General features: G+C 43.5%; 12 protein-coding genes, 2 non-coding genes and 7 pseudogenes across 36 annotated transcripts; 13 read left to right on the top strand and 8 right to left on the bottom strand.

Moving 5' to 3' along the window:
• The first annotated feature begins 18,400 nt into the window (after positions 1–18,400).
• On the top strand, positions 18,401–55,557 carry LOC101609724 (N-acetylaspartylglutamate synthase A). Its single transcript, XM_045149936.1, has 5 exons — positions 18,401–18,563; positions 46,309–46,539; positions 48,552–48,638; positions 51,454–51,657; positions 55,005–55,557. Exons 1-5 carry the CDS (start codon positions 18,401–18,403, stop codon positions 55,460–55,462), a joined length of 1,143 nt encoding a protein of 380 aa, XP_045005871.1. The 3' UTR covers positions 55,463–55,557.
• LOC123460910 lies at positions 30,325–30,687 on the top strand (annotated as a pseudogene).
• On the top strand, positions 32,645–33,357 carry LOC101617976 (annotated as a pseudogene).
• An 18,171-nt stretch (positions 55,558–73,728) lies between the features above and the next one.
• Positions 73,729–101,319, bottom strand: Zmynd12 (zinc finger MYND-type containing 12). Of its 8 annotated transcripts, none has more exons than XM_045149824.1 (8): positions 100,898–101,319; positions 88,688–88,829; positions 86,661–86,832; positions 81,956–82,125; positions 78,268–78,390; positions 77,268–77,379; positions 75,623–75,771; positions 73,729–74,031 (listed from the first exon to the last, which is right to left on the bottom strand). In XM_045149824.1, exons 2-8 carry the CDS (start codon positions 88,748–88,750, stop codon positions 73,906–73,908), a joined length of 915 nt encoding a protein of 304 aa, XP_045005759.1. In that variant the 5' UTR covers positions 88,751–88,829; positions 100,898–101,319; the 3' UTR covers positions 73,729–73,905. The 8 variants fall into 8 exon arrangements, with proteins under 8 accessions (XP_045005759.1, XP_045005756.1, XP_004670517.1 ...); XM_045149821.1 differs by lacking the exon at positions 100,898–101,319 and adding an exon at positions 100,205–100,579; XM_004670460.2 differs by lacking the exon at positions 100,898–101,319 and adding an exon at positions 100,205–100,579 and having other exon boundaries at positions 75,623–75,768.
• Ppcs (phosphopantothenoylcysteine synthetase) lies at positions 100,455–104,818 on the top strand. 4 transcript variants are annotated; one of them, XM_045149830.1, is made up of 3 exons: positions 100,455–100,817; positions 101,567–101,670; positions 104,000–104,818. In XM_045149830.1, exons 2-3 carry the CDS (start codon positions 101,578–101,580, stop codon positions 104,321–104,323), a joined length of 417 nt encoding a protein of 138 aa, XP_045005765.1. In that variant the 5' UTR covers positions 100,455–100,817; positions 101,567–101,577; the 3' UTR covers positions 104,324–104,818. The 4 variants fall into 4 exon arrangements, with proteins under 4 accessions (XP_045005765.1, XP_045005764.1, XP_004670537.1 ...); XM_045149829.1 differs by lacking the exon at positions 100,455–100,817 and adding an exon at positions 100,833–100,945; XM_004670480.3 differs by lacking the exon at positions 100,455–100,817 and adding an exon at positions 100,871–101,390.
• Positions 104,819–108,475: 3,657 nt separating this feature from the next.
• Ccdc30 (coiled-coil domain containing 30) lies at positions 108,476–273,121 on the top strand. 5 transcript variants are annotated; one of them, XM_045149710.1, is made up of 21 exons: positions 108,476–108,663; positions 113,587–113,708; positions 122,635–122,828; positions 125,049–125,202; positions 144,729–144,800; positions 150,340–150,455; positions 156,648–156,746; positions 181,048–181,173; positions 182,662–182,799; positions 187,417–187,580; positions 193,709–193,928; positions 209,679–209,858; positions 215,191–215,400; positions 222,021–222,175; positions 234,131–234,275; positions 245,962–246,074; positions 256,535–256,676; positions 261,045–261,181; positions 264,604–264,718; positions 272,371–272,438; positions 272,786–273,121. In XM_045149710.1, exons 3-21 carry the CDS (start codon positions 122,661–122,663, stop codon positions 272,964–272,966), a joined length of 2,703 nt encoding a protein of 900 aa, XP_045005645.1. In that variant the 5' UTR covers positions 108,476–108,663; positions 113,587–113,708; positions 122,635–122,660; the 3' UTR covers positions 272,967–273,121. The 5 variants fall into 5 exon arrangements, with proteins under 5 accessions (XP_045005645.1, XP_045005646.1, XP_045005647.1 ...); XM_045149711.1 differs by lacking the exons at positions 113,587–113,708; positions 181,048–181,173; positions 182,662–182,799; XM_045149712.1 differs by lacking the exons at positions 113,587–113,708; positions 181,048–181,173; positions 182,662–182,799; positions 187,417–187,580; positions 193,709–193,928.
• Positions 169,062–169,709, bottom strand: LOC123460753 (annotated as a pseudogene).
• On the top strand, positions 196,117–198,728 carry LOC123460754 (annotated as a pseudogene).
• Positions 273,122–278,173: 5,052 nt separating the features above from the next.
• On the top strand, positions 278,174–309,557 carry Ppih (peptidylprolyl isomerase H). 3 transcript variants are annotated; one of them, XM_045149952.1, is made up of 10 exons: positions 278,174–278,287; positions 278,611–278,675; positions 279,010–279,033; positions 279,227–279,271; positions 285,278–285,320; positions 287,340–287,432; positions 290,028–290,115; positions 290,653–290,693; positions 291,818–291,907; positions 309,407–309,557. In XM_045149952.1, exons 1-9 carry the CDS (start codon positions 278,222–278,224, stop codon positions 291,884–291,886), a joined length of 534 nt encoding a protein of 177 aa, XP_045005887.1. In that variant the 5' UTR covers positions 278,174–278,221; the 3' UTR covers positions 291,887–291,907; positions 309,407–309,557. The 3 variants fall into 3 exon arrangements, with proteins under 3 accessions (XP_045005887.1, XP_045005889.1, XP_045005888.1); XM_045149954.1 differs by having other exon boundaries at positions 278,207–278,287; positions 278,552–278,675; XM_045149953.1 differs by lacking the exon at positions 279,010–279,033 and having other exon boundaries at positions 278,219–278,287.
• On the top strand, positions 289,378–289,481 carry LOC123461095. The gene has a single exon (XR_006637413.1). It is a non-coding gene; the product is annotated as a U6 spliceosomal RNA (small nuclear RNA).
• Positions 309,558–309,970: 413 nt separating the features above from the next.
• LOC101608559 lies at positions 309,971–323,440 on the top strand (annotated as a pseudogene).
• Positions 316,460–317,598, bottom strand: LOC101608274 (annotated as a pseudogene).
• Positions 323,441–323,656: 216 nt separating the features above from the next.
• On the top strand, positions 323,657–342,401 carry Ybx1 (Y-box binding protein 1). 3 transcript variants are annotated; one of them, XM_045150781.1, is made up of 8 exons: positions 323,658–323,975; positions 324,618–324,681; positions 332,743–332,776; positions 335,012–335,101; positions 335,453–335,755; positions 336,220–336,302; positions 341,250–341,527; positions 342,023–342,401. In XM_045150781.1, the coding sequence occupies exons 1-7, from the start codon at positions 323,810–323,812 to the stop codon at positions 341,494–341,496; spliced, it is 987 nt and encodes a 328-aa protein (XP_045006716.1). In that variant the 5' UTR covers positions 323,658–323,809; the 3' UTR covers positions 341,497–341,527; positions 342,023–342,401. The 3 variants fall into 3 exon arrangements, with proteins under 3 accessions (XP_045006718.1, XP_045006716.1, XP_045006717.1); XM_045150782.1 differs by having other exon boundaries at positions 323,659–323,975; positions 341,262–341,527; XM_045150783.1 differs by lacking the exon at positions 335,012–335,101 and having other exon boundaries at positions 323,657–323,975.
• Positions 342,402–361,482: 19,081 nt separating this feature from the next.
• Positions 361,483–361,646, bottom strand: LOC123461008. The gene has a single exon (XR_006637343.1). It is a non-coding gene; the product is annotated as a U1 spliceosomal RNA (small nuclear RNA).
• A 1,712-nt stretch (positions 361,647–363,358) lies between these two features.
• Positions 363,359–370,420, bottom strand: Cldn19 (claudin 19). 2 transcript variants are annotated; one of them, XM_004670479.2, is made up of 5 exons: positions 369,970–370,420; positions 367,811–367,975; positions 367,630–367,714; positions 364,374–364,526; positions 363,359–363,540 (listed from the first exon to the last, which is right to left on the bottom strand). In XM_004670479.2, the coding sequence occupies exons 1-5, from the start codon at positions 370,190–370,192 to the stop codon at positions 363,492–363,494; spliced, it is 675 nt and encodes a 224-aa protein (XP_004670536.1). In that variant the 5' UTR covers positions 370,193–370,420; the 3' UTR covers positions 363,359–363,491. The 2 variants fall into 2 exon arrangements, 1 of the variants encoding a protein (XP_004670536.1); XR_006637219.1 differs by having other exon boundaries at positions 363,858–364,526.
• A 12,539-nt stretch (positions 370,421–382,959) lies between these two features.
• On the bottom strand, positions 382,960–406,342 carry P3h1 (prolyl 3-hydroxylase 1). Its single transcript, XM_004670478.3, has 15 exons — positions 405,838–406,342; positions 402,698–402,850; positions 397,891–398,080; positions 395,203–395,334; positions 394,290–394,429; positions 390,319–390,408; positions 389,992–390,044; positions 389,699–389,820; positions 387,648–387,775; positions 387,402–387,497; positions 385,950–386,100; positions 384,682–384,799; positions 384,182–384,257; positions 383,792–383,932; positions 382,960–383,438 (listed from the first exon to the last, which is right to left on the bottom strand). The coding sequence occupies exons 1-15, from the start codon at positions 406,297–406,299 to the stop codon at positions 383,283–383,285; spliced, it is 2,208 nt and encodes a 735-aa protein (XP_004670535.2). The 5' UTR covers positions 406,300–406,342; the 3' UTR covers positions 382,960–383,282.
• A 58-nt stretch (positions 406,343–406,400) lies between these two features.
• C5H1orf50 (chromosome 5 C1orf50 homolog) lies at positions 406,401–416,910 on the top strand. Of its 3 annotated transcripts, none has more exons than XM_004670457.2 (5): positions 406,530–406,680; positions 406,799–406,914; positions 412,701–412,787; positions 415,345–415,476; positions 415,980–416,910. In XM_004670457.2, exons 1-5 carry the CDS (start codon positions 406,602–406,604, stop codon positions 416,163–416,165), a joined length of 600 nt encoding a protein of 199 aa, XP_004670514.2. In that variant the 5' UTR covers positions 406,530–406,601; the 3' UTR covers positions 416,166–416,910. The 3 variants fall into 3 exon arrangements, with proteins under 3 accessions (XP_045004849.1, XP_004670514.2, XP_045004848.1); XM_045148913.1 differs by having other exon boundaries at positions 406,576–406,695; XM_045148914.1 differs by lacking the exon at positions 406,799–406,914 and having other exon boundaries at positions 406,401–406,680.
• An 11,794-nt stretch (positions 416,911–428,704) lies between these two features.
• On the top strand, positions 428,705–444,019 carry Tmem269 (transmembrane protein 269). The gene is made up of 6 exons (XM_004670475.2): positions 428,705–428,771; positions 434,495–434,633; positions 436,948–437,045; positions 438,162–438,305; positions 438,904–439,104; positions 443,898–444,019. Exons 1-6 carry the CDS (start codon positions 428,705–428,707, stop codon positions 444,017–444,019), a joined length of 771 nt encoding a protein of 256 aa, XP_004670532.2.
• Positions 444,020–444,862: 843 nt separating this feature from the next.
• LOC101607404 (26S proteasome non-ATPase regulatory subunit 10) lies at positions 444,863–446,284 on the bottom strand. The gene has a single exon (XM_012951665.2). The coding sequence runs from the start codon at positions 446,168–446,170 to the stop codon at positions 445,490–445,492; it is 681 nt and encodes a 226-aa protein (XP_012807119.2). The 5' UTR covers positions 446,171–446,284; the 3' UTR covers positions 444,863–445,489.
• Positions 446,285–458,264: 11,980 nt separating this feature from the next.
• LOC123460812 (small vasohibin binding protein) lies at positions 458,265–474,951 on the bottom strand. 2 transcript variants are annotated; one of them, XM_045150391.1, is made up of 3 exons: positions 474,816–474,951; positions 474,275–474,429; positions 458,265–458,620 (listed from the first exon to the last, which is right to left on the bottom strand). In XM_045150391.1, exons 2-3 carry the CDS (start codon positions 474,386–474,388, stop codon positions 458,534–458,536), a joined length of 201 nt encoding a protein of 66 aa, XP_045006326.1. In that variant the 5' UTR covers positions 474,389–474,429; positions 474,816–474,951; the 3' UTR covers positions 458,265–458,533. The 2 variants fall into 2 exon arrangements, with proteins under 2 accessions (XP_045006326.1, XP_045006327.1); XM_045150392.1 differs by lacking the exon at positions 474,816–474,951 and adding an exon at positions 474,567–474,669.
• LOC101607115 lies at positions 474,387–485,140 on the top strand (annotated as a pseudogene).
• Positions 485,141–522,522: the final 37,382 nt, after the last annotated feature.

Genomic DNA, 522,522 nt, shown 5'->3' with positions numbered 1-522,522 from the left:
TCTGTCATCCTAACCTTCCTTAAGGAGGCTAAGACAGGAAAATTATGAGCTCAGGCCAGGCTAGGCTTCTCAGCAAGCCCAGGTTCAGTTGATCAGTACCCACATAAAACCAGATGCACGAAGTAGTGCTTGTAGTCCTAGGATGCTTACTCACCCCACCTGAAAATAAAACACATTTAAAAAAGATATATTGTTGGGCTGGAGAGATGGCTTGGCAGTTAAGGCATTTTCCTGCAAAATGTAAGGACCCCATTTTGATTCTTCAGGTCCCACGTATGCCAGATGCACAAGGGGGAGCATATGTCTGGAGTTTGTTTGCAGGGGCTGGAGGCCCTGGAATACCCATTCTCCCTCCTTCTCTCTCTCTCTCTCTCTCTCTCTCTCTCTCTCTCTCTCTCTCTCTAATAATAATAAATAAATAAAAAGAAAATCTAAGAAAAAGCTTGTTTAAAAAAAATATATATATATATGTTGTCGACCTGGGTGTGGTGGCACATGCCTTTAATCCCAGAACTTAGGAGGCAGAGGTAAAAGACTGCCATGAGTTCAAAGCCACCCTATGGCTCCATAGTGAATTCTAGGTCAGCCTGGGCTAGAGTGAGACCCTACCTCAAAAAAGAAAAAAAGAAAAAAAATAATAAAATAAAAACATATTGTAAGTAGGGGCTGGAGAGATGGCTTAGTGATTAAGGTGCTTGCCTGTGAAGCCTAAGGTCCCAGGTTCGATTCCTCAAAACCCATATAAGCCAGTTGCACAAGGTGGTGCATGTGTCTGGAGTTTGTTTGCAGTGGCTAGAGACCCTGGCACATCCATTTTCCTTCTCCCTCTCCCTTTCTTTCTCTCAAATAAATAAATGTACAGATAAAGGTTTTTACTTAGGCTTTGAGACCAGTTACTTCCTCTTAGCCAGGTTTGGTGGTACATACTTGTAATCTTAGCACTTGGAAGGTGGAGGCAGGAGGATCAGGACTTCAAGATCTTCCTTGGCTACATAGTGAGGCCAGCCTGGTCTATATGAGACTCTTTCTCAAAAAACAAAAAAAACAAAAAAAAACAAGGGGCTTTACCCCTCCTAACATATCATGGGCAGGAGCTCTTCATAATCTCTCCTCTTTCCTTCTCTCAATCTAATAAACCTTAAATAATATTAAAACATTCTTTCACTTTTGGAGCTGGACTTAAGCTCTAGACTGGATTCAGAGTGGACAATAGTGTTCTGTAACCCACCCACCATCCTCAAGTTTTGTTTTGGAAACCTTCCAAGTCTAACATTCCTTTCTCAAAGATGACTGGTGAGGGCTGGAGAGATGGCTTAGCGGTTAAGGCACTTACTTGCCTGCGAAGCCTAAGGACCCATGTTCTACTGTCCAGACTCCACTTAAGCCAGACACACAAAGGTGAAGCAAGTGCAAGGTCACACATACCCACTAGGTGGCACAAGCATCTGGAGTTTGATTGCAGTGGATGAGGCCCTGGCATGCCAATTCTCTCTCTCTCTCTCGCTCTCGCTCTCGCTCTTGCTGTTTCTTAAAAAAAAAAAAAAAAGATGACTGGTGAAATTCTACATCATACTCTAAGAGTAACTACAAGACCTTGAATGTGGTGGTCCATGACTATGCTTACAAGGACCTTCTCTGGCTTTTCTCAGAGGTTCAAATCTCCTTCTGGGTTTTCTGAGTTGGCTATCTTCATCTGTCAGATGTAGAGCATGAATATGCCCTGGTGGTTCACTTGAGCTATTTCTACCCAGTGCTCCTTATGCTCTTCATTTTCTTTGGAATGACCTTCAACCCATTGTCAGTGATAGTCACAAAAGGCCAGTTTGGAATATTATGGTACGAGTATCTCTTTTCATGGGCCATGGAGTCATTCTGTGTTTTTATTCTCAAGAATGGCATGGCTGGGCATGATGGTGCCTGCCTTTAGTCCCAGCACTCAGGAGGCAGAGGTAGGAGGATCTTTGTGAGTTCGAGGCCTCCTTGAGACTACATAGTGAATTCCAGGTCAGTCTGGGCTAGAGTGAGACCCTATCTCGAAAAAATACAAAACAAACAAACAAACAAAAAATGGCATACACAACAGCATTTTCCTCTGAAGATCCTGCATTTCTGGATTGTGTCCAGCCATGTTCCTAGGTATTTCTTTTTTCTCTTTCTTTTAGTGTTTCTTTCTTTCTCTCTTTCTCCCTCCCTTCCTTCCTTTCTTCCTTCCTTCCTTCCTTCCTTCCTTCCTTCCTTCCTTCCTTCCTTCCTTCCTTCCTCTTTCTTTCTTTCTTTCTTTCTTTCTTTCTTTCTTTCTTTCTTTCTTTCTCTCTCTCTCTCTCTCTCTCTCTCTCTCTCTCTTTCTTTCTTTCTTTCTTTCTTTGAGGTAGGGTTTCACTGCAGCTCAGATTGACCTGGAACTCACTATGTAGTTTGAGGGTGGCCTCGAATTCATGGTGATCCTCCTACTTCTGTCTCCCAAGTGCTGAGATTAAAGGCATGCACCACTTGTGCCACCACTCCCAGCTTGTTCCTAGGTTCAAAGGAGTGGGTCTTCCCATTAAGATGGTGGCACAGGAGCGATGCCAATGAAGCCTAGGGAAGAAAATGCAAAAAAAAAAAAAAAAATACCCCAGCAAAATAACTCTTCTACTAAAAAGTGAAGGTATGTAACAAATTATCAACCATAGCAGAGAAGTAGGAGAGACCAGAGGGTCTAGAGACCACAGAAGCAAGCAGAAGTGGCTCTAGCAGCAGTGGCACCAGGTCTCCGTGGCTGCAGCCACTGCCACCAGGCTCAGCATGAGCCACAGGAAAAGCCACATGGGGGAATTTCCACTCACACCAGCCTCCTGGAAAACTCAAGAAACATGATGGGGAGGATGGCAGGGACCAGCAGCTCATGAGGAAGAGGATTGCAGGACCAGCAGGAGAATTCAGCCACCACCCACAGCCTCCCTCCCACCACTGCCAGCACAAGCGGCTGCAAGCACTGGAGACCTGGGGAAGGGTATTCACCTACACAGCACCTGGCACAGGCGACCAGAGCAGTGGCCCACTGACCCAGCAAGCCTACCTGAGCCCACAGCACAGCAAAGAGGGAGCCAGACAGGCGTGCAGCATAACTGAGACCAAAACCATCCCAAAAGGTTTCTGGGATTACACCAGGTCTGTACTGGCCAAAAACGCCTGGTACATGGGCTTGTATTGTAATTGCACCATCCATGTCAGAGTAAATTATGTGTTAAATTTGATGGATGGTCAGAGTTGCCATTCTTTTTTTTAAGTTCAAACACTTTAATCAACTATAACAAATCAATAATAATATATAAAAATTCTGATTCATGCATCAGATTCCATAAATTATACAACTGTCACATACAATGTTTATATACTTTTGAGTTTGTACCTACAAAAATGTATATAAGTTACTAAGCATTTACTTAAGAAGGTAAGTGTAATACTCTTCAATTATAAATAATGCTTACATTGTTCAAATACTTGCGAAGTATACACAGTTCTAGATCTGCAACATTTTTTGTTTTTATATGCTTATAAACTTTAATAAAAATATTGTTACAACAAAATTTATGATAATGAAATTCATGGTTTCCACTTCTTTAATGGGAGACATCTTGATGAAAATTTAGTAACCCTAACTCTTCTGGCCTTGCTTCAAATTTATCCATAAAGGGACTTGGTTCCAATTTTATTTCATCATCATTACAAACTGCTGTAAGCCATGCTGATTTCTGAGATGCAAAACACTCCAAAGGGATGGTCTGAGATTGACAGTGAATATTCCTTCGTGTAAAGTATATCTCAGTTTGAAAGAGAACTGTATCCTCTGAGATAACCGTTTTCCTAAAGCCACATTTATGAGTAGGGTATACAAAATGGTACAAATATGTTTGTATCCAACTCACAGGGCAGCCTGTTCCCAGAAATAATTCATCAGCACGTATGTATAGAATACTTCTGTTGTCAGTGGAAGGGCTAATGGAGACCATCACCCAATCCAAAGAACAAGGTATTTTCAATGGGATAGGAGTGCTATGAAAGCTCTGTTATAAAACACATTCTTAACCTCTACATTGAAAGCTTTGGGAAGCCAAAGAACAAATATTATTATTATTAAAATATTATTATTATTATGTTGTTATTATTGTTGATTAAAGGCGTGCGCCACCACACCCAGCCTAGACCAGTTATTTTTCTGCAGCACAATATAAACCACCTGGAAGCTTTGGAGGTTAATAGGCCCAAATGTGTCATTAGGTAACAGACTAAAACTCCACTATAAAAGCAGATTTTTTTTTTTGACAGAAGAAATAAATGAAGTAAAATGTCAGCTCTAGTTTAGTGCTTGAAGAGCTTCTGCATTCTTATTAAATAGATCAGAAACTGTCATATGAAGATTAATTAGTTAAGGTGCTACCTATTGCATATTAAATACTTCCAATGATGGCATTTGGATTAGTAAATTTATAAATCTGTGAAAATGGGGGCTTTCCATGCGTGCTGACAGATCCTCTCATCTGCTACCACAAGTCGGTAGTGCGATCCTTTTCCTCTACTGAGAGAAACTGAATGAGTGGGCATGCTCTCCACTTCACTGGCACGCACGTGACACCTTCGGCACCTACAGTGCAGAAGCATACATGGACGTCAAACTTTCAGCTTGCTGTACAAATATTAGGTAGAGTGCATTTATATATTAAAAAATGACTGGTACAGAGGAAAAGAAAAGCATTAGTGCAACTGTGAGTGTGGAGACAGTTGTTCTTATTCTTGATTTCTGTATTGTTCAATAGAGCCCCCTGGTGGGGGGAGCCAGGAGTTGGTGAGGTGGGGTGATAGTGATGGTGAAAGAAGGACAGGAAGAAAATAGGTCTGTCACTAATGACTTAGTTTTACTTGGGTTTGCCATTCTTGAATAACCTATTTATTGGGCTTGCATTTGTTGCTTCCTGATTTATAGTGTCTTTGTCTCCTGTCATTCGTTGGGGAATGGTCTCACTTGGTCACAAACAGACCTTGGAACCCTGTACAGGCCAGAAATCTCAACCTCCAGTTGACAGGATTAAGGGTGTGGGGCAACACACATCCTTAGGGATTTTGACTTTGTTAGATCTGTTTGTCATAATACCTACTCTTGTATAAATACTCTGTACTGTTTTTCATTGAAAGCGTACATTGTTTAGTTAAATTTTAGAATCTGCCTGTATTTTGTCCCACTCAGCCTACTTGAATACTCTCAAAGCAGGCAAACCCAACACCTAAGGTCACTTTTTTGGTTACTCTGAGAGTCTTTTAAGTGTCATACCTAGCACCTTAAGTTCCTAACCTGAAGATATGTAATGACAGATTGATTGATACATCTAATAGCACTGCAGACAATTAGAAAACCCAAGCATTAAATTAATCCAAGATGCAAAAATCTCTACATTCTAATACATGAAACACAAAAAAATCAAGACAATGTAAATTCACCAAAAATTATAAATCCATCAGGAATGACCTCCAGTGGTACTGATTTAGAGGAAATGCCTGAGAAAGATTTCAAAAGAACGATTATAAATATGCTCAAAGAAATCAAAGAGGAAATCAAAGAAGACACAGGAAACCAATTTAATGAAATAAGGAAGTCAATACAAGACATAAATAAGGAAATAGAAATAATAAAGAAAAACCAGTCAGAATTACTAGCAATGAAGTACACAGTTAATGAAATAAAAAAAAAACTTTGTAGAAAATCTCACCAGTAGAATGGATCAAGGAGAGGACAGGATATCTAAACTATAAGACCAGGTAGCAGATCTAATATAGTCCAACAAAGAGAAAGACAAACTAATAGGAAAGTATGAATGGGAATTTCAAGATATTCAAGATACTATGAAAAGATCAAACATAAGAATTCAGGGTATAGTAGAAGGAGAAGGATTTTACTACAAAGGTATAGTAGGCATTTTCAACAAAATCACATAAGAAAACTGCCCCCAAATGGGGAAAAGGATGCCAATGCAGATACAGGAATCCTTTAGAACACCAACCAGACAAAACCTGGAAAGAACCTCTCCTTGCCATATTATAATTAAACTACCAAACACACAAACCAAAGAAAAAAATATTGAAAGCAGTTAGAGAGAAAAATCAAGTCACATACAAAGGGAAGCCCATTGGGATCATAGAAGATTACTCAACACAAACTTTAAAAGCTAGAAGGGCTTGGAATGATGTATTCCAAGTTCTGAAATGTAACAATTGTCAAGCAAGGTCATTTTATCCTGCAAAGCTATCCATTCAAATAGAAATAAGGATATTTCACAACAAAAGAAGGATAAAGGAATATGTGAAGACAAAACCAGCTCTACAGAGAATACTTGAAAGGATCCTCCATGCAGAAGAGAAAGAAAAGCACACTTATAAGGAACCTGGAAAAAACAAACCATACTCAAATATTAGTTAATACAAGAGAGCAAAGGTAAAGCTGGAAGAAATACAAAATGAGAAAATTATAAAAATAAGTACATACCTTTCAATAATATCTCTTAATATCAATGGCCTCAATGCCCCAACCAATAGATACAGGTTTTCAGACTGGGTTAAAAAGCAGGATCCTTCAATTTGTTGCCTCCAAGAAACTCACCTTTTTTACAAAGGATGAATATTAGTGTGAAAGGTTGGAAAACACTGTTTCAAGCAATGTGCCTAGAAAACAAGCAAGGTCACTATCCAGATATCTGACAGGGTAGACTTTACACCAACATTAGTTAGGAAAGATAAGGAAGTTCACTTTATATTTATTACAGGAATACTACGACAGGAGGACATTATAATCCTAAACATATATGCATCTATCATGGGGGCTCCCAATCTCATCAAACAAACACTATTAGAACTAAAGTCACAGATAACACCAAACACAGTTGTAGTGGGTGACTTTAACACCCCACTCTCATCAATTGACAGGTCAACCTGGCAAAAAAATAAACAGAACTGCATCTGGATTAAATGAGGTCATGTAACAAGTGGACCTAACAGACATATACAGGACATTTCATCCAAATGCTGCAGAATATACATTCTTTTCAGCAGCACATGGAACATCCTCTAAAATATTCTCTAAAATAGATCATATATTAGGACACAAAGCAAATCTTAACAAATACAGGAAAGTTGAAATAATTCCTTTCACTCTATCTAATCACAATGGGATCAAACTACAAATCACTAGCCAGAAAAGCTACAAAGCATATATAAAATAATGGAAACTAAACAATACACCACTAAATGATGAATGGATCAATGAAGAAATCAAGAAGGAAATAAAAAAATTAATCGAATCAAATGATAATTAGCATACAACATACCAAAACTTTGGGACACAATGAAGGAAGTCCTTCATTGAAGAGGGAAATTTATAACTTTAAGTGCCTATATTAAGAAATTAGAAAGGCCATAAACAACTTAATGTTTCACTATAAGGCCTTGGGAAAAGAAGATCAAGGCAAACCAAAAATCAGTAGAAGGGAAGAAATAATAAAAATTAGTATAGAAATTAATGAAGTAGAAACCAAAAATAAACCCCCAAAGAATCAATGAAACAAATAGTTGGTTCTTTGAAAGGATAAATAATTGATAAACCCTTAGCAAATCTGACAAAAAAAGAAAGACACAAATTAATAAAACTAGAGATGAAAAAGACACCTTCACAACAGATACGAGAGAAATTCAAAAGATCATAGGGACATGCCACAAGAACATATACTCCACTAAATTTGAAAATCTGAAAGAAATAGATGATTTCCTTGACTTATATGACCTACTAAGATTAAATCAAGATGAGAATAACCAGTTAAATAGACCTATAACAAATATGGAATCCAAGCAGTTATAAAAGTATCTCCTGGGCTGGAGAGATGGTTTGGTGGGTAAGTGCTTGCATGTGAAGCCTAAGGACCACAATTTTAGGCTTGATTCCCCAGGACCCACCTTAGCCAGATGCACAAGGGGACACATGCATCTAGAGTTCATCTGCAGTGGCTGGAGGCCCTGGCACACCCATTGTCTCCACCTCTTTCTCTTTCTGTCTTCCACTCTCAAATAAATTTAAAAAAATAAACAAAAAAAATTTTTTAAAAATCTCCCAACTAAAAAAAGGTACAGGCACAGATGGATTCATTGGTGAATTTTATCAGATGTTCATGGAAGAACTAACACCAATGTTCCTCAAATTTTTCCATAAAATAGTAAAGGAAGGAATCATACCAAATTACTTCTACAAAGCCAGCATAACCCTGATACTAAAATCAGACAAAGGCAGAATAAAAAAAGAAAATTACAGACCAATCTCCCTCATGAACAAAGATGCAAAAATTCTCAGCAACAGCTGGGTGTGATGGTACACGCCTTTAATCCCAGTACTTGGGAGGCAGAGGTAGGAGGATTGCCATGAGTTCAAGGACACCTTGAAACTACATAATGAATTCCAGGTCAGCCTGGTCTACAGTGAGACCCTAACTTGAAAAAAAAAGAATTCTCAAGAAAATATTGGCCAACAGAATACAAGAATATGTCAGAAAGATCATTCATCCTGACCACGTAGGCTTTATCTCAGAGATGCAGGGATAGTTCTACATACTCAAATTGATAAATGTAATAAATTATATAAATGAAGCCGGGCATGGTGGCGCACACCTTTAATCCCAGCACTCGGGAGGCAGAGGTAGGAGAATCGCCATGAGTTCGAGGCCACCCTGAGACTACAGAGTTAATTCCAGATCAGCTTGGACCAGAGTGAGACCCTACCTCGAAAAAAAAAAAAAAATATATATATATATATATATATATATATATGTGGACTGAAGGACAAAAATTACATGACCATCTCATTAGATTCAGAAAAGCATTTGACAAAATCCAACATCCCTTCATGATAAAAGTCCTACAGAGACTGGGAATAGAAGGAACATATCTCAATATAATCAGGGCTACTTATGACAAACCTACAGCCAACATAATACCAAGTAGAGAAAAACTTGAAGCTTTTCTACTAAAATCAGGAACAAGACAAGGGTGTCCACTGTCCCCACTTTTATATAAATACTATAGTACTGGAAGTCTTAGCCATAGCTAAGGAAAGGGACACACATAAAAGGGAAACAAATTGGAAAGGAAGAGATGAAGTTATCATTATTTGCAGATGATATGATTCTATACATAAAGGACCCTAAAGACTCTACCAGCCAACTGTTAGAGCTGACAAGCACTTATACCCATGTAGTAAGATACAAAATAAACACACAGAAATCAGTAGCCTTCCTATGTGCTAACAAAGGAGTGGACTTTGTTCTTTCCTCCATTGCATCTGAAGATTAGGTTCTCCGTTTGACTTGAAGACAGCTGTTTCCAGTTGCTACTGAAGTCATGCGTCATTCAGACAACTCCGGCCTTTCCAAGTGGCTCACTCCATTCCTAGCTCACCTGGAGCTGAGTGTTAGAAGGTTACTTAGCAGGCTTTTGTTTTGTTTCCCTTGTAGGGGAAGAGAGAATAAGAGCCAAGGAAATGGTAAGGAAATTTTGGTTGGACTATCTCAGCTCCAATTTTGGTAATTATATATTTTTCTTTTTCTTTTTTTTAATGAACTCCAGGTGCATGCACCTCTGTGCATCTGGCTTTACATGGGTACCAGGGAATCAAACCTGGGTTCTTAGGGTTTGCAGGCAAGTACCTTAACCACTGAGCTATCTCTCTCTCTCTCTCTCTCTCTCTCTCTCTCTCTCTCTCTCTCTCTCTCTCACACACACACACACACACACACACACATATATACATATATATATATACATGACCTTAATTCCATGCAGTCAATCAGAGACTGATCTTATTCATGGCCACTGAACTAAGCCAAAACCTTTATGAAGAACTCATTTAAGTACCCCCCTGGTTTAGCATATTTTCATGTACACTATTGAAAGGTATTCTACTAAACATGTAATTGGAAGAGAAATAATAAAAAGCATTTTTTGCTGCTTGTATTAAAAATCAGAAAATAACTTTTCCAAAAAGTAATCTCTTCCTTTTTTGTAGTTTTTTTTTTTCTCCTAAGGGAGCGTCTCTACTCTGTGATGACCTGAAATTCACTCTGTAGCTCCAAGCTGACCTCTAACTCCTGGTGATCCTTCTACCTCAGCCTGTGTGCTGGGTTTAAGGATGTGCACACACGTCCAGCTTTAAAAGTATATTTTTAGATGAAATAAATGAATACATGGTTTTTTAAAAGATTTGTTTTTATTTATTTATTTATTAGAGGCAGAGAGAAGGAAAGAGAGAGAATGAGAATTGGGTATACCAGGGCTTCTAACCACTGGTAGACAAATCCCAGATGCATGTGCCACCATGTACATCTGGCTTATGTGGGACCTGGAGAATTGAACCTGGGTCCTTAGGCTGTGCAGACATGCACTTTAACCACTAAGCCATCTCTCCAGCCCAGTATAGGACTATTTTTACTTATTTGACACAGAAAGAGAGAGAGAGAGACAATGGGCACGCCAAAGCCTCCAGCCACTGCAGATAAACTCCAAACATGTACGCCCCCTTGTGCATCTGGCTAAGGTGGATCCTGGGGAATCGAATCTGGGTCCTTTGGCTTTGCAAGCAAACACCTTAACCATTAATCCATCCCTACAGCCCCCAATATATGGCTGTTTTTAAAGAAGTACTCTATTACATGAATTTTCCAGGTTATAAGATGTCTGTTCCTAATGCAGTGTGATATGTGGGAATTTTTTTATATACATGAGATATAACTAAGATTGTATTCTGGAAGGTATATTAAATACCATAAAGTTCAATATTCTACCCAAAGAATTACTGAAATTGTGAGTTATCCAAATGATCATTTATATACAACAGGCCATTGAGAGCCTTTCTTGGTATTCTAGTAACTACCTAGACAGTTATGGGAAGCTTTTCAGAATTGTCTTCAAGTCAGTTTGAGTCTCACAAGAGGATAGAGTTTCTTAATAGTCACTCTTAATTTGGACTTCTATGTCGTCTCTAGCATAATTGCCTTTTTTTTTTTTCTTTCTTGAGGTACCTGAATATAGAAGGGTGTGTTTTTTTTGTTTTTTGTTTTTTGTTTTTTGTGTTTTTTTTTTTGAGGTAGGGTCTTGCTGTAGCCCAGGCTGACCTGGGATTCACTATGTAGTCTCAGGGTGGCCTTGCACTCACAGTGATACTCCTATTTCTGCCTCCCAAGTGCTAGGATTAAAGGCGTGTGCTCCCACGCCTGGCCATAATCACCCTTTAAAAAATTTACTTTATTTACTTAACAGAGAGAAAGAATGGGCATGTCAGGGCCTCCAGCCACTGCAAACAAACTCCAGACGCATGTGCCTTTTGTTTGTCTGGCTAACGTGGGTCCTGGTGAATGGAACCTAGGTCCTTTGGCTTTGCAGGCAAGTAAGTTAACCACTAAACCACCCCGCCAGCCCACAATCACCATTTTATCTGCCAAACCTTTGATCCCAATGAGCTGAGGCAGTTTTCAAACATCATCAGATCCAACTTCAGCAGACGTGGTTTCTTTCTGTTCTTAAGAAGTAATGTTCCCACATCAGCGCTGTCATGGAACATTGGCCTCTTTAACAAGGCTGCTGTGACAGAGCCTGTAAGTTCTCCTATATTTCTTGTTTTGTCTTGTTTTGCTTTGTTTGAGGTAGGGTCTTAACTTTAGTTCCAGGCTGACCTGGAAATCCCACTGTAGTCCCAGGTTGGCCTCTAATTTATAGCAATCCTTTCTCCTTCTTACCTCTTCCTCCCAAGTGGTAGGATTAATGGCATATGCCACCATGCCTGACTGGTATATTTCTTAAATTTTTAAAATGAGTCAATCACTTCAATTTATAACTGCGTTTTAAATATAATACGGGAACACATTGGTCTAAAATTTGGTTATAAATTAAAAAAAAACTTTCTGTTTGTGCTGATATAGCTTAGTGAGAGAGAACTTGCCTAGCATGCATGAGATGCATTTGATCTCCAGCTACACACACACACACACACACACACTGGCTGGGTGTGGTGGTGCACGCCTTTAATCCCAGCACTTGGGAGGCAGAGGTAGAAGAATCACTGTGAATTCCAGGTCAGCCTGGACTAGAGCTAGATCTTACCTCAAAAAAAAAAAAAAAAAATACAAAACAAAAACAAAAAAAACCCCACCCTTCTATATTCAGGTAGTCAGTAACAACAGAGAATTCAGTCCTGTACACACCCAGACACACCTAGACACACATTCCTTAAATACCAAAATTTTTAAGTTGTCTTTGGGGAAAAGCCTCTAGGATCCACGCCAGCTCGGTTGAAACCAACTTTTCTAGAACGGACATGTGCAGAAGTGAGCTTGTCCAGTAATTGGCCTCTGACAGCACAAACTGGATACTCCCACACAGAATGGGATAAACTCCTTCAAAAAAAAAAAAAAATCAAGTGACCAACTCTCACTTCTTCTGAGAATCGAATCCTATCTAACTCCCACTTCTGAGCATTCAGTCAATATGCAGCTTCTCTTACACAAGTTTTCCTCAAAATCAACTGATAGAAATGGATTTTTAAAAAATATTCTTATGAATCTATTTGAGAAAGAGAGGTACACAGAAAAAGATTGAGTATGGGCACACCAGGGCCTTCTGCCACTGCAAACAAACTTCAAATGCATGTACCACTTTGCTCATCTGACTTTAAATGGGCACAGGGGAATTGAACTTGTAAACAAGCACCTTCAACCAGAGCCATCTCTCCAGCCCTGTGGCTTTTATTTATTTATTTTTATTTTTTGGTTTTGGTTTTTTGAGATAGGATCTCACTGTAGCCCAGGCTGACCTGGAATTCCCTATGCAGTCTCAGGGTGGTCTTGAAATCACAGTGATCCTCCTATCTCTGCCTGCCAAGTGCTGAGATTACAGGCATGTGTCACTATGGCCAGCTTGTGTTTTGTTTCTACAGCCCCTCCCTCCTTATGGGTTAACCCTGGAATAAAACTTCTTTTTGCAAAAGCCCACTGCCATAGTTTTGGCTTGTGTGCATGTTGGGCAGAGGGACCCTTGCTAGGTCCCACAAATGAGTGGGTCTTGTCTATTTGCCTTCCCATCTAGATAAGCCCTCTCAAGGACAATATATTATGCATGCGGTTTCTACATCTATTCGGGCATGTGCTGAGAACATTTAAGATTGTCATTTAAGAGACATCATTGCAATTTGAGTTGACAAAACTGTGGTCAACTGATAGGCAGTCATCTCTACCATCTCTGGGGAACTGGTTCCAGGACCTTTCTAATGTCTATACGTGCTCAAGCCCCTTGTAAAACGTGGCATAGTATTTATAAATAACCTCCATGAGTGTATATGGTAAGTCATCTCCAGATTACTTATAAGGGCTATCACGATGGAAATGCTATGAACAAAAAAGGTCTGTACCTGTTCATTACAGACAAAAAACAAAGCATTTCCCCAAGTGTATTCTTTATTACATGTGAATTTGTGGTGTTTGTGGTCATGCCAGTACCCATGACATGTGGGTGCATGTGCACATACCAGAGATGGAGACCGTGATCAGTTCCTGTACCATCTCACAATGGCCACTGGAATAAACTTCTTAGCATGGCAAAAAAAAAATTCCTATAGGACCTTTTACTTCTCACTCTGATGATCCAATTGCTTGAAACATCCTGAACATGCTTTGCTGTGTCCAACTTTCATAACTATTCGTGGTTAATCTTTTCACCTTTCTTTGCTTTTCAGAGCTAGCTCAGACAGCAACTTCCCCAAGAAGTCTTCCTAAGCCTCAGGGAGGGCTGTGACCACTCCCCACTCACATTATGCATCCTTCTCCTTTGATGCTCATCAAATGCCCCCATTAGCTGCATATAGTCAAAATCATCTTGTTATGGCTCTAGAAGCCTGTTAAGGGCAAGTACACTGTATTTTTTTTTTTTTTTTTGACAGCGACAGTCAGAGAGAGAAAGAAGGGGAGAGAGAAAGAGGGAGGGAGGGAGAGAATGGGCATGCCAGAGACTCTGGCCACTGCAAATGAACTCCAGACATGTGTGCCCCCTTGTGCATCTGGCTAACGTGGGTCCTGGGGAATCGAGCCTCGAACCAGGGTCTTTAGGCTTCACAGGCAAGCACTTAACTGCTAAGCCATCTCTCCAGTCTGTATACTGTATCTTATTCATGTGTGTCCTCAGAACTTAACTAATCTGAGCTGAATTTCTTCTCCCCACCAGTGGATGAGATAAATTGCACCATTTCCTGAACCCTTGCCTTTTACTGAGTTTTAACTTTGCATTTGTAATGGGCAGCCCGTGTTATTCAGTATTTTCCTTCACATTTGAGTGAATGTACCCATTCTGAAAACCCTGCTGGTCTAGAATCCTGACCCTCTGGCTAGTTCCTATGAATTTCTTCCTCTGAGGAGACTAAGCCATGCTTGTATTATCTTCTACGCACAAAGGGCTAGTTGCTCAAAGACGTCACTGCCATTCCCAGCCTCTGCTCCTCTTCAGGCTTCACCTCCTAAGGATGATCCAACAGCAAGAGCCATTGCAATCAGCCATGGCTTACTCCTGGTCTCTCAACACTGACAAAGGACATGTTAGCAAGGTCATTTCTGCCCTGTTCTGCCCCTAGTGGGCTCTGGCCATTTTCTACTCAACATTACTAAGACTGTCGTCCCTGACTTGTTAATGGATGTGTCATTAGGATTTTTTTATTGACAATTATATATTTGGCAAAACAGAAAATCGTGTAATTGTACCAAACCTCCACACACATACCTGCTTTCATGTCCACAAACACACACAAATGTGCATCCATACGTATGCTTGCAACACACATTTTTGTTTTGTTTTGTTTTTTTGAGGTAGGGTCTCACTCTAGTCCAGGCTAACCTGGAATTCACTATGTAGTCTCAGGTTGGCCTTGAACTCAAGGCAATCCTCCTACCACTGCTGCCCCAGTGCTGGGATTAAAGGCATGCACCACCAAGCCCAGCCACACACACTTTTTAAAAAATATATTTATTTATTTATTTGAGAGAGAGAGAGAATATGCACACCGGTGTCTCCAGCTACTGCAAACAAACTCCAGATGCATGCACCCCCTTGTGCATCAGGCTTATGTGGGTCCTGGAGAATTGAACCGGGATCCTTTGGCTTTGCAGGCAAACATCTCAACCCCTAAGCCATCTCTCCAGCCCCACCCCCCACACTTTAAAAAAAGTTTTGTTGGTACCTTCCATTTAAAGCTTTCTGGTGCATAATAGCAATAGATTCTCAGATTTGTGGCTTCTCACTGGCACAAAATGCATTTCTTATTATGAACTGTGTGTATCCAGCTCACAATATTTTATTTTACAACTATGTTTATTTACAACTGTTAGGTATTGTTTTCTCTCTTTGTTTTGGTATTCACTTTATTCTATTTTCTGTATAACTTTAAGTGCATAAAGGTTTATTTTTACAGGCCTCAGGAAATGGGTAGATTTCACAGGGCAATTTCTTGTCCCACCAAAAAACAAAAAAAATTTGCATTTTTGGTCAGTGTGTCCTAGAAGTGAGACTGAAGTTTACACCAGCAATGTTGTGCAAGAAAGAGTCTTGCATGAACCAAGACCTAAAGCAGCCTGCTGAGCATGACAGGCAGGAGATGGCACTGGAGACAGGTGACAGACATAGTGGGGAGGAGGAGGAATGCCAGAATAAATCATATGGAAACCTACTTTTCTGGACAATGGAACATTTAGAATCCACAGATTGTTAATAGAAAATTTTCAGTGCTAGGGATGGGATACCTTCCAGTGAGTTGCTGGCCAGGGAGGTCCCTGATGCCCCCAAAACATTACAGGCCATTGCCAAGGCTCTTGGTTACCCACCAAGAATAGATGGTAAGACCCTTTTACTGAAGACTCCACGTACTTGGGCTGCAAGGCCACTGAGAAATCCTGCTGGAACTGAGCTGAAAATCTCCTTCATGTAGACCAGCTGACAAAACAGCTAGAAAAAGCCAAGCTGCATGCAGCTCAATGGGAGAGAGAGAAATCACCAGGGAAGATACTCAACAGTGGACACTGCAAGCCTTCTATTTGGCCAACCAGCCCAAATGAGAGAATGGGTACAATACTGGCAAGTCTGTTATGGGGGAAAACAACTGCCCTCTAATTAGACGGGAGGCTCCCTCCATGGGAGGGAATACTTCCCTGATAATGAAAACCTACAACAGGGTTAGTCATGAGCCCTACAGGTGTAATGTCTGCTGCTGTGTGGCTGAATGTATATACTATGCTCATGAAACTGCCCAGCAAGCACTTCTCTTAATGTTCATTCTCATACATAAATGCTACTCTCAATTTTTCATTAGAAAACTTTCTCTTTTCAGATGGCAGTGACCTTGGGATGACTCAGAAGGCATCACGCTGCTGACAAGTAACAGAGGAATGCTCAGCACTGCAATATCTCTATCACACCTTCCAAGACTCAGGGAACATTGTGGAAGAGGTGGTGAAAAGAATGTAAGAGCCAAAGGAAGGGTAGGACTCCTTACAACATGCTCCTCCAGACACAAAATGCCCTGATATCCATGACCACACAGCGCCTGACACTACCTACATAAGACCATCATAATAGGAGGAAAAGAGGATGACATCAAAATAAAAGAGAGAATGATTGATAGGGGGAGGGGTATGATGGAGAGTGGAATTTTAAAGGGGAAAGTAGGGAGAGGGAGGGAATTAAAATGGAATGTTGTTTACAATCATGGAAGTTGTTAATTATAAAAAATGAAAAAAAAAAAATTGGAAGTCGTTCACATAGAACTTTTCCAAAGGCCCATCTTAGTGGGCATAATATTACAACAATAAAATTTTGAGTGGTGTGTGGTAGCACATGCCTTTAATCCCAGCACTTGGGAGGCAGAGGTAGTTGGATCACAGTGAGTTTGAGGCTACCCTGAGAATACATAGTGAATGCCAGGTCACTCTGGGTGAGGGGGGGGGGAGGGAGGGAGGGGGAGAGAGGGACAGAGAGAGAGGGAGGAAGAGAGAGAGAGAGAGAGGGGCAGACAGACAGACAGACAGACACACACACACCTTATCTCGATACACCAAAAAAAAAAAAGAAAATTTGGAGTCCGTTCACATAGAACTTTTCCAAAGGCCCACTTTAGTGGGCATAATATAACAACAGACCGTTTACTTTCTCAGAGAGATCTTACCCACTTATAGGTGTCATTGCTGGGGCGGGGGAGAGGAGAGGCTACCTTGAAACTGTAAAAATACTTTTACTTTCCTAAACACAAAACAAACAAACAAAAAAACAACTCTTTTTAGTCAGCCGGAAGAGCATATGACTGTCAGTCTTACAGTTATTTAGAAAGAAAGAGCTGGCTTCAAAGACTTGTTTGCAAACGGCTAGGAGCAAGGACGATGTGTGCAGGTGAGTGGGTTGTATGGCCCAGGACAAGGGAGACGGGCAGTTTGAGCAAAGAAGACACACGCCAGTGGTCCTTCTAACGAAAACGGGTCTTCTATCTGTTTTTATGACCTCGATGTTCTGACCGCTAGGAGCTGGTGCAGACTGGCACGAGGTGCTCAGTGAAAGAAAACCCGAAACCCTGAGAAATGAAATGCACCTTCAAATGAACCGAACTAGAGGCTGCTACAATTCAGCCTCCTCCGCCTCCCTGTCCTAGGCTGCAGGCCAGCATTTGGACAGAGACATGGCTTGTCTAAGAGCAGGGTGCCACGGCAGGGCCTAGTCGCGTGACCTTGCCAGGCCCCTTGGTCTCCTTAGGGAATCCCGGAGTCCCTGCACCCGTTCTCCGCAGTGGTCTGCTGGCATCCCAAGCCGGGAGCGATCCGCATCGCTTTCGGGGCGCGTCTGCTGCCCGTCGCGCACGACTGGCTCGACACCCAGGGCCTCCGCCGGGTCCCGCCCACTGGGGTGGGCTCCAGCCCCGGCCGGCAGCGCCACGCCCACCCCGGCCCGCGGCGCCGCGCCCAGCGCGGGGTCCCGCGGCGGCCGGGGGCGCTCGGTGCGCCGCCTGTCCCTCCGCGGCGCCCCCGCCCCGCCCCGCCCCGCCCCCCGGGGCCGCCGCTGCAGCCGGCCGCGCCGGCCCGCGCCCACCGCCGCGCGCTGATTGGCTGTCGGGCCGGCGGCGGCGCGGAGCGGCCGGGGCAGATTCGCTGGGTCAGGGCTGCAGAGGCGTCTGGCGCGCGGGCCGGCAGCGGAGCCGCGGCGCTCGCCCGGGACGGCAGCGTCCATCTCGGTCGCTGAGAGCGGGGTCCAGGGAGAGAGAGGCCGAGTCCTGCCCGGGCGGCTCCGCGTCGCTCGGGGCGCCGCCGCGCTCACCGCCATGTGCTCGCAGGTCTGGTTCCTGACGGACCGGCGCATCCGCGAGGACTACCCGCAGGTGCAGATCCTGCGCGCCCTTCGCCAGCGCTGCTCCGAGCAGGACGTGCGCTTCCGGGCGGTGTTCATGGACCAGATCGTCGTCACCGTCACCGGCGGCCACCTCGGTGAGCGAGGCGGGTCCCGGGAGGGCGGGGAGGCAGCCTAGGTTCCCCTCGGGGGTCGGCTGGGCGGGAGCCCTCACCCGCCCGCCCCCACCCAGCCAAGCGTTCGCCTCCAGACCGCTGACGAGCCTCCCTGGAGTCCAACCAGACAGCCGCCGTTTTCCAGGAGGCGTTAAAGAAAGCCCCTCACCTTAACAGCCTTTTGTGAACACCACCAGCCAAGTGCCTTGAGGGCAAGATTTGAGAATCATGATTTCGGTCTACCTTGGGGAACCTGATTTTGACCGAGACCCCAGTTCACCTGAAGCTGCTTGGGTGTCCGGGGCACGCGAAGCTGCAAACCCCAAATCTGTACATTTTACTTGAGTAGGTACCCTGTCAATCTAGACTTCGAGGTTTGGGAAATTAACACTAAATTTGCAAGATTGCTCTTACCATACATGTTTTGAAAACTTTTCCAACCGAGTATGCATTACTAATGATCCACATAGAATATTACTCCCAAACTGGAGGCCTACATGAAGGGGGAAACCAGAGGGAAGCTGAAGTCACCTCTGCGGTGTAAAGTTGGAGAGGAGACCGTTGATGGGTTTTCCTTAACTCATCCTTCAAAATTGGTGAATTCTGATTCCAGAAAAGCCAACATTTAAGACACACACGTTCTGGCCTCATTCATCACTTTACTAATAAGTACAGAGGACTTGGGAGACGGATGAGGTAGAGTTAACATCTGTGACTTCAAGAGATTGTGTTTTCAGGGGCTTATACTACTCTTCATATAAGCCCTGTCTGTCCAAGGCCTCATGACAGGAACTCAGTAGTGTTCTGGTTGTGTCTCTGGCACGCCTTTGGAGGTATCCAGCCATTTCGGAGGGTTCAGGTCTAAAAGGAGATTTGGTCTTAGTTTGAAATGGTTCTTAGGGTAATAATCATGCCATTTCAGACTTACCTGGTTGAATGAAGTCCTTTAGGTAAGGGAAGGCACTCCAAATTCTGAACAGGCTTCTTACCAGTGAGCTCCTGCATACATGTCCCTACATGAGCTTTATCTGCTGTAGTCTGAATAAGTTGTTCTAAACCATGTAATGTCAATTGCAGACCCATTGGAGAAGTATATACAGGCATTAGGTGTGTTACCTTTAATCCAAACTGGTGGTGTCTTTCAAATGGATAGGGTACTGTCTCCCAAGCCTTGATTTGTTAAAACTCTCAGCATTATTAATGAGGGACTCAATTCCTGAACAGAGAATCTGCAGGCCTGGATTCTTTTTGTTGTTGTTGTTTTTGGTATTTTTTTTTTTTTAAATGGGAGAGAGAATTAGCATGTCAGGGCCTTCAGCCAGTGCAGTGGAACTCCACTTTTTCTGCTGCCTTGTGCACATGTGCAACCTTGGCTCTCTTCACCTTGTGAGATACAGAGAGTGGAACATGGGTCCCTAGGCTTCGCATGCCAGCACCTTAACCGCTAAGCCATCGCCCCAGCTCTGGATCCCTTTTTTCTTTTTAAAGATTTTTTATTCCTTTATTTGCAAACAGGGAAAGAAAGAGAGACCGCGAGAGGGAGGGAGACATAATGAATGAGCATACCAGAGCCTCTTGCCACTGAAAACATACTGCAGACACATGTACCACTTTGTGCATCTAGCTTTGTGTGTGTACTGGGGAATCAAACTGAGGCCTTTTAGTCTTTGCAAGCAAGCTCCTGTAACCACTGAGCCATCTCTCCAGCTGGGTTCTTGTTACAACTTCACTGTTAATAAGTACCCTTGATTTTGCTTTTGACACATCACTTTGTCTTTTAAGTTTCTTTGTTTTCTTTGAGGTAGGGTCTCACTCTAGCCCATGCTTACCTAGAATTCACTATGTACTCTCAGTCTGGCCTGGAACTCATAGTGATCCTCCTACCTCGGCCTCCCAAGTGCTGGGATTAAAGGTATGTGCCACCACACCTGTCCACTTTGTCTTTTTAAATAAATATTTTTCTTTTTGTAAGCTGGGAGACAGACAGAAAGGTGCTCCGGGGCCTTTTGCCACTGCAAATACACTCCAGCTTCATGTGACACCTTGTGCATCTAGCTTTACGTAGGAAGTCAGGAATCAAACCCTGGATTGGCATGGTTTGCAAGCAAGCACTTTCACCCTGAGCCATCTCCCTAACTTGACTTTGTCCTTAATTCTCATTTTTCATTTATGAAATGACAAGCTGAGGTTCTCAAAGTTTGTAAACTCTATATTTCAGTTTCACAATTAAATAGAATAATGTTATACTTTGGTGATCTAAATTAAGTAGTTAATATGCACATATTGTATATATAAAAATTTTTTTTTTTTACTTATTGATGAGGGGATATAGAGAGAGTGTGTGTAGATGCCAGAGTCTGCTGTGGCAAATGAACTCCAGATGCATGTTCCACCTTGTGTGTCTGGTTGGCTTTATGTGGGTACTGGGGAATAGAACCCAGGCTGTTGGGCTTTGTAAACAAGTGCCTTTAGCTATTCAACCCTGTTCCTAGCTCCAATATATACCTCTTTTTGCCCTGAGGATGAGTTTACTTATTTATTTTGCAATGAATATAGATGTCTGTTTAGAGGTACATTGACCATGATTTTATATCATGTTTGTGTTGTAGTCCCATCAAGAATTCTTTAACAGTAGGGCTGCAGAGATGGCTTAGTGGTTAAGAGGCTTGCCTGCAAAGCCTAATAACTCATGTTTGAGCCGGGTGTGCTGGGACATGCCTTTAATCCCAGCACCCAGGAGGCAGAGGCAGGAGGATCTCCATGAATTTGAGGCCACCCTGAGACTACATAGTAAAGGTCATCCCTCACCAGAGTGAAACCCTACCTTGAAAACCAGAAAGAAAGACAGAAGGAAGGAAGGGAGGATGGTAGGAAGGGGGAAGAGAAAGAAAGAAAGAGCGAGCTTATGTTTCCTTCTCCAGGTCCCATGTAAGCCAGACGCACAGTGACACAAGCATGTGCCCAGGGGGGCTCCTGTGTCTGGAGTTCATTTGCAGTGGCTGAAGGCCACGGCACGCCCATTCTCTCTCTCTGCTCCTTTTTATCTCTCTATGAACTAAAAATAATTCCTTTTTTTTGAGGCATAGTCTCACTCTAGGTCAGGCTGACCTGGAATTCACTCTGGAGTGTCAATGTTGCCTTGAAGTCATGGTGATCCTTCTACCTATGCCTCTTGAATACTGGGATTAAAGGCGTGCACCACCACATTTAGGAAAAATAATTCTTTAGCTGGGCGTGGTGGTCCACGCCTTTAATCCCAGCACTGGGTGGCAGAGGAAGCAGGATTTCTTTGAGTTCAAGGTCAGCCTGAGACTCCAGAGTGAATTCCAGGTCAGGCTGGGCTAGACAAAACCCCACCTTGAAATACAAAAATAAATAAATAAAAATCAAAAAGCCTTTTACAGTTGACATATGTTCTATGTTTCTAAAATCCCATTTTAAAAAATCAGTTGGGGGCTAGAGAGATGGCTTAGAGGTTCAGGCACTTGCCTGTAGAGCCTAACAACTTGAGTTTGAATCCCTAACACCCATGTAGAACCATATGCACAAAGTGTTGCATGCTTCTGGCATTTGTTTGCAGTGATTCGAGACCCTGGGTAACGTATTTTCTCTGTCTCTCTTCTATCTCTCGCTGCTTGCAAATAAATAAATAATACTTTAAAAATAATCAATTGTAAGAACAGAGAAAACTAAATTCTAGTGCTTCAAGAAATATTTAAGCAGTTTTATTTAGTGTCTTAAAACTGAATGGAATTCATGAGTGGAAATATCTTAGTGTATTCACACACCAAGAAACACCTGTTGTTTTTTTTTACTGTTGTTGTTTTCTTTTTATTTATTTTTATTTTATTTATTTGAGAGCGACAGAGAGAGAGAGAGAGAGGGAGAGAGAGAATGGGCTCTCCAGGGACCTCCAGTACTGCAAATGAACTCCAGATCATGTGTCATGTTGTGCATCTGGCGTTCATCGTACTGGGGAATTGAGCCTTGAGCCAGGGTTCTTTAGGCTTCACAGGCAAATGCTTAACTGCTAAGCCATCTCTCCAGCCCCATTATTTGTTTTTTTTAAGGTAATATGTCTCATTGTATCCCAGCCTGATCTGGGACTCACTCTGTAGACACTAGCCTTGAACTCGTGGTGATCCTCCTACCTCTGCCTCCTGAGTGCTAGCATTAAAGGCCTGTGTCACCACGTCTGTCTTACTATATATTTTTTTTAACTACAAGAAACTAAGCATAGGGTTTTTTTTTGTTGTTGTTGTTGTTTTGCTTTTTTTTTTTTAATTTGCAAGCAGAGAGAGAAGGAGTGTGCCAGGGCCTCTTGTCACTGCAATTGCTCTCCAGATGCATGTGCCTTTGTGCATCTGGCTCTACATGGGTACTAGGGTAACAAAACAGTGTAATAAGGTTTTACAAGCAAGCACCTTAACTGCTGAGCCATCTCTCCAGACCAAGAACATGGCCATTTGGATGGGAGTTTAATTTTTTTTTTTTCTTCGAGGTAGGGTGTCACTCTAGCCCAGGCTGACCTTGAATTCACTATGGAGTTCAGGGTGGCCTCGAACTCACAGCGATCCTCCTACCTCTGCCTCCCATGTGCTGGGATTAAAGGCGTGCGCCACCACGCCCGGCTTGGATTTTAATTTTTTGTTAATTCAAAAGTTGTTACAAATCATAGCACTCAAGCCATTTAGATCACCACTTCTGCTCTTCTAAGCTGTTGAAAGATTAATTTGTTATGAGAAGCAAGTCACAAGAAAGTGGGTTTCATGAGAAGTGTCACTTTGTTTGCTTTGGGTAGTGCTGTAAGGTTGACCACAATAATGCTTTGTGCAGCATAATAGGCACCAACTAGCATTTTTGAGTGAATAAAGATATGTGGTGTATTTCTCAGTTTATTAATAATCTTGACAGTTTCCTAGGCCAAAGAAGAAAAAAAGTTTTCTTTTCAGGGCTGAAGAAATGGCTTAGCAGTTTGGGCACTTACTTACAATGACTGAAGGCCCAGGTTCAACACCCTAGGACCCACATAAAGCCAGATGCACAGAGTGGCACATGAATCTGAGGTTGGCTTGCAATTGCATGAGGCCCTGGCATGCCCATTTTCTCTCTCTGCCTCACAATCTCTCTGCTTGCAAATAAATGAATAAAAATATGAAAACAGAAGGAAAAATTGAGAATTCACTGATTTTGGAATAAGAGATGCAGCATTACATAGGATTGTCTTTAATCCCAGCATTTGGGAGGCAGAGGTTGAAGATCACCATGAGTTTGAGGCCAACCTGGAACTATAGTAAGTGCCAGGTCACCTGGGCTAGAGTGAGACCTTCCATCAAAAACAAACAAACAAAAGTAGGGTACCATGAAGTTGATGCTATGTCCCACTTGAGAAATTAGAATCTGAGAGACAGAAATGAGATTGCATCCACCTATTGTAACACCTTCATTTTACACAGAAGAACCAAAGGCTGAGAAGTAAGTGACTTCCTTAATGCCATTCAGATAGTTAATGGCAAAAACACAGTTCAAAAACATAATTTTTTTTTTTTGAGGTAGGGTTACACTCTAGCCCAGGCTGACCTGGAATTCCCTATGTAGTCTCAGGCTGGCCTAAAACTCACAGTAATCCTCCTACATCTGCCTCCTGAGTGCTGGGATTAAAGGCATGCACCACCATGCCTGGCCTCAAACCCCTAACTTTTGGCCAGAGAGATGGCCCAGTGGTTAAAGGTGCTTGCTTGCAAAGCCTGCAGGTCCAGGTTTGATTCCCTAGTACTCACGTAAAGCCAGATGCAAAAAGTAGAGCATGCATTGGGAGTTTGTATGCAGTCCCCATTCTCTCTGCTTTTTTTAAAATTTTTAAATTTTTTATTTATTTTTATTTTTATTTTTTATTTATTTATTTGAGAGCGACAGACACACAGAGAAAGACAGATAGAGGGAGAGAGAGGGAATGGGCACGCCAGGGCTTCCAGCCTCTGCAAACGAACTCCAGACGCGTGCGCCCCCTTGTGCATCTGGCTAACGTGGGACCTGGGGAACCGAGCCTCGAACTGGGGTCCTTAGGCTTCACAGGCAAGCGCTTAACCGCTAAGCCATCTCTCCAGCCCTCTCTCTGCTTTTAAATAACAAATAAAAATATAATTTTAAAATATCCCAATCTTACTAGATGTGGTGGCACATGCCTTTAATCCCAGTTCTCGCGAGGCAAAGGTAGCATAATCACTGTGAGTTCGAGACCAGCCTGAGCCTACAGACTGAATTCAGGTCAGCCTGGGCTAGAGTGAGACACTTCCTCAACAACACCACCAACAACAAATCTGACTCTTGGGGCAAGAGGGATAGTTTAGCAGGTAGGGCATTTGCCTGCAAAATCAAAGGACCCTTGGTTCAATTTCCCAGGCCCCACGTGAGCCAGATGCACAAGGGGGTACATGCATCTGGAGTTTGTTTACAGTATCTGTTGATTTTTTTTTTTTTAATTTGAGTGACAGACAGAGACAGTAAGAGGCAGATAGAGAGAGAGAGAATGGGTCAGCCAGGGCCTCCAGCCACTGCAAACGAACTCCAGACACATGCGCCTCCTTGTGCATCTGGCTAACGTGGGTCCTGGGGAATCGAGCCTCGAACCAGAGACCTTAGGCTTCACAGGCAAGCACTTAACCGTTAAGCCATCTCTCCAGCCCAACCTTTGTGCCTTTCTTAAGGCAGGATGTCACTCTACGTGAAGCTGCTCTGAAACTCACTCTATAGCCCAGGTGTGGTCTTGAACCAAAGGCAGACCTCCTACTTCACCTCCTCAGTGCTGGGCTTTTAGGTGTGAGCCACCCAGGTTTCCCTTGCTCCTTTGTATTAGGGAAGGACCAGAAAGAGGGAGTCAAATCTGGACGGGCAGTGCTCAGCAAGTTTCTTAGGGTTGTTCCTAAGCTCACTCTGCAGACTCGTGGGAGTCCAAAGGTAGAGATTACTATTACAGGGCAGGTCTGGAAACAGTATTTTTTACTGGGTTTCACTCAAGTCCAGACTGACCTGGAACTCACCTTGTAGCCCAGACTGGCCTCCAACTCATGGCCATCATTCTACCTCAGCCTCAAAGTATCTTCCTTCTACGCTGCTGTCTTAACATTATGAAAGTCAGTCCTATACATCCTTATTTTCTTAAAAAATTTTTTTTTGTTCATTTTTATTTATTTGAGAGTGATGGAGAAAGACAGAGGCAGAGAGAGAGAGAAAGAATGGGCACGCCAGGGCCTCCAGCCACTGCAAACGAACTCCAGACGCGTGTTCCCCCTTCTGCATCTGGCTAACGTGAGTCCTGGGGAATCGAGCCTCGAACTGGGGTCCTTAGGCTTCACAGGCAAGCGCTCAACCAATAAGCCATCTCTTCAGCCCCTTATTTTCTTTTATAGATTCTTCACTAATTAAATATTTATTAATTTTATTTTGAGGCAAGCCCAACAGACTGCCTTTTTTTATGCGAGAGTGAGAGAGTGAGACAGACAGAATTGGCACACCAGGGCCTACAGCCCCTGCAGCCAAAACTCCAGATGCATGTGTGCCCCCCACCCCACCATGCATTTGTTCAATCTTGAGTTACTGTGTGTCTGGCTTATATGGGACATAGAGAGTTGAACATGAGTCCTTATGCTTTGCAGACAAACACCTCAACTGCTAAGCCATCTCTCCAGCCCTTGTCAATTATTTTCAGTCTAGGCATAGCAGGCACTGACTATTAGGAGACCAAAATATACATCATCATCATCATTACATAGTTATAGATATGTATCTATATGTGCTTATATTAGGTTCTTTTACATATTAACATAATTACATGTTAAGTACCAGTAAGGGCCATAGCACACCTAGTACTCGCTAGGAGTTACAACTAATACTCATAGTTCTTTATGTCTCATCTCATCTCCACTTTGTACATCAGGGCTCTGTGGCTCCCAGCCTTCCACTAAAATCCCTCTGCCTGAGATGCCCATCTGGTTCCTCCCATCTGGTCCATTTTGATCCATTCTTCAAATCTAGCACAAGTCACTGAGCTCTCCTCAAGTCTTTCCTGACCTCGCTACTCTAACCCCAAGTAATCACACATTCCATCTGCTGCCAAATAACATTCAAATATCACTCATTGGATTTTATTGTAAGGTATATGCTTATAAGATTTTTCTCCTTCTCCCCTGAGTAAGTGGATGTTCTTCAGGTATGCAGTCCGTAACCAGTGCATAGTAGCTTTCAGTCAAGGTTTGTTGATGAGGGAGCAAAATGCCTTAAAAGGCTGATGATTTGAAGCACAAGACTTTTATAGCAGGAAAGTGTGATTGGATGTGTGTGTCTTAGTGATGAGTCATTATATGGGACAGGTTAACTCTCGAGAAGTAAGTTTTCTGACCACCCACAGGTCTAAATTATTAATTGACTCAAGAGGTAAGTATAGTCACAACTCACAGACAAATCCAAGGGCAGATATAGTGAGTCTGACCTGGGAAGTGAGTCTGTGTCACAGTCTCAAGGGCAGGATGATTCAGCCTCTCTTCTCTTACTTTCAGAGTTCAAACCTTACTGCCCACAGGTTTTGTGTGTGTGTGTGTGTGTGTGTGTGTGTGTGTAAATTCACCACTAAAGATTGCAACCAGTGCCTTATCCATGCTAGGCACATGATCCACCAGTGAGCTATGCCCTCCTAGTTCCAGATAGCAATTTCTAGATCAAGCTCTTTTTTGTTTCTGTGGTACTAGGTTTGAACACAAGGCTTTATGCATATTAGGCAAGTGCCCTCTCATTGAGCTACATGTCCACCTTTAAAAGAAAGGACAAGAGGCTTGAAGGACTCAGCAAAGTAGGAGCACTTATGCTTCTATGGACACAGGAGAGAGGGGGCAAAGAATGGGATATAAAAATTAGTGGTTTCAGATGTACGATATTACATAGGTGATGAAAAGTTGTAGGTGTGACCACACGTCACTGAAGTGAAATGTAAGTGGAAGAAGACAGGGAAAGGAGAAGCAAGCCATAGGCAGTTCATGTCTAGTGACAGAGAACAATAACTCAAGGTGCCAGACAGTTGCCTTAGTGGTTAAGGTGCTTGCCTACAAAGCCGAACAACCCAGGTTTGATCACCTAGTACCCACGTAAAGCCAGATGCATGAAATGGTGCCTACATCTGGAGTTCATTTGCAGCAACAGGAGGCTCTGGTGCACCTATTCTCTTATCTCTTTCTCCATATATGTATGTGTATATATATACATCTACATATATATATGTGTGTGTGTATATATATATATATATATACATATATATACATATATATGTGCATATATATGTATATGTATATGTATGTGGAATTCATAATAAATAAATGAATATCTTTTTAAAAAAAACTCAAGAATAAGAATTTAACATAACTATTACGGGTTACTTAGAACAAGAGAAAATTTAGATGGTAAGAAGGGGACAGCGCCAGGGAACAGGTGGCAGAGAGCAGAAGCTTCTAAAGAGGAAGAGATTTCACATAGGAAGGGAGCTGTAGTGGTTTCAACAGAACTGGAAGAGGCAAGGAGAAACTCCCAATCGTATCCTCACATCCAAGCACTGCTTGAAGTTTCAACTGGAGATCAAGGGAAGCTGTGTCCTCCAGTGAAATCTACCTTACGGTTATAGCCAGAAGAGGAAAGGAACAGTCAGTGAGGAAGCAGAGAGCCATTTGCTAATCATACAGCTGGACTTCCTAAGGACAGCAGTGAAGGTGTTATAAAGGATGGAGAGAAAGGGGCTTGTGTCAAGGAGGAAAATGAGACTATTGTACTGATAAGGGTGTAGGAGAAGAGCTGGGGAGGTGGCTTATCAGTTAAAGTCATTTGGAAACCTTGGCAACTCTGGTTCAGTTCCCCAGTATCCACATATACCAGATGCACAAATTGGTGCATGCATCTGGAGTTCATTGAGAGAGGTAAGAGGTCCTGGCGTGTCCATTCTCTTTGTCTCTCTCTCTCTCTCTCTCTCTCTCCATCTTTCTCTCTCTCTCATTCGCCTTGCAAATAATACACAAACCTACAAAATTATGTGGGGGAGTGTTGTGATTTGATTTAGGTGCCCCCCCATAAATTTAGGTGTTCTGAGTGCTAGGTTCCCAGCTGATGGAATTGGAAATTAAAATCCTCCTGGAGGTGATATATTGTTGGGGACAGCCTTATGGGTGTTATAGTCAGTTTCCCCTTGCCAGTGTTTGGCACACTCTTCTGTTTCCATTGTCCACCTGATGTTGGCCAGGAGATGAAGTCTACTCTGCTCATACCATCATGTTCCCCTGTCAAGGTGGAGCTTTTCCTGATGTCTGTAAGCCAAAATAACCTCCTTTTTTCCCCACAAGCTGCTCTTGGTCAGATGATTTCTGCCAGTAACATGAACCTGACTACAACAGGCAACAAGGCGGTTAAGATTTTGATGGTGATCAAATAAATTAAGAGTGGTAGATAGCAAGCCAGAACACAGAGTGGCTGACACCAGGAGATTGTGTCGCGAGCACTCTCAAAGATGATTGGTTGAGAGGAATCCACCAGCGAAGGCCAATGATACTCAGACACTGGTATACTTGCAAAGGAGTTTACTGGGATGAAAGTCACGCACAAGGAAGTCCAAACTATCACAAATAATATTATAGCTAATATAATATATAACCAAGGTTTATGCATCGCTACATTACTAACACAAGAATATTTCTTTTTTTTTTTTGTTGTTCATTATTTATTTATTTATTTGAGAGCGACAGACATAGAGAGAAAGACAGAGGGAGAGAGAGAGAATGGGCGCGTCAGGGCTTCCAGCCACTGCAAACGAATTCCAGATGCGTGCACCCCCTTGTGCATCTGGCTAACGTGGGACCTGGGGAACCGAGCCTCGAACTGGGGTCCTTAGGCTTCACAGGCAAGCGCTTAACCGCTAAGCCATCTCTCCAGCCCCACAAGAATATTTCTAACGAGTCTAACATGTATACGACCTGACAACACGAGATTTGAGTTGCGACGTTTTACGACGTTTTACGACCTGACCAACGCGAAGTTCGAGCTGCGCTCCAAGCCGAGTCTTGGTCCGCTGGCATAAGCTAGTGCTCTGCCTTACGGATGATCATTCGGACAGAGTGTCGGGCTGATGAATTCAGATCGGTGATGTGTACTGTGGGGGTCTCAGTCAGGACTGCTGAGTAACCTTTCAGTCAGTCATAGTGTCGGGAGACTGAGACAATGGTTGCTGAGCAGCTGGGGTTTTTATACCTTCCAATACTTATCCAATAGTTCCACACACACATCTGCTAATCTCTACTACGTCACTGCACACAGTTAGTCTTACTTTTGCTTACAAGCTTTGACTTTGCATTTTTTACTCTCACAACAAACTTGTTTATCCTAAACTGGCCCTGGACCATATGCTGGTCCTTACATGCTCATAACAGATGGACACTTTGAAGTAAGAGGAGCAGGATTCCCAATCTGAAGAAGATGTAACCTTATTCCTGCCTGTCTAAGCCTCTTGCTGGCCCCATTAGTGACCCTGGTCTGAGACACTTGATCACCATTGCATAGGAAGGGTCTTGAGGATTTCCACCTTCTCCAGACCCATCCAGTAGACTGAACCCAGGGCATTGTTCTGTCTGGGAGAGTGAGGAGCAAGTTCAAGGCACCAGAGCAAGAGGTATCTGTGGATGCTGGCAGTGAAGTGAAGCTGGAACCATCAGAGAATATGAGTGAATTTTGGCACAAACTGGGCTGCTGTATGGTAGAGAAACCCAGGTCAAAGGAGAAGAGAAGAGCAGACCATGATTGGGGAGCCAGTGAATTTTGTCCGCCTGCTTCACGTTGGCTGTGGGGAGATGGGGCTGGAGACAGACTTGCCATGACATGTGCCATTCAGGAGCTGATGCAATCTAAGGAAAACCAAGACAGGCCCTGGAGCCATGCTAGGGGCTTGCAGCTTCCATGGGAACAGTTGAACAGTCCTGGAGCCCCTACTCCATGTCAACCCAGAAGGAATGCTACCCTGCCACACCAGGTGCCTCCTACAACCAGTGATCCAAGAGCCTCAGGCTGGGTGGGAATAGCCTGAGGCAGCAGGCTCCCTTCCCTACCCCTGCAGAGTCCTTTAGTACCCCACAATGAATACCAATAAACCCAACCAGCAAGATTCTCAGTAGAATTTGGGCAGAGGAGCCGGGATATAAGAGTATAATCTTTTTATTAAAAACAACTCAGGGCTGGAGAGATGTTTAGCAGTTTACAGCGCTTTTCTGCAAAGCCAAAAAATGCAGGTTTGATTCCCCAGTACCCATGTCAAGCCAGGTGTAAAAGGTGGCACATGTGTCTCGAGTCTCTCTGCAGTGCCTAGAAGACCTGGCATGCTCATTCTCGTCTATCTTCCTCTTTCTCTCTCTCAAATAAGTAAAATAATTTTTTTCTCAATTTTTATTAACATTTTTCATGATTATAAAAAGTATCCCATGATAATACCCTCCCTCCCCCCCCCCACTTTCCCTTTGAAATTCCATTCTCGATCGTATCCCCTCCCCATCTTAATCAGTCTCTCTTTTTTTTATTTTGATATCATGGTCTTTTCCTCCTCTTATGATGGTCTTGTGTAGGTAGTGTCAGGCACTATGAGGTCATGGATATGCAGGCCATTTTATGTCTGGAGGGAGCACGTTGTACGGAGTCCTACCCTTCCTTTGGCTCCACATTCTTTCTGCCACCTCTTTTGCATTAGACCCTGAGCCTTGGAAGGTGTGATCGAGATGTTACTCAGTACTCCAGTCACTTCTTTCAAGTACTATGATACCTTGTGAGTCATCCCAAAGTCACTGCCATCTGAAAAGAGAAGATTCTCTACCCAAAGTGAGAGTAGCGTTAATATAAGGGTATAAATATTAAGAGAAGTGCTTACTGTGCAGTCTGATAAGCATAGTATATACATTTTTCCAGACATCAGCAGGTTTTATAACCCTAGGGCTCATGACAACCCCTGTTTTAAGTTTTCAGTATCAGGGATGTGTTTCTCCCCATGGAGCAGGCCTCCAGTCCAATTGGAGGGCACTTGGTTTCCACCATGACAGACGTGCCACTGTTGCACCCATTGGCTCATTTGGTCTGGCTGGCCAATTATAAGGCTTGCAGTGCCCATTCTTGAGTATCTTCACTGGTGGTATCTCTTTCTCCTATTGAACTACATGTAGAATGGGTTCTTCCAGCTTTCTGTCTACTGGTCTACATGGAGAAGGTTATCAGCTCAGTTCTAGCAGGATTTCTTAGTGGCTTTGCAGCCCATGTATGTGAAGTCTTCAGCAATAGGGTCTTACCATCTATTCTTGGTAGGAAACCAAGGGCTTCAGTAATGGCCTATAATGTTTTGGGGGCATCAGGGACCTCCCTGGCCAACAACTCACTGGAGGTATCCCATCCCTGGCACTGAAAATTTTCTAATAACGATCTATGGCTCCTAAGTGTTTCATTGTCCGAAACCAGAGGATTCCATATGATTTATTTGCATCCTCTTAGATTTTGATTAGCCCTCCCTCCACCTTTCCTTTACTCAGTCTCTTCCCCTGACCTCACTTTGGGCCTCATTCTCCCTTCTCTGTCTATCTTCCTCTTTCTCTCTCTTAAATAAGTAAAATAATTTTTTTTAAAAAATCAAAAAAAAATTTACCAGAAGGTATAGATAATGATAAAATTGATTCTTAAAGAAAAAAATTAGTTCTCTTACTTACCCCATCCTGCTACTACCTCTGGCCTTACCCCATCTGGTTAGGAACCTTCTTTCTGTTTGAATACGAGTGAAGAGCTGGATCTCCATTTGACAACGTTCTCTCATCAACCTCCCTGCTGGCCCAGGTGAAAGGAAGAGGATTTGGTCAAAGCCAGGCAGTAGCAAGCTTAGGGCTGTGTCAAGACAGACTTCCTGACCATTAAGAAGTGGTTGGGGGACAGAGCATTCTGGGAAATTAAATTTGCTGTAGTCTGCAAATCACCATGGGCGGCTGCTGCGTGGGATCCCCGGGTGAAAATAAAAGATGATAACCGCAGCCAGACCCACTTTTGAACCTGCAAGAGGGGGAAGAGGAAAAGGAGAAGGTGATTTGAGCCAACTGTCAAAACAGTGTTCAAGCAGAGACCTTCCCTCTCATACAAAGATAAAATACAGACAAACTACTCAGGTGCCCCTGAAGAGGTTTGTAACCGTGATTTCAAGAAAGAGTTGGGAGAGAGAGAGAGCAGCTGCTAGGGAAAAAAACAGATTATCCAACCCGATAACACACAACTTCAGTTTCAAAGAAGCCCTGCTTAGATCAGATCCCTGCTGCCAACCTGGATGCAGATGATCCTCTGACAGATGAGGAAGATGAAGATTATGAAGAGGAGAGTGATGATGATGATACTGCAGCTCTTCTTGCAGAACTGGAAAAAATTAAAAAGGAAAGAGCTGAAGAGCAGGCCAGGAAGTAACAAGAACAAAAAGCAGAAGAGAGAAATCGGAGTGGAAAACATTCTAAGTGAAAACCCTCTCCTTAATCTCACTGGCCCATCCCAGCCTCAGGCCAACTTCAAAGTTAAAAGAAGGTGGGATGATGATGTTGTCTTCAAGAACTGTGCAAAAGGTGTAGATGATCAGAAGAAAGACAAAAGATTAGTAAATGATACTCTGTGATCTAAATTTCACAAAAAATTCATGAAGAAATACATTAAGTAGTGCAGTTTTATGTGCTTAATTAAAGATGCAAAATGTGAAGGATCAAAAAAAAAAAAAACAAAAAAACAAGAAGGGGCTGGCAGGGAGCAGCTGGAGAGATGGCTCAGCAGTTGAGGTGCTTGCCCTCCAAGCCTAAGAACTGAGGTTTGATTCCCCAGGACCAATGTAAAGCTAGATGCACTGGGTGGAGCATACATCTGGAGTTTGTTGCAGTGGCTAGAGGCACTGGCATTCTAATTCTCTCACTATGGTTCCTTTCTATCTCTCTTTCACATGAATAAATCAAATAATTTTCAAAACTTGTTAAAAATAAAAACAGAGCCAGGCGTGGTGGCGCACGCCTTTAATCCCAGCACTCGGGAGGCAGAGGTAGGAGGATCGCTGTGAGTTCGAGGCCACCCTGAGACTCCATAGTGAATTCCAGGTCAGCCTGGGCTAGAGTGAGACCTTACCTCGAAAAACCAAAAAAAAAAAAAAATAAAAAAATAATAAATAAAAAAAAAGAGTAGGAAGAGGGTGAGATAAATAAGTGTAGGGCTCCTGTGATCCCGATAGCATGGGAGCAAGGCTTTCTGACCAAAACAGTTTTGACATTTGGACAGATTAATTCTTTATAGCGGAAGGCTATCTGTGTATTATAAAATATTTAGCAGCAATGCTGACCCACTAAAGTTATGACAACTAAAAATATCTCCAGAAATTGCCAAATGTCTTCTAGGGACAAAATCACCCACAGAACCACAGCTGTAGAGTGAAGACAAGCATGTGTTAAGCCATCTCTATGCACACCCCCTTGAAGTTAATCATCTGAAGCTTGAACCAGTGAACTAGGACCCCTTGTTGAGCACCCTCAACAGAGCTGCGCATGACCTCATTCAGATGCATTGCTTGTGCTTGCAGAGAGGTCTCTGTAAGATGTTTCTCCTTTCTTCCTCAGGGATTTCTGCAGTGTGAAGGCAAGAACAGGGAATGCTGGGGCATTGCCGGGGTAGGGGGAGATAAAAATGCAGAGACACTCTGGTTGTCCTGTCCATGTTCTGAGCTCATTTCTGTGCCCCAGTCCTTGAACCAGAGTCGGGATTCAGGGATGTTTGTTGATGATCAGGCCCCTCCCCACCTGGCTGAAGAGTGGCTTCAGATGGGAGAGCACTGTAGGAGCAGAGTGTTTTAGGCCCATGGTTTTCTCAGGTGATTTTGTTCTGGCCCTTTCCTTGCAGGGTAATTAGAAAGGCTGAGCAACACAGAAGAGCTCTTGCCTGTTATTAGACGAGAAGGCTGGGGGAGGGAGGGTCTCATTAGCTCTGTAAGAAGAAGCCTGTTTTGTGGTGATGGGGTCAGGATTAGCAACTGATCCACTTGCTGATTCCACCATCCATCCAGTTTGTCCCTACCTATAGTGGCAAGTTTTCACTTTTTTCAAATGTTGATGTATGTGAAGTTTTTCAGGTTAAAGTTTTGCCATGAACATACATGCCCAATTCACACTCAGTTCCATTCAAGCTAGTTGCTCTGAAAATAGCCTGCCTTATTGCTCTAAAGAAGCTCAATAGCTAGCTTCAGGCTAGATAGAAATCTGAAGGGTTAACTGGATAGGTAGAAAGGTGGGTGGCTCCTGATCTCCAGTCTGGTCCTTAATTTCCTGGACACAATCTTGTCCTTGGTGTGATCTTGCCTTGAGCTACCGTTTCTGGTGTGTATGTTACCATCACTTATCAAGGATTGAGATGGGTTTGAGAATTGTAATTTATATATAAAATTGTTGGATTAAAAATTTTTTTCTTTCAAATTAAAAAATCAAGCCAAAAAAGAAGAATGGTAAGGGGAGAGGGTTGTACATGGGGGAAAGAAGGGAAGGATGTAGAACGCCCATGAATATCTACATGGAGATAGGCATCTGAGGGTGTGAAACAGCACACATGTACTTATGAGGTGCTCAGGATGGGGAAATAGCCCTACCAGCTTACCACTATGTTTCTTCTTTTTTTTTTGAGGTAGTTCCTCACTCTAACATGGACTGACCTAGAATCCACTGAGTAGTCCCAGATTAGCCTCAAATCACAGCCATCCTCCTACCTCTGCCTCCAAAGTGTTGGGATTAAAGGCATGTGCCACCATACCACACCCAGTTTACACCTTCATTTCTAATTGCTTGTAAGAGTTAGGCAATACTGCAGATAACCAACTTCCTTCCCTTTTTTTTTTTTTGAGGAAGAGAGAGAAAAAAGAAATTGGTGCTCCAGACCCTTCTGTCACCTAGTGGGCATGCATGACCTTGCACTTACCTCACCTTTGCATCTGTGCGATCTGGAGTGTTGAATATGGGTCTTTCAGCTTTGCAGGCCAGTGCCCTAAGGGCTAAGCCATCTCTCCAGCCCCAACTACTTTTTTGATTGGATGTGAGGCCTACTTCGCTGAAGGGAATTCATATCTTGTCCTGTAACCTGGTCAGAAGACTGTGGATGGGGAGGCCCTGTAGGCCATAATGAGGAAGCTACTACTGTCATTTTGCTGAAAGGACAAGTTGGATTTGTCAAACTACCTTCTAAATGTTATGTTTATGCCTATAGATCACTGTTGCTCTAGATTTGCTCAGAGAAGCTTCTTGCAGTGGGCAGCGCTTACTGCAGAGATTCATGTTGCTTAAAGACTGTTGAGTGCTCAGCCCTAAATGGGACATCTATATTGTCACCTCCAAGACTCAAGAAATATCACAGAATAAAATTTAAAAAATGAATAAAGGAGGGCTGGAGAAATTGCTTAGCGGTTAAGGCACTTGATTGTGAAGCCTAAAGATCCAGGTCTGGTAGCCGGGCGTGGTGGCGCACGCCTTTAATGCCAGCACTTGGGAGGCAGAGGTAGGAGGATTGCAGTGAGTTCAAGGCCACCCTGAGACTCCATAGTGAATTCCAGGTCAGCCTGGGCTAGAGTGAGACCCTACCTCAAAAAACAAAAAAAAAAAAAAAAAAAAAAAATCCAGGTCTGAGTCCTCAGAACCCATATAACCCATATCCACGTGGCACATCTGGAGTTCATATGCTGATATGCCCATTCTCTCTCTCTCTGTGTGTGTGTGTGTGTGTGTGTGTGTGTGTGTGTGTGTGTGTGTGTATGTGTCTAGTAAATAAAAATTTAGGGGCTGGGGAAATAGCTTAGTGGTTAAGGTGTTTACCTGCAAGGCCTAAGGACCCTGGTTCAATTCCCCAGGACCCACATAAGCTAAATGCACAAGGGGGCGCATGCTTCTGGAGTTTGTTTGCAGTGGCTAGAGGCCCTGGTGCACCCATTCTCTCTCTCTACCTATTTCTGTATTTCTCTCTCTCTCTCTCACTCTCTCAAATAAATAAATAAAAATAAAATTAAAATATTAAAAAAAAATTTAGAAAATTAGCCAGGCATGGTAATGCGCACCTTTAATCCCTGCACTCAGGAGACATAGGTAGGAAGATCAGTGTGAGTTTGAGGCCACCCTAAGACTATAGAGTGAATTCTAGGTCCACCTGGGCTGAAGTGAGACCTTAATCTCAATAAATCAAAATAAAATAAAATAAAAATTAAAGAAACCTCAGAGAAGAAGGGATAGGGAGAAGGTAAGAGCAGAGGAAGGGGAGGAGTGCTATGGAATGCTGTCTCCATGTGGGACATGGCTGTTGCTGAGCTGACAGCAGTTGTGATTTCATCCAGTAAACCTGATAGGATTGCATGCATTCATATTCCACCATGGATGACTGAAGGCCTCACAGGCCCCACCTTTCCCTGAGGGTATAACCTTGTGCTTGACTCACCTTTGTGAGGACACATTCTCTTTACTGATGTAACCATTAGTAAGTGCACATGTTTCTATATCTAATTCCTCACCCCTCTCATTTAAGCAACACAAATGAAACTCTTGATCCCCAGAAAAAAAAAAAGGCAAGAAAAATGAAAAAAAAAAAAAGTTTGGCAAAATGGAGAAGCTCATCAGGAATGGCAGAGGGATAAGACAGGATAATGGGGTGTGGTAAGTATAATCAACATGCATTACAGGTATTACGAAAATAAAATAATAAATCTCATTGTATATTAATATATATTCATTTTCATTATTTGATATTTCAAATTTGAGTTATTTGGAAACAAGAGACAAAAGTAAGACCAAGAGATAAGATCCAGAACATAAGATCCCCTTCTAAGAGCACATGTTCACAATTCTGTGGAGAAGCAGGCAAGGGCCACACGGGAGCTCTTGCCCTTTCTTGCTTCGTCCTATAGACCCCTCCTCCATTCAAGTTCTAGTCCCACCTGCTTTGTGACTCACTGCCTGCTGTCCTGTCCCTGATCTTCAGTGTCCTCCAGTTGATCAACAAGACATAATGTCCATTCTCTGATTACCTCTCATTCAACAGTTACATACGTGAGGTAGAAACCTACTTCCACAGACCTGGACAATGACTTCCTTTTTACTAGCTTTTTGTTTATTTAGAAAGGGCGAGACAGAGAGAGAGGGAGGGAGGGAGAGAGGGGGGGGAAGGAGAGAATTGGCAGACCAGGGCCTTTCAGCCCTGTGAACAAACTGTAAACAAATCCAGATTCTTGCTCCACCTAGTGGGTATGTGCAACCTTGTGCTTTCCTCACCTTTGTGCATCTGGCTTATGTTGGATCTGGAGACAGACTGAACATGGGTCCTTAGGCTTTGCAGGCAAGTGTCTTAAGTGCTAAGCCATCTATCCAGCCCTGACTTCCTTTTTATAACCAGTTCTGCTGAGGAACACACTCAGCTCTTGGTTCTCTCCTAACTCTCTGATCAAACTCTGCCTATTCAGAGGTAAAACTGCACAATAATTCAGGAACAGAGAGGAAGGTGGCAGTTCCATTCCTTCTCCTTAGTGCTTCACATGATTGCTCAGACTTACTGGGACCATACTGCTGGTCAGAGGACCTCCTCACTGCATCAAAGGCAGGGCAAGCTCATAATGGGCACCGAGTCATGGAACGTTGGGAGTGGTGATTGTGAGGTAAATACTGGAGAGTTCTGGCACAAGCTCAGTCGCTCACTGACTTCTGGTGAAGTAAGAAGTCTGGAGTGTCTTTTAGAAAGATGACTCGAAAGCTTCCTCCGATATTCCCGTCTCCTCCTGCTGCTCCTCCCCCGACTCGTCGTCGTCCTGGTCCTCGTCCTCTAGCCTCCATTCCTAACTTGGCTGCTCAGAGGTCCACCTCTCAGCGTCATCTCCAGCCCAATCCTCCCCCTGGTGCGCCCCGTCGTACTGCTTTCCCTCCCATTGCAGCCCCTTCCCGACGCCCCAACCCAAGTGTCTCCTTCCCTCAATTTACCTTTCCTTGCACCCTTCACCCTAGGAATTCTAGTCACGCTGCTCCCCAGCCCAGATTTTCCCCTGTCCCTAGTCCCTACTCCTCCTAACTCCCCTGTGGAACATGAATAGTTCCGAGCTTACCTGTAGTCCAGCCGATACCATGTACCGCAGGTGAGTGACAACCTCGTCCTTGGCAGTGATTCTGTGGGTTGCGGTGCTCTTAACTGCCTGGGCTGTGACAGGCTCCTGGCAGCCTGGCCTGGTCCACAGGGAATGCAGGACCACAGAGCGGGCACGCAGCTGGAGCTCCTCTCAGTGAGGCACAAGACCCCTCTATGCACTGAACCCGGGTGCTTAGTACTGAGGATCCCCGTCATCCCGCCTTCATCCTCCTCTTCAGATGCCAGGATGCCTCTGACAGCTTCCTTTTCCAGTCTAGTCCTCTCCCCTCTTGCCTTCTCAGCAGCCTGCCTGAGTTACTACATAGGAAACTGGCTTCTCTGTAGAACTTGGGGTTTTGTTTTAATTAACTATTTATTTGAGAGAGTGTGTGAGAGAGATAAAGACAGAGAAAGAATGGGCATGCCAGGGCCTCCAGTCACTGCAAATGAACTGCAGACTCATGCAACACTATCTGCATCTGGCTTACAGGGTAATCAAACCTGGGTCTTTATGCTTCACGGGCAGGTGCCTTAACCATGAAGCCATCTCTCCTGCCAGGTTACTAGGGTTTTGAAGAAAGAGGAAACTGTGGAACCAATAGAGACAAGAGGAAATCTAGAGGGTGGGTCCAGTTGATCTGCTCTGGGTGCAGGTGAAGGCAGGAAAGGGAGACCCTGAAACCCACAGTGGTCCTTGTGCCCCTACAGATAGGTGGGGGGGGGTTGTTTTATTTTGGTCTTGTTTCTCTCTGATTTTTCCCCCTCCTGGTGGACTTCAAAGTCTTTATGTCCTTGGGAAATACCTCCTTCCAAAAAGGAAGGGACCTTTCTTGTGTCCTTATTAATGTCCCAAATACAGAACCGCTGTCAGTGTCCTAGACCCCAGGAGGAAGGACTGAGAGAGAAACTGCCACCTGATGGCATAAAACAAGCAAACGATACTGAAGTCTGATTCAATAAAGTCACCCCCCCACACCAAAAATGTGGAAACTTTAAAACTGAAAATACAAGGAGAACTAATTAGGGGAATAGAAACAGCAGTAGTAGAGGGGAATAAGCAGGTAATACAGTGAACTTGTCCAAAATGCATCATATTTAAGCATGAAAATGGTATAATGAAACCCATTATAATGTATAATTAACATTTGCTAGAAAAAAGAGTTTATGATAGGAAAGTACAAAAGGTAAATATAGTACATACATTTCAGGGCAATACTAAAAACAGTATAATTTATAGAGATATTCAAAGAAGAGCATTGAAGACTTTAAAGTTCTTCCTTACCAGCTATGAGGACACATTCTCAAAACAATCTACTTGCTATAACAATTGTGGAGTGGCCCTGGTGCAGGCACAAGTCAGCAGTGGCATAGGACAGAGCCTAGAGGGAGACTCTCTCACTTGGTGTCTGCATTCATTTGTACCTTAATTCCTAGATGCAACAGTCTACTGCTAATGCAAATGCTATATTACATTTTTCTATGTGACTTTCTGTTGTTAGGTCTCTTCTTCTAGTATTGACTGAGAAGGTAAAAGTTTCGAGAGATATCAAGAAGGTAGATGCAGGGACCAGTGTTGCTCAGTACATGTTTTCTGGGCATGACAGAATGCCATCTGGCGTTACATTGGTACTGGGGTATTGAACTAGAGTATTGGTCTTTGCAGGCAAGTGCTTTAACGGCTGAGCAATCTCTCCAGCTCCCCCACCCTTGCTTTACTTATTTTTTTTTTATTTTATTTTTTTGTTGTTGTTGTTCATTTTTTATTTATTTATTTGAGAGCGACAGACACAGAGAGAAAGACAGATAGAGGGAGAGAGAGAGAATGGGCGCGCCAGGGCTTCCAGCCTCTGCAAACGAACTCCAGACGCATGCGCCCCCTTGTGCATCTGGCTAACGTGGGACCTGGGGAACCGAGCCTCGAACCGGGGTTCTTAGGCTTCACAGGCAATCGCTTAACCGCTAAGCCATCTCTCCAGCCCTATTTGTTATTATTATTATTATTTGGCATTGAATTTGGAAGAGTGAGAAGGTGGAAGGAGCAGGGAACATTTTAGGTGAGACAAGTGGTGCATACATCTGTAGTTCTCTCTGTAGCCAAGCATGGTGGTGCACGCCTTTAATCCCAGTACTATAGAGGCAGAGATAGGAGGATCACATGAATTCAGGGTTCAAGGCCATCCAAAAATAAAACTAGGAAGCTGGGTGTGATAGCACACTTCGGAGGCAAATGTAGGAAGACCACAAATGAGTTTGAGGCCAGCCTGAGACTAAATAGTGAATTCCAGGTCAGCTGTGCTAAAGCAAGACCCTACTTGCAAAAACCAAGGGAAAAGAAAAGGAAATCCCCAAATTAATCATCTTTTTTTTTCTCTGTCTCTGCATGTGTGTGGTGTAGTGTGTGTGATATGTAGTGTATGTACCCATGTGGGCAGATGTGCATGTCCCATGCACATGCATGTAGAGGTCAGTGGAGAATGTCAGGTATACTTCTTTTCTTGAGATGTTGTCTCCCTTTCCAGAGCTGCTTTCCATCAGGATGCCCCAGCATTCTTGCATCCTCCTCCCGAAGTACCAGAGTTGCCCAGTTGCTGAGGGCGTTCCTTCCATTCGCTGTGGCCAAGTAGAGCTGTCTTCCTCCTGCCTCACGTCAGCTTCTCATTCTCTTGGCTTAAAGCCTGCATATCACAGTGGGAATATTAAGGCTCCTAAAGTGGCACATTGACAAGCATAAGCTAATCTGGTCCTTTCCTGCAAGAGGATGCTGCTGATGAGACAGCAGACATTACTTACATGGTTAGATGTCTCAGGCTCCAGACACATTTACCAAGAGCCAGCCTTAATACCGGCTGGCTTTTGAACACATATGGCATTGCTCCTACCACAGCCACAATGTGGGGTAGTCTCTTGTTTACCAGCAGTTACATTCTAGAAGTGTGATGATGAAGTCAGGGGTTATGATTAGGGGGGAAGTGGAATGACCCAGAGGAAGTGTCAGAACTTTCAATGGACAAATGTACAATGATCGCTATGTGTGTGCATGGGATTGTCCTTGGCTCCTCCTCCCAGTGCCAAAAATCCAAGGACTCTCAGTTGTTTTCTTGGTTTTGTTTTCTTCAAGGTAGAGTATCACTCTAGCCTAGCTAGCCTGGAATTCACTCTGTAGTCCCAGGCTGTCTTCAAACTCACAGCAATCCTAACTCTGCCTCCCTAGTGCTGGGATTAAAGGTGTGCACCACCACATCTGGCAAAAATCAATTTTTTGAGTATAATCTATAACTGGTTTGGTCAGTGGATTGTGGGGGGCTGGCATCATCTAAACCTGCTGTCCCTCTGCACAGTGCTGGGCAGCAGCATGATAGATGCCAGACCCATCTGACTGCTTGGTAGTACCTTTTCAGTGCCACTTTAACCCGTTCCATTCTTCATTTATTAAAGGGTTCAGTTGGAATTGGCCAGGCCCAAAGATTAACCTTTGGAGACGAGAGATGAAGTCCTGGTAAGGCTTCTAGGTGTTTGTGACTCTGCTTGTTAAGGCCAAGCTTTCTCTGTGCTCTTGTGGTTTATATTTCCAGATGGACTGGATTCTTTTCTTCCCATGCAGAAGCCCGTTTGTCTGTGGACTTGTGTTGGGATTTGAAAGCCAGATGTTTTTGCTGCTTCTTGCTTCTCTTGGTCACTTTTCCGTTGCTAAGCCATGTTTCTTATGGGTGGTAAAACAAAATCTTTGTATAGTAACCGACTTTGCTTGGTAGGATGTCTATGTAACAACATCAGTGCCTGGGTGTTTTGCATTCAGTCACCACTTTCATCAACATGAATATTTTTCTTTCTTTTTTCTACTTATTTTGAGGATACTACATGAGGTTTACTCCCTTGCCTCCACTTTCACCAAAGACTGAGGGCAACGGGATTGCTTAAAGAGCAGTGAAAGCATCTATCAGTTTCCTGATGGCAAAGTGAAGATAGCCTGGCTGCTCTTTATAAACCCACAGTGAGAAGTGTGTCCCTCCTCTTTGGGTTCACAGCATGGCCAGGAGCACTGAAAACTATTTGAACCTATATACTCACATCTTAAATATTCACTCTTTATTTTTAGTTTGGTTTCCTTTGGTAGAGAATTATAATTTTGAATTTTGGTCTATTTTGCTAACAGTGGTCTTAAAAACAGTGATTTCTTTTGTTGGATGTGCTACTTTTCATTTATCTATCTGTTTGTTTATTGGGTTAAAAATTTTTTTTAAATTTTTTTGAGGTAAGGTCTTGCTGTAGTCTAGGCTGATCTTGAATGAATTCACAATGTAGTCTCAGGCTGATCCTCCTACCTCTGGCTCCTGAGTGCCGGGATTAAAAGGCATACATTACCATGCCCAGAAATATTTATTTGTTTTTTTGTTTTTTGCTTTTTCATTTAAAAGGGTCTCACTTTGGCTCAGACAGACCTGGAACTCACTTTGTAGCACCAGGCTGGCCCCAAACTCAAACTCAAACTCAGTGTTCCTTCAACCTCAGAGTATTGGTAACTGGGATTAAAGGTGTTTGTCACCATGACCAGTATACACCTATTTGTTTTGGTTTTCTGAGGTAGGGTCTCACTCTAGCCCAGGCTGACCTGGAATTCAGTATGGAGTCTCAGGGTGGCCTCAAATTCACAGTGATCCTCCTACCTCCCTCCTGAATGCTGAGATTAAAGGTGTGTGCCACCATACCCGGCTTTCTTTCTTTCTTTCTTTCTTTCTTTCTTCTTTTTCCTTTTCTTTTTTTTTTTTTTTGTAGGGTTTCACTTTGGTCCAGGCGGACCTGAACTTCACTATGTAGTCCCAGGGTGACCTCGAACTCATGGCGATCCTTCTACCTCTGCCTCCTAAATGCTGGGATTAAAGGTGTGTGCCCCCATGCTTGGCTTACATGTTTCTTTGTTTGTTTTAAATTTTATTTATCTATTTATTTGAGAGCAACAGACACAGAGAGAAAGACAGATAGAGGGAGAGAGTGAGAATGGGCGCGCCAGGGCTTCCAGCCTCTGCAAATGAACTCCAGACGCATGCGCCCCCTTGTGCATCTGGCTAAAAGTGGGACCTGGGGAACCGAGCCTCGAACCGGGGTCCTTAGGCTTCACAGGCAAGCGCTTAACCACTAAGCCATCTCTCCAGCCTAATTTGTTTGTTTTTAAACTAGTAACATCTAGAACAGCAAATGTATGTTAGGCCCATGTTGTCTTTTTTAGAGTGGCTTCTTATTCTTTGGTTTGGGGATTAGAGAGACTTTTTTCTTCTTTCTCAGTACTTTGGTATTGAAATTTTTTAAAGGAAGTTTTTTTTTTTTTTTTGAGGTAGAGTCTAATTCTTGCCCAGGATGACCTGAAATTCTGGTTCCAGTTGATACTGATTCATTCACTATGATCTTTGCTATGTACCCCAAGCAGACTTTGGACTTATCATCCTCCTGCCTCAATCTCCTGAGGGCTAGGACTATAGATGTGTGCCATCATACCCAACTTAGGAAATAACTGTGAACTCACATCCATTAGGTAAGCATTCTACCGCTAAGCCACATTCCTAGCCTGAATCCCTGATGGGGAGAGTATAACCTCTTTAGTATCTTTAGTACCTGTAATGTGGCTCAGTATTTTTTTTTAATTTATTATTTATTTTTACCTTTTGGTTTTTCAAGGTAGGGTTTTCACTCTAGTCAAGGCTGACCTGGAATTCACTCTGTATTCTCAGGCTGGCCTCAAACTCACAGTGATCCTCCTACCTCTGCCTCCCAAGTGCTGGAATTAAAGGCATGTGCCACCACACCCGGCTTTTTGCAAATTGCATTTTTTAGAGCATTTGGGAAACTCCCTTGAGGCTCGTTAAGACAGACCCAGGAACTCCTTGAACTCACTTCTCATTGTCCCACATGTCCCATGTCTGTCTTCCTCATTCTGTCCCCAGCTGCTGAGTAACCACAGATAGTGAGCTGACTAGAGTCAGACAAACCAGAGAGTGTCAGAGTCGAAAGGCACCAAACATGTTTCATGGACCCTTCAGGCCCATCTATTCCCTCTTTGTCATCTTCCAGTGCCTAGTAAGCTTTGACCCATTCCATTTTAAGGGAGTGGAACTATCTCAACATAGCTGAACCCAAGTTTGTGACTCTGAAGTTTATGTTCAGTTCAACAACATTAAGTGCCTGCCACACACCAGGTGCTGTCCCAGGGGCTTGAGTCAGGAAACGATGCAGTCAAAATAATTCTGTATGGCTAACTGCGCCCCTTGGAGTCATTGAAAGCAAGCCACGTGATTCCTTCTCACAGAACCCCTTTGGCAATGTGCAGACTGTGTTCTGGTTCCTCTGAATCTTTATATCAGGCTGAGATCCAGCTTATCTGGTTTAAGATAGCTTCAGAACTTTCCATTAATATCATCTAGTGAATATTGAGGTCAATAATTATTAAATATTGAACTGATTCTAGTAGACATTTAAGTTTCTTTTTTGCTACAAAAATCATATACACCTGGAGTTCTGGAAATTGCAGATAGATATAAAATGCAAAAAAGAGCTGGACATAGTAGATCACACCTATAGTTTATCACTCAGGAGGCTTAGGCAGGAGGATTACTGTAAGTTTGAAGTCAATCTAGGCATCTAGGCTACATAACGAGTGCCAAACCAACTAGGGCTATATAATATATCTTATCTCAATATAAAACAAAACAAAAAAAATAAGATAAAATAAAATGGAGAACTTCCCTATAACTCTGTAACTCACAGTTAAAATGGCTGTGTTCCTCTACCCTTTCTGACCTGCATCTGTTTACATGGTTGAGATCACAATGCATTATTTATACTTTTGAATACATTATTCTTTTTTGTGCAGGGACTTATTTTAGTCTATGTTTTTTTTCTCTGCTAAATGAATTCAGACAGTGCTAGGGATTAAACCCAGTCCTTTCATATGCTTGGCAGGTGCTCTACACATGAGCTCTTAAGTCCTGTTTCTTTATTTAACATTGATATTGGTATATTTGTTTCGTCACAGGATGTTCATAAAGACCATTTAGGTAGGGATAGGGACAAGGTGAAGCAAGAGGCTCTTGAGTTGAGGCTAGCCTGTACTGTAAAGTGAGGCCCTATTTAAAAAAGAAAAAAATTTAAATGGCTGCATAACATTCCAGCCAGGAGACTTTCTTGAGGTTAAGTTATAAAGAGCAGTAGGGAGTCCAAAGTACCACTGCCGCTGCCCTTTCTTAAGGCCTCCAGCCTCCTGCTCCTCTGTCCTCAGAGTCATTAGAGTCCCACATGGAAGGAAGTTCCGCACCACATACCTGCTAGGGGTTCTCCAACTGGGATTCCTCTTCCCTTTTTTTTTTTCTTTTTCATGTGTTTGTGTCTTATAATTATGTCCAATCTGTCTGTTGGAGAATATGCTGACTAGTGCCTCTTCGGACACACACCAGGATGCTCATGCAGCTGCTAGAGACCATTCCTGTGGGAACCCTTCTTCCAGAGGACAGAGTGTGCGGCGCTCACTTGTGCTCCTTGCTTGCAGGCCTGCAGCTGAACCAGAAGGCCCTCACCACCTTCCCCGACGTTGTGGTTGTGCGAGTGTCCACACCTTCCATACAGTCAGACAGCGACATCACCGTCCTGCGGCACCTGGAGAAACTGGGCTGCCGCTTGGTCAACCGCCCACAGAGCATCCTAAACTGCATCAACAAGTTTTGGACATTCCAGGAGCTGGCTGGACACGGGGTGCCCATGCCCGACACCTTTTCCTACGGTGAGTCTCCTGGAAACCCGCCAGGAATGTCTGGCTCAGCTAGTAGCATCTCTTTTCTCTGTCCAGAAACCTTTAGTGTTCATCTTAGGGGACTCAACATGTTCAATCTTTAAAAAATATTTTTATCTATTTATTTGTAAGAGAGAGAGCACATGGGTGCCCCAGAGCCTCGTGCTGCTGCAGATGAACTCCAAACATGCCACTTTGTGCATCTGGCTTTACATGGATACTGAGGAGTAAAACTTGGGCCAGCAGGCTTTGCAAGCAAGTACCTTTAACTCCTGAGCCATCTCTCTAGCCACATCATGTTATGCCTCTATAATGTCTTTGCTTTTTTCTTTCTTTGTCTCTGGATCTGTGTGGGATATTCATTCATGAAGAACATGACAAGTTACAAACTTAAATGTCATCCTTAGGCTGGAGCTATAATAATCTTTTCTGTCCATTCCAATGTTAGTATATGTCCAGCCAAAGCAAAAACATCCGTGCTTCTTTCTGTCTGTAAGTCCTTCTCTAAATATGCTCCAGCCACTGTACAAGGCCCTAGGCGAGAGCAGTAAGAGTCCTGTCCCGAGGCATTCCCATGTCACCAGAAGCAGAAGGCAGCATGTACACAATGTCGGTACGGTGCAGTCAGTGTCCAGGTGAGAGTTCGTGCTCCTGGGTAGCACAGGAGTCCATAGGAGAGCTCCCAATGTGGTTTAGAAGATATCAAGGAGCATTTCCTCAAAAAGAACCTCACCTACACTGAATTTCTACCACTAAAAGAAGGACCCGAGGGAATGGAGATAAGAATGGGACCTAGCCTAGGTCTATTAGAGGCAAAGAGAGTGTGATCTACTGGTGCTGTTACAGAGGTCATGGAGAGAGTTGAAGTATAAGATTGGAAAGAGGAGAGGGTGCCATGCACAACATGACTTGTAAGACAATATAAAAATATTTTCATGGCCAGGTAAGGTGGTGCACACCTTTAATCCCAGCTCTCGGGAGGCAGAGGTAGGAGGATCGCTGTGAGTTCAAGGCCACTCTGATACTACATAGTGAATTCTAGGTCAGCCTGGACTAGAGTAAGACCCTACCTCTAAAAAATTATATATATATATAATTTGTTTTAATGGACAATAATATTCATATTTTAAAAATTAAAGCTTAAGAAACATATGGAAGCCTTATATTTTGGGTAAGACCTACTCTAGGCTTGGTCCCATCGAGTATTTGTGTTCTGTTGCTGTATAACAAACCACAGAAATGTTAGCAGCTTAATGCAACACTCGTTACCTCTCAGCATCTGTGGACTAGCAGCCCAGCCCTCCACAGCTGGTTCACGACTCAGGGTCTCTCCCGGCTGATATTAAGGTGTCAGCTGGGTCATGGTCTCATATGGTTTGGAAGTTTCTCCCAAAATGTCTGTCTGTTGGCATTAATTTCTTGTAATTATAGGTCCAAGTCTCCACTTCCTTGCTGGCTATCAGCAGGGGGCCAACTTCAGGTCCTTGAATCTGCCTACTGTTTTCCCAACATGGTCCTCTCTGTGTGCTTGATGTTTCTCCTACAAGACCAACAGAGGAGTCTGTAATGCTTTGCTTTCTTTTAAAGGGCTCTTCTGGTTAGGCCAGGCCTCCATTTCAGTGAACTCCCCTCCATTGTTAAAGTCAACCATTTATTAATATAATCACAGGAATGATATCTTATCCTTGGGCTCCTCCCACACTCCAGAGAAGGGGGCTTTATAAGGAATATGGACCTGGAGGGGCGGGAATCTAAAGGACCACCCTAGAGACCTTCTCCCACAGCCATTGTGAGGGAAAAGCTGTCTTCTGTAGGACTGCTGTGAGGATCCAGGAGCTGGAGTAGGGGTGTTGTGCAAGGGTGTCTGGTGCATGTCTGCTGAGGTGGAATAGGGTGGAAGCGACTTAATCAGAGAGAAGACGTCGGAGCGGGCAGTGCTAAACTGACCTTTGTCCCATCGCTGTCCTCACCTGTCTTCACTGACTCTCGCTTTTTCTTGGCAGGTGGGCATGAAGACTTTTCAAAAATGATCGACGAAGCTGAGCCCCTGGGCTACCCGGTTGTGGTGAAGAGCACCCGGGGCCACCAGGGTCAGTGCTGCTGCTGGGCTTGCTGGGTAGTCAGTCCCTGAGGGCGGCGGCTCTGCTGCCAAGGTCACTCGCCAGGCATGTGGGAGTGCTGCCCAAGGAGCTTGTCGTGTGTGCTGGTTGCTCTGCTTGGCTGCCCCGTCCTTCTGTTAAGAGCCTCCAGTTGAACGACTGCAACTCACTCCTTCCCTGAGGGATTAGATTCTGTTATTTGTTTTGCACGTGTGTGTGTGTGTGTGTGTGTGTGTGTGTGTGTGTGTGTGTATGTGCCCATGTGTGAGACCAGAGGTCCATGCTTACATAGGTCTATCTCTACCTCTCTCTACTTTATCTTCTTGACACAGGGTCTCTCACTGAACACAGCTCATCTATTTGGCTAAACAGGCTAGGCAGCAAGTCCTGAGAATTTTCCTGTTGTTTCTTCCCCAGCACTGGGATCACAGGCGCACACCACCATGTCCAGCTATTACATGGGCATTGAGATCTCAGCTCAGGTCCTCCCCTTCCTTTAGGTCCCTTGGGCCGCTAGATTAGAGTGTTGGCATGTTTATACATGTGTGGTGTTCACATGTGTGTGGGTGCATTTGTGTGTGTGAATGCACATGCACGGGTGTGTGTGTGTGCCTGCTCATGCATTTGCTTGCACATTTGGAAGTCAGAAGTTGACATTGGGTATCTCCTCCTATTGTTTTCCCCCTAATTTATTGAGACAGAATCTTGCCTGAACCTGCTGCTTGCCAGTTGGGTTAGTTGAGCTAGCCAGATGGTGACCCCTCAGGTACAGAGGATGACTGCATATGGCAATAAATCCAAAGGGTGCAGGAAGTGCACAGGCTGTGCCTAGGAGACAGTTAGCAATCTTGTGAGCTTCTGTTCTCTTGCCTGTAATGTAAAGCAGGAATAACTATTGTTTTAATAGTTTTGTAGGCCAGCATAAATTAAAATAATAAAGAAATAATTAAAATAATAAAGAAAAAAGGACTTGACATCAGGGCAGATGATTAATCAATGCTTTTTGGCTTTGTATTCTTTCTTTCTTTCTATTTCTGTTTTTCTTAGTTTTTTGTCCTTGCCTTAAAACTGCAATCCTTTATAGACTAACCCTATATTAGGAGTACTGTGCCAGGAACCCATAACTAGCCCCCATCACTAATGAAAATCCACTGTCTAGAGGACCCCAGTACTTCTAGGTGCATTCCAGCCAACTCTTGCCAGATGCCAAGTCTCCTAGTGCCAACTGTCTAAATACTTACACCATGCTCAGCAACTGAGGCTTGCAACAGGGATGATGCCACTTTGTACCTACTTGCTAAGTTGTCTCCTGTTTTCTCCTGTGCCCATCCATGTTTGGGACCTTCTACAATAGGCACTGGCTGCCCATTTAACTACAACATGCTCCTTCACCTGCCATGTGGACATCTTCAGATCTATTGCCTTTCCGTCTGCCAATTCTTGTGAGCATGTAGGGCCCAGCAACTTCAGGAATGATTGAACATTGATTCTGACATGTTTTGGAAGTTACTTTTCAGTCTCCTATGTTACTAAGGACTGATAAGTATTGATTTTTTTTTTTTTCCAAGGTAAGATTTCTAGCCCAGGCTGACCTGGAATTCACTATGTAGTAAAGGGTGGCCTCAAACTCATGGTGATCCTCCTACCTCTGCCTCCCGAGTGCTGGGATTAAAGGCATGTGAAACCATGTTTTTGTTCCTTTTTTGCGGAAAACAAATGCTCAGGTCAGGCACTCTCAGGTCAGAGTTGCAGAGCAATCTTACTCGGCTCTGTTAACTAATATGCAGGTGGATTCCAGGAGAAGATAAAGAATGCTATCCCAGAGAGCAATGGACACATAGGTCATTCTCTGTAATAAAGTGACAATAGCCAAATAATACATTTCTTCTGCCTAAAAGGAAGAAGGGATAATATATTTTTACCCAAACACTAAAAAGAAAAGGAAGACGGGTGTCTGTGCACAGCTCCCTCCCTTGAGCTCCCAGGGATTTTGCCAAGACGTTTTTATGCACTTGATACTGTGCTCTAGTTGTCCTTTTTGGTTCTCTCTCTGTCACACTTGGGCTGCCTGTACACTATGTTCAAGTAACTATGTTCTGTAAACACTGATGGACATCTGCCCTGGGTACCAAGCCCAGTGTGAGGTTTGAAGGACTTAAAAAAGGAAGACGAAGAAGAAGCCAGGCACGGTGGCACATGCCTTTCATCCTAGCATTAGGGAGGCAGAGGTAGGAGGATCACCGTGAATCCCAGGCCATCCTGGGACTACATAGTAAATCCAGGTCAGCCTGGGCTAGAGCGAGACCCTACCTTGAAAAACCAAAAAAAAAAAAAAAAAAAAGAGAAAGAAAAGAAGAAAAGCAAGCCACATAAGCTACATATGGGCTCTGTTTAATTAACAAACGGGGGTGATGGAGGTGCTAATTAGCTGCTTTTAGAACTGATGAAACCCTCTGGATCTTGTTTTGGTCTCTGGTCTCTTATTTCATTTTTGGTGGTGGTGGGGGGAAGCCCAGTGTGGTGGCACAGACTTGCAGTCCTAGTCTGGGAAGCTGAGACAAGCAGGATTGTGAGTTCAAGTCAAGCCTGGGTTATGTACTGAGTAAGACCCTGTCTCAGAACTTCCAAAGAAAAATGTGGTTGTGGTGTGGGAGAGTAATAATGTATAAAATCTGAGGAGAAATAGCTGGGGCCAGCGTGAGACACGTTCTAGAAAGTTGGCGTCCTTTTGGGACAGTGAGGGCGGCCCAGCGAGGACAGAGACTTCTCTAACCCCCACTCTTGCTCTTCGTCTCTCTTCTTGAAGGCAAAGCTGTTTTTCTGGCTAGAGACAAGCATCACCTCTCCGACATCTGCCACCTGGTCCGTCATGATGTGCCCTACCTGTTCCAAAAGTATGTGAAAGAGTCTCACGGGAAAGACATCCGCGTGGTGGTGGTGGGCGGCCAGGTGGTCGGCTCCATGCTGCGCTGCTCCACGGATGGCCGGATGCAGAGCAACTGCTCCCTCGGTAAGATGCCAGGCTCGAGGAAGACCACCAGGGCATTTCACCAGGCTGTTTGGACCTGTTCAGCAAACGCATCTGACCCCTACTGCCCTGCTGTTACTTCTGCTAGGTGCCAGAGTCTCACAGAGAATGGGAGACAAGCCCCTTCCTGTGGGAGTCGAAGGTTAAAGTGCTGGGCAGGGCTGTTCAGACGCTGAGCTTAGAGCTCTCTTCTGTAGGTGCTGGGGCTCAGCAGTGAAGGTTTGGCAAGGAAGTGACATCAGGACCAGCGTTTGAGAAAAACTCGGTGTAGAGTGTGAGACAGGAGGCAGGGAGGTTCAGTGAGGAAGCTGCTTGCAACCACTGAGGCAGGGATTACTAAACCCAACCTGAAGGTGCTGCTGGGGAAACTCAGACATTTTCACTTGATTGTGACCTGCGCTGAAGCAACTCAGGGAAGGAAAGGGTTTGTTTTGGCTTACAGTTCCAGGAGAGTCCATCATGGTGGCAGTGGCGTGGCGCCAGAAGCTTGAGGCAATTTGTCACATTCAGTCCACGGTGAGGAATGCGAGGGCAGTGAATGCCTGTGCTCAGCCGCCTTTTCACCCTGACCAGGACCCCCAGCCAGTAAAATGGTGCTGCCCACAGTTAAGATGGGTCTCCCCACTTCAGTGAACCTAATCAAGACACGTAGAGGCTCACTTCTAGGTCCTGTCAACTTGACATTCAACATAAAGCATCACAGATTTTAATGGGAATTTTTGTTTTCCTTTCATGTACAATGCATAAGAATGCTGCAGTTTATATTTTGGCTGGATCCATGGCCTATCCCTTTAACCCATTTATGAAGTTTGTTTTCCCTCGTGGTGAATGCAGATACAGCAGGAGGGATGTACATCCTTGTCCCTATCACAGAAAGCTTTCTTCAGCCAGGCGCGGTGGCGCACGCCTTTAATCCCAGAACTCAGGATGCAGAGGTAGGAGGATCACCATGAGTTGGAGGCCATCCTGAGACTACATAGTGAGTTCCAGGTCAGCCCAAGTTACAGTGAGTCCCTACCTCCAAAAAAAAAAAAAAAAAAAAAAAAAATCAAGAAAAGAAAAGAAAGCCTTCAGCCTCAGTGAATGGATTTGTGTATTAGGAACTTAGAAAACAACATAAGAAACAGGCCCTCAGTTATTCCCTAACTCAGCAGATGATGATTCCGATTTCATGGACTCCTGGAGAGGCTCACACACTGACCGGTCCCGCTTTCACTGCATTCACCCCACAGCCCCGTAGCAGCCTGTGCTGTGCAGCTGGGAGCACAGAGATTATGAGGGAGTGCTTGCCCTCAGGTAGCTCCTGCCCAGTCACAAAGGCATGAAGCAGTTAATTGTAAGATATTTGACCACATGGTTTGGCAGACACACACACTAGACTCAGTTGGACACAGTGCTCAGCACTTTAGAGGGCTCCTCATCTCATTTGCATAATAATCATGAGTAGTGCCATAGTGTTGGGTCTTGTGGGTTATTGTTTTGTCTTTTTTACTTGCAATCCATTCTCATTAGTAACTCTGTGGTTTTATATGTCCACCTTGCTTGTTTCCTTTCCTCCCTTCCTGCTTTTGAGACGGGTTCTTGCTAAGTGGCCCACACTGGCCTCCAACTTGTGATCTCTTGCTTCAGTCTTCAGTGTTGGGAGTATAGGCATGGGTTGTCACACCTGGCCCATGTTGCTTTTCTGGTGAACTGCTTTGTTTGAAATAATAACAAAAAAGGAAAAAAAAAAACTTTTGGACTGGAGAGAAAATCTGGTTTGCAGAGGCTAGATGACCTGGTACACCCATTCTCTCTATATATATCTGCCTCTTCCTTTCTCTTGCTCTCAGATAAATATATAATAAAATAAAAATATGTTCTTAATGTAGAATATATATTTTTTTAAATAGAGCAAAGTGAAAACAGACCTGTACTATTATTATCCCCACCATCTACAGACAACCTCTACTCACATTTTGGCATTGCTCTTTCCAGTCTTTTTTAATTTTTCAAGGTAGGATCTCAGTGTAGCCCAGGCCGACCTGGAATTCACTATGTAGTTCAGGGTGGCCTTGAACTCATAGCAGTTCCCCTACATCTGCCTCCCAAGCACTGGGATTAAAGACATGAGCCACCATGCCTGGCTTCCAGTCTGTTTTCAAACATACATCTATGTGTACTTACAGCTATACTATACCATCCTGAACCCTTTCTAAGTGTTTTCCCATGGGCTTACAAATTCTATCTACATTCTTATGATGATGATTTGATTATGTCATTATCGTATTTCTCCCTCGTGCTGAGAATTGAACCAAGGGCCTTGTACATGCTAGGTTCAGTGCCCTTCCACTGAGTTACATCCCTCAGCCCACATTATTATTTATGTTTACAAAATATGCTCTTCTCTTTTGTTGTAAAATAGTTAGATTATAATTTTTCATTCAACAATTATTTGAATGTTCACAAATTACTGTGATTTTCTAAATAGTATTTTACAGTCACCTTTAATCACTGAGCCATTTCCCCAGCCTAGTTTTTCAGTATTTTAAATATTTTTATGCATTGAAAGAGAGAGAGGGAGAGAAAGAGAGGGAAAGTTTGGGTGTGCCAGATCTTTCTGCCATTGCAAATGAACTCCAGACACATGCACCATTTTGTGCGTTGGGCTTTATGTGGTTACTGGGGAATTGAACCTGGACTACATGGTTTAGCTTTACAAGAAAGCACCTTTAGCCACTGAGCCATCTCTCCAGCCCCCATTTTTCTAGTATTTTAAATAACATTGCCATTAAAATGAGAATGTATAGATTTTTTCTTCCAAACACGTTAAAAAAAAACTTTTTAGTGATATGATGGTTGGATTAGGGGATTCAGCATTTTACTTATTTATTTAAGAGAGATGGGGAGAATGGGTATACCAAAGCCTCCAGCCACTGCAAACAAACTCCAGATGCATGTGCTATCTTATGTATCTGGCTTATGTGGGTCCTGGGAAATTGAACCTGGGTCCTTTGGCTTTGTAGGCAAGCTCCTTAGCCACTAAGCTATCCCTCTAGCTCAGGATGTCAGCATTTTTAAGACTCTAGGTAAGAAATCACCATGTTGTTTTCCTAAAAGGTGTCTGGTAGGAGGATCACTGTGAGTTCCAGATCAGCCTGGGTTATAGTGAGACTCTACTTTGAAAGTAAACAAACAAAAAACAGTGTCTTGATATGTATCCAGTCTTTTATGAGTAAAGACACTTGTCCAGATGTCCCTTGTTAGCAGTAGTATGTCTTCCTTGAAGGATCTCTAGACCACTATGAGTGTTCCTTGTCATCTTTTACACTCCTGTGCTTTCCCCCCAGGTGGTGTAGGTGTCAAGTGCCCACTGACAGAACAAGGGAAGCAGCTGGCTATCCAAGTGTCCAACATCCTGGGAATGGACTTCTGTGGCATTGACCTCCTCATCATGGATGATGGGTCCTTCATGGTGTGTGAGGCAAACGCCAACGTCGGCTTCCTAGCCTTTGACCAGGCATGCAGCTTAGATGTGGGTGGGGTCATTGCAGACTATACCATGTCCCTGCTGCCAAACAGGCAGATGGGGAAGATGGCCATCCTCCCGGGACTGTCGAGTCCTAGGGAGAAGAAGGAGCCAGATGGCTGTGCTTCAGCTCAGGGAGTGGCAGAGACCGTCTACGCCATCAACAATGGGTCTACCTCTAGTGAGAGTGAGCCTGAACTGGGAGAGGCCCGGGATTCTTCAGCAAACACAGTAGGGGTCCCATCCCCCCATGCTGCCCGAGCCTGGCTACAACGTTAATAATAAGACTGCTTCAGAACAAACTTCAGTGAATTCCTGCTTTTTTTTTTTTCTTTTCCTTTTTTGGCAGCATTTAAAACCAAATCCTACTGCTTTACTAGTAGTTTCCAGTGAATAAATTCTGGACTAATGTGATTTCATTTACACAGAAGGAAACTAGAAATCCCACTTGGGCACCCAGCATTCTTTCTATGACTAAGCAAATGGCCTAGCTTTGTGATTTTTTTTAAACTTATTTTTATTTATTTATTTATGAAAGAGAGAGCAAATGGGCTTGCCAAGGCCTCTAGCCACTGCAAATGAACTCCAGACACATGTTCCACCATGTGTATCTGGCTTATGTGGGTTCTGGGGAATTGAATCTGGGTCCTTAGACTTTGCAGGCAAGTGCCTTAACCACTAAGCCATCTCTCCAGCCCTAGCTTTGTGATTTTTATAAAAACACTCACCAGGACCACATCCCAGATGATCATTTTGAGGCTGATGGCTATGGCGAGCACTTGGGTAGAGTGCCTCTAGATTTCAGAGCCCTGACTCTGCCGCTGCTCCTGACTGACAGCGGTGAGCGTGGAATTTGGAATGGTTCCTGGAAATCCTGTGCTCAAGAGCAGCCATGAGATGGAGGAGTGTGCAGACAAGTAGAGGAGGACCCCAGCAGTGCGTGCTTGCTCAGCGCATGTTTGCTGATGAACATACAGTTCAAATATGGTTGGAGGATCGGTCTCTGCTCCCCTCAGTCACCATCCTGACCATATTCCTCCAACAGGATATGGGGTTTTAGGAAACTTCCTCGATGCTTAGGAAGCATCCTCACCACCACCACAGCACTTTGTAGAAAGTAAGGTGGAACAGTCTTTGACTTCATTGGTTGGCATACATCCTGCTTTGTAAGTGGGGCTTTCTACAACTGTTTTGCCACTCTGAATTGGTATCTCCTGCTTCAACTAATGCCAGCTCCAGCAGCTTCTTACACCTTGCTGCCTTTGGCCTCAGCTGGAAATGCACTTTGATGAGCTATGACCACACACTTTGTTTCTTGAGCATGCACTGGCATCTAATACCATGCCCCCCACCCAATGGACTGTATTTGCCTGTCATCAAGAAACCAGTGGGTTTTTATCACAGAAAGTTACTGCAAGAGAATCTGTTTCCCTGTCCTCTGACTGAAACTTTGTGCATTGCTTAGCTGTTGGGAGTTGCTATTGGGCCTGTTGGATAGATAGAGCCATTGGAAACACACTTCAATCCCTTGGACTTGCTGCCTTTATCCCTGTTGTTACCCATTTTTCCAAACTGAGGAGACTCAGGTATCAGGAATTCCTCATTTTTCTTTATGTGTGTAGGGGGTAGATAATGAAGACATGACACCAAAGTGCTTCTCATTGTAACTCTTCAAGCAGTAGATGAGCTTTTTCACTTAGGAGAAAGCAGGGAGATGGAGTTTTCCATTTCTGCTTCTAGGAAATATAGCTGAAAACAAGCAATCAACAAATTCACCAGAACATATGCATCCTGGGAGTTATGTCCTTGGGAGCTATACTCTTAAGCTGTTTTGTTGCATGTTCTGAGAACACTTAAAATTCCTCTCTAGGATTATCTTTGAAGCCATGGAAGAAAAGAGGTCTCACAACTTTATAGTCAGAACTGGTTTATTTTTTAATCCCCCCTTATCCCTGCCACCTGATAAGGTAGTACCAGGTTCTACCACCCATTTTATTTATCAGACATATTTTCTAAGACACTCTGAATGTTAAAAATCATTCTTCAAAAAAAGACCTACCAGGCTGGGGAGATGGCTCAGATGGTAAAGTGCTTGCCACACAAGCACAAGGACCTGAGTTTGGATCCCTAGGACCCATGTAAGAGCTGAGCATGATGGCATATGCTCCTAATCCCAGTGCTGGGGTGGTGCACACAGGAAGATCCTCAAAGTATGCTGGCTAAGTAGTCTAGCTCAGTCAGTGAGCTCCAGGTTCAGTAAGATACTCCATCTTGAAAAATAAGGTGGAGAGGTTGCTTAGTGGTTAAGGCGCTTGCCTGTAAAGCCTAATGACCCAAAGTTGATTCCCCAGTACCCACATAAAAGCCAGATGCACAAAGTGGTGCATGTGTCTGGAGTTCATTTGCAGCAGCTGGAAGACCTAGAGCACCCCTTCTCTCTTCCTCTCTCTCTCTCTCTCTCTCTCCCTCTGTCGGGCATGGTGGCACATGCCTTTAATTCCAGAACTTGAGAGGCAGAGGTAGGAGGATCACCGTGAGTTCGAGGCCACCCTGAGACTACATAGCAAATTCCAGGCCAGTCTGGGCTAGAGCTTCTCTCAGAACCTAACTCCAGAAACATAAGCAAACAAATAAGGTGGTGAGTGATAGAAGAAATCCCTGATGTCAACCTTGGGCCTCCACATTCACATGCATACATGTGCAGCACACCCCGCATATATATGGATACATGCATACCACACACACACATGCAAAAAATAGGCATACTTTTAAAGGGCAAAGATCTTCCTGCTATGAGGAAGCTTACAAGTTTACAATTTTCAAAGAGTTCTAGAAATGTTCTGAATAGGGTCAGCTTCATTGGAGTAAGTGTATGTTCTTCACAAGATAGCTAGTAAAGCAGGGCAACAGCACCATGTGTGCATAACTCCTGTTCTTCCTGTAACTGTAAATGCAAAATACATATGAAGTCAAAACTATCACATTTTCACTACATATTTAAATGTAAATTGGATTTAAAAATGTTGAAGTTAAAACCAGATTTCACCAACTAACAGTTGTGTGCTTAGAAAATGTTTGGTGCCATGTCATAGAGATGTCACACCTCACAACTGTAGTTTAAATGCAGTCCAAATAGGGTGCATACGACTGAACTATAACCCAACTAAGGTGTCTTGCACAGCTGCAGACTGTACAGGCTAACCTATGTACCTTATCTTTACGACTCAGAGTGGCCTTAGAAGAAAGATAATTTTACGTTTGTTCTCCCTGGCACTGGTCAGATACAAACCAAGTGTTAACCTCCTGGAAGCTGCATTCACTTATTTCCAGTGTTTGTTGCAAACTTCTCCCCATTTGATCTAAAAGGAAGCAAGTGAGGCCCCAGCCTGTGTAGAACATCTCGAGTGTTTCCACATTTCTTTGCCAAAGGAGGCTCATTTCCCAGCTGGTAAAGACATCTGTCATCATTGGCACAGTGGCCTGAAACTAGCCCTGTCTAGAAGCAGAGGAAGCTGAGTCACAGCTGGATCCTAGCCACACTCGGGACTTCGTATAGCAGAGCCGGTGTGGGCTGTGATCCTCCTCCAGGTGGCCCAGCTACACTTGCCACAGCTGCCTAGGCCTACTGGAAAAGAACATGGGGTACAGAGCCAGAGCCTGGCTTGGCTTTCCTTAAGCAGCTGATCCATGAACTTGGTGTCTCCATTTTTTTTTCTTCTGTTTTTCAGGCAGGTGGGGGGGAGTTCTATTCCATTTACCTCTTGGGACACTCTAAGGTTGAAGGGAGTTACTAAGTGAGGCTGTGCATTACATGGTTGGTGGTAATAGACACTTCCCAAATCTGGTGTCATAAGTTTCTCATCACACCCTCTGCTGAGGGAGTTAAGAAAGGAGGAGGCCATGAATTCTTGGCATCAGCAAGGTAAATAATGGTATGGACCTAGAAAAAGGAATACAGCTTTGTAGAGGCCTTCCAGCCAGGGAGAGGAAAGTCTCTTGGGATAATCAGTGAACCTTATAGATGTATCATATATAACCCACAATCTTTGTTGTACACCACGATTTGTGTTACATAGATTCACTGTCTATGGTCTTCCCACTGTCTTGAAACTGGTCAAAACTTGAATGCCAATAGCTCAGTCACTCAGAATACAGATGATCTTGCACTTGGGAAAATGTCTTCATGTTGTCTTGACTGATGGGTATGGGGTGGATGGTGAGGAATGGGGGATTTGGAGTGTTCAGGATCTGAGAAACAATACAAGCGGTTCATAAGCCATTACTGTCACAATTGCAGACTTACTGCTCCCACCTAAGGGATTCCATGACAACTAGGACAGGGCAAGAAGGAGAGAGAGAAGGGGAGTGGTCTGGAATAGTTCTGTGCAAGAAATAAAATCAGGTTCAATTGGAACTCTGGTGGATTAATAACAGAATCACAAATATAGTGAGTCAAGGTCATGTTTTTGGAGCTGTTCTGTATAAAAATATTGACATTCATGGACTCTTGCCCACCTTGGAGAAGTGTATCTCATCCCTTCAAATCCCAGTGAGAATGTTCTATAAATATGGGGAAGATGAAAGTGGCAAATTTGGGGGGGGGGTCTAGGACTACCCAATTAGCAGCTAACCCTTTCAGAAGTGAGTGGCCCAGAAAACCAATGCACAAGGCCAAGAGCTATAGCTAGAGGGGAGAGAATCCAGTGCCAGGCAAATCATTTCAGCTGACTATTGCCCTTTATACCAGGAGGTGAGGCCTCTGCTTGTTGGTAGTCTGTGCAGATGTTTCAGGAAGGACTATGAACACAGCTATTTGTCACTGTCCTTGAAGTTAATGTTCTAAGAGCCTACAAGAAAACCTAGTGCTGCTGTAGACTGCCGCTGGAACACAAGGTTATTACGGATTGTTCTCCAGTGTTTTGACCTGGAGGACCACCCTCAGAGAAAGATTGTTTCCATCTTCCCTAAATCCGGGCCCTCCCTCAGAAAACTCACAGCTCTCGCTGGACCTTATTCCTTCAAGCCTTCCAGTGTCCTCCTTCAGATGTGGAACCACCCCAGGCTCTGAGCTGACACTCCGACCCCATCTCACTTGGTGAAGTCTAAGTTCTCTGAGACTCCAAGATAATAGTAGGAAAGTAGCCCTGGAGAGCCAGGTTGGAGCCACAGTAATGCAGTACTTGAAGATCAGTGTATTCCCCATTTTGCAAACGAGTTGGAGTTCATGAGGCCAGTCATCAGCAAGACTGGTCCTAGCGTACTGATCTGTTCCTCCATGCCTCCAGTGCTTGCTGCTACCCCGATCATCCTTCCTGTCTCTTCCCCTTCTGAGAGGCCTCTGCTTCCCATTGACTTGGAGTTGATATTCAGCATTTATGTAGATGCGGGCAAGAATCCCAAAGGCATAAATGAGATTTTCAGGGTGAGAAACAGCCCCTACCCTGTGCTATCTTCAGATCAGCCAAGGCCATTTTCTTCCACCCCACATTTGGCAAAGGGATGTGAGGGACAAGACCCAGGGTAAGCTAAGGCCTTCCTCCACCCCCACCTGACTGAAGTTCTTTCACTGCTGAAGGTATGAAGGACAAAGGTTTAAAGTTTCTGAACTTTTCCAGCTAGGCACACACCTGATGGGGAATCTTATGTGACACAAGTGTTCCAGCTTCAGGCAAGGTCAAAGTTTTCTCCCATTTCCTGTTCATGTGGCCCTTGAGGTTACACACTGTAGTGACAGAGGTTCTTCCTGTCAGCCCAAATGCCAGCCAAGGACTTCCCCTGAAATGCAGGTGGGTCTGAGAACTGGTCTTCCATTCTGAGCCCCTGGATGTGTGTGACTTCTAAGGGACTTGTGCTGTTTGAGATAGGTTCACATAGTCCAGGCCAGCCTCGAAATCATGAGTTCCTGGTCCTGCAGCTTCCACCTTCAGAATGTTGGATTATGGGTATGCACCACCACATCCAGTTTTTTTCAGTACTGGGGATGGAACACAAGGCTTTGTACATGCTCGGTAAGCAAGTCTGTCAACTGAGCTCCATCCTCAGATAAGACTTGTGTTTTTGCAGCTCCTACAAACCCCTAGACTTCTGCTTCCTCATTTTAAGCTACAGTGTTGTCTCATTTGTAAGACATGAAGCTTAATTCCCTCTATCATTTCCACACATGGAAAAATTCAAACAAGCCCATGTGTGTGCATGCGTGTGTGCCTCAGTGAAGTGGTGGGGGGGGGCGATAATGACAGATGCTGCAACAGTGAATCCTTGACAATACACATAATGTTATCATAAACTCCAGAGGATCCACTGACTTTGCCTTTCTTCCATGTGGGTCCTGTCTCCCTTCCTGGGACAAGCCAAACCTATTCATGTTCCCATGGATAGTCACTCCTTTTCTTGCTTCAATTCCTGTCAACACCCCTACCTTCGTGACTGCCCTTTTACCACAGGTAGCTTCCAAAGGGATTTTTCCTTGTCAAAGGCAGCTTCCTCCCCCAGGGGAACTTGAATGTCATCTCTGACATGTCTTTCATTCCCACTTCACTGACAGCATCATAGCAACCATGCATACCACTAGCTGCTCGTCAGGCACACACATGGAAAGTAAAATGAATAGGAATGGCACCAGTCCGAGTCTGATCCAGCTCAAACCCTGACTGAGATGACAAAAGCTTGTTTGATGCTAGAGACCACTACCTCAGCCTACAGAATCTTTTGTCAGCTATAAATGTGATCAGCAAACACAGTCTCAACTGTGAAGCACTGAAAGCAGCCCTGGCTAGCTGTCCTAGGTCTTCTTTGCTTTTTTTTTTTCCCCTTCCCTCACTGTGGCAGCCACAAGCAGTGCTTCCCCGTGATCATGGATTGATGCCAAGGGATAAAGGCTGCCAGTCAGCAGATTTACAGCTGGGAAAAGAGATGCTGGGGGTGGGGCTGGGTGGCTGCTTAAACAGGCTGTGGTTCAGGGCTTAATGTCTGGAAGGTCCCATCCATCCATCTGAGAGATTCTATGAGGCTACAATGAAGATATGTGTGTGTGGAGGGGGGGTGGCTTAGAAAAATCCTGGAGAAAAGGCTCCTTGGGAAAGTGGAGGCTGGAAAGCAGACTAGCAGCCTGACCTTGCATGATGTAGCACCTGGTGTTTTTGGCTCTTCCTGTGTTAGGTTTGTTGGCTTTGCATCAAATGGAAGGAGGTGCTAGGGAGTTGAATTAAACCTGTCAAACAGAGGGTGAGGGGAGTGCAGAAGGCCGGGGAGCTATGTGGGGGAACTCTGGTAGTCCGACAGCACCATCTGGACTTGGTGAGGAGGACAGCCCAGAGGTCAGTCAACAAAGCAATGAAAATTCTGCTGTCCTAAGTGTGACACCCAGAATCTCCTATGGAGAAGGAATGCAGATTTCTCATAAGGGGAGAGTGAGGGGCCCTTATTGACACTGCAGAACTAATAAGAGTTTTTGTGAAAGCAGGACTAGGTAGGTGCATGGTCTGGTCCCACCAGAAGGTCTCTAGAATTCCAGTGAGGTTCTAGAACTGGCTTTTTCTAGCCCATGAGAGCAGGCTTATTGTCAGGAATGCTGTGAGCTGGTGTTTAAGTGCAGGCACCATCTATGATGTAACTGTAGAAGCCTCCAAGTATACATGAAACATCCTCAGCTGACAGAATGGCTTGCCTAGCATGCACGATGCCCTGGGATTGAGCTCCAGCCCCACATAAATCAGGCATGGTGGCGCACACCTGAAGTGCCAGCACGCAGGAGTTATAGATAGGAGGATTAAAAGTTGAAGGTCAGCCAGGTGTGGTGGTCTGTGCCTATAATCACAACACTGAGGGAGGCAAATTACCAAAAGTTCAAGGTGAACCTGGTATATATAGTGAGTTTCAAGACAGCATGGGCTACAGAGACCCTGTCTCAAAAAAAAAAAAAAAAAGTTGAAGGTCATCCTTGGCTACATAATGAGTTTGAGGCCAGTCTGGGATACATGACACTGGGCCTCAAAAGGAACGTAATAATTGGTTGAGCATGGTGGTGCACGCCTTTAATCCCAGCACTCAGGAGGCAGAGGTAAGAGGATCACTGAGTTCAAGGCCACCATGAGACAACATAGTGAATTCCAGGTCAGCCTAAGCTGAGTCTGTAAGACCGTACCTCGAAAAACCAAAAAACTAAATAAATAAAATAAAATAAAGAAAGAAAAGTAATACTCAAAACTCAAAAACTTTGTATTCCTCTTACTGTTAGTGACCTCTTTTGTTCTCACATTGTGGAAATACTAGAGGATGGGGCACTGCTGTGCACCTCTTCCCAACCCTACCTTTCAAGGGCATCCCATGGTCAGCTTGAAGTCTCCTGCGCTCGAAGCATTTATACCACAGGGATGGGCAAACACTGCGGATCAGGTTGAGAGCTGATTGGTCAACATTTACCAGCACACCATACTGCTGGGAGATGGAAGAAACTGCTACATATGAGTATTGAAACATGCTAGCTCCAGACAGCAGGATGTATGAAGGTATTTTCAGAAGCAAGTGACCTGAAATCATATGCACAACTGATTCAAAGTCAAAGAAAACCAGTCAACAACACTGTTTCTCTAATTCTGTCTAACACTTCTCACAGGGGAAAATTCCATCTCCTTTGCTTAGACATGTATGAAGTGAATTGTGAGATTCAGTCTCACCTATGGGAAGTACTTAGGTTCAGTTTCCTCCAGAAGGGAATACTCCAGAAGAGTACACTGCTCTTCCCTTGTCTAAGTAACAACATAAAAATGTGCTGTACAGGGGCTGGAGAGATGGCTCGGCAGTTAAGGCTCTGGCCTGCACATGTATCTGCAGGTCATTTGCTGTGGTTAAAGGCCCTGGAGCATCCATTCTCTCTCTTCCTCTTTCTCTCTCTCTCTCTATCTGCCCCTTTCTCTATCTTACACACACACATAAATATTTTTTAAATGTGCTGTACAACCAGGTGGCACATGCCTTTAATTCCAGCAGAAGTAGAGGCAGAGACAGGAGGATCGCCATGAGTTCAAGGCCAGCCTGAGGCTACTTAGTGAATTCCATGCCAGGTTGGACATGAATGAGACCCTACCTCAAAAAAACAAAAAGTATGTGCTGGATAGTTAAGGTGCTTTCCTGCAAAGCCTAAGGACCCTGGTTCAATTCCCCAGTACCCACATAAGGCTAGATACACAAGGTAGCAATGCATCTGGAATTTGTTTCAGTGGCTGGAAGCCCTGGCATGCCCATTCTCTCCCTCTAATAAATAAATAAATAATTTTTAAAAAAGTTTAAATGTGCTGTAAGGAATAGATCTTAACAAAGCACTAAAATAATTCATCTCTAAGTGGTTATATAGCTATAACAATGTTAACTCCTCCAACAGAGAAATCATTTATAAATGATTGTTTTGCTGTTTTTGCTTTTTATTAAAATTATTACTGTGGAAAAGAGTGCTTTGTTTGCCTTTGTTCCCCAAACTCTCTGGCTTTTGGCTGTTAAGTAAAATTCACATGCTGAATCTACATTTCATTATTTTCCTATCATAACATGAGGGAAAGTGCTTTATAGAACCTTTATCCTATTCGCTTGCCCACCAGCTGCATTCTGAAAAGCTTAATTTTCCTTTCAAACACAGACTGCTGTCTGAATTGTAATGATGCCAGCTCTCAACTGTCAAGATGATGGAGGAATACTGCTGCAGATGGTAGGAGCTTGTCAGGGGTCCACTCAGCATACTCCCCTGGACTGACACTTGAATTATGATTCAAATGGCAAGGGAGAGTTGAAAGCTGATAAAAAAAAAAAAATGGCAGGGTGATGCAGCCTGGGATCTCTGGGGACTGAGAAGCTCTGTGGCCACCTAAAGAACTCCTGAAAGGCCAGTGGGGCCATCCGGCTGCTCTTGCCTGACATTTCAAGAGGCTGTGATAAGAATTTGGGGGGTGACGGGCCTGAGATCCTCCGACTAAGGCTATTCCCAGCAATAGCAGGAGGAGGGTCAGGGAGCTCAAGTGAAGGTCAGAGTCATGGATATATCATTGGTTGTAGCAGCTAAGAAGAATTTAGGGTAGACTCTAGAGTTATGCCATTCATGGTCCTTTAATCCAAACACTGGGAATGTAGTCCTTCTTCCTTCCTTTTTTTTAAGTACATTTATTATTGGTAACTAGCTTACTCCCCTTAGTAGCTCTAGTAATGCACATCTTAGAAGTGGCACACATCTCTTTACACCCCACTTTCAACAGAATAATGTGGGAGTTGGATGAAGAGATGGAGTTTCAGACAGAACAGTCCTGGGATCTGTAGGTGACAGGCAGGGCAGGTCCTCATTAAACACTTAGAGGACAGTGGAGCAAGGCTGCTTTCTAAAGCAGTTTTCTTCTGCATTCACATGTTGGGTTTTTTTTTTTTTAATGTTTTTATTTATTTATTTGACGGAAAGGGAGAAAGGGAGGGAGAGAGAATAGGCATGCCAGGGCTCCAGCCACTGCAAACGAACTCCAGACTCATGAGTTCCCTTGTGCATCTGGCTTACATGTGTCCTGAGGAATCAAACCTGGGTCCTTTGGCTTTGCAGACAAACACCTTAACTCCAGCCCACATGTTGGGTTTTAATACAGAGATAGCTTTAATATCTAGGTCCTGAATCTTCTTCTTTTTTTTTTTCTTTCCTGAAGTAGGGTCTCAATCTAGCCCAGGCTAACCTGGAACTCATTCTGTAGTTCCAGGCTGGCCTTGAATTCACAGCAATCCTCCAACCTCTGACTCCCAAGTACTGGGATTAAAGGTATGCATCACCTTGCCTGGCTGAATCTTTTCTAAAAGAAAATATTTTATTCATTTACTTATTTGAGAGAAAGAGCGATACCAAGACAGAGAATGGGCATGCCAGGGCCGCTAACCATAGCAAACGAACTACAGACGCATGCGCCACCTTGTGCAGCTGGCTTTACGTGGGTCCTGGGGAATCGACCCTTGGTCCTTTGGCTTTGCAGGCAAGTGCCTTAACCACTAGGTAATTTTTCCAGCCTTTTTTTTTTAGTTTTTATTTTAAATTTTTTAAAATTATTATATTTATTGAGGTAAGGAAAGGTATCCATGTGGCTAGAGATCCCACGTGGAGGGCCTGGGGGAAAACGTGTAGAAAGAAAAGAGAAAGGAAAGTTCAAGGAGCTCCTACCATGTGTGAAGCAGGAGATAAAGGAGCCCATGTGGAGAGTAAGGGTAGGGGCCCCTCCCAGCTGGGCCTGGCCTGAACCTCCAGGGCCAAGCCAGTCCAAGCTCAGCTGAGGGAAAAACTCACAGCTGGAAGTTCTCAAGCGGTCAGAGGGCCTGTTTTCCCCTTGCAAAGGTATTTATAACCTTTTAGTGGTGCAGCCTTCTTTTTAAAAATATTTTTAAGGCTGAAGAGATGGTATAGCAGTTAGGGCACTTGCTTGCAAAGCTAAAAAGGACCTCCACTCAATTCCCCAGGACCCATGTAAGCCAGGTGCACAAGGTAGCACATGCGTCTGGAGTTCTTTTGCAGTGTCTGGAAGCCCTAGCACGCCCATTCTCTCTCTCTTTCTCTCTCTTGCTCTGCCTCTTTCCCTCTCTCAAATAAATAAAAATGAAATATTTTAAAAATTAAAAATATTTTTATTTATTTGGGAGAAAGAAGCAGATGGAGAGAGAGAGAAAGAGAGAATGGGTGCACTAGGACCTCTGGCCACTGCAAACGAACTCCAGACACATGTGTTACCAAGTACAGCTGGCTCGTGTAGGTACTGAGTATTTGAACCTGTATCTGTAGGCTTTGCAGGCAAGCATCTTAACTGCTGGGCCATCTCTATTGCCCCAATAATATTAATATATATATATACACACACACATATATAATATATGTATTATATATAATATATAGTGATATATATTATAATATTATAATATATTATATATATATATTTAAAATTATTAGGACAACTGCACTGGCAGAATGTGAATGTGGTTTGGATTCTATTGTCTGCTAATATCATGTCAATGCCAGTTTCCTGATTTGGAAGATGGTACTGCTGAGACTAAGAGAGAGACCCTGCTTTAAAAAGATACACTTTAAATATTAAGGACTAAAAAGATATCATGTGTGCAACTTCCAAATAGTTCAAAAAACAATTTGGATTTGTAAAGAGAAAATGGTCAAACCAGTGTGGTAAAATGTTCACAGTGGGAGGAATCTGAGTGGAAAGTATCTCAGAAGTTCTAATGATGTCAGCCTCAACAATGCTGACCTCTGCTCCATTGCCTGTTCAGTTGCCTTGGGGACACTCCCCAGTCCTCTTCTCTTCCTTATGTATATTTCATTCTTAGGTGATCTCCATTTCCAAGGTATTCATGACCATCTATGCCATGCTCTCAAGTTTCTCTCTTGATCTCAGACTTCTTAATGTCAGATTATATATCCAGTTGCCTATTTTTCAGCTCTCCTCACTTGTCTCATAAGTATCTCAAAGTCACCATAGCCCACCAGTATTCAGGTACCATCCCACACCTGCCCCTCCCTCTTCCAGGGCTGCTTCTCCTAAGTGCACAATGCTAACCACTTGCTTAAGTCAGAAAAATAAAACAACCCCAAAACTCTAATATAGTCATTTTGGGTTATTATCTTCCTCTACCCCCTATTCAACTTTCATCTCTTTTTTTAAAATATGTTTTTATTTATTTATTTGCAAGCAGAGAGAGAGATAGAGAGAATGAGCATGCCAGGGCTTCCAGCTACTGCAGATGAACTTCAGATGCATGTGCCACTGTGCATCTGGCTTTACATGGGTGCCAGGGAATCAAACTCAGGTTGTTAGGGTTTGCAAGAGTCTAAGCCACTGAGCCATCTCTCCAGCCCTGTTTCTTTTTATTTGGTTTTGTGTGGGTGCTGTGTATATTTTGTACACATGTGTGTACAGATGCATGCACCCTGTGTACATGCATGTGGAGGCCAGAGGAGGATGAATGGTGACCTCCTCCATCACCCTTCTGTTCTTCCACTTTTGTTTCCTTGAGACATAGTCTCTCATTCCTCACTCAACCTATAGCTATTGGGTATTTTTCCTCTTCTTGGTTACACTGGTTGACCAGCGTGTCCCAGCAATTTTCCTGCATGTCCCCTCTCCCCACCAGGACTGTAGTTACAGGCTTGTGTGGCCATGCCTAGATTTTTCATGTGATTTTTATTTTATTTATTCATTTTTTATTTGCAAGCCAGGAAAGAGACAGGGAGAAAGAGAGAGAATAGGCACAGCAGCGCTTCTAACTACTGCAAACAAACTCCAGATGCCTGCATCACTTTGAACATCTGACTTTACATGGAATATGGGGAACTGAACTCAGGATGTTAGGCCTTTCAGGCAGATGCTTTAACTGCTGAGCCATCTCTCCAGCCCCCATGCCTAGCTTTTGACATGAGTGCTGAGGAACAAACTCAAGTCCTCATGCGTGCATGGCAAGCACTCTTTCCTGCTGAGCCATCTCTTCAGTCCCCACCTTTGTTTCTTGAAATAAAGCTTGATTTTCAAACTGAGATCATTTTCTAAAAATCAGAACTTTTTTGGCTCTGTTCACTAAGATCTTTTGTAAGAGCTATAAGCCTGATAAAAGTGTGCAAGCATGGGGTAATGTTTATATGCCCTTGGTTCAACAATAATCTTGCCTTATGGTCTTAAAATTTGCTGTTGCTTATTTATATATTAGTTATCTATTGAAACTGCATATATAATAAAACATATATATTTCATATATATGAAAAAATACCCCTCAAAGTGTCATTGATCTTGATGAATATTAGGAAAGATGTGCTCTGTCAAGTGATTTGATGGCATAGTTCTGTCATTCAAATGGTGCTTCATTGTGTGTTTTGAAATATTTATTTTGCCAAGTATTTGTTTTGTGTGACCTCTTGTACCTGAGAGATGTCATTCATCATAGCCATTGTAAGTACAGAGATACTTCAATTTCACATATAGCTACAGTGGGACATGGTAAGGCCGACCAGTGGTAGGGCAACTTGGTGGTCCTTATTGTGGTCATCTAAAGACCTATAACATAACACAGCTGATATTTTTATTAAATATAGACTCAAAGACAGTATGATATAATTCATGTTATGGATAATGTGTTTGCAATAGAAAAAAGGTAAGGGTTGGGGAAGTGGCTCAATCGGTAAGAACTCTTGCTACTGCACAAGAATGAGGACCTGAGTTAAATCTCCAGTAGACAAAGCTGAGCAGCCCTGAGGGTGTGGGTGAGACAAGAGGATCCCTGGGGCTCCTTGATCAGCCAGGCTCTCTGAAAAAGGGGGAGCTCCAAGTTCAGAGAGAGACTCTTTCTTAAGGAAATAAAGTAGAAGAGAAATAGAGGAGGACACACCATGTCTTCCTCTGGCCTCTATAGCATATGCACAATGCACACACATTTGTATAAACATATGCTACACACACACAGACACATGCACGTAAAATTTTAATTAGAGCTTTCAAGGATAACCCCTTAGCTCCACCCTTGCATATTTTGCTGGACATATAGAAGAAACATGTGATTATCTGGTGAAAAGAGCAGACACTCACTGAGTAACCCTCAGAATCATCAGAACTCCTGGTTCTTTTCAGACTGTTATCCTCTTTGGGGTCAAAGAAACCATAGTTCACAAGACTCTTTGGAATTGAAATTATTTCCTGTATCATATGCTGTACATGAAAATGAAAGGCATTTTGATTGAATCAGGCTTATAAAATGAGGGTAAAATAAAGCATTTTCAGATTTAACAAAATAAAAAAATCTAATACTTTGGGCTGGAGAGATGGCTTAGCGGTTAAGCGCTTGCCTGTGAAGCCTAAGGACACCGGTTTGAGGCTCACTTCCCCAGGTCCCACGTTAGCCAGATGCACAAGGGGGCGCACGCATCTGGAGTTCGTTTGCCGAGGCTGGAAGCCCTGGCGCGCCCATTCTCTCTCTCTCCCTCTATCTGTCTTTCTCTCTGTGTCTGACGCTCTCAAATAAATAAATAAAAAATATTTAAAAAAAAAAATCTAATACTTGCCATCAGTAGACCTAAATACTAAAAGATTTATCAGCACATGAGCCTAGATGGAAGGTAGGAAAGGCAAGGAGGAAAATTATAAAATAATAATGATGATTTTGGGTTTTAGGTATATTTGAGCTAAATATCAGTATAATACATAAGTTGAGAGTAGGTAAATGTGTACTTAATGGTTGTAAAAACCTTGTATATGCAAGGATAAGTGATTTTCTAAAATACTTTTTGTTTGCTAGCAGAGAGAGAGAGAGAGAATACCAGTGGGCATGCTAGTGCCTCTTACCACTGCAAACAAATTTCACATGCATGCGCCACTTTGTGCATCTGGATTTATATGGGTACAGGGGAATCGAACTTGGGCCATCAAGCTTTGCAAGCAAGCGCCTTTAACCACTGAGCCATCTCTCCGGCCCCATGATAAGTGATTCTTGAATAAGTTTACATTTTTTAATTAATTACTTCCAAGGAGAGGAGTGGGAAGAGAATAGGTGTACCATGGTCTCTTGCCACTATAAACAATCTGTTTTGTGCATCTGGTTTTACATGGTGCTGGAGAATTGAACCCAGGCCAGCAGGTTTTGCAAACAAGCACCTGTAACTACTGAGCCATCATCCCCAGCCTCTACCTAAGTTTAGATTTTAATAGAACGTAAGAATAAATGCTTGAATTTCTGGGGCAATCACTAGAAGAACAGAAATGCAAGATGCAACCAACAAATTAGCAGAGTGTGGGATAAAATGTAATAGACCCTTTTTAAAAAAAAAAAGTACATTGAGAAACTGAGAAATGAGAAAAATATAATCAATCCAAAGGAAAGAGAGGGTGTGGTGGCACACACCTTTAATCCCAGCACTCTCTGGATTCTGCTGTTCTTTGCTGAGCTCATTTTAAGTTTCTGGAAAATTCTCTTGCCTCCGCTTCCCATGTAACCATCAGCATGCAAGGTGACAGAAGCCTACCACAGCTTCCAGCTGTTTACATGGGATCTGGACATCGGACTAGATGTTTCAATTACTTTATACACTAAGCCCCCTGGTTCTTTTACAAGAGATACATCTAAAAGATGTAAACTGAAAATCAAAGGTTTGAAGAAGAAATATCAGGTGTTTCAATAATGGTTTGGTCACGAAAACAGACACTTCTCTAGGCATTTAGGATAAAGAGATGACTCTAATACAGAAAAGTAGACATTTATGCTATCTTTGAAATAACTGGGTAATGAAGAGCTGGAAGCAGTTTACGCTGCTTTCACAGGGCACCTGCTTTCAGGAAAGCAGGATGATTCTCACAGAGATCCATGACTGTGCTCTATGCAGTGCCAAGTCTTGGGCAGTTGGAGCTCACTGGTGGGGTTTAACTCAGAATAGTGAAATAAAGGGAGGACACCGGGAAGTTTCATTCCAAGTTTTTTTCTTCATTGCAGAAGTAAATGATGACAGCTGGGTGTGATGGTGCATATTTTCAATCCCAGCACTCAGGAGGCAGAGGTAAGAGGATTGCCACGAGTTTGAGGCTACCCTGAGACTACACAGTGAATTCCAGGTCAGCCTGGGCCAGAGTGAGACCCTAACTCAAAAAAAAAAAAAAAAAAAAAAAAGGTAATTGATGACAGCAGTGGTGCTGATGCCCAATGCATAACAAATAATCTAGAGAAACACCCAAAGTGGCTGAGTAAGGCCAAAGTAGACTCTGAAGTCAAAAGCCTTATGAGGCTTGGAGAGATGGCTTAGTGGGTAAGGTGTTTGCCTGCGAAGCCAAGAGACCCAGGTTCAATTCCCTACTTTTTTTAGTGTGTGTGCACAGTGTGTATGTGGCATAAATGACTGCGTTTCATGTGTACATGTGTACAGAGGACATACCGGGTATCATTTCTCTATCACACTTTGTGTATTTTTCCTTGAAATTTAGTCTTGCAGTGAACCCATACCTGCCATTTTTCAGGCCAAACCCATGAGCCCCAGTGATTATGTGGTCTTGACTCCTCACAGGACTGGGGCCACCTTTTTATTTTTATTTTTATTTTTTGCTTTTGGTTGGGTGCTTTAGGCCAGCAACAAGAAGTAACTGCAATATTAACCATAGTAAACATGTAAAGATCTCTTGAATGTATTTCTCCTGTTAACTGAAAATTTGAATATTTTTAAATTTTTTGTTTTTTATATACTATTTTATTTTACTTATTTATGAGAGAGAATGGGTGTCCAGGGTCTCTAGTCACTGCAAACATACTCCAGCTACCTTTTTGTTGTTGTTGTTCGTGGTGGTGGTTTTTTTTAAATTCACTGTTTTCTAAGGGTGGCCTTGAACTCATTGTGATCCTCCTACCTCTGCCTGCCAAGTGCAGGGATTAAAGGCGTGCACCACCATACCCAGCCACATTTTTTTTTTTTTGAGGTAGGGTCTCACTTTAGCCCAGGCTGAAATGGAATTCACTATGTAGTCTCAAGATAGCCTCAAACTAATGGCAATCCTCCTACCTCTGACCCCCAAGTGCTAGGATTAAAGACATGTGCTACCATGCCCAGCAGTCATTTTTCAACAATAATCACTGGGGGGGGGGATGTGGGGATGGGGAAATCAGTCACAAAGCTATCATGTGGAATTTAAATTAGGCACATCTGAGTGCAGGACCTGTCACAGGCGGCTTCAGAGGGCCTCTTCCCTAGACAATATAGATGGTTCAAACCTGCTTCAAATGACTGGGATGAGAAAGACACCAACCTGGAATTGTGTCTTAGCTAATGCATGCTGGGACTCCCTGAACATGTGAATCCGTTCTATTTGTTTTCTCTATTTCACAACCTTTTGTTTCTCCATTCCTCCTTTGCTACATTCTTTTAATGCAAGTAGATATTTTCTAGTGTAGTTTGTGTGTGTGTATGGTGTGCCATGTGATCATGTGTGTGTGCAGATGCATGCTCACAGTCATAGGAGAATATCAGGTGTCCTCTTATTTCACTCATCCACATATTTCCTTGAGCCTGGCATCTCTCACCGAACCCAAAACTACCATTTTTGGTCAGACTGGCTGACTTGTAAGCACCATGGATTCTCCAGTCTCTACTCCCCACAGGACTGGGGTTGCAGGCATGCTTAGCCATACCCAACTGTGGGTACTGGGAAATCAAACTCAGGGTAAATCAAGCCCTCTCAGGCCCTCATGCGGGTATAGCAAGTTCTCATACCTGCTGAGCTATCTCCCAATCCCTATTATAGTGTTTTAATACATTTGTTAATTGTATAATGGAAATTTTTTCACAGTCCACCTTAGATCAATCCTAACTTCATTTCAGGAGAACAGAGAAGCTCTGCCCCAAACTACTCTATCCCAACCCCCTCACTTAGCAAAGACCTGTGAAACATGCATCACTGGGAGACTTCTGGGAAATACTATAAACTACTTGCAGTTTAGCAACAGATACCATGTAAGTGATCTGTCCACACATTACTCAAGACCATACAAAGTCATGCCAGGTCAAGTCAAGGTCATAATAAACAACAGTTTTATTGACTTCTGTGTCTAAAGCTCTATATTCCCTTACATGTGACACATGCTAATGACATCAGTTACATGCACAGTCCCAGGGGGAAAGTGAACATACTAGTCATTCAGAGTACCCCAGAGCAGTTGTGCACAACTGATTGTACTGGTCACTGGACAGCTCACGAGGTGATGGGTTGCTCCTCTTCGGTTGTGATGAGAGTTAGTAATTCTTGAATAACATTTTGCTCCTCTACACTAAGATGTTCTTGGGCTAGACTCAGAGCTCTTGCAGCATATTCGTGTGCCTGAAACAGAATTGTAGTGACAAGTGGGCATTGTCACAGAAAAGAGAACATTGAGGGCTGGAGAGATGGGTCAGCAGTTAAGGAGCTTGACTGCAAAGCCTAATGACCCAGGTTCAGTTCCCCAGTACCCATGGAAAGCCAGATGTACAAGGTGGTACGTGCCCCTAGAGTTTGTTTGCAGTGGCTGTAGGCCCTGGCGTACCCATTCTCATTCTATCTCTCTATCTTCGTCTTTCCCTCCCGCCCAGTCTCTCTCTCAAATAAATAAAATAATTAAAAAAAAAGAATTAAGCATGAACGCTATATATAAAGGGCTTAAGCCAATGATTGGTACGTAAGAAGTTCTCAGAAACAGTTACCTTTTTTCTTTCTGTATGTGAATGTGTGCAGTGTGCTTGCATGTATGCATGTTTGTGTGGGGGTGTATGTGTACTGTTGTGGCATGGGTGTATGTGTATGCATGAACCTGTGGAGGCCAGAGGTCAACATCAGGTGTCTTCCTCTGTCACTCTCCACTTTATTTATTTTAATGTTTTATTTATTTATTTGAGAGAGAGAGAGAAAGAAAGAGACAGATATAGAGAGAAAAATGGGTACATCATGGCCTCTAGTCACTGCTAATTAACTCCAGACTCATGTGCCACCATGTGCATCTGGTTTCTGTGGGTACTGGGAAATCGAACCAGGGTCCTTAGGCTTCACAGGCAAGTGCCTTAACCATTAAGCAATCTCTCCAGTCCTCCACTTTAATTTTTTTAGACTGGGTGTCTCACTGAACATGGAACTCACTGACTTGGCTAGAGCTGCCAGCCAACAGTCACAAGGATCCTGTCTCTGCCTCCCAGTTTTTATGTGGGTACTGGAGATTGAAATCAGATCCTCATGTTTACACAGAAAGTACTTTACTCACTAAGCCATCTCCCCAGTCCCACATTTACCTGTTTAGCCATTTCATGGCAGTTCATTTCTGCCTGCATCCCAGCAGCAATAGGGAGTTGGGGAACTGAGCATAGTTATAGTGACCATGTCATTCCTCCAAGTACTCCACAGAGTTTTCCTTCTCTGCTGGCTTCCCCACACTGTCCCAGATTCAGTTCCCCTGGGCAATCCTGGGAAGGCCTCCTTGTAAGAAGATAATCTTGTTCCATTTTGCAACCTGGACTTAACAAATTAGAAATGCCATGCTTTTGAATTGTTTTGGAGTGAAGGTGTGTGTGTGTGTGTGTGCGTGTGTGTGCGCGCGTGTGCACATGAACTATGTTTCATGTGTGGAGATCAGAGTACAACTTTGGGTGTTGGCTTCATCTTCCATGCTGTTTGAGGCAGTGACTCTCATTGTTTACTGTTGCATTTGACAAGCTAGCCCACAAACTTTCAGAGGATTCTCCTGTTTCTACCTCCCTTCTTGCAGTAGGCATGCTGGGGTTACAGATGCTCTTGTTACAATGTCTGACTTTACATAGGATCTGGAGATCTGAGCTAAGTTACTCACACTTGTACAAAAGCACTTTATTCACTGAGCCATCTCCAAGCCCAACTTGGATGTATTTCTGTCTCTACTTTGGATGTGTGCTTTTCTGGGGAAACTTGCCTTTAATGAATCCATCATCAGGTAGTAAAGCATGGCCAGAGTCTTCAGAACCAGGACAGTTTTTCTGGGAGCTTTGTCAGAAGTAGGTTCTCGAATGCTTAAGATTGAAGTCAGGATCCGAATGGCTTCTGCCTCCTGGGCTTCGTCTGCATTGGAAAGAGAGAAAAGAAACACGGGCCCTGGGCAGCTGTGCCTGCCCGCACCCTGAACACTCAGTGGGTATGGGCCCTACTGACAAAAGACTCTTACTGTGAAGTCTCTATTTGTCTAAAAGGTCAGTGTCAAAGTAACTCTAGTCCCGAAGCTGCTAAGGTTATTCTCTTTCAGACCCTCAACTCTAAATGTCTTGGGCTCTTAGATATGGGAAAATTTTCACAGTCTGAGTCCTCAGGTTCAGCTCAGCTTGCTCTCCAGCTACAGCATATTACTTCCTCACCTCAAGGCAGAGGCCTAAGTAACAGCCTTTCTGTTCCCCATGAGTCTATTCACTATTTTCCCCAGAGATTTTTGTTATTAGATTAGATACTATCTGTCGAATGGTCATTATGGACCAGGCACTTAAAAGCACATATTTAGGGGCTGGTGAAAAGGCTCAGTGGTTAAGGCATTTGCCTGTAAAACCTAATGACCCAGGTTCAATGTACCCATGTAAAGTCAGATGCATAAAGTGGCACATGAATCTGGAGTTCATTTGCAGAAGCTGGAGGCCCTGGTGTGCCCATTCTCTCTCTCTCTGTTTCTCTTTCTCTCTCTTTCTCTGTTTCTGCTTACAAATAAAGTATTTTAAAAGCACATGATTAAATAATAAGCTTAAAGAAAAAGACAAAAAGGACATACACCATAATATTAAGGTTGGCTGTCTCTGGATAGCTGTGATTTCCAAGTTTTCTGCTATAACCGGAATCACTTTCATAATGAGAAAATCAAGAAAGTTACTAATTTTTTGAAGGCTTAGCTTAAAATCTTTCCTCCAGTCTCCCTTTTTAATGCCAACCACCTGTCCCTATTATTTCATTCTTGGATTCATGTTGTCATGTGATTCGCACCCATGGAATGTTCTTTTTTTTTTTTTTGTTACTGCATATAGATCCTATATCACTAACTGCACTGCAGATGGGGGAAACGAGATCACCTATCTTTTCATTGTCTCCAAGGGCATGACCCTATACAGGGCTACTGGACACTCAGCTCTTTGCTAAGCCTAGGGATGGAGATGAATCACATTTGACCCTGCCAATGAGGAGTTCACTTTTCTGTAAAGGAGGCACATAAGGCACCTGAAGAAATCAGCAAGTGACTTCTGCATAAACCTTATTCACCTTGTATTATGTGCCCTGGGAGGATAACAAACAAGAAATGTATGCTCCGCAGAAAACACAAGGATGCGAACAGGGTCTTTTCCCTCCATGACTGCCCCTTCTTAGCCCCCTGTGGGTTATGTGTGCTGACAGGGATTCAAACTCCTCCTGACATTGGTCAAAGCTCTTTGAACCCCTGTGTCAATTTTCTTCATCCACAAAATGGGGATATGACACTAGTGGGTTCCATGCTCAGCCATGCTCCTGATCCTAACAGGCAAAGCCTACGCATGGAGATAGGATGAAGTCGCTCGCTGTTCTGTCTGCTAGGGAGAATTGCCACTCACCCAAGCCAGTGTCGTTCACAAATTGTTTGCCCAGTAAATCTATTTGTTGGACACGAGCCTGTGAGAGGACTTGATAGTGATCATTCAAATACTTATGCCAGATTTCTGAGACCTGTTGGGAAAGCACAGTAGTCAGACAAGAGGTCAGGCTCAGCTGTTGAAGCAGCCGATTGGGATCAGTAAGTGGGCCTCCTCTTGCTCTGTCAGGAGCCACAGTGCATGTGACAGAGGATGGGCAGCAAAGGGCATTTGGCAGGCTCATGGGAGCAGCCTGGCAGGAGCTAGTAACAATGGCTCTCACTCATGGGCGCATGCTTACAACTTCATCTTACATGTACATAAACTGAGCTCAAGGAGTTATGACCACACTTGAGTTTTGGAAAGAGCTGTTAAGTGGTATAGCCTGGATTTAAAGCCAGGTGTACAAGACTCCAAAGTTCATTACTTTCAGCCTCACCACAATGCCTCTGACTCAGAAATGGTTCTGAAATATGAATCAACAATCACAGCATGACAGCCTGTGTTGTACACTCATGAGTGCTTGCTGGCTAAGTGTTATGGAAATGAACATAACTGACATTTTCATTATTACGAATAGCTTAAGGGTCTTTTTTCATACAAAACATATACTTTTTAAAGTACTCTCACATGCTTTGATCCTTTGACAGGGCATTACAATAATAAGTATCCTTTAAGAGTTCCTCTTGGTTATCACACACCTCCACATGCCACCCAGCTTGCTTCTGTGGCTATGTCAGAGCCTGTCTGGAGCCCTGGCTCTTACTGATCCATCACTCATTGTCTGCTAATCATCCTGTGGATACTAAGCATTAGAGAAACAGGAAAAACAGTGCAGCACATCACCTACTAGGCTATATGAACTGGGGCCCATCATCTCTCTGAGCAGCTCCTATGGTAGATTCCTCAGAAGTAGTCAGATACCAGTTGTAAGATACCAGGTCTAAGAGTCAAAGCTTAGGGTCCATATCCTCTAGCTCACCTGAGTATACAATGTATCTGCCACGTCTTTTTTTTTATGGCCATAGAAGATATTGGCCAAGTGGAAATAGCCTCCTGAGGTCCTAATGTCCTCTGTTCCAAATGCACAACTTGCAAAATAAATCTATTATAGGAGGAAAAGGGAGAATGCATGAGTTCCCTCTGCAACTTCTATGTCTGATAAAAGACTTGCATCCAGAATTCACAGATGGAACTTTTACAACATCCCAATGTTCAAATGGACTAAGGCTCCAAAAAGGTTTATGAATAGTTAGTATGCATATAAGAAATGCTTAACAGTGGGGCTGGAGAGATAGCTCAGTGAGTAAAGTACTTGTCTCATGAACATCAGGACCCAAGTGCCAATCCTCTATGCCCATGTAACATTTCAAGTGTGGCTGTATGTAGCTGTCATCCCAGCACTGGTGAGGTGGAGACAGGAGGATCCCTGGAGGTCACTGGCCAGGTAGTCTAGCCAAATTGGTGAGCTCCAGACCAATGTTAGTCCCTGTCTCAAAATAGATGAATATTGTGCCTGAAGATGATAATACCCAAGGATGTCATCTGTCCTCCACATGGGCATGCACACCTGGACACCCCCAGCATGCCACCATGCTCAGCTTTTACATGAGTTCTAGGGAATCCAAATTCAGGTCCTCATGCTTGTGAAATAAGCACTTAACTGACTGAACTATCTCCCCAGTCTGTTTTTCTTTCTTTTAGCATACAACTTCATTGGACTATGCTACAGGATCACTTATGCTATAGGATCATCCACACACATACAAACACACATGCACACATACCACACCCACATTCAAAAATGCTGAACATGAGCCGGGTGTGGTGGCGCACGCCTTTAATCCCAGCACTCGGGAGGCCGAGGTAGGAGGATCGCCGTGAGTTCGAGGCCATCCTGAGACTCCATAGTGAATTCCAGGTCAGCCTGGGCTAGAGCAAGACCCTACCTCAAACAAACAAACAAACAAACAAAAATGCTGAACATGATAGTCATTAAAGAAATGCAAAATAAACATCAGAGTGGACTATTCCACTTTATATCAGTAGGATACTATCATCGAAGAGAAAATGGTAAGTGTTGGCAAGGGGGAGGAGCAAATGAAACCCCATACAGTGCTGGTTGAAATATAACATGGTCCAGGCTCTGTGGAAATGATTTGGTAGCTTCTCAAGAAATTAAACATGGGGCTGGAGTGATGGCTTAGCACTTGCCTGTGAAGCCTAAGGGCCTAGGTTCAATTCCCCAGAACCCAAATAAGCCAGATGCACAGACGGACCATGCATTTGGAGTTCATTTGCAGTGGTTAGAGACCCTGGTATACTCATTGTCTCTGTATCTGCCCCCCTTTCTCTCTCAAATAAAGAAATAAATAAAAATAAAATATTTTAAAAAATGGAGCTAAGAGGTTTGTGATTTATCTCAGTGGTAGAGCACTAGCAAGTGCAAGGCCCTAGGTTTAGTCCTCAGCACTAAATGTGACAATACAGAGGAACTGTTAGAAATATGGGTTTGATATAAATCCTACTGTGTGGCTCAGTTAAAGACAGAATGTGTCTCTGCTTAACTTGTTAGAGGATGTAGAAGATAGAGAAGAAGCCGGGTGTGGCATATGCCTTTAATCCCAGCACTCAGGAGGCAGAGGTAGGAGGATTGCTGTGAGTTTGAGACCAACCTAGGACCATAGAGTGAGTTCCAAATCAGCCTGGACTAGAGTGAATCCCTATCTCAAAAGGAGAGAGAGAGGGAGAGAACATAAATGAAGAACTATATTGGTTAAGGGTCTGGGTAGAAACAGGTGGCATCTCAAAAGGATTACCTGAAGCTAGTTTGATGGAAGAATTAAGGCACTAGGGAAAACCAGTGGTGAGAAAGTACCAATTCCTATACCTCACAAACCAAGAAGGGAAAACAGGGATCATAGGGGCCAGCCGAAACAAGAACTATGGGACTTGACATAAACTATGGCCAGAGAAGAACCTTGACTGGCCCTGCCAGAGCTGGGGTGAGGCAGAGAGGAGAAAAACCTCACCCACGCTCTCCTCCCACCCTCCAAACTCAAGCAAAGCCTGCTAGCAAGGGAACTAGTTTGTGTAGTTCATGGAAATCAGACAGTGAATGGATTTGGGACATGGACTATGACTTGCATGAGACAACTCCATAGGCAACGTGCAGATGCAGGCAATGGCAAGGAACATTGTCTGGTGGAGAAGTGAGTACAGAGGCTACAGAAAGAGCCAGCCCATGTGGAGACTGCAGTATGACCCAGCCTAACCCAGACTTCAGGCTCAGAAACTCTTCTATTTGAAAATATTTTTCAATCCAGAAATTTTATTCCAAAGTGAGGAAGATCCTAACTTTGGAAGGGCAGCTCATCCATCATCCAACCTAACATTTGTACAGTCTTACAGCTTCTAAGTGCTTTCTTATAGATCTAACTCATCTAAATTTAATAGCCACACTGTGAAGTAGAGACAATGCCAAAGCACAGAGCACACATTGTTCTGTTATTAGTCTCTGTAGCTGAAACCTTTTGATGATTTCTGGCTTACAGGTGATGAAAGATATTAACTGTGGCAAGTGAAACAACAGAGCTGGGGCCAGAAGCAGAGCTCCTCTCTGAACCAGTGTGCTGCTTTGTCTCCTCAGATTAGCCTCAAAACCACTGAGCCTTGGAGAAGATGTGGCCTGGCCACATTTGCACAGCCAGGAAGCAGAAAGGCTTGAACCCAGGTGGTTAGAATTACATTCTTTAAAAAAAAATTATTATTATTTTATTTGTTGAGAAAGAGGCAAGTAAAGAGAGAATGGACATGCCAGGGTCTCCAGCCACTACAAACAAACTCCAGACACATGCACCACCCTGTGCATCTGGCTTACATAGGTCCTGGGTAATTGAATGGGTTCCTTGGCTTTGCAGGCTAGTGCCTTAACAGCTATGCCATCTCCTCAGCCCAGAATTGCATTCTTGATTTCCTGACCAAATGGCTAGCTGCAAATAGTAAAATTTGGGGAAATACTCAGTTAAAAAGAAAAAGAAAGCCAGGCATAGTGGCATACACCTTTAATCCCAGCACTCGGGAGGCAGAGGTAGGAGGACCACTGTGAGTTCGTAGCCACCCTGAGAATACAGAGTGAATTCCAGGTCAGCCTGAGCTAGAGTGAGACCCTACCTCAAAAAAACAAAAAGAAAAAGAAAAGGGCTGGAGGGATGGTTTAGCAGTTAAGGCATTTTCCTGCAAAGCCAAAGGACTCAGGTTCAATTCCCTAGGACCCACATTAGCCAGGTACACAATGGGGTGCACGCATCTGGAATTTGTTTGCAGTGGCTGGAGGCCACGGCATGCCCGTTCTCTCTCTCTCTCTCTCTCTCTCTCTCCCTCCCCCTCTTTCACTGTCAAATGACTAATAAATAAAATATTTATTTTAAAAAAAGAAAAAGAGCCGGGCGTGGTGGCGCACGCCTTTAATCCCAGCACTCAGGAGGCAGAGGTAGGAGGATCGCCGTGAGTTCAAGGCCACCCTGAGACTACAGAGTTAATTCCAGGTCAGCCTGAGCTAGAGTGAGACCCTACCTCGAAAAACAAAACAAAAAAAAAAGAAAAAGAAGGAAAAAAATAAACAGTGCTATCTGCAGAAACATCCAGGCATTGTAATTTAGCTTGCTTACATCATTGGCCAGATGATAACGGGCTTCTTCAAAGTTCTCCTTGGCCATGTAGAGAAGTCCCAGGTTCCGATGCAGTAAAGAGTAGGTGGCATTACTACAGTCAGTTGACTTGAGGACTGTCCACTGGGCTTGGGATAAATATTCTTCAGCCTGCACAATCCGGCCCAGACCTGCCCCAAGTCAATAAGAAGGGGCACAATTGATATTCTAACCAAAGACCACATGATAACTCACCATACATTCATTTGCTCACTGACCCAAATATTTGCTGATGCACAAAACTTGCACACAGATGTTCCAGCAGCCTATTCATAGTAGCCAAAAGATGAAGCAGCTTAAATGTCCATCAGCTGCATCCAACGATGCATGAACAAGCAAAATCAATGAGTGGACTATTATTCAATCATAAAAGCAGCCAGGTGCTGAAGAAATGACTTGCCAGTCTGGTCCCTGAGATATGACAGGTGGTTCAGAGCAGTTAAGGCATTTCCTGCAAAGCCCAAGGACCTGAGTTTGATTCCCCAGTAGCCACGTAAAGCTACATGCAAAAGCTGGCCCATGTGTCTAGGCCCATGTGTCTTTGTTGGCAGTGGCTAAAGGCCCTGGTATGCACCCATTCTCTCTTTTTTTCTATTTGCCCCTTTCTCTTTCTCACTTTCTCTCAAATAAATAAAAACAGCCAGCCATGGCAGTGCACTTGGGAGGCCAAAGTAGGAGAATCACTATGAGTTTGAGGTCAGTCTGAGACTACATAGTGAATTCCAGGTCATCCTGGGCTAGAGTGAGTCCCTACCTTGAAAAAACAAACAAATAAATAAAAAACAACAACAAGGTACTGATACATGCCACAGCTTGGATGAAACATAAAACCAACAAAATAAGTAAAAGAAGCTACACGCCAATGGCCACATATGATATACTTCCATTTATAAGAAATGACCAGAACAAGTTAAGTCCATACAAAAGGTAGATTAGTGGTGCCTTGGGGGCCCAGAGGAGGGCAGTGTGAGCGGGAATGTCTAACAGGGAGTAACTACTGACAGTTGCAAGGCTTCTTGCAGGAGTAATGAAAATGCCCTGGAATTACACAGTAGAGATAATTATAGAAGGGCGAACTTTATGGCATGTGCATTAAATCTCAATGAATACACATACAATAAAAATTTTTATATGCCAGGCTTTTCACTCAGTGATAACTATTCAAAGATAAAGAAAGTCATTGATCTTAAAAAAAGTCACTCTGGGTTGGGAAAAGGCATGTGAACACAGGAAAACATATGTTTACTATGTACAAATGCAACAACAGAAACATGAGGTTTGGAGGTGGAAGAAAATAGGAAATGACAAATTCTAGGGATGGGGTGGGGAGGGACAATGAGGGGGACAGACATGGCCACCTAAGTCTCAGGTGTACTGTGAGGATGAACAGTTTCCTGGTTAGAAAAGGGAGGGAGGGAGGCTGAAGAAATGTTTCAGCACTTAAGGCATTTGCCTGCAAAACCTAACAACCCTGGTTCAATTACCCAGTGCCCACATAAAGCCAGAGTAGCACATGCATCTGGAGTTTATTTGCGGTGACTAGAGGCCCTCACACCTATTCTGTCTCTGTCTATCTTCTGTCTCTCTCTGCTTGCAAATAAATAAATAATAAATTTCAAAAAAAAAAAAAAAAGAAAAGAAAAGGGAGGGAGGAAGGACTTCCCAGGATAAGATGATGCATGTTCAATGTCATGGAGATATCACTTACAGAATACTACATGGGGGGAAAGAATCTACTGGTCTTTGAGGCTGGAACACAAAGTGTGAAGGACAGAGAGGCAAGAAATGAAGATGATGAGGTGGGAGGAGACAAGTGATAAAGGGCTCGGGAAGTAATACCAAGGATTTAATGCATGTGACAAAAAGTGAGAGGGTTTCCAGAAAAAGGAGAGAATTACACTTTGCTTTAGAAAGATCTGCTGGAACTAGTGTAGAAGAGGGACCAGAAGGGAGGAAAAAGGGCAGAAGATGAATTAGAAGACTTTAAAAAAAAAAATTATGAAAGAGAAAGAATTGGCACATCAGGGCCCCCAGCCACTACAATCAAACTCCAGATGTGTATGCCATCATATGAACATGCGCAACCTTGAGCACTCACATCACCTTGTGCATCTGGCTTACATGGGATCTGGAGAGTCAAACATGGACCATTAACTTTCACAGGCAACCACCTTGACTGCTATGCCATCTCTCCAGCCCCAGTAGAGGACTTTTGAAGTTGTTCAATCAACAATGAGAAGCACCTGAACCACACATCAGTAAACAAAAGGAGATGGCATAAATATGAGAGATACTCTGGGGAGGAGAATAGACCACACCTAGATACCAAGTGACACAGAGGTGAGAGAAAGAAAGAGCACCTTTACCTTTAATACTCAGACACTCCTGACACATCAAGATAGCTTTTTGTCTAGCTATCAGGAGATGGTGTCACTGCCTGTCTCTGGTGGTCTCCTAGGGAAGCTGTCTGGGCTGAATAGAAAACCCTCTGTGACAGAACTCTTCTGCAGGATGAAGGCCTTGTCCTTCCTGGGAGTCCAGCGTGTTGTGTGATAAATGCTATAGCCGAGAGAGACTAGTTCTATTTGTGTTGTAGGCTCTTCCTCTTTTTGTTTAGTGATGTAGGCTTACAATGAGTAAAAAAGAATACTTACTTAGGAACACTGCCGGACAGCATAAGGAAGAACAGAAGGTTCATTTATGGATGTGTGCCCGTCTCCTCTCAGAATGCTAATTTTCCTCCCACAGCAGCCATCAGATGGATGTCTACTAAACCTGTGCTCCCTGCTCTCAGAACTGCCTCCTCATCTATGGTATTGGGTTCCTTTGTTTCTGAACTATAAGACTCTGACACCATGGAACAAAGGTAGATTCCACACTCAAACCGGGCCAAAAATATTCTATCTCTTAGGAATCTGTAATTGAAAATCAGATGCCAATTCATATCAAGTACTCACCTTGAACCTAGGAGACATGTAAATTCAAGAACTATACCTGAAACAGTGTGTGGTGGGGGATAGCTGTCTCCTGCAGTGAGCACAGGATGCTAGAATCTGGTCTTCAGGGTCTGGGAAGGGAGCTCAGTCAGTAAAGTATGTGCCTTGTAAGCAGGAAAGCCTGAGTGTGATCCCCAGTATCCACAGGAAAATGCCAGGTATGGTGGTGTACACCTGCATTCTGAGCCTTGGGGAGGTAGAGCTAGGAGGATCAAGGCTCCCTGGAGCTCACTGCTCAACCAGTCTAACCTAATTGATGAGCTCCAGGCCAATGAGAGGTTGTTTGAAAACAGAGGTAGATAGCATTCCTGAGGATGACACTGAAAGTTGTTCTCTGGTCTCCACACATGCACACGCACACACGATAACCCCCCCCACACACACACACAAACCATCACACACATGCACACACATCCGTTAAAAGAATCTGCTGTGGGCTGCAGAGATGGCTTAGCAGTTAAGGCATTTGCCTGCAAAGCCAAAGGATTCCGGTTCGATTCTCCAGGACCCACATAAGCCAGTCATACAAGGTGGCACATGCATCTGTAGTTAGTTTTCAGTGGCTGGAGGCCCTGATATGCCCATTCTTTCTCTCTCCTCCCCCTTCCCTCTTTCTCTCTCTCAAATAAATAAATAAATAAAATATTTAAAAAAGAACTGCTGGGTGTGGTGGCTTACACCTTTAATCCCAGCACTCTAGAGGCAGAGGTAGGAGGATCAATCGCTGTGAGTTTGAGGCCAGCCTAAGACTAAGTAGTGAATTCTAGGTCAGCCTGGGCTATAACAAGACCCTACCTTGAAAAACCGAAAAAAACGGTCTGGGGCAGGAGAGATGACTCAGTGGTTAAAGGCACATGCTTGTAAAGCCTGCTGGCTCAAGTTCATTTCCCCAGTACCCATATAAAGCCAGATGTACAAAGTAGCATGAGACCCTGGCATGCCTATTTCTCCCTTGCTATTTATTGTTCTGTGTTTACAAATAAATAAATTTTAAATGAAACAAAATTAAATTTTAAAATATGTTTATATCTGTTCTGCAGAGAGGAGCACTGAAGCAGATACCCAGAAAGAGACAAAGATAAGAAATAAGCTGGGTGTGGTGGCACATGCCTTCCATCCCAGCACTCAGGAGGCAGAGGCAGAAGAATGGCCAAGAGATCAAGGCCACCCTGAGACTACATAGTGAATTTCAGGTCATCCTGGGCTAGAGTGAAACCCTACCTCAAAAAACAAACAACAACAACAAAATAAGGCCCGAGAAGGAAGAGAAAAGAAGGGAGGAGGTTACTTAATAGGTTGGTATTGTATATATGTAAGTAGAATGATTGAGATGGGAAGGGGATATGATAGAGAATGGAATTTCAAAGGGGAAAGTTGGGGGGAGGGAGGGTATTACCATGGGATATTTTTTATAATCATGGAAAATGTTAATAAAACACCCCAGCATCCTAATAAATTTCCTTCCTTCCCATAGGCCATCCTGAGTGCATTTCACAGTTGTGGACCAATGTGTGATATCTCCTTCCGCACCTTGTCCCTAGTCTCCCCACCAACCCTGCTCTTCCACACAAGGCACTTTGGTGCCCCTGTCAAGGTTAGACTCTGGGCACTGGGAAGACAATGCAGCACTTTTTGAGGAGGTTCAGGGGTCTTAAGTCAGTTCTACTCACCAAGGCTAGCCTCAGCCAACAGCAGGTAAGCGGGCACAAGCTCTACTGAATTCAGGCCATGCACATTCATGCGGAAGCGAAGGGAATGCAAAGCTGCTGGGACGGCATCTTCATGCTTTCCTTCAAAAAGATATTTCTGGGCGACGGTGTAGCAGAATTCAATTAAGTGCTTCTGTAGAAGACAGAAACAGACCATTTGAGATAGTCACTCTTCTCTTTTTCTCTCTCTGCCTGCAAATAAATAAATAAAAATATTTTAAAAATCAAATGTTACAAATAATACTTGAAATGCTATTAATGTCACAATAAGAACTAGCTTTGCTACTCTTAATTCACTACATATGTATGTATGTATGCATGCATGCATGTATGTATGTATGTATGTATGTATGTATATATTGTCTTTTGTTTTGAGGTAGGGTCCCACTCTAGCCCAGGCTGACGTGCAGCCTCTGCCTCCTGAGTGCTTGGAATAAAGGTGTGCATCACCATGCCCAGCTTCTATTCATTAATATATTCTTTTAGTCACTTTCCAACATCCTATTATATAATGAGGATTCTTATCACAATACTTGGCATATGTCAAGGCTATGGATTGAACTATATACTGCCTTCCCAAAGTCAGGTGTTGAAGCCCTACCCCTTGTCTCTCAGGATATAATGGTATTTGGGTAAAAATGTCATCCAAAGAGGTGATTAAATCAGAATGAATCCACTAAGGTAGACTTTATTTCATGTGACTCACACCTTTATAAGAAAAGGAAAATGGATTGTCAGAGACATCAGGGATGTGCACACACAGAGAACCATGTGATGTCCCAGCAAGAAGGTAGGCATCTGGGGCTAGGGAAGTAGCTAAGAACACTTGCTGCACAAGCTTGAGAACCTGAGATCAATGCTCAGCACCCATGTGGGAAAAAAAAAGCTGGGTGTGGTCATACATAACTCAACTCCTGAGGGAGGTGAAGACAGGAGAATAACTGGGACTCATTAGTCAGCCAGTCTGACCCAAAACAATAACAGCTCAAGATTCAACAAGAGACTTTTTTTTTATTATTTTTATTTTATTTTGGTTTTTCAAGGTAGGGTCTCACTCTAGCTCAGACTGACCTGGAATTCACTACGTAGTCTCAGGGTGGCTTTGAATTCATGAAGATCCTCCTACCAATGCCTCCCGAGTGCTGGAATTAAAGAATTACGCCTCCACGCCTGGCTCTATTTTTATTTATTTATTTTTTTTGAGACAGAGAAAGACAGGGAAGGAGAATGGGCATGCCAGGGCCTCTAGCAACTGCAAACGAACTCCAGATGCATTCACCACCTTGTGCAGCTGGCTTATGTGGGTACTGGGGAATCAAACTTGAGTCCTTAAGCTTTGCAGGAAAGTGCCATAACCACTAACCCATCTCTCCAGCCCTCAGTAAGAGACTTTATATATCAGAGAAACAGTGCTGAAGAGCAATAGAGGACACTCAACATTCTACTCTGCCCTCCACACCTATGCAGTCAGAGCACACACATCTGCACCTGCTCATGCATACTATGCCTAAACACACACCACACCACATGCACACACAAAAGAAGGTAGCCATCCACAAGTTAGGAAGAGAGGTCTTATCTTGTCCTGGACTTCCAACCTCCAGAATTATGAGAAACTACATTTATGCTATCCATGGCATCTTGCTATGGCCACCCCAAGTAACACGTATGATGCATATTCAGTAAATATGTAGAAAACAACTCACCAACATGACATAAAGACATATAGGCCAGGTGTGGTGGCACATGCCTTTAATCCAAGCACTCAGGAAGCAGAGGTAGGAGGATGGCTATGAGTTCAAGGCCAACCTGAGACTACATGGTGAATTCCAGGTCAGCATGGACTAGAGCAAAACAAAACTAAAGGGGGTGGGGGAGGAAGACATGCAGACAGTTCTCACCAATGCTACAAAACCAGTGATCTACACATCCAATCCCCAGTTCAGACTACTTTCACTGCTAAGCTCATGACATCCCATAGGGCCTACCTGTCGCTGCTGCAGCTGCTGTAGGCCATGCTGCCTCTCCTCTTCTGAGTTGTAGAAGGGCATTGCAGTGCGTAGTGGAATCAGGAGCTGGCATATCTTCTCATGAATACTGCCCCAGTCAGCTCTCTGGTGTACTGGACCACTGACAATAGAAACACTGACCTCCTTATTTTTGTCTCTGGCCCTCCTACTGGCTTAGCATTAGACACCAGAAAAGTAAGGCTAGCACAAACCCACAGGGAGCCCAAAGGCATTTCTGAGATAAAAATCTACTTTCTCTTATGCAGTTATTTGATGGTGTAAAACTGTATTAGCATTCCTAGGCACTAGGGAAACACAAATTAAAACTACCTTGAGACTCCATGTCACCCAGTTAGAATGGATTCCATCAGGGAAACAACCAACAGCAAATGGTAGAGAAGATATGGGGAAAGAACCACTATACTGCGCTGGTGAGAATGTAAACTGGTGCAGCCATTATGGAAAACAGTGTGAAGGCTTCTTGAAAAACTAAAAATAGAACTATTGTATGATCCACTCATATATATCATTCTTGGATCTCAAAGGACTATTATTCAGCACACCATAGATCCTTGCATATTCATGCTTATTGCTTCCCTAGTCATATTAGCCAAGACAAAATCAGCCTATATGTCCATTAACTGGTGAATGGATAAAGAAAGTGTGATACGTATGGAATTTTATTCATCTGTAAAGAAAAAAGAAATTATGACTTTCACAGGAGAATGGGTGGAACTAGAGATCATTATGTCAAATGAAATAAGTCAGACTCAGAAAGACAAGCATATTTTCACTCATGGGGAATGTAGATTTGTGTGTGTGTGTGTGCACGCACACGTGTGTATGTGTGTGCATATGTGCATAGGACATGAAAACAGAAAAGAGTAGAGGCCTAAAGAGAGGGGAGTGAAGGAAGGAATAGAAGGAAGGAAAGCAGAACAAGAGAAGATAATGGAATATACATACCATGAAAGCAGAATGGGGAACTATTTGAGTGGGGAGGAAGGAGACTGCAAGAGGAGGGGAGAGAGCACAGAGGTGGGAAGTGAGAAGTGCAAGAACAAAAAATATAGGAGAAGAATGTAATCAAAATATATTGAATACATGTATTAAATTGCCAAAAAAACAAAAAAGAACAAAATATAATATATTTATAAAAATATCTATGGTTAAGCCAGGCATGGTGGTGCATGTCTTTAATCCCAGCACTAGGGAGGCAGAGGTAGGAGGATCACTGTTAGTTCAAGGCCACCCTGAGACTATATAATGAATTCCAGGTCAGCCTGGGCTAGAGTGACACCCTACCTTGAAAAATAGAAAAAAAAAAAAAGTCCGTGGTGGTTTGAATCAGATGTCCCTCCATAAACTTACATGTTTTGAATACTTGGTCCCCAGCTAGTGGCAATTTGGGAGGTGGAGCCTTGCTGAAGGAGATGGGTTTTGAGACGCCAGCCCCCTCTTGCCAGCACTCAGCTCATTCTCCTGTTGTTGTGATGCCCAACCTCTGCTCTTCTAACTTTTTCTGCCATGCTGAAGCTTCCCCTTGGGACTATTAAGCCAAAATAAATCCTTTCCTCCATCAGCTGTTTTTAGTTGGGTGTTTTGTTTCAGCAACACAAAGGAAACTACAACAATGTCATAATAAAACCCATTTCTTTGTGTGCTACTCAACAATTAACTAAACATAAAAATAAATGACTATGTGGGGGTTGGGAGGGTGATGTGAGGAAATCTCTTCTGTGGGCATGTGGTCTCATTCCAAGGTCACACAGAGATGCTAAGGCTCTTCTGCTAATTGGTAGTGAAATCAACTTAACATTGTTCTAAGGCCATTTTCAAGATGCCTAAAACACTAAGTTGATGTATTTGAGGGTCTTTTTTCTTTGGGATGGGAAAAAAACTTCCATTTGATATAGATCTAGAAGATACTTGATAAACATGTTTCCCTCTACTAATGTCACCAATATTATTAACATTGTCTTTGGAGCTTCTGAAGAGGCTTAGACTATACTGGGAATGGCCTCCAACCCCAATAGCACAGGATGGTCTTGTATGAAATTATTTGACTCTCTGAAAACAAAACAACATCTGGTAAAAATTTTAAAAGGAGGCATACGCGTTACTCGAAGCCTTCACTTCAAAATCGGTGTGTGCTAGTGCTAAGAGCACAGTTTGCTTCACAGCCTTTCTGACTGCGTGCACGCATCCTGACTATGGTGTGAGGTTTGTCTGAGATAGGGTCTCACTCTATAGTGCAGGCTGGCCTGGAACTTTCTCTGCACCTCAGGTTGGTCTTTGAGCACATGGTAATTCTCCAGCTTCAGCCTCACAAATGCTGGGATTCTCTGGGCTCTACCTCCTATTGCCATAGATACATTAGGACTGCAGGTACATGCACCATTTTGCTTCCATCTGTATGTAGGCACTGGGGAATCAGACTCAGGCCAGCAAGCTTGCTAGAAAGCACCTTTAACTAATAAGCTATCTTCTTAACCCTTTTTTACCCCATTAAAAAAAAATGGGCCGGGCGTGGTGGCGCACGCCTTTAATCCCAGCACTCGGGAGGCAGAGGTAGGAGGATTGCCGAGAGTTCGAGGCCACCCTGAGACTACATAGTGAATTCCAGGTCAGCCTGAGCCAGAGTGAGACCCTACCTCGAAAAACCAAAAAAAAAAAAAATGGTTCCTTTGGACTTTGGCCAATATGGTGACTGCCTAACTGCACTGCACATCCCCTGGAAAGAAAGATGGGCACAGATCCTAAGGAAAGACCCACCCCATCATACCTCAAAAGGGCCTCAGCTGAAACTAAGAATAATTGGCGAAACAAGCAAGGGTGCTATTTTCTTGGTGAACCTGGTACCAGCACAAGGGTAAAGGAGATTCAACACAGAGAACAATCAACTCCTACCAAATCATATATCCAGAGATACAGAGGCTCCCAACACCTCATCACTGAAGCTGACCAAAAATGAACCCAATGTGGCTAAGGGAAATTTTGCAAAAGAGGGGGCGGAAGGAATGTCAGAGCTACACGTTGGGTCATGATATGCAGAGACATTTCTCCTACCCATAACTGTGGGCTTACTCCACAATACATGACCCATATACCTCAACAAGGAGGGGTCAGGGGAGAGGGTAGGACATGGACAAGCCTAACAATGGTACCAACTTGACTGTATTTACTGAGTACAAAACTAATTAATAAAAAACTGTTCCCTTTTATTGTTGAGCTTAAGGAGTTCTTTACATATTCTGGATACAAGATTATTATCAGATATATAATGTGCAAGTATCTTCACCCATTCTGTTTGTTGTCTTCATTATTTTCTTCTTCTAGTGAGTTTTAATGGATGGTAATTCTGTACCACAGAACCAAGCTCAATGTGGGGACTTTATAATAAATCATTATTTATTTATTTTATCTTATTTTTGGTTTTCAAGTAGGGTCTCACTCTAGCCCAGGCTGACCTGGCACTCAGTCTCTAGTCCTAGACTGGCCTTAAACTCACAACGATCCTCCTACCTCTGCCTCCTGAGTGCCAGGATTAAAGGTGTGTGTTACTATGCCTGGCTTAATAAATCTTTTCTGACACTTAAAAACTGCTTCCTGTCATAGCATCCAAAGGTGTGCCTCAAGCTGAGTGAAGAGAAGATGGGGGCTAAGATTCTTGCAGGGAATCACTGAGTCATGAGTTCCTTCTTTCCAAGGGGGTGGGGACAGGGAAACCAGTTACTGGGTTGCAGAAGGTATTAATGAGACAGATATAGAAAGAGAATATAGATACACAAGAACCTCCTGCCACTGAAAATAACTTCCATATGCATACACCACTTTGTGCATTTGGATTTACATGGCTTCTGGGGACTTAAACCCAGGCCATCAGGCTTTGCAAGCAAGGGCTTTTAACCACTGAACCATCTCTTCAATCTTGTCTTGGTCATCTTGTATGTGTCTTGCTTCTTCTTGAACTTGGACCCTTGCTATGGAAAGCCTCCAGCAGCTAGCTCACAGAACAGCTTTTCTGGCATCAGTGTCTGCTGGTGCTTACTCTTCTAGAACTCAGTGATCCTTCTCAACATGGTCAGCAAGCAGCAGCATCAGTCAGTCAGCTAGTGGCACAGGGATCTGGTAGAGTTGGCCATGCTTGAGGATCAGTCCAATCCAGGCTCAGGGGTCAGGGCCTGATGGAGGAGGGTATATGAGTTGTATATGACGAGACCTTGTTCCTTTATAGAAGCAGCACGGCACTTCTCAAACTGCTTCCTTCTCAACATCTGCCCAGTACTTTGTTTAATCCTTTCACCATCTTATTGGTGACTTTATTGATTACTGGGTCTTTAAGCAGAGCTTGTTGCTGCCACAGGGGAACCTTTGTCAAGCTCTGTGTCATATTTCTCCACCTCACTTAGCTTGGCCACAGGAGTGTGATCCTATTTTGTCAGCTAGGAGATCCCTTAGAGTCCCACAATCTGCTAGTTGGATAATCAGAAAAGCCAGTGCTATAATTCAGACTAAGTGGAAGGGTGAAAACTAGAGGGCAAGAAGAGAGGAGGGAGTTGCTGGCATATGTCCTAGAGCCCAAAGGTCCCAGAACCAAATGTTATCATATCCAAGGGCAGAAGAGGGAATATCCCAGAATAGGAGAGAACAACTTTCCCCTACCCTGTGCTTGTTTGCTCCGTTTGCTCAGACCCTTAGTAGTAGATTGATGATGCCAACCCACATTGATGAGTGCAATTTTTCTTTCCTCTATCCACTTATTTAAATGCTAGTCAGTCAGACACACAGAAGTAAAAGTTTTATCAATTATCTGCATCCCTTTGTTCACTCAGACCTGGCACATACAATTAGCCATCACAATTGGATTGTGTCCTCTGCCAGTGAGGTAACTTAACTCCATCCTCTCCAAGCTGGATGCCTGCTACCTCATTGCCTTGCCTAACTGTCCCGGCAAGAACTAATACAATGATGAATGGAGTGGGCAAAGCTGTGTCAGTGTCTCACTTCTAAGGTGGGGAAGCTCTCAGCCTTTAACCACAAAATATGTGCTTTTCTATAGATTTTGCATATTTATTTTTACCAAGTAACAGAAGTTCCCTTCTTTTCATAGCTTAAGCATGTTTATCATGAAGTGTTGGAATTTTTTTCCCTGTATCTACTGAGACAATCATAGGGTTTTATCTATGTTCTATTAATACTGTAGATTTAAAATTTTTTACTAATACATACTTAATTTTGATATATGTATGTTGAACCTATCTTGAAATTCCTAGGATAAATCAAAATTGCTATATAATCCTTCATATATGTCATTGATTTGGGTAAAGATTTGTTGAGGGGCTGGAGAGGTAGCTTAGCAGTTAAGGAACTTGCCTACAAAGCCAAACAACCCAGATTTGATTCTCCAGGACCCATGTAAGCCAGATGCACAAGGTAACCCATGTGTCTGGAGTTTGCTTGCAGCAGCTAGAGGCCCTGGCGTGCCCATTCTCTCTCTCCCTCTCTATGCCTCTTTCTTTCTCTCACGAATAAATAAATGAAAATGAATTTTAAAAATTGTTGAGGATTTTGCATCTACATTCATAAGGGATATTGGATCTGTAGTTTTTTTTTTTTCTTTTCTTTTTGAGTAAGGGCCTCACTGCAGCCAGGCTGACCTGAAACTCACTCTGTAACCCAGGAACTAGCTCAACCTTTGGGGTGCTGGGATTGTAGGCTTTCTTACCATATTTTAATCTGGTTTTGTTATCAGGATAATACTAGTCTGATAGAATGAGTTAGAAATTATTTATTCCTCGTCTTTTGGGGGAAGAGTTTGTGGAAGCTGATGTCAATTCTTTTTTTTTATTTAATATTCATTAACATTTTCCATGATTATAAAAAAAATCCCATTGATGTCAATTCTTCAAACATATGGAAGAATCCAAAAATCTGAAGTCATTTGGTCTTTGACTGTTTCTATACTTGTTATAGATCTATTCATATATTCTTCCATTTCCTCTTGAATCAGTTTGGTTTCATTTTAGGAATACGTCCATTTCATGTAGATTATCTAATTTGTTGACACACAACTGCTCATAGTATTCTTATATGCTCCTGTTTCTGTTGATGGTAATGTCCCGTTTCATTTCTGATTTTAGTAATTTGAATCATTTTTCCTTGGCCTCTAGCTAAAGGCTTGCCAGTCTTGTTGATCTTTTCAAGGGACTTTTGCTTATCCTTTCTACTCTCTAATTCATTTATCTCTGAAATTTCCTTCCTTCTGTGTGTGTCTGCACCCAAAACACAGCCATGTGAGGAGATAATTTAGGAATGTTTTTAGTTTGTGCTTCTTTGCATAATGTCTTAGGACTTGAGATCTTTTCTCATGCATATACTTATCACCATAAATTCATGAGCACAAATTCCCATGGTGTCCTCTAAACACAGCTTTGCCTGCATCCCATAAGTTTTAGTGTGTTGTAGTTTTGTTTTTCATTTATATCATTTTTAAATCCCCCCAGTGATTTCTCTGATGAGATGTTGAAGAGTATATTATTTCCACTTATTGTGAACATATTTCCTTATTACCGATTGTTAGCTTAATTCCACTGTCATTGAAGGGCATAAGTTCCAGGATTTTTTTTATGTTTTACTTATTTGAGAGAGAGAGAATGGGTGCACCAAGGCCTTCAGCAACTATAAATGAACTCCAGACATATGTGCCACCTTGTGCATCTGGCTTAAGTGGGTCCTAGAGAATCAAACCTGGGTCCTTTGGCTTTGCAGGCAAATACCTTAACCACTACGCCATCTCCCTAGCCCTGTTCCATGATTTTTATCTTCATATACATACTGAGATTTGTTTTATGATCTAACATATCTTTTTTTTAAAATTTTTTATTTATTTATTTGAGAGCAACAGACATAGAGAGAGAGACAGATAGAGGAAGAGAGAGAGAATGGGCGTGCCAGGGCTTCCAGCCTCTGCAAACGAACTCCAGACGTGTGCGCCCCCTTGTGCATCTGGCTAACATGGGACCTGGGGAACCGAGCCTTGAACCGGGGTCCTTAGGCTTCACAGGCAAGCACTTAACCACTAAGCCATCTCTCCAGCCCCTAACATATCTTTTATCCTGAAGAATGTTTTCTGTGCACTTGAAAAAAAATGTGTATTCTATTACTGAAGGTGTTCTGTAGATATGTTTGGCCTAGTCCATTTATAGCATTGTACTAGGCTTTAATTTCTTTTCTATGTTCTGCCTGGCTGTTCTATTCACTACTGGAAGTGGGAGATTGAAGCTTTCAGCTATTGTTATTCAATTACTTAGTTCTTCTTCAATTCTGTAAATTTTGGCTTTATGTATTTTGAGCCTCTGTTGTTAGTTAGATGCAATTATATATAGGTTTTTGCATTTCCACTGTCTATTAAATATTTTCACTTAAGTCTGAGACTTAACAGTTTGGCCCTATTGTACATTATACATATTGCAAAACAAGTAACAATAATCTAAGGGAAGGATCCAATATTTTTCTGTGAAGAGCCAGACAGTAACTATTTTAGACTTTGTTAGCTCTATGGTTTCAGTTGCAACTACTCAACCCGGAGTTGAAGCACAAAAGCAGCTGAGTCCTAGCACCCTCCCTCCTTCCTTCCTCCTCCAATAACATAAATGCAATCAAGTCTTTTCTTTACAAACTATGGCAGCTACCATAAAATGACAGAAAGCACTTTCAGTTTCTGGCAGTAGAGTAGGGTAGAGAACTACTGCAAATAAATCAATAAAAACACTTAATAGCCATGATTCAGAAATAGCTATGTTCCACAGGGTTTTATTCAAGAAGGACTTGTTGAGTTAGTGTGTGAACATTTAACAACCTGATCCCCCCCCGCCACCCGAGGTAGGGTTTCACTCTGGCTCAGGCTGACCGGGATTTAACTATGGAGTCTCAGGGTGGCCTCAAACTCACTGCAATCCTCCTACCTCTGCCTCCTGAGTGCTAGGATTAAAGGCATGCGACACCACGCTATCATCCTGATCTTTTGTTTCACTACGCTCAACTGACATATCTTGCCTTTGTAAATACAGTGGGCTTTGTTTACATACTTGTGAGCACCTTTGTTTATATACTTGTTACGCAGCTGTTTTACCCCAACTTTCAACATAGGAGGGAGTAACATAAAGAAGTAGCTATTATAAGTATGTTTTCATTCAGGGCTCATAATTAAACAGTTTGTGAGCCATATGTGTTTCATTTAAGCATCATCAGGTCTTCATAACCTGAATTTGAATGTCTTTAGGCAAGGCATTCATTCTACTATTCACCACAGATCCTCTCTTTTCCCTTTTTTCTTGTTGTGAAGTGCCATATAGTAACAACTTTAGTTATGCTCTCTTTTCCCTTTCTTTTCTTTTGAGACAGGTTCACACTGTAGCACAGGCTTGCCTTAAATTCACTGTGCAGTCCAACATGGTCTTGAATTTATGGTGAGCCTCCTGCCTCCACCTCCCAAATTCTGGTATCACATGTATGAGCCATCTTTTGCTTATTATTAAATGTCATTTAATGTTTTCCTCTCCTGACTACTGTAAGCATTTAGAATATGTGTTAAATTAAAAATATTGTAAATTGTTTGGTGTGGTAGCACACACCTTTAATCCCAGCACTTGGGAGGCAGAGGGAGGAGGATCACTGTGAGTTTGAAGCCCCCTGAGACTACATAGTGAATTCCAGGTCAGCCCAGACTAGAGTGAAACCCTACCATGAAAAACCTAATTAATTAATTAATATATGTATATATATAGTATTGTAAATTTTTTTCCATATGCTGTGATGTGCAGATCTACAATACTAAAACTTCTTTGTTTGTTTAGAGTTTTTTTGTTTTGTTTTAAGGTAGGGTTTCATTGTAGCCCTGGATGACCTGGCACTCCCTCTATAGTCCCAGGCTGGTCTCAAACTCACAGTGATCCTCCTACCTCTGCCTCCCAAGTGCTGGGATTAAAGGTGTGTGCCACCACACCAAGCACTTTTTTTTTTTTTTTTTTTTTGAGGTAGGGTCTTGCTCTGGCACAAGCTGACCTAGAATTTACTATGTAGTGTCAGGGTGGCCTTGAACTCATAGTGATCTTCCTACCTCAGCCTCCCAAGTGCTGGGATTAAAGGTATATGTCACCACACTTGCTCTAAAGCATCTTTAATTTATCTATAACTAATACTTCAGTGTGTTCTTTCTTAAAGCTCTTAAAAACATCATATTCCCTGGGAACATACTCACAAATTATTGTAAAACAATATGTATAAGATTAAATGTAGTATATAAAATAAATGTATTTAGAAGACAAGGAATAAAAGAATACTCATCAAAATGTCAGGTTGTTTTTCTCTGGGCAGTATGATTGTGGATAATTTTTCTTCTTTATTTTTTGTATTCCCAGTGATTCTGCAATGAGCATAAATTGCATTTATAACTTGGAAATTAGTGCAGAAAGAAAACTTTAGGATCCAAACTGACTCATTTTCACTGTTTATATTTAGGATGATGTAAATAAATATTCATTATGCACCAACTTTGTCCATATAGTAGTTGCTTTACATTCAGGCATCAAAATTTATACACCAACTGCCTTGGTTCTGATTTACCAAAAATATCTTCAGGATCTGGGGATATGGTTCAGACATTAAAGGTACTTGCTTGCAAACCCTGATGGTCTGCATTCAATTCTCCAGTGCCCTTGTAAACCTGATACAGTCTGAAGCTTGTGGTTGTAATAGTATGGTGGCTTGAATGAAATTTCCCTCAGAGACTTGTGTGTTTTGAAAACTTGGTCTGTGGCTGGTGGTAATCTGGGAAAATTATGGGGCTTTTGGGAAGTGGAGCCTTGCTGGAGATGTCACTAGGGTCAGGTCTTGGGATTTTGTAATCCAGCCCACTAAACTAGCTCACTCAGACTGCTTCCTTCCTGCTGCTGTGGAGATGTACTGCTATGCCTCTCATGCTTTCCCTGCCACGATGAGACTTCCCTCAAAACCATAATCTGAAGTAATCCCTTTCCTACCATAAGCTGCTTCTGGGTGGGCATCCTGTTCAGTAAAGAAAAATTTAACTGCAACAAGTGGCAAGAGACCCTTTCTCAGATGGTGGAGCAGACACCTCAAGGTTGTCCTCTGATCTCCACTTGCGTGCCATGGCATGTGTGCATGTGTGTGTGCATACACATATGCTAAGTAAACAAACATTTTTTAAAAACCTCTAAATTTTTAGGACACAAATACACAGAAATCTGAAGAAAGGTGGGAAGGGGGAGAAAAAGAAGAGCTTAAAAGGAATTAAAAGTAAGTGAAGCCAGGTGGTGGTTCATACCGTTGTCCCAGCACTTGGGAGGCAGATATAAGAGGATCACCATGAGTTCAAGGCCACCCTGAGACTACATAGTGAATTCTAGGTCAGCATGGACTAGTGAAACCCTATCTCAAAGAACAAACAAAAAGTAAGTGAAAAGGACTGGGGACATGGCTCATGCACAGAACATTTGCCTAGCACATGTGAGGCCCTGGGCTCTATCCCCAATACTGAGAAGGTGTGCAGGGGAGGGGGGGAGATCATGTGAAAGAAAGAAGAAAAAAGAAGAAAGATAAGGGCATGGGAAATGAAGTAATAATTTATTCATGTCTTCATCAAATATTAGTGCAATTACTCAGGCTCTTTACTGGAGACCATGGGCATACACAGGGGGTCTGACATGGATCAAAAGATAGCAAATGCATGACAGTCCAGCACATAGTCACCATGAGATCCTTTATCGGCGAAGCATAATAAAACTGAGACTATTGCTTGCCAGTGACTGAAAGAGAAGTAAGAGTCAGCTGAGAGTGAGTGCCAAATGGACTGAAGAGAAGAATTACTTCTGGTTGGAAGGAGGAACAGAACAGGGTGGATACATAAAAGCTGACCTTGTGTCGTACTACCTCCCCTACATGCAAACCCTCTTAGCTATGCACGACCAGCAGAGCTCTTTCCAGAACTCAAGGGCAACAGTCTTTTCCACTTAAGAGCGCCTCCCCCCTCTCAGACATATCCAGGGCAGAAGGTTTGCTCTTTAGTTCTTTATCTTCAGATCAATAGTCTATCTCAGAGAAGGCATCCATCTGCCCAATCTCTCCTCACATTTTTTTACTTGCCTTACATTTTTCTCGGAAACTATCTGTTCTGTTTATTTATCTGTCGCCCGCATTAGGATGTCAGAACTTGGAAGGAACTAATCTAGAAAATTGTCCCATTAACTTCAGCACCTAGAATGGTGCATAACACATAGTAAGACCTCAAGAAAACATGAGGTGACAAATGAGTTTTAAGTGGGAGAGGAGACAGACGAGGCCACAAGAGTCGTAGAGGCCTGTCTTCAGTGGACCTAGACAGAACCAAGAGGACACAGCTCTAGCGAACACCCGGCTCAGGCCCGTGGATGGAGGAGGGAGTTGAGGTGCCAGGTCCCACGTTCCAGGGCCTACCAGTAGTAAGTGACTGTACAAGCCGTGCACACCCGCTTGGCAGGGGCTTCGCACACCTCACAGCAGAGCCGGCGCCCCTTGGGCACCGCCAGCGGGTAGATCACGTTCATGTCGCAGCCAGCGGTGTAGTCTCTAGGACGGTTGCCCGGCGAGGACACGGGGGACACCGTCGTCCGTCGTCACGTGATAGCCGCGGAACAGCCTTGTTCTTAGTATTTCAAGGGCAAAGGGAGGGGCCTGGCCCAACTAACATCTGCAGTGGGATGGGGCTGGAGGAAGCACAAACCCCACAAGCCCTACACGTTAAAAGACCAGAATTTGACTGCAATAGAGCCCAAGTCCAGAAAGGCCTGTATGGTGGCCGATAAAGATCAAATGTAGTCAGTTCTTCTTCTCCCCCCCTCCCCCACCCCACTTCTTCTAACTCGGAAACCCACGGGAGGGAATGTGACTATTCCGGATATTCCCTCGGCCGAGAGTGACAATTTCCCACCGCGCAATACCACATTCCGTGGGCTCTGGGACGGAATGAACAAGCATTTCCCTATTTGGCAAGATAGGACCTAGAGGCCGACCCGGGACACCATTACGCTTGCGCTGGCGCGGAGCTCAGGTAAGGGGAGGGGGCGTGGCGTCAATGGTCTGGGAGTGCGCAGGCGCAGAGGTGCTAGCGCGCTGATGGCGGAAACAAACCTGGTCACGGAGTTCCCACGGCCCGCGGGTGCCGAACGCTGGGCGGAGGTTATGGCTAGCTTCGCGGCCAGGATGGGCGCGCAGGGCCGGCGGGTGGTGTTGGTCACGTCAGGCGGCACTAAGGTCCCTCTGGAAGCGCGACCCGTGCGCTTTCTGGACAACTTCAGCAGCGGGCGGCGCGGGGCCACGTCGGCCGAGGTCTTCCTGGCTCGGGGCTACGGGGTCCTGTTCTTGTACCGCGCTCGCTCGGCCTTCCCCTTTGCGCACCGCTTCCCGCCCCAGGTCTGGCTGTCGGCCCTGCGGCCTTCTGGGCCAGCCCTATCGGGCAAGCTGAGCCTGGAGGCCGAGGAGGATGCGCTCCCGGGCTTCGTAGCAGCTTTGCAAAGCTACCAGGAGGCAGAGGCTGCGGGCACCTTTGTGGCTGTGGAGTTCACCACTTTGGCGGACTATCTGCATCTGCTGCAGGCTGCCGCCCAGGCGCTCAGCCCTCTAGGTGCGTGTCCCGGAAATCCTTCGGAAGCAGAGAGAGCCTTACTCCTCAGTCACTTTTCCCCCCGGGCCTCGTGCTAACCTCGTTGAGGCTCTCAACCGGGGAACCCGAGTTGAAAAGAAACTTTATGATTCCATACCTCTACCCCCATGTGTTACACTTTCTGCTTTTCTTTGCAGGCTCTTCTGCGATGTTTTACCTGGCTGCGGCCGTGTCAGATTTCTATATTCCTGTGTCTGAAATGCCTGAACACAAGATCCAGTCATCTGGTGGCCCACTGCAGGTGATGGGCGCTTCTCTTCCAGAGATCTGATCCCCTATAACCAATCTTGGGTTAATTTCCTCTTGATCTGGTGATGGCCTCTTTGCATTCTGTATGCACTAGGCATTGGGGATACAGAGACTAAGACATCGCCCTCCCTCAAGGACCTCACAGTCTAGCCAGGGAACTGGATACAGACATAATTACAATACAGAGTGATAAATGCTCTAGTGGAGGTATGTACAAAGTGCAGTCAGATCACGGGGGAACGAGTTGGGGGAGTCTCAGATGGCTTCCTGGAGGAAATGATTTGAACTGGGTTTCCAAAGATGAGCAGATGGGTATAATAATAAACTGGGGAAAGTCATCCCAAGTGGAGTTATGCAGTTAGAGTTTGGAACTGGGCATTGTTCTGTGAACTGAAGTGCTTTGGTAAACCTGAAGAAGTAACTTGCTCCATAGGAAACTATATTCCTTTTTATTTTATTTATTTATTTGAGAAAAAGAGGAAAGAGAGAGAATGAGTAAGACAGGGCCTCCGGCAACTGAAAACCAAACTCCAATTGCATGTGCCACCCTGTATTCCTTCTGTGTGTGTGTGTGGGTGCACCAGAGCTTCCTGCCTCTTCAGGTGAACTCCAGGCACCTACACATGTACATCTGGTTTAGGGTACTGGGAGTGGAACCAGGGTCGCTTGGCTTTGCAAGCAAGTGCCTTTAACTGCTGAGTCATCTGTCCAGCCCTCTGCATTCCTGCAGGAGCTTGAGCTTCATCTTGTGGAGGCAAGTGGTATATAAGTAGGAAAGAGCTTTTATTACCTGAAAATACTGGCATTTTGAAAGGTGAAGAAGAGAGTAGAGGGTTGGAGATTAATATCTTTTAAGGTAGAGGTATGGAGAGGGTAGAGTAGTTGAAATCTTAAGATGATCTGGTATCTTGGAACCTGAGGGAGTTTTCAGTCATTTATTGGATGATACAAGAAAAATTTATAGGAGAAACTACCTGAGGGCAACCTGAAGGATGGTTTGCTCATTTCTTATCTTTTAAAAAATATTTTATTTATCTATCTATTTATTAGAGAGAGGGAGATAGAATGGGCACACCGGGACCTCCAGCCACTGCAGACAAACTCCAGATGCATACACCACCGTGTACATCTGGCTTATGTGGGTAGTGCAGAATCAAACCTGGGTTACTGGGCTTCACATGGAAGTGCCTTAACTGTTAAGCCATCTCTCCAGCCCTGTTCATTTCTCTAAAAAAAAAAAAAAAAATTGCAAGCAGAGAGAGAATGAAAATGGCAAGCTAGGGCCTCCAGCCACTGCAAACAAATGCCAGATGCATATGTCACTTTGCATCTGGCTTTATGTGGATACTGGTGAATTGGACTCTGGTCGTTAGGTTTTGCAGGCAAGTAAGTGCCTTAACCACTGAGCCCTCCAATCCTTATTCATTTCTTTAACAAATACTCAATAGAGTACCTAGTGTATGCCAGACACTATTGCTAGAGCTGGAGAAAAAAATATGTTGCCTAGCACTTACAGTGCTTACACTCCTCAGGGAAATCAAATGCATACTACCTTTGGCTGTGATAAATGCTAAGGAGAAAAATAAAGTAGGGTGGTGGTATTAGAGCACTGTCATTCTTGCTAAAAGATTTCACACTTAAAAATTCTGGGTTCTGTTGTTTACTCCATAAATATATTAGTTGTCTTGCAGGTACACAAAATGGTAGGATAATATATATTAATTATTATATATAAATATTATATATTATTTGTATTATATAATATTAACTAATGATATATATAGTAATTGTTTTGCAAGTACACAAAATGACTTGGTATTCCCTTTGAAGGTTTAGGAACCAAATGGCAGGAGTTTTGATGTCATGAAATTCAAATCAGTTGTTTCTTCAGTGCTCTTTATGTAATTGTTCCATTTATACTTCTGGTTACAAGGGAATGAATTGTCAATGGAAACCAATAGCCATTCTGCCAATGCAAGAAATATTTTAGACCAAGAGACTATTATTGAGCTTTTGTCAATATAGTATTTGCTTGAACATATCATTTGTATTTATTTGAGGGTTTTGTTTTTAAATGTTTTTGATAAAATGTAATGGGGATAGCCAACAGTTTGCCCTAATATACAAATGAAGTGTTGAATATAGACATTGTTATGAACCCCATAAGAATCTAGGCTTAAACTAAGCATTTAATGTTCTTTGAAGAGTTTGACAATGAGAAATCCCATTTACATAGGCAAAAATCTGAGTCCCCAATTCTTTAGTTTCCTAGTAGGTAGTGACCAATGTTTGCTTATTAAACTTTTCTTTTCCCAATACAGATAACAATGAAGATGGTGCCAAAAATGCTTTCTCCTTTGGTTAAAAATTGGGCTCCGAAAGCATTCATAATTTCCTTTAAGTTGGAGACTGACCCTTCCATCATAATTAATCGTGCTCGGAATGCTTTGGAAGTTTATCAACATCAAGTGGTGGTGGCTAATGTCCTTGAGTCACGACAGTCCTTTGTGGTTATTGTAACCAAAGACTCAGAAACCAAGTTATTGCTGTCAGAGGATGAAGTAGCCAAAGGCATAGTAATAGAAGAAAAGATAGTAGAGAATCTTCAGTCACGACACACAGCTTTTATATGCGACAAAAGCTGAACTAAAGGCTCTTCTAGGACCACAAAGTGTCCAGTGGACCAGGCCTTTTACAGGTGGCAAGAACTAAACTAAATGCTTTCATAAGAGCCAGGAGAGTAAAGGGAAGGGTAAATTCACAGTGTATAGGCAAATAATGGGTTGGTATTTGTCTTTTAATGACTAAACCACCAGACACACCTGAATGTCATCTTGATTTGGAACTTGGACTCTGTCTAAAGTGAACACTATCTCAGGAAGAAAAAAAAAAGCCTATTGTGAAATTATATATATCCTACAAATGGCATGTGGGAGGCTGGATGCAGAAAATCAGTTTCATACAATAGAGAATTATGGATGGATGCATGGTCATGCTTTGAAGATCAAGTATTTGTTGAGTTCCCACTCTGGGCTGGGACTTATGTGACCTATGAAGGTTAAAAAGATGGATACACTTGTCCCATTTGGGAAATGAATGTGTAAGAACTTAAGTGCAGTAAAGTGTGTGCCCAAAACTGACACATGGTAAGATGTTCTTTTTTATAAGTTTACTAAAGGTGGAAGCAGGTGAGAAAGACACCTACTTGAGGATAGATTCCCTGTAGATTGCAGTTTCCTTCCCACTATAATTAACCTCTTCTTCATGCTCTAGATTTGTTACACATTTGAGTAACAATGTACCTCTTGAATGTTGCAGAACTGCTTTTTAAATAACTTGACCTTCCATTTGAGACCAAGCAGGGACCTCTATCCCTAGGGAAGCATCACATTGTGGTAAATAATGCCAAGTTTCAGGTCATTAACCAGTTGTACCACCCTATTAGCTTCACAACCTTAGACACATGAATTAATCTCAATATACTTATCTCTCACATGGAGATAACCAGCAAAGTAATGCTAAGGATAAATACTTAGTCTTACACCTGGCACTTCACTGTTGAACCATGCCGAGGAGGACACAAAATGATTACACAACAGACAAGATAAAATTTGAAAGCCAGGCGTGGTGGGTGCACAACTTTAATCCCAGCACTTGGGAGGCAGAGGTAGGAGGACTGCCATGAGCTTGAGGCCACCCTGAGACTACATAATGAATTCCAGGTCAACCTGGGCTAGAATGAGACCCTACCTCAAACAAACAAAAAGATATAATTTGAAGGAGGGCCAGGGCCCTGTCCTGATTTGCTGCTTTAATTGAGAGTTTTAGGAAGTAAAAGCTGTGGGGAGTCTGACCATAAGACAGATCATGAGTTTGCATTAGCTTAGATCATGAGTTGTTGACTTATGTTTGTCAGGAAATCTTTGGAGAACCTAATGAATTCCTTGTGTAGGAACCCCACCCAAAATACATAGTTTTCCATGGCCCAGGTTTAGCCTGTGCTAAATGAGCTTGATATCAACACTTCACACTCAATGTTGCAGTTATTGTTTTTCTCACTTAAGTCAGTGTTATGCTTACTTGAGTCCTTAAGAAACCCAAAACTTTCCTCGATGTTCCAACCAATCTCTTGGATATAGCCCAGAATACAATTTGAAAATCCAGTATTATCTATGAAAAGTAGGCATTGTTTCACATAAATATTTGATTTAGGAGCTGATTGTTGTAACTCAATGATAGAACTCAACCAGCATGTTACAAGGTCTTGGGTATGACCTCTAATAATGAATAAACAACAAAAACCTGACTCAGTACAGTTCATGGTCAGGTGTGGTGGTGCATACCTTTAATCCTAGCACTCAGGAGGCAAAGGTAGGATTGCTGTGAGTTCAAGGCCATCCTGTGACTACATAGTGAATTCCATGTCAGCCTGGGCTAGAGTGAAACCTTACCTTGAAAACTAAAAAATAATTAAAGTACAGTTCATGTACTCAAGTACAGGGAGTTGGGAAGGGTACTGTGTCATACTGACAGAAGAGTTACAATCAGTTTTAGTTGCACAGGTATGAATAGAGCCTATAAGACGACTGAAGTACTTCCGGGTACTAGGAAGTGTGACCATGAGCAGAGGAAAGGTAACTGCAGCAAAGACTACTGAAAGCAGCAGTCCCTCTGAACAAGCATTTCAAATGAACTTTAGGACCAGGTGATAAAACTCAAAAGCAACGAACCCATTAGTGGCTGCAACACTGAGGGAGCAGGAAATAAAAGATGGTTTTCCTCCCTACATACATAACCTCATCTTTGAATGTACAGTGGGGCTCAGACTTCACTGTTACTCTCATAGGAACCATACCATAAGTGTTAGTGCACAAAAACAACCTCTACTGTACTTGAAGTTGTTCAAAGTGTTTACTGCTCAGTTTAGTGCCCATTGGGAGCACTTAAAAGCAGCATTATACAAGTAAAGATTCTAGGAGTTTGTGTGTGTACTAACAAAAGCTTGTGGGTGTGGGGGGTATGAGTCAACAAAAAAGTAAGAAAGTACCTCATCTAGGTTGAAGGGCCAAGGAAAGTTTCCCTAAGGAGGTGATGCTAAAATTAAATAGGCGTGAAGGGGACCCCTCAAGTCACGGTAGTACTGAGCATTTTAGCCCCTCCGGGGGGGGGGCACTTTCAGGGGCTGTATTGGCAAAGGGAGAGTTGAAACACACACACAAAAAAAAACACTGGGTTATCTACCCAGATAATTTTTTTTTAAGGTAGGGTCTCATTGTAGCCCAGGCTGACCTGAAATTCACTGTGTAGTCTCAGGCTGGCCTCGAACTCCTGGCAGTACTCTACCTCTGCCTCCCAAGTGTTGGGATTAAAGGTGTGTAATAGCATGCCCAGCTCTAGGTAATACGTGAACAGCCCAAGCCAGCAAGGGGAAGGTTTGCAACTAGAATAAGAGGGAATATAAGTAGTATTAGAGATAATAGTAAAACAAAAGCTTCCAACATGGTAGTAAAATTAATCTTTGGTAAGCATCTGGAATTTTGTAAAATGAGCATCTAAAAACGAAAAAAGTTGCACCTTGATTAAATGTATCAATTAAAAATATTTGGATTACTATGGAAAAAAAAGATGCAGCTTACCTAAATGGAATATTCAGTGTCTATGTTTTCTTAAGGACATTAGTGTTAATGGTAATTCTGGTTAAGCTTACTTCCTTCTTTAAAAAAATTTTTTTTTCAAGGAGACAGACAGACAATGGGCACACCAGGGACCCTTGCCACTGCAAAGTCTAGATGCATGTGCCACTTTGTGCTTCTGGTGTTACTTAGTTACTGGGAAATCGAACCCAGGCTGTCAAGCTTTGCAAACAAACACCTTTAACTACTGAGCCATCTTTCCAGCCCCCAGTTTCTTCATTTTTCTGATAGTAATCTGGATCCAAAAGTGTTGAGATTTCTGTTAGACTCCTTGGTGGTTAGTGACCGATGGAGACTAAAATTCAGAACAGTTGACGATAGCACCCTCCCCTCTTAAGAATGAATTAACTTTTGGGAGGAGAGAGAGGAGACAGTTACTTTGTGGCCAAGGCTGTACTGAGACTGTGTAACGCAAACTGTTCTTAAACTTGCAATTTAAGGCCATGAACGGGCAAACCTGCCTTGGCCTAATGAATGCTGGGATTACAGCCCTGAGCCACTACGTCCTGCTTCTGAAGTAACTTCTAGAAAAAAAATAAACCTAAGGAAAATAGCCTGAGGCTCTAGGTGAGGCCTGACTGGAAAACTATATGACAACTGGAAGGCAGGGTCAAAACCCAGCCAGCAAATTGTCTATGTTGGCCGTAATGTTACTACGGTTACTGCTGCCTCCAGAGCCAATGAAATGAGCTGTACTAGCCTCTCCTGGGGCCGCGACCTGAAGAGCCAATGGCGTGTGCCGTAACAACCCCTCACGGGAAGCCCAGTTTCGAGTTCCAAAAGCTTGCCTGGTGTTCCTGGTTCCCGCCGGAAGCACACCAGTGCGTCCCCGCGGGAACGCGGTTGCCATGACGGCCCAGGGTCCGCGAGCGCCTGAGGCTAGCGGGACCCTCCAAAAGAAAGTCCCCGAGAAGGAAGGGGTCCGTTCTGCCCGCTGCCTCCACACCGCGGGCCGTTCCCGCTTCTCTTCCCCGCGCGTCCTCCGGCTCCGTCCTTCCTTGCCGGGCTGAGGCGACTCGGCCCGGAGAAGGGGTCGCGGCGTCCCCGGGCCGCGGCGTCCCCGGGCCTCGGCGGCCACCGTCGCTTCGCGCTGGGCCGTGCTTGTCTAGAGAGCGGGCGGGCCCCGAGCGCGCCGGAGTCGAGGTGGGCGTTCGTTTTCTTACTGCAGTCGGGACCACCAGAGTGCTGGAGACCGCTTGGCCCTGCTGGTCAACGAAGGACTGCCGCCATGCACTGCCTCGGACCCGCGTGCGGCTCCGGAGGCCTTGGGTAACCTCGGCGCCAGAGGTCAAGTCAGTTCCCATCCCGTACCCTTCTACCACTTCACCCGCTTCCCCCATCGCGCCGAGCCTCCGCGGTCCTCACCCTGCTCATCCCGCGACCCTGTCGCCCTTCCCTGTCCGCGCTGCGCGTGACTCAGTGTCCAGTCTCACCACTCTTGTCACCTGTAGGCCACCTTCTGCTTCCCCGTCTCAGCGCTCTGCAGCGCTCCGGTCACTGCGAAGGGTCTGTCGCTCTGCACGGTGGCAGGCTCCTTTCTGTCCTGGGTAAACTAGCCGCTAGGATGGAGAAGTGTATGCATGAGTCACCGCAAGCCTGGCGTGTTTTAAAAATGGAGAGAAAAATTAAAATGGCAGTTTTGTACCCACATTAGGCTGTGCATCAGCAGCAAAGTTGACTCTTGTTTAAGTACTGTTAGGCATAATTTTTAGTAGTATGTCCAAAAATGAACACGTAACAAAAGATTTCGACTTTAACTGTATACCCCCCCACACACCTAGAAATAGAATTTACTGGAAAGGAGGTGCTTGAAACAGTTCTTGTTCTTCCTCTTATGTGTCAGTTTGTGAGTCAGAACATACATTTGGTAAAGTGAACCATTAAGGAAGAACAACTTAAAATGATATTTTTGGCAAAGAAGCAGACTCGGAAATCTTTAAAAAGACAGTACAGAAAATCTTAAGATTAATTTAGAGTGAGTGAAATTTTATTTTACTCTGGAAAGTATGGTTTAACTTCTCTTAGAGTTCCTAGTAACTCTTATTTCCTTTTCAGTATTCAGGTTTAAACGTAAACCTAATTTTTAAATTTTTGTGTGAGTGTGCATGAGGTGCATGTATGTGTGCATGTATATGTGGGCACACATGCTTTGTGTGGAAGCCAGAGGATGACTTTATGTGTCACCATCCACCTCCTTTGAGGCAGGGTCTGACACTGGCCTGGAACCCTCCAATTAGTCTAGACTGGTTAGTCAGCAAGATCCAGCATTCCTCTTGTTGCTGCCTCCCCAGTGCTGGAATTACAGGAGCATGACTGGCTATGTAAAATCCATGTCTGAAGATATGTAAAGAATACTTTTTTTTTCTTTTTTTGAGGTGGGGTCTCGCTCTAGCCCAAGCTGACCTGGAATTCATTATGTAGTCTCAGGGTGGTCTTGAACTCATGGCAATCCTCCTACCTCTGCCTCCCGAGTGCAAGTGCTGGGATTAAAGGCATGCACCACCACACCCAGTTTAAGAATACATTTTAATAGGTACTTTGGGGACTAATAATTTTGGATATTTTGATCTCTCAGAACAATTGAATCATTATTTCTGATGTCTCATGCTTCAAGTCAGGTCCAATTTCCAAAACTGAAACATTTAGTTCTGTCTTTTATAATAAGTTAGAAGAGATATACAAATCTCATAGATTAAAAAAAATTATATTAAATGGAACTAAAGAGAATTTTCTTGGAAGAAAAGAAACTGTTAAGTGCTATTTTATAAGAAACTTTCCACTTTCAATATACATTAAACAACCATTATGACAAGGTTAATATATCTGGGGTGGCAGGGGATTTGACTCCTGAGACATTTGGTAATGGAAGGAAACATTTTTTAGTTTGTCACTACTGGATATGTGATCCTGGCATCTTGTCAGGAGAGACCAAGGCTGCTATGACACATCCTACATATACAGAACTTCTCACAAAACAGTGGCATTAGTGCAAGGTTGAGAAGCTGTCCCAACACATTAGTACTTTCTATGCTCCATGCCAATCTTTGTTCACATGTGTACTTTTTACCTACAGTGCTCAGTTTACTTTTCACTTCATTTTATATTTAAACATGTCTTACATAGCTACATTCTTTCCAGCTTTTTAGAAAGTTTTTCTCATGTAGGAATTGAAAAAAAAAAAAACAAACCTATGTACTATATAGTCTTATATTTAAGATGTCTGTAACTTTTAATTCTGTCTATAGAAGAAAGAAGGGTTAAGATGAAAAGTCCTCTGGTTGAATATTTTCATTTTTGTGGTTATGCTGTTTTATTTGTTTCATATAATCACTTAAAAAACCATTTGATCCAAAACCAGCTTATTGCTCAGAGCCAAACAAAAATATGCTATTTTTTTAATTTATTTATTAGAGAGCGACAGACACACAGAGAAAGACAGATAGAGGGAGAGAGAGAGAATGGGCGCGCCAGGGCTTCCAGCCTCTGCAAACGAACTCCAGACGCGTGCGCCCCTTGTGCATCTGGCTAACGTGGGACCTGGGGAACCGAGCCTCGAACTAGGGTCCTTAGGCTTCACAGGCAAGTGCTTAACCGCTAAGCCATCTCTCCAGCCCAAATTTGCTATTTTGAAAGGCACTTGTAGGATAAAAAAATACAAGTAGAAATTATTGCCCTTGGGCTGGAAAGATGGCTTAGCCATTAAGGTGCTTGCCTGCGAAGCTTAAGGACTCATGTTCAACTTTTCAGATTCTACATAAGCCAGATGCACAAAGTGATATACGCACCTGGAGTTCAGTTGCAGTGGCTGGAGGCCCTGGTGTGTCAACACTCTCTTCCCCTGCCCTCTCTCTCATAAAAAAAAAAAAAAAAAAAAATGACTGCATTCAATTCCTTTGCCCTCTTCCCATTTAAGATTCATTATCTGTCTCAGCTTGCTTTGACATTCCAAGTTGCCACCTCATTCTTCACATCTAGAAGGTTTTTTTGACCCCTCCCCCATAGCCCTTTAAAATAATTATTCTCTTGTATGTGGGGCGTGAGCACACCAGGATGTCTTGCCTCTGCAAATGGTTGTCTATCTGGCTTTATATTGGGTGGCTGGGGTATTGAACCTAGGTCAGTAATAAGCAAGCACCTTTTTACCACTGAGCCATCTCTCCAGCCATAGAAGGTTTTAAAACACCACAGAATACACTTACTTAAGATACTTAATGAGCAATTATTCAGTATATACTTTGGAAAAAACACTGTTCTTATATATCTTGTTCAGTGGACAATTTTAAGGGTGGTTTAAATACCAAACCATTGATAATTTAAAGAAAGATTTATATTACCTCAAGATCTGCATCAGTTAAAAATGCTACTACATTAAGCTGAGCAGATAATGAGAAGAGCTCACATTAAGCCAACTATGTGAACAGGATGACTTTGGAAATGGTGAAAGACAACTGAGGCCCTCCTCTTCCCTGGCTGTCTCTGCCCTTTGACTTCTCAAGTACCAAGTCCAATCCACTGAAAAAAAAAGTTTGTTCTGAGAAGTCCTACTCTATTCTATGCAGAGAGACCTGAATTCCAAAGTCAAAGTCAACGAACTATAAGCTGCAAGATGGGATGAGAAAGAATACAGTATGACAAGAATAGAAGGATCCCTGTGAGTTCAAGGCCACCCTGAGACTATATAATGAATTCCAGGTCAGCCTTGGCTAGAGTGAGGCCTTACCTCCAAAAAAAAAAAAAAAGGAAAGGAAGATAAGGAGGTAGAGGCAGGCAGGAACCAGATTGTGGAGAATCCCTAGTGCCAAGTTAAGGAGTTTGAACTCTGCCTGACTGCCTGAGAACAGTATGAATGTGAAGCAGCTAGCCATCTGCATTCAGAACAATCATTGTGGGAGCTTTGCAGAGCCCAGATTGGATGAGGGCCAGTGGGGCAGCAGGAACATCAGTTAAAAATGCTGCTACTTAAATTAAGCTGAGCAGATAATGAGAAGAGCTCACACTAAGCCAGCTCTGTGAACAAGATGACTTTGGAAATGATGAAAGACAACTGAGGCCCTCTTCTTCCTGGGCTGTCTCTGCCCTTTGATCTGTGTGGAGGCATGTAAGTCTAGCTCTTCCTTATCCAGCCTGGCCTGGTAGTGGAGAGCACTCTTCTTGGGCCTGGGTATCTTTCTTCTTGCCTTCTATCTGCTTTGGCTCTGGGGTAACTTCTTACTTTAATTACATGTATGACTTTCTTCTAATCCCTGAGTCTGTGTGCATGTCCTTCATGCTCTAGATCTGCCACATGGGGGCGTCTTCCCCCCTAAACTCTGGGCCTGCTATCTGTATAATTTCTCTAAATCTTTGGGTAACCGTGGATGTAGTAACCCTTTACTACCCATTTCTCATCTGAATTTCTTCCTCTCTGCTTTGGTAACCTCTTCTTGCTGGATCTCTCACAGTCTTGTGTCTTACTTTTGCCCCATGACTTGAACATCCACCTGAATCAGTCCTTCCTTGCTAACCTAGGTTGACATTGAATTCACTATGTAGTCTCAGGGTGGCCTCGAGCTCAAAGTTATCCATCCACCTCTGCCTCTGAGTGCTGGGATTAAAAACATGTGCCACCATGCCCAGCCCAAAATCATTTTTAAATTTGAATTTTTATTTATTTGAGAGAGAGAGAGAAAGAGAGAGAAAATGGGTGATCTAGGGCCTCTAGTCAATGCAGACCAACTCCAGATATATGTACCACCTTGTGCAATTGGCTTGCTTGGCTTAGCAGTTAGGGTGCTTGCCTGAGAAACCTAAGTATGCAGTTTTAATTCTCTAGTACCCTCATAAGCCAGATGCACAAGGGACACATGCATCTGGAGTTCATTTGCAGTGGCTAGAGGCCTTGGCATCCCCATTTTTCCTCTCTCTCTCTTTCATTTTCTCTCTCTCTTACAAATAAATAAATAACATATTTTTAAAAAGAAAAAAAGAAAGAGAACCTACAAATTCAGTGACTGCCTGTTTGTGACGGTGGGATGAGTAAGGAGTGATTAAGGGTGGCTCCTAGGCTCTATCACACTATTGTTGGTGATTTTAACTATGGAATACAGAAGGAAAAGGGAAAAAAAATCATGAATTGCTCAGTAGACAATTGGACATAAATCAGTATTGTTCTTCTACCATATACCCTGTTCTCCAGAACTTAAACATATCTTCACCAATCTCCTCTTGAACTTTAGGCTTCATGACCATATCTGTACTTCTGCTTCCAACCCATTCCAACTGCAACTGACTAAGAAGTATGCAGCCGGATCCCGGCGTGGTGGCGAACACCTTTAATCCCAGCACTCAGGAGGCAGAGGTAGGAAGATCGCCCTGAGCTCAAGGCCACCCTGAGACTACACAGTGAATTCCAGGTCAGCCTGAGCTACAGTGAGATCCTACCTTGAAAAACCAAAAAAGAAAAAGATAGATGGATGGATGGATGGATGCATGCATGCATGCAGCCGGGCACTGTGGCACATGCTTAATCCCAGCACTTGGGAGGCAGAAGTAGGCGGATTGTCATGAATTTGAGGCCACTGTGAGACTACATAGTGAATTCCAGGGCTAGAGCAAGACCCTACCTCGAGAAGAAAAAAGAGGAGGAGAGAAAAAAAATATTCAGGGCTAGAGAGATGGCTCAGTAGTTGAAGGCACTTGCTTGTAAAACCTGACGGTCTGGGTTTGGTTCCTCAGTACCCACATAAAGCCAGATACACAACATGGTGCATGCATCTGGAATTTGTTTATAGTAGCAAGAGGCCTTGGCGTGCCCACATTCTCACATACATATTCTCTATCTCTCTCATCTGTCTATCTGCTTGCAAATAAAAATTTAAAAATATTTAAAAAAATATGTTCCAGGCATGGTGGCACATACCTTTAATCCCAGCACTTGGGAGGCAGAGGTAAGTGGATAACTTTGAGCTTGAGGCTACCCTGAGAGTGAGTGCCAAGTCAGCCTCACACACACACAAAGAAATATGCGTGTAGAGGAGGGCACAATTCATTGTGTAAGTACCCCAAAAGCCTTGAAATTCTGAGCTAAGAGAACAAAGAAATGACCTATTTTAAAATGTTGTATACACTTAGGACTTGACTGGCTGTTTTCAGCTTTGCTATTGAGCAGGCTGAGAAAGTCTACCCAGTTTGAGAAGTCAAAGCAGCACATTCCCAGGGAAACTCAGCCACAAAAATCTTCTTGTGTCAGAAGCTAGTAATGACTGTCCAGCTGCAAATCCAATTCCTGCATGTCCATGTTTAGTTCCCACTGTATGGCCCTGTATCTTTCTTTTTCCTTCTCTCTCCCACATTTCTCTCTTTTCTTTCGTTTTTAAAGAAACAATTTAACAATTGAGGTGAACAATTGAGGAACACCTCATGTCATCTCTGGCCTCCATATGCACATATGACATGCAAACCATACACATGCAAAAATATCAAGAAAAATCATCTGTATATTGTAAGTCACATCTTGGAATTGAGAGAGATCCATATTTCTTTTTATTTATCATATATATGTATGTATATATACATACACATATGTATATATATACATATGTGTATGTATGTATGTATGTATAAATAAAATCTTGGGTTTTTTGTTTATTTATTTGAGAGTGACAGAAAGAGAAAGTGGGGGAGAGAGAGAATGGGTATGCCAGGGCTTCCAGCCACTGCAAATGAACTCCAGACACATGCACCCCCTTGTGCATCTGGCTAATGTGGGTCCTGGGGAATCAAGCCTCGAACCGGGATACTTAGGCTTCACAGGCAAGCGCTTAACCACTAAATCATCTCTCTAGCCCCAAATGTTTGGTTTTATTTATTTATTTAAGAGAGAGAGAGAATGGGTGCACAGGGCCTCTAGTTACTGCAGATGAACTCCAGATGTATGTGCCACCTTGTGCATCAGGCTTTACATGGGTACTGGGAAATTGAACCTGGATCTTTAGGCTTTGAAGGCAAGTGTCTTAACTGCTGAGCCATCTTTCCAACCCACCAACTAGCTGGTCCATGAAGCTTCAGAATTCTCCCGACTCAGTCTCTTTGCCATAGGTGTTAATGATTTCAGGTCCCTGTGTTATTTGTATCTGGGTTTATGTGTGTTCTGGAGATCTAAACTCTAGTTGTCAGTCTTGTGTACCAAGCACTTTTAACTACTGAGCCATCGCCCCAGCCCAGACACATATATACTTAAAGTAACAGAGCTGGGCGTGATGGCGCATGCCTTTAATCCCAGCACTCGGGAGGCAGAGGTAGGAGGATTGCTGTGAGTTCGAGGCCACCCTGAGACTCCATAGTGAATTCCAGGTCAGCCTGGGCTAGAGTGAGACCTTACCTAGAAAAAACAAAAAACAAAATAAATAAATAAATAAAAAATAAAGTAACAGGAAGTAGTAAGTACTGGCAAGCTATGGAGAAATTAGGACCCTTCTGTATTGCTGGTGGGAAAATAAAATGGTGCCACAATAGTAGAAGGTTGTTGATAGTTCCTAAAAAACAAAAAATAAAAAAAACACATAGAATTACATATCTAGCCATTCTGTTCCTAAGTAGTAACTCTAAAAAACTTGATATCAGAGACTTAGATACTTATGCACCAATATTCATAACAGCATCATCCACAATAATCCAGAGGTAGAGACAATGTAATATTCAATAATAGCTAAATGGATAGACAAAACATATCCATACAATGGAACATTATCCAGCCTTATAAATTAAAGAAATTCTGACATTTGCCAACATAGAAGGAAAAATAGCATATGATTTTTCACTTATATAGGGTGCTTTGAGTAGTCAAAATTGTAATTAATGCATCATGATTCACATAAGCCAAGGAAGGAGGTAACTTTCTATTTAGTGGGTATAGAATGTTTTTTTTTAAGTTTTGTGTATTTATTTGAGAGAGTCAGAGAGAGAGGGACAAACAGACAGAATGGGTTCACCAGGGCCTCCAGCCACTGCAAACAAACTCCAGACACATGCATCACCTGGCGCATCTGGCTTACATGGGTCCTAGGAATTCAAACCTGGTCTTTTGGCTTTGTAGGCAAAAGCTTTAACCATGAAGCCATCCCTCCAGCCTGGGTATAGAATTTCTGTTTTGGATATTAAAACATGTTCTGGAAATGGGTAGTGGTGATGGTTGGACAATGTTGTGAATTAACATAATATCCATAAAATAATTGTATACTTAAAAATGGTAAAGTTGGGCTGGAGAGATGGCTTAGTGGTTAAGCGCTTGCCTGTGAAGCCTAAGGACCCTGGTTCGAGGCTCAGTTCCCCAGGTCCCACGTTAGCCAGATGCACAAGGGGGCGCACGTGTCTGGAGTTCGTTTGCAGAGGCTGGAAGCCCTGGCGCGCCCATTCTCTCTCTCTCCCTCTATCTGTCTTTCTCTCTGTGTCTGTCGCTCTCAAATAAATAAAATAAAAAATAAATAAATCAATAAATAAAAAGTAAAGGTGTATGCCAATACAACTGGCTCTTTCAATTTATAAAAAAAAAAATGGTAAAGTTTAGGTCATTCAAATTTTACCACAAGTTAAGAAGGGAAAGGGCTGGAGAGATGGCTCAGTGGTTAAGGAGCTTACCTACAAAGCCTGAGGACCCAAGTTCAGTACCCCAGTACCCACATAAAGCCAGATGCACAAGGTAGTGTATGCATCCTGAGTTCATTTGCAGTAGCTAGGGGCCCTAGTGTGCCCATTCTCTCCCTCTCCCCTTTCTCCCTCATCAATAAATAACAAATAAATAAGTAAAATATTTTAAAAAGAAGGGAAGAACAGGAAGCATAGATGATGGTCATCAGAAATCAGAAGAGAGCATTGGGAAATTAGGGTTAGAGGGACTCCTAGTTCAGGTTATACTTTGTGTTTGTGTGATCCCAGGGATGAGTGGTTAAATAGAATGGAGATAAAGATCACTGGCCTTGGGAGCATGGTCAAATGGAAGAGCTTGGATGAGCTGGACACCTGGATATTGTTCTTCTGATCAACAAGTCTTCTCTTCCCACATCCCACCTTACCCTTCACAATCCTGTTTTCCCAAAGCCAAGTGTGGTAGTCTCTGTTCTTCCTCCAATAATCCTTCCTAGAAATGCCCTCATAAACCTCTCATTTGGTTCCTAAACTGATCAAATTGACAGTAGAATTTAGCCATCACACCAAGCATCCAGAGATATTTTCATTCTCTCTCCCCAACTCTTTTTCCTTTCATCATCCTTCAGCCTTAGGCTCCCCACTCCATACCAATAATATGGAGACTAGGCTGCCATGTGGGACCTCAGTCAATTTAATGTGACTAACCCACCTGCCAGCCCTACACACTCAACCTTGCCCTAGAATTCTATAAGCAGAGCTTAATGGGCCATTCTGGGGGGGAGCTTTGGAATCCAGAAGGCTGAGAGAAATACAGACAGTGGAAGCCTGGCTTATGAGGTTTCAGAGGAGAATAAGGATACTCTGTGGAACTGGGCTAGAGGCCATTTATATGGCGAAGAATCTGTCATGCAAACTTGAGTGAGGCTGAATTCAAATGAAATAAACTACTGTGTTTGGTAGAGAAAATCTCAAGACAGGATAGCATTCTGGTTATATAATGATGACTGCTCACTACCCTTCTTCAGGTCTACAGTGAGAGAGCAGGTGGGGCAAAAAGATAGGAAGTAGGAAGTTTGGCAAGGAAGGTAACATAATCAGATTTAAATGTTCAGACAAATCATACTTAAAAGCTGTTGGTATTGTTAAAGAGCTTAGCACCACTAAAGATAACCTAGTGTCCTGCACTAGGACAATAGAAAAGGTACCCTGAGGACAACAACCCACCCATCAAAGGCTCTATCCTGTGAAAATCCAAATGCATTTGAAAGGAAGAGCCTAAACTGAGGATGCTGCAGAAGGGGTTCCATGTTCAAAAACAACAGATGACTTGGACAGATGGCTTAGCCATTAAGGTGCTTGATTGCAAAGCCCAAGGACCCGGGTTTAACTCCCCAGAATCCACATAAACCGATGCACAAGGTGGTGCATGCATCTGGAGTTTGTTTGCAGTAGCTAGAGGCCCTGGTATACCCATTCTATCCCTCTCTCTCTCTCTCTCTTTTCCTCTTCTCTCTCAAACAAATGAATAAAAATAAATTTTTATTTCAAAAAAACAACAATTGATGAGGTAAGTGTTTTCCCAGGGTCAGCCCAGAAGGCACACAAAGACTAATGCAGTTGTGGTCCAAAGATGCTAAACTCCACCCCAGGCTGGTAACAGAATATGGCAGTGTCATCCACATAGTACTGATTCTGCAGATTGAGGGGGTCATGTAGTTCCAGAGAGCTGCTGAGGACAATGAGTGCAGGGTTGGCGGGAAGGCCAAGAGAAATGCATGAGGCTGGGAAGATGAAACTCAAGTTGCAATGGAGACCCCAGAATATTGGAGATGCCAGCACCAAGGGATATCTACTAAGAAAAGCTATATGTAAAAAGATGGCCAAAGAGGTGTGGTTGCAGGTGGCAGAGATAGAGCAAAGAGATTCCCCAAGCCCTTTGGAACCCAGGTGAGTCTATCATGATGCAGATGCTATTCAAAGAGTTGTATGATGTGATCTTTGCCCTGATGAGCTTTGTACTTACTATGATCTAATCTTTTTTTTTTTTTTTTTTTTGGTTTTTCGAGGTAGAGTCTCACTCTGGTCCAGGCTGACCTGGAATTAACTCTGTCATCTCAGGGTGGCCTTGAACTCATGGCAATCCTCCTACCTCTGCCTCCCGAGTGCTGGGATTAAAGGCGTGCGCCACCATGCCCGGCTTAATCTTTTTTTTTTTTTTTTTTTAAATTATTGGGCTGGAGAGATAATTTAGTGGTAAGTGCTTGCCTGTGAAGCCTAAGAACCCTGGTTCGTGGCTTGATTCCCCAGGACCAACATAAGCCAAATGCACAAGGTGGCACATGCGTCTGGAGTTTGTTTTCAGTGGTTGAAGGCCCTGGCATGCCCATTCACTCTCTCCCTCTCTGTGTCTTTCTCTTTGTCACTCTCAAATAAAAATAATTTTTTTTAAATTTTTGTTTATTTTTATTTATTTATTTGAGGGCAACAGAGAGAAAGAGGGAGAGAGAGAGAATGGGCATGCCAGGGCCTCCAGCCACTGCAAACGAACTCCAGATGTGTGCGCCCCCTTGTGCATCTGGCTAAAATGGGTCCTGGGGAATCAAACCTAAAACCGGGGTCCTTAGGCTTCACAGGCAAGCACTCAACCACTAAGCCATTTCTTCAGCCCTAAAAATAAACACTTTTTAAAAAAAATACACATTATTTATTTTTAATTTTTTTTTGTTGTTTTTTTGAGGTAGGGTCTCACTCTAGCTCAGGCTGACCTGGAATTCACTATATAGCCTCAGGGTGCCCTCAAACTCATGGTGGTCCTCCTACCTCTGCCTCCCTAGTGCTGGGATTAAAGGCGTGTACCTCCACGCCCGGCTTTTATTTTTAATTTTTTTATTGACAACTTCCATAGTTGTAGACAATATCCATGGTAATTCCTTTCCTCCCCACCCCACTTTCCCCTTTTGAAACTCCACTCTCCATCATATCCCCTCCCCCTCTCATCAGTGTCTCTTTTTAAAAAAAATTTTTTTTTGGTTTATTTTTATTTATTTGTTTGAGAGTGACAGAGAGAGAAAGAGGCATGTAGAAAGAGAGAGAATGGACACGCCAGGGCCTCCAGCCACTGCAAATGAACTCTAGACACATGCACTCCCTTGTGCAACTGGCTAATGTGAGTCCTGGGGAATCGAGCCTCGAACCAGGGTCCTTAGGCTTCACAGGCAAGTGCTTAACCGCTAAGCCATCTCTCCAGCCCCTCTCTTTTATTTTGATGTCATGATCTTTTCCTCCTATTGTACTGGTCTTGTGTAGGTGGTGCCAGGCACTGTGAGGTCATGGATATCCAGGCCATTTTGTGTCTGGTGGAGCACATTGTAAGGAGTCCTACCTTTCCTTTGGCTCTTGCACCTCTTCCACAATGGACCCTGAGCCTTGGAAGGTATGATAGAGATATAGTGTTGAACACTCACTCCTCTGTCACTTCTCAGCACCATGGTTCCTTCTGAGCCCCAAGGTCACTGCCATCTGAAAAGAGAAGGTTCTCTAACCAAAAGTGAGAGTAGCATTAATATATGGGTAGGAACATTAAGAGAAGTGCTTACTGGGCAGTTTGGTGAGCATAGTACATACATTTAGTCAGACACCAGTAGACGTTACACCCCTAGGACTTATGACTAACCCTGATGTAGGTTTTCAGTATCAAGGCTGTATTCCCTCCCATGGAGCAAGCCTCCAGTCCAATTAGAGAGCAGTTAGTTTCCCCCATATCAGACATTGAACTATTGCACCCATTGGTTCATTTGGCCTGGCTGACCAAATTTAAGGCTTGCAGTGTCCACTGTTGAGTATCTTCACTGGTGATTTCCCTCTCTCCCACCCAAGCAAGTATAAAAAGGAGGGGGATAGAGGGTAGGAAGGAGGGAAAAAGATACCTCTCTATTAAACACTTAAAAACTATGTGGCAATAAGAATCTCTATTGTCATACATCTGACAGTGAATGGGTCAGTGGATAACGTACCTGCTCCTCAAGCTGCAATATCTGAGTTCCATCCCCAGCCCCCATTGTTTTTCTTGTTGCTATTGCTTCGGTATGACCTTGAGGGGGAGGGGACAGGGCCTCTTTTTTGTTTGTTTGTTTTTAGTTTTTTTGAGGTATGATCTCACTCTAGCCCAAGCTGACCTGGAATTCACTATGTAGTCTCAGGGTGGCCTTCATTTCTACCTCTGCCTACCAAGTGCTGGGATTAAAGGTGTGTATCACCATGCCCAGCAAAGTTTCTTTTCTGTTTTTAACCTCCCTTTCTCTCCCCTTCCTTCTTCATTCATTCCCTTTTTTTTTTTTTTTTTTTTTTTTTTTTTTGAGGAAGGGTCTCACTCTAGCCCAGGCTGACGTGGAATTTACTATGTAGTCCCAGGCTGGCCTTGAACTCACAGCAATCCACCTTACCTCTGAAGATGGTGTACCACCATGCCCGGCTTTCATTCCTATTTTCCTTCCTTTTTTTTTTTTTTTTTAAATGAGTCTCGTGTATTTCAGACTGGCCTCAAATGCACTATGTAACTAAGGATGACTTTGATCTTTTGAATCTCCAGTCTCTACCTTCCAAGTGATAGGATTATAAGTATGCAACACCACACCTGTTTTATATCTTTTATTTTTGTTTTGTTTTGTTTTTCAAGGAAGGGTCTTACTCTAACCCAGACTGACCTGGAACTCACTCCATAGCCTTGATCTAATAGTGATCCTCCTACTTCAGCCTTAAATGCCTGCCTTGTCTTTTATGCTTTTTCTTTTCTTTTGTGTGTGTGTGAGGGGAGGGGTCGAGGTAGGGTCTCATTCTGGTCCATGCTGACCTGGAATTTACTATGTAGTCTCAGGGTAGCCTCAAACTCATGACAATCCTCCTTCCTCTGCCTCCCAAGTGTTAGGATTAAAGGCGTGTGCCACCACACCGTCTTTTTTTTTTTAATATCTTATTTTTATTTATTTATTTGCAAGAGAGGGAGGGAGAGAGAGAGAATAGGCATGCCAGGGCCCCAGCCTCTGTAAACAAACTCCAGATGCATGCACCACTTTGTGCATCTTGCTTATGTGGGTTCTGGAGTATTGAACCTGGGTCCTTTGCTTTTGAAGGAAAGCACCTTAACCACTAAGCTATCTCTCCAGCCTTTTTTTTTTTTTTTTAAATTCTCATTATATAGCCCAGCCTGTCCTCAAGCTCATAATCCTCCTGTCTTAGCCTCCTGAGTGCTGGGAGTATGGGTGTGCCCCACAATGTCTACCTCTTGTTTCTGAAGTTTGCAGACACCCTGGAGAGATGGGGAGACGATAGTATCAGTATTATTATTGCTGGTTTATTTATATACTAGAGAGGGAAAAAGAGAGAAACAGAATGGGTGCTCCAGGGCCTCCAGGCACTGCAAACAAACTCCAGGACACATGCACCACCATGTATATCTGGCTTACATGTGTTCTGGGAAACCCAACTTGGATCCTTAGGCTTCTCAGGCAAGCACCTTAACCACTAAGCCATCTCTCCAACCCCTCAGTTTTATTTTTATTAATTTAAAAAATCTATTAAGAACCTTCTTGGTATCTTATTACAACATTTTTAACACTTTTCTGTTATTTTTTTCCTAACAGAGGCCCAAATTAAGGAAGCTGAAGAAATGTTGTGTCAAGACAGCTTGTGCAGACAAGCTGTGAGCATTCCCAACAGACAGGTTGTATGCTTACTGGGAGGGAGCCATCCACTGTTGGGAAAGTTGGAACCTGTGGATTCCATGCCAGAGTTTCAAAGACAGTTGTGCTGTAACCCACAGAAAGTATTTCCCCAGGTATTCCAAAACTAAGTAGATAATTGAGTACACAGAGGTCCTTTCAGAGTGTATTCATTTATTCACTTAATCATTCATTCTCCAAAAGGTTATATAGCCAGATTACTCATGCATAGGAATACAGACCTTGCATTTGGCTGGACTTCTTCAGCTACATGTCAGCATCTGAACAAGTTAGATTCCATGCGACTCAGTTGCCTCACCTATGACATCTGAGCTCACCCCATGTACTCCACAGAATGAAATAGCTTAGTGAATGTGTATTCATCACCTTTCTCATCACTGTGACGGAATAACTGACAGGAGCAACTGAAGGAAGAGAGGTTTATTTGAACTTGTGGTTTTGGGCCACAGTCCATCATAGCAGGAAGGCATGGCAGCTGGGGCTCCATTGTAGCAGCAGCTCCTCCTCACATCTTAGCTGATCAGAAAGCTGAGACCTAGAGCTGGATGGATATATCCTTTCTGGTGTCCTGTGTCCTCCAGATTAGCCTCAGTCCCCAAAGGCTTCACAACCTAAGATGGCACCACAAACTGAGGACCGTGAGTTCAATCTTATGAGCATGTGGGCTCATTTTCAAACCATATAGTATGTAAGTAAGTCTGTGTTGGTAAGAATGTGAATCAACTGAAATTACCGTGTTCTAATGACAGGAATATAAAATGACAGAACCACTTATAGGAGTTTTGACATGGAGATAGTATTTTGGTTGTCTTTAGCTCAGAAATGTGATTATATGATTTATTTTCTTTTTTTTTCTGAGGTAGGATCTCACTCTAGTTCAGGCTGACCTGGAGTTCACTATGTAGTCTCAGGCTTGTCTCAAACTCATGGCGATCCTCTTACCTCTGCCTTCTGAGTGCTGGGATTAAAGGTGTATACCACCACACCTGGCTTTGATTTTTTTTTTTTTTTAATGAGAGAGAGGGGAAGAGAATGGGTGTGCCAGGGTTTTAGCCACTGCAAATGAATTGCAGACATATGTGCCACCTTTGGCACATATGCCACCTTTGCACTTGTTCACCTTGTGCATCTGGCTTGTGTGGGTTCTGGGAAGTTGAACTTGGGCCCTTATGCTTCACAGGCAAGTGCTCTAACCACTAAGCAATCCCTCCAGCCTAATGTTTTTCTTCTTTTTTTCTGAGGTAGGGTCTCACTCTAGCTCAGGCTAACCTGGAATTCACTATGTAGTCTCAGGGTGGCCTTGAACTCTTGGCGATCCTCCTACCTCTGCCTCCTGGGTGCTGGGATTAAAGGTGTGTGCCACCACACCCGGCCACAATGTTTGTTTTTTTTCAGAACCAAAACCAATGTATAATTGAGACTGAATTTCTCAGCTTTAAAAATATTTCAAAGTTGTGGCTGCTTGATGGCCCAGTGGTTAAAGGTACTTGCTTACAAAGCCTGCCAGCCTGAGTTCAGTTATCTAGTGCCCACATAAAGCCAGATGCACAAAGAGGTACATATGTCTAAGGTATGTTTGCAGTGGCAGTAGGCACTGTTGTGCCCATATACACATTCACCCTCACTCATAAATAAATAAAAAATATTTTTAATCTTTCAAAATGATTCAGGAGAAGAGCACTAAATATGATTGGAACCATGTTAAGCATGTACATACTTTGAAATTAAATGAAATGATGTGAAGTCATTTTACAAAGTAATGAATCATATAAATGAGGAATATCTTATGTCTTTCTTGCTAGATGATACTCATTTCTGTGTTGAAATTTCTGATTTTGGTAGTCATATCAACATAGTTTCTTAGGTATGTTAGATTTAACCATATGGAATTACATGTTTATAAGTAAAAAACACTTATATATCACCATTTTTATATGGTTCAACTTAACAAAAGAAATGCCCATGAATGAAACATTGCTGCTTTTCTTTTTTTGGGGGGGGGGGTTCTTTTATTTTGTTTTATTTTTTTGTTTTTTCTTTTTTAAATTTTTATTAGCATTTTCCATGATTATAAAAAAATATCCCGTGGTAATTCCCTCCCCCCCCACTTTCTCCTTTGAAATTCCATTCTCCTTCATATTACCTCCCTATCACAATCATTGTACTTACATATATACAATATCAACCTATTAAGTACCCTCCTCCCTTCCTTTCTCTTCCCTTTATGATTGTTGCTTTTCATTACTATCTTTTAACTGTTATAGAAAATAGCAAAATAACCAAGTGTTCTGTTGCTGACACTAGTTTTATTGCAGCCTCATAATGAAGACCTAGATAAACATAAAATATCTCAAGGTTGCCTAGAGAGAGAAATGGAACAAGTAACGAAGAGGTTGGGGGTGGCTATAGAAGAGGTCCGGAGGCTTGCTGCTGGCCTACAGGTGGAAGAGAAAGAGCAGAATGAATTAGGTGAGATGTGGCTTCAGAGGACCATTACCCACCATGTTTTCACTGGAAGGATCTTTTCTCAAGGTTAAACATGAACATGCTGAGAGAAAAAATATTTTAAGATGAACACATAAAATTCTGATGAGCAGGGCTGAAGAGATGGCTCAGTGTTAACGGTGCTTGCTTGTAAACCCTGCTGATCTGGTTTGATCTCCTAGTATCTACATAAAGTCACATCTGTAAAGTGATGCATGTATCTGGAATTCATTGCAATGGCAAGAAGCCTAGACAACACTTTTTCTCTTTTCTTGCAAATAAATAAAGAAAGATATTTTTCAAAGTCTGATCAAGGGCTGGAAACATAGGTCAGCATTTAAAGTGCTTGCCTGCAAAGCCTAATGACTTTGGTTCAGTTCCCCAGTACCCATGTAAAGCCAGATGCACAAAGTGCCACATGTATCTAGAGTTCATTTGAAGTGGCTGGAGGCCCTGGAGCATCCATTCTCTCTGTCTCTCTCTGCTTGCAAATAAATAGGAAAAAAAAAAAAAAGTTTGAGCCACGTGTGGTGGTTTTTAATCCCAGTACTCAGGAGGCAAAGGTAGGAGGATCGCTTTCTGTTCAAGGCCACCCTGAGACTACAGAGTGAATTCCAGGTCAGCCTGGGCTACAGCAAGATCCTACCTAGAAAAAAAAGTCTGACTAACAGCCCCATTTTCTACAGCTTTCTGGAACTCTTTACTGACATACAAGTATAATGTACCTGCCCCAAAGGGCACAACTCATATGTATATGCCACTGAACACTAGAAATACACAGCATCCCAGAAGCCACCTTGGTTCCTTCTCCTTACCCTACACTCTTCTTCCTCAGCCAAAATAACCACCATTCTGACTTTGGACACCATTTCTGAATTTTGACCACATACAGTGTGCATTTGTTCTGTTGTACAGTCCTGCGCTCATGTGACTCTTTGATGTTGCATCGAGCAGTTCTTTTTTACTCTTGCTGTTTTTTTTTTTAATATCTCATTAATTAACATACTACAATTTATCCAATCATTGATGGGTATTTGTGTTGTTTCCAGTTTAGGCTAACATGAGTTCTCCTGCTATAAACATTCTTGTGCATATCTTGGTGTATAGTCTACATATCTTGAGTTGCAATACGGATACAGTTACTGGGTCAGACTACGGGTATGTTCCCCTTGGATATTCCAAAGGGCAGTTGTGTGTGATTTAACAATTGTGATTCATTCTGATAGTTGTGAGAGCATCACAGAGTGGCTTAGAAAACCCAAGGTGGCTACAGCATCACTGAGTGATGTGCTGTTACAGGACTAACCATCACATAAGAGGTCCACTAGTGGTTCACCAGAGTGTTGTTTCAGAGCGCATGAGTGTAGCATAAGCTTTCCTCAGTGGGTACAGGTGGTGTTGGTTGCTCCACATTCACTGTCAGTATTTGGTACTGAGTCTCAGTATCACTTCCTCTTATGGGAAGTGTACGGGATGCTTAATTGTGGCTCTGCTTGGAATTTCTCTGGGATTTGATGAGGTTGAAAACCCATTGGTATGTTTGCTGCTGATGTTCATTTTGTATGCTGTTTTGTGAAGCTCCTGCCCAAGTCTCAGATATTTTTCTATTGTGTTGTATCTTTGTTTTACTAACTTGTAGGAATTCTTTATTCAGAACATAAGCCTTTTTTAACTTTATTTTTATTTATTTATTTGAGAGAGAGACAGAGAGAAAGAGACAGGGAGAGGGAGAGAGAGAATGGGCACACCAGGGCCTTCAGCCACTGCAAATGAACTCCAGACACATGTGCCCCCTTGTGCATGTGGCTAACGTGGGTCCTGGGGAATTGAACCGAGGTCCTTTGGCTTTGCAGGCAAAATGCCTTAACCGCTAAACCATCTCTCCAGCCCAGAACATAAGCCTTTTGATGACTATAAAATTATGTATTTTTACCTTGGAATAGTGATTTGTCAAAGGTTTGACAGAACTCTTTATGTCTTCTGGGTCTTCAGGTATATAAAGCCTTTTTTTCACTATAAGATTTTTGAAAATGTTCACCCTAAGTTTTTTTTTTTAGTACTTTTATTATTTTTTTTTCAAACCAGCATAAAGAATTTTTAATCCAAACAAAGTACCCTGAGGCATAGCAACCTGTATTCCAGTGTAACAAGACGAAGGTCACTTGGGTGGGCACTAGCTTTTATAAGTGTTTAGGAGAAGCTGACTGCAAGGAAGGCCTTCCTCAGCCCAAGCCTATCCACAGCAGCAACTCTGATGGGGCACACTCAGGCCATGGTGCCCGTCCCTTCATAGCCATCTGACAACAGGTCTCTGCACTCATCACTGACAGGACACCCTGGCTCTATTGTCTGTGTTATTTTTCTAAGTAGGGTTTGAGTTCCCCTGGACACACAGAACCTGAGGACAGGGGCTAGCCTCATATGCTTAGTTCTACCACTGTCCTGGGCAATATTGACAAGGCTGTGAAATGACCCAGCTTACTATGAGGTTTGATACAATTCATTACGGCTTGAGTGCATACCCTGACCTAGACGAGCAAGCCTGTTTCTGCTTATACTTGCACAAAGCACACACACCAACAGACACAGAATGCGGTCCCAACTAAGTCATTGTCATTGCAGGTCTGTTAAGCAGGCTCAGTGGTGACAACCTACTTTGTAGACAGTGGTGAATACTGCCCATTCATTAATAATGTCAGGCACAAGCAGGACTCAATGGCTACATCAACTGGCTTTTATTATTTTGATTATATTTGAATTTTTGCTGTATCAGAATTTGTTTTAGTTTAAAACTTTCAATTATCTCCTTTTTATATTTCTAATTTGTGATTAATTAGACTGATTCTTTTTGTTTATATATGTGCTATGCATGTGTGTAGGGGGCGGTGTGCATGCCAGTATGCACATGTGGAGGCCAAAGGTCAGCATGAGGTGTATTCTTCAATTCCTCTTAGGTCTCTCACTGACTGTGGAGCTCTCTAGCTAGGCTATACCCAGCTGCCCAGCAATCTTCAGGTACTACTCCTGTTTCTGCCTTCCTAGAGCTAGGATTGCAGGTATGCCCCGTCATACCTTGCTTTCACGTGGGCACTGAGGGTAGGAACTCAAGTCCTCACACTTGTACTATAAGCACTTTACTAATTGAGCCATCTCCTTGACTCCTAGACTGACTCTTTTTCAAGAAAATGCAATGTGTTAGTTACTTTAGAATCACAACCATTTTAAAGTATTAAATGCATGAAATCATAATTGTTATACTAAATTGTGTGATTACATGCAAATATCAGAAAGGTTTATGTTTATGTTTTGTTTTGTTTAGAGGTAGGGTTTCACTCTAGCCCAGACTGACCTGGAATTCACTATGTAGTCTCAGGGCAGCCTTGAATTCATGTGCTCCTCCTACTTCTGCCTCCCGAGTGCTGGGATTAAAGGCTTGTGCCACCACGCCCATCTAGGTTTAGGTTTTGTTAAGGATATATTTCTAACAGTAGACACAAATAACTTTCAGAATGATGGGAATTATTTTAAATTATTTTTTATTAATTTTTAATTTTATTTATTTGAGAGAGAAAGCAAAGAGAGAACGGGCACACCAGGGCCTCTAGCCACTGCAAAATGAACTCCAGATGCATGCACCACCTTGTGCATCTGGCTTACATATGTACTGGGGAATTGAACCTGGGTCCTTAGGCTTTGCAGGCAATAACCTTAACTGCTAAGCCATCTCTCCAACCTGGAAATGATTTTATATCCAGATTGCATTGGTGATTATGCAGCTACACATCTTTGTCAAAATGCAGCCATGTATAAACCTGATCTTTTGGTGTGTGTGCATATGCATGGTGTATGCATATGTATGTGTGCAGATGCACATAATCGTGTTTAAACATATTTGGAGACCAGGGAAGATCATTAGTTGTCTTCACCTATTGCTGTTCTACCTTATTTCCTGGAGACAGAGGCTTTTACTGAATCTGGAGCTTTTTTTTTTAATCATAGTCTTGATCAGTGAGCCCCAGCTGTCTCTGCCCCCTCAGGGCTTGGGTTACAGGAGTATGAGGCCATGTCTGGCTTTTTATGTAGGTGATACAGATTAAACTTAGGTCCTCATGTGTGTGAAGCAAATGCTCTTAACACTGAGCCATCTCCCCAGCCCCAGTAAGTCTATTTAGAAAAAAAGAACCTGGCATGGTGGCACACACCTTTAATCCCAACAGCACTTGGGAGTCCAAGTTAGGAGGATCTCTATGGGTTTGAGGCCATCCTGAGACTACATAGTGAACTCCAGGTCAGCCTGAGCTAGAGTGAGACCCTTACTCATGAGAGAAAAAAGGACAATTAAGGTTGAAGAGATATATTAGCCATTAATAATGTGTAGTCTTTATTAGATCCTGATTCAAACAAACAAACAAACAAACAAAAAAAACCTTATTTTTGGGGTCTATCCCAGGCTGACCTAGAGTTGACTATGTAGTCTCAGCCTGGCTTTGGACTTATAGTGATTCTCCTACCTTAGTCTCCTGAGTGCTGGAATTAAAGGCATGTGCCACCATGCCCAGCCAAACAAATTTTTAATGTTCATGAATGACTGGAAATGTCAATATTTAATAGATACATGAATTAAGGAATTATTGTTAAACTTCTTCAATCACATATAATGCTATTGAGTTTATATTTAAGGAAGGTCCTTATGGGGTTTTTTTGTTTGTTTCTTTGTTTTTTTGGTTTTTCGAGGTAGGGTCTCACTCTAGCTCAGGCTGACCTGGAATTCACTCTGTAGTCTCAGGGTAGCTTTGAACTCACAGTGATACTGCTGCCTTTGCCTCCCGAGTGCTGGGATTAAAGGCATGTTCCACCACGCCCTTATGGTTTTTTGTTGTTGTTGTTTTTTGTTTTTTTGAGGTAGGGTCTCACTCTAGCCCAGGCTGACCTGGAATTCACTATGGAGTCTCAGGGTGGCCTCGAACTCATGGCAATCCTCCTACCTCTGCCTCCCGAGTGCTGGGATTAAAGGCGTGCACCACCACGCCCCCCTTATGTTTTTTAATTATAAATGAACAACATGTATCTTGGATTTAATTCAAAATAATGCAGGCATCCCTCACACATAAAAATTAACTTGAGGGGCTGGAGAGATATCTTAGCAGCTAAGGCACTTGTCTGCAAAGCCTAAGGATCCAAGTCTGACTCCTCAGTACCCATGTAAGCCAGATGCACAAGGTGGCACATGTGTGTGGAGTTTGTTTGCAGTGACTGGAGGCCCTGGCACACCAATTCTCTCTCTCTCTGCATCTTCCTTTCTATTTCTCTCAAATAAATAAATAAAATATTGCCAGGCATGGTGGCACACACCTTTAATCCCAGCACTTGGGAGGCAGAGGTAGGAAGATCACCATGAATTCGAGGCCACCCTGAGAATACAGAATGAATTCCAAGTTAGCCTGGACTAGAGTGAGACCCTACCTCGAAAAATGAAAATAAATAAATAAATAAAATATTGTTTTTAAAATTAGCTTGAAATGGACCACAGAGATAAATGTAATACTTAAAAGTATAGCTCTCAGAAGAGAACATAGGAATAAGTCTTCTGATACATTCATTGGTTTATGCAATGTTAGCTTACTGTTAGGTATTAGAGTCACCAAAAGTAAAAATGTTGGAAAAAATAAGCTGGATTTGATCAAAATTTAAGATACCATCAGAAAATTTAAAAAGTAACCCATAGATTGAGCAAAATGTTCAAAAATGAGTATGTAAAAATTGTGTGTGTGTGTGTTGCATGTGTATGGGCATGTGCGTGTGAGGATGAAAGGACCACCTCAGATCAGTCCTCACTTTCCACCCGTTGACAGTGTCTATCCTGTTTACCACTGCAAATGCCAGACTAGCCAGCCCATCAGCTTTGGGATTCTCCTGACTCCATCTTCCATTGCCATAGATATGTTGGGATTGCAGATTCATTTGCTGCTTTCATTTAGTTTTACATGGATTCAGGGAAGCTGATCTTGGTGGTTAGACTTGCCCAGAAAGCACTTTTAACCATCTCCCCAGCTGTAAAGAATGCTTATACTTGGCCTGGAGAGATGGTTCAGCAGTTAAAGCACTTGCCTGCAAAGCCTAACGAGCTGGGTTTGATTCCTCAGTACCCATATAAAACCAAATATACAGGTTCATTTGCAGTAGCTAGAGGCCCTGGGGTGCCTTATTCTCTCTCTCTCAATCTCTCTGTTTCTTTCTGCTTGAAAATAAATACATTTTAGAAAAAGAATGGGGCTGGAGAGATGGCTTCATGGTTAAGGTATTTGCCTGCAAAGCCAAAGGATGCAGGTTCAATTCCCCAGGACACATGTAAACCAAATGCACAAGGTGGCACATGCATCTGGAGTTTGTTTGCAGTGGCTAGAGGCCCTGGTGTGCTCTCGCTCTCTCTCATCAATAAATAAAAATAAAGGCTGGAAAAATTGCTTAGTGGTTAAGGCACTTGCCTGTGAAGCCTAAGGACTTCCTCTCCAGATTCCACAGAAAACAGACGCACAAAGATGAGGCAAAAGCCGGGCATGGTGGCGCACACCTTTAATCCCAGTACTTGAGAGGCAGAGGGTAGGAGGATCAACGTGAGTTCAAGGCCATCCTGGGACGACACAGTGAATCCCAGGTCAGCCTGAGCCCGAAAAACCAAAAAAAAAAAAAAAAAAAAGGTGAGGCAAGCGCAAGGTCATACATACCCACTAGGTGGCGCAATCGTCTGGCATTTGAGTGCAATGCCTGAGGCCCTGGCATGACACAATTCTCTCTATATATAAAATAAATAAATAAATAAAAATAAAAATTATCTGGGCACGGTGGCATGCGCCTTTACTCCCTGAACTGCGGAGGCAGAGGTAAGAGGATTGCTGTGAGTTCAAGGCCATACTGAGACTTCATAGTGAATTCCAGGTCAGCCTGGGCTAGAGCAAGACCCTACCTTGAAAAACCAAAATAATAATAATAATAATGAATAAAAATTTAAAAAGCTTTAAAAAATGCATAGCCTGGCTTAGTGGTTAAGGCACATGCCTGCAAAGCCTAAGGATCCAGGTTCCATTCTCCAGGTTCCACGTAAGCCAGATGCACATGGTGGCAAGTTCATCTGGAGTTCATTTGCAGTGGCTACAGGCCCTGGCGCACCCATTCTCATTCTCTCTCCCTCTCTGTCTCTAATAAATAAATAAAAATAATTTTTAAAAATTATTTTTATTTATTTATTTATTTGAGAGCGATAGAGAGAGAAAGAGGGAGATAGAGAGAATGGGCGCACCAGGGCCTCCAGCCACTGCAAACAAACTCCAGTTGTGTGCGCCCCCTTGTGCATCTGGCTAACGTGGGTCCTGGGGAATCGAGCCTCTAATGGGGTTTCTTAGGCTTCACAGGCAAGCACTTAACCGCTAAGCCATCTGTCCAGCCCAGTAAATAATTTTTTAAAAAGAATGCATATACTTGGTTGTGTGAACTTTTCAGGGAGGAAGTAAAGTAACATCTATTCACCCCAGATAGTGTACTAGCCAAAAACAAAACAAACAAAAAAAGTACTCATCTGGCTTGGTGAAGAAATTGAATTTAGTTGGTTTGTTTACAGAAGCATGGGCAATTTGTGGGCAGCTAAGCCAAGAAAAAAAATTTCTCACTTCCACCAATTTTTTTTTATAGTAAGTATTCTTTTCAAATATATTTTACAGCCGGGTGTGGTAGCACACACCTTTAATCCCAGCCCTTGGAAGGCAGAGGTAGGAGGATCGTTGAGAGTTCAAGGCCACCTTCAGATAACATAGTTAATTCCAGGTCAGCCTGTGCCAGAGTGAGACCCTACCTTGGAAGAAAACAAACAAACAAACAAAAAAAAACAACTATTGGCAAGGATGTAGAGAAATTGAAACCCTTAGACATTGCTGGTAAGATTGTGAAATGGTATAGATATTTTGGGAAATAATTTGGCAATTTCTCAAAATATTAAGTGTAGAATTGTCACATGACCTAGCAATCCCATTCCTAGGTATTTATCTATGAGAAATGAAAATGTATGTCCACACAAAGACTTCTAAATAAGTGTTCATAGCATTGCTATTGCTATGGTTATAATTATTATTGTAATAATAGCCAAAAGTTAGAACCAATCCAAATGCCCATCACTGGGTAACATAATGTGTTCATACTATACAGAAAATAGTTAACTGTTACACTTAAGGCCTACTTTTGAGGAGAGTTAAGTTGGATTTTGAAAGGCCTCCTTTTTCTCAAGATCATTCCCTAACTGGAAACAGTAGCTCACTGCTCATGCTTTTAGTACAAGCAATGTGGTTTATTTCAAATCCCTGCTTCCTTCTGGGAGCTTGAGATTTAGTCCATGTCAGGCAGAAAATTCATAGATTGTGTGAACTTTCCCTTGGGGAGATGAAAACAAATGTCTACTTACCACAGATAGAAAACCAGCACCCACACTAGACTTTGGTCTGTCCACCAAAGTAACAATTCCACCTAAATTTATTCAATCTGGTAAACCAGTGAGATCACTGGTCTTTCTTCTAGGAACATGGTGATGGTTTTCTTATAGGAGCATGGGTGACCTCTCACTCCAAAGTCTCACCTCAGTATGGGTGATAGCTTCCCCACAGCTGAATAGATGGAGCCCCCCTGATTCAGTTAACCTTCCATACACTGGGCCCTCTAGCACATCATGAGACTACATGTAGCTGAAGCAGAATTCCATATAGCTGGTGGGGAGGAACAGGGTGGAGTGGCTGAGACCTCAGGTGAGGGTCTGATGAACCTCCCCTTCCCTTCCTATAAGGGAACATCAGTAGACCCAATCTTTTTAAAATTAATTAATTTTTTAACAATTGCATAAATATAATATTTTGATCACATTCATTCAGACACCCCCTTTTTTTTGTCCCCTCCCATACCCACTGAACCTTTTCTTCCCATCCAGTCTCCCTTCTGCTTTGGTGTCACATATGCATGTGTGTGTGTGTGCATATGTGTGTGTGTGTGATACTGTTTAGTTTAATTAGGGTTACTAACATGAGCATAGGTGGGTGTTTATTTACTGGAACATGGATAACTTATGAATGGTAACACCACTAAAGAAAATTTCCCCTGCCCCCTAGCAACCATTAACTGCCAATTGCTCCCTGGGAGGGGTGGAGCTTCATGAGCCTCTTTCTCAGCCATAACAGAATGTTGATAAGCCAGGTCTTGTGCAGGTAACTACTGTTTCTGTGACTTCATGCATGCAGTGGTTACATCATACCAGCAGGCCAGCAACCCATCTCCGGGCTCTTCCATTCTTTCCATTCCCTCTTCCACAGTGTTCTCTGAGCCTTGGAGAGGGTCATAGAGATGTCCCATTTTGAGTTGAGGATTCAACAGCTACTCCTTCTCAGCATTTTGATGAATTATGAATCTGTAGTAACCATTGCCCATTGCAAAAAGAAGCTCCTCTGACTAAAGCTGAGAGAAGCATCAATATGTGGACAAAAACATAAATATTTAGAAGGCAGTTTGATGGGCACATGTCCTTCTAGCAAAACAACAGTAGTAGTATCTTTCCCATAAGACTTATGTTCTCCCCAGCCATGGAGTTTTGACCAGGTTAACAGTACCAGACATGGAATCCCTCGTGTAGAGTGGGTCTCAAACCCAATCAGCAAGGTATTGGTTACTCCCAGAACTGTCCTGCCACTGTTGCACCAGTGGGAACATCGTGCCTGGCAAGTCAGTTACGTAGCAAGCAGGATTGTATAGCATGCTGAATAAAACTGTTGATGACTTTTCACCTCTACTAGCCTGCATAGCACCTTCTGGCACTGAAAGCTAACCAGGAGGGAAGAAGTTACCTGCTCAATTCCAGTTTGATTTATCTTTGTCCTGCAACTGAAGCACATACTGTCTTCAGCAGTAGGGTCTTACTATCTAGTTCTGGGAGGCAACCAAGAGTACCAATAGTCTATAGTCTATATAGTTTGGGGGGGCTCAGGGAACTCCCTGACCAACAGCTCTGGGAGTATCCCATTAATCTGTGGTTGGAAGCAGCATGATCCACATATCCAAGATACCATCATTCAGACTCATTTTGTGTTAATTGTAAGTCACACTCATTTTTAAGTAATAATTTTAATGAGCTTACAAAGAGGTGGGTTTCCATATGGCTTTTCATACATTTTATTTTGTTTTTTAAAACCATTTTTATTTCTTCCTTCACCCTCAGCCCATCCCCACTGAAACTTTTCCACCCAGTATTTTGCCTCTGTACTCTCATATTGCCTGTGTTACACCATCTCCCTCACCCAACTTCTCCCCACCCCTGACTCCTATGTAGCTTTCAAGCCTTTACAGGCACTCCAACTTAAACACTCAAATCTAAAAAATTAAAGCTGATCTTCACATGAGAGGGAGTATAGGGTGTTCATCTCTTTTTTTAAATTTTTTTTTGTTATTTATTTTAGAGCGACAGACAGAGAGAAAGAGGCAGAGATAAAGAGAGAGAATGGGTGTGCCAGGGCCTCCAGCCACTGCAAACGAACTCCAGATGCATGTGCCCCCTTGTCCATCTGGCTAACATGGGTCCTGGGGAATCGAGCCTCGAAGCAGGGTCCTTAGGCTTCACAGGCAAGCACTTAACCACTAAGCCATCTCTCCAGCCCTGGTGTTCATCTTTTTGAGCCTGGGTTACCTCATTTAGATAATATGTTCCAGTTCTATCCATCTTAACAGGCTCAGTCTTGAGGGTCTCTTGCTAATCTAGGTCATGAGTACTCTGATGAATAGGGGGACAGTTATGCTCAGAGGACAGCATCCTACAACATCATGTTACCAAAAGCCAATAAAAACCTTGGACAGGGCTGGAGAGATGGTTTAACAGTTATGTAGGACCTGGAAAGTTGAACATGGGTCCTTAGGCTTTGCAGGCAAGTATCTTACCCACTAATGAAATAGTTTTAAAATATTATAAGAACTTAAAAAAGTAGATACATTAGACAGAAATTTAAGGTGGACCCCAAGAACTCTTCCACTTGGTATTCTCACTCTTTTTTTCCAGATAGTCAAACACAGTGTAAATACTGCTGTGAAGAAACTGTGCAAGTACACTTGTGGTTCAAAATCAGGCTTTAAGGAAGGAGTGTTACCCTGGGTGGTCCTCGTCTAATTAGATGGCCCTTGAAAGGGACTAGTCTTTTCCTGGCCAAGGAGATTCAAATAAGGAGAGGAATTTAACATGAGGGACACTGTCCATTGCAATTTGCGAAGGTGGAGACCTGTGATTATAATTAGCCTCTAAGAGAGATGCCTGGCTGGCTGTCAACAAGGGAATGGGACTTCTACAACCACAAAGGCTATATTGAGCCAATCACAGAATCAGCTTGGAAGTGGATTCTTCCCCATAGCTCCAGAGAAAAACATTGCTTAGTTACTACCGTGATTGCCAGGTGTGATGACACATGCCTTTAATGCCAGCACTCAGAAGACAGAGTTGGTAGGTTCATTATGAGTTTGAGACCAGCCTGGGACTAAAAATGAGTTTCAGGTCGTACTGGGTTAGAGTAAGACCCTACCCTAGAAAAAAACAAAAACAAGCAAAAAAGCAGAGTGAAGCTGGGTGTGGTGGCTCATGCCTTTAATCCCAGCACCTGAGAGGCAGAGGTAGGAGGATTTCCAAGAGTTTGAGACCACCTGGAGACTACATAGTGAATTCCATGTCAGCCTGAGCTAGAATGAGACCCTACCTTGAAAAACCAAAAAGACCAAAAAAAAAAAAAAAAAAGCTGAGTGATGGTACCAGTAGTTCCACAGCTTTTTTTTGTTGTTACTGTTTGTTTTTTGAGGTACGGTCTCACTCTGGTCCAGGCTGACCTGGAATTCACTGTGTAATCTCAGGGTGGCCTCCACCTCACAGTGATCTTCTTACCCCTGCCTCCCAAGTGCTGGGATTAAAGATGTGCACCAGCATGACCAGCTACTTTTTTTTTTTTTCTGTATAAAGAATGAAGAAATTCTTAATTGAGGCATTATCACATTTACATTAAAAAAAACCTTACGAATAAGTGCGTGTTTCCAAGAAAGCAGAAAAAATATCAAGTGTCCAGACTCACAACCTATTCCCCCACAGGAGTAGTGCAGGTACAAACATCCCTAACTGCTCAAATTAACAAAACCTCCAAAGCTTTTTATTTATTTTTTATTTTATTTTATTTTTTAATTTTTATTAACATTTTCCATGATTATAAAATATATCCCATGGTAATTCCCTCCCTCCCCACCCCCACACTTTCCCATTTGAAATTCCATTCTCCATCATATTACCTCCACATTACAATCATTGTAATTACATATATACAATATCAACCTATTAAGTATCCTCCCCTCTTCCTTTCTCTACCCTTTATGTCTCCTTTTTTTTCTAGTTTTTTTTTTAATTTTTATTAACATTTTCCATGATTATAAAATATATCCCATGGTAATTCCCTCCCTCCCCAGCCCCACACTTTCCCATTTGAAATTCCATTCTCCATCATATTACCTCCCCATTACAATCATTGTAATTACATATATACAATATCAACCTATTAAGTATCCTCCTCCCTTCCTTTCTCTACCCTTTATGTCTCCTTTTTAACTTACTGGCCTCTGCTACTAAGTATTTTCATTCTCACGCAGAAGCCCAGTCATCTGTAGCTAGGATCCACATATGAGAAAGAACATGTGGCGCTTGGCTTTCTGGGTCTGGGTTACCTCACTTAGTATAATACTTTCCAGGTCCATCCATTTTTCTGCAAATTTCATAACTTCATTTTTCTTTACCGCTGAGTAGAACTCCATTGTATAAATGTGCCACATCTTCATTATCCACTCATCTGTTGAGGGACATCTAGGCTGGTTCCATTTCCCAGCTATTATAAATTGAGCAGCAATAAACATGGTTGAGCACGTACTTCTAAGGAAATGTGATGAGTCTTTTGGATATATGCCTAGGAGTGCTATCGCTGCTTCATATGGTAGATCAATCTCTAGCTGCTTTAGGAACCTCCACACTGTTTTCCACAATGGCTGGACCAGATTGCATTCCCACCAGCAGTGCAGAAGGGTTCCTTTTTTTCCACATCCCCGCCAACATTTATGATCATTTGTTTTCATGATGGTGGCCAATCTGACAGGAGTGAGATGGAATCTCAATGTAATTTTAATCTGCATTTCCCTGATGACTAGTGACGTAGAACATTTTTTTTAGATGCTTATATGCCATTCGTATTTCTTCCTTTGAGAACTCTCTATTTAGCTCCATAGCCCATTTTTTGATTGGCTTGTTTGATTCCTTATTATTTAACTTTTTGAGTTCTTTGTATATCCTAGATATTAATCCTTTATCAGATATATAGCTGGCGAAGATTTTTTCCCATTCTGTAGGTTGCCTCTTTGCTTTTTTCACAGTGTCCTTTGCGGTGCAAAATCTTTGTAATTTCATTAGGTCCCAGTGGTTAATCTGTGGTTTTATTGCCTGAGCAATTGGGGTTGTATTCAGAAAGTCTTTGCCAAGACCAATATGTTGAAGGGTTTCCCCTACTTTTTCCTCTAGCAGTTTCAGAGTTTCTGGTCTGATGTTAAGGTCTTTAATGCATTTGGACTTAATTCTTGTGCATGGTGAGAGAGAAGAATCTATTTTCATCCTTCTGCAGATATATATCCAGTTTTCAAAACACCATTTGCTGAAGAGGCTGTCTCTTCTCCAATGAGTATTTTTGGCATTTTTATCGAATATCAGGTGGCTATAGCTACTTGGGCTTACATCTGGGTCCTCTATTCTGTTCCACTGATCTACATGTCTGTTTTTGTGCCAGTACCATGCTGTTTTTGTTACTATGGCTCTGTAGTATAGGTTAAAATCAGGTATGGTGGTACCACCAGCCTCTTTTTTGTTGCTCAGCATTATTTTAGATATTCGAGGTTTTTTGTGATTCCAAATGAATTTTTGGATTGTTTTTTCTATTTCCATGAAGAAAGCCTTTGGAATTTTGATAGGGATTGCATTAAATGTGTAGATTGCTTTAGGTAAGATTGCCATTTTCACAATATTGATTCTTCCAATCCAGGAACAAGGGATGTTTCTCCACTTTCTAGTGTCTTCTGCAATTTCTCGCTTGAGTGTTTTAAAGTTCTCATTGTAGAGATTCTTTACTTCCTTGGTTAGGTTTATTCCAAGGTACTTTATTTTTTTTTTGATGCAATTGTGAATGGGAGTGATTTTCTGATTTCATCCTCTGTGTGTTTGTTGTTAGCATATATGAAGGCTACTGATTTCTGTGTATTTATTTTGTACCCTGCTACATTGCTGTAGGTTTTGATCAGCTCTAACAGCTTGCTAGTAGAGTCTTTAGGGTCCTTTATGTATAGAATCATGTCATCTACAAATAATGATAACTTGATTTCTTCCTTTCCAATTTGTATCCCTTTTATGTGTGTCTCTTGCCTTATTGCTATGGCTAAGACTTCCAAAACTATATTAAATAAAAGTGGGGACAGTGGACACCCTTGTCTTGTTCCTGATTTTAGTTGAAAAGCTTCCAGTTTTTCCCCATTTAGTAATATGTTGGCTGTAGGCTTATCATAAATAGCCTTTATTATATTGAGATATGTTCCTTCTATTCCCAGTCTCTGTAGGACTTTTATCATGAAGGGATGTTGGATTTTGTCAAATGCTTTCTCTGCGTCTAATGAGATGATCATGTGATTTTTGTCCTTCAACCCGTTTATGTAATGTATTACATTTATAGATTTGCATATGTTGAACCATCCCTGCATCTCTGGGATAAAGCCTACTTGGTCAGGGTGAATGATCTTTTTGATATATTCTTGTATTCTGTTTGCCAATATTTTGTTGAGAATTTTGCATCTATGTTCATGAGGGAGATTGGTCTGTAATTTTCTTTTTTTGTTCTATCTTTGCCTGGTTTTGGTATCAGGGTGATGCTGGCCTCATAGAAGGAGTTTGGTAGAATTCCTTCTTTTTCTATTTCCTGGAAAAGCTTAAGAAGCAATGGTGTTAGCTCCTCCTTAAAAGTCTGGTAAAAATTCAGCAGTGAATCCGTCCGGGCCTGGGCTTTTTTTAGTTGGGAGATTATTGATAACTGTTCGGATCTCCATGTTTGTTATAGGTCTATTTAAGTGATTAATCTCATTTTGATTTAATTTAGGTAGGTCATATAGATCAAGGAAATCATCCATTTCTTTCAGATTTTCATACTTTGTGGAGTATATGCTTTTATAGTATGTCCCTATGATTTTTTGAATTTCTCTGGAATCTGTTGTGATGTTACCTTGTTCATCTCTGATTTTATTAATTTGTGTCTCTTCTCTCTTTTCTTTTGGTCAGATTTGCTAAGGGTTTATCAATCTTGTTTATCCTTTCAAAGAACCAACTCTTTGTTTCATTAATTCTTTGGATTGTTCTTTTTGTTTCTATTTCATTAATTTCTGCCCTAATCTTTATTATTTCTTCCCGTCTACTGATTTTTGGTTTGCCTTGTTCTTCTTTTTCCAAGGCTTTAAGGCGAAGCATTAGGTCATTTACTTGCGACCTTTCTAATTTCTTAATATAGGCACTTAAGGCTATAAATTTACCTCTTAGAACTGCCTTCATTGTGTCCCAGAGATTTTGGTATGTTGTGTTCTCATTATCATTTGACTCTATAAATTTTTTGATTTCCTTTTTGATTTCTTCATTGACCCATTCATCATTTAGTAGTGTATTATTTAGTTTCCATGATTTTGTGTATGCTCTATAGCCTTTCTTGCTACTGATTTGTAGTTTAATTCCATTGTGGTCAGATAGAATGCAAGGAATTATTTCAATTTTCCTGAATTTGTTAAGATTTGCTTTGTGTCCTAATATATGGTCTATTTTAGAGAATGTTGCATGTGCTGCTGAAAAGAATGTATATTCTGCAGCCTTTGGATGAAATGTCCTGTATATATCTGTTAAGTCCATTCCTTCTATGACCTCATTTAGTCCAGATGCCTCTCTGTTTATTCTTTCCTGGGATGACCTCTCAATTGATGAGAGTGGGGTGTTAAAGTCACCCACCACCACTGTGTTTGGTGTTATCTGTGAGCTTAGTTCTAATAGTGTTTGTTTGATGAATTTGGGAGCCCCCATGTTAGGTGCATATATGTTTAGGATTGTAATGTCCTCCTGTTGGAGTGTGCCCTTAATCAATATAAAGTGACCTTCCTTATCTTTTTTGACTAACTTCGGACTAAAGTCCACCCTGTCTGATATTAGGATAGCAACCCCTGCTTGTTTTCTAGGCCCATTTGCTTGAAACACCATCTTCCAACCTTTCACCCTAAGATAATGTCTACCCTTTGTAGAAAGGTGAGTTTCTTGGAGACAACAAATTGTAGGATCCTGCTTTTTAACCCAGTCTGCAAAGCTATGTCTTTTCGTTGGGGCATTGAGGCCGTTGATATTAAGAGATATTATTGAAAGGTGTGTATTTTTGTTTGCCATTTTTGTGTGTGTGTGTGTGTTTCTGGTTCTACCTGTGCTCTCTTCTGTTAACTAGTATTTGAATATTGCTTGTTTTTTCTAGGTTCCTTATATGTGTGCTTTTCCTTTTCTTCAGCATGGAGGATTCTATCAAGTATTTTCTGTAGAGCTGGTTTTGTCTTCAAATACTCCTTTAACCTGCTTTTGTCATGGAATGTCTTTATTTCTCCATCTATTTGAATGGATAACTTTGCAGGATAAAGTAACCTTGGTTGACAGTTGCTATCTTTCAGAACTTGGAATATATCACTCCAAGCCCTTCTGGCTTTAAAAGTTTGTGTTGAATAATCTGCTGTAATCCTGATGGGCTTGCTTTTGTAGGTAACTTGATTTTTCTCTCTAACTGCTTTCAATATTTTTTCTTTGGTGTGTGTGTTTGGAAGTTTGGTTATAATATGGCGAGGAGAGGTTCTTTCTGGGTTTTGTCTGGCTGGGGTTCTAAAGGCTTCCTGTATCTGCATTGGCACCTCTTTCAATTTGGGGGAAATTTTATTCTATGATTTTGTTGAAGACGCCTACTATGCCTCTGGAGTGGAGTTCTTCTCCTTCTACTATGCCCTGAATTCTTATCTTGGATCTTTTCATAGTGTCCCGAATATCTTGAAATTCCCACTCATACTTTTCTATAAGTTTGTCTTTCTCTTTGCTGGACTGCATTAGGTCTGCCACATGGTCTGCTAGCTTAGATATTCTGTCCTCTCCCTCATCCATCCTACTGGTGAGATTTTCTACAGAGTTTTTTATTTCTTTAACTGTGTTCTTCATTGGTAGTAATTCTGACTGGTTTTTCTTTATTATTTCTATTTCCTTATTTATGTCTTGTATTGCCTTCTTTATTTCATGAAATTGGTGTCCTGCATCTTCTTTGATTCCTTTGATTTCCTCTTTAAGTTCCTCTTTGACTCCTTTGATTTGTTCTCTGACTTCTTTGAACATATTTACAATCATTCTTTTGAACTCTTTCTCAGGCATTTCCTCTAACTCTTTCTCACTGGTGGACATTTCTGATGCATTAATACTTTTAGGTGGGTTTATATCGTCTTGCTTTTTAGTGTTGCTTGTGTTATAATGTATATATTTTTGCATCTTGGATTAAGTTAATGCTTGGATTTTCTAGCTAGCTGTGTATTCTTAGCTGTATCAATTGATTTGATGTAATATATTTCAGGGTAGGACCTTAAGGTGTTAGGTGTGGCTCTTAAGACTCTCAGAGTATCTACAAAGATGTTCTTAGGGGTTGAGTTTCCCTGCTATAGGAGTATTCAAGCAGGCTGAGTGGAATAAAATACAGGTAGATTCTAAAATTTAACTAAACACTGTACACATTCAATCAAAAACAGCCCCAAGTATGTATGCAAGAGTAGTTATTATAACGACCAGATCCTCTATCAACAAAGAGGTTAAGATTTCTGGTCTGTTGAGGGATCCAAGTCAGCTTGCGACCAAGTGATACCCTTCCCTGGTGCAATCCCAGTTACCTTGGATGATTTTGGTCTCAGTCAAGTTGCTGCCTGGGCCGTTGGGCTGCTGTTCTGATTTCTGGAGCTGGGCACTTGCTTTTCCTGCGGGGCAAACCGAGCCTGGCAAGTGTGGCCGTGCAGATCAGCACCCCTGCTGCTGGAACTGCTGCTGCTCAAGCTGCCCCTGCTGGGACTGTAGCCACTGCTGCTGAAGGTGTTGCTGCTGGACCCACCACTGCTGCTGCCTCTGCTGCTGCTGTAGCTGCCACTGCTGGAGCCACCACTGCTGCTGAATCTGCTGCTGCTGTGTCCAGTGCCGCTGCTCCCCCTGAAGCTGCTGCTGCCGAGTCTGCCACTGCTGCCACTCCTGGGTCTGCTGCTGCTGGGGCCGCTGTTACCGGTGCTGGAGCCGCTGATGTTGCTGCCGAACTCTGCTCCTGCTTGGGTCCCGCTGTTGGCGTGGCCGGTCCCGGGCTGCTGTTCTGTTCACTGGAGCTGGGTTCAGGCGGTGGGGGAGGGGAGGGAGCCTCAGCTGCTCTGGTTCTCTCGCTGCTCCAAGCGTTCTTCTACCTCGCGGTTTGCTCCTCCGCTGCTCGCTGACGCTCTCCCCTCACGTTTCCCGGGTTGCGGAGAGCGCGGTGTGAAGGGAAAATCCCACACCTGGCTTTTCCCGCGGCTTGAGCCGAGTCTGGCGGCTTTCTGGTGCGCAGCGGCCGCGGCGGTTGGCCGAGCTGCCGGAGCCGCTTTTCCCGCCTGTGCAGGCTCTGGATACTCTGGAACTCTTCTACTTCTCTGCTGCCGCTTCAATTTCCTATACACCTCACTTTTTAGTAAAAGTGTGTATTTTGCTGAGTTATTTTGGTCTTTTTTCCCCCCTAGGCTGCTTTGGCGTGGTACCTACGCCGCCATCTTAACCGGAAGTCCTCCAGGAATTATTTTTTTTGTTGTTTATTTATTTAAGAGCAACAAACAGAAAGAGGCAGAGAGAGAGAGAGAATGAGCACGCCACTGAGAACAAATTCCAGATGCATGCGCCACCTTGTACATCTGGCTTATGTGGGTCCTGGGGACTTGAGCCTCAAGCCTTGAACTGGGGTCCTTAGGCTTCACAGGCAAGTGTTTAACCATTAAGCTATCTTTCCATCCCCAGGAATTATTTTTAATGCCTTCTTACTAAACTGAAAGCAGTGTGCCTAAAACTTCCAGCTTTTCCTATCATTGACAAGTTCAAACCTGCAGCATATAATCTCGTGGGAAGTGGTTAGGAAATGGCAACGATAAGATCAGATGTCCAATGGCAAGAGTAAACATAAGGTGCAGTGGGAAGGAACACTAGATGGAGGAAGTCCAGCAAAGCTTCCTAATGGAACTGACATTTTTGCACAAACTCAGAGGACAGTGTTCAAAGGAATGTTACTTGAAATTTCCTTATTACATAATTGTTTACTTCTTATACATATATCTTCTTCTTTTAGATTTTGCACTTAAGAAAGCTCAACTAGAAATTGAGAAATTGAAAGAAAATCTGATAAAACTGAAAGAACGTGGTAAGTCATCTGCACATATAATAATACTAAATTGAATAATAATAATTATATGTACTTTAAATATTACATAACAATTAAAATAGCACTGCTTCTGCTGCTACTATTACTGCTACCACCACTCACTGCTTTCCCAGCAATAGTAACTTTGCATGCAATATCTTTAATCCTATAGCAATTCCAATAATTTATATTGACTACATCAATATTATTATCCTTATTTCGTAGATAGGAAAACTGAGTCATGGCAAGGCCAAAAGCTATATGTTAGTTACATTAAATGTGACAGCACTTGAATATTTGTCTCATCCCAAGAACCTGTAATCAGCATTAGCAATACATATTGTACTGAGACCATTGAGACTAAAGAATATTACAGTGCATTCAACAATACTTCACAAACATTTGTTCACTGGCAAGCCAGTGGACTTGGAATCAATGTTGAATTGAGTTAATCTGACCCTAACTTGGCTCTTATATATAGTAATGCTACTAGTTGTTCATAATGTAACATTTGAATATTTCAATGATAATAACTATCAAAATAATTTAAAATATGATTGCCAGTTTTTTAATACTTTATTTTTATTTATTTATTTTAGAAAAACAGAGAAAGAGGCAGGGGAGAGGGAGAGAATGGGTGTACCAGGGCCTCCAGCAGATGCAAGCAAACTCCAAATGCATGCACCACTTTATGCATCTGGCTTATGTGGGTCATGGGAACTCGAACCTTAGTTCTTTGGCTCTGTAGGCAAGTGCTTTAACCATTATGCCATCTCTCCAGCCTTCCAGTTGTTTATTATTATTATTGTTGTTGTTATTATTATTATTATTGACACAGAGAGAGAGAGAGAATGGGCACACCAGGGCCGTCAGTCACTGAGAGTGAACGCCAGACACGTGCACCCCCTTGTGGAGCATGTGTGATATTGTGCACTTGCACCACTGTGCCTCTGATTTACGTGGAGCCTGGAGATTCGAACATGAGTTCTTAGGCTTTGCAGGCAGGATCCTTAACCACTAAGCAATCTCTCTAGTCCTCCAGTTTAAAATAATTCCAAAATTAATTATTTTGTCCTTTTAAAATATGTATAGAGAAAAGGCTGGAAAGATGGCTCAGTGGTTAATGGTCCCCACTTGCAAAGCCTGCTGGCCTGGGTTCAGTTTCCCAGATCCCACATATAGCCAGATGCCCAAAGTGGCTAATGCTTCTGGAGTTTATTTGTAGAGGCAGAAAGCCCTGATGTACCTATTGTATCTATCTCCTCTCCCTCTCTCTCTCTCTCTAATAAATAAATATTTTAGGACTGGAGGGATGAACTAGTGGTTAAGGTGTTTGTCTGCAAAACCAAAGGATCCAGGTTTGATTCCCCAGGACCCACATTAGCAGATGCACAAGGGGGCACACATGTCTGGAGTTCGTCTGCAGTGGCTAGAGGCCCTGGCACACCCATACTCATTCTCTCTCTCTCCCTCTTTCTCTGTCAAATAAATAAATAAAAATAAAACATTTAAAATGAATAAATATTTTAATGTATGGATATGTTTGCAAAATAAGTACTGCTTTCTTAGTTTTTCATAGAGCAAGTAATTAAAACTCACTGCAGATACAGAAGACCTAAAAGCACTGTCAACCACTATGACTTAGCAAAGACCTACTCTTTGTAGAAAACACCAGGATAGCATACTTTTTATATACCTGTGGATCATTTGCTAAGAGAGACCATCTTGGGTCACAAGACAATTTCTGCATGAGGACTTATGTTTCAAACCATAATGGACATAAAACCAGTAGCAGCTGGGTATGGTGGCATCCACCTTTAATCCCAGCACTAGGGAGGCAAAGGTAGGAGAAGTGCCATGAGTTTGGGGCCACCCTGAGAATACAGAGTGAATTGCAGGTCAGCCTGGACTAGAGTGAGACCCTACCTCATTAAAAAACAAAAAAAAAAAAAACAAAAACAAAAAAAAAAAAAAACAGTAGCAGAAGTATATTGGGGACTGGAGAAATGGCTTAGTGGTTAAAGGCACTTGCTTGCAAAATATGACATCCCAGGTTCAATTCCTCAGTACCCATGTTTATCCAGATGCATAAAGTGGTATGTATGTCTGGAGTTCATTTGCAGTGGCAAGAGTCCCTGGTGTGCCCATTCTCTGCCCTCTCTGATTTCAAATAAATAAAAATATTAAAAAGAGGATGGAGAGGTAGCTCAGTGATTAGAAGCATATTGAGAAAGTCCCCAAACATTTAGAAATTAAAGAAGATATTTCCAACTAGCCTTGTGCCTCAGAGACAGAAATTATAAGACATACTAAAAATATTTTGAATTGACATAAATAAAAACATGACATTATCAACACAATGGAGTACAGGTAACTCAGTGGTTGGAGGGACTCATATGGTATTTAATGTTTGCATTAAATCAAGAAAGGAGACAAAGGCTGGGTGTGTGGCATGCACCTGTAATCTCAGCTTTCAGGAGGTAGAGGCAGGAGGATGGGAGTTCAAGGTCATCTTTAGCTATGTAATAAGTTTAAAGCCCTAGGGCTACATGAGATCCTGTGTCAAAAAGATGGAGGTGGGCTGGAGAGATGGTTCAGCAGTGAAGGCATTTGCCTGCAAAGCCTAAGGACCTGGGTTCCATTTCCCAGACCCACATAAAGCTAGATGCAGAAAGTGGTGCATACATATGAAGTTTGTTTGCAGTGGCTAGATAAATAAGTAATACATAAATAGATAAGATGCTTAAAAAAAAAACTACAAGTAGAAGCACAATACTATAGATCAACAGAAGGAAAAGCTGGGTCCCAGAACTCGTAAGGCTAAGGTAGAAGGAGGATTACCATGAGTTTGCAGCCAGTCTGGGGCTACAGAATGAGTTCCAGGTCAGGGCTAAAGTGAGACCCTATTGGGGTGGAGAGAAGAAGAGGAGGAGGAAGGAGGGAGGAAAAGGAGAGAAAGAAGGGAGAGGAGGAAGCAAAAGCTAATTTTTCAGAATAAGTACTAACATTGATAAACTCCTACCTAGACTGATCATGGAAAGAAGATAAAAGATGCTGGTTTCCGGTGTAAGATATTACAGTGAAAACACACATACAATGAGTAGGGCAAAAGTGACACCAATTATGGCACATTTGGTCAGTAGAATGCCAAGAAACTGGGGAAAAATTATGGACCCAGATGCATCCATATTCTCATTAATTTTCTCCCTTCCTCCCCTCTCTCTCTGCTTGCAAATAAACAAAATACTTAAAATACTCTTTAAGGGCCGGATAAATTGCTTAGAGGTTAAGATGCAAAGCCTAAGGACCTGAGTTCAATTCCCCAGTACCCACGTAAAGCGAGATGCACAAGGTGGTGCATGTATCTGGAGTTCATTTGCAATTGCTAGAGGCCCTGATACCCTCATTCTCTCTCTCACTCACTCTATCTACCTCTTAAATAAATAACAATATTTTAAAATATTCTTTAAGCCAGGCATGGTGGCCCATGCCTTTAATCTCAGCATTCAGGTGGCAGAGGTAGGAGGATCATCATGAGTTTGAGGCCATCCTGAGACTACATGGTGAATTGCAAGTTAGCCTGGGCTAAAACAAGACCCTACCTTGAAAAACTACGTATATATTCTTTAAAAAATTATGGCATATGCCTAAAATAGATTATTAATCTACTCAGTGGAGAAGTGGAAAAACAAATTATTACTATTAAGATACAGACAAATCTCCCCAAAAAATATGTTGGATGAAAAAATTGAGACAGCAAGAATATATACTGTAAGATTCCATTTACATACAAAAGCCCCAAACAAAGAAAAAACTATAGATGAAAGCCAGAAAGTGATTGTAAAGGTAGATGGGAAAAAATACCAAGGACATTTCTGGGGGGATGAAAATGTTCTATATCTGGGCTGGAGAGATGGCTTAGCGGTTAAGGCATTTGCCTGCAAAGCCAAAGAACCCTGGTTCGATTCCTCAGGAGTCATGTAAGCCAGATGCACAATGGGGTGCATGGGTCTGGAGTTCATTTGCAATGGCTGGAGGCCTTGGCATGTCCATTCTCTCTATCTCTCTCTCTCTCTCTCTCTCTCTCCCCCTCTTTCTCTCAAATTAATTAATTAATTAAATTTAATTAAAAATGTTCTATGTCTTATTTGAAGGAAAATTCATGGATATATGAAATTGTCAGTTAGTTAAGCTGAACATTTAAGATATGTAAATTGCATTTTTTGTAAAATATATCCCAATTAGCTGGTCATGGTGGCACATGCCTTTAATCCCAGCACTTGGGAGGCCAAGGTAGGAGGATTATTGTTAGTTTGAGGCTAGCCTGAGACTACATAATGAATTTCAGGTCATCCTAGACTAGAGAAAAACCCTATCTTAAAAACAGAATATTGTGTGTGTGTGTGTGTGTGTGTGTGTGCATGTATGTATTCCAGTTGAAAAGTAGCACTAAATAAGAAGTGAAAATGGCTTTACAAAATATTTACAAGTGGTTAAGGTTCAAAACCCCAGAACCCATGTAAGCCAAACACATAAGGTGCCACAGGTGCACAAGGTGGCACATGCATCTGGAGTTTAATTGCAATGGCTAGAGGCCCTGACATGCCAATTCTGTCTTTCTCTCTCCCTCTCTCTCATAAAAAATAATAAAAACAATAAGAACCAGCTGTATTTATCCAGGCATGGTGGTGCATACCTTTATTCCAGCACTTGGGAGGCTGAGGTAGCAGGATCATGGTGCATTTGAGGCCAGCCTGGACTACAGAGTGAGTTCCATGTCAGTCTGGGCTAGTGTGGGGCCCTGTTTCAAAGCAAACAAACAAAAAAAAATGAATCACCTGTATTTAATAAGGAAATTTTGTTAACTAGCGCAGGTATGACTTGTTCTATAGAGTAAATCAGCCCTCTATGGACACTGCTGCTGCTGAGTGAAAGGGAAGTGTCTAGGAGTGTCTAACTTGTCTAAGAGTAAGGGCAAGAGGCACCTAGGAAGGTCAGTTTCTCAATCATTTAGTTTCAAAAGATAAGCTCAGTTGTTTTAAAATTCCAGCTCCAGAGCTGGGGAGATTGCTCAGTAGTTAAAGGTACTTGCTTGCAAAGCCTATCAGCCAGGTCTGATTCTTCAGTACACACATAAAGACAGATGCACGAGGTGGTGCATGTGTCTGAAGTTCACTTGCAACAACAGGAAGGCCCTAGCGGCGTGCCTATACTTCCTTTCTCTCTCTCTCTCTTTCTGTTTCGATATTTAGAAAAATTCCAGGTCCTAGAAAATCTTTTATTGCTGGGAACTCCACACTCAAGTTCATTCAGCTGGTATGAGAAGTACAAAGGGTCTTGTTCTATTTCATTAGGTAAATAGAATATTGTAGGACTGAACTTAGAGTCCAGTGCCTCTCCTACACAGATAGCCACATATGCAGAACATGGCAGGACTAACAAGAAAATCACAAATAGCAGTCCTTACATTTTTAGAGTTAGTGCCTTCCAAGCTGAAACTTTGATCCAGATGAGTAAACTGTATCCTTCTCTGTTTTAGATATACTTGACCTACAGAAAGCAAAAGGACATAATCAGAGACTGGATGAGGAAATTCTGGCCTTAAGAAACCGGGTTCGGTTACTTGACTCAGAAAAAAAAGTGCTTGAAGAAATGGTCAGTTTAATTTAACTTTTGGAATGTATTCAGTGACAATCAGCAGCCTGAGCAACAGACTCATGTCATCTAGATTGCTCCTTAAGGAGAACAGCTGGTACTGACAGCTATAAGCATCTCAGAGAGCTGCTTGCTATACTTCAACCTAGATGCAGTCTATCTGTCTTTATCTTTTGCATGCTTTAACTACCAATGCTAAACAGTGACATTATTGCTGTTGTATAAATCTACAATTGAATAAGTATTTAGGTAGTAGCATAGAATTAACACAATGGCTGAATAAAAATATTGCTCTATTATTTTGTAAAAGTTTGCCATTATTAATACTAAGCCCTCAGTTGTGTTCTTTTTAAATCATTTCTTCTTAACATGTACCTTCGTGTGTTTTGTAGTCATATGTCTCTTCAATTTTACTTTATACTCCTTTCATCATAACTATCAATGCTGGATGCAATTGCTGCTCAATAATTCTTTTTTTAAATTTATTTTTATTTTTTATTTTTTGGTTTTCTGAGGTAGGGTCTCACTCTAGCCCAGGCTTACTTGGAATTCACTCTGTAGTCTCAGGCTGGTCCAAGTGCTGGGATTAAAGCTGTGCACCATGCCCAGCCAAGAAGATTTGTCTTATTAAGTACCCATTGAGGTGATTCACTTAAGACCACAGAAAATAAATGTTGATGAAGATATAGAAAACTTAGAATCCTTTGCATTGCTCTTGGTGGTGGTGTATCTAATAGACTCTAATCTGTGTTGAAATAGTTTAGAAGTCCTCAAAAGTAGATTTACTGTGGGATCAAGTAATTCCAGTTCCAAGGATTCAAAACTACATTTTCTATACTCATGTTCATAGCATCATTACTTATAATTGCCAAAACATGAAAAAATACATGCACATTGACAAATTAATGGAAAACTATAGTATGTACATAAAATGAAGTATTATTATTTTTTAATATTTATTTTCAGGGAGAGAAAGTAAATGGGCTTGCCAGGACCTCTTGCCATTACAAATTTCAGATGCATGTGCCACTTTGTGCATCTGGCTTTACATGGGTACTGGGGAATTGAACTTGGGCCATTAGGCTTTGCAAGCACACACTTTTAACCGCTGAGCCATCTCTCCAGTCTCTAAACCCATTATTTAAATAACTATTATGTGCATATAAAATTAGTACACAAAGTGGCACATACATCTGAAATTTGTAATGGCAAGAGGTCCTGGCATGCCCATTTACTTTCTCTTCCTGAAAATAAATGAATAAAATATTAAATAATAATAATAATAATTGGTTTCAGCGTCTTTTCATGCAAATGGTATTCTGAGCTACACTTCCAGCTTGATTCTTTCTTTGATCAGCAAAGAGCCATCTTTTTTTTTTTGTTTTGTTTTTCAAGACAGGATCTCACTCAGGCAGACCTGGAATTCACTATGTAGTCTCAGGGTGGCCTCAAACTCATGGCTATCCTCCTACCTCTGCCTCCCAAGTGCTGGAATTAAAGGTGTGTGCCACCATGCCCGGCTCAACTAAGATGAAAGAAAAAAAGAGTAAAGTCAAATAAAGTCCTGCACTGAATGGGATGACCTCTCAGAAGGTAAATCTAAAATGAATTCTTGGATGTGCTCATTACATATTTTTTAATATTTTATTTATTTTTTATTTTTTTTTTTTTGGTTTTTCGAGGTAGGGTCTCACTGTAGCCCAGACTGACCTGGAATTCACTATGGAGTCTCAGGGTGGCCTCGAACTCACAGCGATCCTCCTACCTCTGTCTCCCAAGTGCTGGGTTTAAAGGCGTGTGCCACCACGCCTGGCTAATATTTTATTTTTATTTATTTATTTGACAGAGAAAGAGGGAGAGAGAAAATGGGCATACCAGGGCCTCAAGCCACTGTAAATGAACTCCAGACCCATGTGCCCCCTTGGGCATTTGGCTAATGTGGGTCCTGGGGAATCAAACCTGGGTTCTTTGGCTTTGCAGGCAAATGCCTCAACCGTTGAGCCATCCCACCAGCCCTCATTGCATATTTTTGTAAATAAATTTATAGAACAGTGGATTTCATTATGACTTTTTATATTTTGTATTATAATATTTATTAGTAGAAATAGATCTTCTGTGCATACTTTGTGCTTATATAAATTCTACATTATTTTAAGCATTTTTCTTTCAACTTATTTGGAATTTTCTGGCCAGGTGTTATGGCTTATGCCTATAATCCCAGCACCTGAGAGGCTAAAGTAGCAGAATCTCTGTGAGTTCCAGGTCAGCCTGGACTATAGTAAAATGCTGCCTCAAAAAAATGCAATCAGGGCTGGAGAGATGGCTTAGCAGTTAAGTGCTTGCCTCTGAAGCCTAAGGACCTCGGTTTGAGGCTCGATCCCCCAGGACCCACGTAAGCACTAGGTGGTGCATGCATCTGGAGTTCATTTGCAGTGGCTGGAGACCCTGGAGCACCCATTCTCTCTCTACCTATCTGTCTCTTTCTCTGTCTGTCGCTCTCAAATAAATAAAAATAAACAAAAAATTATTTTAAAAAGTGCAATCAGATCCAGGTCCTTATTGAGCAGTGGTGATGTCTGGTGGCAGCCTTGCACGAGTCCTCATGTCCTCATTCTTTCTTTAAGTCGAGGTGAGTGAATAAACCTGACTTGTTGGAAGTAGTTTAACAAATCAAAATTGAAAAAAAAGTAATACTGAAGAAAAAAATGCTCTTCCATCAAAGGAAAAACTATCTAGCAGGAGGAGTGTGTTCAAATATAAAATGAGGATCTCCCAAGAGCAAAGTTCAACATGGCCTGAGGGCGGGGGGAGTAGGCTGGTTTTTGTAAACCCAAGTGTTTATAGAGATTTGAAGCACCTAGTGCTGGCTTGCTCACTTTTACCCACTAGCTGGGAGGTCAGCAGCAGCCAGTGTTCCTTAAATTTGCTTTTAAACCTTTCATTGTGTGAACTCCAGAAGACAGATGCTGTCAGTATTCTCACCATAGTTGACCTTGGTGCATGTGGTCATCTCAGCTGTTGTAGGGCAGCCAACTTTAACCTACAGTGGGTGCCTCAACTGCTTAGTCATCCTAATGAAGTTGCATGGTTTGAAGCTTCTTGGGTTTGTGTTTATTTCTGATGTAACATTAAGATAAATATAATCAAAAACATCTTATGAGCCAGGCATGATGGTGCACACCTTTAATCCCAGCACTCGGGAGACAGAGGTAGGAGGATCATTGTGAGTTCAAGGCCACCCTGAGACTCATTGAATTCCAGGTCAGCCTGGGCTACAGTGAGACCCAACCTCAAAAAAAAAAAAAAAAAAAAAAAATCTTATGAGCCGGTCGTGGTGGTGCACACCTTTGATCCCAGCACTCTGGAGGCAGAGGTAGGAGGATCACCATGAGTTCAAGGCCACCCTGAGACTACATAGTGAATTCCAGGTCAGCCTGAGCTAGAGTGATACCCTACCTCAGGGAAAAAAAAAAAAAAAGGGCTGGAGAGATGGCTTAGTGGTTAAGCGCTTGCCTGTGAAGCCTAAGGACCCCGGTTCGAGGCTCGGTTCCCCAGGTCCCACGTTAGCCAGATGCACAAGGGGGCGCACGTGTCTGGAGTTCATTTGCAGTGGCTGGAAGCCCTGGCGCGCCCATTCTCTCTCTCTCCCTCTATCTGTCTTTCTCTCTGTGTCTGTCGCTCTCAAATAAATAAAAAATAAAAAATAAAATAAATTAAAAAAAGAGAGAGAAAAAGAAAAAAAAAGTCTTATGTTTCTTGGTGTTCTGATGAATTAAATTACACAAGGGTTCTCTTTTCAATAAAAATCACTGGAGGAGACCTCTTAAGTGGATTATGCACATGTGAAGCACTCCTTTGTTCAGGCTCATTGGATACCTACTTGGAGATGCTAAGTGCCTTTGCCTAGAAATGAAATCATGGAGAACTTGGGGAGAGGAGGTGATGAGGACTAGCACTTTTACTTGAAAATGAAGAAATAAAAACAGAATCTGAAAGCACCCCCCCCAACACACACACTTTGCTTTCTCGAAAGTGTTTTCCAACTCAATGAAATGTAACATTCAAGCCTACAGTTGTATGGAGAAAGGAGCAGGTGACACTTGTTAAAACATGCTTCTGAGCACATCTCATGGTCTTCTGTTGGGTGTGAACACATATTTGATGTCTGCTGAAGACTTGTATTGCTAAACCTTTTCTGATTCTTGAATAGAACTTACTAATGAGCCAAGTATTTTTTATTTTCACTTGAAAAGAATTGTTATTGACTGAATTCTGTCTCCCCCAAGTTCATGTTTGTTTTTAACTCCTATTATTTTTGCATTGGGTGATAGGATATTTTAGGGGTTATTAAAGTTCAGTGAGTCTTCACACTCAAAAAAATGCAATCAATTGAGCCCATGGCTCACATCTCTCTCTCTCTCTCTCTCTCTCTCTCTCTCTCTCTCTCTTTTTTTTTTTTGGACTCCTTAGCTTGTTGGGTTCATTTATTTTTTACCTTTATTGGTTTTTTGAGGTCAGGTCTTGCTCTAAACCAGGCGACATGGAATTTACTATGTAGTCTCAGGGTGGCCTCAAACTCGTGGCAATCCTCTTTCCTTTGCTTCTTAAATGCTGGGATTAAAGGCATGTGCTACCACATATGGCTAGCTTGTTGGTTTTTGAAGAGAACTCATAGCCATCCTTCAAAACCCTGTCAGACAGCCCTCTTTACTGGAGCTTTCATTGGTTTGTTCACCCTGCTTTTCTTGATGGTTGCATCCCCTTCACTGACTCTAGAAAGTTTCATTCTGGGTCAACAGGTCTTCTGTCTGTCAATCAGTCACCATGTTGTAAGCACCTATGAGCTTAGGTATAAAAGGGGTGAAAACAGGAGTTCAGAATAAGATTAGGCACACATCTCTTACGGTGCATACAAACAGTCCTCAATTCTTCCTGACCCTTTCCTTCCTCAGCCTGAACACTAAGGTGACCCTGCCCCAGGAACCTTCTTTTTTATTACTTTAAATATTGTTTTTATTTTTATTTATTGATTTGAGAGAGAGTATGAATGGGAGCACCACAGCCTCCAATCACTGCAAACAAACTCCAGATAAATGTGACACCTTGTGCATCTGGTTTACATGGGCTCTGGGGAATCAAACCTGGGTCTTTAGGCTTCGCAGGCAGGTACTTTAACTGCTAAGCCATCTCTCCAGCCCCCAGAAACCTTTTTGATCCCCCAAGAAGAGGCATCCCTTGTCTCAAGGTTCCTGTCACATGACCTTGTGGTTGTTTACTCCCTTCCCTGCCTCAGACTCAAGAAGCTTCTTTAGGATAGGTCCTGAGACATCATTGAGATCTTTGGTATTTGAGTTGGAGGCATCAAATGGTGGCTCATGTCTTTCATCTAGCACTCAGGAGGCAGAGGTAGGAGGAGCACTGTGAGTTTGAAGCCAGCCTGAGACTACATAGTGAATTCCAGGTCAGCCTGGGCTAGAGTGAGACCCTACCTCAAAAAAAAGGGGGGAGGATGGAAAGGTGGCTTAGAGGTTAAGATGCTTGCCTACAAAGCCAAAGGACCTTGGTTCGATTCCTCAGGACCCATGTAAGCCAGATGCACAGGTGGTACATGTGTCTAGAGTTCGTTTGCATGGCTATAGGCCCAGGCATGCCCATTTTCTCCCTCTCTCTGTCTCTGTATCTCTCTCAAATAAATAAATAAAATATTTTAAAAATACAATCATAAAAATAAATGGATAAACATAAAGATTTTTCATGTTTCTGTAAATTTGTACATGGAGAACCTGCAAAGTATTTACATATTTGAGTGTGTGCCCATAAAAATATTTTGGAAGGGCACAAGCTGAGTCCCTCTGGAAAATTCAGGATTGTGACATGAAGTAAAATACTACTTTTTATTCTACATACCCATATTTTGAAGTTTTAAAAAGATGTATATGAAAATCTGGGTGTGGTGGCACATGCTTTTAATCCCAGCACTTGGGAAGCAGAGGTAGGAGAATTGCCATGAGTTCAAGGCCACCCTGAAACTACATAGTGAATTCCAGGTCAGCCTGGGCTACAGTAAGACCCTACCTCAAAAAAAAAAAAAAAACAAAAAGATGTATACATGCTTATTTTTTTTAAACATACAAGTAATGTGTAACCAAACAAAATCTAATAAACCTAAAATATGTTTACTTTTTACTTAAGGTTGAAAAACTCAAAGGAGAGCTGTGTGAATCTCAAAAGAATGAAAAACTTGGAAATCACTCCCCTAGCAAAAACATGGATGTTGAAGAGAAAAGAAAGGTAGTTCTGTATTTTTTTCCCCAATTTTCAAAGTTTTAAGTAAGTTGCATCTTTATAGAGTATACTAGAGCAATTGGACCTAATCATTTGTTACTGTCTTCCTACTGGGTTGCTCTCTCTTTAGCGCAGCCAATCAGAGAAGAAGCAACTAGATTATAAAATGTTTCTAGTCACTTCCTCCTCATAGAGAGCAATTAGTTTGAAGAATATGGTTGATCATTTGCTTAAAGAAATGAATCTTAAGAAGATGGAAATCATGGAAAATGTTAATAAAAATTAAAAAAAAAAAAACAAGAAGATGGAGCTGGGGCTGGAGAGATGGCTTAGTGGTTAAACGCTTGCCTGTGAAGCCTAAGGACCCTGGTTCGAGGCTTGATTCCCCAAGACCCACGTTAGCCAGAGGCACAAGGGGCGCACGTGTCTAGAGCTCATTTGCAGTGGTTGGAGGCCCTGGTGCGCCCATTCTCTCTCTCTCTCTCTCTCTCTCTCTCTCTCTCTCCCCCCCCCTCTCTCTGCCTGCCTCTCTGTCACTCTCAAATAAATTAATTAATGAAAATATTTTTTTTTAAAAAAAAGAAGAAGATGGAGCTGGGGGCCTAGGGAAATGGCTTAGCAGTTAAGGCATCTCTTTCTCTCTCTCTCTCTCTCTGCCTTTTTGTCTGTATCAAATAAATAAATAAATAAAATATTTTTTAAATAAATAAAATGCTCAGCATATCTCCATCTTCTTTCTTTTCCTCCCTTCCTTCCTTCCTTCCTTTCTTAGAGAGGGATATATATATATATATAGAAAGAGGCAGATACAAAGAGAATGGGCATGCCAGGGCCTCTAGCCACTGCAAATGAACTCTAGATGTATGTGCCCCCTTGTGCATCTTGCTTATGTGGGTCCTGGGTAATCAAACCTGGATCCTTTGGCTTTGCAGTCAAGTGCCTTAACCTGTAAGCCATCTCTCTAACCCTATGCTGAGCATTTTAAATCATCATAGTTGGCTTATTTTTTTCTAGTTCCAAATGGCTTAAATTCATTCATTTTCTTTTTTAAAATATTATTTATTTATTTATTTGAGAGAGAACATGGCAGAGGAAAAGAGGGAAAGAAAGAGAAAGAGAGAGAGAGAGAGAGAGAAAGAGAATGGGCACACCAGGGCCTCCAACCACTGCAAACGAACTCCAGATGCATGTATCTGTCACCTCGTGCATCTGGCTCATGTGGGTCCTGAGGAATCGAACCGTGATCCTTTGGCTTTGCAGGCAAGTACCTTAACCACTAAGCCATCTCTCCGATCCAAATTCATTCATTTTCTATTTTTAAGTTTCTATGATTGATACATTTTATTTTTAATTTATAAAATCATCTAATGAGCCGGGCCTGGTGGCACATGCCTTTAATCCCAGCACTAGGGAGGCAGAGGTAGGAGGATTGCCATGAGTTTGAGGCCACCCTGAGACTACATAGTGAATTCCAAGTCAGGCTGGGCTAGAGGGAGACCCTACCTTGACAAACAAACAAACAAACAAAAAAATCAACTAATAATGGGGTAAGGGGCAGGTCATCCACTGAATTAAAAAATTGTTGTAGAAAATTAATAAAGTCTACACTCTAGTGTGGATAGTTTTTTGGGGTTGTTTCGTGTGTGTGTATGTGTGTGTGTGTGTGTGTGATCAGCCTCTGAAGTAGTGAGTAAAATAATTAAGCTGAAGGCTGATTTATGTGTGTCTAGTAGATATGTGGTAGGATCTCATTATGATTTTAATTGCCTCCCAAGGGTGTCTAATGACAATGGATATGTTTAGATGTGGTAATCATCCATTTGTGTATTTTTTTCCGTAAAGAATATCTTCATTTCTTTCTCATTTTTAATGAGGTTGTATGTACTCTTTACATTGTGTTGTAGGGGTTCTTCATATACTTTATATATTAGTCCTTTGTGATATATATATATATTACAAATGTTTTCTCCCAGCCTGTGTCATTTATTTTTATTTCCTTAACAGGGTCTTAGGAAGAGCAGAAGTTTTAAAAATTAGGTGGAAATCAATTCATCAATGTTTTATTTTATTAATTTGTGATAGGATACAAATATATTTATATATATATATATGCATACATATATATATACACACATATGTATATATTATTTTTGTTCTAAAGTCACAAAATACATTAATTATCTATTCTATTAATTATTTTATAGTTTTAGCTTATAGTGAGGTTTGTGATCTATTTCAGATAATTAATTAAGATTGAGTCTCAGAGTCGGACGTGGTGGCACACACCTTTAATCCCAGCACTTGGAAGGCAGAGGTAGGATTGCCATGAGTTTGAGGCTACCCTGAGACTGTATAGTTAATTCCAAGTCAGCCCAGGCTAGTGCAAGACCCTACCTCAAAAAAATAAAAAAATAAAAAGATTGAGTCTTAGGCATTTCCTAATGTATAGCATGCTTTTCCAGCGCATTGGAAAGACCGTTATTCCTGAGTCAGGTGTAATGTCACACACCTTTGATCACAGCACTGGGGAGGCAGAGATAGGAGGATCATTGTAAGGTTGAGACTACCCTGAGACTACTTAGTGACTTCCAAGTCAGCCTGGGCTAGAGTGAGACCCTACCTAAGGAAAAAAAAAAAAAAAAAGACAGTTATTCCTTATTGAATGACACTGGTGCCATTATCAAAAATCAACTCTGGGGCTGGTGAGATGGCTTAGTGGTTAAGGTACTTGCCAGCAAAGTCTAAGGACTCATGTTCAATTCTCCAGGTCCCATGTAAGCCAGATGCACAAAATGTCACAAGCATGCAAGGTTGTACATGTGTACAAGGAGGCACATGTATCTGGAGTTTGACTGCAGTACCTCAAGGCCCTAACATGCCAATTCTCTCTCTCTTGCTTTTGCTCTCACTTTCATTCTCTCACATAAAAAACAGACCAGTCTGTTGGGCTTACCTCAAAAAAAAACATCTCTGAGCTGGGCATAGTGGTGCACATCCCAGCACTCAAGAGGCAGATGTAGGAGGATCACTGTGAACTCAAAGCCAGCCTGAGACTACATGATGAATTCCAGGTCAGCCTGGGCTAGAGAGAAACCCTACCTCAAGAAAAAAAAAAAAAAATCAACTCTGTGGGTCTACTTCTGTACTCCTGTTCCACTGATCTGTGTTTATTCTTAGGGAAATTATATGCTATAACTTGAAGTTCAAAAGCATAATGACTCCAACTTTGTGGAGGTTTATTTTTCCCAATGATTTTTTTGGTTACTCCAGGTTGTCTGCCTTTTCATATATATTTTAGAATCAGCTTGCCATTTTTTTTTTTTGTTTTGGGTTTTTTTTTGCTGTTGTTTTTTAAGTTTATTTTTATTTATTTATTTGACAGAGAAAGAGGCAAGGAGAGAGAGAGAGGGAATGGGTATGCCAGGCCTTCCAGCCATTGCAAACGAACTCCAGACACATGCACCCCCTTGTGCATCTGGCTAACGTGGGTCCTGGGGAATCAAACCAGGGTCCTTTGGCTTTGCATGCAAATGCATTGACCGCTAAGCCATCCCTCCAGCTTCCCCCCACATTTTTTTTGAGGTAGGGTCTCACTCTAAACCAGGTGACCTAGAACTCACTGTATTCTCAGGGTGGACTTGAACTCACAGTGATCCTCCTACCTCACTGCCTTCCAAATGCTAGTATTAAAGATGTATACCACAACACCCAGCCTCCAGCTTGTCAATTTTGACATAAATGCCTTTGATGGTAGGGCACATGCTGAACAGATCAACTTAGGGAAATTTTACATTTTAACAATGTTGAGTTCTCAAACATGGTATATCTTTCAATTCACTTTAGTCTTCCCTATATGTCATATTAGAGTTTTGTATCTTGCAGTATGTGGCTCTTACTCATAATTTTAAAAACTGGAGGCACTTGGGGTTGACTGTGAATATTATACAATTACTCTATCATAATGTTATAGCTTTTTGTATATTAATTTATTTGTAAACAGAGAGAGATAGAACAATGAGAAAGAGAAAAAGAGAATATGGGTGCACTGGGGCCTCCAGCCACTGCAAATGAGCTTCAGATGCATGTGCCACTGTGCATCTGGCTTTACATGGGTACTGGGGAATTGAACCACAATCATTAGGTTTTGAAGGCAAGTACCTTAACCACTGAGCAATCTCTCCAGCCCTAAATTGTTCTTCTTAAAATCTGAAATATATTAGGCTATAGTACAGTGATAGAACACTTGTCCATCATATGTAATGCCCTGTGTTTGGTCCCCAGCACTGTAAAAAAAAAATGAAATATAAGCTGTATATCATAAAATTTGCATAGCTTCTTAAATAACTTAGCAGTTGTTAGTGTATTTATAAAAGTACAAATATGGTCACCCTCTACTTTCCATCACCTCAGGTAAAAGCTCCCTTCCCATGAGAATTCTCACTGAATTCTGATGCCTACTAAGCTACTTTCTGTCTTTGTGAATTTGCTTGTCTTGTACAATTTTTTTTTCGAGGTAGGGTTTCACTAGCCCAGGCTGACCTGTAATTCATTATGTAGTCTCAGGGTACATCTAACCCTCAGCAATCCTCCTACCTCTGCCTCCCAAGTGCTAGGATTAAAGGCATGCAATACCATGCCTGCCTTTTTTTTTTTTTTTTTTTTTGAGGTGGGGTCTCACTCTAGCCCAGGGTGGCCTGGAATTCACTCTGCAGTACCAGACTGGCTTCAAATTCAAAACTATCCTCCTACCTCTGCCTACTGAGTGCTGGGATTAAAGGTGTGCACCACCACAGTACAGTTTTAATTAATTAATTTATATTTATTTACTTCTAAGCAGAGATAGAGGGAAGAGAGACAGACAGAGAGAATGGGCACACTAGGGCCTCCAGTTGCTTGTGCCAGTATGTGCATTTGATTTTATGTGGGTACCGGGGAATCAAACCTGGGTTGTTAGGCTTTGCAAGAAAGCACATCTTATTGTATAAGTAGAAATCATACAAAGTGAAGCATTGGGGGATTCGAGAGATAGTTCAGTAGTAGAGTGCTTGCCTGTCATGCCAAAGGCACCCAGCAGCACACACACCAGCAGCAGCTTCTTTCATTGAGCCTAATGCTGTCAAGGCTCATCCACATTGCAGCATAAACTGGGACTTTATTCCTTGCAGTAGCTGAAAACTATGTCACTACATTCTGTTCAGCAGTTCACCATTTCAGCATTTAGTGCTTTCCACTGTGGCAATTGTGAATAGTGACATTGTGAACATTCATTTACAAGTTTTGTAAGGGTCCGAGAATCATTGAAGAAAGACCCCAGACTCAAATAGTATGTAAAAGCAAAGAGCATTTATTCTGCAGAATCAGCCAGCATGTGGGGGTCAACTAGTGATATGAAATGGGGACCTTGAGAGGAGCTCGCGGGCCCCATTTAAGCATAGTTAGGGGAATTTTTGGAGAGTTAGGTCATCTTTTAATGTGATTGGCTAAGCAAACAAAAGTTATATTTATACACCTTTGATTGGCTATGGCCCAGATTTTACCATCCCTGGACATGTTTAGACATGTTTTAGAGACTTTGCAGGAATTGACTCAGCCCTGGAGCCCGCTATCTCAGGCAAGTCCTTTTATTGGTCATAGTCCAGAGATAGTAGAGGAACTGACTCAGGCCCCTGGGCGGCTGTCTTTCTCCCCTCCCCCACATACACACCATGTGTCAGGGTCACTGTTGATTAGCCCTTTGTGGTTTTTCCCAGAAGTCTTGCCTGCCACTCCTAGAAATGAAACTTAGGCCTAGCTGTAAACTGGAGGAAATTTGATCCTCTCAGTTTTTGTGTGATACATGTTTTCTTTTTTTCTGGAAATGTACTTAGGGTTACTGGTTAAACTCTACACTAGATCCTTTTGTTTTGGTTTGGATTTGTGGATAGGGTCTTGATATAACCCAGGCTGACCTCAAATCTGTGATTCTCCTTCCTCAGTTTTCCTGAGATTACAGGTTTGTTCCACTGATTCCCAATTTTTACATTTAATCTTTGAGTAGTAGATAGCTCTAGGTGCTAGGATGAACCTCCAGATCAGACACAGTTATAGGAGGAAGGGAATTTATTTGAAGCTTCAGGTCCTGGGGAAGTTACATAATGACAGAAGAAGACATCCCTCACACCCTTCACAGGTCCACGCAGAGAGCAACCACCTTTACCACAGCAAGCACACTTCAGGAACACAAGGTAGAACTCAACACTTTGCATATCTTTAAACTGGAATTCCCTAAACAAATCTTAAGGCTGGACCCTAGGATACACCCACAGTGACACCTCCTCTAGCCGTGGTGTGGGAGACCTAAATTATAAGCTTTAATAAACTCCTGAATCAATTGGAAGCCATCAATTCCAACCACCACACCCCACCCTTGGTCCCCAATAGATTCATAACCATCTCACATTGTGTATTGTGTTTAGTCCAAGTTTAAAGGTTTCCAGTCTTTACTGACTTAAGATAGTTCGAAAGTCCCAAGTCTCATCTGAGATTTAAGATGATCTCTTAGCTGTGAGACATGTAAAATCAAAACAAGTTATTCATTTTTTTTAATTTTTAAAATTATTTATTTCTGGGAGAGAGAGAGACAGAGACAGACAGACAGATAGACAGACAGACAGAGAGAGAGAATGGGCATTCCAGGGCCTCCAGCTGCTGCATACAAACTCCAGATGCATGTGCCACCTTGTGCATCTGGCTTACATGGGTCCTGGGGAATCGAACCTGCATCATTTGGCTTTGAAGGCAAGTACCTTATCTGCTAAGCCATCCCTTAAACCCAAGTTACATATTTTTAACATATAAAGGCATAGAGTAAACATTTTCAATAAGACATAACAAAGAGGCTGGACAAATGTAAACTTAGTAACCATCCAGCAAACATTTGTAGTTTAAGTCTGACATCATGACCAGTGACACACCAGCCTCTGGATTTTTCAATTCCGCCCTTCAGCAGTGCTGAATAGCCAAGGAAAACTTTTATCCCAGGCCATCAGCCCTCAATGATAGCCCTTGTACAGTCCTGGTATATGCAAAATATCTTCGGATTTCTATGTAACCCACAGTCCATCTTTTAGTGGCTCCATCAGCCTCTTTATGAAGCTCATTATGTCTTGCCTTTATGCCACATCTGAAACTGTGTGTACTTTATAACCACTCTGTCTTTTTTATGATTCTAAAACCAATACCTGGTGTGTAGGATGCAGCCATATTTTTAATATAAGAATGAAATAAATCGTAACTTTAAAGAGCAGGTTTTTTCTTTTCTTTTCTTTTCTTTTCTTTTCTTTTCTTTTCTTTTCTTTTCTTTTCTTTTCTTTTCTTTTCTTTTCAAATCTCTCAAAAGAGTTTGATTCCTATCAATTAGTCTTTCTGGGGTGAGATGACCTCAGGCATTTTCTCCATTTTGTGAATGTAAAGCAGTTCAGCCATCTTCCTTAAGGTTGTTAATGTGTTTGACAATAGCAGCTTCAGTGACCTAAAACCAGTCTTTGTGTCAGTAAATTTTAAACTTGTTTTAATTTATATCTCTTAGTCCCACATCTTTAGCCAAGCACATCAGTTCATTACAAATTTAACCTTGATTAAACTCTCTGGGTATGGGCAGCAGAATATAGCCAGCCCTTATGTCAGTAGCCCAGTTCCAACAAAGCTTTTTGCAGTCTTTCCTTCCTCTTAGAAAGTTCATAAGCCAAGCTTCCAAATACAATTTTCTCTGTACTTAACATTTTTATTTACTTTTTATTGACAATTTCCATGATTATAAACAATATCCCATGATAGTTCCCCCCCACACTTTTCCCTTTAAAACTCCACTCTCCATCATATCCCCTCCCCCTCTCAATCAGTATATCTCTTTTATTTTGATGTCATGATCTTTTCCTCTTATTATGATGGTCTTGAGTAGGTAGTGTCAGGCACTGTGAGGACATGGATATCCAGATTTGGCTTTTACATTCTTTCCACCACCTCTTCTGCAATGAACCCTGAGCCTTGGAAGTTATGATACAGATATTTCAGTGCTGAGAACTCCTCTGTCATATCTTCTCAGCACTATGGTGCCATCCCAAGATTACTGCCATCTGAAAACAGAAGATTCTCTAACCAAAAGTGAGAATAGCATTAGTATATAGGTATGAACATTAAGAGAAGTGCTTACTGGGCAGTTTGGTGAGCATAGTATATACATTAAGCCAGACACCAGCAGACATTACACCCCTAGGGCTCATGACTACCCCTGTTGGAGGTTTTCAGTATCAGGATGTATTCCTTCCCATGGAGCAGGCCTCCAGTCAAACTAGAGAGTGGTTGGTTTCCCCCATAATAGAAGTGCCACTATTGTACCCATTGGCTCATTTGACCTGGCTGGCCAAATATAAGGCTTACAGTGCCCAGTGTTGAGTATCTTCATGGGTGACTTCTCTCTCTCCCATTGAACTGCATGCAGTGTGGCCTTTTCCAGATTTCTGTCAATTGGTCTACATGGAGGAGGTTTTCAGCTCAGCTCCAGCAGGATTTCTCAGTGACCTTGCAGCCCATGTACTTAGCATTTTTAAACTCTCATCAGAATAGTCTATAATACTTGGCTTACCACTCTAAATAGTGTCTTAATTATAAGCACCAAGTTTCTCATTCCTTCAGCATACAAGTTCTAAAAGACCAAAATCCACATGGGCAGGTATATCTCACTAACACCCCACTCTTGGTACCAATTCTGTGGTAACCAGCATACTGTAGGGCTGGATCCTAGGATCCACCCACAGTGATACCTCCTCCAGCCAGGCAGCTGGAGATCTAAATTACAAGTTTTAACAAACTCCTGAATCGATTAGAAAACGTCCATTTAAAGCACAACTCTCTGAGAAACCACCACACTAGTTTCCAATGCAGATGTGCCATTTTCCATTCCCTCAGCAGTGGATGAAGTTAACTCAATTTCTGTTCTTTATAAATTATCCAATCTATGATATTTTGGTATAGCAGTACAAATGGACTAAGAACATCCTGTTTTCTAGCTCTTTCAAGCACCATTCTATGTTCTATGATTTTGACTATCTAGGTCTTCATTGGGGGGTCATGTGCTATTGTCTTAGTATGGTTGCCTCATTCCATTTAGAAATGTCTTCATAGCTGGGCATGGTACGCCAGGCCTCCAGCCACTGTAATCAAACTCCAGACGTGTGTGCCACCGAGCACACATGTACAACCTTGTGTGCTGGTGTCACTGTGTGTGTCTGGCTTATGTGGGATCTAGAGTTGAACATGGGTCCTCAGGCTTTGCAGGCAAGCACCTTAATCCTTAAGCCATCTCTTCAGCCCTTAGCTGGGTTTTTTTTTTTTAAAAGACAGGATCTCATATTTCCCAAGCTGGCCTCAGTATTGTTATATATCCAAGGATGACCTTGAACTTCTGAACCTCCTGCCTCTACCTCCCCAATACTGAGAGATTACATGGGTGTACCACTACATCTGGTTTTATTTAGTGCTATGTATCAAACCTAGGTCTTTGTGAATCTCTACCAACTGAAACACATCCCCAACCCTATATATATTAATACTTCCTGACTCACCGTGTCATTCACACTTTCTTTTCTTTCTTTCTTTTTTTTTTTTTTGTTTGTTTGTTTAAGGTAAGGTCTTGCTCAAACCCAGGTTGACCTGGAATTCATTATGTAGTCCCAGGCTTGCCTCAAACTCACAGTGATCCTCCTACTTCTACCTTCCAGGAGCTGGAATTAAAGACATGTACAATCATGCCCAGCTCATTCACGTTTTTTATTTCTTTTCTATCTTATGTCTGATGGTTTACCCATTATTGTCAGTGAAATATTGACGGTTCCAGTTGGCCTGGGATGCAGCTCAGTGGTAGAGTGCTTGCCTAAAGACAACTTTTTGCTCCAGTTGTCTTGTTATATATCCAAGAATGGCCTTGAAATTCTGAACCTGCTGCCTCCATCTCTCTAATACTGAGAGATATTACATGTGTGTACCACCACACCTGGTTTTATTTTGTGCTACGTTTCAAACCTAGGTCTTTGTGAATGCTATGCAAGCACTCTAAGCCATTGTTTATTGGGAATATGTTAATTTCTCCTTCATTTTTGAAGGATAGGTTTTCTGGATAGAGGATTCTTAGTGACTGCTTTTTTAAATTTCCTTTTAGTATTGTAAATATTATAGTTTCTGATGAGAATTACAATTATATTAGTTTCTGATAAGAATTCTATTATTACCTTTATTGAGGATCCTTTGTATATAACAATTCATTTTGAGGAAAAAACACACACACAAACAAACAAACAGCAGCCAGGTATGGCAGTGCATGCCTTTAATCCTAGCACTGGGGTCATCTTTTCTAAAAAAAAAATATTTATTTTGAGAGAGAGAGGCAGATGAAGAGAAAGAATGGGTACAACAGAGCCTCTAGCCACTGCAAACGAACTCCAGACATATGTGCCACCTTGTGCATCTGGCTAACGTGGGTACTGGGGAATTGAACCTGGGTCTTTAGACTTCATAGGCAAGAGCCTTAACCATTAAGCAATTTCTCCAACCCTCAGGTCTTCTTGTATTTGGCTTTTAACAATTTGATTCTAAAGTATATTGTGTTCCATATATTAGTGTCTCTTTGAATTAATTTTATTTAGGGTTGAATGTTTTGGACATTTGTATTCATGGCTTTTTATCCAATTTGGGGAATCTTCACTTTTTTTTTCAGGGGGGAGGTTCAAGGTAGGGTCTTTCTCTAGTCCAGGCTGACCTGGAACTCACTATGTATTCTCAGGGTGGCCTCGAACTCATGGCGATCCTCCTACCTCAGACTTCCGAGTGTTCAGCCATTTTCTAATACCTCAAATAATCTCTCTCTTCTTTCTCTCATTTACTGGGACTCCTCCAGTGTGAATGATGGTCTGCAGATGGTGTCTATTGGGCTCTGCTCACTTTCATTAATATTTTTTGCATTTTTATTCCTCAAATGTGGGTACTGAGGTTGAATCTGAGTTGTTAGGCTTTGCAGGCAAGCACCTTTAACTGCTGAGCCATCTCTCCAGCCCATTGTTTAGTATCTTTTTTATTTTTATTTTATTTTATTTTTAGATTCTAAATTTAATTTTTTTTGTTATTTTTATTTATTTATTTGAGAGCAACAGACAGAGAGAGAAAGAGGCAGATAGAGAGAGGGAGAGAGAATGGGTGCGCTAGGGCCTCCAGTCACTGCAAATGAACTCCAGATGCATGCGCCCCCTTGCATATGGCTAACGTGGGTCCTGGGGAGCTGAACCTAGGTCCTTTGGCCTTGCAGGCAAACGCCTTAATGGCTAAACCATCTCTCCAGACCACGAATTTCTTTTCTTTTCTTTTTGTTTAAGGTAGGGTTGCACTCTAGCTCAGGCTGACCTGGAATTTACTGTGTTATCTCAGGTCTCAGGGTGGCCTCAAACTCATGGCTATCCTCCTACCTCTGCCTCCCAACTGCTGGAATTAAAGGTGCCACCATGCCCAGGAAGAATTTCTTTAAATTATGTATTTGAAGGATTTTTATTTGTGGTGATGCTAGGATTTGAACCCAGAGCCTCATACCTCATACATCCTAGGGAAGTGCTCTACCATTAAGCCATAATTTCAGCCTGTAAAATTATATATTTGGAAGACAGCAATGTGTGTAGGAAGATTAATACTGACATTATACTAAGCTACACAATTGTTTCCCTAAATTATAATACACCTTAAGATATGTTGACAAATTATTATTTGAATATATCTTGCCAGCACAAGTGAAAACAATGCTTTGAGGTTTAAGACACAGCCATGGAGAAATAGTTCCTCCAAATCTTTATTATATCTAAGTTATAAAATAAGTACACTAATGCTTTTAGCCTGCTATGTATTACCATTTAAAATATAAAATATATATATATTTTTTTTAAAAAATAAAATATATTTTACCATTTAAAAACCAAGACAGCTAATATTTGTAGAAACACCTGCTGTCTGAGAATGATGTTTGAATGTTAACGTGAATATTTTTGCTATTTTAGACCATATTAAGATCCTAACAGCTATTTAATATATATGATGTCTTGATTAACTAGAATCTGAAAACAAGTGTATCTTTTCCAAGTAGTCTTTTGGGAAAAGTACATGAAAAGAGCAGTTATAAGTCATTCTCCTAACTTGTGATTATTTTAAAACCCCCTCATCTGGAGTTAAACAGCACTCAAACCAAAAGTCCAGTAACAATGACTTCTATCTCCCACTTTGCATGTCCAATTGCAACCTTCCCTGAAAATTTTCCACTTAGTCTTTCAAAAATTATGAAAGTTTTCTAAGAGGTTCAGCAGTTTTTTGAGTCTCTGAATGATGCCAGTGTTCTGTAAGTTGGCTTCTTCCAGTGTGAGTGTCTCATCTAGCAATCTGAGCAAAGGCAGAGCTATGAGAAGTATTAAATTTCTGCACAATCCTTTTCCCATTAGCTAACTAGATCTGTATATTAGTGATGGGTTCCAAGTTGTTCAGTGAGACAGCAGACAAAGCATTTTTATTTCCAACTTCAATACTCTTTTTTTCTAGAAACAATTTTGGGGGTGGCACCCTTTTTGATCGAGTTCAGAAACTTCTGACTTGCACCATCAGAGTAACTTCTAAAGTCATCATTAACTGTGAATCCATTTTTCCATAATTTTATATTTAGATCTACCTGTTTCTTATGTTCAGAGGGGGACAAGCATTTGGCACCAACCTTCTGAGCGTCTTCAAAAAGGGTGTCAACAAACTGTTCAGAACTCTTTTGTTGATTATCAGTGAATCAGTGAGGGGATGATTGTCAGATCCTGCTTCACAAACCCATTCTTATTTTATACTTTCAAGATTATCTACTTCTTTCATTCTCTTTGGCTACTCTCCGCGCGACCTCGCGGCCTGGTCCTCTGTTCGCTCTAGGCTCTCAGACGCCGCCGCCGCCGCCGGGCTGGCGCCCCTCGCTCCGAGAGCGCCGGGGGACCGGACACCCTCACGGGTGGGCGGCCGCGCCGCGGAGACCCGACCCGCCTCCCTGAGCGTCCGCCCGGCGCGCGCCTGGGGCGCTCGGCGCAGCTCCGAAGAGCGCTTCGAGCTAAGGCAGCGCTAGTATCTTTTTTAAAAATATATTTTATTCATTTATTTGAGAGAAAGAGGCGGGGTGGGGGAATGGGTGTGGCAGAGCCTCCAGCCACTGCAAACGAACTCCAGATGCATGTGCCTCCTTGTGCATCTGGCTTACATGGGTCCTGGAGAATCGAACTGGGGATCCTTTGGCTTTGCAGACCAACACCTTAACCACTAAGCCATCTCTACAGCCCATTGTTTAGTATCTTTAATACAATGTTTCTGAACAAAATTTGCCACCTGGCTTTTCTTGGGTATAATTTCTGTTGCTGTTTGTTTGTTTGTTGTTTTTTTAAGGTGGAGTCTCACCTTTGCCTCCTGGGTGCTGGGATTAAAGGTGTTCACCACACACACAGCTTTTTTTCTTTTGAGTAAGCTGTACTCTCCTGTTTCTTTGTGCTTTGTGATGTGTTGTTGAAATTGGACAGCTGCATCCAATAATATGGTGAGTGGATATCAGATTCACCGCCCTATCTAGGGGTTGCTGTCTTTACTGTTGTTTCTATTTGCTCTGTAGTTTTTCATCATTATGGTAATATTAGCTTTGAGTGTAATCTTAGATCTTGGCTGAGTGTGTGCCTTTCCTTTGGCATTTACAGTGATCTTCCCATTTCTCCTACACATATGTGCCTTTGAATGGCCTGCTTGGTAGTATTTAGCTTCCAAAAAAATAGAGAAATGAAGAGGAGAAAGTGGATACCAATCTTTCAAATCCCCTATGTTCTTCAGCTGGAGGGGGAGGGGTGCATCACTGGGCGGAGGTGCAACAACAGTGCCTGCCCGGCTCTGCATCTGGATCCACAGAACAGAAGCAGCAATGAGCCATCAGCATACAGATCCAGTTCTTGAAGAACAGGGTCCTCACTGTTCCCCAGCTCCCACAGGTAGCTTGCTCCAGGAACTCACACATTATGGCCTGCCACAAGGATGGGGAATAGGGTTTGGGTAGTTGCTGCTGAGCCAAGAACTGAAGCGATTGAAATTAGTGGCAGTTTACCACCTTTCTCTGGAAGGTGTGACCCTTCCATAGACTCCAAAGTCTCAAAGCAGTTGCCTTGGATTCTACCAGTGGGACGGTTATCTAAGTGAGGAAACAGACTCCTGGGGCTTCCTACTCCCTCTTGCTTTCATTTATATTTTTTTTTAATTTTTATTTTTTCTGAGGTAAGGTCTCTCTAGCCCAGGGTGGCCTTGAACTCATAGTGATCCTCCTACCTCTGCCTACCAAGTGCTGGGATTAAAGGTGTGCACCACCACACCCAGTCACCTTTATTGATTGATTGATTGATTTTGAATCAGGGTCTCATCTGGAGCCTATTCACCCAGGCTTACATGGAATTTACTCTGTATCTCAGGGTGGCCTCAAACTCATGATGATCCTCCTACATTAGCCTCCTAAATGCTAGAATTAAAGCACCATGCCCGACTCTTCACTTCATTTTTTTTTTTTTAATTTATGAGAGAATGAGAGAGAAAGAGAAGGGCGGGGGTGGGGGGGAGAATTAGTTTCCAGGGCCTCTAGCCACTGCAAACAAACCCCAGATGCTCGTGCCACCTTGTGCATTTGGCTTGTGTGAGAGTTGAACATGGGTCCTTAGGCTTCACAGGCAAGCCCCTTAACCATTAAGCCATCTCTCCTGAAGGCTATTTTAACAATTATAAAATTTTAAGTGTGGGGCATGGTGATACATGACTATGATCCCAGCACTTGGGAGGTAGATGCAGGAGGATTAGAAGTTTAAGGTCATCCTCAGGTACATAGAGAGTTTGAAGCCAACTTGGGCTACAGTGTGGCCCACCTCTTAAAACAAGAAGCAAACATTCCTTTCAGTGCTTTATAACTGTTGTTATTCTTTTGTCTGCTTGTTTCAGAGCTTCTGACAAGCCTGTAGCAAGTCTTTTCTTTATGTAGTTTCTTTTTCATCTGGTATTTACAAGAGTTTTTTCAGCAGTTTGCAATGTGCCTGGATTTTCTTAGTACTTACTTGATTGGGACTGCTTGAGCATCTTAGCTTTGTGGGCTTACAGTTTTCATCAAGTATAGGAGAATTCGAACAATTATTTCTCTTAAAATGTTTGTGTTTCCTCACTTCTGTGATTCTAACTCCATGTGTAATGTGTTTGCCTTCACATCTGTGCTCTCCACCATGATTTTTTTTTTTGTTATTTTTATTTATTTGAGAGTGACACAGAGAGAAAGAGGCACAGAGAGAGAGAGAGAGAGAGAGAGAGAGAGAGAGATTGAGAAAATGGACGCACTAGGGCCTCCAGCCACTGCAAACGAACTCCTGACACATGTGCCCCCTATGCATTGGCTAACATGGGTCCTGGGGAATCGAGCCTCAAACCAGGGTCCTTAGGCCTCACAGGCAAGTGCTTAACCACTAAGCCATCTCTCCAGCCCATGATTATTTTTTTATTGAGGTAGAGTCTTGTTGTAACCCAGGTTGACCTGGGATTCACTATGTAGTCTCAGGGTGGCCTCAAATTTACAGTGATCCTCCAACCTCTGCCTCCCAAGTTCTGGGATTAAAGGTGTGCACGACCACACCTGGTTTCCACCATGATATTTGGCTAGGACACGACTATGTGGCTATTTATAATACACAGAGATATTCATCAAGGCAGTTTAGTTTAAAAGTTAGGAACATTTAGCCAGGCGTAGTGGTGCATGCCTTTAACCCCAGCACTCGGGAGGCAGAAGTAGTAGGATTGCCACGAATTCAATGCTACCCTGACACTACATAGTTAATTCCAGGTCATCCTGGGCCAGAGTGAGACCCTAACTCGAAAAACAAACAAACAAAAAAGTTAGGAACATTCTTAAAGTTATCTGAGTTCAAATCCTAGCTCTTACCACTTAAGTTGTAATTTGGAACATATTTCTTATCTTTTTGATTCTTAATTTCCATCTCTGTAAACAGAACAATAATAGTACCTATTGTTATATCCCTATGACCCAGTAAAATACCAATATATATTTTGTATTCAATGATTGTTTATTGAGATAATGAATGAGTGAAAATAAGTCAATAAGAAATGTGACTATAAATACTTGATGGGATAATATTTTATTCAAAATTGTTAGATATCAGGCTGGAGAGATGGCTTAGCAGTTAAGGTGCTTGCTTGCAAAGCCAAAGGACCCAGATTCTGTTCCCCAGGACCCCTGTAAACCAGATGCACAAAGTAGTGCATGTGTCTGTAGTTCATTTGTAGTGGCTAGAGGCCCTGGTGTGACCATTCTGTCCCTCTCCCCCATCCCTCGCCTCTTTCTCTCTATCTCAAATAAATAAAAAATAGGGCTGGAGAGATGGCTTAGTGGTTAAGGTGTTTGCCTGCAAAGCCAAAGGACCTCAGTTCGATTCCCCAGGATCCACATAAGCCAGATGCACAAGGTGGCTCATGCATCTGGAGTTCATTTGCTATGGCTAGAAGCTCTGGCATTTTCATTCTCTCTCCCTCTCTCTCTTTCTCTCTCTGTTCCTCCCTTTCTCTCTCCCTTCCTCCCTCTCTCCCTCTCTGACTATTTCTCTCTCAAATAAATAAATAAAAATAAAACATTTTAAAAAATAAAAATTTAACATATAAGGAAACTTCCCCCAAATTGGGAAAGAGATGCCAATGCATATACAGGAACACCAAACAGACAAAACCTGGAAAGAACCTATCCTCACCATATTATAATTAAACTACCAAACATACAAACCAAAGAAAACATATTAAAAGCAGTTAGAAAGAAAAATCAAGTAATATACAAAGGCAAGCCCATCAGGATCACAGCAGATTACTCAACAGAAACTTTAAAAGCCAGAAGGACTTGGAGTGATGTATTCCAAGTTCTGAAAAATAACAACTGCCAACCAAGGTTATTTTATCCTGCAAAGCTATCCATTCAAATAAATGGAGAAATAAGGACATTCCGCAACAAAAGCAGACAAAAGGAATATTTGAGACAAAACCAGCTCTACAGAAAATACTTGAAAGAATCCTCTATGCTGAAGAAAAAGAAAAGCACACATATAAGGAACCTGGAAAAAGCAAACAATACTCAAATACTAGTTAATACAAGAGAGCAAAGGTAAAACAGAAGAACTACAAAAAATGGCAAAATAAAAATTTTAAAAGTTACATGTGAAATACTTCAGTGCTTTTGAAGATAAAAAGTTTTATATAAATCATAAGCAAAAGCAGGATGTATCTCTCATGCAAACCTCATTTTTCCATTCTTCCTTTTTGACTTTGTAGGAAAAAGGATAACTATGTTCCAATTTGCCCTTTCATGTGGCATCTTGGAAAAAAGGATACTTTTGATATTCATTTCTTCATCCCATCCTCATTGTTTTTTCTTTCTTCTTTCTTTGAGACAGGGTTCTCAGGCTGGCCTGCCCCCTTTGTAGCTGACAATGACCTTGAACTCTTGATCCTCTTGTCTACACCTCCCAAGTGCTAGGATTACAGGGGTACGTCATTATCATGCCTAGCTTTGTGCAGTGCTGGGAATTGAATGGAAGGCTTTGTGCATGCTAGGTAAACACTCTACCCACTGAGCCACATCCTTTTTCTAAGCCCAGTCCCATTTCCTCCATTTGTTCATGGGGCAATGAAGTCTAGAATAAACTGAGTGCAGCAAAGGGCTAGTGGTAAGTGGACTGCCAAAAGAGAATTTTTCCCAAAGAATTCTCTTGTGTGAGAAGGGCTGAAATTCTTTAACTTCTTAGGTAGTCAGTGCCGTCTGCCCGCAGTGGTGACTGTGATGGCGCTCTTCTAATTCTATCACCTGTCTATCCACATGAGGCAGGCTGACCTAGGCAGCAGGCCCCAAGATGAACGCAGAGTGCAGGAGTTATTGAGGAAGTACCTGTGAAGAAGGAAAACAAGGGAAGAGGTATCCTTCGGTTTAAAAAGAAAATCCAGAAACAGTCCCTTTTACCAAACATACTCCTAAAACTATGCGTGTTCCTGCTTGCCAGCAGCTTCAACAGTAAACAGGCCATCCTAGTGCTGTCGGTCACTTTGCGCACTCTCAGAGAAAATGCCTAACGGGAGAAATGTGAGTTGCTCCTCAGGGATAACAGCCACAGCAGAATAAGCGCCTGACGTCTCCCAGGTGCCTCTCAACTGTAATCTCCCCTAATCCCCTCAACCGACTTCCTCAAGGCAAGCACAAGAGTGTCCTTTCACACTGGGAGCTTTAAGGAGACTGGACCAAAGTAGAAGCCAGAGCCGGCAGTTGCGGCAGGCTTATCTGGCCTTAGAGCCCATTTTCCACACAGCACCAACTCTTGTGGAGATTTATAGAGATTTATACAGGGGATTTATTATAAACCCAGCTGTGCACATAAACCGCCTCCATCCAGAGATGATGAGTGGGCCTCTCTCTCTCTAGAAAGCCTTAGCCTTCTCATGTGACTAACTGGAGAGGTGACAGCAGTGAACCTTGCCAGTCTGTGCCTGGGATACACCAGTGGGTTAAGCGCAGTAAGTGAGCCCTGCCTTGCTCCCAGTAGAATACTGCAAGTAAAGCATTCTGAGCTGTTAAACTGTTTCTCCACCATTATTGGCAGTTGCCCCTTGGTACCTATAACCAGCCTTTTGCTTTCCTCTTTGGTTTCTGCTGGCTGATAGCTGAGGTGGGCTCCCCTCACCACCCAGACAGCTCTACCTCAAAGCTCACTTCCCACATCATGTGAATCCATTTCTTGCTTTAAACTGCATTCCTCAGTTTCATGAAGCACATAAATTGCCTAAACATGTAACTAAATTCAACATACCATAAATTATGGTGAAGTTGAGTTACATTTGTATAAACTATATTCAGATACTTCCAAATATAAAATACAAACTAAAGTATATGAATAGGTGTGTAAATGCATGCTATTATAAGTTGTTTCAAATACGTTATTTGAAAAAGCTACCTTCTTAAATTACTAAAATACCCAACATGCTTACTAAAAAAAGCATAGGGAAATTAAGGGTGTTTTCAGATTTTTGCTTGTCTTTTTTTTAACATTTAAATATTTATTTGCTTATGTATTTGCAAAGAGAGACAGGAAAAGAGAGAGGATGGGTGCACCAGGGCCTCTGGCTGCTGCAAATGAACTCCAGTTGCATGCACCACTTTGTGTTGTGCCATCTCTCCAGCCCATTATTTAATTTTTAAATTTTTTATTTATTTAAGAGAGAGAGAGAAAGAAGCAGAGAGAATGGATGTGCCAGGGCCTTTAGCCCTGCAAACTCCAGACGCATGTGCCCCCTTGTGCATCTGGTTTATGTGGGTCCTGAGGAGTTGAACCTGGATTCTTTGGCTTTTCAGGCAAGTGCTTTAAGTGCTAAATCATCTCTCCAGCCCCCATTATTTAATTTTTTTGAAGCAGGGTCTCATTGTAGTCAAGGCTGGCCTGAAACTCACTCTAGCCTAAACTGGTCTCAAACTCATAAAGATTCTCTTACCTCAGCCTCCCAAGTGCTGAGATTGAAGGCATGAGTCACCAGTACCTTTTCAGTTTTAAGAATTGAGGTCCTTTTCAGTTTTAAGAATTGGAACATCAACAACAACCAAAAAAACAAAACAAAACAAAAAACACACGAAGAAGATGGGCATGGTGGCATTCACCTTTAATCCCAGCACTTGGGAGACAGAGGTTGGAAGATTGCCATGAGTTGGAGGCCACCTTGAGACTACATAGTGAATTCCAGGTCAGCCAGAGCTACAGCAGGACCCTACCTCAAAAAAAAAAAAAAAAAAAAAAAGCATGGTGGGACACGCCTTTAGTCCCAGCACCCAGGAGGTAGGAGGGTCACTATGAGATCGAGGCCACCCTGAGAATACAGAGTTAATTCCAGGTCAGCCTGGACTAGAGTGAAACCCTACCTCAAAAAAAAAAAAAAAAAAATTGAGGTGTCTCTTCTGCTTTGTAGCAGAAGGATGGGGCTAAGGGAACATGTTATATGTGGACAATAGAAAGTGTTCACCAGAGCTGCTGTTGGCCGAAGAGCCAGACAGACTGTTCTGGGAGAAGACTCTGTCCTTCCTCATCCCTCTGTGCAGTGCTATATATAAAATGACATTAAAAATTTTTTTTGGTGGTTTTTCAAGATAAGGTCTCACTCTAGCCCAGGCTGACCTGTAATTCACTATGTAGTCTCAGGGTAGCCTCAAAATCAAGGCAGTGCTGGGATTAAAGGCATGCACCACCACGCCCAGCTTGACAATTCTTGACTATACTTCTTGCCCCTACCACTAGGATGGAGAAATTATAAAAGTTATAAAAGTTGCTGAGATGGTTTTAGTATTCTTTTTTTTTTTTTTTTTTTGAGGCAAGCCCAACAGACTGGCCTTTTTATTTATTTTTTTTTTATGAGAGAGAGAGAGAGAAAAAGAGAGAGAGAATTGGCCCCAGAGTCTCTAGACAATGCAAACAAACTCCAGACATGTGTGCCACTTTGTGTACATGTTAGCATCATTTTTATTTGTTTGTTTTGTTTTTCCAGGTAGGGTCTCATTCTAGTCCAGGCTGACCTGGAATTCATTGTATAGTCTCAGGGTGGCCTTGAACTCAGGGTGATCTTCCTACTTCTGCCTCCCAAGTGCTGGAATTAAAGGTGTATGCCACCACACTCAGCAGCATGCATTTTTTAAAGGAGCATTTCCTACTCTCCTTATACATCAACTTGAGCTTGATATTCCTGTTTAATTGACATTTAATGTTACAACTGTCAATGGAAGAGTCTCAAGTTGATGAACCCAGAGTAGTCAGGTTTCTGTGGTGTGTTTTTCCATTTCTGCTTCCCTTGGCTCACTGCTAAACAAAGGCAGAAGTTTAAATCCATAATAAGTCAGCTCATATAGAAAAAAATAATTGGTCCAAGGCTAGCTAAAAGGTAAAACTTATTTGTAGGAAAAAAAAAATCAGGCCAGGTGTGGTGTTGCATGCCTTTAATCTCAGCATTCAGGAGGCAGAGGTAGGAGGATTGCTGTGAATTTGAGGCCATCCTGAGACTCCATCATGAATTCCAGGTCAGCCTGGGCTAGAGTAAGACCTTTTGAAAAACCAAATACATACATATATATATATTATAATATATTAGGATTTCAGTCTCCAGGAAGGATCTTTACAAAATGTAGCTTTTTTAATGTAGCTTATTTTTAAAGTGTTCTTTTTAGTATTTTATTTATTTATTTGACAGAGAAAGAGAGAGAGAGAGAGAAAGAGAGAATGGGTACCCCAGGGCTAAAAGCCACTGCAAACGAACTCCAGACACTTGTGCCCCCTTGTGCATCTGGCTAATGTGGGTCCTGGGAAACTGAACGTGGGTCCTTAGGCTTTTCAGGCAAATGCCTTAACTACTAAGCCATCCCTCCAACCCTAAAGTATTCTTTTTAAAAGTAGCACATCTGTGTATTTTAACTGGTAATTTATTTGGGTTAAGATTTCTATCTTAGAGCTGAGTTATCAGTAACACAGGAAGATAGAAGAAAAACCAGTATGAAAGATCAAGAGACAGTTAAACAAGATTTGAATGAGGTAAGAAAATGATTTTTTTTTTTGTTTTTTTTGTTTGTTTGTTTTGGAGATAGGGTCTCATGGAGCCCTAGGTAGCTTGAACCCACTATGAAGCCAAGGTTGGCTTTGAACACTTGATCCTCCTAATCCCAGGTACTGGGATTACAGACATGAGCCAGCACACTGGCTTGAAATGATTTTTCAGTTACATTTTCTAACACAAGTGAGGCAAGCCTGGTAACAAGGCTCAAGGGTGGCTGAACATGGAACAAGGGAGAAAGCACTTCTGGAAATGGTAAACCTTTACCCAGTGATTGTGAGCACACATTATAGGAAAGTTCCAAGAAATTAGTCAGGACACATTAAAGCTGTGGAAATGATTGAAACATATTACCTCACTGAATACATATGAGGATTCTGAACAACCCAATGATAATAGAAACCACTATTTCCTGGGCATTTTCTGTGAACCAAGTGCCCACATGTGTTCAGGTATCATCCTAACTTTCCATTTGAGGAAACTGAGACTAAGAAAAGTGAGGTAACTAGCTCAGTGTCCACTGATGGTCAACAGCTGGGCAGGACTGGTCTGCCCTCCCACATGTCAAGCATGCAGCTGGTTCCCTTGACAAATCCACTGTCTGTGTGCTCAGTGAAACTATTTTGATTTCATTGGATATCCTAGTAGGTTTTGGTACACAACAGAAAATGTACATTAACATGGCCAAAGAGAATAGATATAAAAATAAGAAATTTAAGTTTAAATACTGTGTGATCTTGGACAGATAACATATCTGAGACTCACCTAACTCCTCTGAAAAAAAGTATGATGAAATAGTTACAATGTCACATGGACCTGAGAAAACAAAATGAGACAGTTCTTGTCAAGCCTTTCCCATAATGTCTGACTGTGATAAGCCCTCAGTAAAAACTAGCCATCACCATTATTATACCAGTGACCATCATCAGTTCATTTGGAAAGATTCCATCAATGTCTTACATCAGGTAGTTGCTTAAAATTTATGTGAGGTAAATAAACAAAAAAAAAAATTAGAAAAAAGAAATTTATGTGAGGGGCCAGGTATGGTGATGCACGCTTTTATTCCCAGCACTTGGGAGGCAGAGGTAGGAGGATCACCACAAGTTCGAGGCCACCCTGAGAATACAGAGTGAATTCCAGATCAACTTGGGCTAGAATGAGACCCTACCTCGAAAACAAAAACAACAAAAACAAAATAAAAAAAAATTATGTGAGGGCTATAATGTGAGTAGAACAAGGATTACTACATGTAGCAGTTGTATAAACAGGCTTGGGGAGAAAAATGTGTCTTGGCAGCTGGAAAGATGGCTCAGCAGTTAAAGGCACTTACTTGCAATGCTCGATGGCTGGGTTCAATTTTCCAGTACCCACATAAGCCAGATGCACAAGGTGGCAATGTATATGGAGTTAGTTTACAGTAGCTAGAGGCCCTGGCATGCCTATTCTTATATTCTCTATCTCATCTCTCTCTCTCTACTTGCAAATAAGTAAATACATATTTTTATTTAGTTTGTTTATTTAAATTTTTATTTTTATTTATTTGAGAGAGAGGAATCTATCCATCCCTTAGTTGTTCTTATTTTGGGGGTGGGTGGGGTTATTTATTTATTTACTTATTTAAGAGAGAGAAAGAGGCATAGAGAGAGAGAGAGAATAGGAGTACCAGGGCTTCCAGCCACTGCAAAAGAACTCCAGACACATGTGCCACCTTGTATATCTGGTTTATGGGGAATTGAACCTCAATCCTTAGGCATTGCAGTTAAGCACCTTAATTGCTCAGCCACCTCCAGCCCTTATTTCTTTATTTTTTTATTTTTTGAGTTAGTGTTTCATTCTAGCCCGGGCTGACTTGGAATTCACTATGTAGTCTCAGGGTGGCCTCGCACTACTAATAGCAATCTTCCTACCTCTGCCTCCCAACAGCTGGGATTAAAGGCATGTGCCATCATGCCTAGCTTTATTTATTTATTATGTTTTAATTTATTTTACTTACTTTTAGAGAGAGAAAGGTAGAAAGAGAGGGAGAAAAAGGTAGAAAAAGAGGGAGAGAATGGGCTTGTCAGGGCTTTCAGCCACTACAAATGAACTCCAGATGCATGCACCACCTTGTGCATCTGAGCTACATGGGTCCTGGGGAATCAAACCTCGGTCCTTCAGCTTTGCAGGCAAGCGCCTTAATTGCTAAGCCATTCCTCCAGCCCCTTATTTATTTATTTTTAAATATTTTATTTTTATTTATTTGAGAGAAAGGAAGAGGCAGATAGGGAGGAAAAGAGAATGGGTGTGGCAGGGCCTCTACTTGCTACAAATGAATTCTATATGCATGTGCCACTTTGTGCTTCTGGCTTACGTAGATCCTGAGGAATCAAACTTGGGTCACTTGGCTTTGCAGGCAAACATCTTAACTACTAAGCTGTCTCTCCAGCCCTAAAGAAATATTTTTTTTAAATGTGTCTTATTAACTAGTTTTCCTAGGTTTGTATATCCCCTACATGACTGCATTAGATTGAAACTTGTTAGTGTTAAAATTTATAAGAAATATTGTTATTGTGTACAAAATAAATTATGTAAAATTTTTTTACAGATATTGAAAATGAGCCCAGAAAATATTAAGATATTTGAAAGTTATTTGTCAGAAGAGAGAGAGAAGAAAAAGCAATTGATATCTGACTTTCTTACTATACAGAAGTCCTTGAAAGTGGATAGTGAGGTATTATCATTCAGGGTGCTGTTTTCTTCTCCTTTTCCTAATTTTGGAATTTCATGTTGTCATTTATTTTTGATTTTAAAACAAATTACAATTGTATATATTAGCTTAGGCTGCCATAATTAAGTACCATAGGTTGGGTGGCTTGAACAATGGAAATTTGTTTCCTCATAGTTCTGGAGACTAGAAAGTCGCAAAATAATTCAGTTCCTGGTAAGGGCTTGTTCCTAGTTAGCAGATGGCCTCCTTCTTGCTGTGTCTCTTATAAAAGCACCAGACCTACCCTGCTAGGGCTCCACCGTTGTGTTTCCATTCAGTCTTTACGACATTTTTTCCATGTATAGTCATATTGGGGACCTAGGGGCTCAACATACGGATTTTGAGGGGGAAAGAGCACCAAAAATGATGCATTACTAGCAGTAATACTGGGGTAGCACTGTTGTTTTCTAAGGCTACCTCTCAGCACTAGCCAAAGAGTTCTGTAAGTAGCAGACAGTTGATGGTTATGGTGTTCATAGAGTTTCGGACTTAGCTCACATTTTGACTTCATGTCCTGCCATTGAGGAAGAATTTCTCAGGAGACATAATCAGCCTGCACTGTGAAGAGAGACCTGGAAGTGAGTGAGTTCATGGAAGTGCAGGTCACCAGTTTAGAAGAAGATAGTAATGAAGCAGTCACAGAGTGGGTGACCGCAGTGTGATGCCCCAAAATGGCATACAGGAATTCTCAGTGATGTGAGATAAGAAATGGATGCTCCCACCCTCTTCTGTGGCTTCAGGAAGCTATTCCTTACCTTACTGCCTTTCAGCCCGAGCCCATCAGTACCCTCCATACCCTCTGATTGCAAGGCTTACAGAAAATAGCAAGCATCTCCTCCCATAACATTAATGTTACTTAACCTGTTGGGTCCTGAGAACTATAGACTGTGAGCCCCTAGTCACCCTCCATTCTAACACTGCATATTCCATGTAATCAGTATAAAAAATTGATTTTAAAAAGTCTAAAACTAAAGCATTTTCTTTCATGGGTATAAGCAGAAAATGAGAGGGAGAAATCCTAGTGGATGAAGTCAGCAACTACACGTGGTGTAGTGAGAATGGAGTCTGCAGTCAGACACTGATCCTTTTCTTTACAACTTTCTGGCTAACAAACTCAGGCAGAGCATTAAGGTCTCTGAGCCATGGTTTCAATAGTCCTCTTCCGGGGGTGCCACAGTTTGAAGCTAAACTGCATAGTACTACATCCTTCTATGAGATACAGTTTAAGAAAGATACTAGAGCTGTTTAATGTAGGTGGCGATACTGAAGGTCTTATCTCTATGTAAGCTTTGCCCCAGGTAGGAATGATCCTTTAAACTCACTCTTCCAACCAATGACAAATATGTAAAATTCAAAAATTGTTAGGACCATTTTAAGATTCCTTTTGAGAAATATACCTTTAGGGGAAATAGTCTTGTTTTATTTTATAAAATATCTTTATTTTTTAAACAGGAATTTCAAAAATCAAAGTCAGAACTTATGTGTCTTTATAAGGAAATTCAAAGTCTTCCAAAGGCAGCAGAGAGCAGAGAGCAATTTTTAATAGCATATGACCTGCTACAAAAAGAGAATTCTGAATTAGAAGCCCAGGTGAGACTGAAGTGTTATTTAAATGCTTAACATATAGGATATCTTGTATTTAAATAAAATAAAAACAAACTTTCAGTAACAGATGACCTAGAAATTGGAGTTTATTATTATTATTATATAATACAGTATCATGGATTATACATCAAATTGTATTTCAGGATACATATTCAGACTTCAACCAGTATTTGGCCCTTAGAATAAATCTGTGAATATCTTACCTTAAGTCAGCTTCTGCCAGCTAAATTTCTGTGGCACCTGTTGTGGTACGTAACATAGGGAGGAAAGGTTCAATACACAGGGATAGATAGGACACAGTCTACAACCAGAGTTTGTTTATGCTTCCTTGTCAGCAAGGGCAGTCTCCATCACATTGAGCAGTTCAACTGTCTTTCATAGTATCACTGGAAAAGTGAACATAAAGCCAGGCATGGTGGCGCATGCCTTTAATCCCAGCACTCGGGAGGCAGAGGTAGAAGGATTGCCGTGAGTTCAAGGCCATCCTGAGACTCCATAGTGAATTTCAGGTCAGCCTGAGCTAGAGTGAGACCCTACCTCGAAAAACCAAAAAAAAAAAAAAAAGTGAACATAAAGAACAAGGTAGGAAGAAGACATTATGAGATCCCTCCCTCCCTCCCCTACCTCCCTTTTTCTCTCTCTGTCACTCTCAAATAAATAAATAAAAATAAACGAAAATTTTTAAAAGAATTTTTATGTCAAGTGTGGTGGTAAACCCCTTTAATTCCAGCACTCAGGAGGTAGAGGTAAGATCTCTGTAACTTTAAAGCCAGCCTAAGACAATATAGTAAATTCCAGGTCAGCATGGGCTAGAGCAAGACCCTTAACTCAAAAAAAAAAAAAAAAAAAAAAAAATCAATAAAATCTTGTATGTCTTTGTGCCTCCCTGATATTGTGTTTGCCTTACCATCATCTTTCCCTACACACACACACACAAATAATAATAATACATTTTTAAAACAGAAGTTATACTTACTATATTGGGTAAAGCTCCTGTTTCACAGACTTTTTATTTGGGTCACAACATCTAGAGTCATGTCACAAAACATACATTTATTTATTTATTCATTTATCTTTGGTTTTTCAAGGTAGGGTTTCACTCTAGTCTAGGCTGACCTGGAATTCACTATGTAGTCTCAGGGTGGCCTTGAACTCATGGTGATCCTCCTACCTCTGCCTCTCAAATGCTGGCATTAAGGGCATGCACCACCATGCCCGGCATGTTACAAAACTTTATAGCTGAAACGGGTCTAATCATGTAGGCCAGCTCCTTCAATTTATACAAAGAACACGAAGGCCCACAAAAGTTAAACTACTGTCAAGTTATATAGTGATTCTCAGCCTATGCCCTTCCCATCCTACCCTAAAATCCCAATCACCCTAATTCTTTGGTTTCAAAGGTGGCTGTTAGATTGCGCTATTATCATTATGATCAAATTGGAAGTTTGTCCTTTCCCACATATCTGTGTCATAAAAGGTCCAATGAGCATTTATTCTTCATGATAAAGAGCAAACTGTCCTTTTTTTGGGTTGTGTTAGAACCCAGACAATGTAGAAAGTGCTCAGTATTAGTGGTACTCTCGTCTTCAGTTTGCTAGAGCATTAAATCCTGCTGTTAACTATTAAAAGACAGATTCTTGGGGACTGGCAAATTATCTCAGTGTTTAAAGGCACTTACTTGGAAAACCTGACGGCCTGGGCTCAATGCTCCAGTACCCATGAAAAGTCAGACGTACAAAGTGGCATATGTATCTGGAGTTCTTTGCAGTGGCAGAAAGTACTGGTGTGCCAATTTTCTCTGTTTCTCTCTCTCTCTCTCTCTCTCTCTCTCTCACACACACACAAATAAAAATATTTTTACAAAGACAAATACTTGCTGTATGTAATGTCAAGCCCCTTCATCATATAACTCCTCTTTCCATGTTGCCTTGTTTCCTCAGCTGCTTATGTTGTTGCCTCTGCTCCAGTCAGCCCAATTCCTTCCTTCTCAAATTAATTTCCTCAATTCTATGTTAGTGCCTTTGACCACAATGCTCCCCATGCTTAAAATATGCTACCATCCTTGTGTGTGTGTGTGCGCGCGCGCACACACACGCATGCACAGACTAGAGGACAACTTCAGGTGTTATTCCTCAGGTTTCATTCATCATTTTTGATACAGGGCCTTTCACTGGCCTGGAACTCACCAAGCAGGCTAGGCTGGCTGGCCAGTGATCTCTGGAAATCCACCTAGCACTGGGATTACAAGTGCATACCACCACACCTGGCTTTTTTTCAAATGTGGGTTCTGGGGATCAAATTCAGATCTTCATGCTTGCAAAGCAAGCATTTTGCTGACTAAACCATCTCCCTAGTGCCCTTGGTCCTTCTTTGCCCTCAATATCTTTCTATTTCCCAAGGCCAATTCAAAGACTATCCTCTTCACAGGAAGGCTGTAGTCCACAGGAGAGATTATATGCATTTATGAGTTTATAGTCTGTTTTATATTCCAATTTTTCTTTGGAGAATTGAAAGGTCTTAAGAGATCAAAGAAGTCTTTTAAAGCAGATTTAAATCCATTCTGTTTGAATCAAATATAGTTACTATGGATATTAACATTTTCAGACAAGCTACTGTTTGTCTTAATTCAGTACTTTAATGAAGATCCATCTTTCATTCTTTTTTATTTTCATTTTTACTTTTGTTTTTTGAGATAGGGTCTCGCTCTAGCCCAAGCTGACCTAGAATACCATGTAATCACAGGCTGGCCTTGAAGTCACAGAGATCCTCCTACCTCAGCCTCCTGAGTGCTGGGATTAAAGCCATGTGCCACCAGCCCAGCTCATTCTTTAAAAAATATGGGGCTGGAGAGATGGCTTAGCGGTTAAGCGCTTGCCTGTGAAGCCTAAGGACCCTGGTTCGAGGCTTGGTTCTCCAGGTCCCACGTTAGCCAGATGCACAAGGGGGCGCACGCGTCTGGAGTTCGTTTGCAGAGGCTGGAAGCCCTGGCGCGCCCGTTCTCTCTCTCTCCCTCTATCTGTCTTCTCTCTGTGTCTGTCTCTCTCAAATAAATAAATATAAATATATATATATATATATATATATATATATATATATATATATATATATAAAATATGTTTAGCTGGGTGTGGTACTGCACACCTTTAATCCCAGCACTGAGGAGGTAAAGGTAGGAGGATCACCATGACTTCAAGGCCACCCTGAGACTACATAGCAAATTCTGGGTCAGCCTGGACTAGAACGAGACTCTACTTTAAAAAAAAAAAACAAAAAAAATTTTTATTTATTTATTATGTTTGTTTGTTTGTTTGAGAGACAGGCAGATACCAGGGCTGCAAACAAATTCCAGATATGTGTGCAACTTTGTAAATCTAGCTGTACATGGGAACTAAGGAATCAAACCCAGGCTGTTGGGCTTTTCTTTTCTTTTTCTTCCTCCCTCCCTCCTTCTGTCTCTCCTTCCCTTCTCTCTCTTCCTTTCTTTCATATATATATATTTTTTGTTTTGTTTTGTTTTTGTTTTTGTTTTTCGAGGTAGAGTCTCACTCTGGCTCAGGCTGACCTGGAATTCACTATGTAGTCTCAGGGTGGCCTCGAACTCATGGCAATCCTCCTACCTCTGCCTCCCGAGTGCTGGGATTAAAGGCGTGCGCCACCACGCCCAGCTCCTTTATATTTTTGTTAGTTAGTTAGCTTGTTTGTTTCAAGGTAGGATCTCACTCCAGCCCAGGCTGACCTAGAATTCACCACGTAATCTCAGGCTGGCCTTGAAGTCACAGAGACCCTCCTAGCTCAGCCTCCTGAGTGGTGGGATTAAAGTTGTGTGCCACCATGCCCAGATAAACATATTTTTAAAGAAGAATATGTTTGTCCAAAAGCAAAACAGAAAACCTCAATATTTTGCCAAATCTCACAAGACAGTAACTCTAGAAACATCTGCTTGTACCAGATTGACCCAGAAGGTTTATCATTTGTCTAAAGGATAAATTCCCACGTCCTACCCACATCACTGAACCTGAATCTCCTGGTTTAGATTGCCAATATAGAATAGTGTTTTAAATAAACTCTTTGATAGGCTAAAGTGTGGGAACCATATCAGTACTTGGGAAGATTTTACAAGTTCAAGTGTTTTCAAATCAATAGATGGTTTGGAAACTATCATCTACAATGTGTACCTAACATTCTTTCTAATGTTTTACTGAAGGATCATATCATTGCTTTTATGAATCAATGAAATACCTTCAACACTTGAAGACTAAACTGTGTGATAATACAGTAAGACTCTATAAATCACTTTTTTAAAACTTGTTAAACAAAACTCTAAACAGCAACCTGAAGTGCCAACACTGGAGACCAAAATCACCTTTTTGTTTCTTTGCTGAAATCATAGGTTTATATACTCTTATGCCAACTGTAAACATAGATTCAGATGTATAGCACCTGCAAAATGTTGAATTAAGTTGGAATAAGATTTTAATTGGGATGTCAGTTTATATTATGTAAGGCAGTAATTAAGCATCTAATGAATCAGTGTTCTTGTTCACAGTTGTACAAAAAAAAGTATACAAACTAGAGCATATGCCTTTTCACTTCGTTTCATAGGTCTTGAAGTTTTCACAAGAATTGGAAAAATTAAATCACTTCACTATAGGGGATAAAAGTTCTAACTTAATTCCAAGTGAAAATACCTGTGAAGAGCTGGTGTCTAAAGTGCCAGTTTTGGAAGTAGAGATTCTGAGCCCGAATGAAGACAGAAAGGCATTCTGGTAAACTGAGGAACTCCCTTAACACAGTGACTTGGGAGGTGAATCTTATCTGGCTTGATTTTTTTTTAATTTAAATTTTAATTTCTTAAAGATTTATCTTATTTTTTATTTATTTGAGAGTGACAGACAGAGAAAAAGAGAGAGAGAGAATGGGCATTCCAGGGCCTCCAGCCACTGCAAACAAACTCCAGATGCATGTACCACCTTCTGCCACCATTTGGCTTATGTGGGTACTGGGGAATTGAGCTTCAAACTGGGGTCCTTAGGCTTCGCAGGCAAGTGCTTAACTGCTAAGCCATCTCTCCAGCCCTTTATTATTATTATTATTTTAGAGAGAGAAAAGAGAGAGAGAATAGGTGCACCAGTGCCTTAGCCACTGCAATGGAACTCCAGATGCTTGCACCACCTAGTGGGCATGTGCAGCTTTGCGCTTGCCTCACCTTTATGTGTCTGGCTAATGTGGGATCTGGAGAGTAGAACATGTGTCCTTAAGCTTCACAGGCAAGTGCCATAACTGCTAAGCCATCTCTCCAGTCTAGCTTGGTTATTCTATGGATTCAAGTGGTATGACTAGAAAAATTAGTTTTAAACATTCTTCAATTTGTCTCTTGATATAGTATTATATTTTGAAACTTTTGCTTTTATTTTCTCAATTTTATTTATTTACACATATATGTGTGTGTATATGTATGGGCATGCCAAGGACTTTTGCCACTAAAAACAAATGCTCATCTGGCTATACATGGGCAGCTGGAGAAGTGAATCCATGCCAGAAGCTTTGCAAACAAGCTCCTTTAACCACAGAGCCATTTCTCTAGCCCCAAAACTCTGGCTTTTAAAAATTAGCATATGTTAGAAGTTGTCAATAAAATTTAAAAAGAAAAAGAAAAAAAAAGTTAGCATATGTGCCAAACCAAAAAAAAATTTGTATATACTTTTTGTTGAAAATTGATCAAGCATAGAAAAGTATAGATTATGATAACCCATAATTCCTACTAAGGAAAGATGTTTTTCCATATACATGTATTTTGTTTTTTACATAATAGCATGCAATGCAGAATTTCTCTTTAAAAGTTTTTTGGTTTTTTCCAAGTAGGGTCCTACAGTAGCCCAGGCTGACCTGGAACTCACGCTGTTGTCCCAGGCTGGCCTTGAGCTCACAGTGAACTTCCTACTTCTGTCTCCTCAGTGCTGAGATTAAAAGGCATGTTCCACCACGCCTGGTTTAGAGTTTCTTTATGGCTGTAATTATTTAATTCAGTATCTGATGATTAAACTTTGAGAATTTTTTATTTCTTTATTCTTTCCTAAGTCTGTGTTTATATATTTTTCACCAAAAATATCTTTCGCAGAAATTTTTGAGGCTTTGGAAAATGATTTCTGCTTTGGCACAAAAAGTAATTGATACATTCAAATTATCTTGTCTGGAAAAAGCATAGAGGTCAGTAATAAAAGGTAAATGATAGATGTACATCTTCAGTTAGACACAACACTAAAGGATATCCTCATCTAAGATCAGACACCACACAAAAGGATGGCGTCATATAAGATCAGACACCACACAAAAGGATGGCGTCATATAAGATCAGACACCACACTAAAGGATGGCCTCATCTAAGATCAGACACCACACTAAAGGATAGCCTCATCTAAGATCAGACACCACATTAAAGGATGGCCTCATCTAAGATCAGACACCACACTAAAGGATGGCCTCATCTAAGATCAGACACCACACTAAAGAATGGCCTCATCTAAGATCAGACACCACACTAAAGGATGGCCTCATCTAACATCAGACACCACACTAAAAGATGGCCTCATCTAAGATCAGACACCACACTAAAAGATGGCCTCATCTAACATCAGACACCACACTAAAGGATGGCCTCATCTAAGATCAGACACCACACTAAAGGATGGCCTCATCTAAGATCAGACACCACACTAAAGGATGGCCTCATCTAACATCAGACACCACACTAAAGGATGGCCTCATCTAAGATCAGACACCACACTAAAGGATAGCCTCATCTAAGATCAGACACCACACTAAAGGATGGCCTCATCTAAGATCAGACACCACACTAAAAGATGGCCTCATCTAAGATCAGACACCACACTAAAAGATGGCCTCATCTAAGATCAGACACCACACTAAAGGATGGCCTCATCTAAGATCAGACACCACACTAAAGGATGGCCTCATCTAAGATCAGACACCACACTAAAAGATGGCCTCATCTATGATCAGACACCACACTAAAAGATGGCCTCATCTAAGATCAGACACCACACTAAAAGATGGCCTCATCTAAGATCAGACACCACACTAAAGGATGGCCTCATCTAACATCAGACACCACACTAAAGCATATCCTCATCTAAGATCAGACACCACACTAACGGATGGCGTCATCTAAGATCAGACACCACACTAAAGGATGGCCTCATCTAACATCAGACACCACACTAAAGGATAGCCTCATCTAAGATCAGACACCACACTAAAAGATGGCCTCATCTAAGATCAGACACCACACTAAAGGATGGCCTCATCTAAGATCAGACACCACACTAAAGCATATCCTCATCTAAGATCAGACACCACACTAACGGATGGCGTCATCTAAGATCAGACACCACACTAAAGGATGGCCTAATCTAAGATCAGACACTACACTAAAGGATGGCCTCATAAGATCAGACACCACACTAAAAGATGGCCTCATCTAAGATCAGACACCACACCAAAGGATGGCCCCCTCTAAGATCAGACACCACACTAAAGGATGGCCTCATCTAAGGTCAGACGCCACACTAAAGGATGGCCTCATCTAAGATCAGACACCACACCATAGGATGGCCTCATCTAAGATCAGACACCACACTAAAGGATATCGTCATCTAAGATCAGACACCACACTAAAGGATGGCCTCATCTAAGACCAGACACTACACTAAAGGATGGCCTCATCTATGATCAGACACCACACTAAAGGATATCCTCATCTAAGGTCAGACACCACACTAAAGGATGGCCTCATCTAAGATCAGACACCACACTAAACGATGGCCTCATCTAAGATCAGACACCACACTAAAGGATGCCTCATCTACAGATTGAGGTATTAACTCCCAGGGCAGCCAAATTTATCTCTGCATAAATATTCTAAGATAGGAATCGTTCCGTCACTTTATGGGCTCTAGATTTTATTTACTCTTAATTAAAAGTTTCTTTTCATGCTGGGTGTGGTGGCTCATGCCTTTAATCCCAGCACTCAGGAGGCAGAGGTAGGAGGATCGCTTTGAGTTCAAGGCCACCATGAGATTATGTAGTAAATTCCAGGTCATCCTGGGCTAGAGTGAGACTCTCCCTTAGGGGAAAAAAAAAATTTTAAAAGTAGAAAAAGGAAGAGGTGGAAGTGATGGAAGACTGTAATAAGAGTGGTTCTAGCGTGGCATGGTCATGTACACCTTTAATCCCAGCACTTGGGAGGCAGGGGAAGGAGAATAATTGTGAGTTCAAGGCTACCCTGAGACTACATAGTAAATTCCAGGTCACCTGAACTACAGCAAAACCCTACCTCGAAAAAAGAAATTGGGGGGCAGAGAGTGTAGTTCCAACAAGGGCAGAAAGATCACTTTCCATATCCCAATATCCCACACCATGTATTGTGAATGGAGAGAAAAAGAACTTTGTTGGAGATGAGGAAGTGACACTGATGAGTGTAAAGGACACTTCCCAAAAAATTGGATTGTGCAGGAAGAAGAGAAATGGAGCTAGAGCCAGCTGAGACAAGAGGAAGTGTATGTGTGTTACATGCTGGTGGGACCGAGTCCCTAAATTCATAGACTAAAAAATCAGAGTATCAGCAAAAGGGATGAGTCCAGCCAGGCAGAGGTAATATGTTGTACATTGTCACAAGAGAAAGAAAGTGGGTGGATGGAGATGGGTTTTTCTTGGGGCGGGGAGGCTTGAGGTAGGGTCTTATTCTAACTCAGGCTGACCTGGAATGCCTTATACAGTCTCAGGGTGACCTTGAACTCATGGTGATCCTCCTACCTCTGTCTCCCAAATGCTGGGATTAAAGGTGTGCGCTCCCATGCCTGGCTGGGGATGGGTTTTTAACTTGAGAGAAAAGCAAACAACTTGTTGGGTGCCCTCTGTGAGGAAGTGAGCAAGGCAACTGCTGAAATGAGAGACTAGAAATGTCTGACCCAATACAGGATTTGGAAGAGCTCAAGATGATCACTGCAGAGGACAGAGGAAAGCCTACTGGGGAGAACAGGTAGTGCTGAATTTAACCCAAGGTCCAGATTTGGCCACATGAGGGCAGTGGAAGGACAACTGGTAGGAGAGTTGACAATTTTATTTAGCCAACAAGGAAAATAATAAATTCTAAATTCTGTTTGGATAAGAAACAGGCAAAGAGAACAAGTAGGGAAGGTTCATAGAATTGAAGACACTAAGATGGTACTGGGAGCAAGTTACATGAAATGAAAATCCTGGAAACCAGAAAGCTAATTCTAGAATTTCATTGGGAAAAATGCAGCAGCTCCTGCTGCTGCTGCTGGTGGTGGTGTACCCTATGTTGTGGTCACGTGAGTAACTGGCAAACTGAGAGAGGGAAGTCGAAGGTAAGGAAACAGGGAGGAGTGTTAATGTATCAATGGATGATCTGTCATTGGTGAGTGATCTGCATGGACCTTGCAATCTTCCAGGATGGAGTGAAGGTGTCAAAGTCATAACTACAGTCCTCCACTGAAGACAAATAGAAATTGGTACTGCACATGCACCTAGCGTGGGCTCATGCATATAGAAACATGCACATACCTTTTTTGTTGTGCTGGGGATTGAAGTCATGGTTTCATGCAAGGCAAGCACTCTACCAACTGAGCTGTATCCCTGGCCTCCAAACTGACCCTTTATTTGCAAGCAGAGAGAGACAAGGAATGGTTACTCCTGGCCCTCTTGCCACTGGGGGGGGGGGGTGGAAACCTCCAGATGCATGTACCACTTTGTACATCTGGCCTTACATGGGCACCAGGGAATTGAATCCAGGCCATTAGGCTCTGTAAGCAAGTGCTTTAACTGTTGAATCATCTCTCCAGTCCCCAAATTGAAACTTTCTTGTAGTTTATGTCTTCTATTGTATTTTAAGGTTCTTTAAGGTATTGGACTATGTTGTTTATAGTGCTTTTGTTATAGAATAACAGGAAGGACATGGGTTTTCTAGTTCTTCAGTGCTGGTATTCTCGCTGGAGGACATGTTCACAGCTCTGTATTATTTTTAGTGGGTAGTTCACTTTTGCCCACACAACTTTTAAACAATACATAATGTTGTTATGTACATTAATAATTAAGGTATAGGGCTGAAGAGATTGCTTAGTGGTTAAGGCACTTGCCTGCAAAGCCAAAGGACCCAGATTTTACACCGTAGGACCCATATAAGCCAGATGCACAAGGTGGCACATGTGTCTGGAGTTCGTTTGCAGCAGCTGCAGGCCCTGGCACTCCCATTCCCATTCATTCTCTCTCTCTCTCAAATAAATAAATAAAATGTATATTATAATAACAATTAAGGTATATATATAACAGTATTACTACTTTTTCTTTCTCTTCATTTTGCTTATGTATTTGATGTTCGTGTGTGTGCACATGTGTGTGGGGTATGTGTACACATGGAGGCTAGAGGCATACATCAGGTGTCTTCCTCAATTGGTATCCATTTTCATTCTTTTTAAATTTTTATTTATTTATTTATTTGAGAGAGAGAGAGAAAAGAGACAAAGAGGCAAAGAGAGAGAACGGGCATGCCAGGGCCTCTAGCCACCTTGTGTATCTGGCTTTATGTTAAAAAAAAAAAAAAGCTTTAAAAAATCTTACAGTAAATGCCAGGCAAGGTGCTACATGCCTTTAGTCCCAGCACTCGGGAGGCAGAGGTAGGAGGATTGTTATGAGTTTGAGGCTACCTTGAGACAACATAGTGAATTCCAGATCAGCCTGGGCTAGAGTGAAACCCTACCTCAATAAAACAAAAAAATCTTACAGTATATGATTTTTTTTCTTCCCTATTTGCTATGAGAATGCTTTTGATAGTTTTTATTGTCAAATGTGTGCCCAGTTCTGAGTCAGGAGACGGTCAGCAGAAGGACGTTGCAGGGGAGACAGTAAAGGAGGGCACTTTTCCAAGAGAGGGGCAGAAGGAGGCCTCACAGCAGGATGGAGACAAGAAAGGTGACGAACAACAGTTGGCCATGAAACCCAAGGAAGCTGTGAAGCCTGGAGAAGACCCAAGCCTTCGGTCCCAGAGCTGTGTTAGTTCAGATGACAGCAGCACCCAGGTAGGTGCTGCAAACACATGCTCTAGGTCTATTCCCTTGTATTACCTGGGCATATAGACATCATTTTATTTTCTTTTTAATTTTTTATTGACAGCTTCTGTACTTACAGACAATAAGCCATGATATTTCTCTCCCCTCCCTCATTTTCCCCTTACAACTCTGCTTTATATCATATCCCCTCCCTCTCTCCATTAGTCTCTTATTTTGATGTCATTGTCTTTTTCTCCTATTATGAGGGTCTTGTGAACATATTGCTAGGCATGCAAAGTCAGGGATATCAAGGCCAATTTTCGTCTGGGCAGTTGCACTGTAAGGAGTGGTGCTTTTCTTTTTCTTTTTTCTGTTTTCTTTTCACAATTTTTATTAACATTTTCCATGATTATAAAAAATATCCCATGGTAATACCCTCCCTCCCACACCGCACTTTCCCCTTTGAAATTCCATTCTCCATCATATTACCTCCCCATCTCAATCATTGTAGTTACATATATACAATACCAACCTATTAAGTACCCTCCTCCCTTCCTTTCTCTTCCCTTTATATCTCCTTTTTAATTTACTGGCCTCTGCTACTAAGTATTTTCCTTCTCACACAGAAGCCCAATCATCTGTAGCTAGGATCCACATATGAGGGAGAACATGTGGTGCTTGGCTTTCTGGGCCTGGGTTACCTCACTTAGTATAATCCTTTCCAGATCCATCCATTTTTCTGCAAATTTCCTAACAGGAGTGGTACTTTTCTTTGGGCTCTTATATTCTTTCCACCACCTCTTCCACAGTAGATCCTGAGTCTTGGAGGGTGTGATAGAGAAGTTTCAGTGCTGGACACTCCTCCTCCTTCTTCTTCTCAGTACTGTGGTACCTTTTGAGTCACCCCAAGGTCACTGCCATCTAAAAAGAGATGCTCCTCTAACCACAAGTGAGAGTAGCATTAATATATGAATATGAATACTAAGTGTAGTGCTTTCAGGGCAGTTTGGTGAGCATAATATATGCATTTAATCAGACAAGAATGGGCTTTACATCCCTAATGCACAGGACCTCCCCTATCATAAGCTTTTGATTAGGTTTTCAGTACCAGGCATGTATTCCATCCCATAAAGCAGGCCTCTAGTTCAGTTAGAGAGCACTTGGTTTCCCCCAGAGCAGGCATGCCACTATTGTACCTATTTGGTCATTTGGCCTGTCTGGCCAAACTTGAGGCTTCCAGGGTCTACTGTTTTCACCTCTGATGGCTCTGTCTCCCATTGGGCTGCATGCAGTACAGCTTTTTCCAGCTTTCAGTTGGCTGGTCTACAGGGAGAAGGTTTTCAGCTCAACCCCAGCTAGATTTCTCAGTGACCTTGCTGCCCAGACATGTGATGTATCCAGCATTAGGGTCTTACCATCTGTTATTGGTGGGGAACCAAGGGCCTTGGCAATAGCCTGTAATGTTTTGGAGGCAGCAGGGACCTCCCTGGTGAACAGCTTACTGGAAGGCATCCCATCCCTGGCCCTGAAAATTTTCTAGTAGCAATCTATGGCTTCTGGGTGTGCCATTATCCAAAGAAGTAGGCTTTCATATTTCTTATTCAGAATATCTTGAATTGTGATTGACCCTCCCCCAACCCTTCTTATAATCTCTTTCCCTGGCCTTACTTAGGTCATTCCACTCCCTATAATCTGTTCTTCTACTTACTTACATACAAATACCATCCCCTAAAGTCCTTCCTTCTCCTCCCTCCCTTATAGCCTTTTTCCAGCTTACTGGCCTCTGTTACACACACAAGTATAAACAATTGTAGCTAGGATCCACATATGAGAGAGAACATGCAACATTTGGCTTTCTGGGCCTGGGTTACCTCACTCAGTATAATCCTTTCCAGATCCATCCATTTCCCTACAAATTTCATTTTTCTTTACAGCTAAATATTACTCTATTGTGTAAATGTACCACATCTTTATTATCTATTCATCTGTGGATAGACATCTAGGCTGGCTCCATTTTCTAGCTATTGTGAATGGAGCAGCAATAAACAAGTATCTCTAGGTATGTATTGGTGAATATTTGCCTGGGCCTTGACGCCCTAGGAGCCCGATATTTGGGTTGGGCAGTGCTGCGGCCTGGGCCTAGGGGTTTATCAGTAGCAGCTGCTGCTGCAGAAGCAGACTTCACCTAGCCAATCACAGGTGCTCGAAAACTCGCACAGGTGTTAAGAGAAAATGGCAGACGATATTGATATTGAAGCAATGCTTGAGGCCCCTTATAAGAAGACTTGCCTAATGATATCTCACCTCTACTCCCATGAATTCACCTTTGATTCCAGTGCGAACTGTCAATCATAAGGATGAGAACAAGTTGAGCAGCGCTAACAGCCATGAAGAACGTAGCAAAAAAATACTTTGCATTTAAAATTTAGAACTTCTTACATGGAAGAGGTCAAATCCAGTTATAGCAAAACACCTTTACAGGAGAGGCCATATAACCAAAAAGTCTAAAGGCCCAGCCCAGTGGACCATTTACTTCAATGATGTTCAGTACAAAATTCCACTGCCACTAAAGACTTTGGAAAGTCCCATTTAAGTTGTAACAGGATTTGACTATTAGAATGGATTTTGATAACCATTTCTTTAGTTGTCAAATGTTTGTTGAAGCTGGAATTTGTTGTAGAGAAGTATACTAGTTTCTTGCACCCTTAATCTTTTGCATGGGCTTTTATCACGGAAGAATGTATTTTCTGAATATTTTATTATGCTGTCTTTTTACCTGATTGGGGTTGCCTTCAGATGTAGGAGGGGACTTGTTTGCAAATAGTCTACCAAGACTTTAAGAGGAAATAGTCATCCATCTTTGAGCAGAGCAACAGCTTTCTTTGTTCTTTTGTTGTTGTTATTGTTTGTTTTGTTTTGTTTTTATTTTTAGGGGATGGAATTCTTCCTTATCCCTTGATTTGAATTAATTATAAATACAACTTTTAGTGTTAGCCACCTCACAGAATTCTTTTTGAAAGATAATGTCAGGTTTTTGAGACAACAAAGTTGGAGTGTTAACTGTTGCCATTCTGAGCATTGGCATAACTTTGACTTCTATATAAATAATGAGTGTAGCCTAATTTTCTGTCATGTGCTACTTAGCATATATTTCTGACAGTCAGGTGGATTATCTTGAAATTTTAGCCAAAGTTTCTGCCTCCTTGGAAAGCTCTACATCTCCTTGTGATTGGAGTGTGGGTTTCAAGATTCCAGAAGGAGAAAAAAGAGCAAGAGCAGAAGTCGTAGTCATGAGCAAAAGAGAAGCAAAAGTAAGGAACGGAAGCGAAGTAGAGATAGAGTAAGAAAAAAGAGTAAAAGCTGTGAACGGAAACGAAGTAGAAGCAAAGAAAGGAGACGAAGTTGCTCACGAAGTCAAGATTGCAGATTCTGAGGCCGCTACAGAAGGCCCTACGCCGGACCAAAAGTTAACAGTGCCATCCAAGGAAAGATTGGGTTGCCTCATAGCATCAAACTAAGACGACGTTCCCGAAGCAAAAGTCCATTCAGAAAAGACAAGAGCCCTGTGAGAGAACCTATTGATAATTTGACTCCTGAAGAAAGAGATGCAAGGACAGTTTTCTGTATGCAGCTGGCCGCAAGAATTCGACCAAGGGATTTGGAAGAGTTTGTCTCTACTATAGGAAAGGTTCAGATGTCAGGATGATTTCTGACAGAAATTCAAGACGTTCCAAAGGGATTGCCTAGGTGGAGTTTGTTGATGTCAGCTCAGTGCCTCTAGCAATAGGATTAACTGGCCAATGAGTTTTAGGAGTGCCAATCATAGTACAAGCATCACAGGCAGAAAAAAATAGAGCTGCAGCAATGGCAAACAATTTACAAAAGGGAAGTGCTGGACCTATGAGGCTTTATGTGGGCTCATTGCACTTTAATATAACCGAAGATATGCTTCGGGGTATCTTTGAGCCTTTTGGAAGGATCGAAAGTATCCAACTCATGATGGATAGTGAAACAGGTCGATCTAAGGTATATGGATTTATCATGTTTTCTGACTCAGAATGTGCCAAAAAAGCTTTGGAACAACTTAATGGATTTGAACTGGCTGGGAGACCCATGAAAGTTGATCATGTTACTGAACGTACTAATGCATCTAGTGTTAGTTCATTTTTGGACAGTGATAAGCTAGAAAGGACTGGAATTGACTTGGGAACAACTGGTCGCCTCCGATTAATGGCAAGACTTGCAGAAGGAACTGGTTTGCAGATTCCACCAGCAGCACAACAAGCTTTACAGATGAGTGGCTCCTTGGCATTTGGTGCTGTGGCAGATTTGCAAACACAACTTTCCCAACAGACTGAAGCTTCAGCCTTAGCTGCAGCTGCCTCTGTTCAACCACTTGCAACACAGTGTTTCCAACTTTCTAACATGTTTAATCCTCAAACAGAAGAAGTTGGGTGGGATACAGAGACTAAGGATGATGTAATTGAAGAATGTAATAAACACGGAGGAGTCATTCATATTTACATTGACAAAAATTCAGCTCAGGGCAATGTGTATATGAAGTGCCCATCAATTGCTGCAGCTATTGCTGCTGTCAGTGCATTGCATGGCAGGTGGTTTGCTGGTAAAATGATAACAGCAGCATATGTACCTCTTCCAACCTACCACAACCTCTTTCCTGATTCTATGACAGCAACACAACTTCTAGTTCCAAGTAGACGATGAAGAAAGACACAGTCCTTATGTACATAGCTTATTTTTCCTTGAGAATTCATCTTGAGTTATCTTTTATTTAGATAATAAAGAGACAAGAGTCTACTGTCATTTGTATACAATTCCTGTTACCTTGAAAAATAAAAATGTTAACAGGAATGCAAGTGTGCTCATTCTTCCTAACTAGCAGTTCCCAGTTCTCTTGATCTGCCTTTAAATGTTCATGTAGAAAATTACATTTAAGGATATATAGGAATAGCTCTAGGTGAACAAATGTGCTTATTGTGAAAAGGCAGACAGGTATGTAATATTTTTAATGTTCAGAAGCTTAACTTTTTACACAAATTTCATTTCATGATGTTATTTGGCTCTTGGTTTTGCAGAGGTTTCTCAAATACACAAAAGTGTATGGAAATTCTAGGCAGCTAAAGGGCTGTTTGACATCTCACCTTGCATTCTGATCATTTGGCAACAAAGGGAGATTTAAAAATTATATTTCTTGATGGTAACTTTTCAATTAATGTATCTGTAAAAGTTTCTTTGTAAATACTGTGCTCTGGTGTGTCTTAAGATTCCAAACAAAATGATCCCTGTATTTCCTGAAGATGTTAGTAACAGTGTGGTGAGTGGAGCAGTCTGGGCAAGAACTAGAAAATGCAGAAATAGGTTTTGTCTGGTTGCATATAATCTGCTCTTTTTAAGCTCTGTGAGCTCTGAAATATATTTTTGGGTTACTTCAGTGTGTTTGACAAGACAGCTTGATATTTCTATCAAACAAATGACTTTCATATTGCAACAATCTTTGTAAGAACCACTCAAATAAAATTATCTTTAAAAGGCAAAAAAATAAAATAAAATAAACAAGTATCTCTAAAGTAGTGAGAAGAGTCATTATGCTATATGCCTAGGAGGACTATAGTAGGGTCATATGGTAAATCTTTTTAGTTGTCTCGAGAACCTCCACATTGATTTCCACAATGGCTATACCAGATTACATTCCCACCAACAATGTAGAAGGGTTCCCCTTTTTCCACATCCTTGCCAACATTTATTGTCATTTGTTTTCTTGATGGTAGCCATTCTGACAGGAGTGAGATGGAATCTCAAAGTAGTTTTAATTTGCATTTCCCTGATGGCTAAGGATGTAGAAAACTTTTTTAGATGTTTATGTGCCATCTGTATTTCTTCCAATAAGAACTCTCTATTTAGTTCCATAGCCCTTTTTTTGTTTTGTTTTTGTTTTTTATCTTTAAATTTTTTTTGTTCATTTTTTATTTATTTATTTGAGAGCGACAGACATAGAGAGAAAGACAGGTGGAGGGAGAGAGAGAGAATGGGCGCACCAGGGCTTCCAGCCTCTGCAAACGAACTCCAGACGCGTGCGCCCCCTTGTGCATCTGGCTAACGTGGGACCTGGGGAACCGAGCCTCGAACCGGGGTCCTTAGGCTTCACAGGCAAGCGTTTAACTGCTAAGCCATCTCTCCAGCCCTTGTTTTTGTTTTTTGAGGTAGGATCTCGCTTTAGCCCAGGAATTCCCTGTGTAATCTTGGGGTGGCCTCAAATTATACTCATGGCGATCCTCCTACCTTTGCCTTCCGAGTGTTGGGATTAAAGGTGTGCACCACCATGCCTGGCTCCATAGCTCATTTTTTAGTTGGGTTTTTTGATTTCATATTGATTTGTTTTTTGAGTTCTTTGTATATTCTGAGTATTAATCCTCTGTCAAATGTATAGCTGGCAAAGATTATCTCCCATTCTGTAGGTTGTCTCTATTCTATTCACAGTATCCTTTGCTCTGCAAAACCTTTGTGATTTTATGAGATCCCAGTGGTTTATTAGTAGTTTTATTTCCTAAGCAATTGGGGTTATATTCAGAAAGTCATTGCCTCTGCCAATATGTTGAAGGGTTTCCCCTACGTTTTCCTCTATCAATTTCAGTTTCAGGTCTGATATTAAGGTCCCTGATCCATTTGGACTTGATTCTTGTGCATGGAGAAATCAAGGATATATTTTCATCTTTTACATATAAATATCCAGTTTTCCCAGCACCACTTGTTGAAGAGGTTGTCATTGCTCCAATGAAAATATTTGGCATTTTTGTCAAAAATCAGATGGCTGTAGCTGCCTGGATTAACATTGGAGTCCTCTGTTCTGCCCCATTGATCTACGTGTCTGTCCTTCTGCCAGTACCATGCTGTTTTTGTTACTGTGGCTTTGTAATATAGCTTAAAATCGGGTATAGTGATACCACCACCCTTACTTTTGTTGCTCAGAATTGTTTAGGCTATTCAAGGTTTTTTTGTGCTTCCAGGTGAATTTCAGGATTGTTTGTTCTATTTGTGTGAAGAATGCCATTGGAATTTTAATGAGGATTGCATTAAATGTGTAGATTGCTTTTGGTAAGATTGATATTTTCACAGTATTGATTCTTCTAATCCAAGAACATGTCTTTCCATTTCCTGTGTCTTCTGCAATTTCTCGCTTGAGTGTGTTAAAGTTCTCATTGTAGGGATCCTTCACTTCCTTGATTAGGTTTATTCCAAGGTACTTTATTTATTTATTTATTTTGAGACAATTATGAATGGGAGAGATTCCCTGATTTCATCCTCCTCCTGTTTGTTGTTAGTATATAAGAAAGCTACTGATTTCGGTGAGTTTATTTTGTATCCTGCTACATTGCAAAAAGTGTTTATCAGCTCTAACAGTTGGCTGGTAGAGTCTTTAGGGCCCTTTATGTATAGAATCGTATCATCTGAAAATAATGATAATTTGATCTCTTTCTTTCCAATTTGTGTCCCTTTTATGAGTATCTCTTGCCTTATTGGTACAGCTAAGACTTCCAGTTCTATATTAAATAAAAGTGGGGACAGTGGACACCCTTGTCTTGTTCCTGAATTTAGTGGAAAAGTTTCAAGTTTTTCCCTATTTAATATTATGTTGGCTGTAGTCAAAAATAGCCTTGATTATATTGAGATAATAGACATCATTTTTAATATCATTGTGAGGAGGAAGAAGGAAGAGGAGAGATAGTAATAATTTGGGGACAGGGTCTTATAGGGTAGTGTTGGCTGTCCTGGAACTCACAGTCCTCCTGCCTTGGCCTCTTCAGTGCTGACATTGCAGGTATGTGTAATGCCATTAAACCTTTACACCATGCACAGCTAAGATTATAAAATCTTTGCTTAGGATTTTAAAAGGGTATGTGTGCATTTAGTGCATACAAGTTAGAATCTGAAAAATAATGGCTTGTTAATATAGTAAATTTCAATTTATCTTTTCCCATTACTTGTAAAACCATTTCTCAAAACCTAACAAGAAACTGCAAAGCTATGAAACACAAAAATCCTAAGGCAACCTGGGAAAATAGCCACTTTGTATGAGCACAAATAGTTCTAGGGTTGTTCAGCGATTTTTCCTATAATGACCATGAATTATAGAAAATCCTAATGACTACTTCTTAATTAAGGGAGCTATTGCAAATTATTGCCTGATAGGAGGGTGAGGTGTTATTGTTCATTACATGAGTATTTTTCAGCTTTAATTGTCTATAAAATTTGTCTTGCTGGGCATGATGGCTCACATTGTAATCCCAGCACTCAGGAAGAAAAGGCAGGAGAATTTTGAATTCTGGGCCTGGGCCACTTAGTAAAACTTTATCTCAAAAAACAAAATAGGGCTGGAGAGATGGCTTAGCAGTTAAGGCCTGCAAAGCCAAAGGACCTCGGGTCGATTCCCCAGGACCCACGTAAGCCAGATGCACAAGATAGTGCATGCATTTGGAGTTCATTTGTAGTGGCTGGAGGCCCAGGTGTGCCTATTCTCTCTCTCAAATAAATAATAATAATAAAACAAAAACCAAAAAACAGCCAGCCATGGTCATTCACAACTGTAATCCTAACATTCAAAAGGCTGAGGAAGAAGGATCACTGTGAATTTGAGGCCATCCTGGGCTACATAGTGGGTTCTAGCACAGCCTAGCCTATAAAGTCAGACTCTGTCTCAAAAATCCAAAAAGGAACCGGGCATGGTGGCGCACGCCTTTAATCCCAGCACTCAGGAGGAAGAGGTAGGAGGGTCACTGAGAGTTCGAGGCCACCCTGAGACTACATAGTGAATTCCGGGTCTGCCTGGACCAGCATGAAACCCTACCTTGAAAAAACAATCCAAAAAGAAGCCAGGCATAGTGGTGCACACCTTTAGCCCCAGCACTCGGGAGGCCGAGGTAGGAGAATCACCATGAATTCAAGGCCACCCTAAGACTACAGAGTGAATTCCAGGTCAGCCTGAGCTAGAGTAAGATCCTACCTCAAAAAACAAATTAAAAAAAAAAATCCAAAAAGAGGGCTGGGAAGATGTCTCAGTGGTTAAGGTGCTTGCCTGCAAAGCCAAATGATCCAGGTTTGATTCCCTAGTACCCACATAAAGCTGGATGGATGTGCAAAATGGTGGATGCATCTGGAGTTCATTTGCAGTGGCTAGAGGCCCTGGTAAACCCATTATCTTTCTTTCCTTTCCTCTCTCACCACGCAAATAAATAAAAATATTTTTAACTTTTATATGAGAAAGAGAATGGGTGTGCCAGAGCCTCCAGCCATTGCAATTGAACTCCAGACGCATGTGCCATCTTGTGCATATGCACGACCGTATGCTTGTGTCACCTTCTGCGATTGGCTTGCGTGGATTCTGGGAGTCAAATTTGGGTCCTTAGGCTTCAGAGGCGAGTGCCTTAACTGCTAAACCATCTCTCCAGCCCAATAAAAATATTTTTTAAAAATCCAAAAAGAGAGCTGGGTGTGGTGGCACATGTCTTTAATCCCAGCCCTTGGGAGGCAGAGAGAGGTAGGAGGATTGCTTTGAGTTCAAGGCCACCCTAAGACTACATAGCGAATTCCAGGTCAGCCTGAGCTAGAGTAAGACCCTACCTTGAAAAGTAAATCCAAAAAGAGGGCTGGAGAGATAGCTTAGTGGTTAAGGCATTCTCCTGCAAAACCAAAGGACCCCAGGTTAAATTTCCTAGGACCTGCGTAACCCAGATGCACAAGGTGGCACATGCATCAGGAGTTTGTTTGCAGCAGCTGAAGATCCAGGTGCACCCATTTTCTCTCTCTCTCTCTCTTTCTCTCTCAAATAAATGAATAAATTTAAAAATCCAAAAAGAGAACCAAAAACAAAAAAAATTCATACACACAAAAATCTCAAAAGCCATATATATGGTGTACAAAGTGATATTTTGATGTGTGTATATATTGTGGAATGGTGTTGCAGTCAGGTTTGCATTGCTGGTAGAAATCACCCAACCAAGAGCAACTTGTGGGGTAAAAGAGGGTTATTTTGGCTTACAGGCTTGAGGGAAAGCTCCATGATGACAGGGAAAATGAAGGCATGAGTAGAGGGTGGACATTACGCCCTCTCCAACATCAGGTGGACAATAGCAACAGTAGAGTGTGCCAAACACTGGCAAGGGGAAACTGTCTATAACACCCATAAGCCCGCCCCCAGCAATACACTCCCTCCAGGAAGTGTTAATTCTCAAATCTTCATGAGCTGGCAACCTAGCATTCAGAACACTTAAGTTTATGGGGGACACCTGAATCAAACCACCACCAATGGTTAACTGTGATAATTAGCTAGTCCTCATTTATTTATTTTTATTGACAACTTTCATAATCATAGACAATAAGCCATTATAATTCTCTCTCTCACTTTTCCCCTTACAAATCCACTTTCAATCATATCCCTTCCCTCTCTGAATTAATCTCTCTTTTACTTTGTTGTCATCATCTTTTCCTCCTATTATGAGGGTCTTGTGTAGGTAGTACCAGGCACTGTGAGGTAATGGATATCCAAGTCATTTTGTGTCTGGAAGATTGCATTGTAGTCCTATCTTTTCTTTGGCTCTTACATTCTTTCTGCTACCTCTTCCACAATGGACCCTGAGCCTTGGAAGGTGTGACAGAGATGTTTCAGTGCTGAACACATCCTCTGTCATTTCTTCTCAGCACTATGGTGTCTTTTGAGTCATCCCAGTGGTCACTGCCATCTGAAAAGAGAAGCTTCTCTCTAACCAAAAGTGAAAATAGCATTAATATGGTATGAACATTAAGAAAAGAGCTTACAAGGCAGTTTGGTGAACATAATATATGCATTTATGCAAACAACAGTAGGTGTTGCTCCCCTAGGGTTCATGACCTCTGCTGCCATAGGCTTTTTTTTTTAAGATTTTATTATTTATTTATTACAGAGAGAGAGTGAGTGAGAATGGGTGCACTAAGGCAAATAAACTCCAGACACATGCACTACCATGTGCATCTGGCTTACATGGGACCTGGTGAATTGAACCTGAGTCCTTAGGCTTTGCAGGCATGTGCCTTAACTGCTAAGCCATCTCTCCAGCCCAACACCATAGGCTTTAGACTAGGTTTTCAGTACCAGGCATTTCAATACCTCCCAAGGAGTGGGCCTCCAGTCCATTTAGAGAGTGGTTGTATTTTCCCATGACAGACACGCCACTATTGCACCCATTGGCTCATTTGTCCTGGCTGGCCAAACTTAAGGATTTCAGTGTCCACTGTTTATCATTTCTGATGACTTCATGCAGCATAGCTTTTTCCAGCTTTCTGTCAACTGGTCCACAGAGAGGAGGTTTTCAACTCAGTTCAAGCTTGATTTCTCAGTAACCTTGCATTCCAAGCATGTTTGGTCTTCAGCAGTAGGGTCTTGCCATCTATTTCTGGTGGGAAACCAAGAACCTTAGCAATGGCCTGTCATGTTTTGGGTAGTATCAGGAACCTCCCTGGCCAACAACTCACTAGAAGGTATCCCATCCCTGGCACTGAAATTTCATATATATTTTTTTTCGTCAGGGGTGGGGTTCAAGGTAGGGTTTCACTCTAGCCCAGGCTGACCTGGAAGTCACTGTGTAGTCTCAGGCTGGCCTCAAACTCATGGTGATCGTCCTATCTCTGCCTCCTGAGTGCTGGGATTAAAGGCATGCACCTCCATGCCCGGTCCTTCATGTATTTTTGTGTGTAGTGAGAATACCAAAAATCTACTTTAAGCATTTAAAAAATTATTTATCTGAGAGAAAGAGGCAGATATATATATAGAGAGAATGGGTGCACCAGGGCCTCTAGCCACTGCAAATGAACTCTAGATGCATGTGCCACCTTGTCCATCTGGCTTTACTTAAGTACTGGTGAATTGAATCTGGATCATTAGGCTTTGCAGCAAGTACCTTAACCACTAAGCCATCTCTTCAGCCCCAGTGTTTTTTTTTTCTTTAACTACTATCTTTTCATTCCATGACCCTCTGTTTCAGCCTCAATTAACAACTATTCTACTCTCTGCTTTTATGCTTATAATTTGTTTAGATTCCACACAGAAGTGATATGAAAAGTCGTGTCTGGTTGATTTTGTGCCTAGATCCCTTCAATTAGTACACTGTCCCTCCTCCTAGTTCATCTATTTTGTGGCAGATGTCAAGATCTTCTTTTTAAAAGCTGAACAGTACTCCATTATATATATTTATATATGCCACATTCTTCTTGAAGTTTTTTTTTTTTTTTTTGAGGTAGGGTCTCACTCTATCCCAGGCTGACCTGAAACTTACTGTGTAGTCCCAGGTTGGCTTTGAACTCACAGTGATCCTCCTACCTCTGCCTCCTGAATGCTGGAATTAAAGGTGTTTATCACCATGCTGGGCCTATATACTACAATTTTTAAAATATTTTTTAATTGGCTTGCAAGCAGAGAGAGAGGGAGGGAGAGAGAGAGAGAGAATGGGCATGCCAGGCCCTCTAGCCACTGCAAATGAACTCCAGATGCATGCTCCACTTTGTGCATCTGGCCTTATGTGGGTACTGAGGAATTGAACCCAGGTTAGCGGGCTTTGCAAGCAAGTGCCTTAATCCCTGAACTGTCTCTCCAGCCCTATTTCCCCCGTTTTATTTATTCATTCCTCAGTTTTTAAACATGGGAGAAGTTTGACATTGGTCTGAAAAATGAATTTTTGAAAATGGCACAGGGAATAAGAGCAAAACTTGGTAAATGGAATTATATCAAGCTTGTGGGCAGAGCAAGGGGAACAATGAGCATAGTGGAGACAACCACAATTGGGAGACAAAATACCCTCACACTGCATATATGGTAAGAGACTAATTCCCCACAAAGGAACTCAAGCCACTCAGCAGCATAAACATAAATAGCCTCATTCAAAAATGGGCCAATGACCTGAAAACACATTTATCAAAAGAAGACATTCAAGCCAGGCATGGTGGTGCATGCCTTTAATCCTAGCACTTGGGAAGCAGAGGTAGGAGGATCACCGTGAGTTCAAGGCCACCCTGAGATTACATAGTGAATTCCAGGTCAGCCTAGACTAGAATGAGACCCTGCCTCGAAAAAAAAAAAAAGAAGAAGAAGAAGAAGACATTCAGCTATTCAGCTGGACTGAGTTGTTTATACTTGTAATCCCAACACTCAGCAAGCCACAAATTTGGGGCTATCCTGGGCTACATACAAAAATCCAGACCAGCCTGGGTTATAGAGTGAAGCTCCTGTCTCAAAAAAAAAAGAATTGGGGCTAGAGAGATGGCTTAGCGGATAAGGCACTTTACTGCAAAACCAAAGGACCTTGGTTCAATTCCTCAGGACCCACATAAGCCAGATGCACAAGGTGGCACATGCATCTGGAGTTCATTTGCAATGGCTGGAAACTCTGGCATGCCCATTCTCTCTATTTCTCTCGCTCAGCCTCTTTCCATCTCTCAAATACATAAATAAAAATAAAATATATAAAAAAATCTCCAGTCATGGTGGCACACACCTTTAATCCCCAGCACTCTGGAGGCAGAGGTAGGAGGATCACTGTTAATCAAGGCCAGCCTGAGGTCACATAGTGAATTCCAGGTCAGCCTGAGCTAGAGCAAGACTCTACCACAAAACAAAAATCAACATCATCAATAACAACAAAAACATTAAAAAGGCCAATAACAATATGAAAGGACTGCTAACATCACTATGAGAGGAATTCAAAGATAAACTGTGAGATACCAACTCATTGCACTGAGATTAGCTGCTGTCAAAAAGAGAAAAGATATGTTGGTAAAAATATGAAAGGCAACCTCAGAACACTGTTGGGAATATAAATTACTGTAAACATTATGGAAATTAGTATGGAGGTTCCTCAAAAAATTAAAAATTGCTGGGGGTGATGGCACATGCCTTTAATCCCAGCACTTGGGAGGCAAGGTAAGGAGGATTGCCGTGAGTTTGAAACCACCCTAAGACTCCATAGTGAATTCCGGGTCAGCCTGGGATAGAGTGAGATCCTACCTAAAAAAAAAAAAACAACAAAAAACAGAGCTGGGCATGATGGCACAAACCTTTAATCCCAACACTTGGGAGGCAGAGGTAGGAGGATCGCTGTAAATTCAAGGCCACCCTGAGACTACATAGTGAATTCCAGGTCAGCCTTGGCTAGAATGAAACCCTAACTCAAAAAAAAAAAAAATTAAAAACTGCAGGGGCTGGAGAGATTGCTCAGTGGTTAAGATGCTTGCCTGCAAAGCCTAACAACCTAGGTTTGATTCCCCACTTCCCATATAAAGCCAGATGCACAAAGTGGCACATGTGGAATCCATTGGCAGCAGTTGGAGTCTCTGGTATGACCATACCCTCTCTCTCTCCTATCTCTCTCTGTTTGCAGATAAATAAATACAATTAAAAATCTTTAAAAAGTAAAAATTGGTCTGGGGAGATAGCTGAGTGATTAAAGATGCTTGCAAAGCCAGGTACCCATATAAAACCAGATGCACAACATGGCACATTAATCCGGAGTTTGTTTGCGGTACATAGGGCCCCTGGTGTGCCTATTCACTCACAAACCCCTTGAAAAATACATAAAATTTTTTCAAGTTAAAATTGGGGGGGTGTTTGGAGAGATAACTTACCAGTTAAGATGCTTGCAAAGGTGCTTGCCAGCAAAACTAAAGGACCCAGGTTTCATTCCCCAGTACCTATGTAAAGCTAGATACACAAGGTGGCATCTAGAGTTCATTTTCAGTGTCCAGGAGGACCTAGTGCACCCATTCTCTCTCTCTCCTTTTTTTTTTTTTTTTTTTTTTTTTTTTGAGGTAGGGTCTCACTCTAGCCCAGGCTGACCTAGAATTCACTATGTAGTCTCAGGGTGGCCTCACAGCAATCCTCCTACTTCTGCTTCCTGAGTTCTGGGATTAATGGCACACACCATCACACCCAGCCCACTCTCTCTCTCAAATAAATTTTTTGAAAGTTAAAAAAATTTAAAATTTTGCCTGGAAAGATAGCTTAGCAATTAAGACACTTGTCTACAAAGCCTAAGAACCTAGGTTTGATTCCTCAGTACCTACATAAGCCAGATGCACAAGGTGGTACATGCATCTGGAGATAGTTTGCAGTGGCAGGAGGCCCTGGCATGCCCATTCACTCTCTATATAACCCCCACTTGAGTAAATAAATAAAAATATATTTTAATTACAATTTTACTATATGATCCATCAATTCCCTTTCTGAGAGCGTGTATCCAATGGACTAAAATGAGTAGGCTGAAAAGACATCATCACTCCCACTTAATCACACTGTTATTCATGGTGGACAACTTATGGAATCCACCTAAGAGACCATCCATGGGTGAGTGGGTAAAGATAATGAGATGTTTATACTCTATACAATGGAATGCATTCAGCCTTGGAAAACGGTGAGCTTCTCAGGGAAAGGGGTGTTTTACTCTAATTCATCTGTTCTGTTGCCTTCATTGATAAAAAATAATAATAATAAATTTGATTGTCTATACCTAATTGCATGTGTTCCCATAATTTTCCTGGTATTTTCACTGTAATGTAAAGATTCTTAAATTACAGATCATTACCAGCCAACCTTAAATGTAAAAACTTGATTTATTATAGGTAAGCTATCTTCAGAAACATTTGCTTGTGAACAATCACACTCAATTCTGGTTCTGACAGCTTGAACCTCTGTTTGACCAGTAGTCTGTCAAATGAGTTTCTCTTTGAAAATGTTTCCTTTAGTATCTAATATCTGGAGAAAAGCTGAAAGGCCAGCAGCAGGAGGAAGTACAACAGCTTCGCCAGAATCTGCACCGCTTCCAAATTCTTTTTAACTCTGCAGAAAAAGAGCTTCGATATGAGCGAGGAAAGAACTTGGACTTAAAGCAGCATAACAGCTTCCTGCAGGAAGAGAACATTAAGGTGAGTCTGGGACACATCTTTTCCTGTAGGTCTCAGTTGACCCTGGGAGTAACTGAGTCAAATTCTCAGTACTATCATGCATGATCAGATCCCCATGGATAAGTGGACACTGCAGGCCTTTTGTTAACTTTCTCCTTGGACTTTTCCCTGCTAGCTAGCAACAGCGTGTAGTCATGTCTCTGCTGCTGCTGGCAAGAGGGGTGTAGATGCTTTCAGTCTCAAAATAAAGTAACTCAGTCTGTTGAAATAACTATACAAATTTGTAACACTTGGCCTGGCATGGTGGCACACACTTTTAATCCTAGCACTTGAGAGGCAGAGGTAGGAGGATCACTGTACTACATAGTGAATTCTAGATCAGCCTGGGCCAGAGTGAGACCCTACCTAAAACAACAACAACAACGACAAAATTTGTAACACTAAATTTCAATGACCTGAGTCAAAATCCCCATGCTCTTGCCATAATTATATATCAGCAGATTTTCTTATCCCCAATATTGTCAGTCAGTCCAATCAATGTCTGTGACAGCAAGGGTCACTTCATGGAGGGCACTTGTCCTCCCAGACAGAAGAGTATCAGGGAGTAAAGAAAGGGTCATCCTTCGAACATGCTGGGTTTTCTTCCTTTTTATTTTACTTATTTTATTTATTTCTAGAGACATGCTCTCTAGACCAGGCTGACATTGAATTTCCTAAGTAGCTGAGGATGGCCTTGAACTTACGATTCTCCTGGCTTCACCCCAGTACTTGTTCTTATACAATCTAGATAGAACCACCACAAACAGACTCACCTATAGATTTTGAGCCACATCATTGTTCACAGTGAGCCCTTTGTACCCTTTTACTTATGACTCATTTCTGCAGGTATATACTCGACACTTGATTTCTTCTATAAACCCCTAAGTAAGGTTCTAAAATTCACCATTTAAGGGATGTGGTTTAGTTGGTAGAGTGCTTGCCTAGCATGCAAAAAGCCTGTGTCCCATGTATGCTGAGCATAGTGGCACATGCTTGTAATCCCAGCACTGAAGAGGTGCAACCAGGAGGATCGGGAGTTCAAGGTTATCCTAGGATACATAGGGAGTTCAAGGCCAGCATAGTTTAGGGACCTTTCTCAAAAAATAAAATTTAGCCGGGCATGGTGGTGCACACCTTTAATCCCAGCACTCAGGAGGCAGAGGTGGGAGGATTGCTGTGAGTTTGAGACCAGCCTCAGCTAGAGTGAGACCCTACCTTGAAAAATCAAAACAAATAAATTAATTAATTAAAATACAATTTAACATTTGATAAACAAAAACTGTGGGCATCACTCATATGACTCCTGCAGCATGGTGCTAAGGACTATGTTTGGCCTGGCATTAACCACTCCATGCTGCAGAGGTCAGACAACTTTGGCTTATGGCTGCCTGCTGTTGTTGGAGTGTTTGTTGTTTGTTTGTGATATTGGGGATTGAACCTGAGGTGGGAGGGTCACATGTGCTATAGCCTTACCCCCATCTCCTGTTTTTGATAACAAAGTGTTATTGTATACATATTGCCTAAGACTACTATTTATTCTACAACAGTAGACTTGAGTAGTTATGACAGAGACTATGTGTTCACAAAGTCTAGGATATTTACTACCTACCTTCTATGAGGAGACTTGGCCTTCTATCCCTGTGGAGTAGAATAAATGAGTCATATTTTTAAAATGCCTAAAACGGACATGAAAGTATCTGTTTTTCAGGAGTACACAGTCTATTAAGGGAGACACCTATAAACACAAATAATTCATCTATCTCAAGTTTCAAGGAAGCCCTCCTACAAAGTTCTAGCATCTAAGGATTACTACCCTTATCCTGGCCCTTCACAAGAGTTTGTTTGCTTGCTTACTTGCAGTGCTGGGGATCAAACCCAGGCCACTGCGCATGCTAGGCACAGTCTCTACCACCAAACTACACCCCAGCTTCTTCACAAGTTTTTAGATATTGATCATATTCCCTCAAGTCTTCGTCCTTATATACTTCTTTTAATTCTAAATATTAAACTTCCTTCACATCATAGCCTCTTACCTTTCTCTTCAAATATGTTCCTTAGATTTTTTTTTTCTTTTCTCTTTTTTTGACACAGGGTCTCTCTGTGTCACTCAGGATGTCCTAAAATTCGCTATGTAGCCCAGATACCCTTGAGCTCATCACAGTCCTACTGCCTAAGTCTCCTAAGTGCTAAAATTATACAAGCCTGTGCCACAACATGGGCACTTAGATTATTTTATTTGATTTTGGTTTTTTGAGGTAGCCAAGGCTGACATGGAATTCACTATGTAGTCTCAGGCTGACCTTGAACTTACAGCAATCCTTCTACTCTGCCTCCCAAGTGTTGGGATTTAAGGAGTGCACCACCCACCATGCCCAATATTTTTTTTTTTTTTGAGATAGTGTCGCCTGTAGCCCATGCTAGCCTCAAACTCACTATATAGCTGAGGCTGACTTTGAATGCTGATGCCTCTGCCTCCTCCTCCAAAGTGCTGAGATGACAGGCATGTGTCACTATGGCCAGTTTGTCTTAGACTGTTTTAACTGTTAAACTCTGAGAAAACTCAAATAGTACTACATCTTTTTTGTTTGTTTATTTTTGCTTTTAAACATAGGGTCTCACTCTAGCCCAGGATGTCCTGGAACTCACTCCTCACTCTGTAGTGCCAGGTTGCCCTGAAACTCACAGCAATTCTCCTACTTCTGTCTCCTGAATACTGAGATTAAAGACATGAGCCATCACACCTGGCCAGAGTACTATATCTATCTTGTTTGGGGAGGTAATGGGGTTTCAAGGTAGGCTCTTTCTCTAGCCCAAGCTGACCTAGAATTCATTGTGTAGTCTCAGGCTGGCCTTGAATTCATATGATCCTCCTACCTCGGCCTCCTGAGTGCTGGGATTAAAGAAATGCACCATCACACCTGGCTTCTTTTTTTAATTTATTTTAAATCCACATCCATTTACATGTATGTGTATGGGGCTGTTTGTGTTTGTAAGCCTTCCCTGCCTGATACTCTGATATCCCTTAGGACCTCACATATTTCTGTGCTCAATAAGTATTGATTAGCCACATTCTCTCTGGCACTTTGCTAGGCCCTTGATACTGAAAAGTGCTTTGAAACCTGTTCCAAGCTCTCTTGGAATTTAAAATGGTGAGAAAGGATGATAAATAAGGAGATAAATGAATGCTTCATTATAAATTTTGACATGTTCAATTGAAGAAATAAATGAGGAATGGACCAGTAGTAATAGCAAGAGTAAGGAGGACTCTTCCAATTAAAAGATCATGAAAATTGTCTCCTACAAAGTGGCATTTAAGCTGAGACATGAAGAACAGGCAGCCAACCTCATAATAAGAGAAAAGGTTACAGGGAAAGGTCCTGGCAGAGGGAAGTATGGAAAGAATATGTGCCCAGAACTCTAAATAGAAACCAGCATGACAGGAGTTCAGTGAGAGAAGAGGGAATAACAGTGATTTTATAGAGATAGGAAAAGGCCAGATCATACAAGGCTGTGCCCGATGCTAGGATTTGTTCCCAGAGGGTTAAGAAGCCACTGGAAGATTCAAAGCAGAAAAGCCACATTTAATTTGTGTTTTAAAAGACCACTTTGAAGACTGGGGAGATGGCTGGGTGAATAAAGCCATCTGAGAAAGATGTGGAGAGAGAGAGAGAAATAAAAGAAGGAATAAATGTGGCTGGAGAGATAGTTTAGTGGTTAAGGCACTTACCTACAAAGCCAAAGGACCTAGGTTTAATTCCCAGGACCCTCATAAGCCGTATGCACAAGGTGGCACATATGTCTGGAGTTCCTTTGCAGTGGCCGGAGACTCTGATGCACGCATTCAAAGTAATAATTAAAAAAAAGAAATGAAAGGAAGGGAGGGAGGGAGGGAGAAAAGGAGAGAGGGAAGAAGGAAGGAAGGAAGGAAGGAAGGAAGGAAGGAAGGAAGGAAGGAAGGAAGGAAGGAAGGAAGGAAGGAAGGAAGGAAGGACCAGAGTTCAGGTTCCCAACACCCATGGAATTGCCAGGTGGGAGTGGCCAGCCACTGTAAGCCCAGCACTGTAAAGGCAGGGACAAGGGATCTCTGGGCAAGCTCATAGCTAAATATATAAGCTGTGAGTTCAATAAGAGACCCTGCCCCAGTAGATGTAGTGGGGAGCAATTAAGAAAGACAGTTGACAGCAACCCTGGCCTCTACACACACATGCACACACATGGACATGTACCCACACACAAGCATGTTCACATGCATGTGCATGTGCATGTGCGCGCGTGCGCACACACACACACACACACACACACACACACACATACACACACACATCCCCAGAGCAAAACTCCAAAGAATACATTGTCTGCAGCACAGAGCATATATCATGTGGGAGTAAATACTAGAGGTGGCAGGAGCAGTAGGAAGGCCAAGCTGCAGTGATCTAGACTCATGTGGTGGCAAAAATGGTTTAAATGCTAGCAAAATAGTTACGGAGGTGGAGAGGCCACATGGGATAAAGGATGAGACTGGCTCATGATAGGAGGCAAGACTGACTCAGAGTGACTTTCCAGTTAGAGGCCTGCACAAAATGTCCCATGAGTATGTCACTATCCACTGAAATCTGGAAAACAACCTTGGAGGTATAGATGGAATCAAGATGAGTTTTGGTTAATTTGGGCCATTTTTGGCATAAAAATGGTACTTCAATCAAGTAGTAGAAATGAACCTGGAATCGTCCACTCTCTAGCCTGGGCATAGTCAACAATACACAGAGATTACATAGCACTAAAGCATCTGCAAGGGAGACCAAAGAGGAAGAACAGAGAGGAACAGGAAAACCAGAAGAGAGCTTTCTGAGGTGGAGGGAGTGAGAGCTACTGTGAGGGTCCTTCCACACTGTGTTTGCTGTGACAGTGGGCTGTCAGTCAGGGTCCCTGGCAAGAGCAATTCCACCAACTAGTAGAGATGAAAGCCAGCTTAGAATAGACTGAAGAAAAGATGGGTGATGCTTAGGCTAGACAAGCAGAAACACTGGGGAAAATGCACAGGTCTGGCTCAGCCCTGGCTAGAGAGATCTTGGCAAACTTACTGTTGTGTGGCACTCCAGAGAGGTGATCAGCTGCACAGCATTGCCAATTGTCAACTTTCCTTTGAAAGCTGCTTACTGGACTCATATTCATGTTTGTTCTGTTTATTATTACCTTTTTTTTTTCAATACTGGAGTATCAAATTCAGAGCTTCAAGAATTCTAGGTGTACTTTCTACCACTGAGCTACATCCCCAGGCCTGTTTTTATTGTTCATACTTATGCTCCATCTCTAGATGAAACTTGAACTCAAGCAGGCCCAGGAGAAATTACTAGATAGCTCCAAGATGTACTCGTCACTCACGGCAGAGTGGAAGCACTGTCAGCAGAAAATCAAGGAACTGGAGCTGGAAGGACTAAAGCAGGCTCAGAGCATTAAATCCCAGAACTGCCTGCAGGAAAAGCTGGCTCAGGAGAAATCAAAAGTTGTCTCTGCAGAGGAAAAGGTAATGATCCTCATGCTTAATAAGCAGTATGCATGGGATGCCACTACTGAAATCTGTTCCCTGAGGAGTTGAAGAAGTAGAAATGCTACAAATTAGGGAATGTTTTCATTTTTTTGTATTTTCCCCATGTCTGTCTGTCTGTCTCCCTCTCTCTGTCCCTCTCCCCACCTTCTTGCTTTGGTTTTTTTGAAGTACAGTCTCCCTGTAGCCCAGGCTATGAATCCAGTAAGCAGCTTTCAAAGGAGTTCAGTCCCCGCAAAGTTGACAAATGTCAATGCTGTGTGGCTGATCACCTCCCCAGAGTACCACACATCAGTAAGGTCCAAAATCTCTGTAGAATCACAGCGGTTCTCCTACCTCTGTCTGTGCTGGGATTAAAGGTGTACACCACAATGCCCAACTCCAGCCTCTTTTTTTTATTGGACCTGCTCCTACCTTTCCTGTAATTCTTGTGTATTTGTGATAACTGCATGCAATAAAATGTAAAATGTAAGTTTGACTGAAGCTGTAGCATGAACTTAATGAGCGAAAGCCACAAGGCTTTTATTTGATCGTGTGCAACTTTAAGAGACTATTTTTTTTTTGGATTGCTATATGTCACTCATATTTTGTAAATATTTTTTGAGACAGGGTCTCATGTAGCCCAAACTGACCTTGACCTTGCTATGTCATCTGTATTGACCTTGTACCCCTAATCTTCCTGCTTCCACCTCCCCAGTGCTGGGTTACAGGAGTATGCCACCACCATACCCGCTTTATGTAATGCTGAGGATCAAACCCAGGGCCTTGTGCATGCTGAGCAAGCACCACTGACTTATATTGCTTTGGGGATCTTTGTACTTTTAAATGTTTGTTTGCTTGTTGGAGGGTGGGCATGTGTGCCACAGTGTGTGTGGAGGTCAGAGGACAATCTCCAGGTACCTGTGCTTCACCTGTGAGGCAGAGTTTCTTGCTGCTACAAACAAGCAGCCAGACTGCAAAGAAACTTCAGACTAGCTGGCCTGGGAGCTGCACATTCTCCTGGCTTTACCTCCCACTTCCCCTTGCCTTTATAGGGGTGCTGGGAAATTACAAGCAAATAATAGCCTTATTATTTTTGTTGTTTGGTTTTTATTTGTTTGTTTGTTTGTTTGTAAGCAGAGACAATGTGCATACCTGGCATCTTGCCCCTATAAATGAACTCCAGACATATGTGCCATTTTGTACATCTGCTTTACATAGGTACTGGGGAATTGAACTGGGTCCAGCAGGCTTTGCAAGCAAGCCCCTTTAACCACTGAGCCAGCTTCCATCTTCCCAGCCCCCTGTTTTTGTTCATTGTTTTGGGTTTATTTTTTCTGTACAGGATGGCATGTAGCCCAGACTGGTTTCAAACTGGCTGTGTAACTAACAATCACCTTGAACTCCTAATCCTCCTGCCTTCACCTCCCAAATGCTGAAATTATAGGTGTGTACCACCATGCTGGATTATTTTGTAATTTTTTAGAGGAATTTTTGTTGTGAAGTGAACCATTTTCAAATATCGCCCCTGAATTTTAGATTGCTTGACACCAGGTGGCAGTAGTACATACATGCATTTGATACACAGCTTGGCAAACACAGCAGTGAACAAGAATGAGAGACAAACAAGGTAGAAGGAAGAACAACACCTGAAAATTGTCCTCAGAACTTCACATGTGCCATGGTAAGTGCATACCTGCACATACCAAAAAAATCACTTCAAATCATACACATATGAGGCAAGCATCAAGAAGATGACAGCCAGGCTTGGTGGTACATGGCTTTAATCCCAGCACTTGGGAGGCAAAGGTAGGAGTAGTGCCATGAGTTCGAGGCCACCCTGGGCTACATAGTGAATTCCAGGTCAGATTGGGCTAGAGTGAGACCCTATTTCAGAAAAAAAAAAAAAAAAAAAAAAAAGATGACAGTAGGGCTGGAGAGATGGGTTAGTGCTCAAGGTGCTTGCTAGCAAAGCCAAAAGACCCAGGTTCGCTTCACTAGAACTCATGTAAAGCCAGCTGTACAAGGTGGCACATGCATCTGGAGTTTATTTGCAATGGCTGGAGGTCCCAGCACACGCATTCCCTCATTCGCTCACTCTCTTTCTTTCCCTCTTTCTCTCAAATAAATAAATAATAATAAATTTTAAAGATGACAGTAGTCTGAATTAAAGTAAAAATCTAATGTTGGGTCTGGGGAGATGGCTCAGAGGTTAAAGGCACTTGCTTGCAAAGCTTGCCAGCTTAGGTTCAATTCCCCAGTACCCATGTAAAGCCAGACACAAAGAGCGGCACAAACACCTGAAGTTCATTGTAGTGGCAAGAGACTTGGTACATGCACTTGTGCACACACATACACATTTTTAAATTAATTAAAGATCAAAATTTTTAAAGACATTTATATTGGGCTGGAGACTTGTCTTAGCAACTAAGACACTTGCAAAGCCAAAGGATCTAAATTCAATTCCCCAGGACCCACATAAGCCAGATACATAAGGTGGCAGGCACATGCATCTGGATTTTGTTTGCAGTGGCTGGAGGCCTTGGTGTGCCCATTCTCTCTCTGGCTGTCCCCCCCCCTTTTGTTCACTCACTCTGCTTCTTTCTCTCTCTCTCTCTCTTTCTCAAATAAATAAAAATAAAAATATTTTTAAAGACATATATGTTATTTTTGTATGCCTTTGTGATACTTTATCATGTATATATATGCTTCATCAAAAAATAATGAGTAAAAATTTAAGGTGAGAGAGTAGAGATAGCTTAGTGGTTAAGGTACTTGCCTGCAAAGCCAAAGGACCCAGGCTTGTTTCCCCAGGACCCACGTAAGCCAGATGTACAGCTGCTGCATGCATCTGGGGTTGGTTTGCAATGGCTGGAGGCCCTGGTGTGTCCATTCTCTCCCTCCCTCCCTCTCTTTCTTTCTTTCTCTCTCTATCTCTCTCTCTCTATCTCTCTCCCTCCCTCCCTCTGTTTCCTTTTCTCTTTCTCTCTCTGACTCTCTCAAATAAATTAATTAAATAAGACAAGAGTACTAAATATTAGTGAAAATTTGATATAGTAGGAACTCATATGGACTGAGTTCATTTGGAAATGTAAATTACTATAAATGTTTTAGGAAGCATCAAAAGTCAGTTTAAGATATATATCATTAACCAAACACTTATATTATTAGAATAACCACTAGAAATATTGTTAAGCTGCATGTATATGTCAGCAGACAAGGATGTAATCATGTTACAGTAGCAGTGTTCCAAAGAGCAGAAAAGTAGCCAAGACCCAATGTCCACTGATATAAGATGCAATAAATAAAGTGCTGTATACTTATATACTAGCATACAACAGTGGCAGGGGGTGAAGGATGCTGGAATTCAGTTTAGTTTTGTTTTTTCAATACTGGGGATTGGACCCAGGAGGTTGTGCATACCAGGCAAGTGCTCTACCAGCTGAGCAATAACCCTAGGGTGGTCTTGAACTCACAGTGATCCTCCTACCTCTGCCTCTCTAGTGCTGGGATTAAAGGCATGTGCCACCATACCTGCCTAACCCTAGCTTTTTTTGTTTATGTATTTGTTTGGTTGTTTTTGAGACAGGATCTCATGTAGCCTAAACTGAACTTGAATTTACTGTGTCACTAAGGATGCCCTTGAACTCCTGATATTCCTACTTCTGCTTTCTGAAATTATAGACATGTGCCACCATGCCTACCTTAGTATTTAATTTTAAAAGACACCAAAATTATAATCTAATCCATTGATTAAAAAGGTCAAAATAGGGCTGGAAAGATGGCTTAGCGGTTAAGCACTCGCCTGTGAATTCGAAGGACCCTAGTTCGAGGCTCGATTCCCCAGGACCCACATTAGCCAGATGCACAAGGGGGAACACGCGTCTGGAGTTCATTTGCAGTGGCTGGAGGCCCTGGCACGCCCATTCTCTCCCCCCCCCACCCCTGCATCTTTCTGTGTCACTCTCAAATAAATAAAAATAAACAAAAAAATTATTTAAAAAGGTCAAAATAGTAGCTCTCAAAATAAAAACTATTATAGACAAACAGAGTGGCTCACACCTATAATCCCAGCACCTGGGAAGCTGAGGTAGGAGATTCACCATGCATTTGAGGCTATGCTGGGCTACAGAGTGAGATCCAGGTCAGCCTGGGCTAACATGAGACACTGTCTTTAAAAAAGAAAAAGAAAAAGAAAGAAAGAGAGAAATACCAGGCTGGAGAAATGTCTTAGCAGTTAAGGCACTTGCCTGCAAAGCCAAAGAACCCAGATTCAATTCCCTAGGATGCATGTAAGCCACAAGCACAAAGAGTTTGTTTGCAGTAACAAGAGGCCCTAGTGCACCCAGGATGGCAGATTGGAAAGTTTGACACATGTTCATTTTTTTGTGTTTAATCCTCCTACCTCTGCCTCCCAAGTGCTGGGATTAAAGGTGTACACCACCATGCCCAGTAGGCACGTGTTCTTGACAGATAGTGTGAAGTGATACTTCTTTCTGTGAAATCAAGGGTGAATGTTTTTAAAATTTCTCAGGGCTGGGGGTGTAGCTCAGTTGATCACATGCTTTCCTAGTATGCACAATATGTACTAAACTTTGGGCTCCATCCCCAGCACCACATAAAATCTAGCTCCAGGCCAGGAACCAAGTGTGTGATTATTAAAAAAAAAAAAAAAAAAAAAAAAAATTGCCCAGCGTGATGGCATACACCTTTAATCCCCAGCACTTGGGAGGCAGAGGTAGGAGAATCACCATGAGTTTGAGGCCACCCTGAGATGACACAGTGAATTCCAGGTCAGCCTGGGTTGGGCTAGAGTAAGACCCTACCTTGACAAACTTAAAAAAAAAAAAAAAAATCAAGGTGCACAATGTATGTAATGTGATTCATTGTCAACTGGACAGGATCTAGAATAACCTAGGAGACAAAGCTCTAGACATGTCTGTGAGGGAGTTTCCTAGATTGGGTTAGGTGAGGTGGAAAGACCCACCTTCAGTGTGGGTGGCACCATTCTAAGGACTGGGACCCCAGACTGAATAAAAAGGAAAAATCACGCTGACCACTAGAACTTTGTCTGTCCTGACTGTGGAAGTAGTGTACAATTAGCTGCCTTTCACTCCTGTCTCCATAACTTCACCATTATAATGGGCTTTAGCCTCAAACTGTGAGCCAAAATAAGCCTTTCCTTCCTTAAGTTGTTTTGTTAGCATTTTGTCCTAACTGCAAGAAAAGTGATACATATAGTATGTCATTTTGTTGTTGTTGATTTGTTTTGTTTTTCAAGGTAGGGTCTTGCTCTAGCCCAGGCTGACTTGGAATTCACTGTGTAATCTCAGGTGGCCTCGAACTCACAGTGACCCTCCTACCTCTGCCTCCTGAGTGCTGAGATTAAAGGCATTCACCACCCTATACAGCTTAGTATGTCATTATTTGCATGAAATTTTATGTGACTAGAGGATAACTGTATGATTTATAAGTAAATCTGGAATGTTATACAAGAAATTAATAAGAATAGTCACCTACTTGGAGGAAACATTCTTTTCTCTATATAATCCCTTTCATACATTTATGTTGAAATGTGTGAGTGAGCCGGGTGTGGTGGCACACGCCTTTAATCCCAGCACTTGGGAGGCAGAGGTAGGAGGATTGCTGTGAGTTCGAGGCCACCCTGAGAGACTCCATAGTGAATTCCAGGTCAGCCTGGGCTAGAGTGAGACCCTACCTCCAAAAAACAAACAAACAAAAAAAGTATGAGTGTATTGTATATGGAAGTACAAATTTATTTTAAAATTAGGGGCTGGGGACTGGAGAGATGGCTTAGCAGTTAAGGCATTTCCCTGCAAAGCCTAAGGACCCAGGTTCAATTCTCCAGGGCCCACTTAAGCCAGCTGCACAAGGTGGCGCCTGCATTTGGAGTTTTGTTTGCAGTGGCTAAAGGCCCTTGCACTTACTCACTCTCTGCATCTATCTATCTATCTATCTATCTATCTATCTATCTATCTATCTATCTATCTGTCTGTCTATCTATCTATTATCTATCTATCTCTATCTTTCTCCCCCTCCCTCTGTCTCTAATAAATAAATAAAAATAAAAACTTTAACAAAGATTAGGAGCTGAGGTGATGGCTCAGCAGTTGAAGGCACCTACCTGCAAATTCTACTTTTCCCCCAGTTGGATCCCTTAGTACTCAAGTAAAGCCAGATGCACAATGTGGCAGACATATCTGGGGTGTGTTTGCAGGAGCAGTAGGCCCTGGCACACTCATATTCACACACACACACACTCTCTCTCTCTCTAATAAATAAAGATTTTTTAAATTTAAATTAGGCCAGGCATGGTGGTTCACACCTTTAATCCCAGCACTTGAGAGGCAGAGGTAGGAGGATTGCCGTGAGTTCAAGGCCACCCTGAGACTACATAGTGAATTCCAGGTCAGCCTGGGCTAGAGTAAAACCCTACCTCAAAAAAACAAAAAAATTAAATTAAATGTAGCTGCTACACACTCTCCCTTAGATCAGTCACCATGTGTTACTACTACTATGACCAATATCTACAGGTTCGTTGACTAATTTGGTAAAAAAATATTCTTCCCAATGTTTTACGTACAAACTTTTCATTCAAGATTTTGGAGCTGCAGCAGAAGCTAGAACATGCTCATCAGATCTGTCTCTCAGACACCTGTGCTTTGCGGAAGACCCAGCTGGAGGAGAGGCTCAAAGAAGAGATGGACAGTGAGGCCAGGCTACAGCAGCAGTGCAAGGAAGAACGGCAGGAAAGGTGAGGGGACAGAGGTCATTCCCAGGGGTTAACCGTGCTCGTGGTCCTCAAGGGAGTTGCTTTGCCAATGTCATATTTCTTCTCAGACTGTCTCCCAGCTTCTGTGTAGCCCTTACTACACCATATCTGGTTTAACTTCTTCTCTGCCAGAGTGTAGGGCTCACTCCTAAAGCCAGAGATGCTTTCTTATTCTGGGACACACCTGGCACACTAGCACATTTTCTTAAATGACTGGATTGCCTACAAAATCTGGTGCATTGCCTATCTAACTCTCTGGTATGGTTGGCCTAAATTCAAACTACAGTGAAGGAGGTATTTCATACTGATTGCATGTTGCTCTCCCAAGTGGTTCTGGATAGTTCATAGCCTCTAAGTCACCAACACACTACTACTGAATAGAAACTTTCACCTATCTTTTCCAAAATTAGTATGATGACTACTATTGTGCTTCTTCTTTCTTTCTTTCTTTCTTTCTTTCTTTCTTTCTTTCTTTCTTTCTTTCTTTCTTTCTTTCTTTTTTTTTGAGGCAAGTCCAACAGATTGCCTTTTTTTAATGGGAGAGATACAGACAGAGAAAGTGAGAGACAGAGAGAGAGAATTGGTGTACCAGGGCCTCCAGCCACTGAAATTGAACTCCAGACACATGAGCCACCTTGTGTACTTGCATCACTTCATGCATCTGCCTTATGTGGGACCTAGAGAGTTGAACATGAGTCTTTAGGCTTCATAGGCAAGTGCCTTAACCACTAAGCCATCTCTCTAGCCCCTATTGTGCTTCTTACATAAAGCATCTCTTTGGACCCCCCTAGACTTCTAGCTGCAGTAGATAGTTCTATCATAGGGCTTTGTAGTCAGGACTACTTAGTAAATATATTAATGAATTCTGAGTATTTGACTAAATAAATGAATATATGAATCAATAATGAATTCACTCAGAGGCTAGGGAGGAATACTTGCCTTGCCTGTAAAGTCTAGCAAGATGGAAGGCTACACTGTCATGATACAACTTGAGCCTGATCTGACCCACAGCAATGAGCATACATTTTTAAAAAATATTTTATTCATTTATTTGACAGAAAAAGAGAGAGAGAGAGAGAATGGGTGTGCCAGGGCCTCCAGCCACTGCAAACGAAGTCTAGATGCATGTGCCCCCTTGTGCATCTGGCTAACATGGGTCCTGGGGAATTGAACCTGGGTCCTTTGGCTCTGCAGGCAAACACCTTAACCATTAAGCCATCCCTCCAGCCCATAAGCATGCCTTTTAAAGATAATAAAAGAGGACTGGAGAGGTGGCTTATTGGTTAAGATGCTTGCCTGTGATGCTTAAGGACCTAGGTTCTATTCCCCAGTACTCACATAAGCCAGAAGCCCAAGGTGGCCTGTGAGTCTGGAGTTTGTTTGCAGCAGCTGGAGGCCCTGGTGCACTCATTCTCTTTCTCTCTCCCTGCCTTCTTCTCAGATAAATAAATAAAATAAAATGTTTTTTTATAAATGTAAGTCAGGTATGGTGGTATACACCTTTAATCCCAGCACTTGGGAGGCAGAAGTAGGATGATCACTGTGAGTTTGAGGCCACCCTGAAACTACATAGTGAATTTTAGGTCATCCTGGGCTATCATGATACCTTACCTTGAAAAACAAAACAAACAAGAAGAAAAAAAAAAAAAAAAGGTCCCAAAGGCAAATATATGATGAGCTAAAGAAAATGGGTGAAGCATGAAGGAACAAGTAACATCAGTCTTGTGTTCAGCAGATGCAAAGACAATGTGCCACAGGTAGAATAGCTGAAGTAAGAAAATCCAAATCATCTCAAGAGAAAAGCTGCCCCAATTTAGATATGAAGGATTCTCATGTAATAATATGATGGTTTATATTGATTGTCAATTTAACACAATCTAGGATCATTTGTGAGGGATTATCTAAAGTAGGTTAGTTGAGAGGAAGACCCACTTTAACTGTGGGCAGCACCAACAGGTTGGGGTCCTAGACTACATAAAAGGGAGACAGGCTGGAGAGATGGGTTAGTGGTTAAAGCACTTGCCTATGATGCCTGTGTACCCAGGTTCCATTCCTCAGTACCCATGTGTTGCAGTCCAGTTCTCATTGCTGGTAGTAATCACCCAACCAAGAGCAGCTTCTGGGAAAAAGAGATTTATTTTGGTTTACACACTCAAGGGGAAGCTCCACGATGACAGGGGATAATGATGGCATGTGCAGAGGTGGACATCACCTCCTGGCCAACATAAGGTGGACAGTAGCAACAGGAGAGTGTGCCAAACACTGGCATGGGGAAACTGGCTATAACACCCATAAGCCCACCCCCAACAATACACTCCCTCCAGGATGCATTAATTCCCAAATATCCATCAGCTGGGAACCTACCATTCAGAACACCTGTTTATGGGGGACACCTGAATCAAACCATCACACCATGTAAGCCAGATACACAAGGTGGCACATGCATTTGAAGCTCGTTTGGAGTGGCTCGAGGCCCTGGTGCACCCATTCTCTCCCTCCCTCTCTCTCTCTCTCTGTCTCTCTCTCTCTCTCTCTCTCTCCCTCCCTCTCTCTCAAATAAATAAGTAAAATATTTGAAAAAATATATTAGAAAAAAAGGAGAGAGCTGAGCAGCTTCCTCACTGTGCTGAAGGTGACCAGCTGCCTCAAGCTCCTGCCACCATGCCTTCCCCTAGTGATGGAACTATAAGCTGAAATAAACACTTTCTTCCTTATACTAATTTTGTCAGATATTTTTGTTGCAGCCATGAGGTGACTAATATGTTAAGTTTAGTAAAATACAATCTTATGTTAATGTCACTAAACACCATAAGGAAACTGGCCACCATGGACAGAAGGCAGTGGAAAAAACAAGCATCGCAAGAGCCTCAGAATTCTGAAGTGACTGTAAAACAGCTGTGTGAAAGAAGCAGACCAACTATAAAAGCACAGAACTGAAGAGGGAAAAAGTCTGGTCACCTATTTTTAAAGCTTAGTGTCCTTGTCTCTAAAATAGGAATAATGATGCCATTTCTGTGAAAACTTGCCAAGAAGAAATTTGTAGAAGCAACCTTCAAACACAATGTAGGGAAAAGACATGAGTTGGGCACTCGCTATGGCAGGACATGTACTAAATTGGAATGATCAGAGAAGATTGGCACAGCTGCTACACAAGGACGATATGAGTAGGGAAATTCTTCTATCAGAGGGAACTGTAGGGCTAGAGAGATGGCTTAGCGGTTAAGCGCCTGCCTGTGAAGCCTAAGGACCCCGGTTCAAGGCTCAATTCCCCAGGACCCACATAAGCCAGATGCACAAGGGGGCACACGCATCTGGAGTTTGTTTGCAGTGGCTGGAGGCCCTGGCGTGCCCTTCCTCTCTCTCTCTCCCTCTCTCTCTCTCTCTGTTGCTCTCAAACAAATAAATAAAAAATAAAAATAAAAGAAGGGAACTGTATAATGTTATGGTCTTATAATCTGGAATCACAATTTATATATTTAGATTCTGACATACTTTTTTGCTTAAAATATGTGATCTGTTTATCTGACACTAAATCTTGTAGAACATTAGCCTAATGATATGCTATAAGTTGCCTAGTGGATCCTTTATTTTTGGACATCTAGAATATTTCGTAGTTTCTTACTGCTAAAATGACTCATAATTTGCACTGGTAAGAGGATTCAGAGAACTAGAATGAGTGGGAGGAATATATATTTAGGAAGAGGTTTGTGTTATGTTCTGTTTTGTTTTGGGTTGTGCTGCGTAGGATCAAACCCTGAGCCTCACACATGGTAGGCAGGTGTTTTGTCACTGAGCTGTATTCCTAGGCCTATCAGAGATTGGGTCTTGCACAGGTGTGGGAACTGATTCCACAGTCTGTGTGGCTGTAATCTTTGCAGCTCACACTGGAGCTTGAAGTGTCAAGGACAAGCAGGAGGTAAGGATGAGTGCAAAGTGACAAGAGCAACAATGAGCTAGAGTATGCAAGGACCCAGTAGCCCCCATGCCAGCTCTCACTGCCTCAACCTTGATAAAAAGGTGTCCCGCAGAAGCTGGTATCCCTCACCATGGAGCTAGACAGACCTGTGGCCCAGGAGATGGAGAAGATAAGGAGCATCCAAGGAAAGGCAGAACTGTTGCAGCCTGGCAGTTGTCTCACCCCAAGGGAAGAACTACAAAAGTACCTGCTCCATCCTTGCAAGTGTGAAAAACAAAATGGTAAAAGCCGGTCATAGTGGTACCTGCCTTAATGCTAGCACTGGGGAGGCTAAGGTAGGAGGATTGCTATAAGTTCAAGGCCAGTCTGGGCTACACAGTTTCAAGTCAGCCTGAACTAGGGTGAGACTGCCTCAAAAAAAAATTGGGGGCTGGAGAGATGGCTTAGTGTTAAGACACTTGGCCTGCAAAGCCGGAGGACCCAGGTTTAATTCCCCAAGACCCACATAAGCCAGATGCAGAAGGTGGCACATGCATCTAGAGTTCATTATCAGGGCTGGAGGTTCTAACATGACCATTCTCTATCTGCCTCCCCCTCTCTCTCAAATAAATAAAAAATATATTGCTGAAGACTCCACATTCTTGGGCTGCAAGGTTACTGAGAAATCAAGCTGGAGCTGAGCTGAAAGCAACCTCCATGTAGTCCAGCTGACAGAAAGCTGGAAAAAGCCACGCTGCATGCAGCCCTAAGGGAGAGAGAGAGGTCATCATCAGTGATAAACAACAGTGGACACTGCAAGCCTTAAGTTTGGCCAGCCAGGCCAAATGAGCCAATGAGTCCAGTAGTGCCATGTCTCTTATGGGGGAAACCAGCCTTCTCTAATTGGACTGGAGGCCTGCTCCATGGACGGAAATACATGACTGGTACTGAAAACCTAGTCAAAAGCCTATGGTGGAGGAGGTCATGAGCCCTAGGGATGCAACACCTGCTGATGTCTGGCTAAATGCATATATTATGCTCACCAGACTCTCTGGCAAGCATTTTTTCTTAATGTTCATACCCATATATTAATGCTACTCTCACTTTTGGTTAGAGAAGCATCTCTTTTCAGGTGGCAGTGACCTTGGGAATACTCAAAAGGCACCACAGTGCTGAGAAGAAGTGACAGAGGAGTGCTCAGCACTGAAACGTCTCTATTACACCTTCCAAGGCTCCAGGGTCCATTGAGGAAGAGGTGGCAGAAAGAATGTAAGAGCCAAAGGAAGAGTAGGACTGCTTCAATGCAATCATCCTGACACAAAATAGCCTGGACCATATCCATGACCTTGCAGTGCCTAACACTACCTACACAAGACCCTTATAATAGGAGGAAAAAAGCCGGGCGTGGTGGCGCACACCTTTAATCCCAGCACTCGGGAGGCAGAGGTAGGAGGATTGCTGAGAGTTCAAGGCCTCTCTGAGACTACATAGTTAATTCCAGGTCAGCCTGGACCAGAGTGAGACCCTACCTCGAAAAACCAAAAAAAAAAAAAAAAAAAAGAGGAAAAGATGATGACATCAAAATAAAAGAGAAACTAAGAGGGAGAGGGGATATGATGGAAAGTGGATTTGTGAAAGGGAAGGTGGGGGGTCATCATGGTTTATTGTCTGTGATGGAAGTTGTCAATAAAAAATTAAAAAATAAATAAATAAAATAATAACTTAATAATTTAAATATTAATAATTAATAATTAATAATTTAAAATCCAAACTTTTGAAACCAGGTGTGATGATGCATGCCTTTTTAATCCCAGCACTTGGGAGGCAGGGGTAGGAAGATCATTGTGGGCTTAAGGCCAGCCTGGATCTACAGAGTGAGTTCCCAGTCAACCTGGGCTTGAGTGAGACCCTACCTTGAAAAACCAAAAAATTGTTCTACTTCTGCCATCCTGCACAAATGGATTTCTTGTAGCTCACTCTGGCCAGAAATATACATGGGAGGAATTCTGGCAAACATGCTTATCCTAGCCAGGTTGTCATGTTACAAAGCCACCAAACTAAGAGTTGTGACGCTGTGATCACTGTTGTCCTTCCTCCTCATCTTCTTCAGTAAAGGGAGGAAATTCATTTGGCCAGAACAGAATGTTTGGGGATAAGACATGGCAAGAAAGTAGTGCTAGAAAGGTAAGGCTGTGGAGAAACCAGCAAATCACTTGAGAAGTATCAGTCTATTCATTACAGATGTCGGTCTTCAGTTCCCCTTTCTTGAAATATCTTTTTTAACTATTTTATTTATTTATTTAAGAGAGAGAGAGAGAATGGGTACACTGGGGTCTCCAGCCACTGCAAAAGAACTCCAGCCCTGTGCCACCTTGTACATTTGGCTAATATGGGTACTAGGGAATCAAACTTGGGTCCTTAGGCCAAAGGTGTATAGAGAGAGTTTTGAGGTATGGCTGTGCTTGCTTGTGGTACTGTCTACTGGTGGTATTGTTTTGCTCGCTGTAGTGTTTCTCTAGTTTGGATGTATGGGAGGGAGCAGCTTCTTCAGCCACTGACAGAACTTCCTCTGGATCTGCAAGCCTGAAATAAATCCTGGCCTCCCATAAACTGTGTGTGTTTGGAAGTTCATCCCAGCAAGGTGGAGCTGAATGCAACGTATCCCCTCTCTCAATCTTCCCACAGATTGTATAGAATTGAGATTATTTCTTTTTTAAATGCTTGGTTCATGTTCATCATTAAAACAACCTGAAGCCAGATATGGTGGTGCATGTCTTTAATCCCAGCACTTGGGAGGCAAAAGTAGGAGGGTCACTGTGAGTTCGAGGCTATCCTAAGACTACATAGTGAATTCCAGGTCAGCCTGGTCTAGAGTGAGACCCTATCTCAAAAAAACAAAACCAACCAAACAAACAAACAAAAAGCCTGAATCTTGTGCTTTACTTTTTGGAAGGTTATTAGTTGTTGGTTCTTCTCTGTGGTCAGCTTCTGCTCTACTAGTCAAGCTGGTCTCAGATTTGTGGGATCACATCATGTCATGTTTCCACTTCAGCCTCCTGAGTAGCTAGTACTACAGGTGTGCACCACCACTCTTAAAAGAATTCAATTTCTTTAGTAGAAGGACTATTCACATTATCTGCTTCTCTTTATGTGAGTATTGCTAACTTACCAAGGATTCAATCCATTTATCATCTAAGTGATCAAATAAGTGGACAGAGTTGTTTATAATATCCCTCTATTATCTTTTTTAAAAATATTTTTTATGTTATTTAAGAGAGAGACAGAGAAAGAGATAGAGAGAGGATGAGTGTGCCAGGGTCTCCTGATAGTGTAAATGAACTCAAGATGTGTGTACCCCTTTGTGCATCTGGCTTTATATGAGTACTAGGGAATGCCTATGGAGCTAAGAGCTTTTCTCACAGGGTGTGGTGGCACACGCCTTTAATCCCAGCACTGGGGAGGCAGAAGTAGGAGGATCACTATGAGTTTCAGGCCAGCCTAGGACTACAGAGTGAGTTCCAGGTCAACCTGGGATAGGATGAGATCTTACCTCAGGAAAAAAGAAAGAAAGAGAGAGAGAGAAATGAAAGAAGGAAAAAAGGAAGAAAGGAAAGGAAAAGAAAAGAAAAGAAAAGAAGAAAGAAAGTCTTCCTCAGGCTTAGGGAGATTGCTCAGTGGATAAAGTACTTGTTGCACAAAGCATGAGAACCTGAATTAGGATCCCCAGAATCCATGTAAAAATGCCAGGCATGGTGGTCTGTGTTTGTAATCCCAGAATTTAGTGGGTGGGAGGCAGAGACAGGTGGATCCCTAACTTGGCTAGCTAGTTAAGTCAACCTGGCAAAGTTCAGGTTCAGTGAGAGATCCTGTCTCAAAGAAAATAAGGGGAGGAGTACTAAGAGTATACCCAACATCGATCTCTGGCCTCCACATGCACACACATACATTCACATTCACATATACGTATACCACACATACACATGCAAAAAACAAAGCCTTCCTCAATAAAAGCCCTTCACACTGGGAGTGAAGCAGATGGTGTGGGGACACTTAGAGGTGAGTATAAGACAGAGGGAGGCCTAGAAGAAGGTAGGGAAATGGCTGGGTGGAGTAGGGAGAGTTATAATATGGAAGATGACTTGTTTGAAGAAGTAAAAAAGTTCACTGGCTAGAAGAAAAGTTTGGTGTTGGGAATGTGGCAAGCAATGAATCTAGAAAGAGAGACTATGTCCAGTCCATGCAGAGTCTAATAAGCCACACTGAACAGTTTGGACTTTACTTATGGGACTCCTCTGAAGGATTTTAAGAAAGAGGGAGAAGTTGGGTATGGTGGTACATGCCTTTAATCCCAGCACTTGGGAGGCAGAGGAAGGTGGATCGCCGTGAGTTCGAGGCCACCTTGAGATTACATAGTGAATTCCAGGTCAGCTTGGGCTAGAGTGAGACCCTACCTCGAAAAAAAAAAAAAAAAGGAAGAACGAAAGAAAGAAAGAAAGGAAGGAAGGAAGGAAGGAAGGAAGGAAGGAAGGAAGGAAGGAAGGAAGAGGGAGAACTGGGGGAGATGACTTAGCAGTCAAAGGCACTTGCTTGCAAAGCCTGATGATCTGTGTTTGATTCCCTAGTACCCACGTAAAGCCAGCTGCACAAAGTGCTGCACGTGCCTGGAATTTGTTTGCAGGGCAAAAGGCCTTGGCGCACCCATTCCCCTGTCTTCTTGCAAATAAATAAATATTTTTTAAAAAGGAAAGAGGGATTGTGGAGCTGGGGGTGTAGTTCCATGGTAGGACACCGGCCTAGCATGCATGAGTCCCTGGGTTCAATAAACACCAAAAACAAACAGGGAGAGTTTCATAATTTGATTGTGACTTAGGACAAAAACTGGCTGTTTTGTAAGAAGTGGATGGAAAAAGAAGCTCAGGCTATAGGAAAACTGGAGTGTCTTTTCAGTCCAATGATATCTGCAAGTCCTTTGTTATTGAAACTACATATATTATACAAAATACTTTCTAACATATTCATGAGTTACTCTTTTAATCTTGACTTCCTATATTTTCCCCTGTCAGTTTTCAAGGCCCCAATTTTACAGTAGATAACTCAAGGTCTCTTTAGTTTCATCAGATTAGTATTTCCCTTTCAGTCCCAAGACTGATCTCTTAGTCTTTTCCTTTGATCAAAAATTGAAACAAACAAACAAAAAAAAAGCCAGGCATGGTGGCGCACATCTTTAATCCCAGCACTCGGGAGGCAGAGGTAGGATTGCCATGAGTTAAAGGCCACCCTGAGACTACAGAGTTAATTCCAGGTCAGCCTGAGCTAGAGTGAGACCCTACCTCGAAAAAAAAAAAAAAATTGAGAACATGGCCTGGAGAGATGGCTCAGGTGTTAAGGCATTTGCCTGCAAAGCTTAAGGACCGGAGTTCAGTTCCCCAGGACCCACGTAAGCCAGATGCACAAGGGGGAGCATGCATCTGGAGTTTCCAGTGGCTGGAGGGCCTGGCGTGCCCATTCTCTCATCTCCTGTTGCTCTTTCTCAATCCCACAAAAAATAAATAAATAAAAATGCATTTAAAAAAATTGAGAACAGAGCTAGGCATGGTGGCACACGCGTTTAATCCCAGCACTCGGGAGGCAGAGGTAGGAGGATCACCGTGAGTTTGAGACCACCCTGAGACTACATAATGAATTGCAGATCAGCCTGAGCTAGAGTGAGACCCTACCTTGGAAAAAAAAAAAAAAATTTGAGAACAGTACCATCACCAGAAACTTGCACTGATCTCACTCTGTCTGGCCCCCTGGTCCTTGCAATCTCTGTCAAGAGAATTCAGGTGAGAAACACAGCACAGTGTAAAAGAGGCAGAGTTTTACCACAGGGCAAAAGGGAAAACACTCATGGACAGTGGCCAAAGGGACCATTATAGCAATGTGCATATTAGTCAGGCTTTACACTATTTCTATTTCTTTATATTATTTGCAAGCAGACAGAAAGAGAAAATGGGTACACCAGGGCCTCTAGCTGCTGCAAACAAACTCCAGATGCAGTGTCACTTTGTGCAACTGGCTTTATGTGAGTACTGGGGAATTGAATCCCGGTCATTAGGTTTTGAAGGCAAGTGCCTTAACCACTGAACCATCTCTGCAGCCCTTTACAAGTCTCTAAAACAAGTAGCTTTTCCTGAGGGACATTTTACAATCCAGGTGATTGGCAGACCCATTTGGATTGGCTTATAGGAGAGGATAATGGTATGGCATGTTCTTTATCAGAAAACCTACAATAATCTTGTAAGGTTTAGGGCTCCTGGAACAAGGTTTAGATAGTTATCCATTAACAACCTGCCAGGAAGTTCAGACTGTCTCATCTCCTCCCAGGGCTAGAGATAGGACTCGGGACCCATCCCTCTTACTAATAATTCAAGTCCTGCTCTCCTAGTTCTTGGTTTTCCAAGCTGTTCATTATAAAGGAGCAGTCCAGCCCCAAGATCCTCTTGGCCTGCTAAAATCTAACTGCTACCCAGCAGAACCATAAAGAAGAAGATGATAATTGCAGGGATTGCTCAGGTGTACATCCAGAGGATTAGCTATAGCAAATGACAGTAGGGATGTTGATGGAAAGGTAGGTGTGAATGGGAGAATCTAAGCTACCACAATCCTTGGAGTACCTGGATTTACATCCAGGAAACAAAGAACTATGAGCCTATGTCTCAAATATGTCTTGCCTGTAATCACCCATTGTGTGCTGAGTATATGAAGGTTAGAGAAAGAGAAGCTATATGTCCATTGTGAGTTACTGCCCTGGCATGTAGGTGTGAATTGTGCCCATAGGTTCTATTTCATCATTGTCATTATCATATGCTTTGAGATAAATATACTAAATGCACAGAACCTTGGTCTTCCAGGAACTGTAATCTGAGGAAATTCTCTGAAGGAACAAAGAACTAATGGTGCTTGGTGTTTGGAAGAGTGGATTTCCTCATGAAATGCAGCTCACTCATGAGTCAGCTGTAGCAGTGCTGGCATGTGTCACCAGTGTCCATAGTGCTGGTAGTTAACAACCCTGCACTGAACCGGGTCAAGGGCTCACTGTATAAAGCAGGGAGGAAGAGAGAGTATGAGGTTCAGGATTAGAACCGTATTTCAGCCTTGTTCTCTCTTCTCTGTGCCACATTGTTCTCTTCTCTGATGTAAGGAAAACAATCTCTTTTTTCATGGTGGGGGGTGTTTGAGGGGTGTTTGAGGTAGGGTTTTCACCCCAGCCCAGTCTGACCTAGAACTTAACTATAGCCCCAGGCTGGCTTCAAACCATGATACTCCTCCTACCTCAGTTTCCTGAATGCTGGGGTTATAAACATGAGCCACCAGGTTTTCAGGAAAACAATTTCTTCCTCACAGATTTATTTGGATGGTAAGAGAGAATTAAGAAAAGCTCTGTCCAGGGGGCAGGGGATATGATGGAAAGTGGAGTTTCAAAGGGGAAGGTGAGGGAGGGAGGGAGGGAATTACCATGAGATATTGTTTATAATCATGGAAGCTGTTAATAATAAAAAATAAAAGCTCTGGCCAGGGCTGTTGGTTCACACCTTTAATCCCAGCACTTGGGAAGCAGAGGTAGGAGGATCGCTGTGAGTTTGAGGCCAGCCTGAGACTACACAGGGAATTCCAGAAAAGCCTGGTTTAGAATGAGTCCCTACCTTGAAAAACAAAAAGAAAAAGAAAAGCTTCTGGGCTGGAGAGATGGCATAGTGGTTTAGATGCTTGCCTCCAAAGCCTAAAGGATCCAAGTTCAATTGCCAGTACTTGCATCAGCCAGATGCATAGGGTGGCACATGCATTTTGAGTTCATTTGTGGTGGCTAGAGGCCCTGGTGTGCCCATTTTCTCTCCCTCCCTCTCTCATCCCCCACTCAAATAAATATAAAAATTTTGAAGAAAAAGAAAAGTTTCTATCACAAAGAAGGTCCCCTGTGCTAACCCAAACAATTTTGGTCTGAGTTTCAGTTGCAGAGTGGTAATACACAGTGTGATTTAATGTACATTCATTGCCTTCAGGGTACGTCTAGATCAGGAAATAAATGAGCTCACAAGGCAAGTGAGAACCCTGCAGGAGAAGGAGAACCAAAGGGAAGTGTCCAGTTCCCAGCAACAAGAGGCTCTGCTTAAACAACTGGAAAATGAGAAGAGAAAATGTGAAGAGGTAAGAAAGTAAACAAAACAGGTCATCGTGGTACAAGCCTTTAATCCCAGCACTTGGGAGGCAAAGATAGAAAAGTTGCCATGAGTTCAAGGCCAGCCTGAGACTACATAGTGAATTCCAGGTCAACCTGACCTAGAATGAAACCCCACCTCGAAAAAGAGAGAGAGAAAGGCAAACCTGTTTCTCTCTGCATGCTCATACCACTGTCAGTACTGCACTCTGATAGTAGATGTGTACCTCCCTGCCCGCCCCCCTCCCCTCATACAGCTAGCCATTCTGTGTGGACTCCCACCAGATGCACAGACCTTTAACTCAATCTGACACCATCTACCTGAAGATAGCATCAGATCCATAAGCTAAGAGGTCATTCCACAAGGCTACCCCATTCGCATGCCTGGTACCAATCTAGGATTTCTCTTGTGTTTCTCACCACCAGCTATAAATCTGACACTCTTACAATCACCATCACATGACTCAGAATGGCTCATGAAACTCAGGGAAGGGACACAGAACCCCTGTGTCATCTCTGGGCACTCCACCCCTCTCAGTGTGTTATCAACCTACAAGCTCTCCACAACCCCATCCTTTTGGATCTTATGGAAGCTTCTGGTTCAGGGTTTGGGCAAAAGGCACTTGGAATTCATCCCCACTTCATCACAACTATCAATAATTAAAAGCTGAGAAAAGCAAAATTTCCTCTTGATATATCAGAAAAATGAGGTCCTAGGGTCACTGCTTCCCCTGAGAGTAGAAAAACTAACACAAATGCAGAGAATCAAAATGCTAGAGAAACTTCTATGAAAACCAGTAACCAACTTAGAGAAACCTGAACTGTAAGTAGAGTCTCACTGTAGACAAGTATGAGAGATGAAAAATGAGGAGAACCCATCACCACAAGGCCCTCACACTTCTGTGTTTTATCTCCGGGTTCTTACAGTAACTAGTTGGTAGGGGATGGATCTCCTTGTGCTCCTCTCAGAAGTGGGGGCAAAACGAACTATTTTGGACTTCTTAACAAGAGTTGTCATGATAAATTGTTTAACCAAAGCCTAACACAACAGGGTTTTCAGAGCCTAACTGACCTAAATAAGGAGAAGTATCCTCTTATGGCCAACTCTATATTATTCAAAGGAGAAGAAGTGGAGGAAAAATCATGTGTAAAGTTCAGGGTCCATATGACCCAGCTATAGCACTCCTAGGCATATATCCTAGGTGCTTACCAGCTAAGCCAAAGGACCCAGGTTTGATACCCCAGGACCCACATAAGCCATATGCACAAGGTGGCACATGTGTCTGGAGTTCGTTTGCAGCAGCTGGAGACCTAGTGCACCCATTCTCTCTCTTGCTCAATTAATTAATTAAAATATTTATTTTTAAAAATGACAAATGCCTTTTATAGGGTATTAGTAGACTGCATACAGCTAAGGGAAGAGTTTCTGGTCTTGAGACTATCTCAGTAGAAACCTACAAAACTAAAAAGCAAAGAAAAATACAAAAAGAAAGAATATAAAGAACTATGGGACAAATGTGAAAGTTTAACCAGATATATAATGGAAGCACCTCAGAGAAGAAATAGAAGAAACAGAAGAATACTTGAAATAATGATGACTGAAATTAATGTTAGGCACCAAACCACACATCCAGGAAACTCAAAGAACATCAATCAAGATAAATGGTATGGACTGGAGAGATGGCTCAGCAGTTAAAGGTGCTTGCTTATAAAGCCTCACTGCCCAGGTTCAATTCCCCAGTACCCATGTAAAGCCAGATGCACTAAGTGGTGCATGTGTGTGAAGTTCCTTTGCAGTAACAGGAAGCCCTGGCACACCCATACTCGCTGTCTCTGTCTGCCTCTTTCTCTCTGTCACTCTCTCTCAAAGAAATAAATAAAATATTCTTTTAAAAAAGATAAATGTGGCTGGGCTTGGTGGCGCACGCCTTTAATCCCAGCACTCAGGAGGCAGAGGTGGGAGGATTACCATGAGTTCGAGGCCACCCTGAGACTCCGTAGTGAATTCCAGGTCAACCTGGGCTAGAGTGAGACCCTACCTCGAAAAACAAAACAAACAAACAAAAAAAGATAAATGTGGAGCCAGGCATGGTGTCATATGCCTTTAATCGCAGCACTTGGGAGGCAGAGGTAGAAGGATCGCCATGAGTTCAAGGCCACCCTGAGACTATTGAGTGACTTCCAGGTCAGCCTGGGCTAGAGCAAGACCCTACCTCGAAAAAACACAAAAAAAAAAGAAGAAAAATGTGGGCTGGAGAGATGGCTTAATGGCTAGGGCACTTGTTTGCAAGGCCAAAGGACCCAGGTTTGCTTGCCCAAGACCCATGTAAGCCCGATGCACAAGATGACACATGCATCTGGAGTTCCTTTGCATCCGCTGGAGGCCCTGGTGTGCCCATTCTCTCTATCTACCTCTTTATTTCTTTCACTCTGTCTCAAATGAGTAAATAAAAATTTTAAGAACTTAAAATAAATAAAATATTTTTTAAAAGATAAATGCTAGTAAAACTACATCTAGGCAAATAATGTTCAAAAAGAGGAAATTCCTAATAGAGGACAGAGGAATAAAATACCTTACCTGTGTTAGAGAGATGACTTGATAGGTAAAGGTGTTTGCTTACAAAGTTTGATGGCCCAGGTTTGATTCCCCAGTATCCAGGTAATGCACAAAGTGACACATGCATCTGAAGTTCTTTCCAAGAGGCCCTGGTATGCCTGTCCTCTCTCTCTCTCTCTCTCTCTCTCTCTCCTTGCAAATAAATGAATAAAATAAAGTAAAAATAAAAATATCTATAGATGAAAAGTAAATGGATAGAAGGGTTAGAGAGATGGGTCAGTGATTAAAGGCACTTTCGTGGCTCCCTAGGACTCACTGTGGTGCTTACATCTGAGATCCCAGCATGCCTATGACAATGGGAAGCAGAGCCAGAAGAATCTGAAACTCTCAGGGCCACTAGGTTGACATTAATTTATAGTCTGGCAGTTTGTTTGCAGTGACAAGAGACCATCTCAAAGAAGGTGAGCCAGGCATAGTGGTGCACACCTTTAATCCCAGTACTTGGGAGGCTGAGGTGGGAAAATTGTGAGTTTGAGGCTAGTCTGGGACTACATGGTGAATTCCAGGTCAGCCTTAACTAGAGTAAGATCCTACCTTGAAAAAACAAAACAAAAGGCTGGACATGGTGATGCACACTTTTAATCCCAGCACTGGGGAGGCAGAGATAGGAGGATTGCCATGAGTCAAGGCCAGTCTGAGACTACATAGTGAATTCCAGGTCAGCCTGGGCTAGACCCTGCCTCAAAAAAAAAAAAAGGACAAGACCTCATAGTTTATTCCCCTAACCTCTCAATCAACAAAAATACTAGAGAAAAGCCATAAACTTTATTAAAGATTTAATGATAAATGCATATTAGTAGAAATGATTAAATTCTTTGAAGGTAACATCTGAGGATTCTCTTCTCTCTGCGGTCATGGCTCCCAGCCCTTCCCTCCAGGATTATGGGGCAACTGGAGGCCTACCAAACCAGTAGACTCCTCCACTGAGTGGCTCACCCTTGCCATGAAATTCTTCATAAAGGGCCACATGTTCCCAGATGCTGCACAGGAAGCAGAGATAGGTGGTAGCCTGCAAATAGAGCTCTGCATGCCTTCTCACCAATGACTGGATGTGCACTGGCAAGCCTTAAGAAGGTATCAGTAGGCTAATTCTCTCAAAAGGTACACACCTGGGACCATGGGGGCACCATTTTCTGAGCCTGGGCCTCGATGACACCCTTTGCCTGCCCTTAAGACACCCTCACTTAAACAACATACTTGTAAATAACATATAAGTTGAAAAATAAATCTTAAGTGAAATATAAAACTATTTTTAACTAAATGAAATGAAAATACTAGTTATCAAAATTTGTGGGTTGTAGCAAAAATAGTGCTTAAGGGGGCTGGAGAGATGGTTTAGCAGTTAAGGCACTTGCCTGCAAAGCCAAAGGACCCAGGTTTGATTCCCCAGGACCCATGTAAGCCAGATGCACAAGGTGGTGCATGCATCCAGAGTTTGTTTGCAGTGGCTGGAGACCCTGGAGTACCCAGTCTCTCTCCCTCTCCCTCTCCCTCCCTTTCTTCCCCAAATATATATATAGTATTGCTTAGGGCTGGGAGATGGCTCAGTGACACAAAGCCTACCAGCCAGGGTTTAATTCCCCAATACTCTTGTGAAGCCAAACACACAAAGTGGCTCATGTGTCTGGAGTTTGCAGTAGCAAGAGGCCTTGGTATGTCCACTCTCTCTCTATCACTCCCCCACTATCTCTCTCTCTCTCCCTCTCTATCTCTTTCTCTCAAATAATTTTTTTTAAATAGTGCTTAGAGCTATGGCATTTATAGTATGGGGAACTAGAAGAGAAAATTAAATCTAATGTTAGCAGAAGACAAGAAATAGAAATTAGCTAGGCATGGGGCACACCTTTAATCCTAGCACTTGGGAGGCTAAAGTAGGAGGATCTATGTGAGTTTGAGGCCAGTCTGGGGCTACAGAGTGAGTCCTAGGTCAGGCTGGGCTAGCATGAAACCCTTCCTTGAAAATATAAGAAGCATTTAATCCCAGCACTCTGGAGGCAGAGGTTGGAGGATCAATGTGAGTTGGAGGCCACCTTGAGACTATATAGTAAATTCCAGGTCAGCCTGAGCTAGAGTAAGACCCTACTTTGCAAAAACAAAACAAGCTGGGTGTGAAGGTGCATGCCTTTAATTGAATTGGAGGCCACCCTGAGACTACATAGTGAATTCCAGGTCAGCCTGGGCTAGAGTGAGACCCTACCTTGAAAAACAAAACAAAACAAAACAAATCCTTAAATCTATGTTTAGTAATCTCCTAAAACAGAATGTACCAGGCCCACTTGGGAATTATACCAAATAAGTTATGGTTTCTTTCAGTAGATAAGAGCAAAAACTATACCTCCGAATTTATTCTAGGAGGCTAGAATTACCTTAATGCCAAAACCAAAGGCATTTCCCCCCTAAAAAAAAAAAAAAACTATAAACTACACTTATGAGCATAGAGATATAAATCTTCACTAAAATAAAAGCAAATTAAATGCAACAGTGTATCATAATGACTGTGGCACATACGCTGGAAGATCCCAATTTTTTTTAGGTAGAATCTCACTATAGCCCAGGTAGATCTGGAATTCTATAGCTCAGCCTGGCTTCAGACTCACAGCAATCGTTTTACCTCAGCCTTCCAGGTGCTGGGATTAAAGGTATGAGCCACCGTGCTTGGAGCAGGAGTTCAATTTTTTTTTCCTGGTTTTTCTTTTGTGTGTGTGTGGTCTTTCAAGGTAGGGTCTCACTGTAGCCCAGGCTGACTTGGAATTCAGTATGTAATCTCAGGGTGGCCTCCAACTCACAGTGATCCTCCTACTTCTGCCTCCTGGGTGCTAGGATGAAAGCCGTGTGCCACCGTGACTGGCTAGAATCTCAATTTTGAGGCAACTCTGGCAACATAGAAAGATTCTGTCTCCAAAATCAACATGCCATGATCAGGTAAAATGTATCCAAGGTATGAAAAAGTGGCTCTGCACTTGAAAATCAGAGATGAATCAATCCATGGCCTCCACAGACTAAAGAAGAGAACTAACATGCTTCTATCAATAGATGCTATCTCACTCTGTGTACTATAACAAAATTCCTGAGAATGAGTAATTTATAAAGAGACATTTACTTCTTGCAACTCTAGAAGCCAGGAAGTCTTAGATCACAGCACCAGCATTATCCATGTCTGGTGAGGGCCGCTGTCTGATTCCAGAATGGTGCCTTGTTGCTGTGTTCACCAGAGGGAAGGAACTGTGGGTCCTCATGTGACCATCCACATCTAAGATTTAAGTACTTACTGCTATTGTCTGGCTAAATGGTTATATTATATCCACCAAATTGCCCTCTAAATACTTATATTTATGCCCATATATAGATCTAGTCTCACTTTTGGTTAGAGAAGCTTCTCTTTTCAAATGGAGTAACCACTGGGATGACTCAAAACTTAACCAAAGCCAGATGTGGTAGCACACACCTTTAATCCCAACACTTGGGATGCAGAGGTAGGAGGATCTCTGAGAGTCTGAGGCTACCCTGAGACTCCACAGTGAATTCCAGGTCAGCTTGAGCTAGATTGATACCCTACCTTGGGAAAACCAAACAACAAACAAACAAACAAACAAAAAAACTACCCAAGTGCCAGGCATGGTGGAGCATGCTTTTTTTTTATTGCCAGGCATGGTGGCACACGCCTTTTTGTTGTTGTTGTTGTTATTGTGTTTATTTATTTATTTGATAGTGACAGAGAGAAAGAAGCAGATAGAGAATGGGTGTGCCAGGGCCTCCAGCCACTGCAAACAAACTTCAGGTGCATGTGCCACCTTGTGCATCTGGCTTATACTGGTCCTGGGGAATCGAGCCTTGAACTGAGGTCCTTAGGTTTCACAGGCAAGTGCTTAACTGCTAAGCCATCTCTCCAGCCCTGGTACATGCTTTTAATCCCAGCTCTTGGGAGGCTGAGGTAGGAGGATCACTATGAGTTTGAGGCCACTCTGAGATAACATAGTGGAATACAGGTCAGCCTGGGCTAGAGCAAGACCCTACCTCAAAAAACAAAAAAAAAAAAAAAAACACCAGAGTGCTGATAAATGGCAATGGAGTGATCAGCACTAAGTGAGACATCTCTATCACACCCTCCTAGGTTCAGGGACCATCGAGGAGGAAGTAATGAAAAACTGTCAGAGCCAGAGGAAGGGGAGGAGTGCTTACAATACTGTCTTCCAGACACAAAGTGGCTATGGTATTCATGACCTCACAGTGGCTGATTCTATCTACACAAGAACTGCATAATAGGAGGGGAAAAAGTCATGACATCAATATAGGAAATTATTTGGAAAAAAGAGGGATTCAATGGAGGGAAGCATTTGGGAGGATAGAAAGGGAGGGTGTTGGAAAGGGATTATAATCATGATATATTATTTATATTCATGGAAATGTCTATAAAATTTTTTTTAATAATTTTGTTTTGTTTTGTTTTTTGAGGTAGGGTCTCACTGTAGCCCAGGTTGACCTGGAATTCACTATGTAGTCTCAGGGTGGTCTTGAACTCATGGTGATCCTCCTACCTCTGCCTCCCAAGTGCTGGGATTAAAGGCATGCACCACCACGTCCAGCCTTATAATACAATTTTTAAAAATAAATCAGAAAAAAAGATTTAAGTGCACACCTTTAATCCCAGCACTCGGGAGGCAGAGGTAGGAGGATTGCCATGAGTTCAAAGCCACCCTGGGACTACATTGTGAATTCCAGGTCAGCCTGGGCAAGAGCAAGACCCTACCTCAAAATAACAAGTAAACAAAAGCCGGGCGTGGTGGCGCACGCCTTTAATCCCAGCACTCGGGAGGCAGAGGTAGGAGAATCTCCGAGAGTTCGAGGCCACCCTGAGACTACATAGTGAATTCCAGGTCAGCCTGAGCCAGAGTGAGACCCTACCTTGAAAAACCAAAAAAAAAAAAAAAAAAAAAAAAAAAAATAACAAGTAAACAAAAAAAAGGTGGTTTTGAGGTTGATGAGCAGGCCACTTGTGATGAATCTTCTCCTGCTTCCTGTCTACTGAAGCCTTTGGATTCCTTCCTCTCCCTAGTAACAACATATGACATCTCAGTGTCATTTCATATCATAGCTACTGAGTCCAAGTTTCAATCGCCAACCAAGCAAAATCACTGTCAGGGCTAGAGAGAGGGCTCAGCCATTAGAGGCTCTTGCTTGCAAAGTATGATGGCTCAGGTTTAATTCCTCAGTAGCCAAGTAAAGCCATAGAAACAAAGTGACACATGTATCTGAACTTTGTTTGCAGTAGCAGGACGGACCCTGTGAGCCCATACTCACTGTCTGTCTTTCTCTCAAATAAATTAAAATACACACACATATATATATTTCTATACATATATTTGTATACATACATACACACACACACACACGCACATACACACACACACACACACACACACTTGTGTGTATGTGTGTGCGTGTGTGTGTTTTGAGGTAGTGTCTCACTCTAGGCCAGACTGACCTGGATTTTACTATGTAGTCTAGTCTCAAGGTGGCCTCTAACTCACAGTAATCCTCCTATCTCTGCCTCTCCAGCACTGGGTGAGATTAAAGGTGTGCACCACCATGCCCAGCTTTAAATAATATTTTTTTAAGTATTAAAGAAGTCACTCTTAGAAGTTCAGGTTAACACACAAATCCTGATTCTCTGATAAGTGTGTTTGTATCAATAAATTTGACCTATTCCATGTTATAGTTCTTCCTCCCTAACATAACTTCCCACAAATACATTCTTACACATATGCCTTGGGTTTCTGCCAGTTTAAGTTGCCAAAGTCTTACATTTTTTTAGATTTTATTTATTTATTTGCAAGGAGAGAGAATGGGAATGGGTTATCAGGGCTTCCAGTCACTACAAATAAACTCCAGATGCATAAACCACTTCGTGTGTCTGGCTTTATGTGGGTCCTAGGGAATCAAATTCAGGTTATTAGGTTTTGCAGGTAAGTGCCTTATTGGCTAAGCCATCTCTCCAGCCCCAAATCCTATTTTATTTTATTTTATTTTATTTTATTTTATTTTATTTTATTTACTTGAGAGAGAGAAAAATAGGCAGAGAGAGAGAGAGGGAGGGAGGGAAAGAATGGGCATGCCATAGCCTATAGCCACTGCAAACAAACTCCAGATGCGTGTGCCCACTTGTGCATCTGGCTTATGTGGGTCCTGGAGAATTGAACCTGGGTCCTTTGGCTTTGCAGTTAAGTGTCTTAACCAGTAAGCCATCTCTCCAACCCCCAAATCCTATTTTTTCAACATGGCATTCTCTGTGTCAGGGATTATCTTCCACTCCTTCCCACTGTGTGCTAGAGTCTGACTCTAGTTATATGCCTGGAGGTAAAAAGAAGGAAGAGGCTGGGAAGGACAGGAGATATCTTCTTGCAAAGTTCCTGCTACAGGGGAAATCTATACAGATCCTCAAAGAAAGGGCTTTGAATCTCCATGGATGGCAGAGGAAGGACTGCTTGTGCTGGCAAGAGAAGGTAGAATTCAGAAGTCTTGCCAGACATCTTCCTTCCCAATTGTTTTCCATGCATTCCCAAAGACGCATGTTTCTCACAAGGGACCCAACAAAGCTAGGAAATAAATTTGTGCAGCAAGTCAGCATCCCATTTTATGACATTTCATTTGGGATTTGGTTTTTAATTACACTGCCCATCTGGCTACAAGAGGTTATTTTAAGATACACATAGAAGCTCTGACTATAGTAATTAAACCCCTAAGCTGGACATTTTCTCCTTGGAAATTCCTGTACACCATCTGAGGTGGCTCTGTAGGTCTTAGTTCCATTATGACATTGTTAGCTTGTGTTAGCCAGTTTTCACGCTCTGTCAGAGAACCTGAGAAGGCAGCTAATGGGAGGATTTATTTTGGCTTTAGTTTCAGAGGTTTCAGTCTGTACCAGCTGTGAGGTGAGACATCATGTTGAGAAGTGAGTAGAGCAGAAAACCCACTCACCTCATGGCTGCCAGGAAGCAGGAAAAAAAGGGAAAGAGAAGGTATGTCTCTCCAGGCATGTCCCCAGTGACTAACTCCTCCAGCTAGCCCCCACCTCTGTGAAGCCATCAAGGGCTTAATTCACTGATTAGATCAGATTCTCCAGGATCTAATTAGCTCCCAAAAGCCCATCAGCTGTTATCTAAGCCTTTAAGTTGTGAACCTTAGGGAAGGACACTTCATACCCAAACCCTATCATTAGTATGGCCTCCCAAAGCACTTGACCACAGGGAGCTAGTAAGTAGTGGATGATTCAGTAAATGCTTTTGTCATGGGTTACTACCATTAGTGACAATATTATACCACAGGTTGAGCATCCCTAATTAAATTCTGAAATCCAGAATGTTCCCAAATCCTAAGCTTCTGGAGCTAGACATGGTAGCACAGCTACTTGGTGGGCTAAGGAAGGAGGACTACTTTCAGTTCAGTAATTCAAGGCCAGATTGAACAACACAGCAAGACCCTACTCAAAAACAAACCTGGAAACATTTTGAGTGCTGACATGACACCATAAGTAAACAGTTCTACACTTGACTTCCTGTCAGCCACAATCAAAACACAGGTGCACAAAAATTATGTAAAATTATTTTCAGGCTGTGTGAAGAAGACATATGAGACATAAATGAATTTTGTGTTTGGACTTAGGTCTCATTCCCAAGATATCTTTTTAAAATATATTTTTATTTTATTTATTTATTTACAAGCAGAGAGAGAGAAGAGAGGCAGAGAGTATAAATATGCCAGGGCCTCTAGCTGCTGCAAACAAACTCCAGGTGGATATGTGACTTTGTGCATCTGGCGTTACATGGGTACTGGGGAATTGAACCTGGGTTGTCAGGTTTTGCAGGCAAGTGCTTTAAACTCTGAACCATCTCTCCAGTCCCCAAAATATCATGTTTTAAAAATATTGCATTTAGGGCTGGGCATGGTGGTGCACGCCTTTAATCCCAGCACTTGGGAGGCAGAGGTAAGAGGATCATGGTGAGTTCAAGGCAACCCTGAGACTACATAGTAAATTCTAGGTCAGCCTGGGCTAGAATGAAACCCTACCTTGAAAAACCAAAAAAAGAAACAAATTGCAATTAGGAATGGAGAGATGGCTTAGCAGTTAAGGTACCTGCCTGTAATGCCTAAGGACCCAGGTTCGATTCTCCAAGTCTCACATAAGCCAGATGCACATGGTAGCTCATACATCTGAAGTTCATTTGCAGTGGTTGGAGGCCCTGGTGTGCCCATTCTTTCTCTCTCTCTCTCCTCTCTCCCTCCCTCTCTTCCTCCCTCTCTTCCTCTCTCTCTCTCTCTCTCTCTCTCTCTCTCTCTCTCTGTCTGTCTGTCTTTCCCCTCCTATCTCTAAAATATAAATAAAAATTTTAAAAACTTTAAAAAAGCCAGGTGCGGTAGTGCATGCCTTTAATCCCAGCTCTCGGGAAGTAGAGGTAAGAGGATCACCATGAGTTTGAGGCCTTCTTGAGACTACATAGTGAATTCCAGGTCAGCCTGGGCTAGAGTGAAACCCTACCTCAAAAAAATAAATACCATAGGGCTGGAGGGGAGGGATGGCTTAGCAGTTAAGGCGTTTGCCTACAAAGCCAAAGGACCCAGGTTTGATTCCCAAGAACCCTTGTTAGCCAGATACACAAGGGTGTGGTTTCAGAAGCTCCACAGGAATAGGAACCATGGGGGCTGTAGAGATGGCTCAGTGGTTAAAGGCACTTTCTTGAAAACCCTGACTATCTGGGTCCAATTCCCCAGTACCCACATAAAGCCAGATGCACAAATGGCACACATGTCTGGAGTTCATTTATAATGGCAAGAGGCCCTGGCATGCCCATATTCATTCCCCCTCTTTCTACCCCCTCCTCCCCATCTCAAATAAAATATTTTTAAATAAAGACTAGGAGCCATGGGACTTACTCTGAGCCCAAAAGGTGGAAGGACTGCCAGTCTTTTTTCTGCAGAAAGGCTTTCTGCAGGTTTACAGTTCTTCCACATCATACCTTTGCCAGCATAAAGTATTCTTATTTTTCTCAAACACTGTTTTTCAGCATAGCAAGAACAACCAGGAACTGTCAGAGAAGCTGTCTGGGCTCCAGCAAGAGAAGGAAGCTCTGTGGAAAGAACACGGACGATTTTTGGAGCAACTTAGCGAGTATGTGAGGTAAACAGAAGACCTCTATGAAAGAACATGGAGGGCCTTGTCCCAGCTGAGCCAGCCCCAGGGTAAAGCTCTCACCCCAAAACCACCTCTCAAGGACATCAACATGATTTCCCAGAGGTCTCATTGACACACTGCTTTTCCCAAGGAGATGTAGGGCCAAATTTCTTCCCAAGAAAGAGACAAGAACCTGCCATTATGAGCACTGCTCGTATGCAACTTGTTTTCTCACTTGTGGTCACATCCCTTCCCACATCATACTCTCTGTCCTCAGTCTGGGCCATATGGGCACTGAACACCTCAGAGCCAGGGAGCCCAAAAGTCTGAGTTGGCCATATACAGCAGATCAGTATTCTACTGATCGTAGCATCCTACTCCTGCTATGTCACCTGCCCCCAACCACAGCCTTCTTGGGGCCTCCCTGAAACCAGGCATGAGCATCACTCTCACTGTTACTAATGACACTGACATGCTGGTACAAGCTGCCATGAACTCCTTGGGCCTTTGGGCCTGTGGTTAAGAAGCCACACTATTTTAATCAGTATATTTTATGCCTTGTCAGTGCCAAGCAGGGCAAAGAGCAAACAGGAAAGGAGCTAAGCAGCTCAGGCTAGCTCTTGGCCTGTTGGAATTAATTATCACACCACAACTCTAATTGAGTTTGGAATAACTCAATGGTCTGATGATTGAATATTTTGATTCCAAAATCAAACTCTGGCTCTTAAATGTATTGGCAAATGTCCAAGAGCATCCTACCATCATTATGTAAGAGTTGCAATTTTCCTGAATTCTTATTGGCACTGAAGGGGGAGGAGCCTTTAAAATTCCTCAAATAGCCTTAGGTTGTTTTTTTTTTTTAAGATTTGTTTATTAGAGGCAAAGAGAGAATAGGTGCCCAGGGCCTCTAGCCATTGCAAACAAACCCCAGATTCATGCACCACCTTGTGCATCTGGCTTACGTGGGTCCTAGGGAATCAAACCTGGATCCTTAGGGTTCCGCAAGCAAGCGCCTTAACCACTAAGCCATCTCTCCAGCCTGCCTTAGTTTTGATTTAGATATAATCTACATATAATGAGTGCAAAACTTTAAAAGTAAGACAGACATGGTGGCACATGCATTTAATCCAGCACTCGGGAGGCAGAGGTAGAGGACCGCTGCAAGTTGGACACCAATCTGGTGCTACAAAGTAAGTTCCAAGTCAGTCTGGATTAGTGCAACCCTACTGTGAAAACAAATTAACAAACAATCAAAAAACTTCAAATGTACAACTCCAGTAAGTTGAGGAAATTTTCATTTTTTGTTTGTTTGAGACAAGGTCTGACTCTAGCCCAGGCTGATATAGAACATACTTTACAGCCCAGGTTGGCCTTGCACTCATGACAATCCTCCTACCTCAGCTTCCCAAGTGCCGGGCCATTATAGGCATGAGCCACCACTCGTAGGTTGGAAAATTGTATACACGTATAAATCCTATCTCAGTCAAGACAGAATGCTTCAAACACTGGTGAAAGTTCTCTCCTTCCTGCATGCCCTCCCACCTTCCTCCAGGAAGCTATTGTTCTGATTTGTGACTTTTCCAGAATTTCATCTAGCCAGGTGTATTGGCTCCCAGAACTTGGGAGGCAGAGGTAGGAGGGTCGCAGTGAGTTCGAGGCCACCCTGAGACTACGTAGTGAATTCCAGGTCAGCCTGGGATAGAGCAAGACCCTGCCTTGAAAAAACAACAAAAAGAAAGAATCAGACTTTCATGTAACTGACTCACCCTGCATGCTAGCTTTTGTGTCTGACTTCTTTCACTCGATATATTCCTTTATTTTCATGGGCACTTATAGCTAGGACTTGCCATTGTATTTTGAATTATTTGTTTGTTTTTGTTTTTCAAGTAAGGGTCTCACTCTACCCCAGGCTGACCTGGAATTTACTATGTACCCTCAGGCTGGCCTAGAACTCACATTGATTCTCCTACCTCAACCTCCTGAGTGCTGGCTGGGATAAAAGGCGTACGCTACTATGCCTGGCAGAAAGAGAGAGAGAGAATGGGTGTGGCAGGGCCTCTAGCTGCTGCAAACAAACTCCAGATACATGCACCATTTTATGCATCTTGTTTTACTTGGGTACTCGGGAATCATACTTGGATTGTTAGATTTTATGGGCAAGCGCCTTAACTGCTGAGCCATCTCTCCAGCCCCCATGTAATTTTTTTGATATATTATTTATTTGTTTATTTGAGAGAGAATAGGCACACCAGGACCTCCTGCCATTGTAAATGAACTCCAGATACATGTGCCACTTTGTGCATCTGGTTTTATGTGGGTGCTGAACCCAGGCTGACAGGCTTTGCAAACAAGTGTCTCTAACCACTGAACCATCTCCCAAGTTCTCCCATGTAATTTATCTGTGATCTTTAGGAAAATAGGTATACCCCAGATGCTTATGCCAGGTTCCCATCACAGATGAACTTAATCAAAATGTGTATGTTAAGGAATTACAGGTACAAGCCACCACTCCCTGTTTTTCCTCAGCTCCTTCTAAAGAGATAATCTAACCAATGACAAAATAATTTTCAGTTTTACTCTTTTGTTTCCTACTTTGTGAGGTGAGTGTGAGTGTGAGTGTGTGTGTGTGTGTGTGTGTGTGTGTGTGTGTGTGTTTACATGTGTGTGTGGAGGTAGAGGACAACCTCAGATGTCATTTCTCAGGCACCATCCACATTTTCTGAGACAGGATCTCTCACTGGCCTGGAACTTACGAAGTAGGCTAAGGTGGCTGCCAGTAGCCCCAAGGATCCCCTGTCTCCATTTCCCCAGTGCTGGGATTTCAAGCACATGCTGCCACCACCTGGTTTTTTAAACCTGGGTTCTGAGGATTGACCTCCGGTCCTCATGCTTGCAAAGTAAGCACTTTACTGAACGAGCTATCCCCAGCCTCCTCTAGTTTCATTTGTTTTGTTTTTACTTCCATAATCCCCATCCTGACCTTTCCAGACAAAGCTTTTTTTTTTTTTTTTTGGTTTAATGTTTTCTCAACCACTCTTCCAGAGGAAAAGAAATTCCTAATTTTCTTGAAATCAGAGGAATACACAATCTGGTTTTACTTAAACACAAGCTAAAAGTTATATTTTAGAATTTTAAGTATCATGTTGCCTCATAATGCTAGTAGTTAACAAGTCCAGAAATACACACACAAAAAAATCCATATGTTATTCAGGCAAGTTGGCCAATAGACTTTCAGACCAATATCATTGCCAAATAGCCAGCCAGCAATGACAAGCTAAGACTCAAGGTTATACTGCATTATGGTTATATTATATTATATATCCTTATCATGCATAGCACTAGAGAGAAACCTAAATATCAAAAAATGGGAGACTGGTGTGGTGGCGCATACCTTTAATCCCAGCACTTGGAAGGCAGAGATAGGAGGATTGCCATGAATATGAAGCCACCCTGAGACTACAGAGTGAATTCCAGGTCAGCCTGGGACAGAGTGAGACCCTACCTCAAAAGAAAAAAAAAAAAATAGGAGACTGGTCTGGGAGTGGTTCATCACACCTATTATTCTAGCCTAAGCTACAGAGTAAGTTCCATATCCGCCTACATTACAGTGAGCCCCTGATTAAAAAATAATAATAATAAACCATAGGATATTATATAGGCAAAATATAATAATGCATGAAACATAAATGCTATAAAGGATGATGACTGTGAATGCTAGGTTACAACATGAAAAATGCTCAAGATACAATAAGTTAAAAGACTAAGAAAGTTTAATAAAATTTTAATGTTGAAACAATGGATGAATATTAAAAAAAAGCTAGAAGGGGTCTGGAGAGATGGCTTAGCAGTTAAGGTGCTTGCCAGCAAAGCCAATGGACCCGGGTTCTATTCCCTAGGACCCACATAAGCCATATATACAAGGTGGTGCATACATCTGGAGCTCATTTGAAGTGGCTGGAGGTCCTAGAGTGTTCTCTCTCTCTCTCTCAAAAAAATAAATTTAAAATTTTAAAATCTAGAAGGAGGGGGCTGGAGAGATGGCTTAGTGGTTAAGCACTTGTCTGTGAAGTCTAAGCACCCCAGTTTGAGGCTTAGTTCACCAGATGCACAAGGTGGTGCATGCATCTGGAGTTTGTTTGCAGTGGCTGGAGGCCCTGATGGGCTCGCTCTCTGTCTCTCTCTCTCTCAAATAAACAAAACAAAAACCAAAATCTAGAAGGGAACAATGATATCATAATGCTGATCATACTGAGGGTTATATATATTTTCCTATAATTTATCCTCTTTATTTTTAAAAATATTTTATTTATTATTTATTTGAGAGAGAAGAAAAAGAGACAAATATAGAGATAGGATGGGCACACCAGAGCCTCTAGCCTCTGCAAACAAACTCCACTTTGTGCATCTGGCTTATGTGGGTACTGGGGAATTGAACCTGGGTCCTTTGGTAAGTGCCTTAACCACTAAGCCATCTCTCCAGCCTTTACTTTGTTTTATGAGAGGGGAAGATTGAAAAATTAGCAGTTCAAAGCCAGCCTCAGATACATGGTCAAGTTCAAGGTTCAATAATGTAAAGAGAAATATAATTAGGGATATTCTAGCAGTCACTCACTGTTACATATGCTGGAAAGCTCTATCTAGTCTGGCATGCATGTCTCTGGCTTCTGGAATCCAATGTTTGGCAGTGTTGTTTGTGGAGAGGTTGTTTGTTTGTTTGAGAAAGGGTCTCATTTAGCCAAGACTACCCTTGACCCCTGATACTCCTGCCTTCACCTGTCAAGTTCTGGGCATACAGGTGTGGAATTCTACGCCCAGCTCAATTCATTTCTTACATTTTCTACTGGGGATAGCAGCAGAGCCCACAGGATGAGGCTCAGTCCCACAAGAATGTACCTTATTCCAGTCATTGCCATGTGCAGTCAGATCACTCAACTTTATTTCTTTTTCTACTTTGTTTTTTTTTCTCAATTTTTATTAACATTTTCCATGATTATAAAAATGTCCCATGGTAATAACCTCCCCCAACTTTCCCCTTTGAAATTCCATTCTTCATCATATCCCCTCCCCATCTCAATCCGTCTCTCTTTTATTTTGATGTCATGATCTTTTCCTCCTCTTATGATGGTCGTATGTAGGTAAGATCACCCAACTGTAAACCTCTCTCTTCTCCCAGAATGTTGGGCTAAAAAATCCCAGGCTTGTAATCATGCCTAAAGCTCTGTAGGGACCTCCAGTGTACAAGATGTATAACATTCCAGATAAGAGCCCAAAAGTTGTAGGAGTATATAGAATGATTTGGTATCATCAGGCCAATAGGTATGCCAAAGAACAAAGGACAAAAGTATAGCAATTTAAAGACCTTTCTTTCTTTTTTTCTGATAGGATCTCATGATGTAGCCCAGACAGGCCTCAAGTAAGGGGGCATGCCCATCAGTTTAAAAATCTTGACTGGTTTTATTTTCTATTTTATTTATTTTTTAATTTTTTTAAATTTATTTGTAATTAGCAACAGAGAGAGAGAGAGAATGAGTATGGGCATGCTGCAAGTGAATTCCAGATACATGCACCACTTTGTGCATCTAACTTTAGGTGGGGACTGGGGAACTGAACCCCAGCTGTCAGGCTTTACAAGCAAGTGACTTTAACAGCTGAGCCATCTTTCTAGCCCTATTTTCTTTTCTTTTTTCTTTTTCTTTTTTTTTTTTTTTTTTGAGGTAGGGTCTCACTGTGTAGCCCAGGATGACCTGGAATCCATTATGTAGTCTCAGGGTGGCCCCAAACTCACAATCCACCTACCTCTGCCTCCCAAGTGCTGGGATTAAAGGTGTGTACCACCATACCTGACTACAGCCCTATTTTCTACTTAGAATCAGGCAACATTTCATTCCATAAAATAGGAAAGAAGTGTTCCAGTGAGCCAAGCAGAAGACTTTTGTTTTATAGACAAAAAGGAGCTAATTAGGAAAGACAGGAAAAAAAAAAAAACCAACTAGGAATAGGACTGGACTGAAACTCAGTTGTGGAGCACTTGTCTAGCATGTGGAGGCCCTGAGTTAAGTCCCCAGCACTGTGGGGAAAACGCATAAGAAAGAAACAATAAACCCAAAGACCAATTTGTCATTTCAAAGTTGATTTTTTAATGAGAAAGAGAGAGAAAGAGAGAATGTGCATGCCAAGGCCTCCAGCCGCTGCAATCGATTCCACATGCACCACCTTGTACATATGCGTGAATTTGCTTGCTTGTGTCACCTTGTGCATGTGGCTTAAGTGGGACCTGGAGAGTCAAACATGGGTCCTTAGGCTTTGCAGGCAAGTGCCTTTAACTGCTATGCCATCTCTCCAGCCCTCCTTGTTGATTTTCTAGAAATATTTTATTTATTTATTTGAGAGAAAGAGGCAGATAGAAAGAGAGAGAATTGTGCAACTTTAGCCACTGCAAATGAACTCCAGACACACACATGTGCCACCTTGTGCATCTGCCTTTACATGGGTACTGGGGAATCTAACCAGGGTCCTTAGGCTTTGCAGGCATCTCTTAACCACTGAGCCATCTCTCCAGCCCTCACTGTTGACTTTTAGTGTGGATAATTCACCCAGAAATGAGGAATGAAATCATCCTTCATCACTGTATCAAAATCTAGCTGACCTTTTATGACCACTAGCATTTGTTTGATGAGATTGGGAACCCACATGTTTGGTGCACATATACTTATAATTGTTCTATCTTCTTGGTAATTGGCCCTCTTTATCTCATCGACTAATTTTTGTTTAAAGTATACTTTATCAAGTATCAGAATAGGTACAGCAGCTTGCTTTTAGCTTCCATTTGCTTGATATTGACTTCTGTCTTATTTTATTTTTTTTGTTTTTTTGAGGTATGGTCTCACTCTCTAGCTCAAGCTGGCCTAGAATTCACAGTGATCCTCCTACCTCTACCTCCTGAATTCTGGGATTAAAGGCATATATCACCACACCCAGATTTTTTATTTTTCTGAAATCTTATTTATTTATTTGAGAAAGAAAAACAGGGGTGGGGAGGGTAGAGAGAGAGAGAGAAATGGTGCACCAGGGCCTCTAGCCATTACAGATGTACTCCAGATGCATGTCCCACCTTGTACATCTGGCTTACATGGGTACTGGGGAATCAAACCTGGGTCTTTGGGCTTCACAGGCAAGCACCTTAACAGCTAAGCCATCTCTCCAGCCTTTTTTATTTTTAATAGGATATGTGATACAGTTTTTTAAATTTTATTTTAGTTTAACTTTTACTTATTTGTTAGTGAGAGAGATAGAGAAGAAGAAGCACATAGAGAGAATGGGTGTGCCAAGGCCTCCAGACACTGCAAATGAACTCCAGAAACATGTGCCACCTTGTACATCTGGCTTATATAGGTACTAGGGAATTGAACCTGGGTCCTTAGGCTTCACAGGCAAAACGCCTTAACTGTTTAGCCATCTCTCTAGCCCTCAAAGTTGATTTTTTTGCCAGGCATGGTAGCATATGCCTTTAATCCCAGCACTAGGGAGGCAGAGATAGGAGAATCACTGTGAGTTAGAGCAGTCTAAGACTACATAGTGAATTCCAGGTCAGCCTGAGTTAGAGACTCTACCTTGAAAAAAAAAAGGCAAGTTTGATTTCTTTGTGAGGTAGAAGCAAGGGAACATGCTAATAGTTTCTCTTGTTCTCTTGCTTTGTATTTTAAGACAGGTCTCTTTCTTCTTTTTTTTTTTTGAGGTAGGGTCCCACTCTATCCCAAGCTGACCTGGAATTCACTCTGGTCTCAGCGTGGCCTCCAACTCATGGTGATCCTTCTGCCTCCCCAGTGCTGGTATAAAGCTGTGCACCACATGCCTGACTTGAGCCATGTCATTTGGCAGTCTCAAAAAAAATCCTATTGTTGCTGGGAGTGGTGGCCCACACCTTTAATCCCAGTGCTAGGGAGGCCAAAGTAGGAGGATTGCTGTGAGTTCAAGGCCAACCTAAGACTCCATAGCAAATTCCAGGCAAGCCTGGGCTGAGAAACCCTACCTTGAACCCCACCCCGCCCCACCCCGAAAAAAAACAAAACAAAACAATGAGGTAAGAAAAAGGGAGGAAGCAGCATCCTGTACCCTATCCCTGATTTCTGCCCACCGCAAGCCCTAGGCAATCATTCCTTTCCTCTGTTCTACTCTTGCCTAGTATGAGAATTTCATGTATGTGTAATTAAAGAATATGTAGTCTTTATGATTGCTTCTTTCACTTAACATAATGACCTCAAGGTTTATCCATGTTGTAGCATGTGACTGACATTGTTTTTTATGGCTGAGTGATATAGCCCATCATAGGATATCATAGTTTATTGACTTCCTGAATGATAGAAACTTGGCTTGTCTCTCTATCATTGGCTATTATTAATAATGCTACTAAGAACATAGTGGGGTTGGAGATTACTCAGTGGATAAGGCACTTGTCACTCAAGCCAGAATTTGATCCTTCCCAGCCCTAAGTAAAAATTCCAAAGTCAACAGACGTGGGAATGCATGCCTTTAATCCCAGCACTTGGGAGACAGAGGTAGGAGGATTACCATGAGTTAAAGGCCACCCTGAGACTACATAATAAATTCCAGGTCAGCCTCAGCTAGCAGGAGACCCTACCTTAAAAAAAAAAAATCCTGAAAAGGGAGGTTGTCTTCTGTAATCCCAGCATACTGATGATAAGGTAGGAGGCAGAGACAGGAGAACTTCCCCAGAAGCTTAGGGCGAGGACAGAAGAGAACAACATCAGGACAAAATCTCAACAGCAGAGTAAGATCCAGAGAGCAAAACTGTGCTGGGCGTGGTGGCTCACGCCTTTAATCCCAGCCCTCGGGAGGCAGAGGTAGGAGGATTGCCGAGAGTTCAAGGCCACCCTGAGACTACATAGTTAATTCCAGGTCAGCCTGGACCAGAGTGAGACCCTACCTCAAAAAACCAAAAAACAAACAGAGAGAGAAACTGTGCCTCAAATAAGGTAGGAAGGCGAGGAATGACCTGAACATTATTCTCTGACCTCCACACAGGTACCACGCCTGCACTCTCATGGGAAACACACATGTGAACACATATACACACAAATAACATTTATGTATAGGTGTTTATGTCAATGCATGCTTTCATTCTTACCTCATATCTTTTTGTAAATATTTTTATTTTTATTTATTTATTTGAGAGAAAGAGGCAGAGAAAGTAAGATGGAGAGGGAGGGAGAAAGACAGAATTGGCATGCAGGAACTCCAGCTGCTGCAAATGCATGTGCTTGCTTGTGCATCTGGCTTACATGGGTTCTGGGGAATCGAACCTGGGTCCTTTGGCTTTGCAGGCAAGAAGTGCTTTAACCACTAAGCAATCTCTCTACTCCTTACCTCATATCTTAAGAGTGGGATTGCTGGCTTACATGCCCACTCTACTTAACCATTTGAGGAATTGCCATTTGACATTGCTGCTTGCAATGAGTACAGTTTCCAGTGTTATTCCTTGCATGACTTACTACCATTGTTTTAAATCTGACTATTAGTGCTATTTCATTTCATTGTGATCATTTATGGTTGTTGTTGTTATTGAGGCATGGTCTCGCTCTAGCCCAGGCTGAACTAGAGTTCACATCTATTCTGAGGATTGGCCTTGAACTGACAGTGATCCTCCTACTTCTGCCTACAAAGGTTTAAAGGATTAAAGGTATGCACCACCATGCCCAGCAGAGTGAGTGAGAGAGACACAGAGAGAGAGAGAGAGAATAGATGTGCCAGGGCCCCTAGCTACTGCAAATGAACTCTAGATGTATGCACTACTTTGTGCATCTGGCTTTAAGTGGGTACTGGGGTATCAAACTCAGCTCATTAGGCTTTTCAGGCAAACACTTTAGCCACTGTGCCATCTCTCCAGCCCTCACTTCAATCTTGATTGGCATTTCCTGGCTGGCTATTGATTTTACATGTCTTTCCATGTGCTCAGTGTCAGAATCAGATTAAGAGTCCTGAGCAGGGACCTATGTGGAACCAGAATTTAGAAGTCCACAGTCAATGCAAGGACTGTGGACAGGCCGTTATGTGGGCATTAGACAAGACTTACGTGCTTATATCATTGTGCAAGAGTATAGCCAAAAACTAAGAAATTGTAAATATTTGGCCTAATCTGTGGAACAGGATTCAGAATTCATGTGCCAGGGATCAGAAATCAAGGAGTTCCCTAAATTAAACTCGGAGGCTAAAACTACCACTCCTAGTCAGTTCAAACCAAGTAAGCCAGAGGCTGACCACGGCCATTATGGAGGGGTTGTCCTGGGTTCACTTCCCTGCCCAGGGAAAGCATGAGGCAGGAGCATACACTTCTGCTTTCCTGACATCATCAACAAGAGGAAAGGTGGATGTCCAGGTTTTGCCCCTTAAAGAGGCCACGTAAGTGTTCACTGTGTTGAGGCATACTTAACTCATATGTACTCTTCTAGAAGCTACAATGACAAACACCACTACCACAAAGCCAAGCTTCAAAAGATCAAGGACCAATTAACTCGTGAATTAGAAAGACGAAATAAAAGGATCAAACAACTTGAAGATGAAACTGGAAAGTTACAACAAAAAGTTGAAACGGTGAGAAAAATTACACCCTTGTTGCTTGCTGGTGGTTGGTTAGCCATTTAGACTAGAGAGCGCCCACTCATCTCCTAGTCACTGATGGCTTGTCACAGCTTTCACTCCTCTCCTCTTCTGTCACCTCCTCCCTCTTCATTCTTTCCATTTTTCTCATTTTATTGGTTGCATCTTTTATTTATCAATATAATTCTTTTTCTTTTGAGATAAGCCCAACAGACTGCTTTTTAAAAAATATATTTTGTTTATTAGTTAGTTATTTGAGAGAGAGAGGTAGATAAGGAGAGAGAATGGGCATGCCAGGGCCTCCAGCCACTGCAAATGAACTCCAGATGCATGTGTCCCCTTGTGTATCTGGCTTACATGGGGCCTGGGGAATCAAACCACAGTCCTTAGGCTTCACAGGTGTATACCTTAGTCGCTAAGCCATCTCTCCAGCCCCAGACTGCCTTTTTTTTTTTATGAAAGAAGAGTAAAAGAATTGGTGTGTCAGGGCCTCCAGTCACTGCAATCAAACTCCAGACATGAGTGCCCCTGTGCACATGTGCAGCCTTGCACACCTGTGTCACTGCACATCTGGCTTACATGGGACCTGGAGAGTCAAACATGAGTCCTTAGACTTTTCAGGCAAGTGCCTTAACCACTAAGCCATCTCTCTGGCCCTCAACATAATTCTTTTTGTTTTGTTTTGGTTTGGTTTGGTTTGCTGAGGTAGGAATTCACTCTAGCTCGGGCTGACCTGGAATTCACTATGTAGTCTCAGGCTGGCCTCAAACTTACAGTGATCAGTGCTGGCCTTAAAGGCATGTGCCACCACACCCAGATAATATAATTATTTTTTAAAATTTATCATTTATGGAGCTGGAAAGATGGCTTAGCAGTTAAGGCGCTTGCCTGCAAAGCCAAAGGACTTTGGTTTGATTCCCCGGTACCCACATAACCCAAATGCACAAGGTGGTACATGCATCTAGAATTCACTTGCAGTGGTTGGAAGCCCTGGTACACCCATTCTCTCTTTCTCTCTCTTCTCCTCCCTCCTTCTCTCTTTCCCTCTCTTCCTTACTCTCTCCCTTTCTCAAATAAATAAATAAAAATAAAAATATTTTTAGGTGCAAGCAGAAAGAGAGAGAGAATGGGCACACAAGGGCATCTTACCACTGCAAATGAGCTACAAATGCATATGCCATTTTGTGCATCTGACTTTATGTGGGTACAAAGGAACTGAACCCAGGCCATCAGGCTTTGCAAGCAAGTCCATTTAACCAATGTAATTCTTTAAGCCCTGCTGAACAATCTCATAGAGTTGCTAACCCAAATGGAACCCTGAAAGTAATCTTCACTGGCAATTTATAATTGTCCTGACTTGCAATGAAAATGTTTCTTCAGAGCTGGACGTGGTGGTGCATGCCTTTAATCCCAGCATTCGGAAGGCAGAGGTAGGAGGATTGCTGTGAGTTCGAGGCCAGCCTGAGACTCCATAGTGAATTCCAGGTCAGCCTGGGCTAGAGTGAGACGCTACCTCGAAAAACCAAAAAAAAAAAAAAAAAGAAAGAAAGAAAATGTTTCTTCAACAATCCTCAACAAAGCCTTCCAACGTACTCTTGGTAATACATTCTTGATTTATGTAACCCTCATTTGTTCTCAAACTTTAGTGTCAGCTTTAAATGGCTCTGAAAACAGATAATCACTAGTTCTTTATTAGCTCTTCTTCTTCTTTTTTTTTTGTTTTGTTTGTTTGTTTGTTTGCTTTTCGAGGTAGTGTCTTGCTGTAGCCCAGGCTGACCTGGAATTCACTGTGTAGTCTCAGGGTGGCCTCGAAGTCATGGTGATCCTCCTACTTCTGCCTCCCAAGTGCTGGGATTAAAGGCATGCGCCACCACCCCCAGCTCCAACTCTTTTTTAAAAAAAAATGGGGGGGGGCTGGAGAGAAGGCTTAGCAGTTAAGCGCTTGACTGTGAAGCCTAAGGACCCCAGTTCGAGGCCCAATTCCCCAGGACCCATGTTAGCCAGATGCACAAGGGGGCGCACACATCTGGAGTTTGTTTGCAGTGGCTGGAGGCCCTGGCACGCCCATTCTCTCTCTCTCTATCTGCCTCTTTCTCTGTCTGTTGCTCTCAAATAAATAAATAAAAAACATTTTTTTTAAAAAATAATAATTTTTATATTTTTATTTATTTGAGAGAGAATACATAATAAATATGGGCATGTGAGGGCTTCTTGGTGCTGCAGATGAACTCCACATGCATGTGCCACTTTTCTGGCTTTATAGGGGTACTGGAGAATCAAACAATGACAGACTGTAGCAAGTTGCAGACCAGAAATGAACAGAAGACCACCCAAGTAAAATTTTAAAAGGAGTCTTTATTTAGGCCTGCTGGTGTCTGTCTCTCCACAGCTGGGTGCTGAGGAAGAGAACAGCATCAGCCTATCTTGACAATGAGTTTTTAAAGACATAAACCACATTTCTGCCCTTCACTCTCCCCCCTCTCCCCTAATAAATTTTGCAAGAGCAACCAAGCATGGTTTACAAAAGCAGAATTTGGCAGACAGCACAGAGCAAGCACCAGATAAGGATGAGACCAAACACCAGACGTTGGTATGCAGCATGCACCTGGGACCAGATTGCCTTGACTTTAGGAAAAGACTAGTACCAGATGTCTTAGCTACTGTTCTGCGTTAACCTTTATTCTCCTATAGCTCCTGGAGAATGTCAAGATGGCTTCCCTTAGGTTCTGTTGAGGTTGTTTCAAGACAAATTTTGCAAGCAAGCATCTTTAACCAGTGAGATATCTTTCCATATTCTTCTTATTCTTCCTTTTGAGACAGCATTTCATGTAGTCTTGAACTTACTATGTAGCTAAAGATGACCTTGAGCTCCTTATCCCTGTGCCTCAGCCTTCCAAGTTCTGGGATTACAGGCACATGCCACCATGCCCAGCTTCAACTAGTGCCTTTAAACTTCCTTTATTGGCGGGGGGGGGGGGTTCGAAGTAGGGTTTCACTGTAGTCCAGGCTGACCTGGAATTCACTATGGAGTCTCTGGGTAGCCTCAAATTCATGATGATCCTCCTACCTCTGCCTCCCAAGTGCTGGGATTAAAGACATGCACCACCATACCCAGCTAAACTTTTTTTCTAAATACCACTTCCTTCCCTTCCTTCTTCTTCTTCTTCTTTTTTTTTTTTTTAGGTAGGGTCTCACTCTAGCCCAATTTGATCTGGAATTCACTATGTAGCATCAGGGTGGCCTCGAACTCACAGCAATCCTTTTACCTCTGGGATTAAAGGCATGTATCACCACACTGGGCTTCTCTGATTTTGTGACTTACAGACATATAGGTAAGAAGGAAATGAAACAGATGGAGTCAAGTGCAAATTGACTTAGGATCACTAAACTACACATATTATGGAGAGCAGTGGACTAGGCTAGTAAGGTTTCCCTTTTGGGGAAATCCTGCCCATTTCAAATTTTGAAAAGTCTCATCACTTCTACAGTACTTATTTCTCAAACCCCCCAACATGTTTTTATTATACCTCTGCTATGTGCCAAGGATGCTGAGAAAACTAATGCTATTTCAGACATTCCAGCCACTGATATGGAACTCCAGGTCAAAAATCTCTAGATTAAACTGGGTGTGGTAATGCATGCCTTTAATCCCACCACTCAGGAGGCAGAGTAGGAGGATCGCTGTGAGTTCGAGACCACCCTGAGACTACATAGTGAATTCCAGGTCAGCCTGAGCTAGAGTAAGACCCTACCTCAAAAAAAAAAGTCTATAGATTAGCTGGGAGAGGAGGCACATGCCTTTATTTATTTTTTCTTTTGTTTTTCAAGATAAGGTCTCACTCTAGCCTAGGTTGACCTGGAAGGTACCATGTCTTTAATTCCAGCATTTGGGAGGCAGAGGTAGGAGGATTACTATGAGTTTTAGTCCAGGCTAAGACTACATAGTGAATTCCAGGTCAACCTGAGCTAGAGTAAGACCCTTCCTCAGAAAACAAAAACAAACAAACAAAAAAATCTCTAGATTATTGGGCTGGGGAAACAGCTCAGTGATTAAATGTACTTGCTTGCAAAGCATGCCAGTCAAGGTTCAATTCCCCAACCACCCATGTAAACTCTTGGGCATTCCTTTACAGTGGCAAGAGACCCTGGTGTGTGTGTGTGTGTGTGTTCACACACATGCGCATGTGCAAGTAAATAAGTAAAATCTCTAGATTACATATAGTAAGACATAACTAGTGACAATGTCAGTTAACAGGTGGCAGGAAAGAGAGAAAACAAGACATGTTTGCTGTTAAAGTTTGGAAACAGGCTGAAGCTCTTGCATACATATGTAATTCCTTCTCTTGCTATGGTAATCCCTAGGACAAGATTTTCCAGGCCCAGGTCATTGCCCAAAATGACATCCTGCTCCTAGAGAAAAGGAAGCTTCTGGAACAAGTCACAAATCAAGAAGAACTGATCAGCAGCAACAGAACCACAATCTCTTCTGTGCAAAGCAAGTAGGTACCATGGTGCCTGGGAACTCCACAGAGAGGGTACCCCTATCCCCCTGCCAACCATGGAGAAGTGGTTCCAGCGTCTGTCCTTTGGTTTGCTGCCAGCTGCTTATAGGAGCTCTTGCAGCAGCCTTGCACCTCTTAAGATCTGGCTGTGCAGTATGTCTCTTCACTTTGTACATGTTATGACTCAGGACACACCAAGGAAGCCTGTATAATGGCTCACACCTGTAACCCTAGCACTTAGGAAGCTGAGGCAGGGAGACTGCTGGAAGTTTGAGGCCAGCCTGGACTACATAGTGAGTTCTAGGCTGGATTAGACTACAAAATGAGACCCTATCTCAAAAAAAAAAAAAAAAAAAAAGGAAAAAAGCAAAACAAAAATATAAACCCAGAGAGAATCAAGCTCACAGGACATATGAGTAGCTTAAACTCATGAAACCAATGGCATACCAGTGTATTTTAGTTTTTGGTTTTCTTGAGGTAGGGTCTTACTTTAACCCAGACTGATCTGGAAACTCAATATGTAGCCACAGACAGGCCTTGAACTCATAGTGATCCTCCTACCTCAGCTTTCGGAGTGCTGAGATTAAAGGCATGCACCATCACACCCAGCCAATGTGTTTATTTTTATTTATTTATTTAAATATTTACTTCTTTGATAAGAGGAAGAGAGAGAGAATGGACACACTAGGGCCTCCAGCCACTGCAAACAAATTCCCGATCTATGTGCCACTTTGTGCATCTGGCTTTGTACAGGTACTAAGGAATTAAACTCAGATTATCAGGTTTTTTTTTTTTTAAATATTTTTTTTGTTCATTATTTATTTATTTATTTGAGAGTGACAGACACAGAGAGAAAGACAGATAGAGGGAGAGAGAGAGAATGGGCGCGCCAGGGCTTCCAGCCACTGCAAACGAACTCCAGACGCGTGCGCCCCCCTGTGCATCCGGCTAACGTGGGACCTGGGTAACCGAGCCTCGAACCGGTGTCCTTAGGCTTCACAGGCAAGCGCTTAACCGCTAAGCAATCTCTCCAGCCCAGAGTATCAGGTTTTACAAGTAAGTACCTTTAACTGCTGAGCCATCTTACCAGCCCAACATGTTAATTTTTAATAAGAAGTATTCAAAGCAGATAAAAATGTAAGTACCAGAGGGCTGGAGAGATGGCTGCACAGTTAAGGCACTTGCCTACAAAACCTAACACTGATTCAGTTGCCTAGTGCCCTTGTAAAGCCAGATGCACATAGTGGCGTATGTATCTGGAGTTCATTTGCAGTTGCTAGAGGCCCTTGAGCACCCATTCTCTCTGTCTGTCTCCTCTCTCTCTCTCTCTCTCCTTACAAATAAATAAATAAAATATTTTTTTAATATAAGTACCAGCCAGGCGTGGTGGCACATGCCTTTAATCCCAGCACTCAGGAAGCAGAGATAGGAGAATTACCATGAGCTCAAGGCCACCCTGGGCTGGAGTGAGATCTTATCTTGAAAAAACAAACAAAAAAAAAAAAATGGGGGAGCTGGATAAGTAGATTAGTGGTTAAGACACTTGCCTTGGCTGGAGAGATGGCTTGGCGGTTAAGCGCTTGCCTGTGAAGCTTAAGGACCCTGATTCAAGGCTTGATTCCCCAGGACCCATGTTAGCCAGATGCACAAGGGGGCACACGTGTCAAGTTTGTTTGCAGTGGCTGGAGGCCCTGGCACACCCATTCTCTCTCTATCTGCCTTTTTCTCTCTCTGTTGCTCTCAAATAAATAAATAACCCCCCAAAATTTAAAATTTTTAAAAGGCACATGCCTGCAAAGCCTAATGAACCAGGTTTGATTCTCTAGTACCCACATAAGGCCAGATGCACAAAGTGATGCATGCATCCAGAGTTTGCTTGCAGAGGTTAGAGGCCCTAGGATACTCATTGTTTTCCTTCCCTTCGCTCTCTCCCTTCCTCCCTCCCTCACTCCTTGCAAATAAATAATTTTAAAAAGTAGAACGAAGGGTAGATTGCTCTTACTAGATTACATCTTCAATAATAACTGTAATGACTAGCACTACTTGAGTACTTGCTATAAGCTAGGCTCTGTTCTAAGCCTATTCTGTTCATTTATCACTAATATCATTCTTAGGAGGGATGCACTCGGATTAGCCTTAGTTTATGGGGATGAGGAAGCCAAGATGCAGAGAGATTAGGGAAGCCAGCCTAGTGAATGGACAAGCAGCAGGTTAGTCTGGCCCTGGAATACAGCACACAACCTGTTACTTTGGGCACACTGGAGACTCTTTAGTTATCTTTTACTGTTTATGTCCTTTTCAAGCTATGTTATTGCTTCTGATAGTCATTTTGTGGCTGCGAAAATTGGGGCTTGGGTTTATAATTTGCTAAGGATTATATAGCTACTAAGTGGCAAAACTAGAATTCAAATATATATCTTTAATTACTACTATATGAGGGCTGGAGAAATTGCTCAGTGGTGAAAGCACTTGCCTGCATACCTGAATGACTTGGGTTCAATTCTGCAGTTCCCACCTAAAGCCAGATGTACAAAGTGGCACATGTGTCTGGAGTTTGTAGCTGCTGGAGGCCCTGGCATGCCCATTCTGTCTCTCCTCTCTATCTCTCTCTACCTACAAATATATATATATATATATATATATATATATATATATATATATATATATATATATTTTTTTTTTTTTTTTTTTTTTTTTGGTTTTTTGAGGTAGGGTCTCACTGTAGCCCAGGCTGACCTGGAATTCACTATGTAGTCTCAGGGTGGCCTTGAACTTATGGTGATCCTCCTACCTCTGCCTCCCAAGTGCTGGGATTAAAGGTGTATCCCACCACACCCAGCTTAATAAATAATTTTTAAAGCCCTACTATATGAAAAGGATAATGGGGGGGGGGAATATGAGCAAAGTACAATGCCATATGTCTATAAAAATGTCAAAATGGATTCTGGAGAGATGACTTAGAGGTTAAGGCATTTGCCTACAAAGCTAAAGGACCTCGGTTCAATTCCCCAGGATACACATAAGCTAGTTGCACAAGGTAGTGCACGCATCTGGAGTTCATTTGCAGTGGCTGGAGGCCCTGGTGTGCCCATTTTCTCTCTATCCCTCTCTTAAATAGATAAATAAAAATAAAATATATATTTTGAAAAAAAGAAGAGCTGGACATGGTGGTGCATGCCTTTAATCCTAGCACTCAGGAGGCAGAGGTAGGAGGATCACTGTGAGTTTGAAGCTACCCTGAGACTACATAGTGAATTCCAGGTCAGCCTGGGCTAGAGTAAAACTCTCCTTCAAAAAAACAAAAAAAAAGAAGAAGAAGGAGGAGGAGGAGGAGGAGGAGGAAGAGAGGAAGAGAGGAAGAAAGGAAGAAAGGAGGAAAGATGTTTTTAGTTATTTTTTCTTATTTATGCCATTTTTAGAGCATTCTACCTGGATAAAGAAAATAGGCAGTTACAAGAAAATTGTTTCCGGCTCATGCAGCAAATTGGTCTCTTAGAGCGCATCATCAGGAGCATCCAGATTCGCCGAACAGAGGTGAGATGTGCACTTTTTATAGCTCTTACTCCAAGGTTTGAGTTGCTATGTCTTTCTTCCATTTATCTTCTTAGGCTTCAGCGCTGCTCTGGGCTGCATGGTGGGCAATGGAAAGGAGGCTCCTCTGCTCATGCCAGAGCCACAGACCCATGAGTGCTCTTGACTAGCTCTGCTCCTCCTTGGCTCAGCTTTTGTTTGTCCTGTATCATCCCACAGCAGTGTATATATTCTGCTGAGCTTCTCTCAGCACATGGAATACTCTGGCCGCTTTTCTTCTTTGGCTTACTAACTCGGCTAGAGAGCCTAGAGGGAAGACTAGCCAGAGGATGACTGTGTCTGTCTCTAAAGGCTTTTGAGAATGGCTGGATGCTACATGCTTTCACACCTCTATGCCTTATTCTCAATGACCTTGTTTGCAATGTATTGTTCTAGCCCCGTTTGGAAAGAAATATAGGCAAGTCTGAGGTTCACAGAAGTGAAGCTACCCTAGTCTGCTAAGACTGAGGATAGCATCTGAGTCAGAGAAAAACAATTAAGTTTCAAAAATCTAGTCAAGAGATGGAGAGATGGCTCAGCAGTTAAGGTGCTTGCCTGCAAGACCTAATGACCCATGTTTGATTCCCCAGTATGCACATAAAGCCAGATGCACAGTGGCACATACATCTGGAATTCATTTGCAGCAACTGGAAGCCCTGGTGTGCCCATTCTCTCTCTCTCTCCCTCTCTTTCTTTCTTCTCTCTATCTCTCTGCTTACAAATACATTTTAAAAATTCAGTCAAGGGAGCTGGAGAGATGGCTTAGTGGTTAAGCACTTGCCTGGGAATCCTAAGGACCCCAGTTCGAGGCTCAATTCCCCAGGACCTACATTAGCCAGATGCACATGTTGGCACATGCATCTGGAGTTCGTTTGCAGTGGATGTAAGCCCTGATGCGTCCATTCTCTCTCTCTTTCTCTCTGCCTCTTTCTCTCTCTGTCTGTCGCTCTCAAATAAATAAATAAATAATAAACGAAAAATTTAAAAATAAAAAATTCAATCAAGGAAACCAGGTGTGGTGATGCATGTCTTTAATCCCAGCACTCAGGAGGCAGAGGTAGGAGGATCACCATGAGTTTGAGGCCACCCTGAGTCTACATAGTGAATTTCAGGTCAGCCTGAGCTAAAGGGAAACCCTACCTTGAAAAAACAAAACCAACAAAATAAAAGCTCTTGCTATGCAAGCATGATGGCAGAAGTTCAGACTCCCAAAAACACATATAAAGCTAGATGCAAGTAGCACACACCTGTAATCCCAACCTGCTTGCCTAAGGTGATAGGAGGTAGAATCAGAACCTGGAAGCTGATGGGCCAGCTACTAAGACATTCGCAAGTTCAAACAATTAGAGAGAACTTATCTCAAAAGAGAAAGAAAGAAGGAAAGAGTTAATGAGAGCCCTTATTTCAAACAAGGTGGAAGACAAGGACTGACAACCCCTGGTTGTCCTCCAACATCCACATATACACAGTGGCACTCACTCATCCATCCATATATATGTACACACACAAAATAGACTTAATGAAGTATAAACTAGGACCAAAACCTCTGACGTGTACAATCTTACCTTAAAATCAAGATAGTAACTGTGAAGCCAAAAAAAACAAAAAACAAAAAACAAATAAACAAATAAAACAGCTGGAGAGATATCTCAGTGGTCAAGGCACTTGCCTGCAAAGCCTAACGACCAGGGTTTGATTACCCACATAAAACCAGATGTAGCACATGTATCTGGAGTTCATTTGCAGGTCTAGAGGCCCTGGCAAGCCCACTCTCTCTGTCTGTATCTCTTTTCTCATCTCTCTCTGCTTGCAAATAAATAAATAAAAATATTTTGAAAAAATTTACTTTAGGGTACTAAGGTGCTTGCCTGTGAAGTCTAAGAACCCAGGTTTGATTCCCCAGTAGCCACATAAGCCAGATGCACAAGGTGGCACATGTGTCTGGAGTTTGTTTGTAGTGGACAGAAGCCCTAACATGCCCATTTTCTTTCTCTCTTCTTTTTTTTTTTTTAAATATTTTTTTGTTGTTCATTTATTATTTATTTATTTGAGAGCGACAGACACAGAGAGAAAGACAGATAGAGGGAGAGAGAGAGAATGGGCGCGCCAGGGCTTCCAGCCACTGCAAACGAACTCCAGACGCGTGCGCCCCCCTGTGCATCCGGCTAACGTGGGACCTGGGTAACCGAGCCTCGAACCGGTGTCCTTAGGCTTCACAGGCAAGCGCTTAACCGCCAAGCCATCTCTCCAGCCCTCTTTCTCTCTTCTTCTCCTAGCTCAAATAGGTAATACAATAACATATTTTTTAAATTGACTTTTAAAAATATCAAGTTTGGGCTGGAGAGATGGCTTAGCGGTTAAGCACCTGCCTGTGAAGCCTAAGGACCCCGGTTCGGGGCTCGGTTCCCCAGGTCCCACGTTAGCCAGATGCACAAGGGGGCGCATGCGTCTGGAGTTCGTTTGCAGAGGCTGGAAGCCCTGGTGCGCCCATTCTCTCTCTCTCCCTCTATCTGTCTTTCTCTCTGTGTCTGTCGCTCTCAAATAAATAAATAATTTTTAAAAAAATCAAGTTTAAGACGGGCATGGTGGCACATGCCCGGGAGGCAGAGGTAGGAGGAGCACCGTGAGTTCAAGGCCATCCTGAGACTCCATAGTGAATTCCAGGTCAGCCTGGGCTAGAGTGAGACCCTACCTCAAAAGAAAAAAAAAAAAAAGTTTGTCAGCATGTACCATAATCCCAGCACTGGGGAGGTGAAAACAGGTGGAGCCCTGGGCTTACTGGCCAGCCAGTCTAGCTAGGCAGTTTCAGGTCAGTAAGAGACCCTATCTCAAAGGAAGTAGAAAGCATTATTGAGGCACTTTGAGGTTGCCCTCTGGCTTCCACATATATACACCAAACATAGGCCACGCACACATAAAAAAGGATACTCTGATACTTACTCCCCTTATTTTACACAGAAGAAAACTAGAACTCAGAGTGAATAAGTGATGTCTGAAGCTCACATTTTCCAGATCCCTTAATGCTCAGCAATGAGTATCACATAGTGAACAGTTCGTGTGTATAGGTTTTTGAGATCAGACATATTGTTGGTATCTTGCTTCCTTAGATTCAGCAACTCAGGGGCTAAGAGGAAGACAGCCCAACATTTGATGAATGCTAACTGCATGCCTGGTACTATACTAACATTTTATGTGTATTATCATTTAATCTACAAGGTAATCTTGTGTAATAAACATGTTGTTCTCATATTCACAATGCAGATGCAAAGGAATTCATTGCCTAAATTACATTGTCATGGGTAGAAGAGGGAGGATGGAATCTAAGTCTCTGGTCCTTTATTCTTAGCCACTGTCTCATTTTATTTGTTGATATTTTTTTACTTTTATTTTATTTTATTTATTTGAGGTGGGGGGAGAAAGAAGCGGTATAATACCAGGGCCTCCAGCCAGTGCAAACGAACTCCAGATGAATGGGCCACCTTGTGCATCTGGCTTACATAGATACTGAGGAATCAAACCTGGGTCTTTAGGCTTCACAGGCAAGCACCTTAACCACAAAGCCATCTCTCCAGCCCCCATTTCATTTTATTAGTAGTCTGTTTTTTATTTTTATTTTTTGAGGTAGGGTCTCACTCTAGCTCAGGCTGACCTGGAATTCACTCTGTAGTCTCAGGGTGGCCTCGAACTCTCAGTGATCCTCCTACCTCTGCCTCCCGAGTGCTGGGATTAAAGGCATGCACCATCAACACTCAGCAGTCTGTTTTGTTTTTTTTAAGCAGTCTGTTTTTTATTATCATGATGAAATACCTTAGAATAAAAGAAGTATTTTTAGCTTCTAGTTTTGAAGGATGAAAACAATATTGGACAGCCTTATTCATTTGACCTCTGGTGAGTGCCTTACCAGGACAGGGCATCATGATGGGAGCATTTGTGAGCATAAGAGACATTATAAGATGGGAAGACATGGGGAGGGAGGGAATTACCATGGGATATTTTTTTTTATAATCATGGAAAATGTTAATAAAAAATTTAAAATTTAAAAAAAAAAAGATGGGAAGACAGAGACTAAGATGGGAAGACAGAGAGACTAAGGTCCCATAGATCCTTCTGAGAACATGCCCATAATTGATCTAATTGCCTTCTGCCATGCCCTACCTCTTTCAGGGGCCACACCACCTCCTAATACTTCCAGTCTGGACACCAAGTTTCTAACACACGAACCCACAGGGGACCACAGGTCCAACTCAGACCACATATAGTATTCATAATACCTCCAAATGCCAGGTAACCCAGGCCCCAAAAGCCAAGCACCACATGTTCTCCCTCATATGTGGATTCTAGTTACAGATGATTGGGCTTCTGTGTGAGAAGAAAAAAACTCAGTAGCAGAGGCCAGTAAGTTAAAAAGGAGATATAAAGGGAAGAGAAAGGAAGGGAGGAGGGTACTTAATAGGTTGGTATTGTATATACGTACGATGATTGAGATGGGGAAGGGATATGATGGAGAATGGAATTTCAAAGGGGAAAGTGGGGGGAGGGTATTACCATGGGATATTTTTTATAATCATGGAAAATGTTAATAAAAGTTGAGAAAAATAAAAATATATGCTTCAGCTGGCATGGTGGCGCATACCTTTAATCCCAGCACTCGGGAGGCAGAGGTAGGAGGATTGCTGTGAGTTCGAGGCCACTCTGAGAATACATAGTGAGTTTCAGGTCAGCCTGAGCTAGAGTGAGACCCTACCTTGAAAACAAGAAAAAAAAAACCCAAAAAACAGGGAAGACAGTGTTGGTGGGGAAATGGAGAAAATGTAAGACTTATATATTGCCTGTTTTGTCACTAAGACAAAGTATCTAACAGAAACAACTGACAGGGGGAAATACTTCATTATGGCTCAGGACTTCACAGGGATGGGTCTGTGGTTGCTGAGCCTCATGTACTTGGCAAAACATTATGACCAGGAGCCTGGTGTGGGGAAGACCTGTTTACATCACAGCTGATCAAGAAATAAAAGAAGAGGGATGCTGGTATTCAGCTAGCTTTCTCCTTTCTCCTGACTTATGCCATCTGGACATTCCTTCTACTTATGGGATGGTGCTGATTCTAAATCTGGATAAGCTGATAATGAAAATTAACCACCACAGTAGGAATGCAAGTTGATGCAGTCATTATGGGTAACTATATGGAAGTTCCTGAAAAACCTAAAATTGGAACAACCCAGCAATCTACTTCTGGGCCTATCGCCAAAGAATCTGAAATAATCACATCAAAGAGATATCTGCACGCCCATGTTTCACACAGCATCATTCATGATAGCCAAATTATGCCACCAACGTAACTGTCCATCAGTGGATGAATAAATAAAATGTGGACTGTATATACACAGTGAACTCTTCAACCTTAAGAAGGGAGGAAATTCTGTCATTTACAACACAATGGCTGAATCTAGGGTACATTATGCTAAGTGAAAAAGCACAGAAAAATAAATAAATGCTACATTTTCTCACTTTTCATGGAGGAGTAAAAGAAATGTTCTGGAATTAGAGTGGTGATGGTTACACATGTCTGTGATTATATAGAAAACCACTGAATTGAATGTTAAAAGATTTTTAGGGACTGGAGGGATGTCATAGCGGTTAAGGTTAAGCATTTGCCTGCAAAGCCAAAGGACCCAGATTTGACTCCCCCTCACCTAAACCAGATGCACAAGGGGGCACATGCATCTGCAGTTCATTTGCATGGCTGGAGGCCCTGGTGCACCCATTCTCTGTCTCTCTGTCTCTCTGTCTCTGTCTCTCTCTCTCTCTCTCTCTCTCTCTTTCTACCTGCCTATTTCTGTATCTCTCTCAAATTAATAAAAAAAAATAAAGTATCAAAAAAAATTTAGCAACGAGATGTTATTTAAAAGACTGACCTGGCATGGTGGTGCACGCCTTTAATCCCAACACTTGGGTGGCAGCGAGAGTATCACTGTGAGTTTGATGCTAGCCTGTGACTACAGAGTGAGTTCTAGGTCAGCCTAGGCTAGAATGAGATCATACCTGGAGGAATAAAAAATGATAAATGTGGGCTGGAGAGATGGCTTAGCAGTTAAGCGCTTGCCTGTGAAGCCTAAGGACCCCAGTTTGAGGCTCAATTCCCCAGTACCCACATAAGCAATATACACAAGGTGGCACATGTATCTGGAGTTTGTTTGCAGTGGCTGGAGGCCATGGTGTTTTCTCTCTCTCTCTCTCTGTCTGTCTCTCTCAAATAAAATAATAAAAGAAAAAACAAAAAATCATAATTGTATATGTTCTCCAAAGTATGTATAACAAAGGAAAGAATCAAGATAAAGATAGAATTACATACATAGACTAGGGAGATTGCTTAGTGGTTAAGGCACTTGCCTGCAAAACCTGGCAATCCAGATTTGATTCCCCAGTACCTGTGTAAAGCCAGATGCACAAGGTGGCACATGCATCTGGAGTTCATTTGCAGGGGCTAGAGGCCCTGGTGTGCCCATTCTCTTTCTCTCTGTCACTCTCTGTGTACAAATAAATAATATTTTTCAAAAAGCCAGTCTGGAATACATAAGACCCTGTCTCAAAAATTAAAAATGAGGGCTGGCTTAGCGGTTAAGGTGTCTGCCCTGCAAAGCCAAAGGACCCAGGTTTGATTCCCCAGGACCCACATTAGCCATATGTACAAGGGGACACACGCATCTGGAGTTCATTTGCAGTGGCTGGAGGGCCTGGCACACCCATTCTCTCCCTCCCTCCCTTCTCTCTCTCTTTCTTTCTCTCTCTCAAATAAATAATAAAATATTTTAAAAATAAAAAATGAAAAGGAGAGCCGGGTGTGGTGGCACATGTCTTTAATCCCAGCACTTGGGAGGCAGAGGTAGGAAGATTGCTGTTAGTTCAAGGCCACCCTGAGACTACATAGTGAATTCCAGGTCAGCCTGCGCTAGAATGAGACCCTACCTTGGAGAAAAAAGAAAAAAGAAAAGAAAAGAAGAGAAAAGAAAAGGAGGATGAGAAATAGAACCCTATGTGTAAAAATTCAATACTTACCTAAATGTTACCTAAGTATGGAGATGGGCATAATGGCACACACCTTTAATCCCAGCACTCAGGAGACTGAAGAAGGAGGATCACAAGTCCGTGGCCACCCTGAGAATACATAATGAGTTCCAGGATGATATTCTGGACTAGAGTAAGACCATACCTCAAAAAAACAAAACAGCCAGGTGTGGTGGTACACGCCTTTAATCCTAGCACTCAGGAGGCAGAGGAAGGAGGATCGCTGTGAGTTTGAGGCCACCCTGAGTCTACATAGTGAATTCCAGGTCAGCCTGAGCTAAAGTGAGACCCCTGCCTCAAAAAAAAAAAAAAAAGTTTCATATGGAATAGGGAGAGGAAGGGATAGGAGCCACATACTGAATTACTGGCAGGGGTGGCAGAACAAGCAAATTTCCATTCTATACCCTCGTAAGCTTTTTGTTGTGCTTGTAGTATGTTTTGTTATTTGAAGCTATATCAAATATATATTTACATATATATATCATAATTCTAGGATCACACTGGCAATGGCTAAGCATTATAAATATTTAATATTCTTTCTTTCCTTTTAGGAAGCAACAATTAGTGACATCCCAGCATTGGAAATATTCAGTAAGATACTACCTTTACGAAGCTCCAGGTTAGTAAGGTCAAGACCATTGTTCTTAAGCCCGAGGTGGCAGCTGCTAACTAGTTCTGAGCTACTAGCTTGAGAAGACACAGCACTTGGGGGCTTTTCCTACACTTAGAATTTGATCCGTTCCCACCTCCTGCTCCCCTTCTCATCCTTCCCTCCATACCCTACAGAATACTGATGTAAGGGAGGAGATCACCCATGAGCTTAGGTGTTAAGTAAACTTGATTTTGTTGTTTTGAGTTTGATAGTTGTAAAAAGCCAAAATTCTATCAATGCCATGTCTCTGTAACCCGAAAACCTTTACTGAACAATTCTACCTATATGATGTCTTCATATGTGTCCTTTCTCAGTTTCATACCAACAGATGTGGTGGAATCCATTGAAAATTTCGAGGAGACTGAGAAACATAAGTCAGAAGGAGCAACAGCAGCTCCCGTCCCCGAATCTCCATCGTGTTCACAGAATTTTGAAACTGGATACATGAATGTGACTTCTCAGAAAGATGCTCACAGCACGCCAGAACAAGACTAGAAGTCAGAACCATAAAGTCACTGGTGTCCAAAACTACAGATCTAACCTGCCAACTCAGAACAGGATGTGAACATGGAATATGACTTGGCAGTTTCTACAGAGCCCCACTAGACATCAAAATGGCTAATAAATTCATTGAATAATTTTTAAAAACAGATTTCTCACATTTGTTTCCAGCATTATAAAGCCAGGGAGGGAGCTTCCAGCCCAGTACCAGTCTGGTTTCTCTATGTCCTGTGTGGTATATTCAGCAATAGGGTCTTATTTTCACCTTTGTCATGTAACCAAAAGCAATGGTAGTAACTTTTATAGTTTGGGATATTCAGGGCCCTAGCCAACAATTTACAGGGCATTGGAATTTTCACTTAATAACCTTATAACTTCTTTTTTCAGTTTTTCAAGGTAGGGTCTCACTCTGGCTCAGGCTGACCTAGAATTCACTATGGTCTCAGGATGGCCTTGAACTCATGATGATCCTCCTACCTCTGACTCCTGAGTGCTGGGATTAAAGGTGTGTGCCACCACAGCCAGCTAATAACCTTATAACTTTAGGGAGCATCTTTTTCCATCTATATTGGGTAACTTAATCCACTCTTTATTCACTGTTTTAACTTTTTGTTTGTTTGTTTTATAAGTTAGGACCTCTGTCTAGCCCAAGCTAACCTGGGATTCACTATGTGGTCTTAGGGTGGCCTTGAACCCAAGGTGATCCTCCTACCTCTACCTCCCAAGTGCTGGGATTAAAGGCGTGTGCCACCATGCCCATGCCAGCTACTGTTGTAATATTTATAGGCAAGGGCTGTTGAGGGATTTTCTCAGTCACCTTGTTGAGCCTTACCCAATCATAAAGCTCCCAAGAACTCTCTGCTGTGCCTGACCCTTGCCCCTTATGGGGATTCATTTTCCATCTTCATTCCTTCAGGTGCACTTGTACATCCTCCTAATACTTTTCCAAATCTGTAAAGCACTCAGAGGTCAGCATTACATCATCTGTGTGATGAACCCTTCTTACAGATAGCCCATGCCATCCATTCCAAGCAGGTGGTCTCAGGAATCAGCAGCTAAGGGGATGCTACAGAAAAATGCAGCCCCGCATGGTGGTACATGCCAATAATACCAACACTCAGGAGGCTGAGGTAGGAAGATTTCCATAAATTTCAAACCAGCCTGGGATATAGAGTGGGTTCCAGATCAGCCTGGGCTTGAATGAGACCCTATCTCACAAAGAAAAAACAAAAAAAAGCAAGTAAGGTCCAAGATAGCATGAAAAGATTCCATCACTTGTATCAGCCAGTTTCTCAAAAAAAGCAATGTTGGGGACAGCAGCAGTGTGGGTGGGAGGCATTGCTTATTTAATTCTCTATGATCTAGAATCATTTTCCATGAGCTGTCCAACTTCATGGCCCTAGGGCTGCTTTACATCTTCCCATCCCCATCAGGCTTAGTGGGACCAGCTCAAGATGTTCCACCGGGCCCAGAACCTGGGGAGGGCGGTCATGAGAGGCCCTTTCCACTGCCCTGAACAAGACCAGAAGACAATCCAGTTTAGGAATTGAAATCTAAAAGGCCCTGGCTCATTAAGATGTGGACTTACCACTAGCCTCTGTTCTCTCTCTCTCTCTCTCTCTCTCTCTCTTTTTTTTTTTTTTTTTTTTTTGGTTTTTCGAGGTAGTGTCTCACTCTGGTCCAGGCTGACCTGGAATTAACTATGTAGTCTCAGGGTGGCCTCGAACTCATAGCAATCCTCCTACCTCTGCCTCCCTAGTGCTAGGATTAAAGGTACGTGCCACCATGCCCAGCTGCCTGTGTTGTTTTAAATTTCTGGTTCTTGGAGCTGGAGAGATGGCTCAGTAGTTGAGGCACTTCCCTGAAATGCCTTACAACCCACGTTTGATTTTCCCAGCACTCATGTAAAGCCAGAAGCATAGTGGCACATGTATCTGGAGTATTCTTTGCAGTGGCTGGAGGACCTGGCACACCCATTCTCACGCCCATTCTCTCCTCTCTCTCCCTACTTACAAATAAATAATGTTGAAATGTATTTTTATAATTTTTTTGGTTCGGCTGGGCATGGTGGTGCACACCTTTAATCCAAGCACTAGGGAGGCAGAGGTAGGAGGATTGCCTTGAGTTTAAGGCCACCCTGAGACTCCATAGTGAATTCCAGGTCAGCCTTAACTAGAGTGCGACCCTACCTTGAAAACGCAAAAAAAAAAAAAAAAATTGGTTCTTCCTTTGGCAGTTTTTTTTTTTTTTTTTTTTTTTTTTTGCAGGCTTTTTTCTGAGCCTGTACTTTTTCACCAAACCCATCTACCAATCAGGTCCCCCACATATGTTCAAATTAACCAACCCTTTTCATCTCAAATTGATGTCTAACTTACACATGCCAGGAACTAATAGGCTTGCTCTGAAGATAGAAACACCTCCCATCCAGAGTGCTACATTGGCAATCCCTTTTGTGACCCCTCCCTATTGCAGAGAGTTTTTTACTTTCATTTCTCAATAAAGCTCTGTTTGCTTGCCCTTCTGTCTGCATTTGCCATTCTTGGTGATTGTGAGACAGTGGACTCAACTCTGACCCAGGAAACCAGTAGCATAACTGCCACCATAACAAGAAGGCAGCTCCCATAGACCACTTGGGGAAGGATAGCCAAGTCAGGACTTCCCGTGCAGGTTCTCCACATAGATGCCCCAGCCTCAGGGTGCATGCCCTGCAAGCCAAGTCATCTTTGGCTCTGTAGTGTCACTGTACAGGTGCTAAATATTATGAAAGCTTTCCCTGGGAAGACATGAACAGACATCTGCTCCTTTTCCCCAGATAGGTCACCAAAAACAGACCAAAGGAATGGTTCCAAAGTTCACTGTGGTAAATCAATGAGCTAATTGGTTTACTTACAGAGCATGGGTGAGTACTTACAGGAGTGTGGGTGACCCCAAAGTAGCAGCATCACCCAAATGTCTTACCCAACATGGATAACCACTTCTGTATATCTTCATAGATGGAGTCTCCTCTTCAGTTAACTTTCCACATACTATATAGTCTGGCACCTTCAGCTGAGGCAGAATTACAGCTGGCAGGCAGACACATGAGGGAGCAGCTGAAATCTCAGGTGAAGGTCTGATGACCCTCTGCAATGCCTCCTTCTATGAGCAGAGATCAACAGATTCAATATTGAAGGTCTCTTGCTCTGATAATCATGGTAATAGTGGCTGGGCATGGTGGTGCACACCTTTAATCCCAGCACTCAGGAGACAGAGGTAGGAGGATCACTGGGAGTTTGAGGCCACCCTGAGACTACATACTGAATTCCAGGTCAGCCTGGGCCAGAGTGAGACCCTACCTTGAAAAAAAAAATACCCTTGAATCCCACCACTCAGGAGGCAGAGGTCAGAGGATCATAGTGAGTTTGAGGTCACCCTGAGAATATATAGTGAATTCCAGGTCATCCTGGGCCAGAATGAGACCCTAACTTGGACAAAAAAAAAAAAAAAGATGGGGAGGCTGGAGCTGGAGAAATGGCTTAGCAGTTAAGGTGCTTGCCTGGGAAGCCAAAGAACCAGTGTTCAACTCTCCAGGTCCCACCTAAGCTGGATGCACAGTGATGTAAGTGTGCAATGTCGCATATATGCAAAGGGGGCATACACATCTGGAGTTCAATTTCAGTGGCTGGAGGCCCTGGAGTGCCAATCCTCTCTCTCACACACACACATTAAAAACCAGCCAGTTTGTTAGGCTTGCCTTAAAAAAAGGGAGCAAGCCAGCCAGCCAGGCATGGTGGCACACACTTTTAATCCCAGCACTCAGGAGGCATTGGGAGGAGGATCACTATGAGTTCGAGGCCACCCTGAGACTATATAATGAATTCCAGGTCAGCCTGGGATAGAGTGAGACCCTTCCTCCAAAGAGAGATGAGGGAAGGGATGATCAAAGGACATAAGAACAGTCATTTTATCAGATGCAGGGTCTGACTCTGAGCCTTGCCCTAGGTCACCTCTTGCTCTCGCTTATCTACTTGTTGAAGCCCACTATGTGCTATTTGATAGTAAGTACGGCAACTACAGCTGTGAACAAGGCAGGAACTTGTGTGCTATTGAGGAGGAGAGGGTATGAGACTTGAGCTTCGGAAACAGGCTGTACAAAGAAAAGCAGTGACAAAAGGCTATTTTTGTTTGGGTCAGTGCTACTTCTGAAGATGTGGCATGTGTTCTGAGCCATTAACTTCAAGAAGCAGCACTTTCCCCATTAAGATCTGTAGGAATGCTGTGGATGGTGGCTCAAGTCTGTTAACCCAGCACTCCCAGGAAGCTGGGGCAAGGGTATCACAAGCTTGGGAGCTGGAGGCCAAACTAACCTATATAGTGAGTTCCAGTCCAGCTGGGGCTCCATATTCAGACATTGTCTCAAAAAATAAGGGGCTGGAGGGATTGCTTAGTGGTTAAGGTACTTTCCAGCAAAGCCAAAGGGCCCAGGTTCGATTCCCCAGGACCCACATAAACCAAATGCACATGGTAGCACATGCCTCTGGAGTCCGTCAGTTGCTGGAGGCCCTGGCATGCCCATTCTTTCTCACACTCTCTCCTCTCTCTCTCTCTCAAGTAAATAAATTGAATATTGGGAAAAAAAAATTAGCTGGAGTGGTGGCTCATGCCTTTAATCCCAGCACTCAGGAGACAGAGGTAGGATATCACTGTGAGTCCCAGGCTACTTTGAGACTACATAGTGAATTCCTGGTCAGGCTGAGCTGCAGCAAGACCCTACATCGAAAAAGCAAAAAAGGAAAAGAAAAAAAAAAAAGACGAAAAGAAATGAAAAAAAAAACCCAAAAAACTTTTGTGTCCTCACTTCTAGAAACAAGCTGTTTTAAAATGCCAAAGAACACATCAGAGGTTTCTGCCCTCATAGTTGTGCCCGAGTGTGCGACAGCATGTGTGATAAGGGATGAGATGTACTGTGCATCCAAACTCCCGAGCTGGAGACAGGCTCATCGTAATACTGTGCAACTGGCGTGCCCGCGGTGCCCTGGTCTAAAACGCCCACCCTTCGCTCCCGCTCCCCTCGGGGCCTTCCCTCAGCCCGGGCACCCCAGCCACAGGGCACCCTCGGGGCGGGCTCCCGGGATCACGCGGCGCCTCGGGGGCGGGGCCTGGTTGCGGTCGACTCCCATTGCGCTTGCGCCCTTGGCGATTTCTCCTCCCCTTTCGCGGGGCTGGCTATAGGTCACAGGAAGTCGGGCTTCTACTTCCGGGTCGGAGCCATGGCGGTGGCAAATTCAAGCCCTGTGAACCCGGTGGTGTTCTTTGATGTCAGCATTGGTGGCCAGGTGAGATGCAGGCGGTTCCCGCAGACCTGCGTGGAAGGGAATCTGCGCGGGGCGAGCCAGGCAGAGCTCCCCAGCCCAGAGAGGACTCGGGAGGCCACAAAGTGAAACTGCACCCGAGCCTCCCGACCTCCGGGCGTGGGGGAGGAAGGCGAGCAGGACCCTTGGTGCCCACCCTAGTGCAGGCAGAGGAATGGCTAGTGACACGGAGGTGAGGGTGGGGGTGACGAGCTGCTTGGAGGTTAAGGCGTCTCTGCATGCTCCTAGCTCCATGGAACCTGCACGGTCGTGGACTGTCAGGCAGCCTTGTCTCCCGTCACTTGCAGGAAGTTGGCCGCATGAAGATCGAGCTGTTTGCAGATGTCGTGCCCAAGACGGCCGAGAACTTTAGGTAAGGAGATGCTCCGAGTGTGCCAGATGAACCTTACCCAAAGTTTAAGCCTCTGTCATTCTACGGAATATCAATCTATCCGGCCGCCTCACTACCTCCGAGGTCTCATTGATTCCTCAGATATTGTTACAATGGCTACGTTTTATTATTATTATTATTATTATTATTATTATTATTATTATTATTATTATGTTATTAGTCTTTATGCCTGCTTGTGGGGCTGACGGTTAGTGAACTTGTTGGCCACAATGTCTGTGCCCTCCCCTCCACTCCTGAGATTAGAGGTGTTAGAGTTGCTATGTCCTGGTGACTGAATCGCTCTTTGTCTTTTTAGGCAGTTCTGCACTGGAGAATTCAGGTCAGTCTCAGATGTTCGTCCTGGGGCTGCAGTATGGGTATTGAACCATGAACAGGTCTCGGATAGAAGATGATACCCAGAGGGTCTTTGCTTAGTTGATGCCCCTTCTTTATCTGTCATCCTAGAATGTTGTAAACTAGAAAGACCTGTGATTATCTGTCATCATTCCAAGTCTCTTTCTTTTTGGTTATAGAAAAGATGGTGTTCCAATAGGATACAAAGGGAGCACCTTCCACAGGTAAGGCTTTTGGCAATCCATGCCAGGGCTTTCAGAAATACAGTCATCCCATTGCTTCTCAGCCTCTTGGCTAAGATTAAGTATACAGTCATCCCCCCCCCCCAGGTAGAGTCTCCCCTAAGCTGACCTTGAACTCATAGCAAACCTCCTACCTCAGCCTCCTAAATGTTCAGTTAAAGGTGTGCACCACTATGCCCAGCCTGGTATCTTTTATTTTTTATGTGTTTGAAAGTTTTTATTTATTAATTTTGAGAGAGAGGCAGATAGAGAGAATGGGCACACCAGGGCCTCCAGCCACTATAAACAAGCTCCAGACACATGCACCCCCTCGTGCATCTGGTTTATGTGGGTGTTGGAGATTTGAACCAGGGTCCTTATGCTTCACAGGCAAGCGCCTTAACAGCTAAGCTGTCTTTCCAGTCTGTACCTTTAGTTTTTAAAAAATATTTTTACTGGGCTATAACAAGATCCTACCTTGTATAAAAAATTTTATTTATCTATTTTTGAGAGAGAAAGGAGCATATGGGCATGATAGGGCCTCTTGCCATTGTGTGTGGCTTTATATGAGTACTGGGGAATTGAACCCAGGCCAACAGCTTTGCTAGCAAGTACCTCTAACCACTGAACCATCTCTCCAGTGCCTTTGGTATCTTTAGGTTCCAGGCCTCCTATGGATATCAAAATATTTGGCACTTAAGTCTGTTATTTAACATGACATGTAGCTTTATGGTGGAGAATTTACCCACCATGCATAAGGCCCTGGGTTTTATATTGTGCACCACACAAAAAAAATTGCATATAACCTATGCACCTTAAACCATCTCTAGATGATTTTTATTTATTTATTTGAGAAGAAAGAATGAGAATGGGTGTGCCAGGGCCTCCAGCCCCTGCAAACCAACTCCATACATATGTGCCACCTTGAGCATTTGGCTTATGTAGGTCTTGGGGAATTGAACCTGGGTTGTTTGGCTTTGCAGGCAAGTGCTTTAACCACTGGGCCATCTCTCCAGCCTTAGATTATTTATAGTATGTATATAGCATGAAAGCTGTGTAAGTCATTATGATGCTGTAGTATGGGAATAATGAAGAAAGTAGAGTCAGAAGCAATTCTTTATTTGCATTTACTTGAGACACAGAAAGAATGGGCACACCAGGGCCTCCAGCCACTGCAAATGAATTCCAGAGGCATGCTTCCCCTTGTGCATCTGGTTTACATGGGTTGTGGGGGATCAAACCTCGGTCCTTAGGCATTGCAGGCAAGTGCCTTAACCACTAACCCATCCCTCCAGCCCTAAAGTGAATTCTTAGATCATGATGAGAAATATTTTATGAGCAGGGCATGATAGCACACACCTTTAATCCCAGCACTTGGGAGGCAGAGGTAGGAGGATCACCCTGAATTCAAGACCAACCTGAGACTACATAGTGAACTCCAGGTCAGCCTGGGCTAGAGTGAGACCCTACCTTGAAAAACCAAAAAAAGAAAGAAAGAAAGAAAGAAAGAGAGAGTGTGAGAGAGGGAGGGAGGGTGGGAGGGAGGGAGGGAGGGAGGGAGGGAGGGAGGGAGGAGAAATATTTTGTGGATGGGGCTAGAGAGCTGGCTTAGCTGTTGAGGCACTTGCCTGTGATGCTTAAGGACCCAGATTCGATTCACCTGAACCATGTGAGCCAGGTGTATGTGGTGTCATGCATCTGGAGTTCATTTGCAATGGCTAGAGGCCCTAGTGCGCCCATTCTCTCCCTCTCCTTCCCTCCCTGTCTGCCTCCCTCTTTCTCAAATAAATAAATACTTAAAGAAAAAAAAAGAGGGGCTGGAGAAAGGCTTAGCGATTAAGTGTTTGCCTGTGAAGCCTAAGGACTCTGGTTCGAGGCTCCATTCCCCAGTACCCATGTAAGCCAGATGCACAAGGTGGCTCATGCATCTGGAGTTTGTTTTCAGCAGCTGGAGACCCTGGTGCGCCCATTCTCTCTCTGTCTGCCTCTTTCTCTCTCTGTTGCTCTCAAATAAATTAATAAAAACAAACAAAAAGAAATGTTTTATGGATCTGAGCAAAGTGCTTGCTGTGCAAGCATGACATCCTGGGTTCAGATTCCCCAGAACTCACCTAAAGCCAGACACAGTGAGCATCTAATCCCTACTCCTACAGGAAGATGGAAGGTGAAAACAGGAGAACCCTCAAAGCTTGCAGACCAGCCAGCTGTCATTTACAGCTGTGAACAAGACAGACCTTGCCTCAAGCAAGGTAGAAGGTGACAATCAGTACTCACAATTGTCCTTTGACCTCCACATGCACGTGCACACACAAAAAATGTTTTTCTAGACTCAACAACTGATGTGAAGATTTATTAAATATTCTAACTGTTTGTACTCCCCATTAGTTCATTTTATGTATTTAAAACAGAAAGGACCAGCTGGGCATGGTGGCACAGGCCTTTAATCCCAGCACTTAGGATGCAGAGGTAGGAAGATTGCCATGAGTTCAAGGCCCCCCTGAGACTACATACGTAGTGAATTCCAGGTCAGCCTGAGCTAGAGTAAGACCCTACCTCGAAAAAGAAAAAGAAAAAAAAAAAAAGGACTCAACATTCCAATATCCTGTCTTTTTTTTTTTTTTGACTACTTCCATGATTGTAAACAATATCCTATAGTAATTCCCTCCCTCCCCCCACTTTTCCCTTTGAAACTCCACCTTCCATTATATCCCCTCCCCCTCTCAGTCTCTGTTTAGTTTTGATGTCATCATCTTTTTCTTCTAGTATGGTCTTGTGTAGGTAGTGTCAGGCACTGTAAAGTCATAGATATACAGGCCATTTGGAGGAGCACATTGTAAGGAGTCCTACCCTTCCTTCGGCTCTTACATTGTTTCCACCACTTCTTCCGCAATGGACCCTGAGCCTTGGAAGGTGTGATAGAGACTAATATCCTGTCTTGTTCATCCCTTTATATTAATGCAGATTTTTTGTTGCTGTTTGGTTATTTTGAGGTAGGTTCTCACTCTAGCCCAGGCTGACCTGGCACTCACTCTGTAGTCCCAGTCTGGCCTCAAACCCAACATCAATCCTCCCACCTCTGCCTCATGAGTGCTGGGATTAAAGGCATGCACCATCACTCCTGGCTGAATGCAAATTTAAAAAATATATACTATAATTGTGGGGCTGGAGAGATGGCTTAGCAGTTAAGGTGCTTGCCTACAAAGCCAAAGGATCTTGGTTTGATTCCCCAGGACCCATGTAAGCCAGATGCACAAGGTGGTGCATGCATCTGGGGTTCATTCACAGTAGCTAGAAGCCCTGACACACCTATTCTCTTTCACTCTCTCAAATAAATAAAAATAGTATATTTTTAAAAACTATAATTGTGTATATAAAAATTAGTACACATAATTTATTCTACTGGTTGGCATTAAAATGAGCAAGATATAGTTAAGATAGTCACATTCCCCCGGGCCAGTGGAAGTGTAATGTAGTAGTACTTTGTTTCCTTTCAATTTAGAATCTATCCCTATGGCCTCACCATGGTTAATAATGTTGTCAGCATATTGATGTCTACCTAAATTAAATGATGGTCAGAGATTCCCCAAAGAATGATATCTGGGAATAACAGCATTGCAATATGAATACATGTGCCATAGTAAGCTGTGCTCATGGAGGTTGAAGCCAAGGGAAGTTTTTGAAAGTAGAAATGAAGATTGCATATATCATATATATATATTTGGCTACGATATTTTTATTTTTTAATTTAATTTATTAGTTTTCTGGCTACGATATTTTGAAACAATAATCTTTAGCCACAAGGCCAATACTATGATTAGCACCACTTTGAAACTGAACTGACAATTCTTTTATTTTTATTTTATTTATTAAAGAGAGAGCGATAAAGAGAAATAATGGGTGTACCAGGTCCTCTAGCCACTGCAAATGAACTCCAGATGCATGTGCTACCTTGTGTATCGATGGCTAATGTGGGTTCTGGGGAATCAAACTTGGGACCTTAAGCTTTACACACAAGTGCCTTAAACAGCACTAAGCCATCTTTCCAGCACTGAATTGATAATTCTTGGACAGATGTCCTCATACATATATATGTGTGCATGTGTATTTTTTAATGTGAGTAAGGGAGAGTGAGTTGGCATGCCAGGGCCTCCAGCCATTGCAATCAAATTCTGGATGCATGCTGCACCTAGTGCTCATGTCTGACATGCTTGTGTCACCTTGTGTGTCTGGCTTACATGGGATCTGGACAGTTGAACTTGGGTCCTTAGGTTTCACAGGCAAGTGCCTTAACCACTAAGCCATCTCTCCAGCCCCAAAGTATATTTTACTTAAGGCTGTGGTAGCCTTTGTGCAAGGTTGAGTTCTAGCAGCAATCATCTCTGAGAACCTGACCTTCATGATTGGTTTTCTGTACTTATTTTTGTCGAGGTTGACACCAGTGGTTTTTTTTTTGGTTTTTCAGGGTAGGGTCTTGCTCTAGCCCAGGCTGACCTGAGAGTCTCAGGGTGGCCTTGAACTCAAGGAGATCCTCCTACCTCTGCCTCCCAAGTGCTGGGAATAAAGGCATGCACCACCATGCCCGGCTGAGTGGTTCTATTTTGATTATCACAACTTTCACGTAGCTCTTCTCAAGGGCTTCAAAGCTATGCTCTCTAATCTTCAATAGCATTCTTGTGAGGTGGCATGTGTCCTGTGCATTCTACTGATAAGGATGCTAAAGCTCTGAAAGGTTAGGGCCTTACCCTGGGTAGTAGCTGAGAGCTGTGAAGTTTCTTTCTGTGCAGCAGCCTGTTTCACATGTATTTTCTTTTTTTATTATTATTTTATTTTTGAGAGAGAGAATGGACATGCCAGGGCCTTTCAGCTGATATGAACAAAGTGCAGACGTGTGTACCCCCTTTGTGTGCATGTGCAACATGTCACACTATATCACTTTGCATCTGGCTATATGAGACCTGGAGATTCAAACATGCCTTCTTACACTTCACAGGCAAGAGACTTAGCTGCTAAGCCATCTCTCCAGCCCTCACATATATTTTCTATTGTTTTCACCCCACAATTTGTTTTGTTTTGTTTTTTGTTTGGGTTTTCAAGGCAGGGTCTCACTCCAGCTCATTCTGACCTGGAATTCACTTTGTAGTCTCAGGCTGGCCTCAAACTCAAGGCAATCCTCCTACCTCTGCCCTCCCAAGTGCTGGGATTAAAGACGTGTGCCAGCATACCTGGCTTCCCCAACAAATTACATTAAGCCTTTGACCTACCTTTTGCTTTAGTGAATGTGTTGGTAGTTCTTCCCACAAGGTTTCAGCCCCTTCCTCTCTTAATTGGTGTTTAGGTACTAGGAAATATACTTGGATCAACTCTAAAGTTCCTATAGCTTATTAAAACTCTCAGCTCACTCACTTCAGGATAGAGTAATCATTTTTTTTAAGATTTTTTTTAATTAATTTATTTATTTCAAGCAGAGCGATAGAAGAGAGAGAGAGAATGGGCACACCAGGACCTCCAGCCACTGCAAACAAACTCCAGATGCATATGCCCCTTGAGCACCTGGGGGAATTGAACTTGGGTCTTCTGGCTTTGCAGGCAAATGCCTTAACCATTAGGGCTTCTCTGAAACCCAAGAATCATTTTCTTTTCTTTTTTTTTTTTTTTTTTTTTTTTTGTTCATTTTTTATTTATTTATTTGAAAGCGACAGACACAGAAAGACAGATAGAGGGAGAGAGAGAGAATGGGCGCTCCAGGGCTTCCAGCCTCTGCAAACGAACTCCAGACGCGTGCGCCTCCTTGTGCATCTGGCTAACATGGGACCTGGGGAACCGAGCCTCGAACCGGGGTCCTTAGGCTTCACAGGCAAGCGCTTAACCGCTACACCATCTCTCCAGCCCCCAAGAATCATTTTCTAAGCCAATAAACACTGCATTTTGAAATTAATTAATTAATTAATTAGTTAACATTTTCTTCCCCACAGAATCTCTTCTCTCACAGAATTTTGCTTTCTGTTTCAGGGTCATAAAAGATTTCATGATTCAGGGTGGAGATTTTGTTAATGTAAGTACTATTCCTTTCTAATCAAAAACTCAGAGGCTTAGTTTTTGTTATTACTGTTGCTTCTACTGATACCTTTGTCGCAGGGACCCCAGTCTTGAGACTTAGGTGCAATAGCTACATTTGATAAAGAGAGCACAGTTGTGGGAATATCCTGTAGCATTGCTGGCTGCCACTGACTGTGCTATTAGATAATAGATATCATCACTTAAATTGAATCATTAACCTCTGAGGTCCAAACCCTGGCCTTTGGGGCTAGCATGCCTAGATGATCCATGACAGATCCATATTCATTGTTCACATGAAACTTAGAAATTAGCTGCCATTTTTTTCTTTTATTATCTTTTTATTTATTTACTAGCAACAAAGAGAGAGAATGGGCACACCAGGGCTTCCAGCCACTGCAAATGAACTCCAGATGTATGTGCCACCTTGTACATCTGCCTTACATGGGTACTGGGGAATCAAGCCTCAAACCAGGGTCTTTGGGTTTCATAGGCAAGCGCTTAACCACTAAGCCATCTCTGCAGCCTGGGACCTTTGATCCTGTCTGGATTGTTTGTTTTGTTTTAATTATTTATTTATTAGAGACAGAGGGAGAAAGAGACAGAGAGAAAGAATGAGAATGGGCACATCAGGGCCTCTAGCCACTGCAAATGAATTCCAGATGCATGTGCCACCTAGAGCATCTGGCTTACATGGGACCTGCAGAATTGAGCCTACGTCCTTAGGCTTCACAGGCATGCACCTTAACCGCTAAGCCATCTCTCCAGCCCCCAGATTCTGTTTGAAAACTATTCTACCCTGTGTTCTTTCTCCTTACTGACTAGAGGAGACTGATTTTGACATTTCTCTTTTTTTTTCTTTTTGTTCGTTTTCGAGGTAGGGTCTCACTCTGGCTCAGGCTGACCTGGAATTCGCCATGGAGTCTCAGGGTGGCTTGAACTCTCGGTGATCCTCCTACCTCTGCCTCCCGAGTGCTGGGATTAAAGGCGTGCGCCACCACGCCCGGCTTGATTTTGACATTTCTCAATATTAGCTTTAAAAAAAAAAAAAAAAAACTATTTGCAAGCAGAGAGAGAGGGAAGGAAAGAATAGACATGCCAGAGCCTCAAGCCACTGCAAATGAAGTCCAGATACATGTGGTACTTTTGTGCATCTGGCTTTTGTGGGGTATGGAACCCCAGCTGTTAGGCAAACACCTTAACTGCTGAGCCATCTCTCCAACCCTTCAATATTACCTTTGAACTTGGGGCTTCTTTTTAAGGCCTTGGTCAAGTTTCCTTATTACAGAGGCTAAGTTTGCTCACCTGAACAATGGAAATGAAAAAAAATCACCTGCTCCACAGAGCAAAGAGCTAATACAAATAAAGCTTCTTTTTTAAACATAAGTGCTGGGGACTGAACGCAGGGTCTCCTATATATTTTAGCAAGCATTCTACCAATGAACTACAACCCCAGGTCATGCCCATGAGTCTTGTTTGTTTGTGTTTAGTTATCTGTTCATCTTGTTTGAATTGTAGGGTGGGATCAAAGTTATTATTCCCAAAATGACCAACAAGAATAAGATTTCAGCCGGGCATGGTGGTGCACACCTTTAATCCCAGCACTCGGGAGGCATAGGTAGGAGGATAACCATGAGTTCAAGGCCACCCTGAGACAGAGTGAATTCCAGGTCAGGCCTGGACCAGAGTGAAACCCTACCTTGGAAAACCAAAAAATAAAATAAGATTTCAGGGCTGGCAAGATTGCTTAGCAGTTGAAGCACTTGCTTGCAGAGCTTCCCAGCTCAGGTTTGATTCCCCAGCACCCACGTGGAACCAGATGCAAAAAGTGGTGCAAGTATCTGGCCCTCATTTGCACATGCACACACGCACGCACATTTGTGCGCATGCACACATAGGAAAATAGGGTGTTTTTTTTTTTTTTAAGAATCTAGGCTTTAAGTACAAAAGTGTTAATTTGGTTTCCAGGTTGCCTAGCACCCCAACCCACTAACATCTCCTTTCTTTCTGCTCCCAGGGAGATGGTACTGGAGTTGCCAGTATTTACCGGGGACCATTTGCAGATGAAAATTTTAAACTTAGACACTCAGCTCCAGGCCTGCTTTCCATGGTAAGTGAGGTCCAGTCAGGATCTGGCATTAGAGTAAGAGTTGGCTCATTCCTGGTCTTGTGGGCCCCATTTCCTTAATTTTCGTTTCTTGCTTGGCCCAGGCTATACAACCAGGAAGAATGAGTGAAACCAGTAACTAAAGGTAGAGTGACCCTGATCTATAAGAGTATGTAGAGCTGTTCCTGTACACCTGTTGTTAATAAATTCTTGTACATGTGCAGCAAAGTCAAGATGGATGGAATGCAGCCCTGGGAATTCTGCCCTTGTTCTTTTTTTTTTTTTTAATTATTTGAGAGCGACAGACACAGAGAGAAAGACAGATAGAGGGAGAGAGAGAGAATGGGCACGCCAGGGCTTCCAGCCTCTGCAAACGAACTCCAGATGCATGTGCCCCCTTGTGCATCTGGCTAACGTGGGACCTGGGTAACCGAGCCTCGAACCGGGGTCCTTAGGCTTCACAGGCAAGCGCTTAACCACTAAGCCATCTCTCCAGCCCTCTGCCCTTGTTCTTAAGCTGGCCTTACTCTGCCCAGCTCAGGTGGTCCTTAGATCCATGAGATGTTCTTGAGGATATAGATATCAAAAATAGCTTCTCTTTACTCACTGCAATTTTTTGTTGTTGTTGTTTTGTTTTGTTTTGGGTTTTCAAGGCAGGGTCTCACTCTAGTCCAGGCTGACATAGAATTTACTGTGTAGTCTCAGGTTGGCCTCGAACTCATGGTGATCCTCCTACCTCTGCCTCCTGAGTGCTGGGATTAAAGGCATGTGCTTTTTTTTGAGATAGTTTTTCACTGTCTAGCCCTTGCTTGCTTGCTTGAAACTAGTTATATAGACCAGGGAGGCCTTGAGTTTGCTTACATCCTCCTGCCTCATTCCCTGTCCCCTAAGTGCTAGGATTATGGTGGTAAGGCTCAGCCACTCTGTTCATCTTACAAAAAACAAGATTTATAAAATACAATATAAAAGATTGGCTTTAGCCGGGTGTGGTGGCTCACGCCTTTAATCCCAGCACTTGGGAGGCCTAGGTAGGAGGATTGCCATGAGTTCAAGGCCACCCTGAGACTACAGAGTGAATTCCAGGTTAGCTTGGGCTAGAGCCATACCCTACCTCAAAAAAAAATGATTGGCTTTAATTGGATGCTCATTTTTCCTTTGTAGCTGAACACAGAACCAACCATTTAAGCATCAGATTATGGCTAGTGATCTATTTCACATAAATTCCAGTTTTTTTCTCAGTCAATAATAACTTATCAGACATATAGTCAGGATGGCACTAACTTGGATCCTCTTGCTTCAGATTCCCAAGGCTGGAATCACAGGCCAGTTCTCTGTTTTGTTTTAAGGCAGGATATCACGATAGCCCAAGATAAACTGAAAGTCACTCTGTAACCCAGACTGGCCTTGAACTCATGGTGATATTACCTTAGCCTCCCCAGTGCTGGGATTAAAGGAATATAACACCACACCTGGCTTCATAATAAAAGGAGTATGCAATAAAATCTCCACATTTACATTTACTTTTTCCTTTTTCTTTTCTGAGGTAGGGCCTCAATTTAGCCCAGGCTGACCTGGAATTCACTGTGGAGTCTCAGGGTGGACTCAAACTCACGACAATCCTCCTACCTCTGCCTCCCAAGTGCTAAGAAGCTAAGGTAAGAGGATCACCAGTACTCTAAGGTCAACCTGGTCTACAGAGTGAGTTCTAGGTCACCTTGGACTAGAGGGAGACTATCTCAAACAAACAATAATCATCATAATAATTTTTTTGAGATAGGGTTTTACTCAAGCACAGGCTGACCTAGAATTCACTATGTAGTACTAGTCTGGCCTCAAATCACAGTGATCCTCCTATTTCTGCCTCCAGTGCTGGAATTAAGGTATGTGCCACCACGCTGGCAATAATGTTTTAAAATTAACACTGGGTGCTTGCTTTGGCAGCATGTACTTGCTTAGGGCAGCACATATACTAAAACTGGAATGATACAGAGAAGATTAGCATGGCCCCTGCTCAAGGATGACACGCAAATTCATGAAGTGTTCCATATTTTTAGATACTGGAAACTTTGGTTTTCAGATCCAGGAACACATTGACCTTGGCATCAGGTATGACCCAAGCATTGGTATCTACAGCCTGGACTTCTGTGTGGTGCTGGGTAGGCCAGGCTTCAGCATCGCAGACAAGAAGTGCAGGACAGGCTGCATTGGGGCCAAACACAGAATCAGCAAAGAGGAGGCCATGCACTGGTTCCAGCAGAAGTATGACAGGATCATCCTTCCTGGCAAATAAACCATCCAAATGGCCAATAAAATGTTTTCTGTGACATGTACAAAAAAATATATATATTAACGCTGGTTCACATTACAAAACCTCACAGAGTGGGGAAAATGCACATTGATTAAAGGAGCAGTTTCTCAGGGGTGGGGACTGTGTCCCATTCATCTCTGTGTCCTAGCCTAGCCCCTGGCTCTTAGCAGGTGCTCAGTTAGTGTTGCTGAAAGAAGCATGGAGAAGTCAGGGCTCCATGCTCTTGGGAACCTTACCCTTCACTAACACGGCCAGAGAAACTTATTGCAGGTGTGTTTGGTTTCTGGCAGGCAAACAGTGGGCCCAGTACAAATGGCTGTCAGTTCTTTATCACCTGCTCCAAGTGTGATTGGCTGGATGGGAAGCATGTAGTGTTTGGTAAGTCCTACTTCTGTCCCATTGTCTGGTTCACCTACATTGGGCCTTCCACAGGATCCAAGTCCTCATCCTCTCACTGAGAGTGCTCAGTTGGTGTAACTGCTCTAAGCTTCTAAGCTAAAGGAGATGGATGAGGGAGTTGTGCAGTCAGAGAACTAGAGGAAGAAAGGAGCTGCCTATCATATATACCCCTTGGGTAGTGTGTATTGGCAGCATTGAGGCAGTGGAAGGAGACTGTGTACACACCAGGGTCTCTTGCCACTGCAAACTCCAGACACATGTGCCACTTCGTGTGTCTGGCTTTATATGGGTTCTGAGGAATCAGACCCAAGGCCATCAGGCTTTGCAAGCAAGTGCCTTTAGATGCTGAGCCATCTCTCCAGCCTTTTGCTACTTTTTACTGTGACAGATCATTTCACCTCAATGAATCTCAGTTTCCTAAAGTTAGCAAGAGAGTTCAGTGAGATAATAGCTAAAGGGCAGTGAGCACTAGGGACTGGAAAATGCTGAGTAAGTTACCTCACATTCTTCCTGCAGGAAAAATCATTGATGGACTTCTAGTGATGAGAAAGATTGAGGTAAGTCCTGTTGGGATGTCCTTCTAGGCTGGTGCTTTCTGAGATGTATCAGCAAGGAGTCAGAGAAGGGTAAATGGTGTCCAGTCATACAGACTCCCTTGGGAAAGGGAAGAGAGGTCAAGTTTTCCTTTTTTTTAATTTTTTAAATATTTACTTATTTGAGAGAAAGACATGGCGGAGGGGCGGGGGGGATGAGAGCGCCAGATCTCCAGCCACTGCAAACAAACTCCAGACGCATGCGCCATCTTGTGCATCTGGCTTATGTGGGTCCTGGGGAAATCAAACTGAGGTCCTTTGGCTTTTCAAACACACACCTTAACTGTTAAGCCACCTCTCCAGCCCAAGTTTTCCTTTTTAAAGAAATATTTTTAATTTATTTGTATACACATGCTTGGGGGTGGGGGGAGCATGCCACAGTCTCTTGCTGCAAACAAATGCTAGATGCATGCACTACCTTTTGCATCTGGCTTACCATGTGTTCTGGAGAACTAAACCCTAGCCAACAGGTTTTGTCTGCAAGGGCTTTTAGTCACTGAGTCATCTCCCCAGCCCAGAGGCCAAGTTTTCTTAGCCCATAAGACAGTAAGATTTGGCCTTTGATGACCCTTCATGGTCTATTTCTTCCCTGCCTGCCTTCCTCTCTATGGCCTTTTCCCCTGTCACAGCCTCCAGTCCTACGAGGCTACTAGTCCTCTGTAAGTTGGGCATACAGGTGCATGCCTTTTGTCTTTCCTGCCCTGAGCCTTTCCGTAGGCCCTTTCTTCTGCCTATAATGTTCTTTCTTTTCCTCCTATTTATCCTTCTAAGCCTAGCTCAAATACCTCCACTTCTGTGACTCTTTCTTAGACCTCTTAAAGAATGTCTGTAGTGACTCCATCTGACCCTTACACCCAACTCTCTCTCATAACCTAGTACATTTGTTATGTACCATGAGTCTGACCACTTTACAATGCTGCACATTTTCTCTTTGGTCTATGTTTTTTACCTGTCTGCTAGGACACACAGTCTCAGACTCCTGGGTCCTTAGCATAGGCGCTGGCAGTTATCAAAAGAGATTAAATCAGGCCATGAGCAAGCAAGTGCCTGGGTGCACAGATTTCATGTTCATTTGCTTTCTTTTCTAGAATGTCCCCACAGGCCCCAACAATAAGCCCAAGCTGCCTGTGGTGATCTCACAGTGTGGGGAGATGTAATCCAGACCAAGACTGAATTGGGTAAGTATGCCCTTCTCCCTAGTTAGGAGAAGGCAGCATGGTCGGTGGGAAGAATTTCCACTCAAAGATGTGGGGCTGAGCCCATATCCTCTCGGTTTGATCTCATCTCAGAACAAGACACCTCCCCTTAGGGTCTCTGTAAGGATCAAAAGAAGAATGAGTGCTGGATGTAATGTGACATTTCTACTACTTCATAACATGTCACTCTGAAAACCACTCAGGTGGTTTCTAACAGCACTGCAGTTCCATACACTAGATGAACTAGAAGTGTCTGATCTCTGGGTGATCTCCTGAGACCCGCATGGGCATCCAGGAGACACATCTGTTGTGCCTGTCATCAGAAGTGATACTGCACTTGGAGGCTCTGGCTTTATTTTGCCAGCCTCAGAGGTACCCCTCTTACACTGCAGCCCACTCAGACTCTGTACTGCTCATCCTTGCTCCTGCCTGTTCTGTACTGGACAACATACTAACAGAATCGAAAAGTGTCTCCACCTTTAAGAAGTCATCAGAGGGTTGGAGAGATGGCTTAGCAGTTAAGGCACTTGCCTGTGAACCCTAAGGACCCAAGTTCAATTCCCCAGTACCCACATAAGCCAGATGTAGTGGCTAGAGGTCCTGGCACACACATTCTGTCTTTCTCTTGCTCTCCCTCTCAAATAAATAATAATTTTTTTTAAAAGCCATCCGAAATAAGATATGTTCTCAAAGGCACATACTCAGAACATGAGTGTTAATTGATCACTTCCATCAAGGTGAGAGGTGATGATGTTTTGTTTGCTTTAAATTTTTTTTCACTGGCTAAAGTGAGACTCTACCTTGAAAAACCAGAAAGAAAAAGAGAAATTCAAGCCTACAAAAAAGTTGAGAAGATGTCATTAAATACCCATAAACCTTTCACCTGGATTTACTAATAGCTAACTTTTTTTTTTGAAGTAGGGTCGCACTCTAGCTATGCAGACCTGGAATTCACTATCTCTCAGGCTGGCCTCAAACTCACAGATCCTTCTATCGCTCCCAAGTGCTAGGATTGCCAAACGTGGTGGTGCACACCTTTAATCCCAGTGCTTGGGAGGCAGAGGTAAGAGGATTGCTGTGAGTTCAAGGCCACCCTGACACCACATAGTGAATTCAAGGTCAGTCTGGACCAGAGTGAGACCCTACCTTGAAAAAAAGAAATCAATTCCTGGGATTAAAGTTGTGTGCCACCATGCCTGGCTGTTTAACATTTTTAAAAATATTTTATTTATTTAAAAGAGAGAGAAAGAGGCAGACAGAGAAACAGAGAATGGGCACACCAGGGCCTCCAGCCACTATATACAAACTCCAGGTGCATGCACCAACTTGTACATCTGACTTTCATGGGTCCTGGAGAATCAGACCTGGGTCCTTTGGCCTTGAAGGCAAGCACCTTAACCATCTCTCCAGACCTGGCTAACATTTTTATTTTATCACTTTGCCTTGGCATTTGTTTTTGCTTTCTCTTCTTGCTTCACATTTTCATTCTCTCTTTTCCTCTGTCTTGCTTCTCTTTCTTTCCTTCTTTTCTTATATTGATACAGGGTCTGTGGGGTGTCTAGAACAGACCTTGAACCCCAAACACTAGGTTCATGTCTACTTTTTTTGTTTTTAATTATCTTTTTTAAAATATTTATTTGAGCGTCTTAGAGGCAAATAAGAAAAAATGTGTGTGCCAGGGCCTCTAGGCACTTCAGATATATGTGCCACCTTGTGCATATGGCTTATGTGGGTACTGGGGAATTGAAGCTGAGTCCTTAGGCTTCACAGGCAAGTACCTTAACTATTAAGTCATATTGTAGCCCTTGTGTCCACTTTTTTTTTCCCTGAGGTAGAGTCTTGCTCTAGCCGAGGCTGACCTGAAATTGACTACGTAGTCTCAGGCTAGCCTCGAACTCACATAATCCTTCCACCTCTGCCTCTTGAGTGCTGGGATTAGAGGCATGCACCACCACACCTGGCCTTTGTGCCTGCTTTTAACCAAGGTTTGGATAAAATAAGACTGAGAAGGGTAAGTATTAAATTATTTATTTAGGGGCTGGAGAGTGGCTTAGTGGTTAAGGCGCTTGCTTGCAAAGCCTAAGAACCTGGGTTTGACTCTCCAGATCCCATATAAGCCAGAGGCACAAAGGAGAGATAAGTGCAAGGTCACACATACCCACTAGATTGCACAAGCATCTGTAGTTTGATTTTAGTAGCTGAGGCCCCAGTGCACCAATTCTCTCTCTTTCTCTCATTTTTGCTATCTTTAAAAAAAAATTTTTTTAATTAAGAAAATTTTTTTGGCCAGGTGTGGTGGCTCATGCCTTGAATCTCAGCATTAGGGAGGCAGAGGTAGGTGGATTGACATGAGTTCAAGACCACCCTGAGACTACATAGTGAATTCCAGGGCAGTCTGTGCTAGAGCAAGACCCTACCATGGGGGCGGGGGCAGGGGGACGGACAGAAATAACAACAAAACAAAAATAATTTTCTTTTTAGAAACAGTTGGCACGCAAGATCTCAGCCACTGCAATCGAACTCTAGATGCCTGCACCACCTAGTGCACATGTGTGACTGTGACTTTGCACTTGCCTCACCTTTGTGTGTGTGGCTTATGTGGGATCTGAAGAGAAATCGAACATGGTTCCTTAGGCTTCACAGGCAAGTGCCTTAACCACTAAGCAATCTCTCCAGCCCAGTAATAAAATATTTTATAAAACAAACTGGGGCCAGGCATGGTGGCACACACCTTTAATCCCAGTGTTCGGGAGGCAGAGGTAGGAGTATTGTCATGAGTTCGAGGCCACCCTGGGACTACATAGTGAATTCTAGGTCAGCCTGAGCTGGAGTGAGACCCTACCTTGAAAAACCAAAACAATAAAAAAATAAACTGGGGACAAGCAGATCATGGTTGTGCACGCCTTTAATCCCAGCACTCAGGAGGCTGAGGTAGGAGGATCACCATAAATTCAAAGCTAGCCTAAAACTACATAGTGAATTCCAGGTCATTCTGGGCTAGAGTGAGACCCTACCTCGAAAAACAAAAACAAAAAAAAAAAAGCTGAGTGTGGTACCTTATGCTTATAGTCTTAACACTTAGGAGCCTTAGGTAGGAGGATTGATGCTACATAGTGAGCTCAAGGCCAACTTATGCTCAAAAAAGAAAGACTGAGAATGAAAGGGATGTTTAATTGTAGATGCTTGCCTAGTATGCATAGGGGTTCTGGATTCAGTCTACTACAACAAAGGAAAAAATAGATAAAGATCTAACTTATTTTTAGAGACTATTAAGAGAAGGAAAGCTAGGTGTTGTGACACACACCTTTAATCCTAGCACTTGGGAGGCAGAGGTAGGATTGCCATGAGTTGGAGGCTGGCCTGGAACTACAGAATGAGTTCCAGGTCAGTCTGAGCTAGAGTGAGACCCTACCTAGGAAACTACCCAGAAAAAAGAGAGAAGAAAAGCTGGGCGTGGTGATGTGCGCCTTTAATTCCAACACTCAGGAGGCAGAGTTAGTAGGATTCCCATGAGTTCAAGGCCACTCTGAGACTACATAGTAAATTTCAGATTAACCTGGGCCAGAGTGAGACCCTACCTCAAAAAACAAACAAAAAAGAGAGAGAGAAAGATAAGGGAGAAGGAAAGAGGAGAGATTATTAAGAGCTCCTGGGAAGGCAAGAGTGCCCACAGTTCAGAGAACTCCTGACCATGAGAAAGCAGGAGGGGGAAGCACCCAAGTTCTAAAGTTCATGAGATCAAGATTATCAGTCTCTTAATAGCTATTCTCTTTTGTCAGCACCTCAAATCATAATTTCTGTATTTTGAAAAAATGCTATAGTCAGCCAGGCATGGTGGCTACACACCTTTAATTCCAGCACTCAGGAGGCAGAGGTAGGAGTATTGCCATGAGTTTGAGGCTAGCCTGAGACTACATAGTGAATTCCAGGTCAGCCTGAGCTAGAGTGAGACCCTACCTCAAAAAAGAAGAGGGAGGATTGCTATAGTCTTATCTTTATACTTAGAAAATTATCTAGAATTTATTTTTATTTGTGGAATAACATCAGACTAATGACTTATTTTCAAATAGAGATCCAGTCAAATATTAGACCATTTCAGTGACAATACCTTCATCTGTGACATGATTTGTGCTCAGAGCATCTGGTACTTATACACAGTCAGTAAAAACTTACTGCATAGTCTAGCAGAGAGCGAATGCCAGGCAGTTTTGGCCAGGAACTAATGTGAGCAAATGCTGAAGCAGGAATGTGCAAACGTGCACTGGAGGCACGTGCATACCCTAGTGCCCAGGCATGCTGCCTGCCACCTTAACCTAGTTGACACCCTGAGCCTGCCTTCTGCTTACACTGGACTCAGCTTGCTCTTCTCTTTCAATAGCTGCTGACCTCCCTCTCCCATTCATCTTTTTGCTCAACTAAAGTTGAGCTCTGTGGTGGTTTGATTCAGGTGTCCCCCATAAACTTAGGTATTCTGAATGCTAAGTTCCCAGCTGATGGAGATTTGGGAGTTAATACCTCTTGGAGGCAATTGGGGATGGGCTTATGGGAATTATAGGCAGTTTCCCCTTGCTAGTGTTTGGCACACTCTCCTATTGCTATTGTCTACCTTATGTTGGCGAGGGGGTAATGTCCACCCTCTGCTCGTGCCGTCATCTTCCCTGCCATCATGGAGCTTCCCCTCGAGTCTGTAAGCCAAAATAAACCCTTTTTCCCACAAGCTAGCCGTTCTTGGCCAGGTAATTTAGGTCAGCATTGTGAACCTGACTGCAACAGTAGAGTTGGCACTGAGAGTCAGGTTGCTGCTAGAAACCTGACTATGTGGCTTTGGCCTTTTGAAGCTGATTTTCTTTTTTTTTTTTTTTTTTTTTTTTCGAGGTAGGGTCTCACTCTGGTCCAGGCTGACCTGGAATTAACTCTGTCATCTCAGGGTTGTTTTCAAGAGGAATGTGGAAGAATTTGAAACCTTGCCCTAAGACATGCCTTGCAGTGCTGTCAGTACAGCTTGATGGACTATTCTGGAAAGAGTTGAAAGACCTGAATGCAGTAAGAACTATGGACTGTGAGGTTTGGCTTATGAGGGTGAGAAAGAGCGTTGTCTGGACTGGGCTATAGGCAGTTTGTGAGAGGCTTGCTGTTATGTCCATGTCCTGAGAAGTTGTGCAGGGCTGCTTTGCGTAGAAATGAACTGGTATGAGCAGTGGGATACGACACAAAAATGAAATCTTTAGGCTGAAATTTGTGCCTGTTCAGCTGCAATTCTTATAGATTACAACCTTTGAGATTAGGCCAGCTAACCTGGACTGGGGAGAATGTAGACTCTTTTGAAGGACCTGAGTGCTCATGGAGTGTCCTGTTCTTTTTTTTGGGGGGGGGGTTCTCTTTTTAAATTTTTATTAACATTTTCCATGATTATAAAATATATCCCATGGTAATTCCCTCCCTTCCCACCCCCACACTTTCCCATTTGAAATTCCATTCTCCATTATATTACCTCCCCATTACAAACATTGTAATTATATATATACAATATCAACCTATTAAGTATCCTCCTCCCTTCCTTTCTCTACCCTTTATGTCTCCTTTTTAACTTACTGGCCTCTGCTACTAAGTATTTTCATTCTCATGCAGAAGCCCAGTCATCTGTAGCTAGGATCCACATATGAGAGAGAACATGTGGCGCTTGGCTTTCTGGGCCTGGGTTACCTCACTTAGTATAATCCTTTCCAGGTCCATCCATTTTTCTGCAAATTTCATAACTTCATTTTTCTTTACCGCTGAGTAGAACTCCATTGTATAAATGTGCCACATCTTCATTATCCACTCATCAGTTGAGGGACATCTAGGCTGGTTCCATTTCCCAGCTATTATAAATTGAGCAGCAATAAACATGGTTGAGCACGTACTTCTAAGGAAATGAGATGAGTCCTTTGGATATATGCCTAGGAGTGCTATAGCTGGGTCATATGGTAGATCAATCTAAGCTGTTTTAGGAACCTCCACACTGTTTTCCACAATGGCTGGACCAGATTGCATTCCCACCAGCAGTGCAGAAGGGTTCCTTTTTTTCCACATCCCCACCAACATTTATGATCATTTGTTTTCATGATGGTGGCCAATCTGACAGGAGTGAGATGGAATCTCAATGTAGTTTTAATCTGCATTTCCCTGATGACTAGTGACGTAGAACATTTTTTTAGATGCTTATATGCCATTCGTATTTCTTCCTTTGAGAACTCTCTATTTAGCTCCATAGCCCATTTTTTGATTGGCTTGTTTGATTCCTTATTATTTAACTTTTTGAGTTCTTTGTATATCCTAGATATTAATCCTCTATCAGATATATAGCTGGCGAAGATTTTTTCCCATTCTGTAGGTTGCCTCTTTGCTTTTTTTCACTGTGTCCTTTGCATGTGCAAAATCTTTGTAATTTCATGAGGTCCCAGTGGTTAATCTGTGGTTTTATTGCCTGAGCAATTGGGATTGTACTCAGAAAGTCTTTGCCAAGACCAATATGTTGAAGGGTTTCCCCTACTTTTTCCTCTAGCAGTTTCAGAGTTTCCGGTCTGATGTTAAGGTCTTTAATCCATTTGGACTTAATTCTTGTGCATGGCGAGAGAGAAGAATCTATTTTCATCCTTCTGCAGATATATATCCAGTTTTCAAAACACCATTTGCTGAAGAGGCTGTCTCTTCTCCAATGAGTATTTTTGGCATTTTTATCGAATATCAGGTGGCTATAGCTACTTGGGCTTACATCTGGGTCCTCTATTCTGTTCCACTGATCTGCATGTCTGTTTTTGTGCCAGTACCATGCTGTTTTTGTTACTATGGCTCTGTAGTATAGGTTAAAATCAGGTATGGTGATACCACCAGCCTCTTTTTTGTTGCTCAGCATTATTTTAGATATTCGAGGTTTTTTGTGATTCCAAATGAATTTTTGGATTGTTTTTTCTATTTCCATGAAGAAAGCCTTTGGAATTTTGATAGGGATTGCATTAAATGTGTAGATTGCTTTAGGTAAGATTGCCATTTTCACAATATTGATTCTTCCAATCCAGGAACAAGGGATGTTTCTCCACTTTCTAGTGTCTTCTGCAATTTCTCGCTTGAGTGTTTTAAAGTTCTCATTGTATAGATTCTTTACTTCCTTGGTTAGGTTTATTCCAAGGTACTTTATTTTTTTGGATGCAATTGTGAATGGGAGTGATTCTCTGATTTCAACCTCTATGTGTTTGTTGTTAGCATATATGAAGGCTACTGATTTCTGTGTATTTATTTTGTATCCTGCTACATTGCTGTAGGTTTTGTTCAGCTCCAACAGTTTGCTATTAGAGTCTTTAGGGTCCTTTATGTATAGAATCATGTCATCTGCAAATAATGATAACTTGATTTCTTCCTTTCCAATTTGTATCCCTTTTATGTGTGTCTCTTGCCTTATTGCTATGGCTAAGACTTCCAAAACTATCTTAAATAAAAGTGGGGACAGTGGACACCCTTGTCTTGTTCCTGATTTTAGTGGAAAAGCTTCCAGTTTTTCCCCATTTAGTAATATGTTGGCTGTAGGCTTGTCATAAATAGCCTTTATTATATTAAGATATGTTCCTTCTATTCCCAGTCTCTGTAGGACTTTTATCATGAAGGGATGTTGGATTTTGTCAAATGCTTTCTCTGCGTCTAATGAGATGATCATGTGATTTTTGTCCTTCAACCCGTTTATGTAATGTATTACATTTATAGATTTGCGTATGTTGAACCATCCCTGCATCTCTGGGATAAAGCCTACTTGGTCAGGGTGAATGATCTTTTTGATATACTCTTGTATTCTGTTTGCCAATATTTTGTTGAGAATTTTTGTGTCTATGTTCATGAGGGAGATTGGTCTGTAATTTTCTTTTTTTGTTCTATCTTTGCCTGGTTTTGGTATCAGGGTGATGCTGGCCTCATAGAAGGAGTTTGGTAGAATTCCTTCTTTTTCTATTTCCTGGAAAAGCTTAAGAAGCAATGGTGTTAGCTCGTCCTTAAAAGTCTGGTAAAATTCAGCAGTGAATCCATCTGGGCCTGGGCTTTTTTTAGTTGGGAGATTATTGATAACTGTTCGGATCTCCATGTTTGTTATAGGTCTATTTAAGTGATTAATCTCATTTTGATTTAATTTAGGTAGGTCATATAGATCAAGGAAATCATCCATTTCTTTCAGATTTTCATACTTTGTGGAGTATATGCTTTTATAGTATGTCCCTATGATTTTTTGAATTTCTCTGGAATCTGTTGTGATGTTACCTTGTTCATCTCTGATTTTATTAATTTGTGTCTCTTCTCTCTTTCTTTTGGTCAGATTTGCTAAGGGTTTATCAATCTTGTTTATCCTTTCAGAGAACCAACTCTTTGTTTCATTAATTCTTTGGATTGTTCTTTTTGTTTCTATTTCATTAATTTCTGCCCTAATCTTTATTATTTCTTCCTGTCTACTGATTTTTGGTTTGCCTTGTTCTTCTTTTTCCAAGGCTTTAAGGCGAAGCATTAGGTCGTTTACTTGCGACCTTTCTAATTTCTTAATATAGGCACTTAAGGCTATAAATTTACCTCTTAGAACTGCCTTCATTGTGTCCCAGAGATTTTGGTATGTTGTGTTCTCATTATCATTTGACTCTATAAAGTTTTTGACTTCCTTTTTGATTTCTTCATTGACCCATTCATCATTTAGTAGTGTATTGTTTAGTTTCCATGATTTTGTGTATGCTCTATAGCCTTTCTTGCTACTGATGTGTAGTTTAATTCCATTATGGTCAGATAGAATGCAAGGAATTATTTCAATTTTCCTGAATTTGTTAAGATTTGCTTTGTGTGCTAATATATGGTCTATTTTAGAGAATGTTCCATGTGCTGCTGAAAAGAATGTATATTCTGCAGCCTTTGGATGAAATGTCCTGTATATATCTGTTAGGTCCATTCCTTCTATGACCTCATTTAGTCCAGATGCCTCTCTGTTTATTCTTTCCTGGGATGACCTGTCAATTGATGAGAGTGGGGTGTTAAAGTCACCCACCACCACTGTGTTTGGTGTTATCTGTGACCTTAGTTCTAATAGTGTTTGTTTGGAGTGTCCTGTTCTTCAAAGTCTGCTTTATTCCCCCTGGATTAACAAATTGTCACCCTTCCTGGTATTGTGGAGTATAAGAAATGCAGGAAAGAAAGAGTCATTGAATTTGCAACACGGTCTTGTGTTTTGGAAATGGCCATGGGCAGTGTGAAGCAGGTTTGTTGGTTTGCCTGCATGGAGACCTGATGGAACCATGAGGATGGACCATGGGTTGTAGTGGAGACCCAGTTGAGATGCCAGGACCACAAGATGGCTGCTAAGCAGAGCTGCTGGCCTCAGATGAAGTTTTCCAGGACTGTGTCTAGCCTAGCTGGAAGGGCAGAATTGGAATGCCAGAAACTTGTTGCTGGTTAGAATTATTGGACTTGGAGACTTGTAACTGGCTAGAGTTGTTGGACTTTGAGCTACAGAGTTTGATGTTTGCCCTGTTTAACTCTTGTATTGGTTGACTATTTCTTTGCTATTATGCTCAATGCCATCTTTTGCAGTGTGTTTATTCTGTGTCATTATGGTTTTTTTGGGGGGGGCGGTTCTTGGTTTTATGGCTCAGTTAAAAGACCTTGGTCTATGGGAATGTTTGAACATCATTGGGATTGATTTTAAAAAAAACAAAAAAACTATGGGGTCTATTTAAAGTTGGATGAATGCATTGCATTTTTCTTTTTTTTTTTATTTATTAATTTAATTTTAATTTGTTTTGGTTTTTTGAGGTAGGGTTTCACTGTAGTCAAGGCTGTCCTGGAATTCACTATGCAGTCTCAGTCTGGCCTTGAACTCATTGTGATCCTCCTACCTCCGGCTCCCAAGTGCTGGGATTAAAGGCGTGCACCACCACACCTGGCCTGCATTTTAAATCCTGTATGGTTATCACTTCATGGGGGCCAGGGCCAGAATGTGGTGGTTTGATTCAGGTGTCTCCCATAAACTTAGGTGTTCTGACTGCTAGGTTCTCAGCTGATGGAGATTTGGGAATTAACTCCTCCTGTAGGCAAACACTGTGTAATCTCAGGGTAGCAAACTCACAGTGATCCTCCTACCTCTGTCTCCTGAGTGTGCCATCACACCCGGATTCCTTTTTTTTTTTTTGAGAGAGAGAGAATGGGCATGCCAGGGCCTCCAGCCACTGCAAACGAACTCCAGATCCATGTGCCCCCTTGTGCATCTGGCTTATGTGGGTCCGTAATCTTTTGGCTTTGGCTTTGGCTTTGGCAGGCAAACTCCTTAACTGCTAAGCCATCTCTCCAGCCCTGGAGCCTCTTTTTGATCTTTACCTGAACTCTTCTCCTAAAGTTCCTAGAAACCCTTGAGGGTTTGTATTGGAAGATGGGAGGCAAAATCATGTGAGTCCTCCTCTGTGAAAGTCCTTGTCAACTTGTAGCTCAAGCAGAACAAATTCCTGAGGTGACCATTTCACGTCAGAGGCCCTCTCGACCAGGACTGTCCAGTAGTGTGATAATGGAAATGGTCTGTATCTGTACTAACTAGGGTGGTAGCTGCCTTGTGCACTTGAAATTTAGGCAGTGTTACTAAGATTAAGGGGTTGAGGGCTTGAGAGATGGCTCAGTAGTTAAGGTGCTTGCTTGCAAAGCCTAACCACTTGGGTTCAGCTCCCTAGTGCCTATATAAAGCCAGATGCACAGAGTGGCATATGCCACTGGAGTTCATTTGAAGTGGCTACAGGCCTTGGCACGCCCATGTACTTTTCCCTCCCTCCCCCCTCTCTCATTAAAGACTAAGGGGGTGGATTTTTGTGGGGTGGTGAGGAAAACTGAGACAAGGTCTCATATTCTTTTTTTAAAAAAAAATTATTTGTTTGAGAGAGAAGAATGGAGAGAATGGGCATACCAGGGCCTCTAGCCACTGCAAATGAACTCCAGATGCATGTACCACCTGTGCATCTGGCTTACATGGGTCCTGGGGAGTTAAACCTGGGTCCTTTTGGCTTTGCTTGCAAGTGCCTTAGCTGCTAAGCCATCTCTCCAGCCCTCATTTTATATTCTTGACAGACTTAACTCACTTTAAAGTCCATTCTCAAATTTGTGATCCACCTCCCAAGTGCTAAGATTATGGGCATGTGCCACCATGTCCAACTGAAATTTATTTTAACTTTTTTGTTCATTTATTTATTTATTTATTTGAGAGCAACAGACACAGAGAGAAAGACAGAGGGAGAGAGAGAGAATGGGCGCGCCAGGGTTTCCAGCCACTGCAGACGAACTCCAGACGTGTGCATCCCCTTGTGCATCTGGCTAACGTGGGACCTGGGGAACCGAGCCTCGAACCAGGGTCCTTAGGCTTCACAGGGAAGCGCTTAACCGCTAAGCCATCTCTCCAGCCCTATTTTAACTTTTTATGTATGTGTATGTGTGTGCAGGTGCATATGCACATGTTGGTGCATGCTTTTGGAGGCCAGAAAACCACCTTTCATGTCATCCTCAGGAATTGTGTCTACCTTTTCTTGTGAGACAGTCTCTCATTGGTTTGGAGGTCACCAGTTTAGGCTAGACTGGCCAGCTGCAGGGAGCATTTTCTGTCCCCAACATTGGATGGCAGGAGGGGTATACCATACTTGGAATTTTTCCAAGGATACTAAGAATCAAATTCAGGGCCTCATGCTTACAAGGCAAGCACTATACCAGCTGAGCTATTTCCCTCTTTTTTGGTTTTTCAAGGTAGGGTCTCACTCTAGCCCAGGCTGACCTGGAATTCACTCTGCAGTCTCAGGGTGGCCTTCAACTCATTCTTCCTACATCTGTCTCTTGAGTGCTGGGATTAAGGTGTGCGCCACCATGCCTGTCTTCCCTGGAATTTTTAACTTAAGTTTAAATTGTAAGATTCATGTGTGGCTAGTAGCTACTGTATTAAACAATGAGCTCTAAACTTAGGTTCAAATTCATTCTCCTAACCCTGCCTGACTGGCTCAGGATTGCATCTCATAATTAACAGGTAAGGACATAATAATGAAAGGAGTTGCCAGGTGTGGTGGTGCACACTTTTAATCCCAGCACTCCCAAGGCAGAGGTAGGATCACCCTGAGTTCTAAATTCGAGGCCACCCTGAGACTACATAGTGAATTCCAGGTCAGCCTGGGCTAGAGTGAGATCCTACCTCGAAAAACCAAAACAAACAAATAAATAAATGTAGTTATCTGGGGCTAGAGAGATGGCTTAGGGGTTAAGGCACTTGCCTGCAAAGGATCCAGGTTCTATTTCCCAGGACCCACATAAAGTGGATACACAAGGTGGCATATGCTTCTAAAGTTCACTTACAGCAGCTGGAGGCCTTGACATGCCCCTTCTCTATCTACTTCTTTCTCTCTCAAATAAATAAAATTTAAAAAGGAGTTACCAGACTGAGTGTGGTGGCACATACCTGTAGGCTCAGTGATTGTGGAAACTAAGAGAAGATCACTTGAAACCAGGATTTTTGAGCCCAGGCTTCAGTAAGCATAGCAATCCCCTGTTGAGCAGTTAAGGTATTTGCCTGCAAAGCCTTAGGACCCAGGTTCAATTCCCCAGTAACCACATATATCCAGATGCACATGCATCTGGAGTTTGTTGAAAAAGAAAAATAGGCACCCAGGTGTGGTGGCGCACACCTTTAATCCCAGCACTCAGGAGGCAGAGGTCGGAGGATCACTGAGTTCAAGGCCACCCTGAGACTACAGAGTGAACTCCAGGTCAGCCTGGGCTAGAGTGAGACCCTACAATGAAAAATCAAAATAAATTAATAAAATAAAAAATAACCTGTTATAGGACTAAAGATCGTTCTTGGTTAAAAGTAATTACTTGCAAAGCTGACAGCATAGGTTCAGTTCCCCAGCACTCAGGTAAAGCTAGATGCAAGAAGTAGCATGCCCCTGGCATGGTAATACTCTCTCTCTGTCAGATAAATTTTAAAAGAATCCTATAATAGGGATTTTTAGTAAAATAAGACATTCCACTTTTTGTTTTGTTTTGTTTTTTGAGGTAGGGTCTCATTCTAGCCCAGGCTGACTTGGAATTCACTGTGAATTCTCAGGGTGGTCTCGAACTCAGACTGATCCTTTTACCTTTGTCTCCTGAATGCTGGGATTAAAGGCATGTGCCACCATGCCTGGCACATTCCACATTTTTTATGCATGCACACAGTGTGTATGTGCAGATGTGTGGGTGTTCCATGCACACATGTATGGAGGTGAGAGATAACTGGGTATCCTGTCACTCATCCATGTGTTTCCTTGAGATGGAGTCTCTCACTGAACTTGGAACTAAAGTTTTGGTCAGACTAGCTGGCCTGTGAGCCCCAGTGATTCTCCAGTCTCTGTCCACCACAAGACTGGGGTTATAGGTATGCATACCCAACTTTTTAAAAAAAATACATTTGTTAATTTATTTGAGAGACATAGAAAAAGAATGGGCACACCAAGGCCTACAACCACTGCACAGGAACTCCAGACACATGTGCCACCTTGTGCATCTGGCTTACGTGGGTCCTGGGGAGTCAAAGTGGCATCCTTTGGCTTTGCAGGCAGGTGCCCCAACTGCTAAGCCATCTTTCCAGACCCCATGCTCAACTTTTTTTTTATTAACAACTTCCATGATTATAAACAATACCCCATGGTGATACCCTCCCTCCCCCCACTTACCCCTTTGAACTCTACTCTCCATCATAGCCCCTCCCCATCTCAATCAGTCTCTTACTTTTGATGTCTTGATCTTTTCCTCCTCTAATGATGGTCTTATGCAGGTAGTATCAGGCACTGTGAGGCCATGGATATCCAGGCCATTTTGTGTCTGGAGGGAGCATGTTGTATGGAGTCCTGCCCTTCCTTTGGCTCTTACATTCTTTCCACCACCACTTCCGCATTAGACCCTGGGCCTTGGAAGGTGTGATACAGATATTGCAGTACTGAGCACTGCAGTCATTTCTTTCCATCACCATGATACCTTCTGAGTCGTCCCAAAGTCACTGTCATCTGAAAAGAGAAGATTCTCAGCCAAAAGTGAGAGTAGCATTAATATAAAGGTGTGAACCGTGCTCAACTTTTGATGTGGGTGCTGGGGAACAAACTCAGACGAGCTCAAGCCCTCAAGCAAACAGGGCAAGTACTCTTACCCACTGAACCGTCTTTCCAACCACTTGAGTTTTTTGTTTTTGTTTTTTTTGTTTAAAAAATATTTTTATTTATTTGAGAAAGTGAAAGAATGGGCATGCCAGGCCTCTATCCACTGCAAATGTACTCCAGGTGCATGCATCACCTTGTGCTTCCAGTTTTACATGGTTACTGGGGAACTGAACCCAGATTGTTAGGCTTTGCAGGTAAGTGCCTTAACCACTGAGCCATCTCTCCAGCCCCTAATTGTCTTTATTTTAAATATTGTATTTATTTATTTATGTACTTATTTGACAAAAAAGCAGAGAGAAAGAAAGAATGGGTGCACCCAGAGCTTCTAGCCACTGCAAACAAACTCCAGATACATGTGCCACCTTGTGCATCTGGCTTTTACACGGGCACTGGGGAACTGAACCCAAGTCTTAGGTTTTGCAGTTAAGTACTTTTATTTACTGAGCCATCTCTCCATCCCCCTTTTAATTTAATTTTTTCTGAGGGGGAGTTGAGGTAGGGGTCTCACTCTGGCCCAAGCTGACCTGGAATTCACTATGTAGTTTCAGGATAACCTTGAAATCATAGTGATCCTCCTACCTCTGCCTCCTTTGGAGTGTGTGTGTGTTTGTGTGTGTGTGTGTGTGTGTGTGTGTGTGTTTTGTTTGTTTGGTTTGGTTTTTTGAGGTACTATCCCATACTTACCTGAAATTCACTATATAGTCTCATGGTAGCCTGGAACTCCTTGCCATCCTCATATTTCTGACTCCCAAGTGATGGAATTAAAAGACATGTGCCACCATGCCCAGCTGAATTGTTTTTTGAAACATTGCCTCATGTAGCCCACACTGGCCTTAAACTCACCATCTTTCTAAGGTTGTACTTTATCTTCTGAGCCTCCTACCTCTACCTCCTGAGTCATGAAATTTCAGGTGTGCTCCACCATGCAGACAGTTTATGCAATGTAAGGGATTAAACCCATGACCTCATGCATGCCAGGCAAACACTGCCATCTAAGTTACATCCCTAGCCAAGGCTACAAATTTGAGAAGCCTAGTTCCTTTCTTCAAGGAGCTCAGTCTCTGGAGCAAACTAATGAGTACAGTCAAGCTCGGGGCATAGGTTGATAACAAAGTGAAGAAAGTATGAAGGTGTGGGTCTGCCTGGGAGGTTTAGTGTGATAGTTGTGACACTAGACTAGAAGAGAGCAGAGCTCACCCAGGCGCTGAGAGGGGAGGGCATTCCAGGCAGAGGGAACAGCGTGTGCAAAAGCGTAAGAGCAAGAAGCAGCAGGACTGTAAGGAAAGCTGCAGATAGTTCAATATGGAAATGTATGAAAAGCTGAGGGAGGCCAGGAGGAGTTTTGAGATCAGAATCAGGCCAAGTAGGTCCTATGCTATTCTGAGACTAGTGGATTAGGCTTCTGGGGAAGAAAAAAAAAGTCATTTTTCCCTCTGTGGAGAGCCCATACACCCCTGAGAGTCACAGAGGGCCCTAGAGCTTCTCCTGGAGCCAGACCATTCACGGATTCGTGGACGGCATGAGCAGGAGGGTGTCTGAACTGAATCCCCTTCAGAAGATGATTCTGGCATGGATGTGGAGGGCAGGCAGGCAAGCTGGTAAGGCTTACTGCAGGAGTCTAGGCCAAAGGGTATCCACATGTAAATAGAGCTGCCCCAGCAGAGACTTTAGTTTATATTGTCCTATTTATGCTTGAATTTCCTCCATTGAACATGCATCTTCTAATAGAAAATACATTGTGTGTATGTGTGTGTAGCTTAAACTAATGGCAGTCCCTACCAGGAGCATGTTTATAGCTGTGGCTAACATCAGTTTATAAACCCTGCCCAGGTCCCTCCATCTCTTGCCCCTAGGTGCAAGCCCACTGGGGTACTGCAGCACTTATTTGCACCTTCCATCGCAGCATTCAGCACTGTGTATCACAAATACATTCATCTAATTTTGTCTGGATTGAGAACTACTTGAAGCAAGGACCATATTGACTGACACAATTCCTGGATCGTAGAAGTTAGATCCTGGTACACCATGCCCTTTGCAGGGTACACTTGTGCATTCTTATGCACTTGGATTAAGGGCCCTGAGTAAACTTTCTAAACCTACAATGTGAAACCAGAACTTATTGTTGCCCTAGAGGAGGGTGTGGCCAGATATAGGGTGTGGTAAGAAGAGGAGGTGCAGAATGTCTGAGTGTACTTACCCTCTTTTGCTACAGCTAGCCTAAAAGCCATAGACAGGGTGTGGATTTTTCCTTTCTCAGTACTCCAGAGACCAAAACCTGCAATGAAGAATTGCAAGCTTGCCAGCAAGCCATCAAAGTCTAATGAAAAGGACACAGGCTTTGGGGCTGGAGAGATGGCTCAGTGATTATGGGCGCTTGCTTGGAAGGCCTGAGTTCCTGGGTTCAATTCTCTAGTACCCACATAAAGCTAGATGCACAAAGTGGTACATGCATCTGGAGTTTGTTTGCTGGGGTTGGAGGCCCTGGAATACCCATTTCTCTCCTCTCTTTCCTTGTTAATAAATAAAACTATTTTGATATGATGGAGAATGGAGTTTCAAAGGGGAAAGTGGGGGCAGGGAGGGTATTGCCATGGGATATTTTTTATAATCATGGAAGTTGTTAATAAAAATTTGGAAAAGGGGGCTGAAGAGATGGCTCACCCATTAAGGTGCTTGCCTGCAAAGCCAGAGGATCCCAGTTCAATTCTTTAGGACCCACGTAAGCCAGATGCACAATGGAGAGCATGCATCTGGAGTTCGTTTGGCATGCCCATTCTCTTGCGTGCGCGCGCTCTTTCTCTCTGCCTCTTTCTCTCTCTCAAATAAATAAATAAAATATTTAAAAAATTGGAAAAAAAAAAAGAGAGTGAACCCTACCTCAGAAAAAAAAAAAAATTGGAAAAAAAAGCAAATGGCAAATATATATATTAGAGGACATTGGCCTTAACATGAAGCAGACCCTAACTCTGTGACTTTAGCCATTAAGCCTTCTGGGTTTCTAGTTTATACCTGGCATAGAGATAGTATATTGGGCACAGAGTTGTGAAGGTGAATAATAAGACAATATGCTTGGCCATGCATGTTAGTTTCTTGTTCCTTGTTATATACATCTATCTGTACATGGCTCTAGGGAACATAAGGTCTACTCTTGGAGAAAAGAGGAGTAGGAATGTAGAGGAGAACTGAGAACATGTCTCTCATGGAATGTCCTCTCCCGGTTTCTTTGAACTGCTCATCTCCCCTTCCCTTGTGGACCTCATCTCTGCCACTTCAGGTCTCTGTTGCTTTGGATGGTGTTCTTGACCAGTTGGACCGTGTTTGCATCTGCCTGCTGCTTCCCCATCTGACCAAGGGATCGTGGGAGTATCGCAGACTCAGCAAGATCATGTTTAAATTTTGAACTGTAAATAAAGGCTGTTTTTGTATGTTTGGGTTGGTTTTGTTATTTTGTTGCTGCTTGTGTATTGCCCTTAAAAGGTTGTCATGACAGCCCTGTCCCATCGGCTTCAGCTAGGAGGACTAGCCCGGCTCTCACAAGAAACTGTAGTGGTTGTTGAAGGTAATTTTTTCCACTGGGAGATGCGAACACATATCTTCACCCCATATGGGACTGAGGTGGCCGACCAAAGTACCTTATACCAGTTTGGTGAGCCAATGAGTTTATTAAATTTACTTATAAAGCAGGGTGCGGGGTTGCTTACAGGAACGTGGAGCCCCCAGAGCAGCCACACCACCAGGAATTTTCATCCATGGCTGCTTAGGTGGAGCAAACTGTGTCGGGATTACCCCTATGAATGCTCTTCTCTCCGTCTCGGAGTGAAGGCTTACTTAATAGAGCATGGAGACCACACTTCAGTAAGTGCTCATTATCCCTTGATCGTTTACAAAAGCCTCCATACTCACGTTAAAAAAAAAAAGAAATCCCTCCATACTCCATCTCCCCCCGAAGTCATGGGACCTTGTGCTTGATTGCATACAGCTACCACAGGGGATGCCCTGAAGTCTTGGGTGGAGGTCTAATGGCCCACCCCGTGCTCTCTCCTGAGTGGTCCCAGCTGTTTTTATTTTTATATTAATATTTATTCATTTTGAGACAGGGTCTCTCTCTAGCTCAGGCTGACCTGGAACTCATTATCTCAAACTCAATCCTACCTCAGCCTCCCTAGCTCTGGGAGTAAAGGAGTGTGCTACCATACCTGGCTTCTAGCTACATTTTTTTTTTTTTTTTGAGGCAAGCTCAATAAACTGCTTTAACCACTACTTTTGATAAAGCTGCCAGTAATTGTTTAGTGTTTTCAGAGTGGAGGAATTGGCCATATAACTGTGGTCCCCTCAGGCTAACGCTGTGGACCTGCACGGCATGCTTAGTCCAGGGATGTTCCCAGTGGGCTCAGTTCTGTCAGCTCTGGAGCCTGTGGGAAAAGCCTCCTTCAGAGGGGGTTGAATAGTAGAGGTCTCAACCTCCCTGTCAAAGCCCTGTTTTCCTCATCTGTAAAACGAAGATGTTCTCATTGTTGCTGAAAGGGTCAACTAAAGAGTGGGAATGGTGGCCCGTGACAGTAATGCGTGGGGCAGTGAGCTTGCAGTGAGTTCTAGACTAGCCTGAGCTACACAGCAAGGCCAGATCTCAAACAAATGAATAAAGAGGGATGGTCACTAAGAGAGATCTCAAACAAATGAATAAAGAGGGATGGTCACTAAGAGAGTGGATAGAAAACTAGGTGCAGAGCCGGGCTTAATGGTGCAGGCCTTTAAGCCCAGCACTGGGAGGCAGAGGTAAAAGGATCACTGTGAATTCAAGGCCAGCCTGAGACTACATAATGAATCCCAGGTCAGCCTGGGCTAGAGTGAGACCTTACCTGGGGGAGGTGGGGAAGGGAGCTGGAGTGATGGCTTAAGCTTAAGGCATTTGCCTGCAAAGCCTAAGGACCCAGGTTCAATTCTCCAGGTCCCACATAAGCCAGATGCAAGGTGGTGCATGCGTCTGGAGTTCATTTGCAGTGGCTGAAGGCTGTAGCACACCTATTCTCTGTCTGCCTTTAAAAAAAAAAGGAGAAGAAAGAAAACTAGGTGCAGGTTGGAGAGATGGCTTAGTGGTTAAGGTGTTTGCCTGCAGGTCAATTCCCCAGGATCCATGTAAACCAGATGCACAAAGTGGGGCATTTATCGTGGCTGGAGGCCCTGGCAACATGTGTGTGCCCTCTCCCTCTTCCTCTCCCTCTCCCTCTCTCTCTCTCTCTCTCTCTCTCTCTCTCTCTCTGCCTCTTTATCTCCCTCAAATAAATAAATAAAAATAAAAATATTTAATAATTAAAAGAAAACTAGGTGCAAAGGTACTAATCCCAGCATTTTGGAGGTAGAGCAGGAGGCTCAGGTTGAAAGTCATCCGTGGCTACATGAGTTTGAGACAGCATGGGCTACGTGAAACAACCTCAAAAAATAAATAAAATAGAGAGTAGCATGCCTTGGGAAATGCTAGTTTAGGCAGGAAATAATCCAACGTGAAAAGATCCCACTTCCCACTGAGTAATACTAAAGCAGCAAAGGAGATTTCCTGGTGTTTCTTTCAAGAAGCATTTTCTGTGGTCTCCATTATTACTTTGGCATTTAGTGACAATCTCACTATGTAGACCTAGGTGTCTTGGAACTCAGCGTGATCCTGTGTTGGGATTATGGCATGTGCCACCATGCTGGCCCATTCCTACTTTCTTCAATCTCATGTTCAACTAAAGAGGCAGATGAAACCAGTCAAATTCTTTTTTTTTTTTTTTTCGAAGTAGGGTCTCACTCTGGCTCAGGCTGACCTGGAATTCACTATGTAGTCTCAGGGTGGCCTCGAACTCACGGCGATCCCCCTACCTCTGCCTCTCGAGTGCTGGGATTAAAGGTGTGCGCCACCACGCCCGGCTTCTTTTTTTTTTTTAAGTTGGTTTATTTATTTATTTGAGAGTGATAGAGAGAGAAAGCTGCAGAGAGAGAGAGAGAGAACGAGAGAGGGAATGGGCGCACCAGAGCCTCCAGCCAATGCAAACGAACTCCAGATGCATGTGCCACCTTGTGTATCTGGCTTACATGGATCCTGGGGAATCAAGCCTCGAACTGGTATACTTAGGCTTCACAGGCAAATGCTTAACCACTAAGCCATTTCTCCCGCTCCACCAGTCAAATTCTATGACAGACTAGAACCTGCTTTGAAGTACCTTTCCAGGACTGAAGAGATGACTTAGCAGTTAGGGTGCTTGCCTGCCTGCAAAGCCGAAGGACCCAGGTTCAATTCCCCAGGACCCATGTAAGCCAGATGCACAAGGTGGTGCATGCATCTTGAGTTTGTCTGTAGTGGCTGGACACCCTGGCATGCCTATTCTCTCCCTCCACTCTCAAATAAGAAGAGGAGGAGGAGGAGGAAGAAGAAGAAGGAGAAGAAGAAGAAGGAGGAGAAGAAGAAAAAGGGCTGGAGAGATGGCTTAGTGGTTAAGGTATATGCCTATGAAGCCTATAGACCCCAGTTTGTTTCTCCAGGTCCCATGTAAGCCAGATGCACATGGTGGTGCATGCATCTGGACTTCATTTGCAGTGGTTAAAGGCCATAGCACACCCATTCTCACGCTCTCCCTCTCTCTGTCCTAAATAAGTAAATTAAAATAAAATAAAATAAAAAGTACCTTTCCAGTGTATCCCGTGTATACGGACAAAGGAGGTGGCAAGATCCACAAAGGCCCTAGGTAACTTCCTGTAGCTACATAAGCAGGCCTTGGCATGTACACCATGGACAAAACACTCATCTGCTGAGGTCAGGATGGAGTTGCAGAGAGCATGAATGAACGAACAGCTGTGCCTGCATTCTTTTTTTTTTTTTTTTTTAAATTATTTATTTATTTATTTGAGAGCGACAGACACAGAGAGAAAGACAGGTAGAGAGAGAGAGAATGGGCGCGCCAGGGCTTCCAGCCTCTGCAAACGAACTCCAGACGCGTGCGCCCCCTTGTGCATCTGGCTAACGTGGGACCTGGGGAACCGAGCCTCGAACCGGGGTCCTTAGGCTTCACAGGCAAGCGCTTAACCGCTAAGCCATCTCTCCAGCCCTGTGCCTGCATTCTTGCAATGGGCTGACCAGCTGAATTCATTTACTCTTGGCACCTGTGTTCTGTGCCAGCCTCTGGCCTACTCAATAGAGCTCTAGGAAGGAATAGGATATGGCTTGTGCTTATGACAGGAGTCAGACAGTTTCAATGCTAGGTGAGAATAAGAATGTCTGCTCTCTGAGCTGGAGAGATGGCTTAGCGGTTAAGCACTTGCCTGTGAAGCCTAAGGACCATGGTTTGGGGCTCCATTCCCCAGTACCCACGGAAGCCAGATGCACATGGTGGCACATGCATCTGGAGTTCGTTTGCAGTTGCTGGAGGCCCTGATGTGCTTCTCCCTCTCCTCTCTCTCTCTCTCTCTCTCTCTCTCTCTATGTTGCTCTCAAATAAATCGGTAAAAATAAACAAAACAAAAAGTCTGCTCTCCTGAAGGCAGGAATTTTGGTCATGTAGGGTTTTGTGGTTTTGCTTTTTGTTTGTTTTTCAAGGTATGGTCTTGCTCTCACTATGCTGGCCTCAAACTCATGGCAGCTTGCCTCCTACTTTGGCCTCCGAATGCTCACAGGTATGCCCATTTTTTTTTTTTTTTTTTTTTTTTTTTTGTTCTAGCTCAGGCTTACCTAGAATTCACTATGTAGTTTCAAGGTGGCCTTGAACTCAGGGTGATCCTCCTACCTCTACATCCCTAGCTGTGATTAAAGGTGTGCTCCACCACACCTAGGTGGGTTTTTTTATTTGTCTTTTTGTGTGTGTGTGTGGTTTTCAAGGTGGGGTTTTGTTCTAGTCCAGGCTGACCTAGATATCACTATGTAGTCTCAGGGTGGCCTTGAACTCAAGGCAATCCTCCTACCTCTGCCTCCCAAGTGCTGGAATTAAAGGCATGTGCCACCACGCCCGGCTGTTTGTTTGGATTTTGGTTTTTGGTTTTAGAAAGACAGAGACAGAATTGGCACGCTCAATTCTCAGGGCCTCCATCACTGAAATCAAACTCCAGACATTTCTGCTACCTAGTGGGCATGTGAGACCTTGTACTTGCCTCGTCTTCGTGTGTCTGGCTTACATGGGATCTGGAAAGTCACATATGGGTCCTTAGGTTTTGCAGGCAAGTGCCTTAACCACTAAGCCATCTCTCCAGCTCTGGTTTTACTTTTTAACTTCTGTGTCCTTAGTCCTAAAAGAACTAAGCACTTATGTCTAGTAAATACTTGGCATGTAGTGCATGAATGAGTGGAAAATAACAGTGTGTATGAAATGGCTTTAGAGTGGAGAGATGAGTTGAGAGGAAGACAGACTCCTTGGAATAGCTCTGTTCATGACCCCTTCCCCAGGGCTCAGAGAACGTGGTAGAAGAGAGGACAGAAAGAATGTTAACAGCCAGAGGATGGGAGGAGTGCTTTGGAACACAGTCTTCCTGACAGGAAGTGGCTGTTGCATGCATAACCTGACAACACAGAGGCTGTCCTTAGCAGAAGACCTGCACATTATTGGACCTGTCAACATTTTGCCATGGATGATGAAGGAAGACAAAAAATAAAAAGACACAAAAGCAGTCAGGCGTGGTGGTGCACACCTTTAATCTCAGCACTTGGGAGGCAGAGGTAGGAGGATCACTAGGAGTTCAAGGCCACCCTGAGACTACATAGTGAATTCCAGGTTAGCCTGGGCTAGAGCCATACCCTACCTCAAAAAAAAAAAAAAAAGACATCAAAGTAGAGGAGGGAGAAAGGGTTAGTTGGAAAGAAGGGGTTCAGTGGAAGGGGTGGGTAGGAGAACAAAAGAAAGTAATGGGAGAAAAAATCTTGGAAGAATTGACATCTCAGGTAAGTATGGACAAATTGGTTGGGATTAGGATGTTGGGGTGGGAAAGGGGAAACTATGTTCTTAAGCCAGAATCCCTTAGAAAGGGGGGACAAGATGAAAGTTACTTTGTGAGGGAGATTTTTGGGATGGGTCATTTAAAGGTAGAGAAGAATTCTATGGAAGACTGGGTGGTATGAGCTCCCTGGGTAGCCAAGGGAACCAGCAGAACTCTGAATGGAGAGCTCCCCACTTTGCAACAGGGAATGAATTTTAGCACAACAGATCCCCGGTGCATCAGTGACATCTTTTTTATCAGCTCATCTTCCTTGACTATGAAGAGAGCTGAGTGAAATGCTCTCCTAAATAATGTTTTAAAGACAAATGTTAACAAATTTGTATTTCTGCTTAAGAAGCCATCCTAAAGCATTTACTTTGGTTTCTCACTGCTATTTCACCACCACCAACCCCCTCTTTTCTTCCTTCCTTTTTTGGACTTTTTGGGGGTATGTGGGCATTCACTATTATGTTTGCCAGAGCCTGCAAGCTCCCAGGAAATTTTCACATCATCACTTCCCATCTCCTTGTTGGTGGTGCTCTGAGCTTACAGAAGTCCAACATGGCTATTGGCTTATAACTGGGCTCTGAGTATCCAGACATAAGTACTCATGCTTGCATGGCAAACACTTTATCCACAAAACTATCTCTCTAGCATATTTTGTTTTGATTTTTAAAAATATTTTTATTTTTAATCAGCGCAACCCAGAGGAACGTGGAGACTGCGCCTGGGCAGGCCAGGCTGCTGGGGTGGCGTAGGGCGGAGCACTGCAGACGCCAGGCTTGGGCTGCTGCTCTGCCTTGCACTAACTAAGCCTGGAGGCCTCCCCAACTGGAGCCCTGACCCAGGACCCGGGCCCCAGTGCTGGCTCCTGCTCACCCACCAAATTCCAATGCCTGACCAGTGGCTACTACATACCTTTTGCTTAGCAATATGATGGCAACTGGGATTGTATAGATGGCAGTGATGAGGAAGAGTGCAGGATTGAACCATGTGCTCAAAATGGGCAGTGTCAACCACCCCCTGTTCTCCTCTGCTCCTGTGACAACATCAGTGATTGCCCTGGTGGCACCAAAGAGAACCTTTACAACTGCAGCCAACAGCCCTGCCCAGAAGGTCAACAACAATGCACACTGAGTGATGCCTGCATTCCTCACACGTGGCACTGAGATGGCATCCAGACTGTTCTGACTCTAGTGATGAGCGTAGCTGTGAAACCACAGAAACTGACAAGATCTTCCAGGGAGGGAATGCCACAACTATGGGGACCCCTGTCACCCTGGCAAGTGTCATCTCTCTCAGGAATACCACAACTGCCTCTGTCTGGGACCCATCTGGAAACCCAAGTGCCTATGGGGTTATTGCAGCTACTGGCGTGTTGAGTGACAGGAAGTGCTGAGTGTAGGGCCAGGAGGCAAACACAGTTCCCAATTATCTGTGTCATGCCACCCGGGCCTCAGGCTCCAGAACAGGGGAGAGCTATAGAAGCCCACAACCAAGGACACCATCAAGTAAAAAATTAGTACAACCTGGATGATAGCACCGAAAGAGCCCAGCTTGGAGAATGAGACCTGGCCCAGAGATGCATCCTGTATGCCCTGTGGCATGGCAGTCTCGTCGATGAGCAGCTCCAAGATATGAATGGCTACAAGGAGCACAGACAGGCTCGTCAGCACCAGCAAGCACAGCATAACCAAAGGGTAGCCCAAGTTCCACTGCCAGGCTGAAGCCTTCCACCCCTTCTCCAGAAGGACCCTTTGTGTTTGCAGAGCCAGAACCTGCCTGTGTAGCAGCTCCATGTCTAAAGGCAGCCAGCAGGAGGTGGGATTACAGAGCCTGCAGGTCAAAGCTGCTTCTTCAAAGGCTGAGCAGTTCAGCTGTTCTTCAAGATCTTCTAGTAGCTGGGGTTTGACCAGTAGTTTCCCAGTGACCGAGAACATGCAGGCAAGACCTAGTGGAGGACACACCAGGAGCAGCAGGACACCAAGGAAGGAGATGCAGGAGTAAAGATAGGGGAGGTAGTACTCCCAGAAGTCATAAAGTGAGTCCCTGCTGGGACATCACCACCGTCTTGTAGACCCGACCTAGGACACCCTTTCTGGAGCCAGCAAAGCCCTCAGATTCCGTGAAGAAATATGCAAATGGAATGAGGAAGATGAGGGACAGATTGGAGAAGAGGAAAACAAGGTTCCTGAGACCATGGATAAGGGAGCCATTGAGCCACTGGATGCAGTAGTTCTGTGGCAGTGAGAGCAGAACCTCGTTGCTGATAATGGAGAAGGGCAAGAGGAGGACAGCACCCAGGGCAACTGCCAGGGTAAAGGTGCACAGCTCCAGTGCAATCTTGTTGACAGTGGCATCTTCACCATCCACTATGGTGAACTCAGCAGGCCTCTTGAGTCTGGTCAGGAAGATATGGCAGAGGATGTAGAGTGTGGCAAATAGAAGTACTGAGATGATGCACTCGCGGACGCGGTTGTGGAAGAGTTGCTCTCGCACGGATAGCACCTCGGAGTCAGGTGCTTCCATACTCTGCTCAGCATGACTGGAGTAGGAGGTCTCTCCGGGCCCAGAGAGGACGAGCGGGGGATGGAGGGAGGCCACCGTCTGCCGAGTGCCCAGTCAGGCAGCCTTTTCTTCCTTGCTTTGAGTTTTTAAAAATATTTATCTGATAGAAACAGAAAGAGAGAGAGAGAGAGGTAGATAGAGACAGTGAACATGCCAAGGCCTCCAGCTGCTGTATCCAAACTCCAGACACAAGCACCACCTTGTACATCTGTTCATGTGGTGGTCTTAGAGAATCGAACCTGGGTCTTTTGGCTTTGCAGGCCAAAGGCTTAACCACTAGGCCATATCTTCAGTCCTGATTTTTTTATTTATTTGTTTGTTTGTTTAAGGGATGGTTTCACTCTCAATCACCCAGGTTGACCTGGAATTCACTCTGTAGTCTCAGGGTGGCCTTAAACTCAAGATCCTCCTTCCCATGCTTCCCAAGAGCTGAGATTAAAGGCAATTGCAACCAGCTCCTGATTTTTAAAAATATTTTATTTATTTGAGAGTGTGAAAGATGTACATAGAGTGAGAATGAGTGTGCCAGGGCCTCTAATCTTTGCAAACTCCAGCAACCCAGGTTGTTAAACTTCAACTTTGTAAGCAAGTGCCTCTAGTTACTGAGCCATCTCTCTAGCCCTTTATTTTTTAATTTTTTAATTTTTAATTTATTTATTTGAGAGCTACAGATACAGAGAGAAAGACAGATAGAGGGAGAGAGAGAGAATGGGCGCGCCAGGGCTTCCAGCCTCTGCAAACGAATTCCAGACGCATGCGCCCCCTTGTGCATCTGGCTAACGTGGAACCTGGGGAACCGAGCCTCGAACCGGGGTCCTTAGGCTTCACAGGCAAGCGCTTAACTGCTAAGCCATCTCTCCAGCCCATAGCCCTTTATTTTGATTATTTATCTATATAGATGTTTTTGGATTTTCAAAAATATATTTATTTATCTGAGAGAGAGAGAGAATGGGCGCACCAGGGTCCTCTAGCCACTGCAAACAAACTCCAGATGCATGCACCCCCTTGTGTATCTAGTTTACGTGGGTCCTGGAGAGGCGAACTGGGATCCTTTGGCTTTGCAGACAAACGCCTCAACTGCTAAACCATCTCTCCAGCCCATTTTTCTGGATTTTTTTTTTTTTTTTTGGTTTTTCAAGGTAGGGTCTCACTCTGGCCCAGGCTGACCTGGAATTCACTATGGACTCTCAGGGTGGCCTTGAACTCACAGCAATCCTCCTACCTCTGCCTCCCAAGTGCTGGGATTAAAGGCGTGCGCCACCACGCCCGGCTGGATTTTTGAGGTAGGGTTTCACACTAGCCCAACCTGACCTGGAACTATGTAGTCTCAGGATGGCCTCAAACTCATGGTGATCCTCCTACTTCTGCTTTCCAAGTGCTAGGATTAAAGGCATGCACCACCACAACCGGCTCTTATTTTGATTTTTTTTTTTTTTTTTGGTTTTTCGAGGTAGGGTCTCACTCTAGTCCAGGCTGACCTGGAACTCACCACGTAGTCTCAGGGTGGCCTCGATCTCATGGGGATCCACCTACCTCTGCCTCCCGAGTGCTGGAATTAAAGGCGTGCACCACCACACCCGGCTTTCATTTTGATTTTTGAGACGGGACCTCACTGTGTAGCTCAGACTGGCCTGGAAATCACTGAGATTCTCCTGCCTCCACCTTCCAAGTTCTGGGATTATAGGCATGTACCACCACACTTGCTGCCATCTGCCATATTCTTTTTTTTTTTTTTAATATTTTATTTGAGAGAGAGAATGAATCAATGGGCATGCCAGAGCCTCCAGCCACTGCAAATGAACTCCAGACACATGCACCACCTTGTGTATCCTGGGTTAAATGTGTACTGGGGAATTGAACCTTGGTCTTTAGGTTTCACAGGCAAATGCCTTAACTACTAAGTCAGCTCTCCAGTCCTATTTATTTATTTTTGAGAGAGGGAGAGAGGCAGGTAGAGAAGGGAATGGGTGCACCAGGGCTTCCAACTCCTCCCTTGCTGCCATTTTCCATGTATCTTTGCAACTCTTTTTTTTTTTTTTTCAAGGTAGGGTCTCGCTCTATCTCAGGCTGACCTGGAATTCACTATGTCATCTCAGGGTGTCCTTGAACTAACTCACAGTGATCCTCCTACCTCTGCCTCCCAAGGGCTGGGATTAAAGGTGTGTGCCACCACGCCCGGCTATTTGCAACTCAATTTTGAGGGGAAACTCTCAACCCAATAGGACATGTTTTTTAAAGTCTTCAGTGTTGGCAGACTGCCCTTTTTGTTTGTTTTTCAAAGTAAAGTCTCACTCTAATCCAGGTGTCCTGGAATTCACTATATAGTCACAGGGTGGCCTTGAACTCATAGTGATCCTCCTACCTCTGTTTCCTGAGTGCTGGGATTAAAAGCATTCACTACCATACCTGGCTTCAGACTGCCTTTTGAGGAAAGATATTCCTTCCTTCCTTCCTTCTTTCTTTTTTTTATGAGAGAGAGAATTGGCATTCCAGAGCCTCCAACAACTACAATTGAACTCCAGACGTGTGCATCACCTTGTGTGTTCGGCCTAAGTGGTATCTGGGGAGTTAAGCACGGGTCCTTGGGTCCTTAGGCTGTGCAGGCCTTAACCGCTAAACCATCTCTCCACCCCTGAGGCAAGATATTCTTCACATTCCAAAGTCATCTAGAAGCTGGGTGTGGTGGTGCACACCTATAGTCCTAGTACTCAAGAGAGTTTAAGGCTAGCCTGGGGCTACCGTGAGCTCCAGGTCAGCCTGGACTAGAAGAGAGAGACCCTGCCTGGCAAAAGAAAAAAAAAAAAAAAGGAGGGCTGCAGAGATGGCTTAGCGGTTAAGCACTTGCCTGTGAAGCCTAAGAAGCCCGGTTCAAGGCTCGCTTCGCCAGAACCCACGTTAGCCAGGTGCACAAGGGGGTGCACGCATCTGGAGTTTGTTTGCAGTGGCTGGGAGGCCCTGGCGTGCCCATTCTCTCTCTCTCTCTGCCTCTTCCTCTCTCTGTCTGTTGCTCTCAAATAAATAAACAAAATATTTTTTTAAATAAAGGAGGGCTAGAGTGATGGCTTAGTGGTTAAGGCATTTGCCTGCAAAGCCAAAGGATCCCAGTTTGATTCTCCAGGATCCACATAAACCAGATGCACAAGGGGTTGCATGCATCTGGAGTTTGCAGTGGCTGGAGGCCCTGGGTGTCCATTCTCTCTCTCTCTGCCTCTTGCTGTCTCTCAAGTAAATAAATAAATAGAATAGAATTAAAAAAAAAAAAAAAGAAAAGGAGAAAGAGGGAAAAAACAGGTTTTTAAAATATTTATTCTTTATTGTATTTATTTATTTATTTAGAGACAGAAATAGACAGAGAGACAGATAGAATGGGTACACCAGTGCGTCTAACTACTGCAAATGAACTCCAGGTACATGCACCACCCTGTGCATTTGCCTTACTTGGGTAGTGGGGAATTGAACCTGCCAGGGTCCTTAGGCTTTGCAGGCAAGTGTCTTAAGCATTAAGCCATCTCTGCAGCCCCATCTCCGTTTTTCTATGCCCCATAATCTGAAGGTAAGAATGATTTCTTTCTTTTTTTTTTTTTTTTTTGAGGTAAGGTTTCCCTTTAGCCCAGGCTGACCTGGAATTTACTATGTAATCTCAGGGTAGCCTCGAATTTAGGGATCCTCCTACCTCAGCCTCCCCAGTGCTGGGATCAAAGGTGTGTGCCACCATGCCTAGCTTGATTCCCCCCTCCCCCCGGCTATTTGAGACCAGGCTGACCTAGAATTCACTCTGTAGTCGCAGGGTGGCCTTGAACTCAGAGCAATCCTCTGCCTCCCAAGTGCTGGGGTTAAAGGCATGTACTATCACACCCAGCTTCAAGAATGGTTTTTAAATGCTTAAGTAGTCAAAGTAATCTAAAGATTTTTCTTTCTGTTTTATTTATTTGAGAAAGAGAAAGAGGCAGATAGAGAGAATGGGGTCACCAGGGCCTTAAACCACTGCAACAAACTCCAGATGCATGTGTCACTTTATGCATCTAGCTTAATGCGGGTATTAGGGAATTGAATCTGGGTCTTTAGGTTTTGCAGACAAGCCCCTTAGCTGCTAATCTCTCCAGCCCTTAAAGAAGATTTTTGTAGCATGTGATGATTATATCAAATTCCCAGTGTAGTGGTGTATGCCTTTAAACCCATCCACTTAGGAGGCAGAGATAGGATTGCCATTGAGTTACAGGTCAGCCTGGGCTTAGAGACCCTACCTTGAAAACAATACAAAATAAGAAGGCGGGGGAGGAATTCCTATTTCAGTACTTTTTTGTATTTGTTTTTTGAGGAAGGGTCTCACTCTAGCCAGGCTAACCTGGAATTCACTATGTAGTCTCAGGTGGCCATGAACTCACCGTGATCCTCCTATCTCTGCCTACCAGTGCTGGGACTAAAGGCATGTGCCACCACGTCCAGATGAAATTCCTATTTCAGAGACCATAATTTTTTTTTAGAACATATGAATACTGCTTTCAACCACTGCAGTAATTAGGAACCAACAGCCCACAAAACTTTAATGTTTGGCCCTTACAGAAAAAGTGCCAGTTACACTTTAAGTAATTGCAATAAAAAAAAAAAAAAAAGAGGAAGACTGGCTTGACTTCAGATTTTTAGGAGTGATAGGAGGCCTTAAGGAAGTGGAATGGATATGCTTAGATGGAACCAGGAGTAAGGACTACCGAACTAGCCACATGTGCATATGGTTTTACATGGATATTGGGGAATCGAACCCGGTGCCCTGAGCCCACAGGCTTTGCAAATAAGTGCCTTTCACTGTTGAACCATTTCTCCAAGCCAGAAGCCAATTTTTAAAATGATGCCACTCCCTACTTACAGCTGTAAAGTTGTCCTACTCATTTGTGTCCTCAGGATAAATATCCAGTTAAATGCCTCTAGTTGCCTCTGCCTACCTCTGTATTGAACTCTTTTATTATTTGCAGTCCCCTTGAAATCCTATCACTTCTTGGTTCTAGGCTTTGGTATAAATTTCTGCCTGAAATGTGAGTCCTCTTTTCTTCCTGTTTCCACTTCCAAAACTCTTTTGCTTTCCCATCTATTAAGCGTTGGGCGTTTAAATTTCCGAATCCATCCGAAGGCAGAAACCGACTCGTAAACTATTTCATCACCAATTACTAGTTGTAAGCTTAATAAAGAATGAATGAAGGTAGGTGGAGGACTTCAACATCAGGTGGCAGCCTCAATTTTACGGGCTGTCAAACACGGAGGACAATCCTTATCCACATAGCTGTTTGTTGGGGGGGCGGTGGAAGCAAAAAAAAAAGGGGGGGCCTAGTGTATCCAATAAAACGTGAGTTGAAATTAAACCTGATTTGTGGCCAACACGAAAACGATGTGAATACTTATGACATACATTCCCTGTATACCTGCTACAATAGATGGCAAAGCAGGTCCCCACAGGGAACACCCCCGCCGTCCACACGCGTAGCTGAGAGCCTCCAAGGTGACTACCGCCAAAAGCGCACACGTTTGTCAGGTCCAGCAACCATTCCAGGCAAGACCACCCTCGCGGCGGCGGTACAGGTCTCCGAGCTGGGGGGAGAGGGCCGGAGGCCTCCTCCTCCGGAGCGGCCACGGGGTCGGACCCTCCTCAAGCCCTAGCACAAGCCACGTATTCCCGGCCCACGTGCTTGGTGGAGCCTTCTCCTACTCCTGCACAATCCCCAAGCCAGGGCCCACCCACCCAGGTTGCAGCCTCGTGAAAGTCACGTTCTCTCTGCTCGTCCTCTCGGGTACTCTATGGTTCTCGTGGTGACTACTCTAATTCTAGTTCCGGTCTCTATGGCGGCGGAGGCCGGAGCGGTTTGTAGGTCGGCCAAATTAGCCGCCTAAGGGCCCAATGAGAGTGTAGGAGTGATAAAGGATTAACCAATAGAAGCCAAAAACGGGGGTCAGGTGGATGGATTGACAGCACTTATAACCAATGAACAGTGCCGAGGGCGGGCCGAGCGCAGGGCTTATCCCGCCCGTCCCGCCATTCTCGCTAGTTCGATCGGTAGCGGGAGCGGAGAGCGGACCCCAGAGAGCCCTGAGCAGCCCCACCGCCGCCGCCGGCCTAGTTACCATCACACCCCGGGAGGAGCCGCAGCTGCCGCAGCCGGCCCCAGTCACCATCACCGCAACCATGAGCAGCGAGGCCGAGACCCAGCAGCCGCCCGCCGCCCCCCCCGCCGCCCCCGCCCTCAGCGCCGCCGACACCAAGCCCGGCACCACGGGCAGCGGCGCAGGGAGCGGCGGCCCGGGCGGCCTCACATCGGCGGCGCCTGCCGGCGGGGACAAGAAGGTCATCGGTGAGGGCCGGAAGGGGACGACGCCGGCGGGGGGGAGGGGAAGGGTGGGGGCGACGTGGGCTTGCGGGGTGAAGCCTGGCGGCGGCGGCGGCGGAACCGTTAGTCGGCGCGGGGTGAGCCCGGTTGGGGGGTGGGGTGCGCGGCCCGCGCGGGACCGACTTGGACTTGTCGGCGGCCGCCCCTCCCCCAGGCCCACTCGGCCTCTCGGGCCCGGCCGGCGCGCGCTCGGCGCCCCCTGCGGACCTCCGCGCGCCCCTCCCCCTGCGGCCGGCCGCGTGTGCCCAGGGTCCCTCCCGCGCCGCCGGCCTCGTGCGTGCGTGCCCACGACCCCGCTCCCTTCCGCCGGTGCCCCGAGGGCGCGGTGCGCCGCCTACGCAGGCCAGAGTGGGTCGGGCGGCTTCCCCTTCCCTCACGTGCTCCGGGGCCCGAGCACACACCCATCTCGGGGCGCGCTCCCTGGGGCGCCCCGCGATTCCCATCCCGAGCCCACACCCACGTGTACGGCGGCGGCCCTGGGCCTTTGCAGCGTGCTGCTAGAGAAAAAGGGTTGTTCCGGGGGGTCGCGGCGGGCCAGCTGCGGAAGCCGGGGCTGGTGGAAGGAGGGTGGCTGGTAATTGAAGCTTGTTGTGCTTTGTTTTCCAGCAACGAAGGTTTTGGGAACAGTAAAATGGTTCAATGTAAGGAATGGATATGGTTTCATCAACAGGTGAGATGCCCGTGTCGGAAGCTCGGTCCCGCCTCCCGCGTGTGGTGTGTGTGTGTGTGTGTGTGTGTGTGTGTACACGCGCGCGTTCCGGGTCCTTGGGCTTGGCTACGATACTAAGGACGGTCGCCACCCCTGGCCTGTTCGTGAGATTTTTGTTTCGTTTTACTTCAGTGAGGGGATTGGTGGATTTAGAGACTGTCTTTGTTTTACTGCTAAATACCGACCTAAAGGGACCCGCACAAAGCAGGCTAAGGGGAGCTGAACCAAGGAGCTATGTGCTGTTGCAGTTAAATGTGAAACTGGGCAAAGTACCGGGCTAGCACGATTTTTATCCTCGGTATCCTTATATACTTGATAGAAACTGGTGCTTGAGAATGTGGCCCACTAATTACCATACAGGTGATTTTTTTTTTTTTCCACCTTGCTAACCGTTCCGATAACATGATTTGACATGTCGAGTGCATGAGGTTTTGTTACTTTCCCGGTAAGGTTCTGTTGCCTTTGTTTAAATGTTTAAAATAACACCTTTTTAATACTAAGAGTAAATTTCTTAGGACTGCTTTTGACAAGAGAGAGTTGGATTTATTTGTCGGTGGAGTCAATATCTGAAAGAAAATGGCCCTTCCTCAATTTTTATTTCTCCTACTTCCTTGTCAGAACCATGGTGATAAAACCAGTTTTTATTAAAGAGAGGCTGTAGGTTACTAGAGTGGCCTTGGATCCCTGGGAATTTAGCCTTGTTCCTTGTATTTGACTTAGAGCTACAAACTCCCATCTCAGGTGCATGGAGCGGTTTGCAGTCCTTGGTAAGTGCAGGCAGCTCTGTGGGCTCCCTTGTGAGCCGGGCATCTTTCAAGATGGCTGCCAAGGCTAGTGCAGTAGCATGGGTGTAGAGCACCACGAGTGCCAGCAACAATCTTGGCCCTACAGCTGTGATATTTGGCGCCATTTCAGCACTTCCTTATATCCTTTCTTTAGAAGGCGTTAAATAAATAGATGCTTAAGAGCAACTGAATGTGACGTGGACACTATCAAATGGGCAGCCAGTCTTTAGAGACATAATGGGTGGTGAAAAAAAATAATTGATCAAGCATGCAATATTGTGGGAACAAACGAAAGTGCTGGCTTTGGATAGATAGTCTTGCTCTCCACCTGTGTAGTTATGGGAGACATTTGTTGTTCTTCCAGGATTTTCTACTGTCTTGTTATGCTGTTTTTGCCTCTGACCAAAGCTATTTTATCATAAGTGTTTTTCGTTGTGGCTTACTAGTGAGGAAAGGGAATACTTAGGCGTTTATATGATTGGTTTCATGGTGGCTTTTTAACTGGCCTCTAAATTTATTTCTGCTTTAGTTAGTATTTCCATGTGACTTTGATGCTCATTACTGGCCTTACCTTTAACTATACCAATGTTGAAAATGCAAATTCTTCAGTCTTGCCATTGCATCTTGGTATTCTGAAGGGCTGGGGTAAAACAAATTTCAGGTGATACCGAGGCTGGCCTATGTATGCATATAAACCTTTAAGATTGCTACCTGTAGCCCTTGGCCTAGTGCTGCTAGATCATTCTGGCAGCCTTTTCAGTTAGATAGTATGTGTTAAGAAGTTTAGCATTTCTATTATGTGGATTCCATTCATTGAATGTCTTGTTCTGGTTTAGAATTAACTCCTTGGTCATCCTTCAGAGTAAGCAAGTGTGTGACTACCTTTGGTGGTCCTTTCCTTAGACTGTCCTAACTTCAATTATTTCATTAATTTTAACTGGCTAAAATGTACTTTTTTTTTTTAAGCAGACGATTTTGATAGTTCTGTGATTTTTTTTTTTTTAAATGAGACTCTGTAAAATCTGGTTCTGATGAGCTATAGTGGAAGTTTGTCCCCATGTGTTTTTTTTTTTTTTTTTCATTTGTGAGAGAATGGCCGTGCCAGGGCCTCCAGCCTCTACAAACAAACTCAGATGAGTGTGCCACCTTGTGCATCTGGCTTACATGGGTCCTGGGTTGAACCTGGGTCTTATGGCGTTGCAGGCAAGATCTTAACCACTAATCCATCTCTCTAGCCCTTTCCCTGAATTTTAGTACACATGTCCATCTAGTCTGCAAAGCTGACTCTTGTGGGAGACATTCCGTGTGTGTGCTGGTCCCTGTATATAAATTGGAGGATATAATGTTTGGAATATCAGATATGAATTCTCTGGGTTGTGTAGTCTAGGTTCTTGAGCTGCTTGATATTTCATACAGAAAGAATCTCATGTAAATTTTCATAAGCCTCTGTTTTTCACTGTAATTGTTTATTCCAGCCTAAATTATCTAAATTATCACCTATGGTGATATAACCTAAGGTGATAATCACCTTTTTTTTTCTGTTTGTTTGTTTTTGTTTTTCGAGGTAGGGTCTCACTCTGGCCCAGGATGACCTGGAATTAATTCTGTCATCTCAGGGTGGCCTTGAACTCACGGCAGTCCTCCTACCTCTGCCTCCCGAGTGCTGGGATTAAAGGCGTGCGCCACCACACCCGGCTACCTATGGTGAATTCTTAAAAACCTTGGAATTATTGCTTTAAAAAAGTATTTTCCCGCTAGTTTTATTGCATATTAATTAAAAATGCCTGATGTTGTGGTTCATGCCTGTAATCTCAATCAGGAGACAAAAGGATTAAGAATACCCACCTTGGCAGGTGTGCTGATGCACATCTTTAATCCTAGCAGTAATGAGGCAGAGGTAGGATCACTGAGCTTGAGGCCAGCCTGGGCTAGAGTGGAATACCCACAGCATGCTCTTCCCACTACCCTAAGAAGAGTACTTGCCTGGGCTACATATCAAGTCATTTACTCAAAGAAACGAGGTGTTGAGGTGGATGCTTCTGTTTTATGGAGACAGGGTCTCACATGTGCTGGGCAACCACCCGACCTAGTCTACATACCCAGCCCCCAAATTGATGAGAGTTTTTTTCAGGTGGGGGGAGTGAGATATGGTCTTGCTATAGCCCAGACGGACTGGAATTCACTATGTAGTCTAAGGGTGGCTTCGAACTCATGGTGATCCTCCTATCTTTGCCTCCCAGGTGCTGGGATTAAAAGGCATGTGCCACCACACCCAGCTTGATAGATTTAAAAATAGCAAAATTTTGTTAAGCAGTGTAATTCAGGAATTCTTAGGGAAGTCATTGAATTACTCTCTTGTTTAGGGTTTTGACACTCCCTCATTAAATTACGTGACTGAAGTTTATTAGCCTCTTTGCAAATTACTGTTTGACTTTTTAGCTGTTGAGAATTGATCCACTCTCACCAAACTCATAAAAGTTGGTATGCATCAGCCAGGCATTATTTTTCAGTACTGACAATTGGGGTCATGTGGCCCAGTGAGTGTGTCTAGCATTCCTAAGGTCATGGGCTTCATAGCCCTTGAACTTAAATTCTTAATGTAGGGTGGGTTTTTTTTTTTCTCTTGAGGTTAGGGTCTCACTGGAGCCCAGGCTGGCCTGGAAGTTACTCTGTAGTCTCATGTTGGCCTTGAACTTAATAGCAATCTTTCTACCTGTCTCTCGAGTATTGGGATTAAAGGTGTGCTCCAGCATGCCTCGTAGAAAAAACCTAAGAAAAATGTTTTATTATTTATTTGTTTATTAGAGAAAGTCAGAGAATGGGTATGCCAGGATTTCTAGCCACTGCAAACAAACTACAGATGCATGTGCCACCATATGTGGGATATGGAGAATTGAATATGAGTCCTTGGGTTTCTCAGGCAAGCACTCTATCTGCTAAATCATCTATCTGGCCCTGAGGTAGGGTCTCACTGTGCTCCAGGTTAACCCGGAATTAACTGTAGTCTCAGGGTGGCCTTGAACTCTTGGTGATCCTCCTATTTCTGCCTCCCAGGTGCTAAGATTAAAGGCGGGTATCACCACGCCCAGTTCCGAAAAAACTTTTAACTGCTATACACTGTATTTAAAGGTCTAATTACTACCACTTAAAGTTCAGGAGATAGACTAAAAATCTACATTATGGTTTTTGTTTTTTCTGGGTTTTTCAAGGTAGAGTCTCACTTTAGCCCAGGCTGACCTGGAACTCCTAGTCCTAGGTTGGACTCAGAATTTACAGTGGTCTTCCTGTCTCCACCTCCCAAATTCTGGGATTAAAGGTGCACTATGACCAGTTTAGATTATTGATTATAGTTCTGAATCTGAACTATTTAGAGAGGTTTGTGTTTCCATGTCTGTGAAGTCAGTTTCCTGTTACTAGCATAACCCCCTTAGATGGACCATCAGGTCTTGCCAGTCTCAAGGTTAGGCTGCAGTCCACCATTTCTACCTGACATGCATTCCTTTGCAATTCCTAGCCAAGAAACATGACTAGGTCTCTTGGCACATTCTTTCAGTGTTAGTTGTCCTTTGGAGGTCTTCCCTTTTGAGGCTTCCGTGTGTATGTATATAACTAATAGATTACTTCACACAATGATTCATATAATATTTATCCGGAGTCTTTTGGGAGCTTAAAATGATCTAACTTAATCCTAACAGTGTGTGATTCCTTTTACTCTGAAGCACTGAGATTGAGTGCAAACATAGGTGGTAAGTGACAGCAGGAATTGAACTTATGTTTTCATATTCTGGAGTTTGTTCACCAACTGTTATACTGTCCTGAAAATAGATCTTAGTCGTCTTTAGTTTGGTAGTTGTCCACATAGCTACAGATAATTTCTTAGGATGATGGCTGGCTATTCTTAGCCATTGAAAGACAACTTACTTGATCTGCATGCCACTTGGAACTCCCATACTGACTGTTAGCTGCCTTTTACTGTGTGAGGTTTGAGATTGCTAAAAGTTCTGAGTTTAGCATTCAGGTCAGCATTACAAACAAAAGGACTTGCTACTGCTTTGTAATGAGAAGTGCTGAAGGAATTACATGAGAAGCTGTTACTTTATTTGCAGAGAGAGAATGGGCACACCAGGACCATGAGCCACCGCACATGAATTCCAGATGCATGTGCCACTTTGTGCATTTGGCTTTATGTGGGCACTAAGGAATTGAACCCGGCTCGTTAGTATATGCATGAACTCACCACCCTTTTTCTGCCTCCCAAGTGCTGGGATTACATGTGTTTGACATTGGGTTTTTTAAGGTAGGTTCTTGTTCTAGCCCAGCCTGACCTGGAATCCACTGTGTAGTTTCATACTGGCCTTAAACTTCACAATGATTCTCCTACCTCTACCTCCCAGCTGCTGGGAGGTATGTGCCTCACTCCATGCCCTTTTTTAAGGGTCTTGCAGCTCAGGCTGTCCTCAACTCACGGCAATCCTCTCCTACTTGTGTTTCCTGAGGGCTAGGATTAAAGGCATGCACCACCACACCTGGATTATAGTTGCATTTCAAGGGTAGGAAAATAGTCAAACATGGTTAGATATGCCAACGTATACTGCACAAATGAAAATCAAAATGAGGAATTTCTACATGGTTCCCAGTGTGAACAGATTGAACATTTTTTAGCTGTCATTGTCTTTTCCTTTACTAGATGTCATTGGGGGAACCTGGAGGTGTAAGTAGAGACTTGTCTAGCAGGTCAAACCAGTGGCATAGGTAGGGTCTGTCCCAGGCTGGCCTTGAACTCAACAGTGATCCTCCTACCTCTCTGCCTCCCAGTGCTGGAATGGGATTAAATGCATGTGCCACCACACCCAGCTCATGTTTTCCTTTATTTTTGAAATACAGGGTCTTATCTAGAGTTCATTTGCAGCTGCAGCAGGAGGTGCTGGCAAGCCCATTCTGTCTCAAGTTTTAAAAAGGCTTGTCCCATCACATTGTGCTCTACATGCAAGAGTTTTGTAGACTACTAAGGGATATGAAAGGGTTCCTGTGAATATTAGTGAAGAAACCAAATGTGATCCTGCCTCTAAAGCTAGAACATGAGGATTACAAAACTGGTTATTTTTGTTGTTGTTCTAGCCCAGGCTGGCCTTGATTTCACAGCGATCCTATTTCTGCCTCCCAAATGGCTGGGATTAAAGGCCAATGCCATCACACCCAACTTAAAATTTTATTATTATTTTTTTAAGTTTTTCGAGGTAGGATCTTACCCAGGTTGGCCTGGAATTCACTCTGCATTCTTTGGGTGACCTCGAACACATGGTAATCCACCTACCTCTGCCTCCCAAGTGCTGGGATTAAAGGTGTGTGCCACCACTCCTGGCTAAAACTTTTTATTTGCTTTTTTTTGTTTTTTTGTTTTTCAAGGTAGGGTCTTACTCTAGCCCAGGCTGACCTGGAATTCACTATGGAGTCTCAGGATGGCCTCGAACTCACAGCAATCTTCCTACCTCTGCCTCCCGAGTGCTGGGATTAAAGGCGTGTGCCACCACGCCCGGCTTTTATTTAATATTATTTATTTGAAAGCAGAGAGTGATAGAATAGAAACAGACAGAATGGGCACACCAAGGCCTCCAGCTGCTGCAAATGAATTTCAGATACATGTACCTTTTTGTGCATTTGTCTTTTATGTGAGCACTGGAGAATCAAACTGGGGTCATTAGGCTTTGCAGGGAAGTGCCTTAACCACAGTGCTATCTGCAGTCCAATTGGATCTCTCTCTTTCATTTTCCCTCTTTTTTTTTTTTTTTTTCCTGAGAGAGAAAGGCAGAATTTTAGACAGAATGGGCATGTCAGGGCCTCCAGCTACTGTGGACAAACTCCAGACACATGTGCCACCTGCTGCTTTTGGCTTTGCAGGCAAGTGCTTACTGAGCCATCTCTCCAGTCCCTCAATAAATAATAATGAATAATACATTTTAAGCACTTAATATAATATTTGGACCTTAGTAATGCAGTTATGTAGTTCAACTTTCAGGTAAGGAATCTGTTAAGAGCCAGGCATGGTGCTGTGCACATCTTTAATCCCAGCTCTTGGGAGGCAGAAGTAGGAGGGTCACCATGAGTTTGAGGTTTTTGAGGTCACCCTGAGACTTCATAGTGAATTCCATGTCAGCCTGCGCTAGAGCAAGAACCTACCTAAAAACTGTAAAGTAACTTCCAAAGTTGAACAGCTGTTAGTGGACAGTCAGATTTCCTATTACCAGTGCCTTGAAGTTCAGTGTGTCATTTTCAGTTTTAGCTACATTGATATGTTCAAACCATAGTGTTACCCTGGCAGAAGATACATTTTACGAATTGTTAAGTTTCTGGTATCTTCATACCTTTATTTATTTATTGAGGTAGGGTCTCACTCTAGCCCATGCTGACCTGGAATTCACTCTCTAGTCTCAAGGTGGCCTTAAACTCATAGTGATCCTTCTGCTTCTGCCTCCCCAGTGCTGGAATTAAAGGTGTGTGCCACCACGTCCAGCCTTCATGCCTTTTGATCACAATGTATTTTAGTAGACACAGGGAGGCTGAAATAGCATCTATTACGCAAGAGAATTGGTGTGCCAGGGCCTCCAGCCACTGTAATTGAACTGCAGAAGTGTGTACCAGCTTGTGTGCCTGGCTTATGTGGGATTTGAAGTGTTGAATATGGCTGCTTAGACTTTGCAGGCAAGCACCTTAACCACTAAGTCATCTGCAGCCCAGAAAGATTCTATTTTATTTATTTATTTATTTCAAGCTAGAGTCTCGCTCTAGCTCAGGTTGACTTGGAATTCATTATGTAATCTTAGAGTGGCCTTGAATTCACAGCTTTCCTCCTATCTCTGCCTCCTTGAATGCTGGGATTAAAAGTGTGTGCCACCATGTCTAGCCCTTAATTTTTAATAGGGTAAGGAGTGGCCAAGTGTGTGTTACTTGTCATTTCTATCCTTTAATGATTTGGTCAAGCCACACTTTGAGAAGACTTGCTTTGCTTTATCTAACTCAGGTGTTCAGTGGGGTTACTGCCCTTTCCTACTGGTTGTGTTTGAAGCAGATGTCCTGTAGCTTCCCCCCCCCCCCCCCCCCGATTTCCTGGTTGGTAGTTGGCAACCAGGAAGCCTCTGGAATAAAGCAGGAAGTGCCCCAATGACCAGGTGTATTCTTGTTCTGGTATGAAATGCGTGCAGTTTTGTTTTAACCTGGTTATCTTGGTTCTGTTTTACAGGAATGACACCAAGGAAGATGTATTTGTACACCAGGTGAGTGCTTATGTAGGTACTTGCACTGGTTCAAGGCTTGTGAAAAGGTGTTAACTATGTGTTCATTGCAAAAGAATGGTTAAGTCGAGCTATAGCTTTAAGTGTTGACTCTTCAGCTGATGATAAATTTTTTTTCATACCTAATTTCAGATTGACAGATTCCCTCCATGAATCTAAACTTGAATACAATGTTACCATAAGTAAAAATATTGGCAAGAAGCTTTCAAATTCTGTTAGGTCTGGCATACCTTTGTGGAAAGGATGAATCAGAATGGGACAGAGTTGCAAATGTGGTAACATGAAGAAAAGAAAAAAGGGAGCACCAGCAAAGTGTAGCATATTCTAAAACTTTTTTTTAAACAGACTGAGCAGGGGTGTTCTTACTTAACCTTGGAGAGTTGGCTGGCTTTGGAAGTTTAAATCCTCACTAATAGCATTGCGGCACAGCTAACAATCAGTAAATAATTGTAGATTGGCTGCTGGTATTTTTGGAGGAGAAAACAGAATAAATACTACATGCTGAATTTTCTCCTCAAGTATCATTTAAGGAAAATATTTTGGAAAGTGCTCGGCCACTGAGGAATTAAAGATTATTGATAAAGTAAGCTGCCGCCAAGTGAATGCTAATACCTCAAAGTTAAGTATGTTAAAGGCTCCATTGGACTTATCTCATCCTCACAGGTATGAAATGGGTAGGAGAAACATATTTCTTTTATGTGTGCTTCTGTGCTATCCGTTTTTTCACTAGGATTGTTTCAGTGTCAGTTTATGTAATCACTTTTTAAATAGTGTCCCAGAAATCAAGAGGTCTAAAGAAAATTTCCTTACACCACTATTCAGGCAGCTAAGAGCTTGGATGACAGTATGCTTCTTAGGAAGGGCTGTCATTGGTTTGTGCATTGTAGCTTTCTAAAGTGTCCTATAGAACATTCCCTGACCATTTCCAGTACACCCAAAACATGATCAGGTGATCCAAGGGTCAAATGTAAGTATAGAAACATTCAGATTTTAAACTTCAATTGAGAATTGTTCTGATCAAATGTTGTCATAAAGCAAATGTTCATTCTATAAAGCTAATATTCTTTGAATAAAGTTAACACCTGTTACTAGTTGAAATAAGTGTGCAAACATGCAAGGTGGCAATGCTTACCAGACTTGCAACCATGAACCATTGGGAGGTGTTAAAAATGTTTACTAAAAAGAGTTGAGGTTTTGATTATCCATATTTCTGCTATCCCCTATGACTGCAAGTAATTGAGAGTTGGCTTTATATGAAAGGTTATGAAAACTATGACAGTTTAGATGACAGATGAGATCAATAATTTGACTCAGCTTATCCAGTTGCATTCACCAACAAAGTGTCACCAATATGCTTTACTCTTATTTTGTAAGTGGTTTACCATGTAGTTGTTTCTTGGGACTGGCTGCTCAGGTTGTGGTGTATTAAGGAGACTGCAGTTCTGGGCAATGGAGCTTAATTGTCTTCAGATTTGTTGGTTGTCCTGCCTGGAATGGGGAAATGCATGAGTGATCCTGTAATGGATACTGCTGTGATGTGTAATGAGCATGGGATTTGGAGTGCCAAGACCTGGATTTCAGTAAAGTCCCCTCTGCCACTTAACTAGCTGTGTGACCTCGGGCAAGTCACAACTTTAAAAAAAAAAAACCTGTGTAATGTTAGATTTATTTGTTTTCTGGGGAGGAATAACCAACAGATAATACACAAAGTGGCACAGTTAATACATGTGAAATGCATTTCCATGGAAGTATCATGGACAGGTTGGAAGGGGTTTGGTTGACAGAAATTGAGTTTGATATGGAAATGGACAAAGATGGTTTGGTCAACTTGGAAGCATGTAAAACAACTCTCCTGTCATCTAAACTGGCCATGTGTGGGGCTAGCTTCTACTATTAAGTGCAGTCTTTGGGGGATAGCTGGATGGCCTCATCTTGTTCCAAGGTATATGTAATGCTTTTGCAAAAAGCATCTTTAAAAAAATGTTGTGTCTGCTTGAGTGTTAAATTACTTTAGTTTGTAAATAGTGGTAAAATGCTGGGACCTTGTAAGATTGGAGTCTTTTGGTTGAGGTTGGGGGTAGCATTGGACCTTGGTTTCCTAGAAAATATTAAGTGTATATCCAAGCTAAAATAATATTGACTCTGGTACATACATTTTAAATGAAAAAGCACATTATTCTCCCCTGTTAATCTATTTTTGGAATGTGATATTACTAGACTGCCATAAAGAAGAATAACCCCAGGAAGTACCTTCGCAGTGTAGGAGATGGAGAGACTGTGGAGTTTGATGTTGTTGAAGGAGAAAAGGTGAGGATGCTTTTTGTGTAAGGTTTGACTTCAGTATGGAAATAATGTGGAGATTTCATCCGCTAGGATGGTGGCTCTAAAGTGGATGGATGATATGTTCAGGTGGCCACATGAACACAGGTGCATCAAGCCTAATGTGCTGGCTGCAGTTAGAGAGCAGTCTCTTCAGAACAGTGAGGAGCTGATAATATAGTCAATTCTGTGCACCCCTGCCCATGCAGACCTATAGCACCCCAGTCCCCATTTTTGTTTTTCTTGGGTTTTTTTTTTTCCCTCCCTGGCTTTGTGTTTTAATTTGTTGAAAGTATTCGGATTTCCTCTGTTGCTGTCAATAAATAATGGTTTTTGTAGGGTGCGGAGGCAGCAAATGTTACAGGCCCTGGTGGAGTTCCAGTTCAAGGCAGTAAATATGCAGCAGACCGTAACCATTATAGACGCTATCCACGTCGTAGGGGTCCTCCACGCAATTACCAGCAGAATTACCAGAATAGTGAGAGTGGGGAAAAGAATGAAGGATCGGAGAGCGCTCCTGAAGGACAGGCCCAACAACGCCGACCCTACCGCAGGCGAAGGTTCCCACCTTACTACATGAGGAGGCCCTATGGGCGTCGACCACAGTATTCCAACCCTCCTGTACAGGGAGAAGTGATGGAGGTAAGAATAATGGCTGAGTAGATGGCTTGGCAGTTAAAGGCACTTACTTGCAATCCCCGTGGCCTGCTTTTGATTCCACAACAACCACGTAAAGCCTGGTGACCCATACACACTTGTATATAAAGTTAGAGGATAAGTGATCATCAGTATGTACTGACCCAACCCCATTGTGTATTGTTTGTGTCCTTTTTGTTATTAAGGGAATAGAACCCTGGGGCTTAGGCTGTTAGGCAAGTGCTCTACTACCAAGCAACATCTCTGGCCTTTCTAATACATAGCTTCTGAAAAGGATTATATTTGAAAACATTAAGCTGTTGATCTGAGAAAGAACCTTAAATGAAAGATTACTTAAGTATAATCATGATTACTGCATGACTTACACGCAGTTTGGATTTGTTTGGTAGGTTCTTTGTTCATGCTTCTGATCAAGTATGATTTCATTTCATTTTTGTTAACTTTTTTAGGGTGCTGACAACCAGGGTGCAGGAGAGCAAGGTAGACCAGTGAGACAGAATATGTATCGGGGTTATAGACCACGATTCCGCAGGTATGGCCCTTATTATTATTATTAGCCTTATGTTAAATTACTCAATGAATGTTAGAACTCTGCAGCATCTGTTCTTTCTCTGAGTCATTTATCTTTTAATCCTTCACATTTTCTTTCATCAGATGCCTAAGAAGTTAACGTGAAGTCAGTTATGATATGAGGATGTATTCTTTGCCGACACTAGTTTAATATAGCATGTATAGTTGAGGCCTGCTTTGTACATTTTTTTTTAAATGGGTATGTAATCCCAAGTTTTCTGTCCTTGAACAGGTAAGAATAGTTTAAACAAGCTATCTTAAACCTTCCTTAACTAGGAGAGAGGAAAGGTAAGGAGTGTCTGAACATACTTAATATAGCATACATAAAAAATCAGAAGAATGAGTGTTATTAGTAGTCACTTCTCAGTTTAGGTGTTACTCAAGTGAGTACACTTATTAGGGGAAAAGGAAGTGCCCATCCAGCTGCTTGGGTGGTATAATAAATAAACAGATGAGAAAAGGTGAAAAGTCCATAAGCAAAGCTTGTCTTATACAAGGTACATGCTGATATGGGTGTGGTGGTGCACTCCTTTAATCCCAGCACTAGGGAGGCAGAGGTAGGAGGATCACCCTGAGTTCAAGGCCACCCTGAGACTACATAGTGAATAAATAGGTCAACCTGAGCTAGAGTGAGAAACTACCTCAAAAAAAACAACAAAACATGCCTTGGTGTACTTAGGAGGAGGCCCAACACAGTAATGCAATAAAGAAAACTCAGGGCTGAAGTTTTATAAACTAGGAAACCTAGTTGAGTTTACATGATAGAAACATCAAGTTTATATTGAACAATACTTAGTTTTGCTGGGCGTGGTGCCACATGCCTTAAGTCCCAGCACTTGGCAGGTAGGAGGATTGCCATGAGTTCAAGGCCACCCTGAGAATACATAGTTAATTCTAGGTTAGCCTGGACCAGAGTGAGACCCTACCTCGAAAAAGAAAAGAAAGATACTTAGTTTTATATAAGCAACCAGCTTCTTAATTATTTATTTTTGATTTTTTTTTTTTTGAAGTAGGGTCTCCCTTTAAGGTCCAGGTTAAACTGGAATTCACTGTGCAATCTCAGGTTATGTTTGAACTCAGTACAATTCTCCTACCTCTGCCTCCTAAATGCTGGGATTAAAGGCCACCTCAAATTCCAGATTCATGTGCCACTTTGTGCATCTGGCTTTTACATAGGTACTAGGGAATCAAACCTGAGTCCTTGAGCTACACGGGCAAGTGCCTTCCCTGCTAAACCATCTCTCCAGTCCAGTGATTATTTTTTTCTCCATAATAAATGCCCTGCACTTAATGTTGTAATTAAAATGAACTGGGGCCCTTACAGATAACCAGGTACTTTGATTCAGTTGTATTTTTTACCCGCATGTGAAATGAAGTTCAGAAGCATGCACCACTTGTGTATCTGGCTTCATGTGGGTATTGGTGAATTGGACCTGGGTCATTAGGCTTTGCAGGCAAGTGCCTTGGCTGTTAGGCCATTTCTTCAAACCCTTGAATTTTTTTAAGAGATTAAGGTGGTGTTTTTTGTTTTTTTTTCTCCCATTCGTTTGTTTGTTTTATTACAAGGTGTAGGTATCACTCTAGCCCAGGCTGACCTGGAATTCACACTATTCTCGGGGTGGCCTTGAACTCAGCAGTGATCTTCCTACCTCTGCCTCCTGAGTGATTAAAGGCATGTACCATCACAACTGGCTCTGATATTTTTAAATATATATTTTATCTATTTATTTATTTATTTGAGAAAGAGAGAAATAATGGGCACCAGGGCCTGCAGCCACTGCAAATGAACTCCATTGAGCCCCCTTGTGCATCTGGCCTATGTGGGTCCTGGAGAATCAAACCAGGATCCTTCGGCTTTGCAGGCAAACACCTTAACCGCTAAGCCATCTCTCCAGCCTGATTTTTTTCTTTAACTTATTTTTTGGTTTTGTTTTTTCAGGCTCAGGTCCTGTTCTAACCCATGCTGACCTGGAATTCACTATGTAGTCTCAGGCTGGCTTTGAACTCAGATACCCTCCTACTTCTACCTCCCCAGTGCTAGGGTTAAAAAGGCATGGGCCACAATACCTATCCCTTACTGTTAAGTGTTTTTAAACTTGGATATAGTTTCATCCTCTAGAAAAGGTAGGTGTACTGAGATCCTTTAGTACAAAGGCTTTACTTTTGGGTTGTTACAATGTTTGGAAAACTTGACAATACTAGAAAATTGTAGGCCTTTCTAACATAGACAGGAATTGTTCACTTGCTGATTTTTAGTAGTAGTGCATGGGCTTGTGTTGAATCCTGACTGGTTTGGGTTCAAGAGCAATAGAAATGCATCTTAACAGGAGTACAGTGAGTGGCCCTGACATCTAAGATGACAAAAAAGGATAGGAGCAATTGTCATGCCAAGAAAGGCTGCAGGCACGTGCAACCTATCCACTGCATTAAATGTGCCTGGTGCATGCCCAAGGACAAGGCCGTTAAGTTGGTCATTCAGAACATTACAGAGATTGTCCTCACCAGGGGCATTTCCAAAGACAGTGCCTTCGACACTTAGTTTCTTCCCAAGCTGTGTGAAGTTGGATTACTGTGTAGGTTGTGCAGTTCCCACAGCAGGGTGGTCAGGCAGCCCAGAAAGAACAGACCTCTTCTGCCTCGTTTATTAGGCCAGCTGGTGATGTTCCACAATCACCACCAAAGCCTGTGTAGAGCAGGATTCTTAGGGCCTGAAGACTGAGAGAAAATTGTCTTCTGAATGAAGAATACTAGATTGAGATGCAGATCCTAGTGAAAAATAAGAAGGAAGAAATGTAGAAGATTGTAAGTGTATAAATAGTGATGTACTTAAAATGGAGCCTTGTCCCAGCACTTTGGAGGCAGAGGTAGGAGGATCAATGTGAGTTTGAAGCCTCCCTGAGACCTACATAGTGACTTCCAGGTCACTGGTCTAGAGCAAAACCCTACCTCAGAAAATGAGGAAGAAAAGGAAGATCAGCAATCTAAAAAAATTTGCTTGACCTTATATGTTTTTTTTTCCTGGATTTTCAAGGTAGGGTTTCCCTATCATGGCTTACCTTATCATAAAATACAGTTACAAGATGGCTTGAAGATAAGGAAGGGAAAAGATGAAATAGTTAGATAGGAATTTGGGGGGAATGAAAATTTAAAAATGGAGTTTGGGGCTGGAGAGATGGCTTAGTGGTTAAGCACTTGCCTGTGAAGCCTAAGTACCCTGGTTCAAGGCTTGATTCCCCAGCACCCACATTAGCCAGATGCACAAGCATCTCGAGTTCATTTGCAATGGCTTGAAGCCCTGGTGCACCCCTTCTCTGTCTTTATCTGCCTTTCTCTCTGTCACTCTCAAATAAATAAATAAAAATAAAAACCAAAAATAACATTTAAAGAAATGGAGTTTGCAGAGAGGTAAGTTGGTTTTAAGATCTTGATTTTGGGGGGCTTTTGGTATACTCTCTCTTAATTACTTTGTGAGTATCATAAGCAGAGACACATAGTGTGTTTTTTTTTTTCACTTCACGTAATAGCATATTTAGTATTTGTTGTATTTTTATTTTTATTTGGTTTTTTGAGGAAGGGTTTTACTGTAGCTCAGGCTGGCCTGGCCTTGAGCTCATAGTGAACCTCTTACCTTGCCTCCTGAGTGCTGGGATTAGAGGTGTGTGCCACCACACCTGGTTCTTTTTTATTTTTCAATGGGTGGATGTTCTACCTTTCTTTGGCTTGTGTAAATACACATACTGTGCACAAATTTTGTGGATAGGTAGAGCAGTTAGCTTTTGCTGGTACCAAACATCCGACCAGAAGTGGCTTATGGGAGGGGAGGATCTGTTTCAAGCTGACAATTTTGAGGACAGGCTTCATCATGGCAGAGGAAGCTGGATTCACTTCATACATCCACAGTAGGGACAGAAAGAGCAAGTTGGCTCTATACTAACACTGGGCTGCCTCATCAAGCACAAGGTCCATCCATCTTCAGCAAGGATTTGCCTCCAAAGGCTCCACCAACTAGACTCTTAGTAGGAAGGTTGATCTCAGACACTTGGTGCGGTACTGATGGGGACATTTTGCATTGAAAGCACCACAGTACCATAAATATATACAATTGTTTGTTTTGGGTTTTTTTTTTCCGAGGTAGGGTCTCACTCTAGCCCAGGCTGACCTGGAATTCACCATGGAGTCTCAGGGTGGCCTCGAACTCATGGCAATCCTCCTACCTCTGCCTCCCGAGTACTGGGATTAAAGGTGTGCGCCACCACACCCGGCTTACATTGTTAACTTGGAAGAATTGCAAAATGATTGTTTAAAGCTCAGGCTTGTCTCAGATTCACAGCATTTGTCACCTCAGCCTACCAGTTCCTAAGGTTACAAGGTTACTGAACCATTCTAGCCAGACTGACCTTAACTCCTAATGATCCTCCTACCTCGTGTGTCCTAAGTGCTGGGTTTAAAGAAAGGCGTGGACCAACTCTGTCCATCCCCTATTTAATTTTTTTGGTTTTTTGAGGTAGGGTCTCACTCTAGCCCAGGCTGACATGGAATTCACTATGATTCTCCTACTTCTGCCTCCAAAGTGCTGGGATTAAAGGTGTGCACCACCACACCTGGCTCCTTATTTAATTTTTATTGGTACAATTCATGTTAATAAGCCAGGGTTGTCGGTATTTGTCATTACTATGTGGTGGTAACCTTTGGATTCATGGTTGTTTGGAAACAGATAATGAATTGTAAAACCAGTTTTAAGAATTTTCATTTGTATCTCCTTGTACAAAGTGCTTGCATTTGCCTTTTGAGAGTACATTTTTGCTAAACTCCCTGGTGATCACTTAAGGAGAATGGTCATTGAGTGAAGCAAGCAATAACACTTGTGGTTAAGTTGAAGAAATAGGTTTTTATTCCTAAGATTACACAGTATTCATTTCAGGGGTCCTCCTCGCCAAAGACAGCCCAGAGAGGATGGCAATGAAGAGGACAAGGAAAATCAAGGAGATGACACCCAAGGTCAGCAGCCACCTCAACGTCGGTACCGCCGCAACTTCAATTACCGACGCAGACGCCCAGAGAACCCTAAACCACAAGATGGCAAAGAGACAAAAGCAGCCGATCCACCAGCTGAAAATTCGTCCGCTCCCGAGGCTGAGCAGGGCGGGGCTGAGTAAATGCCGGCTTACCATCTTTACCATCATCCGGGTATGTAGATTTGTCTTTTGTCTGAATGAGTTTCACTCAACCCAGACTGTCTTGGAACTCACAGGGATCCTCCTAACTCTTGAGTCCTGTGAGCCACCACACCTGGCCAGGCAGGCATTCATGTTTTTACTTCATACTGAGAAGCTCTTTGCCTCTATAATTAACATTTTTAGCCTGTGTGGTTTTTTTGGTCCCCTCTTTGTAAAAATATATATTTGAGAGAATGGGCGCCCCAGGGCCTCCAGCCACTGCAGACAAACTCAAGATGTGTGTGCCACCTTGTGCATCTGGCTTACATGGGTCCTGGAGAGTTGAACCAGGATCCTTTGGCTTTGCAGGCAAATGCCTTAACTGCTAAGCCATCTCACCAGCCCTTTAAAATATATATATGTATTGGTCCCATATATTTTCTTGTTACTGATGTGATCTTAGAGTATGTGGTACATTTAAGACTGTAGTGAATGTACATTATAGTCTGATCTCTTTTCTTTGCAGTTTAGTCATCCAACAAGAAGAAATGAATATGAAATTCCAGCAATAAGAAATGAACAAAAGATTGGAGCTGAAGACCTTAAGTGCTTGCTTTTTGCCCATTGACCAGATAAACTAGAACTATCTGCATTGACTATGCAGCATGGGGTTTTTATTATTTTTACCTAAAGATGTCTCTTTTTGGTAATGACAAACGTGTTTTTTAAAAAAGCCTGGTTTTTCTCAATATACCTTTAAAGGTTTTTAAATTGTTTCATATCTGGTCAAGTTGAGATTTTTAAGAACTTCATTTTTAATTTGTAATAAAAAGTTTACAACTTGATTTTTTCAAAAAAAAAGTCCACAAACTGCAAGCACCTGTTAATAAAGGTCTTAAATAATGTCTTTGTGTATATCTGTCTAGTTTTGTCTTTACTTACTGTTTGTAGAACTGTTACATTAAGCCAGTCTGCAAATAGGTGGCAGTGGTGATTCCTTTAGGGAAAATTTCCATCAAGTTTGTCGTGTTTTTGTGGTTGATAGTAAAGATTAAATAGTTGACTTGCCCATCTGTGTCATGCTTTCTAGCAATGGAAAGGCTGTAGGGTCTAACCTGGCAAAGGTTCCTGTTTAGTGAGGTAAAGGAAGGGGGCATGGGCTAGCTCTGTCACTGTTAGTAGTAGTTCACCCTAACTGCTTTCGTGTCTGTGGCCATGGGAGCATCTGTTAGCTTGGCTGTGGTAGAGATGGTAACAGGCATTGTGGAGCCCGTGGCAAGAAGGCTGCTTGAAAATATGAAGCAAGTTAGGTTGTATGTTATTCCAACATGAAGCATTTAGCTTCCTCTGTCTAGCTTCTAATGTTAGATATTCTCTGCTTTCTGTGTCAATGCCAAGTTTGTCCAGAAATGCATCAGTCTGTTCTACTTTTGAAGGCACAAGGGCTTGAGTGCTTCGCAGGTATCTTGTGCTGTGTAAGTTTAGATGGTAGTTCACAAATTCCACTCATATTAGAGATCACATTGTATTTATAGGCTGCTGAGTAAAGGAAGGAACAATGAAGATGTGGCTGCCCAGTTCTGTCTGATGGGATATATGTTGTAGAATCAGGAAGGTCAACTATTGTCAGCTCCACATTGCTAGAATGAACTTCTAAACAGGCAGTTAATGGGGAGGAAGGGATTTATTTCAGGCTTACAGATTGTTGGGGTGGGGCATCCAATGACTGTAGAAGCAGCAGCTTCCGTACGACTAAGCAGAAAGGACACAAGCAGCAGCAAGGGACTTGTTGCGTGCAGGACCCCGACTGAACTTCGACACCTGCATCTAGCCTGGAAATTAGATTGTCCCCCCCAGTGACATCTTAGCCAGCTAGCTGACAATAAAGGAGAGAGGTGAAAGAAGTAGGTGTCAAGTCAGCTATTCCCTTTTAAGTGCTTGCTGGTAAGGAAGGATTCTAGTGAGTCTGTATTCAATAGGAGTTGGAGGCCCAAGGCAAGTATGCAAGAAAATATGTAAGGTTTGGAAATAACTGCCCCAATAAGCTTGCAGGGCATAAGTGCATATGTAGTATTCAGTGAAGTCCAAAAGAACTTGTTATGAAATTATAATTAGCTTGTACTTCTCCGTAGTACTTGTTTGAAAAGAAATGCATGCTTCATAACAAGGAAATGTGCTTAGGGAATGATTTTAAAATCCAGGATCAATACGTCAACCTCAGTTGTGGATGAATCTTGATGTAACCAAGGTGTTTGGCAGGAATGTTAAATATTTTTTTAAGCCAGGTGTGGTGTCACACTCCGGAGGTAAAACAAAACCCTACCTTGAAAAATGAGTTTTTCAAGGTAGGGTCTTGCTATAGCTTAGGCTGACCTCAAACTCAAGTATATGCTCCTGCCTCCCAGTGTTGAGATTTTAAGAGGGAATACAACACTGTTTTGAAGTGGAACACAAGAGGTTTGAGCCCAGGATGGGCTGAAAAGGCAAATGAATTTAAGAATACACTTGAAAGCTGCATGTGGTGGCACACACCTTTATCCTAGCAGGTAGGAGGAGCGCTGTGAGTTTGAGGCCACCCTGAGACTACATAGTGAATTCCAGACCAGCCTGGGCTAGAGCGAGACCCTTGAAAAGCCTATATTTTCATATACATATATGTATGTGACCCAGGGCCTATAGCCACTGCAAACTCCAAACGGGGATTGGCCCTGGGTTCTTATGCTTTGCAGGCAAGCGCCTTAACCTCTAAAGCATTTCTACAGCCCCCACTTTTTTAAGTTTTTTTTTGTTTTTTTTTTTTTTTGAGGTAGGGTCTCACTCTGGCTCAGGCTGACCTGGGATTCACTGTGGAGTCTCAGGGTGGCCTTGAACTCATGGTTATCCCCCTACCTAGTGCTGGGATTAAAAGGCGTGTGCCACCATGCCTGGCTTTAAGGTTTTAAAAGGCTGCTTTTGCCAGGAAGAAGGTTCACTGTGAGTGAGCTTGAGGCCCATTTGGAATTAAGAGAATGAATTTTAGGTTAGCCTGGTCTACAATGAGATCCTTCAGGGGGTGGGGGGAGGGGGCTGCTGTTTTACTGGCACAGAGAAGAAAGAGCTTGTGCTCTTTATCAGTGATCCACCCATCATGAGAGCCTCACCCTCATCTCATCTACATCTAATGACTTCCTGTTACTGTTTGAATCTCCACTGTCCCTTAAAGGCTCATGCTAAAGGTTCCACCTGAAGCCCATGACCTTTGCTTTAAGAGAAGGTTTCAGGTTGTTGTGGGGTCTGAGGAGATGGCTTAGCAGTTAAGGCGCTTGCCTCCAAAGTCAAAAGAATTTGTGTAGTCAAGAGGACAACCTCATGGTGGTGGTGGTCAGTTCTTCCACCTCCTTGTTGGCTTCATTTTTTGAGGTAGGCTCTCACTCTAGCCCAGGCTGGCTTGGAATTCACTATGTAGTCTGAGGATGAGTTCAAACTCAGTGATTCTCCTACCTCTGCATCCTGAGTGCTGGGGATTCAAGGGCTGACCATCATATCCTGCTACAGAGAATAGGCACACCAGGGTCTCTCAGCCACTGCAAATGGACTCCAGGTACATGTGCCACTTTGTGCATCTGGCTTTACATGGGTACTAGGAAATCAAACTCAAATAATTTTTTGGGTTTTTTGAGGTAGGGTTTCACTCTAGCCCAGGCTGACCTGGAATTCACTATGTATTCTCAGGGTGGCCTCAAACTCCCAAGCACTGGGATTAAAGGTGTACGCCACCGCACCCGGCTCAAACTCAGATATTTAGACTTTGCAGGCTAGCACCTTAATTGCTGAGCCATATCTCTGGGCCTACTTTTTTTTTTTTTTTTTAATTTTGATGTCATGGTCTTTCCTTATGATGGTCTTGTGTAGGTAGTGTCAGGCAGTGAGGTCATGGATATCCAGGCCATTTTGTGTCTGGGGGGTGCATGTTGTAAGGAGTCCTACCCTTCCTTTGCCTCTTACATTCTTTTTGCTGCCTCTTCTGCAATAGACCCTGAGCCTTGGAAGGTATGAAGAGATATTGCAGTGCTGAGCACTCCTGTCACTTCTTTCCAGCACCATGATGCCTTCTGAGTTATCCCAGCTGCCATCTGAAAAGAGAAGATACTCTACCAAAAGTGAGAGTAGCATTAATATAAGGGTATGAACATTAAGAGAAGTGCTCACTGGGCAGTTTAGTTAGCAAAGTATATACATTTAGCCACACCACAGCAGACGTTACATCCCTTGAATTCATGACTAACCCTTATCGCGCATGTATTCCCTCCCATGGAGCGGCCCTCAAATCCAATTAGAGGGCAGTAGTTTTCACCATGACAGACGTGCCACTATTCTACTTGTTGGGTTATTTGGCCTGGCTGGCCAAATACAACGTTTGCAGTGTCCACTGTTGAGTATCTTCACTCCTATCTTGTTTTTTTTTCCCAATTTTATTAAACAATTTCCATGATTATAAAAAATATCCCATGGTAATACCCTCCCTCCCCCTTTTCCCCTTTGAAATTCCATTCTCCATCACATCCACTCCCCATCTCATTAAGTCCTCTATTTGGATGCCATGATCCTTCCCTCCTCTTATGGTGGTCTTGTGTCGGTAGTGTCAGGCACTATGAGGTCATGGATATCGAGGTCCTATGTTGTTTTTTATAGTTTAATATTTTTATTTGCAAAGAGTGAGTATGGGTGCAATAGGGCCTCCAGGCATATGTGCCGCTGCATCTGGCTTTACATGGATTTTAGAAAATCAAGCCCAGGCAAACAGGCATTTGTAAGCAAATGCTTTTAACCTCTGAACCATCTTCCCAGCCCTTTTTTCGTTTTCATTGACAGTTTTCATGTTTGTATGTACTTAAGGGATTTGGATCATAATCTTCCATTTTTCCTCTTATCCATTTCCAACTGGTTCCTCTACTATTTAATGTGCATTTTAAAATGTTTTTTTTTCTCCAATATTTTATTTATTTGAGAAAATATAGGTGCACTAGGGCCTCTAGCCACTACAAGCCAATGACACATGTACCACCTTCTACTTCTAAACATGGGTACTAGGGGAAATTGAACCAGTCCTTGGGCTAAACAGGCAAGTGACTTAACCATTCTGCTTGTCTGAGCTGTGGTGATAAGCATGTCATTTAGTACTAAGCACTTACTCAACTGTCACTTTTCAGCACTTAGAATCTTGTGTCTCCCCTCAACCTTGTTTTGAGGCAGGATCTCTTCCCCACTGCATTTCATGTACTAGCTGCTAGCCTGTGAGTATCTAGAGGATTCTTCTTTTTGCCTCCCATCTTGCTGTAGGCACAATGGTGTTACAGGCAACAACATAGCATACTTTTACAGGGTTCCTGGGATCCGAACTCAAACTCTTGCTGTCACAGCAAATTCTTTATCTGCTGAGCCATCTCCCCAAACAAAATACACCTCTATAAGTGGATTATCTCAGGACTTTTTATTTATTTCAAAGTAGAGTCTCACTTTAGCCTAGAGACTGACCTGAAACTCTCCCTCCCAAGAGAGTGCTGGTGCTAAAGGGAGACCTGCGCCACCACACCTGTCCTTTCTCAGGACTTTCTTGGAGGGGGAAGTACTGGGAATTAAATTTAGGTCCTTGTGCATGCTAGACTAGCACTCTGCCAACTGAGCTACACCCCCAATCCTAAAAAGATTTTTGGGGGGTTGGGGTTTCGAGGTAGGGTCTTACTCTCCCAGCTTGACTATAGTCTCAGGCTGCCCTTGAAAGCAATCCTACCTCTGCCTCCCAAGTGCTGGGATTAAAGGCAAGCACCACCCCAATAGCTTACAATTTATTTTCAAAGAAAGAGAATGGGTGGGCCAGAGCCTCTGACCATTGCAAATGAACTCCAGGTGCATGTACCACCAGTTTGTGCATCCTGCTTTACATGGGTACTGGGGAAGCTAACCCAGGTACTTAGGCATTGCAGGCAAGCCCCTTAACCATTGCACAATCTCTTCAGCCCCAGAATCCTCCCCCCAGCCCCCGCCAAGATAGAGTCTTGCTCTAACCAGTCTGGAATTCACTATGTAGTTTCAGGGTAGCCTCTAACTCATGGCGATTCTCCTACCTGTGCCTCCCCAGTGCTAGGATTAAAGGCATGCGCCACCACATCCAGCTCAGCCCCAGAATTTTAAATATACTTATTACAAGCAGAGAAAATGCATGCTAGGGCCTCTTACTACTACAAACATGCTCCAGATTCATATGCTACTTTGTGCATCTGGCTTTACATGGGTACTGGGTAATCAAACACAAGAAAGTGCCTAACTATGAGAATGGAGAGATGGTTTAGCAGTTAAGGTGTTTGCCTGTAAAGCCAAAGGATCCTGGTTTGAGTCTCCAGGACCCATGTAAGCCAGATGCACAAGGGAGTGCATGTGTCTGGAGTTCATTTGCATTGGTTGGAGGCATTTGTATGTCCATTATCTGCTTTCTCTCTCAAACAAAAGTTTGTTTTTATTTCCCCCCAAGGTAGGGTCTCACTGTAGCCCAAGCTGACCTGGAATCCACTCTTTAGTCTCAAGGTGGCCTCGAACTCACAGCTATCCTCCTACCTCTGCCTCCGAGTGCTGGGATTAAAGGTATGCGCCACCACTCCTGGCTTCAAACAAAAAAATTTAAAAAGAAAAAAGTGCCTAACCTAAACCACTGAGCCATCTCTATATCCCCTAAAGAAACTTTACAGAAAGCTGATGAACTTCCCAAAGGTTCCATCTCCATTTTACCCTCACATTGGAGTGAGGGCTTCAATGTATGAATTTTGGAAAACACAGTTCAGTCTTTCATTGTATACTTTGTATATTAGGCAAATATGAAAGTGAAAAAGGCATTATAAGTTAAAATAGAGTGAAAGGTTTAACCACTTAAATGAACAGTTTAAGTAGGTCTTGTAGCCTAGAGGTTGATAGTTGAAAGAAATTAGCAAGAGACCTGTCTATATCTAAGGGAATGGAGAAGCCAGTCTGGTTTATGGATCTGGGTGTGGTAATCCCAACACTGCAGGCTGAATAGGAGGACAATTGTAAATTTGAGCTAGCCTGGCATTATAAAGTTGAGTTCCAGGTCAGCCTAGGTTGGAGTGAGAACCTAAAAAAAAGTTTTAAGCCAGCTGTGGTGGTGCATGCCTTTAATCCCAACACTTGGGAAGCAGAGGTAGTATCACTCTGAATTCAAGGCCAGCCTGGGACTAAAGAGTGAGTGGCAGATCTGCCTAGGCTAGAGTGAGCCATACCTAAAAAAAAAAAAAAAAAAAAAGCTTTATGGTTAAAGCACATGTAAGTACCTCAGTGCAAGCTGTGTATAAATTTAAATTTTTGCCTGGGTATGACAGTACACACCTTTAATCCCAGATTTAGGGAGGCAGAGATAGGAGAATGATTCCATGAATTCAAGGCTACCCTGAGGCTACATAGTGAATCCCAGGTCAGCCTGGTCTAGAGCAAAATCCTACCTTGAAAAACAAACAAAAAATATTTTTTTAATAATCTATTGTGAGACCGACAATATGATGGAAAGTGACTTGAAGTTCATGTCCTGCCAATGGCATCTCTAGAGCCTTATTGTAAAACAGCCTAGTGACCGCTTATCATATCAAAGGAGACCCAGGTTATAACTAAGTTAGGTTTGAACTAGGTCAATGAGAAAAGTTTCCTTAAGGAGCCTCTGGAAAAGGTTTTCTTAACTTTAAATGAATGGTCCCAGCACTTGGGAGGCAGAGAAGGGTCACTGTGAGTTTGAGGTCAGCCTGAGCTAGCATGAGACCTTGGGAGAAAAAAAAAAAAAAGGTAACAGCAGTAACATGTCAGAATGTGCTCTGCTCCCATAGATGCCAAATGACAATAGAGAGAAGGGCTGAAGAATTTCAGGAATTTTTTTTTTTTCCTTGAACCTATGGGAACCCTTCTTTCTACCTCTGCCTCCTGAGGACTGGGATTATAGGTATGAGCCATACCCGGCTAAAGAGAGATAGAGAATGTGTGTGCCAGGGCCTCTAGCCACTGCAAATCAACTTCAGATGAATGCAACACCTTGTGCATCTGGCTTACATGGCTACAGCTCGAATCTAGGTTCTTTGGCTTCACAGGCAAATGTCAACCACTGAGCCATCTCTCCAGCGCACCGCCGCCCCCCCCACCCCCAGTTTTTTAAACTATTTTATTTGTGAAAAAGGTAGATAGAGAATGGATGTGCCAGGGTTTGCTGTCACTGCAGACAAACTCAAGACATGTGTGCTACTTAGTACATCTGGTTTTGCATGGGTACTGGGGAATTAAACCCAGCTTGTTAGGCTTTGCAAACAAGTGCCCTTAACCACTGAGCCCTCTTTCCAGCCCATTAATAGAATTCGATGGAAAAATCGAAACAAGGTTGAACTGTTCTGATATCCACACTGGATAAAACAGTCAGAAGTAAGGCTGTAAGGGACACAAACAATACAGTAAACCACAGATGTGACAGACCTGTGAAGCACTCTACCAGTGACAGTAGAATAGGCATGTTTCTCAAGCACCCACAGGATAATGATGAGAAAAGATCACATGTATTGTAGACCATTCCAGGATACTGGGACAAACATCAAAACAAAACCAAAACAGTTTTATGGAAGGAAGGGATTTATTTCAAGCTTGCATACAGATCCAGTAGAAGTTCCATCAGTCATGGAAGAAGCCATGAATCCAAGCAGAGAGAGAAGCCACCAGCAGCCAACAAACACCAGAAAGCATCAAGTATGACCTGCCAGAGCTCACAGCTCTCTACACCTTAGGGCTAGAATCAGATCAGCCCCCAAACATGCCTCTAGTGTGACTTCCTCCAGCCAGGTGGCTGGAGACCCAACTTACAAGTTTAATATAAATAACACACAATTCTGTGGGTCCATACAATTTTAATTTTTAATTTACCACAACATGGTAGTCCAAAACCTCTCAATAATTTTTTTCCTTTGAGGTAGGTTCTCACTATAGCTTAGGCTGACTTTGAATTCACTATGTTGTCTCTAGGTGGACTCAAACTCGATGATCCTCCTACCTCTGCCTCATGAGTACTGAGATTAAAGGTGTGTGCTGGGCTGAAGGAATGGTTTAGGAGTTAAGGTGCTTGCCTGTGAAGACTAAGGACCCAGGTACGATTTTCTAGGTGCGCATGGTGGCACACAAATCTGGAATTTACTCGCAGTGGCTAGAGGCCCTGGTGTGCCCATTTTCACTCTCTCTAATAAATAAGTAAAAACTTGAACCAGGCATGATGGCACATGCCTTAATTCCAGCACTGGGGAGGCAGAGGTAGGAGGATCGCCATGAGTTCGAGGCCACCCTGAGACTCCATAGTGAATTCCAGGTCAGCCTGGGCTAGAGTGAGACCCTACCTCAAAAATAAATAAATAAATAAATAAAATTTTTTTTTAAAGCGTGCCACCACACCCAGCTATTAATTGCCGTTCCTCCCCACCCCCAGGTAGTGTCTCAGTCTAGCCCAGGCTGACCTGGAATTCACTATGGAGCCTCAGGAAGACCTCAAAGTTGTGGTGATCCTGCTTCCTCTGCCTCATGAGTGGTGGAATTAAAGGTGTGCGCCACCACACCTGGCTAAATTTTTAAATTTATTTGAGAGACAGAAAGCATACCAGGGCCTTGAACCACAGCAAATGAACTCCAGATGCATGCATCTCCTTGTGCATCTGGCTTTTTACATGGATACTGGGGAATCAAACCTGGATCCTTTCACTTTTCTGGCGAGTGCCTTGCTAAGTCATCTCTCCAGCTCTGTCTTGAAAAATTTTATTTTGTTTTGTTTTTCAAGGTAGGGTCTCACTCTAGCTCAGGCTAACCTGGAATTCACTATGTAGTCTCAGGGTAACCTTGAATTCATTGCTATCCTCCTAACTATGGTTCCCTAGTGCTGAGATTAAAGGTGTGTGCTTTAAAAAAAAAAAAAAAAAGTGTATGCCACCACACACACCTGGCTTTCAATAAATTTTAAAAGGTAGCTATTAAACAAAGTGTTGGGCTGGAGAGATTGCTCAGTGGTTAGGGCACTTTTCTGTAAAGCTTAACGACTTGAATTCCACTCCCCAGCACTTACATAAAGCTAGATTCACATAAAGCTAGATACACAAGGTGGCAAATGTGTCTGGAGTTTGCAGTGGCTGGAGGCCCTGGCATGTACAGTCTCTCAATTTCTCTTCTGTTTGTCTCTCTCTATGTAAATAAATTAAATAAAATATATATGTGTGTGTATATATATACATATACATATGTATATATGTATGTGTATATATATATATATGTATATGTATATACATATATATATATATATATGTATATATATATGTATATGTATATATACATATATCCCATACTTTAAGAAGCAGAGGTAAGAGGATTGACATGAGTTTGAGGCCACCCTGAGAATTCCAGGTGAGACTGAACTAGAGCAAGACACTACCTCAAAACAGAAAAGTCTTTTTTTAAAAAAAAAAAATATTTTTTTAATTTAGTTATTTGAAAGGGGGAGAGAGAGAATATGGGCACACCAGGGCCTCCAGCCACCACAAATGAACTCCAAATGCATGCACCCCCCCCCCACTGTGCATCTGGTTTATGTGGGTCCTAGATAGTCAAACCAGTATCCTCTGGCTTTGTTAATATTTCATTTATTTATTTGAAAGAGGGAGGGGAGGGAGGGAGAGAAAGAGACATAGAATGTATGTGCCAGGGCCTCCAGCCACTGCATACTAACTCCAGATACATGTGCCACCTTGTACATCTGGACTATGTGGAATCAAACCTGGGTCCTTAAGCTTCACATGCAAGCACCTTAACTACTAAGCCATCTCTCCAGCCCAGAACGTGTCTTCTGACCACAACATGCATAGTTGGAAAATTAAAGACAGAAGGAAAAGTGGGGGCAAAAATCACAAGTTTAGGACTGGAAAGATGGCTTAATGGTTAAGGTGCTTGCCTACAAAGCCTAATGACCCCTGTTTGACTCTCTAGGTCCACTGAAGCCAGATGTACAAGGTAACACAAGTGCACAAGGTTGCACATGCACACTAGGTGGCAAACAGGTCTGGTGTTCGATTGCACTCTTTGGAGACCTAGCTCTCCAATTCTCTCTTGCTCTCACTCTGTTGCTCATTAAAAAAAATCACAAGTTTGTGAGCCTTAACACATTTTGCTTCTCTGGCCATACTGAGGATTGAATCCACATCCTTGCATATCAAGCTTGTGCTGTACCTCTGAGCAACCTCAACAGCATACTCAACTGCCTAGCTCAGTATAAACAAGAACACTTGACCACCAGTGGACCAAAAAAGAAATCCCCAGAAAGATTAGAAAACACTTAGATTGATGAAAACAACACCCACAAACCCAAATTGATGCTTTAGTCCCAGCACCTGGGAGGCAGAGGTGGAAGGAATGCTGTGAGTTTGAGGCTGAGACTACGTGTAGAGTGAGTCCCAGGTCAGCTTTGGCTAGAGCAAGACCCTACCTCCAATACAAAAAAATAAAAAATAGCCTTTTCTAGCTGGGCATGGTGGCACACGCCTTTAATCCCAGCACTCAGGAGGCAGAGGTAGGAGGATCACAGTGAGTTCAAGGCCACCCTGAGACTACATAGTGAATTGCAGGTCAGCCTGAGCCAGTGAGACACTACCTTGAAAGGCCAAAGGGAAAAAAAAAAAAAAAAAACCTTTTCTTTTGTTGGCCTTCTGAAGATAAGATGGACACCAGCAGCTCTATGTTTTCTGTGAAAATTCAACTAGGGTTCTTGCTTTTGCTGTGTCTTCTCAAACTGCCACTGTCTGACCTGGAAATATGAACGGAACATGTGCTGGCAGTGTTTCAGTCAGTCCCCAAAGGACATAGCCTTCATTAAGTTGAACTAAATGACCTTCCTAGAACTAGAACGGATTGCACCAAGACCCTGCATCAGTCCAATGAAAGAGATTTTGCTAGATCTTTTTTTTTCTTCTTTTAATTTTTGAGAGAGTATTGGCATGCCAGGGCTTCAGCCACTGAAATTGAACTCCAGATGCTTGTACCACCTAGTGGGCATATGGGACCTTGCATTTGCTTCACCTTTGCATGTCTGCCTTACATAGGATCTGGAGAGTCGAGCATGGGTCCTTAAGTTTCACAGGCAAGTGCCTTAACCACTGGGCAATCTCTCCATTCCCATGTTAGTTCTTCATACAGAAATATATGTATGTATATGTATATGTTTGGTTTTACGAGGTAGAGTCTCACTCTCTAGCCCAGGCTGACCTGGAATTCACTACGTAGTCTCAGGCTGGCCTTGAACTCACAGCAGTCCTGCTACCTCTGCTTCCTGAGTGTTGGGATTAAAGATGTGCACTACCATGCCTTGTTTAGAAAATAAAATTTAAAACTTTCAAACACAATGGGCTGGAGAGATGGCTTAGTAGTTAAGTGCTTGCCTGTGAAGCCTAAGGATACCGGTCCTAGGCTCGATTCCCTAGGAACCACGTTCGCCAGATGCACTAGGGGAACACATGCATCTAGAGTTCGTTTGAGGGGCTAGAGGCCCTGGTGTGCCCATTCTCTATCTCTCTCTGTCTCTCTCTGTCACTCGCAAATAAATAAATAAAAATAAAACAAAAAAATTTTTTAAAAACTTTCAAACACAAGATATTAAAGATAAAGTAGGGGGCTGGAGAGGTGGCTTTAGCAATTAAGAAATTTTGTCGGCAAAGCCAAAGGACCCTGGTTTGATTCCCCAGAACCCACATAAGCGCTCAAGGGGGCACATGCATCTGGAGTTCTTTTGCAATTGCTGGAGGCCCTGGTGCACCTGTTCTCTCTCTATTTTTTTTTTCTCTTTCTCATAAATAATTAACATATATTTTAAAAAAAGAAAAGATAAAGTAGGACCAGATGTGCTGGCACACACCTTTAATCCCAGACTTGGGAGGCACAGATAAGAGGTTTCCAGCATGGTAGTGCATCATGCCTTTAATCCCAGCACTTGGGAGACAGAGGTGGGAGCATTGCCATGAGTTTGAGGCCACCCTGAGACTACATAGTGAATTCCAGGTGAGCTTGGGCTAGAGTGAAACCCTACCTTAGAAAAAAAGAGAGAGAACCACTGTAAATTTTAGGCTAGTCTGGAACTACAAAGTGTCCTATGTCAGCCTGGACTAGTGAAACCCCCGCTTGGGGGGATAAAAAACAAAAGCAAACAACTATTTTTTTTTTTTTTTTTTTTTGGTTTTTCGAGGTAGGGTCTCACTCTGGTCCAGGCTGACCTGGAATTAACTCTGTCATCTCAGGGTGGCCTTGAAGTCATGGCAATCCTCCTACCTCTGCCTCCCGAGTGCTGGGTTTAAAGGCGTGCGCCACCACGCCCGGCACAAACAACTATTTATACAACAGGGCCAGGGAGATGGCTCAGTTGTTAAAGGCACTTGCTTGCAAAGCCTAGCAGCCTGTGGTTCAATTCCAAGCACCCACATAAAAGCCAGGTGCACAAGAGGCACATGCATCTGGAATCTGTTTGTAGTGGCAAGAGGCCCTGGTGCTCCTAGTCCCTCTCTTTTTCTCTCTCCCTCCCTCCCTATCTCTTCTTGGAAATAAATAAATTATAAAAAATATTTTCAAAGCTGGGTGTGGTGACACACTTCTTTAATCTCAGCACTCAGGAAGCAGAGGTAGGAGGATTTTAGTGAGATTGAGGCCAGCCTAAGACTACACAGTGAATTCCAGGTCAGCCTGGACTAGAGTGAGACCCTACCTCAAAAAAAAAAAAAAAAAAATTCTAATGTGGTGGTGCATGCCTTTAATCTCAGCACTCAGGAGGCAGAGGGACTTTGACTTTTGACTCTGAGGCCAGCCTGGGATTATAGAGTGAGTTTCAAGTCTGCCTGAAACTAGAGTTAAAAAAGTAATAATAACCAGCCTGGGCTAGAGTGAGTCTCTACCTTGAAAAACCAAAAACAAAAAGAGAAGTAGGTGGGGCTGGAGACATGACTTAGCAGTTAAGGTACTTGCCTACAAAGCTAAAGGATCCAAGTTTGATTCTCTAGCACCCACATAAGCCAGATGCATAAAGTGGCACGTGAGTCTGGAGTTCGTTTGCAATGGCTAGAGGCCCTTGTGCACCTATTCTCTCTCTCTTAAATAAATAAAATATTAAAAAAAATAAAAACTTGGGCTGCAGAGATGGCTTAGTGGTTAAGGTGTTTGCCTGCAAAGCCAAAGGATCCCAGTTTGACTCTCCAGGACCCATATAAGCCAGATGCACAAGGGGGCGCATGTATCTGGCTGGAGTTTGTTTACAGTGGCTGAAGGCCCTGGCGTGCCCATTCTCTCTCACTCACTTTCTATCTCTTTCTCTTTCAAATAAATATTTTTTAAAAAACTGATTATACTGAACTCTGTAGAGGAAGAAAGTCTTGTTTGCTTGGTTTTTTGTTGTTGTGGTTTTTAAGGTAGAGTCTCAGTCTCTAGTCCAGGCTGACCTGGAATTCACTGTGTAGTCATGTAGACTCAGGGTGGCCTAGAATTCACAGCAGTCCTCCTGCTTCTGCCTCTCCAGTGCTGGGATTAAAGGCATGCATTATCACTCCTAGCCTATGAAAGACCGCGCATGCAAGAAAGAATACATTTCATGAGAAGAATGGCTCCACAAAGGTGAGATAGGAAGTTGTGGTATTTTAAATCAGATGCCCCCCCCCCCATAAAACCATGCTTTTGAATGGTTGGTCCTCAGCTGCTGGTGTTTTGGGAGGTGGAGTCTTGCTGGAGTAGGTAGGCTCTGTGATGTTACATTGAGCTCCTCCTTTGCTAGAGCTCAACTCACTCTCTTGCTATGTTTCACCTGCTGTGGCATAGGCGATGTCCAGCCTCTGCTCCACCATCTCTCCCCTGCCATCATGAAGCATCTCCTGGAGACCACAAGCCAAAACAAAACAACAAAAAAACAAAACAACAAAAAAAACAAAAAAAAAAACCCTTTTCCCATAAGCTGCTTTTGGTCTAATGTTTTGTCCCTGCAATGTAAAGATGTAAAGGTAACTACAACAGAAGAAATCCGGTATGTCTGAGACATGGGTGGTATAATGGTAGCATTGCTGACTTCCTCCTTTCCTTCTTTTCTTTCCTTCCTTCTTTCCTTCCTTCCTTTATTTATAGAGCAGAGAGAGGGAGAGTAGGCTTTGCAGGCATGCACCTTAACCACTGGACCATATATCCAGCCTCAGCTGATTTCCATTATGTCCAACACAGAAAATCAGCAAACCACCATCACTAGTAAGGGAGAAAATAAAGAATCAGTAACTCCACCAACCAGAAAAATGTCAGGAATTGAAAGCCGGGCGTGGTGGTGCACATCTTTAATCCCAGCACTAGGGAGGCAGAGGTAGGAGGATTGCTGTGAGTTCAAGGCCACCCTGAGAATACAGAGTGAATTCTAGATAAGCCTAGAGTGAAACCCTACCTCAAATAACCAAAAAAAAAAAAAAAAAAAAAAGTCAGGAATTGGTAAACATCCCCCACTAATAACCTTTAATGTACATGGCTTCAACTCACCAATAAGGAGATACAATCTATAGCAACGCGTGATGGCACACAACTTTAATCCCAGCACTTGGGAGGCAGAGGTAGGAGGATCGCCATGAGTTCCAGGCCAACCTGAGACTACATAGTGAATTCCAGGTCATCCTGGGCTAGAGTGAGATCCTACCTCAAAAAACAAACAAAAACCTAGATCCAGGGCTAGAGAGATGGCTCAGCAGTTAAGTTGCTTGCCTACAAAGCCTAAGGACTTGAGTTTGATTTCCCAGTGCCCACATAAACCTAGATGTATGTGTCTGGAGTTTGTTTGCAATGGCTAGAGGCACTAGTGCACCCATTCTCTCTGCTTCTTTCTCTCACTCTCTCAAATAAATACACAAATACAATAAAATCAAATTTAAAAAAACTAGAATCAAAATTGTGAAAATGTCAATCTTACCAAAAGCAGTCTACACATTTAATGCAATTCCCCATAAAATTCCAATGGCATTCCTCATGGAAACAGAAAAAAAAAATCCTAAAATTATTTGGAGGCACAAACTCCCTCAAATAGCCAACAATTTTGAGCAGCAAAAATAAAGCTGGTGGTATTATCACACCTGATTTTAACCTATATGATGGAACCATAGTAACAAAAACAGCATGGTATTGGCACAAAAACATGTAGATCAGTGGAACAGAATAGAGGACGCAGACGTAAGTCCAAGCATCTGTAGCCACCTGATCTTCGACAAAAATGTCAAAAAAGAAAAAAATGCCAAAAAAGGACTGGAGAGATGGCTTAGCAGTTAAGGTGCTTGCCTGCTAAGCCTAAGGACCCAGGTTTGATTCCCCAGGACCCACATAAACCAGATGCACAAAGTGGTACATGCATCTGGAGTTTGTTTGCAGCAGCTGGACGTCTTTCTCTCCCTCTTTCATTCTCAAATAAATAAAAAATAAAATGAATTCCAAAAAAATAAAAAGCAACACGTGGTGGCTCATGCCTTTAATCCCAGCACTTTGGAGGCAGACGTGGGAGGATCACTGTGAGTTCAAGGCCAACCTGAGACTACATAGTGAATTCTAGGTCAGCCTGGACTAGAGTAAGATTCTACCTTGGAAAAAAAAAAAGGAGGGGCCTATGGAATGTTCTCAAATGAAGAAATACAGATGGCATATAAGCATCTGAAAAATGTTCTACATCCTTAGTCATCGGGGGAATGGAAATTAAAACTACTTTGAGATTCCATCCCACTCCTGTCAGGATGGCCACCATCAAGAAAACAAATGACAACAAATGCTGGTGAAGATGCAGAAGGATGAACCCTTCTATACTGTTGGTGGGGATGTGAACTGGTATAACCATTGTGGAAATCAGCATGGAGGTTCCTGAGATACCTAAAAATAGATTTACCATATAACCCAGATATACCACTCCTAGGCATATATCCTTTGGACTCATCTTACTACCTTAGAGATGCTTGCTCAACCATGTTTATTGCTGCTCTATTCACAACAGCTAGGAAATGAAACCAGCCTAGATGTCCCTCAACTGATGAGTGGATAATGAAGATGTGGTACATTTATACAATGAAGTTCTATTCAGAGGTAAAGAAAAGTGAAATGAAATTTACAGGGAAATGGATGGATCTGGAAAGGATTATCTTTTAGTGAGATAACCCAGGCCCAGAAAGCCAAATGTCATAATGTTTTCTCTCATATGTGGATTCTAGCTACAAATGATTGGACTTATATGTGAGTTGGAATAAAACTCAGTAGCAGAGGCCAGTAAGCTAGAAAGGGGATATAAAGGGAATAGAAAGGGAGGGAGGAGGGGGGACTTAAGAGGATGGTATTGTACATATGTAAGTAGAAGAACAGATTACTAGGGGTGGAAAGGCCAAAGGGAGGTCAGGCGAAGAGATTGAGTAAATGAATGGTGGGGGATGGTTAATCAAAATCTAAGAGGATATAAATAAGTAATATGGAAACCTATTTTTTTTTTTTTTTTTTTGGACAATGGAACACCCAGAAGCCATAGATTGTTACTAGAAAAATTTCAGTGCCAGGGATAGGAATATCTTCCAGTGAGTTGCTGGTCAGGTAAGTCCCTGATGTCCCACAAACATTGCAGGGCATTGCTGAGGCTCTTGGTTTCCACCAGGAATAGATGGAAGACCCTATTGTTGAAGACACCATATGCTTTGGCTGCAGTCACTGAGAAATCCTGCTGGAGCTGAGCTGAAAACCTCCACCATGTAGACCAGCTGATAGAAAGCTGGAAAATGTTCACTGCATGCATTGGAAAGAGAGAAATCAACAGTGGACACTGCAAGCCTTAAATTTGACCAGCCAGGCCAAATGAATCAGTGGGTGCAATAGTGGTGTGTCTGTTATGGAGGAAGCCAACTGCTCTCTAATTGGACCGGAGGCCTGCTTCACATGAGGGAATACATACCTGGTACTGAAAACCTATGATTGGAGGAAGTCATGAGCCTTAGGAGTGAATGCCTGCTGCTGTCTGGCTAAATGCATATATATTATGCTCACCAAACTGCCCTGTAAGCACTTCTCTTAATGTTTATACCTACATATTATGCTACTCTCACTTTTGGTTGGAAATGCTTCTCTTTTCAGATAGCGGTGACCTCTGGGATGACTCAAAAGGCACCACATTGCTGAGAAGTGACAGAGGAGTGCTCACATCTCTTTTATACCTCAGGGTCTGGGTATCTTTTCTTTTTCTTTATTAGTTATGTACATTCTCAGTGTGTAAACAGCACATGTTGGTACCATCCTTACCCCCATCCCTGTCCCTCCTCCTAAGGGACCCTCCTCATTGGGGATGCCAGTTATCCCCATGGGGAATGTGGGTTGTGCATTGTGGGGTTAGCCATCAGTTATGGGGAAGAGGCAATGTCTCTGTGCATAATGTCCCAACTTGTGCCTCTAACAATCTTTCCGCCCCCTCTTCCACAAATTTCCCTGAGCTATGTTGGGTTCATTTTAGGCCTACTTCAGTGATGAGGTCTTGGGAGCCTCTGTGCCTCTGGATCTCTAGTTTGGTAGGAGTTGAGTATTCTCTGTTTCTATCTCCTTCACCCGTGTGCTGATACCAGGTTCACCAAGAAAGGAGCACTCTATGGTTTCAGCTGGGGCCCTGGTGAGACGCAATAGGCTGATTCTCTCCTCTGGTTCTGTGTCCATCTAAAACAGAGAAGCTGATTCTCCAATGGAGAGTAAAGTCAACACCATATAAATGAGATAACCATTATTAGTTTAGAAAGAATTTAATAGGTGTAGGCCCTCTTTTAGCCCAAGATTGGTGGGCGCTTGATATTAGAGACCTGAATCTTAAAAGGTCACACACTGTGGTCAACCCGTGGAGGTTTTGGTGGCAGGAAAACCCAGAGAGGGGGGCAGTAATGCTAGCCTGCTGGCCTGGGTCCACTTAGCCTGTAGGTAGTACATGAGATTTTTTTCTTGTTTGTTTGTCTTTGTTTTTTGAGGTAGGGTCTTACTCTAGTTTAGGCTGACCTGGAATTCACTATGTTGTCTGTCTCAGGGTAGCCTTGAACTCATGGCCATCCTACCTCTGCCTCTTGAGTGCTGGAATTGCTGGGCATGGTGGCACATGTTGGACTCCCCAGATCCCAGTTAAGCCAGACATACAAGGTGATGCATGCGCAAGGTTGCACATGCGCACAAGGTGGTGCACGTGTCTAGAGTTTGATTACATTGGCTAGAGGCCCTGGCACACCAATTCTCTCTCTCTCTAAAAAAGAAAATAAAAGCCAGGGATGGTGGCGCACACCTTTAATTCCAGCACTCGAGAGGCAGAGGTAGGAGGATCACTATGAGTTTGAGGCCACCCTGAGAATGCAGAGTGAATTCCAGGTCAGTCTGAGCTAGAGTGAGACCCTACCTTGAAAAACAAAAAGAAAAGAAAAAAATGAAAAAAACTGTACTAGGCATGGTGGCGCATGCCTTTAATCCCAGCTCTCTGGAGGGAGGCAGAAGTCCAAGGATCACCATGAGTTCCAGCCCACCCTGAGACTACAGAGCAAATTAATTCCAGGTCAGCCTGGGCTAGAGTGAGATCATACCTTGTAAAAAAACAAAACAAAAGAAAACAACAACAAAAACCAAACAAACAAAAGAATGTGTGGGGGCCCGGCATGGTGGTACACACCTTTGATCCCAGCAGTTGGAGCTGGAAGTAGCCAGCACCCCTCCCCCACCCAGTCCTGTCCCCCAAGTCCCAAGCCTCTAAGCTCTCAGAATCTCAAGAAAAGATGCAGAGCTTCCTGCCTTCCTCATGACCAAGAGCTGCTGAGCACTTGGCCTAGAGAGGGACATCCAGCTCTGCTCAGCCATATCCAGGAGCCTCTGTGCCATTCTGATTCCCAAATTCCAAATCCCAAATCTGGCTGAGGGAGGAGAGCAGGAATATAGCCCCCTACTACCACAAATTATGCAGTGAAGTTTCCCACACTTGGGGAAGTCGCAGAGGTCAGCACATTTGGAGAGCAATGGATAAGCCTCGCCCTGGTAAAACCACCTTCGTGATCATGGTCTCTTAGTTCCAAATCCTGTGTTCGTTGGGGTTTATGGCTGCCTGTGACTGGATTCAAAGTTAAGATCGTTGGGCTCAAAAGGGAATTGATGGGAAGGATGTGGGCGTCTCCTCCAGTGGCTGGGAGTCAGCCTCACTCCGGAAAGCCGGGAGGGGAGATGGGGTTTCCTCTGCAGTCTTGCCTCTCCTCCCTCTTCCGGCAGGCTCCTTTTACTCTCTGAGGGCCCTTCAAAGTGGTCAGAGAGCAAGCTTCAGACACTCCCCCCCCCCCAGTGCTAACCGCACATGGGAAGCCCCAAGGCAATGCATGCACTTTGATGGTTGGGTCCACCAGACCAATTAAAGTCGGGACATCTGGAGATGGAACCTGGACCCAGATGACTCCAGTGTGTGATTAGGATCAGTCAAGAACCACTATGTCATGGCTTCAGGTAGCTAGAGTGACTTTTTTTTTTTTTTTTCTTTTTTGGTGGTGGTTATTTTTTTGAGGTAGGGTCTCACTCTAGCTCAGGCTGACCTGGAATTCACTATGGAGTCTCAGCATGGCCTTGAACTCACAATGATCCTCCTACCTCTGCCTATTGAGTGCAGGGGATTGAAGGGGTGCACCACCACGCCTGCTGAGACTCTTTTTTCATTGAGAACTTTAATATATAAACATACTGTACTATGATCATATTCCCGTCCTGTTATCCGCTTTGTCCCCTCTCCCCAACTCTTTTGTAGTTCTCTCTCACAATCTAAGGGGCCAGACTCTAGGAATCCTTTCTTAAGGTCAGAGTTCCCTCCTGAGGTATAATTAGTGTGCTAATTATTGGCACATGAGTGAGTCGAGCCAGTGAGCAGGTAGGTGTGTGGTTACTGGGCCTCTGCTGGGCAAGCGATGCCATGGCAGCTCACAGTCTGTCACCTGCCTCCCCCTCCCTGCCCTGGCTGCAGGGGACCTGTCCAATGACTTATCTTGGTTTTGGTCACTTCGCCTTTGAGAGTCAAGCTTGAGCTAGAAGCCAAGCTGGGTCTATAGGATTTGGTGACTTGATGGGAGATGTGCTTGCAGGCTGGTGGTGGACAAAGCCAGGCAGCTGGTTGTAGAATCAGGAGCGTGTGTGGGAGATAAGAGAAGGATGCTCCTTTCCAGGAGAAAGGTGGGTATGGAGTCCAGGGGGTCGGGGTGGCAGAGGCCTGAGCCACACTCTGGATGGACCACTGAGGATGAAGGACCTCTGACCCAGGTGCTGATTGGAGCTGGTTTTCCAGCATTCCTCTGAGACCTTACCCCTCCCAAGGGAGGTACCTGGACCTCCAGACCATAGGCCCTCCAAACTGGCCATCCCTCTGGGTGAAGATGGAGCTCTGGCCAGTAGCCACTGCAGGGCTAGGAGTTAAGGGAGAGGTGGGGACTTCATAGCCCTGATGCCATCCCATTCTGTTCTTCACTGAAGAAGGTCCTCCAGGGTGCCCTCACCCTGCTGGGGGGTCTCTCAGGGACTGACTCTTCCCTTAGGAGGGTTCCCTCACCCTCAGGGAGGTCTCCAGGAGTTAATGGCTGGGATCTCTCTTGGGAAGTCTTGGTGCCTGAAGCTGGATTGGGAAGGCAGGGCCAGGAGCTCTAAGTGCTTCCTCCTCTGCTTTACATGTGCCTGGAACTCATCCCAGCAGCCCCGAGGGGTCACCTCTGACCTGTTTGGGACAGCCCCCCCCCCAGCTACATGGTGAACAGATCAGATACCACACTTAGAGCTGAATGTTTACTTATTTTCCCCAAAATCAAAACAAAACAAAAAACCCAACAACAACAACAACAAAAATACACTAAACATACAGTCTAGATGTGGCAAAGGGGTAAGGCCTGGCTGGGACCTGGACATTACACACCCAGGGGACCCTTGGCGGAGGCGGGCAATTTAACAATGGGTCTGAAAGTCAAAAGAGAGAGAGCTGGTTAGTGGGGCAAACAGAAGTGGAGGAGGCAAGGGCTGTGGAGGTCAGGCCCAAGGCCTGACCAGTGTGGTAGGACCTCAGCCTGCACAGCAGCCCTGCCTGAGGCCCATTCCCAGTGTCAGGCAGGCAGACAGTGGGGAAGGAAGAAGCGGTCTGACCCAGTGATCTACGCGGGCATCCTAGCAGTGTTGGGGGACTGTAAGAGCTAAGACCTGCTTTCAAGAGAGTGGGGCTAAGCCTCTAGGACTCTAAAACTCACTGTCCTAGTTTGTAATGTGGGAATGGTGCTTACCCCAGAGCTTATCCTTGGAGCAGCCTCTGTTCGTGGGAGTACTATGAGGACCCTGTGGATTCAGGAGGGTGAAGGGCTATCCCAGACCAAAGCACTGGGCACTGAGGTCCCTCTGGTTACTGTGAGGCCTCTGGAGTCAGGTCATAGTAAACACATGGCCCCTTCAGTAAATTAGTGAGCAAATGAAGGGCAGGGGGATGGGCTGGTGTGTGAGGCCCTGTCTTGGGGTATGGACGCATGCTAGGGTCCACCAAGCTGTGCAAGGCAAGGCATAGGCCTTACTAGGTGCCATGTGTGGGCTGGGCCTCATCTCTGATCGTTCTGAGTGTCTGGGTTTATCTCAGATCCCAGGAGGGCTGCCTATGTCGAAGATCAGCTTCTTGGTACCTCAGACTGAGTTCAAGGGACATCAGTACCCCACTGGCCCTGCCCAGTGTGCTGTGGGGGACCTGCTAGAGTGCTGGGTGAGGGGGCTGTTGGGTGAGGACTGGGCATGGCAGGTAGGATCAGACGTACTCTCGGGCAGCAGTTGAGGGTCCAGGGCGATAGGGCTGTGGAGTGCTGCTGGCTCTCTCAGGCTCCGGGCATGTGCAGCAGAGGAAGGACCCCCCCAGCATGGCCAGGCCAGCGGAGGCCCAGCCTATGAACAGAGCAGGGCCAAATTCGAACCTGTAAGAGGTAGGGAGAATTGCTTCAGGTTGCAACCCCCAGCCCTATCTTGTCCTGGCTCTCTCAGGAGTCAATCCTGTCAGAAGCCTGGAAGAAAAAGGGCAGAACATGGGAGCAGGAACTCGGGGTTCACAAGCCTCCTCCATCTCTCCAGATAAACTGGAATGAATGCTCATCCTCCTCCCTCCCTGCCCAGTGCAACAGTGCGGCACAGAATGACCTAGGTGAGGGTGGACACCTGGGCTCATTTCCTTACCTGGCCAGTGGAGAGCCCTGGAACAATCCCGCTCTCTTCTTCCTCAGTCATGGTCTAGTCTATTTCCCCACTGCTCTCTGAAGAAGGCTGGCTCCTCTGCCTGACCATCTGGGCTCTCCATACCCAGCCCTGCTCGGCTAGTCTGGCTTTTCCTGGATCTCCGCTCTCTCTCCTAGACCACCTTCCCAGCTCCTCCTCCGCCTGGGCCCTGTTCACATGCAACCCTAGGTAAGGGGCCTTCCTTGTCCCTCCCAACTCCCAGGCTGTTCATCCTTGTCAACCCCACTACCAAGAAGTCCTTCAGTCCCAGCATCGCATGCAGAGACAGAGGCTGGGGCTTATCTGTGTCCCCAGGGTCCAGCCCAGTCAGCCTTGAGATGAATGGCCTGGATCCCAGCTTGGCCCTTTCAGCTAGACCTTGCATGGAAGGTCCCTGTAGCTAGTTGTAGCTGTCCTTCCAGGGCGTAGTTCATGTCTGAATTTTCCATGGCCTCCAGGGAGCCTTCCCATGGTGACAGCCCAGGCATCTTTCTGTAGTCTCAGGGTGTCCTCGAACTCACAGCGATCCTCCTATCTCTGCCTCCCAAGTGCTGAGATTAAAGGCGTTTGCCAGCATCCTCAGCCCAGGCATCTTTTTTTTTCAAGGTAGGGTCTCCCTCTAGTCCAGGCTGACCTGGAATTCACTATGTAGTCTCAGGGTGGCCTCGAACTCACGGTGATCTACCTATCTCTGCCTCCCAAGTGGTAGGATTAAAGGACTGCGCCACCACATCCAGCCCTTTTTTTAAAAAAAAAATTAATTTAATTAATTTATTTATTTGAGAGAGAGAGAGAGAGAGAGAGAGAGAGAGAGAGAGCACACCTGGGAATCCAGCCACTGCAAACGAACTCTAGATGCATGTGCCACGTGCATCTGTCTTATGTGGGTCCTGGGGGATTGAACCTGGGTCCTTTGGCTTTGCAGACAAGGGCCTTAACTGCTAAGGCATCTCTCCAGCCTCAGGCATCCCTTTTTTTTTTTTTTTTGGTTATTTTTCGAGATGGGGTTTCATTGTAGCTCAGGCTGACCTGGAATTTACTATGTAATCTCAGGGTGGCCTCGAACTCATGGCAATCCACCTACCTCTGCCTCCTAAGTGCTGGGATTAAAGGCATGTGCCACCACACCCAGCCCAGGCATCTTTTTTTTAATGTTTATTTTATTTATTTATGAGAGAGAAAGAGACAATGGGTATGCCACTGCAAATGAACACCAGATGCATACGCCACCATGTGCATCTGGCTTTACATGGGTTCTGGGGAATTGAACCTGGGTCCTGAGGCTTCATAGGCAAGCGCCTTAACTGCTAAACCATCTCTCTTTTCTCATTCCTCTACCACAGGGCCTATCAGGATGTCTGGGCTGGAGACTGCCCCATTCTTTGCTCCTAGGCTGAGAGGTAAGGGTCAGGATGACCCTGGCCCTTCCAAAAGCCTCAATTCAGCTCCTGGGCCTCTGACCTTACAAGTACTGACCATTCTAGCTCCAAAACGACTAGGCCTGCCTTCCCATTCTATCTCCCTGGCCCAGAGACCTTTGCAACAGCCATATTCCTATTCTTGCCCGCCCTCCTTCCCTCCTTCCCCTAGCAGAGGACTGCCACAGCCTTCTACCCAGAATGAAGGACAAAAATCTCCTGAGAGGGTCCATTGCGGAAGAGGTGGCGGAAAGAATGTAAGAGCCAAAGGAAGGGTAGGACTCCTTACAATGTGCTCCTCCAGACACAAAATGGCCTGGATATCCATGACCTCACAGTGCCTGACACTACCTACACAAGACCATCATAAGAGGAAAAGATCATGACATCAAAATTGATTGGGCTGTAGAGATGGCTTAGCGGTTAAGCGCTTGCCTGTGAAGCCTAAGGACCCCGGTTCGAGGCTCGGTTCCCCAGGTCCCACGTTAGCCAGATGCACAAGGGGGCGCATGCGTCTGGAGTTCATTTGCAGAGGCTGGAAGCCCTGGTGTGCCCATTCTCTCTCTCTCCCTCTACCTGTCTTTCTCTCTGTGTCTGTCACTCTCAGATAAATAAATTAAAAAATGAACAAAAAAATATTTAAAAAAAATTGAGAGGGGGAGGGGATATGATGGAGATGGATATGATGGGGGGGAGGGAATTACCTTTGGTTATTGTATATAATTATAGAAGTTGTCAATTAAAAAAAAAACCTGAGAGCTGCCAAGCCTTACCTTACCTGTCCTCTGTTGCTCCAGGATCATCTCCCTGGCCCCTGAAACTACTGCCTCCCACAGAGGACATTAAAGCAGCTTAGGTGTACTGAGCTCTCTTTAGGTCAGCCCTGGGCTAAGTCCCTCCCCCATCATCTCTTGGAGCCTCCCAGACAAGAAGAGAGCTGGTCCTCTGGTTTGGTTTCAATATTCCAGATGAAGAATCCAGGGACAGAAAGATTAAGTCACCAGTGGCCTGGGTCACCCCACCAGAATATCTAGAGCTTGGCAGTGAATTCAGGATACTGAGCTCCTCAGAGTTCTCACTGCACCTTGGTGCCCTCAGCTGCCTACTTGTTCTTAGCAAGGGCCTATCCATACCACACCAGAGCTTCTCACACAGCTGCTGAGGCCCAGTCTCTGTTTCCCCTTCTTTTTGGGGGTGGGGGTTCAAGGTAGGGTCTTTCACTCTAGCCCAGGCTGACCTGGGTCTCACTACATAGTCTCAGGCTGGCCTTGAACTTATGGCACTCCTCCTACTTCTGCCTTGTGAGTGCTGGGATTAAAGGCATGTGCCGCCACACCCGGTCCCATTTTCCCTTCTAAATGACCAAAGGAGGCCTAGACCTGGCACTCACCTGGCATTGACAGGTGTGCTGGGGTTGAAGAATTCCTGGGTCACTAGTGTGGCATACCACGAGACGGCAGTCAAGGTGCAGAGGCCTGAGGACCAAGTTGGGAATGCTTAGTTCTGCCCAGCCCTCATCAGAGCTGGACCATTTGCATGATGAAGAAGGTGGAGGAGGTGGGGACACTCACCTGCCAGGAGGAAGAGGGCACCCCCAGAGATGGCCACACGGCCCTTGGCGACGGGGTTGCTGTCTCCGACCCGCGTGCACTTCATGCCCACAACACTGAGCACCATGGCCACGAAGCCCAGGAGCACGGCCACCACCATCAGGGCTCGCGCTGACTGGATGTGACCTGGAGCCGGGCAGGGAAGGTACTGAGCCAGGGCAGGGCCTGGGTGTTTGCGGGGAGATCAGATCAGCAGTAGGAGGAACCTAGCATGGAGGGGCTTGAGCAGGGGCCCAAGGAGGCTTGACCCCACTTGACTGCCTGTGAGAGATGACAGTGAGGCCAGGGTATGGGGCGGGGGGCGGGCAGTGAGAATCCCCTTCACTATGGACACCATTTTCCACTGCCCCTTGAAGGATCCTCTGAGCTCTTGATAATGGGACAGCTTGGGTTGTTTTTCTACTGCTTTCTCTTGTGCCTGGTTTCAAGCAGCAGGAGGTGGTGTGTATGTGTGACTGCATGTGTGCACGTGTTTGTGTGGGTGTGTGCAAACTCAGGCTCAGTGGAGAGTGTCTGATGCCCAGCTCAGCTCAGTTTGGCCCCCAAAGTAGCCCTCAGCCCCAGCAGATTTTTTTTTTAACAAGTGTTATTTTTCTTTTGTTAACAACTTCCATGATTATAAAAAATATCCCATGGTAATACCCTCCCCCCCCCACTTCCCCCTTTGAAACTCCACTCTCCATCATATTCCCTCCCCATCTCAATCAGTCTCTCTTTTATTTTGATGTCATGATCTTTTCCTTCTCTTATGATGGTCTTGTGTACGTAGTGTCAGGCACTGTGAGGTCATGGATATCCAGGCCATTTTGTGTCTGGAGGGAGCACATTGTAAGGAGTCCTCCCCTTCCTCTGGCCCTTACATTCTTTCCGCCACCTCTTCCCCAAGCAGATATTTTGACGCTAGCTATCTGTGAATCACCCATGGCAGTGGTATGTCTGTCTCTCCATGGGTACGTAGGTCAGTCGTTGGCTGCTGGGTCCCAGAGGGAAGCCAATGACCTACCTGGAGCAGTGCAGTGCGGGCTGGCTGGTGGCAGTTTTGCTCGGGAGCCTGAAGAGCCCCGGGCAGAAAGCAGGTAGGGCAGCACCACCAAGGTTAGGCTTGCATGGTGCCCAACTACAAGCCAGCTTCACATTTTAAACGCTATACCCCAGGAGCAGAAGGTCCTTGTGTGTACACGCATGTGTGGAGAAGTGTGTTATAGTACGTGGGTGCACCTGTGCACGCTGGCACCCTTGCGCGGCTGGCAGGACTGGGGAGTAGGTGAACACACAAAGAAGTGGGGAGGGCGTGGTGGCGCACACCTGTAATCCCAGCACCGGGGAGGCAGCGGTGGGAGGATCGCCATAAATTAGAGGCCACCCTGAGACTACACAGTGAATTCCAGGTCAGCCGGAGCTACAGTGAGACCCTACCTCGAAAACAAAAACAAAACAAAACCAGAGAGTCAGGTGTGGTAGCGCACATCTTTAATCCCAGCATTCGGGAGGCAGAGGTAGGAGAATCGCCTTGAGTTTGAGGCCACCCTGAGAATACAAAGTGAATTACAGGTCAGTCTGGGATAGAGTGCAACCTTACCTTGCAAAATCCAAAATCAATAAATAAAAAAAATAATAAGCCTAAAAAAGCAAAGGAGGTGTGGTGGCCCACACCTTTAATCCCAGCATTCGGGAGGCAGAGGTGGGAGGATTGTTGTGAGTTCAAGGCCACCCTGAGACTCCATAGTGAATTCCAGGCCAGCCTGGGCTACAGTGAGACCCTACCTCGGAAAAAAAAAAAAAAAAAAAAAGGAGCAAAGAATATTAACAGGGCTTTGGGGCGGCAGACCCTCATCCCATTTGACCCGCCCCTGTCCTGTACACATGAGAACAGCAGGATGGAAAAAAGAGGGATGTCGCTGATGCAGCACAGCAAGCAGGTGAACCAGGGGCTGCCTGCCCTTTATGCCCACACCGTCGCGAGGCCCAGCTCCTGTGTATACTCAGGTGGGCACAGGATAGTAGTGTGAACCACACGGGCCGGAGTGTGGAACCCGGTGCTGACCACCACAGACTGTGGGAAAGTCTGCCCTAGACCTGTGGGATCGTGCCCCCTCCCAGATGCCCAACCTGAGGCCTACCGTCCAGGGCGAGCAGCGAGTCATAGAGCTTGCACTGCACCTGTCCAGTGCTCTGAGAGGCGCAGGACATCCACAGCCCTTCGTAGAGGCCGACGGCGGTGATGATGGCATCGCCTGCGTAGGAGGACTGTTTCCACTGGGGCAGGGCAGTGCTGGCAATGATGCCCACCCAGCCACCCAGAGCCAGGAAGTATCCCAGGAGCTGGAGGCCCGAGTTGGCCATGGCCCCGGGGAGGAGGCCCTGAGTCCCGGGGCTCAGAGCTGGGCCAGAATCCCAGGAAGCGCTGTGGTCATGGCCAGGTGACAGGGGCAGCTGGAGCCAGATGTGCAAAGAGTGGTCTGAAGCAGAGGAGCAGAGAGACTGGCGGGCAGCCTCAGCAGCAGCACCAGAGGCAAAGGCTCTGGATTCCAGAATGCAGGGGGCGGCCCAGGGGCTGGAAAAGGCCAAATGCCCGCCCACAGCAGCTGCTTGAGCCTCCTCAAGGCCCCCAGCAAAGCTCATGCCCAGCCCCCTCGGGTGGAGGGCGGAGCTTAGGGCCCAAGGTAGGTACCCTGGCTCCGCCCTTAGCTCCCAAAGGAAAGGAAGGGGGGGCTGCGGAGAGAAATAACCCTCTCAAGGGCCTTTTCCCTAAGGAAACCCCTTCAGCAGCCTGATTCCAGAACCCTAGGATTTTCATAATCCTTACCCCAGCTTCGGTTCTGAGGGAGACTGCTGCTCTGGCGGGATTGATCTGACCCTTAGGGTTTCCTGCCGGCTGACTTAGGACAGAAAGGAAAGGGATTCCAGCTTGTAGCAGGTAAAACTAGAATGAGACTCTCCCACCTCATGGATGGGAATTGAACCCAGATCTTTAAACATGCTAGGCAAACATTGTCCCACACAGCCACATCCTCAAGAGTCAGACATTTTGGCAAAGGCTCTGAGACCAGATGTAAATAGACCAGGCAGGATATGGGATGTTGGGTGATGGGATTGGGCAACAGGGAGCCCTGCATATCAAAACTAAGGAGGCCAAGCCGGACATGGTGGCACACGCCTTTAATCCCAGCACTCCAGAGGCAGAGGAAGGAGGATCGCTGTGAGTTTGAGGTCACCCTGAGACTACAGTGAACTCCAGGTCAGCCTGGGCTAGCTACCTCCAAAAATAAATAGATAAATAAATATATAAGTAAAGAGGCCATCCTAGGGAAATTGTTCTGGGAGGTTTGTCTGAGATCTGAAAGGGTCAGAAGAAGGACCCCACGGTGGCTGGGGTAGAATTGGCTGCAGGCCAGTTCAGGCCTGGTGGGGAGCTGGGCATCTGGCATGAGCCTGAAGGAAGGTGGATTGCTCAGCTCCTTAATCCTCTTGCTGGCTGGTTGAGCAGCTCCTGCTGGGCCCAGGGACAGCAGGCCTGGCCCCCAGCCCCACAACAGCCTGGGGGGGGGGCAGTGGCTCCTCTACATTCCTGGGGTTCAGGCTGCCCCTTCCTAGACCCCTGCCTTCCCCCTCTCAGTCCTCAGGAGAGGGGAATATTTAACTCCCCTCGGTCTCATTAGCAATCCCCTCACGTGTGTTTCAGCCCCACGGGCTTGGTGTGGGTGCGGGAGGAATGTCACACCCCTGCTCCCACTCCTGCCAGCTCCTCAGCCACCCCCTGATCCTTGGCAGCCCACTGGCCTTTCCAGAACTGTTCTGAGGAAAGGTGGGATCCTTCTGTAGTGGGCGGTTCCCTTCTGCACAGTCCCAGCCCCCTCTGCAGGGGCAAGGCCCCAGCTTGCTCCCTGCATTCTTCACGAGGCTATGCAAACGAGAGGGTGCCTGGCACTGGCAGACAATGGCAGCCCTGTGTACCCGCCCAGGGCGTGGGCCCCTGGCATGGCCTGTATCTCCAGCCCCAAGTTAGAGGAGCAGTGCCCTCAGCAGGGCTAGGGGCATGCATTGTTTGGTCTGCAGTGCCATGCACGCTGGGTCCCTCTGACATCCTCAGTGCTAGAAGGATCAGAGCCACACGGTCTACGTACACAGAGACCTGCTTTCTGGGATGGCCTGTCAGTCCCAAAATACCAATGAGGCTCAGAATAGTGGCAGAGAAGACAATTCTGACTTCAAATTCTGCCATGGATGAAGACAAGAAAAAACAGTAGCAGCAAAAGAAGCAGGAAATGTGGCCAGCAGTAAGACATACAAACACGAGACCCCTGGGGAGGGGCGGGCAGCGAGGCCCCCCCATGTCAAGTCCTCTGACCTCAAGGCAGCCCTTCCAGGTAGGGAGGCCTTCTGAGCAGAGATGGTGAGCAGACCAAGGCCAAGACAGGTGACTCTGCTGAGAAATGTGCTGCTGATTTCCCATGGTCTCTCGCTAGGTTCTTGATTTCACACCTTTTCTTTTTTTTTTTTTTTCTTTTTTGAGGTAGGGTCTCATTCTAGTCCAGGCTGACCTGGAATTCACTATGTCATTTCAGGGTGGCCTCAAACTCACAGCGATCCTCCTACCTCTGTCTCCCGAATGCTGGGATGAAAGGTGTGTGCCACCACACCTGGTTCCACTCCACCTTTAGGGAGGAGGCATCCCGTACAGATGGGAAGGGGGTGGGCAGTCATAAAAGGCTTCCTCAGACAACCTGAGATGACTGTGGTGACAGTTGAATGACAGGAGACCCTACAGGGGGGTAGGAGGTCTCCTTATGGCAGCTGTTTGGTTCAACTCTCCCCAAGCTAGGCCTTGCCCCCTTCTCCCACTTCCTACAAAGGCTTCTTTTCGCAGAAGAGCCAAGACTCAGTCTGACCTCAGGAACATCTGGTCAGGTGTCTGAGCTCTGGAGCCTCAAGACCATGCAGAAATGGAATGTCAGAGCCACTAAGTCCCTTAGAAACCATGGGCAGTGACTCTTTTCTGCTGACATGTGAGGGAGTTGAGAGGCAGAGGAGAAAACAGCCACAGTCCCCAGGGCCACAGCCTCTGGCTGTGAGGCCCCACAAGCAGAATGGCGCCTGTCTGCTCCTCCATTTTGGACGTCTCCCAAGCCCCACCCTGGGGATCCAGTGTCCTTGTGTCACATCTTCCTTTTGAAGTTCTTCTGATTGCCTTTCTCTTTGTTATTTGAGATTTTGAGTCTGTTCTTAGGTATGTTTTACTATCCCAACAGCCTTCCCTCACCACTATTCCAAAGCCTTCTGGAATTTGGGTCCTGTTTCTTTTTTCCTTTATTGGTTACGTACATACTCAGTGTGTAAACAGCTGTGTTGGTACCATCGCTAGCCTCCTCTCTGTCCTCTCCCCTCAATGTTGGGTTCTGTTTCTGAAGTGATGCTCCCCCTGCCTGCCCCTCCCCCCCCGCCACCATAGCTTCTCTGCCCTGGGCATCTACCACTGCTGGTAGTCATGCAGCCCAGTGGCTCTCAGGCATGCAGGGAGAACAGGAAGGTCAAGATCCTACCCTAGCCTCCCTCTAGAGCAGACTGGAAGTGCCCTGGGGTGGCATATGCCACAATTTAGAAAATGCTTTCACTTGGGGCTGGCAAGATGGTTGAGTCAGTAAAGCATTAGCTGTGGAAGCGTGGGGACCCGACTTGGGATTTCCAACACCCACATAAAAGCTGGCCATGGTGTGTGTGCCTGTAATCCCAGGACTGGGGAAGCAGAGATAGAAGTATCCCTGGGGCTTGCTAGCTACTCCAGCTGAATGGGTGAGCTCTAGGTTCAGTGAGACGTCCTGTCTCAAAAAATAAAGTGGGGCTGGAGAGATGGCTTAGTGGTTAAGCGCTTGCCTGTGAAGCCTAAGGACCCTGGTTTGAGGCTGGATTCCCCAGGACCCACGTTAGCCAGATGCACATGGGGGCTCACGTGTCTGGAGTTTGCAGTGGCTCGAGGCCCTGGTGCACCCATTCTCTCTCACTATCTGCCTCTTTCTCTCTTCTCTCTGTCACTCTCAAATAAATAAATAAAAATATTTAAAAAAATAAGGTGGGCCAGATGTGGTGGCACATGCCTTTAATCCCAGCACTCGGAAGGCAGAGATAGGATCGCCATGAGTTCTAGGCCAGCCTGAGACTACATAGTGAATTCCAGGTCAGCCTAGGCTAGAGCAAGACCCTGCCTCAAAAAACCAGAAGAAAAAAAAAAAAAAGGTGGAGGGCTGGGGAGATGACTCGGCAGTCAAGAATGCTTGTCTCTTATGTGTGAGAACCAATTAGGGTGGAGACCACCAAGTTCAACTCCCCAGAACCCACCTAAAAACTGGGCATGGCTGCGCACATGGGTAACCGCTGTCTGTGTCGTGGCAGAGACCAGATAATTGCTAGGGCTTGCTGATGGGCAGCAGCTTGGGGTTGAGGGAGAGATCCCATTTCGAGGAAATACATGGATGCGTGATGAGGGTACCTGATATCCTCCTCTAGTCTCCACATGCACACAGGGCACACATCTGCACATACATGTGAACACACCACACACATGCTCCACACACATACACTCATGTGTGCACGTACACAAGGAAATTAGGTGGAGAGTAATTGAGGAAGACATCCAATGTCAACCTATGGCCTCCACACACACACGCACACATACGCACCCAGGAACATATTTCCACACACACAGGGACATGCATATACGCACATCACATTACATACATACCAAAACAAAGGAAGTGCTTTTGGGCTGGAGAGACAGCTTAGCGGTTAAGGCGCTTGTCCGCGAAGCCTAAGGACTACTGTCCAGGTCCTGTAAACCAGATGGAGGGATGCAAGCACGCAATGTCGCACATGGGCACAAGGGGGCGCACGTGTCTAGCGTTCGCAGCGGCTGAGGGCCCGTGTGCCCATTCTCTCTTTCTCCTTGTGTGCCCCTTTCTCCCTTTCCCCTCCCTCCCTCCCTCTCTCTCTTTCAGAATAAAAATAAAAAAAACCGTTTTCATTTATGTTACAAGCTGAGGGTTCTGGCTTTCCCTCTGCCACTGAAAAGCTGCTAGGCAAGTCGGGCTTTCTCCCAATTCCTTACTGAAAAACAGGCCTAATACCACTTGCTCGCTCTGGTTCATGAGGGAGTTTACAAGAACCATAAAATGTCAGAAGCAGTGTGACCGAGAAAAGCTATTTCCAAAAGCCTAGCCCAGGGATGTGCTCTCTCCTGAGCCTCCTCATCCCCATGTGGCAGACTGCCTGCAGCTGGGGACCTACTGCCGCCTCCTTCACCACAGTGCCTGGCTGAGGGCAGCCTTGGCAGGTATGCGTTGATTATTTACAGGTTGGTATGAAGAGTAAATGTTTTTGCCTCTCCACTAATGAAAAACCAGACACCATTCCACTACCCTCTCGCATTGCCGGTTTAAGAGGGTCTGATTCTGCCAGTAGCAGTCCAGCACATTCTTTGCAGCCAGCGACACCATGGGAAACTCTAGAGGCGGTGTGGTGTCATTCTCACTGCCCGCAGGGCAGAGCTGACCTGCTGCAGCCCACATTGTGAGAAAGCAGCACAGGTGACATGGTGGCTGCCCCCACCTATTTCTCCTGGCCAGGCGGCCAACCTGGAATTCTGTAATACCCTGCATGTTCCCATCCCTTGCAATTGGCGCATTTCTTGCCTTATTCTGGAGGACTGTAAGCACCTTGAGGCTTTAGTAGGAGTCTTGGGAACCCCACTGTCTAGCTTAGGACAAGGATACCTCTGTCTGTAATACATGGGGCAGCAATAGTGTATTTACTCTTCTGCACTAAGGACAGATCTCTCCTTCACTCCCAGAACCCTGGAGACCAGTGGCTGTCATGTCCAAGTCTTCTCTAGGTTTGCTGATTTGCCTCAGCCCTTCTCATGCTCTTGTTATCATAAGCAAACTTCCTCCCACTGCTGGCTTGTCCTTATACATGCTTGGCCAAATATGGACTGAACAATTGCAGTTGTATCTCAGCTGGGACCCTGCCATCAGCCCCTGCTTCCAGGTGACTTGCTGCAGTGTAATTATATGCACTTATCTTGGTCCTGTTGTCATTAAACATCTAGCCTTTTGTGAACTCAACAGAGGCCAGATGCTGTCTGTATGTGGTTAGTATGCATTGAGATTGTAAAGGTTAGAGCTGGAGAGATGGCTCAGTGGTTAAAGGTTCTTGCTTACAAAGTCTGATAGACTGGGGTTTGATTCCCCAGTACCCATGTAAAGCTAGATGCACAAAGTGGTGCATGTGTGTAGAGTTCATTTGCTGCAGAAGCAGGAGGCCCTGGTACACCCTTGCTGTCTTTCTCAAATAAATTAAAAAAAATATTTTAAAAATTGTAGGAGGGGTGCTGGATAGATTGGTCTGTGGTAAAGATGCTTGACTGCAAAGCCTAATGACCAGAGTTTGATTCACCAGTTCCTACCTAAGCCGGATAGATGCACAAAGTAGTACATGTATATGGAGTCCGTTTGCAGTGGCTAGAGTCCCTGGCACACCCATTCTCTGTGTCTGTCTCTTCTCTCTCTGCTTGCAAATAAATAAAAATAGAACATGTTTATGGGATGTACTGTTGCAGTCCAGTTCACATTGCTGGTAGAAATCACCCAACCAAGAGCAGCTTCTGGGAAAAAGAGATTTATTTTGGCTTACAGGCTTGAGGGGAAGCTCCACAATGGCAGGGGAAAATGATGGCATGAGCAGAGGGTGGACATCACCCTCTGGCCAGCATAAGATGGACCACAGCAACAGGAGGGTGTGCCAAACACTGGCATGGGGAAACTGGCTATAAAGCCCATAAGCCCGCCCCCAACAATACACTCCCTCCAGGAGGCATTAATTCCCAAATATACATCAGCTGGGAACCTAGCATTCAGAACACCTAAGTTTATGGGGGACACCTGAATCAAACCACCACATGTACTTTCAGGCCAGGCATGGTGGCACACACCTTTAATTCCAGCACTTGGGAGGCAGAGGTAGGAGGACTGCCCTGAGTTCAAGGCCACCGTGAGACTACATAGTGAATTCCAGGTCAGACTGGGCTAGAGTGAGACTCTTCCTCAAAAAACAAAAAAACAAAACAAAAAAAAGTGACAGAACTTTGGTATGTACTTTCATCTAAAAAAATTGTAGGGGCTGGAGAGATGGCACAGCAGTTAAAGGCACTTGCTTGTGAAGCCTGGTGACCTGGGTTTGATTCCTCAGTACTCATGTACAGCCAGATGCACAAAGTGACACATACATCTGAAGTTCATTTACAGTGGCAAGAGGCCCTGGCATGTCATTCACACACTTTCTCTCACATATGCTCTGTCTTTCTCTTTCTGCTTGTAAATAAAAATAAATAAATAACAATTTAAAAAAAATTCTTTTGGCTTTTTCAAAGTAGTATCTCTCTCTAGCCCAGGCTGACCTGGAATTTACTATGTACTCTCAGAGTGGCCTTGAACTCACGGCAATACTCCTACATCTACCTTCTGAGTGCTGGGATTAAAGGTGTATGCTATCACTCCTGGAAAAAAAAAAATTAATTGTAAAGGCCATTTGCCTTGATGTGGAAAATTCTGGAAGGTCAGGATGAGGCCAATATAGATTTCTGTAATGTGGAATATCCACCATCATGCTAGGTGCTGTGTGAGCAATCCCTCCTGAGTACCCTTGACCATCCCGGTCAGTGTGTATGTTCTGTCCTGGTGAAGCACAGACCTCGAGAAGGATCACTTAGCCCCGAGCTGGTGACACCCATGTGCCTTTCTTTAATACTTCCTCTGTAAGGTGAATGGGTCAGTGAAGTTGGACGGAGGGATCATAATGACAGGAGCAGCGACTATGGAGTGGACCATTCCTCCAACATACTGGTACAGAATCTCTCAGCTTAAACCCATGTTTCCCTCCAAGGCATCCTTCTGCCTCACCTTGGAGTCATCTCCTTGGAAAGAGTTGTACATACTCCTCATCTGTCCATCTTCTGTGCACACCACCTTGCCAAAACATCTCTTGCTGGAGTTCCCTCTGATCTCTCTTGCCAAATCTAAAGGTGGATTCTCAATTTTCATCTTTTTTCATTTTCTATTTTTAAAAATATTTTTATTTATTTATTTGACAGAGAAAGAGGGGTAGAGAGAGAGAGAGAGAGAAAATGGCCATGCTAGGGTCTCTAGCCACTGTAGACAAAGTCGACACATGCGCCCCCTTGTGCATGTAGTTAATGTGGGTCCTGGGATATCGAACCTGGGTCCTTTGGCTTTGCAGGCAAACGCCTTAACCACTAAGCCATCCCTCCAGCCCTATTTTCTTTCTTTCTTTCTTTTTTTTTTGAGGAAGAGTTTTACTCTAGCCCAGGCTGACTTGGAATTCACTATGTAGTCCCAGGCTGGCCTCAAACTCATGGTGATCCTCCTACCTCTGCCTCCTGAGTGCTGGGATTAAAGACACATGCCACCATGCTCTGCTATTTTGTTTGAGACATAGTCTCATACAGTCCAGGCTAGCCTTGAACTGTGTAGTCAAGGTTGGCTTTGAACTCCTGACCCTCCTGCCTCTGCCTGCTAAATGCTGGGATAACAGGTATGCACCATAATGCCAGGCTCTCAATTTTCATCTTGCTCAGCCTCTAGACACCACTGCTCATTTCCTCCTTAAAATAGTCTCATGGGGACCAGGACACATCTCTCTTGGTTCCTGGCTCTCAGCTATCCTCTAGACCACTTCTAGACAATTAAAAATTAAAATTTTTTATTGACAACTACTATACTTGCAGACAATAAATCATGATAATTCCCTCCCCTCCCCCACTCTCCCCGTCACAACTCCTCTCCATCATATCCCCTCCCTCTCTCCCTTAGTCACTCTTTTATTTTGATGTCATAGCCTTTTTCTCCTATTATGAGGGTCTTTGTGAAGGTTTTGCTAGGCACTGTGAGGTCATGGATACTGAGGACAATTTCTGTCTGGACAGTTGCATTGTAAGGAATCGTACCCTTCCTTTAGCTCTTACATTCTTTCTGCCACCTCTTCCTCAATGGACCCTGAGCCTTGGAGGGTGTGACAGAGATGTTTCAGTGCTAGACACTCCTCTGTCACTTCTCAGCACTATGTTGCCTTTTGGGTCATCCCAGTGGTCACTAACATCTGAAAAGAAAAGCTTCTCTAACAAAAAATGAGAGTAACCTTAATATATGAATATGAGTACCAGGCGTGGTGGCGCACGCCTTTAATCCCAGCACTCAGGAGGCAGAGGTAGGAGGATCGCCGTGAGTTCAAGGGCACCCTAAGACTACATAGTGAGTTCCAGGTCAACCTGGACTAGAGTGAGACCCTACCTCAAAAACCAAAACAAACAAAACAAAGAATATGAACATTAAGTGTAGTGCTTACAGGGCAGTTTGGTGAGAGTAATATATGCATTTAGGCTTTATACCCCTAAGGCTCATGATCTCCCCTGCCATAGGCTTTTTTTTTTAATATATATTTTTTAAATTTTTATTTATTTGAGAGCGACAGACACAGAAAGACAGATAGAGGGAGAGAGAGAGAATGGGCGCGCCAGGGCTTCCAGCTTCTGCAAACGAACTCCAGACGCGTGCGCCCCCTTGTGCATCTGGCTAACGTGGGACCTGGGGAACCGAGCCTCGAACCGGGGTCCTTAGGCTTCACAGGCAAGCTCTTAACTGCTAAGCCATCTCTCCAGCCCTGCCATAGGCTTTTGATAAGGTTTTCAGTACCAGGCATGTATTTCCTCCCATAGAGCAGGCCTCCAGTCCAATTAGAAAGCAATTGGTTTCACTCACAACAGACATGTCATTATTGTACCCATTGGGTCATTTGGCCTGTCTGACCAAACTTGAGGCTTTCAGAGTCCTCTGTTTTTACTGCTGATGACTTCTGTTTCTCATAGGGCTGCATGCAGTGCAGCTTTTTCCAGCTTTCAGTTGGCTGGGCTATAGGGAGAAAGTTTTCTTCTCAGCACCTGCTTGATTTTTCAGTGACCTTACCACCCAGGCATGTGAAGTCTTCGGCAATAGGGTCTTACCATCTGTTACTCATGGGAAACCAAGGGCCTTTGCAATGGCCTGTAATGTTTTGGAGGCAACAGGGACCTCCCTGGCCAATAACTGACTGGAAAGAATCCCATCCCTGGCACTGAAAATTTTCTAGTAGCAATCTATGGCTTCTGGATGTGCTGTTATCCAATGAAGTAGGCTTTCATATGTCTTATTCAGAATATCTTGAATTTTTTTTGGTTTTTCGAGGTAGGGTCTCACTCTAGCCCCAGCTGACCTGGAATTCACTGTCATCGCAGGGTGGCCTCGAACTCACAGTGATCCTCCTACCTCTGACTCCTGAGTGCTGGGATTAAGGGCATGCGCCACCACACCCAGCCAGAATACCTTGAATTTGGATTGACCCTCCCCCCACCCTTCTCTTAATCTCTTCCCCCTGGCCTCACTTAGGCCATCCCATTCCTATAATCTGTTCTTATACATACATACATACATACATACATACATACATACATACATACATACATACTACCATCCCCTAAAGTCCTTCCCTTTCCTTATAGCCTTTTTCTAGCTTTACTGGCCTCTGCTACCAATTTTTGGTTCCAACTCACACACAAGTCTAAACATTTGTAGCTAGGATCCACATATGAGAGAGAACATGCGTTTGGCTTTCTGGGCCTGGTTACATCACTTAGTATAATCCTTTCCAGATCTATCCATTTCCCTGCAAATTTCATTTTATTTTTCTTTACCACTGAATAGAATTCCATTGTGCAAATGTACATCTTTATTATCCAATCACCTGTTGAGGGACATCTAGGCTGGTTCCATTTTCTAGCTATTGTGAATACAACAGCAATAAACATGGTTGTGCAAGTTATCTCTAAGGCATTGAGAAGAGTCATTAGGATATATGCCTATGAGTACTATAGCTGGATCATACAATAAATCTATTTTTAGCTACCTCAGGAACCTCCATACTGATTTCCATAATGGCTGTACCAGACTACATTCCCACCAACAGTGTAGAAGGGATCCCCTTTTCCCACAACCTCACCAACATTTACTGTCATTTGTTTTCTTGATGATAGCCATTCGGACAGGAGAGAGATGGAATCTCCAAGTAGTTTTAATTTGCATTTCCCTGATGGCTAAAAAAGCTATATATATATTTTTTAAAAATAATTTATATGAGAGAGAGCAAGAGAATGGGCACACCAGGGCTTCTAGCAGCTGCAAATGAATTCTAGACACATGCGCCACCTTGCACATCTGGTTTATGTGAGTCTTGGAGAATCAAACCTGGGCTCTTTGGCTTTGCAGGCAAGCACCTTAACTGCTAAGCCATCTCTCCAGCCCTATCTTTTTCTTTCTTTCTTTTTTTTTTGAGGATCTCACTCTAGCCCAGGCTGATATAGAATGTGGAAACCACTCTGTAGCCCAGGCTGGCCTTGAACTCTATTCTCCTACCTCAGCTTCCCATGTGCCTGGATTAAAGGCATTCACCCTGCTTAAGACAAACTATTTTCTAACTTTTTCTTTTCCTTTGGTTTTTCGAGGTTGACCTGGAATTCACTATGGAGTCTCAGGGTGGCCTTGAACTCACGGCAATCCTCCTACCTCTGTCTCCCGAGTGCTGGGATTAAAGGCGTGTGCCACCACGCCCGGCTTCTAACTTCTCTACTCTCCTGACTTCTAGCAAAATGCCCCTCAAACTCGAGCTTAGAACACCTAGACCAAACTGCTGCTGGTCACACCCACCGACATTCCTCCAGCAGTGTACTGCCTGCCTAAGAGCGCTTTGTTCTAGGGTTGAACTGAATGTTTTGGCTCATACCATCAGCATCCCCTGCAGGTGCTTCTCTGGAAGTGACCCAAAGCCTGATGTTCATCTCCACTGCTGGCCCCTGCCTAGGCCATCTCCCCTCTCTGGAGTCTTCACCAACTTTGTCTCCAATCCTGTACCCCACTCCCAGCTTATTCTCCACATAGTCTATGGGGCTTTAAACATGTCAGTCATGGACTAGGAATGTAGCTGAGTGGCACAGGGTTTGCCTACTATGCAGCAGGTCGAGTTCAATCCCCAGCACAACCCCACCCCTCCAAGCATATCAAAGTCAGATGCTGTTGCTCCCTACACAAAACCCTGCTGGGGGACCCCAAGACTTGACAATGCAACCCCTTCCTCCTGGTCTGTTCCTCCTGCCTTTGGGTTTTGATTTGTTTTAAAAGGAACTACAGGGGGCTGGCTTAGTGGTTAAAGTGTTTGCCTGCAAAGCCAAAGGACCTCAGTTTGATTCTCCAGAACCCATATAAGCCAGATGCACAAGGGGGAGCATACATCTGGAGTTTGTTTGCAGTGGCTGGAGGCCCTGGCCACACCCATTCTCTCTCTCCCTCTTTCTCTCAAATAAATAAAAAGTAAAGTTTAAAAAAAATTACACATGTGCAAAGCACACACACACATTTGCACATTTATTATGTCTCTACTACAAAATACAAGCTTTCTGAGGATGGGGCTTGTTTTGTTCCCTGCCATATCCTAAGTACTAGGTACTTAACTAGACTAAATAAATAATGGCTGATTGGCGAAATGACTGCAGGTTCCTGTACTCTGCCCTGCTACATCTCAAGCACAGGAAAGGTGGTGGGCTTGGTGCCAGGGAGTGGCCAGCAGAGCCATACTCTGTCAGGAGTGCCATCCTGCACACCAGGCCCTCCGGTACGCCAGCAAGCAGTAAGCATGTGGCTGCCCTGAGGGGAGTGTGCCAGAACACTACTGTCAGACAAAAGAGGGTTAGTCGTAACTCCAACAGCTCATTCAGAGGGTTCACAAAGTGCTGTCACACCCAACGTCACATACGGACTGCACAGCTGCCCCAGAAGGCGGCAGAGGAAGGACCACGATTCCCTTATGTGGTCAATAGGCCTAAGGTACCTGTGTTAAGCGTCTGGGCTGAGGCTGCGCAGGAAGTGGCTCAGCTGCGTACAGAGCTGGACTTTCTTGATCACCCTGGCCACAGCACTCTGTCCAGAGTGGGCACATTTCCACTCTCTGAACAAACCAGCAAATGAAAATCCACAAATCATTTATTCTTAGGTTGTCTACACAGACACTTAAATACTGTGCTGCTGTCATGCAGCTGCCTGTGAGGGCCCTGGTGTGGTTCTGGGCCCGAGTCCTAAGCCTTCAGCCAAGCCCAGGGAAGAGTGGCACCCTGCCACATCCACTCCAAGAGCAGCAGCACCATGTAGAAGGCTGTGGGCAGGACCCTCAGCTGGGCGGCAGACTGCAGCTCTTCCTGCTCTGCAGCCCTGAGGGGCTGGCAAGTCCAGGGTGCAGGACAGAGCTCTCCCCAAGTGTCCAATCACATCCACGTGTGAGCTGGATGCTGTCATAGCTCATCCCTGTGCTTCAACACACTGTCTGAGAGAGGCTCTTCTCCAGGCTGGGGGGAGCCCTGCTGGCTGTGCAAGGGCTGCTCCTGCAGGACGTCCATCTCTTCTGGGTTAAACAGCATCTTCACCAAGTCATCGGCTTGCACCCGGTCCTGCAATGGCAAACTCCACTACTCAGCTGAGAGCAGTGACAATGCTGTCGTAGGGTCTCACCTCCTTTCCAGCAGGTCTGAGGCTCTAGTAACTGAGGTGGGGGCTCAGGAGGGCAAGAGCTATGTGCTATTCCCACTGTAGCTCCCAAGCACAGGTCAGAATAGGCTTTGGGAGGATGAAGCAATGTGACAGATCAGCCTTGTGACAGTCGCTCTGGAGACAAAACTGGAGCCAGGAGTCCCTAGCCAGTGCTCCTCCATAGCTACACCATGAGCAGTGGGATGCTGCGGGGGGGGGGAGGAAGCAGAACTGGGGTCCTTTAGAAACAGAGACTGGCAGCTCCACAACTTACACGCTCACTGTGTCGAGGGTCCAGCGTGAACCACAGGGCGATGGCACAACGCTGCCCCCTGGTGACAGCCTTCACTCCGTGTGGGTTTTCAGTGCCAGAAGAGAATCCCACAGCCCTTCCACACTGAGGCTGCACCTCAGCCTGTAGGGAACAAAAGCGGATATACAAGAAAAATGACTCAGAAGAGCTGTGGGCTTGTGAGGCAAGGATCACAGGCAGCTTCAGCTTAGTCTGCTAGAGACCCGAGGAGAGCTGACATGTCTCAAAGCCTTTTAGTGAGGGGAAGGGGCCATGAGGAAGCCTGGTTAGTCTGTCTGCACACTCTACTTTTGGATATCAGCTCCTGAAATCAGGTCTGCCTCTCAGGGGTGAGGACAAGGGAACACTCACCGTCACAGTCTTGGCATCTAATTCGGTAAAATAGAAGTTTCCTCCATCGAAGTCGCCGTTGAGGTAAAGGATGGCACTGGGAAAGGCAGGGACATGCAGGCGTCACCCTGGTCCTCCCACTCCCCAGAACCGCCACCTTCCTTTACTCTCAGCAGGGGTTGCAGGGGAGTTTTGCACAGGAAGGAAGTCCTTAAGTTGCTGCCCCAAAGCTTTGAGCAGCCCATAGAACCCCCAACCCCACCTCAGAGACCCCAACATGCTGCTGACTAGGTGCTTCTGTGCCATGCCCACTCACATTCTTACATTCTTCACACTCAATGTGAAAGGTGCCCACTCTGTCTTCCTATTAGGGGTTGAGGTGAGAGACTGGACTCTAGGGACAGCTTGCCCTGGCCTTTATGCACAGGTGTGCTGAGAGGTGGGGAGACAGAGTACAGGGGATCAAGGGGCCTCAGAGGGTGAGCACAGCCCTCTTTGTATAGCACCTGCCCTGCATTCACCTATAGTCCCGGAAGGTGTAGGCAGGGGGCTCCTTGATGCACACAAGAGTCTCAGCATTCAGAATGCAGTTGTCGACATGGACTGGGTGGCTATTGTCCTTTCTCTCAGCCTGCGACTCTGCAGCCAAGACAACCCATGTTAGTTTGGAGTATTTGGGAGATATAGCTGCTCTTTTGATGACATAGGGGTAGTGGGAAGGGGCTTCTCAAAATAAGTTTGGGCCTTTGGAAATGGTCAGTGAAATGGGTGAGCGGACAGGATCTCTGGCTAAACCACACTTAATAGGTCAGAGCAAATCTGCAGGGGCAAGCAGGGTGTAGCATGCAGGACCAACAAGCGGACCCTAGGCTGAATGGCAAAACCCTAGCAAGCCTAGACTTAATGAAAAAGGAAGGGTCAGGGAGGAAGACACAAGGATCCAGGTTGGCAAGAACGAGGTCTGCAGAGGGAGGGGGAGAATGAAGGGAGCAGCAAACAGTGGGGTGCAAAGGTGGAGTTCAGAGAGCAGGGTAAGTAGAAAATCACACAGCAGGAGGACATGAAGAAGACAGGTACAGTGTAAAATGCCTGACACATCCCTTTGGGTGTGTCCAGATTCTCACAGTACTCCCAACATTCTGAGGGAAAGAGCAACCCTCTAGTCCCAGCTACCTACCAAGGTCTGTCAGTATCAGTGTCTGGGCCAGGGACCCTTGGAATGCTACAGCACAGCATGACAGAGCTGGCTGGAGGTCACCTGTGATCTTTGTAGCCTGGCTGAACCTCACCCTTGCCTGGGAAAGCGAAAGGATTGTGCAAGGGTGAAGGCCACAGAATAGCCTTGCATCTCTGACATGTAACGCAGTAGTTTCCTCACAAATTTGGTATTTAATGATTTGTAACGAAGACCTGGCAACATAGCTCCTAACTGATTGAAAGGACAAAACAAATTCCAGAGAGTGGTCCTCCATAATTTGGCAACTTTCTCAATTCCCTCAGTGCTCCATTCCTTTGTGCTAGCTGGACTCTGGCTCATACATCTTCCTACTACCTTATGAATGCCTCAAGCATACTGATCCTGCAAGCTTCCCACCACCTCCTCTGGAAGCCTTCTTGACCTGTAGGTCGGTCTGGAACCTTCTCCATACTACTGCCATGTTCAACGCACTGGGCTGCAAAGCACTGGTTTCCACCTAACACGAAGAGCCCCCATCCTAGTCCAGTGTGCTCAGCATGCAGTACAGTGCCAGGCCCGCTTACGGAAGGCGGCAGGCGTGGTGAGGCCCACCTTCTATTGCAGTGCGACACACCAGGTGGGAATAGGAGAAGTAGAGGGGGGTCTCCAGGCGGAAGTAGGATTCCATGACACGTCGCACCTTCTCAGTCACATTGTAGTACAGGTGGGCGCTCTGCAGAGGAACTTTCCCTTCCTGCCCCAGCTGCAAAGGACACAGGTGGTCAGCTGCCCCCACACTGGCCCCTCCTTCTTACCGTGACTAACTTAGGCATCCAAAACAGATATGCAGCCCCTTGGAATCAACCATTTTTCATCTCACACCTCTGAGGATCAGTTTTGTCTTGTCTGCCTCATTTTGAAAAATGTTTTGGCTGGGCTTGGTGGCGCACACCTTTAATCCCAGCACTTAGGAGGCAGAGGTAGGAGGATCACTGTGACTCAAGGCCACCCTGAGACTACCCAGTGAATGGCAGGTCAGCCTGGGCTAGAGGGAGACCCTACCTTGAAAAACAAAAACAAAACCAAAAAATCTGGACCGAAAAGATGACTTAGTGGTTAAGGTGCTTTCCTGCAAAGCCTAAGGACCCAGGTTCAATACCCCAGGACCCATGTAAGATGGTGCATACGTCTGGAATTCATTTGTGGTGGCTTGAGGGCCTGCCATGCCCATTCTCTATCTGCTTCTTTCTCTCTCTATCAAATAAATACATGAATTAAAGAAATAAAAATAAGCTGGGCATGGTGACACACCCTTTAATCCCAGCACTCAAGAAGCAGAGGTAGGAGGATCACATGAGTTCAAGGCCACCCTGAGACTACATAGTGAATTCCATGTCAGCCTGGGCGAGATTGAGATTCTATCTTGAAAACCAAATAAGCAAACAAACAGAAAAATGATTTTATTAGGCTGGGAGTGGTGGTGCTTGCCTTTAATCCCAGCTCTTGGGAGGTAGAGGTAGGAGGATTGCTATGAGTCCCAGGTCAGTCTGGGCTAGAGTGAGACCCTGCCTTAAAAAAAAACAAACAAACAAACAAATATTTTTAAATTTATTTTTGAGAGAGATGAGAAAAGAGACAGAGACAGAATGGGAGCACCAGGGCTTCCAAACACTGCCAATGAGGTCCAGATGCACGTGCTACTTTGTGCATCTGGTTTTATGTGGGTACTGAGGAACAGAACTAGGTTCATTCGGCTTTGCAGGCAAGCTCCTTAACCACTGAGCCATTTCTCCAGTCCTCATTTTTTTTTTTTACCTCATTTTTTATTACACTTGGTCAATAGTGGGGACTTACAAGTTAACTGCTTCAACATAGCTTACCCTCCCAACCGCACCCCCCCCCCCCCCCCGGGGCTCCGCAACTGGAACCTCAGCTGTAAGATGCTTTTCCCTTCCCTGTCATTGTCCCCAACTCCTCCCCAGGGCCAGAGTACTGCCCTTCCCCTCCCTGCTCAGACAGACAGGTTCCTCCTCACCACTCTAGAGTACCCAGGATGGAGTTTACCTTGAGGGCTTTGAAGACAGTGACACCATAGAACTTTTCGTTGGGGGTATGTGGGGAGGTTTGACCTCGGTAGCCGTCTCCTGAAGTTGCTGCTGCCTACCAGGCCAAGAGACAAGAAGAAGTTAGCCAGGGCAGCTGAGGGGTTGACGGGAGGTGTCAACAAAGGGCAGCAAAGTCTGGGCAGGCACTTGGAAGGTGGAGTGTGGGACCCTCAGCAAGATGGTGCAGTAGCTAGGCTTCCCTCACATTGGTCAGTTTCTGCAGCTCCAGGCACTCATTGTCCGAAATCATGCCATCCATCACCACCCGTTGGGAGCCATTCAAGACTTTGGAGTTCATGGTGAGACTGATGCCTTCATACAGCAGGGGGCCTCCTGCAAAGCAGTAACAAGGCTGACTGAGGCCTCTATCTCTGCCCAAAGCCTCCTTGATTCCCATTCGCCAGAGAAGTCTACTTGGCTACTTCCAATGGGAGGATGGTCCAGAGGGTAGAATATGCAGGTCTAACTGCTACCAAACAACTGCTGGTTTGGGGGCTTCACAAACTAAGTAATCAGGTACCCAAGTTCTTAATACATGAACCTTAAAGAACTGGGTTTGATTCCTGTATCCATCACTTACTAACTGTAGCAAGTTACTTAAGCACTCTGAGGTTGTTAATTAATATGTCCTCATCTTTCATATAGCCTTTTCATTGTAAGTTTGATGCCAGTTTGATATTAACAAATAAATTAAACTCTGAGTATATATTTGGCTTACAGTACATGCTCAAAATTTTGTGTGCCAGAGTATCTCCAATCATTATTATCACTTATGTAAAATAAGATCTTACAATCTATCAGAGCCACTCCTCAGTTATAAACAAGAGAATAAAGTAATAGCATTCTGAAAACAAAGGGATGTTGGACAAATTCTTTTCACATGTTAATCCTGTTTAAACCACCTAGTCAATTTAGGCACTCAATAACTAGGCAGAGGCTAGCATCTCTCCCTGTACTGTGTCTCTCTGAGCTGGGGCCACACTACACCACAGCTCAACTCCAGCTATGTGGTGAAGCTTTCTGAGCGCCACACAAGGAGAGGAGCTAACATCTGAAGATAAGACCAGGCCCACAGTCATCTAACACCCAGCACTAGGCAGACTGTAATGCACTCAGAAGCTCAAATGAAGGAGGGTGGTTAAAGGAGGCTTTGTAAGGTTTATCTGAGGCATCTTTCAGGGCAGAGGTGTTGAGAAGTGTATCAGGAGGCGGCAAAGCATAAACAAAGACCTGTGGGCCAAGAGCAGGTTCAGTTAACAAGGAACAGTGGAAGGAGAGAGAGGAAGGTGGGATGCACAGGCCAGGTACAAGCTGGGAGGAGGCACTCACTGTCCCAGTGTTGGAATGATGGGTCAGGCACCTACCTGTGTATGGGAGGGAGGAGGACGGACTGGATGAGGAGAGATGGACAGATAGGAGGTGACTTGGACCTACCTATGCAGGCCTGAGGCAATAGACAAAGGACAAGGCAGGGGTAGAGAGATAGCTTAGCAGTTAAGGTGCTTGGCTACGAAGTCTAATGACCTGAGTTTGAGTCTCCAGAACTCACATAAAGTCTGATGTACAAAATGGTGCATGCACCTGGAGTTTGTTTGCAGTGGCTAAAGGCCCTGTTGTGCCTATATGGTCTCTTTCTGCTTGCAAATAAATAAATATTAAAAGAAAAATGACAATGTAGGAGAGAGTGGAGCCGTCACCATCATGGTAGGCTGGAGGCATGAGCAAGGGGAGGAGATGTGAAGGTTCTCACTATCAGGGTGAGTGGCTGGGAGAAGAGTTTGGAGCAGGGGAAAGGAAGAGTTTTGTGCAGTCATACTCACTGAGATGAACATGCCAGTCTAACTGTTATTTAGGAATCTTACTTTTTTTTTTTTTTTTTTTTGAGGTAGGGTTTCACTCTAGTTCAGGCTGACTTGGAACTCACTATGTAGTCTCAGGGTGGCCTTGAACTCAAGGTGATGCTCCTACCTCTGCCTCCCAGGTGTTAGGATTAAAGGTGTGAGCTACCACGACCAGATAGGAATCTTACTTCCTCCCCAAAGACCCATTCTTAGGGCTGTCTTGATGACAGTACTGTTGGGAGTTAGGAAGGATGTGGAGGCAAGGGAAAGGTCTAGTGCCTGCTGTACATTACACTTGGAGGCTGGCCTATGGTGAGCTGTACAATGCAAGGGTGAGTGCTGCCTGGTGAACATGGGGTGACCCGCTTGGTGTCCCCACAATCACCGCAGGTGTGCCAGAGCTTTATTCTCTCACCTTCCCGGGTCAGTCTGCTGACATCCAATGATTCCTTGGTCTTCTCTTCCACAAGAGTCTCGATCTCCTTCATAAGGTTGCCGATCTCCTGGGAAATGCGAACAGCAGTCTCCCGTTCTGACCTGTGAGCACAATGGCTTTGAGCACTGTGCTGAGGCCAGCCCTGTCTCCTACCCCAACTTTCCAGACTGGGCCTGCCCACCCCTGGCCAGGAGTTCCCATCTGCCTGGGCACAGGGAACTCAAGCACTTCGTCAGACTGATCCAATCATGCAGTTTCTTCAAGGCCCTCACTTCTGTTTTTCTCGCAGTCTCTTGGGAATCACCTCTTCTGGAGTCCATGAATCCTGAAGGTGGGTCAGAATAAAGCAAGGTGACTTAATTTTCCAGGTCTCAGCACAGGAAATAAGAGTTTCCATGGCAAAGCTGCCTCACTGACTCCTCCCTTTAGGAGACAAGGTGGGCATCCTTGGACCCTAAACTGTCCCTAGTGAGTCAGCCCCCATCTTCCATCCTCAAGATCACACATCTTATACTTGGCCCTTGTTGCACAGTATGCCACCCCCCCTACTATTAGGGACTCCACATTTCCCCTCTTTTCCAGCTCCTGCCCTGGCTCACCGGATCCACAAAGGGAATCCCAAACACATCGTATGCGAAGAAAAGCAGTTCTTTCTCATGTATGCTGCGCTGTCGGTACTCCTGGGCGTTCTGAAGAAACAACATGGAAGAAACTCCTAGAACTTGCCTCTGCCCTTCAGCTGAGGGGTAACCCTGCTGGGCATTCTCTCCTGCCCTGTGTGACTGAGGCCTTTCTCCCCACTGTCACAGGATGTGCTTTCTCGTATGGCATAAAGCTCTCTCTCAGAGTTCAAGGGCTCCTCCTGCCTGGCATAAGCATTCCCCTGTGGGAAGAAGACCTCAGCTCCAGTTATATCTAGGACAGAAGGAAGAGTCGATGATCCTCAGAAGATGTGAATACATACAGCAAGAGCAGGAAAAGTCCTTTCTTTCTTTCAACAATACTGGGAATTTTACTCAGTCTCAGACATGCTAGGTACTCTACCACTAAGATATATCCTCAGCCCTCTTTTTACTTTTCCTTTTTAAAAAAATACTTTACTTATTTTTTATCTTTTTTTTTTGAGGCAGGGTCTCACTCTACCTCAGGCTGACCTAGAATTCATGATGTAGTCTCAGGGTGGCTTCAAACTCATGGCAATCCTCCTACCTCTGCCTTCCACATGCTGGGATTAAAGGCGTGTGCCACCACACCCAACTTCTTTATTTTTGATTTTTTTTGTTCATTTTTTATTTATTTATTTGAGAGTGACAGACATACAGAGAAAGACAGATAGAGGGAGAGAGAGAGAATGGGAGCGCCAGGGCTTCCAGCACGGCAAACGAACTCCAGACGTGTGCACCCCCTTGTGCATCTGGCTAACGTGGGACCTGGGGAACCGAGCCTTGAACCGGGGTCCTTAGGCTTCACAGGCAAGCGCTTAACTGCTACGCCATCTCTCCAGCCCTATTTTTGATTTTTTGAGATAGGGTTTTACTCTAGCTCAGGCTGACCTGGAATTCATTATGTAGTCTCACATGGCCTTGACCTCATGGTGATTCTCCTACCTCTGCTTCCCAAGTGCTAGGATTAAAGGTGTGTCCACCACACCCAGCATTTTTATTTTTCGAGGTAGGGTTTCACTCTAGCTCAGGCTGACCTGAAATTCATTATGTAGTCTCAGATGGCCTTGAACTCACGGTGATCCTGCTACCCCTGCCTCCCGAGTGCTGGGATTATAGGTGTGCATCACCGTGCCTGGCTTTATTTATTTATTTGAGAGACAGAGAGAGAGAGGAAGAGGCAGATGGAAGAGAAAGAATGGGTGTGGTAGGGCCTCTAGCCACTGCAAAAAGACTTCAGACACATGCACCACCTTGTACATCTGGCTTATGTAGGTACTGGGGAATCAAACCTGGGTTCTTAAGCATCACAGGCAAGTGCCTTAACTGCTAAGCCATGCCTCCAGCCTTTTTCTTTTTGAACAGTTGTCCAGGATGGCCCTGAACTCACTCTGAGATGGGGCCTCCTTATGTAGCCTAGGCTAGCCTCACGCTTGAAACATACTGTTGTTTCAGCCTCCCAAGTACTGCGATTGCAGGCATGTGTCACCACACCTAGCTTTGAATTGTCAGTAGCTTAGGCAAGACTTAAACTTGAAATTCTCCAGCCCCTCAGAATCCCAAGTAGCTGGGACTATAGGACCGTACCACCAGGTCCAGGTGAAAAATCTCCTTTGACTTCTTCTCGAGTGCACACTCAGACAGGGAGCTATGCGTTAGACAACACGTGTGCCCCTCATTTCATCCTTACAACCACTTTGGAAATGAATGACCTTTTGTTTGTTTAAGAGTGTCTCACTATGTGGTCTACATCAGCCCTGAGCTTGTGGTTCTCCTGTCTCTGCTTCCTGAGTGCTGGAAGGTGTGTATCATCACACTCCATGTACATGGTGCTAAGGATCAGTCTCAAGGCTTCATGCACGCTTAGCAACAAATTTACCAACTGAGCTCCAGCTCCAGCCCTGGTATTCTCACTTTACAGGTGAAGAAACTTAAAGCAGTGAGAATGTGCAAACAGGTCTTTTAGGACCTCAGGTTCATTTGCTTTCTACTCTGCACCTGCTTCCTCTGACCAGACCCCACCCTCCTTGAAGATGTGCAGATCCAGAATGGCTGGACCCAGCACCCTGGCATCCCATGTGAGCTCAGGGATGGGGCTTACCCAGGGCAAGGAAACTGAGTCCTTTTCAGGGATACCTCTTTCCCTAGGTGCCCTGCAAGGCTCCAAACAGCAGCAGGAAGGAGAGAAAAAGAAATTACTGTCAGTTAAAATAAAGATGAGGCAGTTTGTGGAGGAAAGCGTTAAAAGGAGTAAGTCCTCTTGGCTACTATAATTACCCAAGTGAAAGCAGGACATTTTCTTCAAAAGACTTTAAATTATTGGCCTCCTTTGCCAACTCCTAGACACCAGGCCACATGTGCGATCTCCATTAACCCTCGCCCACAGTTCAGTGAGGTTGGAAGTAAGCAAACCCCACTGCTGTGGCTTATTCACCCAGTGTGACTTACTGAGTGTCAACCCTGTCAGGAGCCATGCCAGCACTAGGACAGATTTTGTTCACCACTGACCAGCCATAGCCACTGCAGAAGTTACTTCCTCTACACGTCCTCAGCAACACAGTGGGCACAGTGCCCACCTCAAAGGGTGGCTGTGCTGATTAAACAAGATGAAGGCTGAGCCCTGGACTGGGTGTGGCCTGCACTGGGGCTCAACCAACCTTAGCTCTCTCCTTCCCAGGAGGAGATTTCAAACAGTAGACTGACCACATTGGGCATTTCCCCTCCCCTTCCAAGATTTGCTAATAGGATCACAAGGGGCAGGGGGGGGGGGAGTATTAACCAAGCAAGACAGAGACCGTAAGGGATGGCTTGCTTCTTTCTTATTCCTTTTTTTTTCCTTGCCTTTTGAGGTAAGGTTTCACTCTAGCTCAGGCTGACCTAGAATTCATGATATAGTCTCAGGGTGGCTTCAAACCCTCTATGATCCTCCAACCTTTGCCTCCTGAGTGCTGGGATTAAAGGCGTACACCACCATGCCCAGCTCGTTTTCTTTTTTCTTTTTTCTTTTTTTTTTTTTGACGTAGGGTCTCACTTTAGCCTACGCTGACCTAGAATTCACTATGCAATCTCAGGGTGGCCTTGAACTCACAGCAATCCTCCTACCTCTGCCTCCCAAGTGCTGGAATTAAAGGTGTGTGCCACCATGCCTGGCTCTTTTTCTTTTCTTTTTCCTTCTTTGGCAAGCCCAACAGACTGGCCTTTTTTTATGTGAAAGAACGAGGGGGGGGGAGAAAATTGGTGTGCCAGCGCCTCCAGCTACTTTAATTGAACTCCAGATGCGTGTGTGCATACCCTTGTGTGTGCATGTGCAACCTGGAGAGCTGACCATGCATAAATGCCTTAACTGCTAAGCCATCTCTCCAGCCCCCAAAGGACCTTCTTAAGGCTAGACTGTCACCATCTAGTGGCCAAAGAGCACAATTACAATGAAGCCATTTGAAGACTCAGGATTCAGCACCATGGAGGAAGCTTAGAAACATAGTAGTCTCTGTACTGCTGACATTTGCTCCTTGTTTTGGAGCTGGGGAAATGCTGAAAGATAGAGAACAATGGCAGAAAGAAGTGCAACAGGGTGGGAAAGGGACGCCAAGAACAAGTAAGCAGACAAAACAAGCCCAGCATGGAAGAAACTGACAGAACCGTCAAAGGGCAGCAAGCATCCAAGTAGAAGGGCTAAGACGGGCAGAGATGTCTGCTTTAGTTTACTCATTGTGTCAATGCAGAGAATGCCCACGTGTCCAGATGATGTTGTGACACTACGGCTTATTCCCAAGCTCTCTGGGCTCCGTCTCCCTCTGAGTGATAGCTGAGCCTAGGCACCCACCTCACTCTGCAGCCCTCTGAGCAATGCCCTCCTGCCCTTGGGCTGGGTGTCAGCCAACAGGTCCTCTTACTGAAGCAAATCTCACCTCACGGGGGCTGATGGAGCCTGCCTGTTCTTCTCCAAGCACTGCTGCATAGTAGGCCAGATTCTGGCTCATCACCTCGTCACTGGGGAAGAAGAGGAGGTAGGTCTTGGCACATTCAATAGCCAGTGTGTAATTCCCAACTAAAAAGCAAAAAAAGAGAATGGCTATGAGGGGGGAAGGCTCTATCTTGAGTACCAACAACCACTTAATGTTTAGTCTTTGAAAAGCTTTGAGGCTAAGTGGCACTGGCTACACAACACAATGACTTGGGGAGAAGTGACAGAATGTACACAGAATATGTAAAAGACTGTGAGATGTTCAATGTCATCAAGGCTGCCTATCCTGAAACTGAGAAGTGGAATCCTCCGCATGCCTTTAAAAAAAAAAAATCACTGACCTTTTGCCTATGACTTTTCAGAAGAGATTACAATAGTAGATTACCTCTTCAGCAGAACAGATCTTGTTTGTGTGCTAGTCTCCTAAGCTCAACTACACACATCATGTACTCTTGAATACGCTGTAATGGTTAGCATACAGTAAAAGCCTGCTGACCAGCAGGTAACCTGGCTATTCTCTCCCCCAGTCCAAGCACTACACTACACTAAGAAAGGAGGAGGGCTGGATCTGCCTGTGAATTAGTTTAAAAAGCAGTACATTACTTTCACTATTCCCTTTAATGCGAAATTAGATTATAAATGTGAGGACAAGTGAGAGAGGTCACTGAGACCCCTGCTCCCAGTTTTTTAAGCTGCTGAAAATGGCTTTCTGGACCACTAGTTTGTAACAGAGTACACAGGGGTCACTGGGCAAGGTGTTTCTCATAGCCAAAGAAGTCGAAGGTGTAGTGGCTTCAGGCCCCGCCTGCCTGGCTTAGCTTCTTAGTTAGCCTAGCAGAGAAGGAAATAGGCCTTACTGTTATAGTAGGCAAACTGCAGATAATTATAATGTGAGGGGAGGAAGTCTTCAAAGGGCTTGTCTCGACTTGGGTGGGAAGCCAGCTCGGTAACACAGCTCTGCTTACAGTTGAGGACCTGGACGTAGTGATCTGAAAGAAATCAAAGATGGGGAATGGCATAAGGTCCCTCCTCCAATGCTGAGATAAGACGGACAGACTGAAGTGGAATTAGTATTTACTCAGAAACCCAGACTTAAGAAATTTAGGAATGAGAGGGGATGCAGGAGAGGAGGGTGTGGGAAGAGGGTTAATCAAAAGAAAGTTTGGGCAAAAGTACCCTGTGGGGTTGGATAATGTTGTGCCCAGAAACCAAATATTGTTACAAAAATATTTCAGTGCCAGGGTGGGATACCTTCCAGTGAGTTGTTGGTCAGGGAGGCCCTTGATGCCCCTAAACATTATAGGCTGTTGCCAAGACTATTAGTTGCCCACAAGAACTAGATGGTAAGACACTATTGCTGAAGATACCACAGGCTCCAGTTACAAGACACTGGGAAATCAAGCTGGAGCTCAGCTGGAAGGCCCCTTCCTGTTGACTAACTCTCAGAATGCTGAAAAGAGCTATGCAGCCTGTCTGGGGGTGGGTGGGTAGGGGAGTCATCAATGGTATCAAAAAGCAGTGGACCCTGCAAGCCTCATTTCTGGCCAGTCATATCAAATGTACCAATTGATATAACAGTGGCATGTTTGTTATGGGGGAAACCAACTGATGGGATTTGAGGCCTGCTGCATACAAGGGAATTCCTGCTTAGTTCTGAAAATCTAGTCAAAAGCCTATGGAGAGGTCATAAGCCCCAGGGGGGAAACTACTACTGTTATTTGGCTAAATGAATATATTATGCCCACCAAAGTGCCTCCCCCCCAACACTTACTTTTATTTATTTATTTATTTTCTATTTTTATTTTTTGGTTTTTTGAGGTAGGGTCTCACTCTAGCCCAGGCTGACCTGGAATTCACTATGGAGTCTCAGGGTGGCCTCGAACTCAAGGCGATCCTACCTCTGCCTCCCGAGTGCTGAGATTAAAGGCGTGCGCCACCATGCCCAGCTAACTTTTATTTATTTTTATTTTTTTCCTTTGGTTTTTGAGGTAGGGTCTTAGTCTAGCCCAGACTTATCTGGAATTCACTATGTATCTCAGGGTGGCCTTGAACTCAGCAATCCTCCTACCTCTCTGCCTCTCAAGTACTGGGATTAAAGGTGTGTGCCACCACACCCGTCTTTTTTAGTTTTTGCGAGCTAGGGTCTCACTCTAGACCAGGCTGACCAGGAATTTATTCTGTTGTCCCAGGTTGTTCTTGAACTCACAACAATGCTCCTATCTCTGCCTCTTGAGTGCTGGGACTAAAGACATGTACCACCACACCTGGGTTATGCATGCATATATAACATACATATATATATATATATAAAAACTTTATAGCCAGGTGTGGTAGCACACGCCTTTATTTATTTATTTATTTAAAAAAATTGAAGCCGGGTGTGGTGGCACACGCCTTTAATCCCAGCACTCGGGAGGCAGAGATAGGAGGATCACCGTGAGTTCGAGGCCACCCTGAGACTCCATAGTGAATTCCAGGTCAGCCTGGGCTAGAGTGAGATCCTACCTCGAAAAACCAAAAAATAAATAAATAAATAAATAAAAATAAAATAAATTTTATTCATTTTTATTTATTTATTTGAGAGTGACAGGACAGAAAGAGGCAGATGGAGACAGAGAGAGAGAGAGAGAATGGGCATGCCAGGGCTTCCAGCCACTGCAAAGGAACTCCAGATACGTGTGCCCCCTTGTGCATCTGGCTAACATGGGTCCTGGAGAATCGAGCCTCAAACTGGGGTCCTTAAGCTTCACAGGCAAGCATTTAACTGCTAAGCCATCTCTCCAGCCCTATGCCCATATATTAATGCTACTCTCATTTCTGGTTAGATAAATTTCTCTTTTCAAATGGCAGTGACCACTGGGGTGGCTCAAATCTCATTAAAATGCCAAGAAGAGACAGTGGAGTGTTCACCACTGAGACATCTCTATCACACCCTTCAAGGTGAGGTACCACTGCAAAAGAGGTGGCAGAAAACAATGCAAAAGCCAAAGGAGAGGAGTGCTTTACAACTGTCTTCCAGACATGAAGTGGCCAGGGTATTCATGACCTCACAGTGGTTGATGCTTCCTACACAAAACTTGCATAATAGGAGGGGGGAAATGACATCAAAATAGAACATGTACTATTTGGAAAGAAGGGAATTCAGTGGAGAGGGAATAAAGGAGAAAGGATCACCGAAGGTGGTAGGAGGGGATTATGAACATGGTATATTCTGTATATGTATAGAGGTTGTCAAAAAAAAATTAAAGAAAATTGGGGGCTAGAGCAAATGGCTCTGTGGTTAAGGCACTTGCCTGCAAGGCCTAACGACCTGGGTTTAATTCCCCAGTACCCATGTAAAGCCAGATGTACAGGGTGGTACATGCACCTGCAGTTCATTTGCAGTGGCTAGGGGCCTCGGTGCACCCATTCTTTCTCTCTCTCAAAAACAAAACAAAACAAAACAAAATTTAGGAATGAGGCTGCAGATGCTGGGCACATATTACCCAGACACGACTATAGACACCTGGAAGGCCTGGCCAAGCTAGACTCTGAGCTGCACATACCTGAAATAGCCTGAAAGAGGTCAGCGTTGTAGTCCAGGTAGTTGTAGCCATCATAGTCATAGGGGCCTTCGCAGAGGGCACGGCACTCCTCGTAGGCCACGAAGTACTCTTGCAGGGCTGCCTCCAGGTGGGGTATTGCCTCCTCTGGCTGCTCCTCTGAGTACAGTTTCACTCCCAGACGAAACTCAAGCTACTGGGGGGAAGGAGAACTCAAAGCAAGCTCCTTCCACCTTACCCTAAGCCACCATCACCCAGGTGCAAATTCTGTTCCTCAGTTATAGATGGAAAGGAACAACCTGAATTCTGTTACACGATAAAGGTCTTTAGTAAACAGGCTCCTTTTGAAATTTATAAACACTTAACTCTTTGTATATGTGTGCACAGGTAGAGTATGAGTGGTGTGGAATGTGCATGTCTGTGTGTGTAGATGCAGTCATGTTGTGAGCATGTGTGTGAAGGCCAGAGGCAGAGAATGTTGGGTACGCATCTCTATTGCTCATCCATGTATTTCCTGGAGATGGGAGTTCTCTCCCTCAACCTGTAGGTGCTGTTTCATTTATTTATTTATTAGAGAGAGGCGTTGGGGGGTGGGAGAAATGGGCATACCATGTCCTCTAGAGACTGCAAATGAACTCCAGAAGCATGTGCCATCTTGTGCAGCTGGATTACGTGGGAACCGGGGAATTGAATTTTAACTGCTAAGCCATCTCTCCAGCCTAAGTATTTATTTGAAAGACAGAAAGAATGGGCATACCAGGGTCTCTAGCTACTGGAAACAAATTCCAGATAAATGTATTGCCTTGTGCAACTGGCTTTATGTGGTACTGGAGAATTGAACCTGTGTCCTTTGGTTTTGCAGGCAAGCATGCCTTGGCCACTAAGCCATCTCTCCAGCCCTTCCCCAACCCCCAAATCAGCAAGCTCTCTGGTCTCCACCATACCATACTCCACTGGGGTTACAGATATGCAATGGGCAAGCCTAGTTATTTATTTTTTCATGTGGCTTCTGGGATATTGAACTCCCAGGCCCAGCAAGTGCTCTCAGCTGCTGTGTGATCTTCTAAACTCTTTAATCTTAATTCACTGTAGGGGAAAGATGCATGGACATTCATAATTATTTTTTTCTTAACGTTTTATTTTGAGGGGGGGAGGGAGGGAGGGAGGGAGAAGGGGGCAGGGAGAGAGATGATCAAGAATCACCTTGTGCATTTGGCTTTACATGGATACTGGGGAATTGAACCTAGGTCCTTTGGCTTCTCAGGCAAGCGCCTTAACTGCTAAGCCATCTCTCCAGCCCTCAGCTTTCTTTCTTTCTTGTTTTTTTTTTTTTTAAATATTTTATTTATTTAGAGAGAGAAAGCAGATAGAACTTCTTTTAAAAAAATCATTTATTTATTTATTTAGTGAGAAAGAGAAAGCAGAGAGACAGATAGAGAGGAGGAGGAGGGAGAGAATGGACATGCCAGGACCTCTAGTCACTGCAAACCAATTCCAGGAGCAAGAATCACCTTGTGCATCTGGCTTTATGTGGGTACTGGGGAATTGAGCCTGGGTTCTTTGGTTTCGCTGGCAAGTGCCTTAGCTTCTAAGCTATTTCTCCAGCCCTTATTGAACATTTTGCACCTTTTTGTAGGGCTTAATGTTTTCAGAAAAATACAATTTCTCTCTCTCTCTCTCTGTTTTATTTTAAGGTACAGTCTCACTCTAGCCCAGGCTGACCTGGATCCCACTCTGTAGACTCAGTTTGGCTTCAAACTTATGGTGATCCTTCTACCTCTGTCTCCCGGGTGCTGGGATCAAAGGTGTGCACCACCATACTTGAGTCTCTCTCTCTTTTTTATTTAAAAAAAAATTTTTTTTTGCTTGTTTTTATTTATTTACTTGAGAGCGACAGACAGAAAGAGGGAGGGAGGGAGAGAGAGAGAGAGAATGAATGGGTCTGCCAGGGCCTCCAGCCACTGCAAACGAATTCCAGATGCATGTACCACCTTGTGTATCTGGCTTACGAGCGTCGTGGGGAATCAAGCCTCAAACTGGGGTTCTTAGGCTTCACAGGCAAGTGCTTAACCACTAAGCCATCTCTCCAGCCCAGGTCTCTCTCTTTTTGAGGTAAGTTCCCAGGCTGGCCTTGAGCTATGTTCCTGAGGATGATCTTGAACTCTTGATCCTCCTGCTTCCACTTCCTAAGTGCTGGGATTATAAATGTACACCACTATGCCCAGCAAACAGTATTTTATTTTTATTTATTTAGAGAGAGAGAGAGAAGAAAGAGAGAGAATGGGCATGCCAGGACCGTCTGCCATTACAAATAAACTCCTGATGCATGTGCTACTTTGTGCATCTGGCTTTACATGGGTACTAGGGAATTGAAACTGAGCAGTCAGGCTTTACAATCAAGCACCTTTAGCCATTAAGCAAGTTCTCCAGGCCCCAAGGATTTTAGTTTTAAAAGTCATTCTAGGACTGGAAATGTAGTTCAGTAATATTGTGCTTACCTAGCATGTGTCCTCTAAGGGCGTGTGTGTCATTCTGATTGTGTTTGCAAATGCACGTGTGCACACACACAGTTGCTGATTACTGAACTCAAGGTCTTGTGCATGCTAAATATATGTTCTGCCAGTGAGCTATTCCTAGCCCCTCTAAAATTTTAATTTCATATTACTATGAAGGGGGGGCTAAGCCTTTTTATTAAAGAAAAAAAGCTATTAGAAGCTGGGCATGGTGGCACACATCTTTAATCCAAGCACCTGGGAAGCAGAGGTAGGAGGATAGCTGTGAGTTTGGGGATAGCCTGGGAATACAGAGTGAAATCCAGGTCATCCTGGGCTAGAGTGAGACACTACCTTGAAAACAAAAACAAAAACAAAAGCTATGAAACAAAAACAAAAACAAAAACAAAAAAAGCTTGAAAACAAAAACAAGCTATGAGAATGCTGGGTGAAAGGCGTTTGAAAATACAATATGATACCAAATCAGGGTAAAAAATTAGGTATGGGAGACAAGATAAGGCTAAATACCAACTACTGATTTATTTCCTTTTTTTCCAGAGGTAGGGTTTTACTTGCTGAACTGGAATTCACTATGTAGTCTCAGGGTGGCCTTGAACTCACAGTGATTCTCCTACCTCTGCCTCCTGAGTGATAGGATTAAGGTATGCACTGCCACACTGAGCTCAACTACTGATTTTCTTAAGGTGGTGGTATTACCAACAATTATTTGACTACTTTCTGTGTATGCAATTCTTTTCTTTTCTTTTTCATTTTTCAAGGTAGGGTCTCACTCTAGCCCAGGCTGACCTGGAATTCACTACATAGTCTCAGGGTGGCCTTGAACTCACGGTGATCCTCCTACCTCTGCCTCCTGAGTGCTGGGATTAAAGGCGTGCGCCACCACGACTGGCTTTGGCCTTTCTTTTGTTTTAAATGCAAGAGAGTGAGACTGAGAGATAGACAGAGATAAAGAGAAGGAGACAGAGGAAGAATTGGAATGCCAGGGCCTCTAGCCACTGTCATTGAATTCCAGATGTGTATGACACTTTGTGTGCATGTGAGACCTTGCGTGTTTATGTTATATTGTGTGTCTAGCTTATGTGGGACCTGGAGAGTCGACCATGGGTTCTTAGGTTTCACAGGCAGGCAACTGCTAAGCTATCTCTCCAGCCCAACCCCAGAGCTTTGTATACGCAAGGTAAGCACTCTACCAACTGAGCTACATTCTCAGCTCCCAATATTGTATAATGGATACTTATTATTTCTAGTTTTCTTTTGTTTTGTTTTTCAGGGTAGGGTCTTACTATAGCCCAGGCTGACGTGGCATTCACTCTGTAGTCTCAGGGTGGCCTTGAACTCACAGCAATCCTTCTATCTCTGCCTCCCAAGTGCTGGGATTAAAAGGTGTGTGCCACCACGCCCACTTATTATTTCTATAATTAGAAAATACTAGTAAATATCGCATTTTGAAAAAGAGGGGGTGCAGGTAGAGAGATGGGTTAGCAGTTAAGGTGCTTGCCTAAAAAGCCAAAGGACCCAGGTTAGATTCCCCAGTAGCCATGTAAAGTCAGATGTGCAAGGTAGTGCATGCATCTGGAGTTTGCAGCAGCTGGAGGCCCTGGTGTGCCCATTCTTTATCTGCCTCTTTCTTTCTCTCTCAAATATATAAATAAAAGTTTAAAACATATTAAAGTAAAAGGGGGGGATGGAGAGATGGCTTAACAGTTAAGGTGTTTGCCTACAAAGCTAAATGACCTAGGTTCGATTCTCTAGGACCCATGTAAAGCCCAGCACAAGGTGATACATGCTTCTGGAGTTCATTTGCTGTGGCTAGAGGTCCCAGTGTACTCATTCTCTATTTGCTTCTTCTTCTCTCTCAAATAAATTAAATAAAATATTAAAGAAGAGGGGCTGGAGAGATGGCTTAATGGTTAAGGCGCTTGTCTGCAAAGCCTATTGACCCAGGTTCAATTCTCCAGTACATAAGACAGATGCACAAAGTGGTGCATGCATCTGGAGTTTGTTTGCAGTAGATGGAGGTCTCTGTCCATTCTCTTTCTCCCCCTCTCTGTTTTTGCAAATAAAATGGAGTGGCTGGGTATGGTGGTGGTGCCTATCATCCCAGCTAGCACTCAGGAGGCCAAAACAGGAGAATCCCCAAGAGTTTGAGACCAGCCTGGGTTAAGTAGTATCAGGCCAGTCAGGGCTATATAGTAAGACCCTGTCTTAGAAAACAAAAGAGAGAGAAAGAGAGAAAGAGATAGGTAGGTAGGTAGGTAGATAAGGGGAAGGAAACGGGAGAGGATAGTCTTTTTCACCATATGGGGTTTGGCCTCCAGGTCTTTGAAGTCGGTCTCCTTCACTCCAGACATGGTTTGGTAGTAGTCTAGGTTCTGGCGCATCTCCACGTGCTCAGGATTGCCCACGAAGAAGGTGTGTGCTGCTGCTACAGCTTTCTCCAGCTTGTTTATCTAAGGATAAAGTACAAAAAATGCAATTCTCACATCCAAACTTGTGCATGTGTGTGTGTGTCTGGGCTGGAGGTCTTGCTACCTACCTATCTATTCATCCATCTATACATCCATCCCCTGTTGCAGTCAGGTGCACTGCTGGCAGAAATCACCCGACCAAGAGCAGATTGTGGGGGGGGGGGGAAGGGCTTATTTTGGCTTATAGACTTGAGAGGAAGCTACATGACAGCAGGGGAAAATAACAGCATGAGCATCCCCTGGCCAACATAAGGTGGACAAGAGCAATAGGAGAGTGTGCCAAACACTGGCATGGGAAAACTAGCTATAATACCCACAAGCCCAATCCCAATAATACACTGCCTCCAAGAGGCGTTAATTTCCAAATGCCATCAGCTGGGAACCTAGCACCCAGAACACCTAAGTTTATGGGGGCCACCTGAATCAAACCACCACATACCCCAAGTAGCCTCAAACTTTTAATCATCCTGCCTTAGGTCCCAAGTGCTAGGACTTCAGACATTTGTATCATACCTGACTAGCACATTCAAACTCTGAAAGTGTTTCTCCAGACCTGTAGCCTACAGTGAACAGGAAATCTAAGTCCCCCCACCCCCCTTGAGCCTTTCCAAACCTTTTGCCACCTTCAACATGCCCAGTTCTTGCCAGTCTCAGAAACATAACTATTGTAGGGACACATATCAGAGCAATAGGGGCCCAGTGTCCTGGGCACACCAGCAGCTATTTCCCAAATCAAGTTTAGGGGTTCCCCAAATTACAGGAGGCAGTATTTCAGGGTGTAAATGTTTTACTTTAAGACAAAGGCCATATTGTAGGGGAGTGTGGTGAAGACTATTTAATAGAATCTAAAGATTCAAAATTAGTGCTGGTTGTGGTGGTACACATTGTAATCCCAGCACTTGGGAGGCTGAAGCAGTAGAATCCTATTTTTGAGGATACTCTGGGCTAGAAAGCTAGACAGAGAAACTGTCTCAAAACAAACAACAACAAACCAAGGAATGATTCAAATGTAGTAACTGAGCAGTGGAGCAGAAACCTAAAGCTTCAGGGATTTGGAAACAGGACAGAAAAGAATAGTTAACAATAAAACTGTGTCTAAGAATTTGCATAGGAAAACTTCCAAGGATGATATAACTTAACCTTCAGATCCACCACCTCCACCTCTTCCATGAGGGATTACAAGCCTGTGCCCCATGCCTGCCTTGCTTTCCTTTATCTTTTAAAAAATATTGTATTTAGTCAGGCATGGTGGCATACGTCTTTAGTTCCGGCACTTGGGAGGCAGAGGTAGGAGGATCGTTGAGTGTTCAAGACCATCCTGAGACTACACGGTGAATTCCAGGTCAGCCTGGGCTAGACCATACCTCAAAAAAAAAACAACAAAAAAAGTATTTATTTACTTATATACTTGAGAAAGAGAAATAAAAGAGGCAGATAGAGAAAGAATGGTCATGTGCCAGGGCCTCTTGCTACTGCAAACTACTCCAGATGCATATGCACCTTGTACCCCTGATGTTATGTGGCTATTGGGGAATGAAACTCCTTAGGCTTTTCAGGCAACTGCCCTAACCGCTGAGCCATCTCTCCAGCCCTGCTTTCCTTTCATCTTTCAGCACTGCTCCTGCCTCTGCTATTTCTCATTCCCTTCTCCTCTCCTAAACCTTTGTTAACCCCTAGTCCCTGGCACCTAGCTTCCTTTGATGAACAAAAGTCTTTCAATTCTCCTGTTTTCACTGCCATCATTTTCTTCTTCCAGTGAAGCCTAGAATTAGTATTGTGAAACCCATTTCGAATGCTTGTCTGAAATGTGTCGAATTCTCTTTGGAATCCTGCATCATTAACTTTCTAGTCACCCCTCCTGCTCCTCACACACATTCCAACACTACAGTCACAGCAATAGACCTCTTCCTGACTACCTCATGCTTGGGCTGCACTTCTCCCTCTCTCTGAAGCCATCCACCCTTCCTTCACCCTAGCAATATTTTGGACATGCTCAATTACTGTCATCCCTTCTTCCTGATCTCCTTTCTCTGAGGCAAGGCTAGATCTTCTCTCCTGTGTAATCGCTGCGGCAAGGTAAGGTAAAACAAAAGAATGAAGCATAACGAGGGACTGGAATGTAGTAGGTATTCAAGGAAAAAAAAAAGAGTCAGAGAATTTTAAGTAGTGCTATTGAGCGACATGACCGAAATTACAGCCAAATTATTTTGGGCCTTTCAAGTACTCTTCCACGTAAACCATTAGTGCTTCTGCAGAGTTGGAAATCTAAGGTGTCTAGAGTCTGTCTCTCTTTAGGTTGAACGGAAGATCTATAGACTGTTATAGATATATTAGATATGCACCATGGCTCCCCCCAACACATTGTGACTGATAGCATCTGCCTCAAAGGACACCGAATCAGTGCAAATGAGTTAGTAAAAACAAGGTGCCATGGCAATACTGCTGCCAATCACTGCCATCGTACAAGCTTGGTGGGCTCCAAGACCGTTTTTACTTGGACTAAGGCACTGTGGCATCCCTCAAAACATTAATTTTCTTTAGAGACTGGCAGACTAGCCAGAGGGTCTCCCACAGGGAGGAGCCAGGCAGCCCCTGCTGGCGACGTGGCAGTCCCACGTCCTGAAAGATCGCAGCAGGATTCAGCAACAGCAGAAAAGGCATGATTGGAGAAAGAACCGGAAGGAAGATGTACACTTCCAATGAAGTGAAGATGGGAGACCTTAGCTGCCGCTTCCTTTCCCTGTAGAAGGCCTTCTGGGAAGGAAGGACCAAGTTCTATTTAGCCTGGGCTCTCCTTGCCTGGAGTTGTAGGGTTAGCATCAGCTCCTAAGAACCCGGCGAAGCGCGAGTCCTAGGCAAGGCTCCCTCACGTCCGGGGTCCGAGGACACACTGAAGCCAAGACGCCGCCTTTCCTCTCTGCAGACACCCCCTTGCCCCCTCCCGTAGCTCCCCAGGCGTCTGCAATCACCTTGAAGTAGGCGACCTGCAGGTAATTGTAGGGGCTCCGCTTGTGGAACTCCAGGTCCAGCTCCTCGCTGAGCAAGTGTGCGGCCGGAGGCCCGAGGCAGCGGCGCAGGCAGGCGGCACGGCGCAGCAGGGCCCCGAAGAAACGCAGGTCCTGCAGGGCCGCGGCGCCGGGAGCTTGGGTCGGGCTCGCGGACGGGCCGGAGTCCGCTTCCCACGGCAGGTCGGCGGCACACTGAGTGCGGCAGCGCAGGCGGAGGGCGCGCAGGGCGGCCCGCGAGCGCAGAGCCCGCTCCATGCTCAGGACCACCCCGGGCCAGTCCCCGCGCGCGTAGGCCGCCGTCCCCTCCGTGAAAAGCAGGTCAGGCGCCGCCAGGTCCAATCCCAGCTCGGACTCGACCTCAGTCCCGCAGGCGGTGGCGGTGACCGCCAGAACGGCCAGCAGCCTGCACACGCTCACCGCCATGGCCTCTGCTCAGTTAACGGGACCGCTGGCCACCCCGAGTCCAGAAGCCAGAGCCACACCTCGCCGAAGCGCCGCCTCCGAGGAGCAGGCCACCTCCTAAGCTGAGCGGCGCATGCTCATAAGGCTTGCACCGCCTCCTTACGCTTTCGACCAATCCGAACCCCGCCTCTGCACTCAGGCCGCGATCATTCGTGCTGACAGCCAATGGTCAGGGAATATGGAAGCTCCGCCCACAAGCCGTTGTGTGTTTGCTTTTCCGCCTGGCACTGCGCTGCTGGGAGTGGTGGTGTCCAGGCGCAGACATGGAGCACGCTGCGGCGCCCCGGCCGCCCGGAGGAGGCACGGAAAGCCCAACAGTGCCAGCGGCTGCGGGCCAGGGAGGTACGCGGGGCGAAGGTGGGCTGAGGTTTCGAAGCCCGGGCCGGGCAGTTCGTGTCTGCTGCCTCGCGGGAGGCCGAGGGTTGGGGCTGACGCCTCTGTTCCTGGGTGTGTGTCGCAGGAGCCCTGGTGGAGCGCACCGCCACCCCCGGCGGCCTGGCTCTCGTGAGCCCTTACCACACCCACCGGGTCGGAGACCCCGCGGACCTCGTGGCGCTCGCCGAGCAGGTGCAGAAGGTGAGGAGGCGCGTCCCGCCCCGGGAACTGACCCATCTTCGCTTTCGACTCGGACCTCGCACTGTTTCACTGGCTCTTGGCTAGTGTGGAAGTTACTCTTCCATTTCACACATACATGAAGAGGATCACTCTCAATTTTTTTTTTTTTCCGAGGTAGAGTCTCACTCTGGTCCAGGCTGACCTGGAATTAACTCTGTCATCTCAGGGTGGCATGAACTCATGGCCATCCTCCTACCTCTGCCTCCCGAGTGCTGGGATTAAAGGCGTGTGCCACGACGCCCGGCTCCACTCAAATTCTTTAACGATGCTTTGTGCACTTGTTATATGCTGCTCCCTCTTGCAGGATCTTTTATCTGTACCCAAGATCTTGTAGAACAACTTCAACTTTTTTTTCTTTTAATTTTGAGGGAGAGTTTCGCCTTGGCTGTATAGCTCAGGCTGGCTTAGAACTAACTCAGCCTCCAGATGTACAGACGTATACTATCACATCTAGCGAATTTCAACCTTTTTTTGGGGGGGGGGTGGATTTTGGAGGTAGGGTCTTGCTCTAGCCCAGACTGACCTGGAATTCACTATGAAGTCTCAGGCTGACCTTGAACTCTTGGCAGTTCTCCTACCTCTGCCTCCCGAATGCATTTCAGTATCTTAGGAGGGCAAGGACTCGGTTTTGTCCTGTTTTCATTCACTGGACATATTCCTAAGTTCATATTTATTTATGAGAGAAAGGGGTTGGAGAGTAAGTATGGGCGTGTAAGGGCCTGCTGCCACTGCAAACGAACTTCAGACACATGGGCCACTTTGTGCTTCTGGCTTTATGTGGATATTGGGAAATGGAATCTGGGCTGGCAGCCTTTGTAAGCAAGAATCTTTTAACTGCTGAACCATCTCTCCAAGCCCCCTAAGCTCATAGTTTTGACATTGATTATTAAAACAGGTAAAATAATGAAGAAGCTCAAAATGATGGGAGAAACATTGGAAGTTTTGGACACATTAGCTTCAGACAAATTAATTCTCTCTGGACCTCATTGTCTTATTTGTAAATTGAAGTAGGAGTGCTCCTAGGTCTAAGTGAGAAAACCAAGATCCTTCTTACCAAGATGTCCTTTTCAGTACACCAGAGGATGCTTTACAGCTCTGTATTCTTCTAATTTTTAAATTTCATTTTATTTATTTGTTAGATGTATATGGAGAGAATGGGCACGCCAGGGTCTCTAGCCACTGCAAACAAACTCCAGATGCTTGCGCCACCATGTGCATCTGACACAGTGAATCTTGATACGTATTTGAAGAATTGAACCTGGGTCCTTAGGTTTCACTGCGAGTACTTTAACCTCAAGGCCATCTCTCCAGCCCCCCTTTTTCTAATTTTTTAAAGATTTATTTATTTTATTAATATCACCCCTGCATTCTTGTACACACTATCAGATTTACCCTTAGCCATATCCAAAAGTCTTTCTTTTGCTCAAAAAGTTAATGATTAATGTCCTCAAATCCCTCACATAACCATCTCTACTGTTTCATTTAAGAAAAATTCAAAAGCTTGGGAAAGCTTTTAATTAAAAACCCAGTGCCTTCTCTCTCTCTCTCTTTTTTAAGAGTGGTGGGTGCAAAGTAGAACTTTTATGGATTTGGAGAATATCATGTGTCTGTTTCATCAGATCATTTGTTGGGGGTGGGGGAGGGGAAGTTGTCAAGGTCAAAATCTAGGGCAAACAACATTTGGTTGTGTCCTGAGTGGCCATCATGTTTATTATAATGCCTGAATAAAATATACTGCATTTTGGGAACTTAATGTGAAATATAACATATATCAGTAATTCTTAAATATATTGATTAAATGTTGAATTTGGTTTTGAAATATTGGATTGAATAAAATATATAATCAGTTAATTTTGCCCATTGTTTTAATATGTTGTTTATGTATTTGAGAGAGAGGGAGGGAGAGACACACAGAGAAAGAATGAATGGGCACATCAGGGCCTCCAGCCACTGCAAACCAACTCCAGATACAGGTGCTACCTTGTGTATCTGGCTCATGTGGGTACTGGGGAATTGAGTCCTTAGGCTTCACTAGCAAGTGCCTTAACCACTAAACCATCTCCAGCCCCATTTTGCCTATTTTTCTTTTTCTTTCTTTAGCCCCGTTTTGCCTATTTTTCCCTCCCTCCCTCCCTCCCTCCCTCTCTCCCTCCCTCCCTCCCTCCCTTCCTTCCTTCCTTCCTTCTTTTTTTTTCCCCCATTGAGGTAGGGTCTCACTCTGTTCCAGGCTGACCTGGAATTCACAGTGTAGTCTTAGGGTGGCCTTGAACTCGTGGTGATCCTCCTACCTCTGCCTCCCAAGTGTTGGGATTAAAAGCGTGTATACCACCACGCCCAGCTTTTTTCAGTTTTTTGAGGTAGGCTCTCTCTCTAGCCCAGGCTGACCTGGAATTCACTATGTAGTTTCAGGGTGGCCTTGAACTCACGGCAGTCTTCCTACCTCTGCCTCCCGATTGCTGGGATTAAAGGCGTGCACCACCATGCCTGGCTTGCCTATTTTTGCTTTCAGTGTGACTATTAGAAAACTTAAAATTTCATGTGTCTTTTTTTTCTTTCAAGACAGACTCTCACTGTGTAGCCCAGAGTGGCCTCAAAATTGAGACCCTCGTGCTTAAAGCTTCTAAGTACAGGGATAATGGGCATGCCCTACCACACCAGGATAGAGGAGGGACTTAGTCCTGTATTTGCCAACGCACTGAGTGCCCAGCATGTCTGACACAGTGAATCTTGATACGTATTTGAGGAACAGATAAATGATTGACACCATTTTCTTTTCACTTATAACACTGGCTTATATTTCTACTGTAGTATTCCTCAACTAGGCTGGAGAGATGGCTTAGTGGTGAAGCCTAAAGACCCCGGTTCGAGGCTGGATTCCCCAGGACCCACATAAGGCAGATGCACAAGGGGTTGCATGTGTCTGGAGTTCGTTTGCAGTGGCTGGAGGCCCTGGTGCGCCCATATTCATATATTCTCTCTCTCTCTCTCTGTCACTCAAATGAATAAATAAAAATAAACAAAAATTAAAAAAATTCCTCAACTAATTAGCAAATTCTTTAATACTTCTTAGCTCAAGTTCAAGTTTAATCTTATTTTTTTTCTTAGACTGATTGCTGCCAGTAGTTATTTATTTGCAAGCAAAGAGAGGAAACTGGTGAGCCAGAGCCTCTAACCACTGCAAACAAACTCTAGACTCATATGCCACTTTGTGCATCTGGCTTTAAGTGTATTTTAGGGAATTGAATCCTGGGCCATCAGGCTTTGCAAGCAAGTGTGTTTATTCCTCCATTCCTTAAATCATTTTTTTAAATTTAGCTATTTATTTGAGAGAGAGAAAGAGGCATCTAGCCACTGCACATGAACTCCACATGCATGAGTCACTTTGTACATCTGGCTTACATAGGGATTGGGGAAATGAGCCTGGGTCCTTAAGCTTCTCAGGCAAATGCCTTAACTGCTAATCCATCTGTTTAGCCCTTTAATCAATTTTGAAAGTAAGCTGGGAGTTTTGATGTCTGAGTGACAGCCCTTTCCAGCATATGAACTGACTCCTAGTCTCTGTAAGATTTACTTTTCAGTTGTATTATTTGGCACATGACAAGCAGCCTTGTGTGTATATCAGAACTTTGTAGTCTCTGTTTAGCAAAGGACTATGGCTATGCTCTGTAGGCTGGCCTTGAACTTCTGACCTTCAGCAATGTTCCTGCCTCAGCCTCACAAGTATGAGAGATTATTACCTGTGTGCCACTGTATCTGGCTTCACAATGTAGTATTTTAAAATACATCTTATTTTAAAGTATTTTTATTTATTTGTAGGCAGAGAGGGGTGAGGGAGAGACAGAGGATGGGCACACCATGGCCTCCAGCTGTTGCAAATAAACTCCAGATGCATGTGCTGCTGTACATCTGGCTTTATGTGGGTACTGAAGAATCAAACACAGGTCGTCAGACTTTGCAAGCACACACCTTAGCCATTGAGCCATCTCTCCAGCCCTAAAATACATTTTATGTTATTTTATTTATTTTTGATTTTTCGAGGTAGGGTCTCATTCTGGTCCAGGCTGACCTGGAATTAATTATTCAGGGTGGCTTCGAACTCAACGGTGATCCTCTTATCTCTGCCTTCTGAGTGTTGGGATTAAAGGTATGTGCCACCATGCATGGCTTAAAATACATTTTAAATGTCAGGAATGCAGACATAAGTCAAAATTTACTTATTTTTTTGAGGTAGGGTCTTGTTCTAGGTCAGGTTGACCTGGAATACACTATGTAGTTGTAGGGTGACCTTGAACTCATGGCAGTACTCCTACCTCTGCCTCCTGAGTGTTGGGATTAAAGGCGTGTGCCACCATGCCCAACTTTTTAGAAATTTTTATTTTTTTTTGATTTGCAAGCAGAGACAGAAGAGAGAGAGAGAGAGAGAATGGGCATTTCAGGACCTCCAGCTGCTGCAGATGGGCTCCAGAGGCATGTACCACTTTGTGCATCTGGCCTTACATGGGTACTGTGGAATTGAATTCGGGTCATTAGGCTCTGCAAGCAGGCGCCTTAACTGCTGATCCATCTCTCCAGCCCCCAGATTAATTTATTTGCATGTGACATGTGTGTATGTATGTTTGTATGTAAGTATGTATGTGGGTGCACGAAGGCCTCTTACCACTGCAAACAAATGCCAGATGCTTGTGCCAACACTTTTTTTTTCCTGGTAGGGTCTTGCTGGAATTTGCTATGTAGTCTCATGGTGGCCTTGAACTCATGGTGATCCTCCTACCTCTGCCTCTCGAGTGCTAGGATTAAAGGCATATGCCACCATGCCTAGCCCAAGTTAAAAAAAAAAAAAAACCCAAAACTTTATTTGCAAGCAGAGAGACAATGAGAATGGGAGTGCCAGAGCCTCTAGCCACTTTAAACAAACTCCAGATACTTGCACCACTTTGTACATCTGTTTTTATGTGGGTACTGGGCAATTGAACCTGGGTTGTTTGGCTTTGTAAGCAAACACCTTAACTGCTGAGCCATCTCTCCAGTCCCCAAGTTAAACTTTTAAGTAGGGATGACATAGGTAATCCACATGATGTCATGGTCTGATTAGCAGATACATACAGAGCCTTGCATTGCCAGATGGTAAGAGCCATTTCAGGCTGGAGAGGTGGTTCAGCGGTTAAAGAGCCACATCACAGTTTTGGTTTTCATTTGTGTAAAGCCCATCCCTTATTTAAGAAAAGTTTAAACATGAGGAAACAAGTGGACTGGTTGTGTCGGTGCACACCTGTATCCTAGCACTCGGGAAGTAGAAGCAGGAGGTTTGCAAGTTTGAGGCCAGCCTGGGTTCCACAGTGAAAAAGCCAAATGGGAGATGTAAGACCAGCAAAGTGTGGGAGCTGAATTATGCAGAGAGCAAGGGTAATGATGGATTAGATGGAGGGGAGGGCACACTTACTCTATTTGATGGCAAGAGCCAGAGGGGTAATAGGACCAAGGAAGCTGAGTGTGACTAAAGTGGAAAGCAGTGGCTGTAGACAAAGACCATTTAGTTCGGTATGTGGAGTCACATCAGGTGGGCTTCTCATAACTAGTGCGATTTGAGCTGGGCCTTTGGGCCTGTGGGAATTTACACAATAGAGTGGAAAGAATGCTTTTGGCAAAGCACAGATGTCGACATAACTCTTCCCACTGGGATCTAAGTGAGAACATGAAAGAAGCCTCTTGCTTTTTCACTCCAGACTTGGACTTTCTTTCACCTGTAGGCTGATGAATTCATCCGAGCAAATGCTTCCAACAAGCTGACGGTCATAGCTGAGCAAATCCAGCATTTGCAAGAACAAGCTAGGAAGGTAAGAAAGTTGCAGGATGCAGGCCAGTTCAATTTAGACTAGCTTTCCTTCTTGTTTAGTTCAGGGGATTGGATGAACTTGCTTGTAATCATTGTAAGATATTCTCAGTATCTTCTAGATGTGCAGAAGTTTTGAGAAACATGGAAGGGGTATGTTTAAGAGGTTACACTAGTCCATGTTGTGTCGCTGTGCTGAAATGTCTGACATAGGCTAACATTTTAAGCAGTTTTACCTGGCTCACAGTGGTAGAGGTTTAAGGGCATGGTGCTGGCATGGCTGAGCCCTGGGAAAGAGTCCTCTTGGTCACCTGTAGTCATGGCAAGACATATGGGGAGGAGAGTCCACATCTCCAAATAGGAAGCCAGAGATTCAGATGTTAGACCCAGGCTTTTAAAACAACACACTCTCCCGCCTTCCTTCACTCTTCCTCTCTCAAAGCTCCCTTCAGACCAGTATTTCCTTCCTCTAGGCTCTCTTCTTCCATTAGCTCTTGTATCACCACACTAATGACCAGGTTCCCAGTATATGAAACTTTAGGGGGCAAATGACATCGAGACCATGGCAGATGTTAAGTGTAGGTTGGTTATTTTATTTATTTACTTATCTCGAGGTAGGGTCTCTCACTCTAGCCCAGGCTGACCTGGAACTCACTCTGTAGTCCCAGTTGGATTTGAACTCACAGTGATCCTTCTACCTCAGCCTCCTGAGCATTGGAACTAAACGCATGCTGGGATATTCTATTTAATTTAATTTATTTATTTTTGGTTTTTCAAGGTGGGGTCTTGCTCTAATCTAGACTGACCTGGAATTCACTGTTTAGCCACAGGGTGGCCTTGAATTCAAAGTGATCCACCTATCTCTGCCTCCCAAGTGCTGGGATTAAAGCCGTGTGCCACCACTCCTGGCTTCATTTATTTATTTATTTTTAAAAATTTTTTTTGTTGTTTTATTTATTTTAGAGTGACAGAGAGAAAGAGGCAGAGATAGAGAGAATGGGCACGCCAGGGCTTCCAGCCACTGCAAACGAACTCCAGATGCGTGCGCCCCCTTGTGCATCTGGCTAAAGTGGGTCCTGGGGAATCGAGCCTCGAACCAGGGTCCTTAGGCTTCACAGGCAAGCACTTAACCGCTAAGCCATCTCTCCAGTCCTAATTTGTTTATTTATTTATTTTTATTTTTTGGTTTTTCAAGGTAGGGTCTCACTCTAGCTCAGGCTGACCTGGAATTCACTTTGTATTCTCAGGGTGGCCTTGAATTTACGGCAATCCTCCTACCTCTGCCTCCCGAGTGCTGGGATTAAAGGTGTGCACCACCACGCCCGGCCAGCCCTAATTTATTTATTTTTTAACAAGGAGAAAGTTCAGTGTGGTAAAGCCATTTATGGGGGAAATTTTTTTTAATTGTATTTACTTATTTATTTACAAGCAGAGAGAGATAAATAGAGGTAGATAGGTAAGGGGCACACCAGGCCCTCTAGACACTGCAGAAGAACTTCCAGATGCATGTGCCACTTTGTGCATCTGGCATTATGTGGGTACTAGGGAATCAAACCCTCATTGTTAGGCTTTGGAGACAAGTGCCTTAACTGCTGAGCCATCTCTGCAGCCCCCATTTTTTTTAAATAAAAAAAATACTTAAAAAAAGAAACAAACCAAGGAATAGAGCCAGGCATGGTGGCTCATGCCTTTAATTCCAGCCCGTGGGAGGCAGAGGTAGTAGGATCGCTGTGAGTTCAAGGCCACCCTGAGACTGCATAGTGAATTCAAGGTCAGCCTGAGCTAGAGTGAAAGCCTACCTTGAAAATCCAAATAAATAAATAAATGAGCCAGGTGTGGTGGCATGTACCTTTAATCCTAGCACTCAGGAGGGCAGAGGTAGGTGGATCACTATGAGTTCAAGGCCACCCTGAGACTACATAGTGGATTCCAGGTTAGTCTGGGCTAGAGTTGAGACCCTGCCTTGAAAAACAAAACAACAACAAAAAACCCCCAAGCCCCCCCAAAACCAAGAATACACCTAACACAGAAAAAGAGCATCACTTCTTGGTCTTTTGGATACAATCAGATGTAGTACACAGAAAAAGAGGAAAGAAACTTAATCACTCAATGCCAAGAATACTTAACATTTAAAAATATAATTTTTTAAATACTTTTAAAATGTGTTTTTATTATATTTGAGAGAGAGAGAGAGAGAGAAAGACAGAGAAAAAGAGTATGGGTACACCAGAGCCTCCTGTCACTATAAACGAATTCTAGATGCATGGGATATTTTCAGCATCTGGCTTTACATGGATACTGGGGAATCAAACCCAGGCCATCAAGCCTTGCAAAGAAGTACCTTTTAACTGCTGAGCCATCATCATTCTAGCCCTAAAACATATTCTTTTAGTGGCATTTTTTTCTTTCCAGCTTGTATTTCTTCACAATCATTTGGGTCCTGTAGTGATTCATTAGATCCCAAGGATTGCAAGTTGTCAGATTCTGGCTAGGATGGTGTCTGAGTATGAATGCCTTGTATTTCTCGACCTTCATTTCTTACACGTGTGTGGGGTTTGTAGGTACTGGAAGAAGCTCGTAGAGATGCCGACTTGCACCACGTACCTTGTAATATGGTGAAAAAACCTGGCAACATTTACTATCTTTATAGACGGGAGAGTGGTCAGCAGTACTTTTCTATTATTTCTCCAGAGGTAAGAGCATTCATTCATTCCTTTTGTTTGTTTGTTTTTCAAGGTAGGGTTTCACTCGCCCAGGCTGACCTAGAATTCACTATGTATTCTCAGGGTGGCCTCAAACAGCGATCCTCCTACCTCTGTCTCCCAAGTGCTGGGACTAAAGGCATGTGCCACTATGCCTGGCTCATTCATTCTTTGCCCAAGAATTTCTTCAAGCCTTTGAGATCTTCTTGGCTTGTATGACGGAAAATGTACACATGCAGATTGGTCAGTAGTTTCCTAGAAAACCAGGAGTAGAATGAGCCCAGCTGTAAAAATATATATGCTTGAATGATTGCTTGAAAAATACATGTGCTTGAATGAGTCATTATCTCTGGTGAGAGGGATCTGATATGTTACATCACTTCCAAGAATGGAACTGACTAGTCTGAAGTGAAAAGCCAAAACAGAAATTTATGGGCTAAGTATAACTGTTTATAGCCTATCCTGATGAGGATCTACTCCTTTGACTTTTCTAGGAATGGGGAACAAGTTGTCCACATGACTTCCTTGGTGCCTACAAGCTACAGCATGACTTGTCCTGGACCCCATATGAGGACATTGAGAAGAGAGATGCTAACATCAGCATTATGGACAAGCTCCTAAGCCAGCCAATGTCCCTGCCCCCGTGCACTGAGCCCACCTTGCAGGGACTGACTCACTGAGCATGGACTCTGACCAGCAGCCCTCATGACATGGCCTGACTGCCACCTCCTTGTTGCCTCCATTCTCCACTTGATGGGTCGGTCTTGAGAACTGAGGACATGCTGGTGAATCAGAACTTCTTGGGAGGAAACTGTTGAATATAAATGCTGTTGGTTTTTTTGCTCTCAGTTGGGGTGGTAGGAAATCTTGCACTCCCTTGGGGATCATCTTGGGGGCACAGGTGCCCAGCCAGTCAATTTCAGAGGATTGGCTAGTACTTTCAACATGCCCACCTGTTCTTCCCTTAAGCCAAAGCATGAGAGAGAAAATTCCCTTTTCCATAGAAAGATGGTAGCTCATTTTCCAGAAGGAACAGTCTTGTCTTTTATTTCAGGATGGGGTTGAAGTTGTCTTATAGGTGGTACCATGCCAACTTCAGATTCATCCAGAAACCCCAATGTTGGCTAATGGAGAATGATTTTAAAAAAGACCAACTTGGTGTGGCTGGGTAAGAGTGTGATCCCTGAGTGTCTATACCACTGGGGAGGGTTGCCTTTGTGCCCTTTCTGTCCAGTGAGAGTCTAGAGGGTCTGAAGCCAGGTTTGGAGCATCACCTTGAAACTCAGGTTTAAGAATTGGAAGAAGAATGGGCTGGAGAGATGGCTTAGCGGTTAAGCGCTTGCCTGTGAAGCCTAAGGACCCCAGTTCGAGGCTCGGTTCTCCAGGTCCCATGTTAGCCAGATGCACGAGGGGGCGCACGCGTCTGGAGTTCGTTTGCAGAGGCTGGAAGCCCTGGCGCGCCCATTCTTTCTCTCTCCCTCTTATCTGTATTTCTCTCTGTGTCTGTTGCTCTCAAATAAATAAATAAATAAAAATTTATTAAAAAAAAAAAAAGGAAGAAGAAGCCGGGTATGGTGGTGCATGCCTTTAATCCCAGCACTCAGGAGGCAGAGGTAGGAGGACCGCCACGAGTTCGAGGCCACCCTGAGGCTACATTGTGAATTACAGGTCAACCTGAGCTAGAGTAAGACCCTACCTCAAAAAAACAAAACAAAACAAAAAATTGAAAGAAGGACTGGAGGAATGGCTTAGTGGTTAAGGTGCCTGCAAAGCCTAAGGACCCAGGTTTGATTCCCCAGTACCCACATAAAGCTAGATGCACAAAGTGGCTCATACATCTGGAGTTCGTTTGCAGTGGCTGGAGGCCCTGGCATGCCCATTCTCTCTCTCAAATAAATAAACTATATAAAAGAATTGGAAGAAGTCCAGCTGTGGTGGTGCCCTCTAATCCCAGAACTGAGGAGGCCAAGGGAAGAGGATTGCTATGAACTCAAGGCCACCTGAGGCACAGAATGAGTTTCAGGTTAGCCTGAACTAGAGCAAAATCTTGCCTTAATAACAACAACAACAAAAAAAAAAAAACAAACAAAACAACTGGAAGAAGAAAAGTGAATTGGAAGAGATGTAGAGGGCTGCTGGTGACTTGTCACCTTCCTAAGAAGGAAGGTGTGAACTCAGCCCTGCAGCAATATAGGCCATTTAGTGGTGACTTCAACATTCTGTGGACAAGGGCTGAGGAGATGGCTAGCAGTTACAGGCACTTGTTTGATGGCCTGGGTTCAGTTCCCCAGTACCGGCATACAACCAGATGCACAAAGTGACACATGCACCTGGATTTGTTTGTAGTGGGAAGAGGCTCTGATGCATCCAAACTCTCTTCCTCTCCATCAATTTTTCAAATAAGTATAATGGAAAATTATATATATATATTTGCATAATTATATAAATTATATATAATTTTTTTGAGATAGGTTCTCACTTTAGCCTAGGCTGACCTGGAACTCACTTTGTAGTCCAGGTTGGTTTTCTTCTTTTTTTTTTTGGTATCCATTTTTAAAAAAAATATTTTAATTTGCCAGGTATGGTGGCACATGTCTTTAATCCCAGCACTTGGGAGGCAGAAGTAGGAGGATCACTGTGAGTTCAAGGCCACCCTGAGATTGCATAGTAAATTCCAGGTCAGTGTGGGCTAGAGTGAGGGGGAGAGAGAGGGACAGAGGATGTCAGGGCCTTCAGCCACTGCAAACAAACTCCAGATACTTGCACCACTTTTTACATGTGGCTTACATGAATACTGGGGAATTGAACTTGGGTCCTTAGGCTTCACAGGCAAGCGTCTTAACCACTAAGCCATCTCTCCAGCCCTTAAATATCCATCCATCCATCTATCCTTCCTTCTTTCCCTCCTTCTCTCCTCCATCCTTCCTTTATTCCCAGGCTGGTTTCCAGCTCACAGCAATCCTTCTACCTCTGCCTCCCAAGTGCTGGGATTAAAGGCATGTACCACTACACCCAGTTTATAATTAAAAAAAAAAAAGATAATGTGGAAGACTGAATGAGGCAGAAAGTACAAAACAAGGAAAACAATTGACCTGTTTTTCTCAAGTTTTGAGTTACATCAGATTTAATTGTTTTTTATTTATTTTTTTGTTAGTTTTGTTTTTCCACGTAGGCTCTTGCTCTAGCCCAGGCTAACCTGGAATTCTTTTTTTTAAAATTTTTTGTTTATTTTTATTTATTTATTTGAGAGCAACAGAGAGAAAGGGGGAGAGAGAGAGAGAAAGAGAGAGAGAATGGGTGCGTCAGGGTCTCCAGTCACTAAACAAACTCCAGACGTGTGCGCCCCGTGGGTTCTGGGGAATTGAGCCTCGAACCGGGATCCTTAGGCTTCACAGGCAAGTGCTTAACCGCTAAGCCATCTCTCCAGCCCTGGAATTCTTGTTTATTATTTTGAAACAAGGTTTCATTATTTTGAAACAGGGTTTCTCTAACCAAGGGTGACCTGGAACTTACTATGGCCTGGCCTGGGGTTTGACATGGCAGTCGTCCTGCCCCCAGCCTTCTGTGCCGTGATTATAATATGAGCCACCACACCTCAGATTGAAAGTCATCTTTTTTTTTTTTTTTAATTTTTATTTATTTATTTGAGAGCGACAGACAGAAAGACAGATAGAGGGAGAGAGAGAGAATGGGCACGCCAGGGCTTCCAGCCTCTGCAAACGAACTCCAGACGCGTGCGCCCCCTTGTGCATCTGGCTAACGTGGGACCTGGGGAACTGAGCCTCGAACCGGGGTCCTTAGGCTTCACAGGCAAGCACTTAATGGCTAAGCCATCTGTCCAGCCTGAAAGTCATCTTTTTCTTTTGGTTTTTCGAAGTGCGGTCTCACTCTAGCCTAGGCTGATCTGAGTTCCCTATGTAGTTTCAGGCTGGCCTTGAACTCACAGTGATCCTCCAACCTCGGCCTCCTGAGTGCTGGGATTAAAGGCATACGCCACCATGCCCAGCTTAAAGTTTCTTTTTTAATATTTTATTTATTTGAGAGAGAGAGGCAGATAGAGAGAATGGGTAGACCAGGGCCTTTAGCCACTGCAAACAAGCTTCAGATACATGCACCTCCTTGTGTATCTGGCTTACATGTGTCCTGGGGAATTGAACCAGGGTTCGCAGGGAAATGCCTTAACCACTAAGCCATTTCACCAGCCCTCCCTCAGTTTCTTTCTTTTTTCTTTTTGGTTTTTCAAGGTAGGGTTTCATGCTAGCTCAGGCTGACCTGTGTAGTCTCAGGGTGGCCTCAAATTCATGGTGTTCCTCCTGCCTCTGCCTCCCAAGTGCTCGGATTAAAGGCGTGCGCCACCACGCCTGGCCCTCCCTCAGTTTCTTGACACATGAATCTCTAACGTGAAACTCCCTTCATCATAGCAGAAAGCATGGGAGGCTGCTGGAGTGGTGGAGTTCCATCTTACATAGTTGGGTCACAGAAGTGAAAGCACCTTAGCTGCATCCTGTTGCTCAGAAGCAAGACCCTGGGCCAACCCCCACTTAGAGGAAGGACTTACACAGAGCTTGAATACTAGAAGGTAGGGTCATTGAGCAGACCTAGGATCTCTCTGCCACCGTGCTTACTTGAGAAAGAAAGCTCATTCCTGGGTAGCAGGCAGTATTACAGAGTGATTTAGTGTGGTGGTAAAGTTAGAGATTTGGACTTGACTGTCAACCTTGACACAGTAACCTTCCAGCTGCATTCCTTGTTTCCCCTCTGGCTTAGCCGTTAAGGCGCTTGCCTGCAAAGCTAATGACACAGGTTTGATTCCCCAGGACCCACATGAAGGCAGATGGACAAAGTGGATCATGCATCTGGAGTTTGTTTACAGCGGCTGGAGTCCCTGCCAGGGCCATTCTTTCCCTTCTTTTTAACTGTTTCCAAATAAATAAAAGTAATTTTAAAATAAAAACCTATGGCCTGTCACAAGTACTTTTTTCTTTTAGAGCTACAAGATGGCATGTCTTCACAATGGATAGCATCTGATTGGATGAAGCATAGCATTTTAAGTATAATAGAATGTCATCTTGTTGACTAATAAAATGTAAGGGAGAAGAAATTATACACATAGTGCTTGAATTTCTGGCTTGAATGTATTGATCCATTCACAAAATAAGGGTAAGAAAGGCATTGCTGATATTGTCCATAACAGTGATCTATCTATATTTGCTTCGGTTGTCTACCTTGCTGGCCCTTCTCAGGCTCACTGGATGTAATGGTTAACTGTAGCTCCCTTCTTCATCCCAGGGATCTGGGGTGATGCCTTGCTATGTACTTGCCTTCTCAAGTTGTTACTAGTAAGTCCCTTAAACATTTAACAGTCCTGGAGTTGTAGGTAGAAAGATGATAATGCCTAGTGAAGTTTTATGCTGCTAAGTGTGCTCTTGATCTAATCTTCGTGTATGCCACTGTCTTTGAGGTGTGTGTTCCTGTTGCATGTGCTCTGGTTCTGAAGGTGACCTGTGGTTATACAGATTGCAAGTGGTAGAGGTCAGATTAAAGCACAGGCGAGGCGTGGTGGCGCATGCCTTTAATCCCAGCACTCAGGTGGTAAAGGTAGGAGGATCGCCATGAGTTGGAGGCCACCCTGAGACTACAGAGTGAGTTCCAGGTCAGCCTGTGCCAGAATGAGACCCTACCCTTGAAAAACCAAAAAACCAACCAACCAAACAAAAAACCCACAATCCTACCAGGTGTGATGGTGCACACCTTTAATCCCAGCACTCGGGAGGTAAAGGTAGGAGGACCACTGTGAGTTCGAGGCCACCCAGAGACTACATAGTGAATTCCAGGTCAGCCTGGGCTAGAGTGACACCTTACCTTGAAAAATAAATAAATAAATAAACAAATAAACGTAAAGGTCTTAAGACGGTTTAATTCATCCTGTATACAATTCCCAGGCATCCATATGTTGGAAGTATACTTCTGTAACCCCAGTCCTATCAGCAGTATAGACCACAGAATTGTTGGTCAGTCAGTCTGATTGAAAACAGCAGCTCCTGTTTCAGTGAGAGGCTCCATCTCAAGGAAACAAGCAGAGGAAGAACAAGAGGAAGGAAACATCATGTTCTCCTCTGACCTCTGTTCTCACACACACACACACACACACACACACACACACACACACACACACACAATACAATACAAAAGTGATAGAAAGCTGGGTGTAGCTTGGTGGAGTGCTTGCCTTGCCTGTAGAAAGCCGTGCATTCCACAAACATACGGAAAACTGGGTGTGGTGATACATGACTGTAATCCCAGCACTTGGAAGACTGAGGCAAGAGAAAGGATGGGAGTTGCAGGCCAGCCTCTATGACATGGCAAGAGACTATCTAAAAACAATAGCAATGAGAGCGAGATGAGAATGAGAGCACTGTGGTCTGGCTCAGGTCACAGCAACATGACCACACGCACCAAGGAGGTCAACACCAAGGTGGGCATCGTCAGTAAGTACATGGAAAATGGTGAAGAAAATTGAAATCGGCCAGCATGTCAAGTACACTTGCTCCTTCTGTGGCAAAACCAAGATGAAGAGACAGGGCTGTGGGCATCTGACACCGGTTCCTGCAGAACAACAGTGACTGGTGGGTCCTGGACCTAACATGACTTCTGCTGACACAGTCCAGGCTGCGGTCAGAAGACTGAAGGCCAAGTAGAAGCACTGCCATTTGAGACATTCCTAACCTGTAATAAATGAGGTTAGTTTATGTAGCAACAGAAAAAAAAATGATGAGAATGAGATATTGTATGGGCCTTTAGTGATGCATGCAGAGGAGTTATACTGAGGCTGGAGAAATAACTTCCCTGACACTACACTACTCAAACAGCCTGTGTCTCTGCCACGAAGACCTATGAGCACGGGGTGGGGAGATAGCTCAGTGGTTAAAGGTCCTTGCCTACAAATTCTGTCAATAGCATCCATGTAAAGCTGTTAAGTGATGCAGGTTAGCCTGGGCTAGAGCGAAACCCTACCTCAAAAAACAAAACAAGATTGAGATGGGGAAGTAATATGACGGAGAATGGAATTTCAAAGGGGAAAGTGTCAGGGGGAAGGGAGGGAATTACCATGGGATTTTTTTTTATAATCATGGAAAATGTTAATAAAAATTTAAAAATTAAAAAAACAAAACAAAACAAATGAACACAAAACCCCCAAGAAACCAAAACAACAAACAGAAAAACTAAAAACTTTAAGGGAGAAGGGGAGAAGAAGGAAGGAAACTGTGTGCAGAAGGCATCTGTCTTCTCTTGAGGGGTTGCAGCTTGGAAGGACTACAGGTGGCTTCTGTTGTCATAAGCAGGTCGGGTCACTCCCTATTTGATTGCAGTATTCATTTAGATTTGGAATATTATCATAGCTGGTTCTCTCTCTCACTGAACCTGTTCTGTATCATGGCCCTGTTCTGGAGTCAAGCTGCCTGCATCTCTAGTGTGGAGTAATGCAGAAGCTTCCAGGCTTGCCTAAGCCTCCTTCCTTCAGTGTGTCCACAGAGATTGCCAGCTGCATCTTTTAACACCTTTCGCAAGAGTTTCTCAAAATCCAGACTTGTTGCCAAGGTTCTGTGTGGTCTACCACTCAGTGCTCACTGTCTCTGCTATGCCAACCATGATGTTCATCCCACATGCCAAGCCTTTTCTTGCAGAAGGAGCCTTACATGTGCTGTCCCTTCTGTTTAGACTGTTGCCCCAGAGATCTTTGCATGGTTTGTGTCTTTGTTCAGCTATGACTTCGGGTTCACCGTATGTACTGTCCTCACTCCAGAATAATTCTTTTAGAAATCATTTTGGGAGAGAGAGAGAGAGAGAGTGTGTTTGGGAAAAACAGGGCCTCTTGCCACTGCAAAGAAACTCCAGATGGATGAGTGTCTGGCTTTACATGGGTACTGAATTGAATCTGGACCTTCAGGCTTTGCAAGCAAGTACCTTTATCCTCAGCCGTCTCTCTAGCCCCAGTTGACTTCTGATCCCACTTTGCTTTATGTAGCATCTGCCACTACCAACATGATTCATTTCTCACTTCCTCCCATACTTAAGTGTAAATTCTAGGAGCACATAAACTTTTGTGTACTTCTATGTCTCCAGCACCTGAAGTAGTGCCTGAACACGTTAGACACCATAGTAGTGAAGTGGTGTGTGGACAGACGCCTGCAGCTCTGCATTCCAGTCCACCAGTGCCGTTCATAGAGACAGACCATGTGCCAGTCATGTGCATAAATAAAGTTTGCCAAGCCAGGCGTGGTGGCGCACGCCTTTAATCCCAGCACTCGGGAGGCAGAGGTAGGAGGATTGCCATGAGTTTGAGGCCACCCTGAGACTCCATAGTGAATTCCAGTTCAGCCTGGGCTAGAGTGGGACCCTACCTCAAAACAAAACAAAACAAAACAAAACAAAACAAAACAAAACAAAAGTTTGCCAGAAGCCATAGTCAAAGGGTGGAAACATAGTCAAAGGGTGAGTTAGTTTAAGGATGGCTCAGTAGATGAAGCACTTGCTGGGCAAATGTGAGGACCAGAGTCTGGATGTGAGCAGCACAGCCTGCCTGTAATCCCAGTGCACTGGTGAGATCCCTGGTCAAGTTGGTTCACTAGACTAGCCAAATCATCAAGCTCTGGGTTCAAGTGAGAGATCTTACCTCAGTAAGTAAAGTGAAGAATGATCAAGAAAGAGGCCTGAGGCCTCCACATGCACCTACACGCAACTGTAAAAATATGAACATACATGCACATCACATGGAAAAGAACTTTAATAATGTCTTTTTCGTTTTTCAAGAACTCCAGACGCATGTGCCACCATGTGTCCCTGGCTTATTTGGGTTCTGGGGAGTCGAACCTGGGTCCTTAGTTTTCGCAGGCAAGCACCTTAACTGCTAAGCCACATTTCTCTAGCCCAAATTTACATGTCTTGAGCTAACAAACGCTGGTGTGTATTTTACACTTAAAGTACATCTCAGTTCAAACTAGTTTCCAGTACTCCACTGCCACGTGGCTAGCGGCTGCCACAGAAGTGAATGGGAAGAAGTGGGAAACTTGGCAGGGGAGGGTCTTTCTCAGCTACTGCTGCTTCCTTGCCCTTCCCTAAAGGAAACTAGGAATATCCTGCTTTGTGGATGTATGATTTTCCTGTAGCTTAAGAAATCATGGTGGTGAATAAACTTTTACTCTGTGCTAAATACTTGGTATAATCTTCAATCCTCACAGTAATCCTGTTTCACAGATAAGAAAGGGGTTCAGGGGCTGGGGAGATGGCTCAGTGGTTAAAGGTGCTTGCTTACAACCCCTGCAAGTTCGATTCTCTAGTACCCATGTGAAGCCAGGTGCAAAATGACACATGTGTCTGTGCTCCCAATAATGACTGTTCCATTGGGAGGTGGAGCCATAATCCAAAGCTCATGGGCCAGCTAGACTGTTGTTTGTTTGTAGCAGCTAAAGACCCTGTCTCAAAGAAGGTGGCGCCAAGGCCCAAGGACCATTGTGGAAGAGGTGGCAGAAAGAATGTAAGAACTAAAGGAAGGGGAGTAGTGTTTACAATACTGTCTTTCAAGCACAGAGTGGCTTTGATAGTCATGACCTCACAATGGCTGACATTACCTATACAAGATCTGCATAATAGGAGAAAAAAAGTGATGACATCAAAATAGAAGAGAAACTAATTGGAGAGAAGAAGGGATTCTGTTGCTGGGCTTGGTGGTGCCTGCCTTTAATTCCAGCACTCAGGAGGCAGAGTATAGGAGGATTGCTGTGAGCTTGAGGCCAGCCTGAGACTACACAGTGAATTCCAGATCAGCCTGGGCTAGAGTGAAACTACTTGGAAGAAAAAAAAAAGGGGGGGTTGGTTCTGTAGACGGGAGACTTGGGAGGGAGAAAGTAGGGGTAGTGAAAGGGTATTATGGTGTATTGTCTATACTTAGGGAGATGTGAATCAGGTTTTATTATTATTATTATTATTATTATTATTATTATTATTATTATTTTGAGGTAGGGTCTCACTCTAGCTCAGGCTGACCTGTCACTATGTATTCTCAGGGTAGCCTCCAACTCATGGCGATCCTCCTATCTCTGCCTCCCGAGTGCTGGGATTAAAGGTATGAGCCACCATGCCCAGCTTTTTTTTTTTTTTCTTTTTTTAAGGTGGAAGAAGAGCAAAGGCTTCTCAAAGTTACCCTCTGACCTCCACACATGTGTCGTAGCACACACACATATATCCATCCACATGCATGTACACATACAAACATAATTTTTTTAAAAAAGTTGAGAAAAAGTAATGTTACTTGGTCAAATTTGCATCTTTGGAGCTGTAGGGATAACTCAGAGGTCAAAGTGCTTACCTACAAAGCATAACAACTGGGTTCGATTCCCACTCACATAAAGCCAGATGTACAAAGTGGTGCATGTATCTGGAGTTCATGCCCATTTTCTCTGTCTCTGCTTTCAAATAAATAGATAAAAAAAAATTAAAAAAAAAAAAAAAGAGCAGGCATGGTGGCACATGCCTTTAGTCCCTAGTACTTAGGAGTCTGAGGTGGGGAATCACTGTGAGCTTCCAGGCCAGCTGGGACTACAAAGTGGGCTCCAGTCAGCCTAGACTAGCATGAGACCCTATATCAAACACACACAAACACAAATAAAACGAGGGCTACTGAGATGGTCCAGTGGTTAAGGCACTTGCCTGCAAAGCCTAAGGATCAGAGTTTGATTCCCCAGTACCCACCTAAAGCCAGATACAAAAGGTGGCACATGCATCTGGACTTGGTTTGCAGTGGCTGGAGGTCCTGGAGCACCCATTTTCTCTTTCTGTGTGCCTGTTTCTCTTTCTCAAAAAAAAAAAAAAAAAAAAGAAAAGAAAAGAAAATTAAAAACAGGCTGGAGAGACAGCTTAGTAGTTAAGGCACTTGCTGGCAAACCCAAAGGACCCAGGTTCTATTCTCCAGTACCCATGAAAAGCCAGATGCACAAGGTGGCAAATGCCTCTGAAATTCATTTGCAGTGGCAAAGAGGCCCTGGGCGCCCATTCCCTCTATCTGCCTCTGCCTTTCTCTCCCTTGCTTAAATAAATAAACACACACACACACACACACACACACACACACAGAGAGAGAGAGAGAGAGAGAGAGAGAGAGAGAGAGAGAGAGAGAGAGAGAGAGGGGAGAGAGAGAGAGAGAGAGAGAGGAGAGAGAGAGAGAGCGGGGGGGGGGGGGAGGGAGGGAAGCAAAGAGATTTCTTTCCATAGCTACCGGTTTGTCAAATACAGGCCCCTTCCCCCAAGCGCTTGCCTCCTTGCCGTGTCCTCTGATCCCTCACACCCTCTGCTTCCTCCCATTGCCTGCTGTAGCTTTGGCCTTCTGCCTCCTGAGCGTTGAGAGCCTTTCACCATGCCGCCAGACTAACCTTAACCTGACCAGGAAGGTCATGGCTACTTAAATAAACACTATCTTCAGTTTTTATTTATTTATTTAGTTTTTGGTTTTTTGAGATAGGGTCTCACTCTAGCCCAGGCTGACCTGGAATTCACTATAGAGTCTCAGGGTGGCCTCAAACTCATGGCAATACTCCTACCTCTGCCTCCCGAGTGCTGGGATTAAAGGTGTGCGCCACCACGCCCGGCTACTATCTTCAGCTTTGAGTCTCAGCTCCTCAGCTCATCAAGTACCTGAGAAGTATTACTGCGAGGCTAAGGCACCAGAACAGCAGCCAGCAAACATCCAAAAAGCGCTAGCAGGGCCTGGGGAGTGGCGCAGTTGGTAGAGAGTGTGCACCAAGTCCTGGGTTTGGTCCTCAGCACCTGGTTTTAATTCCAGCATTTGGGAGATGGAGGAAGGGGCTCAGGGATCTGAGATCATACACGGCTACATAGGAAGTTTGAGGCCAGCCTGGGCTAGATGAGATCTTGTCTAACAAAATAAAAACAAAAAGCTGACACTACTCAAGGGGAGCTTCTGAATGTGGGTTCCAGCTCTGTTTTCTCCAACTCACTCCCAGCTCCCCCCCAATCCCAGGCCTCTGAAGCGGGAGCTTTGCACAGAGCAGATGCCCACTGTGGCTCCATGGCAGTCCTCTTTGCTCCCCAAGATGGGAGCAGTCCCTTCCCTTGGAGACAACCCCGCGATCACCATGACCCTCGCCGCCCTACTGCAAGACATGGTCTTTGTTCAATGGCCGGCGCCCCTCCCCTGCCCCTGGGATTGTGAGCTAAGAGGCAGGGGTAAGAGGCTTGGCTGCCAGCTGCACACAAGACCCCGCCTGGGCTGGACCCTCCACCTCACCGGCTGCGGGAAGGAGTGCGGGCCCCACCGCGTCTAGAAATGTCTAATATCCAGGTGAGTATCCTCTGGGTTGCCCAGCGCTGCGCCATCTCATCTTGGGTAGCCTGGGTGTGGAATGAGGCTTGGGCTGGTCTCTGGATGTCCTGGGTGGGGCTAGTAACAGATTCGAATCCTGAACCCAAGAGATCAGGTCCCAGTGGAAGCTGGCTTCCAGCCCCTATGGAAAGGTGCGCAGTAAGAGGAAAGTGAGTGTTCGGGCTGGAAAGTGCACCTCTGTCCTCACCATAGCTGTGCCTGCTTCTTTGGGAAGGAACAGGCCTGGAACCCCTAGCGACACTCTGTTCAGGATCCCCTGAGCTGAGTCCTCCTGATTGTTTTTAGCTCAACACTCATCATGGGATCCCTTTTCCCATTTCCCCACTCTCTTTCCAAACATCACAGGGTCCACAGTTTGTGCCTCTACCTGTGGCCTCCCTGCCAACTTCACTTCACCCTGGGAGCCAGCGCCTCACTGTGCCAACCATGTCCCCCCTTATTCTTGCAGACCTAAGTAAATGTCATCACCTTTTCTTGCCCTGGGGTATGCCCTTGTCAGAATAACTTTTGCTGTACACTCCAGATTCCAGCTTCTTGGGGACTGTCTGGGTATTCTTCTCTCCATTCCCTAAATACAGGGACACCTCATGAACAGACACTAGAAAAGATTAAAAAAAAAAAAAAAGAATGAAATGAAATAATAAGGATTGAGTAGTCGCTGGGTGTGCTGAAGGGGCTGGCTGTTGGGAGTCCCTCTGAGACCAGCTTCTCAGAGGCCTAGGGCAGGCCTTGCTTCTGGGTACATAATGGGAGCCAGTTCAGCCAGAGGCCCCGGGAAGTACTAGATTAACTGCCATTGAACACTTTCTATTGACAGGCTTCATGCTTGGCACAGGGGACCCCAGACTGCACTCAAGTTACGTCTGCTCGAAGAAAGAAGGCAGGAAAGGTAGGCGAAGCCCATACTGAATGCCAAGTGTCACCCGGTGAGCATAAGATCTAACCTTACAGCGGAGGGAGCACCAGGGATGCCAGAGAGGTTCCCTACAGAGGAACACAGCTCAACCTAAGAGCTAAGGAAAGTCCCCAGAAGAGGTTAAGCTGAGCTGAAAGGCCAAGCAGGGCTGGTAGGGAGAGGGCCTCCATGCTAAGGGATGTGAGAGGCAGGCCACTGACCAGATCTGCTTCTGCAGGCCAGGGTTATGCACAGTCTTAGCTGCAGAAGTAAGAACATGGTGCAAGTGCTGGGGAACCATCACTGTGTGCTGTACAAGCTCACTTTGTAGCAGTTCATTTCCTTCTTTGTTTGGGGTGGGTCTGCTGTTCTAGTCCGGGTCTGTTCAGAACCAGGACTTTGGTCCTGCTGTAGACCTGTAAGGGAGAAAGCTTCTCCAGTCACCTGTCAGCCTATGACCTAGGTCCAGCTTTCAAATGATGGCCTTAGGCATATCAGGAAAACCAACATGTGGACTAGGGGGATGTTCATGCTGTGGGGCAGGGCAGATTGGACAGGGAGAGGTCATGATGGTTGTGTGAGTTCATCTGCTCTGCTACTAACCTTTTGCAAGACCTTTTCGTCTTTACCTTGGGTGTCTCCTCCATTGACTTGCTGTCCATCTCAATATGGCAGTGAGACAGCATGGGGAGGATGCGCTTCCGCATTGAGGTCTGTGGGCACAAGAGCTACCAGGATCCTGGGTGCCTCTTTGGACATGGCCTGCTCCTGTACATGGAGGGTAGGTAGGGCTGCCTCCTCCTCCTGCCTCCATCTCCCAAGGCCTGGGATTACAGTTGTGAGCCACCATGCCTGGCTTTGTCCTCATTAAAAAAAAAAAATTATTTGTATGTGTATGGGAAACGATGCCACAATGTGTGTGTGTGGATGGCAGAGGGCAACTTCAAAGTGTCTGTATTCTATCTTTGAGGCAGAGCCGCTGCAAGCGAATGTCACACTAGCTGGCTCTGCTAGTACGCATGTGCCCCTTTACATCAGGTTTTTTTTTTAAGGTATGGTCTCACTCTAGCTCATGTTGACCTGGAATTCACTATGTAGTTTCAGGGTAGCCTCGAACTCACAGGTATCCTCCTACCTCTGTCTCCTGAGTGCTGTGATTAAAAGTGTGTACTATCATACCTGGCTGAATCATGCTTTTTTTCTGATGGGAGGAAAGTTTTTATTTTGGTTTACAGTCTCGAGGATGGCAGAGGAAAACATAGCAGGAGCAGAGAAGCTGGACCTCACCTCCTTGTCACATCAAGTGGACAACAGCACCAGGAAAATGAGCCGAACATTGCCAAGGCAAAGCTGGGCTATAACACACATAAGGCTTTCCTCAACAACACAACTCTTTCGGCAAGGTTCCAATTCCCAAATTGCCACCAGCTAGGGACCTAGCACTTGGAACACATGAGTTTATGGGGGACACATAATTCAAACCAACACACATCACAAACACTTTATGACTTAACTACCGCCTCACCCACTGTTTTATTTATTTTATTTTTTGGTGTTTTCAAGTCATGGTCTCACTCCAGCCCAAGTTGACCAGGAGCTCCCTGGAGCCCCAGTTGGGCTTGGAAGTCTGTGATCTTTCTATCTTAGCCTGAGTTCTGGGATTAATGGCATGTACCACCACCACAACTGGCTTTTTTTTTTTTGAGATAGGGTCTTACTCTAGCCCAGGTTGACCTGGAATTTACTGCATAGTCTCACGCTGGCCTTGAACTCATGGTAATCTGCCTATCTCTGTCTCCTGAGTGCTGGGATGAAAGGCATGCACCATTACACCTGGATCAGGCTCTGTTTTTGTGTTTTGAGACAGAACTATATTTCAGACTATACTGGAACTCACTGTTTAGCCCAGGCTGGTCTTGAACTCAAGATAATACTTCTGCTTTAACCTTCTATGTGCTGGGATTATAAGCATGTACTACCATGCTTAGCTTTTTAAAAAATTATTTAATTTTTTATTGACAATTTCCATAATTGTAAACAATATCCCATGGTAATTCCCTCCCTCCCCCCACTTTCCCCTTTGAAATTCCACTCTCCATCATATCTTCTCCCCCTCTCAATCAGTGTCTCTTTTATTTTGATGTCGTGATCTTTTCCTCCTGTTATGATGGTCTTGTGTAGGTAGTGTCAGGCATTGTGAGGTCATGGATATCCAGGCCATTTTGTGTCTGGAGGAGCATGTTGTAAGGAGTCCTACCCTTCCTTTGGCTCTTACATTCTTTCTGCCACCTATTCTGCAATGGACCCTGAACCATGGAATGTGTGATTGAGATATTTCAGTGCTGAGCACTCCTCTGTCACTTCTCAGCACCATGGTGCCTTCTGATTCATCCTAAGGTCACTGCCATCTGTAAAGAGAAGCTTCTGTAACCAAAAGTGAGAGTAGCATTAATATATGTGTATGAAGTGCTTACTGGGAATTTTGGTGAGCATAGTATGTACTTTTAGCCAGATAGCAGCAGGCTTGGGCTCATGACTACCCTGTTGTAGGTTTTCAGTATCAGGAATATATTCCCTCACATGGAGTGGGTCTCCAGTCAAATTATAGGGTGGTTAGTTTCCCCCATAACAGACATGCCACTATTGCACCTGTTGGCTCATTTGGCCTGGCTGACCAAATATAAGGCTTGCAGTGTCTACTGTTGAGTATCTTCACTGGTGATTTCTCTCTCTCCCATTGAACTGCATGCAGCATGGTTTTTTACAGCTTTCTGTCAGCTGGTCTACATGGAAGAGGTTTTCAACTCAGCTCTAGCAGGGTTTCTCAGTGACCTTGCAGCCCAAGTATGTGGAGTCTTCAACAATAGGGTTTTACCATCTAGTTCTGGTGGGAAACCAAGGACCTTGGCAATGGCCTGTAATATTTTGGAGGCAACAGGGATCTCCCTGGCAACAAGTCACTGAAAGGTATCCCATTCCTGGCACTGAAAATTTTCTAGTAACAATCTATGGCTCCTGAGCGTTGCATTGTCCAAAAAAGCAGGCAAATCAGGCTTTTATGTGGAAGCTGGTGCTGAGGACTTGAACCTGGGTCTGCAGGCTTTTCAAACAAATGTGGTTTTTTTTTGATTTTATGTTTTTTTAAATATATATATATATATATATTTTAATTTTTATTAACATTTTCCATGATTATAAAATATATCCCATGGTAATTCCCTCCCTCTCCACCCCCACACTTTCCCATTTGAAATTCCATTCTCCATCATATTACCTCCCCATTACAATCATTGTAATTACTTACATATATACAATATCAACCTATTAAGTATCCTCCTCCCTTCCTTTCTCTTCCCTTTATGTCTCCTTTTTAACTTACTGGCCTCTGCTACTAAGTATTCTCATTCTTACGCAGAAGCCCAATCATCTGTAGCTAGGATCCACATATGAGAGAGAACATGTGGCGCTTGGCTCTCTGGGCCTGGGTTACCTCACTTAGTATAATCCTTTCCAGGTCCATCCATTTTTCTGCAAATTTCATAACTTCATTTTTCTTTACCGCTGAGTAGAACTCCATTGTATAAATGTGCCACATCTTCATTATCCACTCATCAGTTGAGGGACATCTAGGCTGGTTCCATTTCCCAGCTATTATAAATTGAGCAGCAATAAACATGGTTGAGCATGTACTTCTAAGGAAATGAGATGCGTCCTTTGGATATATGCCTAGGAGTGCTATAGCTGGGTCATATGGTAGATCAATCTCTAGCTGTTTTAGGAACCTCCACACTGTTTTCCACAATGGCTGGACCAGATTGCATTCCCACCAGCAGTGCAGAAGGGTTCCTTTTTTTCCACATCCCCGCCAACATTTATGATCATTTGTTTTCATGATGGTGGCCAATCTGACAGGAGTGAGATGGAATCTCAATGTAGTTTTAATCTGCATTTCCTTGATGACTAGTGACGTAGAACATTTTTTTAGATGCTTATATGCCATTTGTATTTCTTCCTTTGAGAACTCTCTATTCAGCTCCATAGCCCATTTTTTGATTGGCTTGTTTGATTCCTTATTATTTAACTTTTTGAGTTCTTTGTATATCCTAGATATTAATCCTCTATCAGATATATAGCTGGCGAAGATTTTATCCCATTCTGTAGGTTGCCTCTTTGCTTTTTTCACTGTGTCCTTTGCAGTGCAAAATCTTTGTAATTTCATTAGGTCCCAGTGGTTAATCTGTGGTTTTATTGCCTGAGCAATTGGGGTTGTACTCAGAAAGTCTTTGCCAAGACCAATATGTTGAAGGGTTTCCCCTACTTTTTCCTCTAGCAGTTTCAGAGTTTCTGGTCTGATGTTAAGGTCTTTAGTCCATTTGGACTTAATTCTTGTGCATGGTGAGAGAGAAGAATCTATTTTCATCCTTCTGCAGATATATATCCAGTTTTCAAAACACCATTTGCTGAAGAGGCTATCTCTTCTCCAATGAGTATTTTTTGGCATTTTTATCGAATATCAGGTGGCTATAGCTACTTGGGCTTACATCTGGGTCCTCTATTCTGTTCCACTGATCTACATGTCTGTTTTTGTGCCAGTACCATGCTGTTTTTGTTACTATGGCTCTGTAGTATAGGTTAAAATCAGGTATGGTGATACCACCAGCCTCATTTTTGTTGCTCAGTATTATTTTAGATATTCGAGGATTTTGTGATTCCAAATGAATTTTTGGATTGTTTTTTTCTATTTCCATGAAGAAAGCCTTTGGAATTTTGATGGGGATTGCATTAAATGTGTAGATTGCTTTAGGTAAGATTGCCCTTTTCACAATATTGATTCTTCCAATCCAGGAACAAGGGATGTTTCTCCACTTTCTAGTGTCTTCTGCAATTTCTCGCATGAGTGTTTTAAAGTTCTCATTGTAGAGATTCTTTACTTCCTTGGTTAGGTTTATTCCAAGGTACTTTATTTTTTTTGATGCAATTGTGAACGGGAGTGATTCTCTGATTTCATCCTCTGTGTGTTTGTTGTTAGCATATATGAAGGCTACTGATTTCTGTGTATTTATTTTGTATCCTGCTACATGGCTGTAGGTTTTGATCAGCTCTAACAGTTTGCTAGTAGAGTCTTTAGGGTCCTTTATGTATAGAATCATGTCATCTGCAATTTTTTTTTTTTTTTTGAGGTAGAGTCTTGTTCTAGCCCAGGCTAAACCTGGAATTTGCTATATAATCTCAGGGTGGCCTCAAACTCACAGCAATCCTCCTAACTCTTACTCCCGAGTGCTTGGGATTAAAGGTGTGCAGCACCATGCTTGGCTGAAACAAATGCTTTTAACCATTGAGCCGTCTCCCCAGCCAATGTACACATTAAAAAAAATATTACTTATTTGTTTATTTGAGAGACACACATGGAGAGAGAGAGAGGCAGATAGAGAGAATGGTCATGTCAGGGCTTCTAGCTACTGAAAATGAACTCCAGAGGCATGCACTACCTTATGCATCTGGCTTTATGTGAGTAATGGAGAATCAAACCTGGGTCCTTTGGCTTTGCTGGCAAGTGCCTTAATGACTAAGCCATCTCTCCAGCCCCCATGTCTATATTTTTTGGTGCTTGAGTTAGAGCATATGACTTGGCAGAATATTTGAAATGAGTACTGTTCTAGAATCTCTGAAAACTCTTTGATCTTGGGAATCCTTTGCTTCTCTCTCCTGGGCCCCAGGTGAATGCACCAATTTTTATATGAGCCATGTCAAGAGCAGTTCCAAGATGAGTGAATTTTCCTGGAAGGATGTTATTAATGCCTTGTCTCTGGCCAACATGGTCCTAGGGCTCTTCTCTATCTTCTGCAGCGTCAGCAGGTAGGTCTGCAGCCTACACAGCGTGAGGGAGGGGGAGGTGGACTCTAGAGAGTCAGGCACCACAGCACATGGATCAGTTTGGGGACCAGGAAAAGTCCAGTGGCTTACAGGTCAGGAGGCGAGATTCCGGCCACCAGCCTGCCATACGACCTTGGCTAGGTCACATCTCTAGTCCTCAGCTTTCCTCTGTGAAACAGGGAGCTTGCATTATGTACGCAGGGAAAGAAAATGAAAATATACTTTGCCAAAATGTCGCGATGCAGGGAAAACAGCGTTTACAGGGAAATTTATAGCATACATAGTTATGCTTGGCTGAGAAATGAAATGTTTAGGTGATTTCATTACTGTACAGTCATAAAAAATGAATAACCTAAGCTTTTATTTTATGAAACTAGAAAAATAAAAGCAAATTATTTAAGACCAGCCAGCCTAGGCAATTTAATGTGATCCTGCTACAAAATTTAAAAGAGTGAAAAGAGGGCTGGATGTAACTCAGTGGTAGAGGGCTTGCCTAATATGCGTGAGGCTCTAGTTTAATGAAGTTCAAAGTAAACAGAAGAAAAGACAGAATTAAACCAGGATGGCAATTGAGGAAATCAAACAAAGGATATTAACAGAGAAAACCAGAAGCTGGCTTACTGAAACAGTCAAGGATGCCTCTGGGCAAGGTGGACCAAGGGAAGGGGGAGAGAAATATAATTTACAACAATCAGGAATGCAAGAGGGATCATCACTATTGATATTCATAAGATAATAAACAGACACTATGAACAACTCTATACTTATAAACTTGATAGCTTAGATAAAATTAATTTCTTAGAAAACATTAGCAAAATTGTTTTAGCTGGTGCACACTTGTCATTCCAGCACTTGGGAGGTTGTGTCTTAAGACTAGGCTATATAGTAAGACTATATCATAACCTACACAAGGGCTGGAGAGAAGGCTTAGCAGGTAAGACACTTGCCTAAGGACCCAGGTTTGATTTCCCAGTACCCACATAAACTAGATGTACAAGGTGGCACGTGCATCTGGAGTTCACGTTTGCAGTGGTTGGAGGCTCTGGAGTATCCATTCATTCTCTCTCTCAAGTGAAAAATAAAATATTTAAAAAAATTTACACAATAGGTCAACTAAATAGGACATAGCTATTAAAGAAATCAATTAGGCAGGTGTGGTAGCACACACCTGTAACTGTACACACTAGAGGCTGAGGTAGAAGGATCAAGAGTTCAAGGTCAGCCTGGGCCATACAGTGAAATGCTGTCAGAAAGAAAGGAGAGAGGGGCTAGAAAGATGGCTTAGTGGTTAAGGTGCTTGCTTGCAAAGCCAAAGGACCCAGGTTCATCTCCCCAGGATCCATGTAAGCCAGATACACAAGGTGGTGCAGGCATCTGGAATTTATTTATTTATTTTTTAAAAAGGAGATGGGCCAGAGAGGTGGCTTAGTGGGTAAGGCACTTTCCTGAGAAGCCTAAGAACTCATGTTTGAATCTTGAGGCCTCGTGCAGCCAGATGCACGGTGATGCAAGCGTGCAATGTTGCACACGCCTGGAGTTCATTCACAGAGACAGAAGGCCCTGACATGCCCAGCCTCTCTCTCTCTTTCTGCCTTTCTCTTTCTCTATAAAATAAAATAAAATAAAATAAAATAAAATAAAATAAAATAAAATAAAATAAAATAAAAAGACAGCTGGGTATGGTGGCACATGCCTTTAGTCCCAGCACTCAGGAGGCAGAGGTAGGAGGATCACTGTGAGTTCAAGGGCACCCCGAGACTACATAGTGAATTCCAGGTCAGCCTGAGCTTAAGTGAGACCCTATCTCAAAAAAAACAAAAAAATAAACAAAAAGCCTCCAAACAAAACAAAACAACAACAACAAAAAGGACAGAGGAAGGGAGGATGAAAGGATGGAGGGAAGACATAATTTTGCATAAACTCCCCATTTTACAAGAGGGGGAAGAAGTCTAGAGAGACAGTAATTTATTTGAGAAGTCACAGTGAGATGGTGGCAAAGGCTGCTTTAGGACCTGGGAAGACCCCTATGCCATCAAATGTACCCAGGACTTAGAGTTGTAAGAAACGTTGGTGATTACCAGGGGGGGTTAAGCCTAAATTGAGTTTGGGAGGGATGGAGGCATGTATATGTATGTATGTGATGTGTAAGGCAATATATATGAGAAGGGGCATGGAGGAATGTTCTTGGTTGTGCAGGTGTAGGAAGTTTGCAAGGCATGTATGTTGGGTGGGGAGACCTGTGCAGTGGGACCTTCTGAAGAGCCACCTTGTTTGGGTCTGCTTGTCTGCTCCCTAGGAAATCCCACTGTGCTTCCTGGATGCTCCTGATCAGCTTTCTGTTAGACATGGCAGTAGGAACCATGACCAGGCACCTCAACATATGCTGCAAACTTGGTGAGTCCAGGCCTCAGGCCTCTAATCTCTGTCCCCAAGAATTCCCTCTCAACCCACTCCCCATCCTCTTAATATCCAGCAGGCCTTTCTTAGTCACCCCCTTCATTTACATGTCTCTGAGAACAGCAGAAGTAGCCCTGTGGCAGGAGTTGGGGAGCCTGAGATCAGATTCCTGGGCAGGCTCACTCCTCACCCTGTGGCTTGCTCTTGTCCACTTGTCTTTCATGTTCAGCGTCCTATCTTCTCTGACCCTCTGCTTTAACCATTTTCTCTTGGTTTATGTTATTTTACTGAGTATTTTAGTCCTATTTCTATTCGCTACCATATATTATGATTATTGTTAGTTTTATTGTTGTTGTTGTTTTTCAGGTTAGGTTCTCAGTATAGCCCAGGTTGACCTGGAACTCTATAGTCCCAGGCTAAACTTGAACTCACAATGATCCTCCTACCTCTGCTTCCCCAGTATATTGTTACTGTTATGTGGTAACAATTCATTCAGACTTAAATATTTCCTAATTTCTTTACTGTTTATCCTTTTTTATCTTTTGAATGTTCCATTGGGATTGCCTTCATTCTGCATGAAGAATGGCCTCTAAAACTTTATTACTGAAGTGAGGAGACAGGGAGGGCCATTGGAGAAATGAATAAGCCCATGCAAAGCAGCTGGTTTAAAATACCTTGAAATGTTTCCATCTAAGATTTTTCTTGAAGCTGGGTGTGGTGGCACACATCTTTAATCCCAGCACTCAGGAGGGTTGCTGTGAGTTTGAGGCCACCCTGAGATTATATAGTGAATTCCAGGTCAGCCTGGGGTAGAATGAGACCCTACCTTGAAAAACAAAAGCAAGCAAACAAAAACCAGTTCCATAGCTTGATTTATAGTGTAAGGCTTACATGTGGGGTGTTTAGGACACTAAAATCTGGAGGGAAGGACTAGCCAGGCCACAAGGCCCACAGAGGCAGAGCTGAGTGAAGACCCACCAGCTTTGATCTACATACCACCTTGGTGGGGGTGCTATTGCCCTCTGTGACCTCAGGATGCCACTTCTCAGTGCTCTAGCTCCCATCAAAGGCTAGGCTATCAGACTGTGAGTTAACGCTGGGCTTCTGGAGCAGGAACGGACCTGAATGATTTTGCCGTCTTCACCACCTTCGGTCTGGCCTCTGCCCTGCTCCTGGGAGTGGATGGGCCTCTCAATGGATTCCTGGCTATCATCTATGTGCTGACCACTTCTTTCCGCCTGTGTTTTTGTTCAGCTGGTGAGTGGGATCTAGGCTGTTTTAGGACTGTGGCTAGGACTGAGGAGAGCGTGGCCTGGGGCTCACTCATCATGGGGAGTCTGTCTCTCTTCTGTCCTCTTCATGAACCCAGTGCCTGCTGGAGGCTGTGGGCTGTGCTCGAAGAACCCTGGTATGGAGGCAAGGGTCCTCTTTTCTTGCAGCAGCTGTGTTCATCTCTGTGCCATCTTTGGATGGAGCATGTTAATTCGCAGACTCTAGAAATGGAGGTTCCAAAGCAGGAGAAATCATGCAGGGTGAAGGCAGAAACCTTCCTCAGGTCACAGAGGCAGGGAGTACAGACCTTGTACTGGGTCTCAGAGGATGCTTTCAGCCTCGACCAGGGGTGGGCACACCTGGTCTAGTATGGCTGTCTCCTTGGTTTGCACACGAACCCAAACCTGTGCAACAGGTACTTGTGAATAACTAAGTGACCTACAGCTTGTCCCTGCCTCTGCCCCTTGGCCAAGGGAATTTTGTAGACTTGGAAGGGGAAAACCCCAAGTGAACCCCACCCCCACTTCATTTAGGTGCCTTTAGAGAAGGACAGCAGCTAATCCCCATGGTCTTTCTCTGGCAGGAGGACCTTTTTCATACAAGGGTCTACCCTGCCCCTATGCATCGTGTGTTTTGGCTTCTACCTCCCTGCTGACCAAGGGCAACACGTTCATTCTCTGTTGCATGGCCTCACTCATGATTCTGTTCATGATCGACCAGAGCAACTATCCCCATGATGAAATCCTGGAGTCTGAGAACTGGAAGAAAATGGTTTATATGGGAGGTGAGTGAAAATACTGCTGTCAAACATCAGTGGTGGTCAGTTTATTGTTACTGTCATTTACAGTCACACTGCACTTCACACCAGCATGGCCTATATACTTTGATCTGATTCATTTTCCACCACAGAATTCATTGTCATCTGGTATAGTACATATTTGCTAGGTTTTTATTGTATATAATATTAACTCTGTACCATAGAAGCTTTTCTTTGAGTTACAATCCCCTGTGCCTAGAATTGGTAGTGCTGAATAAATATTTAACAAATGTTAATGAATTCAATAGGAATATAGGGAGAACCTACCATGTACTGAGAAGCAGACTGGTAAATTAGACACAACCCCTGCCTCTGAATTTAAAGTCAGATAGAAAGTCACCAGGGCTGGAGAGATGGCTTAGCAGTTAAGTGCCTGCCTGTGAAGTCTAATGACCCTGGCTTGAGGCTCAATTCCCTAGTACCCATGTAAGTCAGATGCACAAGGTGACATATGCATCTGGAGTTTGTCTGCAGTGGCTAGAGGCCCTAGTACACCCATTCTCCCCCTCTCTCTCTGCCTCTTTATCTCTCTCTCATATAAATAAATAAAATATTAAAAAAAAGAAAGTTACCAAACATGTATTTCCTCTCTCCCCACTTTATCTTCCCTTCTACAGTCCTGTCCATCCCTGACATCCCTGCAATATTTGAGCAAAATGTGATTTAAAAATCAAAAATGAGCACTTGCTGGTGAAGCCTAAGGACCCATTTTTAAATCTCCAGATCCTATGTAACCCAGATGCACAAGTTGATGCAAGCACGCAAGGTCGCACATGCTCACAAGGTGGTGCACACCTCTGGAGTTCTATTGTAGCGGCTGGAGGCCCTGGCATACCAATTCTCTCTTGCTTTCTCATAAAAATAAATTAAAGAAAATAAAAAAGAAGTAATATGATGGAGAATGGAATTTTAAATGGGAAAGTGTGGGGGTGGGGAGGGAGGGAATTACCATGGGATATATTTTATAATCATGTAAAATGTTAATAAAAATTAAGAAAATAAAAAAGAAGAAAGAGAGTCACCTAATAAGACCCAGCAGAAATAATTAGAAACAAAATTGAGTGTGGTGACTTATGCCTGTAATTACAAAACATGAGATGCTGAGGCAGTAGGATTACCATGAGTTTGAGGCCAATCTGAGTTACAGGTTAGCCTGGGTTATACTGTGAGACCTATCTCAAAAATAAAAACAAATAAGTGACTGGAAACAGTTTTGATATACTGAGGAAATATAGGATTAATTTAGATTTGCAGGTGACATGATGGGCGGTAAAGGTTCCTTAAGGAAGGGCACTTAAGTGAGACCTGCGAGATGCGTGGATGAGTGGCCAGGTTGAGTAGGACGAAGCTGTCCAGGCAGAGGAAACCATATTTTATGGTGGCTGGGGGAGGCCAGGACTGTTGGAAGCATTGGAAGAGCAGTGTGACTGGAACTTGTGCAGAGCCAGTGACACTAATCAGGGTCAGTATAGTAGGCAGGCTGGGAAGGATTTTGGATTCTATCCTAAAGGCAAATAAGAAGCCTCCGGAGGGCCTAGGCAGGAGGTGATGTGACGAAAGCAGCCGTTTCTAAGCACCACTTGAACAGTGGCATGGACTACCGAGACTGGATGTTCAGAAGTGATGGTGTGGTGGAAATGAAGCGACGTGATAGGACTTGAGATGAGTGGTGGAAAGAGAACTGATATTGTGAAAGAAGGCTAAAGCTTAAGCAGCTGAGTGGCAGGTTCCAGGTCCTAAGGTCCCAGTCACACAGGGGCCCAGAAAGATGTCTCCTGAAAGTTGTCCTCATTCCTTCAAGGAATATTATCAGATTTTCTCTTAAAGTCTGTGCTTGTGAACAAGACAAACTTCTCTGGGGACATGAAGTTTCTTCCATTATTCCCTTCTGGACCTGGTTTAGTCTGTAGTGTTCTTTGTTCTGTCTCCTAGGTTCATACTTATCTGTGGCCAGGTGCTGGCTCCTCCTATGCCTAGAAGGCTGAGGCAGATTAGCAGAGAGGAGAGTTTGGGTCTAGAACTAAACAGACCGAGTCTAAGCTCTAACTTTAGTGCACAGTTGGTGTAGAAACTTGGGCTAATTCTGTACTGTTTTGAACTCCATTTTCTTGACCTATAAGATGAAGTCAAGAAACCCTAACCTTGCTAGTTGTGGACTATAAGTGACAATTCCTAGCTCCATCTCCTCTTCTCCCTCTCCCATCTCACAGCATCAGTTTTTTTTTTTTTTTTTTTTTTTAGACTGCTTTGTTCCTATACATACTACTGACTCTGTCTTCTCAAAAATAAACCATGTGCCAGGCATGGTGGCACACGCCTTTAATCCTAGTACTCTGGAGGCAGAGGTAGGAGGATCGCTGTGAGTTCAAGGCCACCCTGAGACTACATAGTGAATTCCAAGTCAGCCTGGGCTACAGTGAGACCCTCCTTTGAAAAAACAAAAAACAAAAAAACAAAACAAACAAACAAAAAAAACCCCATGCACTTGGTCTTAGCCTTCTGGGTTGCATTTGCTATGTAAGGAATGGAGAAAATTTCACCTCATAAATACATGATATGGGTTAAAACCAGAGCCTACTGTGCAGGTTTCAAAGTGTCTGCTCCTGAGATTTCTCTTGCCTGGGGAGCAGACACTCTCCTTAACCTGGTTTCCTCTTTCCCACAGAACCTCACACTTCTGAGAAGCTGACTATAGCTAGTTTTGGAGCTCTTATGTTATAATTCTGGCTTTAAATACTGTCTCCTTGTCTTAACAGAGCAATGACTATTCTCCAAATATAATATTCCAAAATCCCACACATTTCCTTAACTGCTTTGGGGCACAGAAATGGCCTGTCAGATCACACATTTTGACTTCTTTTATAGAATGAACAATTATCCCCATGGAAATGTTGTCCCATACTCTCACCATTGCTTTTGAATTTTCTGAGGCAGTGTCTGTAGTTTTGAAGGGTCAGACATAAATTTGAATCAGTAATTTATGTAGGTTACTTTCTTTGTTTCCTTATGTGAAAACATGTAATTCTAAATCATAGGAGTGTTAAGTACAAATGAAAGTTTTTGTTTTGTTTTTTGTTTTTTTGAGGTAGGGTCTCACTCTGGCCCAGGCTAACCTGGAATTCACTATGTAGTCTCAGGGTGGCCTCAAACTCATGGTGATCCTCCTACCTCTGCCTCCCGAGTGCTGGGATTAAAGGCGTGTGCCACCACGCCCAGCTAAATGAAAGTTTTTTGAGACGTAAACTCAATCTGAGCTGGAAACTCACTCTAGTCCCAGGTGGGCATTGAAACCCACAACAATCCTCCTACCTCTGTCTTCTGAGTGTTGGAATAAAAGGTATGCGCCACCATGTCTGGTCAAGGAATATTTTTAGTACCTAGCAAAATAGCTAATGCTACTAATTAGGGAGCCCTTGTGCCTTTTGGTGCTGCATCTGAGATTCAAATTGCCTTGGAAGTCCTCAAGACTGTCTCTAGGTTTGGTGATTACAGGAGCCACAACGCTCAGCATGTGCTGTCCTGCTTATGGCTAAGATTGATTAGAGCAAAAGGATATGAAGCAAAATCAGCAGACGAGGGCTGGAAAAATGGCTTAGTGGTTAAGGCGCTTGCATCCAAAGCCAAAGGACCCAGGTTTGGCTCCCCAGAACCCACTTAAGTCAGATACTCACAGGTGGCACATGCATACAAGGTGGAGCACATGTCTGGAGTTCATTTGCAGTGGCTAAGGCTTTGGTGTGACAATTCTGTCTGTCTCTCTCATAAATTAAAAAATCAGCAGACAAAAAGAGTACATGTGACAGAGCTAATGAGAAACAAGGTGCCAGCCAGCTTCCAAGAGTCCTCTCCCAGGGTGACATAGTCTCACTTAATTCCCCCAGCACTGAACTGTGCTAACTCGAGTCAACTGCCAGGGAAGTTCATCTGAGACTCAGTGCTCACTGTTTTTACTGGGGCCAGCCACATAGGCACCCTCTGCCTGGCCCACACCAGACTCCCAGAAAAAAAGCTGGTATTGAGCATAGAACACACACTCGTACAATCTGGGCACAACGAGCCACCCTGATCACTTAGAAAGAGTTTTCTTCTGGAGTGGGTGCTGTAAGCATGTGCCTTCTGTGTTAACTTTTCTGCATAGATAGCCTGATACATTGGCCACTAACTCACGTTAAATTCTAAACAACTGGAGTCAGGTGTGGTGGCGCACGCCTTTCATCCCAGCACTTGGGAAGAAGAGGGAGGAGGATCGCTATGAGTCGGAGGCCACCCTGAGACCGCATAGTGAATTCCAGGTCAGCCTGGACTAGCTCGAAAAATAAACTAAACTAAAATAACTGGAGAATTTCTTTCTTTCTTTCTTTCTTTCTTTCTTTCTTTCTTTCTTTCTTTCTTTCTTTCTTTCTTTCTTTCTCTCTCTCTCTCTCTCTCTTTCTTTCTTTCTTTCTTCCTTTCTTTCTTCTTTTCCGAGGTAGGGTTTTATTCTAGCTCAGGCTGATCTGGAATTCACTATGTAGTTTTAGGCTGACCTAGAACTCACAGCAATCCCCTACTCTGCCTCCCCACTGCTGGGATTAAAGGTGTGCACCACCATACCTGGCTGAGAAATTTTTCTTAGCAGAGGCTTTGGTCAACTCAAATTTATTCTTGCTGTTTCTTAGGTGCCATGAGTGACTGGTGAGGGATGGAAGGGAGGGAGGGAGGGGTAAGAGCTGAGCAAGGCAGCTTCATAAAACTGAATGTTATATTTTTGCTTCTTGCAGGTGTCATCATGCTGTTTTTCTCCCCATTTTCGCTCACTGCCTTTTACTGCCTGATCTGGTCGCTCTCCTACATTTTCTTCCCAGATGTCTTGTGGGGCAAGGCAGCCTGTCTTAAGCTCTAGCTGGGAGGAAACCACAGTTTCACCAACTCCCACTGGCCTCAGTGGGGTCTGCTGCAGCATGGGGGGGGGGCCAAGCCTTGTCTTATCCTCACTAAAAAGTGTTCCTGGTGCCTTGTTGTCATATGTTAGAAGCGAGCACTCTTTTGTGCTGAGCCACAGCAACCCATGGTGGGCCTGGCTACCTTTGCCTCCTTTCCTTGGGGTTCTGGATCCTATGTCGTCCAAAGCTTGAATATGCTATGTACACATATTCATGGAGACTTTTATTTCCAGGCTAAGTTTGAACTAGGTTTGAGTTTCAGCTCTGTCACTAGCTAGGCAACCTTGTATGTTAGAGTACCTTTTTTGGAAAGGAGAGAAATCCCCCTCAATGGGTGCCTCCTACTTGGCCCTGCTCTAGATTAGATATTTACCTCATTAGCAGGGCTGGGAGGCTCTCAATTCTTTGTGTATGTGTGTGTATATGTGTGTGCACATACATGCCATTGTGCTCACCACTGTGTGCGTGTGTGTAAAGGATAACTTTCAGGCTGGTCCTTGCCTTCAACCTTGTTTTGATGCAGGGTCTCTCTCTCTTTCTTTCTTGCTATTGTTGTTTTTTGCTAATCATACTGCAAATTTCTGAGCTTCGCAAAATTCTCCTGTTTCAAACCTGATGGATTATAGAAGCCTGCTACAGATTCCAGCTTTTTATATGAGGTATGGAGGTTGAATTTGGGTATTCAGGCTTCAGCAGCACTTTATCCACTGAGCCAACTTCCCAGCCCCAATTACTATTTTTTTTTATATTCTACATTTTATTTTTAGTTTTTCAAATACAAATCAAAATATATTTTTGTTACATATCACTTTAACAAGCCTGACACTCTTTATTACAAGGTGAATCAACATAGACACTTTTGATATTTCTTTTTCAAAAATGATACATCTTGTTTTCAGCCAAAAAGGTACATGGGTACACAGGCTATTGTTCTTCATTATATTAAGAGTATACCCTCCAACTTAAAATTTGGTCCACTAAAATATATAATTTCTTCCTGTAACAGAAATAAATTAACATCATAGTTGAAAAAAAAATATTTAGTGTAGGCCTCTGAGTGAGCTTGAAATATAAGGTAGGCTTTGTTTCAACTGTATGAAGGAATCCAGAATCTACCCAGAGCCATGTGACAGAACAACCATTGCTTGTTCTGATCCAGAAGGGCAGAGGTGCTTTAGACTCACAACAACCACAGGATCACTTACTCAAAATTAACTATATGATAACTGTAGAACAATCTCTCTAGTTACTCAATGCCTGGAAAGGGAGTTAGAAGTTTAGAACAAGTATTGCAGGAACAATACAAACATGTTTGTAACATTTTGAAGATTAAAGAACATGTCATCCTTTATACACGATGTCTTATGCACGAGTACATTAGTTTCAGGACATGGGGACAACAAAACATACAAAGAACAAACTCTAACTGTTTAGTCTTCCACCATTCTCTTGAGTATTAAACCCAGGCCACCTTTAGCCACTTGCAGGGGTGTCTTTTCTTCTTTATTCTCAATGTAAATACTTGCTCCATGGGACACCAGCAGTTTTGCTTCTTCTACTCTCTCCTCGTCACAGGCTAAGTGTAGAGGAGTGTTACCCTCAGTGTCTTGGATGTTTGTGGATGCTTTGTAGTACAGAAGGATATGAATCATCTTCAAGTTACCCTTGGCTGCTGCCCGGTGCATTCCTGTAGCCTCATAATGGTCCTTCGCATCTGGATTAGCCCCACCTTCTAGTAACATGACAGCAATCTCATGTCTGTTTTTTGAAGCTGCATAATGGAGTGGAGTGCAGCCATTTTGATTGACAGCATTTACTTGTGCACCTTTGCCCAGAAGGGCTTTTACAATTTCATCCCAGCCAGCAGAAGCAGCAATATGAAGAGGAGACCAACCTGCATCATCTTTATCATTCACTGGCACTCCAAGTTGCAGCAAGAATTCAACAATTTCTGTATGTCCAGCGGAGCATGCCCAGTGCAATGCAGTTCTGCTATCCTGGTCAGTTCTGGTAGCCTGGGATTTATCGGCCAGGATGCGCTCCTTCAACTCCTCTAATTTCCCGCTGTAGGCCAGGTTGCAGACCATGAGGTTAGACACACACCCCTCCATTTCGCTTTCCGTGGACTCAAGCACCAACCACCTCACAACACCAGCTCCCGCTGCCAGTAAAGATAGCTAGAGCTCCGCCAATCACTGGCCGTCCTCCCAATTACTATTGATTGTTAAAAATAGGATCCTATAGCAGGGTGTGGTGGCACGTGCCTTTAATCCCAGCACTCGGAAGGCACAGGTAGGAGGATCACCATGAGTTTGAGGCCACACTGAGACTACATAGTGAATTCCAGGTCAGCCTGGGCTAGAGCGAGAACCTACCTTGAAAAACAAAACAAACAAACAAAAAAACACAACACAAAACAAACCAACAAATAAAAAAGGATCTTGTGGCAATACTCGTGCTTGGGAGGTGGAGTCAGGAGGATCCAGGAGTTCAAGGGACACCTTAGCTAGATAGGAAGTTCCAGGCTAGCCTGGGACACATGAGACCTTGTTTTGAAAGAAAGGAAGGAGCGAAAGAGAAGGGAAAGAGAAGAAAGAGGGAAGAAAAGGGGGGTGGAGAAAAAGAAAGAAAAGGGACTGGAGATCAGGGCTCAAGAGTTGAAGGTGCTTATTTACAAAGCCTGCCAGCGCAGGTTCAATTCCCCAATCACTCACATAAAGCCAGATGGGCATTGGTTTGCAGTAGCAAGAGACCCTGGAGTGCTGCGTGTGCGAGTATGTGTGTGTTGAAAGAAAATACAAGAAAAAATTCTGTATCTTAACAGTCTAAGCTTCTGCCTTTTGCTTCACTTAAAGATTAAGTAACTGAGGCTGGGGAGATGGCACTTGCTGTGAAAGTTTGATGACCAGAGCTTGGATCCCTAGAATCCATGTAAGCCCAACACAGTGGCACATTTACAGTACATCTACAGCAATGGGAGACAGAGTCAGGGGGGTCCGGGTGCTCATGGAGCAGCTAGCCTGGCTTTTGTAGAGTCAAACGAGAGAGACCCTGTCTCAAACAAGATGGGACGTAGTGTTGGGTGCAATAAAGTCATCAATGGTGTTAACCAGCAGTGGGCCCTGCAAGCTTTATGATCGAAGAGCCAGGCCAAATATACTAACTGGTGCAGTGGTGGCAGGTCTGTTATGGGGGAAACAAACTGCTCTCTGAATTTGAGGCCCACTCCAGGGGAGAAAATTCCTGCCTGGTATTAAAAATTGAATAAAAAACCTATGGCTGGGGAGGTCATAAGTCCCAGAAGGGGAAATACTTCTGTTGTCAGAATAAATGGATATAGTATGCCCACCAAACTGCCCTCTAAATACTTATTTTTATGCCCATATATTAATGCTACTCTCACTTTGGGTTAGAGAAGCTTCTCTTTTCAGATGGTGCTGACCACTGGATGACTCAAAACTCACTAAAGTGCTGAGAAATGATAGTTGTGTGTTCAGCACTAAGTGAGATATCTCTATCACACCCTCCAAGGCTCAGGGATCATTGCAGAAGAAGTGGCAAAACGTATATAAGAGCCAAAAGAAGAGGAGGACTGCTTACAATACTGTCTTCCAGACACAAAGTGGCCTTGGCATTCATGACCTCACAGTGGCTGATGCTACCTGCATAAGACCTGCATAACAGGAGGGAAAAAATGATGACATCAAAATAGAGGACAGATTAGTTGGAAATAAGAGATTCAGTGGAAGGGCCTTTTAGGAAGAGGGAAAGGGAGGGAGGTGGGAGGGGATTATGAACATGGCATTTTTCTATATGTATGGAGGTATCAAAAAAAGTTTGTAGGGGTCTGGAGAGATGGCTTAGCAGTTAAATGCTTGCCTGTGAAGCCTAAGGACCCCAGTTCAAGGCTTGATTCCCCAGGACCCATGTTAGCCAGATGCACAGGGGGTGCATGCATCTGGAGTTTGTTTGCAGTGGCTGGAGGCCCTGGTGCACCCATTCTCTCTCTCTCTCTATCTGCCTTTCTCTCTCTGTCTCTCACTCTCAAATAAATAAATAAATAAAAATTTTAAAAAAGTAAAAAAAAAAAGAGTTTGTAGGGGCTGGGCATGGTGGCACATGCCTTTAATCCCAGCACTCAGAAGGCAGAGGTTGGTGGATCACCATGAGTTCGAGGCAACCCTGAGACTACATAGTGGGTTCCAGGTCAGCCTGAGCTACAGTGAGACCCTATCTCGAAAAACAAAAACAAACAAACAGACAAAAAAGTTTGGCTGGGCATGGTGTTGCATGCCTTGAATCCCAGCACTCAGGAGGCAGAGGTAGCAGGAGTGCCGTGAGTTTGAGGCCACCCTGAGAATACAGAGTGAATTCCAGGTCAGCAGGGCTAGAGTGAGACCCTACTTTGAAAAAAAATTGTTTGTAGGCGAGTGGAGAGATGGCTTAGCAGTTAAGACCTTTGCCTGAGAAGCCTAAGGACTCATGTTCAAATCTCCAGATCCCATGTAAGCCAGACACACAGTGACACATGTGCATAAGGGGGCACACACATCTGGAGTTTGATTGCAGTGGCTGGATGCCATGGGTGCACCAATTATCTCTCTCTCTCTGATAAAAAAAAGTCCATTCTGTCTACGAGCAAACTGTTAGAGCTGATAAACACCTAGAGCCATGTGGCAGAGTACAAAATAAACACAAACACAAATCAGTAGTAGCCTTCCTATATGCTAACAACAAACACACAGAGGATGAGATCAGAGAGTCACTTCCATTCACAACTGTTTCAAAGAAAATAAAGTACCTTGGAATAAACCTAACCAAGGCAGTGAAGGATATCTACAATGAAAACTTTAAAACACTCAAGCAAGAAATTGCAGAAGACACTAGGAAATGGAAAGACATACCATGTCCTTGGATTGGAAGACTCAATATTGTGAAAATGGCAATCTTATTGAAAGCAATCTACACATTTAATGCAATCCCCATCAAAATTCTAATGGCATTCTTCATGGAAACAGGAAAAAAAAATCATTTGAAAGCACAAAAAAACCTCAAATACCTAAAACAATTTTGAGCAACAACAATAAGGCTGGTGGTATCACCATAACTGATTTTAACCTATATTACAGTGCCAGAGCAACAAAAACAGCATCGTACTGGCACAAAACCAGACATGTAGATCAATGGAACAGAATAGAGGACCCAGATGTAATTCTGGGTAGCTATAAGAACCGGATATTCTCCAAAAATGCCAATAATACTCATTGGAGAAAAGTACTTATTGGTGTTGGGTAGACTGAATATGTATCTGTAGAAGGATGAAAACATCCTTCTCTCTCTCTCCATAAGTCCAATTTGATCCATAAGTCCAAATGGATCAAAGACCTTAACATCAGACTCTGAAACTCTGAAACTGCTAGAGGAAAAACCCTTCAATATATTGGTATTGGGAAGGACTTTTTGAATATGACACCAATTGCTCAGGAAATAAAACCACAGATCAACTGCTGGGGCTTCATGAAGTTACAAGGCTTTTGTACAGCAAAAGACTCTGAACAGAGCAAAGAGGTAACCTACAGAATGGGAGAAAATCTTTGCCAGCTATATATCTGACAGAGGATTAATTTCTAGGATATACAAAGAACTCAAAAAGCTAAATAATAAGAAATCAAACAACCCAATTAAAAATGGGCTATGGAACTAAATAGAGAGTTCTCAAAAGAAGAAATGCAAATGGGATATAAACATCTAAAAAACTGTTCTACATCCCTAGCCATCTTGGAAATGTAGATTAAAACCATGTTGAGATTCCATCTCACTCCTGCCAGATTGGATACCATCATGAAAACAAATGACCATAAATACTGGTGAGGATGCAGAAAAAGAGGAACCCTTCTACACTGTTGGTGGGAATGCAATCTGGTTCAGCCATTGTATAAATCAGTGTGGAGGTTCCTGAGACAGCTAAAATTAGATTTATCATATGAACCAGCTATACCACTCCTAGGCATATATCCTAAGGACTCGTCTCACTTAGAGATACTTGCTCAACCATGTTTATTGCCACTCTATTCACAGTGGCTAGGAAATGGAGGCAGCCTAGATGCCCCTCAATTTATGATTGGATAATGAACATGTGGCACATTTATACAATGGAGTTCTACTCAGTGGTAAAGATAAATGAAATCATGAAATTTGCAGGGAGATGGATGGATCTGGGAAAGATTACACTTAGTGAGCTTACCCAGGCCCAGAAAGCCAAATGTTACATGTTCTTTTTCATATGTGGATCCTAGCTACAAATGATTGGACTTCCATGTGAGTAGAAATAAAACTCAGTAGCAGAGGTCAGTAATCTAGAAAGAGGATATAAAGGGAATAGAAAGGAAGGGAGGAAGGACTTAATAGAGTGGTATTGTATATGTGTAAGTAGAAAACAGCTTAATGAGGTGAAAAGGCCTAAGTGAGGTCAGAGGAAGAGATTGAGTAAAGGAAAGGTGGAGGAAGGGCTAATCAAAATCTAAGAGGATATAAATAAGTCATATGGAAACCTATTTTTTTTTTTGGACCATGGAACACTTAGAAGCCATAGATTGTTACTAGAAAATTTTCAGTGCTAGGGATAGGATACCTTCCAGTGAGTTGTTGGCCAGGGAGGTCCCTGCTATCCTCAAAACATTACAGGTCATTGCCAAGGCTGTTGGTTTCCCACCAGGAATAGACGGTAAGACCCTATTGCTGAAGACTACACATACTTGGGCTGCAAGGTTACTGAGAAATCCTGCTGGAGCTGAGCTGAAAACCTCCTCCATGTAGACCAGCTGACAGAAAGCTGTAAAACGCTATGCTGTATGCAGTTCAATGGAAGAGAAAAAAAGAAATCACCAGTGAAGATACTCAACAGTGGACACTGCAAGCCTTAAATTTGGCCAGCCAGGCCAAATGAGCCAACAGGTGCAGTAGTGGCATGTCTGTTATAGGGGAAACCAACCACTCTAATTAGACTGGGGGCCCGCTCCATGGGAGGGAATACATCCCTTATACTGAAAACTTACAATAGGGGTAGTCATGAGCCCTAGGGGTGTAATGTTTGCTGCTGTCTGGCTAAATGTATGTACTATGCTCACCAAACTTCCTAGTAAGCACTTCTCTTAATGTTCATACCCATATATTAATGCTATTCTCACTTTTGGTTAAAGAACCTTCTCTTTTCAGATGACAGTAACCTTGGGATGACTCAGAAGGCACCATGGTGCTGAGAAGTGACATAGGAGTGCTCAGCACTGAAATGTCTGTCTCACACCTTTCAAGGCTCAAAGTCCATTGTAGAAGAGGTGGTGGACAAATGTAAGAGCCAAAGGAAGGGTAGGACTCCTTACAACATGCTCCTTCAGACACAAAATGGCTTGGATATCTATGACCGCATACTGCCTGACACTACCTACACAAGACATCATAATAGGAGAAACAGATCATGACATCAAAATAAAAGAAAGACTGATTGAGAAGGAGAGGGGATACGATAGAGAGTGGAGTTTCAAAGGGGCATGTCAGGGGGGAGGGAGAGAATTACCATGGGTTGTTGTCTACAATTATGGAAGTTGTCAATTAAAAAGAATATGGGCACTAAAAAAAAATAAACAAAATTAGGTGGGAAAAAAAGTTTTGCCTGGCATGGTGGCACACAGCTTTAATACCAGCACAGGAAGGCAAAGATAGGAGGATCACCATGAGTTCTATCCTGAGACGACATAGTAAGTTCCAGGTCAGCCTGGGCTAAAGTGAGATCCTACCTTGAAAAACCAAAAAAAAAAAAAAAAAAAAAAAAAAGTTTATAGGATTGAATAGATGGCTTAGTGGTTAAGGCATTTGCCTGTGAAGCCAAATGACCCAGGTTAGATTCTCCAGGACCCACATAAGCCAGATGCCCATGGTGGTACATGTGTCTGGAGTTTGTTTACAGTGGCTAAAGGAACTCTCTCAAATAAATGAAATGAAAATAATAAAAATTAAAAGTTTGTAAAAAATAAAGATGAGAGGCAAGGACCAATACCTCAAGGTTGTCCTCTGCCTGTGCCCATACACACATATCACACACCACAAGCGTTCCGCCCCCTCAAAAAAAAAAAAAACAACATATTAAGTGATTTGCATCCCAAAGGCATCCATTACCTGGCCTCCAGGATCTCATTCTGTGTTTCTTTTCTAAGATCACAAACATTAAACTCTTGTTATTCGAATGCCAGACAGAAGTAAATCATAATGTTTGCTAAAGTTGAACTTCAATAAGAACTATGAATGTGCCCCAGCATCGCCTCCGGAATGCGACCTAACTCTACTTCTTCCCCAGACCATATTTGCCACAGCTATAATTTAGAAGTGTGAGTATGTGTGTGTGTGTGTGTGTGTGTGTGTTTCTCTTCCCTCACTCTAGCCCAGGCTGACCTGGAACCCACTTTGTAGTTCCAGGCTGGCCTCAGAGTCACAGAGATACCTCTCCCTCCCGAGTGCTGGGATTAAGGGTGTGTGCCACCACACCTGGACTGACTTGGTAGGGTCTCGCTCTAGCCCAGGCTGACCTGGAATTCACTATGGAGTCTCAGGGTGGCCTCGAACTCACAGCGATCCTCCCACCTCTGCCTCCCGAGTGCTGGGATTAAAGGCGTGCGCCACCTCGCCCGGCTCTGACTTGGAAGTTTTAAGAGCAATGTATGTGGTAAATAAGCAACAAGTCTAAAATTAGAATTTTAGAAATACCAACCTAAAAAAGCCCACAGCACCAAGAATTTGGTTCTACAGGAGCCAGGCCTCTTCCCCAGAGCAATCTTTTTCTTTCTTCCTTCCTTCCTCCCTCCCTTCCTCCCTCCCTCCCTCTCTCTCTTTCTTCCTCTTGTGTGAGTGTTCATGTTTGTGACTGTAGGTGTACACATGCCATGGTGGGAATATGGAGGTCAAGGACAACTTTTGGGTGTCAGTCCTCTGCTTCCACCTCACTTGAGACAGGGTCTCTCAATTGTCCACTGCTCTGTTTGGTAGACAACTCGCTCACGGGCTTCCTACAGATTCTCCTGTTCCTGCCTCCCTTATTGCATAGGCTTATTGGGATTTCAGACTTTAGCACCCCAGGGTTGGACTTTATGTAGGATCTGGGGATCTGAACTCAGGCACTCAGAGTTACACAGCAAGTGCTTTATCCATTGAGGCATCCCTCCCAGATTTCATGTGTCACATTCTTTTCAAATACTTTTGTCCTACAACATATATATATGTGCAAGGAGAGAGAGAGAGAGAGAGAGAGGAGAGGCAGACAAACAGGACAAACAGAATGGGCAAGCCAAGGCCTCCAGCCACTGCAATGAACTCCAGATGTATATGCCACTTTGTGCATCTTGTTTTATGTGGGTACTGGGGAATCGAACCTGGGTTGTCAGGCTTTTCAGGCAAGTGCCTTCCTTAATTGTTAAGCCATCAATCCAGTCCATATTCTTTATGGTCTCACTGTTACATGACTTTAGTCTCCTCCAGTTTACATTTATGTCTTTTGTCACCCAAAAATATTTACTTGGGGCTTGGGAGATGGCTCAGCAATTAAAGACACTTGGCTTGCCAAACCTGACAGTCCAGATTCAATTTCCCAGCAATCATGTGAAGCTGGACATGATGGCACATCCATCTGACATTTGTGTGCAGTGGCAAAAAAAAAACAAAACAAAAAAACCCTGGCATGTCTATACACACACATATGCAAATAGGTATATTTAAAAATGTTTACTTTGTAGATCAATTGATATAGCTAGAGATTGTAGTAAATTATATACAAGTTTATATAGTAAAAATTTTACATGTAGGCCAGACAAGGTGACACATGCCCTTAATCCTAGCACTGGGGAAGGAGAGGTAGAAGGATCACTGTGAGTTTGAGGGCAGCCTGGAATTACAGAACAAATTCCAGGTCTTCCCAGGCTAGAGCAAGATCCTACCTAGACAAACCGAAAAAGAAAAAATAAGACAAAACAAACAAAAAACTATCCTATGTTACCCCAAACCATTGAACTTTAGTTAAAAAAATGTGATACTTAGCCGGGCGTGGTGGCAGATGCCTTTAATCCCAGCACTCAGGAGGATCACTGTAAATTTGAGGCCATCCTGAGACTCCACAGTGAATTCCAGGTCAGCCTGGGCTATAGTGAGACCCTACCTCGAAAAACCAAAAAAAAAAAAAAAAAAAAAAGTGATACTTGAGATTAGCCAATGGTGCCCTCATACTCTATTTATGAGGCTTGGCTTCAGATGATTTTTTATGTGAAAACAAACAAACAAAAAAGCAATAGCTAGGCATGGTGGCACACACCTTTAATCTCAGCACTTGAGAGGCAGAGGTAGGAGGATCGCCATGAATTTGAGGCCACCCTGATACTACATAGTGAATTCCAGGTCAGCCTGGGCTAGAGTAAAACCCTACCTTGACACCCTCCCCCCCAATATATATATGTATATTTAAGCAGAGAGGGAGATAGAAACAGAAAGAGAGAGAGAGAGAAGGAGAGAGAGAAATGGCATGCCAGGGTGTCTAGCCACTACAAACAAACTCCAGATGCATGTGCCACCTTGTGCATCTGGCTTTACGTGGGTACGAGACAATTGAACTTGGGTTGTTAGGCTTTGCAAGTAGGTGCCTTAATTGCTGAGCCATCTCTTCAGTCCTGCTTTTTTTTTTTTTTATAAAGTTTGTGAACTTGAATAGAATGTTCCATCTCTTTGAGTTCATTTCCTTATCTACAAAATGAAACCCTTGCTTCCACTCAGGAAGATTGACACACAAACTAGGGTTGTTGTTTACATTGGGTCTTTTGGGGAGTATGAACTGAGGAAGTCTGTCACTTCAAGAAAAAGTTTTTGTCACTAGAGATAACATGTGGGCTTTAATGTGAATATGGAATTATGAAAAACTTATAAGGCTGGGGAGATGGCTCAGTGGTTAAAGACTCTAGCTTGCAAAGCCTGCCAGCCCAGGTTTAATTCCCCATCACACATATAAAGCTGGATGCAAACTGGTGCAAACATCTGTGATCCCAACATGCTTATGACAATGGGACTGGCATTCATTTGCAGTATGGCAGTTTGTTTGCAGTGGCAAGAGGCCCTATCTCAAAGAAGGTAGAATACAGACACCTTGGAGGTTGTTCTCTGACTTCCACACATGTTCTGTGGCACATACATACACACACATTTTAAGAAGATTCATAAATGTTCTTTTGGTTTTTCGAGGTAGGGTCTCTCTCTAGCCCAGACTGACTTGGAATTCACTATGTAGCCTCAGGGTGGTAGGAGAAATTGCTCAGTGGTTAATGTGTTTGCCTGCAAAGCCTAAAGACAGAGGTGCAATTCCCCAGTGGCACATTCATCTGGGGTTAATTTGCAGTGGCTAGAGGCTCTGGTGTCTTGCAAATAAATACTTAAAAAAATTTATGAGGTACATTTTTTTTTTTTGAGGTAGGGTCTCATTCTAGCCCAGGCTGACCTGGAATTCACTAAGGAGTCTTAGGGTGGCCTTGAACTCATGGGGATCCTCCTACCTCTACCTCCCGAGTGCTGGGATTAAAGGCGTGCACCACCACACCTGCCTTTTTTTTTTTTAAAAAGTATTCTAAGAGAGAAAGAAAGAGGCAGAGAGAGATAGAGCAGGGAGGTTGGGTGCAGCAGTCTTCAGCCACTGCAAACTCCACACCCATGCACCCCCTTGTGCGTATGTGCGACACTGAGCAGTGTCACTATGCATCTTTATGTGGGACCTGGAGATGTTAACATGAGTTCTTAGGCTTCACAGGCAAGTGCCTTGGCTGCTATGCCATCTCTCCAATCCTGAAGTACATTCTTTTATTTATTTATTTATGTATTTATTTTTTTAATTTTTATTTGTTTTTTATTTGAGAGCGACAGACACAGAGAGAAAGACAGAAGAAGAGAGATAGAATGGGCGCGCCAGGGCTTCCAGCCTCTGCAAACGAACTCCAGACGCGTGCGCCCCCTTGTGCATCTGGCTAACGTGGGACCTGGGGAACCGAGCCTCGAACCGGGGTCCTTAGGCTTCACAGGCAAGCGCTTAACCGCTAGGCCATCTCTCCAGCCCCTACTTTTGTTTTTTTGAGGTAGGGTCTCACTCTAGCCCAGGTTGACCTGGAATTCACAATGTAGCCTCAGGGTGGCCTTGAACTCACAATGACCTTCCTACTTCTGCTTCTAGAGTGCTGGGATTAAAGGTGTGTGCCACCACACCCAGCTCTTACGTAGATTCTTCTTTTTTCTTTTAATATTTCATTTATTTATTTGATAGAAAGAAGGAGAGGGAGGGAGGGAGGGAAACAGAGAGAGCGAGCACCAGAGTGCACCAAGGCCTCCAGCCACTGCAAACTCCAGATGCATGTGCCCCCTTGTGTATCTGGCTTACATGGGGTCTGGAGAATCAAACCGGGATCCTTTCGCCTTGCAGGCAAATGCCTTAACCGCTAAGCCATCTCTCCAGCCCCTGAAGTACATTTTTGATGCACGTTTGAGGCAGAAACTACTTCATACCTCTACCCCTGAAAATGGCAGTTGGATGCTGGGTGTTTGCTTGCTGAGAGGCCAGCCTGATCATTCCCTTCATAAACCCGTCTCTAGGTCTGGTAAAGTAACCCCAAGATGGTTAAAAAAAAGCAAAAAGTACATTCATTGCCCAATGGTGCAAGGCTGCTATCACTCTGCAATCACAGGGAAGAGAGTCCTGGTTTGGTTTCTCACCCTGGCTGGTGGCTCAAATGGGAGTAATGGGTCACATACATTTATGTATAACCAAAAGCCTATGATCAGGAGGGTCTAGGGAATGCACTGAAAGTAGTTATGCTCCTTCTCTACCACCTGCTCATGGAGGGAGAATGCCTTTATACCAGTGCTTTATTTAAACAGGGTTTCACGCAGACTAGCCTCAAACTTGCTATGTAGCATGTGCCCTCTACTCACCCACTTCCTGTTTTCTGCTTTTGCTGTACACATGTGCCCTCACTTGTGCCTTCACATCAGAGGAAATCTTCCATATGGTCCTCACCTTTCCACTTCATGGAGGCAGGGTTTGTCTGGATTCTCATTTTGCTGTTCTTTTTTTTTTTTTTTGCTTGCTACGAGCTTCCAGGAATTCTCCTGTCTGTGCCCATCTTGTCAGTGTGCTGGGATTATAGAAGTCCCTAAAGCTTCTGGCTTTGGGGGCCTGGGGTGGATCAAACTCAAGGTATTCAGTGTAACTGATTCACTCTTTATCCCATTTTTTTTTTTTTTATAGTGAGAATCAGCACACCAGGGTCTCCAACCACTGCAATCAACTTTAGACATGTACACCACCTTGTGCACATGCATGACCTTATAGATCTAGTTTACGTGGTTTTGAACCTGGGTCCTTAGTCTTCACAGGAGAGCACCTTAATCACTATGCTCTCTCTCCAGCCCTTTATTCCATTTTTTTTTTTTTTCCAGGTAGGTTCTCATTCTCTAGCCTAGACTGACCTGGAATTTACTATGTAGTCTCAAGGCAGCCCAGAACTCATATGATCCTCCTACCTTAGCCTTCTGAGTGCTGGGATTAAAGGTGTGCAACCCCCCTCCCCCGGGCTATTCCAGTTTTTATGCTTAGGCACTCCTGTCCTAAAGTGTGAGCAAAGGAAACTTTTATAAGTATATTGTTTGTTTTTTTATTTGTTCTTTTAGAGAGCGAGAGTGAGAGAGAATGAATTGGTGTGTCAGGGCCTCAGCCATTGCAATCGAACTCCAGATGCTTGCACCACCTAGCGGGCATCTGTGACCTTGTGCTTGCCCCTCCTTTGTGCGTCTTGTTTACCTGGGATCTGGAGAGTCAAAGAACATGGGTCCTTAGGCTTTGCAGGTAAGCGCCTTAACTGCTAAGCTACTTCTCCAGCCCTTATTTATATTTTTAAATTTTGTATTTTATTTATTATTTGAGAGACAAGGGCAGGGGGGTTGGGGAGGAAAAGGACAGAATGGTGCACCAGGGCCTCCAGCCGCTGAAAATGAACTCCAGATACATGCACAACATTGTGCATCTAGATTTATGAAGGTCCTGGGGAATCAAACCTGGATCCTTTGGCTTTATAGGCAAACACCTTAACTGCAAAGCCATCTCTCTAACCCTTATTTGCATTTTTAAAGAAGACACAGTTTCACAAGAAGCACTTTTTTTTTTTTTCAAACAGAAGAAGATTGTTTTAAAAAGTATCTGTTGTCTTAGAAAACAAGTCTGCTCAGCAAGCACTGGGGCAATCCCAGTGGAGAACCAGTGAAGCAGAAGTTACACAGAGGAAGTAAGCTCTGAGTTATCCACAAATGACTTCTTGTTTGCAAGGCTCCAAATGGGCCAGCACAGCTCTACAATGGAAACCAGCTCCCAAAGGCTCCAGAGTCCTTTCAGTTGGTGGCTCAGGACTGGCTCACTCCCCAGGAGGCTGCATCTGCTTACAGAACTCATCAAACTGCTGCTGCTCCAGTTCCGTCATGACTCTGTTCAGAGCATAGATCTGAATGGAGAAACAGATATGTTAGCAGGGAACAGCTGCTCAGACTTCAGACACAACAGGCCAAGTCATCGGAAAATGCAGGCACTGCATGAAGAATGGGTATGAAAGTTGGTGATGTGGGAGCAGGATGATAAGAGGTATAGAAAAACTGGGGATAATACAATAGCTAACAGACAATGGATGGTTTTATGTATAAACAATATGATGATAGGTCATGGTAGTAGAAGGAAAACCCTAACAGAATTCCAAGATGAGGTCACACACATCCTTCTTCACCTTCTTTCATTCTCACAGAATTTACATGTTCACTAAAGATAAAAACTGATCAGAGTGAGGTAACCCAGACCCAGAAAGCCAAGCGCCACATGTTCTCTCTCATATGTGGATCCTAGCTACAGATGACTGGGCTTCTGTGTGAGAATGAGAATACTTAGTAGCAGAGGCCAGTAAGTTGAAAAGGAGACATAAAGGGTAGAGAAAGGAGGGGAGGAGGATACTTAATAGGTTGATATTGATATTGTATATATGTAATTACAATGATTGTAATGGGGAGGTAATATGACGGAGAATGGAATTTCAAATGGGAAAGTGTGGGGGTGGGGAGGGAGGGAATTACCATGGGATATATTTTATAGAAAATGTTAATTAAAAAAAAAAAAGGTGTTTACCCCCCCCCCAAAAAAAAAAACAACAAACTGATCAGAGCAGGGTGTGGTGATGCACACCTTTAATCCTAGCACTCAGGAGGCAGAAGTAGGAGGACTGCCATGAGTTTGAGGCCACCTTGAGAATATATGGTGAATTCCAGGTCAGCCTGAGCTAGAGTAAAACCCTTCCTTGAAAAAATAAAACAAACTAAAGCAAAAAAGATAAAAACTGATCATAAAATTTCCCAATTTGTGGATAGAGGTACCATATTTCAACATAATAAAGTCTATATACAACAAACCTAAAGCCAATATCATACTGAAAGGGGAAAAATTTGAAGTATTCCTACTAACTTCTAGAATAAGACAGGGTGTCCATTCTTTTCACTGCTATTTGAAATGACACTTGAAGTCTTAGCTTGAGTGAGAAGACAAGAGAAAGAAATAAAAGGAATACATATTGAAAAGGAAGAACTGAAACTAACTTTATTTGTAGATATGACTCTATATATAAGAGACCCTAAAGCCTCCACCAAAAACCTCCTAGAGGTGAATACTTTCAGCAAAGTGGCAGGGCATAAAATTAGCACACAAAAATCAGTAGCCTTCTTATATGACAGTGCCAGACAGACTGAGAAAGAAATCAGGGAAATAAAAAAAATGACTTAAAATATCTACAACCAAGGAAGTGATAAGACCTCTACAATGAAAATATTACAACACTAAAGAAAGAAGTTGAGGAAGACATGAGAAGACTGGAAAGATCTTCCATGCTCATGGATTGGAAGAATTAATATTATGAAAGTGGCCAGCCTACCAGAAGCAATATACAGATGCAATGCAATTTCAATCAAAATTCCAAAATTTTATTCCCACAGAAATAGAAAAAAAAAAAAATCTTAAAATCTCTATCACACCCACCAGGTCCCAGGAAACACTGCAGAGGAAGTGGCAAATTCACTGAGTGCTGCTCTCACTACTAGCTGGAGAACCTTTCCTGTGGACATGGCCGTAGACACTGAAGAGACTCAAAACTCACAAAAGCAGAAAATAAGAGGCTGCCAAGACTTCAACACTCAAGGAGACTCCTAACACAGCCTCTATGGCTCAGCAGACGCTGCAGAAGAGGGAGTAGGAAGAATTTAAGAACCACAGGGTTGGAAGGCATGCTGAAGGCATTGGCCCTCTCTACATGAACTAACTGGTGAATTCACAACCCCACAGTGATTACTTACTGATGCCCTACTAAGGAGGGCCTCAGTGGAATGGGGGTGTAGAGAAGGATCAAAAGAGGATAACCTGATGGGAATATGACTAATTTGCAGTGTGTTCATATGTTAAAGTCTCCAATAAAAATTAAAAGACTCCCAATTTATAAAGAAAGAAATAAAATGAATTAAGGTGTGTGTGTGTATACAATTTAATAAACTGAAATGGAAATTATGAGCCAGTTATGGTGTTATATACCTGGTCTGTGGAGTTGAAAGGTGAAAACAGGATTAAGAGCTTTGGGAAAATAGTGACTTTGAGGCTAGTTTGGACTACATGGGACTCAGTCTCAAAAAAAAAGAAAAAAAAATCAATTAAAACAGCAATAAAAAAAAAAAAAAAAAGACACGAGGGCGAAGATGGCAACCGCCTAGCTGCCTGGCAGATCCCGGTGAAAGAAAGGCAAGATATTAAGGGTTCACTGGGTCTTTTAGGGGAGAGCAATCTCCAATACATTGCCAGTGGAAGGGCACAGAGGGGGAAAAACAGGGAATCGCTGATTCCCTTAAGGGTGGGTAGCCCACCCCTCCCCTCAAGTAGCCACCGTTTCCACTGCGTTGATTGATCCCTGCATGTGGAAGCTTAGACTGCTCCGCCCACTCGCTCACTTACTGCTCTGGCCGCTGCACATTCAGTGAGCCCAGGCCCAGAGCAACTGCCATGTAAGCTCAGACTGTGTCTGTCACTTGTGCCAGCTCAGGTGCCAACCCCTACCTATCTGCTGCGCCATCTGTCCACCACTGTCCTGTTGCAGGGGAGCACAGACTGCTTCCAGGTCCCAGTGTTCCCCTGCCAGAGTTTGGGCTGCTTCAGTGCTTGGTGCCTCAGTGTCCCTCCTAGCAGCTTTGGCACATTACCACTTGAGAGCTCAGGCAACTTTGGTGCCCCTGCCAGGCAGTAGATCAGGCAGTTTTGGCAAGTGAGAGCCAAAGCCCAGGCTGCTTGGCAACTGCCTCAGGGTACCTCAGATTCCCATTGTGCTTGAGTCCAGGATGATCCACCCACCTCCGTGCCCATACAATGTGATGGGCAGACTATAGTGCAAAAGAAATAACATGAAAAATCAAATGCAAGAAAATCCAGTTAGATCACCCAGTCCTACAATAAACATCTGTAATCAAAACATAGAAGAGTCATTAGGATCAGAACACTAAAATGAAGCTATGAGCAATGCAACCCTGACCAAGCTACTGGTAGAACTTGCAGAAAAGCAACAAAGGACCAATAATTATATGGATGCTGCCATCACTAAACTAGACCTAATAGATAAGAAAATGGAAGGAGTTCAAAGACAGTTAAAAGATTTGAGGGAGAGTGAAAAAAAAGACCTCAAAAATCAGCTGGCCATGCTAAATGAAGACATAAAGAAATGCTAGGATGAATTCTAAGAATCATCAAGAAAATCAGAAAATGACGTGAAAAGGGAGCTTAACAGAGGGATGGAAATCATACATAGAAAAGTAGTAGAAAATGCAAACCTAACTGAACAAGTCCAAAACTCTCTAGAAGCTCTCAAGAATAGAGTTAGCTATGTGGAGGATAGAAACACTGATCTGGAAGACAAGATGGAAGAAACAGTTAGAGAGTTCAAAAATTTCAGTAAGTTTAAAAGTTCCATGAGGGAATTGTGGGATACACTTAAACATCCTAATATCAGGATCAATGGAATACCAGGAGGAGAAGAAATTCAGACCAAAGGCATGGAGAACTTATTTAACAAAGTAATTGAAGAAAACTTCCCCAGTCTCTTAAAAGAAAGGCCCATAAAGATACAAGAAGCCAACAGAACTCCAAATGGACTGGACTAAAGAAGAAACTCTTTAAGACATACTGTCATTAAGACTCTAAACATTGACACCAAAGAAAATCCTAAAAGCAACACCACTTTCAAAGGTAACCCCATCAGAATTACTCCAGACTTCTCAATGTAAACCCTGAAAGATAGAAGGGTCTGGGAATGAAACACTGCAAAGTCTAAGAACCTATGGCTTCCAACCCAAAGTACTCTACCCAGCAAAAGTATCCCTTATAATAGATGGTGAAAGAAAAACTTTCCATGACAAAACTCAGCTTTACAATTATATGAATACAAAACCAAACTTACAGAGAATATTCCAGGAAATTCTCCACAGAGAAGAAACAAATAACCAAACTCAAATGCCGACAAGAAGCAGATCACAATAAATGGATAGTGGATGAAATAAAACCTGAAATTGCAAAATTTCTAGAATTGAATGACAATGAGAACACATCATACCAAAACTTATGGGACACAATGAAGGCGATCCTCAGGGGAAAATTCATAGCACTCAATGCCTTCATAAAAAAGACAGAGAGATCCCAAATCAATAACCTAACTGTCCACCTAAAGGCACTGAAAAAGCAAGAAAAATCCAACCCAAACAGCTCCAGAAGGAAAGAAATAATTAAAATCACAGCAGAAACTAATGAATTGGAAACCAAGGAAACAATTAAGACAATTGACAAAACAAGGAGCTGGTTCTTTGAAAAAATAAACAAGATTGACAAACCTCTTGACCCAGAAAAAAAAAAAAAAAAGAGAAGCTTCAAATTAACAAAATTCAAAATGAAAAAGGAGAGATCACAACAGACATAAGTGAAATTGGGAGAATCATCAGGACTTATTTTATTTCAAAAACCTCTACTCCACAAAACTGGATAATGTGGAGGAGATGGATAAATTCCTGGACGCATACCATCTATCAAAGCTAAACTCAGAGCAGATTAATCTCCTCAATGAACTGATCACACTGATGGAGATTGAAAAAGTAATAAAAAACCTCCCCAAAAAGAAGAGTCCAGGACTAGATGGCTTCTCAGCTGAATTCTATCAAACCTTCATGGAAGTACTCAAACCAATCTACCTCAAACTGTGCCACACAATTGGAGAACAGGGAAAGCTACCTAACTCTTTTTATGAAGCTAATATCACCCTAATTCCAAAACCAGGTAGAGATGCCACAAGAAAAGAAAACTACTGGCCTATTTCTCTGATGAATTTAGATGCAAAGATCCTGAACAAAATACTCGCAAAGCATTATCCACCTTGACCAAGTGGGATTCATCCCAGGAATGCAGGGGTGGTTCAACATACGGGAAATCTGTCAATGTAATACACCACATAAACAAGTTTAAACATAAAAACCACATGATCATTTCGATAAATGCAGAAAAGGCCTTTGACAAGATACAACATCACTTCATGATCAAAACATTGGAGAGAACTGGCATGGTTGTTTCATATCTTAACATAATAAAGGCAATATACAAAGCTACAAAGGCCCAAATAATACTTAATGGAGAGAGACTGGAGGAATTCCCATTGAGATCAGGAATTAGACAGGGTTGTCCACTCTTACCTATGCTTTTCAATATAGTACTGGAAGTCCTAGCTCAAGCAATAAGACAGGAGAAGGAAATAAAAGGGATACAATTTGGAAAGGAAGAAGTTAGCTCTATTCCGTGATGACATGATTGTATACGTAAGAGACCCAAGAGACTCCATCCCAAATCTCCTGAAGGTGATTAACTCCTATAGCAAAGAAGCAGGATACAAAATCAATAGCCTTTCTATATACAAATGACAAAGATACAGAGAAAAAAATAAGGGACATGGTCCCATTTTCAATAGCAACAACTACTACAAAATACCTTGGAATAACGTTAACCAAGGAAGTGAAAGATCTATACAACAAAAACATAAAAACACTCAAAAAAGAAATTGAGGAGGACTTTAAAAAATGGAAAGACCACCCATGCTCCTGGATAGGCAGATTTAACATTGTGAAGATGGCAATCCTACCAAAGGCAATATATAGATTTAATGCAATTCCAATTAAAACCCCTATAGTGTTCTTCATAGAGATAGAAAAAATGATCTCAAATTTCATATGGAAAGGCAGAAGGCCTCGCATATCCAAACATATCCTCAGCAAAAGAAATACCTCTGGAGGCATCACCATACCTGATCTAAAGCTGTATTACAAAGTCATAGTAGTAAAAACAGCATGGTATTGGCATAAAAACAGGAGTATAGACCAATGGAATAGACTTGAGGACCTGGACTTTGGGTCAAGCAACTATAGCTACTTGATATTTGACAAAGGCCCTAAAAATATAGGCTGGAAAAAAGACAGCATCTTCAACAAATGGTGTTGGACAACTGGATAACCATACGCAGGAAACTGAAACTTGCTCCACACATTTCGCCATGCACTACACTCAAGTCCAAATGGATCAAAGACCTCAATATAAGACCAGAAACTTGACTACTACTGGAAGAAAATTTAGGAAGTACTTTCCATGATATAGGAATGGAAAAAGACTTCCTGAATAAAACCCCAGTAGCTAACGATCTTATACATTTACCAAACCAATGGGATCACATGAAGCTGAAGAGTTTCTTTACAGACAAGCATACAATAAGCAAAGCCAATAGATTACCCACACAATGGGAGAAAATATTTGCGGGTTATCCAACTGACAGAGGCCTAATCTCCAGAATCTACAAAGAACTCAAAAATCTTAACAGTAAAAAGTCAAACACCCCACTCATAAAATGGGGCAAAGAGCTGAACAGGCAGTTCACAGAGGAAGAAATACAAATGGCAAACACACACTTAAGAAAATGTTCATCATCCCTAATCATCAGAGAAATGCAAAGTAAAACAACTATGAGATTCCATCTTACCCCAATAAGGATAGCAACCATCAAAAAATCAAATGAAAATAAATGCTGGAGAGGATGTGGAGAATTAGGAACCCTCATCCACTGTTGGTGGGAATGTAAGATGGTACAACTACTTTGGAAAGCAATATGGAGACTCCTGAAAAAGCTGACTATAGAGATACCAACAGACCCAGTTATTCCCTTACTGGGCATCTACCCTAAAACCTTCAAACCACAGGCCAGAGAGATTTGCTCAACCATGTTTGTAGTAGCTTAACTTGGAATAGCTAAGAGTTGGAATCAATCCAGATGTCCATCACTAGAAGAATAGACAACTAAGATGTGGTATATCTACACAATGGAATTCTATACAGTAGTAAGAAAAAAAATGACACAATGAAATTTGAGGAAAAATGGTTGAACCTGGAACAGATCATTCTCAGTGAACTTACCCAATTACAGAGAAACATTGTCACATAGTCTCACTCATTTACAGCACCTAACCTGAATCTATCCAAGATACATTACATACCCAGCAAGCATCTCGTGGACTAGACAATAGGATGGGTGGGGAGGGAGAGGAGGACAACGGAGGGTGGGGGGAACACAAATCTAGACCCAAACGGCAATGGTACCATAAAATTCTACTTCCTAAAAGGTAGACCAAATGGCTGAACCTTCACCAGGCCCTTAGAGGGAGCACCTGAACCACAAGACACTGGAGAGGGTATGATGAAGACTGACCTTAATCTTCTGCAGCTTCCCTTCCTCCCTCCTTCCCCCCACCTCTCTCTAACTCTTGTTTATTAGTTATCTTTTTATTCCTTCTCTTAGTTGGCACTGACCTGTAACTCCCAGTGCCAGCATGAGGCTATCATCCACAATGAGCTTTTGATCAGGGAGACCTACAAGGTTTCCTAAAAGAAAGACAGATTTCTGTCCAAGTACTTGATAACCCACCAAAGGTTAGTGGTAAGACCCTACTGCTGAAGACACCTTATGTGGTCAACATGTAAAATGGAATGGCATGGCTGGAAGCTGGAAGAGAGTCAGTACCCAAAGAGGCAAAGGTGCTACATGGGCGACTGGGGGAAAATGAACAATATCTGTCCAAGCAACTCATGGTCTAACCTACTTAGTAGCAAATAACCTGTTGTGATGCCCACACAACTGCAATAGTGGCACACAACCATGGTGGGGAACCAACTGCTCTTGATTTGGCTAACTGATCCCCTCAGTGGTATGGGACCCATAGCTGGAGCTGGGAAACAAGTCAGAACCATTTCCAAACATAAGGCCACTCTCCATTATCAAGCTATCATCAACTGTGGGCTACAAGAGGGCTTACACCTATTAAATTCTCTATAAAAAAAGTAAAGGTTATCTCATTTGTCCTGGTGCTAACTTACTTTCCTTTGGAGAATCTCCTCTTTTTCAGATGTAGATCCTAAGGAGAAAGCTGCCCCATCATACCTCAAAAGGGCACCAGCTGAAACTAAGAAAAATTGGCAAAACAAGTAAGGGTGCTGTTTTCCTGGTGAACTGGGTACCAGCACAAGGGTGAAGAAGATCAACACAGAGAAAAATCAACTCCTACCAAATCAGAGAGCCAGAGACTCAGAGGGCCCCAACACCTCATCACTGAAGCAGACCAAAAATGAACCGAACATGGCTCAGGGAAATTTTGCGGAAGAGGGGGCAGAAAGAATGTCAGAGCCACATGTTGGGTCATGATATGCAGAGACATTTATCCTACCCATAACTGTGGGCTAACTCCACAATGCATGACCCATATACCTCAACAAAGAGGGGCCAAGGGGAGGGGGTAGATCATGGATGAGCCTAATTATGGTACCAAACTGACTGTATTTGCTGAATATAAAACTAATTAATAAAAAAACAAAAAATTAAAAAAAAAAAGAGATGAAAGGAGGGACAGAAAGGAAACACAAGAGGCACAAATAGCAAATACAAAATAAGAGCAGAAAGTAATGAAAGAACCACCAATGTATGATAGAGAGGATTGCTGAATGGCCAGATGAAGAACCTCTAAATACAATACAACTGATCAATGTAAAAGGGTGGTGGACACAAACAAGCAATGTTAGGAATCAGAAACACAGGGTTACTGACATAAAAAAGAAAAGTAAACAGAATATTATAAAATTTCTGCCAATACATTTAAAAATGTTAGCGAAGTAAATTTGTACACAAAGTAAAATCAAAACCAAAAGCTTGCTGGGCGTGGTAGTGCACACCTTTAGTCTAAGCACTAAGGAGGCAGAGGTAGGATCACCATGAGTTTAAGGCCACCCTGAGATTACATAGTGAATTCTAGGTTACCCTAGGCTAGAGTGAGACTTTACCTCGAACACCCCTCCAAAAAAAAAAAAAAAACTTGAAAAAACAAAACAAAACAAAAAATACTGAAAGCTTAACTGAGTAATCTTAAAAATTCTTGGTAAAATGGAAAACTACCACAAATGAGTCCTGAAAAGTCTAAGATAATAAAAATGGTAAATCTTTACCATAATAAAAATAAATAAATGGTTAAAAAACTAGAATGAAGAGCACCAGTTACAGGACAAGGTATCTACCACCAACTTTAGACACAGTGGTACATACACAAAAGTTCACAGATGTGCAAAAGTAAATGGCTTACTAGGTTATCACCATCATTGAGGAGCATGTAGAGGTAGTACATGCATTCAGAGCAGCTTGGGAATGATCAGTATAAAAGGAGCAGAGCATGTGCATGGGAAATGTGGGTACATGACCACAGGGGCAGGCGGAGCACATTCTAGTTCATTTACTTCTTTCTTCTTCAGACAATGTCTCATCACCATGTTGCTTAGAATGGGTCTTGGACTCAAGCAATACTCCGGTATCAGCCTCCTAAATGCTGGGACTACAAGTGTGTACTATCCTGGCTTCAAGTCTACTTCTTTTTAAAAAATTTTTTATTTAGCCAGGCATGGTGGTGTACGCCTTTAATCCTAGCACTCGGGAGGTAGAGGTAGGAGGATCATTGTGAGTTTGAGGACAGCCTGAGCTAGAGTGAAACCCTACCTCAAAAAACCAAAAATAATAAAAAAAAATTCATTTGCATGTGCCAGAGCCACTTGCTGCTGCAAATGAACACCTGTCTGGCTTTACATGGGTGGCTGAAGAACTGAATCCAGGCCAGCAGGCTTTGCAAGCAAGTGCCTTTAACCACTGATCTTCCTTAGCCCCTCAAATCTATTTCTTAAGGTGGTAGAAAATATATACTTTTTTTTTTTTTGGTTTTTCCAAGGTAGGGTCTCACTCTAGCCCAGGCTGACCTGAAATTCACTATGTAGTTTCAGGCTGGCCGCAAACTCATGGCGATCCTCCTATCTCTGCCTCCAGAGTGCTGGGATTAAAGGCGTGTGCCACCATGCCTGGCTTTACATTAAAAAAAAAGTTTTCTTTATTTTACTTATTTTGAGAGAGAGAGACACACAGAGCGACAAAGAAGTAGACAGAGAGAATGGGTCTGTCAGGGCCTCTAGCCATTGCAAATAACTTCAGACAAATGTACCACCTTGTATATCTGGTTTACATGGGTACTGGGGAATTGAACCTGGGTCTTTAAGGTTCGCAGGCAAACGCCTTAACTACTAAGCCATCTCTCCAGCCCTACATAAGTGTTTTATTCTTTAGATTTCATACACGTTGGGGGCTGCTTTAAGCTTCGCAGGCAAACGCCTTAACTACTAAGCCATCTCTCCAGCCCTACATAAGTGTTTTATTCTTTAGATTTCATACACGTTGGGGGCTGGGGAGATAGCTCAGCAGTTCATAGCACTTGCTTACAAAGCCTGCTACTCAGGTTCAATTTCCCAGTCACATATGTAATGCTGGAGAGGTACTTGTTTACAGGGCAAGAGAGCCTGGTACACACACATGCAAATAAATATTTTAAAAATGCATGACATGTATACTTCAAAATAAATAAATAAATAAAATTTTTTTTTTTTTTTTTTTTGGTTTTTCGAGGTAGGGTCTCACTCTGGCTCAGGCTGACCTGGAATTCACTATGTAGTCTCAGGGTGGCCTCGAACTCTCGGCGATCCTCCTACCTCTGCCTCCCAAGTGCTGGGATTAAAGGCGTGCGCCACCACGCCCGGCTAAATTTGTTTTTTTTGAGGAAGAATCTCACTCTAGCCCAGGCTGACCTGAAATTCACTATGTAGTCTTAGGGTGGCCTCAAACTCATAGCGATCCTCCTACTTCTACTTCCCGAGTGCTGGGATTAAAGGCATGTACCACCATGCCAGCTTATATGAATATTTAAAAAAATCTTTTTTCCCCTCGAGATAGGGCCTTACTCTAACCCAGGCTGACGTGGAACTCACCCTGTAGTCCCAGGCTGGCATCAAATTCACAGTGATCCTCTTACCCCTGACCACCCCCCCCACCCGAGTGCTGGGATTAAAGGTGTGTACCACCACCTCTTGTGTTAAATCTTTTTCTTATGTACAATAACTAGCCAGTCTTTCATATCTGTATGTTACTTTCCTAGGAGCTGAGAGTTATATTAAATAGCAACTTGGAGACTTCCTGATCAAGGAGGCAGAATGGTAGGAGAAAGGAAAATAAAATAAGACAAGAAGAGATCCACATTGGGCCAGGGTGTTGGACGTTCCATGGAGAAGGAAAGGGTCACTACAGTGTGCAACATTGCTTTAATTGCTACATGTGTCTCCATTCCTTTTCATCTCTCACATCTTCATGGAATGTGATATCTTTGCAGAGCTGGTGCACACTGTATTGCCTCCTACCTTCCAGGGGCACTGGCACATTCCTGTGGCAGATTACATTGCACTCCAGAGATACAGATGAAAATAGCAAAGCAGCTGTAGGGCAAAGCAAATAGGAAGGAAGGCATGTTTGGCCTGCAGGCCTGCTCTTTGTTAACTACTGGACTCTGGTCACAGCACTTCCCCATGGAGAGAGGATCAGCTCTGCCTCATGGGGCAATATACTTTATGTATCCCTCACTTGCTCCAGGAAAGATTTACAAAGGACAAATGGGAATAACAGTAACACCTGCCTTGGTGTGGGGACTATGTGTGTGTTCACACATGTGCGGTTTGGCTAGTGCTGACATATGTCAACTGTCACCAGACAGCAAGCCCAACTTTACCCCTCATCAAGTGAACATGAATGTGACCAGTTGTTTGCAGACACTATGAGAGCATGCTGACTGCTTGACCGATGATTCTGGGTCATAATTGGTGCTAGTTATCAAATGCCTTTTCTGGGCCAGGCACTGTGTACCATGCTAAGTGTCTTCCATATACAATTTCTACAGTAGAAGTAGATGCTACCACTCACTCTCATTTTACCAAAGAAGCATCAAGGAAGGGATGTTCATTCAGAGAGGTTAAGCATCTTGACTAAGATCATGGGAAGAGCTGTTGAAATCAGATAATTTGAACATGTGGATCCACATGGAAAGGGTGTTGATAAGGATCATAATTTCAAGGCCACCCTGGGATACATGAAACCCTGGCTCAAAAAACCAAACCAAATCAAACAATGTAGGCTGGAGAGTTGGCTTAGTGGTTAAGGCATTTGCCTGCAAAGCCAAAGGATTCCAGTTCGATTCTCCAGGACCCACGTAAGCCAGATGCACAAGGGGATGCATGCATCTGGAGTTCTTTTGCAGTGGCTGGAGGCCCTGGTGACCCATTCTCTCTCTCTCAAATAAATAAATAAAATACATACACATATATACATATATGGTAATGTGGGCTGGAGGGATGGCTTAATGGTTAAGGTGCTTGCCCACAAAGCCAAAGCTTTGACTCAGGTTGGATTCCCCAAAACCCATGTAAGCCAGATGCACAAGGTGGCGCAAGCATTTGGAGTTTGTTTGCAGTGGCTAGAGGCCCTGAGGTGCCTCTCTCTCTCTCTCTCTCAAATAAGAAGAATAAGCAAACAATAAGAAAAACTTTTAAAAAAAGCTAATGCAAATGTATATTGTTCAAGCATATCTACAAATATATTTAAATATAAGTATAGGGCTGGAGAGATGGCTTAGCAGTTAAGGTGCTTGCCTGCAAAGCTGAAGGAACCAGGTTAGATTCCCCACGACCCACATAAGTCAGATGTACAAGGTGATACATGTTTATCTGGAGGGTTTTTTTTTTTTTGTTTTTTTTTTTTTTTTTTGCACTGGCTGAATGCCCTGGTGTGCCCATTCTCACCCTCCCTCTCAAAAAAAAAAAAAAAGATTACTAAAAAATATAGAATATTTAAAATGTAAGTGTATAAAAAAGTACTTACTGGGGCTGGAGAAATGGCTTAGAGGTTAAGTGCTTGCCTGTGAAGCCTAAGGACCTGGGTTCAAGGCTTTATTCCCCAGGACCCATGTTAGCCAGATGCATAAGGGGGCGCATGGGTCTGGAGTTCATTTGCAGTGGGTGAAGGCCCTGGCGCACCCATTCTCTTTCTGTCTGTCTCTCAAATAAATAAATAAAAATAAACACAATTTTTTTTAAGTGCTTACTTATGAGGAAGGGGAAAAGAGCATTAAAAAAAAGAGACAAAGGGGCTTCAAATTTATATACATAAATTTTTTTTCTTTTTTTTTTTTGAGGTAGGGACTTGCTCTAGCCCAGGCTGACTTGGAATTCACTATGTGGTCTTAGGGTGGCTTCGAATTCACAGTGATCCTCCTACCTCTGCCTCCTGAGTGTTGGAATTAATGTCGTGTGCCACCACAACTAGCTTTTTTTTTTTAAATTTTAAAAGTCATTTTATTTATTTATTTGATACAGAGGGAAAGAGAGAGAGAGAGAGAGAGAGAGAGAGAGAGAGAGAGAGAGAGGGAGGGAGGAAGAGAATGGGCATGCCAGGGCCTCTAGCCACTGCAAACAAACTCCAGACATGTCTGCCATGATGTGTATCTGGGTAATGTGGGACCTGGAGAATGGAACCTGGGTCCTTAGGCTTCACAGGCAAGTGCCTTAACTGCTAAGCCATCTCCCCAGCTCCTTTTTTGAGGCAGAGAGTCTCACTGTAGCCCAGGCTGATCTAGAACTCACTATGTAGTCCCAGGTTGCCCCCTGCCTCTGCCTCACGACTGCTGGAAATAAAGGTGTGCGCCCCATGACTGGCTATTTTATCTTATTTTAAAAAGATTCTAGGCAAATGTGTCAAAATGCTAAACACTAACAACTTGGGGATCAGGTATTTTCTATAACAGTCCAGATTTTAAAATTTCTTGTAAGCTTGTATGATGCCTCATGCCTGTATTCCCAGCACTTGAGAGAACTGAGGAAGGAGGACTGCTGTAAAGTCAAGGCTAGCTTGGACTACATATTTTTTTTTAATTTTTAAATTTTTATTAACATTTTCCATGATTATAAAAAAAATATCCCATGGTAATTCCCTCCCTCCCCATCCCCACACTTTCCCTTTTGAAATTCCATTCTCCATCATATTACCTCCCCATTACAATCGTTGTACTTACATATATATAATATCAACCTATTAAGTACCCTCCTCCCTTCCTTTCTCTTCCCTTTATGTCTCCTTTTTAACTTACTGGCCTCTGCTACCAAGTATTTTCCTTCTCACGCAGAAGCTAGCTTGGACTACATATTGAGTTCCAAACTACATAGCAAGACTCAGGGCTGGAGAGATGGCTTGGCAGCCCAGTTTTGAATCCCCAATACCCACATAAAGCCAGATGCATGAAGTGGCGCCTGCACCTGGAGTTCCTTTGTAGTGGTAGGAAGCCCTAGTGCACTCATTCTCTCTCTCTTTTTTCTTGCGGAAATTTTTTTTTTTTTCCTCAAAAGCAAACAAAACAAAGGGAGGAAAGACCAGCAAGCCTTTTCTTTTTGCTCTTTTTGTTTTTTTGAGGATGGGTCTCACTCCAGTCCAGGCTGACGTGGAATTCACTATGGAGTCCTACGTTGACCTCAAACTTAGTGATCCTCCTACTTCTGCCTCCCGAGTGCTTAAAGGTTTAAAACTTTTTCTTTATGTTAAATATTAATGTAAAATATGTCTGGATGTGGTTTAATATTAACACTGTAAATACTTTAAAGCTTTTTATTCTTTTTTTGTCGTACACTTAGGATAGACTGACCTTGAACTCAAGGCGCTCTTCCTATCTCACTCAGTCTGAGTGCTGGGATTAAAAGTGTGAGCCACCATGCCTGTTTTAAAGCTTTGCATTCTTTAAAACTTTTTTTTTTTTTTTTTAAATTTTGGGCTGGAGAGATGGCTTAGCGGTTAAGGCTTCCTTTCAAAGCCAAAAGACCCAGGTTTGATTCTCTAGGACCCACATAAGCCACCTGCGCAAGGGGGGGGGGCGCTGAAGGCCCTGGTGCGCCCGTTTCTCTCTCTCTCACTTCTGCCTTCTCTCTCAAATAAACAAACAAATAAAATATATTTACAAATATTTTATTTTATTTGTATGGAGGAAGAGAATGAGAATGAGAATATGAATAGGCGCCCCAAGGCCTCCAGCTGCTGCAAACGAATTCCAGATGCATATGCAAGTTTGTGCTTATGGCTTTACATGGGTACTGGGGAACTGAAGCCAGGTCATTAGGCTTTGCTGGCAAGCGCCTTAACCACGAGCCATCTCTCCAGCCCCTTTTTATTCTTAAAATGACTAGTAAGAAACACACTGGTGAGCTTAAAGCTTGGGCATGGGTGGCTTCTCTCGGCACCCAGCAGAGAAACGTGTGTAGAGGGCTGTAGGACACACACGCTTCAAGCAGCGCTTTCTCCTCTCCTTCTGTCCCCTCCCTCACACATGGCTTCTTTTTCTCCTTTCCTCCTTCCCTCGGGTCTCTACCACAAAAAACTGTCCCTGGAGTCATCTGGAGACCTGGCACTGGTTGGGACTGTGACACTAACCTGGCTGCCGGGTCCCCAGACGCTCGGTCTCTCTCAGCCGGGGAAGACGTGGCTGTGTCCGGAGGCGAGCGGGGCTCCCCGGCCTCGGCTCTCGGTCTCCGGCCGCCCACAGGCCCCCAGCGCCCCTCGACCCTCCCTCACCTCCGCTCTTTGTCTCTGCTTCAGCTCCTGCTGCGCGGACTTCTGCTTCGCCTTCTCCCCGCGGCTGACAGGCTCCTTAACTTTGGGTTTTTCTTTACGGGCCGGCGGGTCCATGGCTCGGCGAGGCGTCGGAATCCTCCTCGGCGAGCTCCGACCTGGGGCCGAGAGACAGGCGCATCTCTGCAGACCGCCGCGGACCCCGGTCCCCGCCCCGCCGCCCCGCCCGTTCTCGGGCGCCCGCGGGCCCGCCTCGGCGCGGACGGCCCCTCCCTCCCGGGCTCTCGGTCCGCACCTCGGGCTCGAGCCTCGGCCTCCGCCTCCCTCCGGAGCGACCGCGCGGGCGCCGGGGAACCAGGCCCGGGAGAGCCGTTCGCGTCGGGCCGGTCGGGGCCCCTCAGCCTTGGGCCCCGGCTTCCCACGGCCGCCGAGCCGACAGCTACGGTCCGGGACGGCCAGCCCGGCTCACAGCCCGGCCCGGCCCGCAGACCCTTCCCTCTCCGCAGTGTGACGGACCCCGGAGTCGGCGCCCTACCGGCCGCACCTCAGACTTCCGGCCTCCGCAGGGCCGCAGACCAGGCCTCACTTGGGGTTCACCCCGGCCTCGACTCCCCTTCCGAGCGGCCCCCGGCGCCCACCACTGGGCACCCGCGCCGGCGGAGGCGGGGCTGAGGCCTGAGGCTGCCCCGCCCACAGGAGCTGCGCGTGCGCAGAGGCCTTGCAGAGGCGTGGAGGGGCGGGGCGGGACCTTCACGGACCTATCAGAACTGGGAGGGGCGGAGCCTATGGTGGTGGGGCGAAGCAGGGGCGGGACCAGGGAAGGCTGAGCTTGGGGAAGGGGAGGTCTTTTCACTAACTGGAGCTTTCCCTGGGACAATGTCTGGGACAGCTGCTGGCCTTCGAGGGGTGTTCTCTGAGTCCTGAGTTTGAAATTGCTGCGTACTAGAATTCTAAGCCTCAGGTACTTAATTCGAATAGTCAAGATTGGTGATTGCTACCTTCCTAATGCATGGGGTTATTAAGAAAGTGAATGCTTTTAAAGAAGTTTATCTGATTTTCAACTGAGTGCTTTATGCAAGCTAGGCAAGCCCTCTACCACTGAACTATATCTCAGCCTTTTTTGGAAAAGGAAATCCTTTTTTCAAAAATGTTTACTGTTTTTTTCATTTTTATTTGTGCGTGTGTATATGTGTGTATGTGTATGATGTGTGTATGGGCACACATACTACTGTGCACATAAGGAGGTCAGAGGACACCAGGAGGAGTTTCTCTTCTCCTTCTACTCTGGCTTTCTCTTTTCTTTTTTTTCCCTTTGGTTTTCCCCTTTGGTCTCACTCTAGCCCTGGCAAACCAGGGTGGCCTTGGACTCATGGTGATCCTCCTACCCCTGCCTCCTCAGTGCTGGGATTAAAGGCGTGCGCCACCACGCCCGGCGGCTTTCATTTTTATTTGGTATATTAGTAAGAAAGAGAAAGAGAGAATGAGAGTGAGTGAGAGAGAGGAGGAGGAGGAGGGAGGGGGGGAGGGATGGAAAGAGAAAAGCAGTAATAACTATACCTCCCTTACTCCTCATAAGTCGGTACAGTATCTACATGTGCACTAATAAACGACTGTGCCCATTTTATAGATAGGAACAGAGGAATTGAAAAGTTACGGGTCACAGGAAACCATGTTCAGACCTACTACCTTTGTTCCTCTACCTCAGTGGCAAGGACAGAAACAAAGGACAGATGCTAAGCAGTGAGCGCACAGCCTACACGGAAATCACTCGGATATTCCAGTCTAAGTGTAAATTGTTACATCCTTTTGGGAGGCCAGTAGATGTCAGCACTACTTACCAAATTCCTTCAGATGGGAGTGACCACAGGGAAAGATAAACACTGTGTGATTTCATTTTTATGAGATATCAAAACTAGTCAAACCATTAAGAAACATAAAATAGAAGCCGGGCATGGTGTCACACGCCTTTAATCCCAGCACTTGTGAGGCAGAGGTAGGAGGATCATCATGAGTTCTAGGCCACCTTGAGACTCCATAGTGAATTCCAGGTCAGCCTGGGCTAGAGTGAGACCCTACCTCGAAAAACCAACCAACTAACCAACCAACCAAACAAAAGAAACATAAAATAGAGCGGTGGTTGTCAGGAGCTGGGAGGAGGGGGTACAGTGTCGTTTTCAGTGCACATGGTTTGCTTTGCAAGATCAAGTTGCAGAAACCTACTGCACAACAATTCTTTTGTACTAGGGACATAAAAATGTATAAAATTCTAGGCCTATAATTTCAGCTACTCTGGAAGCTGAAGTAGGTGAAATTACAAGTTCAGGACCAGTCTGTGTAACTTAGATTTTGTCTGAAGTAAGAGGTCTGGGGAAATAGTGCCTAGTACTTGTGAAGCCCTAGGTTCATCTCCGGTACTGATAAATATATAAAGTAAAAGGCTAATATGGCAAGAACTTTTTTACCCCAAATAAAAATATGATTATAGGGGCTAGGAAGATTGCTCAGCAGTTAAAAGTTCTTGCTTGCTAAGTCTGCTCCAGGTTTGATTCCCCAGTAACCAGTAAAGCTAGATGCATGAAAGTTCATAGCCCATGCATGTGGAGTTCATTTGCAGCCACTAGAAGCCCTGGTGCACCCACACTCTCTTTCTCAGTTTCTCCTTGGAAATAAATAATAAACAAATAAAAACAATTTAGGTATTACTTATTTATTGAGAGAGAGAGGGAGGGAGAGAATGGGTGCACCAGGGCCTCTAGCCACTGTAAACAGTCTGCAGACACATGCACCGCTATGTGCATCTATCTTGCGTGGGTACTGGGGAATCAAACCCGGGCGTTTATACTTTGCATGTGAGTGCCTTAATTGCTGAGCCATCTCTCCAGAGCCTTATTTATTTATTTTTTTTTTAGTTTTTATTCTTGTTTGTTTTTTGAGGTAGCCCAGCCTGACCTGGAATTCACTATGTAATCTCAGGGTGGCCTTACAGTCATGGTGATCCTTCTACCTCTGCCTCCTGAGTGCTGGGATTAAAGGCGTGTGCCACCATGCCTGGCTTCAGACCTTTTTCTTTTTTTCTAAAAAATAATATTTATTTATTACTTCAGAGAGAATGTAAGGGTTTTTTTTAGAGAGAGTGAGAGAGGGAGGGAGGGAGAGAGAGAATTGGCACTCCAGGGTCTCAGCCACTGCAATCAAACTCCAGAAGCTTGCACCACCTAGTGGGAATGTGTGACCTTGTGCTTGCCTCACCTTTGTGCATTTGGCTAATGTGGGAGCTAGAGAGTAGAACATGAGTCCTTAAGGCTTCACAGGCAAGCACCTTAACTGCTAAATCATCTCTCCAGCCCTAAAATATTTTTTAAAAGTGTACAAAATGTGATAAGCTAGCTTGGGAAAAGATGAGGAAGGGATAAATTAGGTGTGTAGTGTTTGTATTATGGGAGTGATTACACATGAGGATAATAAGTAACAAGAGTTGTTCAGATAGCCAAAAGAAAAGTTGTCCAGAAAGGAATTACACATCTCACCAAGTCTTCCTTTGTGTTTTCATGTGACGTGTGTTCTTTTCTTTTTTGGTTTTTCGAGGTAGGTTCTCACTGTGGTACAGGCTGATCTGGAATTAACTCTGTAGTCTCAGGGTGGCCTTGAACTCATGGCGATCCTCCTACCTCTGCCTCCCGAGTGCTGGGATTAAAGGCATGCGCCACCACGCCCGGCATGTGACATGTGTTCTATTTGCCCTTCCCTTATTTCTTTCTCCTCTCTCCTGGTTCCTATCTACTTTAATGACTTACACATGCATGCACACACGTGTGCATACACACAGACACATGCACACACAAATTGCATATATAAGGAAAAGCTTGCAGTGTTTGTGAGTCTGGCTTATTTCACTTAATGTAATGATCTGAAGTGCCATTCACCCCTCTTCTCATTTCCTCAGATGTGAAAAACAAAGGGGAGCTAGCCTTTCAGAAAAGGTGTGCCAGGATCAAATTTATCTGGAGTCTCTGTTGGCACTGGGCGTTGGAAGAAAAGAGAGTTGGGACAAAGTTCCCTTCTGTGTGGTGGCACTAGGTGGTTCCCTCGCTTTTAGGGAGCCCCCTCTCTGCTCTGTTCCTTTATCAAGGACAGGGTGTTGTTTGTTTGTAGGGACAGCTAGACAGCCATCTGTGGGGCAGAGGGAGCCCTTGGCTTGGGGTTTTGGTCTTTAGAATATGAACTTTTCTCAGACCCACCTCTGCCCTTCCTGACACTTTTGCCTAATGCCTAATTGCCCTGACTGGGGGAAGGAGATGTTCCCAGGTCTGCTGCTAAGGGTCAAGGATCTCTGATTCCAAAAGTGGTGAGTCCTCTCCCCTCCCTTCAGTCTTTTTAGTTCCTTAAGCTTTTTAGGGAGCTTAGGTTCTATAGAGAAATAATCCGCTAACTTCTTTTATTCCCCTTACTTCTTGTAAGGACAATGTTTAGCTGTCACTTAGAAACACAAAAAGGGACAGGTGACAGGAAAGATGGATGGGTTTGTCTATTATTGTCATAATTATTATGACTGCAGCTTGTATGTAATTAGCCCTTACCATTAGTGCTGGCTCCTCTGCTTTGTGATTTGGGGATGATCATTTATACACAGGTAGGGTCTTCTACAGCAGCTTGGGAGAGGACTTGGCGAGGGGACTTCTGTTGCAATCTGTTTCTCTCATTTAGAAGTTTCAAAAATTGAATTGTTTCAACCTTAAAATGGACATCACTGGGAACAAATATTTCCAACTTAGGTAGTGGTAAGGTTGGTTGCTGTATGTAGAGTTTTGTAAGCCATTAAGCAACAAAAGGAAAATAAGCAAACTAAATTAGGAGGTCATTGACCGAAATGACTCACTGAATTGACAAAAATCTGTAAATTGATAATATATACTGAAAGTGAAGCTGTGGAAAAGCAAGCAACTTTATGTGCTTTGGTCAACTGATCCTTATGTAGAGCAATTTGGCTGTGAAATCTTGCCTCAGATTGCAGTCATCAATCCACTGTCACTTGTCATAAGGTGCAGAATAGCAAGGCACTGGAAAACAGTGGAACAATCCTGTAATATGGAATTCTTTTTGAAAATTCTCACAGGTCCATATTGGGGTTAAAAGAATATTTGATGGCATGGAAAACTTGCCTAATGCAGTGTGTGGTGAAAACACTGGGTATGAAAAAAGTAGATACACTATGGCCCCCCCTTTTTTATATTTTAGTTTTTTTGAGGTAGGGTTGCATTACATCTCAGGCTGACCTGGAACTCACTCTGTAGTCCCAGGCTGGCCTTGAACTCACAGTGATCCTCCCACCTCTGCCTCTCGAGTTCTGGGATTAAAGGTGTGCGCCCTGCCTGGTGCTATTTTCTTTATTTTTAAAATTTTTTATTAACAACTTCCATGATTATAAAAAAATACCCCATGGTAATACCTTCCCTCCCCCCACTTACCCCTTTGAAACTCCACTCTCCATCATACCCCCTCCCCATCTCAATCAGTCTCTCTTTTACTTTTGATGTCTTGATCTTTTCCTCCTCTTATGATGGTCTTTTGCAGGTAGTGTCAGGCACTGTGAGGCCATGGATATCCAGGCCATTTTATGTCTGGAGGGAGCATGTTGTATGGAGTCCTGCCCTTCCTTTGGCTCTTACATTCTTTCTGCCACTTCTTCCTCATTAGACCCTGAGCCTTGGAAGGTGTGATACATATATTGCAGTACTGAGCACTGTGGTCATTTCTTTCCATCACCATGATACCTTCTGAGTCGTCTCAAAGTCACTGCCATCTGAAAAGAGAAGTTTCTCAACCAAAAGTGAGAGTAGCATTAATATAAGGGTGTGAACAATAACAGAAGTGCTTACTGGGCAGTTTGGTAAGCATAGTATATACATTTAGCTAGACAACAGCAGACATTATACCCCTAGGGCTCATGACTACCCTTGTTTTAAGTTTTCAGTATCAGGGGTGTATTCCCTTCCCTTGGAGTGGGCCTCAAGTCCAATTAGAGGGCAGTTGGTTTCCTCCATAACAGACATGCCACTATTGCACCCATGGCCCTATTTTTATTTTTATTTTTTTTGGTTTTTCAAGGTAGAGTCTCACTCTGGCTCAGGCTGACCTGGATTTCACTATGTAGTCTCAGGGTGGCCTCGAACTCACGGCGATCCTCCTACCTCTGCCTCCTGAGTGCTGGGATTAAAGGCGTGCGCCACCACGCCTGGCCCCCTTTTTTTTTTTAAAGACTGTGTACCTGCATAAAAAAATTTGAAGAAACTATCTCTAGGCAGAGAAATTATAGGTGATATAAATTTTCCTTCTTCCTTCCCTCCCTCCCTCCTTCCTTCCCTCCCTTTCCTCCTCTCCTCTCTCCCTCTCCCTCCTTCCTTCTCTCCCTCCCTCCCTCCTTCCCTGTTTCTTTGTTTTTCATGGTAGGGTCTCACTCTAGTCCAGGCTGACCTGGAATTCACTATGTAGTCTCAGGGTGGCCTTGAACTCATGACAACCCCCCTCCTACCTCTGCCTCACAAGTGATAGGATTAAAAGAGTGTGCAAAAAAAAAAGTATGCTACCACACCTGGCATAAATTTTCTTAATTGAGGGGGATAAGCCTCAAATTGTATGTTCAACTTTAAGAAGTGAAATATTTTACATTTATTAGAGGATATTTCATTCTTCAATGGAAAGCTATCTTTTGAATATTTATTTGAGAGAGAGCAAGAGGGAAGGAGAGAAAGAGGGAGGGAGGGCTGAAGAGATGGCTCAGCAGTTAAAGTGCTTGCTTGAAGAGCTTGACAGCCTGGGTTTGATTCCCCAGTACCCATGTGAAGACAGATGCACAAAGTGGTGCATGTGTCTGGAATTCGTTTGCAGTGGCTAGAGGCCACGGTAAGTCCATTCTCTTTCTCTCTTTATGTGTGTGTGTCTGTATCTTTCTGCTTGCAAATAAATAAAATATTTAAAATTTAAAAAAGAAATAGGGAGGGAGTGGGGGAAGAGAGAGAGAGACAGAGAGAGAGAGAGAGAGAGAGAGAGAGAGAGAGAGAGAGAGAGAGAGGGAGGGAGGGAGGGAGGGAGGGAGGGAGGGAAGGGGAGACGGAGAGGGAGAAAGAAAGAAAGAACGGGTGCTTTAAAGCCTCTTGCCGATGCAAATGAAACTCCAGATGCATGTGCCACTTCATGCATATGGCCTTATGTGGGTACTGGGGAATCAAACCTGGGCCTTTAGGCTTTGCAAGCAAGTGCTTTTAACCACTAAGCTATCTCTATAATCAAAAAATTATCTTTTTTAATTTATGAGAGAGAGAGCAAGAGAGAGAGAGACACAGAGAGAATTGGTGTGCCAGGGCCTCTAGCCACTGAAGACTCCAGATGTGTATGCCACCCCGAGCACATGCACCACCTTGCACACATGCATGGTCTTGTGTATCTGGCTTCACAGGCAAGTACCTTAACTGCTAAGCCAGATTTTATTTATTTATGAGAGAGAGAGAGAAAGGAAAAAGGGGGGCGGGCAGAGACAGATAGACAATGGGCATGCCAGAACCTTTAGCCTCTGCAAACAAACTCCAGACACATACGCCATCTTGTGCATCTGGCTTACATGGGTACTTGGGAATTGAACCTGTGTTCTTTGGCTTCACAGGCAAGTGCCTTAATGGCTAAGCCATCTCTCTAGCCCTCAAAAATATTTTAAATCAACAATATTATGATTTAATAAACTTAATTCATTCTGGTTTAAATTGTCATTCTACTGAGAAATCTAAAAATTAATTTAATATTGAATGCATGGCTCTAAGAGTAAGAGTGTTTCATTTTAATTTGTATTCTGCCCTACCTTGCTCTCTTGAAGCATGGTCTCAGGATAAATTGTTACTCTAACTAGTTTAATCAAGAAAGCACAATTTGGCTGGTGACATAACTCAGTTGGCAGAATGCTTGCCCAGAATGCATGAGAACCTGGGTTCCATCCTCCGCATCCCACAAACCAGGTGTGGTGGTGCACTTTCGAGGTGGAGGTGGCAGGATCAGAAGTTCAGGGTCATTCTTGTCTAATAATGAGTTGGAGGTCAGCCTCAAGACACTATCTCCAAAAGAACCCCCCAAGCCGGGCATGGTGGCACATGCCTTTAATCCCAGCACTTGGGAGGCAAAGGGAGGAGGATCGCCATGAGTTCAAGGCCACCGTGAGACTCCTTAGTGAATTCCAGGTCAGCCTGGGCTACAGTGAGACCCTACCTCAAAAAAACAAAAAAAAGAACCCCCCAACATTCTTTATTTTTATTTATTTATTTGACAGAGAAAGAGGGAGAGAGAGAGAGAGAGAATGGGCATGCCAGGGCCACCAGCCACTGCAAATGAACTGAAGATGCATGTGCCCTCTTGTACATTTGGCTAACGTGGGTCCTGGGGAATTGAACCTGGGTCCTTTGGCTTTGCAGGCAAACATCTTAACCACTAAAGCCATCCCTCCAGCCCACCCCCAACATTCTTTAAAGCATTATTTGGGCTGGGGGGATGGCTCAGTGGTTGAACGCATTAGCTTGCAAAGCCTGTTGGTTCTAGTTCAACTTCTCAGTACCCTCGTAAAGCCAGGCACAAAATGGTTTATTCATATGGAGTTTGCAGCAGCAAGTGATCCTGGAAAGCCCATTCTCTCTCTCTTTAAAAAAATATTTATTTATTTATTTATGAGAGAGAGAGAGAGAAAGAGAAAGAGGCATAGAGATGGGGAGAGAGAGAATGAGCGTGCCACAGCACACAGCCACCACAAATGCACCACAGGTGCATACGCCATCTTGTGCATCTGGTTTATGTGGGTCCTGGGGAATCAAACCTAGGTCCTTTGGCTTTGCAAGCAAGTGCCTTACTCGCTGGGCCATCTGTCCAGCCCCCATTCTCTCTCTTTAATAAATAATTTTTTTCTTTTTAAAGAAAACAGGTTTTACTTTTATAATCAGAACATTCTAATAAAAATATTAATATAACATTAGTTCCCTCCGTCCTCTGGATCTTGACTAGCAGGTGTGGTGTGGAACACTTGCATGCTTGCTCCCTGAGGTAGGTGTAAAGGAACCCACTGCCCAGCCAGCAGGAGCCTGCTCTGCCAGAGGCATCTGCCACACCCCTGCCAGAGCTCTTTCTCTGCAGAGCCATAGGCAGCCAGGCTGTGATGGAAAGAATGGAAGACAGTTCTGGACATCCAGCAGTGCTCCAAGAGAACTAAGCCATCCCACCTGCCCTTTCATTCTGAAAATGACCTCCTTTATGACTTCAATTTCCTTGTCACCTTCAGAGACTATTTTTAATGACAAGATTCATCACCTGATGTTTGGCCCCATTGTTTAAATCAATGTAGTAAGAATGTCAATTATAAAGACTTCCTTAGGTTGACTTTGCAAATGTAAAGACATACAGATTGAGACTGAACAACTTCTAAGGCCATAAAATTAACTTCTGTCTGGAGGTTTTTTTTTTTTTTTTTAAGGTAAGGCGTTGCTCTAGCCCAGGTTGACCTGGAATTTACACTCTGGAGCCTCAGAGTGGCCTCAAACTCAGAAATCCTACCTCTGCCTCCCAAGTGCTGGGATTAAAAGTGTGAGCCACCAAGTCTGGCTACCTTATTTATTTATTTATTTTGACGTCTGGAAGTTTTAATAAAGAATCTCAAGGTTCGATCGGTAGCGGGAGCGGAGAGCGGACCCGAGAGCCCTGAGCAGCCCCACCGCCCCCGCAGCCTCCCGCCGCCGCCCCCGCCCTCAGCGCCGCCGACACCGAGCCCAGCACCCCGGGCAGCGGCGCAGGGAGCGGCGGCCTCGGCCTCACATCGGCGGCGCCTGCCGGCGAGGACAAGAAGGTCATCGCAAGGAAGGTTTTGGGAACAGCAAACTGGTTCAATGTAAGGAATGGATATGGTTTCATCCACAGGAACGACAGCAAGGAAGACGTGTTTGTACACCAGACTGCCATACAGAAGAGTAACCGCGGGAAGCACCCCGCAGTGCAGGAGACGGGGAGGCCGTGCAGTCTGATGTGGAAGGAGAAAGGGTGCGGAGGCGGCCGTGCTGCGGCCTGCTGGAGGTCCGGTCACGGCGGTAAGCGTGCAGCAGACCGTCCCCACGGTAGACGCTGTCCGCGTGGTAGGGTCCTCCGCGTCGTAGTGAGCGCGGGGAAAAGAATGAAGGACGGAGAGCGCTCCCGAAGGCCAGGCCCAACGACGCCGGCCCTTCCGCAGCGAAGGCTCCCGCCTGACCGCGGGAGGAGGCCCTGGGGCGCGGACCACAGTCGTCCCACCTCCTGTGCGGGGAGAAGTGATGGAGGGTGCTGACAACCAGGGTGCAGGAGAGCAAGGCAGGCCCGTGAGACAGGACATGTATCTGGGTTATAGACCACGATTCCGCAGTATTCATTTCAGGGGTCCTCCTCGCCAAAGACAGCCCGGAGAGGCTGGCAGTGAAGAGGACAAGGAAAATCGAGGAGATGACACCCGAGGTCAGCAGCCACCTCAGCGATTACCGACGCAGACGCCCAGAGAACCCTAAACCAGAAGAAGGCAAAGAGACAAAAAAGCAGCTGATCCACCAGCTTGAAAATTCGTCCGCTCCCGAGGCTGAGCCGGGCGGGGCTGAGTAAATAAATGCCGGCTTACCATCTTTACCATCATCCAGTTTAGTCATCCAACAAGAAGAAATGAATATGAAATTCCAGCAATAAGAAATGAACAAAAGATTGAAGCTGAAGACCTTCAGTGCTTGCTTTTTGCCCATTGACCAGATAAACTAGAACTATCTGCATTGACTATGCAGCATGTTTTTTTTTTTAAATTAATTTATTTACTTATTTATTTGAGAGCGACAGACACAGAGAGGAAGACAGATAGAGGGAGAGAGAGAGAATGGGCACGCCAGGGCTTCCAGCCTCTGCAAACGAACTCCAGACGCGTGCGCCCCCTTGTGCATCTGGCTAACGTGGGACCTGGGGAACCGAGCCTCGAACCGGGGTCCTTAGGCTTCACAGGCAAGCGCTTAACCGCTAAGCATCTCTCCAGCCCCAAGATGTCCCTTTTTGGTAATGAAAAACGTGTTTTTTTAAAAAGCCTGTTTTTTCTCAATATACCTTTAAAGGTTTTTAAATTGTTTCATATCTGGTCAAGTTGAGATTTTTAAGAACTTCATTTTTAATTTGTAATAAAAAGTTTACAACTTGATTTAAAAAAAAGTCCACAAACTGCAAGCACCTGTTAATAAAGGTCTTAAATAATGTCTTTGTGTAAAAAAAAAAAAAAATCTCAAATCAGGAGAGATGGCTTAGTGGCTAAAGTACTTGTCTGTAAAGCCAAACGACCCATGTTTCATTCCCCTGGGCCCACATAAGTCAGTAGACAAGGTGCCACATGCATTTGGAGTTAGTTTGCAGTGGCTAGTGGCCCTGATGTGTCCATTCTCTATCTCACTATCTGTATTTCTCTCAAAAAATATACAAAAATAAGAATTTTTTAAAAAAATTTTTATTTATTTATTTGAGAGCGACAGACACAGAGAGAAAGACAGATAGAGGGAGAGAGAGAGAATGGGCGCGCCAGGGCTTCCAGCCTCTGCAAACGAACTCCAGACACGTGCGCCCCCTTGTGCATCTGGCTAACGTGGGACCTGGGGAACCGAGCCTTGAACCAGGGTCCTTAGGCTTCACAGGCAAGCGCTTAACCGCTAAGCCATCTCTCCAGCCCAAAAATAAGAATATTAAAAAACAAGAATCCCAAATCAAACTTTCAAAATTCTCTGTTATTTGCTATACTGAGGTTAAAAATTCAAGTCCAGGCTGGGGAGATGGCTTAACGGTTAAGGCTATTGCCTGTAAAACCAAAGGAACTTGGTTCGATTCCCCAGGACCCACATAAGCCTGAAGCACATAGGTGATATATGTATCTGGAGTTTGTTTCCGGAGGCTCTAAGCCTGGCCCTGCCATTTGCTCTCTCTCTCTCCATCTTTATCTCTGACTCTCTCAAATAAATAAAAAAGTCAAGTCCAAGAAAATTTTCATATTTTACCTATGGTACTTTTAAGTTTGGGTGAACTCTTCTTTTTTATTCTCTTAGAGAGAGAGAGAAGAGAGAGAATTGGCATGCCAGGGCCTCAGCCACTAAACTCCAACTCCAGATGCTTGCACCACCTTGTGGGCATGTGCAACCTTGTGCTTGCCTCACCTTTGTGCAAATGGCTTTTGTGGGATTTGGAGAGTAGAACATGGGTCATGGGTCCTTAGGCAAGTGCCTTAATCCCTAAGCTGTCTCTCCATCCCATGAACTCCTTTTTTATGAAGGCCCTCATCTTTGCTCAAGTTCCCCTGAACAGAAACTAATGTTCATTACCAGCTGTAATCCTGGGAGCTTGTGAGGTAAGTAGGTACTACCAGGCTGGTTTTCCCAGAAAGATTTTGTGCAGCTAGGTTTCACAAATAGCCCCTAGTTCACGATTCCTGGTTAAAAGATGCTCCATTTCAAGTATGACTTTCCTTGTGGATAGTATAACTCAGTTTAAAAGAACAGATTTGCTGGGTGTAGTGGCACATGCCTTTAATCTCAGCACTCTGGAGGCCAAGGTAGGAGTTGCTATGAGATTGAGGCCAGCCTGAGGCTACACAGTGAATTCCAGGTCTATCTGGGAAGGAGTAAGACTCATTTTGAAAAAACCCCAACCCTCCATAAAAACCCAGATTCTACTGAATGTATGTGTGGTGGTTTGAATAGATGGTCCCCAATATATTCAGTTTTTTAATTGCTTGTAGTTTGCTTCTTCAGCCACCTGGCTGGAGGCAGTGTCACTGGGTGGATCTTAAGGTGTGGTGATGGGTTTGAGATTTCAATTTAAAGATATGCAAAGTATGCATAGCTGGAGTTCCTGAAGTGTGCTGTTTGGCTTTTGGCTTGAATTTTCTCTCTCTGCTTGGTCCTAAGAAGGCAGGCCAACTTTTTCTGCCATTATGGAACTTCCCCTGGATCTGTAAGCTTCAATAAATATCTGTTCCTCCAAAACTATGCCTGGTCTGGAAGTTCATCTCAGTGAACCTGAAGCTGTGTGCTACAGTATGTTAACAGACCAGTTTTAGTTTCTGAATTCAGATATAGCTTTCAATGTTTCACTTCAATTTATGGAAACAGTATCTACTGAATTGATATTAGAGATTACCTGGTAGGAGGAGGGAGGTTTAAAAAAATATTTATTTGCAGATTGTGTGTGCACGCATATGCAAGCCAGGGCCTCTGGTACGACACATGAACTCCAGACACATGCCACTTTGTGCATATGGCTTACATGGGTACTGGGGAATCAAACCTGGATCCTTAGGCTTCATAGGCAAGCACCTTAACTGCTAAGCCATCTCTCCAACCCTGGAAGAGGAATTTTTAACATATCCATAACGAATCAATGGTAAAGATAATTGTAACAGTAACCACAATAATTCCATCAGGTTCATTTTACTCCATGTAATTTAGCCGTGCTCTGCTGAATGTCAGCAATATATATAACGGAATCAATCCATGTGAGCCTAGACTGACAGCATCTTGGGAGTCCTGTCCGAGTCCACTTGAAAAATTATCTGCCAAGGAGACTGGACTCAGTGTCTCTGAGTGAGTAGGTATTGTCTACAGCCATACCACCCTGAACATGCCTGATCTCTTATAAAAGAACAGGTATCAGAGCACCTGCAGGGAACATGAAGGAGTTTCTTGAGTTCTAGCTCTGTTTGGTCTTAACTGGTAGTGTTCGTTCTAAAAAGTTAATCAAGTTGTATCCTTATCATTTGCTCATGTTTTTTTTTAAAAATTATTTATTTATTTATTTGAGAGCGACAGACACAGAGAGAAAGACAGATAGAGGAAAAGAGAGAGAATGGGCGCGCCAGGGCTTCCAGCCTCTGCAAACGAACTCCAGATGCGTGCGCCCCATTGTGCATCTGGCTAACGTGGGACCTGGGGAACCAACCCTCAAACCGGGGTCCTTAGGCTTCACAGGCAAGTGCTTAACCGCTAAGCCATCTCTCCAGCCCGATCATTTGCTCATGTTTTGTACATACATTTACTTCAGAAAGGTTTTCCAGGGGCTGGGAAGATAGCTCAGCTGGCAGTGTCTTTTTGTGCAAGCATAAGGACCTGAGTGTGGGTCACCAGAGGCCATTTAAAAGCTGGATGTGGTAGTGCTATAATTCTAGTGCTGGGAAGACAGAGAAAGGAGAATCTCTGGGGTTGACACTGTCTCCAAAAAAAAAAAAAAAAAAAAAAAAAAAAAGATGGAAAGTGATTAAGGAAAACATCTATACTAAGTGAACTCACACAAACACAGAAAGACAAATGCCTCAGAGAAGAAAGACCTGAGAAGTTGTAGTGTGGTAAGAAAAGCCTGCATAGACTTTGGCCTGAGGATGGTATGTTTTCTGAATGTTACTGTCATAAAAAATAAGCCTAGGTAGGGACTGGGAATATTTGTCAGTGGCTAAAGATGTTTGCATGCTGGGAATATTTCTTAGTGGCTAAAGATGTTTGCGTGCAAAGCCTGCAGGTTTGAATTCAATTCCCAAGCCACCCATGTAAACCTGATGCAAACTGGTGTGCAAGCCTCTGGCGCTCATTTGCAGCAATAAGAAGTCCTGCACACCCCTAAGCACACTCTCTGTCTCTCACTTTCTCTCCTCTTTCTCTCTCTCACACACCAAAATTTAAAAACAAACCAAGTATTTAGCGCAAAACAAAAGAAGAAAATGTCTTGAGTGCATCTCAGGAATTGACTATCCTCTACTCATGCTGACTCCAGAGTAGGAAAGACCACATTCATTCAAAAGAATTTCCTGAGAGAACAGGCCACCTTTGAGACACTTAAAAATTTTTTTGTTTATTTTTATTTATTTATTTGAGTGTGACAGACAGAGACAGAAAGAGGGAGGGAGGGAGGGAGGGAGGGAGGGTGGGAAGGAGAGGGGGAGAGAGAGAGAGAGAGAGAGAGAGAGGGAGAAAGTGAATAGAGAATGGGCATGCCAGGGCCTCCAGCCACTGCAAATGAACTCCAGATGCGTGCACCCCCTTGTGCATCTGGCTAATGTGGATCCTGGGGAATTGAGCCTCTAACTGGGGTCCTTAGGCCTCACAGGCAAGTGCTTATCCGCTAAGCCATCTCTCCAGCCCGAGACACTTTTTTTTGCACAGGGTTCCCTATATCCAGTTATCCATGCTCAACTCAACGGCTGCTGCACACATGGTGAAAGTGGTCTGGCTACTGCCTGACCTTAGTGTCATCCACACAATAGTAGATTTGCAGACAGAAACAACACAAGCATTAGAGGTCAGTGTGTGGCAAGGTCAGAATCCCTGCAGGCAGCTCTTGAGAGGACCATGTGTGAAGACAGGAAGGTGAAGTCAAACATACGAGGAACCTGGAATGTCTTCCAAGCAGAGCTGCGGGCAGTGAGTGGAATGTGGTGGAGACATCTGAATCCATGAACCAAATTATCCTTTTTCCATTGCTGTTTATGTCAGGTATTTTGTAACAACCACAAAACACTGAAAAAAGCAGGTATGTAACCTGAAAATAGTCACCATCTAGTCTTAATCTAGTACAGGTTAGATCTTGCCAGACCTACATGCTCAACCTCCCTTGCAGCGGTCCATGGTGGAAGGGCTTCTGCCAGCTTACCTGCCCTCCCTCTCTCCAATTCAGTTTGAAAAGTGTGTGTGAGTGTGTGTAGGTGCATGCATGTCATGGCATGCATATGGAGGTTAGAAGACAATTTTCTGGGTATGTCCTCACCTTTGGACCTCATTTGAGGCAGGGTGTCTCTCTCCAGATCTTGCTCTGCTATGCTCATCTTGTGATATGGTTCTTTGCTGTATTTACTACAAGTTTCCTGGAAATTCTTCTGCCTTCACCTTCCTTCTCAATGACAGTTTTTATTGATTTTACAGAAGCCCAGCATGGAACCTGGCTTCCAGCTTCTCACATGGCTTCAGGAAGGACTGAACTCTGGTACTTAGGCTTGACAGCTAGCACTTTGTCCACTGAGCCATTTTTTCATTCTCCAAAACTATATTATTGGGGGCGTGGGAAATGGCTTATTGGTTACAGCATTTGCCTGTGAAGCCTAAGGACTTGGGTTCAATTCCCCAGGATCCACGTAAGCAGATGCATAAGAAGGCACATGCATCTGGAGTTCTTATGCAGTGGCTATAGTCCCTAGCATGCCCATTCTCTCTTTCTCTCTATGTTTCTTTCTCTCTCGTAAATAAATAAATAAAATATTTAAAAAACTATATTCTTTAAGAAAGATAGAAATATGTGAGAACTGTATATTCTCTTTATTTTTTTATTTTTTATTAATTTTAATTAACATTTTCCATGACTATAAAATATTGTATATTCTCTTTTAAATAGAAAAAAACTTGTTTTCACACTTTCATTTTTGTTATACTATCTGTAGCAGACAGCTTCATGTTCTCTGACATAAACTTCCTGATCAGGCACAGTTATGGAGGAAGGAATTTATTGAAGCTTACAGATCCAGGGGAAGTTCCATAATGGCAGAAGAAGCTTGCCTGCCTTCACAGGACCAAACACACAGAGAGAAGAACACAAGCCAAAAACCAAAAGCCACACAGCACAGAACACTTTAGGAACTCCAGCTAGGCACACTTTGCATATCTTTGGATTGAAATCTCAAACCCACCACCACACCTTAAGATCCTCCCAGTGACACTGCCTCCAGTCAGGTGGCTGCAGATGCAAACTACACATTAATAAAACACTGAATATATTGGGGGCCATATATTCAAACCACCACACAATCATTGATACACAGAAAGGACATTTATGGTTTTTATATGGTATATATACACAGAGATTTTCTGGAACAAAATGAATTTAGTTTGGGTTAATTAATTTCAACTAACAACATTCTCACCTCAGAAATCATATTTTCAGAAGAATCAAGTGTTACTATTGCAGCTGTGAAATGTGCAGTTCAAGGGCCCTTCGGGAGAGCTCAGACAAAATAACACTGGTCACTGTGGTCTCCCTCATCACTGAGGACATCAGCTTTGAGACAGAAAAGCCTAGAGATAGTTTTGAGCTGCTTCTACCTTTCTTCACACTCCCCTCCCCCAGAAATACCTGGCCCTTTCTTGTCTGAAATGGCCAGAAAAATCTCACTGAATCAGCTTTGCCTCCCCAGGAAAGTTCCCACTTCTTGGGCAGGATGTTGAAAAGCTAACATGGAAAATTTCAGAAGATAAATTAGAAGCCAAGGTTGACCTGGATCCTTGGAAGGATAAAAACATTTTACTCAAGCTTTCAGAAATGTTTGATAGCTAAGGTGCTGATGAGAAAACAGACACATACACATATACCCACACCCACAAATGGTACTCAGTTTTAACTATTCTAACATTTACCAAAGTTGATCATTGTTTTTAGTCATGGATTTGTCCCAAATCAGAAGTATACCTGTGAATTACCCAATATGTGCACATTTTCAGTTCCTTGGGATGAGATTTTCAAGTTCCTTAAATCATCATTTTGCCACTCAGGCATGGTGGCGCATGCCTTTAATCCCAGCACTTGGGAGGCAGAAATAGTAGGGTTGTCATGAGTTTGAGGCCACCCCGAGAATACATAGTAAATTCCAGGTCAGCTTGGGCTAGAGTGAGACCCAATCTCGAAAAACCAAAAAAACAACAAAACAACAACAACAAAAAACCCCAAACCCAAACCAAAACCAAAACCAAAAAAAAAAAAAAAAAAACCAAAAGAACATTTTGCCTATTTAATACCATTGTTCAGCATCTTTGAGAAAAAACATTCTATAGCACACAAAAACAAGAGACCAAGTGATGAGGGTGCAAGAGAACTTCATGACTCCTGGAGGTGTTTGTTATTTTGGGTTGTTTTCCACTTTATGATTTTTCTTTAATGTATTTTCTTCCTGTGCAAAATGTCACGTGAGTTCACCATGGACAGCTGCGACCATACAGACACGTCTGCTACTTTCCTAGTTGAGGTGTGGAAGAGGCAAAAGCACAAGGAACATGCCGCTCTGTTTAAAGAAAAAGATGATCACAGTGATCACTTCATAGCTGACAGCCTGTGATGGAAAATAACCAGAGGCTGAGGCTATTGCATAGTCAATACTCATCTCTGCAGATCAACTACTGTACTTTCATGTTTTCTCAAGATACAAATATTCATGATAATGAATTGAAGTGTAATAGATACATTTACCAAATTGAAGATTTGTTGACACACAGATTCTTGTAGAAGTTTTGGTTGAAGATGTTGTCACTGGATCTGAAATTCACACATGTACAGTAACTGTCATGACCAAGTCAGAAAGGACGTCTGGGCACTACGGGACGGTGAGGGGCACAGCTTATTTGGGGCCTATACACTCCACGCAGAAAGAAGCAAGAACCAAGGACAAACTAAATCTGTCAACAAGACAAGAATAGATAGCTGGTTCCCTGTCAGGAGATGAACCATCCATAGCACAGCAGCTAGGGCCCAGGTGAAACCACGGAGGAACTGGCAAGATAAGCAATTGTGCAGCTTTCACAGCAAGCCTGACAACTCAGGCCAGGGTGATGGAGGCAGACACTGAGGATTGTATCGAAGCAAAAGTCCAGATGCTGCTGAGAGCTCAACACTAAAGTGGACTTAAAGCACACCCACCAAGGCTCAGGGAATTTTGCAGAAGTGGGGGCAGAAAGAATATAAGAGCCACAAGGCAGGAGGGAATATCCAGAGGCATTGCTCCTCTCCCTGCAATGACTAACTGCTGCTCTTACAACTCATAACCCACAACACCATGGCAAATTCCAGCAATTCCACTATGCAGGGCCCTCAAAGGAGTAGGGGTAAGGATGAGGGTAAATGATAGTTCCAGCCTATGCTGTATCCGTACAAAGCTTCTACTTAATAAAAGAAATGTTGTCTGGCTCTTTGGTGATTAGCCTTCATATCATCTGGCTTTTTGTAACTGAATCCAACCCTGTGGTAGGGATGTTCATACAGTGCCACTCCAGATCATGGTAGCCCAGATGATACTAGGAAAAAGGCTACTTTTGGCCAAATCAAAATCAAAACAAAGCTGGGTGTGGTGGTGCATGCCACTAATCCCAACATTCGGGAGGCAGAGGTAGGAGGATTGCTGTGTGAGTTTGAGGCCACCCTGAGACTACACAGTGAATTCCTGGTCAGCCTGAGCTAGATTGAAACCCTACTTCAAACCCCCCCCCCCCAAAAGCCGAATGTAGTGGCTCACGCCTTTAATCCTAGTACTCGAGAGGCAGTGGTAGGAGGATTGCCATGAGTTCAAGGCTGCCCTGAGACTACATAGTGAATTCCAGGTCAGCCTGGGCTAGAGTGAAACCCTACCTTGAAAACCAAAACCAAAACAAAATAAAACACCCCCCCCAAAAAAAGAATCAAAATAGTGGATACTTAACACTGTGCATCTGCAACTGGGAAAGTAATTCAAACATCTCACATGTACAAGGGAAATCAGCCTCTTCCATCTCCTTTGGACTTTCGGTGTTAAATGTGGCTCAAAGTTCCCCAGTGCATTTTAGTTTTCTCATAAAGGTTTCTTGATCTTGAGCTGGAGAGATGGCTTAGCGGTTAAGCGCTTGCCTGTGAAGCCTAAGGACCCCGGTTCGAGGCTCGGTTCCCCAGGTCCCATGTTAGCCAGATGCACAAGGGGGCGCACGCATCTGGAGTTCGTTTGCAGAGGCTGGAGGCCCTGGCGCGCCCATTCTCTCTCTCTCTCCCTCTACCTGTCTTTCTCTCTGTGTCTGTCGCTCTCAAATAAATGAATAAAAAATAAAAAAAAAAAAGGTTTCTTGATCTGTAGTGAACTATACACAACTTGATGTGTAAACATTGTCATTAATGCTTTATATTTATGTATTTATATATTTTGACAAAAGATCTTGTTGTGTTGTCTAGGCTGACCTTGCACTCACAATTTTTTTTTTTTCTGCCTCAATCTCCTGAGTAGCATAGGTCATGACAACTATCTATGTCATTCTCTTATAGGAAGTAGGTAAGGCTGAACTGAACACAAGTCGTCAACTGTCCAATTTTTTTTTTTTTTTTTTTTTTTTTTTTAGGTAGGGTTTCACTCTAGTCCAGGCTGACCTGGAATTCACTATGTACTCTCAGGGTGGTCTTGAACTCACGGTGATACTCCTACTCTGCCTTCCGAGTGCTGGGATTAAGGGCATGCGCCACCATGCCCAACTTGTTCAAATAATATTGAAATACAAATTGTAGCCAAGTTGTTATGTACCTCACGGCCCTTTTGTAGAGGGCACCTCCTCTTCCTAGGCTATAAACAAAACTAGTCATATGGTATAGTAGGACAATGCTGCTCAATTCTAGAATCATAACAAAGTCTATTATAAACTATGGAATAATATTTGGTGACTTAATGAAAAGAACATTTATTTTTTCCAGGTACAGCTTATGTTTGGTTTTGAGTACAAAGACCACCTCCACTCCTGGAATGCTACTTCTGGAGATCTTCTTCTCCTCGTCTCCACATTGTAGCCTTGTAGACAGTGTTGACATTTCACACTCTGTCATGGTTCAGCCTGTGATCAAAGTGTTCTGGGTTCACCTGGAGAAGAGGATACAGAATGTTGAAGCAGCCTATGGAGATGCAGGACAGCCTGGCTTTCCAGTAGTTGAACCTGAGCTAAAGGTCTGAGTGGCCCCAGATCCTAGGACAATACGTAACACACTACCTGTTGTTCAGCTCACAGATGTTGACTGAATCAATAACTGTTGAGCCATATAGGACACTGAGTGAAATGAGAATGTTCAATCAACATATGCAGGATATGTCTTTAGGCTAATGTTATCAGGAAACAAGAGACTGGGAGGTGCTACGTGATTAGGGCTTCCTGTGTCCCCATAGAGTGGGGAATTCTCTGCCTGAAGAGAGAGAGATTCCAGGGGCAGGGATGTGCATATTGGAGCTGCTCAGGTTGTGGAGATTCCTGATGATAAACAAACCATAAAAATTTTATATGTAAATTTAAAATAAGTGAAAAATTGTTGTTTGGAATTTTGAATATACTGATTAGGCTGAAGACAGTTATCAGTTATCATCTGGTCAGTATGTCAACTAGTACTCTCTTCCTGGGATGAGGCAGTCAGCAGACACTCTGCCTTCAAAACGTTGATAAGAACACAATGCATGCCCTTCCATTTAAGGAAAGAGAAATTTCACAAGCGCAGAAACTCTAGTCTGTTTCTGGAATACTAGGATGAAGAAAAATAAAATCTGGGAGAATTCAGACCAAAATAAAACAAATGCCAAATCCCCATCTACCTATAGTGGGGTATGACACATTGTGAGTTCCAGGCCCTCACTTTCCTGACCTTAATTGAACCCACAGCAGATCAACAGGACCCACCCTCTAGACTCCCCCCCCCCCCATGATTTTCTCTATCCTCTGGACTCCTGTGGTATAATTTGCTTTTAGTCCTATTCAGGCAGAAAGGGAGAGGAACAGACCTTGTAAAAGGAAAGCTGTAAGAGGGATCCCTGGCACCTAAAGAGAATGATCAGGGCAGGCTCTGGAGCCTTGGTAGTTAAGGACCAGGCTTAGGCACAGAAAGGGATCTTGTAACTAACCTGAAAGGCATTCCTGCTGCATGCTCTCTCCATGGTCCTGCATTCCCCGCTCACAAGGACAGGGTGCCTGGAGCCTGTCACAGCACCAGCAGTTCTGAGTAGCACAAGCAGAGATACATCTCCCCAGGATGTGATCTGCGACTCATCTATTGTGGCTGGGGGTGGCTGGAGTGTGGATGGGAAACTATTGTTCAGGGCTGTTGCGAGGAGAGGGGGCATGGGTGGCTGAGCCACAGGAAAGGGAGTGAAGAAGTGCTTAGAGGAAAGCTTCGAAATACAGGAAGAACTGGGCATGGAGATATGCTGGGTGGGGTAGTGGGAAGAGGTTTTCAGAGGAGGCAAAGCAGTAGGGCAGAGAACAGAAAGGGATGGATTAGACTGGACATCAGGCTGAAGGCTGAAAGCCTGAGCAGGCAGGTGAGGAAGGCAGCCTAGAGGTCGAGGAGCTCGCAGACGAGGAGCATGAAGACGATGACCCGTGCGCGGAGGACCAGAAGGACGAGGCTGCAGGTGAGACGGCAGTATTCCAGGAAGCTTTTCGTTCATCTTTTAAAACGACCCTCCTGGATTCTCACTTCACCTAAAGTCACTGTGGAAATGAGATTTTGCTGATCTACTGCAGCATTAACCTCATCTATCATTCCATAACTCAGTGCCCATTAGGAGCATGTGCCCCTCCCTTCTGGTACAGTGAGTAGATTCCACTGGCCAGGGAAATGGCTGCTGTGTCTGTGTCTGGAAGTGATCTTGTAAAGCAACAAAGAGAAAGACTGGGGTTGTCACCTTACTTCCTGTTCTTGGGATATGATATCATCTGGTCCCTCAGTGGACAACGGTTGATCAAAGAAAAAGGATAGAATCCTCGGGATCAAAACTGAAGGGAAGAAATGAGTCAAGATACAATAAGCTGTTTTTGAGCAGTCCTGAGAGAAATATTTAGAACTCCAAGAGCCTTCATTAAGAAATCTGATATATCTAATTAAATAAAACTATTTTCCTGGCCAGTGGAGTCTACTCACTGCATCAGAGGAGGAGGGAACACGCTCATAATGGGCATTCAGTCATGGAATGTTGGGAGTGGTGATTGTGAGGTAAATACTGACCAGCTGTGGCACAAACTCAGCCGCTCACTGACTTCTATTGAAGTATGAAGTCTGGAGTGTCTGTTAGGAAGATGACTAAAAAGCTTCCTCCAATCTTCCCATCTCACCTGCAGCTGTGTCCTCCTCCTGCTCTCTCCCCCTTTTGTCATTGTCCTGGTCCTCGGGCACCTTGTCCACTAGGATACCTTTCAAACGTGCCTGTTCTGGCTTCTAGTCCACAGCATGGTTTAGAGCCTGATCATTCCCTTTCTGTTCTCTGTCCTACTGCTTTCCCTCATCTCAAAGCCCCTCATCATTACTGCACCCACAATATCACCATGCCCTGCTCTTCCTGTATTTCTGCTCTTTCCACAAAGACTGTCTCCCTTGGCTCCAGTGTCCGGCACTCCTTCACCAATGCCCCTACTCCTCCTAACACCTACTCATACTTTCCTATTGTCTACACCCACCTGCAGTCCAGCCAGCCCCACCTACAGCAGGTGAATCACCAATCTCATCCTGGGAGAAGCCTCTGTGCTGGTGCTGCTCAGAACTGCCAGGGAATGCAGGACCATGGAGCGGGCACACAGCAGGAGCTCCTCTCAGTGAGGCACAAGACCCACCTGTGTGCCTGAGCCTGGTTCTTGCTACTGAGGCTCCCCTTCATCCTGCCTTCATCATTCCCTTCCCATGCCAGGATGCCTCTGACAGCTTCCTTTTTCCAGTCTGTTCCTCTTCCTTCTGCCTCATCAGCAGCCTGCCTGCGTTACTACATAGGAAACTGGCTTCTCTGTGGAAGTTGAACTGTGAACAGAGACGAAATTGTGGGAGCAGAGTAAGGAGGATAGAGAAAGGAGGGAAATCTAGGGGGCGAGTCCAGTTCATCTGCTCTGGTTGAAGTGAGGCCAGGAAAAGGAGAGCCTGGAAATCACAGTGGTATACCTCCCTCTATAGACAGATGAGGATTCAAAGTTTATTTATTTTTTTCTCTCAGATATTTTTCCTCATCCTAGGACTCTAAGGCAACACAAGAGACTCTGCACTTGGGAAATACCTCCTTCTGGAGGAAAGGGCCTTCAATGTATTCTTATCAATGTCCCAAAGGCAGAGCCACTGTCAGCTGCCAGGACCACAGGAAGCAGGTGTAATTGAGGAATTGCCACCAGATGGCATACAACATAAAAAGCTATTGACTGTAATAGTCAATAATATCAAAATCCCAACAGAAATATTGGGAAACCTTAAAAACTGAAAGTGTAAGCTGACTAATTGACTAGAGAAAGGGAACCAGCAGGAGCAGAATGGGGAGAGGGCATTAGGGTGATTATGTTCAAAATACATCATATACATGTATGAAAATGGCATAAAGAAACATTATAATGTATAATTACTATATGTTTGAAAAAATATTCTAGGAGCATGATTCTACAAAAGTAAAAATAGGGCTGGGTTGCTTAGTGGTTAAGGCATTTGCCTGCAAAGCCAAAGGACCCATGTTTGATTCCCCAGGACCCACAGCTAGATGCACAGGTGGGTGCACACATCTGGAGTTTGTTTACAGTGGCTGGAGGACCTGTGTATGGTGGCACATACCTTTAATTCCAGCATTTGGGAGGACTGCCATGAGTTCGAGGCCATCCTGAGACTACATAGTGAATTTCAGTTCTGGCTGGGCTGGAGTGAGACCCTACCTCGGAAAAAAAAAGAAAAAAGCAAAAAAAGGAGGAAAAAAGAAATCTAGAAAAGGCCATTATAATTTACAGAGACATTCCAAGGGCTAAGAGCATCCAAGTCTATAAAGAAAAGTTCTTCCTTACCAGCTATGAGGTCTGATTCTTCAAAACACAATCTACTTGCTATAACAATTGGGGAGTGGCCCTGCTGAAAACACAAGTCAGCAATGGCATAGGACAGAGCCTAGAGGCAGACTCTCTCACTCAGCGTATGCATTCATTTGTACCTTAATGCTTAGAGGCCACAATGGGGTAGCCAGTTCCATGCTGCTGGGATGAACAAACCAGACAAAGAAATGGGATTTATTTTAGGCTTACAGATCCAGGGGAAGTTCCATAATGGTGGAAGAAGCTGGTCCCCTTCCACTGATCCATCCAAGCAGAAAAAGCCACCTCAGGCACCACAAGCAAGCAAAACCAAAGCAAAACAGCAGAGAACCCAGGCAGAACTCATGCTGCATACTTTACTCTGGAAACAGATCTGCCTCCAGTAATACCTTAGGGCTGAACACCAGGCTCCTCCCATGTTGGGCCGTGAGAGGCCCAGATGTGAGGCCTAGTGGAACTTCCTGAGCCTAACTGCCTCTGCCCAGCTATGACTCAGCAGGGGGCCAAATGGCCTCTGGCCTGCCACTTCTGCAGAGGAAGTTAGAGTCCCCGCTCGCGTGCGCTTACAACCAATCATCTCAGAGGTCTCGGTTGGCCAGGAGAGCTTTTTGGGTGGTTGGACGCTCATCGCAGGCCTGGCTCTTCCCTCAGCACTACCTGAGCGGGTAGGAGCCCAGCACTCCCACAGTAACACCTCTTCGAGCCAAGCCACTGAAAATCCAAGTTACATGCTTTAATAAAAAGTATGAATTTTTTAGGGGATATAAATTTAACTACCACACACAGCAACAGTCTACTGCTAATGTAAATGGTATATTACATTTTTCTACTTATTTTCTGTTGGTAGATCTCTGATTCTGGCATTGACTGAGAAGAAAAGATAATACTTCTACAGAAGTCGAGAAAGTAGCTGCAGAGACTATTGTGTTTCTCTCCTGTCCAGTGTTGCTCAATCCATATTCTCCGGGCATGACCAAATGCCATCTCCTCTAATGAATATTAGATACAAAAGCTCAGTGATGGCCTGGAAGCACTCACGGCAAGTACAAAACAGGTGCAGCGTACCTGAGCTGCCTTAGGTGGCTGGGATGCTTCTAGAGCACATGTTAGGACTCCAGAAACATAACATGGGAGTTGAGGTACAGAAAAAGCACTTACAAAATCTCCAACCCATCTTTCTCTTTGAGCCCCTACCCAGCATAGTGAAAGGCCCAAGAATTCAGAAGCTCAGAAATACTATCACGCTCCAAAGGGAGCTTAAGCGGGCCACCTGCATACCTCAAACTCCAGGCTTTACTCTCTGTTGGAAGCAAGTAAAGAATCCCTCTTCTCATTATATCAGAGCCCGCTCCTAATATAAAACTAGGTAAAAGGGCATGAGATAGCCCTCAAGGATGGGAAATGAGTAATAAAGTGAACCACTTATTTGGTTTCTGTAAATAGCCTGCACTATAAGCCTTACACTATAAGCCTTAATAGCCCACACTGTAAGGCTTAGTAGCTCACACCATAAGCTGTAGCAGCCTGCCTCAGACCACCAAGGTCATAGGAGGCTGATACCATACTCTGCTACCCCCACCTAAGGAATTACACAAGTGCTGACCTCCAAGGTCATAGGAGACTGGAACCACACTCTGCTACTCCCACCCAAGGACCTGCGCAAATGCTGACCACCAAGGTCATAAACTAATTGGCTTAGAAACTATGGGGTGGCACCAACTGACTGGCTAACACCCTGTGGGGCTCCTAATATTAAAAAATGATTGGTCTAAGGCACAGGCTTTGTTAGAAACCCTATAAAAACTGTCCTGTTCCTGCATTCGGGGCTCTGCAGTCCTCTACCCCTGTGCGGTGTACGACTGTGGGCCCCAGCGCGCTTGGAATAAAATCCTCTTGCAGTTTGCATCAAGACCGCTTCTCGTGAGTGAGTGATTTGGGGTGTCGCCTTATCCGGGCAGAGCGTGGGGACCCCCTGCGGGGGTTTTTTCCTACAATAGCAGTGGCCTAGCTGCCCTATTTGTGGACAAACCACTTGGTCAGGCTGGGGAAAGCTCAGTTAGCAGGGCCCAAACAGCACTGTGACTTGTCTCCAAGCTGACAATGTGGCTTTTCAACAGAATTTGGGCTAGTTCCCTCTTAGCAATGCCTAAGCAGGTGTTTGGATCTCATGTACATTGCTGCTTAGGGGTCACAGACTCAAGGATAAAATATCAGACAGGACTGAAAGCTTTGACAAACATGGCAGCATCATTTAGAAGCACTGAGAAGTCCAGAGGCACTCTCCATGGCAGAGGAAGTGTCAGGACAAGGAGCCAGAGTGGGTTGAATTCTAGTTTTACCTTATTACTTTGGGAACTATATATCAGTTACTAAGTCATTTGGTGACCAAGTTTCCTTGTAAAAAATCTTATGAGGTCCCTAGGGGGAGCAGTGAGATCATACTTAAGAGTGTCTACTGCACTGTGTGGCCCACAATAAGAGCTCTAGAAGTGTAGAGTTCGTGGGGGATTTTTCTTAAATCAACATGATTGTCACTGAAACTGGATAAGGTGGACATGAATATGAAAATTAAAACTTAGGCATAAGGTAAAAAGCACTCAGGGTGGCCTGGGGAGAGTATGTTCAAGGATAGATTATCCTTTTGTTCAAATAACAAGGAGGGATGTGAAGGAAAGAAGGTTGAGGGAAAAATCATTCAAGTTACAGAACTGAGTAATTTACAATAATGTTACAAGGCATAAACTATTTAACTTGCCATCTTTTATATTTTCTTTCAGAGTAAAAAAGCTGTTTTTTTTGTGGGTCCAAAGTATAGATGTGGAAGTACTGCATCCTTGACCTTCTAGTACATATTGTGACAAGCTCACCACAAGTGCCAAGAAGTACAAGTGTGGATGGTCCAGTCATGATCCCCTGCACAGATCCTTGGGGTCTTGTAGATAAAAAGCTACAAGGGGTCTGCAAGTACTCCATACTTTTTGTTACTATAAACTCAGAGACAATAGCTTCACATGAATTTTGTGGCAGTATACAAAACTATGCTGCCCCAAACACCAGATCTCCATGCTGGGGACTCCTCTAAGGTAAGTAAGTTGAAATTTCATAATGGTGTTTAAGGGCCATAGTCTTAAGCGGTCCCAATGTGAGGACCTCCTTTGTGGAGACAGTGAACTCACCTGTCTATGTGGACACACAAAGCCACACTCAGTGAGCACTTCTCGGCCTTGTGGTTCCTCATAAAATTAGCTATAAAAAGGCCAGGCAACACTGATGAAGAGGGATTAGAAAGAATGTAAGAGCCCCAGCTTGGGAAGGTGTACTCTGAGTCAGTGTCATCTCCCTACCTCCACGGACTGACAGGTGTATTCATGAACCCATGCGATTGCTCTTAACTCCACTGAGAAGGCCGTCAGTGGAATGGGAATAGGGGCAAGGGAGGATAGGAGGATGACCCAATGGAAATATGACTGTTAATATGCTCATATTAAAGTTCCCAGTGAAGCTTACTTAAAAATAAAGTTTTTACATCGATGACCCTGGATAGCTTCTATAAAACTTATGTCACAATGCTCGCTTGTATGAAGTTCTCTGTGTGATCCCCTTCAACAGAGCCAATGTTTAATTGACACCTGGATACTGATCACCTGGTGTGCTGGATAATGTCCTAGGAGATGGGCCTCTAGTAAGACCCAAGATTAAGATTTAAGTTCAGGTCCCACTACTAGAAACCAGGCTTTCGTGCATCCACACAGGCTTCTTAATAATTCTGCATCTGCTTTCTAGGCGAACCCAGACCATCTTGATCCAGGCTGAGCCGCTTTAGCGTGAAATCCTTCACTGTTTACAAGGCTCCACTGCGGAGACAAGGAGAAGATCTACACAAGTAGCATCCCAGTGGGGAAGCCACTCTTTGTACTGAATACCCAATACGTGCCTTATTTACATAAATAAATGTTCTTTTTGTTTTAAAAACAAACTATAACAAATCTTATTCCAAAGATAACACTAATCTTTCTTATGAATCTACAATTGGGCAGCATTCCTGAACGCCCTACTTCATTTAGTGGGGTGTGAGGTACATAGACACGTACATTACAAAGTGGTTATAGCTTGTGTCTCAACATGTACACTTGAATTGGTTCAGTCACATCTTTTGCTGTGAGACAACATTACTGATAAATAAACAGAAGCCAGCAGTATTTATACTTCTGGCTTTTTTTTTTTAAGGTAGGGTCTCACTGTACTTCAGGCTGACCTAGAATTCACTACGTAGTTTCAGGCTTACCTTGAACTCTTGGCAATCCTCCTACCTCTGCCTCCCAAGTGCTGGGATTAAAGGCGTGTGCTACCATGCCCAGCTACTTCTGGTTTTTGTACAGTTCATTACATGTGGAAAACCTTTGAGCCAAACTTGAAATGAGTGAGACTACTTAGGGTCAAGCTCAATGCCTTTTTTTTTTAATGTGCTGAGTTTCACTTCTCTCATTTCCTCCCAAGTGTACTAATTCAAACCCTCATTAACCAATGTAAGAATTTTTCTTTTTTTCTTGTTTTTGGTTTTTCAAGGTAAAGTCTCACTCTAGCCCAGTCTGACCTGGAATTCACTTAATACTCAGGGTGGCCTCGAACTCATGGTGATCCTTTTACCTCTGCCTCCTGAGTGCTGGGATTAAAGGCGTGTGCCACCATGTCCGGCTTCCAATGTAAGAATTTGAAAATTTCAGGCAAAGATGGTATATATGATATCCTTAACCTTTCCTTGTAGATCCTTTATTCAGCAATAAATGATGATAAGGGATAGATACACAGTATCTAAGTGAATGGGAAGAAAATACCATCAATGAAGACAGCTAAGACATGGAGAATACCGAGCTGATGAATGCAATGTGTTTGTGTGTATGTGTGTGTGTGTTCTAAAATCCATCAACGAATACAGGAGTCACGTCACGGCCCATGTTGCACTAGTGTGTTTAAAATCAGATGGCCCCCATAAATTCATGGGTGTTCCATGGTTGGTCCCCAAGTGGTGTCCTCTTGGGTGGTGGAGCCTTATAAGAATAGCCATGCTGTTAGAAGCAGGTTTAGGGGTCGTATAGCCAGCTCCCCCCAGCCAGAGTTTGACTCACTTTCCTGCTGCTGTTTTCCACATGCTGTTTGCAAGGAGGTGATAGGCATGCTCTGCTCATGCCATACTTTCTGTCAGGATGCTTCCCCTTTAGACTGTAAGGTGAAATATGTACTTTCCGCCTATCAACTGGTCAGGTGTTTTTCGCCCAGCAGTGAAAAGGTAACTCAGCATCCACCTACATGTTCACACTTTTACCTTACCTTTGAAGCTGCTATGTGCATCTTTGGAAAAATGGCTCTAAAGAGAAGATTCCCAAATAGTACCATTGTAAAATCACTTAAGATACCATCCATGAAAGTCCATTTCTCCATGCCCCGAACATTGCTCAGGAACCTTACCCTACTCAGGGAGACCCTGTCCCAAGTGGCAGGCAGCTAAGCACTGCTCGCCCTTTGCAGCCAGTGTCCAGCCTCCACAGTGACAGAGGCCTCATTTGGAGCTTTTGTGAACAGGGTCAGGGCCTGTGCACCCTGCAGTGGTGCACTTCTCTAGAAAGGGAGAAGTCATGAATGCTGCACTGGCCCTGTCCTCACAGACCAATGAACAAATGGCAGTGAAGGGGTAAGGCCAGCAAGGCACGAAGTCAGCAGGATCCTTCAGACTGAAGAGCCAGTTATCTAGAAACTGACCAAGAAGATGTCTCTGAGGTTGACAAAAGGAGAAGTGGGACAGCAGGTTACTAAAGAGAAGATGGAGTAGGCAGATGCAAAGCAGTGACACGATGGGCTGAGAGATGGCTCAGCTTTAAGGCACTGCTTGCAAAGACTGATGGCCTGAGTTCAACCCCCAGCACCCAAGCAAAGCCAGATGCACAAAGTGGCCCATTCTTCAGGAGTGTGTTTGTAGGGGTCACACAATAAGGGGGATACTTTATAGTTTAGTATACAGGCAGACTATGTATAGTTTACCCTGTGTCATTACTCCAGTACTGGGAGTGGAGGCCCCTACCAGATGAGATAGATTTCCTGAGGCACTGTTGACAATGGTTCTGTTACTTGAAGCATCTGTCTGGTTCTGGGTGCTCTCTAGAATGAGGGGCAGGTAGTTTGAATACATGGCCCCATACACTCAGGTGTTTTATGAAAATTGACTTTGCAGGTTCAGCCTATACACGCAGACTCTGCTAAGCATGGGTGGAGCATGTCACTGGGTGGATCTGACTTCAAGCCCAAAGGTATGCAGAGAGGTCTGAGTTCTGGGCTTTCCTACCAGCCACTTTTTAGAGTTTGCTGCCTGCAGATAGTTTCTCTTTCTGCCATTGATGGAAATTCTCCTTGATCTGTAAGCTTGAAATAAATTTCTTCCTTCCATAAAACTGTGTTTGGTTGGATGATGCTCATCCCAGCACTGTGAGTGTGTTTACTACAAGGGGCCTGAAGTAATTTTCTCTGATTAGACATGGTGTGGGTTCAAGTTCTTTACTGGGGAAGTGGAGGCAAGAACAACAAATCTTTTGTCCCATGCATAATCACACTTGTCAGTAGTGTGTGATTAGATGAGGAATGTGTGGAGGAGAACAAGGGGGTGTAGGGACAACCAAGGTGCAAAGGCACACAGGTGCTGATAGCCAACATCGTATTGTTCTGTGCTCCTGCTGTGGGCTTGCCCACCCAGGAGTGGACACCTCAGATACCCCCAATGTGCATGCCAGGGGCTGGGGAATTGCTTCACTGATCCTTTCAATTGTAATTTTCCCTATGGATAGAGCATGTGTGTCAGGGTCAACTGTGCTGGAACCAGAAAAATCCCCTTCTCTGAGGTGCTCCAGGAGCAAGCAAGCATGGATCGTGCCTGCAGAGGCAGAGTTACTCTTTGATTTCTCAGTACCCTCTCCAGGGGGTGGGGTGACAGATAGCCACTGTGGGTATGGGCACAGTGGATGGAAGCAGAGTTCTTTCTGTCCATCTCAGCAACAGACACCATGTATAGTCCCTGCAGAAGGAACTAACTCTCTTCAGTCCTGAACCCCTGGGAAACTCCATGTGAGGGCAATACCCTCACATGGGTGAGCAGGTTCCCCCATCCCTAGTCAGTGCCCTCCTTTCCCCTTCACGTTGCCACAACCATTCCCTTTAGGGTAGTGCTCTCAGAAGATCAGTGCCAATCACACTACTGAGCTAAGCTTACTCTGTGAAGTGCTGGCTACCAGCGGATTTAGTGTAGTGGAATCTCCGTATTTACTTGCCACTCAAAAGTTTTAATGTTCTATGTTCTTTTATTTTTTAAAAATATTTTTATTTATTTTTTATTTGACAAGAGAAAGAGGGAGAGGGAGACGGGGGTTGGAGAGAAATGGGTGCACCAGGGCCTCTAGCCACTGTAAATGAACTCCAGATGCATGCACCCCCCATCTGGCTAATGTGGGTCCTGGGGAATCGAACCAGGGTCCTTTGGCTTTGCAGGCAAACACCTTAACTGCTAAGCCATCCCTCCAGCCCAATGTTCTATGTTCTACTTAGCACTCACATAAGCCAGACACAAAGTGATGCACATGTCTCTGATCCAAATATGTCTATAATAATGTGAGTTGGGACTAGCAGAATCCAGAAGCTTGTAAGTTAGCTAGAATGGTGCACATGCAGTAGGAAAAGATAAGAGAACTCCTGTCTCACAAAGAAGGCAGAGGACTGAAGAGTTGGCTCAGCCATTAAGCTGCTTGCCTGCAAAGCCTGACAACTATAGTTTGATTTCCTATTACCCACATAAAGCCATATGTACAAAGCGGTGCATTAATCTAGAGTTCATTTGCAGTGGCTGAAGGCTCTGGTGTGATCATTCTGTTTGTCTCTCTATCTCTGTTTGTAAATAAATAAAAATTAAAAATAAAAAGAAGGCAGAAGGAGAGGACAAACACTCCAAAGCTGTCCTTTGACCACTACAAGCGTGCTATTATGCACACATTCATACACACATATACATATACACACAGACACATACATAAAAACTTATCTTCCCATCCAGTAATTTCCAATTGTGTGTGTGTTAGTGTGTATGTGTGTGTAATTAAAATAATGTATGTAGGTCTGTTTGGGTTCTGTTGCTGTGCTAAAAGCCTGAGAAAAATTATGTAGTGGAGTAAGATTTATTTTGGTTTATGGGTTCAGAAAATTTAGTCCAGGGTCACTCAGTCCCATTGCTTTGGAAATAGATGAAGCTGAATGTCATGGCAGAGCATGTGTGGTAGAGGAAAATTTTTCATCTCATATTAGTCAGGAAGAGAGAGTGTTATAGTTATCTTTTCATTGCTGGGACAATACACTTAGTCAGATGCAGATTATGAAAGGGAAGGCTCCCAGTTTTGAGCACAGGTTTGCTCATGATGGAGAAAGCATGACAAAAGGAGACAGCTGGGTATCACGTCTCCCCAGAGTAGCAGGGAGGAAGTAGAGACGGTGAGCCTCCCAGCACCAGCAAGCAGTGCTGGATGATAAAATTCCCAATGTCTGTCCCCAGGAACACACTCCCTCTATCATGACTCCACCTCTTAAAGACTCTACCGTCTGGAGATTAACCATGAGACTTAATCCCAAACACATGGGCCTATGGGGGACATTCTATATTCAAAACAGCACAGTGAGGAAGGGGCCAGGGCAAGACACACTGTTCAAAGCTATGCCTCAAGAAAACCACTTTGTCCAATCAGGCTCCATCTTTCACAGCTTTCACCATCTTCCAGTTGTCTGTTGAATTTTGAATTTATCAACAAATTAATCCCTTGAGATCAGAACCTTCATGATCCAATCACCTTCCACAAACCCCATCAGGTGACATCCAATATTTAAACACACAAGTAGTCAGGGGCTGTTTTAGATTCAAGCCCCAAGAGGATGTTTTGTAAAGCTTAGCTGAATTTTTATATAAAATTTTATAATCTTATTTATTTACCTATTATTATATACTTTACAGTGACACTTTTTTTAGGCAAGCCCAATAGATTTGCTTTTTTGTTTTTTCTGAGGCAAGCCCAATAGACTGGCCCCTTTTTAGTGAGAAACGGGGGGGGGGGGGCAAGAAAGAGAGAACCGGCATGCCAGGGTCTCCAGATACTGCAATCGAATTACAGATGCACGCAGCCCTTTGTGTGCATGTGTGACATTGCTTGCTTGCAACACTATGCATCTTGCTAATGTGGGACCTGGGGAGTCAAATATGAGTCCTTAGGCTTCACAGGCGAGCACCTTAACTGCTAAGCCATCTCTCCAGTGCTCCAGTAGCATTTAATAATACAACATAGTGCATAATATTGGTTGCATAGTGTTTATAAAGTTAATAAATCATATTCATAGTAATTTATAATAAGTATTTAATGAACATGTTATATTAAAATTGATCTACATTTGTAATTTTCCCCTTAGAACAGATTCCTAAAAGTGAAATTTCATGACCCAGTTAGAAAACATTGTAAAGATTTATGATGTATTTTACATGGGTTACATTGGCTTATATTTTGTTAAATAAGTAAACATAAGCAACAATGTTAAAACTGTATTTGGAAGATGCTGGCATAGAAACCACACAAAAGCAGCCTAGAGGAGAAAAAGCCAAAAAAAAAAAAAAAAAAAAAACCAAAAAAAACCCAACCCAGCAAAATACACACTCCTACTAAAAAGTAAGGTGTATAAGAAATTATCAATAGCAGCAGAGAAGCAGGAGAGACCCATAGTATCTAGAGAACCACAGAAGCAGGCAGAAGTGGCTCCAGTAGTGGTGGCACCAGCTACATATGGCCACAACCACAAGACTTGTCCTGAGACACAGGAAGAACCAGGTGAGGAGATTCTCCACTCACACCAGTCTGCTTGAAAACTCAAGAAACATGAGGGACGGCAAGGAGGAACAGAGCGGCTCATGAGGAAGAGGAACATGAGGACCAGTGGGAAAACTTCAGTCACTACCCACAGCCTCCCCTCCCTGACTGCCAGAGCAAGCACCAGCACGCACCAGAGACCTGGGGAAGGGAGTTCACCTACACAACACGTGGCTCAGGTGATCAGAGCAGCGACCCACCGACCCAGCCAGCCTATCTGAGCCCACAGTGCAGTAAAGAGTGATCCAGGCAGGTGCACAGCATAATTAAGACCAAAGCCATCCTAAAAGGTAATTGGGATTACACTAAGTCAGTGCTCACCAAACAAGCCTGGTACATAGGCTTGAATCAGAAGTGCTAATTGCACCTTCCATGTCAGGGTAAATTATAGGGTAAATTTAATGGATGGTCGGATTTGCCATTCTCAAATAAGCTATATTTTGGGAATGTCACTTGTTGCTTCCTGATTTATAGTCCCTTTGTTTCCTCTTCTGTCGTTCATTAGGGAAGGGTCTCACTTGGTCACAAGCTGAATTGGAACCCTCTACAAACAAGAAATCTTAGCCTCCCAGTTGACAGGATAAAGGTTGTAGGGCAACACACATCCTTATGGACTGTGACTTTGTTAGAGGATCTGGTTGTCATAATACCTACTTTTGCATAAATACTTTGTGCTGCTTTTCATTGAAAGTGTACACTGTTTAGTTAAATTTAGAATTTGCCTATATTTTGTTTCACTCAGCCTACTGGAATACTCTCATAGCAGGCAAACCCAACACCTAGGGTCACTTTTGTGGTTACTCCGACAGTCTTCAGAGCTATACCTAGCACCTTAAGCTCCTACCCTGAAGATATAGAACAACAGATGATTGATACATCTAATAATACTGCAGATAATTAGAAAATCCAAGCATTAAATTAATCCAAGATGCAAAAATCACTGTGTTATAATACAAGAAACACAAAAAATCAAACCAGTATAAATCCACTAAAAATTATTAATGCATCAGAAATGACCTCTAGTGAGACTGATTTAGAGGAAATTCCTGAGAAAGATTTCAAAAGAATGATTATAAATATGTTCAGAGAAATCAAAGAGGAACTTAAAGGAATCAAAGAAGACACAGGAAACAAATCTAATGAAATAAGGAGGAGGTCAATACAATACATAAATAAGGAAATAGAAATAATGAAGAAGGACCAGTCAGAAATACTAGCAATGAAGAACACAGTCAGTGAAATAAAAAACTCTGTAGAAAATCTCACCAGTAGAATGGATGAAGGCACCATCACAAGAGATACTAGAGAAATTAAAAAAAAAATCATAGGGACATACTATAAGAACATATACACCATGAAGTTTGAAAATCTGAAAGAAATGGATGATTTCCTTGATTTATTTGACCTACCTAAATTAAATCAAGATGAGATTAACCATTTAAATAGACAAGTATGGAGATCCAAGCAGTTATAAAAAATCTCCCAACTAAAAAAAGTCTAGGCCCAGATGGATTCACTGATGAATTTTACTAGACCTTCATGGAAGAACTAAGACCAATGCTTTTTTTTTTTTGTTTTTGAGGTAGGGTCTCACTCTAGCCCAGGCTGATCTGGAATTCACTAAGGAGTCTCAGGGTGGCCTCGAACTCATGACAATCCACCTACCTCTGCCTCCTGAGTACTGGGATTAAAGGCATGTGCCACCACGCCCAACAAGACCAATGCTTTTTAAACTTTTCCATAAAATAGAAATTAAGCAATTATACCAAACTCCTTCTGTGAAGTCAGCATTACGCTGATACCAAAACCCAACAAAGATAGAAGAAAAAAAGAAAATTACAGACCAATCTTCCTCATGAACATAGATGTAAAAATTCTCAACAAAATATTGGCAAACAGAATACAAGAGTATATTAGACAGATCATTCATCCTAATCATATAGGCTTCCTCCCAGAGAAGCAGGGATGGTTCAACATATGCAAATCGATAAATGTAATACATTATATAAATGGACTGAAGCACAAAAATCACATGATTATGTCATTAGATGCAGAGAAAGCATTTGACAAAATCTAACATCCCTTCATGGTTAAAGTCCTACAGAGACTGGGAATAGAAGGAAGATATCTCAACAAAATCAAGGCAGTCATGACAAACCTACAGCCAACATAATACTAAATGGAGAAAAACTTGAAGCTTTTCCATTAAAATCAGGAACAAGAGAAGGGTGTCCACTGTCCCCACTTTTATTTAATATAGTACTGGAAGTCTTAGCCATAGCAATAAGGCAAGAGACACACATAAAAGGGATACAAATTGGAAAGGAAGAGATCAGGTTATTATTCGCAGATGACATGATTCTATACATAAAGGACTCTAAAGACTCTACCAGCAAACTGTTAGAGCTAATAAACACCTAGAGCCATGTAGCAGGATACAAAATAAACACATAGAAATCAGTATATTTCCTACATTCTAACAACAAACAAAAGATGAAATCAGAGAATCACTCCCATTCACAATTGCATCAAAAAAAAAAAAAGTACCTTAGCTGGGCGTGGTGGTGCATGCCTTTAATCCCAGCACTTGGGAGGCAGAGGTAGGAGGACTGCCATGAGTTCAAGGCCACCCTGATACTTCATAATGATTCCAGGTCAGCCTGGGCTACAGTGAGACCCTACCTCGAAAAACCAAAAAAAAAAAAAAAAAAAAAAAAAAGTACCTTAGAACAAACCTAACCAAGGAAGTGAAGGATCTCCACAATGAAAACTTTAAAAGGCTCAAGTGAAAAATTGAAGAAGACATGAGGAAATGGAAAGATATCCCTGTTCTTGGATTGGAAGAATCAATATTATGAAAATGGTAATATTCCCAAAAGCAATCTACACATTTAATGCAATCCCCATCAAAATTCCAAAGGCATTCTTCATGGAAATAGAAAAAACAATCCAAAAATTCACTTGGAAGTACAAAAAAACATGGATATCTAAAACAATTTTGAGAAACAAAAATAAGGCTGGTGGTATCACCATGCCTGATTTTAACTTATATTACAGAGCCATAGTAACAAAGACAGCATGGTACTGGCACAAAAAAACAGACATGTAAATCAATGGAAGAGAACAGAAGACCCAGATGTAAGTCCAGGTAGCTATAGCCGCCCTGATATTTGATAAAAATGCCAAAAAATACTTATTGGAGAAAAGACAGACTCTTCAGAAAATGGGAAAACTGGATATTTATTGTAGAAGGATGAAAATAGGTCCTTATCTCTCTTCATGCACAAGAATTAAGTCCAAATGGATCAAAGAACTTAAGACCTGAAACTCTGAAATTGCTAGAGGAAAAAGTAGGGGAAACCCTTCAACCTATTGCACAGGAAATAAAACCACTGGGACCTCATGAAATTAGAAAGCTTTTGTATAGCAAAAGATACTGTGAGTAGAGCAAAGAGGCAACCTACAGAATGTGAGAAAATCTTTGCAAGCTTTATACATCTGATGGAGGATTAATATCTAGGATATACAAAAAAATTAAGTAATAAGAAATCAAACAAGCCAATTAAAAAATGGACTATGGAAGTAAATAGACAGTTCTCAAAATAAGAAATAGATGGCATATAAACATCTAAAAATGTGTTCTACATCCCTAGTCATCAGAGAAATGCAGGTTAAAACCACGGTGAGATTACTTCTCACTCCTCTCAGATTGGCTACCATCATGGAAACAAATGACCATAAATGCTGGCAAAGATATGGAAAAAGAAGAACCCTTCTACATGTTGGTGGGAATGCAATCTGGTCCAGCCATTGTGGAAATCAGTGGTGAGGTTGCTGAGATAGCTAAAAATAGATCTACCATATGACTCGGATATACCAGTCCTAGGCATATATCCTAAGGACTCGTCTCACTACCTTAGAGATACTTGCTCAACTATGTTTATTGTCACTCTGTTTACAATAGCTAGAAAATGGAACCAGCCTAGATGTTCCTCCACTGATGAGTGGATAATGAAGATATGGCACATTTACACAATGGAGTTCTACTCAGCAATAAAGAAATGTGAAGTTATGAAATTTGCAGGAAAATGGATGGATCTGGAAAGGATTATACCTAGTGAGGTAACCCAGGCCCAGAAAGCCAAGTGTCACATGTTCTCTCTCATATGTGGATCCTAGCCACAAATGATTGGACTTTTATATGAGTAGGAAGAAAACCCAGTAGCAGAGGCCAGTAAGTTATAAAGGGAATATAAAGGGAATAGTAAGGTAGGGAGGGGGCACTTAATAGGATGCTATCATCTCTCTCTCCCTCCCTCTCTCTCTCTCTCTCTCTCTCTCTATCTATCTATAGATATAGGTGTGTGTGTGTGTGTGTGTGTGTGTGTGTGTGTGTGTGTGTGTAAGTAGAAGAACAGATTAATGGGGATGAAAAGGCCTAAGTGAGGTCAGGGGAAGAGATTGAATAAAGGAAAGGTGGAGGGAGGGATAATCAAAATCTAAGAGGAGGGGGCTGGAGAGATGGCTTAGCGGTTAAGCACTTGCCTGTGAAGCCTAAGAACCCCGGTTCGAGGCTTGGTTCCCCAGGTCCCACGTTAGCCAGATGCACAAGGGGGCGCACGCGTCTGGAGTTCATTTGCAGAGGCTGGAAGCCCTGGCGCGCCCATTCTCTCTCGCCCCCTCTATCTGTCTTTCTCTCTGTGTCTGATGCTCTCAAATAAAAAAAAAAAATCTAAGAGGATATAAGTAAGTCACATGGAAACCACTTTTTGGACAATGGAACACCCAGAAGCCATAGATTGTTACCAAAACATTTTCAGAGCCAGGGATGGGATATCTTGCAGTGAGTTGTTAGCCAGGTAGGTCCCTGATACCCCCCAAGCCTTACAGGCCATTACCAAGGCCCTTGGTTTCCCACCAAGAATAGATGGTAAGACTCTATTGTTGAAGACTCCACATACTTGGGCTGCCAGGTCACTGAGAAATCCTGCTGGAGCTGAGCTGAAAACCTCCTCCATGTAGACCAGATGACAGAAAGCTGGAAAAAGCCACACTGTGCAGTTCAATGGGAGAGAGAGAAATCACCAGTGAAGATACTTAACAGTGGACACTGCAAGCCTTAAATTTGGCCAGCTAGGCCAAATGAGCCAACAGGCACAATAGTGACATGTTTGTTATAGGGGAAACCAGCCACCCTCTAATTTACTGTAGGCCCACTCCATGGGAGGGATACTAAAAACCTACAACAGGTATAGTTATGAGCCCTAGGGGAGTAATGTCTGCTTGTGTCTGGCTAAATATATATACTATGCTCACCAAACTGCCCAGTAAAGCACTTCTCTTAATGTTCATATCCCTGTATTAATGCTACTCTCACTTTTGCTAAGAGAACCTTCTCTTTTCAGATGGCAGTGACCTCTGGGATGACTCAAAAGGCACCCTAGCGCTGAGAAGAAATGGTAGAGGAGTGCTCAGCACTGAAATATCTCTATCACACCTTCCAAGGCTCAGGATGCATTGTGGAAGAGGTGGTGGAAATAATGTAAGAGCCAAAGGAAGGGTAGGACTCCTTACAATGTGCTCCTCCAGACACAAAATGGCCTGGATATCCATGACCTCACAGTGCCTGACACTACCTACACAAGACCATCATAATAGGAGGAAAAGATCATGACATTAAAATCAAAGAGAGACTGATTGAGAGGGGGAGGGGATATGATGGAGGGTGGAGTTTCAAAGGGTAAAGTGTGGGGGGGGGGAGCGATGGAATTACCATGGAATACTGTTTATGATTATGGAAGTTGTCAATAAAAATATTTAATTAATAAAAAATATTTAAAAACAAAAATAAAAACTGCATTTGGCATCTAAATTGTTAATAGATAGTCAAAGAGGGTAGTCATATGACTATGTTATTATTACTATATGGAAGGCATTGCTCTAGGAAGACAGACACATTTGCCTTCTTTTCAGCAGTGACTTTATTGGTCTGCCTCACTGTATACTTGCCAGCAAAGTATCATTGTTTTTCTAATCTTGGTACCTTGGTAGGTTACAACTGTATTTCACTGGCATAAATTCATGTTAACATTAATAAAAGCAAACCATTTTTCCATACACCTATGGCTAAATCATAACATTGAATCCTTAATATTTCATCTTCCTGAGCTGTAAGTGGCACCAATTTGTAAATTTTGTTACTCCAAATCATGAACTTGCCACCCACTGGCAAGTTCCTTCTCTTGTTTAACTGTGGAGTTTTCATCCCTTCACCACAATATCTTTGATTGAAAGTCAGTTTGTATTGCAACATAGTGCAAGGTGCTGGGGACAGCAGTAAAGAAAACTGCAATCATCCCTGGCTGGGAACTAAGATGTTGAACTACAGGTCATTCTTTGTATGAGAGAAATATAGGATGCTTTTAAAACTAACTCTCAACTATTTGACACTCAAATAAAGGCCTTTGACCATCTACAGTTTAAGCCACAAACTGATGGAGAGTAGCAGTCATCGGTAAGATGGGGAGGTAGACAAATCAAAGTGCATAAACTATGCTTCCATTTTAATTTAATTAGACAGACAGACAGATAGACGGACAGATAGATAGAGATGTACACAGACTAATAGATGGCATACATGAGACCAATCCAATCAGACCAGTCAGGAAGGAGAAAGACACTCAGCTCCATTGTCATCCTACCTCCCATTTGTCCCCAGGCTCATTGCTACTGTCTGCAGAAGCCTCTTCTGCCATCTGTCCCTCTTCAGCCTGCCAATATGCAACTCAGCATCTCTCGCCCTCACACACACTATCTCTCACTTTCACTCTTGCCTACATGTTCGCTCTTCCTCCCATCCTGACAGACCTTGCCCAACCTATTTCTTGCATTAGTCTTCATATTGCTTTTACTAAAACAAAAATCTGGCGGGACTACTTCTGGCTCCCAGGCCTAAGGGAGTTAAACTGACAGGCTGGATTCAGTCCCTCACTCAGCTTTGATCTCATGTTCCCAGGCAGGCGAGTGAGCCCCACTAAGTAGAGATAATGACACCTGCGAGAGCTGGGGTACAAGTCTCCCTTTGCCCAGGAAGCCACCTTTGTTGAGGAGCCATAGAGGTCAACTTGTATTTGGTACTCTACACAGCGAGAGAAATGTCTCAGGAAGGAACTATAGAACTGATCCCTGAAAGCACAGGCTTAGACTTGTGGTTGGAAACATCCCTGGGCATGATGAGTACTTAGAGCGGGCTTGAGCGGGAGGACTCGGACTTCCTGATGGCCTTCTGGTCACCTCCATCATCACACAAGGCCAAGCCAAGCTTGCCTGAAATTCCTGCACAACAGACACATCCCCACTGAGCAGCTTGACTTCATGACTGTTTTCCCTCTGAAATCACCTTACTAAATACAGAGCTAATAACTGATTATAGAGTGATTCACCTCTTAGAAACACAGGGAAATGAGAACAAAAACAATGCTTACATTGTCTTCCTCCTTATACTTTTCCCTGCTGTTCGCCAAATGTCAAGAAAAAAATTGCTTTTGATAGTGGTCATGTACCTACCAGAAGAAACTAGGGCACAAATTCATGGAAGGCGGTTGCATTACTTGGTTCTGAATATTAGGACTCTTTGTACTATTTCTCTTAACTTATATCCAAGCAAACAGATAACAATAATACTAATAATAGCAGGTTTCTGTGTGTCATGCATTAAAAGCTGTGTTTTACATTCGTAATTTTACTTTAACTTGGGTAAGAGTTGAAAGATATCACATTAAGCACGGGTACCTCTAATCACAACCAACCCACCCCTTATGAAACAGATAAAGCTGCACCCAGCATGCCTGCAAGCTGAACAGGAGTGCTGTGATACAGGCACTGGGATTATGCCTGCTTCAAAGACAGACACGAAGTGGCACTCCTTGTCACAAGTCAGTGTCCATGCCTACTATCTGGAGGAAATGGCTTCCTGGCCTACGGGGAGACTTTCTTTCTTTTTCTTCCTTCCCTCCCTCCTTTTCCTCCTTCTAAGGTCACAGCCATCACCTATGCAGAACATGTAATGAGAGGTACAAAACAGCATCAGTGGAAAGAATGTACTTGGTTGACCTGCTTGAAAACAGATTCCCTCACCCCTCACTACATCTATCATCTCCACTCTCTCATCAATTGTTATATTCTCCCTGTCTCTTCCAGAGTAGAATTTGAATGGAAGGAGATATGAAGAGAAAAAAATTGCCTCAAAATATGGGGTGAATAAAGTTGGAGCAGTAGAATATCATGTCCAGGAGATCCAGGCAGGGGATGGGGCCAGGTTTGTACCTAGGCTGCTGGCACTGACTGGTTATATGCTGCCCTGACCAAGCCTGTGTACATTTCTAACCATTCCCACATCTATGTGTTATGATCTCCTTCTACAAAGTCATTTCCTGAGGGAAAATGTTTCCTGATGAAAGGACAGAGGCCAGACAGGCTGGACAGAGTTGGCCCTTCCCTAAATGCCCTCTCCTGCCATGTCCAGGCAGCACCAGGAACCTACAATGTCATTGGGCAAGAGGATAGAGTTCCCACAGGAAGGATGTGGACTCTCATTGTGGTTCATAACTGGGATCAATTGGAGATGAGTTCAGACAGTATCAAGCTGCAAAAATATGGGCATAAAACTAGAATAAGACCAGTAGAGTGAAGAAATAGTGAGGAGACGAGGAGTTACTTGGTATGTTAGGGTAGGGACAAAATATTGGGGACAAGACTTGCTTGGAGTGATAGTGGTTAGGGAGGGAATAATACAAATGTTAAGACAACATGAATGAGTTATGTAGACACCCTCATTCTGTAAAGCATTCTACAAGATATAACTACCAATAATGGGGAGGGAGGATAGTTCAGACAGGAGGTAGAAAAAGCTTAACTTTAAAGCCATGGACTTTGGCCAATATATCCCAGGTTCAGAATTGGGTTATCACCCATTGTGAATTGTGGTCCAGGGAGACCCATGAGGTCCCTAAAACAATGTAGGCTATTGCCACAACACTTGACTACCTCTCAGAGGTAAGACCATATATATTGCTGAAGACACCACAGGCTCTGGTCACAGGACATCTGAGAATCATAATGGAGCTGAAAGGGAAATTGGCTCTCTCCCAGCTGGCTCTCATAGTGAAGTCTAGCCCTATGGAAACCTCTGGAGGACAACAGTCAACAACATCACGAATAAACAGGGGACACTGCAGACCCTGAAATCAACCAAACAGACAAGAAGCACACACTTTTGCAATAGTGGTACACAGCCTTTGTGGGTAACCAACTGTTGTATGATTGCAAATGAGGCTTACTCAGTGGGAAAGAACTCATATCTGGTAATGCAAACTAAGTCAGAATCACATGGTTAGGACACTAAGAGTTCAGAGAGTATTGTTCATTGCTCTCTGTAGAAGAGTAGACTAGTACACCAAAAATCTCTCAAGTAACATTGCACACTCCCTTTAACCCATGCTGCCCTTACTCTTGGTTGTAGAATCTTTTTATTTTATAGATGGCAGAGAAAATAGAGGACAGTCAAGATACATCCATATGACAAGTACATAGCTAGCTTCTCACCACAAGACTTGCCACCTCTACCAAATTTGCCAGGTCCCAGGAGAGATTGGAGAGGAAGTGACAACATGAATACTGTTTACTACTACCTGACATCCAGCTACAGGGTCATAGTTACAGACATATTGATCAACCAAAACCTATCAAAGCAGAAATCCCAAGGCTATAAAGAACTCAACACTAAATCAGACTGCCAACAGGCCATGGCTCAGGGAACATTGTGGAAAAGTGCGTTGAAAGAATGTAAGAGCCACAGAGTGGGTAGGAATACCCAGAGGCATGGCTCCCCTGCTGCGCCCTAGGGACTCGCTGGGGCCTTGACCTAATAGTGAATATTATAACCCCACTGGAGAAGGTCCCAGGATTATGGAAGCCAGGATGAGGGGATATAAGAGCATATACTGTTATAACACACACACACACACAATAAATTAAAAGAAAAAGAAGTAAGCAAAAGAGATAACAAAAAGACGATAGTGTGCCTAAATTTCAGGTGAAGAAAGGCATGTTTTTCAAATATGTTAGCATCAATTAGAATGAGTGTGGTTAGGAAATGGGAAGATGACTCAGTGGGTAAAGGTGTTTTTATATAAACCCTGCAGGCTCGAATTCAGTTCCCATGCCACCCACATAAACCTGACAGAAAAAGTGGCACAAGTTTCTGGTGTTCATTTGAAGCAACAAGAATTCCTGGCATATTCATCTCTCTCTCTCTTTTTTAAACACACACACCCCCCAATTTAAAAATAAACAAAGCAGAGCAGGAGAGAGGGTCAGCTGTTAAAAGTATTAGGTTTCAAAGCCTAATGTCTAGGGTTTAATTCCCCAGTACCCATATGTTGTAGTTAGGTTCACATTGCTGGCAGAAAACACTTGACAAAGAGTAGCTTGTGGGAAAAATTGTTTATTTTGGTTTACAGACTCGAGGGGAAGCTCTACAATGACAGGGGAAAATAATGGCATGAGCAGAGGGTGGACATCACCCCCTGGCCAACATCAGGGGGAAATAAGCAACAGGAGAGTGTGCCCAAACACTGGCAAGAGGAAGCTGGTTATAACACCTATAAGCCTGCGCCCAACAATACACTGTCTCCAGGAGGTTTTAATTTCCAAATTGCCAACAGTTGGGGACCTAGCATTCATTACACCTAGGTTTATGGGGGTCACCTGAACACCTGAATCAAACCACCACATTCTGCCCCTGGCCCCCATAAACTGATAACCATACATGATGTAAAATGCAACGCATTCACTCAACTTTAAAAGTCCCCATAGGTTTTTTTTTTTTTTTTGGTTTTTCAAGGTAGGGTCTTACTCTGGTCCAGGCTGACCTGGAATGAACTATGTAGTCTCAGGGTTACCTTAAATTCTCTGTGATCCTCCTACCTCTGCCTCCCAAGTGCTGGGATTAAAGGCATGCACCACCACACCCAGACCCCATAGATTTTTATCAATCCCAATGATATTCAATCATCCCCATAGTCCAAGATCTTTTTTTTTGTTTTTTCAAGGTAGGGTCTCACTCTAGCCCAGGCTGACCTGGAATTCACTATGGAGTCTCAGGGTGTCCTCGAACTAGAGGCAATCCTCTTACCTTTGCCTCCTGAGTGCTAGGATTAAAGGTGTATGCCATCACACTGGGCTCCAAGATCTTTTAACTGAGACATTATACTAAAAACATGCCCCCAACCCATAATGGTACACAGTAAACGTTAACACTGCAGAAGATGGCATTGGGCATAGCAAGGAAATATCCATCCAATACAATATTTAAAACAATGAAGGTGAACATCAAGCTCTGTAGCTCCAAGTCTAATAACTAACCAGTGTCAAGTCTCCAAGTCCAATAATTCTAACCAGCAACAAATCTCTGGAGTTCCAATTCTTCCCCTCAAGCTAGGCTACTTTCAGTCCCAGAAAACTTCATCCAGTGTTGGCATCTGTTCTTGACAGCCATCTCATAGTCTTGGCATCTCTATTGGGTCTCTACTGCAACCTATGGTTCATCCTCATGGCTCCATCAGGCTCCACAGTGGTAATTCAACAAGCCTGCTTCATACTGCCCATGGTCATTTCCAAAATACAAAACCATGTTCAAAATTCAATGACCATCTCTTTTCTGTATTTATTCTATTCTGTAATACCACATGGGCTACCAACTTGTTAATCCAGGGAAGAATAAAGCAGACTTTGAAGAATAGGACACTCCTTCAGCATTCAGGCCCCTTCAAAAGACTTTGCATTCTTCCTGTTGTTCCAGTACAGGTCATCTGGCTCAACCCCAGTGGCTGTAATCTCTCATCAAATTGCAGCTAAACGGGCAGCAGTTTCAGCTCTAAGATTTTATTTTGTCTTTGCCATATCCCTCTGCTCACACAAGTCCATTTCTATGCAATGCAAAACTGCACAAGTTCTCAGGACATGGGCATAACAGCAAGGCTCTCATACAAACTGCTTCTAGCCCACTCCCTATAAAGCTCTTTCTTACCCTCATAAGCCAAACCTCTGTTCATAGTTCTTATTGCATTCAGATATTTCAACTCTGACCAGAATATTCCATCAAGCTGTACTTATAGAACTGCAAGGTGATCTCAGGCCAATGTTTCAAATCCTCCCACATTCTTCCTGAAAACCAGCTCCAAAAGGCCAAAAGCCATTCAGTCAGGTTTCTAGCAGTAATGATCCTGCTTCTTGGTACCGATTTTACTTTTGTAGTTAGGTTCACATTGCTGGCAGAAAATACCTGACCAAGAGTAGCTTGTGGGAAATAAGGGCTTATTTTGGTTTACAGACTTGAGGCGAAGCACCATGATGCAGGGGAAAATGATGGCATGAGCATCACCTCCTAGCCAACATTTGGTACACAACAACAGGAAAGTGTGCCAAACACTGGCAAGAAGAAGTTGGGTATAACACCCTTAAGTCTGCCCCCAATAATACACTGCCTCCAGGAGGCTTTAATTTCCAAATTTCCATCAGCTGAGGACCTGGCATTCAGAACACCTAAGTTTATGGGTGACACCTGACTCAAACCACCCATACCATGTAAAGCCAGATGCACAGTGACACATGCATCTGGAGTTAGTTTGCAGTGGCTAGGGACCCAGACATGCCCATTCTCACTCTCTTTCTTTTTCCCTATTCCTCTATCAAATAAAGAAATAAAAGCATTTTCAAAATTGATTTATAAAAATAAACCAATTATCATAAGAACAACAGGAAAGATACTGAATGCATCTCAGGAACCGGCCAGGTCCGCCACATGCAGGCTCCAAAGTAGGAAAGAGGCAATTCATTCAAAAGTCTTTCCCAGGAGAAGAGGACACTTTTTTTTTTTTTGGTTTTTCAAGGTAGAGTCTCACTCTAGCTCAGGCTGACCTGGAATTCACTATGTAGTCTCAGAGTGGCCTCGAACTCACGGCGATCCTCCTACCTCTGCCTCCCGAGTGCTGGGATTAAAGGCGTGCGCCACCAAGCCCGGCTTTTTTTTTTTTTTTTTGGTTAGAGGACACTTTTTGAACACTTGGTTTTCACAGGATCATCTGTGCAAGTGTTCCTCTGAGTCCACTTGTCCATGCTCAAGGCTGCTGCACACATGTGAAAGTGGCTTAGCTGCTTGACCTTAGTGTCATCCACACAATAGTAGATTTGTAGACATAAACAGCACAAGCATTAGAGTGTCAGTGTGTGGCAAGGTCAGAACCCCTGCAGGCATCTCTACAGAAGACAAAAAGGTGAAGTCAAATGTATGAGGACACCTATATCACATTTACCAGGTCAAAAAGAAATCACAGAAAAAGCAGTGAATTGAGTATTGCCTCAAATGATAGCCTGACAACTGCCTCCACAGAAATAGCAAAAAACACAGAGGCAAACTGAAACACATCACACATTGTTGCCAAAATACTGTCACCAACTCCAAGGAGCTTCATATGGATTTTGGTCTCATCCTAACATTGGCAATGAAAAACTGGTTTCAACTCAGATGTAGGATTTGGATAATTTAAAGTTGGGGGAAAGGGCTGGAGAGATGGCTTAGCGGTTAAGTGCTTGCCTGTGAAGCCTAAGGACCCTGGTTCGAGGCTTGATTCCCCAGGACCCA

The sequence above is a fragment of the Jaculus jaculus genome, chromosome 5 (assembly GCF_020740685.1).
Source record: "Jaculus jaculus isolate mJacJac1 chromosome 5, mJacJac1.mat.Y.cur, whole genome shotgun sequence".
Lineage (NCBI taxonomy): Eukaryota > Metazoa > Chordata > Mammalia > Rodentia > Dipodidae > Jaculus > Jaculus jaculus.
This window is presented reverse-complemented; position numbering and strand designations above follow the sequence as displayed.

Coding starts and splice junctions, on each gene's coding strand:
- LOC101607404 (XM_012951665.2), bottom strand. CDS start 446,170: ATGGAGGGGTGTGTGTCTAACCTCATGGTCTGCAACCTGGCCTACAGC.
- C5H1orf50 (XM_045148913.1), top strand. CDS start 406,602: ATGGAGCACGCTGCGGCGCCCCGGCCGCCCGGAGGAGGCACGGAAAGC. Junction 406,696..406,798: donor GGGAGGTACGCGGGGCGAAG/GTGGGCTGAGGT, acceptor TGTGTGTCGCAG/GAGCCCTGGTGGAGCGCACC. Junction 412,788..415,344: donor TGCAAGAACAAGCTAGGAAG/GTAAGAAAGTTG, acceptor TGGGGTTTGTAG/GTACTGGAAGAAGCTCGTAG.
- Ybx1 (XM_045150781.1), top strand. CDS start 323,810: ATGAGCAGCGAGGCCGAGACCCAGCAGCCGCCCGCCGCCCCCCCCGCC. Junction 323,976..324,617: donor CGGGGACAAGAAGGTCATCG/GTGAGGGCCGGA, acceptor TTTGTTTTCCAG/CAACGAAGGTTTTGGGAACA. Junction 324,682..332,742: donor GGATATGGTTTCATCAACAG/GTGAGATGCCCG, acceptor TCTGTTTTACAG/GAATGACACCAAGGAAGATG.
- Zmynd12 (XM_045149821.1), bottom strand. CDS start 100,314: ATGAACGTGATCTACCCGCTGGCGGTGCCCAAGGGGCGCCGGCTCTGC. Junction 88,830..100,204: donor TGTACAGTCACTTACTACTG/GTAGGCCCTGGA, acceptor TTCTATTGTCAG/TGGTCCAGTACACCAGAGAG. Junction 78,391..81,955: donor GTTATCATCTGGCCAATGAT/GTAAGCAAGCTA, acceptor CTCCTATAATAG/ATTTATTTTGCAAGTTGTGC.
- Cldn19 (XM_004670479.2), bottom strand. CDS start 370,192: ATGGCCAACTCGGGCCTCCAGCTCCTGGGATACTTCCTGGCTCTGGGT. Junction 367,976..369,969: donor CTCGCTGCTCGCCCTGGACG/GTAGGCCTCAGG, acceptor GCCCGGCTCCAG/GTCACATCCAGTCAGCGCGA. Junction 367,715..367,810: donor TGCCCTCTTCCTCCTGGCAG/GTGAGTGTCCCC, acceptor CTTGGTCCTCAG/GCCTCTGCACCTTGACTGCC.
- Ppcs (XM_004670480.3), top strand. CDS start 100,883: ATGGCGGAAACAAACCTGGTCACGGAGTTCCCACGGCCCGCGGGTGCC. Junction 101,391..101,566: donor CCAGGCGCTCAGCCCTCTAG/GTGCGTGTCCCG, acceptor TTTTCTTTGCAG/GCTCTTCTGCGATGTTTTAC. Junction 101,671..103,999: donor CATCTGGTGGCCCACTGCAG/GTGATGGGCGCT, acceptor TTCCCAATACAG/ATAACAATGAAGATGGTGCC.
- P3h1 (XM_004670478.3), bottom strand. CDS start 406,299: ATGGCGGTGAGCGTGTGCAGGCTGCTGGCCGTTCTGGCGGTCACCGCC. Junction 398,081..402,697: donor TGGAGGCCAAACCCCATATG/GTGAAAAAGACT, acceptor TCCCCCCAGTAG/CTTGAGTTTCGTCTGGGAGT. Junction 390,409..394,289: donor GCTCCATCAGCCCCCGTGAG/GTGAGATTTGCT, acceptor TTGTTTCTTCAG/AACGCCCAGGAGTACCGACA.
- LOC123460812 (XM_045150391.1), bottom strand. CDS start 474,388: ATGGACCCGCCGGCCCGTAAAGAAAAACCCAAAGTTAAGGAGCCTGTC. Junction 458,621..474,274: donor AGCAGAGACAAAGAGCGGAG/GTGAGGGAGGGT, acceptor TTCTCCATTCAG/ATCTATGCTCTGAACAGAGT.
- Ppih (XM_045149952.1), top strand. CDS start 278,222: ATGGCGGTGGCAAATTCAAGCCCTGTGAACCCGGTGGTGTTCTTTGAT. Junction 279,272..285,277: donor AAAGGGAGCACCTTCCACAG/GTAAGGCTTTTG, acceptor TTTCTGTTTCAG/GGTCATAAAAGATTTCATGA. Junction 287,433..290,027: donor CTCCAGGCCTGCTTTCCATG/GTAAGTGAGGTC, acceptor GGTTTCTGGCAG/GCAAACAGTGGGCCCAGTAC.
- Ccdc30 (XM_045149710.1), top strand. CDS start 122,661: ATGTTGTGTCAAGACAGCTTGTGCAGACAAGCTGTGAGCATTCCCAAC. Junction 144,801..150,339: donor GATAAAACTGAAAGAACGTG/GTAAGTCATCTG, acceptor TCTCTGTTTTAG/ATATACTTGACCTACAGAAA. Junction 209,859..215,190: donor TGCAGGAAGAGAACATTAAG/GTGAGTCTGGGA, acceptor CTCCATCTCTAG/ATGAAACTTGAACTCAAGCA.
- Tmem269 (XM_004670475.2), top strand. CDS start 428,705: ATGCTTGGCACAGGGGACCCCAGACTGCACTCAAGTTACGTCTGCTCG. Junction 428,772..434,494: donor GAAGAAAGAAGGCAGGAAAG/GTAGGCGAAGCC, acceptor CCTGGGCCCCAG/GTGAATGCACCAATTTTTAT. Junction 434,634..436,947: donor ATCTTCTGCAGCGTCAGCAG/GTAGGTCTGCAG, acceptor TCTGCTCCCTAG/GAAATCCCACTGTGCTTCCT.
- LOC101609724 (XM_045149936.1), top strand. CDS start 18,401: ATGTGCTCGCAGGTCTGGTTCCTGACGGACCGGCGCATCCGCGAGGAC. Junction 48,639..51,453: donor GAGCACCCGGGGCCACCAGG/GTCAGTGCTGCT, acceptor CTCTTCTTGAAG/GCAAAGCTGTTTTTCTGGCT. Junction 51,658..55,004: donor GCAGAGCAACTGCTCCCTCG/GTAAGATGCCAG, acceptor CTTTCCCCCCAG/GTGGTGTAGGTGTCAAGTGC.